Source organism: Triplophysa dalaica, chromosome 17 (assembly GCF_015846415.1).
Source record: "Triplophysa dalaica isolate WHDGS20190420 chromosome 17, ASM1584641v1, whole genome shotgun sequence".
Lineage (NCBI taxonomy): Eukaryota > Metazoa > Chordata > Actinopteri > Cypriniformes > Nemacheilidae > Triplophysa > Triplophysa dalaica.
This window is the reverse complement of record NC_079558.1, coordinates 5,271,439-5,848,154: the sequence shown is the minus strand read 5'-3', so window position 1 is coordinate 5,848,154 and position 576,716 is coordinate 5,271,439. Positions and strand designations below refer to the sequence as shown.

The following is a 576,716-nucleotide window of genomic DNA, read 5'->3' as shown; positions in this document are numbered from 1 at the left end:
AGATTATATTGTTTAGAAATATGGTTTATGGACAAAAGTATTGGGACACCCCTTGTAGTAAAGACTTGTAGCTATTCCATCAAACTAAATATTATTGCTTTACTTATTATGTGATGTATTTAATACTGTATTAAAGAATTTAGTTTCTATCTTTGTTGGAACAGTTTTGGAAGACCTTTTTTTCTGTCCTGAAATGACTGTAGCCCTGTGTACAAGTCATTGATGGGTTTAGGTGTTGAGTGGTCAGGACTGGTTTCTGCAGACCAGTCAAGTTCTAGCCTTTTCTCCATGCGCAGGGTCAATCTTGAGCACAATGTTCTAGTCTTGCATATCATTATATGCTATAGCATTAACATTTGTGATCACAGCAATGACTAGTCAAACATGTTCTTCAGGGAGGGTGTACCAATACTTTTTCCATATAGTCTATATTAGGCATATTATATGACACTCCTTAGTTACAAAACGTTGCACTTTAACCATCTTACATTTAGCACTCATCTTTGGGCTGTGCGCTATAACCGAATTTGAATAAAAAATGCAGACAACAGAAGCTAATAAAAACGACTCAATCACTTGCGGTTCATTCAGAATGCTAAAAGGAATTATATAAAATGTATAAAAGATAGATTTGATAGGTGAGTGATGCAAACGCTCCCGCAAAACTAGTTCAGCTTCTTTAAAGCACATCATGACATTCAACATAGATGTCATTTGCAATATGTATTAATAGGTGTGTTGACACTGCACTGAATATTAACTGAATGGAAAAGTAATGGACTCTTTGAAATCTCTTTCAGCCAATTTATTTAATAATTGGCCCCTCAGCCAAGTCTGTTTTGATACAGCTCCTTTCAATAACTGAAAGGCTCCTTGTGGCTTTTAAACTAAGTGTGTATTAATGCACTTTACCCACAGAGACACACACAGTTACGTACAAAACTCCATAATGAAGTTTCCTTTCAGAAGCAGGAAGTATGCTAAATACATTTCAGACTTTTCTCCACATCTATAATTAGGCTGCCAAAATAACAGTATTAAAGCAGTTTTGGGTGTGTGCTGTAATGAGAGAATACAACAAGCACATTGTAATTTAAAGTCAGGAAAACTTGATGGCCTTATCACCTAGTCCGACTACAATTACTTATTATAATAATAGTGATTGGAAAAATAGGAACAAAGGTTATTAACTTCCGTGTTTTTTCTCAAGGGCGGCACTTCGGATTGCTGGCAATGCAGCAATCTTTGTATAAAGAAAAAGACGAAATTTACTACTATAAGATACTTGCACCATGATACATTAACACGGTCTGTAGAACAGTTTGTCCGTTTAGGGCTACGTAGAAACAACATTACAAATTCTATGCAAGGGGATTACACACTGGACATTTAACTGGGCTTACAGGAGAAATTTACTATATCATTCAATTTAACACAAACCAATTAGCTGACAGACTTTTCAAATAAGTAGACTTTCAGTGGTTAGTCACTTCAATATTAAGCTCAGGCAAGATTAAAAAATGGCTCTGGATCATAAAATCAATAAATCACACTTTTCAGACTTAGGTTTCCCGCATTCTTGCAAACACTCACACAAAAAAAATTGTCGGTCCGGAGAAATCCTTAATCATCCAGGAGCAAACTCTGTAACAAAATGCGTCATATCTCTTCTCCAGTTCCCACTCCCCACCTTAATCATTATTGATTACAAAACAGGATTACAGGACAGTGGCATCAAAAACCTAGGTCCGAAATGAGTTGATGATAAGATTCTGAAAGGCAAAAGCACCAGAGGATACATGGAAAGGCTCACACGTAGCAGCCAGGCTTAACAGGAAACCCTTAGAATCCACAGAGGTCTGACAAAAGAGCTCACCTATACCTAAATATGCTGTTCATCATGCACGGACTGCACTTAATTCTGGGAAACTTGAAATGGAATAATTTGCTGATGTTTTAATGATTTCTGTGGAGACCTTGTTAAAGCACCATCCTCTTCTCAGGATAAATGCCCCGTTATAATTGATGTCACATCTGTAAAACAGACAAGTTCCTGGCATATTTATTATTTAAAATGGCAAGGAAAAAATCTCTCTCCAGATCATGTCCATAACTCGGTCAGCCTTGGTCTCTTCTAACGGTAATGAGATGATAATTTTTGTGAAATGACGATAAATATTATCCATTCACTACAGATAGCTGTAGAAAGATGAGCCGGATCTATTCATTCACAAGGTCAACACATAATCAAAAATCTGAATCGATTCTATTGAGAGAAAAGACTCAGTCAAGGAATGCACTAACACACAAATGTGATTAATATTCATAAAAAAGTCATCTAAATCCCATTGTTCTGAGAATATCGATTATTCAAAACTAAATTTAACACAGTAGAAAGACAAAGGAGCATTAATGCATCAATGCATTAAATAGCAAGGCTAGTTGATAGGAAGCTTGTGCATCTGAAATAAACAAAAACTTAGGTAACAGTGGCAAGTGCCCATTTTTGTGAAGGGAGGTTGTTACAGAACTGAGATGAGCTGGACACATTTGATCAATGCTAGATTCACAGCATAAAGTCGAGAAACATTGTCTTGCATCACAGATTGTCTCCTATTGTCTTATTTCACTCTGCCTTGAATATTTTTATGCATACTTACATAAGATTCAAGAACACATGCAGTACACTGTATGCTTGTTAAGAATCCAAAAGACCACAAGAGAACTGTGAACTTCAGCTTTAAGCATTTGTGAGGCTTTCCCAAATTATAAATGAATAATTGTGCCCTACTCAGTCTAACTTCTACAAAATAATCAACTAAAAAAGACATTCAGCACCATGGACAGCTCCCCTTTAATACACCTGAGAAGAACAGGAGAAAACAAACAGGATGCCTTGTGTCACGCAATCAAATCAAAAACATCTCAAATTGATACAGGAAGTGTTTTACTCCGCCAAGCACTTAAACGCACAAACAACTCCCTTCGTCTGGCAAACCTGAATCGGCCCACCTACCTGTGAATTCCTTTTGGCCCCTACAGCAGCTTTCAAAAGCATAATCAGTATTCCGCTCCCACAGTAATGCTACAGATCCGCCCTGCCAATCATTCACTCACCCTATCAGACACCGACAGGGTTCTCAGCTCAGTGCATACAGTACTTACTGTATAAAACATCATGCTGTGGTTCATCCAAGAGGATCAATGACAGTCACAAACATAAACCCCATATATATTGCAAAAGATTTGCAGGGAACGTTTTAATAATGTACTGAACAACATCTTCAGAGATACTATCCAATACATATATATTTTGATACAATAATGTTGCAAAATCAAAATGATACCTTTTAACCAACGTAATTGTTAAAGGGTGAGTTTAAATATACGTGTATAGAAAAGAACTCCATGATGTAAAAACTACTTAAAAGGGAAAATATGTTCACAGATCACATTAAAAAGAACTATATGTTTGCCAAACAGTAACACATAACAAATACATAGGCACAATCAATAAATCTAAAAAAACAAGTTTAGCGGTAGAAGGAACAAAAACACCTGCAAACCACAAGGTAAATGACTGATGTATCTATGCACTTTTTAAATTGCATTTATTGATGTATGACAAGCGACTTGTACTGATATAGAAAGACACGGTGTAACTCTAAATTGAATAAAAAATGTTTTTCTAATGACAGTAAATGCAAATTTGTTGCTGCTAGCTTTTTTTTATTCAAAAACTTCAATTGTATTGAAAAGGGCTGTCTTTCTTTTCAGAGGAAATAGACCGTAATAAGGCATCTCGCGCTTTGTAGTCTGGTTTCAAAACACATCAGCACAAGACAGAAAAATTAAAAGCTTCCATGTCCATATCAATAATTCCAGGAGCCTAGACATGCACATCTTTACTTAAATAAAAAAAACTTAACTTAATACTCATTCTTTGACATATAAACAGGCCCAATATTTGATTCTTTATGAAGTAGTGAAACTTAGCTTTGTGGGTTTTAAATATAACTAGAGTTCATAGGTCATAATAAGCCTCCAGGACATCAAACAGCAAAGCATTTAATTAGTGTAATTACAAGAGCTGTTAGTTTCTTATTAACAAATTGAGAGACGAGACTAATTAAAATATAAAACCATGAAACCACTTGAAATGCGAACATTGAAGATATGAGGGATTAATCCAAGGTCATGAGTAACGTGGTAATAGGGATACTGCCATGCAAAAGGAAATAAATCATTCATGCCCGATATTATATTTTTCTTTAGAACTGTTTCGCTAAGATATACCTTTGTTCTGTCTATGCGCCATCATTCATTACATGAAGTCCTTTTTTACGTAAAGTGAGGGAATAAGTTAACAAGTATGTTTTAGTATCTCTATTAATATTAAAATATTTGCCGGATTTGTATTTCCTCGAAATTATTAGATTAGTAAAATGCATTAAAGGTTTTTAAAATCCATATATGATAGTTGTTTGGTCACAACTTTCTCAAGAATATTTTGCAGCGAAAAGGCAAGTGCAGAGAGCACCGTTTGACGTCAGGAGCTGCGGACACCGGCGAGTATGCTCAGACACATTTGTCAAATACCAAAACAGTGTCTCTGGATTCTGGCGCACCTGCCATAAAGTTCCCGCGCGGGGTTAGACGTTCACCGCGGGCGCAATGAATTACACCAAGTCTGATCTCAATGATCCGTCCCGTAACAGCAACTCCGGTACCGCGGACGAGCTCGTGATAACGTCGACTTTCGGGACATTGTTGTCTTTGGTTTACATCGTCGGAGTTTCTGGAAACGTCTATACGCTTGTTGTCATGTGTCATTCCATACGGTTCGCGACTTCAATGTACATCTCCATCATTAACCTGGCGCTCGCGGATCTCCTTTACCTCTCCACCATCCCTTTCGTGGTGTGCACGTACTTTCTGAAGGACTGGTACTTCGGGGACGTGGGCTGCAGGATCCTGTTAAGCCTGGACCTTTTAACTATGCACGCAAGTATCTTTACGCTTACGGTCATGTGTATGGAGCGCTACTTGGCTGTGACCAAACCGCTAGATACCGTTAAGCGCTCCAAGAGCTACCGAAAAGCGATGGCGTGGGCTGTTTGGATGTTATCTCTTGTTCTGACTCTTCCCATGATGATCATGGTTAATCTGACTACGAAAATAACCGCAGATGGAGTGGTGAAAAGGATGTGCGCGCCCACCTGGGCACCACAGGCGTATAAGATTTACCTGACCGTCCTGTTCTGCACGAGTATAATGGCTCCAGGACTGGTCATTGGTTACCTGTACACAAGGTTAGCCAAGACTTATTTAGAGTCACAAAAGACATCGGCTGTTAATAAAAGCGCCAAGCGCTCTCCGAAGCAGAAAGTGCTGATCATGATTTTCACCATCGTGCTCGTGTTCTGGGCGTGCTTTCTGCCCTTTTGGATATGGCAACTTGTGCCCCTCTATCACAAGCCCTTTCGTCTCGCTTCGCACACGCACACGAGCATCAATTACCTCGTGGCGAGTCTGACCTACAGCAACAGCTGCATCAACCCGTTTCTCTACACGCTCCTGACCAAGAACTATCGGGAGTATCTTAAAAACCGTCACAAGAGTTTTTACAGATATACGTCGTCTTTTAAACAGAGACCGCCGAGTTTGTACTCTTGGGGAAAGTCAGGGTCGTCCAGCAACCAGTTCGAGCTCAACTCGGAGACGCTCGGCATGGCGCAGTTGAAGGCGCAGTGATGCGGTGAAAGAGATGTGGAGGGGAAAGCCTTAACCCGTTCGTGGAAAGGTAAAGGTTTCGGAATGCCCTGCTGAAAAATGAAAAGAACCCCTAACAGAGATTCTATGGTTATAATGGGAATTGTGGTTTTAATGGTCTTTGTGGGTTTATGTGTAGGGCAGGTGGGAACTAATGGAAGGTCATCACATTTTACTGGAATAAGGCCCAAAAAACGAAATAATAATGTAATGGTTTTAATGGTAAACAGCTGATGGTTCATAGAGATGTTTGTAATGGAAGCCATTTGTATTTGGATTGTTTTTATCAGCAGTAAAAGTCTTCTACCCCTGTTCACAAAACAACGCTCTCTCATATTTCCTCATTTCCATGAATGTCATTTTATTATAATCTTACGTTTAATTGATGCCATATGTCCTTCTAGTGACTGTTTACATTAGTGACAGGCAGGTATCAAGGTGGTTGCCTTGACAGATGGGTATGATTGCCTGGATGTACAAGAGAGGAACAAAAAACATATTTTGTTGACAGCATGTGGATGCTGAAAGTAAAGCAGTAAAGAAGGACGTTTTTTCATTGACAAACTAACAAATCAAAGTGAAATCAGAAATTATTCAAATATATCTTTACAATAAAATATTCTTCAGATTTAAATTTAGTCCCAAATTTAATCTGAATGATCAAATATAACAAGTTCCTCTACACTGGAAAAGGAAGTTAAATGAACCTATACTAATATCTGACATATGGCTTTGATCCATAGCATTACAATAATACACACCAACACATTTATTTCGAACACTAGATCACACTTAGACTTCAAATAGCCAATAAAGCCAATAGGAAGAAACAAATGTTGCCTTACTAATCTGAGAGATAAGTACAGATCCATTTATGTATTGCAAAAATCTCTGAACTCTGCAAATCTCTGATTCTGAAATATACCTTCCCAGCTCATGGTAATCATACCCCCCCCCCCATATTGTGACATTTAGTTAATGCTAAACTCAGAGAGTTCGCCTATGAATATTCATGTATTTGAACTCTGTTCTTCATACGCTAATGCATTTTACTCTGTCAATAATCGGGCACATTTCCGGAAACCTCTGCAACAGAAAAGCAGGTGGTTTCAAAGGTTTTCACGCTCAACCTCCTCAGCACAAGACGGTACACTGCACCATGCATGTGAATTAGCATTTCTCCCATGAATTCCACACTGTCATACTGACAATTTGCATGGTCTTCATCCCTCAAATCGTTGGGTAAAGGTAATTTATAATGACATTCCAAATCAGCAATATCAAAAGGCATGACAAATAATCCTCTTGCGGTCAAAGAGCACAAACCCTCAAAATGATTGTTTCTGTTTACAATGTTAGAATGGATTTGATGGTCTTTCAGCCGTGGAAATTGAGGGAAAGACACAATGTGGAAGTGTAAGATTTCTACAGTTCTCTGGAGACAAAAGAACAGAGGCTATACTGGGGTCTGACTTTTTATACAATGGTCAAACTCAAGAGTGGCTTGAAGCTCAGACCAGGGTCAAGTAGTTACAAGTTTTTCAGCCGCTCTCAGTGCCAAGTCTTACTCTCATTTCATAATGGAAGGATTGGCTCAAAAGTGGAAGAACTGAGTCAGATGTATCTAACACTCGTATTAAAATCACATTTGATATTTGCACAACCTTGGGCTGAAGGCGCCAGTCAGCCTTTCCATTAGTATTTATTAGTCTGTTGAAGAAATTAAATGAGTGACATTTCGGTTGTACGTGTTATTTTTGGGCACTGCAAATGGGCAGTCATGCTAATTAACTCTAGAAAGAGTCTTCAGGTCAAACTGCAGGCTTGAAGATGTCCATCATTTGTTTTTGCAAAATATTAAATTAGCAACATCTGTTCTTTAACACCACAACATGCACAGGCAAAAACCTCCTCCCCTCCCTCCCAAAAGCCATTCTTATCAGCTGTGAATTTGCATTCCTGTTGAAACATGATTATAAATCTGGCTTAACATCTGTTGATACTCACACAGTGTAATCTTCAGGACGATATAACACACGTATGAGTCTAATAAGATTAAGATAGATCTGAAGATAAAAATGGATTTAAAAAGGATCACTAGTTGACAGAGGACTCTCCCACCCCTATGTAAAACATCTATAATACCTCCGGGGAGTGCATCACGTTTCAACACAAACAGAAAAATAAAGATTATTACAAATCACGCACAGGCACATTGAACCACATCATCCCAAACAAATGCTATTTCATAACAAAAAAATGAGCCACTTCATCAGATATACTGTAGGTTGTTCCTCTATGTACCGAACCCTCTGTCCGATCAGCGGTTAAGCCTGTTAAGAAAGGCATCGGGAACGGCCCACAGCCTTGGATGCTGTTGGCAGACCAGTTTGTTTTGCATAAACCTAAACGGATTTCTGCACACTAGTTCATATTCATTCACACAGTACAGCATGAATAAATCAGCAACAAAAAAAAGGAACATTATAGACCAAGAGAGATTTCCAATTACATTGCTGCTGATGTGAAAATAAACAGAAACGGCAATATAAACATCAGCCAAAATCCGGGTCATGAATCATTGCGCATCAGTACACACAAACAAGAGGTCTTAATCGAGCATCATTTCTATTTTAATAACACTGACGCGTGCATCTTAAGAAGAGGCATTGGATGCAAACATCTCAAACCTGAATTCACCGCTGTCAGAGGTTTGAACAGATACCGAACATAAGGGCCAAAAAATTCAACATCAATACTGAAGGAACACTATAGAAGAGAACATTTCAAGAATAACCTTAGTAAGAGAAGCACCAGCCTTTTTCTGATCTCTTTAAAAGTCACACAACAGAAGTGACAGCATGCAGGTTTAGCCCTTAGGCCTGTAGCAAAACAAGTTGTCGAAAAAACAGGTGTTGTTTGAACAGGTTGAGATTGAATTTTACCTTAATGTCATTCACTAAAAAAACGATGCATTCCCTCTCCACTTTCACTGTGGAGGGGGAATGCATTTTCCAAAAACTAAGATTTGTAAATGTGATATTGTAATGTAAGACACATGGAAATGCCATGTCAAAAATGTTTTTTAAGCTATAGGAAAATGTACAAATATTTTGGTAACACTTTACAATAAGGTTTCTATTTGTTAACATTTAGGCCTAGTTAATGCATCAACATGAACGGACAATGAAGAATACTACTAGATCATTTATTAATCTTAATTCATCATTTACTAACAAATTTCTAAAATCAAACTGCATTACTGTTAACATTAGTTAATGCATCATAAACTAACGTGTTTAACTGTACTGACAGCAGGAAAAATTGCTTTATAAATTTCTTTGATCTGCTGAACACATTTTTTTGAATACTGTAGGAAAGCAAACAGTTTATTTTGACTACCATTGTCATTTTTCCTACTACGGTTGTCAGTAGTGGCCAAGAATTGTTTGCTTTTCTACATTCTTCAAAATATCAGAACAAAGAAATAAATGATGACCGAATTTTGTGAACTGTTCGGTTAACAAGCATTAATACATGCTGAAAAAACTATAAGCTCATTGTAAGTTCATGTTAGTTAATGCATGTTAACAAATACAACCTTCTTGTAAAGTGATACTAAAATAGAGACATCACTGATAAAATACTTAACTTTTGTTCTCTCATAGTTATCTAATGCTTTAAGGTTTCATGAAGTCGTTTTACAAAGCAATTCTAGGGGAAAAAAATTCAGGGCTGAAAGTAAATACATTTAATAACCCTGTTTTCCAATCTCTGCTTTTCATTACACACACCTGTTCTGTCATCTCGCCTGCGTCGCTTGTCTAGACGATGATTTAACTATAATACAAAAGATTTCTTTTAAGAGTGAGGCGCAGCCAGGAAAGAGACAATTCCAACAACCATCTTTTGAAAGAAGTCAAACCCTTAAAATGATGGCCTACAAAATGACAATCCGAGCAAATCTCTTCACAATACAAAACAGCTTTTTAGTTAAAAACAAAACAGCCAATGCAGTATAGTTTTCAAATGATTCGGTCTGAGGTTCACTATATGTGCCAGATGACAGTTTTCTTCGGTGTGTTCTCCATAGGGTTCCTTTGACTCATCACCCTCAGTGAGGAGGATCCTACGGCAGGGAGGGGTTATCAATGGCAAATTCAGGGTCACATGTGAAGGACACTGTAATGGCGTATCGTGTACCCCAATTGACCTTCTCCACAAGGTGAAGGTTCTCCGAACCAGATGAGAAGAAAGACACCCGACCTGGAGAACATGAAAGAAGAAGAGTGAGAGGAGAGAGAAACAGGTTGAGTTCTTACATGACTTATCTGTTAAAAACAAGCCAGAGAAGGAACAAAAGGCAATGATACACCGACAACGATGTTCAGACTCTAAACATACATTTTCATTAAAACTTCATTTTTATACAGACGATTTTCATAACTTCGGTTTAGATTTAAATGTTTGTCTTTGTTCATTTTAATGAGTGCTAAGATGATTGCTTCCATGCTCCAAATTTGTGCCGTGGGGCTGCTGAATAAGATGCTTGTGAGAATTGTGAGACACAAAAGGAGGCTATTTATGTAAATGACCTCCATTATATCCGCTTGGTACTGACCTTGTTAGACCATCTTCGAAAATTGTCTTGATGTTCATTTTTGTTCAAATGTTAAAAAGTGGACATGCATGTATGAATTTCTTTGAATAAATGCGGTATGGTGGGCTGCACTGCAGTGGGGAATATTCATAATGCACAAGCATGAATAATGTTATTTGCACACATACAGTAGTCGAAAGAATCGGCAGACAAGTTTATTCAATGTGTTGTTCAGAACACAGGTCCATGGGGAACCTGGTACGCAACACCATTTTGAAGAGGCAAATAAAGTATGATAATTAATAAGTAATACTTTTAAAAGAGAGTTTATAGAAAGTTTCATCTGACGCACGTGTCTGGCTGAAGTTAACTTCTGGTCTGTGTTTGTTAAATGGTCTGGCTAGTGGCTAACAATGTAAATATTTATCTTTTATTTCTATTATAAGTTTACTGTGTAATAATTGTTTTAAATAAACAACTTGTTGAATGGGTTGTGTTATTTTGTCTACTGGTAACCCGAAATAATAGCTTGACATACTTGTAACATGCAAGCTAATGTAATTTACTTGTTTTTTCTTTTGATCGTTTTCAAAAAGAATCTACAGGGACTATTCTTTCATGTACAGGATGTTAAATTTGGGCCACAGATTTATGTTGTTCCTTCTATAACTATAACTTTCATGTAGCTGTGCACTTTTTTAAACTATTTTCAAGCCTATGTTGCAATCTTACTATGGAAACGAAAAAGAAATTGCTAAATCATTACTACTGAATTACTATTTTTGAATCAGGGTTCAATTTTTTTACATTTGAAACAAAGAAACTGTTCATTTATAAAGCAATATGAATATGAATTTCCTACACAGTATGAGTGAAATTAAGTTATTATGGCTTTTCAAATAAGCTACACATAAAAGCATCCATTACCCTAAAGTGTTTCCATCAACCACGTGAAAATATACTATTGATTCTTGAAACAACTCGAGGAGGTAAAACAAAATAAAATTTGCTTATATAATTAACAGAGAAAAAAATGATTGCTGAAAATTTACAGATTACGCAAGTGACATGGGAGTTGTGATAAACAGCATGCTGTATTCTCACAAATTACACAAGTCTAATCTTGTACACTTCACCTGAAGACAAAATAAGTGACCTTTGCTAAACTTTATGTATATTTATGTAAATTACCTGCATTTGTGTTTGCTTCGTTCGAACCTTTAGACCCTTATCGATTATTAAAGTAATGCTGAATTCCTTTAAAGTTTTACTGTAGTACATGCGTATGAGAGGACAACACAAAACCTTGAAAATAACCGAAAGCTACAGTATATGGTGACCTGAATTGCAGGAGGAATATCTTAAACGCCATAATCTGTCAAGCTGTGAAAAGGCCTGTGGATATCTGGAGTATTAGAGCTGGAAAAGTTCAATCCTGTTTACAGTGTTAGCATCAAAATGAGTGGAAGGTTTGACTTTTATGAGTGGAATAGGCTATAAAAATATAAACGATTACGACCATTATTTTCCAAATGTTTTATTAGGTATGAATTAAAAAGCCAATCTTCCATTGCTTCTAATGACGTGAGTGCATTCCATGGTATTCCATTTATTCATAGTATAAATAATATTATAGGATTTTTCTCAAAAGGAAAAAGTTATGAATTGATTGAAATACATTACGTATAAATAAATTATTAATCTACGAAAGTATGCCCGTAAAACATGGATCGCAGAAATAAGTGCTTGTCTATAATCGGCAACTCAACACTTTTTCAGAATGTTTATATAGAATAAAAGGGTTAACATAAGAAATTCCATAGTCAAATTCTTAAAACTGTCCACTTCAAAAGCATTTCTTTTTTAAAACCTGTATCTTCACATCAACACCCACGAAATTCGCATTTTCTTTCATCTGCCACAAGCTTTTGTTTTTCCACCTGACACAAAAAAATGCACCTGTCACCTCTTTCAAACTCCTGAGCCGATGCCAACTGTGCGAGATGCTCTGTGGGGCTGTAGCACGTCGCTCCTCTGCGGCTCTCGAATCAGAAAAAGCAGCTGTGATCCCGCAGGATTCACCCAGCGTCGGGCCTCAATTTTCGCAGTGTGACAAACCCAAAGTGGATTTTCGACCTCATCTCCTCCTGTAGGACTATCTTTCACACTCATATCTGTGCATCTCTCAACAGGCCGATATTTGTCGTGCCTCTCCCGTCTTTGTGAAAGAGGGAGGTTGATTGTCAGTCTGAATCTAGTTATAATTACAGCATGCTCTGCACAGTGATCCATCAGAGTAATAATTACCTTAGTGAAGATCACCGGCTCATCAGCCAAACCTGACGGATAATCAACAGACAGACGGAGCACCTCCATTCTGCCACCCAGTGAACAGGAACATTTTCCAGCTGTCGCAGCCAACCCACTGTCTCCTAATTCGTTTAAAGCTGATGGCAGGCTTTCAAAACTTTTCACCCTTGCTGGAATAGGAGCACTGGGGGGGCGGTTAGGGGGTTTTGTGATGAGGGTGGGGTGCCCCAGTATTGCAAGGCACTGGGGTCTGATGAATAATGCATTTGGGTATTTTAATCCTAGAAGTGACACTAATGCAAAAAAATCACAGACTTTCCTTTTTTCCATTGTACCTGTCACACGTATTCTTTTTTTTTTCATATTTCTTCTGAATAATTCAACCACCAGTGTATATTTAAAGGAAAAGTGCAAAGGTATATCTGCATTACCCCTTACATGTACCTGTTATAACAAACATCACGCTAAGTGGCCAAATGCCTTCATCCATGCATGGAAGCAATAGAAAAAAAAAAATCTGTCTTCACTGCACAATGCTGCTTTGTCCCAGCGCACCTTAACCGAGTCGGAAAATAGCAGATATTATCCACTCAAAAGAGACAGATTCTAATAAAGAGCTGAAGTGTAAATGAATTGGCATTCAAGTCAAAATAACAGCTACTTTCAGCAGAACCAAACAATCAGCCGGCTATTCACGGATCATGTCATCAGGGGACATTATCAAAATGCCAGGCCAAAAAAACGAAAGTCCACGCAGAAGGTTTGTAAAATAAGCCATAAAGAGTGAGGCTGTAAACTGCCTGACAGAGGAGAAAGATTCTGTGATCATTAATACGGCTAATTTTTTTGTGCTAAGATGCAACACCAGAATCTATATATCTGTTCTATGATGTACAATTTTTATTCCAGCTTGACACAAACGGTACACAAAATGATCAGTAACAAACTTCTTATTTGCTTTGCGCATTATTATTCATGAATAGCTGATATTGCCTAAAGCAGATTTAAGTTTTGTCGAAGTTTATAAAGCTGTCAATTTAGCGCTTTGTAGCTTTAACAAATCTGAACAACTTTAAACAGCCTTCCAAGTTAAGAAATATATGAGAATGGACTTTATTTGCACGTAAATCCGTTCATGGCCACTGAGCCTGAACTCATGGGCAGTGAGATAGAGAATGCACTGATTCTAAACTTGCAATACATTTACAATTGAATACGGAACCAGTGTGTGTATTTACCAGCACGTGGCTCGACGGTTCTGTTGCTGCTGGAGTCCATGAAAACAAACCGTCCACCACCAAAGTCCACACCATAATCAGACAAATACAGTAATGATGTGTAATCGAAGGATCCATAGGTCTCCTGTAAAAAACAAACACACGTCTTTAAAACCCTACTTATGTATTTTACTTTAAAACCTTGTACAAATCTCATCATGAGGCAAAAATATTATTCAGAAGGTTTCGTTTTTAATTCTAAGTTAGGGCGTTCTAATAAAGAGAACCAAGTTTTTGGTTGCCTTGAAAACAAACAACACAATTCTCCATTGAGCAGAGTTACACTTTCATTTTAATTGCTGTGAATTTTGTAATATTGCAACCCTCATGTTAAGTCCAAGATTTCCTGACTTTGCATAAAAACGCGGGGTAGGTTTTTAAAGAAGTCCCTGGGATATAAACATGTTCTGCTTTATAAAGCATCCAAACCACAAAGGTGTCATTTTCTCTGCAAGTTAAATCAGACTTTGTTACCCTAACCTTGCATTAAAACTTCTCTGACTTTTCAACAGACTATTTCAGCGAAGAAATATATTCCACACGCCTACTGCAACGGGTGTACATTTAGCATTTGCAATGCTTAATTATCATTTTTATTACTTAACACCAAAATATCATTCCACTACACATAAGCAAACCCAAACTACTGTAGCATATAACGTTTCCTACATGAGCTGATTTAGTGAATTACAAGTGTAAGCAAATGTGACCCTGGACCCAGTCATACAGGATTGGGATACAAATAACCTTTCCCTTGATGTATGGTTTGTTAGAATAGGACAATATTTGGACGAGATACAACTATTTGAATATCTGGAATATGAGGGTGCAAAATATACAAATGTTGAGAAAATCGCCTTTAAAGTTGTCCATCAGAGATGCTGTAGCAGGCGGTTGCTAAGTAGAAACAGGTTTGTTCAAAAGCTCTATTGGCTCACCGCTGTAATAACGTTGTGGAGAGTAGATGAACCTGAAAATTCTAAGCTTCACATAGATACCAAACCTGGGTTATTCCCAAAGAGTGGACATCAGCGAGCAGTGTTTGTAGCAGTGTTTCTGGCTATTTTCGTTCGTGATTTTGCTGCGTCCATAATTTTGACCCGTACAATATATTGTTTGGCTTTTGCTACAAATATCCCCGTGCTTCTTATGGACTGGTTTATGGTCCTGGGTCACAAGTGACAACCGATGATGTCAATAACACTTCTGAAAGAAATTACAAAACAAAGCAAAAAGGTATAATGATGTAATGTGGAGTGAGAGCTACACCTGACATTTTGGAATGTCTATTTATCTTTTTAAAACGCAACAATCAATAGAACTCAATTTGTCTCAGTAGAAGCAGTTTATCCCTATGATGCATTACAGTCATGCATGCAGATCTTTCCCACGAATTGAAATGAGCTTTTGATTGAATCACCCCGATTCACCCGCATGCATACATGTACAACCAACTCTGAGATCAAAGCTGTATTTTAAAAGGCCAGCCATAAATGAGGCCCGAACTGATTTCACATCCCCTCCAGACCTCATTTCAACAGTTCAAAAGTGATGCAGAAGCATCACGCATAAGCCGGTCTGTTTTGTTCAAAAAATAAAACATGTCTTTCAAAGGCATTGCCGATGTGATGAACTACATTTTTGAAGAAAAAGTTCAAGACATAATGTTTCTCTATCAAACATCATTGCTTTTTGGAAACGCTGTTAAGGGTGTCAATCTTAAATGCATGAAAAATCAGAGATTTTAAAATATGCTTGAACCAAAGAGACTAAGAGCCAACAAATGTAATATCTGTATGAATAAGGAGATGAGCGCTTACATTGTGAATATGGATCATGTTTTATTATTCATACTCAAGTCCTTTTTGTGTTCTTTGAACATACTCTATGCCTCCCAGCACATTTAAAGATCTGCTATATTTCTCTAGTCACTGAAATAATATGATGAGAAGCATTATTTATTTATAAATGTAAAATTTGCAATATTTAAGCCTATTAAAGCTATTTCAAAACATCTGGGCTTGAGTGCATGAAGATATTTTGGTCCCTGTTCTGAGAGAACCGACGTGATTGGCAGTTTCAGAACACCGAAGAGTTCACATAAATTCCAGAAATATGAGTTCAATGTTAAAGTGTTTGGTGTTCTTGTTACCTTATCGATGTGAGGATGCCAGTACTCGTCGTGAGTGGTTTTGGCAGAGCTGCTGTTGATGCGAGAGAAGAAGGTGGGTTTGGTGAGGTACATCTTTGAGAAGTCCAGACCAAACGTTTCAGCTATTGCCTTTTGAATTCGCCCACGGACATCACTGTTTCATAGCAGAGTGTAAAGAGTTCAGAGGTCAATATCAACACTCGCATCCATTTTAAAAATACTTTTGGCCCTGTTTCCAAATCTCTCACCTATACAGTAGAAAATCTTCCTCAGTGAAAACATATCTTATCTGCTCCTTAAAATATCTGGGAATAAAAAGCATTAAGTCAGTTGAAACAAAACCAGTACCAAACCCTCAAAAGGGAACGCAGGATGTCAGCTTTTCATATAATTCCGCCACATCAGAACATTGAACACTAATAACACGAATCCACAAACACAAAAACCAAGCTTTACCACGAGCCTGCTAACTCATGTCAGCTGTACATTACAACCGCCAGCGCAAAACACGTCACCAGAATGTGTGTGGGCACAAAGGTGTAAACCCCTTAAAATAAAATGAGAAGGAATTCCTGGTGCCAGGGATAAAGATCTTAAGTGAACGGAGGTAAAGCCATTGATTTCCGCTCTCTTCTCTGGGCCCAAGGGGGTACATTGATGTGCACTTGAAATGAACCTAAAAAACAGACTGACAGCTGCGATTGTGACAGATCAACCTGCCACTGATGTTCCCTTTGCTGCCGACGTGGCTTCCAGATGCCGAGCCGCATGAAAAGCCTCGCTTTGATGGAATTCTCACCTGTATACGTTCACAAACTGCTCGCCCATCGATAGAGCTCCGGAGTGAAGGTCCAGAATGGATGCCTGTATGCATCAAAATGTGATAAAGAATAAGAACTACTTATAAAATAATGTAAATTACTCAAAATTCAAAAATTTTATACACATTCCTCTCTTAAAGGAATAGTTCAACCAAAAATAAAAAGCAATCAGACTGGTTTTATGATTGAATTGATCAAACTTATTAAAAATCTGACTCGAATGGATCAAACAAACACTGTTTGTTTATTCCCTTTTCACTGCTTCAACAATGTAATATCATTTGTTATATCAACGTTTAATACATTAATGCATTTAAAGGAACAGTTCGCCCAAAAAGGAAAATTCTGTCTTCATTTACTCACCTTCAAGTTGTTGCAAATCTCTATAAATGTCTTTGTTCTATGAACACAGAAAGATATTTTGAAGAATGCCCCAGTTCTTGGCCACCATTGACAACCATAGTGAGAAAAATTGCTAAATTTATTTTTCCTGTTGAACACAAAAGAAGATATTTCAAATAATGTAGGAAAGCAAACAGTTCTGGGTCACTTTAAACTACAGTTGTTATTGTTTCTACTATGGTAGTCAAGGGTGGCCAAGAACTGTTTGGTTAGAAGCATTCTTCCAAATATCTTTCTTTGTGTTCATCGGAACAAAGAAATTTATACAGATTTGAAACAACTTGAGGGTGAGTAAATTACTACAGAAATGTTAATTTTGAGTGAACTGTCCCTTTAATATTTAAAGAAATAGCTTTATTAGTCCATTCTTGACAATGCTGTGGTTTTAGAACACTTGGAATAAAAGAGTTAAAGCAATAGTGCGCCCAAAAATGAAAATTCAGTCATCATTTACTCACCGGATGAACAAAGAGAAAGATGTTTGGAAGAATGCTTATAACCAAACAGATCTCGCAACACCACCCCAAACCCCCTCCCCGTAACCCCCACATGGACTACCATAGTAGGAAAAAATACAATGGAAGTCAAAAGTGCCTGACAACTGTTTGCTGTCCTAGATCCTTCAAAATGTCTTCTGTTGTGTTCAACAGAACAAAATAAATGATAAAGTAATTTTTCCTACTATGGGAGTCAATGTGGGAGAGATCTGGTTTGATTTTAAGCATTCTTCCAAATATCTTTCTCTGTGTTCATCAGAACAAATAAAATACTACATGTTTGGAACTACTCGAAGGCGAGTAAATGATGACAGAATTTTTATTTTTGGGTGAACCATCCCTTTAAGTCTGGGTGTGATTCATCTAGTGCTTTTTTCTGTCATTTGGTAGCCGGTCCTTCATTAATTTCACTATATAGAAATTAAAAAAAAAAGTAATTTCCGTTTGCACAGTTAAACTGCACTTTTGTTTTTGAGTGAACAATTGAACTATAATGAAAGTGTTTCCTTTCAGAAGCTCAATCACACTAAACTACATAGTGCCAACACGGCATCTAGATGCATTATGGAAAAACATAGTTATGAACCTATGCAAAACCATAGTGTATACTGCCATCTTGTGTTCCCAACCAGCTGCTGCACATTTACATTTACTGTAAATTTGGACACAAGCACGTGAACCTGAAAAGAGCAAACTCACCCCACCATCTGATCCAGCCAGTGATAAACCTTGTTCAGCTAACCTGTGGAACAAAGAAAAAAACCTGTACTTTCACAGTGTATAGCGTTCCTAGATGCTTATCTGTTTTCACAGGTGTGGCTATTCTTGTGAGGGCCGTCAGTGAAATCATAAATCTTATCTTAACAGGAAGTCTATGAGTACATAATACTAACTAGTATGTAAATAAAAGTCTAACAGACTTGTCTGGGGGGTGTGTGTGTGTGTGTACCTTCTAAGCTTTCGTGCTTCCTCCAAAGTCACAACATTGTCTGAAATGGCTCGGCCGCATTTTGTTGGGGTGCAACCTGAGGACAGAACGCATCAATCCTTCATATCAATTTGTGTAACATTATGACACTGATTCAATTAACTCCAGGCCCAGCCAAATTTTCTCTTATAATTTATGACACATTCTGGCAAAACAGCGTGCAAAATGACTTCCAGAATCATCCTTAAGAGATAGCACGTTTAGTTAAAAGAGTCATTTGGCGCGAATACATGCTTTTCTTAGTCTTTGGTGTGTTATAAGTTGCCCATGCATGTATTAGACAAGTGAAATTGCAAAAATTATAGTGTCTGAACAAAAGATGCATTCTATCTAAAAATAAATTCTCACCCAGACCTGTCTGAAATGCATCGTGTAACCACACCCCCACAAAACTACTTCAGTTCGTGGTGTGATATGACCAAGTAAGGTGGGCGTACCTGTCAGTACAATTGCTTTGGAACCTGATGTTCCAAATATGGTAAGAGGCGTTACATTTCCGTCACACGCTTACAGTATTCGACCAATCACTACGCACTGGTTAAGTGGCCAATCAAAGCACACCTCGTCTTTCAGAGCGATGAGCTTTGTAAAAAACTCAGTGTTCTGAGTTCAGAGACGCTGAAATTGTCTATATATATTGCATTACATCTATAACAAACAATAATTTTCATTTTAGCTGTGTCATATGATCCCTTTAGGAGTCTTTGTTGGGCTATTATGTTAGTTTTCTATGTAGAAAGACTTAGAAAAACAGGACAGTTGAAGCATCTCAAAATTTCCAAAAACTGCAAACTTCTTCAGGCCATTGAATTTTCACTCTATTAATTCCTTTTCCCACCGCTGATTTAAAACTGGTGTACAGCCGAGGGACGGCTTGTTAATATCAGCATTTGCTTTGTTTGGGATGCCTTAAGCTTTGTTAAGATGTAGTGAGTAATGAGTCCCATGTGATAGAATTCAGATTGTCAATCAGAGTTCTGGCTTTCCACCAAATCTAACTTCGTGATTTTACCCCAATGGTAGCACAGGTGATGACTTCAAACACAGCGTTACTGGAGCTTCAGTGAAAGTTGAATGTCAACAACCACACTTTTGGGAACATGTTTTTGATTTATTTATGTGTATATTTTTGTGGCCTATTTTTTGCTGTACAAATAAACAGGAGTGACCAATTGCCATTGAATATGTAAAGTACAATATCACAAACAAAATGATTTTGAATGGTGGGTGAATGAATGAATGAATGAAAAATTCAATAGAAAAATATAATTTTGATGTTAAATGTTCAGTTTAAGTTTTTGAAGTTCAAAACTCCACACCTGAGGTTTATTTTTCACAGAGGTCTATTCACATCGTCATGCAGTTCAAGTTGAATTATTTGCACAAAAGTGTGAGACGAATCCCCAACATACCTGTAAAGAGTTTGTACTTCTTGTAGTCCTCAGAGCAGTCAACTATGAAGACTCTTGGCTGTGTGAGGATCTCCCCACTTGAAACCAAGGTGTGCGTCAAGTCATCAGTCCATGTAAAATATATCCAGCTCACAAGCCCACCGGCTCCGAGCATCATCAGAATGCTCACATTATGCCTCCAGGATGAGGCCTCCTGTCTCTGTGAATTTCCCCTGAAACACCAGTGATGATACGCAAACTTATTTGAGTGCATTGAAACGAAGCATTTATAGGTGTTATAAAATATTTTTGATTGCCAAATGGCACATAAAAAATAACCATTGAAATACAGCCCATCCATTTTTATTTAAATGTAATGCATATACCTGCAATACTGATACTGCTGAGCGCGTTACAATGCAAATTCTATTTTGTCTTTTAAAGTTTCAGAAACCGGAATCATTACGTTACCTCTTAATTTTTTTGTCATTGGCGCCACTTTCCGAGCTTTTTATGATTCTTCTTCGCTGTACAGTCATTTTTTATACGTACCTGTATTCATGCCTAACATAACACGTGTATGATTTCGTTTCATTACAATGTTTGTCTAAGAGAAGCTGTTGTAGAGTGAAGTGTGAGAAAATCCACAACACTTGTCAAAAATGGGAAATTCAAAGTGTCAAATTAAAAGTCCCTGAGCTCAATATTTCAAACACCATTGTCGATGATAGTCTGCTTTTGGTTTGTAACAACATTTATTCGCAGTGCAGAACAAATTAACAAAAAAAAAATGAACAAATCTACAATATAAACCTTTACAAAAAATATAACAATAATGACTGATCGTCAGTCGAGAACCTTTCTTTTTCAAAATAAAGGTTTATAACATACGTTTATTAGTTTTTCTGCGCTCCGAAAACTATTGTGAACTAAGGAAAAAGTACGTACTATAAATGTACCTCAATTACAGCTCGTGACTTAATTCATCATCATTTATTTATTTATTATTGCCCTCTGCTGGTCTCCTTATAAAACAGTTTACATTCAATTGGCTTGCCTTTTTGTACTATTGAATTTTGTCCTCAAGTCCTCTCTGTCACACGTTCAGTTATGGGACTGTAAATTGTATAGGCTCAGAAGCAGTCCTATATGTTCTTACTAAAAAACACAATTGTGTTAAACAGCAAACTTAATTGACTTTAGAAAGGCAAAATGCCCTGTATGATAATTATTTTACAAGCAAGAAATTACCCTCAAAACCAGTTACGTCATATGGAATTTTAAACCTTTTTGCATTTGATCGAAGTGAAACTACAGACCAAGCTGTCAATATCTACAAATTCGAGCTTTGTATAGAAAAAACTGTGGGCCACCATTTTTAATTTCGTCACAAGAATAAAAGACCTTCAAAGTGTTTAATATCACACTAAATGCTTGATGATCAATGCTGAATTGCCATTACAAATCAATTACAAACACATGCAAGATGCCCATAAATCAACACTTGGCATCAAAGAATTGCCTAAACACACCATTCTCCAACCTTTCTCTTGTTTCTGTATTAATAATAATTGCACACTAAGAGAAATGTGGGATCATAAATTATTTTTTAAAGAAAATCTGAGCGCTTAGATTTTTAGGAAAGCAATGAGTTATTTAAAAACATACAAAACACTGAATCTTAAAATATCATGAAATACAACATTTGGGATATCTAACGGTACCCCATCGCTGGAAACAAATAAAGTTTGCATTGAGATGCTGATCAGAAAAGAGCATAAGAAAAAATCGAATCTCAGTACAGACAAAACTGTCTTTTGAAAGAAGTACTTTATCAGATCAAAAACATTGGGATTGGGGCCATTTATTAACCTCCCTACTTGGCAAACAGTAAACTGTAAATACAAAACCGTAAAAACAGTGTACTGAGAAAGTAAACGACAAGCAATATTCTTGATCATATGAACTTAGAAAATAATTTTCTAGTGTCGGTATAGGATTGGCAACTGTGCTTATTACAGAGCCTATCAAACCCATGACAGCCAAGAACCTTAGACAGTACATACATCCATAAAGCACAAAAAGGGTGGAGAAAGATATGTTCTACTGCCAAACAACCAATGAACCGCAGATAACTGAAACCCGAGAGTCTTTGTATCACAAAGTTGCTGTAATTAAAAAACTTTAAATGTAGAAGACCTATACATTTCTATATGACATTATAGGATTTTATTGTAGTTGTACAATTTTCCCTGATGGCCTGCATTGGCCGTTAAGAGATACAGAGAGGGGGAAAAACTCAGGATATCAGGAAGATGAAATTGTCCGTTTTAAAGAAAAGAGACGTTAAAAACTCAACCGGGATTAAGTAGATCCTGTTGCATTTAGCGTTGTCCCTTTGCTGTGAGAAAAATAGTTCCACACATTGGCCATACAAACATACACACGGGCAAACACACAACCATTTCACACAACAGCAGCTTCCGTGTTTATTCTGTGGGATTAAAGAGAAGAAGAAAACACATTTAAAACTTCCTTGAAAATAAAATGACTTTAGTATGTGTTCAGCGTGCAATTTACCTATGTTAACTTCTTAGCCTTGTTGTATAGAGAATCCACAACTTTGCTCATGTTCTGTATGGTTTCTAGAGCTGCCTCATAGGTCTTGTCCACAGGTGGTTCTTCGAATATGATAAGGACGCCTTCACCTTGGTCAAGTATGCCTATAAACCATCATATAAAGTAAAACCATTCATCACCTTAGTGCCTTTACATTATTTTAAGGAGTATTTCACTTTAAAATAAGCCCCTGTTGTAAGTCCCATAGTAATTTGTTTTCCTACTATGGAAAGTCAATGGGGGCTTTTTCTAAAGTGAACTACTCCTTTAATAACACGTTGAAGGGATAAAAGCATATAGTGGGACTGGATCATGACATATTGCAGAAAGGACTTTCGTCACCCAGAATAAACCATCTCCATGTTTACCATTACACCATTCATTCATATTTGACTTTTTACCAGTTTGTTTAAGTTAAAAATGTTATAAAGATTTATATTACAGGTTAAAAATTTCAGAGCTGCTCATCAATACAAATGAAAACATGAAGACCTTTAAAGGGAACCCAAGTGTATACAGATATGTAAGGCTTAATTTGTTGTAATGGCCTAACACTGTCATTAGAAACACATTAAGTATCTTCAATTCTTTAAAAAACAATGTAATACTCCTTTTATGGAGGCCACCATTTTCTTTTTCAATGACGTAAAATGGTTGCACGCAAATTATGCTAATTTTTTGGTTAACTAAAGATTCTATTTGGTGCATTTTCATACATTTTTATATTGTTGATCAGAAACCATACAAACATACATATCAATAACCAAAATCACTTTGAATTTATTATATACACAGTGTTTTTGGCCATTATAAAATGCATATTATGCAGATTTTGACTTTTTGATGTTGATTTAGCAACATCAGTACCCTAACGTTATTGTCTTACTCTCGTTATTGTCTTTCTCTCTCTCTCTGTCATTAGCTGACGGGGGATAATATTCACGTGTGCTCTAATACAGAATACATAACCAAACCGCAAGCATCTTATTATTGTGTTTATCACTTTATTATTATAATTTCTTAAATAGTCACAAATGTCTTCAAGACAGTCGTTTAAAAGTATGATTTAATGCACGTTCACCTTGAACAGACGCTCTCGCTGCATCCGAAATAACATACTGTGACAGTAAGTACTGAATTTAAATAAGTGACTACATATCGACCGTTAACCCAGTAAGTCTATATATGAATACATTTCGGACAGACTGCGTTTGCCATGTTATATGGTCATGTGACCCATATGCTCTTTGACCTTTTATGACCAAATGGAAACCATTTGACGTCACAGATTTGTTTAAAAAAAGTGGCGGCCTCGGAGTAAAACTTCTTTTTACTCATAGTTTTTTTATTTATAAAGTAAATTCCATTGTTAATATATTAAGCCATTCATCTTTCTATATCCAAGGTTCCTTTTAAAATAAGACTTACCGTAAAACTTTTTGTCCAGGATCATTTGTGACAGTTTCCTCTCAACATCTTCCTGTGAACCACAAAAAAACACCCCATTAGTACACTTTATATCTAGCTTTCCTACATTAATGCTCCTATACAAATTAAAACAGTATTAGCAAAATAATTCATACCTTTGAGAGTTTGATGAGGCCTGCTATGTGTGTTATCTTGAAAAGAACAAAACAGGCTTAAGAAATGGGTTTAAAATTTAAACTAGTCTTATAAATCAATGTTTAAATCAATACATCGGAGCCCTGCACACACACATACCTGTACTCTGGAAAAAGGCTCAATGACTCGAATGAGGTTCTGTTCCAGCAAATTGTCGTAAAGTGTTGCCAAGTGTGTGTTGATGATGGGGTCATCCCTCAGTTCCTTAGTGTACTCTGTCAGAGCCTTCAAACATGAAAGTGCAAATAAAAAGCTGACCATAACAGCATCACTGTTTCTGCAACTTCTCCAATTGACATCAGTTCAAATTCCCACCTTTTCGAAGTCTGCTAATGATCTGTTCTTGCTAGCTTGTGCTATACATTTCAGTGCATCAGTCTGTGAAGGAGACAATTTACAGGCCATAACTACAAGACACTTGCTATTGCTCATGATATTCAGATAAACTATTCAACCAACGTAGGGAACTTCTATTCATTTTATATAATTTGGTACAGCACAGTATAGAGGAACACTGAATTTTCATTAGCTTACCTGTCTTCCTGCATATCGTAGAGCCAGTTTGCCACCGATCAAGGAATGCACTTCCTCTGGCCTGAAAAAAAAATTTGGAGTGAGATTGAAAATCAAAACAGATGAACTACAAATGGATCAACTACCTTTATATTTCTTTAGAACACATTACACTTTGTACCTTTATGGACCAAACACAAGTTATTATGTGTGTGGGCTATGCATTATGAAAATGCACTTAAGAAGAACTAAGAGTCTAAATTTTGCTTTGTAAGGTGGTGTTACATAACAGAGCTTGGCCTAACTTGAACAAACACAATGATTATCATGTGGCCTCCCACACACACGCAGGGATAAACTGCAAGCAGTTATCTCACTCACAAGCTGAGCATGATCTTGCACAGGAGCATGTTTTTAAGTGCTATGACGGCCCTCGGGCTGTTGATGGAGTCGTAGCCCTCAAAAGCCTCAAAGAAGTAAGAATAGGCCGTTTTCCAATCTTTCTCTTCAGCCGCGTGGATAATACCTACAACAAACAAGTGCAGTGGTCACCAACATGATTCTAGCTCATAAATGCACTTGTGCTTTATAGAGACATTTAGAAAGACTTGCCTGACTGCATATCGAGAGCCGCCTGGAGCTTTGGTGGACAGTAAATGGCATTGGCGGTGGTCCTGGCTGAGGTAAGGGCAGCCCTTGCTTTGGGCAGGTTGCTGAGGGCATGGTAGGTTTTACTCTCCAGCAGTTGGACTTCCACCAGCAGAGCTTTGTCATCCATTTTTTTCAGCTCCTGAAGCAACTGGGTCCCTGAGGAGATAGAAAAGATAATATAACATACTCTTAAAGTTGCATCCAGATGTGCAAGCGTTGACTTGTTTTCTATATTTTTACCTAGCTGCAGGGCTTCCTGGTATCTCTTAGTGTCGAAATAGAGTGCAATAAGGCGAGCCTGACACACAAAAAACAATATATATTCAAAACTGTTGAATAAATCCTTGAAACGTATACTAAGATTCTACATGTTCTACATGGTTACCTCAAGGGCCTGTCTGAGGAAGGTCCTCTTCTCAGCTTTAGCCCATTCAATGCATTCTAGACACAGTTCGACCTCCTGGCCCGTGGCTGCCTCCATGTCCAGGAAGAGATCCAGGAGCGAGCGCACCAAGCGTGCTGCTTTTGCCTTGCTTATGGAGATAAGGAAAGGCCTCACAAATTTCAACAGGCCTCCAAGCTCTAAAAGAGATAAAAAAACAATGTATAGGTTAAACATTTTAACAGTAGACATACAGGTTAGACCCCAAGATGAAGACGATTCCTACCTGCAGCTTGTCCAGTCTTAGCAAGAAGACTGCCCAACTCCAGGATGCTCTGCTCCTTGACTCGAACCGCCTCTTCATCATTCTCCTGAACATCTCGCCTCACTTCGAAGATCAATGAAAGTGAAAGTATAAAGTCAGAACACAAGTGTGTTGAATGCTTGAGGGAGATTTTAAAAGTCAAACTGTACGTATAAAACTAAATCAAGTATTCAGGAATCTTTGTCAATATATAAAGTCAAGGCAAAATTGGAGCTGTCCTTACAGTGCAGTCACATATCACAACTGTCCTTCTGAAACCTTGCAACATATTTTGCTAAAAAAATTCTTCCATAAATCATTATAACATTAGTCACCCTTTATATGTTTGTCACCGGGTTTTGCAAATATCTTACCAATAAGAAGTATTAAAAGTGCTTTTCAACTTTGACAACACAATTTTTTATAATTTAAAGTATTCAATTTCCTGAAAAGAATCTATAAAGAATTGAAATGAATGTAGTTTATGTAGTACTACCTCAAAAATAAACAAAAAATACAAACAAGTACATATCATTACAAGTTAAAAGTCCCATAATCATTTGTTCAATTGAAAGCAACATATTTTGGAAACAACTCGTAAAAACAGATGAAAAACAAACGTATAACAATAATTAATCAGAAATTTTACCAGTGATAGTTAAAGCGGCAGACTTATATTAATGTGACCCAACAAAGCCTAATAAAAAAAACTAAGCAAAACAATTAACAGAACCTTGAGAGAAAAAAGGAAACCTAGTTTAATATAATGATATTAAAGAGTCAAACACATAAGCAGAAGATCTCGAATTCCGAAAAACAAACCAACCTTCATAAGACAAAGTGACTTGACAGATTTAAGCCAAAAAACATGTCACTTTACTCTTTATCAAACTACTTAAACTAAAAACGCACGGTCAGAATTAAGAAGCAACGATTTTTTATCAAGATAAACATTTCAGATTTTTCAACAAAAGAAAAAATAAATCTCAGCTAATTTCACGCCAGCCAAAACATTAAACAATGACAACGCTTGTTACGGGGGGGGCTATAAAACAGCACAAGAAAACTAGCAATTCTACAAATAAACGTCCATCACTTTAGTTAATATAGATAAACAACTAAAGTATAACTATATATATGTAAAAGTGGGCCCTGGCCTGGTGGCTAACATCGCAGGCTAACTGTCCACACAGTGGCCGTGTCTCTTATCCTACTGAGCTGTCTACATAGACAGCGATCTGCTACATCACAGCCACGTTCAAACATTCAATATAAACGCTTGCGCACCTCTACAATATACTAAACATTCAGTCTTGGATAAAAGATTTTTTTAAATATACAAACACGCATATGACTGCCAATTGTGTCTTCTTTGGAGGGAGCTTGTTAGGTTTTGAGACGCACGCATACACAGTGTGTGCAGTGAGTCAGCACCGGCTCATGGCTTCCCAATCTCCCTAATAATCACGCTTTAAAGTAGACGGTTGGAGGAAAAAGTTTGAGAAAAGAGTTTGAAGAGAGTTTTTACCGATTGAATGCAAAATGTCAATAGAAGCGTTCCTGTCTGTGCTGATGAGAGACTGAGCTCTCTGAAACTCCACCACTGCCGCGGCTGCCATCTTCCCTATTCAAAAATCTCACTACCCAAAAGCCTCTGCGAAGCAAACCGGAAAAGCGTAGCGGACGTGCGGGTTGGGGAACCCTGGGATTTGTAGTCTTTTTTTCTTGTGTTCACGGTCTCGTCTTTTGTGAAGCAAGATGGTACGGAGTAGTTAACCTTTAAACGTTTTAAGTTGAATTTCAGGGGAAAAAACCGGTAGAAACCCATGGTCTACACACATATTAAAATGGTATATAGAGAGCTAAATTGTTTTTCAATATTTTCAATAAAAAAAATTGTTAGGAAAGTATTATCCATATCAAAAACACACCTTATGGAGGATCATATTTACATCCATTTGGAACTTTGATTTTTAAATATGAAACTCAATTATTTTAATAGGCTATAATAACATAGAGACTAATATATTGAAACTAGAATCATCATTTATTGAGAATGTATCATAACATTAAAACAATATTATGAGATAAAATTTTGTTTTAAGGAAAATGTAAATGATTTTTTTCATACGTTCTATAAAATGTGTATTTAAATATAAACTTTAATATGTCTGTTTATTTTATTTACCTTTAAATGTACTTTAAACATAATTTACATTTAAAACACACACAAAAGTTGTGCATGCTATGAAGTGGAGCAGTAAGAAAAATAGCACTAACCAATTTGGACACATGGAGGCGCTGTAGCACCGGTTTTCTAAAAGCAGTACGCACTGCGCGATTCCCGGACGGTGGTGACAGCGCAACAGCAAACTGAACAGCGTCTCTGCTGCTGTGGACCAATAGCACAGCTTCACAGTCCTCAGCATCCCCAACCAAAGGAGGTATCCAGTATCCCTAGACCACTGGAGCGCCCACAGATACTTCTGACAAGGCGTGAAGATTTTTGTGTTTGTTTGATAAAGGCTTTCATTTTATTGGAATTTAGGCTGCCTGACAATCTTTATGTTTAATCCATTCCTTGGTCCGGATCTTGTGTCTCCTTGATGCGCAGTTTATCAAGGATAAACCCAGACAGCCTTTACTGCGGTGCTTGTTTTTCTAAAGCATCGTGGTGGACAGCAGGTTCCTGTAAGTATGCAGCATCTCTACGCAGCTTTTGTATTCGTAGCTTTGATTTGCGATTAATTTGGCGGTTGTTGGTCGGTAGTTGGGTGTTACGGTTGTCAAAGATGAATTGTCGGCTTGATTTACGAGATATAAAGACGCTTGGTCTTGATTTATTTTCTTTTTATCTTACTTATATATCATGTTTTTATTTTAAATTAAATTGACGTTGATGTTCAGTAATGAATGCTTAGGTATGGTGGTATGTCTTTCTCATGTAAACATGGCAGTGAGGGCGCGCACATTTTCAGAACCTTGGACAGTAGCCGATATATTTATCAATGTAGCCTAATGGACACAACGATCCTTTCTTTTCTTTGTTTTTTTGTGATTTCTTAAAACAACTATTTACATTTATTGATTGACATATTACAATGTTAAATTTAACCCATATTTAAGAACGATGATACGAAGAAATCCGTGGTTAGGCTTCATGAGAATCGTAAACACTGAACGCAGAATGATGGCGATGCCTTCAAATAGGTTGACTGGAGAGTACAGCGTAAAAAGTGGAATTTTAGTAAGTGTAAGTCATGTAAATCATTTACACATATATTACAAGCAACTGTACAGCTGAAGACTTTATGGATTTAGATGTGTCTGCAAGGGAATAAAGAATTCATGCCTCATATTTGAATCTACGACATAATAATTTTATGAGGCCTATTTTTATATGACTGCATAGTGCTTTGGCTCTTAAGTGGCCTGATTCGAAATGAAAACATTAGGTTACAACCTTCAAAATTAGGACAACGATGAAAAACCATTAACAAATCAACTGAAAGAATAAAAAAACCTTTTAAAGTGAGCAAATAAATCACATAGAAAGAAATTACTATGCATATATGCATATGCAGCAGCACGGGTCTTGATACATTTCATAATCGGACATACAAAATTGTGATAAAACCTAACGTTGAATTATTCATCAATCAGTCTGCGTACCCAGTTTATTTTGTTGTATTAAATAAAAGATCTGCAGAGCTAAAATTATACAAGAAAACAAACTCTATACATTTTATACGTGGGTTCGCCAGTGACACAGAACACTGTTGACATATCATTTTTTTCCCTACAGGCTTTGCAGCCCTCATCCATCACGACACCATTTTTCTTTAAATAGAGCACCAACCTATATTTGGATGTCTAACACAGATTGAGCAAGTCACAGGAAGCAGCGGGGCAAGTCCTCAGCTCCAGTACTTGGCGCCTTCTTTAGCTCACCCATAACCTTTAGGTTCTGATTATCCTCTCCTGGCGCCATGGGAACCGTGCTATCGCTTTCTCCCGGCTACCGTAAGGCTGCCCTGTTTGAGGATGGCCCGGCTACCGTGGGCCACTACACAGCCGTTCAGAACAGCAAGAACGCCAAAGACAAGAACCTGAAACGGCACCCGTTCATCAACGTTTTGCCATGGAAACGGATAGTAGCCGTGTCGGCCAAGAAAAAAGGCTCCAAGAAGGTGCAGCCTAACACCACCTACCAAAACAATGTTTCTCATCTCAACAATGAGAACCTCAAGAAGTCACAGTCTTGTGCAAACCTCGCCTCCTTTACCAAGGACCAGTCGAGTCCATCGAACCAAGGCTCCAAAAATTCCAACAACACAGTCTCCTCTGTTAAGAAGGCACCGCTCTCTAACTCCAACGCTGTACCTGGAACTCCCAAGAGGGTGATCGTCCAAGCCTCCACCAGCGAGCTGCTGAGGTGTTTGGGGGAGTTCCTGTGCCGGAGATCCTACAGGCTCAAGCACCTCTCCCCCACTGACCCGGTGCTTTGGCTGCGAAGTGTGGACCGTTCTCTGCTGCTCCAGGGCTGGCAGGACCAGGGCTTCATCACCCCGGCCAACGTGGTTTTTGTCTACATGCTGTGCCGCGATGTGGTCTCCTCCGAGGTGGCCACGGAGCACGAGCTGCAAGCCGTGCTTTTGACCTGCCTCTACCTGTCTTACTCTTACATGGGCAATGAAATCTCCTACCCTCTCAAGCCATTCCTGGTGGAGACCTCCAAGGAGACGTTCTGGGACCGCTGTCTTTCCATCATCAACATGATGAGCGCCAAGATGCTGCAGATCAACTCCGATCCTCACTATTTCACCCAGGTCTTCGCAGACCTTAAGAATGAGAGCCAGAAGGAGGAGGAGAGGAGTCGTCTGCTCATTGGCCTGGATCGGTGAGGAGTTGTGGAGCACTCTTTGATGCCACTCTCTTCTGGCATTTTTTTAATAGGATTAAGCATATGTAGTCTATGTCTTTTCAATTCGCACACAAAAGCTTTCTTCACTTTTAGCAACGGGAATTTTGGACCTGAAGGAAAAATGCCAGACTGGAGTGGAACCAAGATCAGAAGCAGCGGACATTTAAAAATCACTGATAAGAAAGACTTCAAAAGAGGCGACATTGAAAAAAGAACAACACACACAGCTATGAATGTGGAGAGGACTTGAGCTGCTGTTTAGCTGCAGAACAACTTATGTTGGGATTTGGCGCCAAGATCGGATCCACTTGCCGGATCGGTCCACCACAGTCAATTTACTTAGAAGACTTACTGATTCACAGTCAACGCACATGGATTCTTGCATCATCCATGAAACTGGACACTCGGTGAATGATAAATAAATTACTGTGCAATGCCTCTGTATGAACTTTTGAAATGTGAAAGGTTAAGCGTGTTTATGTTGGCAGATATAGAACGTAAGCCACACAGAATGACTCTTGGAATGGTCCAGCATTGCACAGTGGCGGTTGTCAGCACATTTGTTATGAAAGACCTACTTTAGTTTCATCCATGCACAGAGTTGAACAGATGTTTCCAGGGGTTTACCTCTTTAAAGCTTAACAGCTTGTTTTGCTGTATTGTCTTTTTTTAACTTTATTCATCTGAATGCATACACAATCTGGATGGTGTCCAAATTGATTTGTAAAGCCATCTGCATATGTGTTTAGGGAATGACTTAAGAAAAAAGTACAACTATCTACAGTAGCTATGCCTGCTTCAATGAGCCATTGTTTCGTTTTAGTCAATAATCAGTTTCAGAAGGGGGGCGTGTACAGAAAACCATCATGTAAATGCATCATAAACAGTGCCATACCTTTGCTGAAAATCACGTAGGTCTAAAAATACACACCAAATGCTGGCAAACTTTGGACCGGTAGGATTGTCATTAATGAGTATCTAAAGAAATCGTAATTTATTGTTATTTATTTCTTATTTTCACACATTTCTCTCTTGCATTTAGAGATTTAGTAAGGTTGTTGTTAAAATGGTGAAATAATTTTTAGGTTGATGGCTCCCTTTTGGTGAGGATGAAGATTGTGGTGGATGCACATTTGCATTTGGATGAATTCTTTAACGCTAACATCTAAGAGTTTAGGTTAACCATTTTAAATCTGACAAACACCAAGGGTAATTCATCATAGCGACAGATGATCGGTTTCAACCCAAGTTTATACTTGTAACCAATTTCTCTGTGAAGTACTGTTGGGGTGTTCTACATATCAGCACTGCAAAAGGAAGCGTCAGTTTTGGCCCTGTGACAGCAAAAGCAAAACGCTGATGATAGAAAGCTCCCCGGCATTAAATTGGATGAGACGTGGTCTATTTTTGGAGCTAAACAGTTTCAACCAGGAAACACAAAGCAAAAATCATGTTGAGCATCAGGTCATACTGTACATGGTTATGAGATTTATAGGGAAATGAGTTTTAAATACATGCCATCGATCCAAAAGCTGCTTTAAGACTCCATGAAAAAATATAAGCTCTAAATCTGACAAACGTATCCATATAAAAACGACCATGATCATCTACTTTAAACATCTCAACAGTGCTAACTTGTGCATGCTTTCTTTCACTAGTTGTATCTTTTCTTTATGAGTCAAAAAAAGAAAAAGAAAAAAAAGAAAGTGACAGTCATATAAGCAAATATTACATCTCTCTTTGATGATTCATGCAAAAGTCTGTTGAACTCATGACAGATCCCAGCGCAGTGGGATGGAGAGATGAGCTGTGCTGTGTTATTTTATGGGACAAAAGGTGTGTGTGAAGGTTAAGGAAGCCAATCGTTTGTTCAGTAAAGCACCTGGAAAGGTGTAGACATTAGCATCAAAGCGGACTTGCACTTTTCTGTGACACATTTTCTGAGGAGCCCGCTGGGGTTCGATGGGGCCTGAAGCTTGCCTGCTATCACCTGCCCCAGGCCACAAAAACGTGCCATTTTTTCACATGCATCACAAAATATTCCTCGGAAAAGTCCTTGCAAGAAAAAAAAGATTAAAACTCCTGTCAAACTCTCTGTATCTTTTTGCATAATTCTTTGTAGAACTGAAACTAAACAGTGTTACAAAAAATGACCGCATGAGTGTGCGAGAGCGCGAGCTTATTTGTATAGAAGAATGTGACGTGTGTAAGTTGATTTTTTTAGAAACAGAGCATGGCCATGAGTTTTAGATGGTAGTACTCTAAAGTGCTGGGCTGAAGTTTGATATGATGGACGGGTCCTGATCTGTTAACTTTTTTTTCTTTAAAAAAAAGACAACTCTGTTGATGTAACTTTTTCATTTCATTCCGGCTTATTTTTATTTATTTTTGTACTGTGATGAGAAATAAAATGCACTGATGGTTAAATACAGCCTACGGTGTGGTTTCTCAAGGATATGAGCAGTATTTGCTGGGGTTCTGTAGCTGACATCACCATAATAACACTGTTACGCCGGGCTAGCACTGTCCAAATTGTAATGGGTCACATTTTGGTACAGAGCGATGACGTAACTGCAGCTTAGCAACATGAAAATTTGCAGATCATCAACGTAATGTCCTTTTCTAACCTCACATAGTATCACAGAGAGATGTTTTGAACTACTGTACATCTATAAATTGATTTGTTAACCTGTCCTCCTTCCCAACTGAACATAATTATATTTAGTGACATTATGTTCTTTGATCCACACTTTATATGTAACGTGAAGTATTAAAATGTAAGCATGTATGCAGAATCAGACATTGACTGAGACTAAACACAGTCTGTTTGTGAACCATGTGGCCTTACAGATATTCCAGTAGATCTGCTGTCACCTCTCTTCAGTCTGAGAGGATTGACTCAAAAAACCATCAGCCTCCCAGCAGTGGACATCTGTTCTCCTGGAATTACAGGCTTTTTACCTTGTGGGGCAAATCAATGTAATAATAACAATACATCAGAGTGAAGCAAGCAAATCAGAGCCGAGAATTCAATGGCATGTTTATTTTCAGGAGCAGATATTTGCTACAGCGTTTATTTGATGAACAAAAATCAATAATATTTCAATATGTTTCAAAGCAATAATGTTTCAAAGCAGTACATCACTTGGTTTGGTTTTCAAAATGCATACTTGTCTTTTTTTCTGCAAATTAATGAACAAATGCGTTAATTACAGATTTTGCATTAATAATACAAATTAAAAAAAAGTAAGACTTTTAGTAGGAAAAAAGTAGGTCTTTCTTTTTGATTCGGTCTAAGAAAAGGTCTTAGCGTTTTGTTTTAAATGAATATATTACTTAAATAGGAGAGGTATAAAAATAGGCACATAGATTGATCAACTTCATCTCCAGGTTGCCAATATTAACCAAGAGGAACATGTACAATTACACAACAATTTAAGCAACATATTACCTGGGAATGAAATTATTCGGCACTTAAATTGCATTTGTGTGGTTCACGGCAAGGTGAAAGACTATCACTGACAGAACCAGACTGACTCTATCCACAGAACAACGATAAAAAAACTATAAACTAACGCCCAAAAATTATATAAGTCCTACTTATCAAGGTCTTGTATTCACACATCACACATTTTGTATGCATCTACCAGCACTGGATTTGAGGAAAACAGACTATTACTGTAAAAAAGTCTAGTTTATTTTTATTCTTTGACCTTCATCTTCCTGGCAGTTTTAAGACCTCCAGACCGGTAAAGAATCTGCCAGTTGACTGTCTGTTGCCTGTGGGCCAGGCCTAGTGTGAGAGATGGGGAAGAGTGTCTGACTTTATCTTCCCAGCAGCACTTTGGGCTTCTGCTTTCACTGACACACTTAAGCGATCCAGGCCAATAGTCAAGAGATAGAATTGAGGGACAGAGAGGATGAGCAAGCCAGAATGCCTGGAGTGGGTGTGTGTAATTTTGCAGCAACACTTCCTGTGCGGCGGCATTTTATTACTTTGTAGGACCGGTTTATACACACGTCTATGCAGAAAAAACTACTTGATAATAAAATAAACCCGTATGAGCTTTTCATAAAGCCACAAGTGATGGTTTGAACGGGTAGGATCACGGGTGAAGGGCTGTGGTTCTAATCCATTATCTACCATTTTAATCATATGACAATGTGGATAGATACTACGGATGGGAGCTTAGTGATGTTTTGGCTGTGATGAACGAACCTTCCGAACCGATTTAAAAAAAGATATGATTTGACGTAACTATCGGCCACAGACATGAATAAACGACGATGAAAATATATAAAAATGAAGACTTTTAGTTTGGCAACTTTTCGTGGTTTAAACTAATCTTTACGCTGTTTGAATCAATCATCTTTACTTCTTTGATGTGTATTTTGACGTCATTTTCCTTGTCTAGTGTATCTAGGTGAAACACATTATTTCTTGTCGTTTTTGGCTAATATAAGATCGGCTGCTGACTTCGTGTTACTTTAAATTCAGTCTTTGTAAACAAGAAAGTGTCTCATCATTGCAATATAACCAGGCTGCTAAATGCTTATTTTATTCCCCTATGTGCCTAAAAATGGGCAAAGTGATTGGAGGACTTACGGAGAACCATTCCTCCTGGTGTGTCCTTTGAAAGGGTCGTTTCTATTGCCGACTGGCCTGTTCTTAAAAAATGGAGAAAATGTTCTTTAAAAAAAAGAAAATGAAACCGCCTGATGCAAACACTTCTTGCTCTTTGTTCTTGCCTGTCCAACATAAAGAAATATCTGAATACATGACAGTTCTCTCCTACCTCCTACGATTTCACTCTAAAAACATTCAGGTTATTTCAACTCAATGTTGGGTCAAAAATGGACAAACCCAACCGTTAGGTTATAAATGAACCTTTGCTGGGTTGTTTCAACACAAATCCATTTTTGGATCAAATATAACCATATTCTGGGTAAATTTACACAACAGTGCCCATTTTTGACCCAATGATGGGTTGAAATAACCCTTTTTTAGAGTGTTATATATAGTGTATACAGTACATTACATAAGCGTTACTTCCATATTGAATTACTATTTACGTATTCGCCTTAGCTATAAATGACCATATATATGCAGAAAAAACACCTTAAATTACAAGAGCGTTTAAGTGTTTGAGGATATGATCAACATATCCCTCTCGTATCAACAAATTACAGCAGTGACCTCAAGCTCGCCGCTGATCTGTCCAACACATTGGGCCATACGCATGACAATTCTCTATCCCACACAAACTGATCAAAAACCAAGATATTCCCCTTTAAGAACAAAACGCTACAATGTCAAAACACGGGTTTGATATTTTTAAAGCTCTGCGTATCCTTGCAATGTTTAATAAATAAATGGATCCAGGTCTGGTTAATCTTCTTTAAGGGTCAATCTTGTTTTATCTAGTACATAATCAGAGCTGATGTTTGGAATTTAAGGACAAACTTTTCCATATTTAAAAAAAATCCTTCTGGCCCTTCATCAGGTAAATGAAGTATGGCATTATATCTGGGTCACAAGTTTTGACATGTGTAAAGCAGGTGATACCCTGCTGTTAATGTCCCGTCAACAGGTACTGTTTGTACCCCCATCCCCTAGTTGCCTGGCACTGAGAGAATGTATCCTGATCGGCCCTTGGTAAAGTCTGGCTGCGCTTGGTTGATCTTGGTTTCCACGACGACAGTGCACTTTCTTCCATTCATACTGCAATGAATGGGGCTGACAGTGTTCACCTGGAGCTTCCTCTTCTCGCTAAAAAAAAAAAGAGAGATGTCAATGTCAACATTTTATTCAATTTATCATTTTTGTCCCCACTGAAATATCCCATATGCTCTTCTTGTTGTTTAACTCCACAAAGGAATGGCTTTCAGCTCTGTGTTTGTTGCATCTGTTTGCTTGTTTCCGGGTGGATAGGCATTTTGCACCAGACTCGATCAATGTGGCGCAAGCATCACTTGCTGAGAGAGTGCGGGTCTGTTTTCAGAGAAGAGTAAGTTGACCTCCAGACCAAAAACGTGTGCTTTTAATAGATGCAGCCCATCTAAAAGTCAATTCATCCAACCTCTAAGGGGCTTATTTAAACTCACATTAGTTCCATTAAAATATCCCTGTGTTCTATCGGATAGCTGTGCTTCAATACCGCAAATCTATTTTAACATATTTTTTTATGTATTTTGGACTAATGCGGAACTTAATACCCCATCATAATAAATCCTTGACCGTCTCTCCCCTGTAACCGATTACAACAGTCTGTCTGCTTCAAGGAAGACATTTTTAAAACATCACAAAACCTTTTATCGTTCTATTGTTTATAGCAAAACCATAACAACTCGAATCATCTTTTAAATAAGGCGTATGATTCAGAAGAGTGACCTTCACAAGGTAGCTTATGTAAGAAATCCTGAAGATGATGAACGCATTGCAAACCCGCCCTCAAACAGACATTGTCTTCATAAGTTACTATACCAGCAAGCTGCTGCGCCAGACGTTTCTATGGCAACTGGATGAACCCCATTATGTGGTAGGGATGCTTCAGCCAGCCAACACAATGTCTCAACCGCATCAATCTCTCACAATCATTTTGACTTTACGTAACATGTAATGAAATTGCTCTGTGCGACAAAATGTGGACTTTTACTGTGAGAAAAACATTTGAATTCATTTTAGTGTCTTCGCTATGTAAATTATACGTAAATTATGTTAATTATTAAAAGTGTCTCATTCAGAAAATCTGATGCAATCAACACTGTGCTATTACCACTTTGGAACGCAGGTGTTGAACACAATTTTCAGAGAAAGATGTTTACATTTTCAAAGTAACCAAGCACTCCCAACCGGAAGCATACAAATTGCGTTCAGCATCCTCATTTGCATAATTCCTTTAGTGAACCGGGTCTAAACAACGCACACGTCTCTTGCAAACAAACAACGCCAAGAGTGGGCACAATCCATCCTTTCTGAATTCCCTCCACATACACTTGTTTTTTTCGTAGCTGCCTGAGCTGACAGACAATCCGATTATGGGTTTTCACCCTCTCAGTCTATGGCATACAATACTCTCACTTCCTGTTGATGGAGGCAGTAATAAAAGGTTAGGCTGTGGTTTGCTTAAGGTGCTACATGAGGTTTGATTTTAGCAGCATGGAAGCGCATGAAAACTATATATTTCCTCGTACTGAATGCCTCCCTCTGCGCCAGACTTGCTCACAGAGGGCCGGGGAGCAGACGGCTATGCGTGGCCCACTGGAAAATCGATTGTTTCCAGCTCTCCTCTCCCCCGGTGCCCATGCCCTTCACGCCAACTGACTCCCAGCTTTGAGGACGCTTCGCTACCCAGAATAGAAGAAGTATTAAGAGAAGGTAAAGGGGGAGGGGAAAGTAAGTGCCCAGGGGGTGCGGTGCAACTGGTAAATACCTTTTATGTCCTATAGACCACTTCGCAAGATGTAAACAGTCGTTCCGCTGTACTTTTTTTATTTTTTATCTTTGATACCAAGAAGTGGAAAAAATTAAGAGATCATTTCAAAATTCTTAAAAAAAATTCTGAAATGAGTATTTATAGGCAGGTGTGAACATTGAATTACTAACAATATTTCTCCTAAATTTAAATTGAAAAAATAAAACAGGTCAAAGTTAAAGCAAAGATGCTCTGTAGTTTTTTGACCACAAAGACCGCAAAGACAAATATGTTCATATTCACTTTTAAACAATACAACAGTAATATTGTACATGTAATTTTTTTTTATATAATAACCTCTTTTTCATGTGTCTTGTCATCCTGTCAGTCTTTCACATTGCTGTTTTGTGACTTTGTCACTCCTGAGATTTGATTTTATTGAAATTCAAGAGACTGGACTGGAAGGACCACAATACATCTAAAAATGCTGCATAAATAAAAATTTAAATGGTCTCTTTCCACAGCATATATCTTGCTCTCCAAAGGAATTTGGGGTCTGGGGGATTTAGTGAGTCAAACACAGTGAGATGAAATGGGTGGGTGAACAGAATAAATAATATGTCTGCAATATAGTCACGCCCCCACCTCCCGAAATAGCAGATATGCCCTTGGGCTTATCCATCCTCAGAAAAGCTAAAAGTGTAATGCTTGCTGTGCACATCAGAGAGGAGACGCAGCATCCATATCGCCCCACCCTAGTGATCAGACTGCACCGTCTTTCTCACATGGCGTTATCACACACTTCACGTGTGCACGTCTCCCACTTTCTCCTCCACACAAACACACAGACGTTTTGTAAGTAAACTTTCCCTTATAGCATAAACAAAATCAGGAAAAAGAGCAAAAATTTGCTCACCCTGTTCCCTTCATTAAAAAAAAGAATCAAAAGCATTGAAGTCCAATTAAACACTATTAATTCATTAATTGACCTAATTCATGAATGCCTCTGCAACATATTAAATAGCAATGGTCGAAGAAAGTTCCAGTGTTCATCACAGTACCAGGATGGATTATGAATATGCCGATTACTGCGGGAAATGTAATTATTCAACTTCTTCAGATGTGTCTGTGCCGTAAGGCCTGCCCTCTTCAACTACTCTTTATCAAACACACCCCTAAGCTTTAACTTATAATATATATCAAGTCAACCACAGGCTTTTCTGTACTTATTTTACAATTTTAAAGGGAGTTGTTAAGGATGAGATTACAAAGTAGGTCATTTAGAGGCACGGGGAGAAAAGGATTAGTAAGAAGAAATATTTATCAAAGCATGGGCAGTTCTCAGAACAACGGGCACGATAGTGAATACAAAAGAGGGTAAGGAGTGAGAGAGAGAGAGAGAGAGAGACATAGGGAGGGAGAGAGATAGATAGATAGAGGGAGAGGGTTAAAGGGTTGCCCTGCAGGGACATCACACACACTGTTAAAAATGTTTTGTCATGAAAGTTTAAAGTGTGCTTCATGTGGTAAAACCCATCCCAACTGATTTATTCAGGTCAAAAATATTGCTTATTTAATATCATCTAGTTAACCGATAATTATTTCATTTACATCTATCGACAGGAAATCACTTTAATTAAATTAATACAAATTATTATTTGAACATTACAGTTTTTGAACAGATCACCCTAAAATGAAAATTGTGTCTTCATTTACTCACCCTCGAGTTTTTCCGGATCTGAATAAATTTCTTTGTTCTGATGAACACAGAGAAAGATATTTGAAAAAATGCCTGTAACCAAAGCATTCAAAGTAGTCAAAAGTGCCCCAGAACTGTTTGCTTTCCTACATTCTTCAATGCATTCTGTTTTGTGAACAAAGACATTTATAAAGCAATTTTTCCAACAATGTTAGTCAGAAGTGGCCAAGAACTGTTTGGTTACAAGCATTCTTCCAAATATCTTTATACAGATTTGGAACAACAGGAGTGTTAGTAAATAAAGAGAAAGCTTAACATGCAGTACGTGTGACAAAATATTGCAGTTATATCAAGCTTAAAACAGACCAGCACAGAAACACACCTTGAGCAAAAACAGGTGTTGATGTGCACTACTGATGTTTAGTATGTATGAATGCCATGACAGTGTCGATGTTGAGGGATAATAAAGACCAGATAAGTAAACAGGCTTTGAGGTGCAAAAGCTCATCATTTGAACATTCTCCAGATTTCTCTCTCTCCATGAGGAATAAGAAAAACTATTCACCGCTTCACCTAAACAATCTGTTCTGCAGTGTTCCCAATGCAATGGGACAGATGCCACATGAAAAACAGCACACATTCTACATCCGCCATCCGTTGTTATCCACCCTGTTGGTTACAGGGGAGAAATTGTCACTTCTTGAAAGAATCCCCATGGGAGAAGCTCATTCATAATGACAATTTTACTTTTCAAGAATTCGATTTCTGGTCAAGCAAATCTTATTATATACTTTCCATCTATCATACTCCTGCTTTGAAACAATGCAACAGTGTACAAAAGCACTATATAAAAGCACTATATAATAAACTTGAATTGTATTAAAAATGTGAATAAAATACATTTTGGCTGATTAGTTATCTTAATGAGAAACGCTTTTGAAAAATTGACATTCTGATATCATTTTATGAAGGAGCCGTAAAAGGAAATCAATAATGTTAATGCAGATTCACAGAGCGTTCCAAGTAGTAAAGAACAGCTTATGTTCTGTTCAGAGCAGAACCTCAGTAGAGGACCATTGCAAGAATATAATACTCTTAAAATACTATATATAAACTGTAAATATAAAAAAAAACATGCAATAAATAAATATAACTAAAAATTAATAGCAAATGTTAGTCTGATAATGTGTTGTATTGTAGTGTTAGTAGTAGTAATATTATTTCATTTATTTATTATTTTATTAATATTTATGATTCATATTATTTTATTAGATGATATTCTTACTGTGAAAGTAAAGCAATAGTTTTAAGAGACACAACATAATTAGTTAAATTACTGATAGCTTCAGTTATACATAATAAAGTAATAAAATGCTAGCAATACATACATAGAACATGTAATGCAATTATGGTAGCAATTGTAACTATTGCAACAGAAGTGTAATGTATAAAAAGGTGTAAGAAAAAAAAATGGCAAGAAGGTAAAGAAACTGGCTGTAGAAACATTAGATCCTGAGCAGGTGCCCACAAGTCAAATAAATGGAAGATATAGAGAGGAAGGGGCTGTACTGTACATGAGCCAATGTAGCGTCATCCTATCACTACATGTCTGGATGGTAGGGATGCAGAGAGTGAAAGAATGTAAGCAACAAGGGCAGTGGGGATTGAATGAGACAGAAAGAGAGAGAGCAGCGACGCAGTAATGCAGTACTAGCAGCAGGAAAAGTAGGTCAGATTCAGCCACTCAAATTTGAAACGCACACAAACACAATATCACATCCATCCGCATACACTTTCAAAGTACAGTAGATATAAATCCCAACAACTCCTTCATCAGCTGAGCCTTTTGTATTTTAAGTTTAGTGTAGGTTGACTGAACACAAACACATCTGGCTCACTAAATATAACAACGTTATTCAATCGGACAAACATTAATTCAAGTGGTTATGTGATCAGTGTCACACTTAAAACTAAAAGTGCTAAAAATCATCCAATGCCAAAAAAACAAAGAACCCTTCAGTCAACGGTCTGGTATAAACGGTATAAGAACCATTTTAAAGTCTACAGAAGTTATTGTGCAACAGAAAAGTTTTTCAGATGTTGGTCCTTTATGGAACCATAAAAAGTGGTGCTATACAGTGGTTCATGGCTCTTAATCACAGGGGAACAACATTAAGTGCTATGTAGAACCATATCTTGGTTCTCCAGTGGTTCTTGAAAGGGTCTTGCTATATATAACCACTGAAGAACCATACAGGGGCTTAACAGGTTCTTTATAGAGAAGTGGTGCTATATAGCACCTCAGTCATCCCACTGAAGAACCTCTGAAGAGACACTGAAGCACCAAGATATAGTTGTATATAATGTATATAAAATACATTGTATGGGTCAAAATTATTGACTTTTCTTTTATGCCAAAAATCATTAGGATATTAAGGAAAGATCTTGTTCCATGAAGATATTTTGAACATTTTCTACCTTTAATATATAAAAACTTTATTTTTGTTAGTGGAAGGCCTGCCACAGTGCCTCAGATTAACAACTTTAAAGGCTATTTTCTCAATATTTAGATTTTCTTTGCACTCTCAGATTCCTTAGTTTTAAAAGGTTGTATCTGAGCCAGATATTGTCCTATTCTAGCAACTCATACATCAATAGAAAGCTTAATTATTGAGCTTTTAGATTATGCAAACATCTTAATTTCGAAAAATTGACCCATAAGACTGGTTTTGTTGTCCAGGGTCACATATTTGTTTTAGAAATAATTAACAGTGCAACACAACAGGCACCGCCTCCGTACTGCTGTAATTGGCTGATTATTTTTAGAAGGGGTCATTTGACACGGCTAAAACGAATATTATTTTACGTGTAACACACCAAAAACACAGAAAAACACATATTTCCGCCATATGACCCCTTTAAAAAAAAAAATCGAAAAGGCATGCAGTGCAAATAAAGCATTACATTTTAGATCAATACAAAAATGATAAACTTGAGACATTAAAGTAACCTAATTATAAACACATTGTTTCATATGCTTTTATCCTGAAAGCCTTGTAAACATCACATGAATATTAAACATAATTTTACATTGGGCTATAAAATCTTTGAGATTGTAAATTCCCACCTTTCGTACTTTCAGAGACAGTTTGTGTGGAGAAGGGGTGAAATGAGTGAAATGAGTTCTTCCTCCTCAAAACACATTAACATACGGATTTCAGTATAATCACAGCAATGGGCAATTCAGTGAAGCCTTTACCTTGACAGGGCAGTCAAATGGAGCTATTTAGTGAGCACCTCTCTTCTCATTAGTATTCTAAACAGACAGTCCAACTAATGGACTAAATATCAGACAGACATGGATCGTCTGGTTGCTATGGGAACTGCATCTGCAGCCATGAGAGTGAGCTGAGGTGAGAAATAGAGAGGAAGAGAGATACAGATAAAGGCGATGAGGAAGAGAAAATAGATGAGACTCAGAAGAGCAGTGGTTGAGAAACATGGCAGATGAACAAAGAAATATATATATTTTTAAAGTGAGAACAGAGAAATGGGGGGGGGGCGGGTTTGTGGCGTGGGGGCGAAATGTGGAGCCTGTAAGGAGCGTTCAGCATGAGAGATGACCTTGCTGAAGGACACACTGGTAATGGACATATTCTCTGCACACAGCTGCTGGCAAATGGACTAATGAGGCCTGCAAAACAATCCCATTATTCTGTGCGTTTATAATAAAGCATTTCAGGCACAGAGAAGCATTTTGATCACGCCTGCCTCTCATTTCACTGACGCTATAGCACACACTTAAGCTTTCAATTGTCTGAAGAAACAGAAATCTGATCTCATCAATGGAGGAAATCCACTTATGTCTCCACTCTGAAACTTTTCTCTCTAATTTATTACTTATAAACAGTAAACACTTTTTCTGCATTGATTATTGTCGGGATAGATATGACTTGGCACATTTTTCAATTTGCATGTTTTGAACGCTGACAAAATAATTTTATGGAAATAATGCAAAGAAAGAAAAACATACAGCATTGTGGATAGTTCCCCCAAAAATGAAAATTATGTCATCATTTACTTACCCTCTTGTCACTGCAAATCTGTATGACTTTCTTCTGCCGGACACAAAAGAAGAAATTTTGAAAAATGGTGATAATCAAACAACAGCGGCACCCATTGACTTCCATTGGTTTTGGGTGCATACAATAGAAATGTATGGGCACCACTGTTGTTCGGTTACCAACATGCTTTTCAAAATATCTCCTTTGTGTTATGCGGAAGAAAGAAAGTCAAACAGGTTGGAAATGACTGGAGGATGAGTACATGCTGAAATAATTTTCATTTTTGGGTGAACTATCCCTTCAATTCTTACCTCTGGCTATTTAAGTTAATTTAAGTTTAAAAGTGTATACTCCAAAAAGGAAACAAATACAGAATATTAAAAGGAAAAAACCTTGCATTAGCGGGAAAGGGTTTACATCCTCAAATGGAGCTTAGCGTTCAAAGACAGCTATTAGCTTATCTCCTGATAATGCAACACCAGACCACATCAATAGATTTTCTTATGGAGCCTTGGATTTAACGTATGCTGGTTAACGTATGGAAGGCTTTCCTGGATGAGCACCAGCAACATCAGTGGAAACAGTACACAATGAGTCCTGTCTCACCGTGCCCAGCAGTCAGGCATCAACATCATGACCACTGTTGGACAACTGAAAAGATCAATGTAAATTCCTCTTCTCGCTTCCCCATAAACGCACATTTACAGACTGGGTGTCTCTCACCCTTTGCATCGCTGCACATTAATGGCATTATTGGAGGAGATGGATAGTGGATTGGAAACTGGCCCAGTTTTGTTAGTGAGGTCGTGGAGTTCGTTCTTAGGCACTCTGGGTAATAGGCGTGCAGGAAGTGATCAAAGAACAAGTCAATAAAAAGTAATGGCACTTGATTTTGCTGAGAGAGGAAAAAGAGATAAAGAGTGACATATGAGAGAGAAAATGACAATCAGGATTTTGAGAGATGTACAAGGAAGTCAAGAGAATATCAAACAGGAAGGTTGATTTCAACTTCCAATCGATTTTTCAGCTTGGTGACCTTCAATCTGCATTTCAACACATATTTACGGTAACACAGAGAGGTGAAGGCCCCCACATGCTTTTCTATAGCCCGAGGCAACAGGAAGACTTTGACCCCCTAATCCTTAATGCTAAAAGGATGTCAGAGGTTTAGAAACGGCACTCGCTAATACATCCATGTCTCCATTTCCCTCCCAGGGGCTTTGAAATAGGATTTAAGTGTGAAAGATGCCCATTCATTCGCACTCATTTTCAAGTGTTAAAAGGAGACCGATGTAATGAATTCCTGTAAAGAAGCCTTTGGTTTTATTTCACACGAGAAATTAGTTCAAGCCACAGTGATCAATTGTGACAAGGATTCTCATTCAGTTGAGACACAAGCTGGGCTGACACTGAAACCTTTGTTTTGTGACCAATTTAAACAAACATGGACTTAGACCCACTGGATTTGGCACCTCAGAGGAATTTCCTCTATTGAAAGAGTTACACAGGTGAATAAAGAAAATGGGGGACTTTTCTTCTTCCACAAAGAAGTCAACAGAACCTCAAGACTTTAAATAGAAAAGATTTGATCAGATAATCCCAATTCACAAAGCAACTTGGCATGTGAGTGAGATGACCATATATAGCTGTGACAGGATGAGTGACAGCTAAAATAATCCAGACATAGATGTGTGAGGAAGAACATGTCTGCCCGAGCACGTGTCGGTGTGTATTTGTCTGGCTGGAGTTTGGATGTCTTTGAATAATGCTTAAAGGCTGGTATGACAGGAGGGGAAATGAGGTATTCCCTATGTAGAGAGCAAAGGGAGAGAACGAGGTGCAGCACTTTCTGTGTGCTGTGCATGTCAATGATGAAGAGCCTGGTTAAAAATAGAGCTGGAGCCACGCAAGCTTAAATATTTCATTTCTTAAATCTCATCTCATGAAAGGGAGAGAAACACGCAGAGAGAGAGAGAGAGAGAGAGAGAGAGAGAGAGAGAGAGAATTCGATCACTGAACCAATAGTGCCTATATTACTTTATTTTGTTACTTAAAGGAATAGTTCATTTTCTAAATTAAAATTCTGACATCATTTACTCACCCTGTTGTCATTTTAAACATTTTAAATTTATTTGTTCTGTGAAAAACAAAATACATTTTGAAAAATATTGGTAACCAAACACTGTTGGTCCTCATTCAGTTTTATAGTACAGTATGTACCCAAAACCAATGCAATTCAATGGGGACCAACTGTTTTTTGGACATTTTTCAAAATATCTACTTTTATGTTCCTTAGAAGAAAGTCAGACAGGGCTGAAATGACAAGAGGGCATGTAAATAATGACAGAATTTTCATTTTGAAGGTGAACAATTCCCCTTACTGTATATCTTGTTCCCTTAAACCTCTGTTTCCATTTAATTTTTGTATTTCAATTATTTCACTTTATTTAGTTTGTATTAGATACATAATATTTTTTCTTCTTCTTTGTATACACATTTGCACTACTTGTACGCAGCCCAGCTGCACATTCTTTGGCAATACAAAAGTAACATTTTTGTCGTAACTGATTGAACTCAAAACAAATAAGATGGATATATTAAGAGTAATGTGTGGGAGACAAAGCTTGGTACCAAAACCTTACGAGTCATCTTAGTAGCAGCATTTACTCTTTTGAAAGTTTAAAAACGTAACTAAATAAACTGTTCTTTACTAAATGAAATAAAATATTAGTCATGAGGCAGTACTCAAACAATACTACACCAATACGGTAACCCTGCTCATACAAGGCACTTTCATACAAAAATTCATGGTCCCCAAAGTTCCATTTCAGGTAGGATGCTGCCTCATAAGTCAGCTCACTAAATTTTGAAACACGGCCATAGAAATGCAGGAAAATACAAAGCAAGCCTCAGGGACAGATAAAAAGATGAAAGAGAGATGAAGGAGAAAGTGATGGCACGTGGAGTACTATAATCCTCTCTCTTTACATAAAGCAGAATGACTTTATCAGAGGGTTCGGAGACAACGCTCTTTGGCGTTATTGCAGATAAGAGGTTTAAAAGATCTTGCTCGCATATTGCGCAGCCGGACAGATTTTCAATACACGAGATGTTCTTCCATTCTATTCATAGCAGCAGAGAAATGGTTGTGTCTGCAATTTTCCCGTAAAGCCACTCTGGCAAAAAAGTCAAACCGGTTCAGTGTCAACCCTCGGCAAACGACGCCAAGCGATCCTAACACATTTAACGTCTCCTCAATCTAACACAGTATGATTTAAAGTGATCAAACAGAATGAAATTGCTGTATTAACTCTCAAAAGACGCAATACGTGTAGTTTCATAGATTATGTATAAAAAGACTGTAGGAAGTGAACTGAGAGACGAAGGAGCAGTTTCTCAGCTGTGGCAAGTGCTCAAGATGCCGTCTTGGACAACAGAGGAGATATAAAGGTTAAATACCGATCTACAGGGAAGGAAAAGGAGCAGAACGCAGCAGTATTGCAGCCTGGCCTTTTGTTGGGCGAATGGATCACTCTGATGGATGAATCCGAGGAGAGCTTACGGCTGCAGGTCATTAGCAACGAAATGTTAGCAAGGTCTTTTTCCAAGAAAATGCCCTGCTCGGGGATACAGGGGCTTTATTTACAGAAAAGCCATTGAAGCATCTGTGTAAAACAAGTCAATATCACTGAACCAGGCGTTTTAAATACACAAAGACTACAGTGGAAAAGACAATAGAGATTTTGCTATACTGTGCATATAGTGCTAAATACATCTAACTATACAGTAGCTAACAGTGGGCAGGGCTGTGTTATACTATCGCCATGTGCAATTGCATGGAAATGTCAAGTTTACCATGAAAAAGGAAGGTTTTCCCCATAATCAGATGTCAATTTTTGGTTGTTTAAAGTGCCATGTGAGGTTTCTCATGAAGCATAGTCAAGTAAGTGCCGCTTTTAGATGTCACATCCATAACAGTCAATATTCCTCATTAATGGGCCCTACTCCATTTGTTAGGTACAATTTGTTGGGTTTTTGCATTTTAATTCACAGAAAACCTAAATAGTTGTCTCTCAAAAATGTGTCTATTTTTGTCACATTCATAACGCATGTTCTGTATATTCGTCACATTTTAAATAGAAAACTTGTGTACTGACTGATCATTTTCTAATGTTTAAACTGTTAAAAATTTAAAAAAATGAAAACAGATGATTCAATTTACTGTATCTGTACAAAAAAAAAATTCTCTGAAAGTTTTGAATACAAATGCCACACGCATAATGCTGGAATTGCCCACATGTCTAATGCTGGATTCACACGGTAAGCAGCAGTCGTGTCCAGTTCATTTTCAAAAGGAAACCGTGGGCCACTTCGTTGGCCGAGCGGAGGTGGTTTCGCAAGCGGTGCTCGTGCATTCAAAAATCCCATAACTTCCACGGGCACGGTTCTTTGCGTCATGCGCATCTAAACATAAAAATATTTCATCTTTTTGCGATGGGCAGCGGCAGCCATATCTGCTTAAAGGCGGCTGCTGCGCGGCAATTCCACCGCTCGTGTGAATCCAGCATAAGATGCAAAAAATGAAATCTAAAAGGAGTAATGTGAAATACAAGGTGAATGTGTTGCTAACAGGTCAACTGGTTTATAACCAAAGTCTGTTAAGAGGTTGTGCCACTCAGCAGCCATATTAACAACACCTCTGGGTATTTACATCAACAGTCCTATCTCCTTGAATGGTGGAAAGCAGATATTTCTAAAATCCCTGGCATAAATCACAATTAAATAGCTTATTGCCGATCAATGATTAAACCTGATATGGACTGTACCATAACTTTGGTTTGCTAAGCTTAAATTGCGCAGAAAATCACCTTTTTTCGAGCATTAGCATAAAAAAGCTAGCACAAACAAACACTACCACTAATAAAATCTACATTTAGATTACATTCAGTCTACCCACATAGCTTTGCTTTAATATCAGTCTGCAAATGCATATACACAAACACAAGCATAAACACACACTCACTTTACATATCCCTAGCTAACCTTTACATCCCATTCTTGTTCTGATTGATAAGCCACAAAAACCAAATCGACTCTTCTGAGCTGTTGAATTTTCACCCACCCAACGATTACACGATGTCTAAACTCAACCCACCATCACAGAATGACCCACCGCGGTATAATTTGGCTAAAACATACTGCATCTCATGTGATGCTCTTATGCAACTGTTTGGAAGCATTTCAGGTGCCGAGCTTAAATAGACTCTCAGGGATTCTCATATAAAATTTGCACAGCTTCCTAAAAAGCCACAGGGGGTGCTGTTCCGACAGAGCTGAGCTGCCTTCCCTGTCCTTAAACGCCCTAAACTGGCAATACAGCCTCATGATGGTGGGTGAAATATTACGGTCGGCACTCTAGCCTTGTGTGCCCTAGCCGTGTCCCCAGAGCAATGCTGTATCTCTTATCAGCACCCCCTGCTGGTGTCACCTTTTGAAATGGCTGAAGAGGGTCCCAACCAGCTCTCCGATGCGGCTGTCCCCCGCTGGCACCATGCCCTGCAGGCACACGATTAGATCCCGGTTGTCTTTGGTGTGGAAGACAACCAGCTGGTCCTTCCCGGGGGAAATGCTCACTCCGGTCACCTGGGAGAGGAAAAGCCGATGCGAGTTAAAAGTGAGCGCAGACGGTTGCACAATATAAGTATGCGCTAATGAGCAGAATTTAGTTCTCATTATACTGAACCTGTGATTATGGGTTATGGAAGCACAGTCAATGGGAACATTACACATCTGTTAATACAGTGAGGTGCAACTCATAATCGAATGCATTTTGACAATAAACAGGGTGATATGAACATTATTATTCCATAGCTTCAAGCTATTATTAAATGTTAAATGAGTCTTGGTCAGTGTGGCATAACCAACATGGATGGGTTAAATAATAATAACACATTTTTTGTGTTATGGAATTTTAACATGTGTTTCTTACCATTATAAGCCATTTTGTGTTGATTTTGTGTTAAATAAATAAAAGCGACAACACAAGGTTGAGTACTTCATGTTGTACTTAAAGGATAGTTCACCTAAAAATGAAAATTCTGTCACCATTTACTCACCCTCAAGTTGTTTCAAACCTTTATAACTGTCTTTGTTCTGTTGAACACAAAAGACGATATTTTAAAGAATGTGGGCAACTACGCAGTTTTGGGGCACCATTGACTACCATAGTAGAATTTTCCCTACTATGGTAATCAATAGTGTCCCAAACATTTAATACAAACATTCTTCAAAATATCTACTTTTGTGTTCAGCAGAACAACGAAATTTATACAGTTTTGAAACAATTTAAGGGGGAGGAAAACAGATTATTCATTTTGAGTTTAGAGTGTGAAAACCACTGTCTTGTCATGTGAAAAGTCATAAAAAGAGAAAATGAATATTAATAAAAAATACAAAATTCAGTACATTAAATAAAATAAATGTGTACTGAAAACTAACCACAAAAGTATCTAAGGTATATGGAAAATCTTGTTTTTGCTCACACCATGGGACAATTTTAGTCATAAATTTATTTATTTTCAAAAAAATTAACCGATTTGATAACATTTAAACAATTTCTAAAATCTGCCATATTTATTCTAGTTTGAAATGACTAGAAACTCAACCTTAGACCCAAATGAACATATGTACTGTAGTACAATTTGTTTTGTGTGCATAAGGGAAACATCTCTTTGTCTTTTCTACTCTTTCTCTCCCCTTTTCACATCCACTGTCTTTTCCACCCTGAGAGGGTCCAGGGTTCAATGAACACAATGCAGTGGTGTTAAAAAAAACAGCAGTAAACTAACTCCCCTGCCGGATACAGTATGAGCAATTTGTCAAGTAAATATTTAAAAACAAGTTACAAAATACGAAAGTCAGCAGTTAAAAACAGCACTAAAGAGCAGAGCAGGTCCTTAACTCCACATAATAGGGTCTCTCTGAACCCCTGGTCCCTCTCAGAGGTATATTCCTTAGGGAATGAGTCACACAAAAAATGAGTTCTGTTCCTCAGAGAATGAAGAAAGATGTAAGGAAGAGAGAAGGACTTAAAGAATATTTCTTTATCTGTTTACGTAACAAGCTTATTATTCATGCTTGACATCAATTCATATTTGATATTTAATGTAGTAAAAATGTAGTTTTAGCAATGTTTTTGTTTCGGTACAGTTTCATTATTCAGTTTAAGTTATAGGTACTATAAAGAATCATCAGGAATCAGCATAACCTTAACAGTCTTTATATATACAACCTAAACATTTTACAAAAGATATAAATAACATGTATCGCTTGTTTGTTCTCAAGCAAAAAAAATCAAGACACACTCCTACAGTCTTGCAAACAACACAAAACCATAGCCGGTAGCATATTTTAGTATGATTTTCAAGCCTCTCCCCAATATAATATTTTATGTATTAAATATAATATTCTATAATATATCTTTTGTAGAGTTTTTTTTAGCAATTTTGATCATTTCTTGTAATTTTAGTTCACAGAAATGTGCATGCTGAATAATATTTTACAATATCAATTACATTTAAGCATAATCTAAATAACCTTTTATGTAAGCAACATGCAAGATGTGATTTCTGTGTTTTCTTTAATTATTTCTAAAGGGTAAAAAACACCTTTTCGCCATCAAAATAATTTAAAGGCTACATTTCATTTTAGCTTCAACCCCCTTATACATCAACAAGACAAACTGAGCTAACAAACACAGCATCTGGTGAAAGAACCCAAAGACATCTATGCATAGGTAGACAAAAGTGCATCATGGGCAACAGATGAAAACAAAGGAAGACTGTATAGGCGTAAAGACTCATCCAAGCCCTAGCAGAAGGAACACACTGAGGAGGCAAATTTGTGCACATGCCGGAACGATACTAGACATCAGCTGATCTCCCCTCCTGCTCTGTCGCCATGACAACCCCATCCCCTGGGATGTTGGCATGACAACAGTGGAGAAGGAGATGGATGGAAGGGGAGGAGCACAGCTTGCAGAGTGTATTGTTTGGGGGGTGGAGATTAACATGTTTTCTTATATAAATATATATATTTTGGATAATATCTCAATTATGTTTTCTAGTACCTAGTTGACTGTTAAAAAGGCAATGATTGTCCTAAATGTCCTTTTGTCTTTCAGATCTTTGCTGTCATATAAATCATTTTACCCAATTCCCTGACCTTGTGCTTTCTCTCCCACGGTGGAGCAGTAAATAAATGTGAGTGTCAGGAAAGGTTTATCTGGGCGGTGACCTTTCAGTTATGGAAAGATGTTAACTGCTATTTTTCTTTATTTAGAAAGCAATTAAAGATCGAAAGATTATACCCAGCAATTTTTTCACTGAGCATATCAAGCAAGAAAACCCTTTGAAGTCTCTGAATTAAAAAACTAGACTACAGAAGATTTCAATTAAATTTTGGTTATCATCCCTTACATGGCTCGTCTCTCATCCAGTTCATATTACAGAGAAAAGGCTTTCAGAGTTCAACCTGTGACTCTAAAAGGGGAGAGTCACTCAAACACGAAGTCAACAGTCCAGGTCTAAACCCCTTTCAAAGATGACTAATCTCTTGAGATGGACAAAGGGCTCGACCCGGGTATGGTTACAAACATTAAGGAGAACTACATTCAGCGTAAAGCAACATTAAACTGACTGGGCAACAAGTCAGTTTTTAAAATTGACTTTTATTACTGATCCACATAAAATTGCAACAAAAAAATCTGAAAATTAATGATAAATCACAATATAGTAAGTATTATATACTGAATAACCCAAAAAAATCTCCTCAAGGTGGGCAACCTCAGAAAAAAAATCACATAAACACAGTACAGTTACTTGTTTTAGAAAACGGAAGATATTTACGTTATAGAGTGGGATGCTCTTCATGGTCTTGTACTGCTTAACTGGGTCCATTTTGTAGAGGTGACGATCAGTGATTAGCAAAGCACGGTCCTCTGCTTTATTGAAACGATTGATCTGTTGAGGTTATATATTACATAGGGTCACATTACATCCAAGTCCAACAAAACCACAGGGTGGATGCTGAAATGATGACACAGACTGATAGTGATCTGAAGTTTTTTGGTCCGAAAATTCTGAAACGAATATGAGCAACATACTTTGCGGACATTGCTGGAGAAGAGGACTCTCATGAACTTATCTTTCCTCTGCAGGTCGCTGGACACCAGAGTAAAGGAAGACGCTGTCCCAGGACTGTCCCGTTTCTAAACTCAACACAAAAACATTACAGTCTTGTATCAAGAATCTTCTTGTTTCTTGAAGCTCAGTTGGTAGAGCAACACACATCAAAGTAAATCAACAAGACACATCATGTGGTTTCAGAGACTTACCAGGTAGTTGCCTTCCCAGGTCCTCTGCAGTCCAAGATCGGCCCTCTGCCCCTTTAAACACTCTAAAGTGGCAACTTTGGCCCTCACTTGAAGCATCTCCTCTGGAGACAGAGCTTTAATACGCGTCCAGGCCCACCATCTAAAACATTGCCAAACAAGCAGATGATCAGTACAAACCCATTGTCTACAGCTTACATTTTAATTTATTTGTATATTTTTTAATGAAATCTACAAGTTACAAAACAGGAGGTACAAACTGAGAATGAGTCCCAGTTAAAATCTGGGATTCAATATCTTATTTAAATTGGAAAAATAAAGAAGTCACAGCAAAAAAGTTCTTAAAAATATTAAATCAGTGATGTATTGATCATTCTCAATTTTCTGATCATGCTTGTGTGAAGAATTTGAAAAAATCTTCAATTGTCATTAATACCAAAATTTATTTTCAATTATATATAAAAAAACAGTTACATCAGCCATTATGCAAATATTATAATTTATACAGAAAGAAATTATAATGAATAATAGAAAATATTTTATTTAAATAAATAATGCTTAAGATAAGGTCTCTGATTTGGTATTAATGTATGATTTTATGATACAATGCCTTAGAATTTGTTCTCCAAACATCTTAAATATTGCTTTCACATTTGAGCATTTATCTACATTGTTTTCAGGGTCAAAGCTGTGTGTTAGGACTCTGGTGAGTAGATCTCAAACAAGACTTTGATCCAATGATCAATATCTGCTTCAGGCACTGAAAGGCCTGTTCGACGCAAGAGAACTTTCCATACATAAAGACCCAGGAATTCTACTAGCATGTGCAAAAAAAAACATTTCCTGCTAAGACAATTATGCACAGCTGAAAGCATCCGAGTGACTCATAGACATTGTGTGGTAACACCAGGCCAGACCTGTTGAGGAAAACCTCCCAGCTTCCCCCACCACAGACTGCCCATAACACTAAAGTGAGTGTCACATATGACTCATGACTCCACTTCTTGTCCACTATGACACTGACCTGTTATAGATGTTCCTAAGTGCCTCTTCAAATTTGCGCAGAACTTTAGGCGGTGTGGGCCACTTTACGTGCTTGCCGTGGTCCTTCATGTCACGGACGTTTTTGAAGCGTCGGTTGACCTCGCGGATGTACGATTTAACCTTGTAACGCCTGTAAACCCGGATTATGATGAGGGCGGCGCGCATGCGGCGGTAACGCATTCTGGCCAGCGTCCCACGCCATACCTGTGCAAAAGAGTGGGAACAACAAAAGATTAGGAGTTTAATATATTCTGGTATCTAATCTATATATCAATATATCTACATCTACAGCCATATACAGTATCTATACATGATGAGAGTAACATACTTTAGTTGTTTCCTAAATAGTATACTATGCACTCAAACCATGTAGTGTATGAAATTTAGAAGGGTAGTGTCGTCCCAAATGGGATACAAAACAGTATTATACTAACCCGGAAGTATATCCTTTCCCAGACGACATAAATTATGCCAATCGCGCGGCATAATGCGTATGAATAAAAATCAATTTGTTCATTGTACACTTAACGTAGTTTTCATTTATTTTACCCAGCCTCACTTTAGTCATCATCAGATTGAAGCATTATCACTTTGCGGGAGAATTTTGCTTGAGCAACGTCTGATAGCCCCGCCTCCCTTCAGCTACTTAAGCGAAACTGCAACCGTGGAGTTTGTGAAGTGTCCAAAGTTCCACACTTCATATTTTCGGTTGAAAAAGTGCACTTCTTTTTTGAGAATTTTTAATGTGAACGCACTTCTCACACTATTTATACTACAACATGGCGTGGAATTTGGTGAGTAATTTGGGAGGCACATTGGGTAACTTTTTACATCAAATCAAGAGATATGGAAATAAAAGATATTCATGTCTCTAAAATAAAATTGGAGACTTTAGACCACGGTAGAGACTCACCATAGTACCACATACAACACATCTGTTGTGTGTGAGATATTGTTGGACCCTCTTTAACGACACATTTAATCTGATCTGTGGCACCCAAAGTGCATTTCAGCCGGTGTAAGCCCCGATTTACAGATGAATAATAGATGATAATGGAACTCTAGGGAGCCGTCCGAGCGCCTCGGTAAAAACCCCAACCATATGTTCAACACACTTCACATGGACTCAGGTGGGAACAAGCAAAAATAACTTAATGTCTGGAAAAAACGTACCACAAACATGTGTGGTTAAACCTGATAGTGTAGTCCAAACATAGAATGGGCTCCTGAGAGACCATTCCAATGTTTGTCGATGTTCCATCAAGGCCCAAAACATTAACAGGATGTTGTTTCAGTGAACGAGACCTTGGGACTGCACCTTATCACCAATGTTAAACTAATGCTAGAAATTGAGCATGGCAGTGATTGCGAGTATAACTGTAAGATATCCGGAGCAGTAGTGCGGAGGAGTATCATCATTAGATGTTCTCAAGTCACTGCTAGTGTGCCAGCACTGACCTCAAGAAAAAAATGTGTTTCTGAGCTCATTTTGTAATTTAACGGTGTGACAAATGCAGTGGCGCTGCACTCCACATTCATGCTTAGCAAATCTGCCACTGGTGCTCCTACACCACCAAATGTGACGTGACACACACATCTCAATTTATCTCGGGCAGTAACGATCAATCGGACCGCAAGGCGTTTAGCGCAGTCCAGAAAATAACTTATTGATGTTATTGATTATGCATAAATTATGATTTATTATATTGTACTTTGAGGTAATTAGCTTTGCTAATAAGAGGTTGAAGGGTCAATTTCAAATCAATATTATTTGTGGGCCAGAAACTATTATGCACAACACTGAAAAATTGTGCAATTTATACGGTTACCCATCTTTAAATTTAAATAACAAAACAACACAGTGAAAATCTGTGAATGTGAGGCTGTTTTAATGTATTGGGTATCATTATGTTTATACAGTAAAAACCCAATCCATGTCGGAGCCAATAGTCTATAGTCAGAATAGTGGGCAGTGCTTCAATATACTGTATACAGCACAAACATATCTTCGGCGACCCATGTTTGATTTCCTGTCTCTAAGTTCTTTGCCGGTCCTAGTTCACTGTTTCCAGTTCTCTCTATATTCAGTACGCTGTCCTATCCAATAAATGCATAAAAAGGCCCAAAACAGAAGTTAAAAAAGTTTCATTACTTTTACATGTCTGCAATAAATCAATAAAAAGATCTGGAATAAAAAAGCAATCTCTCAAGACAACGGTTACGAATAAACTACTTCAATATGAATTATACAAAATGGTACTATAAAAAAAGCAAGAATGAAGCCCCGCCCTAAACCCGATGTAGTATAGTGTACTAAAATGTACAAATGAACAGTGATGCCGGTAAAGGCGTTACGTAGTAACGCGTTACTCTAATCTGACCACATTTTTCAGTAACATGTAAACTAACGCATAACTTTTTCCAAACAATTAATCAGATTAAAGTTATTTATCCAAGTCCTGTGCGTTACTATTTATATCATTTTCCTTAGTAAAAAAATATATTTTTTACTTTCTTCTTGCGTCTCAGGGATTGAAGTCACGTAGCATTATGCGACAACTCACATTTTCAGCATGAGGGCAATTCACGTGTAATAGCCCCTACCACGCAGCGACACAAACGTAAACAACAATGGAGGGAGGAGAGAGATGCGCGTTTTTAGCTGGAAATACAGTCACGAGTTTGTGTCCGCTAGATGACAATATTAGGGTTCGTTGTACTCTCTGTGCTGGCGTCAAAGTGCTATCTAGCTACAAAAACACTACGTCACATTTGAAGAAACAATTGGAGTCGCAGCACTGCACAGTTCAACTTACAGAGGAAGTCCCACCAGGTGGTGCGAAGCAGAGAGCAAAAGGTCCCCCACCACTAGAACAACACATGCTGGACTTTGGTGCAAAACCAGTAAGTGGGGGAGAGTTGAAGAAGTTGGTCGGGCAGTAGTGATGTGCGGATGGCAGTCAAATTCGCGGGCGTTGCGGATGATCCGCGGGTCGGATGGGTCGGGTAATAAAAAAATACATTCAGATTAATTGCGGGTTGGTCGCGGGTGGATGATATCATATACAATATTAACAACATTTCTCTAAAAATACGAATGTGTTTTAAATGCATTTTTCATCTTGCGCTAATTTGCTGTAATTTAAAAGAAATGCACGCGCGGTGGCGGTGGAGGACGGTCTATTTCTTAAAGCAGAAATGGAAGCAAAACAGATCCGAGAGAAATATAAAAGGTAGAATTAAAAAGAAAAAAGGTAGAAAAGAAAAGTACCGTTTGGGAGCGTTTTAGCATTAACATGGATGAATCAAGTACTGGGTACGTAATATGCAACGACTGTGAGGCACTGTATGTATATGAAAGGCATAAGAATGGCATACCTCTAAAATGTTACATCATGTGTGTGCTAAATCGAAATATTAGATTTAAGTATTTATAGACAGAAGAAAGACTGATTTGACCGTTAAGTGAAATCAAGAAAATCATTCTTTAAATTATTTTTAATAAAAACATGTTTTTTTTTCAGGGAATAGTCTTTAAGTTCAACTTAAAATGTCAGGAGATACATTGTTGACATTACTGTTAAAAATACACTTCCAATAAAGCGAATGTTGGCAAAACCGATTGTCATTTTTATGTTGAGGCAGCGGGGGGGGTTGGCAGCAGCTGCTGAATGTAACTGATAAAGTAACGCGTAATCTAATTTAGTTACTTTTAAAATCCAGTAATCTGTACAGTAACTAAGTTACTTTTTAGAGGTATAATCAGTAATCAGTAATCAGATTACTTTTTCAAAGTAACTGTGGCAACACTGCAAATGAAATGGTACACATTTAGAAAATAATGTCCTCATAAAATGTAAAAAATGTGCCTAAAAATTCCAAAATGTATTTCTTCAAGTAAATAACACACACACCCACGCACAAACACAATTTGTTTGGTTACAAGCGTTCTTCAAAATAACTTTCTCTGTGTTATCAAAACAAGGAAATGTATTCAGATTTGGAACAATTTGAGCGTGAGTAAATGAAGCCAGAATTTTTATTTTAGGCTGAACTGTTCCTTTAAAACGCCTTAATCCCAACTGGAAATGCTGGAGCGGGATGTCAGCGTGAAAGCAGATTTCACGGGACTGCTCAAGTTATGTTTGTGGCCATTAAGAGGTTTGAGACAGACTGTGTGTTCACGCTGATGACACTGGAGATGGTTAAATAGTGGGACGGACAGACGGTCTGTGTTTGTTTATAGAGAGGAAGATGGAAGTAGACGACACCCAGGGGAACGTGGGTAAATCAGGCTGATAACAGGAGCTCCACCCGCCCCCACCAGTCGGCTTGTCTGATCAGCGTTTAACAAACCCAGCCGTACCGCACCATATTTACACTCTCATCTAAGCCAAACCAGAGTGCGCTGAGACAAAGACTAGGCATTTTCCAAGGACACTGCATTTGCAATTAAAGAAATAAATCTGTCAATCAAACCCCATTGTTTAACCCTCGGTTGCTGCTGAAAAATGTAAATTGAAAAGAAAAATGAGCGTGACTGGATAAGATCTACATGTTTTAATGGCTGTAACTGCTGCGCAAACAGATTCTTTAATGAGGTGATGTGGAACACAAATAAAAAGAGGCTTTGTGAATGTCTCCTCCCGCAGTAAACAGGAAATAGATATTCTAGCAGAATCTATTCACAGGTGTCAAAAGGCAATTACAGACGGCTGACAGAATGTGAGGTGACTTATCCATTAATCAGAAAGGCGGGCAGGCAAATCCCACTTTCCCTCAACACATACACAAACAAAAATCCAGATCACAACATGTGACAGAGTTAAACGCATGCACAAAAGACCCTAACCGCAGAAAACCCCCAGAGACGGTGGGGGAGGAAAAAGAGAGGGAACCATTTTCATAAATCAATATCACATGTCTGGCACACCATTGACTTGATGGAGGCCTCCATCCTTGCGTCCTCTGGCAGCTTTTTGCACTAGTTTGTCTGTCTGTGTGTGTGTTGGGGGGAGGTTAGATGCTGGGGTGATGCCACTTTTCTGAGCCAAATAAACGCACGGATTTCATTGCAGCTGTCACTGCCTTCATAGACACCTTACTAGTGCACACCCTCTCTCTCTGTCTCACAATCTCTTTCTTTGTCTCTGGCCTTTTTATGCATTTTATCTGACCTCATTCGCTTCATAATATTTAGAAATGTTAACTGAAATAATTTTTCTTAATCTTCTCTGCAAAATTACCTTTTCAGGTTATTAGGATGTCTTTAATAGAACTCAACATGTGCTTCAGAAGCGCTGTATGTGGTTGGAACAAGACTGACTCCTTTTATAAGATCACTGATATGGACCTTTTTCACGTTTCCAGGTTTCTCAGCAGCAGAACTCGTCATAGTTGGATCAACTTCTACAGCGGTGAATGGGAGACTACCACAAATATATATTTTGCATTCTCATATGCTCAAATAGCAAAAGAAAATCTCAACGATAGTGTTTTCACTACGTTTAACAAAATGAAAAAAAGTCTGATAACAGCAGTCAAAAGAGAGAATGATGACAAATTTACTGTGACTGCCATATACGCTGAATAAGAAACACCCTCGTATTAGCGTTTTAACTTTTTTTTTGATGCAAAGGTGATATAATACAAAAATGAAACATAAAAATGAAAATGTACAAAAACTTGTGTCATAGCGGGCTTGTGAAAAAGGTCCACAGGACCAGCTCACTTTCACCGTATCTTGTTCAGCGCACATGTCTGTTCACTTTTCGGAGCGCCGTCAGGTACATAAAAATACCAAATCCATTCCACTGGAGAAATGTCCTAATAAATAAAACTCCATTCTGCGTTTTAGCAACAGCTCTGACTTCCACTTGGCTCATTCAAAGTCCATATAAATTCAACTCCATTCTGTGTTTTCACACTAGCGCCTGGTGTACTGTAGGTGTCTCGCGACCGACAAACAAACTAGCATCTTAGCATATCTGCTGCTCTGGTGAGTCTGGTTGTGTGCGCACGTATTGTCACTACACAAGCTGGTATTTCCGTGAATGTTTGTCATTTATTAACACTGATGTTATTAAAGGATTCATTTACATTAGTTATTTGTTGCAGCACTGAATAACAGTTAGAATTATTTACTCACCGCCAGGTCATACGAGATGTAGGTGACATTTTTTCTTGAGTAGAACCATAAAGAAGATTGTTCCGCAGCCCTCTTTGCTTCATACAATGGGAGTCTATGGGGTCCACCTGTCTAAGAGTTCCTAAAGCACATAATTCCAAAAAAGCGACTGTCGCTCAACACTGCCTTTCTGCAGGTGGCGCTAAACGCACCAGAAGCTGGCATGCCATCCACCACCAAATACTACGAGAAGAAGATCGGGATGTGTGCAGAGGCTGCACATTATGACTTATATTATTAAAAATGACGTTCAGTTTTATGAAAATATCGAACAATTCGCTTCACAAGACGTCAACATGTTGCCAAGAGGCGCTCTTTTGGAATTATGTGCTTTAGGAACTCTTAGACAGATGGACCCCATAGACTCCCATTCTATGAAGCATAAAGTGCTCCGGATTTACCAAACAATCTTCTTTATGATTCTACTCAAGAAAAAATGTCACCTACATCTCGGATGGCCTGGGGGTGAGTAAATAAACAGCATAACAGAGTTTTGGGCGAACTATCCCTTTAATTACAAAGGAAATGGAATCTTATGATACTCCAGTAAAAAAATTCTGGGGGAGGACCCACCCACATTTTGCCCAATGTCAAGTCAGTGTACTTTTTCTGCCTGTTTCATCGTCTCAAACATAAGTCGAACTGCTTGCAAAAATATTGCACATCTCTCTTTAACAAGCTGGGTAATATAAAATGCATTAGTTATGTCTATGTAGTGGAAAAAGTAGAGGATGTTACATACCACAATGTGACACTTGTGGTTGGGATTTTAGCACTCAGAAAGGATGTGTTAATGAATAACACGTTTTTTGTGTGTGTGCTGTGACGAATTTAACACATTATGTGTTAGATGAGTTGATTGTGTGTCAAAGAAAAACAAGAACAAAATGTGTTACTTTTTTATCCAATTAAATTGCTGCCTAAGTCACTACGTCACACGAGGTTGATAAGTTCCTCTTACAAGAACATTTCATGTCATTTTATTGTAAGAGGACAAACTGGATGCGTGCAATTTGGGTAAGCTTTTGTTTTTGATACTAGAGGCTTTTGCTTTAACTACAATGTGTACAGGGATTTTCATTTCAAACATTTTGAGGTTATTTAAATTTCTATTTTGGTAGAAATGCATTTTTAACACCAATTCTGTTCTGTACTGTTAAGTCAAATCTAATTAGTTGGTGAAACACAAGATTCTGGAAAACAAGATTGCCAAAAAGTGCAAATGTCAGTGCATTCAATAATACACTTTCAAAAATAATTTATTATGTAATTTTAACGTATTGCGTCATTTTAACACCTTATGTCTCACTTTGTGTTGATTGTGTTTAAAAAACACAACAGAAAAAAAAGGTTGAGTTTAAAGTAACACAAAATGTGTTGTCCTTAACTAAAGTCAAGAGATGTGTTAAGAAATAACATAGATTGTGTTGTTTGTAACATAACAGTTTTAAAGTGTTGCAGTTTAAAATGAATGTTCTGTTACTGAGTTACCGTGATGAAAAACATGAAACTAACAGTGAGAATCTTTTTACCGGATTTTGTTACAAACTAATGTGCAATCCCTGGGCAGATAGATCACATGGTATAAAGTGCTTCAGAATATTGTAAAAGTTAAGAGTATGCATAACCGTGTTGTTTGTATGCATATACCTGATGGGTATTTTATTTGCACTCACGCAGTTTAAAATGGAAGAAGCACCAAAAATACTTGTGACGGTTCTTCTAGATGGCACAGAGATTTGCAAGAAGCTCTTTCAGCTAAGGAGTGTTGCAGAAGTAATTGACACCTGCAAGCGTCTATTACCTTGTGTTGCAGAATATAAAAGAGTTTTAAAATTCAATGCTGATTTCAATGAATATATTGATATAGACCTTGACGACAACATCCAAAACTTGGACAAATTTCAAGTTTTGTTTAAATCAATTAAGGTAAGTGGAACACACCTTTACTGTTTTAATTACTGAAATAATCATGAAAGCATATGCACAAATGTAGACCTGCGGTTCAAGGGTTCCCGTGACCCACTAATAAATTCTTAATGTCCACAGAAACCCGGAAAATTTGTGTGGTTTGTGTGAAACCACTACATATTATTGGCTATGTGAGAAAAAACAGTCACATAAGAATAGCGACTAAACTATCGCCACACAAAGATAACATGCTTTTCTATTTAAGGGTGGACAACTGACTGCACATGCAGAAGGTGCAAGTTATCAACAGAATGCATGTTCATCATGTAATATTTTAAAGCTTGCACCAAAAAACATACATAAAGCTGCTCGAAGTTTTCAAGAAAAGGTATGTGTCGTAAAGACTTCCAATATCTAGTAATAAAATGACATATGAGCCATGTGAAGTAAAATAATATACTTTGTATAATATATATTTTTTTTTTCGGTTGCTCAACTGGTAGCATTAGAATATATGTATGTAACTGACACAAAAAGAGGAAATAATATTATGATGTAAAGGTTGCATTAAAAAAAAAACTATGAACTATTTGAACTATGGCAAGAAAATAAAAAAATGTTGTTTGTGTTTACAGCATCAATGTGAACCAATTGATGTAGACACACTGAAAGCTTTAATTGAGAGGAAAAGTCCAAGTATACAGAGTGATTATGAAGCTTCAGGAATGCTCTCCGAGATATCAAGAAAACTTCTTGTGAAGATAGCAGTCGGTGGGTTAGTGGAGAGAAGCGGATTGTAAGTTCCGTTTTTAATTTGTTTAATTAGTTTAATTTGTTTTAATCATTTTAATTTAATCTAATCACTTTGTTGGACATAGATCGTTTATGATCAATAGCAACTAAAGCAACTGCATGCGTATTTAGTTTTTAATATATTACAAAGCTAGTAAATTTAATTTTGTAATTTTTGGGGTGCTTTGCTTTGCTCATAGCTACCCTTCTAGTGATGAGAAATTGATGTTGGCAAAAAGTGTGGTGACACTGTTCCCTTCCCTGAAGATCAAGATGGGGGATACGAATGAAGGATTTGTAAGTAGTATTTTTCGACATTCAAAAAGATCTCTTATATGAATGGAATAGTGAGCCCGAGTAGTCGAAGATGCGATGCTCTGATAGGGGGAGCCTGATTCGACAACCAATCTCACAGTCGAATCTTCGCAGAGGTGTTATGCAATGGGAAATCATGCTATATTGGTTAATGCTCGATTAATATTTGGTTTAGCAAATTTGGTTTAGCTTTCCTGTTTCTTTGTGGTTAGAGCATGGGGGTTAGCAACGTCACGGTCATTGGTTCGATCCCCCCTACTTAGAAACAAAATGTGTTGGAAATAAAAAGCAGCGTAGCACTGGTCACACTGCCCCGCTAAAAATATTATTCATGATGTAACATGTGACATTTTTAGGGTTGGCGCAGCAACGTTGCGCTGCATGACACAAAAAAATGTTCAAATAAAAAAATAACCATAATATAACCAAAATCACCGCATTTAGCAAGCACTTTGCATAATTTCTTTTATTTATTGTAAAGGTTTATTCTGTGCTAAACAAATTCTGTAAATGAATGTTTGATTGTTTTTTGGTGCATCAATCATACCCTTGTTAACCACCTGGTGGCGTTCCCACAAATCCTTTAGTCGAGGACACCCGTAGTGTGTTTGATTAATTGGTTATTTTCTAAGACTGACAACATTGCTATTTTCTGAATGCTGTTGCATTGCTTCTTGGGCAATTATAAAAGTGCAACAAAAATCATCATCTTTCCACTGTGATCCAGGAGCATTTCTATGACCCAGTGTCTCACAGTGGCTTCATTGAGATTAAACTGAGGAATCTACGGCGGAATCTTCACGATGATCAGCGTCGCTATCATCGTAAACGCTTTCGGATGAGTGACACGACTAAAAAATCCATCTCTCATGAAATGAGTGCTGAAGAGGAGGAGTCCACTCAGGTGTGGACAACTGTGATCAAATGGATGAAACCGTCTCCAGAAAACCTCCCTACCATCAAAGTGGGCATGGAGAAAACATACACCAGTCGCAGGTTATGGATTGCGAACAAGTCCCCAACCGTGAACGAGATTTTTGAACAATATCCTCGTTTTGCAGACATGCCGTATTTGGTAAGAACCTCTAGTATTTTGCAAGTTCACCAGGCAAATCTTTTGAAATAATTCATTGTAGAAGAGGGAGATGTAATTCAATTTTTTTGGAAAGGTAAACTACCCATTCAACAATTAGTTTGCCACATTGTTGAATTTCAAAAAATCAAACTGGCCCTCTGAAGATAAGATTGGACAAAGGTTAACTATAGAGTTTATGGATGTGTTGCATTGTTTGAATTGTTGCGTTGTGTCCTGTATTGTAGCTTGACACTGAATTCGAGAAAATGTTTCCTGGGAAGGGGGAACTCTTTCTTCTAAAATGGGAAGGGAATATTGTTCCAAAGTTGTTAAAGATGTCCTCAATGAAAGATCTTGCTGTCTTTGCAGCTCACAATAGTTACAATGGTAAGCTGCTTTTCTTGACCTGTACTCTTGATAGACACTTGCTAGTAATCTGAATTAGAAAATGCATTTTGATTTTGTATGCTAACCATGCTACAGAATCATGCTACAGAGCTCTTCAAATCCTGACTGAATTGCTTCCGCCCACTGCGTCAGGAAGAGGCAAAGGCTGGGCTAAATGCAGTGTAAAGTCAGCCATTACTTACCTTTTGGACATCAAGCAGGTAGGCATTTATGAGAGAAACCAATGCAACCCAGCGGACCAATGTACCAACCAGAATATCTATGTCAATGCTGCTTCAAGGCAAAAAATACAATACCAAAAAGCTTGTATCGAAAAATCTGTAGATACTATTAGCCTATTTTATAAAACATACTTCTGTTTCCATAGACTGGAACCAGCCTGCTGGATCATTCTCAACGAACTGTGGAAAACCATCAACCCCACCTTGTCTGTTTGGGTTCCCCAAGTACGACAGCACAATACATCATTGTGGCAGACAATGACAAAGTCACCGTTCCTCTTGAAGATAATAATCTGACATGCGCCGTTGACAAGCTATTCAAACTGTACTGGGTTTGCAACCTGACATATCCCCTTCAACTTACATCGGTTTTTAATTTTTTTGAAAATGTTTATGAAATGCCTCTCTCTAGTGGGAGGAGATCTAAAGTTGTGGAGCTCATTTCAAAGCTTCAAGCACTTATCTAAGCTATAAACCACAATGTACCAATTTGTGGCAAGCATAAAAAATCCATTTCAAAGGAAGCATGGAAACTTACAGGTCATCTCGGGCATAATTATGCACTTTCTGATGACAGGATTATGATGCGAGATGCAGTTGAAGATGTAGTAACTACACATGATTTATTTTAAAGACCAACTATTTGTAAATCCAAGGTACAAGCACATTCAATTGTTAAATGTGTAACTCTTCAATTAATGTAATATTTATATTTTATATTGCTACGTATATTCATTTATGAATTGCATTCACGTTGTTTGTTTTGCATTGTGTTTTTCTTCATTAAATTGGGTTGAATAAATAGCACTGACATACATTCTGTTATAAAAACATCCATTTGTTAACATACTCTACTCTCGGTAAAGACAGTTGTAAACAGTACAACACACTGGTTGAGTTAAAAGAAACACACAATGTGTTAAAAAACAAATGTGTTAAAACTGTTGCAAGCAAACAAACCTCTAGCAACATAGTAGACTAATAATATTGATGTTTGTCAAAGTAGGCACCCCTAAATAAGCACAATAGTGTTGTATCTGCACAAAACGATGTCCATTTATCAGTTATTTGTAAAACATTTTGTGCTGAAAAATGTATTTTGCATGGATGTTAAATTTAACAAGCATAGCAGTAAAATATATCAACAAACGAAAGCCTGGCAGGTGGTTGTGGTTGCCATGGTGAGGAGACCATACCAAAGTGCCAGTCACTATAAAGAATGATGCAACGTCAAAAGATATCCTGATCAATAATAATGATATACATCTTTCTCATATACACATGAAAACCTTGTGCACCGATTTTCAAGAACAGAAAGGCAAAACAACTTCATTAGATGAAATACATTTCCATTTTCCACTTGCGTCTCCATTGTGTGTTGTGTCATGAACCGTAGGGATGGGGATATAGCAATCGTACATTACAGAACCAGACTGCCAAACCACAAAAAAACTATAGTTTGACATGACAAGTACAGTATGAAAAGGAAATTGCATGTCGTGGTTGACCGTGCAAGAGGATTATTCACTTTCCCTTTAAAGGGTAGCACTGCAATCCATCACAACACATAGAACACACCAGGAAAAACAAATGAAGGAATAAGGAATTTATGGTGAAATTATAGGAGATTGTTAAGTGCTTTTACATGGATCTGAAATCCCTGACTATTGCCACAGTATGTACTGCCACAGTAAATAACAGACAATACATTTGCTGAAGAGTCATTCACCTGTTTATAATGTCATAGCAACATGGGATTTAACTCAATATATAAATCAAACAAAAAGAGCTTCTTCACAGTAAATGCTAACAGGGCCAATGTTGTGGGTGCCTGAACGTATGAAATATTAATTAAAGGAAGGAAATTCATGAATAATAAAGTCGCTCAATGTTTGAGATTCGTACAAGTTGTTTCGATTTGCTTCAAATTGCCTCCGTTCAAAGCCACATCTTTTTGACCGCTGAAGCTGATAAACCGAATGCAGGCATTGAGTTCATCCAGCGACTGCCCAAACGAGCCTGACAGCAAAGCAGAGGATTCTGGGTGTTTTCATCACCTATAAGAGAAGCGCTAAGGCGTAACGGCTTAGCCACAGAGGAGAGGGGGTGGAGGGAGGAAATGAGACAGAAAAATGGCAGGAGATCTGTGAAGAAGAGGTGGAGTGAGACCGAGAAGAGTAATCGGTGAGTGAGGAAAGAGGGGGAGGTGAGAAACAACCGAGCGCTTATTATGGATCGTGAGTTCTTTTGGTTTAGAAGCTTAAAAAGATGAAAGATCCTCGACACGTCCCCGTCAGCAATGCAGAGAACCCAAAGGGGTGAGACAAAGGAAGAGAGGAAACAAGGATCGTGGATAGTGAAGATTTCCACGAATGAGCTGTAGTCGTTATCATTGGGTTCATTGGGAGCCTTGGCACAAATCTTCGAACCTCTGGCAAAATTGGCAGAAATGGGATGAGTCAACCGCATCTGCCAGATGACGATTAAAGGATCGCGCGGCGTGGAAAACAATCCAAAGCCGAATCCAATGCGAAGGGGACCAGAATAAAAACAAACGAACGGTTTCGGTGTTGAAAGGAAACCGTTAGCTGGTTTTCATGCAGAATAAAACATTGGTGCCTGTGACTCAAAAGAAAAAGACACACCTGATATAGACTCCACTGGGATGCTGTGTTATTGCCTGGAGGAACAATGTGATTAATACCCTATCAGCAGTCTCAGAAATTACATTTCTTTTTGCCCGTAGGGAACACAAGATTAACCTTTGTGGGGAAGACACCTCTACCCCATCTAGGAAAAAGGTCTTCATCAATAAAAAAGGTCCACAATCAATGTCCAATACAGGTAGATTTATGATGTCACATGAGGACGAAATCTCAGGATAAGACTACAAAGCCGTGAGGGTACAAGAGAGTTGTATATCTTACGGAAACGCTGTTAAAAAACGCTGTTTCAAAAGCACCCTGATAGAAGGAGCCCCCCTCACAAAATCGACGGAAATTGAAAATAAGCTATGCCAACAACAGGAGCCGCAAAAAGACCTGTTGCGCTGGTATACTGACAGCATACATACTTTGAACTCCAATAACTATCAGTCACAGAAGACAGAAAGAGACGGTGGGGAATAATACAGTAGCTGTGATGCTACGATCATTTAATTTGACAGTAAAATGACAGTAGCAGTCAACTACTCTGACAATCTTAACATTCAGTCGTCAGAGGAACAAAATAGGCTCAAATGGCCCATTAATAAAAAAGGGGGAATATGTGTTTTCATGTATTTACAGAGGCACAATAGGAAAAAGGTGAGAGTCAGAGGGATTTGCTGTGCTTGTTGCCTGGCTGTTGTTTTGCCTGCTGTGGTGTGAGGTTTGTTGTTGAAAAGCAGTGGTGTCAATGAGTCACAGAAACGTATGGAGCGGATGTGACACCTCGACTGCCTCTAGAACGGATTAGGTCATGGGTGACTGCGTGTGTGTTGCTGTCCTGGGGATCGGAAGTTTAAAGTTTCAAAATAAAAAATCTAGTTTTAAAATTTGCCGGCACAGAAGATTTAGATATATTTGGCACATTTAATTTTAGATCTGTATTAATTTAGGATAAACAAACTGAACATGATAAATGAAAAAGAAGAAAAACATCATTCCATTGTGATTTTGCAAGAAATATGCAAGGGGAAATTGAAAGAGTATATTATGATTATACTTAGTACCAAAATTGGATGATAGTATTTTGGGGGAGATTTATTTTTATTCGCTTTTTTATCACTGTTCCTAATATAAATCAAGCTTAAGCTTTGAATAATGAATCTTTAAAAACTGCCTACAAGTATTTTTACTTATGTTCATAAAGGGCTGGAAAAGGGGAAACGCAAGGGCCAAAAAAATTCCATATTTTAAAAATAGTGTACCTCCAGTGAATCTTGGCCATTTCCAGCACTTTGTATAAAAACACAAAATTTCCATACATTACTAAATACATTTACATTTTTGCATTTGGCAGACGGTTTTATCCGAAGCGACTTACATTACATTCTCCTATACATTTAAACATAGGTATGTGCAATCCCCTGGGATCAAACCCACAACATTGTGTTAAATACGCAAAATCAAATTTCACAACTGATATATTGTTCTCATATTAATGAAACTTACAAGCGAATCATTTTTGCTTAATAAATTCCCTGTTTCTAAGGCAATCAGAATACAGTATTATTTTTGGAAGTTGGTTCAAATTTTTACCAAATTCCATACGCTACTAAAGTGTATCATGATTTCTGCACGACATCACTGCACAAGCTTCACACAGAGTCACGTGCATATGCACAATTCATGAATAAGTCCCAATTTGTGGGGTTTTCCAACCTTTTGCAGAAAGAGCACGATCCTCTTCACCATCTCTATCCTCTGCTCCTCCAGGCTGAAGATGGTTCGGGGGGTGCGGATGAATACTTTGGTCTTTCCGTAGGCCACGTCATGATCGAACCCACAACCCTGAAGCAAACGTTTCACTGCTTCCTTATCTGACGGCAGGTCATGGTTGGGCCAGGTAAACTCGGAGATCATTTTATATCTGACAGGCAAAAAAAGTGTTAAAGCTATTAATAACAGAATAACATAAAAAAAGAATGTCAGAATAACAATAAGTTTTGCAATAGTTGTAAGTTGTATAGTACATTTCATGCATGGCTACTGGCTTTATAAAGACACAAAGCATTCTGTGAATGGTGCAAACACTGCATTCTCATGTAATGTAATGTGATTTATTTTGAAGAGACCGAAATCAGCTGTTGGAGCATTACATTATTTGCAACATGTGAAAATATTAAAATAGACAGTTTAAGTCATAATTATACAAATACTTGTGTTTTAACTCAGGAATCCTAGTAAAAATAATATCTTTACTGTACAGTCTAAAACAAAACATGCTATAAAAACCCCGTATGACTAACCCTCTTTGGACTGGTCAAGGCAATTTAAAGAGCATCTTCCGGAGAATGAATAACACCTAAGTCTTATATAAAATACTTCAGGCAGTGGCACAATCAGTCCGGATGCACTCCAGATATTGAGAGATATCTTACAGACACAGAGCTCTTTGTGATCTGATCGATTACTCTTCCTTAATGCAACATGACGGTAGCAGCCAAAAATCTTTCATGCATTGACAATGTTCACAAATGGCAAACCAGAACACAATAGCTTAATGATTAAAGAATGATGTCAGGAGTGCAATGGTCACCTCTGAAGAAACCGTGGATAAGTCTGTCGGTTAGCAAAGCCTGCTCGCCGCACCCTGACGTTTTCCAAAAGGCCCAAGTACTCAACTTGGTGTTTGCAGCGCTCGGGTTCAAAGAGGAGTGGGGATTTAACTTCATTCGGTTTTATGCATCGCACGTAGTACGGCTCCTACATGTACCAACAGAGTAAAGATGCAGTTACGAGCATGCATTACAAATGATTTCAACTCATTGTGTATTCTAGATCTGCTGGACTGCTAGCAACACTAACTCACCTTGCTGGCTAGCTTCTCCACCAGAGAGATCATGGAGTTTTTGAAGAGCGTGGCAGCAGTCAGGGGTCGCTTGGTGACCTCGGTGATGCTCAGTTTGCCCTCTGGCCACATGGCTTTCAGCACAGGGTTCGAGCTGTGAAACACAGAGAGGAGCAGATGAACAAAAATGTATCACACGTTGATTATAAACCAAAAATTTTTCACATTTTTGGGGTAACACTGACCTGTTGTAAAGCAGCCGCTTGAAATCCTGAAACAAGGTGTCTTTGTTTTTGTCAATGAAGCCCACGACGGAATAACTACAGAAAATATGAAATACATTAATAAACTTAAAGCTGACTTTACTACTTGTGTCACCAAACAGAATATTTTGTTTTTGTTTTTAAGCGAGATTCCCAGACCACTGTCTGCACAGACAGTCATGCTCAAAACTTACACCATTATTTGTTGTCTCAGTGTTGTGGTGTCGAGCTGCTCAAACAAAATATTGTTGTGTTCAACAGTGTTTACACTTAATATCAACCTACAAACAGCTTAAAACGAATCTCTGTTTATTAAAGAGTGATTATTGAAGTGTGATGATACTTAAGCTCAAACTGCTATAATAAACAAACTAGAAGACCACCAATATTAATACGTGACCCAAAAGAGTTTTATGGCTTTAGTGTTCAACTGAGAATATAATTTAGATATTCCTCTTCTTGCACATACATACTGTACAAAGCCTGAACATCAACAGAGAATTTCAACAATGTCGCATCACACATACACCCATAGAATTTTAGGTAATAACTGACAGGCTGCAATCTGGCAATCCACAGAGGTGACAATATGAAATCACACTCAAATATGCAATTGAACTTGTTTTTGTAAACATAGTTTGGTGGTCATCATTCACAGTGACTAATTCGCTTCTGTCAAACCATTACGTGCCAAACATTTCAAAAACTACGCCAATAAAAGGACGGATCAATGTTTATTTAGTTAAGCCTATTAACAGTGTCTGTAAATAACAGCATGCCGGTCTCATTCTGGGTCCTAACCATGTGTGATACAAGTTCATGAGTTAATGATTTGTCTGTTTACACTCAACGAAACACTATATCTTCTGTGTGATGTGACGCAATTGCAGCCATTAGATATTTGGTATTAAATGTACAGTTTTTGACCAATGAGATTTTTCAGAGGGAGGGGCCACCGCTGTGATGGCTCAAAAAAATATTTCTATTGATTTCCAAGGTTGTTGAAAGACTTCAGATTTACATAAAAGATATGCTGCAATCACTTGACATTGGGTAGGACACAATGTTCTGATTCTTAATCTGACTATAACTACTGTACTTACGTCACATCGCCTGCATAATGACGGATCCGGAAATCTCTGTCAAACTCCAGATTTTTGTCCGTAGGGGAAAGCTGTAGAGAGAAACAGATAATTAAGGGCGTGTTTTTTAACACGAAGTGAAATGCTTTTTCTGGACCCTGAACAGTCTTTATAACAGCCGCAAAGTTGTGTCTATTTTTTGGGTTGATATGCCTTCTGCTAGGACCCGAAGGCAGGAACACAGTGCAGTACACAAGCTTGCAAGGGTACGGTGTCAGAGAAAGACAACTCAAAGGCTGGAAGGAGGGATCTAAATAAATCTGTGCATATGAAAGATAGATGAGATGCGCTTCTATCCAGCATAAGATAACAGCTCTGAAGAACTCTGTAGAAAGAATTCAGTAAGAGAGAAAGATGTGCCATTGGCGTGTCAATAATTGTTTTTAACTTTGGCACAAACTATACTGCAGCTAAAAAACAAATGCTTGCTTTAAATTCTGATTAGATTATCTGTGTTGTTTATTATATATATATATATATATATATATATATATATATATATACACACTTTTTTTTATTCGTTAATTAATTAATTAATTAAATAAATATATATATATTTATCAATAAAATAAGTATTTAGAAAATTACTAAATTTAGTAAATTACACTTGACAAAACTATTAAAAGACAAAATTGATGTCGTAAGATGCTGGGTTGCATGCCAACTTTAAACAGTTAGGAAATTAAATAAACCTCTTAAATAAATGACTGTTTATACTACTTATAATTATACATAAATCAGCTCAAATTATTATTAGTAAAACATTTATAAATAATATTTACATAATCAGATCTATCAATCACTTCTGACTAATTTAAATCATTATTTATTAAACAATGGTGTCTTTTGTCATACTGCCGTTGCCATAATTTTAGGACATTTTTAGGCCTTTACAGGGATTACTATGACTAAACCAAACCATTTTTTCAAACTTCCTTTGTAAATTGCATTGTTCTGTTGAACACAAAAATTATTTTGAAGAATGTAGAAAGCAAACAGTTCTGGGGCACTTTTGACTACCATAGTAATTTTTCCTACTATGGTAGTCAATGTTTGAAAATAACTGTGTAGTTACAAGCATTCTTCCAAATATCTTTCTCTGTTTTCTACAAAGAAATGAATAACGATTCGGAACAACTGAAATGTAGATATTTCTCTTATAAAATGTATATAATATGAATACCATTTACATATAAAGTTATATATGTGTCCCTGTTATCAAGCCAGATCTTTCTCCTCCTTGAGATCTGTTTATGTGCTGAATGAGGGCAGCTAGTGGGGTTATATAAGTCTCGCTGTCATTCACAAAACACAGCAGTGACATCAAAGGCAAGCAGTCTCATCTCTCATTAAGATACAGCAGGACTCTGATCCGCTGTGCGAGCCCAGACACCCGTTCCTGCAGATTAAAACGAGGCAGAACAATGACTCTCTGCACCCCTCCAGCCACGAGCCGTCACATACCCACACTCCAGATTAATTCAAGTACTGTCTATCAGTGAGTTTTCGTGAGCTTTAGAGTCACACTCCCTATTGTGGTAGACGGCAACATCTCAGTTTCGCGTCCGGTGATCCTTTACAAGTCTCTGTTTGGTTGTAGTGTGAGTGGTACCGGTACATTACTCGGCTTAATTCAACTGCAGGACGGACAGAAGGATGTGAACCCTGCTCTCTATAAAGAGAACGTAAATCAATTTGAACGGATGGTTAGAAGCCTGTTGAAAAAAAAATTTTACAGTTTGAAATTGCGAGGCTGAGGTTTTGATCTGGGACGTGGGAAAGAAAGATTGGATTCCACCTCTTTAAAAACCTGAATGATATGCCTATAACAGGAGAGGCATTACTGTTATTATGGGCACTGCATCGAAACAGCCACACTGGTTCTCAAATAAAACATCATTTATCTCAACTAGTCATGGCCAGTGACACACATAAGTGAAAAATGAAAGCGGTCTGCAATAATTGAATATATGGAATCGCAAACCACATCCCATTATGCAAATAGGAGTGCAAAAAAAGGGAGATGAGTCACAGCTGGAAATCAAAAGGCTCGGTCAGAGAGGTCATATCTCGAAATGTAGGACACCCTGCCAATGAAAGCTTCAGGTCCCAAAAAAGAAACAACATCACTTTATCCGGATTACAAAAAAATCAATGCCTTTATGCAAAAGATCAAATAAAACAAGGTGCCTTACTGGGAAAAAACCAGCAAACAGGCTAATATATAAACATGTAGTGACCACATCTGATCACAGAAATGAGAATGGACCCATCATTTACAGTACAACATTCACATCTCAAAAAACAATGCGAAAACCAGAAATACACAAATCCTGTCTTAACTCAGGGCAGCTTTGTCCTTTGTGTTTGATTGTACTGACAGGTTTAAGCCTGCATCCTGCTGGTCCCACAGATGTCTGTCCATCCTCCTCTCCCCACTTCTATTCACACCCCCCAGCACCACACCATCCTGTCTAACACCTGCGGTTCTCACTACAGTATGTTGGTTAAGCCAACCAAATAAATACAGGCTGCGGCAATGGCACCTGCCACCAAAGCCCGAAACCTGCCATTCACACATCAATGCAGCCAACAGGAATCGGGTATCTAAATCACACAAGTCTAGATTTAACACAGTGGGTCAAAGTCTTCATCTTAAAGTGTTAAAACAATGAAGGATAGAATGCAAGTCAGGTTCAGTTTGCATAACCAGTTGTACTTTTATAATGTGTTGTACGCGAACAGGAGATAAAACTAAAAGTAAATAGAAAAGTAATGTAAGGCGCAATGCTTGAGGAATTGTGAAAAGCGAGTGTTCCATCGCTAAATTGACCCTCACGTTGCTGTACTAAATATAAAGAAAATCACATCTAATACTGCAATGTTGTGCTTTTTTGTAGGGATGCACCAAAATTATAATTTCCTGTAGCTCAGTGGTAAGAGCATTGCGTTAACAAATCAAGGTTGCGGATACGATCAAAGAGCATTGCACATACCAAAGTAAAAAATGTATAGGATAATGCAATGTAAGTCTTGTCTGCCAAATGCGTAAATGTAAAATTGCCAGAAGCCAAAAAAAACGAAACACTTGGCCGAATACCGAACATGGCTTTCAGTATTTCTTCTATTTATTCAGCTAATTTTTTTACTATTGCATAAACAAAATGTGCTTTTTAAATTTAGTCTCACTTTTCAATATAATGCAATATAACTTAAAATAAATTTGAACGAAACAAGTAGGCTGAATTAAAACAAAAACTGCAGTTCTCTCCCTTCTTGAAGAGCCTTTCATAGGCCTATGACTGAAAGAATATACTGTAGTCTGACTCTGTACCCCTACAGCAAATCACTTGTTTAAAAAGTGTCAACATACACTATAAGCTAAAAATATGAATAAAAGAAAACTGATTATCATATATTGCAGAATGATTTAAAGAAAAAAAAAATCCATGAAAGCAATTTTGACTGGCAACCATTTTAGTTCACGTCTATCGCCACTACACCCACAAAAGAACAAGATGCAACAAAAGTTAACATATTACATTTTTTACATGTATGCATTTGGCAGACGCTTTTATCCAAAGCGACTTATATTGCAATGTCCTATACATTTATACATAGGTATGTGCAATCCCCTGGGATCAAACCCACAACCTTGCGTTGTTGACGCAATGCTCTTACCACTGAGCTACAGGAATATACTGTATATATAATATAATATTAGGAGGCTCTTCATCAGCAACAGATATCAGCGGCTAATTGCCCCGTTGCTTCGGCCCAACAGTCCCCCTGTTCCAAGAGCAGGAAAGCTTGATCTGATCGGATAATGAGCTTGCCATCGTCTTCGCATGACCAGGCACCCGCTCACAAGGCCACACCTGCATGTGGCACGTGCAGGGAACAGGAAAAACAAGATGAAGAGTGGAAAAAGGGGGTTCAAAGAAAGAAACGGGGGAGAGACAAAGCCCCCAACGCGTAATGTCAGACGAAGAACGCGCGCAGACGTCTGTGTCAGCAAATTACAGTAATTAAGATCGGATGGTGAAAGTGGCATTTTTATAACACATCTGGAAGGATCAAAGCCATTTTAAGGTTGTGGGAAGCACAGAGAGCACAAAGAGCCTGGAAGGCACATGGAGGAAGAGGTAAACAAGCCGATAAAGAAAAACGAGAACGTGAAAGTGACAACAAATTAACAATCTTATTGAGATGGATATGGCAGATCTAGGCGGGATCGGGGATTCTGTCTCATGCGTTTTATCTTGGATAAAGTGAAGCACATGTAAACAGAAGATGACTAACCAAACGCTTTTTCTAGTACTGAAATATGAAAGAGCGCTTTCCTTTGTCAGAAGAAATACTAAATAAATGTATGCAAGTAGTTTTTCTGATGTTTCTATTGACTGTTGTTTGGTTACCAGCATTCTTCAAAATATCTTCTTTGTGTTACATACAGAAGTCCAGGAGGGGGTGAGTTCATAAAATTAATTTCTGTCTGAAGAATTATAAAATCTAATCTGTATGTGTGTGTTTTGCTCTACGGCCAGTTCAGCTTCAGACAGATCAAGACCCATGTTTCCTGTCAAGTTGAGAAAAATAATAACTGCAGGGAAAAATCCGTCACAGTTCATCTGCTCCGCAGAGCTACTTGTAGTCGAGAGTAAAACTTTCCTCCTGCAGAGAAAAGTAAGGTGGAACTTTCAGTGAGGAATTTGCAGGCCACAGATTTTTTTACAGGCAGCCATTAATTATGCAGTGAAAGCGGTTTGCATATGTCACGGCTTCCAGAGAGGATGTCTATCACCATAAACAAGTCTGGAAACATCTGTGAGGTGGCTGTGAAAGAAAGTGTCAGTCTGATATAAAGATGTTTAAAAAACACACCCCGACACTTACTCCCACCTTTAAATAAGAATATATTAAAGTCATACATTTCTGCTCACCTGTCTGTTTCCTCTCATCCACAATTTGTATAGAGGTAAAGCCACTCCTAATACTTGTTGCTTTGTGTATCTTGAGTAGATACTATTTTCCTATACTTACTTACTTTGTGTTAAAGGATCAGTGTATGAAATTTAGCGGCGTCTAGTGGTAAGGTTACGAATTGCATATGATGGCTCATTCCACCCCCTCTTTTGAAGCACTATGGCCGGTGACACAGAACTAAAATGTTGTCATGTTTTCACTTCTTTGCCAAAGAAGATAACGCATTTACGAAACACACTCTGTAAAGCAGTTTGTCCGTTAAGGGCTACCGTAGAAACAACATAGCAAATTCCATTCAAGGGGATTCACTGTGTGTGAATAATAATGTAATAAAAACATTAATTATCAAGGGTCTTTAGACACCTCTGAAGACATAGTTATGTATATGATATTCCATTTCTGTCAATAGTTCCTCCAAAAAAAAAAAAACATTGGACCTTTAACTTTGGGTTAATCGCAATGGCAAACATGAATAAATAAAGGTAAACTAAATACACACGTGGAGATTTGTGTCTGTGCTCACTCGCAGCAGGAGAAGGCCACATCATCAATCTCTGCTAAGCTAACAGGCCTTAGATGCCTTCACACTGACGTGTAATCCTCTGCATTACAAATGAGCTCCGAAGGACGCTTATTATTCCTGCATCCAGGGAGACTTTTGATTATTCAAACCGTGTGACACTGAGGAATTGTCAGGGGACAGACGACGCCTGCTCTTCTCTCACCCACCCCACAATGTGAATGCGGCATGTGTAAGCCAAGGGCAGATTGTGAACCCAGAGAGATAAAGTCGTACACCCTCAGCTCGGTCTGTGCCCACTGCACTGCATGATACACTGATCAGTGAAGAGAGATCAGGTCTGTGTACAGAATACAATGTTGGGTTAGTTTTCCACCATGTTTTGCTTTTTATTTTGAGAGCACTGCCTTCTATCTTGGTTTTGCTCTATCCATCACTCTCTTTCTGCCTTACTCACTCTCCCTTTCTCACATTTGCCAAGGCTGGGAGACATTAGTCTCACTAGCTTCCATTGGTTGCCAATGACATCACCAAAGGCTGGTAAAGAGAAATATTTGCGAAATAGTTTTCGCTGACTGCTACTGCCCCCTTGTGTTGACATAGGGTAATGCAATGAAGCAACTATTGATTAAGGGAATAGTTAACACCAAAATAAATATTCTGGTCATCATTTATTCACCCTTGTGCCGTTTAAAACCAGTATATGACTCTTTCATCTGCGGAAAGCGAACGAAGATATTTTGATTAAATGGTTATGTGTCCAAACAATGGAAGTCAATGCAAGTCAATGGTAGCCAATGTTGTTTACCATTGTTTAAATATCTTCTTTTGTTGTTTGCAGAAGATAGAAAGTCATACCAGTCTGGAATGACATTAGGTCGAGAAAATAATGTAAGATATGTCATTTTGGGTGAAAGATCCCTTACTGTAAATCGCCCAACTGGACAACTGTATTATATGAACACTTGCGCAGTATTTAGTATGTATACCATGCAAACAAAATGTAAAGTGCAAAAAAAAGTGCAAAACACTGGCTTTTTGCCAAAATGTGCACAATGCGCCTAACCTGACCTTCCTTTTCCGCTGTGGCAAACAAACAGGAAGTACTTGAAGACATAATTTTCAGCGGTTCTTTTCTCACTGGCGAAACTTGTTACGCTGTATTGATTTGAAAATTCACGTTTCCATACCTTGCGGCTAGTGTAGTGCGCATGCTTCGCCAGCTTGCCATCGAGCGCTTGCAGGAACATCTCATCAGTTACTTTCCCCACGTTCATACACGCCTCATCCAGGACAGCAAAAATGCCCTTATGCTGTTGTTCCACCAGATCCACGATGATCTGATTGTTAAAGTAGTCGATCTGATTCAAAACACAAAAAACATAAATGAAGACGTTACGAATTGCTTGTGTGTCATACTAACATAAAGCAGAAAATAAAACGCACATGTTTCCAAGGTATTCCCTCTCTCTGATATTCCTCCTGCTCTTGTTTCAACACCAGCTGAATGAAGAGTTGCTGCAGTTTCTCATTGCAGTAGTTTATACAGAATTGCTCAAAGCTGGCCAAAACAAGAAAGATACAAAATAATATCTCACTACACTGAATGCAAAGCAGTGCAACATATGAGCAATTAATAAGAAGATGTTATACTGCACAGAGTGTGTGTGTTCCCACCTGTTGTTCTGGAAGATTTCAAAGCCGTAGATGTCCAGGACTCCAATGACTGTGTTTTTCCCATGAACCCTGGCATCATAGTTTCTCACCTCTATGATGTCATTGATTCGCCCCACAATCCAACAGAAAAGTCGCTCATAAATGGCCTGTGAGAGGCAAAACAAAAGACAACTGGTGAAGTAACTAGACTACCTAAGTCTCTCTTTGTGTGTGGCCGTCTTTTTATTATCAACATACTGGATGCAGTATTTACATCAAACTTTGGCAAAGAGATCTGGCATCACAAAGATTGTAATACATTTCATACAACTGTGTTAACACCTATTTTAATAGGTCTATAATAGAAATCCACAATCTCTATTCATACCTTGGCCAGGGCATCTCGGCCATAACTGGCCTCTTTGTCAGTGTGCTGTTTGTCAATGACATCACGGCCGGTGGCAACCGTACGGTAGAGCAGGGCCTTCTCAACATTTTCATCTTTAGTGGACAGCAAATCTCCTAGAACCGACACTACCTTAGAGTTCTCAATGAGGATCACGTCTCCATCACTTCCAAATTTCAGATTCCCCTGCACCAGGAAAAACATTCCACATTATCAGGTAAACAATAGGAGGATATACTTTTTCCACTTATTGTCCAATGGAACAATTGGTGTAAGAACTCAAAATTTACATGACAAAAGCAAAGCAAAGATGAGAACACAAATCTAGAAACAAAGAAAATACTAAACCAGATGCAAGATGGTAGCCAGGATCTTGTAAACCGTCTGAATCTCCTCTGCGGTGAAGCCTATCACCCTCATGGCATCATTGACAGCTTTAAAATCAGCACTGTCATTTATAGACGACTGCAAGAGTAAAGAGAGGTTCAAGTGGGTTTTAGTTACATAAACAAAAGAACATGCTGATGGTTTCAGCCAATGCCATTGTAAGCGAGAGTCACAACAATTGAAGTCCAAATTTTGTAAGTGTCATGTGATTCCTTGAGCCTTCAGATAGTTCCAGGAAGTTTTTTCTTTGAATTCTTTATTTCGTAATTTTTTTATTCATTAAACGACTTGCTAATTGGGTTAAAAATTCACCTTAATCGGTCTGTTTTTCTACAGCATTACTAGTAACTTCCAGGAACTATTAAGAGGCTCCATGAACCGCCGTTGCTTTTCCATTGGAGTCTACGGATTTGACTCTGGTTTTAGATCCTGCCTAAAACTTCCTGTTACTGGTATATAAATGAGGCTTTCGAACAACAGCCAGTTGGTCTTTCCAAAATACAGACCTGCTGAAACCCTCAGTCGAGGCAAATCAATTCTACTAAGATTCTTTAGACTTGGGAGGTCATTAAACCTACTATTACTTTCACATCGAATTTACAACCAAGCAATTAAAACCTAAAAACTGCTTACGTGCCGGCGTGCCGGCATCTACATCCCCTTGCTTCCAGAAACTGGAGAGCAGCGCTGGAGCTGCTAATTATTCTGGCGTGCCGGCGACTAACAGATCCTGCAGAGAAACGCTGATTTCATACAGCAGGAACCTTTCACAACCACTGTAGTGCTGGATGGAGTGTGAATGTGAGCTGGCATGTGCGCTTATAAAAAACTGGCAAAGGTTCGAACTGCTAATAGACTGTCGGTGTGTTCCATGACGACCTTGTTTGTTGCTATAAATTTGTTTTCGCTCCGACGCATTAAACTCCCTGTAGATGCAATGGAACATCGCTCAGTAATCTTGCTTCCTGACTGAAGAGGCTAGAAACATACAAGACAATAACACCACGAGTCATTGTGTGTTCTTACCTGCGACCTCTAAAGGAACAAAATAATCATATTCACATAAACAGCTAATGATACCATTTCTGATTTTTTTCCTCCGCAATTCCAAGAGGCCTTGACATCCTTTATGACGTCTTTAAATATCTAGGAAATGTTCTGTACAACATTACAATAGTTCAAGTCGCATTAAAGGGGTCATATGATGCGATGACTTTTTCTAAGTCTTTGGTGTGTTATAAGTTGCCCATGCATGTATTAGCAAAAAAAGATGCATTCTATCTAAAAGCGAATGCTCACCCAGATCTGCCTGAAACGCTTCCTGTAACCAAACCCCCAAAAATTTAAGTCAGTTTGTGGTATGATTACCACAAATGTATACGCAAGTAAGATGGGTGTTGCTTTGGAACCTGATGTTCCAGATATGGTAAGAGGCGTTACATTTCCGTCACACTCTTGCAGTATTCGACCAATCACTACGCACTGGTTAACTGGCCAATCATTGCACACCTCGCTTTTCAGAGCGATGAGATTTGTAAAAGATCTGTGCGTTTCAGAGATGCGGGGTAAAGAGGAGATACAAACATGCACGGTATGTGAAAAATACAGCGTTTTTGAACCTTAAATCGTGTCTACACATTGTGTTACATCTAAAACAAACGATAATATTCGTTTTAGCCGTGTCACCTTTAAGGCCCACAACAGTCTTCATTTGTTCATGACGCATACCTTTATTTGGCCTCCGACTTTAATGTAGCTGTACACGGTGGGATCTCTCTGAATGTGCAGTGATCGCAGCTGACCGTCCGGAGCTCCTTTTACCATCTGAAAAAATATATTTCAATAAAAAATATTTTCATTTGACATGAAACAGGGAGAGGATGCAAATGACAGTCTTCATAATAATGGTCTGTATGGCATTAGCAGGCAGGCAAAATAGTTCAAGATGTTTTGATGTCTTAAACATGTTTTGAAGCGCTAGGATATGATTTTTAAGGGGCAATAATAATAGTGCTGAACCAAAGCGCTTTGACTCTATAGTCATAACCACACGTTCACATCTGTCTGGTATGAATGTTAAATTATAGGCTTGTGGTAGAAAAACAGAAAGACTGGCAAAACACAATAGAGGAGTAGCTTCATTTCTGACACAAGCCCTTTACGTACCTGGTAGAAAGAGTGAAAACTTCTCTCTCCTTCTTGCTGGAAGATTACACGAGACTAAGATAAAAATAAAACAGTTGTGAATAATGTGAATTTAATAAAACATAGTGACAGTCAAATAACAAAATACAGTACATTCCAAGACACTCTGGACAAAATCATATGAAAGATGTATAAAAATAAGTTGCATCTCTTCATCGCTGCCCCCTACCTTCTCAAGCAAATAGTTGTTGATATGGCCGCCAATGGGGTCTCCTTTAAAATCAAAGTTGATATCCATGTACTTGCCGAAACGGCTGGAGTTATCATTACGATTGGTCTTGGCGTTCCCGAAAGCCTCCAGGACGCAGTTGGATTTCAGCAGCGTGTTTTTCACCCTGTATAAACACACACTCGTTTCATTTCCACAGTTTTATTAGCCACTCGTGCATCACCACTACAGCTGAACTAGTGTCTATTTCAATATGAGCATGAAGAATTTGATTGCTTTTGACGTTTAGTGCAACGACAAATACACACATTTTGGTATTAGGCTTTTACAAGCCCATATGCATGTGCCCATGGTCATATCTGGATACTGAAAGTATACAGTATCACCATGTGGTATCCAGCAAATGGGGTTTGAAAAGGTTTTAGAAGATGATTTATGGGTTTTGCTGTGTGGGTCAGACCACAGAATGCTTAGCAATGGTTCTCCATGTATAAAGCCATCTACAGTATCATTTAAACCTTTATTGGTTCTATATCCACATGACATTTTATTGCTCAGAGGTCCTTAAGAAGCTCAGGAGACTTGAACTAAGAATACAGTAACTGAGAGCTATATTATGTACGAACTTGCAACACATCGCATACAATAGCTGAGATAGTTTGGTTTTGGAAGAATTGCATAACAAATGAAAGTATACTAAAACCACTATTAGGTTAAACATTTACATTTTATCTGAAACTCTTTGTGAGATAACTAAGGAATTCTCCTTCTGTTTATTCTTCGAAGAGAATCAAATGAAGATATTTAAGAGATGTCACTTTTTAGTTTTACTATCCTACAAATTGGCTTTTTAGTTTGACTGTGCATGTCCTGAAAAACCCTTTCCATTGATCCACCCCCAGTTTCCACAGACCTGAAATCAGGTAAAATAACCCACATGTACAGGGGCAAAAGCACAAGACGTGCTGATAAGACAAAGGACTATATACTTTATATTACAGTGCTTGGCAGTCACTTGTAGGAGATGTAGGAAGATACATCGCACGTTGTACTAGAGCAATATAAAGGTTTTTATGATGAAGTAAACATCATTACCCCTCCTACAGTACATATTCTCATTTCAGATGTTATATTTATCAAGCAATAAAGAAGAGATACAATGTAGAGCAAAGTTAGTTCTGTTGTTTATTTATCAAACTTGTCATCATGGTTCACTACTTTAAAGGGACAGTTCACCCTAAAATAACATTTCTGTCATCATTTACTCACCTACAAGTTGTTCCAAATCATAATAAAATGACTTGTTCTATTGAACACAGAGAAGGATATTTAGAAGAATGTTTGTCACCAAACAGTTCCTGGCCACCATTGACTACCATAGTAGGAGAAATTACAATGGTTGTCAAAAGTACGGTACCCAAGTGCTGTTTGTTTTCCTACAATCTTCTAAATATCTTCTTTTGTGAACTTAGAAAATTTATAAAGCATTTTTTAATATGCCTTTCTTTGCCTCTGTGGTCAAATTAGTGTTCACTTTATTTAGTTCTGCTTCTACAATAGCGATCAGTTCTCCTTAGTTATTCCTAAATATTCAGTGATATGTATTATTATTAGAAACAACTTCAAAGGGGTAAGCATGCAATGTTATCTCGAATAGTCCTGACATGACTCATCACTGCAGCAACGTGGAGAGAGAAACAGGAAGGCTTTTGTTTTACATACCTCTCCACCTCTGCTCTTTGGTTGGGATTGGTGATAGCAGCAATGTATTGCATAATGTATTTACTAGCCTCTGTTTTTCCAGCTCCGCTCTCCCCTGCAAAGTAAAGAAACATTGACTGATGCTCAATAGATATAATACAATGATTTGACATAACAATAACTATTACTACATGAGATAAATGTATAACAGTCATTTAAGCATTTGATTGTGAGGTGTGTAATGTTTACGCTACTAGTAAAACCAACAGACTTGATAACATAACGACACGTTTCTCAAACACACGTTTGTCTTCTGATGCTCACTATTGGTTAAGCCAATTTGACTGTGTTGGGCCAGACGGGTCACTCAAACAAGCCGAGCACCACAAGTTTTGAGAGCGCCACAAAGCTATTATGTGTTTTCACATTTCCATTTACATTATGACAAAAAAAGCAAAAAGTATGTTATCCAAAAGTAATAGAAGTCAGCTTTAAATGCGAAATTCATTGTATATAAACCATTCAACTGTTTTAGGGTAGATGCCAGGAGTAGAGAAAGAAATTATGAAGTACATAGTAATTCTAATAACTGTTTATATAATAAAAAAATGAAATGAATGTATTGATGATTATATTTTCATATAATAGAAAAATGAATAATTCCTCATTCTAATTTTTCAATTCTTTAGCAGCACACATAAAACATATTAAGTGTACAAAATAAAACCATGCTCATCATACTACTCATTCCAAATGAATAACTTGCAGGTCCTTCTATTGGCCAAAAGAGGGCACCACAAATACCAAATACTTTTGCAGTGTTGTCACAATCTGTGGTCACTCTCTGGATAACAATCAATGTTTTCTTATTGAGGAAACATTTCTTCATCTCAGCCGTCTCCAGATTATTCCCCTGAGCTTTGTGTCCCACCTCAATATAATTTCGCATCGCCCCAGACTGAAAACAAACATTGTGCGATGACATTTGTTATTAGAAATATGAACCAAACCTTTTTTGGTTAATCTTATTCACACAATGAGGTTTCTTGGGAAAGCGAATCAAGTAATTTGCTCAGACACGTCAATACATTGTGAGCAATCTCTGCTTAAACAGTCAACTGTGACTCGAGAACCAGACGTAACAGTGCGTCAGCGCCAAGCAATTCTGATCTGACCACAGGTCTAATCACATCAGAACTCACACAAAGCCTGCATTAAAGTCTGTGATTTATCACGATGAGAAAAGTATTATTTTTGAAAATGAAGTAGCATTAATATGTTTTTCCTAATCCCACATTTAACATCCCTTCACTGCCTTTCTTCAGATCAGGGCTTAAGTTCAAAAGCCAAGGCTCAAAGCTCAATTCAATACCTGAGATAACAATGCAGGTGTCTTTGTTCCTCCGCTTCATGGCTTTATATGCAGCATCGGCGATGGCGAAGAGATGGGGTGGGCGCTCGTACAACTCCCGGCCTTTGTACTGCTCGATGGTGTCCCGACCATAAATGTTCATGGCCCGGTAAGGGTTAACTGAGACCACCACCTCTCCGATGTAAGTGTAGATGCGACCCTTTTCAAACCTACAGGAGAGACACAACAAGATCAGCTGTATTCACTGTATTTTTATTTTCTGTAACTTCAGTAAATCTGTTTTGTGGTCACTGTGGTTTGTACAGAGTTCGTGGCTTTATGTAAAGAAAGACCAGACTGATGAATTATCTCTTTTAGCAACTAAAAACTAAATCGGATGGAATCGAGGTCATGTTTTGTGAGATCAGCATCTGTTTGCACAATAGTAAAAAGCATTTTTCTTTTTGACTTTTCGTGAACTCTAACAAGAGACGATTACGGACATCTATAAACAGTCTGGTATCCACCCTACAATGCAAACTCCTGCCTTCCACAAAGCCAGTAGTTAAAGTTCACTCTGCCTCGCAAAAGCAGGCCGTTTTGAGCTCCGTTCCCATGGGAGCTGAGATCACACTTCCCTGTTCTTCTGAGCAAACCTGGGTCATGCCTAGAATAAGGCATCCTTTCTTCTCAACCTGTGGGTTTGCCAAGCCTCCCTCAGCTCCATCCTGCCCCAGTCAATACGCTTAGAAGTTTGAATCATGACTTCAGTTTCATTCTGAATCACTGGTACGACACTGAAGTTTAGCTCTGAGGATTATTTATCCTCCTTTAAAAATACAAGGCTTTGATTTTATCTAATGAATAATTGAATAAGTAGCATCAAGTTATATTTTTCCACAGAACTGCTACGGTCCTTGGAGAGCGGCCTACCTTACCAACACCCTGCATAACACAAAAACATTCACACAAACAGCCCATAATTCCCTCGGGTCTTCTGGCAAATACATCAAGGGAGCCATGAAAAGAGCAGTGACCCTTTAAATCAAAATTATTCACCATGGATGCAGACTACAGCATATTTAAACCGCTTGCGTGTATGCTATTTAAAGTTCACTTAAAGAGACAGTACCCCCAAAAATGCAGAAACAACATGGTGAATTCCCTGTGGGGGACCCAGGTGTATATAGATAGAAATAGCTCTGAAGACATAGTTATGTACAGAATATTGCATTTCTGTCAATCCAAAAAACTACACACTGCACCTTTAAGTAAATGTCCTTTAAGCAAATTTTTTAGCTTAGTCAGTGATTCAGCACTGTGTGTTATACGTATATCGGTGCTTGTGTGTGTGTGTGGGCTTGGTGATGTCAGCAGATGGCAGGCAGGGTGGCACGGGCGGCCCTGAAGCAGCGTGGATGAAAAGGCTCTTTTGAAAGAAGCATGTGGAGTGGGATGCTGCAGTGTGCCCGCTCCATTGTTCTTCTGTCAATGTGAGGTCTGTGTGAAAGAGCGCAGGCCAGATCTCCACACCCCAACACGGCAGGCTGGCTCTACTCACCCACATCATCGCTTCAGGGAGTACAATGTCATCTAATGACAATGAAAGATCATTTCCATAAATTATAGCTCTACAGCTGTATCGTAAACCTGTCCTATTCTGTAATGTATACTATTATTAATTATTGTCCACTCGTAATGGAACTTAAAATTTTGCATTGCAATTGACATGTCTCTGATTTTCTCAACCTGTTGAATCGTTCATATGACACGGCTAAAATGAATATTATCATTTGTTTAAGATGTAATGCAATGTGTATACATGACTTAAGGTTCAAAACCGTTGTATTTTCCACATACTGTGCATGTTTGCATCACCTATTTTGCCCGCCTATCTGAAACACGCAGATTATTTTTACAAAGCTCATCACTCTGAAAAGCGAGGTGTGGTATGATTGGCCAGTTAGCCAGTGCATAGTGATTGGAGAACTGCAAGCGTGAGACTGATATGTAACGCCTCTTACCATATTTGGAACATCAGGTTCCAAAGCAATTGTACTGACAGGTACGCCCACCTTACTTGCATATACATTTGGGGGGTCTTAGTCAAACCATACCACGAACTGATGTGGATTTGTGGGGGTGTGGTTACACAAGGCGTTTGATGGAGCAATCGCTTTTAGACAGGATGCATCTTTTGTTCTGACACTTTAACATTTGCAATTTTACATGTCCAATAAATGCTTGGGCAACTTATAACACACCAAAGACACATATTCGCGCCGTATGACCCCTTTCGTTTCCACAGCAAAGAAATCAACTGTGCATGTAACAGAAAAATGGGAGTGGCAGAGGTTCTGTCATCTCATCCTCTCACTTTCCAGGAAGGTGTGGGAGGGGTTGCCGTTTCATGGAGATTACTAGTGATGCGGGTCATGCTATAACCGGCTAGTGTTTTCTAACAGCTGGATGTACTTCACAGAAAAATGTCCACTCGAGAACTCCACTTGACTTTGTGTATACCATCATTAACTTTTCTTTCTTTACATCAATTCAAATGGAAAGACTTTCTGTAGTTTGGCCATTAAGTCCCACACTCAAGGACAATTGACACCATTTTTAGAATGGGATCACTTGCCAGGCTCAGTATAACTACCGGTTTCAGCCTTGTTTGGGTGGGTCTCTTGCGGTTATTTGTCTGTGGTCAAACGGGGTTGGGTGCAGCTACTGACATTCCCTTTATAACAGTAAAAAGTGAGTGGAGTGAAAATTACTGGACAGCAATTGCGAGGGTAGAGAAGATTATATAAAGACTGTACCACAAGCAGGCCTCAACGATACACGAAAAAAAATGATTTATAAAAACCTCCTGAATGTACATGCATATTTGTCCTTGTTTACCAAAAACGTACAACTCTTAATGTCAAAGTATAATGTATGGAATTATGAGATGGTCCAGCCCCTAGATAACAAATCAAAGCCTGTATATTCACAACCTCAGCAAAGAGAGGATAAGCTGTTCTTGACCCATGGTTATCCCGGCACACAATTTACCACCAAGCAATCAGTTCTATGCGGCCCACAGCTTAACACACATGCTGAGCATGCTGGGTATGACCTGATAGCAAATCAGCCTCTGGACTGTATATCATCTCTGTTCTGTCTGATTTATTGCTCAGATGTTGCTCTATCAAAGCTCAAGAGATCGCAGTAAACTAAAGGTATCAACTTTTGTCTCAGATGTTTCTAAAGTGGATAGCTTATCTTAGATACTTCCATATAAAATATTGATGAGAATGCACATTTTGTGTCTGAAACTTAATGAAAATTATTAGCATTTATGCATCCTCATGTCATTCCAAACCTGTATGGCATTCTTCTGCAAAACACAGAATAGAAACCAATGACTTTCTTTCTTCCGCAGAACACAACAAGATATTTTGAAAAATGTTAACTGGACACCATTCACATGCATTGGTTTTGTGTCCATACAACAGAAGTGAATGGGATCCAGTGCTGTTTGGTGACCAAATTTCTTCAAAATGTTTTTCTTTTATGTTCTGCGGAAGAATGAAGGTCATACAGGTTTCAAACGACAAGAGGGTGAGTAACTGATGACAGAATCTTCATTTTTGGGTGAACTATCAAGTTTAAGACACACTTTAGAGGCATTTCACAAAATATCTTCTTTTGTGTTCCACAAAAAGTCATATAAATGTTTTGGATTATATGAGGCCAAATAAAATTAAAAAAAGATCTCTTTAAGATATCAATGTCCTCATTTAGAAACAACAAAAATCATATATGATTTATGCAGAATGCAATTGTTCAGTCAATGCTTACTGCCTTACCTTACTTTTTAGAATTATTGTGAAACAAAATTCTCTGCAACTTTAACTACAGTACATTTGTTCAGTGTTAAAAAACATCTGCTTCTGTACTTGCTAAGATCCTTTAAAGCTTACCACTCATCCTTCAACAGAAAACCAATTTTTCTGAGAAGTTAAATTGTTCACGCCCGTCCCACTGTGCTCAGTTTTTCCTCGCACTTGTCGCTCAAGTTAACCTCTTTTACAAACATGCTACTGTGGACAAAGCCTGGGTCGGGAAAATGTGTGTCCCACTTGGCAACGCTTTATTAGTTTCAAACGTGCAGCTTTCACACTAACTTTCATTAGCTTTGCACTGACTTTCAGGAAATGAGAGCCAGGTGTAAATGCGGGTGCGAGCCAGCGAGCTGAGGTTTGTTGTTTTGTTGGCCCACTCCCTTCATTGTCTCTCTGAGATCAGAGGAACTTTTTGTTCTCCAGTCAGGATGAGGGAAAGGGAACGATGGAAAAAAGGCACGTTTCGCCGATTACGTTTCAGAGGTCAGTGGTAAAGCGTAAAAGGGGTTTCTGGTGTCTGGACGTGGCCCTGAGCCCATCTCTAACGCATCTGTGCTTTGAGTACATGGTTCGGATCCCAGTATGATGTCACTGAACAGTAGCGGATGAAATGACGGCCAACTCGAGAAAGAAAATAGACAGAAATACAAGAACAGCCAACTGGACTCAGACGTTACTCAGCAAGCTATTTCAAGAAGTGATCTCCGTCAGGGTAAAAGGAGGGCAAGTACCAAAACAGACAAGAGGGAGAAAAGAAATAGACATAATGAGATAACTGGCTAAACAACAGAACGAATAAGAAAGAGGGAGAGTGAACTGGAGGAAATTGGTCTGAATTTTTTAAAGGAGGACCTGAACTCCAAATCAAAGAACATGATTAACACATCGATCGCCCTCATTTAAAAGTTATTAGACAGAACAGAGATTTACAATATCATTAATTGGACTTTGTAATGTAATCAAACCATCGGTTGGAGAGAGGAAATAGGCTTCTGTGTTAATGGGAGGGTAGTTTTGTGTAGCCAGACTGAAGGTCTGGAACTTATTGCCGCTTTCTTTGGAAAGGCCCGCCCAAGAGACCATATGACTGACAGGTAAAGCAACCAATCACGTTTCATGCCGCATCATGTTTAGAGGCGTTGAAATGTCCCTGCAGAAACAGACCGATGTACATTCACGAACGTGTCGAAAGTTAACAGAAACAACAATGATAAGTTCATGCCATGACCTCGCATACTTTTAAGAATTGAGCGTTTAGTCGATCGTGATTAATTCGTAGTAAACACGACAGCATTCTTATTAGATCAAAAGGCTGTTTTGTTTCCAGGCGGACCGTTAAAGAAGGCGACACGCAAGTCTCCCGGAAATCCTGTGAAATTCAACCAATCAGATAACGGCTTCGCTATTTTCCGAAGTGTTTCCAGAAACATGTGACACATGCATCGGACGTTTAGCCAACGGTCTGTGGGCGTGACGTCTGAGGGTAGCTAATGGGGGGTAGATAGATACACAATTTGGGATTTATTTAGTAGCAACACAAATTAAATGTTGGTTTCCGTTTTTGACACAAACTTGCCGATAACTGTAAACATGAGACAGAAAAGGATTACCAAAAGGGTGAAGTATAAAAATATAGAGACTGTAACCCCTAAAGATAGGGAAGCCCCTCTAACATGTGAGCCACCCTAACATGATTCGTCGCCTCAGCGCCTGTCGCCAAGTCACACAGTCCACAAATGAGATGTCGGTGGAGTTTAAAGCTTAATCTGGGGGAAAAGGGCAAAAAAAGCACAGTACTGTTTATGTAAAGCCCATGATATGTTTTAGATTACAGGGGGTTATTATATGGAAACTCTTAAGGGCAGATGGCTCCTTTCCTTCTCTGTATAGAAAAAGAAGAGGCTGTTTGTTGGCCGAATTAACACAGCATCCTTTTCACCATTAAAATCCTCAGATTTTAAATCAAGAAACCTGTATAGCCAGTGACTGAGCAACAAGATGGAATACATTGCTAAGTATTTAAAGAAATGGGAAAATCATCCTTCACAATAACTGGTATAGAGAAGTATCCTGTCATAAATGAAAGAGATAAATTGCACAAGCTATTTTTATATTGTGGTATTTTTTAGTTATGATGTACTCCACGCCAATGGAAAATTATAGAGGAATTCAATGGAAACAGCAGCTGCATGATGGCCTAAAGTAGCCTGATCATGTGAACTTCTGCAAACCTTTTTTTTTTAATGATACAGTTGTTGTCTCCAAATAAACTTCAAAAATATACATTTGTGAAAACAGTAACATAACATATGTACACGTATAACAGTACATGCAGAGTTCGACACCACCAATGTGTACTGTATGTGCGCAGATACATACTGTTTATTTACAAAGTAGAATGCGTGCAATATTTTGACAACACTACTGTCTGTATGCAAAGACAAATCTTTTTTTGTACACTGTTGTCAGTATAAACCACATTAGACCTTAAAAAGGTCGTCGAGCAGGTAAAATCCCAATGAAATTAAAAGAGGGTTTTTACTGTCTGTTTTGATGGAAACAATGGGAGATTTGACCACGCTATGTATAAGTGTGAAAATAAGAGCAGGTCAAACAAAATGTACTGAGTCTTTGGTCTGAGGCCGTTTACATACAGTATGGCATCATAGAGCAAATCTTTCGGAATTTCAACAGTTTGTTTTTTTCCCACTTATATTCTTTCTCTCTTTTGCACCAAAAATCTAATGAAATCTATGTTGATCAGGGTACCTGAAACTACACTTGTATACGAGTAGATAAACTAAAAATAATTAACAAATTTCTTCCTTACAGGCCGAACCCATCTGTAGATGTTAGGGAAATTAAATCTTCAACCTTATGTCTGGCTCGGCACAGTGCACCTGAGCTTTGAGAAGACTTTGATCCCTCTGTTTGCTTTGCTGGACTGGAATCAGGTTGCCATGTGTCACAGCTGGACTCCACATGGTCCTGCTATAAAGGCAACAAATGGCTTTTTACACCGCTGATATGGGAGAGGCTTTGTTTGCATTCAAAGTTTCACAGCACTAAAAATATACTTTACCTGTGATGAAGATCAAATGTGAGTGCTTCAAATTTCCAATCTAGTCTATATGTTATTTTGCCTTAATGAAAATGTTTTTCACAATAAGAAACACAGATATCTTTGTTTGCTTTAGTTCAAATTTGTCTACATTTTTATATTAGTCAATTGCAATTATGGGACAAAAATAGGAACTGGGCTTAGTTTTCATAGCTTGTAGGGGAGGAGTTGTAGTTTAAAATCTACAACAAAAAACAAGATAAAAACCAGTGAGAAAACAGCAAAACTAAGCTTTGAAGATTTCCCTCTACAACTTTAAAACCACAAACATGTCAACTGGCCAATTTTCTATGCTGGGGATGGATTACTGACCGGGCCAATGGGGCCAGTGCTCAGGGGCGCTTGACTACCATGAGCCCGAGGGGGACCTGGGCTTTAAGGGTTGCGCCATACAGAAAACCCCAAAACAATGAAAACAATTACTTATATATCTTTAATATATGGGTCCCAAAGCCTATGCAAGGCCTCTTAGACAAACTTTATTCATGTGATGCCTTAAATAAATTAATATTTGACAGTTAATTAAGGATGTGCTTCTCTTATGCCTTTTCATTGTGTAGCTAATACTAGACTTATAATAAAATACAAAAATATTAGATAATTATATTCCTATAACTTGATTCTGTAAACCTTGTACATATTATTTTAGCGTATAGTGCAGTCATTTGATGCACAGCGAGAATGTTTTGAATATTTACGATCATCTTAACTTTCACTTTCTATAACTGTGAACGTGCAGATAAGGGAAAGTACAAGACAAATTGGGAAGGGGGGTGCCCTTGGAGGTAACTGGCCCGGGGGCCCTTTGAATTCATAATCCGTCCCTGTATAGATATTAAGTTATTCTTGAGAGGAAGAAAATAAATAAATTCCTGTATACCTAAAAACAGATGGCTCATATACTGCACATTTAAAAACACTGAATGTTCAACATTTGCTGAATAATTCGATGTGAAACAATAACTAAAATGCATCATACAGTATAAATCATTCAACTAAGGTTAATAGCATTCATTTGTAATCTGTGACTTTTTCAAGTTTTCTCTCGTACACCAGACAGAAAACATGGAACAAAATGCTCATTACTAGCAAAGGACTGTGTGAGGGTCAAAGGTGATGTCTCCAGTGCAGGAAAATGTCAATAGGAAGTGCAGCAAGACCTCACGAATTGACCACATCTTTTTGTCAGCCCATTCTTCCTGTCATTTCCAACAACAGTACAACTACATGAGAGTCAAAGGTTAAATACATAGTGTAAACCGAGTGGAAATGTCACACTGTTGAGGAAACACTTAACCATATACTGGCCTGGGGCATCAAACGAATGAATCAGAGTCGTGCTGAAGAATACAGCCACAACAGCACATTTCATCCTCCAAAGCCATCAGACTTCTCCAAAACCTTAATGTATGGCTTGATGTAAGATTGCCTATTACCTAATAAATAAAGCAGTGTTTCTTCATACGGATTTAAAGCGTTATTGGTCTCTCTCTCTCTCTCCGTTTATGTGTATGTAATACTGTACATGCATGCATGTGGGGGAGGGCTGTGAATCTCAGTCCTCGGTATAAAAAAACTTTCAGATTTGGTTTCTGTCCCACCTTTGCTTCAAGATACGTTGAAAAAACAGAGTTTCGTAAAAGTGTACAAGCAGCGACAAGGCACTGACATGGTGTAGTGGTTATCAGCTTTTTAATCTGCATGATCTGAGCCACTGTCTGTAAGAATTCGGGAAATGTCTCGAGCAGCACTCGTAATTGTCTCAGGAAATGCGCATAGGATTGCCTAAAATTCCCCAAGATCCTAGGGGCAGACAAAACAACACTGCCATATAAAGTAAAGCACTGAACACACATCAATTAAGCACTGATTCCAGACTAACCTCCACATATTCTTGCTTGAATTAGAGGAACTGTGTAAACACAACTATGTTTCACCAGTCTTGACAATTGTTTAACTTTTCTGCTTTGCTGTAAGTGATTTAAGCCCATTACAATGAGGTGGTAAACTGACAGACATTAAATCTCTTGGCAAAACATTTTGTCATATAGTTTTGCTAAGAAAGGTTGAATTTCAACTTGTTGGAGAGCGTTTTAAGACTTTCTTTGGGGGAACCATCACAGACTGATCCACCGCAGTGTAAACACAGCTGATTTTACTGGATACATTTTCCATCTCAGAGGAGGACCAGATATATCTGCACAGCCATGTCAAATTCAAATAAGTATCATTAATTCATCAGCTACGCTTTGTCAAGACAAATGGTCTTCCTGAAAACGTCCTTCAAAAAGCGTCGCATTAAAAAACACATTCCAGTTTAACAACAGTTCTCTATGTCACTCCAGAGGGCACAGGATGTGACCTGGCATCACGTAGCTGCAGCTATTCCAGCTGTAGTCCCAGACACAGATGTGGAGACTGAAGAAGCAGGAAGCTCGCCTGGACACACCCTCTGCAAATTACAAACTGCACACCATCTCCAAGCTATGGAGAAACCAGGCCAAAGCTGTGAGGTGGGAAAAAATAGACACCTCGTGCTATGCGTCACTGGAACCTGTAAGCATCCTTTGCTGCTTGTTTGTGTATGTTTATACACAAAACTGAAAATTCCATGAATGTGATCTGAAGAATGAATTCAGAATGCTTAATATAGATGTTTCGTCAGACGCACACGCCTTCCAGTGAACTTCCAGTTTCTGTTTGGTTACAATATAACAATATATTTTATATTCAATTGATAATATCAATTTATATTAATACTTATTGTATATAAATTGTATTTTATAAAAACTACTAAACGGTTATCATTGATTCTTTGCGAAGGTCTACCGGAATGTGGTTTGAACTGCATATGTATCTTTCATTTGCTTGTAAATCAAGCTAAATAATACTTCACAATTAACTCTACAGTTACTCACTACAGTTGATATTATCAGAACTATAACCAAAAGAATAAGAAAAATATGAATATCAAATATTCTTATGAAAATGTCCTACTGTTGTGAGATTCAAAAATAGGTCACTAACAAACATCAAAGGGCGATAAACAGGAATGAACAGCAGTTTTCATAGCACTGTCATATTAAACATTAACAAAAAAAGTGAGACCGCCCGCCATACTGCTCATCTTATCAATGCCATCAAGACATTTATTGACAGCGAGTTGATATGGATTTGTGATTTGGAAAACTGAAAACACAAAGAACAAAGGCAGGATTTCCACTGCAAAGTTTGTCTGAACAACAAGAACAATCGGAAGGGGGTGTGTTACCATGACTGTCATACTGAGCTCTGGCTCAGCAGGTGCAGCCAGTTATATGAATCTATGACCATAGAAAACAACAAAAATGCAATGCATTCATTTATGGACCTGTCATGCGTGTATTGCATCATTGTTGGATTTCCCTCTCAAAGGTTGTAAGCTAATGTATTCCAGATATGATCAGAGAATCAATGAATGTTCTCTTGACTCGAAAATGTTGAGGAACCCTATCATCTATCCAGGTCATTATATTTTGGACTTCATTCATTTTGCTGTTAATCAACTACATCCCACTGTGATAATATGGCAAACACAAGGGACATATTATGCATCACACATCCCTTAATTATTATTCGAAAGTAGATAAAGATTCAAACTTGTCTCTATGTGTTTAGATGTGATAGCATCTGCTCTTAAATCACAAAAGAAACCTTGTCTTGACTTACCTGAGTTTCAGGTTGGCCATAAACTCCTCCAAAGACACGTTGTCCAGAAGAACAAAGTCCGCCTTCCCGAACTCCAAACTTTCGTGTTCTGCCATACTAACGCGTTCAAATAAAATACAACTAATTTAAAATTCGTCCCAAGAATACACAAATCAATTCGACGGTGCCAAACTGGAGTGTTATCGCATCGCAATGAATTTGTTTACATTTGCCTAAACCGCGTTATGTCGGCTCGCATTCATGTCAGCAGGCTATTAAAGGGAAATATAAAAACGCATAAAGTTGTGTCCGTATGATCTGCTGTTAAAATCCTCAAAGCAGTTCGCTCGAAAACTTCACTCAACTTCGATAGCCTCCCGACGTTCACGAAGTGATAATCCGCTACATCGAGCCTCTCATACCTATTCCGCGAACTTCTCGGGTCGCTATCATTCGGAGGCTTCGGAAACGACGATTGGTATCGGTCTCGCGATCGAGGATGCCCCTCCTATTTCAGGGAGAGTTCGACGCGAGCGCCTCACCTATGACTCCTGCATTTATGAATGACTATTTTAAAGTTAAATACGTCTGGTGAACTCATAATCATAAGAAATGTGAGGGGGAAAGTCACGTTTGAATATGCATAGTTACGGAATTTGGAAAGAAAAAGGCTTCCCATCATCACCGAGATATCCCTGGAATGTCCGTCCGTCCTTTAACCATATAAGGAGATTGATAAAATCGTCTTTATTTTTACCACAGTATTTACCACAATTAATCATTTAATATAATGTAATGTCAAAACTTTTAATTGTAAAATTACGGAAGATTCGCATTTAAGCAGGTAAAATTTAAGCATTTAAAAAAAAAATTAACATTGCAACATTGTGTTACAGCATAATTGTGTACAGGCGCGTGCTGCCAAAGTGTCTATGGTAACCTCAAGACAGGGGACGCGTTTAAGTTTAATGAGAAGTGAAGATGCCGCTTCAGGTTCCTCTGTGTGCAGTTTGTCTGTGGTCATCGTGTCATCCTCCATCGAACACAATGACTCTGCTGCCCCCCATCTGTTACTCAGAGACTCCGACAATATACACAACAGTTCTTTATTCGTCTACCCAAAGGTACTTCTCCACTGTTTAGTATATAATAATTACAATAATGTACAATACATATTTAAAAATTAAGATTGAATTTGCTGTGTAGCCTTAAAATGTTTTTTGTTGAAAGAAAAAAAGGTAAAACAACGAATTGCATACACAGCATCTGAAGACATATACTTGTATTATCAAAGTGGATCTCGTTGAACTAAATGCTCATACATTCATATTTAGATTTTTCTCACCATCAGTAATGAACCCCCAAAAATGATGGTGTTGGATGAAGTGTTGGCCCAAGAGCGGCCACGATTATGAGTCACATAAACGGTTGCACCCTTGCGCAAAGTTGTCATGTAAGTTGACAGGTTTCCAACTGAGTTTGGCCCCTGAACATTGCTATGGGAAACAGCCATCCAATAACCATTTATAACGAGCCATAGGTCCGTAGGCCCACTACCACCAGTCTGTGTGGAGAAAAAGAACTGATAGACCCCTGATACTGGAGCTCTGAATATCCCGGTACGATAGTTGAAAGCCCTTCCTTGATTCACAAACACTTTCCTGTATACAATCTTGTTCACTTTTCCTGAGATCTGGCCCGGGAAGGAGGCAAAAAAGTGGATTTTTGCTTTCACTGCGTAAAAAAACACCCCATTAATCGTCATTATAAGGGAGAGTAAATGTAACAAAAGGATTCCGTTTAAAAAAGACAAGCCTCACCTCTATTTCGGTTTTTCTGACACATCCAGGTGATTTTGTCTCTGGTGATGCAAGATTCACTTTTTCGGCACTTTCCACACACAAGTGTGTTGATATCTGAAATAATTGTCATGCAACAATCAACAATGTATGTTCACCCTGCCGAAAAAATCTAGAATGAGATGTTTTAGATCTTACCTGCACAGTATGCCGAATGACACACTACCGGTTTGACAAACTTGTAGACGTAGTAATTTCCAATACATGCTTTCACTTGAATAGGAGTTGATTTATACAAACAGCAGTTGTTTCTCCAGTTTCCACACACTTTGCGAGTGACCACTCCGTCTCTTATACGTGGGTGTCCCCCGACAAGCCACAGAGGCGAGTGCGTGCCACACATCTCTTTTCTCACGCACCTCTCAGGCATCTGGATGGTTTTTCCACGGTAGAAGAGACGGTACCAGCCCTTCCACTGCATGCTGCGGTCACAAACAACTTTCTTGGTGGTGTAGTTTGTGGCTCTCCAGACCTGGTCAAGTGCGGTGTAGTGATGGCAGGGGTCAACGCCTGCTTCATGCTCATCCTCACCAGAACCCTCTTCATCTTCAAACTGGCTGAGGGTGTTGAAGAGATGCTCGCCGCCTAAACAAGAATATTTTACTCTAATTCATTTTCATCCAATCGTTTATGATTAAATGCTTGAAATTAAGTTTTGGTAACAAAAATATATTTCACTCTGAAAAGATATTGCTGTGTTTTTTTAAGTGTCTAATTGGCTAAAAAAGTTACATAAACGTATCACATTTTTCTGTTTTGTTTCACAATAATTTAACCCCGCAAAATAAGTTAAGCAATTTAAAATTATTTTTATATGTTACAGCAACTCACCATTGGACAAAATTTAAATTAGTCAATTGAAATGACTTGCATAGACAATTTCAAGTCTACACCTTAAATGAACGATGAACAAATTAATTGCTATTAACTATTGTCACTTACCACTTAAGGATGTCAAATTCATGTCCACATCTGTATTGAGAGGCGGTTGTGAACAGTACGGCAATGCCTGCAGTAAATCAAGAAAGTTTCACAGAATCGAATGTAAACATTTCCATTTGTCAAAAAAGGGTTTCAATTTACATTTTGTCAGCAAAACGAACAGTAGTATTACCTGACTCATGACTTCATGCTTTTGCTTCATCACCGCTTGTTCATTTTTCAAGTTTTCCATCTCCTACAACAATAGTTGAAACGCAATGTGTGCATCATTCATTCCTCAAAAAGAAACATATACAAAAAACATTCAATGTTCAAGTGGCTTACCTTATACACCATAGCTAGCTGCTCGTGCAAAGGCTTGTCACCCATATTCCAAGCACTAAACACAGTCTATAAGACACAGTCATAAAATAATGTGAAATAAAACATTTTATAATCTACCTACAGTTGTTCATAAAATAAATGATAACAAACTGATCTTCTTACTGAAACATCTCTATTCTCCGTGCCAGCTGCACAGATCACCAGCACAGCTATCACTTGGATGCACAAGGCAAGCATCTAAAGTAGAAAGTTAAAAACTGGCTTAGACTTTGCATTAAAACTTCATCTGTTTTTAAATCACTGGTTTTTAATGTAAAAATGGGGCATTTGACCCAAAAAGAAAGATTCTGTCATCATTTACTCACCCTCGAGTTGTTCATAATCAGTATAAAATTAGTTGTTCTGATGAACACATAGAAAGATATTTTGAAGAATGCTTGTAACCAAACCGTTCGTGGCCACCATTGGAGAAAGAAATGTATAAAGAAATGTATACAGATTTGGGACAACTTATGGCAAATAAATGATGACAGAATTAGCATTTTTTTTGTGAATTGTTCTTTTACGGTCCAAAAGGAAATTTGAATGTATCTTCTTAATGTTTACAGCTAATTAAATTGCCTTTTGGGGCTTTTTTCTTTCATAATTATATGCCTTTTCAACAACAAAAACAAAAAGCTTTTAACAACTTACCTTGTCACAGAAAGCAGATCTCTATGTGTTGTATTGCAAGTTAACTGAGTATATATACTGCATCTGTTTAAGGGTGGATGTCGTTGCTATATAAAAGGAAGTTGCTGGTTTGACTTTCACACCTGTGTGCTCTTCCATCCCAACATGGTAACACTGGTCGCAGATAAGGTGCTAGCGTGCACTTAAAAATCGCCACTGGCCGTTTTTGAGCTCATGAGGTCAGCAAAAATTCTGTTTAAAAAAACATTCACATTTTACAAAATACAGTTCACACAACAAGGTCCACAGTTCTACACGTTATTATGATCCATTGCATATGTGGATTTACAGATAGTAATCGTAAGTTAAAAAGGTGATAATGGTAGGTTTGGGTTTGATAGGGTTTAAAGTTATAGTTCACCCAAAAATGAAAATTCTGTCATCATTTAGTCACCCTCTTGACATTTCAAACCTGTTTCAGGGTTTCTTTTTTGCTCAAAACACAAAAATAGACATTTTGAAGAAAGTGCCGGCACCTATTCACTTCTATTGTGTGGACACAAAACCAAATGAATGAGTACCGCCATTGTTCAGGTTCCCAACATTTTTCAAAATATCTTATTTTGAATTCTGTGAACGAAAGAAAGTCATAAAGGTTTGAAATCACTAGACGTTGAGAAAATGTTCACAGAATATTCATTTTTGGGTGAACTATCACTTTAACAAGTCTTTTGACTGTTATAGATTCTGCTTTTGTAAGTATCATTCGGAAACCACATGACAAGTCAATGGTTTGAGCAATTCTTGCATTATCAGCGCAATAATAAGCAGAGGCACATGTAGTGGCTGCACTTTTTTTGTGCAATAAGGGCACTCATTGCCTGCAATTAATGTCGTTCTAATTTTGTGTTTTATTCCTATCGATATTTATGCACCTTAAGATCAGTCTATGCAATATTAGATATAATATTACAACCTAAATGCATGTGATTACTCTCACACTGGGAGAAACAAAGAAAACTGGAGTTCAAAATTAACTGGTGGCCATTTTCATGAAGATTCAAGTCAAGTTATTGCAAAATGTACAGTAAGTTAAATTTGCACTTGCTTTCACTAGTCAATGAAGCTTTAAAGTGAATGCATCAAGTTTATGAGTATCTGCAGTTACAAATAATGGACACAAGGTGGTGACATTATTTCATGAGAATTAGCCTACCACTCTGATACTGTACATACAGAACATAATTTACAAACCTACATACTAATGTACACTATGATGTGCTATTCGATAATACAACATTCTGATGATAGACTTATTACGTAAGTGTTTAATACAAACAGATCAAACAGACTGGAAGGGGATAACGGGAGTATAGTGAGTTTCATTAATGGCTCATTAGGTATCTTAAACCCTCTCTGAATACATTGATCTGCTCTTGTCTGATATAGAAATATAAATCTGAATAGAACCAGCAGGACGTTGTGTTTTGGCTCATTCACCTCTCATTCACTGTAAAAACGTACCATGACACATCGTTTTGTAATGTGTGAAGGCATCTGCCAGCCGCCTCGCCTCTTGCTGTCAATGCCGCAATGAGCAGTCGATTGCAGGATTAGATCAAACCAATTCCATCACTACAATAGTCAACCTGGGAAAACAATGCTCTTGTTTTGATGTGGAACATGGGCACCAACCTTTTAACATAAACAAGCAAAAGAGCAAACAGCCCTGGGGAATGACTTGCACGGCGGAGAGATTAGCTCCTATTGAGGCCTGTGTGAGATGTTCATATACATAACAAACCCATGTGCTCATCACCACCCACCATATCACCCCCGCCCTCACTTGGGCCACTCACCCGAAGAAAAACACGTAGCCTACACGCCATCATTTATGGCCTGCCCTTGACAGCTGTGCTTCTCCTATCAGGATTCCTGGAACAGGCCCCATTAGGTTTGTCAATGCTTGACTCTCACATACCTGTAAGTTCTAGCACACCAGAGACACAGAGGTTTTTAAGAGAACTGCACATTCTGTAACAAGTTTCTTTCAAAAAGGGCATTATTTAAAAATCATTTAATACTCATCCTTGAGTCGTTCCAAATCTACATTTCGTTGTTCTGATGAACACAGAAAAGGATATTTGGAAGTATGCATTTAACCACACAGTTCTTCTCGGCCACCATTGACTAACATAGACGGAAAATTACAATTGTAGTCAAAAGTGCCCCTGAACTGTTTGTTTTCCCACATTCTTTAAAATATCTTCTTTTGTGTTCAACAGAACAAAGAAATGTATAAAGTAATTCCTACTATGGTAGTCAATGGTGGCCAAGAACTGTTTGGTTACAAGCATTCTTCCAAATTTTTCGTCTCGGTGTTCATCAGATCAAAGAAATTTATACAGATTTGGAACAACTTGAGGATGAGTAAATCATTCTTGTGTGAAGTGCTCCTTTAATGCTTGGATGCACAAACTTGCTTGTCACTTGTTTGAAGAAAAACTAGGCCTGAAACTGTGCAGAGAATACAGTTCTATATATGGAGGACCAAGTGCCATGTGTATGTGATATGTCAAAAGAGCAGCTGTCTTACACAACAGCATTTGTTTATCAGTAGTTCTTCAGAATCTCTTTAGGACTCTTTGTAGGCAAAATACCTTTGATATATTACTTTACATTTGGGGAAAGACCATTTAACTTCATGCACATTTGACCTACTGAATTTTCTAGGTTAATTTGAGAATAATTAAGTCGTTTCTCTAGTTTCTTAAACAGTTTTTTTTCCCATTCATACTTCTCATTGTAACTCAATGACATACACTTTCTAAATAACCTGTGGCCTTAACCAGGATGTTGTTTACTATGAAATGTAACCTCAGCTCAAGAGGGCAAAGGAACAGCACGTAGTGCCTCACTCCACAGCTGTGAATTATTGTCATGTGTGACGCAAAGGTCATGGGTTTAAGGTTCTCACCACTTTGGATAAATATTTTTCTCTTTTATTGCTTTAATGTAAATTAGTGGGATTCTGTGCTTCGACCTGTCATTAAAGGCATAATTCACCCCAAAATATGTATACTACTGTGGAATACAAAAGATATTTTGAGACATGTGATGTCAATACAAATGAAGTCAATGGTGTCTAATGTTGATTGTTTACCAACGTTCAATATATGAACCATTAAACTTGTGAAACACCCTTAAGGAACTTGCAGGTTCAGTAATTGTTGACTCATAAGTGACCACATACAACAGTTCATTATTCACAGAAGTGTTTATTTCAATTCCATATACAACATTTGTTTTAGATGGAATACGTAATACAAAAATACATCTTAGATTTTATAGTGTTAATTTGTTTTAGATGACAACAAAACAATTAAATACATAAAACACGGTCCTTATGTGTGAGGTAACAGGTAACAAACATTACATGCTCCCAAAAATAAGGCTTAAAGTTGCTCATTTGAAATCATGACTTTCTTGCATGTGACCTTTGTTTCATCCAAAACTAAGGCTGAAAAAACTAAACAAAGGTCTTACCGTTGGCAAACTAACTCTCGATGAGGTATCTAAACTGCTTTAATGTGTTTAAGAACACAAATGACCAAAACACTGTTTGCCAAGCTTTGGACATACATGCTGCGAACATGAAATGTTTCAAGTTTAAACAAAGAGATTAGTGGTAAAATACATTCTGGTTCTTTACACATCTGTGATCCCATTTTATACATTGAAAGCAAAACTATGAGACAGACTTGTTTGGCAACACACTTGAATCTCATACAGTATGCAGTGATATTACAATCTCCGCTTAATCTCACAGTAAAAATACTTTATGTAGTACATTTTGTACTCTACATTTGCACGATCAAAGTCAGTCATATAATTAGGAGTGTTGTGATGCTCATGCGGTTTTTACATTCTGTTCTTCAAGTACACTCTAACATATATTATCCCATACGTTTGATATTGACTTTTATAGCCCTGTCATCTGAATTCCTTAGCACAGGTCTGTTGTTATGTGCTAGGTCCAAAATCCAGCCTAGTGGGCCACACCCCTTTTTTTTACACTGCTGTAGATTTCCCCTCTGACCCACGAGACATCTGAAATCTTCCAAAGATGGAAGAGTGATTTAATACAGAATAAAGTGGTGCTCTGCTATGGTCTGCAGGTAACACAGTGACAAAATCTACTTTCTGAAATCAAAGAAGTAAATGAAACCGTTGCATGCGACAACTACAGTATTGTAGAGAGATTACGCGGATTCACAGTGAGTGCAGAGTTGGGGCCAGGCCAGGCGGACACCGTCCGGGCCCAACATGTCCATCCCCCTCACTCCTGTCAGTCATGGAGCTGTACTATATTCCTTCTGGAGGTGCGTTCACTTCTCACTTTGCCAGCCGGAACACGGCCAGGTCCAGAGGCTCTTTGCTGGGGACGCACCAATCATCTGCCCCCTGGCTCACTTCATAGTTCCGTCGAGCTGTCTTGTTAAATACTGGGAGTCTCTCAACCGAGTCAGTGGATAACGCCTGAGGAGAAAACAAGGTAAAGTGCATGTATTACTTTATGTACGGCAGAGTCCAGAGGATTCCTGCACTCATGTGCTCTAAATATTCTAAATAGGGTTCAGACGTACCTTTAAGTGGATGACTGCATCAGTGCCATGGCCCTCCATTGAGTAGAGCTGGAGATCACCCTGGAAGTACTTGGCATAGAGCCGCGAGATGGGCAGCCCATAACCAAACCCAGCCTGAAGATAAAATAAGACTAATATTTAAGAAACAGAGCCTAAGAACGTTGAGGCTAATGTTTCTTACAGAATGGTGTTTTTGAAATAACTTAATGTTTTTATAAAGGATTAAAAAATTATATAATGTCTGACCAGAGGAGCTCTTTGTTTCTCGTCCATCTGAGGGGTAGGGGCTGTGGAGTACATGTAGCTGAAGAGATTCTCCATCTTCCTGAAAGGAACTCCACCACCTAAGTCACTCATCTACAAAGATGAAAAGAACATTCTTTTAGAAATAAAACTCAAAAAAGGACCAAAAGAAAGTTAATTAAAGGAATAGTTCACTCAAAAATATCTATGAAAATGAAAATCTTGTCATCATTTGCTCACCCTCCAGTTTAACAAACCTGTACATATTTCTTTGCTGTGCCGAACACACTTTGTAACTAAGCCCTTTGTGGGTCACCATTGACTCCCACACTAGTCTTTTGTCCTACTAAGGGAGTCAATGGTAACCCAAAATGGCTTATTTACAAACTTTCATTGAAATATCTGTATAAAATATGTGATTAGCACAACAAAGAAAGTTATACAGGTTTGTAACAACTGGAGAGTGAGCAAAGTAAATTGTTACAGTCTGAGGTGTTTGAGTGTTTCTCAAACTTTATCTGCCATTCCCCTCTTTGGAAGTAGGGAAGGGGGCACGTGTCATTTTCTTTGCAATCTGATGTTTTAAGTAAGGCATTTAAATGTGTCCTTGTTTTGTTGTCAGTGTATGGTCAATAAATAAAGGAATTATTAGATGGGCCAAATTTCCACCCGTTTGTCATGCCCCACTTGTCATGTCTCTATTCCCCACCAGTGGGCCCCGCCCAACACTTTGAGAAATGCTGTACTGTACAAACTTTAAATCGGCATACTGAACAACAAGGTCAGTATACTGAGTTATACAACAGCAGGTTTGCTAGTGTGTACTTTGTCAATGCTGGGAAAATTCACTGCTGGCTCCAGTTATGTCATGATCCAGTTATACAATCGATAATCATGTTTAAATAGGCAGTTACATATCAAGCTATAAAAAACGCAGGGTTTCGGCATAGTCTGGCTACAGTCCCAATCTCTCAGTCCAAGTACATAATTGTGTAACAGGGTAGCTGAAGGAAGGCAAATACAACACACAGGTTTTAAAACATGAGCACAATGCATAGTCCAGTTGTAGAAAGATTAATGTGTAAACAATACATGATGGATGAAGCTGAGCTACAGTCGCATTATCCTGGTCGGATTCAGTTGGAGAACTTGCTGTACATGACAGTACAGTCATTGCTTTAGTTGAAAAAAACATTGGCTATTGTGCTATTCAAATAAATATATGTATCAATATCCGGGTATCTGCAGGTTTCTCAGAGTAAGATTTAAGACTTTCTAAGATCTTTTTAATACCATGCAGAATGAAATTTAAGACCAATTTCATAGCAAGAAATTTGCACTTCCACATGACTAAAGCTCAAACTTTTCTCCATGTGGTAATGTCCAGTCTAATAACCTAACCAGCCCCCGCGAACGTGTTATTTGTAAGTTGGTTCTGCCTATATCGTTCTGCGGGACAAATAGACGTACATGATTTTAAAACGAAAATAAAATCTTCTTTACGGTGTCGGTTCGACTGCATTTCTAAGACCTTGAAACGAGGATTTAAGACATTTTAATGCTAATTAAGGGCCTTATTTTGACATTATGGAATTTACGACTTATTAAGGATCCGCGGACACCCTGAATATATATCATGAATAACACATAATTTTAACAATTCAGTTTGGTTCAAATCACCTTAATAGTGAGGTCTTCTCCTCCAATGGCCACCATAACTTGAATAGGTGGAAGACTGCTGCCTTCTTTATGATTTTCAATGGTTGCTCTCATTGCATTCTTTGGTAGAACACACACACACATAAATATATATATATTTAGTTTGCCGTGTAAACCACATTATCTGGGAACAGAATATGAGATGGCCTATAGCTCACCTTGAACAGTTCAAACAGCATATGGTAGAGATGGGAAGGCACATACACTATGTTGATAGGCTGGTTCCTATTATTAGCTGAAAAACAAAACAAGAAGTAGGATTAGAATCACTGTATACAGTATACAGACATCAATTTTGTCATTACTACCTTAAGGCAGAATATAAACTACTGTACATAACTTGTACTGCAATGCAGTACTTTTGTTCTTACTGTTAAGTTCTTGCAACACCATGTCAGGAGAACTGAGGTAATATTGATAACACAGCATCTTGGCACTTTCATAGGCATCTAAACGAAACATGTGATGACACAACATTTTTAAAAACAAACACATGACAAACACGTACTCTACAGCAAGTCTAAGGTTTTGGGAATGAACAGACTGAATGCAAATACTGTACCTTTAACAACTTCTGCCACCTTACAATAAGGGTCTATACTGCCGATGGTGTTTGGGTGAACTGGATTTGTGGCACCATCAAAAACAAGAGCTGAAAACATTTCAAATAAATTCAATGAAACAATTCAAGAACAAAACTCAAAGATTTTTGTCAAATATGTGCTTACTGTGCTGGTTGATGAGCATTCTGATAGATATTCGGCTCATGTAGAAACGGTCCATGAAATACTGAATATTCTGATTGGTTACTGGATCTTGATCAAAAACCTCTTTGTATTCAATCACACCTTGGGCCATAGTGGGTACGACATCGTTGTGCCTGTTTCGGATGTTGACCAAGGCATTCACAAACCTGTGTGTATAGTTAAGAAGATTAAATTACGATGCTTTTGTTAAATGGACTCTATAAAGTTATATATTTTTAGCCTATTCTTTAAGATTTTTTAATCTAAATTGTTTTAAATAACATACTTACTCTTCTAATGCACTGTGGTCTTCCGGACTTTTATCCAAGAATTCCAAGATCTCCATTAAACTCTGAATGTACCTTTGCACACAAACAAAAGCATAGGTTTGCGCATTTAAATTCAGAATTTCGCTAAGGTGAAAAAACTTTTGTTCGCTTTTAATATATTTTCTTGACACCCTCTTGTAACATGATTTATAATCTCTCATTAACCGCAATGTGCAAAAATACAAATGACACTACACATGAATGAAATTTAAGTTGGGATGGATGACAAATTTATTAAACCATAGGGAAACCCACCCAAAAAAACATTGTTCTTGTATCTTTGAAAACAACGTGCCACCTTGCATTCTATGCATGTTAATGGAAGGCTGTTTTGTTTTGACTCTGTCTAAGTTTCCACACTTCCTTAAAGGCGTTACAAGGAGAGTAAACAAGGAGATTGTGCTCCCGGAAGGCACGAGGTAGTGGAAATAGGACAAAGTTCACAGAGACCCTACAAGAACTGGAAGAACCCATCCAGACACCGAATGTAGGACAAAGTTCACCCTCTCTACGTCAGCGAATCAAAATAGGTTTGTTTGACTTCCTGCGGCGATGCGCAGAACGAGAAGCATGTGATATCAAAGTACCGCGATAGCTTTTCGAAAGCACAATTTCCGAGTCGCTCTCGCGTTACTTTAATGTCAAATGTATATCGGTCTGCGCATCGCATCGTGTTATCAAGCAGTTTTTGGCCTACTATCAAGTAGACCACAATGTTTACCGAGTGTGCTATAAATATCCATCTCATCAGCAAGTCTCTATCCATCTCATCGCTGTTTTAAACAAAAGTCTGTTGTTTCTACGACAATGACAGCCGATCCAATCCCTTCAAAAATGAGGTCAACTCTGTATAGCTTACCAGCTTTGAACCATCTGCACAGAAGGAGTTGTAAGTAGTTTTTTGGGGAGAAAGTTGATTTCCTTCATGATGTTTGACAGACGTACAGGCAGCTCTTGTCTCAGAAAAACAAAAGACGTCTTCTCACACGCGTTAGTCGAACCTGGTCGAAAATAACAAAATGTTAGAATCTAAACAAAATTGACATTCCCATCGACAGACAATACACACGAGACATGAATTTCAACAATGTGGTAAGCTTGGAACTAAAGTGCACGCATAGTTATTAGCTATTAAATAGGTTAATGTACATATCGCTGTGACCCAACAGGGCCAACACACCAGCAGAGAAATGATGCAACACTCCAGCGATAGCGTATTCGTTGCATTATTTTTTTGTAATCACAGGCACTCCAACCTTAACAGCTCATGTAATGCAACCTTGTATCCATTGGTATAACCATAATCGTATTATTGTACACAATAGTTACATTTAAGAGCCACTTTGTCTGCCTGATCAAGATTATATCATCAAATAGCGAGGCTATGCATGTAATTCTCACAAATCTGAAAATACATGATTGATCTACTGTCACATTATAACAAAAAATACAACACAGGGGTCACTCACCGAAATCGATAAATTGTTTCATTGAAAGTGGTGAGGGCGAAAATTTGGAAAAGTGCTCGATGTGTTGAGGCGCATTGGCCAAAGCCGCATTCTTCATAATAAACCTGACGAACTTCATCTCGATGACTGGTTTAAAACTGATTTACAGCAAAAACCAAGCTCCAGGGATCCCGTTTTTCAATAGATATGTTTTTAATGTATCTGCTGTTGCGATCGTTGTATGGGGTTTTCTAAAAGGTATCTGTTTGTCCATAAGCACTTCCCAACCAATCAGAGCCCGAGTTTTCTATTACTACTCCACGTCCGTCCAATAGCATGCGAAGGAGGGGCAATGGACTGTTCACGATCAAATAAATATGAACAACAGTAGTTGGGGTCAGATGGCTAATAAGCACGTGCAAGTACTTTATGTGCTGTGTTCTTTTTTACCATAATAAAAAAACATTTCGGCAAAATACATTTCAGAATAACGCATTCGCAGTAAGGCTATGTTAATAAATACTATAATAATAATATTATAATACCACAGTGAGTCTGAATTTTATTTAAAGTACTGATATTTTCTTTAGAATTCCCACTTTGGAATTTCATTTTAACCCACTAATGATATTTTTAGGAAAATTTCAGAATGTGCAAAGTTTTGCTGAATAAGGTTTTCGGTTATGAACACTAGTGCATGCACGGTTGAGGACATTATGTTCCATTAAAGAGTCCAAGAACAGGAACCGTCCGAAACACATTCTTGCATGACCAGGACAGTCTGGATAAGAGGCAAATCATTCATGCATATTTCACCGTCTCCATACAGCCAGCTGTGTGCTAAACATTCCAGAGACGTTCCTCTTCGTGGACCTCTTTTAGAATATATATTTCATAAAGTCTGTAGGAAATCTCAGTTGCCTGTAAATGTGCGGGGTTGAACCTCATCATGAGTTAATTGTTTTAATAAAAAGGCCAGGATAAATGAATATGTAGTGGCTCATTCTATGATTAAATCAAAAAGAACTTTTCCCATATGTTACAAGCCTACAACTTAACCACTGCGCAACACCACCACCTCGTGGTCATTGTGGGAATATTTTAATTTTCCACAGTTGACGTAGGGCTTGGTATTTTGATGCAGGCTACACTTGTTCAGTCGTTATGCATTCATGCATTTACACGCTAATTACGTTTGGAAGAAAAATAAAACGTTAACAAATGTTTTTCTTATTTTAATAACATCAAATTTTAAAATAAAAGATGTTATAGGATAACTTTTCAACATTGCCCTACATATTCAAAAGTCACAAAAAGCTTGTGTTAAAGCCTAATTGATCAGAAAAATTGCAGTATATGTTCTTGCCACCATATATATTTTGTCAACTCTAAAGGAAGTCTGTCTCTGATGTGATGTAGTTTAGCCTAGTGCCTACAACTGTCAAGATCTGGGGCATGTGGAGAAGAGAAACATTCCCAGTGGAAATTTCTTTTATGGTCTTTTTAGCAGAAGTTTTTAAGTACAAAGTAGGCAACTATTCATAATGTAATGTGTTCTGTTGCCTATTCGGGTACATTTTTCTCTTTCTTTCTCTCAAAAGGTGTTGTTCTGGTTTTTATGGCAACTAGTAACTTGGTATTAGCACTAAGTGTAAGCCCCTGTATGACATATCGCTTTATTGCATCTTGAACTCTCTGTAAATCGCTTTGGGAATAAGCGTCTGCTAAACGACTAAATGTCAATCCAGATTCATTTGTAATTTTTATCGAAAAATGATACACAGTTATCTTATATTTAGATATTTTCTGTTATTTAGATTTAAGATCCAGATGCCTAAATGAAAATGCCCTCATTTTTTGTTGACTAAATAATTAATTAAATAATTAATATACCCTACATGATTAAAAATGTCAATCGTATAACACGTTTCCCTACTTGAATACCCTCCTCTTTCTAAAACGTCTTATACATGTTTAAAGCTTCAATATCTTCTGGATTCAAATGACGTCAGATGACCTGACTTATTATGAATAAGTGCTTTAAATTAAAATTATTTGTCCAGAGCAAAGTCAAATCCTGTAACCTCAATCTCAACAGAGCGTGAGGGCTAGATGATGCTGTACAGCCAGTGTTTATGATGTTTTATGTTGACCTCCTTACAATGACGCTCGTAGCTGCGAGAGACGCGCAAACTCTCTCGGATCTCGCGCTGATCGCAGTTGAGAGAAACTGAACCAATAACAGCAGCGGAGAACAGCGGGCATCCGGCATTTACAATTAAGCAGCTCTTCTGGGGTGCCTGGCCCTTAACTGGAGACATGACAGAAAAGGACCGATCAATGAGAGACCGTGAGTGCTTCTATCTTTATATTTAAACGAATATATCTTCGGATTTGAGTATTGCAGCGCGGGCTGCATATACAGTGGCATACAGCGCACAGCCATGTTTAACAGAGTGCTCTACAAATGTCCGTGTAAATACAAAGCAAGAGGACACGAAAAGCGTTGCGTGTTTTAAATGCAGTGACAGCACATTTGCATATTTGTATATAGTTCCTTAAAGCCTTCGTTTGTTACTGCACATATAATAAATACAGCCAGTTTTGAAACAAAAGCCTGTCTTAAAGGAGACGCTCGAGGTTTGACATCAGCATTGCTCAGCCGCTGCGAGTACATCGTCGAAAACTGCACATCGTTATGAAAGCGCAACGGATGAATATTGAACAACCACGCGCATATATTTAATCATATTTTAAACAGGCAACGAGATTAAAACCATACCGAATTAGACATGACGATAAATAAAACGATCACGCAGGATAGGTTTGTCCCGAGAAACACTATAAATAACTTTTTCCTACTGTACCGTAGAATCAACGCAAGACACTTATTGCCATTCGAAGCAGTCGGGTTATGCCACAATTCACATGCATTTTGGAAAATGTGGGGGAATTACCGTTAATAATAAAGAATTCATCATTGTCAACATCTGCAGGGTCTGTTGTGTAACGAGGCTAAAACATTACCTGCGTAACTGCGTTATAGTGAACCGATGTGACAAGTGAATAGGAAATCCCAATTAACAATATAATTGCTTTAAAGCTTTGCATTGTTCAAGACTGGCAACTATGCATTAACGAGTGACTGTTGTACCTCCCGTGTAAATGTGCTCACATTCGGGGAGATCCTAAAACCACAGTTCCAGTGCTACAATTTGTCTCATGTCGTCTTTGTCGTAGTAGGCAGTATTTTGTGGATGGATTAGTGGACGGCAGGTGTTGAACCAGTTTAAAGAGTGTGTGCTCTTTCACACTTGACCAATAGATCTAACCTTTTCAAAAGGACCCAAACTGACAGAGCTTGATTTTAATAGTTTAATAAATGTTTGCATCATAACCGAAATGGCTTATAACATTTATTTTATTATGTAAGGGTTCTTTGCTTTCGAGTACAGTATTTTTAGTTTTAGGGAAAAGTAAAGGTACAGGCGCTATGTTCTGCTTGATGGATTGTTATTCAATCACTTATTGATTTCTAATAGCTCAATAAGTAATAGATTTCATTTTATTAGCACTGTCTTCAGTTCATTCTGCATGGGGTTCAGTTGCTTAAAACCGAAATATACCGCATATACAGTTTCAGTTCTGAAACTAGAGCTTTGTTTTCGTCAAAAGCTTGATTTCCATTCCTGACAGGCATTATGCGTTCTCATTCGAATAGCTTATTGAAAAGCGTGGGATGGCGGTCTACATCATGCTTTAGAAATTCCTTGTAAGGAAGTATTGGCAAGAACTAAATGGACACAACCGCATTTTCATCATTTTCGTTATGTTTGGAGTCTTGAGTTGATTAGTATGCACTTAATTTACAGCGCCACCTTTTTTCTTAGCCCGAGTCTGTCTGCAAAAGCTAATTTGAGAGTCTGACGTTGGGAGGTGAATCATGTTAGCCTCACAGCTATTCCTGGTCATAAAGCCCTTCTCATGTATGTCATTGTTGCAAGATGTTTTTATGATCCACATGTATGGTGTCTTGTAATCAATCCTGGGAAAGGACATCAGATCCAGCCTGTGTTTAGAATGCTCATTGGTTCATTGTTTTATGTGTATCGACCTATGAGGGATTGGCCACATGCAAACAGAGTTTGTATGTTAATGATTTGAGGATCAGTTTGTTGAGAAGCAAAGGGCTGCAGATTTCCTGAAGATGGTCATGAGTGGCAAGAAGAGAGTGATGACCAAGAGGTTGTAGCCTCATTTTGCTCAGTTAAGTGATGAGTAAATGGATCAGAAAGCTGGTCGGTTTGAGGCTTTCTCTTTGCTTTATTTTTGTCATTTGGCATAAATTAGTTTGCATTCATTTGCATTAATTCAATAGTTTGGGGAATTTTCCAAATGCTTAATCTTGGCTGAGAGCAAAAGAATTTGAATGGCTTATTGGAGTGACCCAGAGGTCGACTGTAATAACAGTCATTAGTTTCAATTAATGTTTCAGTGGTCTTAGTCAGGCACTGATTGTCTTTAGTTATGCTCCTTTCATGCTAATACATCATTCAGTTTATCCTTGTGTTTTGGAGTTTTCAAATGCACAAATTATGAAGCAGTTTTGCAGGAACAATCTAATGGTGAGGATATGCGTTTCTATTATTATCACAATGATTTTTTTTATTATTTTATCTCACAATACTATATTGATATTTCACGCAAAATAATATAATTATATAATTTAATATAATTTGTATATGCAAATATTTGTTGGGGAAAGAGGATTGACCTGCGAGCAGGGGTTCTCAACATGTTTGACTCCAAGGCCCCCCCCAAATAATAAAATATATCTTGATTTTTAGTTGTTGTTTTCTACGCATTTCAGTGCTAATTTTGTCTTCATTTTAAATTATTGGTCATCTTGATGCCTCCTTGGAAGTCCTTGTGGGCCACAACCCCCTGTTGAGAACCTCTGATTTAGAGCAAGTCTATAATGTGGGGTGTTGTACTGTATCATTGGATCAATGCATACATCATTATTCTGATTCGTCCCAGATCCAAACTCTATAATATAAATTGCATAAAGGTCCAAAACCCAATGCAGATGAAATATAAACTACTACACAGTTAAAGACTACAGTACCAGTTTGAACGTTAAGAATCGCCATCAAATCCTATTGCGACCCAGTTATCGACATAATATTATATCCAGCCGGTCTCTGCTGGTTTTCACCTCTTGTGTTGAGCTATTCCTAAAGCTGCACGGAATTAAAATTATTTCATAAAAGTGGAACATTTCACCTTTAAGAACGTTCCCAGTGGGATTCGGTTCTCTGAGCAAAACAGAGCTAAGCACCTCACCATGTGCACTTGTAACACACTTATACAGTACTTCAGCACCACGTAGACCGATAATCATGATTCACGGCCAAACTTGCATGATTGCATTACTTTCTCGAGTTTCATACCTCCCATGCATAATTTAGAGACAAGTTGGTTTATGTAAGGTACTCGCGGGTTGACAAATGTTTGCTCGTAGGCCACAGCAGCTCACAATGAGCTCTCCAACGGGGGATATTCACAAGCGCCTGGGCAGGTAAATGTGACCGGTGTGAGAGGTACATAGATATAATAGATACAGAGAACTAAAATAGGATGAGTGGTTAAACCCGAGGTGATATGTTGCTGTTGATCTATCCTTTAGAAATTTGACAGACCTGGCAGAGCTGTCTGAGATTTCAATACATTCTTCCTGCTTTTTGTACACATCCCCCTTATTTAAATCAGCCTGTGGTCCCTTAGCACAGAAGAGGTAATAAAATGCACCTTTTGATCTTCTCTTCAGATTTCAAGAGCAGTTGCACGAATCACAAACATGCTTTGGTGTTTTGAAGACACAGCCTGTTTTTAAGTGCGGGGCATTAAATGGACACTTCACGCAAACACAAAAATCCTGTCATCATTAATTTTGCCTCATGTCTTTCAAAACCTGTATATGAACCTGCAGAACACAAAAGAAGATATTTTGAGAAATCTCTCAATGGTTTTGTGTCCATACAATAGAAGACAATGGGGGTCCGGGTATCTTTGGTTAACAACGTTCTTCAGAATATCTTGTTTACTAATTTATCTAACGTAAATTCTGACATGAATTCTTTAACTGGCTCTCGGGTCATGCTGCTTTTTTGCAGTCTGAAGGATTTTTGAGTTGATTGATTGCCGGATTATCAGAGACCTGTCTTTTTGGCAGAAAGCGTTTTTTCTCGTTTCTGAATACTTCAACATTTCGGAGTCAAGCACACGGAGTGATTTTTCAAAAATGACATCTCCATCCTGCTCCCTTCAATATGCCGTCCCCACGGTTCACATTCATCACCACATCACCCTACTGCTGTGTCCACACAGGCTGAATGCGGGTCAATAGCAAGGTGACAGTCATCTGATTGAAAGCCAACCAAATGCTCCCGCATGCTGTCATTCGTAGGGAGTCATTTATAATGCAGGAACAGTCGAGGCAGATTCACAGTCTAAGCTCACTTTGGAGAGACCTCTAGATGTGGTTTAGATTATGGACAGATTCTTCCTTTTAAAGTGTTGACGCTCTTGCAGATATATGACCCCTCTATTTTGTTCTGCCTTGTTATCTACCTACACAGTTTGTGTTCAGAATGTGTACGTTTTTGGTGCTCGGTTGTTTTTTCAATCATGTTTAGTTTGTCTATTGGGCTACTTACTCTAGTTGTTTTGTATCCCAAAATAGGGCCTGAAACTTTTTCCCAACCTCAGGAGGTCAAACTACAGTAAATATTATAAACTGTTAATTATACAGTAACTGTACATAATTATACAAGTTTATTTTTCAATATTGTGAAATAGTTTATAAGTATTTCAGCTTCGAGTGATGGCCATATTTAGTCATATTTATCTAAACCATGTGATGTGTGGTGACATGTTTTTTTTAATGTTTAATACTTTTGTATTTTTTTTTTTATATAATATATTATTGCTGTTATAGACTGGCCACCAGACTGGAGTAGTTCACTGGCTCAGTTGAGTACACTTTGAAGTCAACATTGTTTGTATATTCATTTGAAAAATAAGTGGAGTACTTGCATTTAAGTGAAAGTGACCTATTTTGTCAGATATGGTGACCCATACCCAAAATGTGACCTCTGCATTTAACCCATCCAGTCAGTAGTGAACACATTTACACCCCTGAGCAGTGGGCAGCTATCACTGCAGCACCTTGGGAGCAAGTGGGGGAAGGTGCCTTCCTTAAGGGCACCTCAGACGTTACCCGCCGGCCCTGAGAATGGAATCGGCAACCTTCTGAACACGAGGCTACGACTTCCCATATTAGGCCACGACTGGCCATTTAAGTGTCTTTTACTTATTTTGCCTGTGAAATAGGAATAAGTGGGACAGATGGATGATTTTGTACAGTCATGTGTTTAAATTATTTTTGCTTCGGTTGATTTTTTGATCTAGACATATAGAATCGGCTTTTACTCTGGCTGTATACTGTAATTGATAAAAACGTGGGATCTGTGCCTTTTAAAATCCTTATCTGTGCAAAGTGCAGCAACTATTTATCTATATTTACATTTAGTCACTAAGCAAATGCTTTTATCCAAAAAGGCTTACAAATGGGGTTAACAATGTAAGCAAATTCTAACATAGATGTAGTCATTGATGATGACCTTGACAGTAACTTTCAAGGAATGACTTGACAGCCAGAACAAAATACTGTTTTCTATTTGACTCCCCATTTAAATCTGGTTTAGGTCGTTTTGAATGGCACACCAGAGGTGCTTTTGTGCCGCATGGAGGGAGGTTGTGTAGTTCCTGGCATGTACTTTAAAATGCTTCAAGACTTGTCCACCCAAAGCTTTTAAGGTACAGCAGTTTCTTTGGAAGCAGTTTTTAAATGTTATTGAGTTGTTCAGCAATGTTACCCTCAATAATGTCACTAAGCATTTTTGATCTCATTCGTAAAAACCCAAGCTCCTAATTTCCCAATTATTAGTAAAGAAAGACTGACTTAAGTATTGACTGTGAAAGTGATGTAACTGTTATGTATAGTGATAGCTTTGGTGATCAACACACATAACACAAGACTTTGCTATGGAGGCATAATGTAGCATATGTATTTGTAATCGAAAAGAGCAAGAAAAAGAGGACGCGGGGTGTTATGAGATGTACATTAGGGTGAAAAATGACTAGTGAGGACATAATGAGATAGAACAGACAGACAGAGTATGAGGCGTGTTTGCTAGACAGCGTGTTTTCTAGACGTCCCCTACTTTAAAATATCCTTGTCGTGATTCTCCGGAAAACCAGGTTACCCACTTGCATTGCACTCTGTGCTGGACTGCTCAAATTCCCCCAGGTGGCCCTAAAAATAACAAGAGTCCACTTTCCTATAGTGCTGTTTCCACAGCATTCTCTCCCTTTCTCACTCAGCCCCTCCAGCAGTGCCGTTGTTGACAGAGATGCTATCAGGGGAACGAAGGATATTGCAAACTCGCACATGCAGCGCCACCATTAATATACTAGCAGAGTTATTAGCAATTGCCTTATAACAGGATGAAAAGGAAGGGGTGTGCCGGTCGACATTAGCATCAGCCAGCTGTGCCATTCAAAGTAGCTACAATCGATGCAGCGGAGGAACAAAACGCTCAATGCAGAAAATGTTATCGGTGTAGCAATCATTAGCGTGGTATTGGAGCAAGTGTAGGGAACAGAATGACAGATTCTTAAGGCAAGCAGAGGACTGTAAATTGCTGAGGTACAGTCAAAAGCTCCCTATACTTCATTTTCCCCCTGACCAGACATGTTACTAAATACTATTCTTGTACTTTTATTTAATGGCTTTTCTGTATTTAGTTTTAGAATCTTTTTAAGAATTGTTAATCTAAACTTTTTAATAATATATTAACATATTTATTAATATAGTTTATATATTTGTGTAATGCATTAGGCTTGTATGGAATTATCGATTTATCATGTATTGCAATCAGTGTTGGGTGTAACTAATAACTAATTAGTTACTGTAATTAATTACGTTTCCCTTGAAAAAGTAGTTACTCTTATTTTTCCTGTAATTTAATTACAGATACTTCTGGTGTAATTTAATTAAATACTGTCTGATATCATTTTGATGTAATTTCCACTGTTGAATATAAGTCTTACTTTAAAATGTATGCTTGTATCCTTGATGAGATGATGAGATTCAATTTTATTGTCATTACACATGTACAAGTACTATGCAACGAAATGTATCCTTCTCACATTTATAATACTTTGGTCCGTTAATAGGAATAATTTATGAATTAAATAAGCCGTTTTTATTCTTGAATCAATTCTAATCAAGGTTGATGTAGAATACAGAAAGTAATTAGTAATAAGTAATTAAATACTTTTTTTTACAGTAATCTAATTACACATTGAATATGTAATTTGTAACTAGCAATTCATTACTTTTTCAGACTAACTTACCCAACACTGATTGCAATGTAAATAAAATAAGTATTGTAAAGTTATGATGATTGTTTCATGATTGTTATCATGTTTAAAAATCTGTTTTATTTTTCAGTAACATCAATTTGTATTAATTTACTAACAGAAGGTTCCATTTAACATTAAACGTTGACAGTTTTAAATGAAAATTCTCAATGTTTTGGAAATGTATTAAATTAAACTAAATTTTACATTTGAGTATATATATTTTTTTAATAAAGTATTTTATATCTTGTGTTCAAATCAGATAAACAAGTTTACTTCTTTCCCCATGTTTGGCATCAAAATACCCCAACGGTTCACAATGTTGTTATGTTGTAATATAACAAGGAAATTAACAAATTCTTCAGTGAATTTTTTCCAATAATAAAATATGCATTGTCATTCTGTTTTGGGCTGTTACAATATACGATTTTCACAACAATATTATCACAATATCTATTTAAATGTTTTTTATCAGTCAAATATCATTACTGCACATTCTAATTCAGGGTAGCACCTCAACCCCTTTTCCCCTATAGTGTTTTTTGTCATCAACAAGAAGTATAAATTGTTTAAACTAAAGTACACTGAGTGTTAAGAGATATGGTGTAGGTTTAATGGGTGTGACAGCTTTCAAACAGCTTATTTCCTTTTTGTTCGAACTCAGTCAGTTCACACCAAGAAAAATCTGCATTTCTACTAAATCATAATAATATCTGGCATTGGATATATAGATATTTGTGTGTGGGCGTTTGTTTATTTGTTTACATGTGCGTATGTCGTGAAACTGCTGTCACGCTTCTGTGTGGGAATCTGAGAGCTAACATCATGACTGTCGCTTCTTCAATCACCGCGTGAGATCTTCTCATTTCTGTTCTTCATGTTTCTCGCAGCGTTGCGTTATCAATTCGTCCCCGGGGCTCCTCCTTCAGATTCTTCCTTTCATGAAAGAACGACGGAGCAGATGCTGATCGCCATCCACATGCGTGCGCGTGACGTCAAAGCCCGCCCGCTTGCCTCTGATTGTCTCTGAGGCATTTATTACGATCCGTTCATCTCCGTTAGGTTTACTGTTGTGGGCGTCAGACTACAACATCCCTTTTGTAACACCCAGTTTATGGCTGTTTCTTCAGATCCAAGTGTTTAATTTCATACCTTCCTCTCTTGTCTAACCGTCTGTCTTTCACTGCCTTGACCTCTTGTCTGTATACCCCCATAAACCTGACTTCAAGCGTGGATGTTTTTGGAGATATGCACTAAAAGTGCTAAATGTCTTTGCCAAGGACACTTCAGAGCTTTCATTTTGGTAATGCAGTCATATATCAACACGCAGACCGTGAAACCCAACGCACACATATATGAAGTGCATTACGTAAAAGCAGGCCAATGTTTTCCGATTATTCAGTTGCTGTGTGACTGAACAATGAAGCAGAACGGCTTTGAGAGTGCTGACTCCTATTATCGAATTTAAATCATTACGGATCTGACTTTCTGACAGGTGTGGACCGGGCGCATTTGTTTTATTTATGTATCTTCAGTATTAAATTTTACATTTTGTTTGAATAATTTCCCCATAGGCTTCATGTGTTCCTTGCTGGAGCGTTTCCACTGTCAGCCATTAGTCATTTCTTTCTGACTCACATTCAGATTGTCACTGTGCATACAGATGAATGAATGGATTATAGGATAGACAGACAAACAGACACATGGATGTACATGACTTTAAAGAAGTACTGTTCATTTTTTAAAAGTACAACTTTTGATAGATTATAAAAAATACTGTTAGTGCACCTTTAATGGCTTATGTAAAAATATCAAACCTAATGTTCAACTAGAAATGAATATTTGTCTTTTAGAGGTATTGCTGCAAAGGTAATACCAGGGGAAAGCAGGACTTATATTGCATAAGATGAAAGATGAGGCAAATTGAGAATAGAGATGGAGAAGACCTGGGAATTTTAATTTAGGGAGATACGTCAATAGATGAATGTACAAAGTGTGAGTAAAAATTGAACCCAGGAATAGGATGATGAGAAGTAGGATGGTTCGAGAGAAAGAGAGAGAGCGAGTTGTGCAATTTAACTTAATCTCTTCCCCCGATCCATCTCTAGTTCCACCTACAGATGCAGCACCCACACCTGTTCTGCCTCGCTTTCACTCTGCTCACCTTCCATATGCATCCATCTGCACTGAACACACGTGATTACCGAGGCCTTCCAGTGTGTTCCTACCAGATATGTTCTTCATCCCTTACATGGCTATTGATATTATTGTATTTACAGGACAACATGATTGATCTTCTCTTGTAGTAAGAACCAAAGATGCAATCCATAACTTCTGCATCGATATTGCCATTTCAGTTTAAAACAAGCTTGTCTTTATGTGTAAAGTCAACTGATGTCAAACTAGATTTTTCCAACTACTCCAAGATTGCACGTACTGTATATACAGCCCAGAAAAATTAAGAGACCATTACACAATTATTTATTATTTATAGGTATATTTTTAGGTAACATTATCTTTTTTGTTTAATTCTGTGAACTACCATTAATAATATTTATCCCAAATTACTAATAAAAATATTGTTTCTGCGGAAAACTGGAGAAACAGGTCCAAATACAGAAAAGATGCTTTTTATTTTTTCAGACCTTAAATACTGCAGTTTATATGCACTTAAAATACAACAGCAATATTTGTACATTTAAAAATGTTCAAAAATGATTTTCAACGTAATAACCTCAACTTATATCACAGTTTTCATGTATCTTGTCATGCTGTCAGTCTTTCACATTGCTATTGGATGACTTTATGTTGAAATTGTTGACACAATACACCTAGAAATGCTGAAAAATTTAAATTTGGAGTGGCCTCTTCATTTTATTCATGACTGTTTGTTATCATTTTTTAAAACTTTACATAGCTACACAAATTAAGCGTGAACAAATAAACATAGAAATATAAAAATTATAATATATAATTAAATAAATAAAAATTCAATCACAAATTTAAAGATTTTTCGTTAAAAATGGCACAAGATTTGTTATTTAACAGCACAAAAAAGTTATAGATTACAGCTTTAAAATGAGTTTTTGATAATTGCAGTATAAGAAAATTTGGTATTCACTATTGCATTGTTGACATCTAGTGTACATGGTACCAACTTTCATTGCTCGGTCTGATCCTCACACATCAACGCATCCACTTCCCCTAAAGCCACTTCGGGACACATTTTATGCTGCTCATCCATGAGGATAAATCACTCACCCAAGTGAGCACACTGGCTTCTTGTTAGCAATTGAGAATACAGTAGAATATCAATATACTTGCTTGGCTCTGACTTTGTGGTAAAAATACACATGTACAGTACACGCTCCGATTTGCCCACCAGGCTCGACTATGGTCCCTCCGCAACACCCACTCAGTTGTGCCGCTGCTCTGCCAACTTGTGCCGGCCCATCTTCTTTCCAAATGGAGGCGTTTTGCTATCACAGTGGTCAACACAGTGGCTCTATGGATAGGCAGTTACTCTTCAAAAGTCTGTTTATAATTTACTTACAGTAAAAATAACACTACAGTTAAAGAAATGAAGAAATGTGTACATTCTACATTTCATGCATGGGCTGTTTCTACCAATAGCCCATGCATAGATGCAAATGTGTATGCATGTGCATCTTACACGTGTGTATGTGTACTGTATATATGGTTCTGATGGCAAACAAGAGAAACCTGGTGCACCTGTGGAGCTGCAGTGGTCATTTTTTATCACTAGCATTTAAGTCACACTTCTCCTGCAGCCTTGCTAATAGCCGGCCAAGTGAGAGGCCACAAACCATGCCAGGAACACAGAAGCGCACCCACCCCGCCGAAATAACAGGTGTGTGTGTGTGCGCGTCTGTTTGGGCATCTGTGCCATTATATCTCTAATACAGTGGCCAGATCCCTGTGATAAAATGGGCTTGTGTCCGATACGGCTTTGTCCCGCTGTCTGTTATTGCGTGTGGCTTCTGGTAAATGTTTAGGATGCTGGCCAATGCATGAGTAAGTGTGACTGTAGAAATTATGCAATATCACTGTCTGCAGAAGAGCAATGAAGAGCGGGGAGATGGTTTGACGGATTATTCAATTATTCAGACATTGTATGTGTCATTTGACTTCTGTACTGTTAGCATCATTTCGACAAGACGATTTCTGAAAATAAAACACAGCGTTGGGTCAAACAGGAAGAACCCATCCGTTATGTTGGAAATAGACTATGCACAATCACTTCCGTGTTGTGTCTCAGCCAGCTCAGTCACATCCCGCGTGCGTTGCATCCAAATGAACAATGACGCTTTTCATGCGCCATGCTATTCTGTCTGTGTTTTGTAAGGACTCCAGTTCCCATCATGCTTTGTCTCGTGATCATGTTTTGGTTTCAATGGTGTCCCATTACCTGTTTGTCCCTTCATCTGTGTATATGTAGCCCATGTGTTCAGTTATCTGGTGTTAGTCGTTCTTGTATGGTCTCCCTCATGTTTCGCTGTACCCGGATTTACCTTTATGTGTTCTGTTTGGACTTTTATATTAAACACAATTTACTGCACGTGGATCCACTCCTTGTTTTCCCTCTCCTTTCCATGACAGAACGATACATCAAAAAGGGATCCAGCAGATCTTATTCCCTCAGGAGCCCGGTTATTCATGCTACGCCAGGGCTGCAATCCCTTGAGGATCATACCCAGGACATTTTGGACCTCTCTGATCAAACTCACTTTCCAGATATATTGCTTATTGTTTTCTAAATTTGCAGCCTCAATGAACCCCTCAGAACTCAACTTGCCAGTTTAGATCCTCAAAGGAGTTTTACGAACTTTGTAAAAAATGGATTCATCGGAGTTTTCTGTCTGGTCAAAGATGGACGCTTCAGAGTTCCCTGTCTGGTCCAAGATGGACGCTTCGGAGTTCCCTGCCTGGTCCAAGATGGACGCTTAGGAGTTCCCTGCCTGGTACAAGATGGACGTTTCGGAGTTCCCTGCCTGGTACAAGATGGACGCTTCGGAGTTCCCTGCCTGTTCCCAGATGGACGTTTCCGAGTTCCTTGCCTCTTCCAAGATGGACGCTTCCGAGTTCCCTGCCTCATCCAAGAAGGACGCTTCCGAGTTCCCTGCCTCGTCCAGGATGGACGCTTCGGAGTTCACTGCCTCTTCCAAGATGGACGCTTCCAAGTTCCCTGCCTCATCCAAGAAGGACGCTTCCGAGTTCCCTGCCTCGTCCAGGATGGACGCTTCGGAGTTCACTGCCTCGTCCAGGATGGACGCTTCCGAGTTCCTTGCCTCTTCCAAGATGGACACTTCCGATTTCCCTGCCTCGTCCAAGAAGGACGCTTCCGAGTTCCCTGCCTCGTCCAGGATGGACGCTTCCGAGTTCCCTGCCTCGTCCAAGAAGGACGCTTCCGAGTTCCCTGCCTCGTCCAGGATGGACGCTTCCGAGTTCCCTGCCTCGTCCAGGCAGGTACTGTTATACCCCTAGAGGATACTGTTAACCTGTTTACACTTTCTGTTCCAGCCATGCCAGCGTGTCCATGGTTTCCAGCTCTTCCAGCACCTCCATGTCTTCAAGCTCTGGCAGTTCCTCCATGGCTTCCATCCCCGCCCTGAACCCTGCCTCCTACTCCGCACTAGGTCCGCCTCTGCAAACGATCCTGGCCCGTTTCCCCTTCATTGGCCTGGCCCTCCCACCCCCGGTTCTGAGGGCTTCACAGCACTCCTTGACTTTGTAATTTTTTGGGGGGCTATGTCACACCATGTTGCTGGCGCCTTGGTTCGCCACCTAAGGGCGCCATGCAATTCTCTGTTCTGTCTGTGTTTTGTAAGGACTCCAGTTCCCATCATGCTTTATCGGTATCATGTATTGGTTTCACCTGTGTCTCATTACCTGTTTGTCCCTTCAGTTGTGTGTTCAGTTGTGTATCGTTCTTGTATGTTCTCCCTCATGTGTTGCTGTAGCCGGATTTACCTTTGTGTTCTGTTTGGACTTTTATAGTTAACACCATTTACTGCAAGTGGATCCGCTCCTTGTTATCCCTCTGCTATCCACGACAGCTGGGTTGTTTCAAACTAAAATGCTGGACTGTCTTAAGCCACTCTATGGTCAAATATAAACATTTATCCATCCCTTTTTTGATCCAACGCTGGACTGAGTGCATAATGTCCAACATATCATTAATAGTTTTATTTTCTCCCAAATTCCGTATTTTCCGTATCTAGTATTTTAAAACTATTTTTACAATTTTACTAGCATGAGAAACATGTTTTTTCGAGTGATTCTAAACTTTTGACCTGTAGTTAACTTCACACACTTTTTTAACTTTTCCTGCACTTCAGCGCTGGGTATTTACTGTAAAGCTGCTTTGATACAATGCAGTATTGTGAAAATTAATGTATAGATATTTATTTGAAATAAACTGAATACATTTGGATCCAAGCCATCTAATGTTAATGCTCCGATACATTTTTGCAGAGTTTTTATATCTTAATCCTTAAATTACCTTAAATTAAACACAGCTACCTTTATTTACCTTTACATGTTCCGCAGATTTCAGAACAGTTTGTTATATTCAAGAAAAGCTCTTTAAAAAAACCACAATGTTGTCATTAATAATGACTAGCCAGGTTGCTGAAAATATCTCTGAGGAAATGTGTGTGTGTGTGTGTGTGTGTGTGTCCGTGCCTTCTAGCCCCCAGGTAACAAATGACTTCCTGTGGTAATTGCCGTAATGAAGCAGGGAGGAGAGCTGTGGAATTCATAATAGGTGAGCACACAGTGCAAGTGTTCTTGAAATTAGGTGCAAAAGAGAGCAAGACAATAGGAGAGATAGAAAAGCGAGCGAGATAGATGTGCGATAGATATCTGGTGAGCCAGCCATGGCAGGAGTGCGCCATTCGGCTGTCTTCCCCCGTATCCTGCCAGGGTTTTGAGCCATGACAAATTGTCAGATCCGTGTTATAATCCCTGCGCTTAAGCCTTTGTTTTCGCTGAGACTTGGAAAGCCGAATGTTTGTGTGAGACGCATCTCGTGTCCATAGGAGGTCAAGAGGTTTGCTATGACAAAAACATCACATGATACAATTGCATCGCTCTGCAGCTCTGTATCTTCACACAGAGAGAAACCCTGAGTGAGAACGCACTTGTATTAATGTAGTGGGTCGGAATGTCTCTGAAGTGATATTCTTCCACCTACACGTTCACACCTTCATAAGCAACGGCAATCTCTATCATGGCCATGCTGCTCAGCCGTGCCTGTGCAAATGTATTAGTGTGGGTGTGTGTTTTTCTGGATTACCCTAAAGGACGAGGAGAAAGAAAACGAAATAGAGGGAGATGTTAGGATAGAGAGAACACCCAGGAAGAGGTCCAAGGTTTCTTTTTTGAACATTCGTACGCATGTATGTGGTCGAAAATAGCTCCCTAAGAAAGGAGCATGTGACTCATTCTGTGTGCAGAAAAAGCTCCTCACACCTCCATAGTTTATCAGATGGGCAACCTGAACTTATGCGTCTCTATGCTAGCTTTTTAAAAGCATCTATTAGCGAACAGGTTACATTTTCCTGTTTACTTTATGCATGTGTGTGTTTACATTTTTAGTGAATCGGTGTTGGTGATGGGAATGTGGTCCCTGGAGAACTGTTAAGGGCATGAAGGCATCTCACAGGGGAGCAGAGATCACTGACTGACTCTGCAGTATTACACCTCCCATAGCACATAGAAATCCCACAATACAGCCATTTAAATCTATACATTTCTTTATGAACAGTAAAGGTCAGGCACAGTTTAAGTGTATACAGCCTTGTAAAATTCATTATTGGTCAAATTTTAATACAGCATTTTGTCCTTTATGGGTTAGCAGTCAAACAAGTGCATTCCACAAAAAAATATAAGTGATAGACAGGGTGATTGAAATGTAAATTATAAAGGATGTTCCTGTTGCTCTATTGGTACAGCACTGCATTAGAAGTGCAAAGGTTTTGCGTTTGATTCCAAGGGATCACACATATTGATAAAATGTATATCCTGAATACACAGTAAGTCGCTTTGGATAAAAGTGTCTACCAAATGCATGAAGGGAAATATACAGTAGCCCTGGTTATAGCTGGTAGAGGATTGTTCAGATACTAAACTATAAGCAGACTATATAATCACTACTAGGAGTTTGACAAAACACTCAGCTCACAGTTCAATATGATACACAATACTGGGTTGACGATTATGATTGTATCATGATATTTGGAACAAAATGGAATTCAAATAAAACTCACATGAAATTAAAATAAAAAAATATTTCAATAACAGACAACCTGACAACAAGGTTTAATTGAATATTGTATGTATTGTAAATTAATCAAATAGGTCTGTCACTGAAAAATAAAACAGAATTTCAACACAAATTAAAATAGGAAAAGAATTAAGAAAGCCTAGAAGAATCTAGAATGTAAGGCTTTGTATTGGCAAGTGCCTCTCTATACGATACATATCATGATAGATGGGTCACGATACAATGTATTGCTATGTTTTTTCGATACGATACTTACTTTCGATATATTGCAATACTTTAAATAGAAAATGCAAAAAGGAGAGCTAGAAATACAACATGCTGTGCACCACCTGGGGTTCTGTGGAAGGATAAGTGTAAAAACATCCCTTACTTCTGGAGAGTGGCCATGATGTGCGATGCGTGGACCTTTAGATCTGAGGTTCGGGTTCCCAAACTGTGGATTGCGTCCCTCAAGTGGGTAGCAAAGGGGAATACGAATGGTCACTTGGATGTTGTAGTACAGTTAAAACAATGAACATGGGCATTTTAAACCCCTGGTTCATCCGTGCTGCTGATCCACTGGTGTCACATACGTGAAAGCACAATAAATGTCAATGTTCCTTTCTGGAATAAACATTATGTCTAATGCACTGCAGTAGCCAAGTGACTGTTGATCGTGACTTGTGAACCTTACAAACAGCATTTATTTTATATAACTTATACATCCCTGACTTAATTTTAAAAACAAAGCACACCCACGCATCAGCTGGAAGCCTTCTTATATTTTTCACCATGGTCGCTTCCACTTACTTTTTACCGTATGTATAAGAGACGATTTGAAAAAATGTATTGTTATTAGAGTTATCACTATAAAAAATATATATATTGCGATTGTTACATGTATCGATATTTTTGCACAGCCCTAATAGAATGTTGACGTTTGTTGAATAAATATCAATGATAATTTAGAATGTTGGTGATTCTTGGAGTTTGTTGCCATTTGTTGGTGTTTGTTGACGTTTGTTGGATCAATATCAACGAGAATTTAGAATGTTGGAGTTTGTTCGAGTTTTTGCCGTTTTTTGACATTTGTTGGATCAAATCAAATGAGAATTTAGATGGTTGACATTTGTTAGTGTTGGTGTTTGTTGGATCAATATCAATGAGAATTTAGAATGTTGGCGTTTGTAGGATCATTGTGAACTAGCCTTTAAAGCAATAAACAAGTCAGGATTGAAAGCATATTAAATTTGAAAAATGTAGAGATTATCGCAGATTTTCTGCATAGTCTGTCCGGAGACGCGCCATGTGACATCATCACATTGCGCATTCCATCAAAACCTGCTCTAAAGGTCAAGCAGAGACACTATAGAAGGGAGATAGAAGGGTCTGTAACACTTACAATTGGCTAACAACATCCATTGCCATGTCGGGTCTCCTTTCCATCGTTCCGCTGCAGGCGTTAGCTTTAGCCGTTACGTTATTTTGTCTTAAATTTGCAGGCCAGTGGTTTTGAGTCAAGTCAGCTTCACCGATGTATGTGTCAGGTTTTTAAACAACACACCTGGAAACAACTTAAAGCCATCTGATCTATGAAGAAAGCTGTCATGTTTATTTCGGTGTCAATAAACATTCATCACAATCAACTAAACGCGGATTTCTTAAATGTATGCAAGGTTCATGGCATAAACTCAAAAACATTATCACTGTCTCTGAACCATAAACATGAAGCGGGATGAAATGAAACTGAAGTCAAAATGGCCTCTTGGGCGAGCCTTAAAGCTGCCAAGGTTTCTATACCTTCAGTATGAATCTGCTGCATGCCTTTAAATCATTGTAAATGCATAAATAATGTTTTCACATGTGGTAGTTTTAAAGAAGAACCCTATTTGCCAATTCAAATGGTCTTTTTTCGATAAAAAAAAAACTCCTGCAAAGTTTGAATAAAGCCGCTGCAAAATTAAGCTTTTTTGGCCGAAGAAATCTCAAAAATTCTCAGCAAAATCCTGTGGAGACTGAATAAACCAAAAAATTACACATTTTATATTTTAATACAGGTCACATGTTGCCAGTTTAACCCGTAGGATTAAACAGATTTCATAAAACCATAGCTCTAAGAAACATTTCTTAATTTTTTTTGTATAGCAATATGTGATACATTAATATATCATTAGACCCTAATAACAACCAATATTTCTGAAATCATAGTTTTGATTCAATGTAAAATAAATATTAATAAAAAACATGAAAAACATATTTGTCAATTATTTGCTTTACAAAAGAAGAATGTCATCACCACAAGCAATATTCAGCTGATTCTGTAAGAGCTTGTCACAAATAGCAAAAGTACAGGTGATCAGACTCTGTTGCTGGGTGGTGATGTCACCATCTTAGCAGAACAGCATGTACTTGAGTAAGGTCATTCAGCTCAGCCCTGTCAAGTGGTTATCTTGCATAATTTAGGTTGTTTCATTGACAGAGAACTATCCCCATTGTCCACTAAAAGGCCAAACCATGTCCACAGATGTTAAAGGGCATGTGGTTGAGGAAAAGGAAATTTCACAACCCTGTGGCAATATGACTGTGATACAATTCTGTTTGGCGCTTTGTATAGACATTGACTAGATGTCAATACTAATGAGAGGCAGCTGAGAAATAACATGTTGTCTTGCGTATAAAGAGAAGCTCCTACAGCGAAAATAATGGTAAAGATGAAAGAACCGGCCTCCCAAGACTGATTAGCTCACATCTTTGATTCACATAAACAACCTGTCTCTCTCTCTCTCTCTCTCTCTCTCTGTGTCTCACAGGTTAAGGATCTGGAGTTATGGAGTCTCTCTTTGGGAGTCAGTTGGGCTTGTTGGGGGGTAACGAGGGTCTGAAAGAAGATGGCTGTGGGGTGGGCTGGCCCAGCTCTCCCTTATCAGAGGATATGTACTCGGCCTCCCACTTCGCTCTCATCAGCGCTTACCAGGACATTAAGACGCGACTGACTGGACTTGAGAGAGAGAATACAGACATCAAAAGAAAACTCAAGATCTATGAGATAAAGGTAGGTATAATATATTCTAAGACGTTTATCCTCAGATAACAGCTGGGTCACCTTAGATGCCAGGCAGTGGAGTATCTGCAGTGCGGGTTGGGCGGTCATACTGGGGTACGATGACCGGTGAAGTCCGGGGACACCTACAGTACATTTACGTATATATAAACAACCCCGTTTAACAGTCAAATATAGGAAAAACATAAGGAAAGGCCTAATGATTCTATAGTTTTACCCCAATAGTTGCTTCAAAAGCATCTATAACTTTTTTTATGAAAAATACCTCACTCTAGTAATATAACTTGATTAGACTACAAGACTAGTAATTTTTAGGCAATTAAATTAAGAAGACACTGCTGGGATTCTTGGGAAATTTTATTTAGCTAGTGTTGTACATTTCAAGTTTTTATTAAATGTAAGCAGGGACATCTGTGTCCGCACTGAATATATTTTCTCCTTTCCCACACTACCATGTTCTCTCCCTCACATAATTGTGAGAAAAGAGGTGCGGAGGCAGTGACATGGTCAGAGACATAAAAGACATTTAATTAGAGTAGAGCAGAATAGAGATACAAGAGCGATAATATGGATATCTGGCACACGACAGAAAATAACGCTGGGAAGGAACATGAAGAAACAGCCTTCGCGGCCTTTATACCTCACTCTGAAAGTTCAGAAAGAGTCAGGCAAACTAGAGTCGTGATAGGTCAGTTAAACACAGTGTTCTATATTTTTTATAAAAACTACCAGGAAGGGCATGAGGTAAGAAAATCTGTCACCCTGTTCACCCTTTTCACCCTGGAAAATTAATTACTATTAATGATAAATTAAAATATACTTATTTACATTTACACCTATTTACATTTATGCATTTGAAAGAAGCTTTTATCTGAAGGCACGTACATTTTTGTGTGTTCCTTATCGAATCCATGATCTTGGAATAGCTAGTGTCATACCTCACCAGTCTAACTACTACTAAAAAATGGAAACAAATTAAGAGACCACTCTAGTTTGGCCTTTATTCAGCATTTCCGCATATATTGTGGAATTTGTTGAGTTTCAACAGAAACAAACCTCAGGATTACATAGACATAAAGTCACCCAACAGCAATGTGAATGACTGAGAGAATGCAAAGACAGAAGGGTCTTAAAATCAATCTTACTCTAGCACATATTCATTTTTGAACTGTTCCTAAAATATGTGTAAAACACTATTTAAACATGTTCAAACATTAACAATTTGATTGCCAATTCTTTTATTTATTCGTAGTGTCAAGTTTTGTTACAGATCCTATTTATGCCACTCCTAAAGGGGCATTATAAATAACTATAGCATTATAGTTATAGATTCAGTTCCAGTAGCAGTGCAGTAGCTTAATACTGATCTATACTGCTGTTAAAGTTAATGCTTAAAATTGAGCTGATAAATGTGACCTCATTAAAAGCTGTGCCTGGCCTTTCATGTATAAAAAACATTTATTTATAACCAGATGGCACGGGAGCCTGTATATAAACAAGTCTGTGTCCTATCCTATGCAAATAGGACATCAGACAGACAGCTAGCTAGCTTGCAGACTCAAACAAAAACACACAACCTACCTAACACAGACACACACAATACAAGATATTCCTGATGCTGCTCAAAAGTAGTTCTTGCTGTCTATAAAGAAACTTACTGTTACAAGGGGAGAAAGGAATGGGTAATCTTTCCGGAGTAGATTTTCCTATTGCACTAGCAATGCCAAGGTCATGGGTTTGAATCCTGAGGAACACATGAGTTAAAATAGCTTCAATACATTAAGTTAATTTGGATAAAAGTGTCCACCAATGCATAAATGTAAACCATTTAATTTCCTTACATGACACAACTGAAGTAATGTTTCGTCCGTGTGGTGCATCTGGATCATTCGGTGTGATCTGTAGATATGACTCTGCAGGTTGGGGAGCTGTACGACCTCTTGGGAGAACTGCAGGAAGATGCTTCAGATTGGACCATCTTTAAATCTTTTAGGTTTAGCTCTGCCCAAACATATGCATGTATATGCACCATCGGGCGGCTGTCCTCTAAGGAGCAGCTGTTTTCACAGAAGGCGAGAAGAAGAGCGCCTTCAGGGTTCTGCGTTCATTATGGCTCGCTGCCTGGCAAAGGGCTAAATGTGGGGAAGATATTCACTTAGCTCTCAAAACTCCAACTGCTAGTCGTGGGAGTGAAAAATATATATGCATCACATCAAAGCACACAGTGTCTGCTGTTGCCAAATAGTGAGGTGGATGATGATGTAAAAGCTGAACTTGTACCATAAGCGGCCCCTTTTAAATGGAAAAGGACTGTTTGATATAAAGTGACTGGCTAAGTGAGTTAAAGCCCCCAAATTACACAGTCGCCCACTCGCATTTTATACAGTGGAATGCCTGTTTGGTCCTTTGCGGATATCTTGGTAATTACCTAAGAAAAACTGAACATATGGATGTTTTGTGTGACGGATCATATACTGTATTGCTGCATGGGAAATGATCTCATCTAAAGGTTTCAGAAAGGTTATAATTTAAATTAGCAATTTTCAGAATAGTTTTACTCTACAATTTTACTGTATACATTATGCATACTGCAAACTATTGCATTGGCCAAACTGACAAGGAATATTATATTCTGCAATGCATGATTTCAACCAGAAAATTACTATTTGTTTGTTATTCTTGTACAGATACGTTTTGAATTTTGCAATTAATGTTTTTAAATGTCTTTTAAACTATTGAATTCTCAATGATTTTGTATAATGGTGGTTTGAGCATGTGATGACCATTGTGTCGCTCTTTGTGTATGTGTGCATGCAGTTCCCCATGATAAGTGAGTTTGGAGATGACAGAAATTCTTATTGCTCCTTTGAAACCAAGGACACTGCCCTGCTCCACTCAGAAAATGGCAGCCTGCAACAGAGAGTCAACATGCTGTCCCTTGAGGTGAGGGGAACATACACAAATACACACACACACACACACACACACTCTCCATAGCTACATTCAACGAATGTTAATGTAAGTCAGTGTCGAAACGCCGAAGAAATCATTCAGAGCCTCTGGGATCAATACAAAAACATCGTCTACAGTATTTGAGCAATGAATATGTTTGTGACATCTGATGGTTGTGCACCATTCTGCACTGTATTGTTTTTTCTTGAATTTAAATAGCAAACCGGATAAAATGAAGGAAGGAGGTTAAAAGTTGTAACTGTAACGCATTTCTTCTGACTTGATATTTAAGTTAAATCAGATTAGCTTTAACAAGTCATTCAATTTCGATGTGGTAGAGGTTTTGTAACTTAAAGCAACACTTTGTAGTTTTTCAACCTTAAAATTATGTCTCTAAAATTATATCATTGGTAAAACAACTCTTAACCGGACGAATTCTACTGCCGCTGCTGCCTGAGCACCCTCATTGTGGCTACAACCACACTCTGTAAATTCTGTGTTCGGGTCGGTACACACAGCCCCTCTCATCCACTGCCTGCGAAGGAGTGCGGCAAGTTTTCAAACAACCTTTCTGCATTCGTCATTTTCCATCATTTTTGTAAACAAATTCACCTGTATTGCCCTGGCCACGGGGAAGCTTGTACAGCTAGATTATTCACAACACTGGTAACAGACAATTGCACTTATCAACCACATGGGGGAATCTGTGAGCAAAGGTTCTATAGTGTTGCTTTAAAAAAATGAAATTGGTTATTAGTTGAAATAATGTAGATATTGACAAAATGTAAAACAATGTGATGAAATAAATTGTAAAAAACAATTTGATGTACTTAAAAAAACTTAAGGCAAATCAAGTATTTAAAATTTTACTATACTATAAATATACTTTAATATATAAACATTCTTCCAAATATCTTTCTTTGTGTTCTGCAGAACAACAAAATGTACACAGGTTTGTATACTTTAACCACCTCAGAGGATAGTGGGGGTCTCGAGTCACTGGCACTGTTATTTTGGGGGTCGTGGGCTGAAAAGTTTAAGAATCCCTGGTCAATGGTGACCCACAACTGTTTAGTAAAGTTTTGGACGACTTGAAGATGATGACAGAATTTTAATTTTTGAGTGAACTATACCTTCACACACATATAAAACACGCTCACACGACCTTGCCGAACACTCAAGAAAGTTTTTCTTCTCGCCTATATTGTTTTTTTTCACTAGTTAATGTATTTTGTAAATATATGTCTTGAAAATGCAATTTAGTATTTTCTTTTCTCACATTCCCCAGCTCAACATCCTGAGGGGTTTAGCCAATTCAATCAAATCCCAACTCATAAATCAAAAGGGAGCCAATTTCTTAAATCTCTGAATTTTACCCAACCCTGCCAAACACACACACAGACATTCACTTGTTTCAAAAGCACATTCCATCTGTTGTTTTGCTAAATGAAACAATCCCTCTTTATATTGTAATTTGGCTCTATATTGTAGTAAATCTGGATTACATCACAAAATAAAAAAAGACTAGAGAGAAAACAAGATTAGTAGAATCGACTACTCGACTACTTTGTATGCTCAGTCATCCGTGACAAAAGCCTTGCGTAACACAGACAACGAAGCCTTTGGTTTTGTTTGCCTAAACCTCACTCATAGCAGTCTCTCTCGACTGGCTGTGATGTGAAGTGTAAATGTGATGATCATGCTCTCTCTCTCTCTCTCTCTGTCTCTCTTTCTGCATCAGTCGGCTTGTTGCCTGGTGAAGCATCTCATTAATTAATGATGCTTGCTATGTGTTTCCATAGCCACCCAGCATCGTTGCTTAAAGAGCCAGATTTCTCTTTGTCATCTGTTCTTCTCTCTCCCACACCTCCCTCGCTATCGCTGACGTCGGGTGCTTTGTGTGTATATTTCTTACTCTTCTCCACTGTCCTCGCTTGCCTGTTTCATTCTTCACTTTCTGTTCTTCTGCACTATTTTCTTGCCTTTAAATACTGTTGGGAAAGCTTCTTTGAGGAAAAAAATGAGCTGCTAAATAGACCAATATGTTTGCAAACAGTGTGACGCGATTCTGTGGGCGGAGCCTAACTGGTGGCAGAAAGTCTCAACTTTCCTCCTAAAATCAGATTGACAGTTTAGGAAGATGGATTGTCTGGAAGCCTTCTCCAGTTATTTTAACAGTAAGCCAGCAGAGGACCGTTTATCTTATATTATAGGAGCTTTCATGCACAGACTCTGTTTAGAATAAGTGAACAAAGTCTGGACTTTCTGGATCCATAGATGCCTCCGCTGTGAGATCAGCAGTCATTGCGTTGCAACACAAATGACATTATGTGGTCGCAAAGTTTATGTCATGTTCATTAAATAAAATTATACTGAATGATGTTAACTATGAGCATTTCACTTTGTTTATGTTAACATAGTACTTCTGATATCGCTAATGTAAAGACAGTTTTGTGATTGTTGCTGTTACTTTAATTTAGTGTTCATTTATCGTTCTAAACCTTAACTTACCTGAAATGAAATGAGCACTGCAGAGACGAGAATTCTGAATGACTTCGTCAGTCCAGTCTATCCGTTTAATGGCTTGCAAACATAAACTTGGAATTGCGTCTTTGATGACGGTATTCTATAAAAATGAAGCCCATCTTTTATGCCATTCCTATTTTGACACCCAAAAGCACAACACAACATTTTTTGGAGAAGATGACTTGCCTGTTTCGCATGTTCATGGGTGGTTTCTGCAGTTTTTATGCCACCGTGATGCCCGCGTAGCTGGCAGTGACGTAACCGTGCCGTCGACTCCAAATTGGTCAATCGAAGAAGGTTAATTAAGGCCCGGCTATATACCCTAGTTTGCTAAACTACAAGCTACTGACAGAAAGTAGCTGATAAAAGAAATAGTATTAAATGAATCAACACAAGTTATTGGAAACATCTAGGCTGTCTTGCTCTTGAACAATGGAGTTTGTCAGTTCGCATCGCTTTATAACTCCCAGGCAATAATAATCTGTCTCCGAGATTAGAGAGGCAATTGAAAATAAAAACTATGTTCTGTTCTATTTGTCTCTGTAAACATGCTACTGTATGAGCTGAAAACAACCATTATGTATAAAGTCAAAAGATCAGTGCAGAAAGGTGCATTATGGAATAATTGAAGTAGATGCTTACGCGTCTCCATAAGTACGAAAGTGCAGAAGACGACACCAGCGTGTTTGTGATAGTATGAGTTTCTTTGATATTTCTCATCAGCTAGAACACCCTCTGTGTCTATAAATCATTTTATCCTCGTACTTATTCTGATACTTTTGTAGCCAGATGGATTACAGAATTACACAGGCTTTGAGTGGTGGCATAAGGGACACCCCCACAGCCCCTCATGCCAATACAAGACAGTAAAATCTGGTTAGATTTTGGATTTGCTGGGTCAACTGCTTCTTTCCTGTTTGATTTGTGTCGTTCGCGCTGCAAACCCGGTATCAGGACCTTTAAAATTCACATTATTGAAATACAGTAAAAAATGTCAAATGTATCATGCTTAATTTTGTGCCAAGCCACCTTACATTTCTCCCAAAGCTGAGCTTCACAAGACGCATTCAATATTTTTAATGCATCATTAAAAATATATTTGAAAAAAGGGTGAAGGCATAATTTTAACCAAGTTGGACATAACCTTTAGTTGCTATTGTATATTGCAAAAAACAACCGAAATAAAGAAAACGTTTTAAAAGACAAAAGGGCAGAGCAATATTCAAAGTCCACTTTTGTAAGCATGATATCACTACCTGTGGGTGGGGTCTCACTTCTGGGCTTTTTGGGGGTCCCTTGTATCACGCCTTCTATATGACAAGACAGGTGTGCATTATCTGTCTGTGTATATATGTCCTTCAGCTTCAGAAGGGCAAAGAACGTGAAGAACAGCTGGAAGATGTCATTCAGGCCTATGAGAAGATTCACATGGAGAAGACCAGCCTTCAACGAGACCTTGACAAGATGGTGAGAGTTCTTCTCTTAAAACATTCATGTTATGCTTCACACCCTCCCCTGACATCCACCCAGGCTAAGTTTGGCTGCTGAGCGGATGGGCAGTTGTGATAATTAGCCTCTCCATGTGCCACAGGCTTTCATCCAACCAGGTGTCCACTTGATTAATCTTTTACTGTGCATACGTTCTAACTGGCTACAGATTTTGATTCGGCTCCAAAATAGCTCAGTCGAGCCCTTCTATTAGTGGATGATGATATATAACCACTTAATCATATGCACATTTGCATCCTCAGTTTCGAACACGGGTCTCGAATGAATCAGGATTTGACTGTGACCCAGGAACTGGGTTTTTGAAAATTGCATGAGGCAAGCGCTTCGGCATCTGTGCCTTCCACTTCTCTAAAACACTCAGCGAGCTATCAGCTGTTACATCTGTACATGTTCTCATCTTTTATTGCTGGAAAAATTCCTTATGGACATGAACAGCAGAAGTCTTCATGGTGAAAGCAATGGCCTCTTAACACTGTCTACCTTTGATCAGTCTCTCATTGCCTCTCTTACTTTATGTACTTTACTCTATACTTGTGGTGTTTAATTTTTAATCTTTTACTTCTTACTCTTTCTGAATCTCTCTCTCGGTCTCTTTATTTCTCTCCTTTTTTCTTTCTCTCAGACGTCAATGGTGGAAAAACATGTTGAGCGGATCCACAGTTTAGAATCGGCTCTGAGGCAGAGGGAGAGTTCTCTACACAAGCTCAACACACAGCTACACAACAAAGACATGCAGTATCTGCAGCTACACAGCCCTGACTCGCATAGTAAGTTTTGTGTTGTTATAATATCATGGAAATGAGAAAAAACTTTTATATAAGCCTTTATTACTGTGAGCCATTAACACCGCCTGCGATTTTATCATTGAGGGTCGCCAGGTCGCTGTACTGTTGGCTTAAAGTAGGCGTTCTTACTTCTGGAAGCCCTAATGTTATTGGTGGGCTGTGAAACTGTCCATACTGTTGGTTATGAAAATCTCACAAATGAGAGTACTGCTGATAAAAAGACATCAGAACAGACATCAGACATCGTAAGAAACAGCAATTCCATAAATCATTGCATGATGATATCATTATAGAGGATGGTTGCACGGTGTACCGGTTCTGTGGCAGAATCGCGATGTTAAAGCTTCAAAATGCCCACAAAGCCGCTCTTTTAAAAAAAACGTGGTATAGTAGTACCGTAAGTAATGTTGATGCTTCGTTCTTGAATAAATCAGTCATTTTGAATGAATTGGTTACAATGATTTAGTGACTCGTAATAAAAATCGCTGCCACATACTGGCCATTTTAGTTTCACATTTAAAGTAAGCCTAACATTTCCCTTTGTAAACAGTGCCATATAAATTAAGTTCGTCTCACATTTGAATTATTTCCCACGTGAAAAATATTCTAGTGTACTTTAGTATTTACTACACTAAGCCCCAGTTTCACAGACAAGGTTTATGGCAAGTCCCAGACTAAAAGGAATTTTGAGCTGTCTTAACTGAAAATGACTTGCCCTGACATATCTTAAAATATGTCGGTATCATTGTTTTGTCGCAAGTTTACATCGGTAATGTTGTTTCTAAGACATTCTAATAAAAGCGACTTAAATAGCCTAAATTAACTATGGCATAGTCCTGATTTAGGCTAAGCCTCGTCTATGAAACCGGGCCTTGACTTTACAAAAATTCCTAGACACTCGTGTTTTTGAGACTTGGTAAATATTAAAGTGGGCCTATACAGTATCTGCTATGATTAATCCAAAAGTTAATACTACAAAATATTTATTGTTCAGTATAAAACAGTTTAATATAATAAATACAAAATGTTTCATTTAGATCTGCTTATTAAGGAAATATGGTTTATTTTGTAGATTTCAGCTAGGAACATGGCACTACTTCATATCTTGATACTTCAGCTGGTATAGTATCATAAGATGTTAATGGTACAGTGACAACCCTGTGAGAGCGCGAACAATTATCAATGCATGAATCAAATTCACAAGTTTAGTTGCAAAGTTTTACTTTTCCTGGGCGGACCATGCAAGTGGTCAATGTAAAAAATTGCCTATTCTCAAAATTAAATGACTTCCGGTTTCTTTGTCGCTGTAAGTTGGTGTCAATTTGAAAGGAGCTTAAAACCTAATTCATTATTTGCCATTTATGTACTTCCTTCATTTGTGTTCCATTTTGTGTAAAGGGATCCTTTTTCATTAAATATGAAAATTTCATACCAGTATTCTTTTGAGCCAAAAGTGCTTCAAAAGAGGACTTCAAACAAGCGGAACATTGGTCATATCATCTTCATAATTTTTTCAGGATACCAGTGTCGACTTTTCTCTCTGTGTATTTCATTTTCCTCTCTTTACTATCTTTCCTTCTTCGAATTGATGTCCACAAATAAAAAAACGGAGAATCGTAACCTCTCACATGTTACTCCTTCTGGAATCTAAAACATCAACACAGGAACATTTTAAGTAAAAGCCCAAAATACATTGTATGGGTAAAAATTATCAATTTTTCTTTATGACAAAAATCATTAATAAATTAAGTAAAGATCATGTTCCATGAATATATTTAGTAAATTTCCTACCCTAAATGTATAAAAACATTATTTTTGTGAGTGGATGGCCTACAGCGCCTGATGCACAACTTTAAAGGCGATTTTCTCAATGTTTCTCAATGTTGCAATGATTTTTTAGCACCCTCAGATTCCAGAGTTATAAAAGTCTGTATCTCCACCATATATTTTCTTATCGTTAACAACTCACACATCAATAAAAAGCTGAATTATTCAGCTTTCAGATGATGTAAAAATCTCAATTTAGAAACTGGTTTTGTTGTCCAGGGTCGAATATTACATGCAAATGTAGAAGAATGCATAAAAATCCATTTCACTAGTTTGGTGTAAGATGTAGGCGTGCAGGGGTGTGTAACTTTCTGCTTTCTTATTGCTGAACTGTCACAATAGCTGCTGGCTCAAGGACGGATTTTCTATGAGCTGCTGAATCACTGTGCCCACGCCAGGGGTGAGAAACAGGGCGCTCTAACAGTAAATAGTTCAGCTTGCATTCTCCTACTTCAAGGTTTCAGATGTGCATGAAGTAAAGGAAGAGTTTAGCTTGAAACTTGGCCCTATTTTCCGTGGTGCAACCCTTTACTATCATCTTCACAGATGCATCACATCTTCAAAATACAACTAAGAGAGCATTTACAACGGAAATGAATTGTGAAGATCTCTGAGACTTCATATAAGTGAAATGAAACACTGAAACATGAATTCCTTCTGGACCGGTGTTTACGTTTTGGCAAAAAGATAATGCAATTATGGATTATTTTGTCTCTTGGCTGTGTGTCCATAGTGAGTCAGCACACTCTTCCAAGAGAATAGAACTGATAATTATGTTTTCCCGTTTACTTTTTCTGAAATAAAAGATATTCGAAAACAATTATACATTTGTTTCCCATTTAAGCAAGATATTTGGAAGCACTATGTTATACCAGCATTGTTTTGCCTGCTATTCACCTTTTTACATTTTTAAGTATTGTTATCAATGAAATTATTTTAAGGAATAAAATCATGTAATCTAATTTGACATTATTTACATTGCCATAAATTGCAAATAGATCTGATGAAAATGATGTACACCTGCAAATCTTAAGTTTCTCATTTACACATTTTTTTATGTGGATAAGCAGGTCACTAAAGTTAAAAAACGAAACATTCATTTTGAATTTATTTGAAATAATGTGGACATAGCCTTATTGTCTTGTTAAACCCGGTTTTGAGAGGCAGATGAGGTCTGTCTTTGAAGTCTGTAACTTCAAAGATGTGTTTATAGACCATTTGTCCACAGTATCAGATCAGACAGAATATTTTGAGATGACAAGCTGCGGCCCTTTTAGGAACACCTGGCGGTTTTTGGATCGAAGGAGTGAAAAGGCCAGCTGTCGGCCAGGTGCATGTAGAGTGAAATTGTGATGTTTAACATCATCTGACTGCTAGAACTCAGATAAAAATTACTTTATAATTTAGGCAGCACTGTCTCCATATTTCCTATGTAATCTGAAAATAATTTTACTGATTATTCTACTTTTTTTGCTTAACATAATATACAATATAAAATAAAATATTTATTTTCTGATTTGCTAATTTCATTAAAATGACTGTCCATTCCCAGTGCTCGACTGCCCCATGACCCTACAGAGCTCCCGAAGTCTGGACACCCTCTCTGACCTCAAATTACAGCGTTTGGAGGCGGAGTTAGAGGGGGCGCGGCACGAGGCTCAGGGTGCGTGTCAGAGAGAGGAGGAGCTAAAGGCTGAATGCGAGCGATTACGAGAAGAGCTCGGCGAAATGCAAAGCAATCAGATACAACGGGTCAGTCAAACACACACAAAACCGGTTGAGTAACAACAACCCAACATAGGTTCATTTATAACCCAACATTTATTCTGTCCATATTTTACCCAACCATTTTTCTTTCAGGACTGTAGCTATCGATTATGTAAGTAATCGAGTATTCTACCAATTATTCCATCGATCAATCCAGTATTCGGATAATACATACTTTTCTTTATTAAAGAGAGATACTTAATATACAAGAGAAAATGAGACATATCTCTTCAAATTAACAAATAATTTGTTTCCTGTTTAGAAAAATTATCTTATTTTATCTGTGAAAACTAAACCCATTTAGTACATTCAATTGCTATTATACATTCAAAATACAATATAATACAAATATACAATTAAGAAACATAAATAAAAATAGAAATAATGATTTAAAAGGTAAACACATTTTTTGTATTCAAATTACTCAAGTTACTCGAGGAATCGTTCCAGCCCTAATTTAAACAATAGCAATATTTAAGGTTGGCCGACTGTTCTGGGTAACAGGATTAAATTAAAATGATCAGAAAGAATACAGGCAGATATGGAGGAGATGGGGATGGAGGTGGGATTCTTGTGCGGCACAAACAAGCAGCTGATAAGGAGCAGAGAAAGGCACCTTAAATAGGACGCAGTCTAGTATGTTTTGTATGACTATAGGTTAAGGCTGCTTAGCTGCAGCTGATGTAATCGACTGATGCAAGCTAGACAAATGTAGACCTGCCAGAACGGATGCTATGCTTGATGTAAAAAACAACCCAGCATTTTTTAGAGGGCATGCACTCTATATACCAAAGCGCACAGATGGAAATAAACCTACTGTTATGTGTAAACTTTTCCAGATGATCATTATTTCATGCCACGAGCCAGTGATTCAGTTACCCAATTACAGTTTTTTTCCAGCACTGTTCACAGCATGTGTAATACATCATATGTTTATTTTTCCAAAGGAGGTGAGCTCCACGTGTGGACAGTGTGATGTGGAATGGATTAAGAAAGTTGGCGATGAGCAGTAAGTGTCTACTAACTTGATTTTAACACCGACTTCACAAAACATAAGTTGTATAGTCTAAAAGGAAAGACAATTATATTTTTAGATTGTTGTGTGTAGGTCCAATGAGAATACATTTAAATAATGACATGAAATAAGGTTAGAGATTAATATTAAATTAATTATTTGCTCTTATTTACAAGATTATTTGACATTCATATGTTCACAACAATAATTAAACCAAGCCTTATGTTCTCAGTTTCCCTGGTCCTTGTTATGCGCAAATATCCAGCAGGGGGCAGTATAACTATTGGCAAACCTCCAAACCGCTTCCACAGTGTCACACACAAGTCTGAGGTCTAACTAAAGATGAAGAGAATACAGGTGAACTGAAAGAAGCCTTTGTTTAAGTGAAACGGGGAGTCTTGGAGAGGAAGGTCGCAGTAATGCCTACGTCTCTCTGCACCTCAGAGTTTCACACTTCACTCCCCCTCTCTGTTCGTTGGTTCTTGTAAGAGTCGTGATTTAACAGAAAAAGCCCAAAACCTAACGTGCAGTTACTCTGTGGTAGTTTTTGATGTTTTTGTCTTTTTTTCTGATGGGTGGTTTATTAGGAAAATAGTTCGATTTATTTTCGTTTTCATTGCCACAGACTCATAGAGAGATCAACAAAATGTGCAGTTTGATTCAGCAGTTGACTCATAGTTTGATTTGCCTTCTGAATGAAATTGGCATTTCTGATTGTTTAATATATGTAGATAAATATTAAATCAATGCTTAAAAATATTAAATGTCAAAGAATTTCATAAAAAATAAGGTTACTAATCAAAGTCTACACCATGCCTTTTTTTGAAATGATTGATCAACACGTACTGTACATAAGCACATAGGCTATTATGATGCATTTTTATTAATCCACCATCATATATTAATCCAATTCATTTTTTTTGTTAAAAGGGACTGTGCATGTTGTATGTTACCATTTCTTTTGCATTTTCACCATTTAAATGGCCTTTTGTACCTTCACTAGTACATTTTAAATATTCCTGTGGTGCGCGACATTGATTTTTCAAAAGTTTTGGATTTGATTAGAAAAATATCTATTCATTTCCTCAATTATTATGAGTTCTTTGAATAGTAACTGCGGAGTACAGCTAAACCCTTTCCTGACGTTTTGACATGCAAAGAAGGTCTTTCACGTTTTCAAGATAGCTACATGTACTTTTGACTAGCATCGGCAGGCGTTTTTATTTTAAAATCGTACTGTGAAGTATTATTTTCCCAAATCGTTTTTACGATCATTATTTCAACGCCCTCTGGGATATTTTGCTTATTTCTTTTTGATTTTTGGAATTGATAATGAGCCATGTGGGCTGTGTTGATTAAGTTGGATGGAGATTTTATGGCAATGATTCACTGAAAAATGAAAGATGCTGTAAATTCATGAAGCCTTACAGCTAGCATTTGAATAAGACAAATATTATATATTCTAGTTTCAGAGCAAAGGTCGGCATCGCTCAACCAGCCCACACACACTTCCTTCCCACACAGACACACACACACGTACGCTCACGCTACATGATCATCAATATTCACTTTAAAAACACACACATCCTCCCACTCGTACTTTTGTTACATTTTGTTCTTGTTCCACAGCTGCTAAACATAATCACTTTCTCAAACTTAACAGCTCTTATTTTTCAGTTCATTAAAAATCAAACACAAAAACGACGCATGGTGATAAATGACGAATACACTCCTGCTTTTCTGCACGCTTACACTGCACATACATACCCTGAAGTAGACATTCACACATTCTTCAAAGGTGACGGCTTAGTGCAAGAGGAGATGCATATTGCTTCAGAAATTCATAGACGTGTATGTGTGTGTGTGTGTGGAGGTGAGATTTTTTTTTTATCACACGTCGTCTAAATCTGCTGTAAATATCTCTTTGATATTTAGTCTCTATCAAATGAGAGTTGAGAGTCAGAAAGCAGAGTTCGGTTATGGAGGACAAACGCAACTCATTACCGCTGACTCGGTCAGTGGACGCTCAGATGAAGGACGCGTGTAGTCAGTACGGTAAGGATGCTACTGTATTGCTCATTGGTCGCAGCCGAGCAGAACTTAGAAAAACACTAGATGCCGTGAGCTGGTTAAAACTGATTGGTCGGTGGTTTAGTCAGACCTCTAGTCTATGAATATAAATTATATATCTGGTGATCTATATAAAGGGGAATTTTTTTTCAGTTAATAAGTCTTAATAAAGATAGACTACAGGCATGATAATGCAACTGTGCTACTGGTTCTCAATTATTAAGGTTCCTCTAATGGAGGTTTATTGAGGCCGTGTGTCATTTGTGCATGTGTGGATGTGGGGTTGAGAAAGAAATGAAGTCCTGTTTCAACCTTCCACCAGACCGCTTTGGTGGTTGGTGACTAATTTAAACTCTTCTTATTAAAACACAGTGTCTTTAAAGTTTTGTTGCAGTCTTATGTTTTCATGTCCCATTCATTTTTAATCAATGTGGTCATGTGCAACATGCAGTATATACAAATAACTAGTCTCTTAAAACCGGTTGTTATTGCCATAAATCATTATTATTAATCACCCTTTATATTTGTCACTGGGTTGTACAAATATCTAACTAATGAAAAGTTTAAAAAAGTGCTTGTCAACTCTGACAACACGTTATTTAATTATTTAAAAACTACAGTGTTTTATCGATTTCCACAAGTTTTGTTTGACAAGTTCCATCCATTTGATTGGACAAAAAAAGTTATTTTTAAGAAAAATGTATGGACCTGTTATCTGTCCCACTGTGGCGTCAAGTGCAATTTAATAAACTTAGCTTTACAAATGAAACGGCATCACTGTGTATTTGATTTAACATGGTCCTGCGGCTCCCGTGGTGCATGGCTTTTGCCGTATGCGTCAAAAGTCAACTCGGTTTACAAGACTCATGTTTGTTACAGGCCCGTCGGATGCGTTTCCAATTTTTACAAAGGTCTCTTGTGAAAGTAAACTCGGTGTGCACCTCAGGAAAATGTCTGTATGCTTTACAAAATATGGCATATTTATTGTAGACGATTTTGATTTTTTAATTCCGAAGCCGGCTGAGTGAGAATATAAGTGAAGGCTGAAGCACAAATGCTGCCATTAGCACTCGACTCATTGGATTTTGGCTCTGACTGGATGGGCCAGCTGTCAATCTCAGCTGTCATTTGCATCGCCTGCCGCGAGTTCACATCTATTCGCGTCTTTACATTGACTTTGAATGTAATTCACTCGTTCAAATCGCGTAATTCGCGTGTGGTGTGAACCCAGCAAAACAAAATCGTCTAACAGGAAAAAACACATTCTGTGTGATCGACCCCTAAGTCTTCACTTAAATAAGTAAAAATAAACTAAGTAACAGCTTGGCAGTTACAATATTAATACTATAATACGAATGGCCCGTCTGTGGCTCTCAAATTCATGCAAATGCAATGCAAGTCTAAAAAACGGGTGGTCTCACGTGCCTAAATTCCAAGTAGAACTGAAATGTCTGTTCTTGCGTATCTGACACCATCTGAAAAGCGATGAGTCTTTTTAAAATAAAGCACTGGAGGTTTTTGTAAATTTGCAGTGCGTGTAATCAGATAAAGCACGAATGATGTCAGAGTTTCTGTTTCATTGCATCAATGTGAGCTGGCATGATTTCACAGTTACTAAAACTTTCGGATGTCTAACAAAGAAACTTACTCATTTATATCATTTATTTAATTGATGGTGTTTGCTCTGATCATATCTAAATCATTAATAAACATAAAATTCTCTAGTTTAATGTTATAATACCGTTAGGAGAGAGTTCTTGTTATAACGGGGGCTTTTTTGACATCTGCAAATGTATGATAAGTTTTCATGTGACTGGTTGCTACGGTACTGACTACTAATATTGCCAACTGAGTTATTTGGAAACTACATTGTGTTTTTGCTGTCGGGTCAATTAGGGGATCAGATTGCTGGTAAAAAAATGTACCAACTGTCACAAACTAAGCTGTTATGCAAAAGGCGTGTCACATTATTGCTTATACAACTATGAGCTGATGTGATTACAGGATGCTGATCATTTTTAGTCATCGTCAGTCTTACAGTTATGTGTTAAATGTTACAACAGTACAGTTTACTTGCAGCAAACATTAACTGTCTCTTTCTCATTCTGCTCACTGTCTCTCACCTGTTCTACATCAGGGTAAATTTGGCTTTGGCCTACACTGAACTAACAGAGGAGCTTGGCAAGTTACAGGCTCTGACTTCCAAACAGACCGAGATATTGCGGAAGGCCTCACAGGAGCCAGCGAGCCCAGGTATTAGCAGCCACAATCATCTTTTTTATCTATATGTTACATTATTGAAACACATGTATGGCTGCTTGTTGTACAGGTTTTAATTTGGAGGGATGAGGGGAAAAACCTACTGTGATGCTGAGGCCTTGGACTTTCGGATGTTTTTTTTTAGCTCCAGCTTTATCACAAAATGACATACCCAATATATTCATATTATTATTAAAAAACTCGACTTGAAGACATTTGATTTGGCCTTTTGTGATCTTTACCACTTACATGAATTATATAAACATTATTGCTGTATCTTTGCAATTGTTTTCTATTAATTATAATTGCCTGTTGGGATTGATTTTCAATTTATAGTTTAAACAAAGATTATATGTACTCAGAATGGCCTCTTGGCCACCTACACATCGCCAGATTTAGCCAATAATAATGAGTTTGTGCTTTAATGAGCCTCTTTTATAATAGATCCATTTTGTCAAACTCATCGAATTTCAGCCGAGCGCTTGCGTAAATTGGTGCTTTTTTTAGCCTCGGGTACTTGTTTGCCATTTCGTTAAATTCCACAAGGATTATTTCTGCTGACATGATTCTGTTTTGATCGCCTCTCACGCCACAAGTCTCTTTTCAAGACTTTGAGAACATAAACAACCTTCCTCCTAATCGTTTTAGCACCTCTGCACCAAACCACAGAAAACGTATTTGATATAGGAAGCCAAACCAAAAGCAGAAGCGGAGATGGAGAGAAAAAACTACTGATTCATAGATGGAGAGACTGATTTCTCTAAATAGCTGATTCCGATCTCACGATTGCAGGAAGTTCAACATACACACGTTAGTCCTAATACAGAGAGACTGATGCATTTTCTGTACAAATTTTGCATGGCCTCTGGTAGGATAGCAGTCAGAAAAGAGAGTAAAAGTAGCACAGGTGGTGGGGTTGAATGCACAGGAAAACAATAAATAGAAATATCTCAAAGAGGAAACATGGGGAGAAAAGGGGAAGTCATTACAGACTCTGTAGATAAAGTCATGATTGGTTTCATTTATTGCAAGCTTATTTTTCATTCATATTCCTTTCAAGCTATTCTTCTGGTGGTAAGATCAAATACTTTATGTATCAGAAACCAAATATCTTTCAAATAAAGTTGAAATCGAAGTATAGTTCAAACTAAAATAAAATTCAATATAAAATGAGATGCGTTGATACTAAATTTATCCACTGTTAATAGTTCACAAGGATATCTGCCGATACTAAGATTAAATTAATATTTCTTAACTTTTTTTTATTCATATAATGACTATTAATGTAACATCAAACTGGTGATGTTTCTTAACATGTTCTATATAGACAGCACAAATTTATTGCAACTTCCTGGCCTCTTTTGATTGCCATGCAGAATATATTGGCCCTGATCATCAGCTGTTTCCAAACTATTGTCCCATATTGTAAAAAATAGCTTTTATCGACCGATACCGATAATTGGCCAATATATTGGTGCATCTTAAAATAAATTAAATAAAAAAATTATAAAATACAGAAATGATATTTTTATTTATGTATTTATTTTGGGGAAGAGGGTTTGTTCCTTAGTAAAAAAAAATCTTTAAAGGGACAGTTCACCCAAAAATAAAATATTTGTGAGATATTTTGAGAAATGTCTCAGTGGTTTTGTGTCCATTCAATGGAAGTCAATGGGAGCCAATGTTGTTTGGTTACCAACATTCTTCAAAATATCTTCTTTTGTGTTCTGCAGAAGAAAGAAAGTCAAACAGATTTTAAATTACATAAAGGTGAGTAAATTATGACGCAATTTTTATTTTGGGGTGAACTATCCCTTTAAGGACCATATTTGTTACATTTCTTTTAATTGTCTTCATGATATCTGTTTAATGTGATTCTTTGAAGCTTATTTCACCTATTTTCTTATCATCTGTGTCTATTTCTCAGTTCAGCGCCACTCTCCTGTCCCTCACCAGAGGCATTCCCCCGTTCCCCAGCGCCATTCCCCTATTCAACAACGGCATTCCCCAATACAACAGCGCCACTCCCCTGTGCCCCAGCGCCGCTCCCCTGTGCTACAGCGTCTCTCCCCTGACATGCACCGGCGTTCACCTCTGCCTGATCTCAGCGACGGCCCTGCCTCCTATTCCTGCAGGCCCACTTCTCACCACCTAAGGGCCAGTTTCCAGGGACGGCGCAGTTACTCCGAAGTGGCCGATCCGTCGGCTTATCAGCGTCCACCGCGATTCACTCTGGATCCTGTGTCGACTCTGCCGAAACCTCGGCCGTATGTGGACAGCTACCACAAGCAGCAACAACAACAGCAGAAGCAGCAACATGGGGGAGGCCAGCACATGTTAGTCCAAAGACAGAGCTCTCAAGTGGTGGGAGGAGACGGGGGCTTGGCCGAATCTCCACGGCTGTCCAGGGAGCTGTCTTTCCACCATTCTGACCACCTGCACTTTGAGCCTCAGCCCAGCCCGGCATCACTTCACCCGTCTCCGCAGCCTCCCCAGTCCTCAGAGGATGAGGAGGAGTGGCCCTGCCCTCATCCCATCAGTCCTTCGCGAACACTGAGTGTGTCTAGTCCCTCGTCGAGTGCCAGAGGCCCCGCCTCTTGCTCCGCCTTCCCCATTCCGTCCCGCCCCAACACCCTTAGCTGCCACCCACCTGGATACCTGCACGCAGAGCATGCTCAGTCTTGGCCATCTATCAACGTAAGTAGATATTTTTTTGTACTTTCAAGTCATTAAATGTCTGGCATTGGAAACTGATTGGATGTTTTTACAGCTGTGGATGGAGACTGAGGAGGAGGGTGACGTCAGGAGCTGCCCATTGTGCCAGCTTATCTTCCCTGTCGGTTACCCTGATGATGCCTTGATCAAGCACATTGACTCGCACCTGGAGAACAGCAAGATCTAACACCCACATCCACACCATGACCTTCAATTGTTCCACAGAAACATTTATTCAAAGCTCCCACTATTTTAAGATGGGTGCCTTCACAAAGAATGTATGTGTTGCTGTGGCTGGCCTGAAGAGTCAACAAATGTGTAATGATCAATGTAACCTTCACTTAATTCGAAAAGAATCCCAAAGAGTGGTTATGGAAGGTTTATAAGCATCTACGGAATATCTCTATCAGGTTTCTTTCAAACACAAACTGTTACTTATCATTATATTATTCACTTTAAATTACACGTCAAACTGACTCTTTAAAGGAGCCAATGCATAGTGCAATATAAGTCATTTGTGCTTCAGTCACATAATCCTTTGGATTCAGACTTTGGCCATGCTGTCAGTGGACATGTTAGGAGAATTGAACTGACATTATGGTTTTATGCAGGACAAGGCATTAGATACACGGCCCATTTCTAGGTCAATATCATTTAAAGTTCAGCACTTTATATAAGCGATTAATATCCAGTTTATCTTTACCAATATTATTAACACTGAGGCAAAAAAGAAAGAACTTGTAGATGTAATTTATTTTTTTAATACTTTCCCTTAAATCTCTTTGTTTGATAGGACTTCCCTTTAACAAAACTAGATTCTTTGTAATTTTGTGTAAATTCACAATTACAGTTATTTTCTTTGTCTTCCGGGGTGTAGAAAAGGGAAGATTTTTCGTAAAAATATTCTTTAAGTATACATATTGAATTCAGCTCTGTGCAGAAGGTTTGAACCAATCACTGACAAAAACGCCAGTAACTGTGTCGTTTCTCAAGGCAGTAATACTGTGATTTCTATAGTAAACTTTTATTTACTATAGTACAGTTTATTTGCAGAGTATAATTTGATCTCAGTATGACACTCACATCGTTTCCAGCTGTCAGGTTTGGTTCTGTTGATGGTTTTGATCAATTTGAAAAGTTGAAAAAGTTTCGATAGAATAGTCTATTTTGTTCTTTTGATCATGTTACAAAGCTCAATCAATTTGATCTGTTCTAAACTTTTGTAAATGTATGTACTGCAAATGTATAACTGTATTTAAAGCCAACTACATGTATTAATCTGTAAAATAAGCTACATGATATATAGATATGCATTTTGAAAGCTCAGATGAGAGCGGATGGAATGCTCAAGTTCAAGCTACTTTTTTTACTACTATAATCCGAACAAACACACCACCCAACAAAATAACGGTGGAGTGGTTACCTATCCTATTGTCTTTCAGGTGTACCCTATACTATGTGTAATAAGTCTTGTTGCTACATTCCCAGATTTGACTTTGTGACAGTGAGGGCACTGGATATGCTACTAACCCAAATTCCGAGGAGTTAAAATGGGAAAGTGGCACAAAAAAAGTCATCAGTGTTGCGAAATTAATGAGCCAAATATAGCAAGAGCAAAATAGGAGACTATGCTGTCTGTCAAATAACTGAGTCGAGGTTTTATCAAAATTAATCTTATGGGAATGATGAAATATATACTGCCTAGTTGTTGTAAATAAGAATCATCTACAGTACGTTGTCACCATTAAATATACCATAGAAGACAACAGCGTATGTGGGTACAATGAAATCAACCAGAATCCATCCCTGCTGAAAAAAAATTAAAGCCTGCCCAAATCACAATAGAGAACTTAATGGATTTAAAGGGACAGTTCACCTCAAAATTCTGTCATCATTTACTCACCCTCAGTTTTCAAATCTGTATACATTTTTGTTCGGATGAACACAGAAAGACATTTGGAAGGATGGTCGTAACCAAACCATTTACTACCATAGTAGGACAAAATACAGTTGTTGTCAAATGTGGCAGAGAAGTGTTTGCTTTCCTACATTCTTCAAAATATCTTCTTTTGTGTTTAACAGAACAAAGACATTTATACAGCATTTTTTCATTGGCCTGCATAGGAATCAGAAAATCTTTATTACTAAGTATGTTTGCACATACGAGGAATTTATTTGGTGACATGAGCTAGTACATAGAAACAGCAACAACAGTACACAGAGACCATAAGACAAGGTACAAGGTATGTGCTATATACAGCAGAATGAAATATAATTCAGAGGAAAGTTCAATTAGATTACAATAAATTAACTAGAGGAAATAATTAATATTGCACTTAATTATTATTGCACGGTGGGTAAAAAACATTTGACTATTCAAGAGGTAGATGAGGGAAGAAGCTGTTTTTGTGTCTGGTTGTTTTGGTGCTCAGTGCTCTGTAGCACCGACCAGACACCAGCATTGCGAGGAGATCAATGGTGACCCAGAAATGTTTTGCATGAGCATTCTTCGGAATATCTTTCTCTGTGTTGATCAGAACAAAGAAATGTAAACAGATTTGGAACAACTTGAGTGTGTGTCATTTTGTGTGTTATTTTATTTTTTGGGTAAACTGTTCCTTAAAAGGTTATAGTGGGAACTATAATGGTGTTTCCTGGTATGTGATGGATTCTATTAATGGGGTGGTTATCTGGCAGATGAATCCTATTGGAATAATGCCCAAAAACACAGGACAAAAACAATTTCGTAATGGTTTTAATGGAAAAAGCTATTGTTCATAATGGTATTTTAATAGAAACCATTAGCTTTTCTGTGATGGTTTGTATTGGCTTTCTATTGTATTTCAGCAGGGATCTAATCAACCAAAGACAAAGCCTGTTTGTTTTTCTTTAACTTTATAAAATGATGACCTTGTATCACTTATTAAGCGTATTACTTTGACGGTGCATTTGGAACATGTGGAAACATGTTTTCAAAAGAAAAACCTTGGAACGTTGCAGCTACAATATAAAGGCAAATCATTTCTGCACCTTTCCATATCAAACCTGTCTAGCACCTTTGTCCACACACTTGCAGAATAGCAGTAGAGAAAAAAGCATAAGCCACTATTCACAAAGAGTTTGCTCAGGAGTTATTTAAAGAGCTATTGCTGTTTCTCACTCATGAAGACTGCGTTTTGTCATACAAAGGCAAATTGGAAACCACATGCTTTTCTGGATGCTCAGACTATGGTGTCTCTTTAGCCCTGTTATTTGGTGTGTGACTTTTTGTGATATTCTTAAATAACTCAGAGGATCAAACTTTGTGAATATGGCTCCTTGACCATACACGACTAACCTCCACAGGGACAACGTGATAACTCTCCAAATCTCTGAAAGAGCAGCGAGGACAATAACAGGTGGTTGAGATATTTTCTGATAGCAACAAGGTACTAAAAAAATTGATAAAAGAACATTCAAATCAAATGCGTATTGTGTCAAAGATTTTCTTCTGTAAATACTATGTGAAATAAACTGAAACATGCACTGATCTTGCATCATACTGTGTTTGTGGATAGACTGATACGGTTCAGTTTTTTCAAAACATGATGAACAATATTTCTTGCGCAAAAATGAGTTTGTCTAACACACTTTCAATTAGACTAACAAAGCAAGTGTTACAAAAAATTACACATTTCAGCGCTCACTTTTCTAAGCCATTCTTGCAATAATACTTGCAACACTAACTAATGTTTCAACTATGTTTAAACAAGAACCTTACAAATAACATTCTTTTCCTGAAACCATGAAATCATCCTCTTCTCATTGTTTGCATTCGAATAATAATAGAGAACGTTTCGTCAAAATTCTGTTTAAAACCTCTCAAATGCTTTCCTCTAATACCCCACCCCACTTCCGACTCTTTGTATCATTTCTCTGCCACACTTACACACAGTTCACAGGATGACCCACCCATCCGCTCAAAACCACATGCTCTTGGTGAAGTGCTCAATACTCTTTCGTCTCTCTTTTCTTTCTGCTTTTCTTTCTCATTTTCTCTGTTTATCCCTCTTTTTTTTCTGCATCACAAACAAACACGCGCATGCATAATATCAGGCAAATGCCACCCACCCTTTCTACAGGTATGGTCCTAATATAAGTTAAAGTGAAGTTATTTAAAGCTAAAACACAAAGCTGTTCAACAACAGCTGCATGAAGAATAATACTTTTGTTTGCACATTTATTAACATAATTTAAGTTTACATTTACATTTAGACATTTAGCAGACGCTTTTATCCAAAGCGACTTACAAAGAGTTTAGGAGCAATAAGCGATATGTCATACAGGAGCCATAATACATTAGGTGCCAATACAAAGTTACTGGTTTCAACAAAAGCTAGACCAGTACCTGTTGAGAGAAAGGGTTAGTTTTTTTTTTTTTCAATTGTTTGTCAAGTATTCACAGAAGAGATGGGTTTTAAGTAGTTTTTTAAATGTTGTGAGAGATGTGGTTGAATGGACAGAATTAGGAAGAATGTTCCACCAGGAAGGAGTTGTGAATGAGAAAGAGCGGGAGAGCGATTTACTGCCCTTATGGGAAGGCAATACAAGACGCCGCTGGTTTGCTGAAAGCAGGGATCTTGATGGGGTGTAGAAGTGCAGGAGAATGTGGAAGTAAGCCGGTGCAGATCCAGTGATAGTCCTGTAGGCAAGCATTAGTGACTTGAATCTGATACGGGTTTAACCGGTAGCCAATAAGGAGAGATGAAAAGGGGAGTCACGTGAGCCCTTTTGGGCTGTTGGAAGACGAGGCGTGCTGCTGCGTTCTGAACCAGCTGAAGTGGTTTGATATCCTTTGCAGGAAGACCAGCAAGGAGAGCATTGCAGTAGTCCAACCTTGAGATTACCAGGGCCTGGACAAGGAGTTTACCGCATGCTCCGTGAGATAGGGTCTGATCTTAATAAGGTAAATAAATTGTCATTCTTAAAGTCCCTTTGGTAAAGTTCATGAGTTCTAAAGATGCATGCTACAAATATTTCAACTCCATGACTTTCCGAAGTTCCTAGGGAAACTACTAAAGAAACAACTAGATAAGACGTGTTAGTGGTTCACATCTTCTTCTCTTCCTGACATGTTGCGGTTGGCATCTTTCAAACGTGTTAAGTCAAAATCATTAGACCTTTAAATAACGCACAAATGTGAGGTTCAGCATTATGCATATTCTTGCATTGGTGGCACAGAGGAGATACACCGAACCCAGTATATGTCCATCAGATGTGGCACGTAAACCCTGCATACCTGATGTCACCTTTATCAACACTGATGACAAACAATGCAAGGTATTAACCCACTTTACACCAGCATCACTCCTGCTAATGACAATGATAAATCACATTCTAGTACCTTATCACAATGGTTTCTACATATTCACCCTTGACCAGTATTCAAATAAAACGTTTACCAGGTAAAATAGGGAAATACGGTGTGTTTGTCTCAGCACAGTTCATTTTAGGCTCTTCCCCAACATACAATGGTGTATATATTAAAGGAACAGTTCACCCAAAAATGAAAATTCTGTATTCGTTTATTCACCCAAAAGTAAAGATGCACCGAATGCAATTTTCTTTGCCGATTCCGATTTTCGATTTTATTATAAGTGAAACCTGCCGATTGCGGTTTCATATCCACAAACTATAATTGACATTATAAACTATAAAAAACATTAACTTTTCTTCAATACACATTTTTTCATATTTTTTTTACTACCATTTCATAAATGAATGAATATTACAATTTCCCTAAATACAGTTCTACAACCTGCATTAAATTACAGAATCTTCTCTTGCCCAAATAGCTCTTAAATTGAAGAACTCTGTGACTGAAAATAAGTATAAAAAATAAAATATAACTAAACTTAATCACTTAATGGACCTTTTTCTTTTTTGTACTCTCACAAAAGTCTAAGATTACAATAAAATACTTCAACTTTGTTCTTGTCTGTTTCTGTTTATGAAACTGTCATTGCTTTATTTTTGTCTGAAATGTAATATAACTTGTCTTTATCTTGGGTCTGTAGTACTAAAAGAAGTGGGTTGATTTTAGCTGCCACTTCAATAAAAGTAAAAAATCTTATGAGTGAATTCTTCTCTAAATATGTATATGTATTTGCCCTTTTTTGTGTTAGTAAAGAACTCAATCAGATATTTATCACACATATTTTTCAAGTCGTGTTAAATGTCATCTTACCTCAGTGAAATGACCAAAGTTTTAACGTAAGACAATTAATCGGGTTGAATGGAATTTACATTTGTTTTACACATAGTGAACGACTTCAACATGAGTTAAGCATGTGTCAGAGTTTAGCATCACAGTTAGCATGTAGTACATACCCGAAGTAGACGGAGCAAGTAAGGTGAACTACTGGACTGTCAAAAATTGTTTGTGCACCAACCTGGTCGCACCCAATTGCGTATAAATAACACGCTGTCGCATTATCGTCTAATACGTACGCCAAATTGCGATTTGGCTTATGATACGCCAACGTTTGCTTGTACCTGGATGGAGAGCAGCCATTTTAAAACGTACATGAAGAGGAAACAGTGAAATAATTAAAATAATAAGGTTAGGTTTAGGGTTTGGGTTTGGGTAGAGGTTATAATATACACGGACGCTAACATTAGGTTTGGGGTTTGGGGACAGGTTAATGAGACAAATTGCTGTTTAATACGCAAACACGCGAATTGGCGTATCTTAAAAAAGCGTATTTGTGCACGCAAAATCGCAATTTGTCGTCCGTATTATACGATAATGCACAGCGCGTGTTATTTATACGAAAGTGTGTATGCGCACGCGCGGAGACTGACGAAGTTAGGTGGAACCACGCAGTCACGAGCGTAAATGAGCCGTGAAAGACAGACGTCTTGAACGGACGTTTACTTGAGTGTTTGACATTATTGCCCGCGTCGCTGGCAACATACGATCGGTTTCGAATCGGCAAGACGTGAGACTGATCGGCCGGTCACCGGTCACGGCCGATCATGCGAAAACCGGCCTATTCCGGTTTCTGACCAGTCAATCGGTGCACCTCTAATTAAAATGAAGAGAATTTAACAATATTATTGTACTTAATTATTAAATTAAGCATAAATTGTCATTCTTAAAGTCCCTTTGGTAAAGTTCATGAGTTTAAAAGATGCATGCCACAAACATTTCAACTACTTTCCGAAGTTCCTGGGAAACTACTACATAAACAACTAGATAAGACGTGTTTGTGGTTCACACCTTCTTCTCTTCCTGACATGTTGCGGTTGGCGTCTTTCAAACGTGTTAAGTCAAAATCATTAGACCTTTAAATAACGCACAAATGTGAGGTCCAGCATTATGCATATGCTTGCATTGGTGGCACAGAGGAGATACACCGAACCCAGTATATGTCCATCAGATGTGGCAAGTAAACCCTGCATACCTGATGTCACCTTTATCAACACTGATGACAAACAATGCAAGGTATTAACCCACTTTACACCAGCATCACTCCTGCTACTGACAATGATAAATCACATTCTAGTACCTTATCACAATGGTTTCTACATATTCACCCTTGACCAGTATTCAAATAAAACGTTTACCAGGTAAAATAGGGAAATACGGTGTGTTTGTCTCAGCACAGTTCATTTTAGGCTCTTCCCCAACATACAATGGTGTATATATTAAAGGAACAGTTCACCCAAAAATGAAAATTCTGTATTCGTTTACTCACCCATAAGTAGAGATGCATAAGTGAATCTTGCCGATTCAGGTTTTATATCCACAAACTATAATCGACATTATAAACTGTAAAAAATATAAACAACATTAACTTTTCTTCAATACACAATTTTTTGTATTATCATTATATAAATGAATGAACATTACAATTTCCCTAAATACAGTTCTACAACCTGCATTAAATTACAGAATCTTCTCTTGCCCAAATAGCTCTTAAATCGAATTAGGCCTACTATGCGACTGACAATAAGTATAAATAATAACATAACTAAACTTAATCAATCTCACAAAAGTCTAAGATAACAATAAAATACTTCAACTTTGTTCTTGTCTGTTTCTGTTTATGAAACTATCATTGCTTTTTTTAATGAAATGTAATATAACTTGTCTTTATCTTGGGTCTGTAGTACTAAAAGAAGTGGGTTGATTTTAGCTGTCACTTCAATAAAAAGTAAAAAATCTTATGAGTGAATTCTTCTCTAAATATGTATATGTATTTGCCCTTTTTTGTGTAAGTAAAGAACTCAATCAGATATTTATCACACATATTTTTCAAGTCGTGTTAAATGTCATCTTACCTCAGTGAAATGACCAACGTTTTAACGTAAGACAATTAATCGGGTTGAATGGAATTTACATTTGTTTTACACATAGTGAACGACTTCAACATGAGTTTAGCATGTGTCAGAGTTTAGCATCACAGTTAGCATGTATCCCAGAAGTAGACGGATCAACGAAGGTGAACTACTGGACTGCCAAAAATTGTCTGTGCACTACATGATGTGTGTGCGCGCGCGCGGAGACTCGCGCAGTTCGGTGGAACCACGCAGTCACGAGCGTAAATGAGCGGTGAAAGACAGCCGCCTTGAACGGACGTTTACTTGCGTATTTGACGTTATTGCCCGCGTCACGGCCGATCATGCGAAAACCGGCCGATTCCTGTTTCTGACCGGTCAATCGGTGCACCTCTACCCATAAGTTGTTCCAAGTCTTTCTTCTGATGTCTTTTTTCTGTGTTCATCAAAACAAACAGATTTGGAACAACTCAAGTATGAGTCAATGAAGCCAGTATTGTTATTTTTTGGTGAACTGTCCCTTTACATTACATTTACATTTAGGCATTTGGCAGACGCTTTTATCCAAAGCGACTTACATTGCTTTATCCTATACATTTATACATAGGTATATGCAATCCCCTGGGATCGAACCCACAACCAATGCTCTTACCACTGAGCTACAGGAAACCTTTAAGCTGAATACTCTTTTCATCAGTGCCTGCATACACTTTCTAAATTGGGGTTTCTGTATAGTCAAAGACATCTTTATGTAAATTACCATTTTAATGAGTTGAATGATTCAGAAATTATTGAAGTGACAAAACCAGAGACAAGTGTTAATGTCACATCTAAAATAATTACCATAATGACCTGTCCTAATATAGTTTATGAAACTCTTCACATTTTAGGTTTGAGCTGTAACCTTGATTTGCTTGTTCAATACTGCAGAAACGACTTAAGAAACGTTGACCCATTTAACAAAGTATAAGCTAAGTGTAATATTGTTTAATATTACAAAAACACTTTAAGGTAGCAATACCAAACATATAAACACATTGTTATGTGAGGTAATCTCACTATCGCTGTCGTTGCCTGCGTTGTTTTAGCTAGCATTAGCACACAATTAGATTAGATCAAAGTTTTTTGGTTTTAACCTTTCATCCAACGTTCCTGGTATCCATGTGTATCCTATATTTTCCACTAGATGGCCAGGGAGATCACAAGAACGACTTTATGTACCCTCCCTAGTCTGCCATACACAACATATAACAGCTTGTGCTGTTTAACAACATAGGCTGCTGCTTTGCTTAAATGGAAATTTGAGGAAAAACATATGTATGAAAAGCTATAAACGCGTAGTCTGCATTAAATGTTTTGAAGGGTAGGTATTTTTCTGTTTGCGTAGACACAAACCCTAAACTGAAAAAGTATTTCAACCATTATTGGAGCAAAAGTCTATGTGCGACACACTGACCAGCTTTTCAGCTTAATATGATGTAATGATGTAAAATGTAATGATGGTGGAATTTTTGAGATTTTTTTGCTTGGTGTTTGGACACCAGTCCCCAAAAACTCAACCCGAAAAATGCACATTAATGTTATTGTATTTTTAATTCCAAACCGCTTGGATATCTTTTTCAAAATACCCACTTTGGTCAAATTTGCCTTGTAAAAGGTAGAAAAAGAAAATACTCTACTAAAGATTTTAAGAGTGCAAGAGAAATTGCTATGTAAACAGTCAAGTTGGCACAATAAGCCAATCCCTGTTGAAAAAAACAACATACTGTATGCTGGGTTAGATTTGTTTTGATGCTGGTTTGATCATCTTAAACCAGCTAAGGACCGGCACATGACCAGCTTAACCAGCACAAACCAGCATATGCTGTTTTTTTCAACTGGGAGGGGTTCATTGATGTGTGTGACCTGCATTTGAACCACTGACCTGCGTAACTCACCCCTATTGATGACAGGACATGCACAACAACCATAACGCTTCAGGAAGCAGAGCCTGACCATGGTCGCGTGGGGCCAAGGAGGGTATCAAATGTGTTGAGTTGGAACCGAGAATATTCAATAGGACTGTTTAAAATTAGGGACTTACATAAAAACATACCTCAGGCTGTTGTATCTATACACACTGATGATTCCCTGGTCCCAGTGTGAATAATATGAGTATTTTAAGGAAGAGACTATGGTGTGAAATAATGAATGACATGGAGTAGACCATTATTGACAATTATCCCAGCATGCAAAGTGTCAATTATTTTCAGGATCAGTTATTCATCCATTACTGATGTTCCATTGACCTCAATCACACAAATAAACACTCAGTAGCACAACAGGGGTGTACAAAATAAGTGTGGATGGCCCTGCTTTACTATCTTGGTGAAGTAAATAAATAACTTTCTGGTCCTTACTGTATGTACACTGTAATTTTTCAGAGTTTTCTGTCATTTTTGGCAAATTTTTCACGTAAAATGTAAATAAATAATGTTTGCTGTTTTTCACAGATGTTTTGTATTTTTTTAAATAAGGACAAAAAATACAATTACAGAAAAAGACCGCAAATTTACAAGAAAAACAGGGGGAAGTGTACATTTTCAGGGAAAACCCGTTGTGGGAATAAATATACTGGCCATTCTTTCATCAGGTTTACAATGTGAGAATGATTTTTTTTCCTGAATCTTTGGTGACATAATTCTTTACTTACAGCAGTCATGCCACAAATAAGTACAGTATGTAATATGTATGTGTTATTGTGAAACCTGTTGTAAAACCTCTTCATTTTCGAACCTTTGGCCAGGTGACCCAATTTCTCTTAGAAATTTACCTCATCAAAGAGATTTGAGGGTTTTAATGTCAGTGCACGTTTCTTAGAAACATTGCCAGTGGAATTTAGTTTTTCACAAGCATCATTGCTTGACTTCAAGTGTTGAAATTATTGGTTCAACTTAATAGCACAAGCAGCTCCAGTGATGGCATCCAACGTAACCAACATTTTTAAGCTTTGTGGTATACAAGTTATTTGGTTTATACTCAAACCCACTTGTTAGCTGCACAGTCATTGTACAAGCGACGAGTAAGTGTGACCCGTGTTCCATTAGCAGCAACAGTGACTCACATGCACCCCTCACGAGTGTGAAAACCATTCTAAATGTTGATACATTAAATATATTATATATTTATATACATTATAAATATATTTTCTAAGTTGGCTTCATTTGCTCTTGTTACTGGTACTGAGGCAATGTTCATCTGTCAGGATGTGTTTCAGCTCAGTGTTCCGCAGACGCGTAGCGCAACTTAGCAGCGCTCATCATTAGCCATTGCCGCACGGCAAACGGGTGGCGCAGCCCTTTTTTTCCAGGCGGCAGTATCACAGCTCTGATCTGTCACCCTTTGCTCGGCTTAATGTGTGAAAGTAAGACGTGTTGCGCCTATTAGCACTTCCTGGCAAAGCAGGCATGCTGATCTGTCCTCCCTGGGGAGTCGGGCAATATGGTGGCCCGCACTCTGGGCCTGCCAGACAGGGGGCCCGCTGTCACTCCACATCAGCTCGACATCAACTGCCCAGTCAGGCAGCTATAACCACACATACACAAAACATGATTTATTCTCACATGCACTTTCTATATCACAAAATTCAATTATTAATAAATAGTAAACCAATTTGCATTACCTAAAAAAAAGATAAAACAAGATCGATTTAAAGCAAAAACACACAAAAGAGGCTTGGAGTCATGGTTGCCAGTTCTGCGGGGTTTTTTTCAGAACTGGGCACCTTTTAAACTGCTGCCAGGGGGTGTTTTTTATTGCAAGAGTTAATAGTAAAATGATTTTGTTTATCTGCGGTCATTTTTACAAATATGAAAATAAGAGAAATAATATTTATTTTTTAAAAACAGACTATACAGATTTTAAATAAATTGTGTCTAGTGAAGAAGTTCTATAAAATATGCATTTGCAGGTATAAAATATATACTGTATTTATAAATATATAATTTATTTATATATATATATATATATATATATATATATATATACATATTAGGCATATTTGAGTTTTAGTATCAGGAATGGGGTTGTTGGGGTAATTTTGGGATACTTTTGACACAGATCTGGCAACCCTGGTTGGGGTTTCAATTATTTAAGGATAGATTAAAAACCTGACATTAATGGGTTTGTTAAAGGGATAGATCACCCAGAAATGAAAATTCCATCATCATTTATTCACACTCATGTCATTTCAAAACTGCATATATCTTTTTATTCTGTGAAACACAAAATAAGATATTTTGTGAATAGTGTTACAGGTTTTCTCCATACAGCGAAAATCTATAGGGACCAGTGTTGTTTGGTTACCAATGTTCTTCAAAATCTTTTGTCATACAGGATTGTAATAACATGAGAATGAGTAAATGATGAAAATGCACATTTTGGCCACACGGTGTGGTTGGTGGTAGCCTTTGGTTTAAATGTGTTCTAGTGGCTTAAACTTGAACTTCAAAATCAATTAATCACTTGAAATAATTTTGATAAATGGCAAGCAATACAGAGCTTCAAATCTATATGATCTCAGCATGCTGTAGGCCTCATCCTCAACTGCAGAAACACTCAGATTCTCATGCAACATTACGAGAAAGGTCAAGAGAATAAAAACGTCAAACTACATCTTCTTCCAACACCATCTGACTCAAACCATCAGGAGTCACTTTAAAGGCCACAAATATTTTGTATTTGTTGACAGTAACGCACATGCAATTCACAGTTTTCTTTATTAATCATACTGTGATGCACACTGACTCTTTACAAATTGAGAAATGGAGAGAGTATATGGTGATAACAGGTCATGTAGCTGAGAACAATCTCGACGCTTGTCCGCTATGTGTTATCGTGTTAACCTGACATCACAGTTTCCTGTGGAGCTGGTGAGGTATCATAGCCTGGTGCCAGGAATAGGTTGGTTTTTGACCCGAAATTAATTCAAGATTAAGCGAGGTAGCAGGAGCAGGGATGAAGGCATGCTGGGAGCAGAGGCGTGAGGGGGCAGGGCTGTGTGCTGATCTGTCACAGCACCACGCCTGGCTGCTCAAGTTCATATTAACAGTGACGAGACAACAGGGTGACAAGTCCCAGCCCGCAGGGCCAACGCAGACACACACACAAGACCTTCACACACACCAAACACACATCGACCCGTGCTCTTCTGCTCACCAGGGTTATCATAGTTACACATTTTTATTAGGTTGACAACACCAAATAAACGTTTTTCAATAAGAAATGATCAGGGCTCTCTAGTACTAACAGAATCTAGTATCATTTCATGTTTATTGAAATCTTGATTTAGAGATTTAAAGGTAACACTTTTGAATAATGTTGCATTTGTTAACATTACTGAATGCATTAACTAACATGACCTTACAATAAGAAATACGGTTTTCAGCATGTATTAATGCTTGTTTGTTATACAATTATGCATGTTAGTTCCTGGTACATTAACTAATGTTAACAGATGCAGGGGCAGTTTCCCGGACAGGGCATTAGCCTAGTCCCCGACTAACTTAAATGTCTATCATCCTTACTGTGTCTTAATCGAAAACAGCTTGCAGTGACAAATCTTGAAATATATAAATGTGATTGTTTTGTATCAAGATGCCCACCAGTAATCTTTTTTTGTAAAGTAGCCTATGTTTCTAAAAACGACTCAAATATCCTAATTCAACCTAGACCTGGTCCTGGTTTAAGCCTTAATGTTAGACCCCATAATGATAGATTTTAAAAATGTTTAGTTAATGTTGAAATTATCAGAAACTGTTTAAATAAAAAAATAATTGCTGTAGAAGTATTGTCCATTGTTAGTTCATGTTAGCTAATGCATCAACTAATGTTAAAAATACAATCTTGTTGTAAAGGGTTATAGATTTTACAAATACAAACTAAATAACCTGATATTCTATTTGACTTTATTTCGGTGTCATAAAAATCTATATGTGCTCTGGATTCTAAGTTGAAGGTTCAGTGTATGAAATTTATCAGTTGCGAATTATAACCAGAGACTCACTCCACCGCTCACCCCTCCCTTTCGAAGCACTACGGTGGCTGACACAGGACTAAGATGTCGTCAAATTTTTACTTTTTTGCTAAAGAAAAATAATCTATTTACGAAAGATGCTAGCAGTTTGTCCTTTATCTACTGTTGAAACAAAATAGTGAATTCAACACCTGCAGTGTATAGAAGTTGCTCATTCTAAGGTACTAAAAACATAACACCTCATAATGTAATGTCTTTATACACCTCTGAAGACATCGTCATGTGTGTGTATATTATATTGCGTTTCTTTCAATAGACCCTCCAAAAAATTACATATAGGACCTTTAATTCTAGTTCTATTCTATGAAAATTCAACATTCATTCTTACATTTTCCAGGGATTAACATTTCAAGAATCAAAATGAATCTTACTATCCAGACTGGACACATTCAGTTTTTAATTCACACACCTGAAACAGAGGCATAAAACGAATGAAAATAGTCTGTATGCGATTTGCAGGTGAGAGGTGCAACTACAATGATGTGTACCGGAATGCAGTGAGCACATAGAGATGCTCACACATATATCATAATGGTTCATAAACAGCTCGGCTGATGGATAGGGGGTGGCAGAAAGCGATGCCTGAGCATGACAAGATTGAACTTTGGGACATCTCTGCACTCGACAGCTTCAACAGGAAGAGGGCAATGGGCGGTCACCAGGGGCATCGCTACGGTCACCGGGGGATGACACGGTGTAGGGGAGGGGGGCTGGAGAATGAGAAAAAAGATGGTTAGGAGAAATAGGAGCGAGGGACGTAAGGCGTCATAATGTCGCTGTGCTGTCGGGCCATGTCAGCTGCAATCAGCATTAGATTCGATTTTCTGAGCAATTAGAGCTCTGATATTGAGGGATAAGACGGGGAGAAGTACGGCAGACACACACTTGTTTAAATAATGACATACTGTAGACTTCTGTAGCTTTAATATAAAGTTAATTAAAGCTTTAGGGTTTTAAATAAAATCTTATTTAAAGGTTATGAGTCAATCCCCAAATTTTCACACCTTTTTTGATACGCCTCTTTGTGTGAAAGCTGTGTTCTTATCATATTGGACATTCAATAACACGCACCTCAAGAGATATTATGTCTTTGAATGTCCATAATTGTCGATCAGTTTATTCTTTATGTAGACCTGGTCTGTTAAAACAAAAAGAAAAAACAATGCTCATCGATGAATGACAGTAAGAGTGGGCTTGATGTCTGGAAACATTGAGTTAGGGGATGAGAGATGCATTGGCGAGGGTCGTTCTTTTACCACAAAAAGGCGGTTTTGCACCACCTCCACCAACTAGGGTCTACAGAATGATTGTGACCCTGCTGAATGTATCTTCCTCCACATTCCACAGATGATTAATGGCAAATGAAAAGATGACTGATTTAGCAATGCTCCATCTTTACCCTGCTTGGGAAAAATATACATGACTTTATTTTTTTATATAAGTAGAAAAGGTGATTATGACAATAATTATTCACCTAAATTTATGTATCAGTATCAATATGTGTGAACTGTGTTTAAAGTGTATACATAAGATATAAAATGCATTCCAGAAAGCAGAGTGAGTCACGGTAGAATAGAAGTGATATAAAATGAAACAGGAAAGAAAATTAAAGCAAGTGGAAAAAAAACTCAGAATAATAGTTCATAAGAAATAGGGTGGTTGACAACACTCCTCTTTCCTCCACCTGCATGCCTTCCTCCACACTGTTCAGAGTTGTGCTTCATACATGCCTGATTGAGTCAGACGACACCAGCAGTGAAGATCTGGAGATGTCTTCAGCTATCAGCTGAAATGTCTAAAGATCCCTCAGCCTCAAAGCAGAAGCATCATCCATCCAGGCTGAGACCTTCAAAGAGGTTTAACATCCACTGCACCAGAGGGTGTTGGGCCACGTCACCCATGTCACCCCTCTGTGTTACTGACACATGTCTTTTCAGGTCCCAAGCTCATACACGCTGCTTCATCTGGCCCGTCCGCTCCTGTTGGAGGAATCCACATCACCAGGCCTAGCTCAGCTGGGGCAAGAGGATTCGTCACATTGGGAGTTAACACTCGCCTGCGAGTATAAAAAATGATATAACGCGAACACATTAAAGATCTCAGATGCTGTCACAGATAGGCTTACGCAGAGAAATGAGATAGCAGTGCATGAATGAGAGAGGAAATGAGTGAGAAAAAAACAAAATGCAAACAGTTCAACAAATAAATAAAAGATTGCAATTAAAAAGTATCTTAAATAAAATAGGAAAAGAATAATTTAAAGAGATAGTTCACCCCAGAATCTTTAATATCATTTACTCAGCCTCAAGTTGTTTCAAACCCGTATCCATTTAATTGTTCCAATGAACACAAAACAAATATTTGGAAGAATGCTTGTAACCGAACAGTTCTGGGGCAACATTGACTTCCATAGGAAACGATACTACTTGTTAATGGTGCCAAACTATTCTAAATATCTTCTTTGGTGAACAACAAAACAAAGAAATGTATACAGATTTTAAACAATATGAGGGTGATTAAAAGATGACAGAACTTTGATTTTGGGATGAACTAAACGAATTAATAATATTATATATATGATAATATTTCATAAATATGTTAAAGCTCATTTCTATCTTGCTATCTTCATTTATATTTTTGTTCTTGTTTTTTTATATTGATTTAAAGTGATGAAATGATACATATATGCTTTTTCTTCTGGAGAGTTCTACTTATCTAAAATTAATAAAATAAAAAATAGAGAAAAAAAAATGATTGCTGTTAAATACGCTTACTTACATGAGAAAACATTTGCGATATAGGTTGTTTCATCAGTCTAGTTTGTTAATTGGTCTGGCTTGTGACTCATTATATAACTATTTATATTTATTTTATTCATAATTTATAATAATATGTTTTTGTAAAATAATTGTATTAAAGAAGCAATTTGCAAATTTTTATTGTATAAATTTATTTGCAAAATTTTATTGATTTTATTAAATGAACGAATGCTAATGTAATTTACTTGTTATCAGAAATAATCTGTAGGAACTCTAATCTTTGCCGATGTGTGCCGGAAGTCAAATTCGGTCGCTGTAATCGATCCGTTCGCAACCGCGTTCCAAGGGGGCCCCCTCATTATTTGATGGGAGAAATAACTAAAACGGGAGTGTTGACAGTTATGCTTAGACACTTTATTGACCACTTGGTCCACTTGTGTCTCTCTGTTTCATCTTCATGATTGATTTAAAATACTGTACCTGCACTTCCTCTCTGTCCCCCGTATTTTCTTTGTCCTCATTGTTAAAGTCCACCCACTTTGCTCTCACCCTCTTCTTCTATCATCCTCCCATCTGGACTGATAGTGGTTGTGATGGCCGGGGCGTGAGGCACTGCCTGGGTCCAGTTCCATTCTGGTCTCACCCCTCACCATGTGTACCAAAGGTGCGTATAAATATACCGCAAGCCCCTTGGCCACACTCATCCCAGCAGGACCCTCTCTGGCCCTTTGCCCCCCTCCTCGCTCCCTTTCAGTTCTTCTGTCCCTAATTAGGATCTTAGGCTTGTTAGGGCCTGAGACCCCGGGGCCAGGTGACACAAAGTTGATTCTATCTGACGTAACAAGTCAATGCTAAGGGGATGCTAATTTTAATTAATGAAATGTAAGGGTCAGTTTGTGCTAAAATGCAGGAAGAGAGCTGAGCGAACAAATTACCAAGAGGTAAACCACAATAACGATCATCATCAAAACTGCCCACAACGCAAAACAAAGTGCAGTAGCCAACGAGTTTGTGACTACTTGTCTACAAAAGATATAGTGAAACCTGTTGATGACTCCCTTAACTAGCTGTTTTAAAATTCTGTCATTATTTACTCACCCTTATACCATTCAACCCAAGAGAAAATATTTTGTAAAGAACAACACTGACATGCATCAACTTCCATTTTATAACACATTTCTCAAAATATCTTATTTTGTGTTCGACTGAAAAAAGAGTCATGTGCAATTTGTAAATGACATGAGGGTAAAAAGCCCAGTTGTTTTTTGGGTTAACTATTCCTTTAAAGATGTTCTTATCTAAATAACATAGCTTTCTAGTCAGTTTGAAGGAAAATGATGTGGTCAAACTTTGAGACCTATTCACTTTCGAAACATTGCATTTATCCCCCTTCAGCTCTCAAAACCTTTTATATGAATGCGAAGATTATGTTCGCTCTCTTCATATTTGTATCCCTGTCAAAGTCTGTGTAATGAAGCTGTGAGAGCCAGCTGACTGTTTGTGTGTGTTGAGGAACCCAGCTGGGGCCTCCTGTAGTGCCCTGCCATGACTTTAAACTAAAATGATGCCAAATAGAGCCCTTAAACTAATAGCGGCATTGTTTTGTCTTCAGCCTCATCTGTTTTCTGAGGGTGATCTGAAATGCTCTGAGGGGTGTAATGGAGCTGCAATACGTGCTCTAGCACCTAAAAACAAAAGAAAAGTTCTTGTTTCCACCTCAGCCATTGGATTTGGACATTGTTATATCAGATGTACTGACCACAGTCCATACCAACCAGATTTCACTGGAATTTGGCTAATTTGTATGAATTTGTAAAATGTGAATCATAAAAAAACGTAATATTAGAAAAAAGCAACGATGAAGCCCCTCCCCCATCTCTGCCCTCAAAGATAACATCTCTGGCCCCAGAGCAAATTGTACAAAAAACGTGTTTTTAAGATTGTACAAATTCATACAAATTAGCCACCTCGTAAAATAGTTGGGAATACTTGTGAGATTATGTTGTCCATTCACTTACTATCTAATGCCTCTACACAGTTTAAATACATGTGTAAATAGGTAATGGATAATTCATTTATTTCGATTCATTTTTCCACATTCTTTTGTTGTGGTATGTCTGATAAATCCACCTATAAACATTACTTCAAAATGAACCGTAGTCGTTTAACATGTCAGTCAGAAAAGCATTTCCTTTATAACTTGGTGGTTCATGGTCAGACTAAGTGGAAATGTGGATCAAACTTTTGCACAAAGCTACTATCTAAGGTTGACCACAGTCCATTCCATCCTGAGAAGAATTCATACGTATTTTACAAGGCGGCTAATTCTTATGAATTCGTCTAATATGAATGCAAAAACATACGATTATTAGACAAACGTGTGATGTGAATAAGATGCGAATAAAACGTACGATTATTAGATAAAGCAATACTGAAGACCCTCTCCTTTCCTCACCCTTAAAAATAACATCCCTTGCGCTAAAGCAAATCTCACTAACTAAAACTTTCAAATAATATTGTACAAATTCATACAGATTAGCGACTGATGAAGTTACGAATATTGTGTTGTTCATTCACTTACTATCTTATGCCTCAGATTTAATGCATGTGTAAATAATGCGTACTTCAGTTATTTAGATTCATTTTTCCACAGTCTCTTGTTGTGGTATGTCTGATAAACCCACGCGTAAACAGCATGTAAAACCAAACCAAACCGTGGTCGTTTAACATGTGGGTCGTTTAACATGTCCGTCAAATAAGTATTTCCTTTATAAGTGTTCGGTTCTTGGCCAGATTAAGTTGCAAAGTGGATCAAACCTTTGCACAAAGCTACTCTCTGAGGTTTACCACAGTCCATTCTATCCTGACAGGAATTCATACATATTTTACAAAGTGGCTAAAACAAAAATGTATGATTATTAGATAAAACAAAGATGAAGCCCCTCCCTAACCCCACCCCTAAAGATAACATCCCTGGCACTAAAACAAACCGTATGAATGACATCGTATGGATTAATACGAATTAGAGACTTTGTGAAAAAGTTAAGAGATTGTGTTGTCAATTCACTTACTATATGTCTCTAGAGTTTTTCATGCATGTACAAAACATGTAAATAATGCATACTTTTAATGCATACCTTTTTCCTCATTCAATTCTTGTGGTGTGGTCTATAAACCCACTCGTAAACAGCACGTAAAAACAAAACAAGCAGTGGTCGTTTAACAGGTCAGTCAGATGAATATTTTCCTCAGTGGGTGGATCTTGGCCAATATGCAATGTGGAACAAACTTTTGCGTAAGCCTACCGTCTAAGGTTGACCCCTCCTGCACCTTCTGGCCCCCTTGTCTTCCATTTGCACCTCCTCCTCTACGTCTCACACCTCACCTTTGTTGATTTTAACCCTCTGAAAACTTGGTCCTCCAATCTCCTATTTCCCATCTTCATCACCGTTTCCTCAAAACATCCCCGTGTTCTCTTCGCTATCCCTCCCCCTCCCCCTTTCTTTCTGACCTAGATTTTAGCAGACTGGAAGGTTAACCCCTAGAGGGAGCACCTTGTCAGCCCTCCGCCCCATCAGTTTACACACAAAGGGCACCATTTGTCACTTCACATATCCAGGCTTCCTTTGCCTTATTGGTTCATTGTTAGGGTCACTCTGCCAACAGGCCACGGTCCCACTCTTGACCCCACACAGGTAGCAAAAGCTGGTCAAAGTCTTTAAAGTTCAAGTTAAATTTAAAGAATTTATTTTAGAAAAACGCTGCATGTCCTAATTGGTCATTATTTCTGCTCTTCACAGAAGCTACAACACTCTGCAACAGGGCCAGTTTTAGGGCACCTCTAAAAGTGGCCTGCGTGCTGTCTGTGCAGCACACAGCATGAGTGACTGGTGCCAGTGTATGTGAGTGTTGGTGGCAGGAGGAAAGCTTAGGTTGGTTATGGCCCTCCTAGGGGTCAGCACCCATCATGAACCGGACCCTAATGCTGCTGATTAGAGAAAGGCCGCCCTGCGGGCCAGTGGTCCCTCGAGGAGTGGGTACTCAGCATCAACATAACCTGAGTCGACAGACATACACGCACACATACAGTATATGCACACAGGGCTGGAAAGAAAAATGTACAGCTATGCATCCTGTATGCTAACATAAAACCCATTTGTATTGAAGTGTTTCTCAAGTCTGAAAATAAGTTTATCCAGAGGAGCACCTGGGATTCATTTGACACACATATAAAGTACAATTTAAATTACATTTCATGACAACATTTTCAACCTTTCAATGGGTCAAAAAGGGATGAACCCAACAATTGAGTTATAATTTAACCAAACAACTGGGTCATTCGATTTAACCCAACACGGGGTTAAAAATAACCCCGCATTTTTTAACTCATTTCCATCATTATTTTGTACCCATTTCCACCGTTGTTTATATTCACAACTTTTTACTCATACAGTATCAAAAGTTTGTCATGCAAAAAGATGCATTATGAGCCAGATGTAGAGATTCCCTTATATGCTTGTCAGAACTCACTGTGAACACGAATCTTGCAGTCTGATCACATGGAAGCTAACAGCCTCCAAATTAGCGCAATCTTTCCTCACCTTTCTTCTGTGCAGCTGCTGTGTGTTAAGTAGAAGTATGCAAAGCCGTCTTCAGGTGTGCCATACATCCGAGGTGCGGCGAAACACGTTTCGATCAGAATTCCCATTAGGATCTGTAAAGATGTCAGATCAAAGCAGCGACACAACACAAATTCAATCCTCTAATAGTCTCGTAATAGACCTTATAGCATTACTGAATTTAACCTATTAACAATAAATGTGGTTTTAGAACATGGTTATGAATGCAGATTTCACCGGTGTCATATCATTTGTAATAACACAGCATTGTGTGTTTTATTGAACAGTGTTGCTTACAATGCCAAGGTTGTGGATTCAATACGAAAACCTTTTAACGGCCCTATAGTGTGTGTGTTACACACCGAAATGTCTTGGATGACCACCGGCCAAACCTGCCAATAGTCTGACATCACAGTTTATTCTGTCTGATGATACTTCTGAGTATTCCAGCCCATCAGCATTACACTACAAATATTATTCCATGATTGCATAAGCTTCTCGTGAACCACAGCTGAGTTCTTGGGATAGGCTCCTTTGTAGAGGACCGATTGACCTGAGCATTCAAGCTTCGGCATGGAATATTAACCAAACATGCCATAGCTTAGCACTACCCTGATGGATCCCTTAACAGGGTCTTGACCCTCTTAATTTACACCCGTAGCCGAACAGTCTGTAGGCTTCAAGCATTTTAACCTCCTGATCCCTGCATGGCAAGAAAATCATGTATGCATGTCAACCACTTTCATATACAATAAACAACAGTACGGCCACTGTTGTGTTCAGTAAACAAATAAAACGTTTTGAAATGACGTACACAATCTAGAAATCATTTCTTTCGATTTTATTGTGCCTTCGGTCCTTGATAATCTACCTCACATCTCCCTTTGTATTCTATGAATGAAGATAATATACTGTTAGATGTTTTCCCATGCATTCTTTTCAAGTCACATTGGATAAAAGCCTAACCATTTGCCAAATACAAAGCTAAGGGAGAAAATCATGACAGATATTTTATTTTTGATTAAAATATCCCTTTCATAAATAAAAATATGATTAATAACAAAACTGCATCAATACAAATATACATGTTGTAAATGTTATGTTCTTTATCTGAAAGTCGCATTGGATAAAAAGCATTTTTTTTTACACTTTGTATATCCTTTATCCTCCATAAACATGTGCATACATGTTATTTAGAGATCATAATAAACATTTAAGTGATAGTTGACCCAAAAATAAAAATGCTGTCATTATTTACTCACCCTCTCGTCATTTCAACCTTTGTGACTTTCTTTTTTCTTTTTAATCTTGTTAACCGAACAGTGATGGCACCCATTGACTTGCTTAGGTATTGTAATAGGAAGTGAATGAGTGCTGGCGTCATTCGGTTACCAACATTTTTCAAAATATCATCTTTTGTGTTCTGCATAAAACAGAAAGTCACACAGGTTTAAAATGACAAAAGGGTGAGTAAATGATGATGGGATTTTGATTCTTGGGTCAACTATCCCTTTAAGACGTCCATGGAAAATTGGACATTACATTAGCTCTATAACCCCCCTAATTACGTATACAAGAAGGGAAAGGAAAATATGTGTGTGTTTGTGTGTGAGGGTATGCTGTAAAGAAGTGTAGCTGAAGGAGAAAGCAGGCAGGGAAACTGAAAGGAAACACCGTTGTGTTGATCTTTAGGAATGCAGGCCATGCCAGAGGCCCGGCTTGGCTGGCACCAAAACCGAATACCTTGCCCACCCCTCTTCCTGTGGCTGCTCCCTTTATTCCTCATCCCTGCAGAGAGTCGCCGCTACACCCCTCCTCTCGAACCCCTGTACCCCCACCTCCTGTGAAACGGGAGATCCCTCGTATCCACTTCCTCTGACAAGATCAGCAAACACCCTCCCCCCAGAATCCTGCCCTGGCATTGCTGTTGCTGGCCGGCTGTCACAACTGGCCTGCCAGAATAGCGCTGTGACGTCTGCTGAGTTACTAGAAAATTGAACTCTCCCAAGAACCCCGGGAACAAGGATACTCAAACGGACAAAATCTATCTGTGTGCTCGTGGCTGTGCTATCTGGCACAGAGAGAGCTGCTCAGGTGCACTAGGGTGAAAATACATGCAGGGCACACATGCACTATGTTAATTGATGGCTCAGAAGCGATTCTAGAGCATTCTAAATAGAGGGCACTTGTGGTTTTAAGGGGCAGTTACGTTGTTGTTTAAAAATGGCTGCAGTTCTTTTAATACCTTGTCTCTTCGAATTCTGCTTTTTTTATACATCATTGTATTTGTAACCCTTTATGTTTGTCACAAGGTTTTGCAAATACTAACTAATAAAAAGTACTTATGAAAATGTAATTAATCATTTAAAAGTACATTTATTGAAAACACAAAATTTGGAGAGCCAAGGTTTTTCAAAGAACAGCGTAGTTTGAAACACATGCAGTGCCATTTTTTAAACAAAAGAAAAACGAACCTTAGTGAATAAATTATTGAACAATAATAAGAAATAATCACTTTTTGTCCTACTACATCTACACTTCAAGCTAGGGGAAGGAAATATAAGTGTTAGGGATGCTTTACCCAAAATATTCTTTCATCATTTACTTGCCCTCATGCCATTACAAACCTCTATGACTTCTACAGAACACAAAAGAAGATATTTTGAAGAATGTTGATAACCAAACAACATTGGACCCCATTGACTTCCATTGAATGGACACAACACTACTGAGACATTTCTCAAAACATCTTGACCAGAAGAAAGTCATATATCCCTTTAAGGACGTTTTTCTATCTGTTCCAACTCTTAAAAATGACTGCCAATGACGTAGCACAAAGTACTAAGGTTGACTTATATCATCTTGAAAAACAACAGATTATTAATGTCAATTTGTGAGGCATGTTCGTGGCTGCTTTTAAACAACATTTACTTAATTATTAATACACCTTTTATAATGTATCAAATGCACATTTTAATATTTAACATAATTACGCAATTATGTGGTATTTAAGTTTTGTAGGGTCACTTGTTTACATGTGGGCTCTTGTCCACAAGCCCTCAGATGCGCACACACACACACATCTAAACTCGCAGACATCTAAGAGTTGAACACCCAATCTTTATTTGGGTATAACTGCTAAAACATAGTGCCCTATGACCGACAAAATCTGACTTGCTAGACTGTCAGAGCTTAAAGTAGCATCGTACTGCTCCCAACAACACCTCAACTGTCAGATCTTTCTGATAAACGCATCACTTTCACAGGTTCTTTGAAAGCACAGTCTGACACAGGGAATCCAAAAGACGCAGTGACCTCAGAGCGCTTCACATAAACATCCTCACAACAAAAGCAAAACACGTTCTCATAGTGTGACACGCCGACTCGGCTCTGAAGAAATAATGCGTGTTGACTGTAGCCCTGCGTTCGTCAGATGAGGTGTTTGTCGTAAAACTGCCAAAGCTGGCTGATTGACACTCATTAGCCAGACGCTGCTGGCCACTGCCTGAGGAAACTGCGCACAGACCACATCCCACTAAAAATAAATGATTCAAATGATTGGTACCGTTAAAACCTGATGAATAAGAATAGAAGAGAGCTCAGGCAAGACCTCTGGTTGGCAGGCTGTTGTCACATGGAAGGCCGCTTAAAGCCTCCATGACACCCACCACCTCCAGCATCTTAAAGCTGGTGTTGGTCACCCCGAGCCTGTATCTACACACAAGCACACAAATACTGTAGATTATGCACAACACGCACATCAATGTCTGCTTCGTGCCAAGGTTTAAAAGCTAGAATGACCAAGGCCAAATCCTACAGGGTGAATTGAGTAACACATAGCCACCCACATTTGCCCTCGCACTCCAAACATACGACATCATGAAGGTCCTGCCCTGGTCTTATGCCCAAGTCATTTGCACTTCATATGGCTTCACAGGCAGAAAGGGCACCTGTCTATCACTGCGTTTGTTCACCAGCCCTAAATTAAATCATTTATCATTATGCATGTCTTGGTCCGTCAATCATTCAATCATAAAGTAATTTAAGAATCAGGCCCTCTAGCACAACAAACAAAGTAAAACAGGGTGGAAGAAACGTAACAACTTTTTGATTTGTGAACTAAGTGTGTACTATGCCTTTGAACAGTATTGCTTTCAGTGTAGTTATTTTCAACAATAGCAGTGTTACTTTTACAATTACAATTGACTTGTTACAATAACAAGATTACAATTTTATTTTAACAAAACATGAAAAACAACTTCTTAAAAAATCTGAGTTAAATAATGAATATTTTTGTTATTTATGTTCAAATTAATTTGTATTATTATTTTACTATATAATACTTGTATTTAATAAATGATTTGTTGAATTATGCTCATTTAATTAAAGAAACAATTTAATGAATGGGTCCTGCAGTTTGGTCGCATTTAAACAACCTGTTTGGTACATTAACATCTACGGTTGAGCTACGTATCGAAGTCTTCATTTAAAATATTGGAGAGACAAGTTTAGCCAAGTAACAGTTCTTCTCGGTTTCTTTTGATTTTTATCAGAAATAATTTACAGGAACTGCATTGTTTGTGGATATGTACCACAAGTTAAGTAGAGGTCATAAAAGTGTGCATGCACAGTAACGTTTGTTAATGTTGTTAAGATGAAACCGTCTATATGTGCCATGTGGCTCACAAAAAGCCTTTCATTATACTGTACACCATTTCCTAAATGTTGAATCTTAGACTCGATTAAATGAATAACATGTTCAAGAATACAAAAGTGGTATGCATTTGATGATTGCCATCCAGTACAGCCCAAACTTTGTCTTCATGAAAACAAGCAAGAGAGCAAGTCAAGATGCACAAATAATAACCGGATCTGCTCTTTCTAAATGCATCGCTGTGCTCCCTGCAGGTCTGTTTTCCCACAGTGATCCTACTAGGACAGTAACTAACATCCTAGACCCACCCATCCAGTCTGACCCTTAATGTGGCAAGCTTCAAAACTCTGCCAAGTGTCATCATGAGTTATATTGCAACTAAGATTCAGGGATAGAACTAGAACATTCAATTAAACATTTGACATTAACTGGGAATCAAACCCCTGAATGTGGGATTTTTCCACCAGTTACAATATACCTACAATGACAAACTGTGATCTTTAAAACCATTGATACCTTGTCAAAGAATCAATGTGTCATTTTATGGTGGACCTATTGGCAGAAATGCAATATAATATCAATAACTCAACTATGTCTCCAGACGTATATAAAACAGCTTACAAAATAATGCTTTATGCTTTTATTACCATAGAATGAATTATACAAGCACGTCACCTTATATGGAATTCCCCATGTTGTTTCTACAGCAGCCCTAAACAGACATACTGCTAGAACGCATTTCATAAAAACATCATCTCCTTCTGCATAGAAATGAAATGTGACGACATCTTAGTAGTGTGTCAGCTACCGTAGTGCTTCGAAAGATGAGTGTGGAGTGAGCTGTTGGGTGAAATTCGCAACCTTACCGCATAGTAGTCAATAGTGGTCAAAATGCTGGTCAAAAGGGCCAAGAAGTGTTTGCTGTCCTACATTCTTCGAAATGAAAACAAAACAAAAAAATAGCGTTTGTTCCTACTATATGGGAGTCAATGGGTAGGGGGTCAAAATCTTTTTGGTTATAAGCATTCTTCCAAAAATCGTTCTCTGTGTTCAACAGAACAAAAAAAATTATACAGATTTGAAACAACTCGATGGTGAGTAACGAATGACAGAATTTTCATTTTGGGGTGAACTGTTCCTTTAAGAGTCACAATGGTAACAAACTCTTTCTCTTATCACTGTACTCACATTTTAAGTGTGATTTGTTGAGCAAAAAAGAGGAGAAAACAATATATGCAAAATGTACTGAAATGTAAAAGGTGTACTTGAGAGAAAAAATGAATTTGTCAATGCCAGTTGATGGTACAATGTAAAGTTTATGTTTGCAAAACCGCACTTGGGAATGCTGTACATTTCCAATACTGGTTATTACTGCTATAAACCTGTCAAAGCAGAGCGAGTGAGATGTTATTTATACTGTCGCTCAGCATTTGTGCAGTTCTACAAGTGTCAGCAGTGTAAACATCTCAACGTAAACATAAAATATGTAATATAGAATGTAGAATGTAATATAAAACTTAACATTTTAGATAATCAACTTAACCTATTTCCACCCATAACACTTTAAAATCTCTGTTTCCTTAAACTTTTTTTAACTCAATATGCCTTTGACCAGATGAAAGGCCTCAGTGTTCTTTAAAAATTGTTTAATATTCCCTCTTCAACTTGAAAAAAGTTTTTTAGGCTTTAGTTTTAGTTAACATCTGCTTGTAACATATTCCCCCAATCCTTTCTGAATTACACACACCGCTGTATTATACACAAGTGTTAAGAAACAGAAAGCTCCTGCTCACATTGCCCTGTTACAGCCCATATTCAAAAGTGGATTTTATGGGCTTTTGCAGTGATTTATGGCTGTCACGGGCTACCAACGCAACTGAGACTTGACACTGGCCCACATACTTTTTCCAGGCTACAAGCAAACAGATACAGAGCGAGACACACTATTGCTCATTCATGATTTCAGTCGGTGGAACACGTCAGATCTCTCAGATGCTTTTTTAACATCTTTTAGAGTCGGCTTCCTTCACGCAGCTATCCCAAGAGGCTGCTGATTTTACATTACATGCGCTGACCCTTGTGTGACAGCCGTGATGATTTCTTAATGTATGCCAAGTGGGCGGCAGTGGGGGTCCATTTCTGACATTAGAAAGTGATGGAAGGGAAAAGGGGATTGTACGGTCCTCCGCCCAATGAGAAGAAGCCGTGTTATGGGGGGACCGGGTCGTTTGGGGCCTGCAGAACGAGCTGTAGGAATGCGAGAGAGCACAGCTGTCTTCTTGTGTCAAACGTAGGGCCTGGACAGACCGAAGAATACATATCGTCTACTGGACCCCCCTCCGACCCCAGAGCGGTGGAGCACATGCTGCATGTCTAAATCTTCAGGGTTTGATCATCATTCCTCATCATTTGCTGGAATGGTAATTTTAGATTGACCATGAATCATGGTGTGGAGATCCAAAATTATAACATCATTTATAAAGGAATTTGGTGTCTGTAAATTATGTCTATCGCATGTGTGAATCAGATGTATTTTCTTTATTTATCCTGGGAGTGCTGATCAAGTTTCACAAAAAGATCAGGAATTATTCAAATTAAAACGCTTGCTGCTGTAAAAGACAATACAAATGATTTTGAAAATACCAACGTTTGGGCAGTTTGTGACAAAGACTTTTCAATAAGTGAGTTTTTCTAAATAATGTTCTGTTAAATAACTAAATGTACATAAAGTAATTACAAATTTGTATCCATTTCTGTGGACCCTATGAATTGATCTGAATTATAAAAAGCAGTGATTGTTGACAAGTTAAACATTAGGGGGTATTCTTAAATCAATAAATAATAAATAATTAATTATTTAATATTTGCCTTGTACCTTTTTTTGATCAAAGTTATGAACTGAAGTGCTCCGCGCTTTTTTACGGGAATGGCAGGGCAGAAACCGAAAACCTACACTTAAACACTCTCAATCAGTCTCTCTCACACACGCATACAGAAACACACACAAACAAACTAAAAGGAAAGCCCAGACATGACGAGGACACAGTAAAGTTCCACAGAACCTAAAGTTTCCAAAATTTTACAAGCCCTGGGTCCAGTGGACCAGCACATGTATGTAATATAAGTGTATAGGGGGTTTCCTGTAGCTTTCCTGTAGCTCAGTGGTAAGAGCATTGCGTTAACAACACAAGGTCGTGGGTTTGATCCCAGAGTATTGCAAATACCTATGTAAAATGTATAGGATAATGTAAGTCGCTTTGGATAAAAGTGTCTGCCAAATGCCTAAACGTAAATGTAATGTAAATGGGTTGTACAGTGTGTGGTTATTGAAAATTGGTACGGTTTTTCATAGAAAATATCTAGTTTGAATTTGAAAAAATAATTAATTGTACCATTATTATTTGATAAAAATGAAAATGGGTCCCACAGACCCGAACAAAATACAAGGGTTAAATATTATTATAATCTATTATAGTCTATGTATATAAGGAAATATACCACTTGCAAGTCATTAAACTGTTTAATTTTGTGGGGCTTCATCATTAGCATCGGCATAAATCACAAAAAGAGGTATCAGATTCCGACACAAATTTGACTTTGTCTCCAAGAATCCTTGCAGTAGCAAAGGTCACGTCTTAATGTCTGGATACATTGCGCCTCAAGGTCGCATACAGCTACAGCGTTCGTGAGGTGATACAGGGTTCAGTTGGTACTTGCAGAACGCAAACCCCACAATGACTCAAAGCACTGAACAACAGCAAACACACAAAAAGATTAATGTGCGTGTCGTGTGGAAAATCCCTCTTGAAAGATGCGACTGTCTTCATTGGTATCTTTTAAAAGTAAGTGTTAACACCTATGTTTAGCTGAATGAATTGCCACTTGGTGTGACACGTGTAGGTTAGACTGGGGGACATAAATCCCAAAATTGCTGATTGAAAGATCTCACGGACATCGACAGGACTTCTCTTCTTTCCAAGAGACTCTTTGATTCCAAGAGCATTGATTACAAGCTAATTATAAACTAAGGAAGTGGCAGCTTGTTTGTTTCTACGGCTGCACTGGAATATATTTGCACGTCTCCAGAGATCACGTGATGTCGGGTGAGAATTCCACATAGCGCTAAGTGCTACCTTCTCTCATCTCTTCTTCTGCGCTTCTCGTGTTGTCTTTGTCTTAGCACTTCTCTCTCTCTCTCTCTCTCTCTCTCTACACCTTATAATTCTGCTGCTTTTCCTCACCGTTCCAACAACCCCCTCCCGCCCCAATCCATATTCACAGCCCCTGTGGGTGGTGCCTCCCAAAAGCCTTCTTTCACACCCAAAGTGGGGATCTCAATAAACATATGTTGCGTTAATTAGGTCCCCGTGTCTGACAGGAAGACCTTGTGTAAGGCTGAGTTGAGGAAACATATGCCGCTAAGTCTTTCTAATCAGATGTATTCACACCGATTAATAGGCATGTCCTCAGCTATCATCTCCATCCGCATTGCCAAAAATACTAACTGAACCCGAACACGCCACATACAATGTATTATTTTTGTTCTGGCTTCCTTTTATCAATGAAATCTGAGTGTAATTTACACTATGTGAAATATTTAGTTTAAAAACAAACAGGGACTTTGTTTGGGAAATGTTTGACAGTTAATAAACTTTTTGATTTCAGTACCAACTTTCGATAGTTTTGCAGTGTGACAAATTTATTGACAAAAAGGACTTCCAGGAAGTCTCTGATTTTAAATGAACTGCATGCACATGATGTATAACCTCTTTAAACAATGTTTAAAGTTCTAGTAGTAGTTCAAAGTAGGGTAGTTGACAAATAATTGATCATTTGTGGTATGGCGTGACAGTAAACATTTTGTTTACATTTTGGAAAAAACTAGCAAACGATAGATTTATCTTCATTGTCATTTTAAATTGTAAATGTTAGAAATATATATTAATTGGTTGTTTTCTAAATTGCTTGCTTTGTCACACCATTGGAACATAGTAGTATTTGATATAATTACCTTTTTATTCAGGCTAGCAAACACACAAATAAAACCTTAGTTCTAGGGGAAAATTTTAAAGTTTTAATTTAATAAACGCTTATTATTAAATATTATTTTTATTATGTAAAGGTGGCACACTACAGAACCAAATAAATTAATAGGGTAGCATTGACTCACATTGACATTACAAACTATAATTAATATTAGGACTCTTTTTTTATGTTTGGATAAGTAACATGTTCAAAAAGGTTTCACATTTATGGCTATTAAAATCTGAAGAATTCAGATTGAAAACCCTTTAAAAGCCATCTCCATCAACATGAGAAAATGATGTTGAGTGAATGCTCTTATGCATTACTCAAATAATTTTGCTTCCAAACTCGCTTAGTACCCCACTCTGTCTGAAATATCTGTTATTGGTGAAAATAAATGCATATGCATAAAATGCATAATCACACTGTATACAAAATGCTAATTTAAACGAAAAGTCATCTGACTTCTTTGCATCTTCAGTTATTCAAATAGCATTTCTTTTTTGTACCATAAAATATTTTCTATAAGAAACAGAAGTGAGACTTGTCATGTGCAAGTGCAGATTTGACAACATGGGCCTTGCATGCACAACATGATGGAGTACAGACAAGGACCCATGCAGTCCACAACAACACTCAAGTTTCACTGGGGCCTTTTATTAGCCTGTGTCTCTGTTACTCCATGATGAACCGCAGACTGTTGTAATAAAAGCATTTTTACAAAACTATAAAACCTTTACCATACAAAGTCAAAGGTATATAGCTTTGCAGTTAGATCAGTAGAGATGGAAAATCTCAGGTGCGTAGAAAACCCATAGCACACGATGAGTCAGAGTATTTCACTCCACTACCCCACCACATAAAAACTTTCAACCCCGAAACAGCAGGAAGAAGTGTGATAAAGAAATTTCGCAATCTTCCACATCATTCAATGATTGATCTTCAACTGAAAACCCCAGATTTGTTTAAACAGAAAATAAAATACAGTATCCAACCAATAGCATCATTTTATCAACACCCTCTAAAATAAAGTCAGACGCTGGTTAAAGATTCACAGATAGTTGCCACAGATATCAGTGATCTTTTGTACAAATCTGTGTTTCTCGCTTGTATAGATTATACAGAAGGCCGACTTCCTAAAGAATGGGCATAAGATACATAAAGCCAATATAACACCTGTGGTGTCAATGAAATAATCACTGCGCCGAGTACAAAAAACCTTAAATATTCATAAAAGAGCTGAATAATTTGTCAGATCATCCCATGCTGTTGCACCAATTTTACATATAACTACATATGTTGTATAAATACTATATACACATTTACATTATGACACATCCAGAAACGAGGATTTGTGCTTATATAAAATCTCACCACCCACATATACCATGAACAGAAACTACACCTGACAACTGCTCTAGACACAAAATGAATGGTACTAAGTTGTTGGTTTATAATGTAATACGTGTAACTGCTTATAATTTGTGTTTTGTAGGGTTGTGATGAGCTTAGCCTGAAGGACAGCAGTTTAACAAAGGCCATTTCTAAGAGCCTGGTCTGGTGAACGTGTCACTGGGGACAAAATACACTATCATCCAGGGTGTCAGCACCAATGAGTTCAGTTGGCGACCTTGTTAATTCACCTTGCTTGGAGAGACACAGGAAGTGGAATTAGAGACAGCGCGGAGAGGCGATTGTGTCATACCTGCACTGGGGGGGACATTGCTCTGAGTGAGTATGTGTGCGAAAGTAATACTTGTTTGAGGATGTTGGTGAATTTTTTGGAAAAAGATAATGAATGAATGAATGAATATAAAGATAATTTAAATTAATAAATGCTATAACATAAAATCAACATTTTAATATGTTTATTTCTAAATATCTGTTTTTTAAATGAACAGATTCTTTATAAATAAATAATCATGAAAATTAAGAAAAAACACATCTACAGTTGTTTAATTACATTCAATGAACCTAAACCCAACTTAGACTTAGGAAATTAAATACCTAAAATATATATACATAAATAAATTCCTGCTAGTTCACCTTTTTGTAATATTTAGTGCAATAGAACCAGTATGGCACTAGCAAGGCCAAGGTCATGGGTTTGACAGGATTGCACATACTTAGTAACAAATGTATAGCAAATGCAATGTAAGTTGCTTCGGAAAAAGCGTCCGTCAAATGCGTAAATGTGATAAGAAAAGTGTTACTGTGTGACATCGGTTGTGTATTGGACACCTGCAAGCATCTTTGTTCAATGATCATAAATGAAAATCAAATAAACATCATTTTTAAAACATTGTTTTGAAATTTTCTAAAAAACAACTGGATAAGTCTAAATATTATAATAAGTTTAAATACTAATGATAAATTGGTGTATCCCTTCCGCCATTGATTTTTTGCATCTTTGTATTAGTGAGAAACCTAATCATTTTTATTCTATTATACGTTTTATAACAGGGCACTTTATTTAAGTAAAATATACATTTATATCACTTTTATTTAGGCAGAAGTAAAGCCCCTGCAAACAAGGGAAAGCCCCCTGTCCTAACGCAGTAACACTATCACGCCCAGTCTGAGTTTAAAGCCCATCTCCGGACCAATCACCACTCGAGATATGGATATATCATAGAGCCGTATCGTGTGTTTGAATCGGTCCGATTCCTGTTCAAAACACACAGTAGCAATGTCTTCAACATATTGAGTTAAATCATAGGGAAAATACCCAAGTAGACTTTATCAACCGGAGCGCACGGCAGACATGATTCAAACATTAAACGGCTTATGAGAGCAAAGGCACATAAGTTTCCAGAAAGCTTAATTAGTCTTATTAATATTTACTTTGAATGTTAAAGAATAAGGACAGTCACCCTATGAAACCGCTGGTAAACTTGGACCGGTGCTGCAGATGGGCGGCATAGGCAGGGATTTTTATCTCAATATGTTGAATGGAACAGACGCGCAAAGTTTCGGCAAAGACGCAGATTTTAACAGCCACCTGCACCGAAACCGGGAGTTAACGGACTTTAAGATGGGCATTCAAGACACGAGGTTTTATTATCAGGACTCGATTCATAACGGACAGGACAATTTATCTTTGCCGTTTCACCCTGACCACCACCAAAGTCTCTCCACCGGATTCGGAGCGCAGACGGGGAGGTTTTACGCACCGGCTGCTCTCGGCAGCTGTCACTTCAACACCCGGAGCGGGACGGGACAGACTTATGTTCCGACCGGAGCGGATGCATATTCAACGAACGGTAAAGACGTTTACCCGAGCAGCGCAGACGGTTACCCGGCGCCTTTTCAGCACGGGTACCCACGAACACCCATGTTCTCTATACCTGGTCTACAGGTGTCGGGGAAGACACAAGTGCTTCTAAACAACTATCCGCTATGGGCAAAGTTCCATAAATATCAAACTGAGATGATCATAACGAAACAGGGACGGTAAGAAGCTTTCATTATTCGGCTCAGTTTTTTACACACTGTATGTCACATTTCTGTTAAGTGTCCAATGCTCCTCAGCGTATTTACGCGTGCAAGTGGATCATAACAATTGTTCTACACTTTGCTTGTTAAACACTGGTCATTCCGCCATGGCTGCAGTCTATGGATGTAAATTCCTCATATTACCAGCTCACATGTCATTGATTTATTTAGTGCAATTTACGTCAAATATTATTGAAGTGATGAAGAGGATATGCATGAAGTAGCTGGAGTGCGTTGCCAGCCAGGGCATGTGGGCATGTGGGTATGCTATCAAACACTGTGACATATCTATTAAATTTAGAGTTTTTATTAAAGAGACATGAAAAGAGTGGCATTTATTTTGAAATCTTTCATTTTTTTCACAGACCGCGACTTGGTTTCAGTTATTGTCAAAAGTAAACAAATACTGTGGAAATTATGTCAAACTATGTCACTGTATGCACTTTGACACAAATCAGGGTTTCTGTTTGCTCATTGACTGGAACAATTTGGAGAGAAATTTAAAATAACTTTGAGCCTGATATTTAAGATAATCTTTTTTTTAAAGGTGACAATAATTATGAAAAGTTGTTTCTTAAAGAATTTTATATCTATAATTATTTGTAGGCTATGTGAGCAATTATCCAGAAAACAGTCAATTGGAGACAATTTGACAAGTAGAACTATAAAAGTGGAAAATCTAATGAAACACTAAAGGAATAATTCAGTTACACATGAAAATTGAAGCTTATGGTTGTTTTCGACATCAATCTTAATTTAATGCAATTTAATATCAAGTAAACAGTCATTTGGAGACAAGTTGACACTGATAAACTGTTGGCGGTCCCTAAAGACCTCAGAGGGCAAAGACGCTGATGGGGACTTTTGATAGCATTAATATCTAACCTCATCCCTGAAAATTAATCTACAAATACACAACAATTCTATTTCACAGCTATTTTGAAGTCATGCAGATTATACAGTCATAGCTATAAAATAGTTTGATAACGTAACTCCTAAAACAAAACAATTGTTTCTAAGTAGAATTTTTAAAGCATGTTTAGGACAGTAACAACGGTTTTAATTTTGAAATAAATTCAGAATAAACTGCTGGTTAGCTGCGAATAACTCTTTTGAATAGTAAGATGTATAAGCCGACCACAAGTCACCAAAATATTTGTATTAAAACATATGAGAAGTACTTTTTAACATTGTAAAGGCACTTGTAACTAGTAAATTAAAATAAATTTAGTAAATTCAGCACTCTAAGATGGTCAGGGGATATATTACTGGTAACATAAATATTAAAAAAGATTTTAAACCGCTTGCATATCAGTCTAAATATTTTCACCATGAAGTTAAACTAGAGCAACTCTGGCCTTTGGAAATCCACCTGGCTGAAACAGAAAGTTGGCAAATCTTTTTCTTGCAGTTTCTCTATAGCCTAAAATGTTGACCATAAAATCGCTATTAAAATTTTGGTTTAAATTAATTAACCATATTAATAAGTGGTAAGCATCTTTATTGTTTATTGTATTGTAAACACCTTAATGAAGAGAAAAATAATCCAATGTAGACTTGAATATTTTATAAATAGATTTTAGTTTTTACCTCCTTTTAGATATTTTCGATATTGATATTTTTAAGGTGTTGACCCATATACGTATACAGTTGTGCGTCTGTGTGTATTATTGTGAGTAGCGTGACGTGCAAAATGTTTGATGTAAACTATAACCTACTAGTGGGTGTCTTGAAATCTTATGGCTAGTTCATAAATAAACTGTGCATTCTGCATATACTCAAATATGCAAGTGTTTTGCATTGACCATTTGTGTTAGCAAATGAAATGGAATGCAAGTCAAAGAATAAAAAGTGGCTGGCAGAATGTTAAATCTGTTGTTAGCTGTTATGTTTTGTTAGACTTAAAGAATTATATTTATTAACATACTACAGACGTTATACCTTATAAAACGTTGAGTTTGTTCTTGTGTAAAAATTGTTCGGCTTGATCAGCCTTGTTAAACCGGAACATCTTTGCTTGTTTTGATTCAGTGTCTTTGAGCCTCGACGACTACCGCTGATGAATAATTGTTGCATCTGAATCGTTACATTTCCTGTTTATACTTGATCTGTGAAGTCATCTTTTCACTTTGTTTCAGAAACGTTGTCAGTTAGTGTTGCCTTATCAAAATGCATCACATGCAATTTTACACCATCTATTATTTTATGTCTTCGTTTGGGTTTTTATGCGCATCATAACATTTATGTTTATTATTTAAGAATTTGAGGTGGTGATTTTTATGGCAGGTGAGCGTCAATGCTCAGGTAAATATGCCCAAGACAGGAAGTGGAAAAGTAAGGAGGAGGTGGGGGGGGGCTTGTGCACTTGTGCGCTTGGGGGTAAACTTGGTTGAGCACCAGCGAGACTGTGATGGCCATACACACCATGGAGGCAGCTTTGAAGTGCAGGAAATGAATGAAAGACACTTTCTTCCTCTCGCTCTCTCTCTTTCTCGTTTTTTCTTTGCTCTCTCTCTCCTCTGGTCTGGTGCCCTCCGAGCGCAGTGAAGCACATTTCCTCAGAAGTTGAGGTGCAGTCCGAGTCAGAGCTTTGAAATGCGCTGTAAGGCCCACAGCCCGAGAGCAGAGGTCTTCGGCCCTTTTCAAGTACAACTCCAAAACTTGCCTCTAACCTTACCCCTGCCACCAGGTTTCACAAATTTAAACAGGCATGAGGCCACCACATCTATACATAGATTGGTGTAGGTGTGCGGTGTCTTGGCTTCTCGTGGTAGTTTAAGAGCCAAAAAAGGCTACGAAATGAGTCAAATGAGACTAATAAACAGACCGAAATTTTAAAAAAAGTTACCTCACAGAAAATTAGTAGGTGGGTAATGAAACTACAGATGTTGTCTAAGATCCATTCCATTCCATGTTCGGTGGTTTATGAATATAAGATCGAAAATGTTTTTAAGACAGGACTCTATAATGTCATATGCTTCTACACTATATGCCTAAAAAGAGGAACTAGTTTTTTGGTGTCTTTTTGTGTTATGTGGGAAGAGGAGGAGTATACTGGTATGCTTTTGTGAGAGATTTGCTGTAGATTCAAGGTTTGTAGGTTGTGACACAGTTTTTGGTCAATGCCACACTCAGAGAACTCATTGCTTTAAGTGTAAATGAACTGGCTCTCTGCTTCAGTGGATTGACATCCCTTGTGAAAGTTCGCAAATGGTTTAAAATTTTCATAGCATTTGTTTATGGCATGAGGTCTATATTTTCTATGAACATGAACAGAAAGATGTTTTCTATGCACACACTCTCACGGTGTAGCAGATATGACTGTACAACAAGTGCAGACCATTCATGCAAGTGCAGTGAAGCAGACCGCTGAGCATGAATCATTTATTGTCATCACTTGCCCTCCCTTTAAGTTTAAGTTGAAGTAAATCAATAAATGGCAGTTATTTATTCAGTCCCACATACAAATAGTGGATCATAGCATCTGCAAGCAAAAGGTGCAAGCCCTTCTTTACTAGAATGGCAGAATAACCAAAGGTGCATCACATTATCCAAGGACATGTTTCACTAAGTTTGACAACCGGAACGCGTCTACTTGATATTTAATACAAAAGGTATTTGTTTTACATTTGAAGCCCACCAAAATTACTTCTGAGAACCGTTTTGCTTGAAAAACAGTGCTTGTGCTCTCCTTCAGTAAAATCTGCAAGTCCCACTTTGTTGGATATTTTGTTTTATAATGCTACTACTCTCAAGTCTTCACGGTTATACTGTATTAATACGGGCCCACTGTAGTACCCAACCGGTATCCACTCAATACAAAATAAAGAAATGTGTGGTGTTAAGTGATAGTTCACCCAAAAAATAAAAATTCTGAAATAATTTACTCATGTCATTGCAAACACAAAATAAGTTATTTTGAAGAATGTTAACTGGCACCCATTCACTTGGATTTGTTGTGTCCATGCTAGAAGTGAATGGGTGCCAGCACTTTTCCGCTACCAACTTTATTCAAAATATCTTCTTTTCTGTTCTGCAGAAGAAAGAAAGTCATACAGGTTTGACAAGACAAGAGCGTAAATGATGAGAGAATTTTCATTTTTGGGTGAACTATCCCTTTAATATGGTTAATACGAAACATGTGCAAATTCAACTTTCAAGCCCAATGCTGAGTATTTTCTCTAAAGACGGTCTTGGAGACACGGGTTTCTACATCTTAAACCTGTGTTAAGCACGGTTGATCGAGTGGATCAGGTAGTCTGAGCAATAATGTAGTGTAAGGATAACGCATAGACTTGAAACGATCATGGCAGTGCTGCTTCAGCTCTACTTTTGCCATGCCAGCACACGCTATTCACACGTGCAGTGTGAATGCTCGAACCTGTTAACATCAGCGCCAAAAAAAGCACACGTGTGCATTGTGAAACGCTACGTGTTTGGAACTGTCGAATGCGGCATATATGTACATATATATCTATGGTCCGAGATCGAGTGGATGCAAATTTGCATATCATTGCAGTTCTTCCAAAACCTCGGATGTCCAAAAAAACATTTTAATGATTAATTACTGCGTTGTCAAAGTTGACATGCACTTTTTAATACTCTGTTTTGGTTAGATATTTGCAAAACCAAGTGACAAACATATCGGTCGACTAATAATAATGATTTATGGCAAAAACAATCAAAATCACGAAATATAGAGATGCAAGGTTTTAGAAGAACAGCAGCGATATTCAAGAATCCCTGTATACTAAATGAGGTGAGGTTTACATTCAAGCTATTTGGAGGTACGAAAAAATAATAACCACAAGCTTACATGCTATTATGATGTTCAGTTTTAAGTTCACATGAAGCAGAAGTCGCGATTGACTTTCTCATTGTTGTGTAGATAGAACTGTACAGATAAATACTTCATCACAAAACTTGTAATGTGACCTAAAATAGGGTGAATTCGGATTTCATGGGGACTTTAAATTGAATAAAATGAATAAAAAACCCTCACTCCCATGTCACTTAATCTTCTTATCATTCTCTGCTATAATGGTGAGAATACATTTTTGTTATAGCCCTTAAGCAGTCTTATTTTAAACTAACAAATCACTTCCTGTTCAGCTGTATATGGCAGCACATGCAAGTCTTGCAGCAAAAAGTCAAACCTCAGAATCAACCAACTCTGTTACACGTTCAACTCTCACCAGTCACCACAAAGCACTGAATCTGGATGAATCCTGCAGAATCTCAATAAGAAGCTCCCACAGAAACAAATAAGCTGTGGCGGTAGTAGAACAACAAAAAGATCAAAGGGATTGTCTGTTGACACGAGGAATGTAACTCTGGTTACTGACTGCTCCATTTTAAGAGACTGTATATCACCAAACGTGTTTCAAGCTCTTTTGTACAGTTATGACAATTCTCTAACATCAGCAATTTTTTAGTGGTTACTGAACGTGACCACATTCACATAATGGCTTATAGGGATAGTTGACCAAAACATGACAATTCTGTTATCATTTACTCGCCCTCTTGTTATTTCAAATCTGTATGACTTTCTTTCTTTTGCAGAACACAAAAGAAGACATTTTGAAAAATGTTGGTATCCGGACAAAAGTGGTACACATTCTATTGTATGTACACAAAGGCAATGCAAGTAAATGGGCACCTCCATTGTTCGGTTATCAACATTCTTCAAAATATCTTATTTTGTGTTCTGTGTAAGAAATTAAGACAAACAGGTTTGAAATGACAAGAGGGTGAGCACCTTTACATTTACGCATTTGGCAGACGCTTTTATCCAAAGCGACTTACATTGGGTTATCCTATACATTTATACATAGGTATTTTCAATCCCCTGGGATCGAACCCACAACCTTGCGTTGTTAACGGTATGCTCTTACCACTGAGCTACAGGAAAGTAAATGATGATGGAGCTTTTCGGGTCAACTATCCCTATACCCACCTTATCCTAATTTGCTCGCATCAAGGTGGATGTTTTGCCTTTGCCTTTAGATGTTACAAAGTGGAAGCCAAAGCTGTGTACAAAACCGGTTTCAGAACGGAGCTACAAACAACACTGGCATGTAAACATCACAGATGTTCAAGTGTACAGACATAAACTGGACCTGACCTCCTGTCCTGTTGAATCAGTGAACGTACTCAAGGAGAAAAATCCTAAACTGATTTCAAACAGATTTCTTCTTCCTCTCGAATGTTCCTTCCTCTCCTCTGAGAATCTCTTTCGCACGATCATCCCAGCCCTGATAAACTGTAGTTTTAAAGGGCCTGTGTATGCGATTTAGTGGCATCTAGTGGTGAGGTTGTGAATTGCAACCGACAGCTTTCGAAGCACTACGGCAGCTGACACAGAACTGTCATCGTGTTTTTACTTCTTTCCCGCAGGAAATAACGTATTTCTAAAACACGCTCTGTGCAGTGGTTTGTCCGTTAAGGGCTACTGTAGAAACAACTAGGTGAATTCAATGTAAGGGGACCCACGGTGTATGTAGATAGAAATAGCACATTCAAAGGTTATAAAAACAAGCACTTCGTTATCTTTAGACACAACTGAAGACATAGTTATTTATATTACATTGCATTTCTGTCAATAGATCCGCCAAAAAATTACACACAGCACCTTTAAAGCAGTCCAGCTTAAAGCAGTCCAGTTTTGTCAGTTTAAGGGGCTCAAGATAGTTTCCGGAACGGAACATGGTCTAAACCAGTTAAAAACGAAAAGCAACCACATCCCAAAGCACAGCTGCTTGATATAACTGGGCAACCAGCAGCATAGGAAAAACACTGTACATAACCATTTGGAAAACTGTAAAGTGAACACTGAACATAGTCCTAGATAGCAGAGGAGGCATTTCTGTTTGGCAGCCACCTACTGCCATCACTGAGTCAAGTTTCCAAAGGTTAACCTCTAACTTTTGTCGTAAAACCTTAACCTCCCACTCATGCAAAACATTTTCTCAGTGGTGAACCTACTGGTTTCCCCATCTCTAGGTACTGATTTCTTATAAATGTCTCATTTTAAATAAGTATGACAATTTTGAAGCTCAGTCAGATGAGGAAAGTGACTGCCACAGACGGTACGGTTTTAAGTCAGAGCGTGGAGGCAGTGAGCATAGAACGATACAGCGACGATTCTGGTTTCTGTTTTCGCTTATATTGACAACTGATGTGGAAGAAGAAACCCTTCACCTGCTCGCTCTCTTCACCACCACAAGGCTTTACAATGCCAGGAGTCCATCTGAGAATGATGATTGATTACAGCTGCCTGCGGGTGGCCAGTCGGTCCTGCTCTTGTGCGCTCTGATCCTCGACATACGTCCTTTACCCTACTTGAAAAGAGAAACTGTGAAAGTGAAACTTTTTTTCGCTTTGAAATGTTGGTTTTGTAGTTCTTTACACACAGTTGATCCACTTGCTCTTTCTAAAACAAACACTGGAACATGTGGATCCTGCAAATATGAGGATCTTGGTTATAGATTAAATATTGAATGGGTCATTGCGTGCATTGTAATAAAGTACTTTACAACAATTTTAGTATTTGACTCAAAGTGAAATACTCACCCCTTTATGTTGTTTCATACCTATTTGACTTTTTGGTAACACTTTACAGTTAGGCTGTATTTGTAAACATTAGTAAATGCATTAGCCAACATGAATTAATAATGAACATTATAGTTTTTCAGCCTGTATTGATCTTTGTTAATGTTACTTGATGCCAAAACAATTATTCGTGTTAATTCATGGTGCATTAACTAATGTTAACAGCTACAACTTTTGATAGTAAATAGTGAAATAAACATTAAGATTTTGGTTAATAAAAGTGTTATCAAGTTCCTTGCCATTTATAAGAATGACAGAGGTACAATTTTTTTAACCATTTTTTTTAAAAAAAGACCAAAGTACCAACAAAGTGATCCATAGAATTGCATTAAATTTGATTGTCCTTTAAATGAAAAAACAAGTAAGCTTCGATCTCTACGTGTAATTGAATTTTTTTACATTGTTGTAGGGTTTGATTTCCAATTTTCTCATTCTGCGGTACCATAACACACACATGTCGCTTACCTTCAAATATTGAACACTTAAAATATTTTTAAAAAGTACAAATTACATTCACAATAATGTACTGTATTGTTCATTTGCACACACATTAGATCCTAAAAACATTCATATTCATTTGCAGTTTTGAGATTTACCTCTGTGCCCTTTGGAAAACATGCATAACTCATTTAAATATGACCCCAAACGTTCTTCTCAATAGAAAAAAGTTTATAGTTTCTCTCAGCAAGGCCACAGGTGCAGGGGCCAGAGATAAGTAAGACATTTTTAAAAACATACTTTTGAATCAATCACGAGATGTACAGTATACAGTATATAAGTTGCACGGGAACATTTTTAGTAAAAGACAAATTTACATTGTGTGGGTCAAAATTATAGATTTTTCTTTAATGGCAAAAATCATTAGGATATTGAGTAAAGATCATGTTCCATGAAAATATTGTACATTTCCTACCCTAAAAAAATATAAAAACTAGATTTTAGTAAATTGATGGCCTGCCACAGTGCCCATGAATAACAACTTCAAAAGCAATTTTCTCAATATTTCAATTTTTTTGCACTTTCAGATTCCAGAGTTTTAAACGGTTGTATCTCATCCTCATTGTCCTATTCTAACAACTCATATATCAATACAAAGCTTATTTATTCAGCTTTTACATTTCAAAAAATTGATCCATAAGACTGGTTTTGTTGTCCAGGGTCACAAACGATTTGGTGTGCATCCAATTCAATGTATTAATATGACCCAGACGCAGATACGAGCAGACAACTGCTCTACAGTGTCACCTGACCGGAGCATCCAGCTGGGCGGAACCGTATAAGCTTGAGCAGTAGACTACAACTGTAGAATCTATTGAATGAGAGGCAGCCATGCGATGCAAATGCCACTGTGCTTACAGACATCTCTGAAGTGTATTACCGAGACTGAAAGCAGAATAGTATTGAGGTTTTCTTAAAGGGACAGATCGCCCAAAAATGATATTTCTGTCATTTCCTAATCTGTGAGAAATTGAAATGCAGATCTTCTTTAATTTTTTAACTTAATTCACAAGAACTTCTATATGCTGAACTACGTTTTACAAATGATCAACTTCACTTCCTCAGTGACATCCTTTCGCTTATAACATAACAAACAAATGACTTTAGCCAAACGTCAGATTATTAGGCATGCAACAAGTTTATAGTGGCCAGGGCTGTTCATTTTAAAAAAAGTGGAAATGAGAAATGGATACGGATGGAGACTCAGCTCCGCAGTAATTCTTTGAAACTGTCTATTTTTGTGTTCCATTAAAATAAAAATACATGTTTGGAATGACGTGAATGGTTACAAAAATATATTTGCATGCGTGAACTAGTTTGCACGTAACTTTGTTCTAGCGATCTATAAAACAAGTGTGACGATAAATGTGATTTCCATCACAAATACTGGGTTTGTTTAGCATCACATCCCTTACAGAAACATTCCTACATGTTACCCTAACTGCACAACCTCAGGACACAGTGACTTCCCGCTTACCTTCCCTTCTTTATTGCATCTTCATCTCCCCAAATCTTTTATAAATGATCATATTAAAGATCCACACACAGACTGCTGCCAACTGCCCTTCTATTTCAATGTCTGTTCCCAAATAACTGTAACAAACTTTATGTGTGTAGAAATCTTGACCCCAACAGTATGTTCCTGCAGCGGCATCAATTCATTTCTCAGTAATCTCACTGCGTTTTATGTTTTCTCTTTTCACAGGAGGATGTTCCCCTTCCTCAGCTTCAACATCAACTCATTGGACCCTACGGCTCATTACAACATATATGTCGATGTGATTCTCGCTGACCAGCACCACTGGAGGTACCAAGGGGGCAAATGGGTTCAGTGCGGAAAAGCAGAAGGAAACATGCCAGGTACCGAGCATACACACACAGCGGCTTTTCTAGCCACAATCTGCATTTAAAGCATACAAAAAAGATAAATGTCTTTATCAGCCTGTGGTTTTCACAGTGTGAGTGTTTTCTGAGCAATGCAGAAAACTTCACGTCCCCGGATCACTTTTCTTTTGTGGCTAGAAGTGCATAGTGCATGAGTGTTTCAGATACCACTGTACGCCACAATCAGAGGAACTAAGCGTGTGGCCCACCACAAAAGCTCTGCAACTGCTGTTTAAGAGTGATCGCATGTTAGCGCCTGTCAAATGCTTGACATTGCAGCCAATTCCAGTACATTTTCAAGAACAATTTTTCTCACGGGAATTCGTGAAATTGTCATGAACAGTGATCTAAAATGTCTTCATCATCAACACAAATTTCCCCCTTTTTTAGTGTCAGTCAGAACGCAATTTTTGCGTGTCACTCAAGCACGTACTTTAAGATGTGATATCTTTCATATGTTTAAGTACTGGCTTATACAATTTGATGGGAATTCATTCCTGTTTTACAAGGTGGAACATTCGTGTGAATTCCTATTTCCTACGATCTTATTTGTATGTTTTGTTATGATATGACTTTTAGCATTTTTAGCAAAATTAGCCTGTGCGGCTGCGATTTTAGGGTTTGAGTTGAGCTAAGGTGTAAAGTGTTTGCGACTTTTTTTGATATCTGGTTAGAAATATATATGTACATACACACGCGGTCTGTGTAATGTAAAATTGTCGTGCTGGTGACACGAAAAAAGGTCGTGTTGAGTGACACGAAAAAAAGAGGAACTTCGTGTTGATGAACACAAATGAATAGATTTACATTTCGTGACAATTTCACAAAGTCCCGAGAGACTGTGTTGATATACATCAGTTCTTTAGCCATATCTAAAATCAAAATATGCCTCTTGTCTAATTATGAGACCTAAATATTAGCAAAATAAATCAAGTACATGAATATTTTTATGGCTGATGTAATTTCTACTCACCAAACTTCATTGCAAAAATAATCGCATCAAATGATTTATTACTTAAGAAATAAAATAAATTAAACTTTCTCATACTATATTTATCATCTATTCAGCTTGAATTGTCATGTTGGGTTGAGCATTGAACAACCCAACATGACAATTCAAGCTAAATAGATGATAAATTACATACTTTACTTTGTAAACATATTAAATGGATAGAAAAAAATACTTTATCATCATTTTAATGGTTCTTTAAAACATTAATAATAAACCCTTTCATTTATGAATTTTGGCGGCTTTAAGGGATACGGTAATTCACCCCAAATAAAAAATTCTGTCATCATATTTTGGAGGTTACCGAACAACGGCAGCCAATTCACTTCTATTGTATGGACACAAAACCAATGCAAGTGAATAGGTACTGCCGTTGTTTGGTTACCAACAATCTTCGAAAGTCATACAGATTGTATGTAAATGATGACAGAATTTTCATTTTTTTGTGAACTATCCCTTCAAGTGAGAATTTTTGTGCTTTTTTATTGCTCTTACGAATGTAAAACAAGATTTTAACTTTTTGACACACATTCACAGAGATCCAGTTGAGTCAGCATTAATTTTGATTTTGATTTTGTTTTTGTTTTATTTACTTTAGCCCTTCTCTGTAGTGAACTTATGCAACTTATGCATTACATGTTCTTGTAGTTATGGCCATTTTCATAACATTGTGGTTTTTTTTTACAGGAAACAGAATGTACATGCACCCAGACTCTCCCAACATTGGGAATCACTGGATGAGACAGGAAGTTTCCTTTGGCAAACTGAAACTCACCAATAACAAAGGCAGCTCGAACAATGTAGCACAGGTACCACTCACCAGCAAGGTCTAACAATACCATTCTCAGATCTGAGTCATCTATGTTTACCTAAAGTACATTAAAAAAATACTAAACGTAAAATAAGATATTTCTAACCTATAGTTTCTACCAGCAAAGTTAAAAGGATACTCCACCAAAAATACATTTCTGTCTTAATTTAATCACCCTCAAGTTGTTCCAAACCTGTAAAAAAATATTTTTACCGATAAACACAGAGAAAGATATTTGGAGGAATGCATGTGACCAAACAGTTCTTGGCCCACCATTGACTACAATAATAGGAAAAATTACAATGGTAGTCAAAAGTAACCCAGAACGGTTTGCTTTCCTACATTCTTCAAAATGAAGGAAAGGATTTTTTTCCTACCATGGTAATCAATGATGGCCAAGAACTCTTTGGTTATAAGCATTCTTCCAAATTCTCTTCTGTGTTTTCTTTTGAGCAAAGAAATTGATGCTTGCTGATTTGAAACAACTTAAGAATTTTCTTTTTTGGGTAAACTGTTCATAATATAGGCTGCTCCTGTAATGCCACAGCATATCTTTACACCCTCTCTAACAATTGCATTTTCTGAAACACAGATGATCGTGCTCCAGTCACTTCACAAGTATCAACCGCGTCTACACATTGTGGAGGTGAAGGAGGACGGTACGGAAGATCCCTTCCTGACCTCAAAAGCTCAGACGTTTGTGTTTCCAGAGACCCAGTTCATCGCCGTCACCGCCTATCAGAATGCAGATGTAAGTAGTGTCAGTAACGTTATCTGCTGTGGGCTTATTTTCAAATGAATCAGCATAATACCCAGAACGTACAGCAAACACAGTGTAGGATGAAGTTGTGATGTGTCTGCGCCTTGTTATGTTTTGGAATGAACACTGTGAATTCGGAAGCTGTTATTTTTAACTTTTGTAAAACAATTATAAATTTAATGATTTTCTAATATTTCTTGGTCTCTTTCCTGACCCTATACTTCCTGTTCCCATGTGACATTACTCTCTCTCTCTCCCTGCCCTTTTTCCAACCCCTTCCACTGCCATTTGTTTCACAGATCACTCAGCTGAAAATAGATCACAACCCTTTCGCTAAAGGTTTCCGGGACAATTATGACACGTAAGTAAGCTCGGAAAGAATTAAATAAAGCAAAAGTGGTCTCTGTGGAGCACTACAGAAGATTTAAAATTCTCACATAAAGAAACGTTTAGCAACGTTGTTGAGAAAAATGATGTTGGGAGTCCATAATTAACAAAGCATGAAGCTATATTCCTAAGACTGACTTGTTATTAACATTTCAGAAGGACTTTAGTCAGTTGTCTTTTTAACCCTTGCTTTTCCTTGTGCAGGTTGTACGCACCACCTGACTCCGACCGCCTTACGCCATCCCCAACCGAGGGTCAGCAGCTCCTCCCAGGCACCTGTTTCCCCCATCAGCCCTACCTCTCTGACCAGTACATGAGCACCGTCCCTCAGAGTCGGTTCTACGGTCGTGAGCCGGTCAGCATGGCCCAGCAATGCCCCAAAGACCCCGTTGCAAGCCCTCACAGCCGCTGGTACCTGCCCAGCCAGCAGGGGGTCCCGCCCAATTTTAACATGTACGATGGCGAATACGCTTCAAACAGTCTCTACAAACCCTTCCCTATTCAGACTACCTCCCACCACCCGCTGAGCTACTACTCCGAAAGCCCCTTTGCCTCCGGTCCGGTGTCTGGTGCCAGCCCGGGGGCTTGGAGTTCGGGAAGGCCCTCGCCGCAGTACCTCAACCATTCCCATCATGGGAAACCTGGGTCCAGTCTCAACTGGCTTCGAACCATCTCCACTCCATCCTCAACGTCCTCTCCATCGGCAACAAACTCCCGTTTCCATCCTTCCCCGTCATTACTGGAGCCCCAGCATCAGCCCTTGCTCCAAGACAAGTGCAAAGAGTCCGGGGAGGACCCTTGGATGGAAGCCCCTTCGGTGAAATCTGTGGACTCGGGTGACTCGGGTCTGTTCGAAGGAGGAGAGAGCAAGAAGAGACGGGTATCGCCGTACACATCCAGCACTGAGAATTCCCCTCCAAACCGAGGCGTGGAGGCATGCGAGAAGGATAACTGCAGTGACGCGGGCTACTATGGCTTCTACACTCACTGAAAAACAGATTTTCGTGAAAAGCGAGGAATACAGCCAATTCGATTTTTGAAAGCACAAATGAAATTTTATTGATGCAAAACATGAAATAGGTTTTGGTCTCATAATGGAGACCAAGGCACCATCCGATTCACAGCATTTTGACAATGTGAAGAGACTCTAACTGGTTCTCTGTATAGTGCCAGACATTACAATCATCTCTGCTTCATGTTTGGTGGCCCCTTTGTGCTTTGTGTGTCAAGTGTTAGTTGTCTGGGGGTAAGGTCACGTGGAGGTGTTCTGAAGGTCACCGTAAGAGCCGAGACGATGTGACTGCATTGAGACACTTGCCTGAAGACACACACAGACAGACCTGTTCGACTTCAGACGCTCAAGCAGCTAAAGATTTCACACCACACCTGCTGACACTCCCCCAAAGGAACTGTCTCGTCCCCCTCATCAAACGCAGACACGTAAACACCTCGCTAAACCCACGCATCACTCTTTCACAAGGACACACAAACATACGATCAAATAGTTTTCGCCACATTTCTCATATGTCCTTAAAGCGACCGTTCACCCCAAAAATGAAGATTCCAATGTAGTCAGTGTTATGTCGTTCAAAATCCTTGTGACTGACTTTCATATATTTACCCAGAATGTCCAAACTGCAGCTATAAAATAAAAGTGGATGGGGACTAGCAGTGGTCAATATTCACTACCATTGTTAGTAAGCAGCTTTTTGAGCTCCGCACAATGGAAATCAATGGGCTCCAATGTTGTTTGGTTCCAGCATTTTTCAAAATTATCTTCTTTTGTTTCCTGCAGAAGAAATACAAGTCATAAAAGTTTGGAGTGACATCAAAGTAAGAAAATGATGAATTTTTTTCTGTGTTTGGTCAAATGTCCCTTATACATTCTACTTTTGTGCATTTTTCAAAGGCCAAATTTTGGAAAGCATGAGCAATAAGCACAAAGCCTAGACCACTCAGACAACACATGCTGAAATGAAATAGCCACAGTGTCTAAAACAGCATGGCTCTATGCACCAGCTGCGATTCTATCTTTTAATAGACAGACATATTTTGGTTAAAGGAGGTCATACGTTACAATTCATACTCTATTTACTTTAAAGAACAGAGTTCACATATAGTACTTATGTCTTTTCCATCAGTCCTCTTGTAGGTTCAAGCACATAAAACTGCACAACACCTCACAAGAGCGATAAAAAGTACAAAGTGAAAGAAAGTTAAAGGTTAATAAGTCAGAGAGGACATTAGTGTACAGACTAGAGTGCAACTTGTTTTTTTATAGTTTAACAAATGTCACCAAATAAAACTAAAATCTTTTAAACCATAAGCTAAGATATCAGGATAAAAAGAACTTAAACATGCAAAAATGTATAATCTAAATATGTATTCATTTTAGCTAGGGCAAAAGGTCACCCAAAAAATGTTCCACATTGGCTTACCATAGTAGGAAAGTAAACATTACTATGGTCAAGTCGCTCGACCTGATTTTGCCAAGTGGTTGATGTCCTCGGGACAACAAATTTTGTCATATCTAAACCTTAACCAAACCCCAACCCTAACCATAACTTAACCCAAAAGTCAGAGGGAAATGAAGTGAAAAACAATGGTAGAAGCACCAAATCCTGGTTGGAAGATTACATTTAAAAGAAGCTTTAAACTTATTTCTGAAATCTGCTTGGTTGATGTAAATGTTGTCCCAGTGTCAACGAGATGTTGTCCTAAGGATATCAACCACTTGGCAAAAACTGGAGAGCCAGTCAAGTCGATGGGGGCCCTTTTTGGAGAAAAATTCCTCTAAGGTCTTCATAAAATAAATGAATAAAATTATATTCTACTAAGCTAAAAGCTTCTTCATTGTTTTAATGTCAAGAAGTAAAACTGATTACTCGTAAGGTGCTTGTTTTAGGCAAAGCCTTGTAATCCTAAGGTCTCGATAGTTAAAGTCAGGGCGAGTTTGATTAACTCTCAATCTGATCTGACCCGTAACCGGGACAAACTTATAGCAACAGCATGAAGCCTCAAGGCGTCACGCATGACAGCATGCAGACAGACAGGGTGGAAAAATGGACACCTGGCAGGGGCTTCAGACTGACTAGACATCATCTTTATTCAAACAACGGAGTAACATGCAAACAGCCCACACATAGACGTCAATGACACAGAGGAAGAAAAAGCCTTTAGTGTGAACCTATCAGGCACAACTGGCGTTCAGAGGTGAGAATGACCTCAGATTGATAAGTGGGTGACAAAACGCCACAGCAGAAGCCCACAAGCCCTCGCCAAACATCATAATCGTACATGTACTGAAGTTTCCTGCTCCTTCCATATGACACACAGTCAACGTATACCCTTACATGCACATAAGCAAGGGGTGACAAATAAATTGAGGAAATTTTTAAAAGTCAGCAAACGGACTCTAACTGCCTCTGTCTTTTATGCGTGTGATGCAAACCCAAGTGAAAAAAGAGAGTAAACAGATCTAGAGGCAATCGTGGCATTATTTTACAATGCCTTCACTGGATTCAAAAGCCATGAATAAATATCAGTAATACGTGCCAATAATTATTTATGCCGACAAACAGGTAAAAGACACTGGTTTAATATTCTGTCATTTGTAAGAATTATTTTGTTAACGGGTTTAGTCCATTTAGATATTAGCGTTTAAAGTGACAAATAAAAACAATGTGGTTACAAGAGAAATAATACAATCGCAGACCATTTGAAATTTAAAGTGCAATTAAACAGTGTTTCTATGTTAATTTAAAAGGTGTATAATTCATGTTGCTGTATGGTTACTTTTTGTTTTGTTTTTTACACTTGCACTAAAACTTTTTTTACTGTTGGTGTGCACTTAAAGCAAATTGTCTGTTGTGGTCTTATTAGTAATGAATCTATGTTTTGGCTGACCCCTGGTGGACATTATGCTCCTCATATCTTCAAGTCAATATCAGGTCTTTCATGGAACCTATTTATAGTATGTTTTCAATGGCACCAACTGATGTTTGAGTATTTTTCTTTTGAGTTAATAGCGACAAATCTTAATAATTAAAGAGGTGTCAAATAAACATGTATTTCCTCAAGCACACTGAGCCTCAGATACGGCAGAACCCTGTCAAAATACTGTAAATATTAATAAATGATGTTTTTGATTTATTCTAAATGTAATAAAGATGAAACTATACTAAATTAAGTTTGCATTTTCTCTCGATTTTGCCATTGTGATTTACAATGCAGCTCATGGCTTTTTATTATTAATTGTACATTTGTACACTGAGAATGTTCTTAAACAGTATTTTGGCCAAGAGTACAAAGAAGCGTTTCCAAAAAAAACAACTTTCATGTAAGACTTTAACTGTAAGCAAAATTCACTTATCAACAAACATAATATAATGGCCCAAAATATAAAATATAATGACACTTGCTTTACGAAATAAAATACAAGAGGGCAGAGCATACATCTCACCTCTCCTTCAGTGTAAGTCAATGAGGACCAGAATTAGAATTAATCCATTTAAGGCTAAATCCTGCTCAGGTTGAGCCGTGACTCTAACAGAAGAAATAACAGACCCATTAAAAAGTTAACCAAGAGTAAATCTTATGTTTAAAAAAAGAGTTAGCACGCATAAATAGTTCTTGATCTTGGTCTTCTTGTTTTTGGTCTTCATTCGGACTCCACTGAGATAAACTCTTACGATTGTCTCCATTGTCAAACAAGTGCTTATCTGAACGGAAAAGCCATTTAGCGTAGTTCATTGAAATGTGCTCACACAACAGGTGGTTAAAACCAAACATCTCCAGAGCTCAAGTACATCTGCCGTTCACCTTATAGTTTGTAATCCGGGTTTATATTTTATCCAAAGCGGAAGACAAGGTCACACTGTCCACAAGAGTTTATGTCCTCACCAACAATTATAAATGTATCCCATTCCTGTCGGGAAAAAGCACCATCCTTGCTCAGTGGAAAAATCCCAGAGCAATTCATCCATGCACCCAAAAGCTTCAAATTAACACCGCTTTTCTTAAATCCAGTTGAATTCATCACATGGATGTCCTCGTTCTGCAGGAATCTACCTTTACCACATCTCCAAGTTCTTCACCTTGGAAAATCCTGGGTTCTCCCTGATCTTCCAATAAGTTCCATTGAACAGCCACACTTCCCTTCCAGCAGCATCTAAGGTTTTCCTGTAAGAAAGAGGGCATTCAAAAGTTCAGTTTTAATTATTCAGATCAGCTCCATTCTGATACAGTTGTTAACTAACCTGAAGAAGCGAGGAATGTGTTCCTCTCCTTTCTTGGCCAGAATCTTCCGCCTTTCTCTTTGTTTTTCCTCCACCTCATCCTTCTTTTTATCAGTCTCATCTACTTTTCCCTCTTCAAGTAATCTAACAGAATCAACACAAAGCACTTTTTACACTTTTATTCTAAGCGACTTACAGATAAGGGAAACAATGGAACCAATTGAAACAACATAAGGACAACAAAAAAGTGCAATAAAACTGGTCTCATAAAGCCTACCACAGTATACTTCTTTTTTTTGACAAACACAGTAAAGCTTTATGTGCTGTTTAGCGACAGGTTAAGAAGTATATTATACCACAATAACACTAAATAGAAAAAATTGACACTTGACACACCAGAAACAAATATACATAAAACAGTTACATGAAAACATCCATCAACTACTACTGGGTGCCCTTTGGCAAAAGTTGTCTACATAGAGAGTCTTCCAGTATTTGTGCAGTTTGCAACAGACTATCATTTACAAAAAGTATAAGGGACGAGACTAACATATGTAATATATTTGTAACAACATTAGTTAGCAAGTTCACCTTTGGTCTGGGCGTAAACGTGTATCTGTAGGGGGCAGCAGAGGCTTAAGTTCATGGGTCAGCTCATTCATTTCCATAGCAAAGCTAGAGAAGCCATAGTAAAGCATGTAGTTCTTTGGCTGTGGATCTACAAGAAAGTATAGACAATCTCATGTATATTATCATATATATCAACATATGTTATTACAAAATGCGCTTTTTAATATCCCTGATCTGAGCTTTCAGCGTAACATTTGGCTCTTCTATACTCACTTGGCTTCCAGATACATTGTGGGTTGGGCACGGTGTCACAGAAGATCCCCTCGTGCCAAAATCCACCGAATCGATGAATGACCTTACCAGTCTCATCAAGAACTTGACCCAGCACTTCATTTTTGGATCCATCTGAACCCCAGTAAAGAGACTGCGAGCACAAAAAAATGATTGAAACGCATAAAGATCAGTTGGTGGATCAGTTTAATAAAATTAAGTAAAAAGTCACATCAAAAACACACCTTGACAAATGTGATCTTACAGGTGCAGACTGAACTTTCCAGGTTGCGGATGATGACCTCGCCATAGTGCTCGAGGTATCGCTGCTGACTGAGGACATTGTGGATGCATGTCACCACTTTGTTCCATTCGTAGTGGTCCCCGTACCTATGTGTACAACAAAGAGTTGTAAAACACCTCTCACTAGTAATCTGAATGCCGTTGACACCAAAATCAAGATACTTGCTTTTTTAAAATCACATTCACCATCCCAGTTGGCATGATCTCCAAAGACTTGCCCCAAAACTTGTTCTTCCATCTCTGGTCTGTTTTCAGCATGTAAGATAATGAACACATTCCATCAACACAGTGGAATGTGATTATTCATTTCAAACATCGACTAATTGTTTAGGTTACTCATAAGTGTAACTAGGCCATAAATCATACCCTGCCAGAAACTGAAATTGTTGGAATCTGCATGACAGGCCGATACGGGTGGATGATGTGAAACCTGTGGACAAACACCGAGTTAACAACTCCATAACAAACTTCTATGATGACCACTGAGGACGGCTACTTACCTGCTCGCTAAGGTAACGGAAGCCACGGTCCTCTCTGATACACTCAAACGTCTCTCCCAGAACAGGATTGAAGGGTTTGTAGCGATTGCGATATTGCGCTGAGGCATAGCCAGATATGGCAAAAGCAGCAATATAAACCTAAAGAGACAATGTATTATTAAACTTCAATTGTTCAAAATCGATTTCAAAAGGCTGGTGGCTGTGTTAAAAGTATTAATACAGAACAAACTATGCAAAGGAAGATATTTTGATGAACATTGCTAGCGTTGGCCGTCATTGATTTCCATTGTATAGACACAAAACCACTGTGACATTTCTTAAAATAGCTTCTTTTGTGTTCCACAGAACTAAGGGTCAAGTTTTTCATGACAAGAGGGGAAAATATTATAATTAATAATGAGCATCTATAAGCAATCATTACCATTCTGTGATAGGGGTCATCAGTATGGTTGGCTGTGTCCAGTAGCTCAGAGTATTCCAGTTCCTCACAGAGTCTCTGCAAGAGACAAACGGGTTCATTCAGAGCTGCCGGCATGGAGACGCGAGACAGGTCCTTCCCTATGTTGTTGTAGAGGATGGTCATCAAGCCAACGTGACTGTTGTCAGGACAGACCGCAGGCAAACTAGTACGACGTCCAGTACATTTGTTGGTGTTGAGTTTAGGTGGCGCCTTTGAGAGACTGGCCCGGTACTTGCGTGAAGCGATTGCTGTGGAGTTGATTTTTTAGAAAGACAAATGTTAATGCAATACACTATATAGCCAAATATATGTATGCACACATCAATGTCCAAAAATACTGTAGGGAGCTGGGTCTTTCCTAAGAGCTGCCATTTTGTCTTAACTGAAGGTGAGGGATTTTAAAGACCAACCTATTTATTACTATTGGTCATGTAGAGTATTTCTTACTGGTGTTATAGGTCACTTTTCCCATTTGTGACAGAGAGCATATGTTCACTAACCATGAGCCTCATCAGGTTCTGAATTAATGGACCCGTCACTCAGACCGGACTCATCGGACATCTCGGAAGAGCTCACACCCACAAGCTCATCACATGCATCAAAATACTCCGCTGCCGAGTCAGCAACTGACGGTGCAGAACTGCGGACTGAACCAAACTGATGGAAGCAAACACAGGGATGCAATGTCAATTTTTTAATAATAATTGACTACAAGACATGGGACAAAGAATGTCCCAAAACTTCTATTCGTTTCTTGAAAGCTCAAATTGAGCATTTCTAATTGATCTATACATACAGCCACGTAAAATGTTTGTAAAAATTAATCACAGATCTTTACTTTGTCCAAAAATCAGATAACATAACATTTTATAAATAAATTGATGAATTTTAAGTGGAGATTTGAAATAGAGAGAAAGAGAAAAAGAGAAATTGAAATCTGTTTATAAACATTTAAATACTTTTGAAAAATGTATTATATTACGAGATGCAAAGATATGTAAATTTGGGCCAATAAGGATAACCGATAATTCTTTGACATTTGAATCCAATGACCAATGTATTCTAAATATTAATCTAAGATTTTTGAGGATGAAACAAAAGGCAAAAAGTGGCCGATAATTTATGATTTTTGAATGGACAAAAATGTATTGTGCATCTCTAATTATATTTTCTATGCATATTTCTACATCTATTTTACTTATTCTTTACTATAATTTGGTCCAATACTGAAAGGTGAGAACGAAAAGCCATATTAAATAAAATAAAGCAGGAATTAAGAAATCATAATTAAACACCTCTAAACATGTCCAACTGAATACACTTGGTATTCAAACTTAAAGTCTTTTTGTCCCTGTACTCAAGACTCACTGACTACTTAAACTATGACAGTACAAAGGAGCCAGTTTGGCATGTGAAGTAGGTGAAACCGTCCTCATCTAAACAGAATGAGGAGGTAGTGGGAGGAGACACAGATAAATCAATGCATGAAACTGGGTGAGTAGGTTCTGGTACGAGGAGACACACCTTCCTTTGTAGCACAGTGCGGTAGGAGTCTTCAGAAGATTCAGAGGACACTGACAATTTGTGGACTTTGGTGTGACGGGAATTAACATCTAACTAGAGATATACATAAACAAATCTGCAGTGAAGCATAACATCTAAAGCAACAACACAGTTTCTAGCATTAAAGAATAGCTAGTACTACAATACAGACACAGCTCAAGTAAATACATTTACTGTGTACACACATACACCAGAAAATTTCAGGTAGAAGAGACTGCACTATGGATATTTTACCTCAGCCAGGCTACAGAGATTGTTGATCTGTGCAGATGTGGTCTGGTGGAGCTCTCTGCTGGACCAGGCGTCCTTAAGCCGCAGGCGCTCCTGAGCGAGAGCCTCGTGTGCAGATCGCAAAGAGGCATGAACTGTGAAAGTAACACACATTGTCAGTAAATGCCTTCTGAAGACCTCAATATTATTAGTGGCATTTCGTTCATGATCATTTATAATATTTTTAGCTTGTGCTTTGAAAAATTATTTATAAATGTCTCATGTCTAACCTTTCAAAGACATGGAGCAGATATCCTGATGAAGCTTCTTGCCTTCTGTTGAGGTGGGGACTGTGGGGACATGTGGGGTCAGCTGGGTGGAGACGTAATCTGGGATGCAGGGCACAGAGGTTCCCAGGTGGGAAGAGCTGTTTAGGTGGCTTGATGATAACTGAATTGAATAGGAGGATAGAGAAGAGAAAGGAGACACCTCACATTAGCAAGGGTAAAAAATTAACTGTAGGAATATGTACACGCATGCATTCCTTGGCAATAACTACATTTAGGCCATATAGGACCTAGAGTATATAAACACTAGTGAACAAAATCAACTTGTGGGATCTTAATTCAAATGTGTTATTAGAGATCAATTTAAAAAAATATTTAAAAAAAGAATTCAGTGTTTCGTAGAGTGTAAACTGAAGCTCAGCTTTGGCATTTTTATTTATCCATCCATCCATCCATCCATCTTCTTCCGCTTATCCGATTTTTATTTATGTGTACTGTATATTTAAATAAACTTATTTCCTAAAACAAGTCCAATAAATACCATAAAAGTAGAATTTTTACCATATAACTCATACCTGTGTGCCTTAAAAGCAAATATTGTACAAACTTGACCTCTGGATATCACTTTTGGCCACTACTGTAAATATATGGTGCCATGGTATTACCCATTCTGCAATATTTTTTACAATGTTTTTGTAAAGTCATCAGCAGTATGTTCACTTACCGATTTAGTGATCCCACGGAATGGCTTCATGTAAAAAGAAAGTTAAATTACTGTGTTTAAAAGCTCAAATACAACAAAGACTCAATGATGAGTCATTTCAAACCATGGCTGCATGGGTCAAATATGTACAAACACAAACATTGTGTAAAATTGACCAAGAACATCCTTATTCGACCCAACCACGGGCTGAAACAACCCAGCACAGTGAACATAATATAACACTGAAATTTTGGCATATTCCATTGTTTTCAAAACTTGGAAAACATGGAATAATCCCAACAGGAGAGCAAGATTACAATTCCTTCTAAAGCTTTATTTCAGCAGCCTCACCGTTCCAAGAGCTTCAACTCTAGAGAGCGTGCGAGAGTGACCCCAGATCTTGCCAGGCTTCTTCTTGGGCTTGTCTATAGAAAGATTCTGTAATTCAAACACATTACATTGTGGCAAAGTTTTTCACAAACCTTTAATGGTTGTCATCAACTGGTTTATTACAGACCTGCATGCTTATAATCCGTTGAAGGTCTTCGTCATTCACTGCTTTGCCTGACTCAAGAGAGTGCAGCTTCTGAACCTGCCGATGAAGTTCATTCAACTCCAGTTGACAACGGTTAAGCTCTAAAAAGAGAAAGAAGTATTACATTGGCTAACCTGAGAGCTAAATACTCAACTCGGCTTATGTCTGTTTTAAAGGCATACTGATAATTCTGTTTTCATTTACACCTTTGAGTTGTTCCAAATCTGTATACATTTATTTATTCTGATGAACACAGAAAAGATATTTGGAAGAATGCTTATAACCAGACAGATTTCCCCCCCCATTGACTACTGAGTACTTTTTCCTACTATTGGAGAACAAAGACCTTTATACTGATTTGAAGCAACTCGAAGGTGAGTAAATGATGACAGACTTTTCATTTTTGGGTTAAGTGTCCCTTTAATGTGTGATTGCTACGCTAAAAACCAAAGAAATTCAACCGTACCTTGGCCGCAGACGTCAGGCTCTTGGGTCTGGAGCCAGGCTGACACTTTTCCATTGACAACAGGATTACTGCAAGGCAGATTCGCTTTTTGAGTTTCACCCAAGTAAGATGCAGACGTGCTCTAGAATTAAAAGCAAACATGTGGCTTCCATTAATGAATTAATAAAACTAGTTCACTGATAAACAAAACGACCACCATTGTTTATCCAGTCATTTCACTCTGAATAGGATAGAAAACAGCACATGAGTTCATAACAAAAGTAGCAATGAATGAGCAATGCCAAAGTTTCGGCTATTTAACTCCCTACGAAAAGCGGCAGTATTAAGGGAATATTAACAGTCACATAGCAGGACAGGATGAAATCTTTATAACCTGTACTCATAAATGTTTTACTCACCATGTCCGGCATGGCACTGTTTTTCTGAGATAAATGGCTACTTTGGGTCAGGGCATGTAGAAAGCCATTGTGAACGTGTGCAGCCTCGTTCTTCTTAAACATTCTGTGGGCACTCAGCTTGGTGACCCATACATTATATAACTCATGACTTTTGGCCTAATGGGATATTAAAAGAAATTGGTTTTACATATGATAAACATTATAATTTAAACAATCAAACATTAAGAACATTATGTCCAAAGGTCATACTTTCAAGTGATAGAGATTGTGTCCAGCATCCAGATCTATGCGTCCTGCTTTTTTGTTTACTGACATAACTGCGAGACTGACATCCATTGAACCATGCATCTTCCCTTTGGAAAACTGAAAAAAAAAAATGTTTTAAAACAGTCTGGATCCAAGATATGTGTGATTTGTGAAAAAAATAAAGGATCGTTATGCTTACATCATACTGGTTTTTAGAATACCGTAGGGTCCCTTTATCCAGGTAAAAGTATCTCTAAAAGTGTGAATTTTTGTTAGACAAAACTGACCAAAGATATTCTCATTGTTGAATCTTTGTTTTATTACTCTATTTCAATATTCCTCATACCTTATGCCATCCTTTCAGAGGCCACTTTCTCCTCTTCATCAGGTACCCTTCACAAATTCCCCGAGGATTTGAATCCTGCATGCTCTCTCCGATGAGATTCATATCTGGAAAGTCATCCATCACCTCCCAATGTTTTATGTTCTATAAGGTAACAGATGAGAAAAAAACGGAGCAATGATGTAAACAGGGTGTTTCCCATTTCCAGCACATGCTTGTGACACAAATAATCGCTATGAACAAAACGTTACAGCTGAGCTTCTTAGAATACATAAACTAGTTGGATTGCCTTTGACACCACCTGATTGGACACTTGCAAGATGTTGAGGAACTTGTTTCAAACGACCCAATTCTAACTTCTCACCCACCAACTTAAGAAAAATATTTGGGTGTGTTCAAAAATAAGTACGTTAAGTACGTCTAAGAAGGTACCAACCAGACGCGAGTGGCGTGATGATGCTGTGCTGCTGCTTCTGGAATGAGTGGGTTTATACCAGCCGGCAGATGTCTTCTCCACACCGCTCATCTGTGATGGGTTGTGGTCCGCTGAAGACCAGTGAGGTTCCATTTTGACGATGTTCTCTTGTGAACTTATTAGCTGAGCTTGATATGTCGATAAGCTCTGCTAAAGGTTTACTCTCATTGTACACTAGAGCACGATATGTCTGTAAAGCAGAAATGTTTTATTAGTGAGAACAAGATTGTAGTATACTTCAAAGTATAATTTTATGAACTTAAAAATGCCCTGCCGGCATTGAAATAGTAAACTATCATTATAGCTATAAGTTATAAGCTATAAGTTCATAGTTGTAACCTAGTGTCCTCAAAGTTTACAACTGTTATACTCAAGGTACTTAGTAAGACTATCCTTAGTATATAAACTAAGAAGTCGGTCGATTTAGTCACAGGTAGTACAGAAATAGTACGCTTATAAGTATACTACTAGTTCATTGATATTGGTAAACAATGTTACATAAATATATACTTGAACTTTTTCATTCAAATGAACTTGATGTATACTTTTTTCGTAAAGGTTGTTGGTGTGCATATTAAAATTAATTGAATCATATTTTTCATTTTCTATGCTTGGGCAAAGTAAATACATTTTTACATTGACCAGCAGCAGCATGTCTAAATATGGTTATCTTACAGTAGAAATATATCTAAGAGCCTATATTTCCAGGTCTATCTAAGGCCCTCTGCCCTTTACTAGATCCCACTGGTCCGGTTCATTATTTTCAAGATACTTAAATACTTGTAAGTATTTAAGCAAGGAACATATACAAGCAGATTCTAAATGCAGTATAACAAACTACACTCATAAGAAAACAAACGCAACACACTCCAATTTACATAAGAGAAGTCATATTAAAGCTATGACGTGTAGCGCAAGGAAACACCCGTTTTGACATTTTTTATATAATGTTAATTACTAATATTAATGATACATTTTATAGAAATGAGACAGATTATAGAAATAATTCCTTCTGAATGGAATGCCATCTCAGGGTGTGATAGAAACCAAACATGTTTGCTAAAGCCTGCCGCTGTTTTGATCCTGACAAGCTTAAACCTGTCCGTCCAACTAAGGTTGAACCAGAATAGTGTCTTATAATAACAGTAGAATTCATATTTATGTTATAAACCACCAGACAACATAAATAACATAACTGGCACAGATAATAAGTACATAAATTCAAGATATTCAGGCAGGTGGAAACTAATACACTGTTGATAAGTAGACTATAAGAATTGTTTACAAAACGTTGTATTCATGATTGTTAGTATCCTTAAAGAGGTAACATCCTTCATTGAAGAGGCTTAACGTCATTAAGCTAATTGGCTTTGAATATCCTTTTTTAGCAGCACTTGGTAGCTCTTTCACATAGACATGAAAGGCCACCACTGCTACACAAAACAATACAAATTCTAATGGTTTCCATTACAGATACCATTATGAACCATCAGGTTTACCATTAAAATCATAACAAAATTAGTTTTGGGTTTAAGTCCAACAGGATTCAATTCAATCGCTTTGGTTCCCTTCCGCTAGTAACATCTAAGCAACAGAACCCAACACATTAGAGTCTCAAAGAACCATATTTCCATTACCCATTATAATAATGACATTATTTCATTTTATTGTCGGATTCCTGCTGTGCATTCTGTTTTCAGCAGAGACAGCAAACAAAATGTATAGCAAAAGAAAACACTTTCGTCCTACCAAGGATAATTTACTAGATGTTTGATGTGAATCACATTTACATTCAGATTTAATATAATTGAACATTTGCATGCACAAACTTGAGTATTTTGGCAAAACATTAATTTAAAATTGACGCTAAAAAAGAAATCATGTTGCAGAAACCTATCTATCGCCACATTTTTACAAGACGTGTAAGAGTTTGATTCCAAAATGAGATAAATCATATTTTTTATTGTGCATTCCAATTAATATCAATCAAACTGCAGCTGGTTTGTTTTACAGCTAACTAACACAATAAAAACATGATAACGTAATAAAAGAATGGTTTTTTAAAACATTTTTTAAAAAGAGTTATCTCATTTTGCGTTATCTCATATTTGCGAAATTAAAGAAACGGATAAAAACGAGCCTTCAGGTTTGGGGAATTAACTACGATGTCACACAGAAACATATTTTCTTCAGAATTATATTTCGTAACGCAAACATTATTGAACAATATTAAGCTGACGTTAGTTATTTCTCCAGTTCTCCTCGCCGGACTAAAATGATAAAAGCAAACATTCTCCTCCGTTTTCAAACAGAAAACGAAACCCAACTTGTAAAAGTGTTTATATTATAACCACAAGTGACATTCTACTCTACAATTATATCAAAGGTTTACTTGCATTACATGCACTCACCTGAGACTCCTGCTTTTGACCAGTGTGTGATGTATTTCAGAAGCATCTTCTCGACCTTCTGCCATTGATAGACTCGTGCGTCACACTACGTGACGGGCCAGACAACCAGTTTGACCACTGTTTTAAGATGCAAGAACGCATCGACCTATATTGCATGCGTATACCAACATTCAGTCAAACAGAGAGCTCCTGAACCGTCCTCTACCGGTGATTTAACATCCTCCCAATCATTATCCGCATTAGTCTCAAAGACTGGAGGAATTACATGTACCCAATTGGATCCTTAGTACCAGCCATTCTGATTTAATAAAAGCTACTGACATACAAAAAGATGTTATGTCTATTGAGCATTGTTTATTTCAACATAATTAAAACTCTACCATCAAATATAGGCACATTTATTTTTTAGAGATTCACAAATGCACATGTTTATCCAAGAAAGAGTTCCACATACAATTGCTTAACTACACACCAAATAGCTGTGAATCACGTTAAGGTTTATAAAGCAAACCTGGAATTGCAAACTTTAAGGGTTAACTGACCTAGATTAACATGAAGTAATCCAGAGATTAGCACTAATCTGAATCCATGACCACCACTAGCTACTGTTTCCTTAAGCAGAACAGATGCATGTTCTTCTTGGCCTTCAAATATATTAAAAATGCATTGTGTTAGAACCTATGAAGATTTACAACTATTTAAACTGCCTATTAAATTGGTTTAGCATATTATTTATTATTCCTTAAAAATAGTACCAACACACTAATAGTGTTCTATAATTGTCAAGTAATTCTGAATACTTTGATTAACTTGCTTAGGTGTGTCCATTATGGTTGGAGCTATCAGAAACTCTTTTGTCCAATGATAGAAAACAGAAAGCTAACGTTTGAGTGATGCCTAGGCAAATTAACTCATTTTCTTACACTTTGTGCATTAGTGGTGAAATGTAAATTTCAAATCATCAAACTGCCAGTGTTTTGCATACAAAAGTAGATGTTTTGATGGAAGAGAATGCAGTATCCTTGTGAACCGTGATGAACTTGTCTAGATACCCCTATAAATAAAAGTTTTATTTTATGCAAATGTATGTGTCAAACATATACAGTTGCCCCAAACACATACTGTGAGTCTGCACCAAATGACACTGCATCTGTCATTCTTTAAAAAATCATTATGCAGCATCTTTGTCCGACACAGTATCTGTTGTGTCCCCAGAGCCCTGCTGTTTGACATACTGCTGAAGCAGCGCAGAAAGATGGGCTGGATGACGATGTAAAATTGAGACAGTCTGTGAGGTCATCATGGTAAGACCACTAACCAGCTCACCATGTATGGTTGTCATAGAAGGGAGTTTGGAATAATTGAGAATGCCTTGATACGACAGCAATGTGTTCTCTATACAAGCTCCTGAAAGGAAAGGTTTGAGAAAGCGCTTTGTTAGACCATAACAACCTTCCTAAAAATCCTTTATAAATAAATGTCAATTCAGTGCATAATATGACAGATTTACCTAGAAGCACCATCTGTGGATTGCCCCTCAACACTTGCAGCATTTCTTTAACTTTTGGTTCTTTACTAACAAATATGACAGTCTGGCCAATTACTAGAGGCAACATGTTTCTATATATACCGTCATTGAGGAAGGACCTCATCACCTGCAAAGAATCACAGGTAGAATGTTGGTACGGAGCTTTATAAATTCAGTTCCAGCCATTTAATGTGACTGAACAAGATGTATTCTAAAAGAGGTAATATAGGACCGCACCAACCAAAGATGCGGATTACCATTACCTGGTTAGGGAAGAATTTAACATTGATTGTGTGTTTTTTCAGTCTGTGTTTTAGAAGTTGCATGTCTTCTGCATTGGAAGCGTTGTTCTGGACCACAGCAATCATCTTACATTCCTTAAACAAGGTTTCCAGGTCTTTCCTCAATAGAATGGCCAGGCCACTTTCCTTAAAGGGACAGATGTAAAATTCATTATAACAGCTTCTCGCTGACAGCTGCATCTAGTTCTATCAACCATTAATTTAAACCACTGAAAACAAAGTTTATATTAAGAATTCCTTTCTGTATTATACCTTTTACACAACATCAGTTTAAAAACTGTACAGGTTTAAACATACAATTTAAGCCATAGTAACAGTTCACCTCTTCAATCTTTCTAACTCGTGGAGTCAGAGCACCAGGAGGAGCTACTGGCGTAGGAGGAATGTACTCTGTGACAGCCATGAGTTTCTGCTTTATAATGTGCATTGGCCTTCTGTGGCGTGTGACTGCTTTTGAGCCATGACGAATACTCTGGGTTATTGGCACCCATCCTGTGGTAATAAAGCAGGCATATAAGTAAGAAAACCATTGATGCAGTAATGACACATTTTTTTAAAGACCATCATTATTGTAGCACAATTAAGACAAGTTATTGCAGAAACTGTACTACAATGGCCATAACAGAGTGGATGAGAGGTGACAAGCATTTAATAATAATGTTAAGACATAACTTAAAAAACATACATCTTCAATAAATTACAATACACAGTCATAATAGGAGACCGTAGATCACATAAAAATTGTAAATCAGGCAACATCTCAACTATAGTGCATGAACGTTAACAGTAATGATGTTGTGCAGTACCACAATCTAGACGTATATTGTCTCTCAGCTACATTTTAACCATTACGCGTTTATAGCATAAACATAAATCGCATACATAATCTGACATATTAAATTATTATAGTACTCAAGCTAGTAATTATTTAAAAACAGACATTTACCCGCTTTTGGAAGAAGCCTGCCACACAAGGTCGCTGCCATCTTTATCCGGATGTGACGTGTGACAGTAGGTCCCGTCATGCTTTCAAAATAAAGGTTCTATGTATAACTCTTCTCGGACATTTAAATGCTTTTTGCTAAATTATTTAATGAATGTCCATGAAGAAATACATAAACACCTTTTTTATTTTATTCACGGCGAATTTAGAGTATTATTTAAAACCGAGCTTTCGTAACATTTTACGTAAGAGCGTTGTGACGCAAGAGGGGTTGTAGACATGCGACTTCTCTTTGGTGTTTGCGCGTCACGAAACATTGGCAATATTATTAAGTGTTTTAAGCCCCGTGTTTCCCCGGCAACCCGTGATCGCGCATTAAATACCTCGTTTGTGTGCAGAAAATATACGGACAGAGGTACCAGCATGGATCTGAGTAACATGAGAAAAAGCTATAAGAGCGACCAGGAGGTGAGATTCAATATTTTGTATACGCAACGTTATGTGGACTTATATATTCATGACCTCAGACCCTGTTCATAAATGAAGACATGGCACAGGTCATAAGTAGTGATTTTGTTTACAATAAAGCCTAAGCACGGAGTCAAGTCCAATTGTTGTGCAATCGTATTAAATTGATAATTGTGTTTATGCATAATCAATTGTACCTTAACTGTAGCCCACCAGAGCTCATAGAGTCTTTGTAGGCCTTTGCATGTGCTTATGATACACAAATGACATACTTCATGTAGAAAACTGTCATTATCTTCACATGTTCTTCAACAGTGTTTTGAGGAGGACCAGCTTGCTTCCCTAGATCCAATAAAGCAGTTCGGGAACTGGTTTGATCAAGCAACTAAATGCCCTGAAGTTGGGGAAGCCAATGCTGTGTGTCTTTCAACAGCCACCAAGTAAGAATCTCGGTGAACCAGTAGTAGCGGTCAATGTACAGAGTAATATATTCATATACTGTTATTGAGTAAATCCATCAATACGGCACTTGTACATTTTCTGTTTTGTTCCTCTGCCTCTCTTAAAGAGATGGCCGTCCTTCTGCACGCATGGTCCTTCTGAAAGGTTACAGCGAGGAAGGATTTCGCTTCTTTACAAACTACGAGAGTCGGAAAGGTGCAGAACTGGTAAGTCTTTAAAACGTCCTTTCATACTTTTAGTTTCTTAAACTGCATTTTCAGTCAATGTCATATACATTTTTCTTTTCCGTTTATATAGGAAAGTAATCCCTATGCCTGTCTTGTCTTTTATTGGGAGCCTTTAAATAGGCAGGTGAGCATTTCCTCTGTTTGGACATTCTGAATTAATTGGATGAAAGACCCGAGTGTCCCTCTAAAATATATAGTTTTCATGTAAGGTTTTGTGTCCCAGGTTCGCATTGAAGGCACTGTAGAGCGGATCCCGTATGATAAGTCGTGTGAATACTTCCACTCCAGACCCAAGAGCAGTCAGATCGGCGCTGTTGTTAGCAGGCAGAGCACAGAAATCCCGAGCAGACAGGTGAGCTGACTCTCGCCACCATATATTTAAGCATTTGCTATTCACACCATAAATGCTATAAATTTTCTCCTGCTTTGATACGGCACGCGTTAATTGGTTTATTTTTGTGTGTTCCCCTTGAAGTACCTGAGAGACAAGAATGCAGAACTTGAAGAAAAGTACAAGGACACAGATGTGCCAATGCCAAGTTACTGGTGAGCCTTCTAAAATGATGTCATCCGAAATACTTTACTGTGCTTGAGAAAATCCCTGATCCTTATCATAAGGTTAATCGAAGCTGGAACGCAGATTAGAGTAGTTTTGCTTATTCATGTACTGTAAAAATCTGTGTTTCTACTTAAGCGTGTGTTTTTATTTTTGGGCTGTCTTTACAGGGGTGGATACATTGTCAAGCCTTTTCTGATTGAGTTCTGGCAGGGTCAGACTAACAGATTACATGATCGAATAGTCTTCCTGAGGCCGAAAGAGGGAGAACCTCAACTTGGGGATATGCAGCATCAGGCGGATGGGGGGTGGGTATACCAACGGTTGGCCCCCTGACCAAGTGGATGGTATGGAATCAAGGTCATCGTCTGTGACATCATTACAATCATAATTTGGTATAGGCAGTAACTGACAAGTAACAACATGTAAACTGTATTTATTCTACTGTACATGAGTACTGTCCTGAAGGAAGGTTTGACAACTGAAGATGTGATTTTATGAAAATGAATCATGCTCATCGTTTGTCATTCACCTCAACACACTTTTAAGTGCAAAGTCTTCAGCTTGTTGTTGATTAATAATTGAAAAGCATAGCCGACATGCCGTATTAACTGTAAATATACAGTTAAACTTAGCCTTTGGACCGCTGTTAAAACAACAAAACACTTTCTTGTGTAAACCTTGTCCTGTGACTGAAATTGTATTTGTTTATTGCCCTGATATTAAACACATCTTTAGATCATAAATACTCATTGTGTGAGTTCATCTGTATCAGTGGATTTTCTAGCAAATGTCCAATATGTGAGTTCACTGATAGTTCACCCAAAATTGAAAATTCTGACATCATTTACTCACTCTCTTGTCATTTCAAACCTGTATGACTTTCTTTCTTCAGCAGAACACAAAATAAGATATTTTGACAAATGCTGCTAACCGGCATGCGTGCCATGGATGTTCGGTTAACCAACTTTCAACAAAATATATTCTTTTGTGTTGTGCGGAAGAATAGAAAGTCATACAGGTTTGAAATGACAAGAGAGTGAGTAAATTATTTCAGAATTCTCTTAAGAACTTAAGAACTGCCCGTGCCAAACGTGAGTTGTGTTAAATTTGTTAGTCTGTTTGCTGTAACTCTGTAATATAGTGATGACTGGTAACATGAACCTGTTCTGTAACAAAGTTGAAACGGTGAAGAAAAAAGTAATAAACTTGTATAGAAATGTACTTATTCAGCAGTGCCATTGTGTTATTTCACCAGCAGATGGCAGCGGCTTCTACACAACTTTGTGTGGCTTGTCCGCTACAAGATTTTCATTTGTATTCAAACACAATCACAACTCAACGATGACAATTAAACATCTTTATTTAGCATATTTTAACAATAGCTCTTATGTTTTGCAGGAAACAATAGACAAGTACAGATTAGGCCAATTAAAACTGTTGTGGTAGTTGGAGGTAGGCTATAGTCTTATCTGCTTTTAGCTCTCATATGACTTGACTATGGCTGTCCACGCCCCGGTTGAAACTCTTTTATTGAAAGCTAATAAAAAACATAGATAAAGGCCATATGTACAAATGAAAGTTCATCTGAATCATGTATTATCATTTCAACCACAGAACATTTCTTAAAAACAATACAAAATACACATCATCAGGTGATAATCAAAAGGCTCAGCAGTTTTTAAAAAACAAAAGTGTCCTTCAAGCCTGTGATTGGTTACTGTGTGCAATAATGTGCTAAGAATTGTATGACCATCTTCTTAATGCAATGCAAAAATAATGGAAAATGCTATTTAGATTTTTGGGAAGGGAAATTGTGATGTCTTTAAGACTTTTATGTGGCCCACGGAGATAATATCATACTTAATGAGCATGACAACACCATGTTTAGTGATTACATAATCTGTGAATTTTTTTGACAATACAGTTTCTGTTGCAGTTTCTTCCATGAATCAGTAGTAAATTCCCTGGTATTGCCTGAACGGAGCACCAAAAAGTCTTGTAGGGACAAACGTCATGATCCCATTTAATGTAAATTGTTTTATAAAATCTCTCATAATAGGGATGCGTTAATTTTCCACCACTTGGTTCTTATCTTTTCGAGCTGATTCAGGGAAAAGACCAGGGTTCTCCGCCAGAGTCGCTCGAATCTTTTTCTTCTCTTTGAACCGCCCAGAATGGGAGACTTTCACATGACGACCCTTTGTGGCAGATTTGTCCACAATTTTTTCCAATCTGGCATCTAAATTGTTATCCGCGGCATCATTGCTTAATTCCTTATTTCCATTGTTGGCGGTGAGGTCAGGAGGTATCTCGTACAAGACCTTCGCCTCTGATTTCTTCTTCCGCAGGAAAGTCAGCTTCCACCATGCAGGGTCGGCCATGACAGTTGCAAGGGGGGGGTGATGGCAAAGAGGCCTGTAACATGGGTACATATTTGTTAAGTATGTTAAAGCGACGCAGACTACATATCAAAACGTTCCAAGTAAAACTACAGAATGTAACAAACGCATCATTTAACAATGAGTCCACTGTTTAGTTGTTCATGCAGTATCTCCCTCCAAAAAACATTATGACTCTCATTATGATGAGATTATTGCTCTTTTATGGCTCAGGACGTCTCCGTCATGTTTAGTATATGTTTTAAGTTTTAAGTTTCTCCTAAGCGGTGTTAACAGTGAGACAAAGCTATAAAATAAATGTGTGTAAAACTGTACCTTGGATAATTTGCTCTTGGGAGAATATGAAGAAATGTTATAGAGTTCAAGTAAATCTGAACAGTTTGAAACATTTTTTCTCTATTTTAAATTATAATGGAAAAAATATAGGAAGTACCCACAGAAGAATATTCTATTCTCTGTTTCCGTTCCGATCTCACTTGTGTGTTTTCTCTCATTTATCACCATCAGTACATGCATACGTCACCCACACACACTTTATACAGCATACAGTTTAAACAAACATGAAGTTGGTACTTTATCTAATTCACTACCCACTGTCACAGTATGCGATTTCGGACACGGTGTTGGTCTCTACGTGATCATATGTGTGGTTCCCTTCATGCGATGATTAGATTAGAATAACTAGAAGGACACCTGACTCTGCCACTCAACTGTTGAATTAATGAACAGCACCACTGGATCCCTGAGACCCGAGATGCACACTAACAAGAACCGTCCAAGATACACTAACATCATTTTTGATGGATGACAGTGTATTTCTCTCCACTCTGATGGTCTTGTTATGTAATATTGGACAGGTAGTGCACAGCTATTGTAAACATCACAAAGCATGTACAATGACCAGCCCATGTGATACCAAATAGTGTAAACACAGGAGACCCACACACCTGCATACTGGTAACAATAGCAGAGGGCAGGTAATGCTTATAGTTGGTGTGGCTTGTTTCACACTAGGGTGTGTCATCCGGTCCCTTAGCAACATCGCCATAGTCAACATCAAATGGAATGCATTAATGGTTATCAGTGCGACGGTTTGGCCAATGGATGCAGCATGTTTTATAGGCTTGGTGTGCAATAAGATTTCAAGTATCAGGGCTGATCTGCATAAAACACTAGTTAATCATAAAAAGTCTAATCGCATACATACCTTATTGGGGCACTTACAGTATGTTGGGTCTATATACTTTGACGTTTCTGGGATAATTACTCCCTCATAGGTCATGGCAGGTAAACAAGGTTTCAACATGTGAATTATTTTATGGGGAATCCACAAATGTGACAAAGCTTCTGGTTGTCTGTGGGGCTGACATGACAGCTTTCCTGTAATGGATGAGTATGAGAGTAGCAATGCCAAGGTCCTGGGTTTGGTTCCCAGGGAATGTGTATACTGTACTTGTGAAATGTGTATCTCAAATTCACTGTAAATTGCTTTGTGTCTGAAAAATATACAGTTTGTTTGAAAGATACAGTGGTCAGATTTTTTAAAGTTTAGTTTGGTTCATTTTTATTTTAGAATGACCTCTTCAGTCATCCTTTTTTTTACAAAGCACTTTTTATAACACAATGCATTTTGTTTTGTTCTGAAAACCTCATGTCTCCATACTTTGTGATTATTTTTAATAATGTATTATTAAACCTATACAAAAATTATACAAACATAAAATAAAATAATATAATATAATATAATATAATATAATATAATATAATATAATATAATATAATATAATATAATATAATATAATATAATATAATATAATATAATATAATATAATATAATATAATATAATATAATATAATATAATATAATATAATATAATATAATATAATATAACAAATAAGTAACATAACAAACATTTTATTAAATTTAATAAGGTAATGTTTTACATTTAAATATGTTAAAATGTAATATGTCATTATGTCGTATTAGTCTATCTTTGTGTTTGTCATTGATTAAAAATCCCAAAATGTAAAAGTGTTTGACAACACAGTATTTAATCATTTAAAAAGTACAGCATTTTTTCCTTTTCCCGAAAAACAGTGAATTTGGACATCCAAGGTTTCAGAAGGACGGTGACAATATGTTTTAATAGTATAAGAAAACTGATTCAACAAAGACATGCTAACAGTATACATTTCAAATGTAGCCTAAATACAATATGGCTATATCAATATTCTGAGCAACTCTGAAACAAGAACAATTAAAAGTCATCTGACATGAACCCTTAAAAACAAATAAACCCATTTAAACTTTTTCCATAAGTTGAAGTGGGCTATGATTTAATGTAAAACAAGACACGTTGATATGATGTTTGGCCATCACAATGTAAGGGAGCTTTTATGTGACATGGGAATAGGCTTGTTTTATTGGATGGCAGACACTCCCACCGGATTTGTCAATGATCTTTTGCATAATGACAGGATTCAGTCACTTTTAGAAGCATCTACTACTCTTTCACCTTAACTGCACTTAGTTTATTGTGGCCAAGTAGATTGTGGAGTCCTATTGCACTTCTGAAATGACAGTAAGATTTAATCCTGAGGAAAAACAATGCAGGTGCTTTCCTCTGCTGTCCTGGTGTGACGGTTTTTGGCACTCCCAGTTTATTGATAATGATTTTATTGTTGATGTTAATCGATAATGATTAGACTGCCAAAATACATGACACAACCTGATTTTGCAGGACTTTTGGATATGCGTTTTAGACTTTTAGGGAGGATTAGTCAAACATTACCAAAAAACTTAAATCAAATGGCAAAAATGTTTAAAAACTAAAATGTATCTTAGCATCGCCGTCTTTCCTCAGAGTCACCTGACCCTCTTCAAGTAGCCCTTTTACTCAGGAGCCATATCCCTCTAGATAATAAGTTACTTTGTTTTCCTCCTTGTGTGGTTAAGAAGCACTTAAAAGTACCTCAAGATCACAGAGAATGTACACTGTGCTCTGTCTAACCTAGGAAATCACTAACCAAGTTCAAAGCCTTTCTGGTGATACAATGTTTGAGGAGAGGAGAGGTGAAGCCAAGGGCATCCAGGCCCAGCCAGAACTCTGAGAAATCGTGAAGGGTGTCAAATTTATTTGCAAGACATTTAGATTCCAATTGTTATATCTTCCTCATCTTGGTCTGAAATTAGTTTTTAAGATTCTTTTTAAGGTTTTCCACTTTATTATTGTAGATGCTTTTTAAAGTGTAATGAGAGAGTCAAAACTACTTGCGTGTTTGTATATTTTCCTGAAATAATTTGTTTTATGCTCAGTCTTATTTTTGTGCAGAGTTGCAGAATTGTTAACACTTTAACTTTATGACTTTATGTTATCCAATTTATCCAACAAATCCTACTGTGTGTTTCACTAAATCTGGCGGATTAGGAATCAACTCTAATCTTCCTTGCTATGTCAAAAAATGCATTAGACCAAACCACGCAACAACTGTTCTTTCTTTATCGCTCTTTCTCAATTATTCTAGTCATTATATTAAATTGTTCTCATATATCAATATTTAAAGAAACAGTTCACCCCAAAATAAAAATTCTGTCTTCATTTTTTTTATTATCCATTCATTTATTCTTCCTTCCAAATATCTTTCTCTTTGTTTATCAGAGCAAAGAAATTTGGAAAAACACATTCGGAACAACTTGAGGGTGAGTAAATGATGACAGAATTTTTATTTCTGGGAGAACTGTCCCCTTAGCAGTGCAAAACTGTATTTCTAAATTTAAAATAAATAAATACATGATCAATTCTCACCTGTAAAGACGTGTTCAACCCTTTCAAAAGTGGTCTTGGTTTGGAAGAACAGGTGTTCAGAAGAAGTTAAACCATTGTTGCGTTGACAACCAGCTCACTGTGTTGAGTCACTAACTTCAGTGCTCAGGTTCGGTCGTCCTTCTCACCTTTTTGCTTCCCCTTCCTTAATTAACCTCACTGCTACTGAATGTCTGCATTGAGTGCAACGTCTAATGGTACAGGTGTTTTATTTCTGTCTCTCTTTCCCTCTCTTTATCTCTCGCTTCCTCCCTCCCTCCCTCCCTTTCTCTCTCTCTCTCTCTCTCTCTCTCTCTCTCTCTCTCTCTCTCTCTCTCTCTCTCTTTCTCTTTCAGCTGCTCAGTCCATTGAGCCTCATACAAATACACTGTTTCAGTCCAAGTTGAACATTAGGTCGAACCCAATGCAACATGAGTAAATGTTACAGTCATGTGATCTAAGGGGGAGGGCAGCGACAGTCAACTAACCTCATGGGAGCATGAAGTTGGTTTAACATTCGCATGGTAAACCAGAGAGGTATTAACCTTCCCAAATTACGACAAAGTAAACTTGTAGAAAAACTGTTTAACTACATTGAAAAAATGTTCAGGCCTGCATGCTGTGTTTTAATTTCTATATTATGTAGCTTTGCATTCAATTAAAGGATAATCTCTTTCCAATGCTGTTACAAAGGCCAGCGTCCTCTCTCATGTTATGAGCAGCATCACCCACTCAAATGAAACAACAATGTAATTCTTTGAATACGATTTTCCAACGCAATCCTTTCATTCTGCATGGTCTTTGGTTTTATTATTGGCACAGATGTCACAAGCCTTAAAAGCATTGCAGACAAGTATGCCATTAAACTAAATATGCGTAATACCTTTCCCAGTCATCAGTTTATATAATAAGCAATAAACTAGAGAAAAACAGATTTAAAAAGCGGAGATTGTGCTTTTAATTCACAAATAGTTCACATTCTTGCTTTTTTTTCACAAACATGATTTTTTTAGATCATTGGGGGGCTTTTATAACAACAGGAGGACCTTTGACATCTGAGCTTGTTCATGTTTAACTTAGTCTTTGAAAGGGCACTAGATGATTTTCACATTTGCATTGTGTGAGGAAATCACAGACAGATACTGGATTCTCAGCTGAGATAATAGGGGGTTTGAATGCCATTTAAATATGGAAATGTAACATTGGTTCCCCTTTACTGTTATACAGCCATGGTGCTCCACACGACCATAAAAGATCTTAACTGATTTAGGATTAAAAGTCTGATTTTCAAGTGTATATTTCTACTTTGAGTACAATATAAGAAGTTTGCTGAGCAGTGTTGCAGAACCGTTAAAAGCAAGCATATATTTGGTGAACTACAATCTTGATTTTAACATTGCATAATAGATGGGTCACAATGGACAATTGTTAACTGTATCAAAACCAGTGATTAGACTTTTTTCTTAAATGTTACGGTCTGGAATTTGAAAGCAGAAAAAGTATTATAAAAAACGAATTTATTTCATTTTAATAACACCTGAGACACCTGCAGTCATACTTACAGGCAAAGTCCCACTGGGCACTGACACATCAGATAAGGTGCGCTCTGAACCAGCAAACAGAAAAATCTTTAAAACCACACTGTTCAAATAAAACAGGAAAGACCAGGATATGAACCATATATTTATGCACACATAAGTGTATGTTGAAATACATCAACGGTGAGTATAAAGTGAAAGGTGTGTAAAGTGAAAGGGTTGCAAATACAATGCACATGCTGCAGTCATTGCCAGGTCTGTGGGTAAAAGATAGTATTGTAAAATTGGCAGCTATTTGTAGTTACGCACGTACGTATATATGAATATGTAAAGGAAGGTGTGCCATCTGGTGGACAAAACCAAAAGTGTTTCAAGTGGTTAAACAAGATACGACCTTAACCGAAATAAGCAAATACAAACTTATATAGCAAAAAAAAAATGTGTTATATAATATTAGACTGAAGAACAAAAAAGCTTTTTTCTGCCCGGAGTTGATGGCGACTTTTATTTTGGCTTTATGCGGAAGTGAAAGACAGTTCCTGTATTCGCGTAGTTCATTGGCGTTTTAGCACACGGTGCGTGTAACGCATGTGTTGATAGGTCAGCTGTATATATACGTGTCAGTGGAAATGTAAACTTTAACTGAATCGAAAAAACGGCTTGAGATATAAGAATGGATTCGTTTTAATTACTCCTTTAGCAAATTAACGACAACGCCCCCTGCAATGGAGGTAAAACTAGAACATCTCTGGCTAACATTCTCAGTTTTTCGGTCTTGTATACTGTATTTAAAGAATAGACAACATGCACGACCAGCTGTCAAAATTAGTTTAATACAATAGTGCTGCAACATTATATTCAGCATTTACGACAACATTAAGACAGTAGTATTTAACTGTATGATTTCGAGTAAGAAATACATAATTTATGTGATTATTTTAATGTGTGTAACGTTAATGTTGATATTGAAATCTATTTTAACAGAACATCCAGAATCTCCCTATTGACATCCAAACTTGTAAACTGCTGGGTAACGCTGCTTTATCTTGATTTATACAGAATTTTAATGCACATTTCCTTTAAATGTGAAATTGTTTGCCTTTTTTATGTGGCTTGTGTACATTAATACATAAACCAAGTACTTGGCATGTGTCAACACAAATGTACAAGTACACCAGAGTCAAATCAAAGATGTATCACGTCTTGCCTTTTTCTCCATCTTTCAGACTGGTTGGTGGACAGGAGGCACTGCACACTCAAATGGCAAACTGCAGTTATGAGCATTAGAGAGAAAATCAATGCTGCCATTCAGGATATGCCAGAAAATGAAGAAATCAAACAACTGCTCTCTGGATCATGTAAAAATACATACATGTATACTTAGCTGTTGTCTGAAATTCATTCATTTGGTGTTTCTTTTTGGATCTGTATAATTCATAGATTTTTAACGCTGTTTTTGCAGATATTCATTATTTCCATTGCTTACAAATAATTGAAATATTGAAAAAAACAGAAGCGTCCACCAAAAATATTTTTGGCAGATATTCATCACAAAGGATGAAGGTAATGCCGCACTCCTCTGCTGCTTTGATTTGCTTTGAATGCATAGTACATGCGCTGTAAATACAAAAGGTTTTATGCATTTTATTTTACATCACCAGGACTGGCAAGAGATTGTATCCAACTATGAAAAAGACAATGTCTTTTTAGGTGAAACAGAATTTCCTTTTTTCTGTAATATTATTTTAAACAAACAACAGTCAGTGTAAACGATGTGTGGTTTTTTTTACCCTAGCTGAAGTGGCCAGTTTGTTAGTTCGTAATGTAAATTATGAAGGGCCTGCTTTAAGGAAACAGGTGTCTAAAGCTCAGCAACTACAGCAGGAGCTGAGTCGACGAGAAGTGGAGTGTCAGAGAGGCGCTGCAGACATGAGGGAAGGGTATTACACGGCCTGTAAGCAGTACGGTATAAAGGTATGTTAGTGATGGTTCATTCAGTTACAGCGGTGTCAGTTTGTGGAGTTTTACCAATACTAACCTATAACTTTACTATGTAACAGGGTGAAAATGTGGCAAGGGAGTTGCAAGCACTGGTTAAAGATCTGCCTGTTGTTTTAGAGGAAGCTGGTAAAAAAGCAGTCTGTCTGGAAGAACCTCTAGAATTTTACACAGCCTTCACGAATTTCGCCTGTGGCTGGTAAATGTTATGCTGTCCAACAATATCCTTTGTATATAGCTGCTTTACTTCAGAGGTAGAAGCCTGACATATTCTACCGTTTTTTTAGGTCTGAGGAAGTACTACCCATGTTGAGGTTTGTCCAGAAGAAAGGAAACACAACTGTGTATGAATGGAAAACGGGAAATGTGCCCACAGTTATTGAGAGACCTTTGATGGAGGAAGCACCACCTGATGTTGTCACAGAAGAGACGGTGAGATTTTGCGATGTTTGAGTTCGAGTTTCGTAATAGACACTGATCTGATAATAAATACAATTGTAACTTAATGTCTTTTATCTGAAAGTGATTTACCAATGTTATCTCCACAGATTGACTGGGGTGACATTGGGAGTGGTGCTGCGACAGAGGAGGTGAATTTTGGGATCACTGTGGAGGATGGCGTGGACTGGGGTATAAGCCTAGAATCTGGCGCAGAGGTAAAACATTTTCTAGCTTCGCATTTTAAATATCACAGTTAGAAATCTCTCATGATGTAGTCTAAGATTGTGAACTAATTCACTTTAGGAAACTGGTGGTGTTGACTGGGGAGATGCTGAATCTGCCCTGGTGGAAATTGAAGTTGTGGATGTGGGCACCGATTGTAAGTGAGTTTGGAATTACCTTTGTCATAAATCCGGTACATTAGAAAAAGCATGTTTATGTGTGCACAGTTTCTGGTAAATCTAGATATAATGCCTTACCTATGTATTGACTCATTTTACTACGATTACATTTGTAAATGCAGAAGAATTCTGCAAATTTTCTTTTTAAATCGGCAGTGTAAGTATTTTATCTGGTCCGGTTGATGTGTCTCAATATTTATAAGACATTCTAAGTTCTGGGGTTTTGTTGACAGGTCCTGATGGCATTGCCAGAGGTGAGGATGCTCTTTCTCTTTTGGAAAACTCGCAGGCACGTGACCAGTTCATCGATGAACTGATGGAGGTATGACAGCTCACTCCTACTACGAATAAATATGAATAATTTAAAATTCTTCTTTAAACTAAACATTGTCTCTCTGTGTGTTAGTTGGAAGTGTTCCTGTGTCAGCGACTGAGTGAGATGGATGAAGAAGGTAATGTGGTTTCTATGAGTCAGTTCCAGCTCGCGCCCTCAGTGATCCAGAACCAGACTCCAGAGCGCGTACAGGTCATGCTGAAAGAGTTGCGTGCCCTGCTCACTGGGCTCACATCGCAACGAATGCAGCACCTCTTTATGATCCAGGCATCACCACGGTAATCACTTCCACACATAACCTTTACAAACTATTCGGACATCTTTCTTATTGTTTACACGTTTTCAAAGCGAGCGCAGGAATCGCACATGAACTGGTCTGTGTGTGTTTGTGTCTCAGTTATGTGGAGCGTGTGTCTGATATACTGCGACAGAAACTCAAGCAGTCTGCTATCTTACTGCTGAAGTGTGGCACTTTGGCCGAAAAGCGGCAGGAGGCACTTGAGGAACAGGCTAATTTGGAACCCCGCATTGATTTGCTGGCTGCCCGCACTAAGGAACTCCAGAAACTGGTACAGGAACTTATCATATGTGGTGTATCATAAATGTGCTGTATTGCAGTGGCGTGATTTCTTTCTTATTTACTTCTCTATCTCTATAAAAATGTGAATAGCATTTTAGCCATAACATAGTTAATTAAAATCTGTTTCTCTAGAATGTAGTTCAAATGGCAACAGGGGTAACATAGAAAAGCTGCTGTTTAAATACACTTCGATTAAACGTCATGGTAAACATCATTTACTGAAAACAAATGAATCAGCTCTAATAAACAAAAGTTAAAAGCTCCCTCTGTCCCTCTCTTGCACACACAGATCGAAGCTGACATCTCAAAACGATACAACAACCGGCCGGTCAACCTCATGGGTGTGCATGTGTGACCAAGAAGACATTTTTTGTTCCACAGATATATCACAAAAATAAATGTTTTATACTCAATAAAATTGTTGGCTTTGTTTTGTTGTAATTACTTGAAAAGCTATAGACTGAAGACTCTGTACAGCTCAAGTTCAGATTTGTAGGCACAGTTTACCCAAAATAAAAATGCTTTTCAGATTTGGAACAGCTTGACGGTTGAGTAAATGAAGACTAAATTTTAATTTGGGGTGAACTGTCCCTTTAAGAAAATAAACTGAAAAAGAGGGTGTTACTTTTTGGGCCCTAGTTTTGTAAGAAAAAAGCCTAAATACTGGTTAATTTTTTTTTCATATTCACTACTGTTTATGTGTGAACATTTTAAACACTCTTTTCCTTTAATTCTTCACCAATGGAGTTAAACCCCCATTAAATTGCAAGTAATCTAATTGTTTTACTTCAGTTTTCTTGTAACCTTACCACTCAGCTAAAAGCGTCTAAACCATGAATCACCCCTAATGCTTTAGCACTATGTTGTGTCTCTTTTGCCCTGGAGCAGCTGGTTTAATCACATGGCTGAAACACATTACGCTCACAAGATTGAGGATCTAATGGCAATAATCTTTACACACCCCCTACATCTAAGACAAGGCAGCGACTGTAAAGGATTACAGCTCAACACATTTTGCATGCTTTGTATTAGAGGTTGTGTTGATCACGGTGACATTTAAACACTTATTGAGTCCCATAGCTGAAGTGGTAGAGTATGCGACATACTGATAAACGTAGAGCCTGAATGCCCTGTAAGTGCTTTGTATAAGTGTCCACCAAATTTCATAAACGTGAAAATATTATCTGTGGCATATTCTCCGGTGGTTTTCAAAATCCGAAAGTCGTGCTCCAGAATTACACATGCATGCATGCACACGCATCCATCATCTCTCGCCATTCTCCTTCCCCCCTCATCTCTGATGAAGCTATGATAAGTAGGGGCTTGCGTTCTGCCCAATCATTCCCTGTGCCATCAATCAGACCAGACAGACCCCTGTTTACTGACACAAAAGCCTCAAACGCCAGCCATCACAAACACTTTGTTTTCCTCCTATAGACAAGAGCAGAATAACAAGTCAAAGGTCTAAGCATTTATCAAATATCCCACTGAAACACCATTCTCATACTGATTAAAAGCCTAAAATTGTCACCAATCAAATTTTTTCCAAGCTTAAAAGCTTTTCGCTTGTTTTTTGTTTATTGAAAATCCCCCGTCCCTGCAATGGGCAGATGCTCAGAGGCGATGGCCAGGGTAGGACCCAGACTGCTGTGGCCCAGAAGGCTAAGGTTGCCAAGACAACTGGCCCAGCACCCCTGCTGTTGTCACTCCGCCTGTGTCGCTCAGTCATTGATTCTCTCCATCTTACCAGCTCACCACATGCAGCTTGCATTGTTCTCAATGGCCCTCATTGAGATGGCATTATCCCGAATAATACACCTACCATCTCTCCCACATCTATTTTACCCTTTCCATAGTGTGACACATAAATAATAAAATATATCAACAGACAAAGATGTTTTCAAACAAATTTTAAATAACGACATCAAAAATTTCAAAGGTCTAATAACAATAGGCACATTCATGTTTCATTATTTAATAACAAAAACTACTTACATAAAGCTATGTTGTCATTAAGACCATCATCAAATAAGAAACACATTGAAAATACGACGTGAATAAACGTTCACACTCTATGACGTTCCTTGCGCACGGATATTTCCTGAAATTCTAATCATCCATTAAATACAAAATATAAAAACGTTCACAGAGACAAACATTAATACCTAAACATTTGATATCTACGCATCGCCTGTGCTCTTAGCAGCCAGAGGCCTTCACGGATGCAACATTTTGATTTATCTGGAATCTCTACGCTGGAATCACATCAGTAACGCCACATTGGTCAGTAACCAAATGACTATTGTGAGATGATCGTGACATTCTTTGAAGCACATCATTGTATAGAACTTTTGTATAATTAACACAAATAGTTTAACTGAAAACAACCGATATCCAATAAACATACATTTCAATTCTGGTCCATCATATCTAAGTGCTGACTGTTGGATCTTGATACACTAAGAACTCTAGACTCATATTGGCCTGAGGGTGAAGGTTTCTTTCTCAACCTCTTGGCTTCGTTTTGCAGTTTCTGGCGGATGTAGCCCTTGATCTCTGCATCGGTCTTGCCAGGAAAGAAATACTGAACTGTTCCTGCAACATTACAATAGAATTCTCAATACGTTGCAGTGTGTCAAGAAGAAAAGAAACAAAATGAACAGAAAAGTATCTTACTTAATATTGCCTGGACCTCTTCGGAGGGAAGAGCAGGCTTTGGTTGGCCCCTTTTGTTGTATACAACTCCAGATATAGAGTGAGAAGCTAGGCAATCTCTCTCATAGAGTCCACGGAGAAGGTCATTGGTCAGTTTTTGGGCAGTGGTGCCTGTGTTACACCTCTCCAAAAGTTCAGGGGTGATGAACTGGGCAGGACATAAAATATTAATATTATATACATTTGATAATGCTGTTTCTTTAGATATAAACAGTTGTACAATACAATAATATATGCATTACAATATAATACACAATTATAGGATACTCACGAAAGAAATTATTAATAACAAATTGTGATTAAATTATAAATAATGTGTCTTCTTATCTTATTTCTAGACTCGTCTTTTGGTCGAGCACCCGCAGAAGGTTTTCTGGATGTGCGCACAGTCCTCTAATTTCATTTACCTCTGTAAAGAGCCCATCTTTGTGAGGATTCTGAGTAGTTTCATTAGGTTTCTGTGTTCCTGGTCCCTGGTTTATCCAGTGTCCATTCACAACAGCTGGAGCAGACCGCATGTCTGGTATCACTACATCCACCTCAACAGGCACCTGTGCCACGCTCGGAGAAACTAAAAGTGAGGCCCCGCTGTCCCCATTTGACCACATATGGGTCTTCTCGATGAGAACTTCCAGATTTTTGGCCAGCTTTCCACATGCTGTAGTGATTTAATCACAACAATAACAAAACATTCAAGAAATATATTCAATGCATCAAAGTAGAAACGAAGGAAAGTAAAAGATATTCATTTACCTGTAAGGCACCTAAGTTGTTCTTTCAAGTCCTCCATTTCCTTCTGCATGCATAAGACCATGGCAATGAGCTCCTTCTTCGAATAAGACTGTAAATAATGAGCCTCCTGCTATAACAAACAGTACACAAAGCTCACGTCTAGAATGTCAACAAGCAAATGTCTTGAATACTAAGTGAACAAGCAACTGTCATCCTACCTCGGTCTCGGAAGCAGGTGGACTGTCAGTGTAGAGGTCTGCGGAAGAACAATCCAGCTCATTAACCTGTCATGACAAGAAAGAATCCTAATATTCTCTATTTAGCCAAATCACGTGTAACCACAGATTCTTTCATATTTAATATTATAATGATAAAATTGTGACTTTGTCATTGCCGGTTCATATTAAAGCTTTAGAGAAGATGAAATGATTTGTGCAGCTCTCCTGCAATGGTCACAGGTAGATTCTTCTAAATGCATAAAAATCGAAATGGTCAAGCTACTTGTATTTCTCAAGGTGCATTTTGTAAGGGCACCACCAATAAAATAGAAAGGAGTTGCTTTCCAACTTTACAAACTTTTAGATTAAGATTTCAAATGACAAAAGTTTTATACAAGTCGTGTACTTGTTTTTGAAGGGAAATGATTACGAAGCTGTTGTGGTGAACGCCTGATTGTGGTTCGATCAAATGGAGTATTGTACCATGCTTTACCCTATTGTTCTCCATTAGCGGCCGGGCATGGCTGCCTGCCCTGCCTCACACCACTGCTCCGGGGTATCAATCTGCACGGTGTTTTACCGAAGGCGCGAAAAAGTGTTGTTGTTCACCAACAACAGTAAATTGGAGAGATTGTTGAGTGAAATGTTGATAACAACCGACGAGTAACAACTAACGTTAGGGCAATCAAAACAGAAGGCATTTGCGGTCCGTTTCCCTTGTCAAAATGCATCAAAAATAAACATCAAACACACATTTTTAGTAAAAGCCCGAACCTTCATATCTAACTTATGAAAACCGGCATCGGATGATATATTCCCTTCTGCTTTCTCTTTGGCAGGATACATTTTTCTCCGTTTCTGTGCACCGTTCTGTTGGACAGACAGTCGGGATGACATGATACAAATGATTATTTTGGGATAAAACGCATGCCATTAACAATGCTATTAAACACTTAAAACGCGTTCGTCTTACACTGAAGCAGTCCGCTTTTTGTTCCTCTTCCTCGTCTTCTTCATTTTCGTAGTCAAGAATACGCTGGGCTTTTGTTTTCCTTCTCATTTCTCTCCCATTATTTTATTTGCGAGCGAGAAAAAGGGACTCCACTCTGCATAATGCAGTTACGCTCTATTAGACTAAAAATGATACGAGTCTGAGGTTTGAAGGCAATCGCTGTCGGTCTATAGAGATAGCGACAACTATGTTTCTTGCGACGATTGTACTCGGATCAAATACTTCAGAGTGAATCCATGAAGAAGACTTTGCCGAGAAATTACACGGAGATCAGAAGCAAACGCACCGTAGCGTAACGTGGCACGAGCTCGAGTCCCGTCTCGACTGAATCTAACGGCAGATCCTCAGAACAACAGGAAATCCCTTGCAAAAATTTACCATGGTAACCCTTGTTTCCGCCAAAATACCCTAGTACATTTATAGTTACTGCGGTTGAAGTATAATAAATTAAACAGAATAATATTCAAAGCGCGCAGAAGCTGTCGGAAACATAGTTTTTTGGGGGGGGTACCAAGTTAGTTGTACTGCAATAACTGAGTAATAATGGTATGTTGGAGAAACTATGGTAACCATGGTAAATATTTTTAAGCGGCGTCCTTATAAATGAAATTTCCATCCTTTATAAACGAAGCAGACTACATTATTAACCTTTGGGCTTTCCACTGGTGTTGTCGTGGGTATTTCTGTCGGCAGACATACACGTTTACATCATATTTATCCAGATCATTGAGAGAGTTAGATTCGTCATCCACTTTTATGAAAGATTCCTTGAGGCCTCAACAAAATAATTACTTTACAGCAAATTAGAGATTTCAACTTGAAAAATCCATTTCTCCAATATACCTGTGCAGATGCGGTAACTGATATGGTAACTTAATTTAATAATATAAAGTCTAAACAATAACTGCAGTAGAATTTTTAATCAACTTTTTTACCATGGTAAACATGCAGAAAAAAAACTGTTTAATTAAAGCTAAAGTCCACATTCACATGGTGGGGGTCCTAAAACTTGTTTTCATAAGGTTTGTTCAACTTCTAATTGACATCTAGTCTGAAAAGCCATAGGCACATGGTCACTGTATTTACACTGGTAAGGATGCAACTCAATAGAAAACAGTAGCTATACTTTGTTTAGTTCAACTCCACTAGTTTATACTAATAACGATTCCTGGAACAAAGAAACCTTCTTTTAAATGTTGTCTGATCAATTCATGTGACCGATGTTTACTGACGCTTTCATTTCCACGATTCTTTTTCACTAATCAATTATTATGCTTCTCTCTAATGTTTCTTTGGTAACTCCTGACTTCTACGGCATAATAGCATGTTTGTTCGGAATGAACAACAGTATGTTGTAAAGTAACACACACATACCACAGTAATATGCAAATATGCATTTTTGGTCAAAATCACCTAACATAATACAAAATGTGTATCTTGTTGATCTCTTGTTGGCCATGGTAGTCAGTGATTCTAATTTATTTCATATTATAGCATAATATTATTATCATTACATTATCGAATAGCATTTCATCAGTTTCAGCTGTAGTTTGAAACACTAACCTAGAAACTCCTAAAATTCAAAGTTAGACTAATCAAAATGATGACATATGAATTGTTAATATTCTTGCATTCCTTTATTAAATCAACTGTATTTCTGAGGATTTAGATGCAACTATATATTGAATTCATTATTGCCAGCCAGTACAGTGACATTACTTTAGAATAGGAATCCCGCACAAATCACAAGTCATTCACATCGACATGGGTATACTGTTGAACTAATTCTGAATGTTGAATGAAGCTGTATGGTTTTTTAAATGCTTGTTATGAGAAAGGCCCAAGGAAAGGGGTTTTAATTTAAATAAGCAGTTGCAATTTCATTACATCAGACAATTGTGCCACATTACAGCAACTGATTGCACACAAAATGCCGTTAAATATTTTGAGCTTTTAAATGAGAACTAAAGGGAGGATGGTGCTTATTTTCACTTTCATTTAAACTCCAGTGAATATGTCGTAGATATAATGACAGCTACCCCATTCTCCCTTATAGTATGTAGCGTTTAAAGTGTTTTCTCTTTAACAGCCATTTAAGCACAATAACAGCCTATACATTATGAATTATTTTTTTCACCTCTCAGCTCTAGTGGACATCCATTTGAACGTGACCTCTGGGCTGTCATTAGAGTCTAATGAGTGCCATCTAGTGGCTCGTGGTTAGAACAGTTAGAACAGAAAAATAATATGGGGATTACAGATGATATCCATTCATACACATCAAAACCTTAAATTAACTTTTTAACAAAATAACAAAGACATGCAGCTTAATGGCCTTTTGGTTGGTGAGTGTGTGTCTGCGAGTCCCCACGGATGGATTGCCAAAAGAGGCACCCTCATTTTTCAATTTAAATGAGAAAACTGCATTAACTTAATAAAACAAATTTCAAATAGTTGAGAAAAAGAATTTTGCGTTTATATTCGGATTTAAGTGAATGTGTTTTCACACTTTAAATTGCTTCCTAATTTTTGACGCTCCATACAGAAGTGGAACTGCACAGTTACAATAACTGGGACTGCATTCAGCCAGAGGTTGATACAAATGTAAAAATGATTATGTGTATATAAAATAATTACAATCAGATTTTTTCATATACAAGAATAAATTACATCGTCTATATCAACAAAAACGACTTCACGTGAAATATCACGTGAGTAGACGCAGCTTTTTTCTTAAATGGACACAACCGTTTTCTTATACGTGAACACTGAATCATTTTAAAAGAAGTACATTGATGTTAAACTTACGTTTATTTACATATAAAATGTTTATTATTAGGTTGAGTATACAACGGGGAATTTTGATGAATGATCTCATCTAGCGTAGGCACGAGAATGTTCTACGCATGCGCAGTCTCGGCATGTTTCAGTTTCAGTCAAGTTGTCGGCTAGAGGAAATTTTGCAAGTCATGGTGGGCCATTCAAAGCAGGAGGGGACTGACAACGTAGATATTTAGGAAATAAGGGCGTAGTGAGTAGAAATTGAAAGTACTCTGAGTGATTTGTCAACAAACCGTTCCAGAGTAAGTATAAAAACAGACTATTTAATGCTATGCTAACGTGCTAACTTAGCTATAGCTTCCAAAACCGGTAATGTGTCAGTGTGTGTCCTTGTGGATGTTGCAAGTGCATTAGACAGCTTTGCTTTAACGGCAAGAATCCACTTGAGCAGTTATGCGTTACCAATTCACACAACTTAGTCTTTAATAAAGTTGTTATTCGTAATTCTATGCCCCTTGTAGAAACATGTCAGGGCCCGCCTCCGCTATTGGCTGTAAATTGTAGAGAGGATGAGTGACAGACTTCTTAACCAATCAGAGACTGTTGCGCCACTTGTTGCCAACGGGGCTGCTGGGCTCAGTTAGCGGAAGTGTGAGAGGTCAATACTTCCCGGTGCATGGACAAGTAATTTCGTTTAGATTGTATGGGTGAGTCAATAGATAACACCAGATCAAAGCTGATCTGCAGTTTATTGATGAAGGACGCTGGCGATTTTTGGACGCAATTCTGCTTTTGGCTATTTAAACTAAACGGGATGGATGAGACGATGTGGGTGTGATTGAGAGGTGGGTCTGTGCGGTGGGGGTCAATAATGCATTCATGTTTCATCATAATTTCACACTTAAACTGTGATAAGAATTTTGCTATATCGTGTTGCATTTTGTTCAGATTTTTTATGTTCTTTTAACTTTGTTTACCATTGATTATTTTACTAGGCTGTGTTAATATTTGTTGTGGTCTTTTTATTGAATTTGATTATCATTAGAATAAAAGAGAATTATATATTTGATAAATATAAATGGACATTGAATTGAAAATAAGCTTACCTTCTTTCTATTTTTCTATGCAGGGTGGATTAATCAAAATATACCTTTAAGGTGGATAAACGTTATTTGGATGAAAATACGTCAAGCACAAGAAAGAGAAATACAATTTATTTTACCTTCATCTTCTGTTTTATTTTATTAAAATTATATGATATTGAAAAGAGGGAGTAGTTTATTTTTTCCTAAATCTTCTTTCTTTTCTGGTATATAAAAAAACTGGCCAGAACGCAATTTGGTCTGACATTTGTTTGCGTGTCGTTTTTGCTTTTTGCGTTTTTCTTTTTTGTTCCTTTGCAAAGAAATGCTTTACTTGAAAAAGTACTTCACAGAGGGTCTTATTCAGTTCACTATCCTTCTGAGTCTAATTGGGGTACGGGTGGACTTGGACACTTACTTAAATAATCAGCTCCCCCCACTTCGTGAGATCATCCTGGGCCCCAGCTCGGCCTACACCCAGACGCAGTTCCACAATCTCCGCAACACCCTGGACGGCTATGGGATCCATCCTAAAAGTGTGGACCTGGACCATTTTTTCGCCACCCGTCGGTTGCTGAACCAGGTGCGCTCCCTGGATCATCTGCGCTTGCCCAGCACTGAGCTGAGCACCTGGCTGGTGCATCGTGACCCTGAAACTGTGGTTTCGGCAACCAGCCAGTCCGGCCCCAGCATTGCCCTGGACAATGGGGGCAGCCTGGAGGACGTGAACAACTCCGAAGCCTCGGCCATGAGAGGGGCTGGAGGTGCTACTGAGACCACTTACAGCCCCAGTGGAGAGGACAGTCTGGGAGCTGTGGCCCCTGAGGACATTCAGGAGCAAGCGGACAGAGAGACCAGTGACGATCTTTCCAAAGAGGTACTGTAGCTGTGTGTTTTAAGCTTGGCATACTGTAATTTGATTTGTTTTGGTCTCATGTTCGATTATCTTTCAGCTTTATGCTATTATCTCTATTAGATTTACTGTATCACATATGTGCTGTTGAGTGGGTCTGTAGGGGTAGTACTATTTCTAATTTTGTGCTTTACAATAGTGGCCTGATAGGGTGTGGCCACAGTAAATCATCTCTCTCAAAGTTGGACCTGCATCTTTTTTTAAAGATAGTCTGCTATAAATCATAGTATGGCTCCTTGATGTCAAGCCACCTATTGTATGTGTTAATATTAAATTTTCTTGCAATATCACAGTTGGATAGTGTGAGACAATTTAGGCTACACAGACACGTGTTGTAGCTCTAAGGCTAGCATTTTAGAAGACTTGCCCTTCAGAGATGGAGGTCAGATACTCGTATGATTGTCATAGAACTGTTTTAGCTTTTAGTTGTTTTGAGGACAGAAAAAGGCTTGTTTGTTCCTAAACTATGCTTGAGACAATTAGATCAACAAGAACGGAATAATCTGTGTAGTGTTCCTCATTAAACAAAATTTATTGACGTTATCTTGTAATCTTAGCACTCCAAGGGTCTGTCTTCATGCTTGATGACCACCGCCTTTGATAATTATATTTATAGGACATTGACCTGATAGACATCCTTTGGAGGCAGGATATTGACCTTGGTGCTGGACGAGAAGTATTTAACTATAGCAGTCGGCATAAAGAGGCTGGTAAACCTAACGAAGAGGCAGGGGGCAGAGAGGAAAACTGGAGAAACAGACTTAATCTACAAGCAGTGCAGAGCCTAACGCATATTGATGGAGAGACAGGAGAGAGCATACCTGAAGAGGTATGTGCTGTAATATGATAGGAAAGTGATGGCCACAGCAAGGTTTCGTTTATTTATGCTTTAAGATAGGGAGGCTGGATAGTTTAAGATGCAGATAAACAGAAGTCTTGTAATTACAATGACTTTGTTATCTTTACTAGCTAACCAGTCTCGGTGCTCAGACCTCATTATCCCTGCAGGAATGTCTGAGGCTTCTGGAGGCCACCTTTCCATTTGGAGAAGAGTCAGAGGTAGCAACTTCAGAATCCTCGCTTGCTTACAACATTGCTTGAATTAACAAGGTATTGTTTTAAGTTTGATTATCATTTCTCTATTCTTTAGTTCCAGAACTCTAGTTCCACCTCACAGCTGACAGCTCCAACCGAGGAAACTCCATCTACATCACAGGGGCTCCCCATACAAGCCCCTCTATCCCAGTCTGATACACCACTAGACCTGGAACAGCAGTGGCAGGACATTATGTCCATAATGGAATTGCAGGTTTGTACACTAACTGCATACATCAAAGAAACATAAAGCCATTGTTAATATAGAAATTATTTTTTAGGACATGGATGTGAACAACACTGCAGTAAACACCACAATGAATAATGAATCCAATAACAACAATGCAAGCACCACAGAATCAGCAACAAGTTTTGGTGTCCTACCATCCAGTCTCATTAACCAGGATGTTAGCCTCCACCAGGCGTCACTTCCCAGCTGCAGCCAGGACTTTCCTACACTCTTCAACCCTGAGCTGGATTCCACTGGGGGCCAGCAACCTACCTTAGTCAGGCTCTCATCCAGCAACTCCTCCAACATCAACTCAACATTTGGAGCTACTAACCTGACTGGACTCTTCTTTACACCAACTCTAAACAGTTCAACCAACCTATCCACCACTCCTGTGCTGCCCGACCCTTTTACCAGCCTGCTTGAAGAGTCCATGCTAGATGAAATTAGTCTGCTAGACCTCGCAATGGAAGAAGGCTTTAGCCAAGCCCAGGCTTCTCAGCTTGAGGACGAGCTCGATTCAGACTCAGGTCTTTCATTAGACTCCAGCCATAGCCCGGCCTCCCCCAGCAATTCGGAAACTTCGTGTTCATCTGCCGCGTCGTCCTCGTCCACCTCCGCAACGTTCTCAGAGGAAGGAGCTGTGGGGTACAGCACGGATTCGGAGGCAGCCACAGTCGAACCAGAAGAAGGAGCTGTTGGAGGCTATCAGCCAGAGTACAGCAAACTGTGCCGCATGAGCTACCAAGATCCCTCTCAGTTTCACGGCATACCGCAATTGGAAAGTGTCAATCACAACCACACTTATAATCTGCCACTGTCATCACCCTATTCCGAACACTCCGAGCTGTCTGCGTCCAGCAGCAAGAAAGGTAGAGACAAGCAAATGCAGCAGACGAAGCTCCAGCCACCGCAGGACTTCATAGACAGGCAGACAAGCCGCGACGAACGTAGGGCAAGAGCCATGGACATCCCATTCTCCAATGAGAAAATCATTAACCTACCCGTTGAGGAGTTCAATGAGCTTCTAGCCAAACATAATCTCAACGAGGAACAGCTTTCCCTTATCCGTGACATCCGGCGTCGTGGCAAAAACAAAATGGCCGCACAGAACTGCCGCAAACGCAAGCTAGACACCATCCTCAACCTCGAGCAGGGTGTGCAGGATATGCGACGTGATAAAGCTCGGCTGCTGAAGGAGAGGATGGAGTTCATTAAGTGCATCAGACAAATGAAGCAGAAGGTTCAGAACCTTTACCAGGAAGTGTTTGCACAGCTGCGAGACGAGGAGGGCAGACCCTACTCCGCCAGCGAGTACTCGCTGCAGTACGGCCCCGACGGCAGCGTTCTTCTCATGCCTCGTAGCATGACAACAGAACAAGGACACAAACCCGAGAAGAAGCAGAAGGACAAAAAGAAGTGAGGAGCTTGAACTGCTGCCCTTTTATTTATCCGCAAAGGCACTACCATAAAAAGTATTTTAAAAGGCAAAGGACGCCTTTTTCTTTGAAGAGATTCTAGAAAGATGAAGAAAATTGCATCATTGATTACTCTTCCTGCATTGGGTTTTCTTTGTTCGTTTTTCGGTTCAGAAGTTTTTTCCTGAAAGCGACATTAAAGCAGACATGCTTTGTGTAGTTCAGATTTTTCATCGACGCACACGTAATGAGAAGGACGGTGAGAAGGATACTTTCAGATGAACTGAAAGACTGGTGAAGAAGGTGTCCCTCAAAAGATGCTCTTGGAAGAACTGATTTGAGGCTCATTAATGGTCCTAAAAATGTAGTCAATGAAATGCAGTTTTAGCATTGGCCTAGCACTGGCGGTGTTTGTTCATACCCCGGGTTTACATTTGTGAATGAGGAAGAACCCCTTGATGCTAAGAGCTTGAAGGAAAGGCTGAGCTAGAAGTATTGAGAAACCCAAAGAAAATACAGGCATGCCGATACTAACCAAAGGTTGTGTTGTGCAATTCTCTCGTTCCCATAACAAAATCATACTGGTCTCTCCGTGCGTGTTAATTCACATGTCACGTCAATGAGAGATCATTTCTGTCACTGGACAGAAGTTTCACCTGAAAAGTCTCAATCCCATTTGCCAAGGAACTGAGATGAGGGGGAAAAGAGCGTGTTTGGATTTAGCATTGAGGTTTGTGGAATAGCATTGTATTATAGAGGTACAGATAGAGGATGGCTGCACACTGCATTACTAATAAATCAGCTTCTGTACCCTCTTCTGCACTGTAAATCAACACTGTAGTTTGCCTATAATAAGCTTCTGGTCTTTAGCTTTTTCCTCTACTGCTGGGGAAAGGGTTTCTTAGTCCCTCAGTCAGCTTTAAACGCTACTATTCCATGTGCATAAACTTTTGAATGAGCCATCAGACCTGGCCACCCGGATGGCATAAATGCAGATTGCTCCTGAATTATGTGATCGAGTCTGATGTGTCTTGGTATACAGCATTACAAACCATTCATGTTTAGCTTTGGTTGCAGGGCATAATGCTTTGTTTCTTCGGCAATTTACGCTAGTTCGTTGAAAGGACACATTTTATTGAGAGGCTTTGTGTTTCAGTTGTATGTCACCTGGAAAATAATCAAAATACAAACTGAAATTTCATAGTAGCAGACGTTTAGAGGTTTAATTCTCTTTTGCTGGGCGAATGTTAAACATTTGACGTGATCCTTTGTCCCAGAATTCTTTACTTCATTATACACTACCTTTATTACACACAACCTTTATTGCCATTTAAGTTAGAATGGTTTGCCAATAACCATCTATATTACGTTTTACAACAGCCTAAGAGAATAGCTGACCTGACGTATCATTTCATTACAGAATGGGATTAAGAAACAGTAATACTGATGTGAATGTCTAATCTACATTACGTTCATCTTCATTCTGTCTCTGTTATTTCCATCTACACTGTTCACATAGTACCATGTGACACAATTAGTGTCTGGTTTGGTGCAACATAAATAAATATGCAAGAAAAAAGTCAATTTTGTCTCAACTTGGTAAGAGACAATCTTTATGTTACTGGTTACAAACAATTAGTGTAGATGGGATAGAGACAATGGTTAAAAAAAGAGTGGTTCATTAGATGAGTGTACGTATTACAATGTCATAACTACTTGTCGTCATTATGCACTGTTCTTTTTGTCCGTCTTGTTTGTTTTGTAAATATTTTTATGTTCTGTACGTCTCTCGTCCCAATTGCTTGGTTAAGCCGGGCCTTTTTGCACCTTCTTTGAATTTGCCTGTTCAGATTTATTCCTTTTTGATTCACATTAAGATATTTGCTGGCAATCCGGAATTGTTATTTTGTTAATTAATAAACTTTTGTTTCTTTTTTTGTTTTTCCTCTTTTAAAGTGAAAAGATTTGTGAACAAAGTATGGCAAAAATAATCTAAATAAAACGTATTAAAAATACAGTGTGGGAGGCTTTGGTTATATCGTAAGATGTATTTATCTGAAGATGTGTTTCCCAGATTCTTAAATTCTGGTTTTGTTAAAGGGATAGTTCACCCAAAAAAAGAAATTAATTGAATCATCTACTCTTGTTATTTTAAACCTGTTTGTTTTTTTCTTCTGCAAAACCAAATATATTTTTAAGAATGTTGGTAACCGAAAAACTGCAGTACTGATTGACGTGCACTTGTTTTACGTCCATGCAATAGAAGTGAGTGGGTACAAATGTTTTCTAAATAATATTTTGTGTTCTGCAGAAGAAAAAATGTCACAAAAGGTTTGAAATGACAAGACTAAGAGTAAATGATGACTGAATGATGAATATTAATTTTTGGTTGAACTGTCTCTTTAGTATCACTGATGGGAGCTCATTGTTTCAATGGTGTGCCATGGACTGCATTATGGATTAAAAATCAAGTGAAAAGGATCGGGAATACACTGCCTAGACTAAGTATACACATTTTTACATCAACTATTTTGACAACAAAGCTTTTTATTTTTTAAATGAATTCAAGGGCAGTTCTGATAATATGCAATAATAGCATGGTTAAACAAAACATACAACTGTAAAAGTTCAAAACATACTTAAATGTTTTTTTTTTTAGAAGAAAGAATGTTACAATTCTACTTTGCTGTTTGACAGTAATAAAACAAGTATCAAGGTAACAACTAAACTGACTGTACATAGTGATGCTTACATTATAGAAAATGGCAAACATATTTACAAACACAATGTCAAGACGAGAAAGAGTATCATATTAGGGATCGCCCACAAATAGCACCTATGGCAGGACAAAACATAATAGTTCATGGATAAATAAACACTGGATGATAATAGCTGTTGGCATCTCTTTAAAAAACCAATTGTATCAAAGCCAGGTCCAAACATTTAATAAGGCCTATATCATTTTCTCATGAATCTGTCTAAATTCATGCATACAATGATCACCTGCTTTGACAGATTTATAAAATTGTCATTTTCTTAATATTCTGTTAAGGCAGTAACATTTTAACATTAGTTAATATATATACATAAAATTTAAGATTATGGAATATATATATATATATATATAAGGAAGTTTTTGATACCGCTACAGCATTAAACAAAACAGATTCAGGATGATCAACACTGATAAAATACTGTAATCTACACAGGGGGAGGATACAGGTTGAACATTTTCGACTTGGTAACTTCACAATTTCACATGAAATAATTACAATAAATGAATTCTATGAATTTAAATGTGATTTAAATGTTTTGGTGTCAATAAAATGTTGCAAGAAAGCATGAATACATTTAAAGGTATAGAGTCATGTCACCTATTAAGCAATTTCTATTTGCTTTCACATACGGCAATGGTGCCAAAACTAAAATATGCTGAAACCTATGTAGATTACAGTTTATACTGTTGGTTGAGTTCTCAACTCAATTCGTTTTTTTACAACAGGAAAATAGTCAAAAACACGTTTTGATGGCCACAATTGAAAACCAATGTCCCTTACATATTAGTTTTTATCATCTTTTTTTTCTTCCTCTTCTGTAGGGTACGAATGCCAGGTGAGCCGTTCCTCGTAAAAGGAAATGACAACTTGTGGGCACTTTACATTCGCCTCTTTGGCTGGTACAAGATCAGCTTCATCAGAGTTTTTCCTGTAGCATTAAAACACATACATAGACATTAACATTCATTCTTGTATTTTTTTTATCCGAGATGATTTTTTTAACCAGTATTGCTGCTCAGGAACTGTCCTTCTAATCCAGCACTTTTTTTTTTTACAGGTGACAATTTCTATACAAACCATTTCATGAGGAACATGAGCTCTCCACTGGAGTCTGTAGCACCAATAATCCTCTCAGGATCCAAACCACGTGCAAAACCTCTGAGTTTCTCAGGCTAAATTAAGAGAAATGGCATGTAAGACACTTTTAGCCAATGTAGTTTCGTTTGGTGTGCTAAATTTTTTAAAGACACTTCCTGACCAGCTTATACAATCAGACACGGAATGATGAACTTGAATTTACCTCATCCTTGCGCTTTTTAGACTCCTTTCCATCTCCATCTGTGTCGGCCCGCCTCTTGCTTCCAGTTTCGGCAGTTTTCTGCGACTGTAGGAATTCTGCTATAAGGTCAGGACAGTCCAGATTGTCCTCTGGTTCCCAGGTGTTGTCCTCACTAAGGATCCAGTCATGCATAATAAAAATATAATGTCAAATTTTAACACTAAAACAAAATGCAACTGGTGGTTACACTTTAAAGGAACACTTCACCCAAAATACAAATTCTGTCATCATTTACACACCTTCGAGTTGTTCCACATCTGTAAAATTGTTTTTGTTCTGATTAACACAGAAAAGATATTTGGAAGAATGCTTGTAACCAAACAGTTCTTGGCCACCACTGACTACCATAGTAGGACAAATTGCTTTGTTCTGTTATCACAAAAGAAGATATTTTGTAGGATAGCAAACAGTTCTGGGGCACATTTGACTGCTATTGTAATTTCTCCTACTATGGTTGTCAATGTTGGCCAAGAACTGTTCAGTTAGAAGCATTTTCCAAATATCTTTCTCCGTGTTCATCAAATAAAAAAAATGTATACAGATTTGGAACAACTTGATGGTGAGTAAAATGACAGAACTTTCATTTTTGGATGAACTGTCCCGTTAAGTACTTAAGAAAATCTGAATCCTTAACTGAAATCTAATTGCAGGTACTCACTCAGAAAAGCCTTTCCATTTGAGAAGGTATTCAACTCTTCCCTTTACAACACGCCGATCCAGGACCTTCTCCACAACGTACTCCTCCTCTTCTTCCTCCACCACCTCGTCCACTTTCTTTTTGTTTTGTTTCTTCCCGGTTGTTGACTGTTTGGTCTCAGATTGTGGAACAGGAGCTACAAGAATTAGCCGGAAAACAACAAATGAATACATATGTGACCCTGGACAACAAAACCAGTCTTATTGTCTAAAATTTAGATTTTTACATAATTTGAAAGATGAAGAAATAAGCTTTTTATTGATGTATCGTTTGTTAGAATAGGACAATATCTGGCGGAACAACAACTGTTTACAAAGCTGGAATCTGAGGAAGCAAAAAAAGCTAAATATTGAGAAAATCTCTTTGAAGTTGTTAATCAGAGTCACCGCATACGCTCACAAAAATACTTTTTTTTATAAATTAACGGTAGAAAATTTATAAAATATATTCATGGAACGTGATCTTTACTTAATATCCTAATGACTTTTGGCATAAAAGAAAAATTGTCATTTTTACCAATACCCTGTATTTTTGGCGATTTCTAAAAAAGTCCCTGTGCTACTTTAGACTGGTTTTGTTGTCCAGGGTCACATATTGTCCAAAATCAACACACCAAAATTTAAACCAAAAAAACATATTTAAGATAACAATAAGACTGTTGTAAATTGAAATTTGCCAACAGTCATTTGAAAATACATCATGAAAACAGATTTAATGGCAAGGTGATTCAGAAATGTTAAAAAGAATATATGAATTATGAGTGACCAGTAAAAGTGAATAAACTGAAGGGTTTTAAATGCAATAAAAAACGAATCCAAACCTTCAGTCACAGCAGTATCGGCTGGAGACTCTGACGTTTGGCTCATATTTCCAGGGGCTCTTAAAAGCTGGAAATATATAAAATCCGGATAAAACAAATTCATATATTATCTAAAAGCTATAGTGATATAAAGATTTCGTAATCATATACTCCTTATTTCATCTAAACGTCACGTGTTGATTCAACCCTGCGATACAGCTGCACAGCACATCTGCATGCATAATATGACAAACACTAAAACCGCTATTTGACTCATGGCCACAAAAAGCATTTTGCACAGCATTCTTCATGTGCTACACTCGAATGATGGGTTAGGGGGACAGTGCACTGTACGTAAACGGTCGTCAATGTTGTGAGAGAGACTGTGCAAGCATGCTATATTCGATGTCTGCTATGGTCAAATCGGCTTGCATCCCAGCCGCAGCACATATTGATCACTGCGATTTTGCACACATAAACACAATGTTCACAGGCCCGTATATCGCCAGGACACAGAAACAAATGCACTTACTTGCACGTCTCCGAGAAAAAGATGAAATAAAGCTGATCTGCATGTACTTAATTCAGAAGAAAATGTGTAGCAGTGATTAATTACGAAAGGTAAGACCGTGCTATGATGCTGCTGAATGTCTCAGTTGTTCACGCCCACTTCCGTATTAGAAACGAGATACAACGGTAACTTCCGGTGTGATTTGTTACATTGCTGTTTGCTTTTTTATTAAAGTTCTTTCCAAATATACAGAAATACATATAGTATTAACACACAAACTAACAATCTTTTTTCATCAGAGATGAATACAATAACAAAGACAACATAAACATATATAGAGATGTATAAAAAAACGAAAACGGAAAAACAATAACGTCATTAAATATACATAAAGTAAATAATGAAAAATAAAGAATGGGCATTCAATTAAAAAAGTTTCTTTTCGTTTTTTCAAGTTTCTTATTCTGTGTTTTAACATTTTAAATGTTTTTTTTATCAAGATCTGTTTGGCAGAAAGTAATATAAGATGATTTTGATTGCTTTATATTGGTTTTATGAATATAAAACTTAGCTAAAATGATAAAAAGGTTAAGAATAACATTTTGTTTGTCGGACAAACAAGGGTTCTGTATGCCAAGAAAAACATACAAGGTGTTTAGGTGGGATTTTTTGGTCATATTCATTTTAAATCAATCCAGAATCAAAAAGAATTAGGGCGATAATTAAACAAGTGTTAGATATCCTCAATAGATTACAAAAAGTACATTTATAACAAACTGTATGCAAAGATCTACTAATGGTAACATTTATAGGGTACCATATAAGAACAATTTTGTAAATTGTTTTTTTTTTATATTGTTAGATATTCTGTAATTATAGGGCAATGTCCAGATACTATGCCATGCAATATGGTTTATGCCACCTTGATTTGCATGGAGGATTGGAACCAACATTAAAGGAGTTTCTAATGAAGTTATCATTAAAACGATTATCAAATAGAGCAAGAAAATTTACAATAAGTTGAGAGTTTGTAATGTAGTATCATTTGTGTGAGTTATTTGGTTAAGGTTATTATGCCATGGGAATAGCAATGATTGGTTGTTAGGACTAATATCCAAATATAACACCTGCTGGTAGAAAAAAATATGCTTATTCAAAAGTGACCAAAACAGTAATGCTTGCTTGCGATATCTCAGGAAGTTTGCCGGTTATGTAAATACACCGTAACAAAAATGTAACCCCTTAACTTATCAACAAATAAAACATAACCAAATAATAAGGGACAGCATTGAATACACTCCTTTTGTGTTTTTTAGAAACTTTTGGCCAATTAAATTTTAAAATGAGAACATTGCTGTTTGCTTGAGGGATGTAATATTGACTCGATCCAAAAATCGATCCATAAGTAAAAAATAATCCAATAATTTATCTGGTACTCATGAGGAGCATAAAAAAGGAACTGAATGGGGAAAAAATGGCACTGACTCTTTCTAGAAAAAGTATCAAATCTTATTTTTACAAAATAATGACGTTTCGGGCAACTCTCTCTCATTTAACTGAGGTTTACAAATATGTCTGACTTTACACCTTAACCTCTATAAACAAATAATACCATAACTTGTAAACATTGTTTTGCTCTTTGACAAAATGTTAAATGCTTTCGATAAAAGCGTCTGATTAAATAAATGTAAAGGTATAAATATTTCTTAACAAATAGACAGCATTAAAAATGCAATGAAATCAATCTGAAAGTCGTTTAGGTGATTAACTGTCATCACATTATTTTATGGGAGATGCTTGAAGTGTGAAGAACTGTCGCCTGAAAGACCAGCTGACAGAGAACATTCACCGACCAATCCAACACTTTCCTGCCAAGTATTTAATTGCTCAAAATCTTGTCGGTACGTTTGCTGGCATCCGGAGCTGCATCCCTCTCTGCCAAGATAGATAGATACCCGCGCCTCTGACTCTACTTGGCCCTGAACCAACCTGACCGTATTAAACAAACCGATCAAACAAACAACGATGGCGGCAAGTATTACCCATTCAGGAGTAAAATAGGACAAAGGGGAGAATACGAGTGGAATTTATTGGTTACGCTGATTTGACCGCTCGAAAATACGGGACAAACCCCGACCCGTCCCGCATTGATTCAAAACGGGACCCGCATTTCATTACGGGACGATTGCGTATTTTAAGGGACGGGTGGCAACCCTTCAGATATTTGCTCACTGTTTTTTTAATATTCATTGGCACTTTTTAATATGCACCTTCCTTCATTGTTTATTTCCAACACACAAACGTTTGTTCTTTAAAACATAGATTTTCATACAAAATATAAAGATGATACATTTACTTAATTTTAGCATATTTATGCATTTATAAAAGAACAATCAAAATGATACAGAACATGTAAATAGCTTGTCATATCAAGGGGCTGAATGCTTCAATCTGATTGGTGGACAAAAGTTCTTTATCAATCGCCCATTCATTTACATGCATTACTGCGATTCATTTACAGGTTACAGATGATGCTCTGCAAATCACTGCATGATGTGATAATAACGAGTCATAATGAGATGCTATATTCCCATTTTTTAGGTACTGATGTTCTTTTCACACTTTTCCATATAGTACCCCAGAGCATTTGTTAGTAGCAAAGTAGAGCTCCCACACTATGGCTGGACATCCGACATCTTGCTGACTCACCTTGATGGGACAGTAACATCTGAGCATGCTCTGCAGGTGAAAATCCAATATTTTTCAAATAATAAAACTAATATGTATAATCAAAACACAAATAATTTTTTGTATGTTACACTTCATCAACTCCAACGTACTGATAACACAAGCACCAGCTGTGGCAGTGACTGAGGAGAGTGAGCCGTCTTAGGGTGACAGCATTAGTGCCATCACCCTTCAAATGAAGAAAAAATATAGCAAACATTACAAAAGTTTTTTCTAATCTTTTTATCTATATATACATTGTTGCTTCCTTCCGCATAGTCTCTTGTCCACATTTGTTGGTGTTTTTCTAAACTCACTATTTTCAAGTTCATGTGTAGTTCTATGTTATCAGACACCCGAAGCTTGCTGTGAGGAGGTGGTCATTGAACAAACAGTAAAACTGTATGCAAAACATAGAGGACAGTTACAACTCCTATAACCTTGATCCTTCTTCTCATGATCCCTCTTTTAAGAAGCTTGAAACACCAGGACATGCCACAACTTTTGAGTGCATAAATCACAGCAGGCCTTGTTTGGGCTCTTTGGCCCAAAGGCCAAAAATTTAAAACATTTAATCATTTTTAAACATTTAAACACACACACACAAACAGCTGAGTAGTAAATAAATAAACAAACAGTCAAAGAAATCTGTGTCAGGCATATCAGCCAGTAGGTCCAGGCATTTTGGGGAGGATGTGTCAGATTAAACAGGGAGGCCTCCAGGTCTTGCAGGTCTGTAAATTACAGTCTTTGAGTTATTGTAGCACCCATGGACTGACATAAACAAAAAAATAAAAAAAGTGACCAGACACATTTCCATTCCTTTGTGTTTTCCTGTGATGGGTTTTTTGAAACTAAACTGCGAGTCCAACTAACTGATACATGCAACAAAATGCTTAAAGGAAAAGTTCAACCAAAATCAAAAATGCTGTCATGAATTATTCATCCACATGTTGTTCCAAACCTGTATGAATTTCTTTGTTCTGTTGAACACAAATAAAGATATATAGAATAATGTTAGCCACTGAGATTTCTGGGGCACCATTGACTATTGCTGTATTTTTTGTTCTGTTAAACACAAAATAAGATTTTTTGTAAGAATTAAGGATAACAATTAGTTCTGGGGCACCTTTGACTTTCATTTTTTGACCACCCACAAAATCTATGTCGCCCAGAATCTTCTAAATGTATTTAGACATGAATCCAGGTTTGAAAGATCTTGAGGTTGAGTAATTTATGACAGAATTTTCATTTTTGTGTGGGGTGTCCCTTCAACTGCTAAATATGAGACTGTAAACATTTTCTTGATGAACTAAAGGCAAGATGCCAGAGAAAAATAACCATGGGTCTGTTTGCTGTGAGTCATATCAGATATTACATGTTTGATTGCATTTAGCAGCTCATACAGCAGTGGACAAGAATCATGAAGCAGAACAAAAGTAATTGCCAAACAGGTTTTCATTCTCTGATGGGTTCAAGATCTTTTTATAACATGTTTATAACAATTTTACCAGCCTGTAATAACAAGAACAACATAGCAGTTTTGGAGCAAATGAGGAAACTTTCCAGCGGTTAATCCACAAATGTGCTGTAAAACGAATAAGTATATTTTCTCGACTAAGGGACATGTTTAAGGGACACGCATTGACTACATAATACATACTTTTGTATGAAAAATCAAACTAGCAAGAACTAGCTTCTGTAGTTTAATATATAAGGACTTTCCCAGTCAAATATTGTAAAGAGAACATATAGCACCAACCTTCATTTATTTTATTTCATTTTGATATACTGTGTCAATCACACACACAAGAAAACACGTGGCTTTACAGTAAGATTGAATAATGACCTTCCTACAATCTTATTGTGAAGCCATGTGTGTGTTTTATTAAAGCTAAACTAAGGAAGAACCTACTGCATAACATTGAGTTCTTCATGCAATCTATAGCTGTGCCACAGCCATGCAGCTGCAGATATATCACAACTGTTATATATTGTGTATTTTAAGAAGTATGCCTGATTTTTTATTATTGGGAAATAAATGTATTTATTATTCAGAATCTGCATTTGTTTGGAAAAATTTTTTATAGGAACATGTTGAAGAGTTAAACAGCCTCAGTTTCGAACAACATACTACAAACAAGCACCCTTGTTCTTGCTTTCCTCAAATAAGTTTGTATCAAGAAATTGTTAAAACAAAGGTAAGGAGGTTGATGTTTAGCTTTAACCCGCAAAGGCCCACTGTTGTAATATTACAACATTAGTTTTACCCCTTCTAAAATATTTGTGTAGCAATTTTTCAAAAACTATCTTTATTTATCTATTTTTCTGGCCTTTGCTTGTTTGACCAAAATATCTGCTTGCTGCACCAAAAAAATTGCTTGCTGCATGAAGGCCAGGTGATAATGTTCTGGAATGTGGGGCTGTTAGCAGGGCAACTAAGGCACAATAAGCTAGCCAGACAGCATTGTGTAAATAATGTGGAATGTGTAAATTTTGTGGAATGTCTTAACTGCATTTACATGAATTGGACTAGAAAGTAATGAGTGTTCTTTATTTATTTCAGAATGCCGCCAGCCAAGAAAGACCATCATGTATACAATGTGTGTGATGTCATTGATGCTGTTCAGAATGGCAAACGTGCCTTTTATAAGTGATGAGGAGGAATTTGGAGATTGCTATAAACTAGATAAGGAAAAAAAAAACATTAACCAGCCATCTGCTGCCTATGTGGACATTCCACAAAACCCACAAAACATGACAAAGCAACCACCAAGACGTTCAATTGCACAGACCATCCCTTGTTACAGGTATCGCTGGCTGAAAAAGGATTTTATCAGTCTCAGCACTAACTTTTCAGGTCCAGATGTCACCAATGATGCTGTATCCCTCCTCACACCGCTGGAATATTTCAGAAAGTTTGTTTCAGAAGAAATGATCCAGGCTCTGACAGATCACGGAAACAAGTACAGTGTTCAGCAAAAGGGACATCCATAAACACCAATACGAAGGAAATGGAGCAAATGATTGGCATGTATCTAAAGATGGCTATAGTTCAAATGGCAAGAGTCCATATGTATTGGGAGACTGACACATGGTACAGCCCTGTCTCAGATGTAATGTCACGGAACAGGGTGCAAGATCCCCAAGATTATTGCATTTTGTGAACAATTTTACTGTGCTTGAGATGGAAAACATGACAAACTTTGAAAACTCAGACCATGGCTTGATGCATTCAGTGATAAATGCCTGGAGGTGTTTTACCAGAAAAACACATGTCTTTGGATGAAATGATGATTCCTTTCAAGGGGAAATACAGCTCCATCAAAAAGTAATTGCGTGGCAAACCAAACCTATGTGGATTCATGCTTTGGGTAAGAACAGGAATCTCTGGAATGCTGTGTGACTTTGATGTATGCCAAGGCAGTGTGAATGGAATACATGCTAAATCTGAACTTGCATTGTCAGGGGATGTTGTGATGAAGCTTGGCCTCCACACTTTCACAAGGTCACAACTACAAGATCTATACAGACAATATTTCAGCTGCCGGGACAAAGCCAACAAAAGATTTGTTGAAGTAGAGATGCCTTAAAGTGTGGGTGTCTTTACCAAATTCATGGGAGGTGTTAATTTGTTGGATTCATTTGCCGCAAAATATAAGTCTCACTGCTGGTACCTTTACATCTTCTGGCAGACTATCATTATAGGTGTGATCAACGCCTGGCTGCTGTACAAACAAGATTGCAGAGGACTGAATGTTTCCAAGAAAGAGACACTGAACAGAAGACAGTTTCAGGCACAGTTAGCATCCTCTCTCAACCCTTTTCAGCACAACTCCCATCAAAGAAGAAGAGGGCGAACATGTTCAGCCATGGGAGCTCAGTTCTGACAGAAAGCGCACCCACAGATAATGGGAGACCCTCAAGTTGAATCGTAGCCAAAAAGCTACACACACACACTTTGCTGCATATGCAATATCTGCATCTGCTTCTCCGAGGATAAGAACTGTTTTTGGGACAATCACAACTGAAGATGCCTGTAAACAAAGCTACATACTGCACATAAAAAAGATGTACAATTATCATCTGGTTTTGTAAATACAGTGTAAGCATATTCCTATACTAAATATGTTTTTTTAATAAATTTATGACTTCTGATTATCATTATTTAATGATTAATGTATACACATATATGCCACGGTTTTGGGTAAACATAAGCATTATAACCTGCAAATAAACCCATCTAATGTGTTCTCCATTTGTTCAGACAGTAAATCACATCATTGAAATTCTTCTACCCCAAAAGCCCAACGTTGCAATAAACGTACTAAAATGTTGAAAATGTAAAAGCTGTTTTATTTCTGCATCAAAGGACTCAAAGGTTTTATTTTCTCTCTCCCTATTTGTTATAATATATTTGGGTCTTCCAGCAGCTTGGTGGCGCAGTTACAGTTAGCAGATTCAGCCACTAGATTTAACTGTGTTGCTATGCCACTGGAAATAGCGATGCTGCTTCACATACCAGATATAGGAAGTGAGATAAAGGTCCCTTGATTAGAACTGTGGTTGAACTTGAGTATTTATTCATACGTTACCTTTGTACATGTGTATGTGCCTGACGAAGATCTCAGATCGAAACATTGCCATATGAATAAAGGGAGAATAACTGTATGCAGATCTTTTTTATATTCTTAAACATCAGCTTGCAACTACAAATCGCCATTTTTAATAAACAATTGAATTTTCTCAAGACTTTTTCAGAGATGATAGACATGATGTTATAGAATAACAATTTAATGCAAACATAATTTTGACATTTTAACATTCAACCTACATTTTGACATATATTCTTGAAAAACATCCCAGTGCGACATCTGACGTTGTTTTGTTTGTAAGACCTAGTCATTCACCTTTGTGCAGCCTGTCTGGAGGGGAGAAAGTGTAGTTTGAAAGGAAGTCTAGGAATGGTTGGTTATCCAGCCATGTCAGGTTCATTCCTTCTTCTCTATAAGTCATTCTGCCTACTCCGTAGTCAAATGTCAGTTGTGCGTCAATGCTGATGTCCTGCACCGCCTTGAAGAGAAAGACAGGCCTGTCCTCTTCATTGATCTTCAACACGCACTGAAAGGGTTTTAAGTTATGCCTCTTAGAAGAATGATTAATCCTCCTGCCAATCGTCTTTTCGTCAGGGTGGCACTCGCATGGGACGGTCTGGGCATCAATGCACAAGCTGTGCTGTCCGACTTTGAATAAGAACAAGCAAACGGCCTCATTGTGTATGCCCTCCAGCAATGCCCTCCCCTCAGCAGCTGTGATTAACTTTCCATGGAAATCGCACACGATCTCGCTTTTGGAAAATGGATGGGTTGCAACCATTCCTAGAATCATGAAAACAAAATTTTCAGCAACTGAATAAACATAACATGTAGACAAACATTACAGTGTTTAAGTTGGGCTCTTCGTTAAATGTTATTCTTACCATGACCTTGTTCAGCTCCAAAGTCCTTTATGACCAGGACTGGCCAAACCTGCTCAGAAACACATCTTATTATAAACATGTCTGTTTCAATGGTTCGCTTGGGAGCCGGTTTCCACAACAGTTGTATCTCTTCAACCTTTGGGTAGTTGGCCTTCCAACCCTCCTTGGCAATAAGCCTTGCCACTGTTCTGACTGTTGGCTTGAGAAGAGGAAAGTGTGCTGATGGAATAAAAATAATTTTAGACATGAAAGTCACTTGACACAGTAAATGAATGATCTAGACTTCATTGGTTACACAGCAGATATTCCAATCACTTGGCATACTGGGAGGCTCTCCACTTGTGATAAAAGGTGGCATCTTCAGGATATCCAGAATCGACCCGCTGCTTTTTGCACGGTGGCTGGCCCTCCAGTGAAACTGGGAAACTGGCCACAAAGGCAGAAAAGTTTTTCGGGAAAGTGTGTTTCCAAATGCTGACGTCAGATGAAGCTGCAGCAGAAGTTTCTTCACTCTTGCTGTAGAAGAGAAAAATAAGGTTTAAAATAAAATTCAAATGAGAACAGCTTACCAAGTTTGTGCTGTGTTATATGAGACCTACCCAGACAAGGAATCCAGCAGCACGGGTGTGTCCACAATTTTGTGAGGCTGCAGCGTTCTAGAATCTGCAGTGCCACAACCCAGGTAATTCCTTATGGCCTCCTTTTGTCCCGCCGTGAGTTTTTTTGCAGCGGTCTTCCATACATTTCATGGAAGCGGTTCATGTCTTGAGAGACACTGTGAACACTCTCGCCAGACGATGAAAGAAAAAAACCTCTGGAAAACTTTCCATGCTGAACGCTGTCAGGCCTGATCTGCTTGTAGTACAGCTGAAACCACTATGGAAAAAGACAAAGAGAATTATTAAACGCACAACACTGGTGATAAGCAATCCATTCATTATATCATACCAAAACTTACTGCTTCCTCATCAAGGCGATCTGCATGCTGGAAGTCCCAGTCACAACCCTGTCACCTTGTTGAATTCTCTTCACCCACTCTGCATCCTTGAAACATCGAACATGTTTAATTTACTAATGCATATGAAACATGTCCAAACTGACCACAATGTACAAAACAGATGCACTTACCGTCAAGTTTTCCACACCTTGAGGACGCTGCATGTGGCAAATGTTCACAGTAGTAGCGGTACATTGTCTTCTCTGTATTTGAGAGCGCTAATCCACTCTGCAGATTCCCATTGATCCTCAAGAAGTCTGGCTCTGCCACTGTGAAAAATCCTCTGGCAATCTGTAATGCTGGGCGCTCAATCAACATCCTGTCTGTGTCTGGATTAAACATAACAAACAAGACACAAGACTGGTGATTATGTGAGGAAGCAACACATTAAGTAAAAAGAGACTAGGCAAAACAAATGTTTAAACCATTAACCTGCCGGTAGTTCTTGCAGCTGCTCTGAAGCTGTGAGTCTGCTCATTGAAGATCCACCCTTGTCTGCAGGCAATCCAAGAACTTGTAAATGCTCTTAAAATAATTGAGGATGGTGGCTGCATTCATCTTAGTGTGCTGAAGGGTCGTCACAAACTCCTGGGTCTCTGTGCTTTGGACAGGAAGTCCAGAGTCGGCTCATCCCCAGCGGGCTGCATGTACCGCAAAAAGCGAGACACGTCGTCCACCTTTGAAGAAGGATGGTGAGAATGAAGAGTTAACATTAAGACCAGGAAAGAAAAAAAGACCCATGAAACACTGCTGAAATGATGTGAAAAAGATCTTACCTGATGTTGCCAGTGTGGAACCCTGAGTGCCTCATTCAGGTACTTTTTAAAGTCCACTAGGATCTTGGCCTGAGCAGGGAACTTTTGATGCAGACCTGCCCCTTTCATCTTCATCCACACAGAGGAGGACGATGTTCTGCTGCCTTCCTGTATTTATGTTAGTTTGTGCAAATGTGGGCGGGCCTATCACACCTGCAGTGATGTCATTCAAGCTGAGCCTGTAAGCAGGACAAGGGGTGTGGCCATAGAAAATCTGCTACATATTCCATTTACTAAGCTTTGTTATTGGGAAGTAAATCTATTTATGTATTTATCAATTCAATTTATATATATATATATATATATATATATATATATATATATATATATATATATATATATATAGTATTGGTAATTCTATAATATTGAAGGATACGTTCTACATAAGTTCTTCACATATAACCACAAGTCTTCAACGCCCCATGACGCCTTGCGCGAAATATGGGAGAAACAAACGCATTTCTACCGTATTACAATTCATTCGTTTAATAGCAGAATGTGAACTCACAAACAGCACTTATAATCAGCATTCTGTCCACTACTTTATAGAGAAATGGGACGATGATTTTAATACTCGACGGAGGGAATTTAGCAACTTTATTGCAGTTGTTGTGACAGTAAACCAATGAGCAATTTTGAACATTACGGAGGGTTTTCTTTACATGATGTCGATTGTTAAATATATATGTTATGCCTTTGAATGAAACCGAACTGCATTAAAAATTTACAGAGGCTGGGTGCACGTATCACAAAGCTGCTGTCGTCAGATGGTCATTCATCTGATAAACATTCAACTAAAGGTCACGTGCAAAATCTGCCTTTTAACATTTTGCAACATTCTCTCTACGTTTTGTTTATATAAGATGATAAGCGGAAGAAATATCTACTTTACATCAAACATATCAGATGAGAAATGTAATCAGGGTGATGTGATGTAACGTTATTCCAACAGATTTTATGACAACGCGTTGGAAAATTACGTTACAGTAAAGAATCCTGGTCACGTATACAGTTTACTGTCTCGTGTTTGTATTGAAGACCATATAGTGTGATGATGACTACTAACGTTACACGAGTCTATTTGAACTCCCTTTTAAAACTATGAGCACATTCAGTCTAAGTTATGTTTAGTGTTTGTTATCTATTTGCTTGAGATGCGCGTTCGTCTTTTATAAACTGTACAGTCCCTGACATGAGCAGTGGGTCTCAACTCTAGATCCGTGAAGCGCTCTTTTTTCCCGACGTGAAATAAGATTCGCATGGTTGTAAGTGCAGCAACCCAACGAACAGTGTTGCTCATCATCTTTGTCTTCTTCTTGGTTTATGGCGGGAAGCACTCACTTTAAGATCCAGTATCGCCAACAACTGTTTTGGAGTCTGCACCCGAACCAGCCCCCTACAAATATAACAAACCTGTCGTTTTGAAATAAACTCTCTAACCCAGTGGTTCATCGCAGACCATTTTCATCTCCATGTCTCCAGAAAGAGGAGAATCTTCCATCTGCAATAACCTAAAAAAACGAAATGTTTTTAATAGACAAATAATTTTGTAAGGCTGTAACAGTAACAAAACAAAATGTGCCTATATTGAAAATCCGAATAATATGTCTGTAGCCTACTTAGTTGACTGATAAGCTTGTTCCCTCATTTTAACTGAGTAAAGAGAAAAAAAAACATATACACAAAACCTTAACTTATTAAACAAAAACCTATATTTAAGTTCACCTAACTTGATGCTCATGTAGATTACACCTACATTGTTAAATCAGCTGAACTTTGTGCTTATTTAATACGCTTAATGATACTATAACAAGACCAACTATATCTCTACCATTGAATATGGGCTACTTGATAGCCTATTCCACAGAAAAATGGACACAAAATGCATTTTGAGAAATATTTTTAATATTATAGAAAAAAAGTGTTTAACATGTTTGTGTGTTTGCTAATGTAACGTGTCACTTTATCATCTTTAGTAATACAAATTCGATATAATACACTATTATACTCTTTATATATAATAACTTTTTTTATTTTGGCTTATTAGAGAAGTGTTTCGCGTTGCTGTACTAATGTGTGTTTGCACACTCGTTCAGTCAGCAAACTGTAAATACCTGCAGTTATATCGATCTATTTCCAACTTTTTAGTCTGCAAACAGCAAATTTCTGCACCTGGTTCATGCAGGTTAGTGTGAACATCAGTTCTATTACGTAATAGAAGCGTTGCCTGGGGCACCCCGCACACACACCGATTAAATACGAAGAGAAATAATAAAATGTAAAGACTATATGAAGGTGTAAACCGAAGAGTTGTTGCAGATGTGAATAAGAACTGTTTTATTTTAACAACTGTAAAATTAAAAAATCTATAAAACCCGAATGTTGTTTGGACTCAAATGTGTTTGCAGTCTGTTTGTATTTAAATAAAGTTATACCAAGTATTTCAAATGAATCACTTTTCAATCAGATTAACTTCTTTATATATATTTATTCGTCTACTTCGGTCTGATAGACTGTGGGATAACGTTTATTATTATTACATTAAAATCACACAATTTTGTGGGAAATAAGTGTTACTATTAACGGTAACGTTAAACCAAATAAAATACTATGAGAGAAAAATCAACGTGCTTTATTGAAACAACAACATTAACCCACGCCGATAAATTGGCAAAATTGATAACTTAGAAATTATTTGAATTTATATTTATAACCCTCTAAGGTAGTATTTCATAAACAATAACTTTCACGAATCGATCGAATTTGCCGTAAGTAACTAGAGACGTTTTTCCTATTACCCGCTCCGTCCTGTAGGTGGCAGTGATGAATAGCGTGTGTTTAGCAGGTGTCATTGCATCGACGAGATAGAGAAATGTAAGTCGACGGTGGGGTTGTTGACATTGCAGCAGATCTACAAGCTTTCGACAGTTATGTGACAATATTGTCAACAAATTTTAATACATGTTTTCAGTCGGACACTTAACTGTCAGATGCAATTTATTTGATTTGTGGCGCTGGTTGTGAGTACACTTTATGTATTTTGTTTCCTAACGTTATGAAGTACACGAGCTTATTAATAGCTGAAAATCATTTCCCTGACAGTATGACTATTAATTTAGTCTAGTTCATTCGTTTTAGATGTATTAAAACTGCTTACACGCATGTTACTTAACCGTGTTTGCACAAACATAATTGATTAGTTGGTTGAGCAATCAGTACTGCTAGTAAACCAGAAGTCAACATACACACATAACCTCTGTGAAACATACTAAAATCATGTCTTTTGTCTTGCTTAGGCTGTCAATATGACTCGTGATCTGATTCTTGGAGAAGAACTGCCCGACTGGGTGGGAGCAAAAGAATTTTATCAGAAATATGATCCCAAAGAAGTCATTGGCAGGTGAGTATTTGTACGGGACAAAATAAGTGCCATGACATTGGTTATTATAGCATTGTTCCCCTGAAATGTGTATCAAAATTGTTCCAAATTGAGCAGAGGTGTGAGCAGTGTGGTGCGCAGATGTGTACACAAACACACAGGACAAGAGTATGCGGTTAAAATCATTGAGATCACAGAAGAGAAAATGACAGAGCAGCAACTGGATGAAGTGAAGAGCTCCACACTAAAAGAGATCCACGTGCTCAACCTAGTGAACGGTCACCCGTCCATCAGTGAGTCTGAACTGTGCCGCTAATTTTTTTCTCAGTGTGTTTGACTATCTTCTCATTAGTAAGTGATCTTTTTGTGGTCTGTTTTGTAGTCACACTTATTGATTCCTATGAGACAACAACCTTCATATTTTTGGTCTTTGACCTGTAAGTATAGATTTTTGTGGATGAGTATAATTCTTGATAAAAATGATTATTTCACACTTTGAATACAAAAAGTAACAGTACATATTGCCTACAGCATGAGAAGAGGAGAACTCTTTGATTACTTGACTGAAAAAGTCACTCTCAGCGAGAAGGAGACAAGGCAAGTTTTCAGTTTACATCTAGATTTTGCCATTTAAGTTTCTGTAGCTATAATATTCCAAATAAACCATAACGGATACAGAACCAGTCATAAGGACACACATTACTTATTCATTTCCTTTATTACTTTTTAATATTTTAGAATAATAGTATATATGTAGTCACCAAAATGAAAATCATCATGAGCTATCCGGGGTGAAACGCACTGCTTGAAAAGCATACATAGGCTTCATTTATAATGGTCATCAAATGTCAAGTATTGGACATTTCAAGCCATCAAATCATAATAATTAAATACATTATCGGAAAGTCATTTTGTCATGTTCTGATGTTTAGGAGTATGATGCGTGCTCTTCTGGAGGCAGTCCAGTATCTGCATTCTCTAAATATTGTACATCGAGACCTCAAACCTGAAAATGTTCTGCTAGATGACGAGGGACACATTAAATTATCTGACTTTGGTTTTTCGGTCCAACTGCAACCTAATGAAAAACTAAGAGGTGAGAGATCCAGTACATAGACAGCAGAAAATAAACTTTTCTCTATTTTACTCCCAATGGGCTCTATGCATGCGTGACGTCCGCGTTTCACAGGAAGAGCCCTAGGCAGTTTCTGGTTGGCGAGACTTAAAGCAGAGAGAAATGGAAAAAATTGAATATAATTCAATTTAGCAGATGCTGTACATTGCGGCACACAGCAGTGGTATATAGAAGTGCTGTTCTACCGTATTTGAATGTTATAACGAAATGTTAACTTATGAAAGTATAATTTCAAATACGGTAGAACAGCACTTCTATATACTGCTACAGTGTGTCGCAATGTACAGCATCTGCTTAATTTAACTATTTTCTCATTTGTCTATTTCTCTCTGGTTTAAAGGAAAAGTTCACCTCAAAGTCAAAATTGTGTAATTTTTTACTCACCCACATGACTTTCAACATGTTTTAAGACTTCCCGGCGTCTTCGTATCACAAATAAAGATATTTTAGGGGACATCTGAGAGACTTCCAGGCCTCCTCATAGACATCATGGTTATAGTTGTTCTATCCGCTCATAGTCCGCTTCCTTTAAGTCTCCACAACAGGAAACTGCCTTGGGTTCTTCCTGTGAAACAAGAAGTCACACATACATACAGGCAAATATATATAAAACATATATTCTATGTGGAAATTGTTTTTTTTAGAGTTATGTGGAACTCCAGGCTATCTGGCACCAGAGATTCTGAAATGCTCCATGGATGAGACGCATGAGGGGTATGGAAAAGAGGTTGACCTGTAAGTACATCATCTCTCACATGAAAGGAATTAAGCTTGCTGTTATTCTTTACAATATAACACTTATGATTTTTTAAAAGTGCAGTGTGAAAAAGTAGTTTTTTATTTTGTCCCCAAAGGTGGGCATGTGGTGTCATCCTGTTCACACTTCTGGCTGGATCTCCACCTTTCTGGCATCGTAAACAGTTGCTAATGCTGAGAATGATCATGGAAGGCCGGTACCAGTTTAGTTCTCCGGAGTGGGACGACAGGTCGGACACTGTCAAAGACTTGGTGAGTTTCTTTTTGTAGCATAGGTTTTAAATGCCAGCTGTAGGCACCTATGATAAGGTCCAGGCGGAATATTCAGGGTTGTTTCGCATTTTCTATGCTGATTTTGAGGAAAATGATGTAAATCTGTGAAATAGATTTAAACATGGTAAAATATCTTAAACCGAGCTATGAGTAGTACACTCTTATTGGTTTCTGGAACTTTGTCAAACTAAATTACAAAGGCTCATGATCTATGCTGTTGTTTTATGTAAGAAACTGTGTTTCTGACACGTTTAACCCAGTATCCAATAAACACGTTGTGAAAAAAACGTTTCTTGTCCCTTAGATCTCAAGGCTTTTAGTGGTTGAACCCACATTTCGCCTCACGGCCGAGCAAGCTTTGGCTCATCCTTTCTTCCTTCAGTACCAAAAGGAAGAAGTGCGGCTCTTTAGTCCCAGAAAGACGTTTAGAGTGAGTTTCACTTTTACAAATAGTTGGAATGCTGAATTGGTACTTGGTGTCAATACTACTTCACAAGAGTTGTTTACATTTTCAGGTCTTGATCGTGACTGTTTTGGCCTGTATACGAATGCAGTGCCGCTACAATCGAGCCAGACCGCTAACAAAGGAGCTTCTGGCAAGAGACCCATATTCCCTGCGTGGTGTGCGGAAGCTCATCGATGGCTGTGCTTTCCGCATATATGGACACTGGGTGAAGAAAGGAGAGCAACAGAACCGAGCCGCTCTGTTCCAGAACACAGCTAAAATCACTCTTATGGGCCTTGAAGACCTTGAAAGCTAACGGTCATTTCTTAGGTTTCTAGAGATATTTTCGTTTATCCATGATCAGTTTTATTGGTTTTCTTTTTTTTTTAATAGATTATATAGGCTGTCCAAAGGCACTTAAAACTAAAAACAATTTACAAATTATTTATAGATTTATATTTTGTCTTTAAAGGGAATAGTTGAATTATGTGAACTCTTTCACAGAATTTACATGTTACTCAAAACCTTCATGTCATATGATTTTCTATCTTCCAAGAAACGGCAAAAAAGAAGATTATCTGAATGAGCTGCTTTCTTTATACAGTGAAAGTGATTAAGGACCAGAAGCTGTCAAGCACCAAAAAGGAAAAAAGCCCCATACAAACATTATGTTCCATTCAACTATTACCATTCCAGGTTATATGATAATTTAATGTACAGATTGCTTGCTTAAAAGCCTGGGTCAGAATTCACTTTTAATTTGATAGATAAATCATATTGGACATGTTGGTTAAACAGGTTGTGTTTAGAAGAAAGGGATATGGTTTTTAAAACGGAGGGTGAGATTCTTCTTGTGTGAACTATTCCAGGTGGTGCTTTTTGATTTGATGTCATGTGACCTCACTTTAACTACTCATTGATTTTTGGTTTCCTTTTAAATGCTCTTGTTTTAATATGTTTGTGTTATCATCTGCTGTTGCTGAGATTATGGACCAGGGCTGCCTTTCCCAAATGCATCGTAGCCTTAAATTGATCGTAGCAACATTGGTGACAAATGATTTTAAAATCAAGTTAAGGCTACGGGGCTTTTGGGAAACGCAGCCCAGATTACTAAAAATTGGTCTCACATTCAAGATTACCTATTTGATTGGACAGAGCTTTTTAAGATCTCTAGTTCAATTCATATGCATCATTTGACTGTTTTAACACAAAACTTCATACCATTCTGATAAAAACAAAAGAATTCCAGACTATACCATAAATGGACAAGGAACATGTTTAAATGGATGGACAATACAGAGGAAAGTTTACTTGAAATATTGCAGTACAGTTGTATAACCTTAGGTATTATACTATACTATATAGGAGTTATTATACTTTCAAAACTGTATGTAAAGTTTTTTTAAATGATTACTCTTCATATGTTTTATCATCTTCATTTTTATTACAGTTGACTAGACATTATGCATTCATCATCAAGGTACTGTACTGTTTCTAAACAACAGGCATACATATATAATTGCTATGTTTTGTGTGTTTTTACGTTTTTAGTTACTTTTTGTGCTTTTAAGCTTACAAAATGAGTTCCTTAAAAACAGTAACTAAATACATATATTTATATGTACACACATTTATAAAAACTTATTTTTTAACTTTAATATTAGCCTCAAGTTTACTAAGGGCACCATTAAGCTGCTCGGCACTTTCCTGCAACCTTTTTTGAAGCTGAGCATTCAAGCGCATCACTTCTTCTCTCACCTCCTTTTGAACTATAGTCCTTAGCTCAGACTTTAGTGTGGAACCTGAAAAAAAATTATATATATACATTAAGTTAATCTTTATAATATCATGATTTCATTTAAATAAAATTAAGTCAACAAAAATGTTTTTTTTTTGTTTGCCTTCTTAAAAAACACCTCAAGGCTAAAATACACTACAAGACTTTTGCTCAGATTTTGCCCACATTTTCAGTCTGGACTTGTTGCAGAAACTCTGTGCCAGTTTGCAGATTTCATCAGTTAGTGTGTTTCTATCTGAAACTTTCAAAAAGTCTGCAAGTGTATGACGTCAAGTTAAAAAAAATCTGTTAAGATTTCAAACGTCCTGTAGTGTATTCCAGCCATAAGTGGCAGTTGTGGCCTTCTATAAATTTGTCAGAACTGTGTACTGTGCAATGTCAGTAAAAACTTTGTAAACCGTCAAAAGGTTGTATAAAAACTCATGGAAGCAATCAAAAATGTGACCCTGTCTGTAAAATCCCTGCTAGTCTTTTTTTTGTGATTTACACAAACAATGTAAAGAACATTCTGTGATATTACCTGAATATCTTAGATTGAGTTAATATATTGCCATGTCAAAGATTGAATTCTATAGTGAAATTAAAGTTTGAAATCAAACTTAGATGCTTGATTTCTCATAATCAGGTTTTGAGACTTCAGGCTGCATGGTTTTCACAGACTGGGTCACAAATATTTAAACCAGTCCGAAACACTGTGAACACAATATGCTAGCATTTTGATGTTATTTTGTACATGTGTGTGTCTAGACATACATTTTAAATATTTGTGTTAACATGAATTTTAATAAAGCAATTGACCCATTACCTTGTTTAGAACCGTCTGTCTCTGTTGTTTTTATTATTGTTGTTGCAGCACTTTGTTGATCTTCATCCATCACTTTCTCCCTTTCGAATTCTATTGCATCATCTGCAGGGCTCTCTTTAGATAATATTTTAATGATTATGATTTAAAAATAACTTGTATGCAATAAAAATATAGGATGGCAACTTGTCAAAGGTTATTTTACCAGATCTGTCAATTTCCTCTTCACCTGTGCTCTCTGGTATTCCAACATAGGACAATGATAAATCCAAATGTACCTTTATCAAGACAATGAGGTGCTTTAATTCAGAAACCTCATTTTGTTTACACCATAAATTAGAACATAACCTCACACACCTCTGGGGTAAAAATGTATTTGTATAAAAAATAGTGTCTTATATATGTGTTGATAAAATTGGATAAAATCTCTGTCACTTGATCAGCGTTGAAAAGATCAATACTGAAGGGAGGCCTCTGTATTAAATGAGGGGGAAACAAAATAGAGATTTTAAAAGAACGTTTATTCTCCAAATTTTTGACATTTTTAAACGTAATTACCTTTGAGCAGATACTTACTCTGACTGAATGACAAAGCAGAAGTTCACTGCAGTAGTTAAAACAGTCATCTCTGTTGTTAAGGGGTGTTTCTGGAATAGTGAAAAGAAGAAATATATCTCATTTAAAGATCAAATTAACTCTTAAGTAACATGATTACCACACACAGAAAAAACCTAACACCTGTGTTAAACTGATGCACATTCTTGACAATGGAAATGAGAACAGAAGTTTGTTCCCTGTTGAAACGTTTCTCCTTGCAGAACAACACTTGATTTGTGTAGAGCTCGAGCAATATTCCCTGTTTGGGCTCAGGCACATCTGGGACCAATGCTGGACATAAAATCCTAAATGAAAACAAGCGAACAATGGGCGTTCACGTGAGGACAAGCAACTTTCTGAACATTGTGCATCAATTATTGCTCGTAGTGCAGTAATGTTTGGCTGTTCTTTCCCTCCCACAGAGTGTGATCCGCAAGTAAATGTACCTTCTCAATTGACTCGTGTAGGCAAGCATCATTATACATAATATACAAAATGATAGACGATACTGTATATAATAATACACCTGTGTTTAAGGTATGGTTCACAGAAAAATGGAAATTCTTTCATCAGATTGTTACAAAACCTGTATAAATGTCTTTGTTCCCCCTAAACACAAAGGATGATATTTCTAAGAATGTCAGTAACCAAACAGATCTCATCCCCCAGAGACGCCCATTGTATTAAATTTAATTGAGATCTGTTTGGTTACTGACATTCTTCCAAATATCGTCCTCTGTGTTCAGTAAAACAAATCAATTTACACAGGGTTAGAACAACCTGAGTGTGAGTAAATAATGACAGAATTTTCATTTTTGGGTGAACTACCACTAAGTGATGTAACATATATTTGTGTAAACCTTTCAATCTCTTGTATAGACTTGGTCTTCTCAAGCTCTTCTAAGTCACTCTGCTTTAGATCTGCCCTAAAAAGTAACCAAGAATTATTTTTGAAGGATTTGGATGTCTGTTTTATGGCTATGATCAAAATTAAATTGATTTTTTTGGAACTTACCATAACAACACTCGAGCTCTTGGAGGCTGGGGCACCTATACGAAAACATTGCTATTACTGTCTACTGATAACTGATACAACATCATAGAGACAATTAAACATATTATTGATCTCTAAATTGCATGATATGAAAACAGAACTTATGTCTTACCCTAATTTCTTCAAAACGCTTCATTTCTAATTACTCGGAAACGTGTATGCTACTAGTAAAACCTTGCTGACATACTCTACAACTGTCGTATTTAAAAACATTAATCTAAACCACCTGTATGTGATGTGCTGTGTGTTGTTAAGTATCCTAGCAACTGAAAAACTACTTAACATTAGGATTTCCGCTATGAATAATTTCAATTAAAAGTTTAGTTAACAAGTAAAAATACCAAAACAGTAAAAATATAAATATAATTGCTTTAAACTTGTTTAAAAAAATACAATTATTGTTATTTTTAAAGAATTAAGGAGTAAAATACACCTAAGACCGTCGTTTGAGACCTTTTATTTTATAAAAGTACTACAGGAAGTGACGTTATGCACATTCATAGCTTGAAAGCGTTCACAGCCGTACGTATTTCAAATTATTCACTTCAAGCAAATTCACCAGTGAGCAAATGTCCAAAAAGGTATGAGTATTACAAACAAAGCCTATTTTATACAGACTTGCCTGTACCCGCTCAGCGCACAGCACTTTTATTTTGATAGACAATATTTTGTTCCGTAGTCTCCGTCATCACACATCTGTCGTTCTTCCTGTTTTTTTGGTCCGCACAGAGGTTTGTTTCAATGTGCAGAGAAATAAATAACACAAATAAATGTTGATTATAAAACACCGGACTAACTTAAACGTTGTTGAATTGCATAATACTTCAAATTATAACATAATGCAATGTATAATTTAATACTTGTAGAGTTTTGAAGGGTATAGCTTGCTAGCTAGCCTATAGCTACGATCATTTGTAAGCTAACGTTGCCTCTCAAAAGAGCCATTGTTACCTAAAATTCACAAACATAATGTACATTTAAATGTAAAAAAACATCTGTGGTTTCTTTAAAACATCTGTTATTGCTTCTTGAGTTGTTAGGTGACAGAAGTTTGTAGTGAGTTTTATACCCTTTTGTCGCAGCCGGTGTTAGCCCACATATAGTGTATATCTCATACAAGTAAATTTGTAATTTGGTATAAATTATATAATTTTTTTTAATGGATCTTTTTTGTGAGTATGATGAGTAAATTCACGAACTGACAGTTTTAGGCCAGTGTGGGGGGATGATCTCTGAAAAATCTCTTTACTGTGTCTGGTCATATCAAGTAACATAGTGATACAATGTATTTTAAAATACCTCCTCTAATTCAAACGTAATTGATGTTCTTTTGGACGTTGCGCCTGTTGTAGTCCTGAATAACATTTGTACAAGTCTAAAGTTGAATGTATGTTGTAGGGAAGCATGTCTGGCACTGGGGCTGGGAAGCGTCCCACAGGAGGGGATAGTCCCCCGGGTCCGCCTGAAAAAAAGACGAAAAAAGAGGAGAAGACTACTACAACTCTTATAGAGCCCATTCGGATTGGCGGGGTTTCTTCTACGGTAAGTGTTCTACTAATATAGGAGAATATTTTGTATCTGCCAGTTGAAATACATTATTGTTTGTTCGCTTGCAAAGTATATTTTGCCTTGAATTAATATTGCAGAGAATTCGCTCAAGACAAGTATGTATCTTGGAGGTTTATTTCACTACTGTGTCAACTTTGCATCCCGACAAAAGCATCATGACACGTGATGTCATAAACTAACCCTCTCCTGACTTTTTCAACAATGGTTTCCACTTCGGTTTGTGCAGGAGGAGATGGACATGAAGGTCATTCAGTTCAAGAACAAGAAGCTTTACGAGCGCCTTGAACAGAGACAGGCTTTGGAGGATGAGTTGAGAGAAAAGATTGAGAAGCTGGAGAAGAGGCAGGCCACAGATGACACCACCCTGCTTATCGTCAACCGCTGCTGGACTCAGGTTCACATCTCAGTTTTCATTTAATTTGTCTATTTATTACAGTGGCCTTTGCATATGTTGGTTAGTTCCTTTTCTTTTGCTCTTTCTTTTGAAATCTATTTTATGTGCTGATTTGAACCCATCGCATTAATTTGTCCATTTCACAGCTGGAGGAAAATATTCATGACTTGCTGCAGCGTGTAGACCCCAAGGATCCCCCAGCACCTGTCCAGACTCCTGCCACACCTCCTGTCCCTGCAGATGTGCCTCTCCCATCTGCCGCCCCATTGCCGGCTCCTGAACCTGCTGCTCCATTACCAGCTCCAGTGGAGGGAGAGGACGGCCTTCCCCAGCCTCCTGCACATAAGGGTGAAGAACAGAAAGAGCTTGCACATGTCAAGGAGCAAGAGCAGCAACATGCTGACACTGAGGAGAAGCCACCAGAGAAACGAGTGGAGGATGGAATCCCTGGTAAATGTTATAATGAAAGTGACCAATATGTCAGTTATGGTGACCCATAACCGAAATCTGACCTCTGCATTTAACGCAACCAGTGGATAGTGAACACACGCACTGCAAGTCTGACGGCGGGTTGTTTAAGGGCACTTCATTCGCTACCTGCTGGTCCTGAGAATCGAACCGATGAACTTCTCTAACCACTAGTCTACAACTGCCCCATGAATAATATTCATGTTAATGATATCTGTCAGTTATTCTTATAGATTTTGTCCCCCCACTTTATTCATCAGATTGACATTCTCTCTGTTCTTCTATTTCATAAAGACAAAAAAAGTAAAACTGATAATGATGAAATACTCTGTCTTAAGGTCTCATAGTTATAAACCTGTTCAGACCTATTTGTATTATTTACTGTTTTTTACTGAGTCTGATTTGTGATTTGTAGCTCCTCCACCACCTCTCAGTGAGAGTGCAAAGTCTTTCCTGGCCATTCTGGATAACAGTAGTGAGGAGGAACTCACCTTGCAGCTGCAGGACAGAATGCAGTTCAGCAAGGGGGGCGTAGCCTGCGTGGTCTGCATCTTTGATCGTCTGCACAACAGCATTGAGGAGCTGTGCTCTAGAGTGAAAACAGCCGGTAAAAAGTTTTAACAGTTACCGTAAATAGCATGTTTGCACTGTATTTAAGTGTATCGCTATGGTTTAAATGCTGTGTAACAGACAGTGAACTTGTACCCTATGTTATCTTACCAGTCTGCGAGGATGACAGTCAGCAAGAGATAGTCACCACAAACCGCACACTTCTAGAGGAAAACAGTCGGTTGCAAGAACTCGCTTCCTCTCTTCAGGGGAGACACCACAAAATGTCTTTAGAAGTAAACATCTTTTGGATTTGTTATAATTTTATATAAGGTTAAGTTAAGACTGACCCAGCTATTAATGTGGTTCTGAGTATTGCAGTTTTAAGTTATGTTATCTTGGCTGTCCTTAAGACCAGTTCTTGCCTTCACAGTATAATGAACTAGTGGACAAAGTCACAAGTTCCGAGACTAAAGTGTCTGAGATGGAAACCGCTGTGGAGGACCTGCAGTGGGACATCGAGAAACTTCGTAAGAGAGAGCAGAAGCTGAATAAACATCTAGCAGAGGCTTTGGAACAGGTCAGCTTGAGTTCTTAGAAAGTAACCATCTCTTATCCTGTTTGTTTACTGTAATGCTGTGTCATACATTTTTATTGATCATCCCAAGGTGGGTGCTTTCGTATTTGGATTTGGATTTGGATTCAATTTTATTGTCATTACACGTGTACAAGTACAATGCAACGAAATGTATCAAGAATTTGATACTGATTTGTGCAGTATAGTTATGTGAATTTTCTTAGCAATTCAAGATCAACAAGTGTATGATGTGCTAATGTATTATAAGTACTTCCTTTCAGAAAGGAAATTGATAGATGATATTTTTTCTTTAACCATTATTTACAGTAGAGATATGCTATAGTATTCCCTTAATATGCTGTAAATATACAGTTATTATATCATATGATGTGATAATATTCTTGTTTGTAAGTTTCTGTAGGTTTCTTGCTTGTTAGTATTATTAATTTAACTATTTAAATATATTTTATTTCATGTTTTTTTTCAAGCTTAATTCGGGTTACCATGCCACTGGCGGTTCTGGCGGATTACCTGGTGGTCAAATCACACTCAGTATACAAAAGGTAAAGCATATCAAAATGAATTTGGTTTTTGCAATTATGTAGACCCTGTTTTTTAATCTATACCAATCTGTGATTGTATGTCAGTAATAAGTATTTCTGTATTCTCAGTTTGAGTCTCTGAATGCAGAGCTGGAGCAGAACCAGGAGCTTGCCAACAGCCGTATGGCAGAGCTTGAGAAACTCCAGCAAGAGCTACAGGAAGCTGTTCGGGAGAGTGAGAAGCTAAAGGTGCAGCATCACGCACCAGTCCAGCTTTCTTTATTACGATTTAAAAAACCACAAGAAATTATTGGATGATGGCGTTTTCTGTTAAACAGGAAATTGCTAGTCAAAATCAGGTGGTATTAGGAGTTCTCACTCAAGAAAGTGTTTGGACAAAAATATACATGTAGAAAAAAGAGTGCTAGATGAATCATCAACATTTACCATGAGGGAGTCACAGCTTTTGCTTTTGTGATGTTTATAAAGGTATGTGAATTTGTTCTGACCTTTTGTTGTGTTCTGCATCCACTTAGATGGATCTAAGAAATATACCAGAGGAGGTGTTGAAGGAGACGCCAGAATATAAGTGCCTCCAGTCACAATTCTCTCTGCTCTACAATGAGTCTCTGAGCGTGAAGACCCAGCTGGATGAAGCCAGAGCTCTACTGCTCACTGCCAAGAACGCTCACTTGCGGCAGATAGAGCACATGGAGGTAAAACGGATGATTGGACATCAAACATTGCTGGTTTTATAATTGTGTATATTTGAGTATGTTTTTTGCAACAATCGGATGTTATTATTTGCAGAGTGACGAGTTGTCTCTTCAGAAGAAGTTACGTACTGAAGTCATCCAGCTAGAAGACACACTAGCCCAAGTCCGAAAAGAATATGAAATGCTCAGGATCGAGTTCGAGCAGAATCTTGCTGCCAATGAGCAAGCAGGTAACGGCACTCTTGCTTTTCATTTATCCCTGGAGATGGATTGACATTCCCAGCAGTGTTGGTCAGATTCCTTAGCTGTGAATTTCCCAAGGCACATTTGTTTTAAAGTAACCGTGGCTGCAGCAAGGATGTCTGTGGGGGTGTATCCTGTCATCACTTTAGTGATTGATCATGGTTTTGGCTGGGGTTAGCTCTTCACTTATAAAAACGGAAACGTTTTTCAGTATCTGAATGCTATCTGCATCACCATCTCTCTCTCTCTCTCTCTCTCTCTTGTTTCTCAATGTTTCCTAAGGCCCAATAAACAGAGAAATGAGACACTTAATCAGCAGTCTGCAGAATCACAATCACCAGCTCAAAGGGGATGTGCAGAGATATAAGAGAAAGTTGCGTGAGACACATATGGAAATTAACAAGGTATTTATTCAAATCAAATTTTATACATTTTGTATCTTAAAGTATGCACTATGTATATGTATTTCTGGGTTAATTTTTATGTATGCCCCTTTCCTGTTGTGAATACACCCTCTTGTGGCTGATTGCGTTAATACTTTCTTAAAAGATTTTTTAAGCATAATATTCACACCTTATTACCAGACTTTTTTGGGGGGTATTTACATAATTCAGTATGTGTGTTCCTAAGGAGTCAAACCCACATCCTTTGTGCTGGTATCGCATTGATCTACCAGTTGAGCTACTGGAACACCGATATATGTATATTATATCTAAAATTAACCTGTGGTTCTCCTGTTGTTTTACAGTTCAAGTGCCAGAGCGGTGATACAAGTGCGCAGATGTTGGAAGAAAGCTTGGGTGATGGTGGACTGGAGGTTAAGAAGGAGGAAGACGAGGACCAGGAGGAGGAGGAAGAGAGGAGGAGAGAGCTGGAGAGGCAGCGAGCTCGGGAGAGAGAGAGGGAGGCCGAGAGAGAAAGGGAGAGAGAAAGAGAGCGCGAGAGACAGCGCAGCGAGGAGATGAAGAGGAAAGACTCAGACATGCTGAAGATGCTCAGAGCAGAGCTCAAGTATGTGTTATTTATCAGAAATAATATCAAGTTTATATCAAGCACTATGGAAACATAGGACACACAAAAACGTGTTTGTTTGCATTAGATCAAATATATAACTGCAAGTGATATTCAAATGAAAAAGGTTTGCTGCTAAATGCTGTGTACCCCTGCAGTATCACCTCATTCTGAATCAAAGATGAACTTCCGATTTATATTATCTTACCATCTGCATTTATCAAACAGAAAAGCTCAGGAGTCTCAGAAGGAAATGAAACTGCTGCTAGACATGTACAAATCAGCCCCCAAAGAACAGCGGGACAAAGTCCAGCTCATGGCGGCAGAAAAGAAATCCAAAGCAGAGGTACGTAAAACCTCTGCTCTACTCTGTGTGCCAGAACCATTATCAGATGGTCCTTCTCTTACTTTTGATGTCGACACTGTCTGACAGGTGGACGAGTTGAGGCAGAGAGTACGAGAACTGGAGGAAAGGGAAAGGAAGGAGAGCAAGAAACTGGCGGATGAAGATGCCCTCTGCAAGATTCGCGTGGCCGAGGAGACCATCGAACACTTGCAGAAAAAACTGGCTGCTACGAAACAGGTGTGTTCAGTTAAACCGAAGGATTGTCAGCGATCTCTGTTGAAATGCATGTGTAATTTGTTATAATGAGATGTGTAAGGGTCTATCTGCGGTTTAAAACCTGACTTGATATTGTGGACATTTGAGGAGGAAGAAGCTCTGTTGAGTGAAATGGATGTGACGGGACAGGCGTTTGAAGACATGCAGGAGCAGAACAGCAGGCTCATGCAGCAGCTCAGAGAAAAAGATGATGCCAACTTCAAGCTGATGAGTGAGCGAATCAAATCCAACCAGATTTACAAGCTCCTGCGGGAGGAGAAGGAGGAGCTGGCGGACCAGGTGCTCACGTTCAAAACCCAGGTACGTTTCTCCCGTTGAACTAAAGCTTTTATTAAATCTAAATTGAAATCCCTCTCTTTTTACGAGGCAGAAAATCTGGACGTAAAAGTGATTTACAAGTTCTGTTTTCGCAATACTGATGTAGCTTTTACTGCTGTTCCCAGGTGGACGCGCAGCTGCTGGTTGTGCAGAAGCTAGAGGAGAAGGAAGGTGTCCTGCAGAGCACTCTTGCTTCTCTTGAGAAAGAGCTCACGTTGCGTACTCAAGCGCTGGAACTCAACAAACGCAAGGTAAGACGGGATAGAACGGAGACGCCCACCTCTGTTCCGTGCCGCTGATGACCATGACTCAGATTTGCCGCTGTGTAGGGATGTATTTCCAGATGTGTGTTCAGTGATGTTTTCTCCTCTATGGCTCAGGCGGTGGAAGCAGCCCAGTTGGCAGAGGACCTTAAAGTGCAGCTGGAGCACACTCAGACCAAGATGAGGGAAATCCAAGCGTCTGTGTTAGATAATCGTAACGCCCGTGAGAGGGAGAGCGCCAACCTTAAGAGAGCACAGGTATGGGGCAGTTGTGGTGTTTAACAAAGATATAAATGGGTTGGGGATCAAATAAGTGAAAACTGTTTGTTCGGTTTGTTTTACAGGAGGACTTGTCCAGACTGCGGCGTAAACTAGAGAAGCAGAAAAAGGTGGAGGTGTATACAGATGCTGATGAGATTCTGCAAGAAGAAATAAATCAGTATAAGGTAAAGATTTGCTGTTACAACTGTTGTTTTGATATGAGCTACAATTCACAAGTTTGGGTGTATTAATGGGATAGTTCACCCAAAAAAAGTCATCAATTACTCCCCTTAAGATTTTCCAGACCTTTTGTTTCTTCTTCTAAACACAAAACTTGAGCTTTCGAGGAAGGTTTGTAACCTAAATGTTCTAGGGCACTATTGACGACCATAGTAGAGAAAAAACCCAACTATGGAAGTTAACGGTGCCCCAGAACTGTTTAGTTCCCCACATTCTTCAAAATATAATTTTGTGTTTTCTACAGAACACAGCAATTTATTAAGGTTAGGGACAATTTGAGGTTGAATAAATGATGTAGAATTTATATTTTGTGGTGAACTATCCCTATACAATAATAGTAATATCAACAGAAATGTGAATAATACAAATGGAAGTGTGGGACTTCTGTAGTGACCAAAAACAAAACATCATTGTCATGTATTTAAGCTCCTTCAAAGCAACCACCCATTACCTAGATTATAGCTTTGCACACTCTGGGCATTCTCTCAACCAGCATAAGGGATCCAACTGGGATGCTTTTTTTGTTTCAAGGAGTTCCCATATGCTGGCCACTTGTTTGGCTGCCTTTCATTTACTATCCGGTCCAACCTCTCCCATACATAGATTTTTCTTCCCTTTAAAACCTTTTTTCTGCATTTAGAAGAGGGCTTTATATAAATAGGTTCCTAGACATATTTCGGCAAAGTGTATCCAAACTTTTGATTGGCAGCATAGCTTTATAAAAGCTACTTATATATTTATATTTATCTACTTCATTTGTTTTTTAAATGTATTAGATTATGCAACTAACTGATCCTCTCTGCTAGGCTAAACTGCGGTGTCCCTGTTGTAACACCCGAGACAAGGAGACCGTCCTCACCAAGTGTTTCCACGTCTTCTGCTACGAATGCTTGAAGACCCGTTACGACACTCGGCAGAGGAAGTGCCCCAAATGCAACGCTGCTTTCGGAGCCAATGACTTCCACCGCATCTACATAACTTAATTTAGCAAGAACGACGTGATGGACTTAATCCACCGAGAGGGATGAAAGATGCTGTGGTATTTTAATATGCTCTGAAGGGCCACTTTAAATCCCATCTGTGAGAGGTGGCGCTGATGACCAAACAGACAGTGACAGAATGGAAACTGTTGTGATGAAATAACAGTGAAAGTAGTTCATGGTCCATAGCACACCAGCAGCGTTCCTTCATTGCGGACTCCTGTCTCCCTCACTGTGTTCTTTAAAGTTTTACAGTGTATTTCCTTTTTACTTTCATTTATTTTTTTAACGTGATCTCGAATCGCCATAAAAAAGTGGAAAAGTTACCTAGTATCATAAATGTCAACTACACATGACACACACCTTTAAAGTTCAGAGAATATGTTTAGACAATTTTAAGCCTTATTTGATTGAGTCTTGCATTAGCTCTATCCAATAATGATCAGATCTTTATCAATCCAATAAAGATCACGGTGACAGTCAGTGTGCCTAGACCCTGTTCAGTTACTAATGAACAGATGTGAACTCAATCCAGTAGTGATGAGAGCTGGTTTCTATGGCGTCGCTTCCTTCAGATGACCAATAAACACGTGATGGGTACAAGAGAGAAGAGAACTGCTGACATCGAAACATGAATTTAGGTGCAGTTTTTTAAATAAAAAAAATAGGATCAACTTTGTAGTTTAAAATCACAGTAAATTATGTAGGTGTTTTCTAGAAATAATAGAAATGTGTACATTCATTCAAAAATAGATCAATAACAAGCACAGTTTTATTAAAAAAAATGATGTGCATTGACATCCACCCTGTGTGATTTGATGTCAACCAAGAAATCACAGACATTATGTAATGTGTTTATGCAATTGTTTCTCCTTATCAGACTTGTTGAAACTTTGGTGTGGTGTTAAACGATTTGGCATTGCAGTTTAATGTGACAGATAAACATGAGTTTTCATTCTGATAAGCTTTTAATGTTATTGTTGTGAATGGAGCAAAAAGATATTGAGCTATCCAAATGTGAAACCCTGAAATGTTACACTCGTGCTGTCTGCCAATACAATCCCGTGAAACATTTCTTTCACAATGTATGTGTCTTAAGTGAATGCAGATGTCTTTCCAAATGCTCGAATATTAGGCGTTACTAGAGAAACAGTGGTGTGGGTGAAAGACAGCATATGCATTCCCTTCTCTTGCCCTGAATATCTACGTAAATACTTTCCATTGTATTGCGCAATTGACCTTATGTTATTCTCCCGCCCTCATGATCATCCTAATAACTGTTGTACTGCTTTTCCTCTCAGTCTGCGCGCAGTCTGCCAAACGCTGAACTGTTGTTTGCTCTCTTGGACTACAGACAGCAAATTACGTAGTTGGGTGGGGTGGCTTTAATGTGCCTTTTCCCCCTCAAACATGCACTTGGGTCTGTCTTTTGTCGTCTTACAAAAAGTACTTGTTTTTCACACACCGACACTGCGTCAACTTCTTATAAGTTTGACATTCTTGCGTTTTCCTTAGTACCGATTGACATCAATCACGTCAAGATCAGTGACCCGTAATATAAAACAGGTTATATTTCCAATGAATGAAGAGTCGGGTTATTTGCCTTTTCGCGGAAACGCCACAAAAAAAGTAAAAACGAAACCACGTGAAGAATAATAAGGGTGCATCGCGCATCAATGACGGTCCACACACGTAAGAAACTGCTGCGTCGGGCTGTGAATACAGAGATTGATGCTCGTGTCCCAAAAGCTAGTGCGCTTCCTGCTTAGACGTGATTCTTATCATTTCAACTCGCATTTGATGCCCGAAAAACGTTGACTACCTAGTAGTGCTCAGAGGGATTGAGGCGACCACAGAATCTCAGTACAGTACATAGGAAATGACTCATAGATGAGTTAAACCCAGCGCGTGGGTGTGGGCGCTATTAAAACAAGGCTGAAAGTTAGGGGTGGGCCATTCACATGCACTGCTTTTGCTATGCTAGAAACCCAGTTGTGGCTTTTAATCTTTTGAAATCGTTGTGGCATTTCAATATATGTATAGCTCAATGAATCCCGATATGGTGCGTGCCCTCTGCTGGATTACGTTAGTGGCCACCACGGTTGTGACCGGAATAAACGCGGATACAAGTAAGAATATTCACTTTATTGATATATTTGTGTGCCTGAATCTTTAATATGGAGTACTCGAGGTATTTTAGTTTTTTTCTCTTTTTTTACAAAAGCTTCAGGCTTTTAATGAATTAGATCTGTCATTTTTGCTTGTCTTCTAACTATGAATTAAATCTGTACTTTTTCCGCTTGTCCTCTAACTATGAAAATGTGGAGACATGGACACAGTGGAGTTAATGCCGATGCACTGTCTCATTCGTAATAACTTCCTTTACCCGTTAGTGTTCCCACCGGTTCCGCATTCCAATGCTCTTATTTCACTCCCGCCTGCTCCATGGGCTGTATTGTGCCCCACTGAGAACACTGCAGCACAAGAGGGCTCAGGTTTCCACCATGAGCCATCGCTTTGGCTTTTGGTGCCTTTCTTTTGTTGCTTTAGCAATGTTTGCTCTTGAATCCTTAAAAACAAGTGAACCATGCATCGCCCCTTATGAAAACGATATATTGTTTTACAACAGTAGGATATCCAGAGTTAAACTATGTAAATCACAGTGACCACCAATTTAGTCATTATAGGAGCCATAATTTAACCATTTGTACTAAAACCATGGAAATACAAATAGTAATCAATGTAAATCAATAAATAGTAACCAATAAAACTGTATTGGTAAGGGGCAATTTAAAATGATTTTCTAATGTCATGTAAAATTAAGGGACTGCTAATAATATTTAATAAATGCAAAAACATACAAGATGTATAAGACTTGTGGATGTAATCATACAAAATCCATATGTTTTGACCATGAACATTAAGTGGGGGTTAATATTTATATTTTGTATTAATCTTAGGGTTAATACTAAATATTAAGTTTGTTTTGTCACGCACCGGTTTGCGTACAAAGCGTTACAACTTTTTTCCCAATGTTGCAGCATGCTGTTTTAACGCAGCAGGACTGTGATTTTAGTTACATCATCGTTTCCAGGGTAACCCTTGTTTGGAAATTCATGTGAGAAACATACAAGTTCACCATCTGCAGTTTGCTGAACTGTAATTCATTATAGCCCATATAGCCCAGTTAACAGTGTTCTTTACAATATAAGTACTTGTAGATATGAAGTGTTGGGTTCCAAAATGAGATTTTTATTATGTTTTTATTGTGTTAGTTGGCTGTATTTTTTAATTAAGGCTTAAATCAAAACAAGAGTTATTTTTTCACCATCATTTAGTTACAGTGTGATTTTAATGTGTTCAGCGAAAAGGATAAAACAAAAACATTTGCAACCTTCTTGGTTTAATATAAAACTGCAGTTAACACAAGCAAATATTTCAGTTTTGAAGTATTTAAGTTATGGCTTACAGTAATGCATTTAGGCTGCTGTAGGCTCACATGACATCGGTAAACTATTAAAGGAAGTTGTTTATGAACTATCATGACTTCATTAGAATCAGACCGTGTTCTCGAAGTCAGGTCACATTCTGCTGCAGGTGATATTATCCAGCAGATGTTTATCATCTGTAGACCACAACTGTAGGCTTTGTGAAACACGTCTGTTATACCTGTGTTACCATTTTCTTACTTGCCCTAATTGCACACATATGTGAAAAACGTTCAGTCCCGCAGCTCTCACAGCTGGATAAACTTTTCCCAAACCATTAGATTTTCTAAGAGTCACTTTCCATGTCCTCAGTGCTCACAGTGGGACACTTTGCATTCACTCTGGGGCTGCATCATAGTCTGGCTGTCAGCTTAGCCTTGCTTACGCACTCAGAGCATGAGTAATACCATTTCCCCGAGAGCGCACCACCACATCACTTAAACGGAATTTCCCATCTCATTTCAAATGAAATAGAGGCACAAACGCATAAGGCTCTTGAATTTTCTTGTTCAGGTGCAAAACATTCGATTTTTCAAGTAGACACCCGACGAAACCCACCCCATCTCCGAGGTATCTGGAAATGTGTGCACAAAGGTTGTTATTGTTGGTTTCGCCTGTAGTGCGGTAGAGTTATTTGAAACCTTGTTGTGTGCTCTCTTTGTACATTTTCATCAGGTTCATCCCGCTGTACGAAATCTGAATTTTGGAACAGAGATTCTGAACAATGTGTAGATTGTTCTTCATGCAAACAGTACCCGAAAACGCCAAATTGTGACACATGTGAGTACATTTATTTATATGAAATCTTTCACACACATTTGGAATGTGTCATTTTTACATTTTATGTCATTCATTTATTCAAATCGGCAAACACCAATTTACGATCATGAGAATGTATTGCACTAGATGGAAACAGGTCGGAAGAGCTTATGTACAGAAAAGGAGTGGTTGGATTCCTTCTGTAAGATCTTGAGGGAAAAACTGGAGGTCATCCAGTAACATTGTCCTGTGTTTTAAGGCACACCCACAGAGCCTTCGGATTCCTGGAGGGTGGCAGCAATTACTAGTTTGTCTGTGCTGGCAGCTGTAATTGTTTTTGGAGCCTTGCTCATAGGAGTGCTGGTACATCAGAGCAGGTCCAGGAGGACCTTACGTGGTGAGATGTTACGGCACAGTTATTTACTGACAAACCATTTTTTCTGAATATTTGTGTTGTTTTAAATTAACCACATCATTTTATGTCTACGATGTAGAGCCGATAGAGGAGACTACAGGGCCACTTTATCCAGCATAGGTTCTTTATTAGGTAGGCAATTGTTAACATATTTTCACGTGTTTACCTCAAAATGTATGTTTCAGACAAAAAAATCCTTATTTACTCACCCTCATCTCATTCAGACCGGAGATGGCTTTCTTTGTTTTTTTAAGAACTGAACAGAATTAAAGAAATGTCATAAAATAAGTGATTGTTTTTTAACCAAACCCATTTGTTTGCCTTCAAGACGCTTTAAAAAAACGATACGAGTCGCATGGAGATAATTAATGAAACCATTGCATCCTTTTTGGAACCTTGTGAAGAACCGGTCCCCATTCACTCACGTTGTAAACATAATCTGTTTTGGTTCCAATGCTGAACGAAAGCCTTCTGGGGTTTGAACAACATAAGGGCGAATAAATTGCAAAGTTTTTGTTTTCGGGTGAACTTTTGCCCTGAAGGAAATTAGTCAACGAAATTTGCATGACAACTGTAATGTTGAAACACCTTTTTTTATGCTTGCAGCTTTGCGGAGAACCCAAGCTGACAGGATATGAAAATGGACTGTTACTCCAGTGAATTAATATTCCAGTTAATGAATCATTGGCTGGTACCTCAAGCACAGTGTTCTATGAATAGCATTTGATTTTCTAATTTAGCCTATTACATTGGTAGGCTTTGTAATGCATTCTGAATGGTTATGCCAACATGCATTTCCATCAGCAAAAATCTGCACTGAGACCTTGTTATTCACTGTGTGCAGAGTGTGTTTGCAAGCCTTAGGTGCTAAGTGACATCATTTTTGAAGAACGTTTTCAAAGCACGTTTTGACATTCCTTTGTTGGAACAAGAAAACGCTTCAGCCGGTGATACTGTTTTTTTTTACACTGTTTTATATATATATTTAAGGCCATTTAAACTATTAGTGAATCATTTAGGCTACAACCCTTGGTTATGCTGCCTTCAAGTGGTGTCGGAAGTGTTGCAGCCGCGTTGATGACGATACATGAGCTGTGACGTTGTCGAAGGAGCGTCGATATCCAAAACGACGGAAAGGTTCATAATGCATTTTACATGCCGTATTTTAATAATATATGCGTGATGTACGGATTAGTTTATGAAAGCTAAATATTTTGTAAAATACCGGTGTACACGTGATCGAAAAAAGATAAATAAATACCCATGTCTTTTGTAAAGGGATACATGCCGGCGCACTTTATAAATGAATAAAATGGATGTTGAAAAATGAATAAATCCATAAAGTCCACAGGGAATCTATTGTTGTGACATTTTGTTAGGTTTACGCTTTTGTGCACTTGAGCGCTTGTGGTCACAACGAGCGCCCACTTGATGGCACGAGCTTCCCAGGCTCACGTGAAGGCAGCATTGGATTTTTTTTAATTTAAACACAAATAAGTTTCATTACATATTGTAGAAATAGAGTCAAAATTGACCCTTTTCACAATTATGCCTCCATAACAAATTTTGTATGGCATATAGCCATTTGAATGTATTTGTATTCATCATTTGTACAGTGTAATTATATATTTTATATTGTACTACGGACTGTATAGATGTATCCATTTTTACAACAATGTTCTGACACTGACCGGCTCAGTTGCCCGTCTATGGACTTTAGGGAGATTCTGAAGAGGTGGAAACTATGAGGACCAGCAGAAACCAGTGATATTTTAAAGAATTTTAAAAGAAATGCCATCCTGATACTTAGTTATCTCTGTGCTTAGGAGATAGTTTATGGTTCTCAAACTGGGGACCTTGGCCCAGACGGGGACCCCAAGATGGATTCGAGGGGGCCACAGATTTTGTGGCATTTTATGCCACATCAGAAAAATGTCAATCAAACATCAGAAAAATGAGACCACCAACCCAAATAATTGATGTTCCAGCATTATAACTGATTATGATTTTGGTCTAAGTTTAAGATTATAAGTCTGTATTTGAGGCTGCAAAGCAACGCATTTTACATTTATTTTTAGGGAAACAACGGAAAAGTTTTAGAACCAATGGTTTAGAGCAATAAATGAACATGTATCTGCATACATTTTAATCTCTTCTAATAAGTTTATCTTAATTAGGACGGGATGAAATCACCAAGTTTATGTGTAGCCAACAATGGGCATTAGAAAATGTATATTTTTATATAGGGAAGATACTTGGGACAAAAAGTGACTAAATGGTTGTAACTCATAAAACCTGTCAAAACATGTCCATGTCATTAATGTATTTTACTTAAAATGAAGCCTATATTTAATGTAATTAATGTAATTTAAATAAAAATTTATTTATGAATCGTGGTAGTATACATGTGCTCCTTTCAACTGTATTTCAATAATGAGAATGTTGTTTTGTCATAAGATAATGCAAGGCTTCATTTTTGTGCGGGATGTATATGACATGGACATGTTATTCACTATAGGTATGGCATGCAGGATAATGCATTATAATAAAACACAATACCCTATGTACCTCCTATATTGAGAATCACTGCCATGTCTGTCAGAAATCTTAGACTCAAGAACAGTTTGAATCTGGATAAACATGAATGTGAAGCATGCACATCGCTGCCACAGTCTCGAGTTGTTTATTCATGCCTTAACTCATGCCTATTCCACAGACTGCAGTGCAAACTATGCAATAAAGAGACAAATATTGTACTGTATTCATTGTGAATGAATCTTGTGAACTGAAGCCATCTGAAGATCTGCCAAAACAATTTCGCTCTACACATTTTAAAGGCAACATTACAGAATAAAAGTACACTCATTTCTAATTTGCATGTTCTAAATAAATCTTGCAATGCACTGCAATTCTGTAACATGCAAAGGATTCAAGTGTTAAAAAAGATAACATCAAGCACACACAGTCAAATAAACCTTGTTACATTGTGTTTATTAGATTCAAGAAAGTGAGGGCATTAACACCTACAAATTAACAGCGTCTGCTTATCAAGGTCCCTACTCGAGAAAGAGAAACATCCATCATGTGAACAAAAATAAATATCTTGTATTTGTTTAAGATATATGCAACTGAATACAGGAGACTGAGGTGTCAGTTCTCTATCCAATGTGAAGCCATTAATACGTGAAGGTTTGCAACTTCTATTCTTAAACTATCAGTACTGATCTATATGCTTAAATTAAAATATCTTACAAATCCTTTGAACAGGGAAATGTTATCAAATGGCACATTTATATTCATTCTGGCATCAAAAAACAGACAGAGGTCTTGACACGATGGGCATTAAGGTAAATGTGTTGCATCTTACATTGCGTCCAAGGTTGTGAGACCTGAGCATCTTAAAAAAAAAAAAAAAAACAGTTGAAAAGTGTTCAGTCAATGAATTCCTGCCCTAATAGAGCCCGACCGATCATGGATTTTTGCGTCTGTTAGTTTTTGTGCTATGAAAATATTTAGCAAAGAACAAACCCCCCACTGATAAAACATTTATTAAAACAGTATATGCGCTACAAAACAGAAAAAATCTGTTGTTTTTCAAAAAAACTGATGTGAATGCGTTTTAAGAGGTATTTCTTAACCGTTTATAACATTGTTTAGTATACCTAAGTAGTCAACCAATCTAGTTTCTACCACACTTAACCATGCACAACGTCTACTACATTAAAGACATAATAATTGCCTAACTTTCAAATATTAATGTAATGTATAAATATTTCTTTTTAAATAAATAAATATCTTTGATATTTACTACACCACAGGCCTCAGGGAAGGGCTGTTCACTTGCTGTTTAACAGCCTTACCGGTGTCGTCCATGAAGAAAACGCAGAAACATCCAGAAAATATCAAGTGTAGATTGGTCTTAATGAGACAAAGATGAAGTGATATACCATACGCAGTACAATAACCTGAAAATATGGAAGCTCTTAATACAAAATTAAGGAGAGAAGAGATCCTTTTCAATCCTGAAAAACATTTTACTATTTTTTGACCCTGCAAACTTAAAAGGCAATGCTTGCTTTTCTCCCGTCCCCAATTATGCATTTGTTTCTGTCAACCAAATAATCGGTCGGACTCTAATTTTAAAGGCATCGCTGGGTAAGAACCTGGATAGAAAACTCATCCAAGCCCTCAGTCTGAGGCCTGTCATAGTACCATACAATTGCCGTGGTTTTGTGCACTGTGTGGGGACACAAAACAAACGCAAGAAAGTAAAATCAGACAGGCACTGTCACTTATTCTAATATTTCTACAGTATTACTGTCCCTACCAGAGGTAGTATCTATCAATGCCACTCTTTAGTGTCCTTTGAAAAGACAACAGTAAAGGAGGCAAGTCTTACCAAGATGAGCATCTGCATGTGATGCTATCTTGACAAGTACAGCAGAAAACCTGACCGTTATTGGCATTGGGCCTTGGGTGTAGGAAAAATCTTGCAAGACAATATTGTTTTGAAATCTTCCTTGGAGCAACTTGATCGGACTGTGTGGCCTCAGAGGAAAGGGTCCACACCCAGTCCCATGAATGCATTATCATCCATATTAAAAGAGGACTCGTAGGTCTGTTGGGTGTTCTGATGCATCTTTTGGTGATGCCGGAGGTTGGACTTGCTAGAGAAACGCTTGTCGCAGAGGAGGCATGAGAACGGCTTCTCTTTGGTGTGTATGCGCCTGTGGCAGATAAGCTGGGTGGAGACCCGGAAGGCCTTGCCGCACTCCAGGCACTGATAGCGTTTGGGCTCTGTGTGAATACGGCGGTGATTCTTCAGTGCCATCAGATTAGTGAACTCCTTTTGGCAGACCGAGCAGAAGAAAGATCCGGTCTTGTGGCTGTTCTTGTGGTTGAGCAATGAGCCGGCGTGGCGGTACGTGCGTCCGCAATGCTCGCAGACGTGACTCTTCTCCTCCTCCCTGCTGTCCCCCTCAGGGCTTTCTTGCTGCTCGTGGGTTTCAGGAAATCCATGCACTCGGCTGAAGGCCGAATCGATCTTTGGAAGGCTTTGAATTCCCATCTGTTGATCCAACGCGGAGTCCCAGCCCAAATCTTGTTGCATCTGTATATCCTGCTTATCATGTGACTGCCCTTGCAAGTTGACATGGACCTCTTGGTGCTGCTGATAACTGGCTAGGTTTGGGAAGTTCTGCTGACACAAGTTGCAGTAGTACGGGAGGCTTTTACTGTGCACCTCCATGTGGCCCTGTAGATGTGCAAACTCGCAGAAGGTTTTCCCGCAATCTGGGCAGCAGTGGCGAGCCATTTGAGAATGGCTCTCCAAATCCAGTGGGTCGGTGAAGGTTTTGAGGCAAAGAGTGCAGTGCAGGAGGTCGGCATTATGGGTCTTCTTGTGATTGAGGAGAGAACCGGCATGTCTGTAGGAGCGTCCACACTGATCACATCTGCACAGAAACAAGATACATTTTTTAAAGAGAAAAACAAATAAAAATACTGAAAGGAAGCGTTGTTACATATGCACATTTATGTTTCAACCTGAAAAGATAGTAAATACCAAAAAAAAAAAAAAGAGTAAAAACGTTGTCACATTTTCGCTTCTTTTCAGAAGGAGATATTGTTTGTATGAAACACGCTCTGTACAGCAGTTTGTCCGTTTAGGGCTACTGTAGAATAAACAAGGCAAATTTCATGTAAGGGGAACTGCAGGCTAAGGAGATAGAAATAGCTCATTCTAAGGTAATAACAAAATCACGCTTCATTATGTAAGGTCTTTATACACCTCTGAAGGCATAGATATGTATATTATATTGCATTTCTGTCAATAGGTCCTCCAAAAAATGACACACAGCACAATGGAAGAAAATGAAAAGACTCACGTATAGCATTTGTCACCACCATCTTGATTGACAGTTGAGTTTGGATTTCCGTTTTTGTAACAGCGATGCCTCTTAAGTCCAGACCTTCCCTGAAAGCTTTTGCCACATGTTTGACAGCTATAATGAGAGATTCCCCGAGCATGGATTTTCTGATGGTTGTAGAGGATGCTAGAGAGCCGGAAAGCTTTGCCGCATGTAGGACACACATACTTTTTCTTCTGCGTGTGAATGCGAGTGTGGTTTCTTAAAGCCATGGGGTTGGAGAAGGGTTTGGCACAAAAGGAGCAAGAGAAATGGCCTGTTTTGTGAGTGTTCTTATGGTTTAACAAACTACCAGCGTGACGGTAACTACGACCACAAATGTTGCACTTGAATGGTCGTTCTTCTTTTTCCAAAGTCGCCCTTTCACCATCAGCATCTGCTCTTTTTGGGGGGGCCGAATCAGCGCTGGGCTCTTCAGTACAGCCATGTCCTAAAAGTAGCTCAGTATCAGGAAACAACAAATGGCACCGCTTGCATTTTAAGTCCTTTTCTTGTTTACGACCCTTGACTCTTCCTCTCGCTGCTCTGGTTTTTTTATTGATCGAGCAGGTGTGGTTAAGTAACTGTTTTTTTCCCCTGAATGCCCTCCCGCAGTCCTGGCAGCGGTGTCTTTTGACCGAAAAGTGTATTCGTAAATGGTTCTTCATTGCTAACTGGTTGGAGTATGTGTTGTTGCACAGAGCACAGTAATATTCACCGGTCTTATGCGAGTTCTTGTGGTTGACCAAGCTTCCTGCGTGACGATAGCTTCTTCCACACTGATCGCAGACGAAAGGCCTTGGGTCGTCAGGATCTCCCATACGGCCTTCCTTTTCTTGGTTGTTTAGGGCCTGACGTTGCTTACGGCGTCTGCCGATTCTCTTTCTGATTGAATTAGGCCCCTGGATTCCGCTCCCTGAGGCATTCCCACTCATCTGCATGAGCGTCTGAATCTGTCTGTTGAGCTCCTCAATCTTAGCCTTATTTTCCTGATGGACCCTCTGGTGGTTTAACAGTTGTTTATGGATTTTAAACGCCTTCCCACATTCTGTGCATCTATGCCTGAAGAGAAATGAAAAACGATTAGATAAACAAGTAGAGGCTCGAGGAAAATTATGAAAACCCTTATGTCATAAAAAACCTGTATGTGACTTTTTCTTCTGTGGAACACAAAAGAACATATTTTGAGTTTTGTGCCTGTACAATGAAAGCCAATGGGGGCCAATGATGTTTGGTCTTCAATGTTCTTTAAAACATCTTTTTATTTCCAGAAGCAATACAGGTTTAAAATGACATAAGTTTGAATACATGATGAAAGAATTTTCATTTTAGGGTGAACTATCCCTTTAAGTCATTTTATGATGGATTTTAATACTTGCTTTTTAACGTCAAAGTGTGTCCTCTGGTGGTTCTTGAGGGCCAGTAAATTATAAAACCGCTTTTGGCAGACGAAGCAGCGAAACACCCCAGTTTTGTGAGATTTTTTATGATTGAGCAGGGATCCTGCATGCCGGTATGAACGACCACATTGATCACACTTGTACTGTTTTTGTCCATCACGTAGGTTCTCCTGTAAAAGTTCGCGTTGAAATGTACTTCTAAGAAGTGGCTTCATCTCAAATCTTTCCTCCTCCTCCTGTTCTTCTCTTTCTCCTGTGCAGTTATTAAGGTGATAAACGTCACTGCAGCTTATACCACACTTCCCACAAATAATACTTTCTACTTCCACTTTAGGCTTGAGCTCAGGCTGGGCGTCTATTACATTTTGTTCAGTTGCATCATCTTCTGTATTGCCATGCAAGAGCTGGTGGGCTTGTAGGTCTTGTTTCGTGGCAAAGCTCTCTCCACAAGTGCTGCAGATGATCAGACTGCCATCACCCTGCGGATTGTCAATGGGTTCGTCTTGCTTTACCTCAAGGGAGGACAAGGATGACAGACCGCTTGCTGAAGGTGTGGCGTGACTCTGAGTGTGACCTCGCAGGTGGCTTCGTAAAGCACGCATGCTAGTGTAGTGATTCCCACACACTGAGCACTGATACATCTCTCCATCATCCTCATCCTCACTGTCATCTTCTTCGCACTGAGACTCAATTTCTTCGTCACACGTCTCAACGTGCATGCTTTGAAAAGATGTCTGCTCTCCAAAGTACGGATCATCTGCACTGCCGTTGTGTTCCTCAAAACCAGCATGCTCCTCTGACTCTCCTAAAAAATCTTCATGCTTTGTGTTGTTAAACTCCATGTGACCGGATGAGACGTTCGTTGGATATTGATGATTCAGAAGGGGACACATATGGGACTTGATTCCTGCGATATCGGTAAATGTCTTTCCGCAATCGGCACACATGTGCCTCTCCATTAGAGGTTCATCCTGAGGTAGGTGCATTGGTCTGTCATCTGGAAAGGAATTTTCAAACTGCTCACAAAATTCAGTAGCATTCGATTCGTGCTCTCCATCGGTCGAGTCAACCAGATTCTGAGGAAAGTCTAACATCCCGCTTATATCTCTCTCATGTGATGAAAAGCAGCCCTGCTGATTCTCATGGGTCAGGGGCTCTGAAGAAAGCCAGTCCCCCTCGGTACTAACAGGCAAAGAAGCAGGCTTTCCTTTATGTATCCGAAGGTGGCTTCGCAGAGCTGCCAGATGAGGGTAATTTTTGCGGCAAATGGAACACTGAAATATGCCGGTTTGATGGGAGCGTTTGTGATTTATGAGACTACCTGCATGCCTGTAGCTTTTGCCACAGACCTGGCATTTGAAACGGCGATCGCAACTGTCAGCATCTTCTACTTTGATGTTATCAGTACCCTGTGCTGACTGACCAAGGTTGAGGTTCTCTGATAGGGCCAGTGCCTGTCCCTGAGCATGAATAGTCAACAAATTATCATCCAAAGAGTCAGGTACATATGCATGACCATTTTCAATTGGACACTCTGACTGGTCAAAATCGACGGCTTTTTCGAGTAACGCAGGCAACGGTGGAGTATCACTGGAGGGGGGATAGGGGTTAGACTCTGGGGATTGAGTAACACTGTCACTGTAAGTGAAACTGTGCTCCTCTGACAGGCTCGTTGGTAACTCGAATGACACAGAGGAGGAGTTGTGCAACAAAATATGATTTTGAAACTCATCATCATTAGGGAATACAACCTGACAAAGGTGACAAAAATGTACATTGGCATCGCCATTTTGTGGCATGGCATGGGAGGCCAGCTCTGACTTGCAATCTGGGAGGGCAGCATTAGAGGTCTGAGCATTTGGATGACCTCGGGTTTTACTGTGGATTCGCTGGTGGCTATTAAGGGCAGCAAGATTGTTAAATTGTTTAAAACAGACTGGACACTCAAAAAGTCCCATTTGATGAGTTTTTTTATGATTTATCAGGCTTCCGTGGTGTCTGTAGGTCTTGCCACACATGTCACATTTAAACGGCCTGTCTCCAGTATCATCGTCAGCGGCAGTGTCGCTTCCTGGTGTTGAGCTTGGAACATGTTCCGATAACGTACCGTTACTAAGGCTACTTATAGGAGCAATGTTCAGCTTCATGTCTGGTTGCAGATCTGGTATAATATCAAAATCCACCTCATCTAGATGTGGCAAATCTTCAACTTTATAAGCACATTCTGGATAATCATCTGTTCTGCTCCTCCCTTGAGACTCTTTATTGCGATGGACCTTCTGATGGGTGGCCAACTGAGTTGCCAGACGAAAGGCCTTTCCGCATATCGTGCATGAGTATTTCTTTCTAGATGTGTGGATGCGCAGATGACTCTTTAGAGCCAAAGCGTTAGAGAGTTTCCTGCAGCATATATGACACTGAAAAGAACCAACCTCATGGGTTTTTCTGTGGTTGGCCAAACTACCCGCATGCCTGTAGCCCCGCCCACATTCCTCACATCTGAACTTCCGTTCCTCTTCAGAATGATCATAAGTATCAGTATGCTCCAAAAGACCAGCCATGCTTGCAAGTACTTGACCACGCTGCCCACGCGAAATGCCTTTGGTCCCACCAGGCTCTTGCATAGCCGTAATGGTATAGTATAATAATGAGAAATGTCAACAAAAGCCAGTTTGAATGATTGTGAGGGACACACCTTTTGGAAAAGGTAAGGTCCTTGCCCTCACTGTTATCAAATCTGCCTGTTCGGTGGGGTCTGAACGTGAAGGCAACATTTAAAAACTTAGCTGAGAATACATTCTGTTCCATTCCATTGGAAGTGTGTCATTGAATTTGGACGATGATGACAGCGCAGGCACTGGATAGGAATCTGTAACAGAAAAACCAATACATTATTCACCTGAAAGTTCACATGGAGTAGTTGCATAATAGAAAGTCAATAATCATGAAAAACAAACAAAAAGAAACCGATTTAAATGGGATTCATAAACAACACCAGTACATAGTTTATATAACCAAGTCAGTCAGTAATAAATGTGTATTATAAACAATACATCCAAACTTGGATGAGACAGAAACTGAGCAGAAACTGGAAAAAGCTGAAAAATTTTGAAAATAAGAGGATTTTTTAGAAAATGTAGTCCTTCCCTGAGCAAGTTATTTCACTAAAGAAATGTCAACAAAGTTCACACTAAAGAATAATAAAAGAATTTCTAAAAATATCCGAGGAAAAAGTCTACCATGATTCTTAATAATGTATGATGTTACCTAAACAATCTATGACAGTTTTTATGTAAAGTCATAGTTGTTTAAGGGTTTCTTGTTTGTCATGAGTCATTAGACTGTCCAATGATCTTAAAAACAATCACCCAGGTCCTCCACAATCTTTTCTTTTTCAGCATTTCTGGATATTTTACTCATGTCCAGCAATAACTGTATGATTTTGAGATTCCTCTTTTTACATTGAGGACAATCAAGAGCCTCATACACAACTATTACAATAGATAGAAACATTCAGTGCTGCCCACAAAGTCAACACGATTCATTTAAAATCAGGTGGGTGTAAAACCTCCAAAAATGGTTTTGGTGTAAATTGTTATAGTTTCATATATACGTTATTTTTTCATTTACTAATGTCCTTAAGAAGATTTAAAAATACATTAAATGTTTTCACGAAATTATATATATATATTTTTTTTTTTTTACACCAAAAACATTTTCAAAGGTTTTACACCCACCTGACTTTAAATGAACCGTGTTGACTTTGTGGGCAGCACTGAATGTTTCTATCTATTGTAAAAGTTGTGTAACATACAAATGCTGAAAATGCTAAAATTGTGGAGGACCTGGGTGATTGTTTTGAAGATCCCTGGACAGTCTAATGACTCATGACAAACAAGAATCCCTTAAACAACTATGACTTAACTGTCATTGCTTGTTTAGGTAACATCATACAGTATTAAGAACAGGGGTATGTAAACTTTTGCCTTTGACTATTTTGAGAAATTCTGTTATTGTTCATTAGTGTTAACTTTATGTTAACATTTCTTTAGTGAAATAACTTGCTCAGGGCAGGACTAAATTAAAAATAAACCTTAATTTTCAAAAATCTTCTTTTTCTTCCAAATTTTTCAGCTTTCTCAAGATTCTGCAAGGGGTATGTAAACTTTTGAGCACAACTGTAACCACAGAATAATATTCATTGACTTAACAAAAACGTGACTTTTTACATTTAATTTTCTATTAAAATTGCAGCTGGGTAGTTTACAATATACTGCAAATATGTCAGCAAAATGTTTGAAAAAACTAACAATGAAGATACATGTCTCTTATGCTATCTTACACTAAAAATACAACATTAATATTACAAAATAATAATATTCTTAAAAGTTTGTTTTCTACATTTTGCTATGTCACAAAATAAGACACATGTACGATATACAGCTGCAGAAGACCATTCAAAATTATTTTCAGTATGTCTGAATTTACTATTCATAAAAAATATTTGTTTAGGTAAAATTATGATTTTTGTTTCATTCTGTGAACTACAAACAACATTTCTCCTAAATTTCAAATAATAATATTGTCTCTATCTGCATATATGTACAAAAATAAAGAAAATAGAGAAACAGAGCTCAGAAAAGACGCTCTGTATTCTTTCAGACCTCATATAGTACAAAGAAAGCAATTAAATTTATATTCACTTTTAAAACATACAACTGTAATTGAACATGCTTTAAGGAAAAAGTCAAAAAAATATTTTTAATGAGATACACTCGTTAAAAATACATTCAATTTTTATTATGGTTTGCATGTGTCTTGTCACACTGTCAGTCTTTTACATTGGTGTTGGATGACTTGATGTCAATCCTGAGGTCAAATTTTGTTGAAATTCAACAGACACTGTACTGGAAAGGCCACAATACTTCTATAAAAAGTGCATTTTAAATTATTATTATATTTGGGAAAGATCTATTAATATTTACCCCTGCCGCATGTGTCAACTATACAGCTGGGAACATACACAAGAACATCACTACATGTAGACGTTTTAAACAACTTGAGGTTTATGTGACAGCCCGATACATAAATGTGATATTATACTTAATCAAACACCCATAAACCACTGAAGTCATTTTAACATGAATAAAATCAAACTCTTCTTGACACATGGGATGTGCTAAGTCTCTCTCGTTCGTAATGCCTAATTTTAAAGGATCCACATATTTAAAGAAAATAACGCTGACACAGCGAATTTGTCGGGACGTGGCTGAATGAAGGATCAACTTCAGCGGCTAACTTACATTAGATGACAGACTGTGCCACACAATGGAGCTCTATTTACACAGTAAACATTTCCCAAGCACATTGGCTTACCAGCTAACCACGTAAAACATAATCATGACACTGAGATCAAATCACGCGATTTAATAGTCATCCTAACAAATTCAGTAGACAAAACATCACTATTGAGATTATCCATATAGAAATACATTTGAAGGCAATAGCGTCTGATAGCTTTACAAAAGAGTTAGCATCTGGTGGCTAGCAACTGCGGCTAAATGAAATCAACGGAAGCTGCAAAAGATGCATTTTTAAAAATACGTACTTAATGCTGTAGTCTCCTTTGTGTTGTTTTGGTGCACGTAACGTTGGCATTCCGTTCAGTTAATTTTAGTTTCAGGACGGGCGTGTTCGTCCCCCCTTTTACCAATTGTCTTTTCCCCATCCCACTCGACTCACTTCCTGCTCTTGTTGCTAGGAAACAGGAAATGTGCATCAGTGAAAGCAGTCCGTCTTGTATTCTTATACGGCTTCGGACGGTTTAAAGCTGTTATTTATAACCACATGAACTCTTTCACATAATTAGATAACATTAATGCCACAAATAACCTGACCACGCCATTATTGCCCTTTTTCTATTTTCATTTATTGTTAAAAATGTAAATGCACAAAACAACTGCACTCCACGTATATTGTAGTGGGCATAGATAATTTCTCCTCCCACAGACTTTCTCTCCACCCATTCTGTCGTACTCACCGTACATTCTAGTGTGTGGAAACACATCGGCAGGACCATCAAAAGATCAATAAGGTGCCTCTGTTTAAATTAAAATTGCAGATAATTTTAAATGACATTTCCCAGCTGGCGACGTGAAGTCACTAAGGCTGAAGGCTCAAATCTCTGCGCTCGCTGGATAATGTCGTCATGGTCCTAGAGCCGTCGTTCCTTTCTGAGATTGAACGATTAATTCATTTTCAAAGATTTTAAAGACACGACCGACCCGAGAGGACAAACGGTACGTATCATAAATAATACGTTTTTCAATTATTGAAAAATAATTGAACCGAGCCTGTATTGATCAAATATAGCGATTTTGATGAGCTGACAGAAGTATATGACCGTAAATTGCTTCGCATGTTCAGCGGTCCTAAAGCCAGCCATTTTGTGTTGCACTGCTTGCTGAAATGGTTTTTGTTTGCCATAAAGGGCATACTGGTTATCCTTTGAACTGCCACTGTAATCCATTTGCATCGCTTTTATCTGAAGTCTTCATGGGTAAGGTAACGTTAATTTCTATTTAGGCTTAATTGTAATGCTGTTTTGAACTCGAGCTTCCCAGATGCCAACTTCCTTTGACAACAAGAGCGTTTATGGTCCCTGAGGTCCTAACGCCGGCCATTTTGTGCCGGCCCCTCTATTCTAGCTCCCATTTACCATCAATTACAAAAGTACCATGGTAACCATTGTTTTTGGCAAAATACTGTATAATAAATAATACCGTTTTTGTTATTAAAATAAATCTGTTAGCCGCTACAGTCGTGAAAACTAAAACCAAAATAAATAACAGATAGATTCTGTAGACAATACGTTGTGGAAATGTGACAGAAATGATGGTTACCATAAACCATCAATTTATAAAGAGTAACAATTACTAAATTGATTCAATATACAAACTGAAGACACTCATTGTCAACCTTTTTCTCCCCTGCAGTTTCAAGATGACCTCACCCCAACCAGGTAGCCCACCAAGGGCAGAGCAGTATACACCACCTCCTTCAGAGACTGAGCCAAGCAAAGATCAAGAGAACGTCTTAGAACAGCCAACGAGAAAAAGAGGCAAAGGACGTCCGGCGAAAACTCTGCACACTTTTAAATGCTCAACGTGTCAGGAGGCCTTTGGCAGCCCCTCATCTCTACAGAGTCACAAGCTCTCGGTACATGTTAAAGAGAAACAGCAGCAATACACCTGTGCTAAATGCACCAAGACTTTCTCCAACCGGGCACAACTTTCCAAGCATCAGCGCTCCCACTCTATTCAGCGTCCGTTTCAGTGCCCGCAATGCCATAAGGCTTATAAAACGCAGACAGAATTACGCAACCACGGCCGTTCCCACACGGGAGAGAAGCCTTTTGTTTGTACTGACTGTGGCAAGGCCTTCATGCAGGCCATTTGTCTGCGTATCCACATGACGCAGCACAGTGGCGAGAGGCCGCACACCTGCCCTCATTGCTCTAAGAGCTATCCCACCTTATCTAAGCTTAAAGTGCATCAACGCACACACACAGGGGAGAAGCCTTACTTTTGCACAGAATGTGGCAAGAGTTTCGCTGACCCATCAGTTTACCGTAAGCACAGGCGTAACCACCAGGGCCACAGACCATATTCTTGTGATCAGTGTGGCAAAACCTACACAGAATTGAAGGACTTGAAGAACCATGAGCGTTCACATACGGGGGAGAAGCCTTATCTGTGCTCTGACTGTGGCAAAGCTTTCTCCCGGTCATCCTCTTTAGCTTGCCACCTGCGAATTCACTCCAAAAGCAAGCCGTACCAGTGTGAGGAGTGTGGAAAAGGTTTTACTCAGCTCTCCTCTTACCAGTCCCACCTTCGTACGCACTCGGGCGAAAAGCCCTTCCTGTGTCCACAGTGTGGCAAGATGTTCTCAGATCCCTCAAGCTTCCGGCGACACCAGAGGGCACATCAAGGATTCAAGCCGTACCCGTGCGATAAGTGCATCAAGAGGTTTCGTCAGCCGGCTGACCTGGCGGTGCATCAGCGCGTGCATTCCGGTCAGCGGCCCTACAAATGCCAAAGCTGCGATAAGGCTTTCGTTGCTTCCTGGGATCTGCGCCGACACATGCTGGTTCACACAGGCCTTCGGCCTTTCTCCTGCACGGAGTGTGGCAAGTCCTTCGCAGAACGCTCCAGTCTTAACAAACACAGGAGGGTGCATTCAGGGGAACGTCCTTTTAAATGCCAACTGTGCTCCAAGTCGTTTGTTGTTGCTTCTAGTTTGCGTAAACATGAGAAGACGCACTCATCTGAAAGGCCCTTGGAGGACCAACCTGCTCATGTGTTCCCCACCACCCTACCCCAGTTCTCATGCTCTCACTGTGATTTGATATTTGGGACATGGGAGGAGGTACAGGCCCACGCCGGTCTTCACACCATCTCTCCTCCAGCTGATTCTACAGTGTCAGCATTACCCATCGGTACACACGTTTGTGTGACCTGCCAGGCAGAGTTTGTTCAGCTGGCTGATCTGCAAGCTCACGAGAAAATGCACCCTAAGCCACGCCCCCACATTTGTGACAACTGCGGTAAAGCTTTCCTGAATAAAGCCGGCCTTCGTAAACATCAGCGCATCCACTCGAACAGCCGTCCTCATTGCTGTACTATCTGTGGCAAGGGCTTTCTGTTCGCCGCCTACCTTCGCAAACATTTACGCACTCACCGCGACACAGAGTCCTCAGTTTCCCTTCCACAGACAGACATTGAACACAGCCGACCCCTATCGTCTCCACCAAACACTGCATCACCCGAATCAGAGCCTGCTACTATTTCTCTGACAGTTCCTGTGAATGTACCCGTATTGGCATATCAGACAATGCCACCCCATGTATACATGGGCAAGGAAGATGGGCTTTGAAACGATTGGTGACTGTCTTCTTTGAACACAGAAAGTGTTTTCAATGTTGTTTTTGCTCTTCTGTATTTAAAGCTTTGAAATATATATTTTTTTTAATTTGACAAAATGCTTAAATAGCAATCAGAAAGGGTCTTGATTTGGCCTGTGATAGAAGTGGAAGGTCCTTTGTTAAAATGTTTCTGTAAAGGTGTGCCAAGGTGTGCTATTTTACGAACATGTCTAATGAAAATGTAGTCAGTTCATGTCACACTTTTGTATTATAATCACAGGTGTAATCTGATAAATTATGTTTATACACTTTTAAAGGGTTTACTATTTAAGTGATGGTTTTATTTAGAAGACCAATGACTTGTTTAAATCAATAAAAATCCCTCAGATGACAACAGAACAATTTTTTATCTTTCACTGTGATAACATGATATAATGTTTATATTCTGTATAATTTGTTTGTTGAATCTAATTTCCTCTCCACAGTTTTTCACAGATTTGTTCCAGTCTCTTGCTTTTTCCATCACATGATTTCAGACATTACGATCTGACCCATTTAAATATGGTTCACTTTCTTTAAATATAACTAGAAGTTAAAAGGATTTATGTTTAACAAGTCTAATATTAAATGTATAGCTTTATTAACTATAATAATTATTTAGATTTGATTAAGGTCCGCCAAATATGCGCATGCGCGAAACAAGCTCTGGCAGCGCCACCGCGCGCACAGGTATGAGACAAAGCGCAGTTTCCTGATTCTGGCTTTACGAGCACCTACTCAACGCTCCATTCTTTTGCCTATTTGTTTTTGGTAAGTATTATTCATTTTTCAGTTACGATTCAGCTCTCTGTCTAAGAACGTGTATTTCATGTTATGTGAGAAATAAATAATTAAGTGAAATGTAGGCCATAATTGTTGGGTACCTGCTTCTTCAATCGAGACTCGTCAGTTAAGCAGGAACAGTCTAAAACATATTTTAACACTCGTTCTCGGTTAACTCTACAGTTTCTTGATGTGACACGACATTTTAACACAGGTTCAAGTTCACGTGGGTCTGTGTTTGTGTATTTAATAAACAAAGACGTCCTGATGCAAGTTTAAATCATGACAAATTTTAGGGAAGGCGACTGACATCTACTGAATTGCACGATCCTTCAGATGGATAGAACATTAAACATTAAATAATTCATAACATAACTATGTATGTTTTTTATGTTTTCGTTTCCATTTACATATGTAATATTGATTAAACTGTGTTCTTAAAATTATTTAATTTTAATTAATAAAGTAATAACTTTCCTTGTGAGAAAGGTAAAGTGTATTAAGTGAACGTGGACAATGTAATCATGTAAACAATATGTTTACATAGATGTTCATTAAAGTGTATTATTAAAGTTTATTTAAATGAACTTGAGACAAGATTTATGAACTTCTGTGTACTTGGTCACACCTGTAATGTAAATCTTTTTCTCACAGTTTGTTAAAGAAAAACAAAAGGAATGTGGAAATCTCCTGCCGATAGTAAGTCATTTCTAGCTCAACTAATCGATTGTACTTATGTCATTTAATAAATATGGTATCTAATAATACTTTTTCTTTTTCTTTTTAGGATTGTGTAACAAATGCATATTGCACCTAACTAGCAGGTATTGTTTGCTTTGGAGAAGGTATTTAGGCAGACTTGTGTGTCACAATTTCAAGCTAATCTTCAAAGTCATCAGCAAATGTTAATTTAGCATATTGACCATTTTGACAGTAATGCGATCCTGTTTCTAATGTTGTGGCTGTTTTAGAGTAAATAAAATCTCTTCTGATTGCTGACTGTTCTATTACTGTTGTGATGAGTTTTCAATTAAAACACCTCAACCAAGTTTTGTCTGTCCTGATAATTAGCGTTTTAATTATAAGCATAAACATTTGACTTGACTATACATTTTATTTTTAAACTGTATCAACATTAACTGTATCAAAATTAGTTAGAACAACACCGTTACATATATATACTGTGTGTATATATATATATATATATATATATATATATATATATAATATATACTGTATATATTTATTTTATATCGCAATATATCAATTTGATAGCATACGAATATATATTAATCTCATTCAACTAACCATTTAAATTCAATTAGGTTTCAGTTAGGAGTGGAGCTGCTAAATGTGTGAGAAACCATATTGATGACACTTACAGTTTAGCAGACTATATACAAAAGGGAAGCTCAGAATTACACCACTGCTGGACAAACACACAGCTCCGTCAACGCCCTAAGAAACAGGTATGGTCACTTTTTCTTTTTTCAAATCAAATAGCTAAACAAACCTATTATAACACGATTGGCCTGATGGATTTGGTGGCATTGATTATATATTTTTTTCAATGAACTCCTCAAAGTTATCAATGTATTAAAATAGTTTATGCAAACAAATTGTGCTTTCTATTTTCATGACTGAAACAGAAGAGACGTTAGAAACACCCTAGGAACAATGGCAGCTATTGTAACAGGTCTGATCCCGATCCTCCGTACCGCAGTGGACTCCACCGCCACCTATAAAGCTCGCAGCGTGTGGTTCGGCCTGCTCTGCATCCGCCTGGTGATGATTTTCCTGGCTCAGTTTCCCTGGAAAGGCCTGAATGAAGACTTCCAGTGTAACGGCACGGAAACCATCTGCACTAAATACTGTTTTAATAAACATTTTGACAATTCCGTGATCATGACATGGCATTTCCTATTCATCCTTCTTGTACTCTCGGTTCTTCTAATGGAGATGTTCTCTTCCCATGTTCGATCTTCAGCCTTAAGGAAGAAGCAGAAAGAAGTGGCTTCTCAAGCCGAGGAGGGGGATTCAGTGGATCCCACCATGACTGTGGGTGGAAAGATGATGATAGACCTTCATAAGAGCAAAAAGAGCGTGTTGGTGTATCTGTCAAGCGTGATACTGCGGATCGTTGTAGAGGGTTTATTCATGTATATCTTGCTCTTCTTGGTTCTGCCTAAAGTGAGTGAGAACATATACCTATGTGATGCAAAAGAGTTAGCTAAATGTTCACCTGTACACCAGTGTGTTGTCCGTGGATTAGCCGAAAAGAGAATGTCTGTCCATTCACTGCTGTTTATATCTGCCCTGGTCATTATTTACAGTGGTATGTTCTGTCTCTACTCCGTATTCCACTATCTCTGTTAAAATGAAAGAAAGTGCAGTGCATCTGTCACTGAAAACCCAGATGTGTTGAATTTTGAACGCATAAATTAAAAATCCTAGTTCATATAATTTGTTTACTAACAAAATCCATATAGATTTTTTGCAAGAAAAAATATATTTTCATGCTGTTCAGTTCACTTGTGTTTGCTTTGGTAAACATTTGGTTCAATGCATTGTATTTATCCCCACAATAATGACAATGCATGTCAAAAATGCAGTTTGGTGTGTTTCTGTGGACAACCGACCAAGTGCATTCAACGACTGACACTGAGGCGGTCATAAATTTCTTTCAGTTCTATTTGTACTATTTGTACTATAAGTACATTGCATGAATACCAAGTTACATGAACATAAATATATCGTTTTTGTGAGACCCATTAATGAGTTAAAAGGGGGAAACAAGTTTACTGAAATAATTTAATAGTCAACCTTTTTAAGAATTTAACTCAAGTAAAGATTTCCAGTTACTAGTACGTAATGATACTTGATCAACAAGTTTACCAAGGTTATTTAGTTTTGCCAACCTAAATTAATTTATAATACACCTTTTTAAACACTTATCTGTTTTAATAAGTTAATTTATTACATTTTACTGTGACGTATTCCATAATTTGAAATGCTTTCTTATGGCTCAGCATTGCAAATAATGTGATTGTTTTTTTGTAATGTATTTATTTTTATAATTTGCTATTTATCTTTGCTATAAACAAGAACAAAAAACGGTTAAAATGCTGATAAGAGCTGTGTCATCTTCCTTTTTGGACTTTTTGACATGGTGTTTCTGCATCAGCCATTTTTTTGTGTGGGTTGGTTGAGAAGTCGTTTTTGGCGTCCATATCACTTCATGTGAGTGATGACCAAGCTGTTTTACTTCAGAGTCAACAGTTGTTCTTAGACTTACAGTACGTTTATTCAGTTTTCATAAACATGCCCAATTGCATTTTGAGACAAAACAATGGCACTGTTGTATTTTAAGACTTGTCCACGTAAACTGTTTTCAGTTTAGACAGCTATTTATTTTAGTCTAGGACTGGTCTTAAACCCTGTACGGGAAAACCGGCCCTTAAACTTCTTAAGAGTGTATGTGGCACAATAGCTATTGATAAATTAACTAAATATGAAAAAACAAAGCCATAATTGATGGTTGATTTTGCTTGTCACATTTTATTTATAACATCTCTTCTAAAATGTATATGTATATATTAAATAAAGACCATTCTTAACTATAGCTCCATGTCTTGAGAATTTTTAAGTAGTACAAGTTTTAGGTAATCACAAACCACACAGAAAAAACATTTGGATGGTTGTGCAGGTTAGTTGCAGAGGTCTGTGCTGCAGCAGTGTTTGTCAACCTGTGGAGGGACTGGAGCACTACACTCTGTATTGGTGGCACATCTGCGCACTTCACCATCTATGACAAAAAAAACACAAAACAGCTTTCAATAAAGAGTACATTTTAGGATCAGCTTGGATTACATTAGAAGTGCAGTACAACTCTGCAACTTTTGATGTGTTGAATCATTTGGGATAATGAATATGGCCTACTCACAAGCTGGAGGATACATTGTGATCTTAATGCAGTTATTAAGACCGGAGGGGCATTCCCTCTCTTCCATTGTATCACAGGTGGGATTCGCTTTGTCAATCTTTTGGCAGTAGTTACACTTCAGTGCCTGTGAAACTAATAACATCAAAAGTTTTAAGTGTTTTTAGTTTTTACTGCAAATTGAATATGAAACTTTCAAATATCTTCTGTTGTGTAATAAAAATCATGGTAGTGCTCTTCCCTAGTCTGCTATAATTCAATAAAAATAGCCTTTAAGTGTAGTGTATGATGTGATATTTTTGTTCTATTATGTTAAAAAGCTTAGCCAGTTTGCTGTATTATAAGCAGTCCCAAGAAATTTAATTGACAATAAAATGCTCTTTCACTCACCGCAGACAACACCTAAGAACACAATCAGAACCAATGCACGCGATTCCATGTCTGTGCTTTAAACTAAGCTAATAAAAATGAATGGAAACCATTGTAATATTAGTGAATTTAAAAGTGCAGAAATACATTTTTTTTTGTAAAAATTAATAAATAACAAGTAGTATGACACCAAATCTCTTACCTTCTTAGCCTGAACTGTTGCACTAAAATTAATCTTAGAGATCAACACAGCATATATATATGACATGTGAGTCCGCCTCCCTGACCTAACAATACCTGCTCAGGTGTACTACACATGCTCTGTGCCATTTGAATTAAAGACAAAGATTTAAAACCTTTTGTGGTATTTTATTTCAAATAATAGTAACAGTTTCATAACGATTACTTAGAGAATATTACTACACAGAATACATTGAGAGCATAGAGTGTATATATAGAAAGAAAAAATATTAAAGTTTAGATATGAAAGGCATATTTATGGGAACACTATCTCACAGTTTGCCACAATATTCAGGTCATATGCTTTGTGTGCAAAACAATGGTGAAACATTATACTGTCCCACCCAGATGCTCCTAGTCTTTCTAACACCCTATGGCTAAAGCAAACGTCTAAATGAAAGACGGTCTCAGTAACAGCAACAGCAGATTAATCTAAAGATGTAAAAACAATCTTTTAAATATTACATGAACAGATTTACAGGAGATGATCTGTTTAATAAACACAAAAACACTATTCTAAAAATGACTGCATTACAATATGTATCAATATCAAATCTGTATAAAAATATCGAACACTTTGCAGAAAATAGACTCATTAAAATATGTTGACTCAAAATGACTCAGTGTTGTTTCCCCAGTGGTCCTCTTAGTACGGAAATGGACTGTATTCCACCGAACTTTCTTTATACAGACACATCGAAAGGGTCATACCACATATCTACAGAGAAGACAGAAGGTATGTTCATAAATAATCACAAAATATCCAAATCTGACACGTCAACAATCCCACCCAAACTCAAACAAACCCTAATGATGAAATAATCACACATTTACTCTGCAAACTAGAAAAGTCTAGTGTACACAACTATCACGCCTCAAACATGATATACCTTGCCAATATTCCACACGAAAATCACTGTGAGGAAAGATAAGATTGATAAATAACTTTTGTACAATTAGAATCTGTTACTCTATGCTTATAAAACAAACACAAAAATGTTGAAAATATTGAATTTCCCAAGCAGCATGCGTTAATAGATCATTTCTTAATATTGAACCACTGAACCCCACCACACTAGTCACACACAGTAACCTTGATAGCTGAACATGGCTGCCATGTGATTCTCTGCGGCAACATCGCCAGGTACAGTTAAGGCAATAGTGGGACATGAGGCAAATCCATTGAACAAACTATAGGACATACAACATCAAATTGTCCAGAATTACTGTAGGCAAAGACCAATAATGATTTCCACACAACACTGGAGACTTTACTGTGCACGTTACATCATCATCCTCATCATGAATCAAGTTTTTGTATAGAAAGGGTAAAAACGACCAAAATTGGGTTGATGACTTGAATTTCCTACCTCCACAACAGCAATGGCCAAAATAACCAACAAGATGAAGAGAATATTTTCGTCCAGCCATTTCTGTATATTCTCACTGCATCCCTGTGCAACAGAAAATAAAAAAGAATAATGTCATCAAAAACATTCATGAATTGAAATATGTGGCAGTAGCAGCGTGCAAAAATACCTGCTCATAAATTCCACAGGTGTGATTTGAAATAGAATCATTTGAATAACATCGAGGGCATATCTCCTGAGCATGGCTTTCATATGTTGTGTTGACATCGCTGATGATATAGCTGCACGAACAGGGTACAACACCAGAACCCCAGTCCACTTTACCATACCATCCGCAGCATTTGCCCTGCAGATGCATGACGCCATGTTCATCATATCAAAATGTATAAGTGACCTTTTATTTAATTTGTGTGTTGTTCTGTATGAATTGTGCTTATGCAATGCTTCTCACCTCCTGCTGAATGTATTCGAGAGTTTGCTCTAAATCCTTGAGACTGGACTGATTCCTTCCAAACTCCTCTATTAGTTTAAGGGTTTGCACCTGAAGCGACTTGTCCAACTGATTTAAAGGGTCGGAAAAAAATCCCAAGATTTTTAGACATGACTGTATTTGATATATCTGCTTGATACCTGTTTATCTGTGGATCCTATCAAGTGTGATTAAAAATCCTGACACTATGATGAACAATCGTAATGTACTTGTTATGTAGAAAACCCCAGAACTAAAACTGGGTGGGACCTGTGATCTCCATGCTTCAGTTACCTCAGTCTTCTGTGTGTAGAGAAGAACACCACCCACTATCTGAGCCGCGAGGAGGACCATTAGAAGAATAAAGTACTGCAGATAAATAAAACTCATATTAACATGCTGGTAACAGCTCAGTGGAGCAGATCGTGCATTGGAGCATATCATCTCACTCCTCAATTAAAAAAAATAGGGTGTAGAGGTTCTTGCACGCAAAATACATACAACCTCAAGAGGTTTTTATTGACTACATGCTAGATTTTGGGATTTGTGAAAAATTACTAACCATGGCTGCGTTTCCAAAAAGCATCGCAACCTTAAGTTGATCTTAGAATCATGATAGAGCTGCGATCAACTTAAGGCTGTACGATGCTTTTGGGAAACGAAGCCCATATTATCTCAAATCTAATCTCATTTGCATATCTTATATAAAAACATACAGTTCCTAGCAAGCATTTGACTGCTTTCAGAGATCCCAGACACCCTAGAAAGCCCAGCAACATGGTCACAGAACCACTGATGATCAATAAGTTGGAGAAGAGAGAGTTGGAGATGTAGGGAGTGGGGTATACTGCAAAAACAAACAAACAAACAAACAAAAATATGAAACAATTGCTCAACCGATCTCAAGACAGAAAACAAATACTAAATAAAAAAATACTAAACCAATTTGGTTTTGTTGTATAAAACATAAAACTAGTGAGTAGACTCACTGAAAAAGCTTGCTTCTGAAAATTGCATCCATAGTCCCAAAGATAATAGTAGCAATCCTAAAATCTAAATGATACACAAGTTCAATGAAATTTGACTGTATTAGACAACTTTTTATTTAATGTTTAAACACTGTGTGGACTCATTTGCAACTTACAAAGAATATCAAGTTAAAGAGGAACAGGAAGTATTTGGTGAGACTGAAGCAGCACTCAGATGCCATATCTGTAAGCACAGAAAAGAAAAAAATATAAGGTACTCAAATGTTCTAAGATCCAGTTCTAAATTAAACAATGTGCCGTGTTTCCAAAATTAGTGATTGTAAAGTCAAATATTTGTAATGCTGTCCAGATGTTGGTGTGGCACAATTCTGCTTTTTATTCAATTTTTACTGTCTTTTGGAACAGCATGTTTCTCACGTTGTTTTTTTACACCGATTTGATGCCCAGAAGCAAACGGTGCAAAAACCCCCACTCCTCACGCAAAGCACAAAAACAGAAAGTCCATATTCTCATATTTCCTAGCCCGTGGTGATGAATCCAAAGCTATCCTTTTACACATTAACTTTTCAGGATCAGCACATGGGACAAACGCTTTGTTAGCTGTGATGACAATGTGTGAATATGTCCTTTGCCACTTACGCAAATTCAGAATGTCTTAAGCATTACATCCTGCTGTTTACTGTAAAATACCCAGAGAGTTTTATATTTCGGTCAGCAGAACTATATTCAACACTTACCAATGTCATATAAAGTAATGAATGTTTCTGATCAGCATGTATAGCCCGTAGACTGCTTTTAACATTTGAATGTTACATCAATACATGAAGTCTTACATTTATGCTTACATATTTTTTCCAAAAGAAATTTTAATTTACAACTTACCTTAAATGAACAGGGCCGAGTCAGAAAGATGGAAAGTGAAACGTGGTTGCCTCTCTTCAGATCATGTAAAATAAACTTTGCATAAATATAACTTCTTTATTCTGATTCGTTGAAAGTTCCAGCTTGTACGTCAAGCCTGACAGACTCCATCGGTGCTAAGCAGGTGCACACAACACCCAGCATAAATAAATGATCAGCTGCCTATGTCTTTAGAGATCTCATGTTTTGTAATTTGTGAGGTTCGTGAGCAAATTTTAGAGCCATACAATTTATTATAAATACTGATTTGTGTTTTATGTCATTTTGTGTTTTTTTTTAATACACTTACAGTAACAACTCACACACTTCATTTTAAATTCGTTAATACTGCTGCCCGTATATCAAAGAAGACTTTTGCGAATGACAAAAGAAATGACTTCAGATATAAAAGCTCGCACGTAAGAGTGATGACATGAAAATTACAGTCAAAACGTGGAACATAGGGGCAGAGATCAGGGTTAATCCATCAAGGTTTCTATTATGCCTCCCACAGTAGTGGAAATTTAAGCTCCCATTCCCTGTTTCAACATACTTACTGGTATGTGTGCTTTACTTCCACCCCGCCCCATATGTAGCAATAGCACAATTACCGCCTCGTAATTAGGAGGGGTGTTTTTGGGTCTCCTTGTTAATGGATTGTAAGGGGCAGTAGGGCAGTTGTAATTATATCTAGGTCAAGGTGCAGTTATTACTGTAAATGGAAAAACGTCATTGATTACAATGGATTTCAATTATGCCTCATGAGGTCAGAGGGACAGTCAGACAAACAGACAGGAAGAAGACAGACTGATAGAATGATAGATTGACAGACAGACAGACAGACAGACAGAAAGATAGATACAGTAGATTGATTGATAGTTCTTTACTTTTATTTTTTCCTGCTCTCCGCTCCATAGTTTAACTGTAACACCCATCCAACAGTCCGAATAATTCTGTATCATCATTATCTATCCTCTTTATCTCTCATTTCTCTCTAAATAGCATTGAGCAACTTTGAGAAATTAACAATAATAGAGTCTCATTATGTTAATATGTTTGATGTCACCATGTCTATAAAAGAGCGACATTCCCTCATTCACACACGCACTATATACAGTTAATCCTTGTGGCATAGCAACATTTTACAGTGTGTCACGGGTGGAAGGAGAAATAGTCACATTTTTCTGGGATCCAGTTTTTGAATTATCATAAACAACAATTCTCTCACAAGGTAAGCATTGTTTCATGTTGTTCAGTTTCTTGTTCACTTAATGTTTTTCTTACACATCCAGCATTAAGTGAAACAATATTTTTTTGATATTTTTTGTTTAAATGTGATGTGCTTGAGAATTTTGTTGAATCTGCAGGATGATATAGTGCGAGGAAATGTATCATTATATAACAAAAATGTTCTTATTGCATAGTCTCTATTATTCAGTTTAACAATTGCTACACACTTTGGGTACACAATACAACATGAAAATACTTGTCTGTATTTACAGATGCAGATGAGCTGTGCTCTGCTCTTTACAGTCTGTATCTTGGCATCGCATCTCTCAAAGACGCATAGCATGACCCTCGTGGTACATATACTCTTCTCGTCTATAGAGCAACATCCCAGATTATTGCTTTTTTATGTACATTATATCTGTTTTATGTATTTCTGTCAATCCCACAGAATCCTGAGAAAAAGGGATGGACTCTAAACAGTGCTGGGTACCTATTAGGACCTTGTAAGTACAATTTAATTAACAGAAACTAAGCATTATGTGTGCATAGTTAAACATCATGGTTTTTTTTTGTAGATGCTCACAGAAGTCTAAATGAAAGACACAGAGTAGCGGTGGGCAAAAGAGATATATGGAATGACATTTCCAGCTTACCAACATACCACAATTCATACAGTTAGTTTTTAAATCATTTACTGTACATTTATAAATTATTATTATTATTTCATTGAATTAATTAGAAAACTTCACAACTTAATTATTAAAGGTTTTATTTTTATTCATGACTTTTATAATTATTGTAATCCTGGAGTATATTTTAATTTAGTACTGTTATTAAATCCTTTTTTTTAATTCAAAGATGAATCATATCTTCTTTCATTACTGGCTCACCTTGCCCACCTGCAATTAAAAGGTAAATTACAGAATAATTTAACTAATAGTTTCCTGTAATTTTGTAGTTAAATATGTGTTGTTTATCTTTTTCAGACACGAGAATTACTGAAGATTTCAGCAGCACTTCAAACAATGTAAAATAATAACAAAATCTAGTTTGTTAAAACTATTTTTCAACAGTTAAATAGTTAATCTTAATAGCATCATTTATAGTTAATAAATAGTTCTCTTATTTATGGTATTTTTTTATGTGCACATTATACTAATTTCTAATGTTGCAAAAGTCATATGTTCGTTAAAATGTGTACAATGCAGATCCATATTCCATAAACGTCCACACTGTTTATTTATTTATCTTCCTTGTGTACAACCAAATTTGTTTGTTGGTGCATGGCTCCTCTTCAGAATTGAAATAAATTTGCATGTCATTACAAATAAAAAAGACAGCATTTAATATTTATTTCTCATATGAGCCAATTTAGGCTTTTTACATTATAACATTTTTCTTCAAAACAAGGGGTATAAATTGATCTCTAGAATAAAATCCTCAACGTTTTACAGTTACATTTTTGATCTTACCAAAGGAGAATGCTGAAATAACATCCGAATAAATCTTGGCGCCATCTAGTGGCAAATATTTGAAATTACCTTAAGGTGCCAGAAGACAAAAGAAAAAGGCTTGTGACATACATATGATGTATGCCAATTTACCAAGAATTTAAATACATTAATGCACATTAATCTCTAGCCTTACACCTCAAAGCTTAAAATAAAATTTATAATTTCATAAAACAAAGCCGAAATGATGGAGAAGGCATGAACTAACAAATGCCACAACCCCTGCAGAATACTAGACTAAAGAGAGAGAGAGAGAGAGGAGAGAGATCACCTATTGAGCCTTTTCTTATATGACATGGGGCAAATCTCATTGTGAAGCCAGAGACTTACATCTTGACTTGGCCCAGTTTTAAGTCTCTTAATAAGAAATGAAAAACTTTAGGCTATAAAGGGGTGGTTTACACCCTTTTAAATAACCTCTCTGGTGCTCCATGGTCAATGTATCCTCTAATGGGAACGCCTAGTCTTTTATGATTTTTTAATGTAGGTTCACAATCAATAGGTCACGCATATACATGCACAATAGTAATTTGAAAGCCCTATCTTGGGTGTAACCTGGTCAAATGTTCCCAATTGGCCTTCCCAAATCCCTCTTAACTGCAATAAGCCGGTGTATCCTTTACATCAGTAGCTGGCATCCAAGGAATGTTCTGGAGAGCTATGGATGAAAAACATCCTCCAACAAACTGTGAGTCAAAGTATTGAAAAAGTGAAATATACTCGTATGGTTTATTTGAGGAAAGTCTCACGCTTTGTGTGTAAATAAATATGCTTCAATACCATTGTTTTGTGTTTGCTATTCACTATATTTACTACTAGCAAACATTGTTGCTCAAAATGTGAATAAACAAAAAAGTGTTATCTATTGTAGCCTATAGTTATGAGTCATTTAGGAGACAAATATTCAAATTCAGTTGTTGTTTGAGGTGGTGAAATATAGTGTTTTGTTATTACATAAAAATGCAATTGTGTTCAATAATTACATATTCTTGATGAAATTATATATAGCAGTATACAAAAGATTCTTGTTGGGATTGACAATGACACAGCTGCTAAGAACAATACTTGTTGTGCTACTTGTCCGCTGTGTTTACCTCTTTTCTGCATTTAGAGGAAAGCTTTACCCAAAAATAAAAAATTGCTCACACTCAAGCTCTAAATCTGAATTCATTTTTGTTGTTCTGCTGGAGACATAAAAAACATGTTTGGAAGAATGTTTGTTACCAAACGGTTCTAGATCACTACTGACAAGTTAGTTTTTTCTGTTAGTTTTTCTGTTTTTCTCTAGTAGTTTTTATTAGTCAATATTGCCCTAAAACGGTTTGGTTTCCCACATTCTTCGAAATATCTTATTTGTGTACAACAGAGCAAAGAAATGTATACAGGTTTAGAACAACTTGAGAGTGAGTATATTATAATAATGACAAATTTTGAGACCTTTTAATATAATGCTTCGTACTTCAGATGTTTGGTATCTTATAAGACCCATATAAACTAAAAGTAGGAATAATTCCCTATACCTCCAGGCCTGTTTGTTTATGTTTCTTACGGAATGACCTGTGAGTGTAATAAATTTAATGTAGTAAAGAACAAAAGGGTTGTCATATTTGCTATGGGTATGAAGTAGCCTAAGTGTACGATTCCCAGCCTGAATTTATATCCCAATCCGGCCCTGAAACAGACAGATTAGAAGGAAGCTTGGGGCAAAATACAGCAGATGGACGTGGCAATTTAAGGCTGGGGGGGCAGATGGGGTCCCTGGAGGGTTGGGTTCCCAGTTCACACATGATGATGGAAACAGAAGCTTCCAGCTCAACATCTGAGCTTGTGGAACATCTTCTTAAGAACTATTTCAAAAATTATGTCCCTGCTTAATGTGTCCCATGCGTTCGTTAACTCCACGTCGAGGCTAATTCACATTCACATTGTTTTCTGGGCAAATAAACCATCTTTCTATGATTGCTTTGTATGCTTTCATTAAGTCAACAAGAATTTGTCAGATAATAAGATTTCAATCAATCTTTTCAGGAAATGTGGGCTGACATTTTTCATCTTCATGGCTGATGCTACGAAAGGCCAACCAGCCATGGATTGCATGTGTAATGATTCTGCAATGAAAAGGTTGACTGACAATCACAATGTTTACAGAAACTCTCGCTAGATGTGCCATTATAGCTTCTGCTCAATAAACGGTTCTGGAATTAAAAGGTTATACGTCTGACTTTTGCGATACCTGTTGTCGCATCAAGCAACAATTTACAGATACTGAAAAGTTAAAAAAAATACCTCCCAACCAAATCAATCAAAATTTATGAAAAAAGAAAAAAAGATTATTAAAAATCTAAAAAACAAAGTCAGGGTCAGTCTATCATTTACATTTATGCATCTGGCAGACACTTTTATCCAAAGCAATTCACAGTGCATTCAAGCTATATACGTTTTATCAGTATATGTTTCATTGGAAATGAACCCAATGACCTTTGTGCTGCTAACGCAATGCTCCACCAACTGAGCAACAGGAACACTCACAACAATCACCATCATTTTGCCAGAGGTCACAGAAAGTCACCATTTAAAAGCGAAGGCATTAATTAAGTCGTGTGCAGACTTCTTATGACGGACAGCCTGTCATCTTCCGCCGAGCGCCTGTGAGATGGAGTCAGAATGCTGATAAGAGTGTGCAAGGTAAATGAGAATATTTAACTGCTCAGCAGGACTTGGGTCATTTTAATGCCACTGCGAGCGAGCAAATGAAAGAGTCAGCTTTCTTGACGTGCCATTACATTTTGAAAGGTCCTGAGATCTGTGCTGTGACTCAACCGGTCACGTCATGGCAAGGACTGAAATTAGAATCACCGTAGATCTCTAAGGCCAGAAAAGATCTATTCAAACTGTGAGGTTACAGACACAAGTGACACGCTCCCCCAAACACACGCAGACTGACACTGACAAACGTAATCTATCCTCAAAGAGTATCTGACCTCAAAGCAGCCGTGAGCTACCTAGATGGACCCTACTCGAGTTAATTAAATTTCCTCAAGATCCATTAACCCTTTCTTTATAGTAATACGAGGATTCATTGAAAACTCGTGCCGGTTCAATGACATCTGAGAAAACCTTTAAGCAACAAAAACAGAAAAGGAAATCAATTTTACAAGCTCAATCAGTTATCCCATGGTGCATAAATTGTTTGCATATTAAAGGGATGTTGTGTTGTATTAAGATTCCAAGCATATGTTGTAGAGATTGTGGAGAAGAAAATGAATGCTTTTAGGAACTTCATTTGCTTTTCAACACAGCTTAATTATACATTTTTACTTAGGAAATGTGCACAACCAAACAAGACGTATTGTGCCTCTTGACATGTTTTGGTCTTTTCGTGTTTTCAAGAGAAGAAGATCTTGTCATGTTGACATTAAATGCAGAAATGATGCAAAGTTTTCTTTGTGTGGTGCGCAGCATGATTTTTAAATAAGAAAAATGACATTAAAAACAATCATCAATGGAGTAAATAACTTGGTATTTTTTGGTCTGTCATCTCCTGCAATGGCCTGTGCATTATCATTCCATCCTTCAAAAACTTCTGTGAAGTTGGCACAGCGTGTGATGCCCCTTGTCAAACTCAGCAAAGAACGAGCTACTCGAATGTTAGAGATGCATATGCTGTCCGACTCTATATATAACGGAGGACACGATTAACATACCTACACCCGGCAGCAGAAGGAATGCGAAGGGACCTGCGATGCTTTCCTGCAAGCTTTACGCAAACGACTTCCAAGGGGGAATGCGCTCCTTTCCACGGACTTCTTCTCCTTCACGTGGATTGCTTTACTAGAAAACACAGCAAAACTCTTTCGAAACGCATGCATTTAATTGTAAATCTTTAAGGCTATTGCAATTTTGTAGGTTAGTCGTAGCACTCCACCGATATTTTATTTTGTGGCATTTCTACAGTGCGCGCGTTTTGGCTCCATTCATGACGCTTAGTTTAAAAAACACCTGTTTCGACTTTGTCCACCGGCTCACATCAACAATATCCCTGGTGATGCCTTTATGAACTTTTCCTCGTTTTATTTGCTTCTTCCAAATGCCCTCCTTTGTCGCTGTCATGGAAACGTCTGGGTCTTCAGTCACTGAGTCAACCGACATCATCAAACCCGACGATCCGTTCTCGGGTCCCCTAAAGTCTATCGCGCCCTGGAATTACACTTTCCTCGCGTGTCTGATGTTCATAGTGACTTCACTCTCTCTGACAGAGAACTTTACCGTGATGCTCGTAACCCTTCGATACAAACAGTTGAGAAAGCCGTTGAATTATATCATCGTCAATTTATCTGTTGCTGACTTTCTAGTTTCACTTATAGGAGGCACCATAAGTTTTTTAACTAATGCGCACGGCTACTTCTTCCTCGGGCGTCTGGGCGTGTGTGCTCGAGGGATTTGCCGTCACTTTTTTCGGTGAGTTTTACCTTTTATGAGACAGTTTTGTGTTTTTAAACCAATGTAATGAATATTGAATATGTGTTATTATATTTACAAAATGGGCATATATATATGTTGAATATTTTTACTCCTCATCTCTAAAAAATATGGAATTATACTTATCTTTGAAAATACTTAAAATATATTTTAAAATATCTTGTGTCCTTGATGGGTTTTTTCATGTGATGATTATTTTATTATTTATTATCAGTAAAAGCACTTAAGTTCATTTGACTGTATTCTGAATGTCATATAGCACGCAGCCTCTCCTACATTATTTCATGTTTTACTGAGCAAGTCATTGCATGCAATATCTAATCTTGACTAAAGAGGTTGGACAAGACAGCAAACAGAAAATCTTCCTCATGTGCATTGTAATATATAACTAAATGCCTTCCCCCATACAGCAGTAAATGTTCATCATAGTTCAAGCCACTCTTTCTACTTTTTTCAGTATTGAACAAACATTTGATTCTCACGCATCCATTCCCTGACAGTAACGTTATGACTATGAATTTGAGATTACTGACAGTGCACAGTTTTAAACAGATGTAACCTTTTGCTCCTTAGGGATTGTGGCGCTGTGGTCTTTAGCAATCCTGGCATTCGAGCGTTTTTTTGTGATCTGTCGGCCTCTAAAAGACGTCCGCTTGGGTGGCAAACATGCAGCTATGGGTCTTGTTTTTGTATGGATCTTCTCCTTCATATGGACTTTTCCGCCAGTTGTGGGCTGGAACAGTTACACGATCAGTAAGATTGGCACCACCTGTGAGCCTAACTGGTAAGCTCAAAAGACTTTTTTTTATTAAATATCTTTCATTCAGTCAGTTTTTATTCTCTCGGTCTCAGTTTCAGTGGCTACATTATTCACAGAACAACTACTGCTGCTAAAATATGCAGTAGGTCACTGTTGAATATCAATATATCTTGCTTGTATCCCTTAGTAGCATATCACTGAAAATCAGAGTTCAACTCAAGGAGTTTTTCTGAGTAATATTATGGAAAAAGCAACCTGCATATAAAACCAAGGCTGATGTCATGCAGTTGAAGAATCGCTTTCAAGAGAGTAGTTGAAAACTTTGTCTGTGCGTCTTGGCTTAGCCTTGTCCTTGGAATACAAACAATAGCCTGGAAAAGAAACCTATAGGGTGTGAAATATATTTACTCTACAAAATGCCTACGACAATGTTAATATGTTTTGTGACTGTTTCTGTCAGTTAGTCTCAGCAGGTAAATATAATATAATATTGTAATATGTAAATATAAACTCTTTTTCTTTCTTTAAGGTACTCCACTGATTACTATGACCACACGTATATCATCACCTTTTTCACCACCTGCTTTATCCTTCCTCTCGGTGTGATCATTATCTCATATGGTAAACTTATGCAGAAACTCAGAAAGGTTAGTCTTTCTGTATCTTGGGTCTTATATTAATCTATATATATTTAAGGAAATCTGTGACGGACATAAAACTTCTGTATTGCTGAGTTGTCTATTGTATATGACAAGATGTGCATGATATAATAACTGATGACAAATCACTGTTGGAATCCAACTAACCTTACATCTCGAATTCATCCAATAGGTATCGAACACGCATGGAAGGCTGGGTAATGCACGTAAACCTGACCGCGAGGTGGCACGGATGGTCATTGTGATGATAATAGCATTCATGGTTGGATGGACTCCTTATGCTGCGTTCTCAATTATTGTCACCGCTTGTCCCACAATCCACATTGATCCTCGCCTGGGCTCTGTTCCGGCCTTCTTCTCCAAGACAGCAGCTGTATATAATCCCATCATCTATGTGTTCATGAACAAACAGGTACATCTAAATCTGCTCTTTTCGGGTTTTTCAAAAATGAATACATTTATTATCAGGAGCACATCTGACAAGGTCTTCATATATGAATAATTTATTCATCGTTTTTTTTCGCCCTTAATCGATACAAAAGCAAGAGAAAGCAAAGTTCTGTTTAATTTTAGCATTTTATTACACTATATTTTGTTCCAAACAGTGGTTACATATTTCATTTTGGGGTTCAAAATTATTTGTAAATTTAAATTTGGCCATTTATTTTGCAATAGCAGTGAAAATGAAGATAATACATAACAAATATATTGAAAATATATTTTACAAAGTCAGAGTTGCATTCCAGTATTTAATTGAACATTTTATCCAAGTATGGCACACACTTTTTTCACATGTCAGGAAGAAATGACAGGTGTCCTGACAGCTTCGGCGAAGTAGATTTAGTTTTTTTCTTCGCTCAATAAATGATTAAACATATTTATATTTAATGACCAAGTTCATAAGAGTAGAGTGGTCCATACCTGATGAAAAATGTATAATTTCTCTAAAGTTATAATTCCGCTTTAGGAAAAATGTGTGTGCCTTAAGCTATCCTAAGGGGAAGACATCAGTCTTAGGAAGTCTCAGGCAGAAGCGTCAGTTAGACATATCAGTCAAACAAAGATCTAAATCTCGGACTGTTTTTATTTCAAAGCTATTCTGTATTCTTAGGGGAGTTGGGTGTTACGAGCATACGGTCAAAGGCTGTTTCCATATGATATCGTCCCTTTATCACATGCGAACTCCATTCAGCTTTCTAAGAGAAATCGTAAGATTTACGCTCCCTGTAGTGTGCCGTTTTATGTAGGGAGAGAATCTGAGGTCTTTTGTGGCCCCGTTGACCATCCCAAGGATTCGGGTCCCAGGTGGTTTGAAACTGTGTTGGAGCCACTGCTTCAAGAACCCTTGAGCTGTGCACATCTTCCGGAACTCGCATACTTCCCTCCCAGCTGTTCAAAGAATAAATTCATGTCATAGGGCCACAATGTTTTTTGATGCAAGAGAGAGACAGACTGTATGTGGAGAAATGAGAAAAAGCACTAAATAGCAATCAAGAGAGATGGTTCCCTCTTGGAAATATTGAATAGTTATTATACGGTAGGTCTCTACAACAATGTGCCCCATAGCACTAGGTGCTGTTGACAATGTTTGCTGTTGCTTTGTAGTATATTGAGTACTATTAAGAGATTATAGCTTAGTGTTTCTGAATTGTAAAATATATAGACCACTTCAGTTTTCCGTTGAATTTGCTACATTTCAAAAACAAACCTGAGGAATTGCATTTACTCGCAACTGATACTAATCTGAACTGATACTAAAATATGTAAAAACATTAGTAATGTGATGTTTAAACATGAATATAAACTTGTTTTTTTTCATTGTTCAATATCTGCAAACATTGCACTTTTTTCACCAGTTTTCACTTTCAAATTTCTACAAATAAATGCTAGTAGAAACAATATCATATTTAGCACTTGGGAGAAATGTTATAACTAATTTACAAAAAGAAACAAGTATGGTCATTTTACTAAAACACATAGCTATAAATAGTAAATTCAGCAAAACTGAAAGTAATTTTGGAGTGGTCGCTTCACTTTTTTTTAGTCTACATACTGTATAAAAATAGCAAGGTTATGGGTTCAATTTCCAGGCAATGAACACTCATAAAAATCAAGGCGCTTAAAAAGTTTGTTACAGGGATGCCATTGAAGAACCATTGTTGGTTCCACAAAGAACCACTTAGTCAAAGGATCTTTAAAGAATCATCTCTTTTTTGCCTGTTTATAATCTAAAGATGTTTAAGGTTTTTAATGGAACCATTTAGAAAAAATGTATTCTTCTATGGCATCATATTTTACGAGTTTATCAAATAAAGTATGTACGGTGTAATAACATAAAGACATCAAAGAGATTTTTTCTTCTTTCGTTATTTTACTCATTTTAATCGTCATTTCAAAACTGTAGGACTTTCTTTCTTCTGCCACATAGAAAAGAAGATATTTTGAAGAATGTTGGTAACTGAACAACGGCGCTGCCCATTCACGTCTATCGTAGGGACACCGATGGTTACCCCACTTGTTTGGTTACCAACATATTTCAAAATATATTCTTTTGTGTTCAGCAGAAGAAAGAAAGCCATACAGGTTTTTAACGATATGGGGGTGAATAAATGATAACAGAATTCTATCCCCTTAAATAGTTGTGGTTTCTTTACAGTTGTTCTTAATGTATATTCTATTCATATTTGTTTTTGTAAAAGGATACCAGCACAGTATCTCTCTACAGTACATTTTACTAAGATAGGAGCAGAGGTTTTAATTATCCAGAGTACCTCATTATTGTTTAAATGAATATGCAGAGATCTCCGAGCAGGTGCTAACTGCCTGTGACCTTATCCGCTTTAATTAAGGTCAAAATGTCCTTGCTTTTTCATGGAGGCATCTTGCATAACGCCCTTCTCAGTGCAGACATTTGCTACCTAAGGTCTCTGCTGTTTATCTTTAGCATAATTAAGAGCATCATTAAAATCACATCGTGGGGGGATTCCTTTGTTACATTTACAAGTAGGCATTTGGCAGACGCTTTTAAAGTGACTTACATTGCATTATACTTAACAGTTTCTTCGAAGCATGTGCAATCCCTGGATCGAACCCATGACCTTGGGGTTGCTAGCGCTACGTTCTAACCACTGAGCTACAGGAAAGCCTGTTGGTGTTTATGAACGCTCAGTGGACCACTCCGATTGGCTATGATATTCGAAACGCCATTGTATTCAGACTTATTTATTTTTCCACAGTTCAGGAAGTGTCTGATCCAGATGTTCAAGGGCAATGACATCAGTTTGGACTCAACCAATATAAATCAGACATCTGACAAAGGGGCCATCACTGCAACAGTTGACAGTCACCTCGTGGAGATGTCCACCATTGCTGCCCGCATTCCCATTTCCATGTGCAACGTGGAAAAAAGTGAGGAGGATGAGGAAGAGGAGGAGTCAGACCAGAGTGGGAAAGAAGGTCCAAAGCAGCAATTTGTATCTGATAGCCGAGTCTGTTCTTTGTAAAAGAGCTAATCGGATTACCATTTCCAGTATAACAGCCACTATTAGTCTAATCTGTTGTCTTAGTCTAACCTGTAGAGTGCAGTTGTTACCTCTAAGGTAGTGTATGTCAAAATGCATAGTTTGTATTTTTATATGTTCTCTGTTGACGTTGTTAGTCTTTATGTGCAATCAATCTTGGTGTATGTATGCTCTTGTCAGTACGTAAATCAAGTATACATGCAATACACTTCTGTGCTGTCGTCTGAGAGTGAGTTGCTGACTGTTAATATATGGAGACATTTACAGATGTTTTTGTAGAATTTAAAAGAACAAAAGTTTCATCCTAAAATTTAAAGACTAAAAAAGTATTAGAATTATCATAATGGTCTGATAATATTTCCACTCTAATAATATTTCTCATCTAATAATCTTTATGGAAAAAGTATGTTTGACTTGAAATTTTGATGAGCCACCTTAAAAGTAATTGTAAAATGACTATAAACACACACCACTTATTCTATGTAATGCGACACATTGGTATGTTGTGCATGGAACCATGGTTCTTTCTTCTGTGAAACACTCAAGAAGATACTTTGAGAAATGTAATCCGTAGAAAAATTGGTTTGACAGAAATATACCGTAAAATAATTGTTTTCCCTGTAAAATTACAGTAAAAAGGATATACAGCGGGGAAAATAAGTATTTGATACATCAGCATTTTTAGCAGTAAGGGGATTTCTAACTGGGCTATTGACACAAAATTTTCAAAAAGTCATCAAGCCAAATATTGAATTCATACAAAGAAATCATAACATTTAAGTATACAAGTTCAGTCATAATAAATAAAGTGAAATGACACAGGGAATAAGTGTTGAACACACTTTATTTAATACTTTGTAGAAAAGCCTTTGTTGGTGATTACAGCTTCTAGATGCCTCTTGTATGGAGAGACCAGTCGTCTGCATTGCTCAGGAGTGATTCTGGCCCATTCTTCCACACAAATGGTCTTTAAATCTTGAAGGTTCCTTGGGCCTCTTATATGAACTTTGATCTTCAGTTCTCTCCATAGATAATATATTGTTTTCCCGATTTTTCTTTGCGGTCTTTTTCTGTAAATGTACAGTTTTTGACTGTTTCAAAAATAGATACAAAATCTGGAAAATGCAGCAACTTTCGTTTTTTATCCACTTTACGTAAAATTACATTTTTTACAGTGAATGTAAGCCAATGGGTCCAGTGTTATTTGTTTACCAATGTTTTTCAAAATATCCTTTGTGCTCTGCAGGAGAAAGAAAGCCATACAGATCTAGAATGATATGAGGGTGAATAAATGATGAATTGACATTTTTGAGTGAACAATTCCATTAATGCAATAAGTCACTCAAGGCAGTGATTTTGGTAAAAGGGCTTGATTCAAAAACAATATAAAACAGAGAGAATGAGATCAATGTACATGTCTTAGGTGTTGGCAAGGAGAAATAAAAATGCATGTTTGAGAAATGCACCTTATGCTAAAAAACTATCAGTAAATATTAACCTCCAGGTTTAAATTTGAACACATACAGTATAACCTCCTACATTTCTATATAGAATATAACACGCTGCTAGATGTCAAACCATGACAATAACACTTAATTTTTGGTTGCATGAGCTGCAGTGTTTCTGCTTTGCTGTAACATTAGCAACGAAATTAATATAATATCGTATTATATACAGTAATATCTTTATTTTTTAAACATCTTAAGGAAAGGAGTATTTAATATAAATTGTGTTTATTTAGCATGTATGTATATTTTTGAATAGTATGTTGTGTTGGTATGCTCATGTTTTAAATGTAAAAGAATGTCTTATTGGGCCAAATGTTTGGGGTTAGCTCATTCACGTTCTGTCCAAAGTAAATATCAAGATGTTTATCTGTGGCAAGCCAATTAATGTTTTACTTTAGTACATATCTATCAAGGTCTTTAGTTTTGATGGATATTAGAATTTACATTTGGTAGCCTATATTTAAATAAAAAGATAACGTTTTTTGGAAATATTTTTCTTTATGTCAATGTTGTATAGTGTCAGAATGCTAATAAAGCAACTTTTTACTGTGGTTTAACTATTAACACTTGTTTGAACACAAAACTATGTTTGTCTCTAAAAAAGATTTTTGGTCCTATCCAAGTCCAATCCAATTTTGTGTAGTCAAACAAAAAAAACATGAAATCCATAAAAGTTGTGTTTTTTGGGTGAAATATTCTTCATTCATCAGGGTCCATTTGTCTTGTTTAATTGCAGTGATAGCAGTAAAACACAAAAGCAATAGTTCCTGTTTTTGACTGTCATAAATGGGTAGAGACTTGGTAAATGCGTTCATGAAAAACATGACAAAAACATGTGCTCAGAATTTCCAAATTTAACAAATGCAGTATCTTCAGTACATCACACGATGAAATAACAAAGAACCTTTGAGATGAGAGTGGAGCTCTCCAGGTTCCCTTAAGTTCAGAAGCACTCTTTCAACATCCCCCAGATGAATGAAAACATCTGAATTCAATTTCTTATGGCCATGGTCTGTTATCACCCTAGGTAGCGAGAGGCACAAAATTTCAGGGCACAAAAGAAGTTTCATCAATAGAGGACCGCCACACCTGATCTCATTCAAGGGAAAAGTTAGAGGAGCTAAACGATTGTAGCCTGGAGCCTTCGAAGAGTTATTCAGAACATTAAAACATGAATATTTTGGCCTTACGAAAAAAAGACAAACGAAGCAAGTTTTCTTTAAAGCCAGCGTCTGGGAAAAACTGAACAGATCTAAAGGCAATTGAATTAAATTTGTTTAGGTAACAGCTACGATCTAATATAACAGTTAAATTCTCTTAAACTCAGGTTGTTGGCTGATGACATTTTCTGGCAAATGAATACTACACATCAGCACTTTCCTAATGGATACAAAGAAAGACGCTTTTTGAACAGATGTCTTGTTTTTTACATTTTCCATGGAACATTTGCAGTTTAAGAGCCCAAGACTATCATCAAAACTAGAGCCAATCATTACATTGGGCTTGTGAATTTCACATGTGCGATGGATGACGATTCCAAAAGTATAAAGTAGCACACGTATAAAGTGTGGGCTTAAAGGAGGAAACATGTGCAGTACTTTTCAGTGCCTTGTTGTGTATCATAACATGCATAATATTTGGCAGGGCCATGATTGACACGAATATATCTGTATTAGAAGTGGCCTTGTTCATGCATTACAAGCTGTTAATGGAAATGTCACAGTACTGTTATTTCAACCTATATACTGATTAATGCAACAAATCGTTAAGTACGAAATCAAACCATCATGTAAACCCATATGAAAGATGTTTGTATTCTCATAGTTTGCCATCGTGTATTAATGTTCTCCACAATCTGTGTTGATTCCCATTATTGGTGTAAATCACACATTTGTGTATAGGGATAAGTGTCCCATCCAGAATGCCAATCACTCAGGGGACACCCGCAATGGAATGGAAGCCTTGATGTGCCTCCATGATGACTTGCCTAGCGAAACCTCGCTACCGTTTGCATACTGTTTTGCACTATTTGCCTGGCCGGGTGCTTTAGAATTAGAATTTTAAAGTTTTACATAATTAATATTGCATATAGGAATTTAAAGTCTGTGCGTGCGCGCATGCTTGTCAGTGTGTCCGTCCGTGTGTGTGTGTCTATGTTGATGTGTGTTTTACGTGTGCATATTGTGTGTGTGGAGCGTTTGTATGTGGGTCTGTCTTGTGTGTTTTTACCTTTTTCTTGTTTTTACAGGTATATAACTTTAGTTGATTTGCTTATAGTCAATATGGCTCATGTATAACTGCTTTGCAACAATGAACATTGTAAAAAGCGCTATATAAATAAAGTTGAGTTGAAAGGCATAGTTTGAGCAAACTCCCCATAACATTCATTCTCTTTATATAGACTAAGCCTTTTCTGTCAAATTGTTTGGCAGCTGATGTGCCTTGGGATAATAGGCTGTAATTAAAAAAGCTATCGACTATCAGTGTATGACAATTTTATTCATGAAACAATTCAATAGCCTACACAGAGTGTTAAACCTGAGTATTTTATTTTTAGTTAAAAGAAAATTTGTAATTTAATACTAAATAGAATTTTATATTAAATTATTATATTAAATTTTGTATGTGATATTAAACTGCGATATAGAAAAGCTTTTTGCATAGCGATATGAACCATCAAACGCGATAAGGTATAGCTGAGACTGGTCCAGACCAACCTCACGAAAGTATGACTTATAGAAGGTATACTTAACTAAGAAGGCTTCGGGACACACGTGTAAACGATAAGGTACAGCTTAAGGTATAACTTAAGAACGACGTAGCGTTGAGAAGGTTTCGGGAAATGCAGCCGTGATTTGATTCCCACTGCAGCTTGCATTACTCTTTAATTGTTTTTGATGAATCTTTATCTAGTCACATTTATCAGATTTTTTTATTTAACATCTCACATGATGTCATGATTCTGTCCTCCTTTTCATGAGTCTCTATGGACAGGGTCGTGACAGTACCATGTCTTTTGAGCTTTTTGTGTTTTGTGTGGTAGCACATGGCCTTTGTTGTTGCTCGGTGCCATGTGCTCTCCTAGCGCGTGTCTTGGCCCCGCCTCCTTGTTTCCTTGCCCCCTTGTTAACCATCCCGTTAAGGTTTCATTCCCTTCACCTGCCCAGTGTAATTACACCTCGTTAATTTTCCCCATTTAAGGCCCTCTTGTTTTCAGTCCTGTTCTGGTTCATTTTGACTCTTCCCCTGAGTCCTTATCCGCCTAGTTCCTGCCTTGACCGCCCGAAGAAGTGAACCTTGTTTATTTTCGGTTTAGTCCCTGTTTTGCCCCATCGTAAATTTTTCAGTTATTTAAAAAAAGTCTTGTTTTATTTACTGTCTGGGTTCTCTGTCAGCAACTTAACACAAGATAGATCTATATGCATTTATGGCCTACCTTGAATGTACTATTGCTTCTGCAACATCTCTGATCCTTTTTGCTCCCCTGTTTACATTTTGCCTTTTGCTTGGCATCTCCATTTCTGTCCATGTTTTTCCTCTAATTTCGGTTTTAATTTCCACATTCCATGTGTTTTTGTCAAGACCTCAGATTATGAATTCGGATGTCCTGCTCTAGAAACCTGCACTGCCTGGGGTTCTCTGTTCTTAGAATTCAAGCATGCTGACCTTTTAGGTACTTAATAAGAAATGTAAACCGAACCATGAGCTAAAAATAATTAGCTTCACCATAAGGCGTACATCCCTGACCACAGGGCTCATTTGACATAAAATATTTTCTGCTGTACATCTCATCAGATGCTTGGTGCTTCTCGATGCCACAGAAGAACCTTTTTCTGGTTCTTTGTGGCAAAAACGTTTTGTGGTAGTGGTTATGGTAGCTCTCCAAGTAAATAATGAAGACTTGAACGTTTAGTAAATCACTCCAATAAAATATAAACCTCATCCATTCATTTTTTATTTATATCGCAGCAGTTTTTAAGTGCTTCTAAATTTTGGAAGTATAACTTTAACTTAAACTCCAGAGGTCATGGAAATGAAAATCTGTCTTAAATCATTTTAAACAGTTAATGAACACATTTCAGAATATAACGTCTCTTCGTTTTCAATATTCTATTATTTTCTCCTTTTCCGATAGTCCAGGAACATCTCGTCTTTCCCACAAATAGCCCTTTGGGCCCCACATAAGAAAGTGCACAGCAGATATTATCAGCATCTTTCTCTGATGAACACAATTTTTATTTTGTGCAGCAATGTGAGAAATTAGGTGAAATTAAACTTGAGATGTTCAAAATCCTTAAGGTGGTAAATGACATTCAAATAAAATTCTACAGATCATATCGTCAACTTATGGAGCTTAAGATTTCCCTCAGAACTTTTCTTTTGATATATTTGCAATTACCTTTAGAACCGTTTCCTGCTGAGGAACATCCAATGGAGTTCATCACATTAACTATGAACACTATCTTTCACCAACATATTACTTATACATATACCTCTTCTTTATCTTTTGAAACATAAGCTTATTTTTCTAAAATATATTTGTGTGTAATTTGTGCTCTTGTTCTTTAAGAGAAATTACATTTGCTTTGATATGTTGTTGTCTAATGCATTGATATTCATGTGTGTAAGGGATAGTTCACCCAAAATGAAAATTCTGTTACCATTTACACACCCTTTTGTCATTTTAAACCTGAATGACTTTCTTTCTTCTGCAGAACACAAAAGAAGATATTTCGAAGAATGTTGGTTACCGAACAATGGTGGTACCTATTGACTTGCATTGCTTTTTGTGTCCCTACAATAGAAGTGAATGGGTCTAAAGCATGAAAAAGGCAAAAAAAAAACGCATTTCGTGTTCTGCAGAAGAAAGAAAGTCATACAAGATTGTAATGACAAAAGTGTAGTTGGGTTACCTGTTTATATTCAGTAAAGCTTTACATGACCAGATTAGGCTATCTGCTTAAATTCTGAAGCAATCTTGACCCCGCCATTTACTCAGATGAACATATACTCTTGAATCAGGATTCAAAGTAAAAAATGCTGTCGATCCAAAATACAATGACACCCGAAACTAGTTCCCCGACTACATTTTAAAATTCTGATCTTCATTTGTTCACCAGATTGAAAATGCAGATCAGCCATCAGATATTAAAAAGATTCTGTTTAACTTGTGGTCACTGATGGCATAAAATGATTTAATTCAAGAAGACAAATTAATAGACGTGACTCATTGAAATTTCTGTCTTTTATTGAAATTTCTTTGAGGAGGTCACAGAGGACACAATTATGGCTGTCGTCTGAGCTTCTTATTCCAAAACATGAAAGCCAAACATTGATATGTTAATGATATTTGTAAACCCGTAATACGTGTTGGAATGTGGATAATGACGGTATAAAAAATTATGCATTTTGATAATGTTGGCATGTTATTTTAGGTATTTACATATGGGTGAATGCATTATCTAGGCTACATCAAAGGAGGTATGGCTGACAATTTATATACAGTAGCTGGTGTGTCAAATTTTTTATAGAATTTGTTGGCTTATCAAACATGAGACATTAAAACGTTCTCCTACATAACGCTCCTCTCTGGAATAACAAGCTCCAAGTTGTGGACTATAAAATTAAAAGTGAAAGAAAGAGGATGAGAATTCCTTGGTGATACATTGTAATTTTAGGTTACCCAGTTTGTGAATCAGCATCGGCAAGCAGAGATCTCTACAATACAGTCTCATGGGAATTTGTGACATTGTCACAAACGGTAATCTATATATCCGTCTTTACTGACACGAATGTCCCCCTTTTTTCATGTCACTCAGCACAACTTTCAATCTCTTGTATAATAAAACGCAGTCTCTTTCATACGTAGAAATAAATATAAACTTAATCTGATGGGAATGGCTCATTCGTGTGAATTCCTCATTGGTATGTTTTGACTTTTCCCATGTGATGATAAGTTTAGGGGCAGGGTTAGGGTAGCCATTTTTCGTTGATTTTTCACCTTGCGAAACTCATGTTTTAAGCAAAATTAGCCTTTCCGGCTGTGATTTTTGGGTTTAGGGTGAAGTAAGGAGTTACTAAGACAGCCACATCCTAAAATATGTAGGACTTCTTTTGATATCAGGTTATAAATGTAAATACACACAGAGTCTGTTTATTGAAAGTCGTGCTGAGGGACATGAAAAAAAGGACGTGCTCACTGACACAAAAAAATGGAGATATTCGTGTCCATGAACACGCATTAATAGATTCCAAATTTCGTGTCTATGCCGCGAACTGCCGTGAGACTGGGTTGGTCTCTATGAGACTCATGGTGATGGTGCATATATCAACACCAATGTCATTGAAGAGGTCAAGAGATAGTTTTTGCTTCAAAACAGTTCATAAATGTGCATATTAATACAGGCTTAAGGTGCGTACATCTGAAGGCGAGGCTGACATTTGAGTATGTTTCCAACCTGACATTGATGATTCTGCAATTTGTTTGTAGTCGGCACAAATGGCAGACCAAAGGCTGAGAGCACAACAAACACATATGGGATCAAAGCTCATTCATCAAAGTGTGTTGGCCAAGTAAATTAGTCTGGAATGGAAAGATAACTTAGGGCTGTTCATTTTACAGTCCGGACAGTTCGTAGTGGTGAGAAGATTATTGGTGCTCCCCTGCCCACACTTCAGGACCTGTGCGACTCCAGAGTGAAAAACAGGGCAAGAAAGACTTCGCATTTTGAACTGTTACCCTCTGGCTGGCGCTTTAGAGTACCAAAAAAACATGACTTCCAGACACAGAAGCAGCTTTGTCCCCTAGGCGATCTCCCTCCTAAACAGCTAACTGCTCCTTAAGAGCAATATTCCACTTTCACTACTCCTAAAGTGTACACTATGGTGCCTTATAATATGTACATTTTATTTATACATGTATATAACATTACCTCTATTTTCTACATTATCCATTGCACAAGTGTACATACAATCTGTTAATATGTATATTCTACTATATACTAGCCTGTACAATGTCTCTTATATTTTATTATCCCCCATTTTCGGTACAATTGTCTTTGATTTTATATATGCATATTATAGACTGTAAATCTTATTATATTGTATTGTTATTGTGTTGAATGTCTGTACTAGAAGCTTCCAACACCAACGAAAATTCCTTGTGTGTGCAAGCACACTTGGCAATAAAGATTCTGATTAGGTGTGTCTATAAGTAGCTGGCATTGTTGCATAACTTCAAATTCTAACATTTCGTAACGTATAAGTGTAAGGTTAATGTCTAGACTTAAGTAAAACAGTTCATTGTTTATTTTTCTCAGACATCATTCCAAAAAATAAATAAATTAATGTCAGAGGAGGATAATCAAGAACTGTCCGGTGGTGCAGAAAGAAGAAGCCAAAAGGCATCACTCACCCAGGAGAATGGATGTGATGAAATTGTAATGCACAACTCATGAGATGTCTCTCTGATAATGGCAAGGAAAGATAAGTATGCTATGTATTTCTATAATCATATATCCCCCCAACACAGAGGAAGCCAGTGAAACCTCAGACCTCCTTTCCCCTATTCATATTCTATAAAATGTGGGAAATATCCTATTGGGCAATTAATTTTCAGCAACAACTGCGCTGAAATAGTGGGATTATAACAACTAGTCCTATTAAGCGAATCTGAAATCAACATTTGCTATGAAGTAAATAAACATACATAGACACACAGTGCTAGTAAACTATTTTTGTTATACTATGTACATTACATGTAGAATGATAGCCTACATAAGACCCAACATAAGAAAAAGCATGGTTGAAATAACATGGAAGAAACATTACTTGACGTTTACAATGTAACCTATTTATCTTAGGACATCCAATAGTGGACATTTTAAATCAAAGTGGGGGAAGTAAAATAATTTGTTTTTTCCTTTAAAGTTTAACTTGAATGTGTTCTTCTTGTTCATTCCACTAGAGGGCACTGCCACATCACTTAAGTTAACTCAGCTTTATTTAACACCCCTATTCCAAAAGATCTGTTTTTACAAAATTGAATGAAAAATACAAATCTCTTGCTTCCTTTTGCCCGAAACACTTATTGTATGCTACAATAATCCATGACATGTTTGCACACAAAGCGTTTTCAGTTTCAATAAGCACACTCCGGCTTTATAATGAAGGGATCATGAGTCATTGAGACATGAAATCAAAGCATTTCACGGGCTGAAAGCTTGCTCAATATCACCAGGCCTATTTCGGGATTCATTTGCAGTTACCGTGAACATTTCTTTTTATGCGAAAAAGGCAGCGTTTATAATGAGAACACTGACTGTGTACATAGGCACAATAAAAGCGAAACATCTAACAACATTGTATATCCAAGAATGATATAATAGCACTGTGATGAATAATTCAGAGGATTTATAAAGAGATCGAAGTGACAAGGATGGTGAAAAATGTGCCTCGAATTAACAAGAACGCATTATAAAAGGACAACCTGGATTAATGGGACAAGGTGCAGTTTAATTCAGTGTGTCTATTTCCGATTGTAAAAAGGGAAATGTGGAGTTGAGGAGAGGATGGGAGAAAACGTTTCATGGCTGGGAGTCAAAACATACCAAGACGCGCTTTGGCCTGTTGCTGCGAGACGTCAACGTCGACTCCGTCCATTAAGAGAAGTCGTCACACCAGGCGGCCATATTTGCAAAGCAGGCTGTTATAGGAAGGAGACCAAAGTCTTGTCTATTTGAATAGGGGAAGACAAATATCTTTAAAATCGGTCACAAATAAATAACATAGCATATGAATTAAATAACATATTTCCCACCAAATATTATACCCTAGTATCTATACCAAGTTCTGTTTCTTAAGTTAAATTTGCGCAAACAAATCAGGTCCCTCGGGCTACTGCGCAAGGTTAGAATTCACGCCTGTAAAGACTAAATAGTCTTTATCAGGAGATGATTGTTACTTTAATTGGTAGGCGGGACATCCTTTGCTAACTTCACAGCCAGGTATGCAAGCAACTCAGCCCATTGTGTAGTTCAGGGGTCTTCAACATCTTTAAAGGCATGGACCCATTAGATGAGGATGTATGGATCATGGACCCCCTTATACTACATTTACATTTTAGGCATTTGGCAGACGCTTTAGCCAAAGCGACCTACATTGCTTTATCCTATACATTTTACATAGGTATTTGCAATCGCCTGGGATCGAACCCACAACCGTGCAATGCTCTTACCACTGAGCAACAGGAAAGCTAATAGAAATAATCTATACTAAATGTGTTAACAGAGCTATTTGAATAGAAACAACCCTTATGGTCACAGTATATAATGTAAAGACATTACATTAGCACTATTACACGTTATTGTTGCACATACGTACTTTTCTGTGTATTATTTCTATTATTGATATAGATTGTTTGATTATCTTAAGGCATTTGCAGCATGGACAATTTACTTGTCCTGAACCTTTTTATTAAGGAGATGACTGACCCTGGTTAATGGCACAAAGACTATTCTAGTGTATGTAGAGGTTGTCTCTGAATGTAAAAGAAATCAGAACAGATTCTTTGCATTCTGTTGTAAAAGAAGGCAGTTTTATTGAGTGTATTTTTTTTCTTCGGCTTCTCTGTGTGTTGCAGAACACACCTCTATTTTATAATTCTCAGCTCCGTTGTCTTTCTTGTGGATCAGAAACGGCTGTCACTCGAAAAATGTTTTTTTTTTCTGCAGAGCATCATATCAAACTAAGGAGAGCAACATGCAACGAGTCCGCTTCATTTTTGGGGCAACTTTGACGTGCACCATCAGTAAGCTACACAGAGCGCGTTTAAGTGATTTTAAACAAGTACAATAGTTCTTTCCGAGATTACAATGCAGAAGCGATGTGGTGTCATTTGCCTGTCAAATTAGCGCTTTACATCTTCAACAAATTTGAATAGAAGTCAGAAATATATGAGACTGAACGTTACTTGCACGCAACTCCTTTCATGCGTATTCTGAATTTATCGGAAGGGAGACGATGAAGATGTAACATTTCTGCTATCGCTTCTGCTGCATCGGACCGGCCGTTGAAGACTCATGTATGGCGTTAGAAACTGGACAAAACTACGTGAGCGTGCAACACACATGAAGCAGATAACAGCTGCGCGAGGAGACTGAAAACGCTCGCGCGTAAAATGTGAATCCGTAGATATCGAAAATCTTTAACTTGTCCCGCCTCCTGTCCTTAGCTGAAATTGAGACGTGCAGACATGCAGAGAGGCCATATCGTGATGATGAAAACTTATATTTTTAACAGATGATTATCTATAAAATTGCATTACGCAAATATACATTACGCAAATATATAATTATTATTTTGTGTTTGTTGCTTAGGATGGGTGGCGCCCTAGCGCTTTCTATTGGCCAGCCGCCGCTGCGGGGATGTAAATCATCTCTACTCCGCATCGGGTACAAATCTGTTACGCTACAAAACAAGGCCTGTTTGAGGCAGTAGTGTAGCCAGAAAAGAGACTCAGGGTGTGCATTTGAAAAACTGGGTGTGCCACATTTATTAACAGATTAAAGTGCAAAAAACCCAACATTAAAAAATATATATAACGTTCTGTAATATAACGTTACAGAATACACTGATGTGTAAAACTAAACTCGCCACATAAAACACACATAAAAACGATATACATTTTATATTTATATAAATTATCAACATGGGCGCCGTAAAGGGGTGGAAGATTAGGACGATTCTAAGGGCCCATGCTGATTTTGGGCCCAGAAGGGCAGACCCCCTTTTTATTTTCCTATTTATAGGGGGCCCAGAAATTTTGGTTTCCACAGGGCCCAGAATTTCTGGCGCCACCCCTGATTATCAAATATAACTATTCATTACATTCAACAACAACGCCATAACACATAAACAGTACCGTTAATAATGCCTCAAAGGGGGAGACGGCGTGGCCTGACCTTGAATTATTCATTTATGTCATATGGGTCCAGTGTTTCCGTGAGCTCTCGTTTAAACGTAACATTAGGCCTTGTGTCCGGCAGTCCATGAAGCCAGGTTTTTTTTGCAAAAAAATAAGCAGGGATCTCTGTGACATATTGCTAGCTAGCAACGTTCAGTCAAGGACTCTATGCGCTCGGCAAACGTCTCCCAGTCAGTGCCTGTTTGCGGAATGTTGTTTGGTTGACCGTCCGAAAGTTTTTTTACCAAAATAATTAAAATGAACAAATATTGCAAGCGAAAAACAATAATAGCACGAGTATATATTTTTTAAACCCTTTCCCACGTAAGTGTAAAAAAAGCGGTCACACTGCATGTGGATTATGCAGACTCATGAGATATCCTTTACAAGAATGCGGCTCACAGATAGGAAAACAACTCATGTTGTTTGTGTCCAACATCTTAAATCACTTTATGTTTAAGTGATTATTATATAGATACAGCCTATATATATATATATTATTGCCACATTTTACAGTCATATCGCCTGTTTAGGAGAAAGTTTAAGATTCTCTGTTGGCAATCTGAGGGAAATATTTCCTTAGGATAGTTAATATTGTAGATTGCCTTTCAAAACAGGTTTCTTTACCGAGAAATTTTTCATTATGGAAATATATGGAGAAATTAGCACTTCTAGCAGAAAATGTTTATGGTAGAAATCGAACAACTATAGTGAACGGGAAACCAATATACACGTAACTAAGAAAGTACAGTAATACTGTAAAAGTACAAGAGCACAAGCGCAACATCTTTTGTCTAAGCATATCGAGAAAACCTTTATTCTATGGGCAATCGGGATGTCTGTAGCAAAAGAGCTGTGAAAAGTGATGAGCCAGTAGATTTGAGACAGGGTAAATCTTAGCCTCTGGCTGATGTAACCTTCATCTCAGTTGAAGGATATGCACTATACTGTAAAATGAAGAAATGCTTCACTACACCATAATAGGTTGTGAAAGCATGCGCTCTCCTTTAGCATTAAACAACGGAAGTGTGAGAGAAAGAATGCTGACTCGACGGGTTAGTCAACCAATTTGGGCCGTTTAGTTCAGAGGAAACCACTGTGATAACTTTAAGTTTGTTCATTTAAAGCACAGCCACAGGAAGAACTCAATCCGGGACTTAATATCATGGTAATGTTCATTGAAACTTAATGAGCCAGGCTAAAGGTAAACCTGCTTATGGGAAGTCTGTTGCTTTTTTGGAATTTTAGGTTTTAAAGAATAAAACATATAATATATATAAAAGATATTTAGGATCATTTAATTCATTTACCTTTTTTAATTCTGCATAGGCTATAGACAATTCCATCGAACATTTGTACCTGGCCCAAAGTTAACTTCCGGTCTGTGTTTGTTTATCGGTCTGGCTAGTGGCTAGTAATATACCAATTTATTTTATATTTAACTTATATGAATATTTTGTTGCATATCAATTGTACTTAATGAAATTAAAACTACACAACAGTTATTGATTCTTTATGGAGGTCTACCGAAAAGTAATACAACATTTGTTTATGTTGTCGCTGAAACCATCTAGGGCTGTGCCATTATTTATCATTTTTTATAAGCATCTATTTTGGCTTCCAACAATTACAAAAACAAAATAATACAATTTTAGTAAACTATCATTGTGTGGCATTACGTTTTGTAATGATCTACAGCACAGTGCAGCTTTTTTCCGTTATTTTATTTGCTTAATTTAATTTAATGTAAGATGGATAAAAAATCAGTAAGTAATCATATCAAATATTGTAACCTCATATTGACTAATACTAATAATTACTAATCGTGATTGTGATTTTTGTCATAATCGAGCAGCTGTAGGCTATAGCAAAAAACGTATGCAACAGTTTTGCTCAGACAAAGAGGTTTTGAAGACGTTTTTTATCAAGAGCAAGCTTTCCTTTTTTTCTGATTACAGCACAACAGTTATCACATGCTATTTATGAATGGGGTATGTGCACACGGAGTGATGACATACTTCTGTTAAAATCTCAGCCTGCTCTGTTACATCGTCCCCACGTAGCATCCAATGGTGTTTTCCACAGGATTCAAGATGCACATTACATGGGTTCGCTGAAATTTGTACCTTTTCTAACTAAACACTAAATTACCTCAGAACTATGAGAGCGGAAGTAGGTTATCTGGCTGAGATTGTAGCTGAAGTAGGCTACGTTATTGTCATTGTATATGTATATGTCATTGGCTGATTTTAAATGAGGCCATCTAAAACCTCCTTGCTGTAAACAAATATGCACTGTAAAAAAAATCCTGTAAAATTTACAGTAAACTACTGGCAGCAGGGTTGCCAGCCAGTTACTGTAAAATGTACAGCCACAGTACTGTAATTTAATTTACAGCCATTTACTGTAATTGCAGAATACAGGAAAACTGTAATTTTGAATAGTAACAGTATAATGCTGTATTTTTTACAGCAAATTGCTTGATTTTAATTTACTTTATTTAGAAGAAATACATAAATCACTGTATATCCAGTATGTTTTGCATACTGGATATACAGTATTTTTTTTTTTAATGATACAAAAATACATTACAGACAAATTGTGTACGTTGTTGTACATGAAATAATTTTATTCAGTAACAACTTCATAGTATCCAACATGGCTCTTTAAACATTCATGTTTAAACAACACGTTAACCAACATTACCATCATGAAACAACATTGCAAAACAAGGCCAAAGTGAGTCTGTAAAACGGTCCACATCTTGATCCATCAGAGCACAACAAGTAGCTGGAACTATGGAAACGAAACAAGAGAATAATGTTAGATATTCAATTTATAGTCAGAGAAAAACAGAGGACAACATATACAGTCAGAGAATAATAAAATGATGTAATTCAATGATGAGATCTGTGTGTGTGTGTGTGTGTGTGTGTGTGTGCCTGTGTGTGTGTGTGTGTGTGTGTGTGCTTCTTACTTTTCATCGATTACACTGAATATTCATCATTGTGTTTAGAAGAGCGGCGACATGTGGGTTCACTGCAACCTGTTTCTTCTGTATCCTGGCATTTTAGATGACGCTTCTTGTTCCACTCTCTGGATTAATATCTACAAAGAGTCAGGAAAAACTCAATGTTATATATTAAATGTGCAAAATATATTATATTAAAACACATGAATTAAATCATCAGCTTGCTAGTGTTAAATAGGGGAGACTTCTAAATAATTTGCCCCAAAAAAATGCATCTCTCGTTGAGAAATATTGTTTTAAAGGTCTTAACAGGTATATAACATAAACATATCTATAAAAAGCAGGTAAGGAAGTTGTTCAATTAATACCTTTCATTGGACTCCAAGTACATGCTGCCCCATCCTGGTACTCAAGATTGAATATGTAACATGCTATGAACAGAGTGGGAAGGCCAGACATGAAGCTGTGCTGAGCACCGTCACACACAACCTAACCTTCAGTAGTCAGCATCCAGTGGCCTGCATGGCAAAGTGTGTCCTAAAACAAACAATTATACATGTGACAATAGTAATAGTTAATAGTGACTATACAATTATCTTTAAGCATTTTACATTTAAACTACATTTTAGTATAAGTGACTCTACAAACAAACTCTAAGCAAATTAAACAGAGTAACTTACACTTAAAACCGTACTTATACAGAAATGTAATCCAACTAACGTTAGGGATGTCACGGTCAAGAAATTGTCACACTAGTATTTTGTAACGGGTCTCACTCCCACCCTCCAACGGTCCTATTTGGGAGACAGGCCTGCTATACAATGAGGGTGTCGCTAACGTCTTTTGCTCAAGCTCTCAGCTGGCCTCCGATACATAAACTGTATATCTAGATGGTTACGTACATTAATCACTTTACCGGGCTATCCTCCGTGAACATCGACTTACCTCAAGCTATGGTGACTCATTTTAATTTGGGCGCTCGATTTAACGGATGACTGCATTTGCAAATTTGAATTACACCACAAAATAATCACGAGCGAGTGTGGTATCCCAACTGTCGAAGCATGTAACTTTTACCGAGTCTACGGCGGGCGCGATGTTCAACATTAAAAAAACAACCGTCAACTTACTAATACAATGAACTGTAGCTCGTCACATACGCCTTCACTCCTGGTGTGAACAAAAACTCTAAATAACATGAACAACTTCTGTCCTCAGGTGCTATAGCGACGGAGAATGTTTGAAATCTTACCGCGACGGCGCTGCTGAAACCCCGCAAGACTCCTTCGGTCCCCGCGGATGGAGGTTGAATCCGGGGTTACCAATATGAAACGCGAATTTAGATACCTCTATATAAAGTTACCAGCATGATAGTTACCAAATATGGAAAAAAAATACGTAATAAGTTACTTACCACAGGTGTGAATCATTCATTTTGAGCACTACCCCAATCTCGACTGTTGAAGATCATCCCGCCATTGTAGATTTGAAATTTACAGCAATATTCTGTACATTGAGTTAATCCGTCACGTGACTCCAGAATGCATTGCACTTTACAGCAATATTCTGTATTATTTAAAATACAGTCAGCTTCTGTAAAATAACGCTGTAGTTTTTACAGCAATTCGTTACAGTGTGTGCATGAGTAGCTATTGTGTCGGTATCATGCTGTAATTGCTGTCACCTGTCACACTTTAAGCTTTACTGTCTTTTAACGTGTGCTGCTTTTGTCTCTTTTTCTCTCCTTATTTAATGATAGAATGAGGAGATACATTTCCAATCATAGATCCTGACATATCACATACATTTTCCATTTGTTGTTGTGAAGTATTGTCGAAACTCGTGTTGCAGTGTAGATAAATCACTTCATAAGCTTATCCCCTCCGGGACGTGGCCGAGCCACGGTACTAGGCAGGGCTTGTGCGTGGTGTCCTCATCAGGCTTTGCTGGGTGGTGGGCGGCACTCAGCTTGACTTTCAGAGCTCTGGGAGCTCAGAGCGCTGCTGCCAGTCCTTATCAAAGCCTGTTCCACAATCATCTGCAAAACCTCCTCCTCTTATTCAAAGGCCCATGCCAGGGTCTTTGCTCTGTCACACTATTATATAAATCCTGACTTTTTTTGCCTGACACGTGTCAGAAAAGAGCTTGAGGCTTTACCATATGGTGCTTCCTCCCTGCACGGTCTATTTGCTTTGGCTTTCGAGCTCCAGAACTTTAGCCATCACAGTAGCTCCTGTCCCCCACAATGAAGGATGCTGGCCTGTGTGGTGTGAGCGGACAGACAGTAACAGGGATGCTACTGACATGTCGTCAAGAGAAATGGCACGACGTCAAGTGCCTGGCACTGCCTCTGGGGTTTTCATGGCTGCCAGGACGGAGGGGGAGGCACTGGATGGCAAAGTGCCTGACAGATTACTTTCAAGCTTTGTGTGTCATTACAATGTGACAGACCCGTCTCGTGTTGATGGCAGTGTAGGAGAGCGCTGTAGTTATTGATCGAGCCATATTAGTCTAACTGGGTTGAGTTTAAAATGTAGTTTCTTTTCTACAATACCTTTCTTTCACTCACTATCCAACAGGTCTCACAACCAGAGGCAATTAATATTTCATACGGTTGTTGCCATGGATTATTTTAGCTATTTTAGTAGTTTTCTTTTCCTTCCCTTGTGCATGTAGGTCCTCTAGTTTTCGTATATTTAAGATGTTGTCTTTGTATCTGAAATGTTAGTCTTTACAGGAAAATATTTTTGCAGTGACCTCATATTGCGCAAAGAAATGTATTTTTCCATATATTATGGAAAAATTCAACAATTTGCATCTGAGCATTTTTGTGAAAGTGCCCTGCGTTAGAAATCAGGAAGCACTTCAGTTAACCATTACAAAATTACTTTTTGTGTTGTGTTTTGGTTATAATTCCAATAGAACTTCATGGTGTTCTTTTAGATCCCATCTGCCAGATAACATCCCATCTATAGAATCCATTTCATACCAGTAGACATTATAGTTTCCATTAAAACCAATACAATTCCTATTCAAACCATTAATTCCATAAAATATTCTGTTGTGTTTTGTGCAAAGTTCTATTAACATATTGAATTGCATGACATCATATTTTTTTCCATTGCATCTTATTGCATTGAATCAGACTGTGTTCTATCGAATCGGATCGCACTGCATTGTATAGGTATTGCATCGCATCGGTAGATGCTTCATATGTATATTAAATGTATTGTATCGTTGGCTATGTATCGAGATGCATATCGCATCGGCCTCAGTATGGAGATGCACATCCCTATTCAGTATATTAAACCTAAAGATCCGAAACTAAATTTCTCCACCAATATAGCAGATTTCAGAGTGATATCTGCCTGTACCGATTCTGAAGATTAAATTATTATTTCTTAACTGTTATTAATTCATATGATGACTATTAATATTAAACATCAAACTGGTGATGTTTCTTAACATTTTTTATATACAGAGCACAAATTATTTGCATTTTGCTGTACTCTTTTGATTGCCGGGATATATCAGCTCTTATCATTGATTGTTTATAAACTATCGGCAGATAGCAATACTGATTATTGGCTGATATTGGTGCATCTCTAATTAAATCAGTTTATATACAGTAGTTGCTTTTCCAGTATCCCCATATATTTTTGATAATAAAGGCCCTCGATTTTTATTCAGCTCAATTATTCAAGAAAGTGTGCAATTGAAGTGCAATCACTGAAACGGCAGTTAAACACAAACTTGTATAAGTATACACGTTATGTAATTGTATAAAATGTATAATGAATCGTTCATATCCGCTGTAATTAGTTATAATTAGACCCAGCTTCAACGTAACAGAAGGCATGACTTCACAAAATTAAAGTTTTATCAAACAAAATGAGCAACTGTCCCAGTGGACTACTTGCAGGCAGTTAAAACTCGAAAAAGCCGTGTGCTATCTGATATAAGGCTCTAAAGGGAAGAGACGTTTCAATAAAACATTCATTCTACATGTCTTACTTTACATAAGTTTGGAGTTTGCATGCATCTGGCAGTGTGTCTGTCTTGGGAGGGCACAATTCTATTTTTATTTATTTTTATTTATTCATATATATGCTTATTTTTAGAGATTGTTAGCATGCTAACTGTTTTCGTAAAGTACTTTGCCAGCTGTCTATTCAGCTGTTTATTTTAAAGATTGTGTATCACAGCCAATCTCATATTAATCTTGAGTGCCTATAAAGTAGTATTGTATATGTTGTATCTTCTAAGAGTATTTAGTTTGATCAAATTTATAAAAGAGAGATACAGCTGTATGATTATTTCCAGAAAAACACAAGCTGCTACAGGTGGGACTAGTGGGGAGAGTGGGATGGAACTACAGCACGAGCAAGCAACACAGCATCACATGAATCCCTTCGTTTTTTGTACATTATGCACGTACACACTGATGGCCAAAAAAACACAGAGATATGACTTAGTTTGACTTACCACATGCAGTTCATGTCCGGCATCTTTTAGCACTGGGACCGCGCCATCTATCATTTTCAAACGATCAGCAAATCCAGCCCTACATCTCCCATTTATATAACATCCATCACTGAAATGCCATGAACCAACAGACACACCTGAACTTCACTACCTCTAGAGTATTGAGTTGCAGTGCAGCCCATCCTGGTGCAGTGCAGGTAATCTTAATGGTTAGCAGATCTCAATCGTCAGTTGGCTAGTGGGCGGGCTCTTTCTTCTCTTCTTGCTGGCTTTTGCGAGAGGATGGCCAATAAAAGGAATAGGATCCACGTGACGACACAGGGAGCCAGAATTATAAAAAACTTTCGAAAAAAGTTGGAGTGCTTGTGGAGTATATCAAGTACAGAAATGCTACTTCATACGTCCAACTTGTTTTTTAACAAGTTGACCATGTTTACCATGAGAAGCCAACACGTTTAACAGTGTAAAGACATCAGAATGCTTGAAATAGCATGATACCAGATCCTTAAACTTGAATCTAGATTTGTTTGGCTCACTGCGCAAACAACACTGAGGTCATGTGTTAAATTCTCAGATAAACACTTACATGACTGATAAAATGTTTAGCCCTGTCTGTCACTTAAGTGTTTGCCAAATGCATTAATTTAAATAGCATATCAAACACTGTGCCTGACTTCAATCCACTGTGTCGTATGCGATGTACACAAAAGAGCCTGCTCGATCGTCCCACGTCAGTTCAGTAAATTGTTGCTGAGACACAACCTTTAAGTCATCATAAAAAGAAAAATCTTCAGTGTGTGACCTATATTTTTTCTTTTTCTCTGTTTTCTGTTATGGATAAGTTTGTGGGTCCTCTTTTGTGCATTGGAGATGAGAATATAAATTATTTTTATATTCTCAGCAGCAAGGTTGCTTCGCGCACTTGCCACCCATTAAATCAGCACAATTGCTGTATTATCCTTATGCAGTTCATCTTGTACCATGTCTAATGTCATGCTTATAATAAATAATGGATAAAATCCTATGTCGGTGCAGAGTTTGGGATTGAACACTAAAGGACATATTCAAATGTGTGTGGGAGAGTTGCAGGCAGACTGTAATATTTGCATGAGCTAGCTGAGATATTTGGACAGAAAACCACAGCCTTTGCCATCGCAGCCCTGAAACAATTTGTATTCTGCAGTAATGTGGGAGGATCCCCTTTGAATGTATCTTGTGTACTGACTAATATGACAGGGAACATGATCATGTGCATAGATATGTGCATAGATAAACAGACACGCATGTCGTTGAGGAAGATAGATGCAGCACATCAGAGTTTGTATACGCTCATGTATGTTCAGGGTTTTTCTTCATAATTTGGTTAGTTATCTTCTCAAAACTTTAACAGCCCTAAGCCAACCATACTACGATGTGCACATATCTTCATATCGAAAATGTGTTGGAAAGACATTCATCAGTTTCAAAACAAAAACACTTATAATCGCATCCATTTGCCTTCTGGCAACTATATATGCTGGAGAACCCCATTGGTAAGTGGATTTGTAACGAAAACCTGCCAGTTTTGTTGGTTCCTTGCAACTGGAGCTTCCCGAAATTGCTGTTTCTGTGTTTAGTGTACAATAATTCCTGGGGTGTTCCGTTCAATGTATGATGCAATATCCCATTTTTATTTGCAGATGGGGCGAGCATGTATAAACTTCATGCCTTGATGAATGGCAGAGAGATGATGCTTACATGCGACACAAATAGCCTATAGAAAAAAGAAGTACTCCATGTGATAATTAGCCTATGCCACTGTGATTCAAAGATATTTTCCAAATATCTTTTCTACTGTTCCCTCTCTACACCAATCACCTCTGAATCATTATGGTCTATCACTGATAGGCTCTTATGCTATGCGCACATCGCAGAATGCGACTGGGATGCAACCAGTAGTTTGACTGCTGTGAAGTTGCGCATGAGGCTGACCGATTCCAGCGCTTAGAAACCACGGAAAGTCTGCCTTGTTTTTACCTAAAACTAAATGGCTCGGATTTACAGTCGATTCAACACATGCAGATGAGCGATTAAGCGTTTGACTTCAGTTTGGAAATGCAATTCGACTGAATTTAAATGTAAGTATTACGCTTCCGATATGACAGAATATCGATATGATCCTGCTACGCGTGGTTGGTCACGCATGTGTATTTATTTTACGTGAAATTATTAATTCATATTTTTTGTTTTCAAAAACTCGGTATTATCATGTGCTGCGTATTTTGTCTCATATTCTTGTATTAGACGATCATTTGTGTGACTTATTAAATGACGTTCTATAATGTATAGCTTCTGTAAATACGTGGATTAGATATTGTGTATAGGCTATAGTTTAAAATGGTAATAGTTTTCCTGTCATCCTACGTCAAATTTGAAATAGTCTCTTTGAAGTTATAATAAAGTAATGTGAATCCCAAAGTGACTTGAAAGCTTATTGGCAGCAATAATGATATCAACAATGCTGCCAATAACATCATATTAATGCAACTGACCATCTGTAATAGGACTTAGCCTGAAAAAAACTATGAGAGCATACTTCAATGTTGTAACTAGTTGAGAGCTTTTCATTGTTTTCAAATCTGCATATTTTCTGGTAATTGATCAGCTGAAGAAAAATCTTGGGTGCCATATGCAGATAATCTCTATCAAAGGAAATAAGATGGCATATGCCCTGTGTAAATTCTATCTCCTCCACATGCATATTTAATTATTTACAATATTCTAAGAGGAAAGATGAGATGTTTTCCCTGTTTTATCATGTCCACAAATAAACAGCAAAAATGAAACTTGGTAAGTTCTGAATTTAATTTGAATTCATTTGAAATGGCCTTTCTAATGAAATGATTACATAAAATGATTCGGATTCTCCACCTGTTTAGCTTGAATGATCAATGTGAAAAGTTCTTGCTGAGATATTTTTAGCAGCTTGTCAAAGAACTGTATTTAACCCAGTCAACAAGATATTTTTTCACAGATTTTAGTCATTCACTGACCTAGATTTTCACAGTGATATCTGGTGTTTGAAGTCAATATAGCAAGTATGTGTTCAATCAAGAAAAATAGGATGAGGAATGAAATCTCAGCTGTCTTATTTGAAGGCACAAGCAATCCAGAGTGTGAAGCGTCTGCGGCATTTGGACCAAAACCCTGATGCCCGTAACCACAGCATGATTCAGACCCTTTGGGTTTCCTGGGTAGGTTGTCCAGTGTCCAGTGTACCCTTCCTGTGGGGTCAGGTCCAAGGTCCTGTTGACACGAAATATGTCATCTGTCACTTTAGTGACAAGTCATTCTTCAGATGAGTCTTTCAAGGCCCTAGTGAGTCATACTGCAAAACCACAAGTGTTGGTAAGAGCGTTGGAAAAACAGCTTTTGTTCAAAGGGAAGTTTGGATATGGGTGAAGCAAGACTGCAAGTTACAGAAAAGCTTAAAGATAAGCTTAAAGCCCATTTTATGAACAGCAGAACTTTCTCCGCGAATCGTCTCCATCACAATCCACCATGAAAAGAGCTGATGGGGAGAAAAGAGCGGAGAGCTTCAGAATAATAAATAATGAAATAGCTAAATCAATTGTTCTGATTTTGGAGATGAAGCAGGTGCTGTGTGTGAAGCATTCTGATTTTGACAGCACTGACAGGCAGAATTGAAAACTGTTACACATTACCAACATCATTATGTGTTTTACGTTTGTTTGAGTTGGTGTGTGTGTGTCTATGTTTGAAAGACATAATCCAAGTCAAGTAGAGATTTGACTTTGAGGAGTGTGGTTTAGTGTAGCGATTTGCCATGCGGTTTTATTGCAACCTGAATGATCCACAGAGACACACACACTGTTCTCAACACCACAATGTCATCATTAAAAGATTCAAATGGCCACTGCATGACTACCTTCAGCAGCGCTAAAAATTTGAGTCCCAATTTTTTATGTCATTGCACATAGTATGTGCGTATGGGGATGTGTGTGTGTGTATGAACGCATGCTTCAGGGCAAAAGTCTTAAACTCATTTTCACATCTACACACAAATTGCAATGGTGCTGAAAGACGGAGCAAAATTAGACTATTTATGGAGACTCAAAATAGATAAAAGATAAACAGAAGCTTTGAAATATAAAGCCAGATAAAAACGTACGGCATTTGCATAGCCGAAAGCTCCGACCAAAATAGATATTCTGGTATTGAGAATCATGTACACAGTGCTGTGTTTTGAAACAATTCAGGGGTTAAATTGATAAGACTGAGGTTGCTGAAACAATTTTCTTAAACCACTGATGCAGAATCTGTCATCACAAGATGCGTCCAAGCCTCCGTTACTAATTTGCAAAAGTCACGTTTGAACTAACAATGACAGCTTTGGCGTTTTGTGCAAAGTTGCTGTAACATGGAAATACTCATACTCGACCACATGCATACAGTAAATCTTAGGTCATTATATGAGGTGAATTGTTTTTACTAATACGTCCTAAGACACAATTAGGTTGGACTGAAAAACATGCCCTGATTTTACAGAGAACAACACGCTCATTAAACAAATATGTTCGAGCTCTTGCTGACAGCAACATTTGTCAGTAATGTTTAATCTTTACAGACAAATCTGTTGTACCTCTGGATAATCTCTCTCCTCTTTCTTTCCTGTTTCTCAGTGAGACGCCTGACGCTCGAGCTGCCATGCACGTGTGTAGCTTCGTGGGCTCTGTGCTCCTCCTCCTATTCATCAGCAGGTAAGACGCATGGGTTTCATATTGTTTCATATTGAATCCTATTCCACTTCATCATTGTAAAGTGGCTAGCTGACCACAATTGCATCCTACGCTTGCTTTTGTGTTGTTCTTTTATAATTTCCCTTCATTTATTTATATCTCAAAAAACTTGATGTAGTGTAGGATGTGCATTCACTTTAGTAATGACTTTGCGAAGTTGGTAACCACGGCACTTTCGACGCTGGCAGGAAAGCTGGGGCGGAAAACCCATTTTTGTCAACAAGTTCTGCTCAGATGACAAGCCCAGTGTGATTTAGGTTTTACTCTTATGGCAGCAAATAAAAGACTATATGCCTTAAGTATCCATACACACAAGATTATGTAGGCTTGCTGAAAGGTGTAGCGGAAGGAAGGATGGTATTATAGCTAATCCGTGTAGACTTTTTGGATGAGCCTGAATGAGGCAGTTGCGGTCGATGTATGGGTACAGATGAAAATAACAGCGTCTCCTCTTCTCTCCGCCTGCTCGGGCTTATCTGTGCACGCAGTGGTACAGTAGCTGCAATGCTAACGTGATTACCGGCGTTGGTGTGAAGACAGGACACGTCGGTTTACTGTATCAAGGCTGTTCACATTCAGATTAGGTTTATGATCAGTCAAAGGCATATGTATATCATCAGTGTTCCTGGTTTTCCTGACCTCTGATGCTTCGATGGGAAGACGGTCACGATAATTCTGAAAAAGATGAAAGGAGGGTTGTTGAAGAGGTGTGGCATCTGCTTCTGCTATCCCCGACCCCTCCTGTCCTGCTTTTCTCTCCGGTCTCTCGTTACCCCTGCTGGCAAGCTTGGAGACTTTAGTGGGTGTACATGTAGTTTGGCCAGGAATTCGGCATCTATTACATGACTGAATTAAAATGGCAAAAAAAGAGCGATGTATCCTATTTGGGAAAATAGCACTTACCATAAAAGGATGTAGTCTTGAAGGATTAATCTTGCAAAAGGCTTGTTAAGGTTTATGTTTGTTGAATTTGATACCACACACGAGGAGGGTTTTGATAACCTGGTATGAGATTTATATACAGCCAGCAGTGTTTAGATGGAGGGTCATATTATGAAGAATCCGATTCTCCTTGATCTTTTGAGATAAAAGAGGTTGAACTTGAGTTGGCAAACTTACAGTATGATTTCATGGTACCTAGTTATCCTACTGTAACTTTCCGAACTTAAAACTCCCAAGTCTAAAAAACATACTGAAACTTTTCACACCATTCTGATTTTAGAAGAACCCATCCACACGTTTAGATCTTTGCAGATGAATTTATTAAAAGTGACTTTTATTTTAAAGTATGCAGATAGAAATACTTAACCTATAATGATGTGTATATGTCAGTGATGCCTGTTGGGTGATCAAAAGCTTCGCCCATAATGTTATTTGCGAAAAGAGGTTATTTACACGGAAATCTTGAAGGTCCAATGTGTAATTCCTTGGAGGATCTTTTGACAGAAATGCAATAAAATATACATAACAATGTCTTCAGAGGTATATAAAGACCTTACGTAATGAAGCGTTTTGTTTTTCTTACCTTAGAATGAGATATTACACCGTGGGTCCCCTTGGAATTCGCCATGTTGTTTATACATTAGCCCTAAATGGACAAAGTGCTCTACAGAGTGCGTTTCGTAAACACGTTATCTCTTTCAGCAAAGAAGTAAGACAAAATCTGTCTCAGCCACCAGTGCTCCAAAAGCGAGGGGTGAGGTGTGGAGTAAGCCATTGGTTACAGATCGCAACCTCACCACTAGATGTGCTGAATTTCATACACTGCACCTTTAAATCTGCAATCTGTAACTTTTTTCTTTAATCTTGGTTTAAAACATTAAATTGTAGGTAACTTGCAAAATTATTCTATATTGGGTTAAAGTCAATTACATAAAACTCAGACCAGACAGCTCAAATTGTATATCATTATTATAGGCTTACCATTGCGAATCATGGTAAGGTAAGAAGACAGTTTTGAACACTGATGTACTTACTCTATAAAAAATTTTTTTTTCATTTTGCAAGAGGAAAAAGGTTACAGAACCTTTAAATGTGCGCACAAAACAGCTTTACATTATAAGTGGACCTTTGGCAGAACATTAAATACCAAAAAGTCTTAATAAACATGTCTATGATTGAAGTTTTGTTTTGTAGGTCACATGCCACAGATCTGTGGAAACGCATTAAATGTCCTGTAGAAATATTTTGTAGATGAGAGAGCTCAATGCTCTATTTTGAAAGGCATATTTAATGCATGAACCCCAGTACAGTAAGAAGTTATTTCTTTGACACTCTTGGGAAAATCAGACTTAAATCAGATCGCGAAGGGGAAGATCATAACGCTGGTATCAGCTGCATGCAGATTTCTGAAAAAAACTAGGTCATTGGTCTGATCTCTGTCAATTCAATAAGAAAATGACACATATTTCTTTATTTTGTTGGTTGGTTTATTGGTGATCTACAAATTGTTGATCCGATTTATGTGCAGTAAAAAAAAAATTGACAGCCTTCACATACCTTTCCATACTGACTCTCTTAGGTTATATAACACTTAATTTCAATTCTGAAGTAAGGTCTCCCGGTCTGAGTAAGAGTTGCAGTTGTGCTCATATATGATATGATCGCTGTTGTGTGTAGACAGGAGATGGAGTTGATATTACAAGCTTGAGGTGCAGTCCCCGTCGACCAGAGTTTGGGAGACAGTCCTCCTGGAAGCGCTCATCCTCCATACACAACACGTCAGTCAGCATAAACGCATGAGACGTGGGATGGATTTAGTCTCAGCGGTGGTTGAGAATTATGGAAAGAAATGTAAAGAAAACACAGTCTGGTTGATAAAATTATTTACTCTAAATTCTTGCCCTTTCCTATGTAGGCCTATTGAATATGTTAAACCGTGTTTAGTATGCATATGTACACAGTTTTCACGTCTTACTGCATTCACATTTGTCAGTCACAATGGATTAAAGTATCTGCAAAATGAAATGCTGTACATGTTAAAATTGTATTGGCTTATGTAAATGGCACAGTATATGTCTCATGTTGAAGTAATAGTAGTTCCCCAAGGATGCTGTGCTGCTGCTTATCTCAACAATTTAAAACATGTAGGGATTTCTAAATGTTAAACTTCATTCATTTTATGTAATAATGCATCAAAGAACTGTCAATGTCTCTAATGTCTATAATGTAATTTTCCCTAATTTACCCTATTATCTATTTACTCTGACAGCATGGCATAAGAAGTTAAGACATAAGTGTTTGCATGAAAGACAGTGTCAGTGTTGTGCAAAATGACTAAGAGCTTAATGTTTTTAATTGTCAAAATACTCCGCAATTGAAACACTTTCATTCTTCTGGAGAACAAATATTTTTTAGTTAGTTATTTTTTTATTTTTTTACGTTAGTAATCGAACAATGCCGACAAACATTAACTTCTATGTACATAAAACTAATGCAAGTGAATGGGTACCGCCGTTGTTCTGCCAAAGAAAGAAAATAAACAGGTTTGAAATGACAAAAGTGTGAGTAAATGATGACAGAATTTTCAATTTTGGGTGAACTATCCCTTTAAGTAAAATAAGCCATCATATACAAACAAAAAAAGCTTTCTTATCTGTTTAACAGTTCAGTATCATTGTAGCAAATTTAGTGGATAGTGTTATTTAATAAGCCACTACATGTGTCTCTAGAGACTATTCAGCAACCTGCATGGTTTACTTCCTGTTTTTCAGGAAGTAATCAGAATAATAATAGAAACATCACGCCAATGACCTGAAGCTCTCCGGCTGTCTTCCTCTCTGTGTGTGCGTGTCTCTCACTCACTCACCATCTGTCTCACTGTCTGTCTTTTGATCTTTTGCGTAGTGTGCTTTTTATTGTTTTTCCTCTATCGCACATGGGGACAATTGAGTATGTGTTTAGCATTTTCATTTCAAAGTTTAATAATGTTTAAAAGAATCCTCATATTTCGACACACAGGAGAACATACATTTTATTTAAAGATCAGCATTGCTTTCAAAAGTTTGTGACTGGTTTTAAAATTGCTTCTGTTATTTTGTTTATTGAATACAATTTTTTACAAATTATGTTGGCAGCATAACAATTAAAATACATTTCAGGATTTGATATAATTTTATATCTACCCCATTTCTTTAAAGGAGTGTAGTTTACCTCAAAATATAATATCTGTCACCATTTACTCACCTTCTTGTCATTTTAAATCTGTATGACTTTCTTTCTTAAAAAAACACACAAAATATGCAGTTTTAAAAAATATTGGTAACCAGAGCCTTTGGTTCCAATTAACTTCTATTCTATGGACATGGACACAAAACAAATGCAAGTTAAAAGGGACCAATGATATCTGCTTTTGTGTTCTGCAGATGAAAGAAAGCCATATAGGTTTAAAATTACAAGAGGGTGAGTAAAATGATGACATAATTTTAATATAAGGGTGAACTTTAAGGACACAAATTTGTGCAAAAACTGATGGTCTATTCATGTTATCATAGCCCTGAATCTTGTACAGCATGTGACAACTTGTTTTGTCTTTTAAAATAAACAATAATTTTAATCTTTTTAACACAGTTAACATAATCCGTTTTACAATTTTCTAACATTTGATTTGAAATAAAAACTGTATGCTGTGCCCTATCCAGATACACAAACAAACTGCAGTTCCATTTTTTGTCCCACAACATTACTTTTAGATGTTTCAAAACATTTAAATTTGTTTAAAGTTTTTCAAAATCCTAAAACTTTATGTTTATTTTATTTACAGGTTTAAATTATATTTTAAAATCCCTGGTTTATTTTAGGATGGTATTAGACTTTTGTACACCACTGAACTGTATGTGTTTATAAGTTAAGTAAGATTGTGGATAGTTACCAATGAGAAGGGGCTATAGGAATTTTTTGGAAGCCGATGAGAGTACATTAGGGAAGCAAGAGCACTGGCAAACAACTGCCGTGCGAAGAAGCAGTAAAATCGATGTTTACCTCTCTGCCCATGAGAAAACAGCCATAGTCTCTCCATTCCCCTGCCTGGCCCAGAGTTGTTCTTTCTCTCCGTCTCGAATATTTATGAGAGTATTGTGTAGTGTCAACCAAGCAGGTTTTTTCATCAAACATCTCTTGAAGTATTTCCTACATTTGCTGGTGTTCTCTGTTGGGATGTTACCCTGAAGCTGAATTGCATATGAAGCTCACAGGCCCTTTACACAGTAGAAAGCCAAGAGAGAACACAGCCGCTCCTACCATCACTGACGACACTCAAATCGCACAAGCCACAGTCGGCGGCAGTGATTTAATGAGAGAACAGATGAAACCCAGAAATACACCGAGTTTTCAAAACTAGGTCACATCTTATTGCCAATTATGTGCAAGTCCACATGATCAAAACCCACCTTGGCCCGGTGGTAGAAGTAACATTCCATATGCTATTCTGCTTCTCTGCATTGGATTGTGCGATAGCGCAGTGCTGAATCTGTGGATGCTTTCTGTTTGGCTGTTTTTGCAGGATCATGGATGGCTCTGTTGCCAGCACAGAGGAGATCTTGCCTCCCACTATTCAAAAGCTGATGAAGGGATACAACAAGTACCTTAGGCCATTCTTTGGGAGTACGGAGACAGCGCTTTTACATTTACACACACTATTATCTTGCATAAGTGGATTTTAAAGTTTATATTCTCCTAAAGTGCTAACATCATTAACTACAGCTATTAAAACAATAGAAGCTCTCCAGGCTGGGATTAACTCATGTAAATTAAGTTCTTTGAATGCAGTGTTTGTTGTTGTTTTTTCTTTTCAGATAATCCTGTTAGTGTAGGCATGAGTCTGGATATTGCCAGCATATACACAATATCAGAAATCAACATGGTAAGATCGTTTTAGTAACCAAAAGTTTATATATATATTTTTTAAAGCATATGCAACTGTACTGTAAATGTATTTAGGTCAATGAAACAGTAATGTTTATTTAGAGCATAAGTACCCAAATAAATAATTTATTTTAAATGTCTATACTGTAAACTAGGGATGCATAGCTGATACAAAGTTCATTCTCGTACTCGTAAAAATGCCCTGATCCAAAGACCGATACCTCATTTGACAAAACTGAGAAATTTGTAGTGAAATTTGCTTTGAAAGTTTGTGAAAAGCACATCATTTTTTTTATTTTTTCATAATGTGTTTAAGGTGGAGTTGTTTGTTATTAGGAAGCTATTCTATTTTTATTGGTCTCACTGTGTTGTGAAAAGGTACAGGCATCGGTATCGACAAGTACCAGAAAAAAATAAAGATACTCATACTCAGCCTTTAAAAAATTGTGTCTTTGCATCCCTACTATAAACTGTTTATGTTTATACTTGTCCACATTTATTATCTTGAAGAATGTAAAAATACAATACTGACTAACAAACACATATTAAGTGGGCAGATTTAATGTAGATTTTAACTGTGTCACTAGTTATTTTGAAAGAAATTCAGTCAATATGAGCATCCATATGTCAAATATCAAGCAACTTCTTAATGTGATACATCAGGACTAATCAAATTTCACCTTCTCAGGATTACACAGCCACCATTTTTCTCCGCCAGCGCTGGACAGATGAACGCTTGTGCTTTGATGGCAATAAAAGCTTAAGTTTGGATGGAAGACTGGTGGAGCTCCTCTGGGTCCCCGACACATTCATTGTGGATTCAAAGAAATCCTTCCTGCATGACATCACTGTCGAAAACAGACTGATCCGGATATTTCCCAACGGAACTGTGCTGTATGCCCTGAGGTAGTGACATGTCATTCCCTGGATCTGTTCAACAGTCACATTGTGCTGGGGTCTAATGATAGGGGATGCAGGGAAAGAACATGGAGTAAATGTCTACCGAACCTATAACTTCTGTAAACTGCGCTGGGAAGAAGGGCTGATTTAGTTGTTTTGGAAAATTAAATTTTCATTGAGGAGGTAGAGAGGTAAATCAGTATTGGTCATTTATCACACCTGTTCTGCTGATATGCTTGATTGATAGCGATAGACTCTAGTGTCCAACAGCAGCAGGCATTGGGAATTAAGCTGGAAAGTTAATTGAAAGTGATCCGATTTCCAGTGTTATGCAAGCAACAATATAATTTTTCTTCTTCACTCTCTGCGTCTAGAATTACAACCACAGTGGCCTGCAGTATGGACCTGACCAAATACCCCATGGACAGCCAGACATGCACCCTTCAACTTGAAAGCTGTATGCCTTCACATTTTAGGAACAGTGTGACTGAATACATAGTGCTTAGAGTTGACCTCAGAAGATGCTTGTATAGTCTTAAGGTCTTTGCACATACAGTTCGAAATTTTCGTATTCGTTTTTACGTAGTTGACGCTCGTTTGTATGGTGTCTATGAATTGTCAAAACGCCTACCTCAAAATGTTTGCTACGGATGCGAAAAACGCAGAAAAAGGAACCCAGTCGGAAATGTTTTATGATGGACTAAAAAATATTGCAGGCATTGTGTAAATGTGATCGACATAAGTGAGGTCATATCATTTTTTTAATGTTTTCAGATGAATGTTCGGATGAAAATTTCGGACTCAGTTTGCAATGGCCTTTAGTGTGTATGCTCCATTTCCCTCAATCACCTCTACATTGTGATATCATTTCCTTTAAAGTGCATGTGATCTGCTTTACATATAGGTCACACAAGTCCTTAACATGATGTGTGGCAGCGTTAGAGGGACTAGGCCACTTTCAAAAACATGCATGCTTTAAGCCATTTTCCAAATTTGTACAAATCCTGTGAAATTTGCTATACAAATGCTATATGCCTCAGGTATACGCTCTAAAATTTCCCCACACGTTGTGAAATATTTATCCAGATGCAGGATTTTACCATATGTTAACTTTCAAAATATATGACATTTTTAAGCGTTTATTTTATGTTCATTGATTTTTCTGAGACATATGGCCATCATGTTATACTTGCTCATTTTAGTGACATATGCCAATACTCATACAGTATTTTTTGGCTGTTTAAGGCAGTCCTGCTAAAAAGACTGTAGCTTATTTAAACTCTAGGCTTTATTCTGGTGGGATGTAGACAATGAAGCTATATTAATCCTGATGTTTTGTCCTTAACAGATTACTATTTGAGAAATAAGAAAGGACATTCTTTTTTTTTTACTTCAAATGTGAGAAATTTCATCTTTCAAGTTCTGACAATTATGAAAGCCCCATCGCCCTGCACACATTGTATGACACAGTGCCACCTAGAGGTGCTTGTTCTATATTACAGCTAATTTGTGGTGCACATTATTTGTAATAGCTGCATTATACATATTTCGTCCTGTTGTGTTGCGTATAAAATAAGTAGTAATTCAGTAATATCTTACTGCAGGATAAGCCTTTAGCACTTAAATAACTTATTATGTGGTGCTAATTGGCTCCTAGTTTGAAATTATGTTTTTCACAGGGGGATATAATGTGAAAGATGTTGTTTTCTACTGGACTCGGGGGAACCAATCCGTTAGCGGTCTTGATCATTTACAACTAGCTCAATATACACTTGAGGATCATTATACATCAGAATCTGAGGCTGTTTATGAGACTGGTATGTCTACACGCACACACACAAACAATGATTCTCATTGGAGCATTTAATGTCTTACTTTCTATTAATGTATTATTATTTCTACAGGCAACTACCCAAAGTTGATCTTTCACTTCAAACTCAAGCGGAGCATCTTATATTTCATTCTGGAGACGTACGTGCCTTCTAGTGCACTGGTGGTTCTGTCCTGGGTCTCGTTCTGGATCAGTCAGTCATCGGTACCAGCTCGCATCTGCATCGGTAAGAATGTGGTGTGCGTGTTGGTTGCTAATTTGTGTGATCACTGTTAATTCAATATTTTTTTATCTTAATATGAATGGGTTGGGTGTCCTTTGCGAATGATTTATGTCCTCCATTTTTGTTTACAGGAGTGACGACAGTTTTGACCATGACCACACTGATGATGGGGGCTCGTACTTCTCTGCCCAACGCCAACTGCTTCATCAAAGCCATTGATGTGTATCTGGGCATCTGTTTCAGCTTCATCTTTGGTGCGCTGATTGAATACGCAGTCGCCCATTTCTGCACATTACACCAGCCAAATGCTGCCAATGCGTACATGGTGAGAACCTTTGAAAAAACCTTTTCTAAACTCTATCAAAATTACCCAGGGTGATCATTTGTATCCATGAATAAATGAACGTAAAATGCACAGGTACATGCAGTGTGTATACCAACAAATTTCTTGTCTTGTTGAATCCTCAATTTCCAAGCTTACATGTTTATCATTGTTGCAACTATTCTATTACTGTAAGATCACCATAACATTTAACATAAGTACACATGCAACACATTTATGTCTCATTGTGCTGATCAGTATGGACAGGAAATGCAGGAGCGGGAGGATGAGATGAACGGCATCATCACCTCCATCGGCAGCCACGCCCTACGAGCCCGTAAGCGGGAGGAGATGCTGTCTCGGGTGGGCGACGCTGGTGGCCCCACCCCTAGCGACAGCAAGGAGGAGATCAGCTCTTCTCATCCCCAAAACCGATGCACAAAGTGCATGGCAGTAACACGGAGAGTCGTGCGCTGTTGCAAAATAGAGAATCCACACTATATAGATAACTACTCACGACTGACCTTCCCCCTCTCCTTCATTATGATCAACCTCATCTACTGGATCTATTACCTTTACTTCTAGAGCTCTTGCCATCCGTGTGTGTGTTGAGGAGTTTTTAAAGATGTATGTGTAAGGCTATGTGCTCCTTTTTCTGTTTCACAGTTTTCTTGAGGGTTTATACTCGTACATGTCAGCATGGGTTTCAGTTCAATTAATGTTTCGAATATGCATCAGGATTCGACTTTGGACTGTGTAGATTTATGCAAATTTGTACAATATGTACAGCTTGACGATTAATATCCGTCTGTGTGTCTGAAATATGTGGCCTTCATTTTCAAATGGAGCTTCATTCGCATTCAACAAAATTGGTCTGGCTGTAAATTGCTAGATAAGTTTCTAAGCACAAAAATACAAGATGGACAAAAACAAGCAATAGTTGAAACTAAAGTTAAAGAAAACAACTGGTAAATTGAACATGGAAATAGTTTCAGCGAGTTGACAGCTCCAAGGTACAGTAATAAGAAGCTGGACCAAAGACTTTATTGATAAAACATCACTTCTGTATGAAAAATTTGAACCTATAAACCTTCATCATTTTTTTGGAAGGTATGCTTTGAACAAATACGCAAGTATATGTCTTGTTTTTGTGTTATCAACTGCATAACATGTAGGCTATCTACTATTTTTTTATTCATTTGGAACTTATCTGTGTGATGTTTATTAAAATGTTGTCCTATGGGGGATAGCAGATCTGATTGTGAATGATTCTGTATTATTTGCATGATAATTGCCGTACATTGTTGTTTTTATTTATGTATTTACTAGGCCTCTGTGATCTAATTAAAGTAGGCCCAAAGTTTTGCAAATTCCAAAAATAAGGTGTACCTTTTATTAATGTCACGTAACACTTTAATTTTAATTTTATTTTTTAAAGAAGTCTTGTTTCATTTTATTACTGTTAATGTCATATTTACTGTTGTTATGTCATAGAGTTGGAAGGTTTTAGTACCTTTTTCAAAAAGGTTTTCACCTGATCTCTGCGAGTACATCATTTCTTTAACTGCAAATGTCAAATATTTTTGCTGAAACCATGATGTACAAATGTTTTGTGTTTATTGCACAGGGGTTCTCAATTACAAAAGCAATATGAATTTCCTAATAAGCATTTTGTTTTGATATCTACTTGCTGAATACTGAAAATAATGTTTGCCAAATAATATTAAAAATACTGTTATTTTAATCATGCATGAAAGTTATGGAGGCAGTAACCATGTAGCCGTTCCTTGCATGGAAATTCTGATGCATCAGTTTTCAGATATTTGAATAAAATAAAAAGTTACACAATCTAAACAGAACTGATTTGAATTACTTTTTATTGTATTAAATTAATGATTTTTAGCAATTTTTTTACAATCCCTAAGTGGCTGCGGTGCAAAATATTTGTTTCGACGAATTCACAAACCGGTTATGATATCACACGGATTCTGTTTTTAATGAATATTAGGTAATGATTCATTTTCCAAAACACAGTAGCATTTCTATTTACTGGTCAACAGACCATTGTGCCATTATATTCTCAACTAGACAAATGTCTTTTGGCTGTGGCCCACCCATTGAGAAAGAGAGTCACGTCAACTCTGTTGACTCCAATGGAAATGGAGTTATTTCACAGCAGTGGGGTTCATGGGGGCTCTCAACAGACCCTTCAGAATGGCGGCCAGTATTGTTGTCTCTCTGAAGGGCCCTTTGGAGGGCGATATATCCCAGTTGGAACACAGGGAGTGAGTCCCAAATCGTAGTATGTTGAAAGTAGTAACCCAAAGATTCCCGGGTCTACTACTTCCGGTACAAATTAGAAGTGCAGAACGATTCACACTCTAACGGCCGATATTACCCACAACTCACCAGGAGAAGGCAGAGTTTAGTGACACTCCACTGCTTTAATGAACTGATTCGTCACTTAATTAACAAATATAAATGGTCTATACAGTAAACATTATATACTTAATAATGAATGAATAAATACCTTAATAGAAAGATGAAGAGCTGTATTTTGATGTGTGTGACGCTTATGGGCCACAGTGTTGTCTAATCAACCATGGCCACTTCTACTTCCTGTTAGTATGGACTGCGTTCAGCCCCGACAAAACGTACCAAAAGTTTTTTAAACAGTTTAAACAGTGTGTTCATTATTATTATTATTATTATTATAAAATCACTACACAACATAACATATTTGACAATGTGACATTCTCAGTTTACAAAAACAAACGTATTCAACAAAGAGAAAAAAAAGAAAAAAAGGTGAAGAGAGAAAAAATGTATATCCTACTTATAACATTACATGAAAGATCTCCTTATATTTTCTTTAAAAATATATATACATTTTTTGTTTTTAAAATTGTAAATTATTCAAAGTAGTGCAGTTGTGCTGAAGCAAAATTGAACTATGGCAGCTGAGAAGGCCCTTCTTTGTGTTCTTTTTGAAGTATTTTTGGAGAATATCGGTATGAATGCGTTTTGAATACTGCAAAATGCATATCTTCTAATATCTTCAATTGTTACATATATACATTTGTAAACGACTTTACTTGGACCCATTGTGGAAGCTGTCTCTTTTACCGCATGGGTTATATACATATTGCTGCTGATGGGGCTGACATTCTTGACACAAACACCAAACAAGAAAAAACGTATCACAGGAAACGTTTCGTTCAATCCGGCATCCATAGCAAAACGTTGAGCACCGTTTTGAGCTTGAACGTGCTAAGCTAAACTTTTTTTGCTTTAAAATGCTTTAATAATTACATATAAAATTGATATTTGGGCTAGATGTGAAGTCTCTTTTTTTATTGCTTCACATTATGCATAATAAAGATGCACATGAGCCTTCAAAGTCTACTGTAGTGTGGCCAGAGTTGTACTGCCCCTTACTGGTGAGTATAGTTGTCTGTATATGTTCCTCTCGATATTAATTTAAAATTCCCTTTAACATCCGCAACTGATTTTGCACAAAATGGACCGTCGGGTATCTGTAGCTGCCTGTAGTTTAGTATGATCTGTCATTAGTAGTTTTTGTAAGCAAATGGTTTGTTTATATGCTGACAAAGTAAACCACAAGGTGCCGCCGTTATTCCACTTTCATAAAGACGAAGATCAAAGAAGACGTCACAGCACTTCTTAGTGATTATCTCCATTAATGAGAATCTCTGTCTGTATCATCTTCGTCTTCATGAGTAAAGACAAATTACCCCACTCCCTTTAAATCTTTATAATCAGCTGTCTTTTCATGCTCTACCTACATTTCTGTTGGAGATGGAGTTAAATAGACACAAGGATTGAAACATATGGGCCTGTTTTTAATATCTAAGTGAGATGTCCAGTTAGCTGTAGTTTGGGTTCGTTTCCATCAGGGCTTACACAAACATCAGCACACTTTAACAAAGGCAGTCACGTGCAGCTGCACGCTTGCTGTACGCTCTCACTACAATCTTCTTACCACAAGGCAGTGCTTGATAGTAGTCTATATTGGTGCAAATGTATCTGTCACTTAGAAGCAAGCAAAACAAGGAGCTTGAAATGCCTTCATGTTTGTTTTTTTGTTTAAGCAATGTAGGACTTAATACTGTGTTTCCCAAACTGCATTTACTAGTGCATTTAAAAGACAAAATTTGATTTCATCATTCATCAATGATCATTTAGTTTTACAGATGTGTGCAGTTTAGAGTTTCCTTTCATAAGAACATTTTGTTTACTTTTGTTTTGTGTAACTAAAATTAAAACTTCTTAATGGCCAATGTAAACTGGACTCTATATTTTGATGCTGGTAGGTGCTCTAACTACACCATCTGGACCATCGAGGGCCATTCAAATTCTAGCATATTATCAACACATAAAATGTGGATATTTCATCATTTCCTTGTATACAATTATTAGGGTTCGAGCCCGTAGGGCTAGAAACCTATTGGATTTGTATGTTTTATTCTTTGTCTTATTATTCTTCTTGCCTAAAACTGATCGGGCAGCCCAAACCGTAAGGCCGACAGAGATGAGACTCGGTCAGATGGTAGTAGTCCTTGTCGCTACTCAGATACATGGAGCCAGCCATGTCGGACCCTAGGGGGTGCCACAGCGATCAAAAACGAGTATTCGCTAATAACTCCTAAACACTTCATCGTACACCCAAGTGTTTGGTATCATTGGAATCCTTGGCCCAAGATGAACAAAACCTATACTTTCATTAATATTTCCGTCATGATAGATTTTTTACAAATTGGCATTTTATGCAAAAAAAAAGAAATGTAAGCTTCCGCGCAAGTTCTATCAGGAAGACTCCTCACAGCATAATCAATTACGGTTAGCCTATCATCCCTCAGCACGTATTATAAAAAGGATGGTACTCACCCTCTCTTTTGTTCGCAGAAACTAACGCATGAGTGAAACCTCCATCCTCCCCACCACCACCACCAGGTCAGGGTCCCGTCCTCAGTCCGGGGGTAGGCTCCGCCCCTGCCTTATCTTCAGGCAGGAACATCGGAATCATTTTGCCATGATTCATTTATTGGACGGGGCCTATGCCCAAAGATCTTTAACATTATGTTTAATAAATATTATTTATCGTTCTATGTTTCCTGAGTCTTTCTGGTAGAACTACTCCCTGGATTTTTGCCCGATCGGAATCAAACCGCAGGTGAATTCTGTGGAGTGTGAATATTGAAATTTCTATCCGCGGTCGCTATTGACTATGCGCTGTTCTCTTGTGGATCCCCTTCACTGTGGTTGAGGTGGAGGAGGAGGCTGCCCCTAAATGTTTTTTGGGGGAGGGCTGCAGCTGCATGCTTCACAGGAATAGTGGTCACCCCAGTCATCATGGCCGCCTAACCAGGGCCCGCTCTCAAGGTGGCCGCTGGTCCAGAGACCGCTCTCAAGACGGCCGCTGGTCCAGGGCCTGCTCGCAAGGTGGCTGCCTGCCCAGAGCCCGCTCGCAATGTGGCCGCAGGCCCAGAGCCCGCTCGCGAGGTTGCCGCCAGCCAAGAACCATGTCACAAGGTGGCCACCAGCCCAAAGTCCATTTGCAAGATGCCTACCAGCTCAGAGCCTCCAGCCATCATTGCTGCCTCGCCAGTGGTCCCAAGTCCAGTGGTCCCGGAGGTGTCTGTTCCTGAGGTTCTGCCCTTGGAGTCTGCTTTGCCGGTGGTTGTTGCTGCCTTACTGTGTGTCTGGGTGTGCGCTGTTCATCTACACCAGAGGCTTTTTCTGAACCAACTGAGCTCCTTGGTTCATCTAAGGTGTTCGCATCTGAGCTCACTGCATCGCCCAAGATGGCCACTTCTGATCTTCCTGCCTCGTCCAAGATGCCCACCACAGGGCCGTCCAGCCCTGCTTGCGCCTCTCTCGCTTCCTGACCTGCCTGCGCCTCTGCTCCATGCCCGAGGTCCGCCTCTGCCCACGACCGTCGATAAATCGCTGTTTTCTTCAACAAAACCAAAAGACTGGTTTCGCATATTACAAATCATCCAAAGGGAATTTGTGAGGCACATATAATGCTTGAGCATTAGCCTTTATTTAATTATTTATTTACCTCACTAGGAGGTGTAGCTACAGTGCATTTATGTGACTGAGTCATGCCACTCTCCACACAGATGAGACATTCTCTGCGCCCCTACCTCACTCCCGAACTCGGTGAGTCAACAATCACATTGGTGAGTAAGGAAAGAACCAGGACATTCTGCATGCACCTGAAGCGATAAGATGGGTTGGATGTATGTGGTTCAGTGAGATAAAGGTCAAAAGCTGTACTGCATGGATAATGGTCCTCTATTGTCCCTTTTCATCCTTTCTTAAAAAAAATCCTACTCTGGATTCTATTTTCAGATTTGAGCCCACATTTCAAGCATCAGTCTTTTTATATTTTTTCTATGTAAAGATGCATGATGTGCAAAATGGCTAGCATAAGTAAGCAGTAATGAATCAAATGCAAATCTATGGATCACTGCTTGTTTGTGTTTGTGAGTGTGTGAACTATCTTGAGATTGAATTATTGATGTGGTCATATTCCAGCAACAATTTTATTTATTATTGATTTTGCCAGTCAGGCCCTATTCTCTACAGTTGAACTGTGAATAGGAACAGAGCAGTGTAAATCTACTTGTCCTCATGGGATATAAGTTATTCAGTCACTCCTTGAATGTTACTGAACAAACATTACTGCACTTTTGAAATGTATTTTCTCAACTCTGGGCACCCATTTTATAGACATTTTGATAGACAGCTTTACTGTGCTGCTTCAATCCAATGCACATTGGAGCTGTATTGCCTTGGATAAGTTTTTGAGAAGACTGGGAAATTGTTACAAAGGCGTGTGTTGGTGAAAGGTTTTAGTTCCAAAGTCCACTTATACAAATGCTTATTTTGCATCACAATATGTCACCCTGTCTGTGAAATTCAAGCTAAAGTCTCGATTAGGAGGATCAAAGTAGTCACAGCCATTAAATGACGAAAGTCGTTTGTGTGTTTTTATTGTTGTAAATGATTGGTTATGTGATAGATTTATAGATACAGTATTGACATTTTTATTTCCAGTAATTCAATTAATTATTTTAAATACTGAAATTAATTTATTTTAATCTTTGACATGGCCTTACTAAGTCAATATTGAAGATAACAAGAAAATATTTTCCTAGAATATTCTTTATTGGGCTGATTTTGATAATGACAAAATAAATGTTTGTGGTTATAATAATATAATAAACAATTTTAATGTGTTTCTATTTTAATTTATATTTTAATATAATGAGGGTATGGACGTATCGTCACTTTAACACGTGAACACCACGTTAGGACGCTGGAGCGCTCCCTTCTGGGTTTAAAAACACTCAGCAAACGACTGCTAACAATATCAGGAAACTCAATCCCGCGCAACATTTCAGTGTCCAGGAACCCTATTCCTATATAAGTCGTGGTGAAGCCATATAAATTTAAGTCCTTACTGTGTTTTATTTTATTATTGTATGTACTAAGCGACATTGTAGCACTTTGACATATTTCCCTTCGGGGACAATAAAGTTTACCCCTTACACTTGTGTGTATGTGTCTAAATACAAACAAATATTCACAGTGCACAGACATACTTTAGATTATGTAAAGAGAAACCTTTATTCTGGATGCGATTAATCGTTGAGCAGCCCTTAGTTCTTTACATTATGTAGAATAATCTTTGTGGACAACAGTATAAATGACTGATTTGGGTTTTCACAAACCGGGTCAAGGAATATGTTTGGCCAGTAGGGGTAGATTAGCTGGACACAATGTAATTGATGATTTATATTCAAGATATTGGTTTTGAAAATGTACAATGCTTTTCAATATCGACTGATGAATCTGATTAAGCTGTATGTATTCTGAAGTGTATATATGAAGTGTATGTGAATGTGCAAGACGGCGTATTCAAACACTACAATAAAATCCAGGGTTCAGATGAGGTGTACGACTCAGTACATTTGTATCTTTTTCATATAATTTTTATTTTTCAAAAATGCAGCGAGGCAGCAATCTGTCCCTAAGGGTCTTCATGAATATTCATCTCCTGGTTTTTATGAGAAGCGGTTTGCAATTGCAAAAGAATAACTTTGAACGTTCTCAGCAGCTCAGAACACCGGATCGTAAATGTCTATTTTGTGCTTGGCGTTCAAGGCCTGTAAATGTCACACAGCTTTCCTCTACATTTGCAATGGAATGCAGATTAAATTGCCAGTTTAGCCAGCGATAAATATCTGAAATACTAAAATAATGCAAGAGGTTTAATAAAACAAGGATTATAGTCTGGCAGCACAGTGTGCTACCGCTAACACATTGACCTATTTCTAATTGATCACGTGCTCATAAGTTACTTAAGGCCGAACACGACGGAAGAAAGAATAAAGCGTCAAGGGATAGAGAGAAACGCGTGTAAATGATGAAAAGCATGGTGCAGCTCTCGGTGAAAGCATGCTTCAGAGCACACAGCTCTCACATGGGGAGTGGTGTTCTTTGGCACGCTGTAAATCTAGGGCAACTACTCGCTTGACCGGCAACAGCGCACATACATGCACATTTAAACACAATCAGCAATTGCACTCACTGAGAGTTAATGTATATATGAAGGGCCAGAGGGCCTGAACGTGGAAGGCCCTGTTTCCATGGATATATTTTGTTCTGTCATCATTCCAGCCAATGGGGTACGATAACATCATTCCGTGGTAGGGGGAGGGGGGAGATCAAGAAGAACATTGCTTATTAGAAGGAAGTCAAATTGCACCCACACTGCAAATGTTGATGCATATGCGGACGCATGTCTGACTGTGTTATTTAATGTCCTTTGATAGGAGATGGTCTATCAGACCACCTAGATTGAGCACAGGTGAGGTCTTTTACCATGTTAATGGGGACCACCTGAAAGAATGAGCTATATTACACAGGCTGCTATCGTAATTGCCTCATTGGAACCAATGACATTTTTCTTAGGGCTGTGAAATATTGATTGCATAGGTGCTTTGATCGCTTACTTCTGCTTTTTTTACCCTGAAGACATTGTATTTTAGGATTGGAACCCCTTAAACTTGGTTGCATCATTGCTGCATTGATTTGAGAGCCTGTTGATGTTCTTAAATGAAAACACAGTAAATGAAAACACAGAGTGCTGAATTAAAGTTGACATTCAAAAATGGATCCTTTTTACTTTCTTGTCCTCATAAACAAGCAAAACATCAAATGTACAAACTCCTCCCCAATTTCTCCCTATTCCTCCTTAGGAGATATTTTCAGCAAAATTTTACATCAATGAATGAATGAATGAGGCAATTATGTATGTCTAATAATGCTAATATCTGAAAACAATATTGACCCTCTACTGACCCAGACAGATGTTTTTATTTGCAAACAGCATATATAAATGCAGAGAGGAGCAAGCAGAAGCAAATAGGGAGAGAAGGAGAGATTTAATTGACTGATCTCGTATGACATGTCTAATGATAGATACTGACAGCGGATCCCCTTAAACTACATGCCGGACTTGCAAAGGTAACTAGCTGAGTCAGGTTTCTTGCATCGGATGAATTGAACAGAGCTGATGGGAACATGCAGAACACTGTGTAAAATACCGGAGAGACGGATGTAATGCAGTTACTTACAGTAAACTGGACCTCATGTTTTCACTACTACATCCATTATAAAACAATATTAAATGATCTACGGACCATCCTGATCTGTGACACGGTTCACACTTTTATTAAAAGACATTTACTAGTAAATAGCCAAATATAAGTGTGAATGGGACACAAAATGTTGTGTGATTGGATCAGTCATGCAATATTTGGAGGTACTGTTGAATGCACATGACCTTCTTGGATTTTTAGTGTAAGTGCTATCACAATCTACTGTGGTCTGGACAACAATATTCGAGATAACCTACTTACCTGCAAGAGTTTTAAACTTGAATTTCTGACTTTATGATTGGTTGATTCAGATTTCATGATTAGACACAAAGAGTTTGAATGAAAAAAAATAATGAGCATGCACACATATTGTTAAATTAGAATATGAACGATTATTGGACAACGGAGTTCTGTTCCGTTTTTGTAAGCATGAGGTATCACATTGTATTTTGCCATACAAATGTCAACCTTACCTCAAAGGTTTTCAGCTTGCTGATAGATCAGATGTCAATATTTGGTGATTTAAATTCCATTCCATTCCATTTTCTACCGCTTATCCGAACTACCTCGGGTCACGGGGATCTCAGGAGTCATCGGGCATCAAGGCAGGATACACCCTGGATGGAGTGCCAACCCATCGCAGGGCACACACACTCACTCATTCACTCACGCACTTGATTTAAATTATAATCTTTATTTTATTTTCATTGATTTTAGTCTTGAAGTGCCGCTTTCAGAAGTTTTACACCCATAACGGTCCATATTCTTCGTAAATTGGCATATAGATAATGAATATATCAATTTTATGTTCTAAGACAAGCCATCCCTTCTCCAGTTGTTGGGTAGCGTTACTTCTTGTTTGTGCCTTTTTATTCCCAGAAATCCTATGAATTATTTTGTCTTAAAAATGGTGTCCTTTTTTGTCACACACAACAAATTTTTATTTCCCTCATCTTGAATAGAAAATATGTACTGTATAGACTGATATTTTTCTGTTGTTTGGATCCTTCTCAACAGGGGTTTACTAATATATAAACAGATGGTTCAATATATTTTGTAATAGAGTTTATATTTCAAGTTCTGAATGAAAATGTCTCATCCACAACTCTAGAATTGCCTGGTAAGTAATAGGTAAGTATATGCAGTATACTGTACATGAAATAAGACCTGCCTTACCTTCAAATCGAATCGCAAGTGTTTACAGGAGACCCGTATGAGATGAAATTAAATGCAGAGTGTAAATGGTGATCCGTATTGTGATTGGATTATCTAAGATGAATGTTAACTCCATGTGTGAAGAGAGCCTAACATCTGAGACTTAGTTTAAATATCAGTTGATCCACGCATAAAATCTTTTCAGATACTGTGATTAACAACTAACAACTTTTTTACCTCTTGCCAAACACAAATGAATCCACCAGCAAAAGGCAGTAAAGAGAAACATCAAGATAAAAGAACTAATGCTCTCTCATTGCCTCTCTGTATGCTTTGAGGTTGAGACTAATTAAATTAGCAGAGCTGAGCCGAAGGATTTCAGCACAGTCTCTGAACTGAGGGCGGAAGCGTTTGAGAATGATTGCCCGGGATTGACATGATCCCTATCATGAGAAAGACAGGAAATCCATCCACCGTGTGTGGAATATTGTACATAGGCCAAGTACTGTACGTTTGCTTGTGTATATTCTGTTTGTGAAGATTACATTGCATTTCTGATCAATGTGTATAATTTATCAATGGACATGTTTTATGTCAAGAATGTTTCAAAATCGCTTTTTAATGACAGTAACTGAACTAATGATAGTCATGATGAGAACTGACAGTGTGACTCTTGGCCACATTGACTCATATCATGTCCATTTGCTTTGTTAAAATAAACTTCATGATTCATTTTTGAACATTTCTGAAACGGACAAAACAATTCTGTACTTTGATCTTAAAGGGGAGATTTTCTTTTTTACTTTTTTACTACACAAGTGTAATATAAATACTAAATATTTTTTTTATAAACCACACACACTGCTTTCTGTAAGTGAAAGTACCCATGACAAACCTGCGCATGTTTACAAACAACACACATTGCTTTCTATAAGTGAAAGTAATCAAGACAAAAATGGCGCGTTTTCTCTTAGTTCATGTTACGTTACTCAGGACAATCCCGTCACGTGTTTACAAGCCATACACATTGCTTTCTATGAGTAATCGGACAAACTTGTCAAAACAGCTAAACTGTTTACCTACTTTCACACAAGTTGACACAGAGGTCTTAAAAAAATAACGCCAGCTTTGCCTCCTTCAGTCTAGAGGATTTCCATTGAAAAAAAAAATCCATTGCTCTTTTGTCTCCTCTGAGGCTGGTCTGTGAAACACAGAACGGTGTCGGAACTAACACACATATGTCGCTTGCAAAAATAAAAATGGTGGACACGCCATGGGTGGAAACGTACAGATTAAGGGGCGGTAATATTATAATAAGAACCCCTACCTACGCCAGAAAGAGTACAAAATCTGATTGGCTCATTTTCTCACAGACTTGCAGAGATAGGCTCACCAACACAAAGGTTGTCATTTTTCACGTTTTTTGAGTTAGTAGATGCACCAGAGATCCAATTATAGCACTTAAACACGGAAAAAAACAGATTTTCGTGAAAGGGCCCCTTTAAGGGTTCCTTTCAGCAACCGACCTGAACCTCCGACGTTATGCCACAACATTTTAGCACCTCTTTGCTCTTTTGAGCTTAAGCTAACGCTACACATCGTTCTGGATGTTGGCCTCATACAAACAGGAACAGATGCTGCTCCTTAATTACCAAGAAGCTGCCAGCTGTATTTTTGAAGAAATCCATACATAGTACAAGCTGATAATGTCTTTTTATCACTTATTCATCATTTAATGTTCTGCTCTCTTTGTGAATAGAGGGGAGCAGTTTGTGTGCAGCAACCCCACAAAATGCATTGTTTATTGTCTACATCTATTGGGCTTAAGTTAACAAAGATTATTAGGTAGCTCAGTAAAATATTTGAATATTCTGCAGTCCGAACTGTTACATAACTACTGCTAAACGGATAATAGGTCTCATGTATTAATTTCATGTTCTTTTAGTTCAGCTGAAATCAATATTTCATTTGCAATAGTTCATTTATGCCATTAAGCAGGATAATGTACAGTTAGACTGATGTTATTGCAAAACACATTCCTTTTTGTCTGATCCTGATGTTTAAAGGGATAGTCCCATAAATAAAAATTCTGTCATAATTGAATCACCCTTGAATTGTTCCAAATATGTATACATTTCTTTGTTCGACTTAACACAAAGGAAGATATTTGAATATCAGTCAGCAACCAAGTTTATTTTGTATATTTTTGGCTGACTGTACATGACTTGCTATGGAAAGTTGGCTAGACAACATTGCTACCGAATACATTGTACTAAAAGTGCCTGTATATGAGCGATTTTATAAGGTTTAATATGAAGCATTGTGACTAATAGGGTGACAATTCACACATGACAGTGGCCAAATTCAGGTGCTATGTATTTTTAAAGCTTGTCATTTGTGTTGCTTGCTATTTCCCCTCCTGCACTTCCTCTTAGGGTTTGCCTCCCTTTCACCATTTTCATTACATGATTAAGGAAAACTGCGCACATCAAAGCACTTAGCTGCCATCAGCACTGACACTTGCATGGTGATGTACACTCTGCTCTCCAGCACTCGTTCGCCCTCTCTCTTTTTCTATAAAGAAAATTGAGTACTTTCTTGTTTTCGTGCCAAAATGCAGAGTATAAAACATTCAGAGGTAATGCATTCTATTGCCCAAATAAAAGGAAAAAATTGAACGAAATAGGCCTAAAAAATGTTCATTGTTAAAGTCCTTTTTAGTTTTATTAAACAGAACAGTTGAATAGAAACCAGAAAAGACCGGGGAAAGATATTAGGAAAGGAACGCTCGTGTGTATGTCACACGACCACAAGATAAATCCAGATTTGTTCTGAAGGACTGAACCATTCCTCATTGGATGTCCGACATTTCAATGGTGTTTATTAAGTTAATTCGGTTGAGTTGTGATCATTAACTTAACAAACAGTACATTATATTCTTCTAAAAGCTTACAAATGAGCCACAATGAGCTTTCTAAACTGATCTTGAAACTTTTAATAGTGCTTTGAAAATAATACCAGAAAAAAGCAAGCATACACATGCAGTTTTTTTTTAAGGACACCTCTGCATTTGTAATTATCGAAATCAATGTTATGTCTAATATGAGCAAGAACTGTGGATGAAAAGTGGGTTACACTGCGTATAAAACAACAAATTGCCTTTGGCAGTGAACAGATTTTCTTGCTTTCAGTGTTGCCGTTTTGGAAGCTCTAAAGATTCAGAATTAATTTCACACATTTTGTTCAGAAACGACTAATTTTCATAAGAACTAAGTGACTGTTTTGCTTGAAATGCATCAACTGAGCTCTTTTTACCATAAATCATACTACAAACAATGCAGCTGCAATGTTCATTCAAGCTTCACGCATGTCTGCTAATGTTAGAGTGAAGTGCTCTTTCAGAGGTTTGTTTGCTTCTGAGCGTATACATGCGTTGGAGTGGAGAAGAGTGGAGTTGCTCCTGTGCATGTTTGACATCGCATGTCCCAGCAGACATATTCTCATACACAATTAATCACTCTTTAAATCACTGAGATGGAACTACTGTACAGTAAAAGCCCATCACTTCTAGATGCGCTTTGATTGTTTAAGGATGTGTTGCCATAGCGACTGTTTCTCACACTCTGACACGGTGCCCAAACATATTCCATCTAAATCATCTGGCACTTTGGTGACCTCTTGCCTCATCTGACCCAGTGTGTGATGAAGATGGCTTGTCACCATAGTAACAAAGATGTCAGGTCGGTGCGTGTAACAAAATGAAACGTGATTCACTCTCTCACTCCCAGGTGACATTTCTTGTCACTTGGCCATTTCATCATATCACAGTCAGCCTGTTGTCTTGCTAGGTCACTGTTTCAAGACATGCTTCGCTACGTTAAAATCTGAATCATTTATAAGTTTTCATATTTTAATTCCTGGCATTAATTCTTGACATTTCATTTGGACTCTCTTCCAATCATTAGCTGAAACATTGCTTTTCATATTCAGCCAACAAGACCCCAAATCCATTAAGGCTACTTGAAACTCTTGTCTGCCAAGCCACATGCTACTCATAATTTTGAAGTATTTCAAGTATTCCACTTAGTTGGGCACACTACATGCTACCAAAAAGTACATTGCTTCAAAACAGTTGTGCTATTCATGCAACTAATGTTACGTTATTGCTATTTAGTTTACTCCCCAACTCTTTTGGCTGATCATAAAGCAACTCAACCCACAGATTATGGCCAAGATTGCAATTTGCAACAAGCGCTCTGTTTATTGTTTTTCTAAACTCCCATGAAAAATTCTGCCACTAGCCAGTTATTGTGCAATCACTGCTTGGCTAAAACCCATTATTAAGCACTTCCTCCAGCCAAGATGACAATGCATCAGTTATTCAGTTATTTTTATGTCACTGGTGTCTAACAAGACACGATCCAATGTATTATTTTACATGTTTGGCACAATCCCTTTAAATGTATATACTTTATCGTGCTTTAGTTTATTTAAGGGTGGGTTCTTCTAGTGCATTTACACTTGGAGCTCATACGCCTCTCTGTTGAGCTTGCGCACAATGATTCATATCTGCGGCATGATTTCATTCTGGGATCTGAAAGTCTCACAGCTGCGTTGAGAGAATGAAGCTGGACCCAGCCTGTCACCCCATCAGTCGTGACCCTATTGTATTTTAGCACTTGCACAATGGATATTCAGAGAGGACAGGGATCGGTTCAGGCAGCCTCTCCAAACGTAACCTGACAAATATTTTAACAGCCTGTAAATCACATGTGACTTTGTGGAAGAAAAGAACATGTACAATTTAACACTTACCGACGCTATATTTTATTTATTTTATTTCATAGATTATTCTCAACATTTAGTTCTGGTTTTAGCGTGATTTCGCAAAGAACCTCTGTTCTGATATGACCACATTCAAATTTTTAACAATACTGTACGTCCTGGCTTAAATTAAACCATTCGGGGTGGTTTCCCGGAAACGGAATAGCATAAACCAGTTCCTAAGTTTAATTAGGATAATTAAGTTGTTTTAAAACACATGCTTTGCAAAAAAATGACTATTTGCACCTTGAGACAAAACAATCGCAGTGATATATTTAAAGATATGTCAGTACAAGTTATTTTCAGTCAAGGCATCTCTCACATTTAAATTATGCTTAAGCCCAGTCTGGGAAACCGCCCCAAATCGTGTATTGGCGTGTCTAAAAAAAAGAATATTTATTTGTACAATCCAAATACAACAGAATTAGCGAGAATTTCTCTAGGAGGAATTATTTCATCTACCCTTAAATTGAAACAGTAAATGGGTATGTAGGCTTGTTGGCATAGAAACCTTGTTTCAGGGTTTAATTACGCTTGGCTAGTTATGCTTCAAACGCAACAACGACTGGATCAGGGACCTTTTGGGCATTCTCCAGGGCAATAGCTTTATAAATTTCAATTAGCATGCTAATATAACCCCATTGAATGGCATTGTAGTGTAACTGTGTATAATGAGTCTCTGAGAAAACAATAAAATAACAGACACACTTTTCTAAAAACATGAGGTCACTTCCTAAAAAACGAGCAGCTGTTCCACTGCTGATAAAACAAGCATGCATTTAGTTGGAGACAACGTTTTAACATTAAGCCACGTGGGCGATCATGTTAAACTGAACCCCACTCCAATAAAATACTGAGACCTAACATAGTAGTTATTAGTGGGTTGTCTGCTTAAAACACAAATAGGTTTAAAAAGTTTAGAGGAATCAAAATGCTTACAAGAAACCACATGTTAAGTATGCAGTCTAACCTTAATCCAAATATTAAAAGGTGTAGCCTATTATGGAAATTACAGACATGTCTTGTGTCTTTGTTCCACCTACCTCAGTAGTTTAATAAATTGTGCATATTTGTGTTGCTGTTGATTTGTAATAGTTAATACATCTTTGAGCCTACATGCAAAAAAATAATTACTGTTATTTAAGCCCCGTGGCTTTGCTGGTTTGTAAATGAAATACCTCCTCAGTATTTATGATGAAATATTAACAGAGTATTTTCTCAAAGCCCCTCTCACGCACGCGCGCACACTTGGCGAACATAAATCTTTAGGATGAGTAATACACGCGCACTATTATCAGTATGGCTTTTATGCAATAGCATTGCTCGATCTCTAAAATGCGTCGTTCGCGAAGGGTAGAACCCGGTAGGTTGTCTCTTAAAATCAACGCTGCAGCTGTGATGTGCCCGCGAGCTCAGACGGTCACAACCATTTCCACCTCTGCAGTGGGGAGCGTCAACGGCGCGCGCTCAACAGTGCCTCTGACGCGACAAATGACATTCACTTTTCACACACTCTCTCCCACAGCTTGGTAGAGCCCACGCGAAAGTAAAAACTTATCAATAGCCTTATGAAGGGACAAGACATTTTTGCCAGCGATTTGGCCTACGGTGTTTTTGGGAACGTGCTTTCTTCCCCTTTTATATAGTATTGCATTCACAGGAGGTATCAGGTTGGGTATTTGTCTTCCTTTGAGATGGAGTATATCATTTGCGCTCGTGCTCGTCAGGTCTATCAGATAACGGGACGTAAAGATGGGGTACGACACCAGTTGCTCTCTTTAAAATAGGTAAGCTTATATGCAGTCAATATGATTTTATTTCCCTGGGCAGTGTGTTTGTCGTTGAATGCAACTTACATCGTGTCGTCCTGGTGCTGTAAATGGTATTCACAAAACAGGGTAACGTTAGGCTGGTTTATGAAATGAGGTAACCTATATGCGTTCATTTAAAACATATTCTTTGACTATGAAAGATTTGTGCCATTTTGTTACAATGTCAGGGGTGTTGTCTTCATTTGCTCACTCACGTTATTAAAAGCAGAGTAACGTTACGGTAGCCTGAGACGTTTCAAGGGGTGCTGAATCGCACCAGGAATGCGTTTAAAATAATTATTGGTCAACCTCCGCCCTTAATATGCCACCCAATTCTATTTCTGGAATGCAGGTGCCTTAAAACTTGCACCAGCGATATTTCCGAAGGCTTACGTCACGGCAAAACGCGTGAAGAGCAAGCGCACGTGCCTTACGCAAAACGGCGCAAATGACTCAGATTCTGACTTTTAACGACACTGCTTTATGATGATGTTGGCTTTGTTTTTCTCTCGCATGTTTCAGGACCCGAGCGCTGGACAATGACCCCCCGCAGCCTGTCGGAATGCCGTTTCTTTCCGAGTGCACAAGGGCCACGCGACAGATGGCCACATCATAAGCGACTGTGATACTCCATTGACACCATTGCACTAAACCTGGACCATAACTTTGCAGATCTGATGGTGAGTTAGTGTTCACCAAAGTGTAATTATATTTAATCGCAGGTTGGGACTGTTGACGTCACAAGAAACTTTGCTGTGTAGTCGTGTCAAGAAACCAAAGCAACGTTTAGTGATGAAATGAACAGCATGCCTCTCTATTTAGTTTTAATGACAGAGCATTGAGTTTAAACAAGCATGTGTGTGTCTCGGAGTATTGACAAGATGCTTTGTACGATATTATTGCGATGCTTCACAACGGCACATAACGCCGAGAAGGAGAATATATATCGTGACGTATAACTTGCTCAACTGCAAAAATGTACTTTGTTTAATTGCATTTAGTCTATGCGCTTAAGGCATTTTGTCTTTGAATCCTTGAAATGGGTAGGGATCGTGTGGAAGGGATTTAGTCACAAGGTACCGCACTGGTGGATGTGGATGCTGGAAAGCGCGTGCAATGAATATCAATTGTCGTTGTCAGCTAATCATCACAAGGGACTGTGGCGTGTCCGTGGCCTTGGTTATTGGCCACGGCGATGTTGTCTAGAATTTGCTTTCACGTCAGTCTGCTTTAATGCATGAGCTCATCGCCGTTTTCTCGCGGGTGAATGACGTGGGGAGAGATTTTAATTGTATTGCACTCGTCGTTGCCTGCTGCATGACGTTTGTACTTCTCTATGACGTCTACTGTCGCAGTTTCCTCTTTTCCGATACCCAGCCAATCAGATCATCTGTGTTAACAGCCCAGGCAAATGCTTTTTTTCCGCGTGCACTGAATGCACGTCACGGCATGGAGAGTGCCTTTAGTGCTTTATGTGTTTAAGAACCAAGGACAGCAACGCGGTCCTTGGCGGTGTTAGGCATTGACTTGATCTAATCTTTCAAGAACACACAATCTAACATCTTTTAAATATAGTCCATTGGGAAGTTTTCTCAGCAACATGTTGAGAAACATACATTTTACTCTGGTGTTATATGGATTAAAAATAAGCAATAGAATTGAGGAAGTTATACAATGGATGATATTTTACTGGTTTCTGCTGTTTTTGTGATTGAGCATAAGAGAAAAAATAAGAGAGCGAAAGAATGTGTGCATGTGTGTCGGAAAGCGACTTTTAAACATAAGCTTTTACATATACAGCAGGAAGAAGACCATTTCAAATATTCATTTAATCTATATTTCTAGATATATTGTGGCCCTTTCAGTCCAGTGTCTGTTGAATTTCAACCAAATCAAACCTCAGGAGTGACATAATGTCACAGCAATGTGAAAGTATGACAGCATGACGAGACTCGTGGAAACTGAGAAAAATCGAGGTTATTACACCTAAAATTATTGTACTTTACCTAAATGCATGTACAAATATTACAGTTGAATTGCTTAAAAGTGAATATGAACTTGTTTTCTTTGCAGTATTTGAGGTCTGAAAAAAACAGAGCGTCTTTTCGGTTATTTTGACCAATTTCTCCTATTTCCATTTTCTGCAAATAAATGCAAATAGAAGGAATATTTTTATTTGAAATTTGGTAGAAATTTTGTAAGCTTTTCACAGAATAAAAAAAGCCTTTTACCTACACACATACCAACTAATATAACATTTTAAAAGGGGCTGTTCTTGATTAACAGCGGCCACTAGTGTTGTATTATAGATTTGCCATGAATCTCTCAGTCCAAACAAGACGGTGGCCACCACAGTACAAAAAGATGTCGATTTCATGTTGACACAGGGAAGAGATCGTACTGGCATTAGAAAGACTGTAGAAAGAGTGATGTGTTATTTATTACATAAAATAAAAGGTCTGTGGATTTTAAGTAAAAAAACACAGGATAAAAGTCAGGCAGGAGCTATGACCTGCGCTAATATTATAAAGACCTTTTAGCAGAGACGCGTTAGGACCCGCAGTACTAAGGCTTTTAGCAGATATACTCACAGATATCTATGGAGATATATTCCAGCAGAGAGTCGTTGGAGAGAAAGATTGTCTAGGTTGCTTTGATTCGGATAAGTATGTGAGTAACATTGTTTTTTCTTGTTTGTTAGAACCATGATATGTTGTTGTTTTTGTTTTAATATTAGCTGTGTGACGGAGCAGTTTTGAGCGTAATTGTTTATCTGGAATCGCTTTAATATTGTACTGGATACAATATATAATACTGGAGTGAGAGCGCGTTTTACTCTCTAACTCAATGATGAATAAACGTACATTTAATCCGCGGGTCACATATACGTTACGAACCGTAGAGCCCGATCCGTTTTGCCACTATTCTGCAGGGGAGAGGGAGAGGAAACGTGCATTGTAGAGTTGTTTGTCCGTTAAGAGCTGCTGTACAAAACATGGCGGCAAATTTGATGTATGTAGGGCCGCTCTGTATGTAGATATAAACAGCTTCTAAGATATTAGAAACATAACAGTTCATTACTTTAGGTCTTCATACACCAATGAAGAAAAAAAAGTATAATATATTGCATTTCTGTCAATAGATCCTCCAAATAACCCAGTACTGTTCCTGTAAATCTGCAAACTGTTTTTTCCTGGCTGTTTATTTATATTATATACATATGGACATATATACATATATGTTTGTTGTCTTTGTTATGTCTATATATTTACATTGTTTGTGTGTATGTTTGTGAACTGTATGTGTTCCTGTATATGGACACGGCTGAAACAAACACAAGCAGTCATATTCTGTTGAAATGACGGGTCTGTTCACTGGAGCAGACTGATTGACCAAGTTTTTTTTCCTCCAAGATGAGCATGCTCACTGAAGGAGAAGCCAAGAACATTCTTAATGCTCAAAGATGCATCAAAATCCTTAACATGGTGGAGTCACCCAAATTATACAATTAATTTGAACAGATTTCATGAGATTGAACAGATTATCATTTTCCCAGACTTGGTGGTGAGAAAAGACAAGTGTCAATCACATTAGCCCCAGAAAGTATGAATGTGCCCCAATCAATATAAGGGCCATAGACTGATGGCATTTTATTAATCGTATTAAATGGAAGCACAGCGTGTCTGAATGCGAATGCAGGTTGACTTAGTAATGGTAGCAGGCCCTTCGTGTTGTTTCGGTGCCTCCATTTGCTTCAGAATTGGATCTGTCAGATCTCATATGATCACCTTCTCAAACCTCCCAACAATTTGTCTCTCAATAGGATATATTTTGAGATTGATTTTAGATGTCATGTTTTATCAACCCTAACATTCACATACTTGACTGGATTTAGTTTTGTACTGGCCAAAGTCCAAATGGTGATGTGATTTGCATTTACACTTCTTCCACTGCAATGTGGTCTTCGCTGGACTGGAACGTTGTTAAAAATGCATTCTTAGCAGAAAGAGGGTTAGGGCTCAAAATTATAGCAGTGCCTACTGAGTGAGCTGAGCGATGATCCCCTTCCTCTCTGCATGCTCATTGGTCAAGACCTGAAATGGCATTTCTTCAGAGCTCACTCACTTGTTCCCTGACCTTTTTCTGCTTGGGTGCTGATTGGTTAAACCTTGTGGTGTTCATGTTTTTGTTACTCAGCTAATGTAAGGTGGTCTAGTGGACCCATAGCATTATTTGTTTTTTAAACCAATAAAGCCGAATACAAATCCTAATTATTTAATATATGTTTAAGTTTATCCCAATTGTAAGCAATATAAACAGCATATCATTTAACTCTGTTTAATTTCATTTTTAGAAAATTTCAAAATAAGTCTATGATATGTTTAAAAACATGTTTGTCTTGAATAAATATAATTGCATTACAGGTCCAGTTTATGACCTCCTTAAAGTCTTTAAAGTCTTCTTACAAGCAAATGTATTTAAAAACTGCTTTGACTGATCGTGTAATATCGGTTAAATGTCCGACAAGTTATACTAAAGGAGTGATGAACACGGTTTTCAATAAAACCCACCCTGCAGAGACATTATTTGAAATTGCAAAATGTTTGTAGTTTTTTCTTTAGTTGGTTGACAGTTATTATATCCATATTTTGTGAAGTACAAGCTCTAACTACAATGTATCCCAAAGCCTTTAAGGGATAGTTCACCCAAAAATGAAAATTCTGTCCTCATTTACTAATCCCCCATTCACTGCCATATTAAGAATAGTAGAATTTGATAAAGTGTTGGATCAATCTGAGGGTGAGTAAATGAGGACAGAATTTCCATTTTTGGGTGAACTATCCCTTTAATAAAACATAATTTGGATGCACAGTTTGGTATTACCTCCTGCTATGCTTCGCACCACTATAGGAGGTGCTATTAATCAGCATTAACTTTCTGTGCAACAGTGGTTCAATGTCTGGGGTCATTAAAGATACGGTATCTTTGCTGAAGAACTGAGGTCAAAGGATCAATAATGTGACGGAGAGCGATGCTTTATGGGAAACTGATTAATGGGCGGCAATTGTGCTGATCCCACCCAGGATTGAGGGCGAACACACACCGGGGGAAATGAGGCATAATTGGTCCAAGTGCAAGTGCAATTTTGTCCTAATTACTTTGAGGCTAAATTCTTCCATTTATATGGAATTAAGTTATATTCTAATTATTCAAATTAAGCAAGGGCTACATTGGTTTTCATTGCAGGGGTTTCATTATATTGTCTATTGTGTTTTTTTTTTACATCTAAATGCCTCACATAGGCCCTCCAACACAGGCCTGTGGGTCTACTGCCAAATCTGTTATGAGAACAACTCAAATTTATTTCCTGGTTATAGGGTTGTGCTTTTATTTTGAAATAGGAAATCTGTGCATTCTTATGATTGGTTTAAGGGATGGGTGTTTTAAATAAGGTGTCATTTCAGGATGGAGAAAGTGCCTATTGTAATGTAGTCTCCATTACATTTTTATTATTATTTTTATTTAGGAACTGCTCTACACTCCACATTTGGAGTGTAACGCAGTTCCTAAATTGACATCAAGGTGAAATCTGCTAATATTACAATGAACTTTGTGGGTTGAAAAATATGCAAAATTACTATTATGACAGGCTGTTTTGTAAAGGCATTAACAACAGCAGAAATTGGATTCAGCCCAAGTATTGTAACGGTAAATATTGTTTGGGAATTGTATAAGAATATATGACAAAATACCATAAAGTCTTCTTGCTCATATGCATTTTTATTAACTATGCATTTGTGAGATTCTATTATCTGTATTCAGCATTTATTTTCTTTCTCTTGTTTTAGCAATTCTGTTGAAACAGCCTTGTCTTACTTTTGTTTTGTGAGCGCCAAGTTGAGAACCACTGGTGTAGAGAGTATTCAGTCAGTTTAAATGCAGAGACATCCGCCGAGATGTTTGCCGAAGGGGAAGAAGCCCTTCAGACACACAACAAAGGGGATCTTCAGGCTGGATGATAAAATAGACATGCCGAAAGAGATTGATGCATATGGGGGTGTAGTCTTTGACTCAGGGACAAAGCTCTCCTCATCCATTGTTTTCGTTGTTCCAGTCTCCCCCACCCACTCACCCTAGATGTTTTACTGGTCCGTTTTACAAATCAAACTGCTTTATTCATGTCATGTATACCTATCATCATGTACTTACCAAGTTCTGATTGTCTTTACAGGATTTAAAGAGGGTGTTGTCTTTCCCTCCATATCCAGGGGATTATCTGCACCCAGTGGTGTACGCCTGCACTGCAGTGATGTTGCTTTGCCTTTTGATTTCGATCATGACGTACATTGTACACCACAGGTATGTGTTTCATGACGCCAAATACTGTAGTATTGTGAAAAAACGCTTTGCAGATTATTTTTTAGAATCAGTGATGGACTGATATTGAAATTTGATTGTTTACACCTATTTCAGAGGTTCTTAACCTTTTCGACTCCATGGCCCCCGTTGTTGTCAACAATATTCAAAGCCTCCCCACACTACTGATAAGAGATGTCTTGGTTTTAAGTTTTTTTTATGTATTTTAATGCTCATTTTGTCTAATTTTAAATTATTAGTCATCTTGAGCTCCCCTTAGAAGTCAGCTGGCCCCCCCTGTTGATATCATTATGAATTATGAAAATATCACGGCAAAGACCATGTCTGAATCATTGTTCTATCATTATATACATGAAAACTAGTTTTATCCCCAGATATAATGGCTTCAGACCACCATTTTGAATTAATACATCTTGTGCATATTAGACACAAAACTGGAGAATACTTTCTTTTTTATAAAAAAAATTCTGATCTGTCTCCCAAAACTGACGTGTACTGATTAAGGGTTAAATCTGTATAATCTATTGCTACTCTTCAAGTCAGCACCAAGGTTCGTATTTTTGTGGCCAACAATAAACCATCTCACCGGAAGGTCACCGTAGGGAATGTTTGGGACAGTCTGCTACGTTACTATCATGATCCTGAGTCAGACCACCAGTATTTATAGTATCACACCCCTAACTGTCAAGGATAGTCTCAGTGAGTAATGCTAGCATTGTGAAGAGAAGCGCCGCTTCTGACCCCAGAGGGACAATGCCAGATTTAGTGTGCCACACTTCTTTGCAGAGCTACTTTGTGGTCAAGGACAGAACTGTGCAAGCAATTGCTTTTTTCGCTAGTAAGCCTTTTAGTTTTTTACCCGTGGCTCAATTGTCTGGCCATCTGATGTGAAGGCGTACGTATGTGTGTCTGCAGCATAATCCGAATCAGCAGGAAAGGTTGGCACATGCTCCTAAACTTCCTCTTCCACACTGCCGTGACGTTTGGAGTTTTTGCAGGAGGCATCAACCAGATCAAGTACCCCGTAATCTGTCAAGTGGTAAGTCTCCCCGTTTTCCACCTTGTTTCTTTGGCCTGTGTTAACTACATTTTCTATGCCCCGTGTCTGTGGTCTGAGTCACTAACATATGGCCTCCTTGACTCCTGAATTGGCATGGCTGCCATTTACTGGGAACTGAGGGCTCTGTTTGGCAAGGTTTCCCATTGTTGAGAGGCTAATGTACTGGGGCACTAACTGGGGCACTAAAATTGCTGTAGCCTTTCAAAATGTCGCACTTATTCGTTCATCACAGACAATTGCCAGTCAGGACAAGTGAGTCAGATTAATTTGATTATGTTTATAGCTGCATGCTTATTGAACATATTTTTTGACCATGGCAGTCGGGTCAGCATCAATTAGAAATCACATTTATGACAAGATGTATAAGAATGCATTTGAGAATATTATATATTATTGTAGATAATATAAGCGACTATAGTGTTTTATTAAAAACAATAGACTCAAAACAGCTGACATATCATTAAGCTGATATCTCTGACTGCTTAACCAGAGACGCTGTAAAAAGGTCAATAAACAAACACACTAAACAGTTGACTTCTATATTAATGCAGCAAGCTGTGATGTTGCTTGGCATTCGGAATTGGCACTTCTTTCTGCTATTTATAAGTGCAGGACATTTATAAATGTGTCACAGAAAATTGCACATTTTTGTGATCGTTGATGTAAATAGAAAAAATATGCCACACTCTCACAGCACATATTTTATATTCAGCACCCCCAGATGTAAGGCTCCAGGTGTACGTGTGTTCACGACTTGCTGTGCGTGTGTTCACTACTGGATTGATTAAATGCAGAGGTCACATTTCGGGTATGGGTTACCATATCTGAAAAACAGATCATTTTCACTTTTCACTTTCACATACAACTCTTACAAAAAAGGAGTCCACTACAGTTTTGCCTTTAATCAGCATTTCTACATGTATTGTGACCATTTCAGTCCGAAAGTTGTGTAACAAATCAGCCATATTCCATCAAATATAATTTTTTCAACTGATCCTAAAATACATTGGTATTGTGTTATAAGTATGAACTGGTTTTCTTTGATGTATTTAGGATCTGCAAACATCTTTTTTTACATTACGCAGACGAGAAAAAGTACTTTGAGAAAAACAAATAACTTAAGTAGTTTCTACATTTATTCTGCGGCTGTTTATGCCGTATATGGTTGGTGAGTGAGTTGTTGGATGCAGTAAGTGTGCATTGGAGCAAGGAGGACAATGGCATGACCTCGCTGTCTGAGGAGGATTACCTCAAGCGCCCCCCTTCAGCTCATCCTTCCTCGCACCATCAACGAGGCTTTGAACACACACACATCAACAGACGTGCTTCAGAATCAAATTTCTGTGCCCATTACACTCTGTGTGAGTGAGCTTTTAATGATTATCGTTTTTCGTTTGTTGACAGGTTGGCATTATCTTGCACTACTCCTCCCTCTCTAGTATGCTATGGTTGCTGTTCACTGCCAGGAATATCTGCAAAGAGGTGTCAAAGGCTCCGCCCATACCTCAGGACAGGGACCCCCCCACACAACCACGCCCTAAAGCCACTATTATCAGGTAGACAGCAGGAATGTCCATGCATTTTCTAACAAGCACAGGGTTGAGAATCAAGAACTCGATCTTTTTTTATTTTAAAGCTAAAGTCTGTAACTTTTGTCTCTATATCATCTATGAATCATCTTTATATGAAATATAAAATTGCAGGTTACATCACATATTGTACCATCACAGGTCATAAATCATTAATATTATCTTGCCTTTTCTAATCTGGGTCATGTAAGAAAGATTTTTGTTTATTTTCACCAAAGAAAGTTACAGATTGTGGCTTTTAAGCTACAGAAGCCATATGATTTTCCTGAGGTTTGTGATGTTTGCATTCTTTACGGTCGACGAAACAAAATTTTGCCATATACTGTAATCATCAGATCCGTTGTCATGACGATGTCTTTTTATGTCGGCTTTGTATGTGAACTCTCAAGTGTGCATTGTTACTCGCCGCTGTCTGTGTAACATAGATGCGCTGACTTGTAACAGTAAGACTAGAAGGTATAAAAATGTAAAAAAAATCCTCAAATCATTTTGTAATTTGACAGTCTGGGTGTTTTGAATGCAATAGAATGGCCTTCCACCCTCTCTCCCTCAAAATAACTGAACACAAACCTTAATAGAACAAAAGAAAACCTGTTTTTTCCCTTTCTCCTCTTTGACCTCTCAGGTTTTATCTTGTCAGTGTTGGGGTACCCCTTATAATTGTGGGAGTTACGACTGCTGTTAGCTTGGACAACTACGGTAGCAGAGATGAAGCCCCATAGTGAGTATTCTTCTTGCTTTTGGTGCCCTGTTAGCTGTCAGTTTTACTGTTTAATCCGTATTAGTAAGCCAGTAAATATCTAGTGTCAGTGATTGTGGGGAGGAGTATCTTAATCGGTCTGTAATTAGATGTTGAGTAATAATGACACTGACAGTTTAATCATGGTCTCTGTCTGTGATGCAGTTGCTGGATGGCCTGGGAGCCCAGTCTGGGAGGCTTCTACGGTCCAACAGCCTTCTTGGTCTTGGTCATGTGCATTTACTTTCTCTGCACATTCGTGCAGCTAAAGCGGCACACGGAGCGCAAGTACGAACTGAAGGCGATGACAGAAGAACAGCAGCGTCTTGCAGTAGCAGAAATCGGCCACTGCCATGCAGTCAGCGGAGAGCCAGGCGAGCACGGCGAGCATACGGGCTGCACAGCTATCACTGCCTCCATGTTGGCCAACGAACACTCTTTCAAAGCTCAGTTAAGAGCCACCGCCTTCACACTTTTCCTCTTCCTGGCCACCTGGGTATTCGGAGCCCTGGCTGTATCACAGGGACATTTTCTCGACATGATCTTCAGCTGTCTGTACGGAGCGTTTTCCGTCACGCTGGGGCTCTTTCTGCTCATTCAGCACTGCGCGAAACGCGACGACGTCTGGCATCGCTGGTGGGCTTGTTGCCCCAATAAACCAAAGGTGGAGGTAAACGGTGAAGCAAATGGGAACGCTGGCCCACCCTCCCAAAGTCACAGCCATACACCATCCCACGGGCAGAACCAAATCCACTTCCAGGTGGACTCATCCTGCCCGGGTAAACCTCTACTCTCCCCGCACCTCCACTCCCCATCACTGCATTGTAAATTGGGTACCCTTCCATCCACCCAGAACCTCACGAGCACCTGCTGTGCCACCTTGCACAGTCCCTCCCCAATGCTAGGGAACTCCCGCCCACACTCTCTCCCTGACGAACTACCCCGCCCAACCCTTCCCCTGCAAAGCTGCCTAAAGGACAGGTCAAAGACTCGATCCTTCAACCGACCTCGCCCCTGCCTCAGGGACTACTCGTGCCACATGACCTCCACCAGCCTGGACGGTAGCATGCATAGCTCCCACCTGGACAGCCCTCACAGCATCCACCTGGACAACCCCCTCACCTGCCACACCTCACATTTGGATACTCTGCTTTCCTGTCACAGCCCCCACCCCGACAACCAGCTGCGATGCCCCAGCCCAAGTCCTCGCCTCGAGAACCTGGCCTCGCACGGCCTGCACGACGGCCTTTCCTGCCACTTAGACAGTCAGCTCTCCTGCCACAGACACATGAGCTGTGCCAATGTAGACCTGTTCTCAAGCATGTGCTGCCCCAATGTTGACCCCTATGTCAGTTCTTGCCAGGCAGAGGATACTGACACAGGGCCGTTGATGTACAATTGTGCCAAGATGGCCCAAAAAGAGGAGGAGGCTATGCTGCATTTGGATATGGCCCCTCCACGGGCATCTCTGTCTTGCTCCCAGGCCATGCTCAACAGGAAGGGCACCCTCAGCCGGAGAGGGACATTGAGCCGGAACAGCAGTCAACATGAGGACTATGGGCTTACCTCTGATTCCACAGGTAACATTAGGACTGGACCTTGGAAAAATGAGACCACTGTGTAGGCCTGTTTCTTGCCTGAGCTAAACTACTGTGTAGTCCCAGGGCTGTTACCCAGAAGCCCTCTCTCCTCTTGAGCTAAGCTACTGTGTAGTCCCTCTGCTGTGACTGTCTTCACCACCGTATCTCATCTGTCACTAAAACTTCTCTTCCCCTTTAAGGAGGCATTAAAACCTCTGCTTAGCTGTTCTCTGATGTAATGTCGCCATTCATCTCGGCTTCATTTGGTTTTATCCTCTCATCATTTTGAAGTGACAGCAAAGAACACGTGCCATGCTTTTTTATTTAGATGATCTTTTTTAATCAAACTGATTTTTGTACATGTATGTGATTTGGATTACATAATGTGCAATTATGTCATTGTGAATGTGTGTGTGTTTAGTTTGGGAGAAAAGAGTGCATGTCTTTATTTGTCTGCACGTGTTGACACGCTTGTGTGCATATCACAAGATTTCCATTTATTCCTCTCTTGAGGTACCCAAATCTTCCACATTTCTGGGTCACGTTAAAAATGTCATCAAGTGGGGGAAACACCAGCACTTTTCATTAACAGATTTTCACTATTAAAGAAAGCTGTGATATATAACTCGGGAGATTGAACAAAGCATTTAATTTTAAATTCAAGCCTTCTGATTTACGTGCCAAATATTACAATATTAAAACAGATCATTTCATGCTGAGAAATGCCCTATAGTAGCAGGTAGAATGTGTCACAACTGAGCGTTAGTTTTTTCATCTACAGACATAAAAACAGCAAATATTCTCCCTGTGTTTCCATGGTGACAAATCGCGGAGAGAGTTTTCCCAGCCAAAATGCATTTTGAACTGCACATGTGATGTACGCACACAGCCTATTTGGTTACTGACAATTTGGTGCCAGTTATGTTACGTTTACATTAAAGGGACGGTTCAGGCAAAAATAATTTACTCACACTCGAGTTGTTCCAAAACTGTAGAAATGTCTTTGTTTTTTATGAACCGCTGTGATGTCATCGTTAATATTCGTTACTATTTATCACGTTTAATAAAATCTTTAGTGAGGATGACTGGCAAAGACTGGCTCATGAATTCTAAGACTAGAGTCACGAGACACCACACACTGAACGATTTTATCTAAACAACGCGTCGCCTTGGAATTATGAGGTTCTATCTGTGGTCTGAGAGTTTTGAGAAATTGAGCTTTAAAGTTTTTGGATTTCATTTAGCAAAAATTATATGAGGAACAAATATCTTTTATACATGAAAAAGACTGAGACCCTTATTGTATTCAAAATGTACAATATCAACATTTTCTGAAATTTGTAAATGTTTTTTTTTTTGGAACAGGTCAAAGCAGATAGAACCTTCTGATTCTGAAAAATCACTTTTGGTTTAGAATTATAAGGTTTTATCTGCAAAACATTAATTAAGGCAATACATTTTTTTAGGAACACAAACAATTTACTTTGTTATACATATTACTTTTAACATAAAATTATTGTATAATAATGTGTAAAAAAGGTACATTTACATGTTTTTTATGACACTTATTTCATATTTTAGAAGGCTTTTTTCTTGTTCAAGTTAAGCGTATAAGGCTGTGCTAATTGTTGTATCGATGTTTTATCCACAGAAGGTGGGGAAGCTATTAGGAAGCTAGCGCTGCTGGCTAGTGTTGTCTATAAATATAAAAAACGAATCTCCTCTACTAAACCTAAAACGCAACAAAAATACTGTCGTTTGAGCTGCTCTCATTGACAGGAGCATGAATGAAACCTTGAGGTTTCTTTTAAACATTGTTTTGCTGCATTGTTTCCTCAGATATTCCCCTGTCACTGAAGAGTCCGTTCACATGACAAAGAAAGCTGATTGGTGCTAATGTGTGCATTCAAAGAGCTGTTTGGCGCTTGCATATAGAACCTTATAGCGCCAAATTATAATTAGATTGTGTAGATAGAATCTTTTTGTTTTCTTATAAAAAGTCCCAAAATGCACACGTATAAAAAAACAGCCATAAGGTAAATAAGTGCTCACAGAATAAAAATATGTGAATAACTCAATTTTGACCAAAATGTCAGATTGAACCTTATAATTCTAAGGCGACGAACGACTGAGCACAACTGGAACAGAATAGACACGATTGTTGGTTATGATGAAATTCCATTCATAGTCATAGTGAAAATTGTTAAATGTGTACCCAGCTTTAGAAACGTATACAGATTTGGAACAATTTGAGGATGAGTCAATGAAGACAGAATTTTAGTTTTTGGGTGAACTGCTCCTTTAATGGCCTTACAGAAATCGTCATGTCCTTATGTTATGTATTAAATTGTTGTTCACAATAATATAGGACACATTATTTGCTACACTGAGCTAAAGACATTAATGTGATTGACAGAAAAACATCTTTGCTTCCTGGAAACACTAGCGCTTCTAGTGACCTTACTTGTCATTCCTCATTATACGTGTTGGAAGCCAATTAAGGAGAGTTTTACTTCTGACATTTTAATAAATGAGACCGTTTCTCATTAAGAGTTTGTATCTTGCCACTGTGCACACACAGAAATAAGTTTTTAAATCATGTGTCGTCTTAACAGCAAGCTGTGAAACTAGCTTGTGGATCTTGTGGAACTAATTTCAGTGCTCATCTGGTCTAGCGGTAAGAGAGTTGGACTAGTACTCAGAAGGTCGCTGGTTCAATTCTCAGTGCCACCAGGAAATGACTGAAGTGCCCTTGAGCAAGGCACCTTACCCTTATTTGCTCTGCAGTGATAACTGCACTGCACCCTACTTGTAAGTCGCTTTGGATAAAAGCGTCTGCCAAATGAATAAATGTAAATGTAAATGAGATGGTCTAAAACCGTGGGATTTTGTTTTTCATTCAGAATACCAAAAGAAGTACTGAAGTCATGCGGACATTTGGAAGATTTTTTAATTGTGTTGTGTTTCTTTGTGACCTCAGGGATTGTGTTGCAGTTTTCACTAATGAAATCACACAAAAATAAATTTGCATGCAATTGATATAATATCCCAGAGTGTTTCACCAAATTATCCAAGAACTTAAAAAAAGGAAATGCCCCGCATCTACCAAGCCATGCAGGTTTGTAGCATGTGGATAAGTTCTCCCTTAAAGCCCTGACAAATGAAATTTGTCTACCTGCCTTACCATATGTTGTACTTTATATTTACTCACCTGACCCACCTGTCATTTATAGCATTTGAGAGAGCAGCAGTCATCTTGGTCAGTACATGTGATTTGTGCTCCTCTGACCTGACCCAAAGGCAGTTTTTTTTTACATTTGTCACAATTTCCAATAAATGTATTTTATCACCATATGTTGTACTTTTATTTCTCTTTGTGTATACTTTTATCCTCAACTAAGTTTAAGAGATGTGCAAAATGAAGAAGTAATTTTGGTACACATCTTCTAACAATGGTAAATTTGATAAATGAAATAATAGGGAGGTGTTGCCATGGTAACTTTGGTACAGTGGATCATCTGTGGATCCAGTGATCCATTTCAGTTTTCGTACAGACAGTCATATTTCTCAATTTACAGAAAAAAGAAGAGTCAGAGTGATCTGTGTAGGTGATTTTCAAACTACACCGGGTGCAGTGCGATGCGACGCAAACAAAAGGACAAAAGACAACAAAATGCTTTAGAACCCATTATAATTAAAAAAATGTGTCCACACTGGATGGGGCGCGGTGTGAAGCGGCAATCCCATTAGAACAAGCAATGTGTCATGTCCCGTCATGTCGGTCACCGTTGACACAGTGTAAGAGTTACAGAAATGTGTTTATAGTTAATCTTCCCTCTGAATGCGGCACCTATAAAACCAATCTTGGACCAAAAAAATCAAATGTGATGTGGTTTGAAAATAGCATGTTCTTTTTTCATGCCCTTTTAAAACCAACAATACAATTTTTTAGCTCAAATTATACGTTGCCATGACTCTGAATAAAAAATTAAAAACTACACTTAGACCCATTTTTCACCTAATCCATCCCAGGTGGATGCCAATGTGTTTTTTCCAATTCATCCCTGAATTCAACAATAGAGGCAATTGGCCTTGTGTCGACATGAGCTTTGCGTGGCTGTGTATCTGACAGTATTTAGAGCTGCAGGGCCTTGATGTTTGTTATTTATCATTCCACCCCACGCAGCTGATCCCTCCTCACGCATCCTGTTGTCAAGGACCCTGACATCAGCTCGGAGCTGTAGCGACCAAGAGATGATGAAGAATCGGCAGCCACTCTTGGACATCTGGGAGAATTTTTAGCAACAGCTGGCTGAGGTTTGGAAACTTTTCAATGTCTTATAAGGAATGTTTGCTGTGCATTTAGAGGCACACAAGGTTGGGTTGATCACTAGTCATGATAATAAAACACAAAATGACAAAATGTGGCTTCAAAAGAAGCATTCAAAATGTACAGTCTATCACTTCCGCCAATATGGATCAACAAGGCTAAAGGTCCAATATTTGAGAAATGTCCATTTAGTTGCAGAGACCAGTCTCAGACTACTGGCTTTTTAAAGGAGGGGGGGGCCACGCCCTGACTTCCTATTTTAGTGAACTCATCCAAGAAAATCAACTAAAGTTGTTCATTTCAAGACACTTCACTGACCAACAACATAATTCGTATCAACTTCACAATTAACTTCACAATTCACTGCCATCTGCTGGAGGAAATCAACACGCCATTAATACAATCTACCTGCTACAGGTCGTGTTTGGACTTCTATATCAGACAATGGATGACTTGCTGGCAGTGCTTATGGGTTTTTATAAGTCTGTGTCTCTGCCTTTCCTTTCTCCTTGTATGACAATCCACAGAGCTGTAGATGTCGACTCTGACACGGAGTCCTTAATACAGAAATTAGTTTGAAGATTAAGGAAGAGATTGAGCCTACTGTTAATGCTCTCGGAAAGGTCTCTGTATTTAAGTGCCACTAAAAGAAATACAATTACTTCACCCTTTGATCCATTATTTATTTAGAGTTTCATGAGGCTGCGTGACCTATTTATTTTGTGCCGTACATAGAGGCAGGCGGATTACTCAGAGTTTCTCCAGTGTGCCATTTCTGGTTTAAGAGGTAATGGACAGAAAGCGAGTTGGGTGACATATGCTGTAAGAGAGAAAGGAGAGTGAATAAGAAGGTACCAGAAAGGAAAAAGAAGATCCATAGGTGGGCTTGGGGGACGCTGGAAAGCTGGAGAAGTAGACAGTAGGCAGGTGTTGTATAAATAGCCACCTTAATAAAAGATTATTTTCAACATTTTTAAGTTCTTGACCATGTCATGTCATTATATGACTTTTTTGAGTTTGTGTCAAAGATCCCCGTTATATTTTAAAAATAGTTTGGTATAAGATTGGATTTTTAACAGTGAGTAAATCCATAACATTATTCCAACACATCTTAAGGGCACAATAACAGTCAATAGAATAGTAATAAGCAGATTTTTCTTACCTCCAATCAATAAAAAAAACATTAGCTGTGACTAGCTGTCACTGCAGAACAGGTGAAAAAGTTACATTACTTGCATATTATAGTTTCCCGCTGTAACATTAAAATACTAACTGAACCACAACTGCTTGTCTCTTGTTTCCCTTTACTTCTTTTCTCATCTTGGTGCATTAATGCTTCATTTCTCTTGGAGTGGGTTGCCATCCCTCCTCCCTGCAGGCCACCTCATGTCCTGAACCATTTCAATGGCAGGAAGTCAGAGGCACTCTGCAGACAGCACTGGTACAAGCCTGACCTATTTTATCCTATCAAAGCAGAGAAATTGTTGTGTACTTGCTTGCACAGCGTGGGTCCACGTTCTAATGAAACATAGCAATGAATATCAGTGGATACAATTAATCAATCCAAAATCAAATTGGTCAGTCTCAGTCTGTGATCATTTTAATTGTGTCATGTGGTCCACATATGAGGCTCCTCTAATACAACGTTCCATTTGTGCATTTCTGACATCCTAATTATACTCAAGATAATGGTGTGTGGCAAATCAGCATATGGGTAGACAATCTGCTGTAATTATTTTGACAGAACCTAAGTAGAAATGAGTAGAAATCAAACATGAGTTTTATTTAAATTTGATAATTTCATAAATTAGATTGTTTATTAGTTAATTAAATAAAGCGTCCTGTAAGCTATTTTTCAAATCTATTTTGTCGTGGTAAAGAAAATTATTCCACTAAAAATGTGAGGAAAACAATACAATCACACATTTGTTTATAATATTTACAGCCGTGAAAAAAATTAGGAGACCCTGTTTTATAATTTACTATTTAGACTATAGGTACGTGCTTAATTAAAATTATGATTTTTGTTCAATTTTGTGAACAACAAACAATTTTTTTCCCAAATCTCAAATAAAAATATTATTTCTACTTTTATTACTAACTTTTATTGTTTCTACTGAATTTATTTGCAGAAAATAAAAACTGGAGAAACAGGTCAATATAACAGAAAATATGCTCTGTTTTTTTAAGACATCAAATAATGCAAAGACAACAAGTTCATTTACACTTAACATTTGTTGCTACATGTATTTAGGAAAATATAAACAATTATTTTTTTATGTGATAACCTTGATTTTATCACAGTTTTCATGTATCGTTTCATGCAGTCCGTCTTTTACATTTCTGTTGGATGACTTACGTCACTCCTGAGGTTTGATTTGGTTGAAATTCAACGAACACTGCACTGGCTCCAATACATCTAAAAATGCAGATTTTTTCATATTTTTTTGCATGGCTGTATATATACGCTACAAAATATGTGTTAACACAGTGTCAGATGTCTATACTGTTAATATGGATTGCAGTTTTTTTTATTCATGACTTGGCATAACGTTTACTAAAATGGTATGCCATCATGATCATCTTTCATGCATCTGTTGTCTTCAGAAAAGTGATAAATTATTTTAGAATACACAGGACTTGTTTATGTGTAAATTAACCTTTAAAGAAATGTTCCCTCACAAATTACCTTTATTCATCATGCACTAACCCTCATGTCATTTCAAACTGTATGACTTTTTCTGTAAAACACAAAGAAATAATTTTGAAGGACCTTGGGCCCGATTTGAATTTCACTGTGAGTACACAAAAGCAGACATTTATCAAAATATATTATACTGTGTTCTACAATTGTCCAAAGTGTAAAGGTTCTGAATGACATTAAAGTGAATAGCCTATATAATGTCAGAACTTACTCATTTAATGTATCATAAGTATATATATATATATGCAAATGTAATAACATAAAAATACCATTCTGTTAGCTGTACCAGAGTTTCTAAATTTGGCCTACAGTCCACATTATAAGTTAATGAAATACTGCCACCTAGAGTAAGAGTAACTAATAGCATAATTGCCCTAAAATAAATACTTGCATTCAAATGTCTGTGCTGTTCAGTTCAGTAAATTCAAAAGCAAGAAAGGTAAAAAATGCCAAACATTATTCAGTCACAAAACAAACATATTCTTCAAAGATATTTACATTTATTAAAGAAGGATCTGCAAGGAGGTAAATACAGTACAATATAGTGTGAACCTGGTGCATCACATTTTAGGCACTTAGCATAAAAAAATAAACTTGTCTCTCAGATCCAATAAAACCTGTGACATGGGCATTACAGCCAGAAGGAAACACTTTTTTTGACTCGGGACAAACATTATTTGGTTGACAGGTGACTGAGTGAAGACTATTTTTGCTCCTTCAAGGCATAACACATTACTAGTTTCACGCTGGACCATTGAGCTATTAGTCAACTGTTATGGTTTGCATAAACAATTCCACAATTTCACTTGTATAACAGTGATTGTCGTGTTACAAAGATGGTGAGAGACAGTGAACATTAATAAAACGAAGTAAAAATTTTCTAGTCCAACAACACAAAGTTCTCATGTAACCAACTGCAACATTAACTGTCCAAACAGGAAACCAAAGCTTTAGGGAATGACCACCGATACATTCTACAACTATAAAAACACTGAACACTATGAAATGAAGGACGGATTATTACCTCTCTGCCATCAAAGCTTCGACACTATCAAGCACCGTGGATTAAGATTTACTGACCAACATATTAAAACATCTCTCCTAAAATTAAGATCTAAAAGAGATTATAGTGTAGTCTGCTAAACAAATAAATGAAAATGTAGCAGATCAGATTACTTATGAGTAGTCTATCCAGAATCAACACAGGAAAATAAATTGGGTTGATCGGTTTCTCAAAACCAATAATTGAAATTACCTTAAGGAAATTAAGTAATGCTTTAGCCGGCTGTTTTATGGATTATTTCTGTCACATGGTGCGACTGAGAACTTGATATTGGTGCTACCGATAACAAAAATGTATCAGAACATCCTGGTTTGGGGAGTCTCCGAATGAATCACAACTTTTAATATAAATGTTGAGCAAATCAATCAAAAACAAAAACCAATGAACTCTACCAAAGAATGGTCACAATTTAACCTTTGAACTCCACTAAGCACACAAGAATCTTACAAATCTGGATTTAACCATGAAAAGAAAAAGACCCCCTTTCAAAACTTTGAGGCAGAACGAGGCACTCAAGTATCACAGAAAATGAAAATACAGTTAGTGTTTGGTTGGATATTCGAGGTTTGTTGGCTTACATCTCAATTAACCCTGTTAAATGTTTAAGTAAAGCATAATCATACACATACAGGTGCATTTCTTCATTTGAAAATAGGAGAGACAAGGAGAAAACAACTGAACTAAAGTGATAACTAACAGGTGTGGCCACAGAACAATGATTACAGAGAACTTTTTTGCACTTATTATAAAGTCCATTATTGCTACTAAAATGACCAGGGGTCTTTGTTGATGTAATGACGGTAGGTGCATGGCACCAGGAAAGCAAAAATCCGACCTAAAGAAACAACATGAGAACTTTTAAAAACAGCGTAATATTGGCAGACCACCTCAAAGGACAAGTAATAGTTTTAAGAGGGTGGCTTCCACAGGAACCGGTTGGTTCGTTTTTAGTCATGTTTGTCATAATTCCCAAATCTTTTACGTCCATTCATTCTGAACAATTCTACATCCAAAGACATTAATGGGAAATCAAAACGTGTTCAATAGATTCCGTGACCTTTTACAATGTAGGTATGACATATGCATCTACAATCAATCACAGCTTCATATTGAAGACAATTCTTTATGGACCATTCTTTCAAAGATTATGGAATTACCTGAGAAATCTGTTCAATTGTCTGCGTTAAAAGAGGTCTATAAGAGACAGCACCTTCTTTTCATACCAGTGATCTTTCTGCGTGCACCAAAAAAAACATACAGTGTGTCCAGTTTTCACAGTTCCGTTCTATACATACTCAAAAGTTTCCATTTAAATATACAAGGGTTAAAATTATTTACATACGAACTGCTTGCAGGTACCAAACTCTCCTCTATTACACTATACCCTTTAAAAGCTTCTGGAGAAAATCTATGGAAAATAATATTGACAGGTTTACTGTATCTTACGGTAATATTAAAAAAGGAAAGGATAATAAAAGCGGTATTCTACAATGAAGGATGGCATTTAAGCCCATTCCAGGGGCTCTGTAGGTGCATTAGAACAGTTTATTCCAGTCTCTTGTCGCTTCCATAAGATGCCGTTGACCATGGCCGATCCAGTCCTCTTGGTTGCTGAAGACTCGACCACAAAACCAGCAACAAAATGTCGACTGCTGCTCCAAGCCGGCAGATGAGGACCTCACAACCTCATACTTATTTCTGCTTGTCTTTTTTAACTTAAGTTTCAAAATGAATCTCTCCGCAACGGTGCGTCCTGCCGGCCTTGGTCTCGCACCGGCGTTGCTGCTGGAAGCATACTGCTTTGAAAGTTGGCTCAGCTCAGAAAGGGCTTCAACTGTGCTTTGTGATAACGCCACTTTATGAACCTCTCCTTTGTACTTGTTCACTGACCTCATGATGCTGGTGACCTCAGGGATGTCTGCATCAGGGTGGTTCAGCACAACCACAGGCTGGTTTCGACGGGGATATTTGATTTCTTGAAGTGGACTAAAGGGACAGAGCCTCAGCGTTCTCTCCACGTCTTTCCCGGCCGGCTCCCAAATTGAGGTAGCATCTTTCTCGGCCGCCGACTTGTTAGAGATTCTCCTAGTTTTAGGAGCACGCTCTGTAAAATCCTCGAACAAAGTCTTTTTCCTCCTCTTCCTTTGTGGACGGGTGGGACTGGGAATGAGTGCCGCTTTTTGTAATGCTACATTATGATAACCTCTGCTTTGAACATTTGATTGGGATACAACATGTTTCATCTGTGCTGGGATGAGTTTGAGACCTTGGGAATTAGACGTCAGGCCTGTTGATGCGTTGGTAAAAGAATTATGGGAGGACATCAGCAAGCAAGGCGACTGTAAAGAGCTAGTGGCAAGGTATACAGGTTTCTTGCCTGCGGCGTATGGAGCTGTGGTGAGAAATCTGGTGCCGTTTGGACCTCTTACAATCTTGAGGAAAACTCTTTGCTTGCCGCCCTCGTTTCCTTGGTTGCTCTGGTTCGGCGCTTTCCCATCAGAGTTACTCAAAAGCACACCTGACTTAGCTGGAGAAATGTATCTCACCAAGTAAGCTTGTCTCCCAATTTGCAAGGAGCTGCTTTTATCTGCTGCTTTCACGGGCATGGCCAATACAGGACGGGTTGATAGAACAGTCTTGGAACTTTCACCAGACTCCGGGGTGACAGGAACCGGTCTCTGAACTAAATAACAAGTCTGTTGCGTGTTGTTCACCTGGTCTTCTGATGAAGACTTGACAGCACCTGATAACAGAATAGGTCCTTTAAGAGAAGCAGCGTTGACGAGGAAACGATTTCCAACGTTGGCGGATGTTTGACCTTTGGCTTCCAAGCTTGAATTATGTGCAGCCATTCCAATCCTCCCTCCATTTAACGTGAGAGCTACTCCGGTGGTCCTATTGGGTGTTTCGATCCCAGGTACATATGAAACGTTTATTTTAGGAGAACAGGACTTGGTGATCAATTTAAACCCGGCGCCACTTTTAAGCTGAACCGGCACGGCATACGGAGTCTCCGATGTTTGAAGAAACATCTGCTGTTTTCCTTCAGGTGTCTGCAGGATCCTAAGTGTGGTTTTGGTTGGCTTAACAGATTCATGTGCTGAATTAGTCATTCTTTCCTTTTCAAGTTGCTGACTGATGATGGCATCCGAGTGCTTTTCAAGTATCTTGCCCAAAACAGCAGCGCTGTTCAAATTTGCAGGTGCTTTATCGCCCACGAGGGTGCAGTCTTCTTGTTTCGTGTCTGACACAGAAAAATCTATTTCTTTTTCCTCAGGAAGCACAGGAACTAGCGCATCGTCAACAGTAGCTATGCACTCATCAACCTCGATATCACTATCTGACACACGTTCTAACTCTTTCTCTCCGCTTTTGGCAACGCCGTCGTTAGCACCTCCCTGTCTGCTACTTTCAACTTCTTCCAATTTTTCGTTTGGAAGAGGAGATGCAGGAAGGGTTAAGCTCCAATCGCCAAAATCATCCTCACACTCCTCATCTTCTAACATATGTGGTGAATCTTCTTCAGGTTGCAGTGACTCAGGCGAGCTGCCTGAGGTGTCTTTAGAATAATTGTGAAAACTGAAGACCTCTTGACTTGGAGAATTTAGGGAGTTATTTTCGACCTCTGCACTGCAATCTTTGGCATCACCTCTACTCATTTTAGACAGGCTACAATTTGACAAATTTTTATTAACGTCGGAGGACTGATTTGAGGCATATCTTAAATTTGTTGGAAACTTAATGTTCTCTCCAGCTAAAGAAAATGTCTTAACAGCAGTCGTCTCATTTAAGATGTGAACTTTATCGATATCCGAATCCTGCCCGTCTTTAGCCAACAAATCACAACCTGTGCTCTCTATGGGAATTTTAACACAGTCATTTTCCTCCACATTATTTTTACATGACTGATATTTATTTATTTTCTGGATAAGCGATTCCTCTGACATCTTACCAGCACTTATTTTTGATTGCTGGATATTGGTGCTTGTAGGTTTATCATCAACAGTCATTTCATGGTCCGAATTTGCATGGGAAATCGCATTAGAAATTTTATCATCAGGCAATTGTGATACAGAGGGTTCATCAGGGACTGAAGCTGACCCTACCGTTTTATCTTTAGAGGATTCTGTTTCAGTCGTTAGCGAATCCACTAGTAAATCCACTTTCCGAGGTATCTCGGAAAGTGGATTTACTAACTGGCTATCAATAGCGCCTCTTACACGTGAACAGAAAGACTCCTCATGAGGTGATGACCTCCCATTGGATTGAGTGCTGTGACAAAGGGAAACTGTAAGATTTTTTGATGCTGTAGAAAGTGTGTCAACATTCACGGAGGCAGGAGGGGCTTTATTTTCCTTCTTAACGCTTACTTTGTGCACCTCTATAAAGGAGAGATGGTTGCCAGTTTGATTTTCACATTCTAGTGACTCTTCCTTTACTGAAGAATTCAGAAGCTTTTTAGCACCAGTCTCATTTGACTCTCCAGACTCTAAACTGATGAGAGATCCTGTTGTTGATGAGAACGAAGAGCTGGGAGTACTGGTTGTTTTATCTTCATCTACACCAGTGTGTGCATCACAACTCACATTTTCAATGGACTCCTCCTGTTTTGCTGGTATGACTTTTAGAACCAAGTGTTTTTTACCATCTACCATCTTAAAGCCCATTACTTTAGTGGTGCAGTTGGGTGGAATAGAAATTTTATTTTTCACCATAAGAACAGTCAGTCCGTTACTGTTGTTTGGATTCAGAAGTTCTCTCGCGGGACTGTTCTCATGTTCCTGTAACTTTGGCTGTGGTGTTGATGATGAAATGGCGTGCAAACCCTGTGGCTCACTTTTAAGGGGAGACTTTGTCCATTTATTACTCTCTTTTGTAACCCCAACGGCTCTTTCAAGGAACTGTTGGGTCTCCTCCAAGGTTTTTTCAGGATTAAACAATCTGCCGTTATGATCAAGCAAGCCAACGCCAGGGAGAGAGTTTAGTTTTGACATCCACTGCGATTCTCTGGCCGCACCTGGAGGTGTCTTTTTGAGCAACAATTTTAGTCCAGATGAATTCACGACAGAATTGTCCTCATTTGCTTTCCACTTGTTTGTTCTATCCACCTCATCGCCATGTGCCACAGTAATATGCTTGCTAAGGTACTCTCTACGTGCTGCACTGTAGCCACAAAGTTGACAAGAGAACGGAAATGAATTCTGCGCGGAATGCACCAGGTTGTGCCTCTGAAGCTCTCCTTGCATTTGGCTCACATGTGCCGATTTTACACACTTGTGATTTCGTTCGTTGTGGTGATGAATGTGTTGAACGAAGGTGCCTGCATCTCTGGTTGAAAACTCACACTTTTTGCAGGAAAAATGTCCGTTAAGGCTGTGGCAGTTGGTGTAGTGCCTGGTGAGCCATAGAAGCGAATACTGCACCCCGTCGTTGCAGATCTCGCATGTGACTAAAGTGTTTCGATGTCCGATGCGATGCCGCTGAAGGGAAGAGAACTCGTTGGTGACGAATGAGCAAAGATCGCATGGATACGTCGGAAGGGTCCCTATGTGAGCACCTTGAAAATGTTTCAGCAAGTCATTAGGGCTGTAATGGGCGTCGTCTTTGCATTCAGAGCAACAGAAACTGAGAATTTTTCCAGAGAATATGGCACCTTGTTGCATTTTACACTGAGACTTTCCAGGAGCTTTGCTGTCTGCGTGAAGATGAGCGGTACCTGACTCCTCAGGGACTGTTTCATCTTGGTCAGCATGCTCATTGTAAGAGCCTGTCTCGGGAAGCTGATGTGCCAACTCAAGAGGCAGAATGTGTTCCAGTGACATGTCATCATCCTGATTCTGGTCATGGCTTTCAGGGGGATCATCTGATGCTGTCAGGTCAACCTCCATGCTTTAGAATAAAATATCCTGCAAAATTAAAAAACATGTATTATTAGTAATATTATTAACCTACATTATTTACTATGCAGTTTTATTTTGTATATTTCTCAGCTTTAAGGGGAAATGTCCACTTAAGCTTCTTTTTAGGGTTCCACTGTGCCTTTATTTTTCTATGACATAAATTATTTTGTTTCAACTGGACAGCAATACAATTACCTCAACATAATAAGTTGCCATCAAGTAAACAGTCTCTTCTGCATAGACTTAAACAGATAATAGTAGTATATCTAAAAATTAGGCATAAATGTTGTCTCGTTATTTGACATTTGTGTCAAGATAGCAGAGTAGAAACATGTTTCTTTGTTTCAACTCCACTATAATTTAATTGTCATATTTTGAACAACTGGTTGTTGCCCTATAGACAACTTCGCAAGATGTAAACACTGGTCCATCAGCACTCGCGTTATTATTTTGAAATCTTACATGAATAAATAAATATTCAAGATATTCGTTTAACATTTTGATGCATTCATAAATGTGCTGCTACTTGTGTTTTGTTTAACCTGTTTCTTGTTTATAAGTATTAAAAAGCTGAAACAGCAAGTTATTTTTGACAAGCTTTTTTCGTCTTCTGAAATGGTCTATAACCTTTTATGTACAGAATAAGCATAAGTCTGAATCACTGTTTCTGTAATAGCATTGTAATAGCACTTCAACAAAGTGTTAGCATATTGCATAATTATTCACTATTTAAACTATGTCAAATATACTAAAACATTACTTTTTCATACATGTCACTTATTTGTAGCTTGTTTTGGCAGTCAACTACAACATCATTCAAATTGCCATCTTTAATATCAAGAATAAAATCAAGAATCAAGAAAGCACACGCAGAGTGCTTGTGTTATAAATATTGTTAAAAAACAACTCGAAAATGTATGTAACGCATTAGAACTATGAGATTTTTGCAGAATGTCATCATGCATAAGCAAAACACTTGTATTTGATTTTCTCAAAGATGGAGTTAAATATATTTAGGTATTTCTGAAGACCTTTAAGATAAACATGGTCAATAACAAGCAAACTTAATTTCAGTTTAAATTAATATGTTTTCATAATTATTTATTCCTGTATGCTGAGCTACCTTCATGCATAGCTTTTCTTCAGTAATTTAACCTGTTTTTTTAATATTGTACATTATATTGCCAAAGCAAACTCAAAAGACTTCCATGTTAACCCAAGACATCAAGTAATGCCTCACTTATGACAACATGTCAAGTGTACACCCAAGTTGTAAGTGTAAACTTCATCATTACGATCCTAATATCGATATGCATGTCCATGCTTTTCATTAATAGCCTAAATAAACGTATATTCGAGGTCCAGACCTGCTTTATTGTCCAAACTTTGACCAGGCTTAACATGCACTTAGCACATCAAACCTCTTTGTAGATGCTCAAACAAACTTTTCAAAAATAAAACATGCCACAAAGAAGCAACAGCAAACAACAACAAATTTTATCTGCAGATCATTAAAGTCAGTTATTAGAATTGACTTGACATTTACCAACTTTGTGCAACGCGGACTCGCACAATGCACAGGCAACTAAAGGAAGTGCCATGTCAATCGACTCAACGCGACAATTATGGCCGTGCATTTCTGGATGGAAACCGACTACTCCGCGTCTCTTTCGCCGATCACATCTACTCGTCATTTAAAGTAATTCGCCCACAACCCGGTTATTTATCCCGACAAACAGAAAAGCAACTCGCCCCCACCCACGCTAGACATAATCAAGCGATTTAAAGCAAAGAAGTCAGCGCAAAAGCGAATTCCTCCGAAAAGTGACGCGTACAATAGGGTGGTGTGTGAATACGTGATAACTTGAAAACGCCTTTTTAAATTGAGCAGTTTCGATAAATTTACCTCTTTTTTCTCTTTAGACTGGCAGGTCGGTGACGGCAGCCATGACAGTTCCATCCGGGTTCCGCTCGCCTCGCTGCGCGTGAGGCAGGAACTCGGAGCGGATGAATATGGATTACCTGCAAAGGCTCATTAGCTTGGCTTTACCAACATATAATTCTTATTTTCTGACAAAGTAAATTATCTCACCGAATTAAGACGTTACTCCTTATAATTATTGATTTAATTCCGATTAATTTATATAAAGTAAATTAAGATCCCGGTCGTTCTTTGTTCGTATTGAACAGCAGTTTAGTTCATCTTATAGCTGGTCATGCCTGCTGCTGTTGTGGACTCCAGGGACGCCATGACTCACTGTAGATCATAGAGCGCCATCTTGACCTACTATATCATCACACTAATGTTACATAGTTACAACAGCTTTTATCAGCTCGTTTCTATTAATACTGGCTTCCAAAGATGCTGCAAATAGATGTATGAATCACTGGGCTATTGTGACGATGGTGATATTTCTTCCATGGTAGTTATCTAACAAATATATGTACAAATCGTATTAGTCCACCATGCTGTAATAGTCCATACAATCTGCCCATACATAACGTAGCTACATTTGTTGTTATTACAACACAGTTGTTTTAAATTCGTATATTTAAGGAATTTAAGATGATGAATATTTACGTAGCAACCCAGCTAAATATGTTCTTCCTCCTTAAATTATGAAAATGTCACTTTTTTAAACTATTCACTCACAATGTAAGAATGAGGTTTTATACCAACGTCTTCAGAATGTTTTATAATGTTGATAAGATGTTATTCAACGTTACTGAAAACCATTTTTGATAACTGAGAGAACGTTTAGACAATATTACCCAAAGTCCTGAGAACACTGTTTGAGCTAGAAAATCCCATTAATAAATATTTGGTACTGTGGTTAGTGGTCACCTTGGTTATTTAAATTATTTAGATGAATCAAATGATATTAAAAACAGATATAGTGGTTTGTATTTTATTTTCATGTGTTTATGGACACAAGCATCTTTTTCAAATAGGGGTCCATAAAATCTTGTAGCATAAATACTGAGGTCGATCAACAGATTTCTTAAAAAAATAATACAGGGCTCAGCTACAAAAAGCAAAACCAGAGACCCCCATAACTGTAATTATGAGAGTATTAGCCAAGTTTTCTTTACTTAAAGTGTTTCTTGCGACCAGTATTCTTGCTTTCAAGTCCTGTAGATGGCACATGACCAGACATGTCCAATGTAAAACAGTGAATCAATTAAGTTTGGTTGTATGACAACAGTTGCTCGATTTTTACTCATGTACATTTGTCCCAAATAGTTATACATTATTATAATAAAATAATTATGGGTAAGAAAAATCAGGTTCAAAATTGGTCCCCTAAAATGTGAAAGAATATGTGGGGCCATAAATGCATAATGAATTCCTCCTTTTTGTTATTTTATATTTGATATATTTAAAATATTTATATTTTATTCTCTGAGGGGTTTAGAGAGCATTTAAGTACCTGATGCAAATTTAAACCTCTGACACTGTATTTAATGTTTCCTCCTTGGATACATGCCTGTTGTGAGGCAGTTAAAAAAAACCTCAATACACTGTGCTGCTAGCAATATTTTGCATGTGCTTGGTATAGATGATAGGCCCAGCTTATATCAACAACCAATCGTCTCATGTGTCACTGCAGATACGTGGGGTATACACCATTCAATCTTCCAAATTTTACATAGAAATGTAGAATGAAAAGTAGTTTATAATCAGAAATGAATAAAGAAATAGATGTTTTGATATGAACCAATAGTAAAGAAATATCTACCAATGATTAACCTTTACAAACGTTATTGTGGTTTTCAATTTTTTTACTGAAAACATAATATCTGGGATGTTTTCAAATAGTTAAGGAAATATAAGCCTGCAATTAATCACACCAGTTTTATTATTGTCCATATAGATTATTGGTCTATCTGAATGTAGCCTATTCATATTAATAGGTGCATTTTCACAGCTGTTAAAGGGTATGAATCAGCACTTTCCACAGTCTTTTTACAAACTGATTGGGCCATATCAATCAAAGAGGCTTAAGCACATTCATCAAACCCATTTGCACCCATGAGGTCATCTTTTCTCCTTTGATTAAACAAAACATAGCAAATGTTGAAACTTTAGTACAAACAAGGATATTTAAATTTCCTGATGTAACACAACCAGTGAGATTTAAATTGTCAAGCAAAATAGTAAAAACTTTCATGTACCTGCTCATGATTAGGAGCAAAATAAAGAATTTTATAATATTCGCTGTGCAAACACAAAGTTGTTACTACATTGCAATTTTGTGAATCACATTAACTGTTTTTATTTTAGTTAAAATAATGAAATAAAATGTAGGCTGGATCATACAATTGTAATGATATTATGCTAATATTTAAAATAAAATTAACAACATCATTACTTTACAGGGGAAGCATTGTTTTCTAATTAATTACTCCTTAACCCTCTGAAAGTAAATTACCATTTTCAGGAAACTATACAATTTTATTTTATACAATTTTTTGCAATTTATTTAAAATAATTTTATTTAGTTTCATAAAATTCAATTTTAAAATAATTTTGGTAAATGAATCACACATGAAAAGAGCTTAAAAGTTTATCACTCACTGCATTACTGTAAAATGTTTGAAAATATATTTATAAGCTAATTCTGTATGTGCTCTTAAAGAGTATAAATCTATGAAAACTTTGCAAGTAAATCAAAAGGATTCTGTTACAAACGGTCTTGCAAATTGCATGTAGGCTAGTAGAAGAAGTAAATCATAAGGATTATTTTCATAAACAGTCTTGCAAATAGCCTTGATATTTTTTGCAAATTGCTGTTTGCAGCATTATGTTTTTGATGACCAAAAAACGAAAGTGGATGAATGAGGTGTGAATTAAGGTGTGGCATGCATGACGGTGTGATTTAGCCACCAAAGATCATATAGAGCCCAATTTACCTTCAAAGCATACAGTTGTTAGGACGTCCCACACTGGACCTTAGAGGGCAGGTTTAAATAGTGGCAGCCTCCACTCTCTGATCATTAGCTCAAGGAGCAGTAACGAAGTATCCAACTAGACCTGCTCAGACCTCAGAATTATATTCTACAAGTGATTAAATCCACCAAATATGTGGTCTGACTGCATTGGTGAGAATTTACTTTTATTTTCCTTTTTTTTCCTTGGTATTTATAGGGATTCCTTGTTTATGATGTGCATTAGTCTAACTGTATTTTCTAATTCTTACAGCTCAAGACAGAAACTCACAGGCCAGTAAGATTGCAGGCCGCAGGAAGAGAACATGTTTCACCAAAGAGCACTTGGAACTTTTGCGAATGGCTTTCAGTGTGGACCCTTACCCTGGCATAAGTGTTAGGGAAAGTCTATCTCAAGCCACTGGCCTACCAGAGTCACGTATTCAGGTATATTAACATCATCTAATAATGACACAGACAAATAATAAACTGTTTTTATAGTAACTTTTTATAAAGCAACTGTTATATATTAAATGCTAACAACGTTGTTTAATTTGTTTTACAGGTGTGGTTTCAGAACAAGAGGGCCAGAACCCTAAAGAACAGAGCCGCTCGGACCTCACCCCAGCTAGACAGCACCTCTCCTATGCCAAGCCCCTTTCTGCCTCCTTACCTGGCCAGCGTTGGGGTCAATGGACAACAGAGAGGAGGCATTCAAGAAGGGGCTTTCAGCATCCCTCAAACCCAGATGCCACAGACATCACCACAGCACTTTACCTTTCCACCAAGAGACTACAGCACACCAGCTGTTAAGCCAAGGCAAAACAGACTGATGGGAACCAGCTCTTGTTCTCCATCTTGTCCTGTTGATCTCCAAGCAATGGCAGACAGCTGGAGCTCTGGTGAAAGCACACAGTCCTCTCCTGAGTCTACATGGAGTCCAGCAGCGCAGAGTTTTGGTAACTCTTACAATGATGATGGTCATAAGTTCCTCTACCTACCACCTCCTTACCCACATGGAAGTGCCAGGGTTGACTGTGTTAGTGGCCTGGAGTCGCTGCCAATTTCCCCTGGTTCTTGTGATTCTGCATTTTGGGAAATGGGACTTGAAAACAGCGCACCAAATGTGCCATACACTGAGTGTGACAGCCCCTGGGAGATGCTTGCTAAGGTACAGTATGTGGCCCCGCTTCCAGATCTGGGTCCTGAATGTCTTGAGGACGTCCTGGATGAAATGCAGCCATCCTGGTGGAATTTAAAAGGCCAGATAGAGCTGCAATAATCTTTCAAATATCCAAGACCCAGCATTTTGTCACCAGCAAAGAAAACATTGTTTTAACATGGGACATTAATTTTAGGGATTTTGGTTGGTTCTTGTCAACTGTATTTATTATGAATAATCATGTGGAAAGCATGCTGTGGAAATACAGCTTATGTAGAAAAAGCAGATATCCACATTGGGTAATAATTTAATGAACTTTATTTATTTTAAATGAGTAGTGTGGAAATAACAGCCTACTGTTGCTCCAGAGAGTAATTTTTGACTTATTTATTATTCAGCTCTTTACAGTGCAACTGGAATATTTATTTCAACGCATGGTTACATATTGTGACGCTTTGTTTAATTTATTATTATTTATTTGAAATAAAATATTAGAAATGAATGAATTTGTCCGTGGATTTCTTTTCATATCTTGTCAAGACGACGCAACTACATTTATTTATTTAAATCCATTAAAAAATATATATATTTATTTTACTTTCGGTCTGTTATAAATGTAACTATCAAAAATAACAAAGTTGTGGAAGAGAAAGAGAGAAGTTATCAAAGAGTGAAATGCATTTTTGCATGAGGATCGTTCCTTACGGCGAGTGCTGTTTGACACGACAGACATTTTTGAACGTAACCCTTTCCGCTTGTGACCGGAAGTGCAACACACGTGTAAACAGTGGAGAGAGTCACGCTGAGGGGGTTTGATATGACAACTTGAATGAACATCTTCACATTTCGTTACATATGTACATCGTTTTAGAATAAAGTGTAAACATTGAAGGTAAGCATATTTTTTAATGCACGTGAGTGGTTTAATGTTCTTACTGAATTATTTCAGTAACTTAAGTCTGGCAGTTAATATACCATGATGTATAACCAGATTATGTCTTCTAAAATGTTTAACGTAATACTCGTTTCGTTGTAATCGTTAGTGTTTTGAAGTTAATAATATTACAAACATTCTGTCATTTAAAATGTATTTTGTTTGTAAGGCAGTTTCAGCTTCTCCTTGTCATTTTAATGCATAGAAAATAATGTCACACTTTTGCTGAATGTATCAAGGGTAATCATGGCCACCATTACTTGTCATTCAGGTAAAAAGTGCTTTAAAAGGGTTGTATAAGAAGCTCGTATTATTGGGATGTGTTAGATCTAATGACCAAAAATGTATAGGTGATTTTTTTACTTAAAAAGAGTAAAGATGGAGCAGAAGGAACCGAAGAAGGAACAGAAGAAGCACCAGCAGAAGCACAGTGGACCCAAAGCACAAAAGAAAAACAGAAAGAAAGAGAAGGATTCTGAGCAGGAGCAGGATGCACGCAAGAGGAACCCAAAAGCATTTGCCTGTCAGTCAGCTGTGCGAATGGCAAGATCCTTCCACAGGTCAGTAGTCGGACAGCTTTTTGTATACTCAGCCCTCAGTACATTCTCATTTACTTTTGGAATGTGATTCTTAGTAAGAAACATTTATATTGACTAGTCATGATGGCAATGGGGGGCAAAATCTGTCTGTTTCTTTGCAATCTTCCAAATATCTTTCTGTGTTCATCAGAATAAAGAAATTTATACAAATTTGGAACAAGGCAAGTAAGCAAGTGAAGGCAATTAAATGATGATAGAATATACAATTTGGGCTGAAATATCCCTTTGACAAATACACTAGCACTGTGGCTACCAAACCTTTTAGCTTTGCTCATAAATATTTGATGTGACAGTACATTACCTATGCATTAGCAATGATGATACGTTTTTTACTGTGCTCTTTCCACTTTTGGATCTTGCATTTAATCTTTTACTTCACCAGTAATCTTGTTTCATGTTTTTATCTTTTTTTATCAATTTATTTAGGACTCAGGACATTAAAACTAGGAAACATCACATTCCTCTGGTAGACCGGACCCCTTTGGAGCCCCCACCTATTGTTGTAGTTGTGATGGGACCTCCAAAAGTGGGCAAAAGTACCCTCATCCGCTGCCTGATCAAAACCTACACACGGCATAAGCTTTCTGACATCTGTGGACCCGTGACTATAGTATCCGGTCAGTTTTATTGTACAACATTAGTACAGCAGTATTTTCTTTTATGTACAGGACCTTATTAACATCATCTCAGGTGATGCATCTAGATCACAGAAAGATTTTAATCTTGGTCTACAATGTTTTCATTTTAGTTTCATGAAAACATTTCACTTCTAATCACTTCTGGGGGCGGTCAGAAATGCACATGATTCTTGACATTGTCTATGTCGTTAATCAAATCAGCAAGTTTCTGACATACAACAACTTTTTGTAGGAAAGAAACGGCGTGTGACTTTCATTGAGTGCAACAATGACATCAACACCATGATTGATTTGGCTAAGGTTGCTGACTTGGTGAGTTTAGACATGTTTAATGTTCAACATTGACCAGCTAAGGTTCGTGCAGTGATGTAGTATAATGGTAGTAGTTATAACTTTTTAACACAGTTATATTAAATTATTATAACGCCTTTACTTGTATGTTGTTGAAATAAACATCTAACAAATATTGAGTACTTAGATTAATCTTTCTGCTTTGTCCCTGCTTTTACCTACCAACAGTCTTGTTCTATGTGACCACCATATTCATGTATTTAAATCATAATTAAATATAAACATAAATCAAAATTGTATTATTCTAAATGTTATAATTAACAGTAAGACAATACTGAAATTATTGAACTTCATTAGGTCCTGATGCTGATCGATGCCAGTTTTGGCTTTGAAATGGAGACCTTTGAGTTTTTGAACATTTGTCAAGTTCATGGCTTTCCTCGCATCATGGGCGTCCTCACACATCTAGACTCCTTTAAGAACAACAAGACGCTTAGAAAAACAAAGAAACGCCTCAAACACAGGTTCTGGACTGAGGTTTACCAGGTACATTCACAACTGATGAACTCATAACATGTGTAATTATGTATCAGAATATGAACTTCTTCTGTGTAATCTACAGGGAGCCAAGCTGTTCTACTTGTCTGGAATGGTGTATGGAGAATACCAAACACAGGAAATAAAGAACCTGGGACGCTTCATCTCAGTCATCAAGTTTAGGCCTCTCGTCTGGCAAACTTCTCACCCTTATGTTGTCGCTGACCGGTAAGTCATCTGAGAAAGTCTTTGTTGTGATCTTTCCAAGCATTTCTATTACTGACACTAATATTTTTTATGAACAGTATGGAAGATCTTACAGATCCGGAGACTCTAAGGTTAAACCCCAAATGTGACAGAACCGTCTCTCTGTACGGCTACTTGCGCGGGACATTCTTGAAGAATAAATGCCAGGTTCACATTCCTGGTGAGTCGACATGAATGTTTTTCAAACAGTTTTTTTTTAAGCTGTTCAGTGATTTGTGTCAATCTGGTTTTGGTGTGCTGTTATTTAATGTTTTTTGGGTCATATCTTTTTTGCATTTTGTGTATGTTTGAAGGCTGTCAAAAATTTTTCTGCTTAATTTTGTTAATTTGCTCTTTTTTGGACAGACCGCCTTTGTTAAAAACAGCACTTTTAACAACAATTACTTTATTTCTACTAGAACTCGCACAACCCACAAAAATAGGACCTATTTTTGGGGGGTCTTACCATTTGAGAACGATTGATTTATGTTGCACTTCCTCTTCAGGCGTGGGGGACTTCTCAGTAGCGGACGTTAGTTTCCTTCCGGACCCCTGCCCTCTACCAGAGATGCTCAAGAAGAGGGCGTTAAATGAAAAGGAACGGCTGCTGTATGCCCCCATGGCCGGAGTTGGGGGACTGGTGTATGATAAAGATGCCGTCTATATCGACATGCCCGGTGGGCACGCCAACCAGCAGCAGGTTAGAAATTAGTCAGAGCACATCCCCAATGACAGCGTTACATGCCAGACACAATATAGTCTGCAGTTTACAAGCTTACTGAAGCTTATTACACAGAGCAATAATGAAGTGATTTCCTTTTAACACGCTTGTTTCATCAAGAAATATGACCTTGAGTTTTTATGATGATTTGTGATCTGCTGGAAATGAGGTTGTAATGGCATAATAAATGTGTGTTTAGGAGGTGCGGCCTACCACTGAACTCGTTCAGTCTCTTATTGGAACACAAGCCACTTTGGATGCAAAAATGGCAGCTAGCAAAGTGTCGCTGTTCACAGGGACAGATGCACTCGCTCCTGAGGAGGTACAGGAAAACAGGTGAGATTTGTTAAATTTTGATTATACTGTATAACTTGAATGTTAAAAGAGTTGCTAAATGATAAAGTTACAAAAAAATATATTATATTGTTACTTGATGTTTTTAAAAACTAGTGGGGAACAGAGCCCCGTGGAGAGCAGAGAATGGGATGAAAAAACTCAGAGAGAGCGAAGAAGAGCTGTCTTTGCTGATGAAGATGAGGAGGAAGTTGAAGGCGAAAGCAATGATGAGGAAGAGAGTGAGGATGAGGGCGATGAGAATGAGGGGGATGAGAGCGAAGAAGAGGATGATGAGGAAGATGAGGAAGATGTGGAAACTGAAGCAGGCAAAACAACACTGGGTAAGAAGGCATTAAATGAGGCAGGACCCCCGGTGAAGAAGCAGAAGATTGACGAGCCTGTGCCGGAGACGCCTGCATTCGCTGATAGCGATGATGAGCTGGAAAATAGTGAAGATGATAGTGATGGTGAAGAAGAGGAGGAGGATGATGATGATGACACAGAAGAGGAGGAGAAGGCTGCTAAAAGAGGCTCAGGTCCAGACTCCGGTCATTGCTCTGAGGAAGATGAAGAAGCTGATTCAGATATGGAGGATGAAGAGAAGACATCATCAAAGCATCCAGAAGATGAGATGGACTTGGAGGAAGATGTAGAGATGGGTTCTGAAACTGCAGGTAGAGTGTATTTATAATTCAGGAGTTTGTTTCAAATAAAGACAACCTAACAAATTATTTTTATAAAAGATTGGACTACTACGAGCTGTGAAAACAATCAATTAAAAAAGGTTTATATATGTGGCACTTAATACAACGTTGCATTGTTTTAAAGCAGCTTTACAGTCAAATGAAAAGATAAAAGTGGAAATTTAGTGTCGAGAGTACAAATAAAAGTTTTAGAATGGGACGAGTAATTTTATTGGTACTATAACAGTATGCAAGCATGGTATAGTTTGTCTTATGGAAATTAAATGCATATGAACAACATATGAAAAGCCTATATTATTTTTGATGAATGTTGAAATATGAAAATGTCTTCTTAAATATTCTATATACAAAAAAATGCAAAAACAAACAAACAAGTAACACCAGTGAAAAAACACAAGACTCAAAACATTATACAGGTTTTTTTTATTCTGTTTTTGACTACTCAAATTTTTTGGCTCTTGCTTCTAAATACCATAATTCAGCCCTGCCCACTAGTAGCTCTGCAAATATAACCATCACATTCACAATATAAATGATGTAGCAAAATCTATTATCTTTTCTCCACATGTTCCTACTATTGCCACAAACCACCCAGCCTGCCCCCTAACAGTCTCAGATTTTATTGCATAATTTCATACTTATTCAATTTTATATATTCAGATTTGAGAATTCTCTGGAAAATCTGTGTTTATTTGTTCTCTCGTTTGATGATCCCTTAAGTCGTTTTTCATTCTAAATTTCCCCAGGCTCCAGTTTGTGCCTGTTTTGTTATTGGATTTTACTGCTCTGAAAGCTTTTTTCTGAACGTATCGAATGCATTCAGTTTATGGAGATGTGTTTCTTGCAGGAGCGCTACGATGGAAGGAAGGTTTGGCCCAGAAGGCAACAGAGGCATATTTAAGACAACAACGTGCAGCCCCCAACCTGCGCAAATTAGTGTACGGCACGGGTAAGCACAAGAGCTGTCCCTGTCTTTCAACGTGTTAGATTTTTGACTTTGAATGCATTACCAATTGCTTTAAAAGAATTTGCCAAACGCATAAATGTAAATGTCACTTAATAAAAAATATCGGTTTTGACTGATAAAGGTTGTTCTTCAATGCTTTTGATAAATGCTTGTTCTGTAGTGGTGGCAGAAGAGGAAGAAGATTCTAAAGATGAGGAGGATGAACTGGGTGGTTTATTTAAAGTCAGTCGACCAGAGAAGAATAAGCGAGTAGGAGCAGATGCATTGGACTGTTCTCGCTTTCAGCCAGACAGCAACCATGATTGGGACCAGGAGGAGGTAAAAGACTGAGTACATTTACATGTAAATGTGATTTTTGTTGTCTGTGTTAGGTTTATTGCCGTTTATTAAGGAGGAACTGTGTGTTTCCAGATGCTGGCCTCAATCATAGACTGTTTCGTGACTGGAAAATGGGAAGAGGACAAGGATGCTGCAACACTTCTAAAGGAAGATGGTAAGAGAAGTAAACTCAGACACAGATACTTATGTGTATTCTTTACCTCATTTAATCTCTCTTGTTGTTCTAGATGACCTCTATGGAGATTTTGAAGATTTGGAAACAGGAGAGGTTCACAAAGTGAAGGCTGGCGATAAGGATCAAACTGAGGTTTTAAAATCTTACTAGTTCTAAACCATTACTACGCAACACTCTGAATATTGTGTTTTGCTTGGTTCCTTGTAGAAGTGTCTGAGGCAACATACTGAAGCCTATTTTTTGAGAAAATATAATAGACTAATAATCTATTTTTACAGGGATATTATAGCTATTAAGATGAAATATAATGTGCAAGTACACTGCCTGTCCAAAAAAAAAGTCACCACCTGGATTTAATTAAGCAAATGGGTAAGAGCTTCCCATTGGATTGGAGGTCTAGGTTCAGCAACGTTATATGCCAAAAGAATGAGGTCAGCTGACTACCTGAACATACTGAATGACCCGGTTATTCCATGAAGTTTTTTCTTCCCTGATGGCACGGGCATATTCCAAGATGACAATGCCAGGATTCATTATGCTCAATTTGTGAAAGAGTGGTTCAGGGAGCATGAGACAGAATTTTCACACATGGATATCTCCCTTCATCAATACAAGATCTTGGCGAAAAGTGTATGCAACTCTGGACATGAAAAATTGACATTGCAGACGCTATTCGAAACAATTCCACAGCGAATGCGTGCCGTAATCAAAGCTAATGGTGGTCCAACAAAATATTAGACTGTGAAACCAGTGTTATGGGTCATTTTTTTTTTTTTTCGAAATTGTGATTTTTACATAATCTGAAAGCTGAATAATGACGCATTCTATTGATGTATGGGTTGTTAGAATATGACAATATCTGGCGGAGATGCAATCCTTAAAAACTGAATCTGAGGGCTCAAAAGAATCCAAATATTGAGAAAACTGCTTTTAAAGTTGTTAATCAGAGGCACTGTAGCAGGCCATATATATATTTAGGGTAGGAAATTCACAAAATCCGTATGATTTTGGCATAAAAAAAATCAATAATTTTGACAATTTTTGGCTTTTACTAAAAATGTTCCAGTGCTACTTGAGACTGGTTTAGTGATCCAGGGTCACATATAACAATAGAATGTGCAAGAATGATCAATATCATATAAATATTTAATTTCCACATATGTATTTGGTAAAAAGCTATGTAGAACGCAAAATAAAATAGCTGGTCAATATCACATAACTTTTAAATAAAATTAACATTTAGTCTACAAAACACTTAATTACCTATTTGCCTATTGGTCTATTAGTAATATGTCTGTGGTCTGTTGTGCTTTATAAAACACAGGGAGGGGGTGAAGGTGACAAGGATGGCGACGATGATGACGAAGAAGAGGAGGCTCCTCTTGTGAAATATGATGATGATGAAATTCAGAAAAACAAGCGTCTGGAGAAGAAGAGGAAGCTGAAGGAGAGATTCAATTCCGAATATGACGACGGTGACGCCACTTATTTCGATGACCTGAAGGAGGAGTTGCACAAACAGGCTGAGGTAAGAGGTTAAGTTGAGACGGCCTGACTGACAAAATGCTTTCGTCTTTAGAATGTGACCTTACTTGGGAGTCTTTTCACCTCTGAAGTAGCAGGAGGAGGACTGAATTGCGCATTTTTCAAAACCAGCTAAGATTGATTCATTGTGTTTAGTTATTACTGATGTCAAGTTATCTAAGCGTTACATGGTTGTCCTCTGCAGCTAAACAGACAAGAGTTTGAAGATGTGGATGATGTACTTCGGGTTCAGTATGAAGGCTTTCGGCCAGGCATGTACGTGCGTGTGGAGATTCCCGGTTTACCCTGTGAGTTCGTCACCAACTTTGACCCCCACTATCCCATCATTCTCGGCGGTTTGGGAGCAAGTGAGGGGAACGTTGGCTACTTGCAGGTGAGCCGTCACATACACCACAGCTTCTTGGTTTATTGACCATCAGGTTAATAGTTCTGACCATGGTAAACAATTCTGGTTCTTCATTAGATGCGTCTGAAGAAACATCGCTGGCACAATCGTATCCTGAAAACCCGCGATCCTCTCATCTTGTCTTTGGGTTGGAGGCGTTTTCAGACCATCCCCCTCTTCTACATCGAGGACCATAATGGACGTCACCGCCTGCTGAAATACACACCTGAGCACATGCACTGTGGTGCCACCATCTGGGGTGAGATGAGGCACACACACACACCCTCCTCCATGCAAACACATCCTACAGTGCACACGCCTTGAATTTAGTGTTGCTTGTTTTAGTTCTGAGTAAATATATTTAAAAAATCCCTCAATATTGAATATTAATTTAAAGCAATCGAATTTGTGGTGGATTAGTTTTTATGTTGGCCAACTGTGTAACATATTCGTAATGTTTTTATCTTTTTTACTGCACTCTGAACTGTGAATTACTTTATTGCTGTTTTGTGCTTCAGTAAATGAGAGAATTCTCAAGTGTTCTCTTGGCTGCAGGACAAACAAAACTGCTATTCAATTTTGTATACACTATACACAAAGCGTGCCGGGCTTCAAGATGACTTGAATTTTTTTTTATGAGAAAACAGGCATGGAAGCTAAAAAACTTAAAATAAAGATATTTCTTGTAAAGATAAATTTTGACTGAATAATATAATTGATTTTTTTTATTATTTAGCTTTAAATTGTTTTGTAGAAGTGCAGCCTAATAGCTTTTATAATATTTTACTACTTTAAATTATTTTATTATTAATATTTATTATTCCAGAAATTTGTTGAGCAGCACTGCTCTTTCTCGGTTCTCTCTCTTTTTTCACCTCATGCACTCTCCTCTCTTTCTTCATTTCGACAGGACCCATAACACCTCAGGGCACAGGCTTCCTGGCTGTGCAGACCGTGGCAGGTACTCGGGTAAGAACCCAGCATAATAGGAGAGCAAACGAGCAGCTGGGGTCACAAGCTCCTTCAGTTCGTGCTCCTTGCCCGATAGCCACAGCCGGATGAAAGGCTTCTCTTTTCTCTTTGACTCAACCCATCTTATTTCCCCTTAGGCCAATTTCCGCATCGCTGCCACTGGAGTCGTTCTGGACCTCGACAAATCAGTGACCATTGTGAAGAAGCTCAAACTGATTGGATACCCTTATAAAATCTTTAAGAACACTTCCTTCATCCAGGTAGGGAGTCGTGCAGACTCAGGAATTGTTCAGCAGCGTAGTATCAGAGCACACCAGGGATCTCCTGAAATATAACGCTCGTGCTCTCTCTGAATAATTGGATCATCTCAGACTTGGTTATAACTGTCTTTTTCCGACTCTAAGGGAATGTTCAACACCGTCCTGGAGGTAGCCAAGTTCGAGGGCGCGTCCATTCGCACTGTCAGTGGTATTAAAGGGCAGATAAAGAAAGCCTTGCGGACGCCGCTGGGCTCTTTTAGAGCCACGTTTGAAGACAGATTACTGATGAGCGGTGAGTCAGCCTCGTTTCACTATTTATAAATATTTTGTGCATTCGTTTTGCCCTCGTATTTATTCATCTAAATGCCCGTATAATGAGCTGTGCTCGGGGACTTAATTCACCGTGCGTTATTTCTCAGAAGTGTCTGAGAATGTAATAACTCCCCAGAAAGGCCCCATATACATAAACAAGCATCTTGTTAAAATGGAGAGGTATTATTACTGATTATTATACTTCACTCTGGAGAGATGGGCATGTGAAAAATATTGCAGTTCATGCAGTTTGTGTGTTCAAGCCTTTTCAGGTCTACTGAATCTTTATGAGATGATTATTGTTTATGGATGTTTCTTAAGGTCCGGGGTGGGCACTTTTTTGGCAATGTGGACTCTTAAAACACACATTTCACACTTTCTATGTTTTAAACAGTGTATGTACTCTAGCAACAAGAACACATTTTTCTTAAATGTCATTTATATGACATCCCAAAACAGGATTTGAATTTTAACAATATGTGATGCAAATCACTTGAGAATAAAACATCACATTACTTTGTCTTGGTAAGGCTGGTTTCAAGGTTTTATATGGAAACGCATTCAAGTAATTTATACTTTTTGCACAATTTGACAATTCTATCTTGTTTGGAAATAAAATGACTTTACACCTGGCAATGAATATAACTTTAGACATAACGTACCATATTTCCGATTAGATGTTCTTTCCATAAACAGCTTTTGATTAAACTGTGTGGTTACAAAGAGAGCTAAAATCTGTTAGTTTAAATAAAAAACAATAAAAGAAAAGTTCACCCAAAAATGATCAGACTCAGACTTTTTCCTTGTTAACGTGCTATTGTCGGGTCTCTGGTGCATCTATCAACTCCGATACAACCATCAACGTGAAATGACAACCCAGAAAGATTGTTTATTTGAGCCTATCACTGCGAGTCCGTGAGAAATTTCAGATTTCGCTCCCCATCTGTCATAGGTAGCAGTTCTTATTATAACAACATCGCCCCTTTTTCTGAGCTTGTCCACCCATGGTGCTGCCCCCATTTTTGTTTTCAACAACAGCATGGCAAAAGTAAGCAAAGCATGCTGACTGTTCTGTTGTTGGCTGCACAGACCAGCACAGAACACTGTTCTCAGCCTCACAGGAGACAAGAGAGCAATGGATTTATTTTTTCTTCAATGGAAATCCTCCAGACTGAACGTGGCAAAGCTGCAAATAAAGACATTGTAAGTACCGGTATTTTTAAGTAAGACCTCAGGGACCTGTGGCAAGTAGATAAAATGTCACTGTGAAACGTTTGTCCGTTCACTCATAGAAAGCAATGTGTGTGGCTTGTAAACAGGCAACGGGATTGTCCTGTGTAACGTTACTTTCGCGATGCGTTTGTCTTGAGTACCTTCAATGATAGATAGCAATGTGATTGGTTTGTAAACATGTGACGGGTTTGTCATGGGTATTTTCCCTTATAGAAAATGTGACGCCTTTGTTAGAGGAGTCTGTTCGCTTATATAAACAATGTGTTTGGTGTCTAAGGACGAGAATTAGCGTTTCTAATTCACTTTATGTGACCCTTCTTTCTGGATTTGGCATTGGAAGCACAGGCTCACAGCCCTGACTGCGTTTTCTGCTGAAATGGAGGGCGGAGACTAGCAGCTCATTTGCACTTAATGAGGCAGACACCAAAACATGGTCCCTGTAGTTAAAGACCCCTCTGCATGTGTTTAAGATATCGTATTCCTGCGTTCCTGGTATCCCGTCTCGGTTCCTCAGCTGTACAATCCAGTGACGTCTATGCTAATGCCTGTCGGGAAGAAGGACACATGGGCCGGTATGAGAACCCTTGGGCAGCTGAAGCATGACCTGGGCATCCAGAACAAACCCAACAAGGATTCCCTGTACAAGGTAAGCAACCACTTCCAAAGTTTAAAAAGAAGGGTTTTAAGGTCCTTTGATGTCTCCTTCATTCTCTTCTTCTGTCCTTACAGCCTATCGTGAGGAAAGTTCGACATTTCAACCCTCTCAACATTCCCAAGGAGCTGCAGAAATCCCTCCCCTTCAAAAGCAAACCCAAACAGCATCTGCCCAAAGGCAAAACCCCGCGAGACCTGAGGAGGCCGGCTGTCATAAGAGAACCCCATGAGAAAAAGGTGAGAGCTGTCTCAATATCCGTCTCTGTGTTATATAAGCCATGTGTCTGAGCTGTTTGACTGTCATTACACAAAGACGCTTTTAATATCCACTATTAGTTTAAAGTTAATCCAGCAAGCAAAGCCTCCAGAGTGTTGGCTAAGAAATATCATATTTCTTTAATCCATGTCCCTGGCAAATACCGCTCACTGCTTGCTGGCCAATTCCTTAACCAATTGCCTTTGAAATCCTCTTGCCCTAAAGAAGACACGGAAAGGGGTTATTTTTGGAAATCCATTTCTTCGTCCAAAATATTTAGGAGTTAGAATTTTAATCATCATGCTTTAGTTTTTAAAGACTTTTAATTATTCCCTTTGGAGATTTTTTGGAAATATGGTTTTACAACCTAAAGGTTCATTTTTATTCAGTTGCAAAACACTTTTTTTTATAGTTGCTCGAGCTCTAAATTCTTTAGTCACTCCCAATCGAATTAAATCTGTTAGCTTCAGGAGGCCAGTCCATTGAACTAAATGATCATGAAATCGTTTAATTCCAAAATGAAATTATTCCATCCAAACCTGCATGTTCATTTTACATGCAACACAAGAGAATTAATATTTTTTTTTGAGAATTTTACAATACGATGAAAGTTTGTGGTGACCACTGCTTTCGAACATTTTCTTTGTTACATAAAGAGGCTCATTTGTCCTGACATTTTGCTTTTTAACCGCATTAAATCTTCCAGATTTAATCCAACATCCATGATCTTGAATATAAACATGTGATGTGTCGCTAAGTGTCAACCCCTTAGGGCTAATGCTTCATCTTTCTTTAAAAATCCCAATTTCGTTCACCAGGTGGCAGCATTGCTTGACGCTTTAAGCACGGTCTACTCACACAAGAACAAGAAGGCGAAAGCAGAACATCGTGCCAAGCACAAAGAATTCTTGAAGCAGAAAGGGATCGAGGAGGAGGGGAAGCAGAAGAGACAGAAGGAGGAGAGGAAGAAGATCTACCGTGCCATGGGACAGAAAGAGCAGAAGAAACTCAAATCCAGCCTGAAGGGAGCGTCCAAGGACAACTGAGGCTATCTTAACACATACCTGATTCTGTTAAATATGGCTCCAGGCCTGTTTGCAATATGCCACTTATTCAATTCTCACACCAGCTGTTCTTTCTAAGCTGGCTGAGGTGTTCAGCTGTTGACATTGCTGGGGACCCGAAAATGGGTTTTGGTGAAAACAGATACAATTTTCCTATAAAGAAGAACCAAGAAACTGCCTGGTTAACTGATGCTATATCTGAAAGGATTTTAAAAAACCATACATTGGTAATACAGATACAGATTCAAGATACAAGTTTTACCTGTCACATGACATTTGTTTTATTGCATTGGTTTTCAATAAAAATCATGTGTCTATAAAGCAAAGGAAATGTTTATTGTCTTAGGTATCAGATAACAAGGTGAGATGAAATGCTTTCAAAAATACAATTGCATCAATTTATAGACTTTAAATGACTCATCCTCATCCAGGTCATCTAATGTACTCTTATTGGCCACAGGTTAGAGTCTTTTAGCCATTAATAGTGAATTGGAGTTGTTCTTCTGTGCACTGGTGTCTCCATAGTCCCGCAACTACTGCTGAGCTTCTAATTTTTTCTTTCACAAAGCTGAAGGCAGCTTGATGAAAAGCCTATGAATATCAACTATAAGGCAATGTTTCAGCATCAGGGGTTGTATGGACAGATGTTCAATAGTGCGGGGACTGTCTCTATATGTCTAATTGTGATTTATTGGTGATTAAGCAAGTTGCTTAGATTTTTTGGGGGTTTGGATGAATAGAGAGCATTAAAGCGAAATTTCTCACTTTCATATCCAGAGCTGTATAACCTGGAACGCGAAGTCTGTGAATGACAGTTTTACCATGATTAAATCTGTTTGCACGGTGCTTTATTTTTTCACTGCTACTCACAAAGTTTGTCCTGTTCCATTGGCTTCAGTGATTTCTCGGACATGGTTGCCAAATTATCAAATATATTTTGTTTGTTTTAAAAGCCATTTGGCTGTGAAAGCAGTAGCTTTTTCAAAGCTGTGATTATGTATGCCGTATCATCTTGGTATTCCTCTGGAAAGTTTTAGTTGAATTATTGTGGTGACTAAAGTGTGCAAGCAATGCGGTGAGTAAAAGTTGTTGGATCCCTTATTTGCATATTGCCTTACATGCATTATGTGGATATTGTTGGCTCTTTCCTAAAAACTGAATCAAAAAGTATGTTGTATTTTAAATACTTTATACTTCATTGAAAATGATAAATGTTGCTTCAGAAATTGAAGGGTTTAATCATTATATGAAAATAAATAAAATGGTTGGTGTTATCAAGATTTGACAGGAAACCTTTGTGTCTGTTATAAAATGGCTTTGTTACTGTTTTCTTATTGTCATTGGCTGCCTTGCATATCAATACTCGTTTCGTTTTCCATTCCCCCCAAGATGAACACACGTAAACACACACCAGTCTTATCAACTGGCGATGAGCATCAGAGAAGCTCTCACTTGACTGGAAACATATGGGTAAACTGAAACTTCCTATGTTTTTTCATCGCCTTTCATCACGATTCCCTGTCTGTCACCCCGCACCCCCGCACTGTTCTTGTCATTGCCACCAGCTAAAATAGCTCCTTCCCCTTGAACAATGCACAAATTAGCAAGGTCAGCCATGCACTTCACAGAAACCTGATCCTTTACGCCCATGTCAGAGTGTGCAGGGAGGCAGAGAGGAAACTGAGGTGCTGATGTTGATACGTGGAGACGTGGAACATGCGTAATGATAGAAGGATGTTTCAATCTGTCTGTAGGCTGGAAATTGGTGAGACTGGTGGAAAGACCAGTGGCTAAACATGACTCGGCGTGTCGCCTTTTATCAGCGTGTGAAGCCTTACAGGGCGGCCGCTCAGTTCATTTCATATCTGGGGTCAGTGTGTGTAGCATGCAGGCTGCATTGCTTGCATGTTGACCAGATAATCCGCCTCACAGGCTTATTAGAGTTAAGGGTTATGACATGGTATGTCTGTAAGGAACTCTTTGGGGTGGGCGTGGGCGTTTGGTCTTTTGCTGCATGCCGGCTGTGAAGTCATTTTAATTTCAATTCATACAGCAAAATAACTTGGACCAGAAGCATTAAAGGTGACAGAAATGCAATATAATACACAAATGTCTTCAGAGTTGTATAAAGACCTTACATTATAAAGCGTTATACCTTAGAATGAGCAATTTCTATCTACATACACCGAGGGTCAACTTCCATGGAATTCCCTTACGAAAAATCATGGTTTTACTACAGTTAAAACCAAAAAACATGGTTACTGTAGTTAAACAATGGTTACCCAAAATAACCATGATTTAAAATTTTTTTTTGTAAAAAACATAGTAAACAATGGTTACTGTAGTAAAACCATGGCTTTGCCCCAAGTAATCAATGCACCAAAAACATGGTTACTACACTTGTACCACAAAAAAAACATGGTTACTGTAGTTAACCAATGGTTATCCCAAAATAACGATGATTTTAAAATTGTTTTTTGTAAAAAACGTAGTAAACAATGGTTACTGTAGTAAAACCATGGCTTTGCCCCAAGTAATCAATGCACCAAAAACATGGTTACTACACTTGTACCACAAAAAAAACATGGTCAATTTTCGTAAGGGTGACCATGTTGTACAGTAGCCCTAAACGGACAAACTGCTCTGAAGAACGTTTCATATATGGAGCTTGTTAATCGACGTCACTCCGCGTTGAATGTTGTGCCATCTTGGGAGGATGGCTGCTAGTGCAGTGTTTTGATTTTCTTATTCGATTAGGAAATAGAACTATGGTATGTCGGTCTTGCTGTAGTCTTGCTAAAAACTGCAATAGCATTACGCAAAGTCATTCAGTTAAAGCCCATGGTTCTTCCACTTTTGATTTCGCCATTTAACAAACACAACAAGTAACGCTACATGCCAACACAATAATCGCAGTGGAGTACTATCCTCCCAAGATGGCGGCGCCACTGCGACATGCAACAAAGGGCTTGACGTCAGCTTCACATTCGCTATCTGTTATCTCCTTCGGCAAAGAAGCAAAAACGCGAAAACCTCTTTGTCCTGTGATAGCCGCCTTTATGTTTTGAAAGGGAGGGAGTGAACCGCTGGTTGCAATTTGCAACCTGCTGGTGAACGGAGATGTTACATTTCAACATTTTTTGTTCACTATCATTGATTATAATTTATTAAAAACAGAAGTGTGACATCATATCCTATTGCTCATACTGAGCAAATTCAAGCAAGTAAAATATGTTAATTTAGATTTGTAAGAACAAGCTGCTGTTGTGTTTGTGAAATACTGTCGATGCTTCATTTCAGGTCTGATGCCTACTGAGATTCAACTTTCAAAAATAAAGTGCATGCTCAGCTAAAAGAAAAAATAAATCAGTGGAAAAGCCCTCTGTGGTCAGCTGTGGAGCTTCTCAGCCTGCAGGAGTCCTGAAGTAGTTCTCCTCCAGTAGTAGTAATCACCTCCTCCTAGAGGAAAAGCAGACCGTCAGTCAACGAAATCAACATCAGTTCTGGGACAAGCGGCACCGACCAGACGTTAGTGACACAATCAATTCTCTCCATCAAAGCACAGATGGAAGGACAGGTGTGCTAGCCACATCTACGTTCCTCATGTCCCAAGGGTTCTGCGATAGCCCGGCGAGCGTGTTTGTCAGACATGCTACACGTGTACTAAAGGTTTTTGGAGTCCTATGTTCCTGTGTTTTTACCTTATGGAAATTGATGAGGTCGGCTAAAGTGGCGTGCCGGTTCTGGTCGACTCCTAGAAAGCTGTAATAATCCCCGGAGGCGTCAATGAGGAAATGCTTGAATCCGGTTGAGGTGCGGTAGGACAGCGTGTACCCCCAGATTCTCTCGCTCACTCTGACCAGAAAACAGCCCTCTGCCGCATTCATCAGCAAAGCTTCTGACTCCTGCCGTGATATTATTTACTTCAGAGGTACAGAGGGAGCAATAGGGGACGGTGAGAAAGACAGATGGAGATTGAAAAGAAGCCCGAGGCGGGGTGACGGACAGGTGGAGAGAGATATGGACTAAGATTGAGTGCTAGTCCAGCTGTAAGTGCCAGGAAGTACAGGTGTTTCGCACTAATCTCGAAGTGATGCTGGCAATGCTTTCATGTTGTCTGGTCAAATAGCATCACTCAGACACTCATTACTTTCATCATTGTCCAATCAGAGGCCACACGCTGTGGCACTAATCAACCCGCTACAGGCTGTGAATTATTGACTTTTTCCGTCTGTCTGTTTCCTCCTCTCCCAACTCCTTTCATCATCATTTTCTCAATGTAATCAAGGGCTATATTTGGCATGGCATACTAACTCACTACTCTTGTGCTGTGTTTCAAAACCTAATGAGCCTCGCATTGTAGGTACTTTCCACATAAAGTCTGTTCCAAAAGGTTCATTATGCAGAACTTAATTATACTACGATACCTTGTTGCAGGTTGCATCGCAAACATCTGTCGCAAAGGATGCAGAATACGCTTTGAGAAGGTCAGTAATGAAATGAATCGAAAAAGACAGACAAGGCAAGAAAATGTGGACATTGGAAAGAATCATTAGAATTTGTTGTTTTACTCTAAATTTAAGCATGCTACAGATTTGTGGAAGTCATTATGTCATTAATATGCTTTGTTTATATTTGTTTGCTTTGTCGGCAGGAAATTATACACACACATACAATCTACAGTAGACACATTTTCTATACTGTGTGATTTTTACCCTGGAAATTTTCTGACTTGTTGCATCTGAGTTTTTCCATTTGGCTCAGTTAATTCCTTCTTCGTTCTATTAGGGAATCACATGAAGCAACAGATTTTTCAACAGGCTTTCATTGTTGGGTCAAAAATGGAGTTAAACACCCAAAAAAATAATTTATTTGACCGAACAATGATTTAAAACAACCCTGCATTTTTGGTTGAATAGAGATGGACAGTACTTAAGTATTTTACATTTTCAAACATCTGTGTACTTTTTGAGTGTTTTTACTCTAGAAAAAGCGCACTTCACTGCATTATAAAGCGTACTTAAGTATTTTTTATTTTACTCAAGAACATATTTTAAATATGTTAACGTTATGAAAGTTTTGCACATATTCACAGCATTATAAAGCGTATGTCGTACTTTCACTCAGATCCTTTGCATGAAATTTGCCATGTTGTAACCTCAATTGAACAAACTGCTCTACAAAGTAAATTTTTTAAAATACTTTATCTCCTTCGGCAAAGAAGCGATAACGTGACGTCATCTTAATCCACCGAAGTGCTTCAAAAAGGCAGGGATGAGTTGTGGAGTGAACCATTATTTGCAATTCGCAAAATCGACTGCAAGATGCCGATAAATTTCATTCACTGGACCTTTAAGAAAGTATTGTACTTTAACAACCAAAACAACATTTATTTATACAATGTAGTGAAGCAAAAGGTATGATATATGCTTTTTAATAGTGAACTAACATTATTTCAATGTAAAAACAACGTACAGATTTAAGAGGTAAAAATACTTAAGTACTGTCCATCCCTGGTTAAAAACAACCCAGCGTTAGATTCATAACTCTATAGAATATTTTGTGTCAGAGAGAACTAAATATTTGTTACAGTAAATATAACATATAACTCTTAAAAAAAAATCTACAAAACTGCTTTATCTTTTCGCACCATGAAACCAGGGGGCCATGTTGTTGCTGCTTCTCTCATAACCCGCTCGTCTGGGCCACTGCTCCTCTCTAAACCAGCGGATAATAGATTCACGGCAGTTTGGCCTTGGAGGACGAATCCAAACTGGGCTGAAAGGAAAATGTAAGAAAAAACCCATTAAAATGTCATGCACTGAAAGTAAATAATATATTTTTTCTGTATAGCATTTAATGTAGTAATATAGTCTTTATAATAGATGCTAAACATTTGCATATTCTCACATTTACAGGTGTTTCTTATTTATCAATGCAATAATGATTTATAGCAGGTATCAAATACACAGAGAATAGTCTAAGTCAATCACTGGTCACATAAAAACGCTGTTTTTACCATTCTGTGAGTGATGATGTCACTGGACTGCAACTGGGCCGGCGGTTTTGTCGGCACCGGTAATGGGCCGAAGAAACTGGGCCAGCACCAGAGGCTGATGAATGCTCAGTCAGGGGTGCCGGATGATCACTGACCACACCGTGGCGTCGACCATGACCCGATCCGTTCAGCTGCGTTTTGTGGAATAGGCCACTAAGCCCAGCCACCATCCCCTTCTCGATGGCCCTCAAAGATTGCCGATTGTATTCATCTCTAGCCTGTCTGGCTTTACATTTCATCTCTTCATCCGCCACCTTGGAGCGTCGCACTGTAGGAGACGACGAGAGATTTCAATAAAAGTAAGCTACTTTATATTACAGCAGCCCATCCAACCATTTCCCCCCGGTTCCCTCTGTTCTCGCACATTGTTCCTGCCATTCTTTGTCATCTCGCTCATTCCTCTTTTCCTCATGCTTCAGAGAGATGTAAAGTTCCTTTGCCCGCCGCTCCTCCGTTTGGCGGATTTCCTCTTCGCCTCTCTTTCTCTCTTCCTCCTCACATTCCTGTGGAAAGCGACAGTAATGAGCTCTAGCCAGCATAAAAACGCGAGTTCTTCACGACTTCCTTTAGTTTTCTCATTTACGGTGCCATTTAGCTCGGGATCTTCATGATTAATTTGGTGGACAGTGTCATTAACCCCAACATCAGTGCTTCGACTCCATTACAGATCGGGCGTACAAACCCCGGCCTTGTCTATGAGAGATCGCTATCATCATTGTGCGTGATTGCCAACTTTTAAATAATTCACTTGTAGAACATGGAACACATAGTACTTAACCCCAATTAACCCTGATGTCTATTATGAGTCTCTAATTTAAAGCCTGTTAAAAGAACAAATACAAGGGCCGTGATTGAAATGTTAGTTCGATATAACTTCAGCTCAATCGACGTCATTTGTGGTGACTGCAAGATTGAAATATTACGCATGTTATCGTGGAATCAATGTGACATGATACTAACCTCGACTTTGTAAAGTTATACCCAATCTTTCAACTTTGTTGTCATGACGACGTCAGAAGAAATAAGCTGGTCTCCATCCTGTTGTCTCCATCTGTTCAAAACGTTCGTTGACAAAAACCGGCAGAAAATCTAAAAAAAAGACGCCTGCTGTGTCTTTACCTGACAACAGATTCGTGACAACTCTGTTTGATGTATTAGCAACACCCACAGATATTACGCTGGTAAAATAACCACCTTCGGCTTAGAATAGTAGTTCCACAACAAAATGACAATTTAGACAACCTAACAGGTCAAATAATACAGGATTCATGTAGAAAAGTAAGCGTCACGCCATCTGGGAGCTGACACCTTTTATTTTTGTTTAATTGCTTTCTTACAACCTTGATTTTTGCTTGAAAGTTTAATGGTTGTATTTGTAATCTGCGTCATCCAAGAAAGGCTTTTGAATGAGCTTAATTTGTATTAAACTTAAAATGTTAATTTGATCTCTCAGGCAATTTGTCATAATAGATCCAATAAAATCATAGATAGTGAATATCTAAAAAAACATCTGAGCAGAAAATATAAAGTGGAAACACCCAAGCTCTAAAAAACTAAAACAGAAACGTACTCACGTTTTTATAATTCTCCATATTTTTAAAGCTTTGGTATACCAACTTTATATACGGTTTGCTGCTCTGATAGTTTTCTTAGTCGAGCATGCACTTTGAGCTGATGTGCATTTGATTTGTCATTGTATTTAAAGGAACATACCTTCAGCCAGACCCACCTTGAGCTTCTCTCTAATGCGGTCTTCTTCTTCTTGCTGCTTGGCTGCCTTTCTGTCATCCATCTCCACCCTCCATTTCTCTGCCACGAAACGAGCCTTTTCCTTCGCCATGGCGTCTCGGAACTTCTTTTCAATCTCTGCCTCCTTCACACGCCTCAGGAAATTCAGCAGGGTTTGAGTGATGCGCTTCCAATCTCTTTGCACTTTTATCATTATTACCCTCTCACTTTTTCTCGCTCTCTCAAACTTTAGCCTGTCAATCTTCACCTGTTCTCATTATCCCCATTTTCTCATTGCCCCTCCCATGATCCTTTCCCACTGTTGTCTCACCGGAGTTCTTGCGCCTCTTGCTGCGCCTGCTTCCTGGCTCGCTCCTCCATCAGCTCTTCCACAATGTCCTCAAAGGGCTTGTCTCCCGGGGCCTGCCCCATCACCCACACCCACACCTCTCCATCTGAATCCAAACGCCACTGAATGCCTCTACGGTCACCTGAGCAGAGACATCGTATTAGAAAAAACAGGAAGATGATGGGAAGCATCTTCAATTCGTTCTCCCGATCCATCAGAGCGTATTCAGATAAGATAAAGACAAAATAACACAGACAACGTGACAAAGAGAAAAGAGATTATCCTCGTCTACAATCCCCTATTCACCGCAGGAACATCATAAGACAACTGAACAAGATAATGTTTGGACGCTTGAAAATAAGAGCACACGACCTGTCATCGCTCACACAAACTCAGTGACTCTCTTTGATTTACAGATATTACGGTATTGCATTTGCCAGTATGATGAAAACTGGACCCTGCACAATTTAAATACCGTTTTAACCAAATTTATGAGGAAGCAGTTTTCTTCGAGGGCTACCTCTTTACGGCACAGTTTACTTTAAAGTGCAGACTAATATCAGCTTTATGCAAGCAATTGCTCCGCTGGATATAATTACGTCTTTTAATTTAGCTTTACATGGGAGTCGAAAAATCCTGGGACTATTAGTGAAAATGTGTGTATTATTCAGATTTAATACCATTTGTGTTTTCACTTTAAATTATATTATTGGAGTCACACTTGGAATGTAAAGTTTAAAACAGAAAAGATCAAATTTCTTGGTAACACTTTACAAGGGTTGAATTTGTTAGTATTCGTAAATAATTAAAGGGGCAATGTGGAGATTTTTGCATCATCAAGCGGTGAGGCTCTTACAGAACAAAGATGACCTTATTTGAAGTGTTACCAATTTTTTAGTATGGTATGTCCCCTTTTGCTTTAAAGGTGTCATGAACTGGCCCTTTTTATTGTTTTATACTACTGTCTGAGGTCTACTTGTGACGTTCGCAGGGTTTTTACATTCAAAACATCAAAATCAATAAGCAATAGGCTATTTTCTACCCGGTTTTTGAGGCGGGCTTCTCAAACGCTCGGTTTTAATGAGCAGAATCGGAAGTAAACGCCCACTGCTATGATCTCATTCAATCCCATAATGCACCGCAATAACGTGTGTACAACCGATGTACACTCAACGGTTAGACCATACCCAAAATGCACCTTGAGGCACGTGCTTTTTTCAACTGTCATTAAAACGCAAGAGAAGAAGAGGCACTCAGTGACTAAACGCATCATCAGAAGAAGACGGCGGTTGTGGAATCATACAGATGTAAGTTAATAATACATAATTTAATTAGTTTCCGTGACAGATTACTTGTATGCGTTCTTAAAGCAAATAAAAAATATTAAACAAAATCCATGTTGGTTGTGAATGCGTTGTTTACACAAAGAAAATATTGATTATTTTCACAAAAGAATATTTATTTATTATCTGTTTATTTATACAATACAATTTTTGTTGTGTTTCTATTACTTAAACATAAAAATTACTGTTATTTACGTAAGGATTATACAGCAAGCCTGAACTAGACAACACTCTAAGTCCGGCATATACGAAACACTTTCGGGGCACCAGTGTCCGAATTCATTCACTCGTTTTCATTCACAACTTTAAGTGGACTATATTAGTGGACTAATGTAGGGAATAGTGAATGAGTGTAAAGGGGGCTATTTCGGACACAGCCATTGTCTGAGCGTATCAAGCTAACACTAACAAAGCAATGTTGATGCATCATAAAGATATTAGTAGGCCTACTCACATAAGATTGCTGCCCCAATGCTCAAAGTTTTACCCACGTGAGCTGGAACGTCAGAATCTGAAGGAAGGTTATGCAGCGACTGTGATCTTCCACAAGCATGCACTGCACAATATTTTGCGATCTGTAATGGCATGTTTATTGCTTGCTCGTCATTTCAGTAACAAGGGCGTTTTCAGTTCTGACACTTACAGGATGTTTGCTTGAATATGATTACCTCTTATATAACAAAAGCTTGGGTTAGAATTGATGTCTTAATTTATGACACCTTTAATGACGGCATGCACTCAAACTGGCACTGGCTTCACAAGTTTGTATAAAACATGATGATGCATGTTTGCCCAGCATGACTTGAAAATGTGCCAAAGAGCATCCTGTGTGCTTCAGTAGAAACAAGGGAATCGGTGAAAAGGACAAAAAGTTAAAATGATCAGTTTTAAAATTGCTTAGTGAGCTACAAAATGTTTAATTATCATATTATATAATCATTTTAAAATATTAATTATAGCCATTTAATTTATTTTATAATATTACATATCATTTATTATATATCTTGTATTATAGATTTCTGTACGCTTAAAGGGTAAAATTACATGTTGAAATCCTTTTTATAACACATGGGCTGCTTTGTAAAACTCAGTCTAAATAGAATGAGTGTTTCATTCATATAACTAACAATGACAGAAGCAGATTCAAGGGCTAAAAGCTGAAGTGTAGACTTACTCCTCTTGCACACAGCAGGTCTGGGGTCCCTGCTTTCCCTTTCGTTCCAGCGTCTCACCTGCTCCTCCCGAATCTTATAGAAGAGAATATGTTTCTGTTCCTCATTGAGCTCATCCAGCAGGTCAGGCTCTATATACATATCCTGCAGGATTTGTCGCATCATCCTGGCGAAGCAGTGATGGACAGGTGTAAAGGCAGATTTTTAGGTATTTCTTTCTCTTAAGTCTTTTGATCTGAGTTCCTTAGTCTCCAGACGCTAAGCCACTATATCTGTATCTTCTGTTAAATCGTCTTCAATGGCCGAGGAGGGCCAGGGTTCTAAAGCTCTTTTGAGTTTGGCATAACTGCTGTAAACATGTTCTTCCTCTTTTTTTTATATCTCGCTGTTTGTTTACCTGCTTTACACTTCACAGCTACATGCCGTCCTCTTTTCCAGAACTCCGAGTGTTGATCTCTTTCTCCACCGCTCACTTCCAGCAATGCTTTTGTTCTCGTGTTTAGATCTATTATGGGGTTTAATTTCACCCCTCTCCCCCCTCCAACTTTCACCTGCAGTGACCCTAAACAACCCAGGCGTGTGTGACAGGTCCTAATTGCCTCTCAAAATGTGTGTTTTTTCACTTGCAGGCTAAAATGTTTCAATAGATGTGATGTGAATATCAGAATCAGAAGGAGCTTTATTGCCAAGTGTGCTTTACACACATGAGGAAATTGTCTTGGTGACAGAAGCTTCCAGTCGAAAATGACAAGACGTAACAATAAATGTGTAAATACAGTAAACTTTTGATAAAAGACAATATATGATACAATATACACTGCTACTCTGTTATTCTTTTATTTACAGATGTGCTATATACAAGTTGTAATCTGCTATAAACAAATTATGTAAGGGAATTGTAATTAAATCGGTATAATAAATAAATAGATATGAGTATAAGTAGTTGGTATTGCACATTGTTCAGTGGGGGAGAACATTTAACTGTTCTTGAGTAGATGGTCTGAGGACTTTTCTTATGCCGGACAGTTTGTGATGTATAGGAATATACTGTACTTCTGTGGATGAGTTTGTATGAATGCATGCGTGTGTGTATGTGTACGTGCCTGTTATCTGACCTATTCATTTCTCTCTACCTTTTCATGCTGTAATTGAATCTCTGTGACTCATGTTGCCATAGCAGTGAACTAGCAGATGGTGCTAACCCACCCATACAACCCCCTTATACCTGGGTCATCTGTACCGCTTGAGTAATGGAGAATAACACTTTATTTCTCAGAATCACACTCGGTACAAACCTAATGATAGATGAAGATAAACAAACATGTGTTTGTTTATTTATTATGTTTTATGGTTTTGCGTCAACACAGTGGTCATACTAATATTTAATGCAGGCTTCAAAGGACCATAAATATTAAGTATACAGTATGTATATATATTAACATTATATATATATATATTATTATATATATTCTCTGCAACATAATATATAGTTTTTCTTTTTTAACATTTTCAAATGTTGCAGAGAACCTCTTTTAAAAGCACCAGTCAAAAAAAGACTGAAAATAAAACATGTTTCTGTACCTCATAATAACATGTTTTGCTGACTTCATGCAAGAACGGCTCCACATTTGTTGACACATGGTGTTATGAATAGAAGAAAACAGAAATAGTACATTTTGCAATGAGATGATTTGAAAATCATTGTTATGTTATTGTTTTTTCATTATTGTGTGCATGTAAAGTCTTTAAAATAAATGTGCTGAAAAGGTTCCTCACAGCGATGCCACAGAAGAACCGTTTTTGGTTATGCAAAGAACCATTCAGTCAAAGCTTTCTTTCTTACCTTTTTATAATCTGAAGAACCTTTTGTGAAACAGAAATGTTCTTTGGGTGTTTAAGGTTCTTTATGGAACCATTTATACAAAAAGGGTTCTTCTATAGCATCATGAAGCACCTTTATTTTTAAAAGTATAATCTATTAATCTAGTGAATTCATTTCCATTACGTGTTCTTTGTAATCATGCAACATCAATAATTTCATCTCTGCTTCCCTCTTCACCTTCTCTCCCCTGCTGCCCTTTGGTCCTGATTTCTACATGGGCCTTTTCATGTTCTGCATAAAGACCCCATAACCTCACAATTACTCCTCTTTGTATGCTATTATGCAGGTGTCACCTATTCATCCTGGCCACTTTTAGCCAGAGGGATCCGCGAGTATAAAACATTAAAGCCGCACAGACACAGTGGGCATAAATGTGACAGGAGTGAATCAATGCACCTGCCGATTGTGATTTGCAAATAATTTGGAGGAATATTGTCACATCTGCCGAAACCTGTCAAAGAATCTCTTGTGTTAATAAAGCTCCTTGTTAAAAAAAACAGCATATGCTGGGTTAGGTATGTTTTGATGCTGGTTTGAACCTGTTAACTGTCGTAGCCATTTTGAGCCTACACATAAAAACGCATGTTGGAACTAAAATAGCGATAACTCACGTCACCAGTTCTTTGGAATACAGATTTACGGTTGGTCTTGTTTGAAAAAATAAAAGTAGCTGATTATTGCAAAAATCACACAAACACAAAAAAATAAAGGTATGTTGTTAGGTTTATTGTAAAAAATAAAAAAAAATGTTTATGTTTTTCCTTGATTCAAAAATGCATTAAAAAAATACAGGTCGCAAAAGGATAACAAAAAATCTGAGGAAACTCTTAAAAAAAAAGAATCAATTACTCTTTCTACATAAATTAATTAACAAAAATGTATTCTTGAGTCTTAGATCTTTCCAATGATATATAGTTTGATATGATTCAATTAGAAATTACATGCACAATATTGATGCAAACGTAGGTGTCCCGTATATGGAACGGGTGTCAGTTAACAGGCTACACCAGCTAAGGACCAGCACATGACCAGTTCAAACCAAAACATGACCAGTTTAAACCAGCTCAAACAGCAAACCAGCATCAAAACATACCAAACCAGCTTGCTGGTTTTAACAACAGGGCTAACTCCAAACTAATTCAAATGATCTCATTAATGTAATAAACATGTCTAATTGAGACTTGTTATCAAATGTGATTAATCCAAAACCTTGTCATGCCCATCCCCATACATGAGCTCTGTGTTGTTTACACTAATATTCATGGCGGATGAATTCGGTCAGATTGAGATTAATTATGTAGTGCTGTCTTTTCTATTGCACACAGCACTCTCCCTTTGCTTTCATTCAAACTCACGCTTTTCCCGTTCGTCCCCATAGACTTGTGACCCTAGAGGCCTTTACCTCCATTATGGAAAGGTGGCTTTTAAAATGGCAACATTATTCAAGATGTGTGCCATGTTTGCATGTCAGTTCTGCTTAATAAAATCAGAGTGCTCGTCTTTATTTGACAACCTTTTATCCAAATTGGTCCTTAAAGACTGCACTGTTTTGATTCTACACCGCACTGGTGGCTTCTGAGATGAGAGGTCATTACATAATGATTATTTACTGCATTTGATTACCGTGCATCTCACATACATCCACAGTAATGTCATTTGCAAAATTGATTGTGTATTTATCAAATTCGGCACAGTAACATATGGTGCATCGCTTTGATCTGTCATGGAAGCATTTTAAAGCAAGCTTTAGTGCAAGACAGGCATTTGTTTTAATGTAAGCGAAGGAGTTGAAAACAGATCTTTTTTAGTGTGGCCTCCAGCTAACAACCTCAAATGCCTGCCTGGTTTCTCAGGTGAGCTGGTCATTTCCTGGCAGAAGAGATGAGATAAGGGGCCTCACAGGAATTGTTACAATTCGCCTACACATACTGTGCTCGTACAAGACAATCTCACAGGAATTCCTACTGTATCTTCCAAGGTGGCTTGATCGCATGAAATCGTACAGCCTTATTTGTACGTTTTAGTATGATTTGCTTCCACGCCTGTCATGTTAGGTTTAGGGGTGGGGTTAGAGGAGGGGCTTCAGCAGGAATTTTTCTAATAATCCTACATTTTTGTAAGATTCAAATTGTACGAATACATACAGGTTAGCCCCTCGTAACACAGTTACGAATTCCCACGAGATCAAGTTGGCTTTTAAAGTAGTCGAGTGCATTGCAAAAAAGAATGCAACAACTGAGTAACAGCAGCGAGTGTTGTTGCCTGGTTACGCACATCGTGTCCAACAATTACACATATCCTTGCAGTTCCAGTTGTCTTCATTCATTATAGAATATAGAAATGAATTTAATAATTCAGTAACGATCACCAAATTCCTACCTTCTTTGTTAAGAAATCGTGGGCAAATTAGAATCTGCATTTTGTATTTTGCCTGAATTCTTGACCATCTTGGTACTTTAAGAAAACTAATTTCAACAAACTATTTACGTCCTCCAGGTGTATGCTGCCCACCGGTGGAGACCCCTCTTTCTTTCCCCAAACTTTGAGTTCGAAACAATCCGCATAAAAAAGGAATTGCTGTCATCAAGTCACTGTTTATCATTGCTGGAGAGTCCACATCCAGGACTGAACACCAGAGGCCACTGTTTCTCAGACGAAGGAAGGCCGTGTCATTATCAGTGTGAAAGTCTACGCCTAACCTCCCTCTCAAAACATAATTACAGCAGCCAGAATTGGCCCAGACCGCCTGAGCTCCATCCGCTAGATTCTTTCTGTGAGTGGTAATGAGAACTGCTCAGAAAATGAAAGTGGAGAAAATGAGAGACAATAGTGACACAGACAGGATGACATGGCATGTCAATTTGACCCGGGGATGAGAAGGCACTGGAGGTAATCATACACGTACACAGCAGTCGCGCTGCGCTTGGCTCGATGCCTCTAATTCCGCCTTCACATCTCATTTACACTGTAAAGGTCACGCGTACCTCACGTCTACATGATATGATGGAGGCAGAAAGTGTCTAAAACCTTCATTTCACAGTGTGTGAGTCAGTTTCTGTCGTCAAAACCCCGCTGTCTTTCTCCCACTTCCTCAAAGGACGCATTCTGCGGGTCATTCTTCTGTGGGAGCCTCTGTCAGACTTTGTCAGCCACGCCAGCTGTGCCTCGGTGGAAGCGGCATATAGATGGATATTTTTGTTTTGGCTCTGGAAGGGAAAGGTGTGAAAAGTCACTTTGTGCTGTCAAAGCGAATTTAACAGGCGACATCATCACCTGACCAAAGCAGACAGGCAGTCTAAAGGAGAGACAGATTCGGAACCCGTGACACTGATAAATATTTGAATGCGGCTGCTGAGAAGGTCGCGTCGGCGCCCTTCACGTTTACGATCGCGAGTTGTATTTTATTATTTATTGATCGGGCCGCTTTTGATTTTGACCCGTGAGAAGATGCTCTTGCAACATCACTTTGTCTTATTTGTCACAAAGCGTTGCACGCAGTAGCACCCGCTACACAAGCTTTGGCCGGATTGAAATAGCAAAAACAGAGAAGAGCTTTCAGTTTAGAAACGCTGTTTGTTGAACAAAGACACTAAGATGTGACAAACTCCTGCTCTTCTTCTGTCATTCACTGAGTGTTTCCTCTCACAGCTTTTTGATTGGTTGTGATATTTTTTGAAAGCACTTTTCAGCAGCCGTTTGGCTATTCTGGATGACCCTTGGTGTCTTCCTGCCAGATTCATCTCGGCTCTGCTGAGTCGGACACCGGGAGGAAGAAGTGCGGCTGACATTGACACAGACTGACAGATGCTGTGTGTGTGTTTGGGATTGTGTGTTAATGTGTGACCATGTGGACGTAACCTTTGCGATGACTTCTATTGGGATGTTTTGAGCGAAGTTCTCCCCACGCAAACAGATCTTGTCAGGATGGACAGGTCAGGGGAATATTGTGCGGGGGCCTTTTACAGCTCTAATCCTCTTTCTTATCTGGCACAATCCGGCGCTCGGTTTTCAAACCTTTTGATTTACGGTCAGAGGGAGAGTGCGTGTTTGTGCTGAGAAAGCTTTGATCTTGCATTGCTTTTGGATTGAGCTCATTTGAATGCATCGGTTGGTCTGTTTTTCGCACTTCTTCATCTGGAGGAATTCGTGCTGAAACATGCCGTTTATTGTTCCCCTGAGGCCTATAAAGACATTAGATAACTTTGCATTGAACGTGTGCGTTTCGGCTTGATTTATTCTGTAACCTCTGTCTGTTCCCAATTTATTTGTTTGCCCTTCGCTCTGCCTAAACGTATTTGTGCATCCCTGTTCTGGTCGGCTGACATTCCAAATCTTAAAAATCTCTGATGTAACAATAACGTTGATACTTTTCTCCCCTTGTGCGCTGGTACTCTCCCGTAATTGAAGCAGATGCAACGTCTGATTTATTTAAACACAAACATCTCTTTGTAGTCTCAGCACGGTTGTGGGTCTGGTCTAGGACGCTTTGTTGTTGTTTTTGTGTTGATGTTCATTAGAATAATTAAGCCGGATGAGAAGTATGTGTCTGTGTGTGTGTGTGAATGAGACGGAGAGAGAAATTGCCCCCTGATTGAAGTGGATGTGGCAGTACCCGGCAAACTGGCGCATTGCCAGAAAAAGCGTGCGACAGTCCGGGCCCCAGTGGGGTCAGCGACGCCGACTACACTGAGAGTAATTTGCTCATTCCGGGGCCAGGCGGCCATCTTAGAGTGCTGTCCAGACTGCAGAGAAGATCCAAAGTCTGGTGGGGCCACAGCGGCTGCCATTTGTGACAAATTACTGTTGTATTAAAGCCTGGATCACAGAGGAGCATTGCTTGCTCTCAGCACGCTGGATTCTTGGCATATTTTGTAAAGACAGGGTACAAAAAGCAAGCGGATAAAAGCGACCTCCGCCTTCTGTGTCGAAGCACAAAATTACTGTCATCACCCTGGACTCTTTAACTGTAGGAGACGATGAATGATTGTATTTTTAAAGACTTTATCTGCGTGTGCCTGGTTGTCGTTTTTTCACTGTGAGAATGAAGCCTGTTATAATAACACCCATGTGGATGTTTTATTTTCAATTTTCTCCAGCATACTAGCATCGCCAGGCTTTAAAGTATTAGAGGGGGTGGAATCCTCATTTAATGGTTATATAGTACTACTTCTGTCCTATAATAAGAAGCTGTTTGGCGCACACTCGAGAATTGATATCGCCGTACTCCACCTCACACAACTCTGAGAGAAATTATGGTTTAATACATTAGACATTTATTCATCCTGCAGGTATGGGTGGGCATGAATGAGTGGGTTTGTTTTAAACGTTGCTTTAACCTGTAAATCTACAACTTGTTTATTCCTCCCCGGATAGATACAAAATGATGGATTATCATGACCCGTATAAACCATTTTTCAAGTGGAGGATGGAGTCCAGATGAAACATTGACCTCTTGGCCAGGACCTAAAGAAACATGTCCGTGCACAGGAGACAGAGAGGTCAACAGATCTAGTTTAAGCGAAGTTGACCCCATGACCCCACTACGGGAAATCTTCCATGCGGCTGACTCATACAGAAGTGTTTTCTCTCTTACTCTATTCTTTTCACTGTGTCCTGGTGTGTCTACGTGTCACATTCATTGCTAGAAATCAATTTCTTATTTTTGTCTTGTTCTTCGTAAAAATATCAAAAATTTCACAAATAGACACAATTACTTCGAAAGCAAAATTACATAAAAAAGTATTGTTTTCTAAAAAAGTGAATTTAACTGTACTGGACAAAGTAGAAAGAATATCTGCCTAACATAATTGTAGTTTATTTTTCTCTGCAGATTATTTTTAAACACCTTTTTTTTTAAAACAAGAATGGCTATTTTAGGTAATTTTGCTTATGAAACCTTCTTCATTTTAAAATTTTTACATACTGAAAATTAACCACATTTTTTTCTTACTTGTTTAAGTAAAACACTCCAAAACACTCGAGGCAGGAGAGATTTGAATGTGATCTCAAAAAGCGGTTTCTAAATATCAAACCATCTGATCAATGCTACATACATATAAATTATACCTCTATACTTTTATTCAATTGTCTTCTCAGTGTCTTTTTAAAAATTTCTCCTATGGAATTATAGGTGAAACATCTGAGACAAAGTTCACTTAATTTACTGCAAATGAAATATAACAGAGAACTCCATTACGCCTCTCGTGTTATGACAAACCTCTTCCCTCTCACGGCTCTCTCTCCCATCTACATTTCTCAAGGCATTTTGCCTTGCTGCCTGTAACGCTTTTGTTCTCCCTCTCTTCTCCATTATCTTCCTCAACCACACTCTCATTTATTCACACACACCAAAAACAGATTACTGTAGTCTATTTGCCAGAGATCACGCAGGGCTCCCTCAACATGCTGCATCTCTTTTTCGTTGTTCTCATTGCAGAAAGAGTTCTGCTCTCTTTTCCACTGTGGCAGATGAATCGGTTCGACCAACCATAAACCAAAAATGAGAATAGTTTTGTCTGAAGATGCAGACATTTTATGCAGATAAAATGAATATAATTGTGATGATAATTCATTCCATATGAAAGCTTAATGAAGCATTTAAAGTAAGATGCATATGCAGAGGTGATGCTTCAAGCCTTTATGCTTTAAACCACATTTTTGGATGATTGTGTCTATAAAGCATAAATTCTTAAGCCCAAATGTAAAAACCTCCATCATTTGTAGCTCACGTGGGATACAATCTTCTAAATAAATACATGTAAATAATAGTTCAGGTGGCTGACAGAGCCAGTTCTTGGTAATAGTATCATGTTTAAAACCAAAGTTTTGAGTGTAAAACCTGTTAAAAATAAACAAATAAAACTACTTAAAATTACAATAATAATTATTTGTGTAATGAAATTTAACCACAGAAATTTTGAAATATATTAATAATTGTTCATGTTATTAATATAATTGTTCATGTCTGCCTAACAGCAGTTTAGTGACAATTATGTATATATTTTTGAAACAATGATTTATTATTTCTGTAATGACAAATAAAATAATACACGTGTACCTTTGAAGCCCAACTTTTAAATATATAAACAATCATTTAAAACCTGAATTTTACTTTCCAATGTTCTCCAAATATGAATTTTCATCAAGTTCATTTTGCGTTGTTAGCTTATTCATACAGCACCGAATATACAAAACTTTGGCAAATTATCACATATTTTAATTTAGAAATAATTTCTTATTTTTTCCACACTGAAACTGAGTTCACATTAAACTTGTCCTCTATTCAGTCATGCATAGAACCCCTTCTCTCCTCTGCTTATGATTTCTTGTAATGGTATTTGCATGAGATATTAGATACCATCTTTCTAATTAAGCTCATAAGCATAATCTCATTGCTCTTATCAATTCTGCTGTACATGAGTTCAAAAACCATACCAACATCAGTGGGGAGAAACATCACAAAGCCGAACCCCATAATGCTTATCACTCATCTGATAACATAAATGTTGCACGGCAAGTGCAAACATGTGTGGTTACTGAGAACAGTTGATACTTGGTTGGCTGAGTTTTATATGTATGCTGCTTCTTCCAGCGCATATTATTTTTTAATTTGACTCAAAATAGTGCTTTTAAACCCCTAGTGAGTGAGCTAGAGACGATAGTGGGAAGGAAACTGCTTAAGATTTTAAGGTGGAAGAGGAAGAAAAGTTGTGAAAGACGAACCAGAGATGGGGCACTAATTCTACTCTGGCAAGCAGACATTTTAAAGGAACATTTCACCCCAAATTAAAAATGGCTTCATTTTCTTATCCAGGAGATATTTCAAATCTGTGTACATTTTTTTGTTCTGATGAACACAAAAGAAAATATTTTCAGTAGCCACTTTTGACTACCATTGTCATTTTTCCTACTATGGTAGTCAATGATGTCCCAGAACTGAAAATTACTAACATTCTTTCAAATATCTTGCTCTGTGTTCATCAGAACAAAGAAATTCATACAGATTTGAAACAAGTCAAAAGTGAGTAAATGATGACAGATTTTAAACTGTCCCTTTATAAAAATTTACAATAACAATAATAGTTGTGTTTAATTTAATAAAATAACGGTGTTAATTACAAAAAAATATAAAATACAGCATTAAATCTAAATTGGAGTAATGTACATGGAAACTTTTAATTTAAAACATAAAATCTCATCCTGCATAACAGACTGCAAATTCTGAAGAACAGACTGCAAATTTCATCTAGCACACATTCATTTTGTCCAATTAAATGAGAATAATTCTCTTTCTTAATTCCACCGACTTATGACTAATAACAAATAACAGATGAGTTAACAGGTGAAGTCTTAATGATCCTGAGATTCCTGATATTTCAGAATTAACCAGTTTGCTTGGCAGGTCAATAAATCAGTTTGAAATTAAGAGTAACAAAGATGCTTTAAATTATTTACATTTGTTTTTTATATTGCAACAAGAATTGCTTTTTTTATCGAAAAAAATTACATCATCCTGTTATTTTATTTCAAACAACCGATTCATTGTGAATTTTGTTGTGAAAATCCAGTTCAATGCTTTTATTTGAATTACACAGAATTATTAATATGAATAATTTTTTTATTAAATAGATAAAGCAGAGATAAAGAGAGAAAATGGCTCAATTATCATTTGCTGTTATTTCACTGCATTGGCCTCATCAATAGCAATATATGTTAAACAATAGAAATACAATAATTACCATAATTCTTTTTAATGGCTACGCTGTAGATTTACAATTAAGTGAAGTAAGTCACAAATGTTGACTTCATTTACCATGATGTAGTAAATAACAAACCAACCGAGAGCAAAACCGTGTGGCTTAGAGCTGTATACACACGCAGTATGTATACAGCTTTAAACTTAATTGTGAATACCATACAGCTAACTTCACACTTGGAAAATAAATGTTTATTAAAAATATTTGAAATTTGATTGCAAACTGTGCTAGCTGAGCTGTTCATTTCATGTCGTAATTGCATACTGTATAAGGTAAAGACTCTGAAAGATGTTTACATCCTCATATTATGTCATTACTGTCTTGGAGAAACCGCTGAGATTATAAAGAGATCTCATGGGAAGGGAACATCTCACGAGTCCTCTTTGTATGCAGCCTGCCTTACTATCAGCATCACATCAAAAAGCTGTTTCTCGCCTGGGAGAAAAACTTACATCGAGTTTGCTGTGCCTCTATAAGGGGCTTTTGAGATATTAAGTACCTCCAGAAAATGATGAATGTTAACAATGTGCAGTTTCACTTCACCGCATTACAATATAAACAAAGTTCAGTTTAAATGGCCAGCAATAACGTAACCAATATAAACATTTCAATGCGGTGATATATTTTGCAGTCACTGCTTATTGTTTAATGCGAAATTCAACTGATATGCAGCCGATAAGATCTTTTTTACCATACCAAGAGAAGGCAGATATGTGCAAATTACTTTTGCAAACAATTTCACCCAAGATTGGATAATGACAAGATTATCATTATAATTATTTATTACTTTATTATATTTTTGTCTTCACAACAGAATTTGCACCTCGCCCAGGTCTGATTTTCTACAGTGACCCATTTTACCCATAGACCGCGTTCTGTCATTAAACACGCTCAGTTCTTCACAGCCTTTCAAAACTAGGCTATTAAAAATGAGCAATCTGTTTATCCACCACTTCACTGACACTATTCTCTCAGTACTCATTAATCTACTGAATAATGGAAAACGCAAGTCATCCATCACAAAGTGTCTTTTGCTTGTTTCGGTTAGGGCTGTGATTTGAATTCTCAACGTTTCATTACCGTTTATCACAAAATGATGCATTTCCCACTGAAGGCAGCTTTATTCTGGTTCTTCTTCGAAAGGAATCAAACCCTTCGGAAATTTTGAAAACTGTAACCAGGCGAACATCGCTGTGAGTAATTTAAAAGATAGTGCTAGGTGACGAAAACATTTCACATGTTGCTTCTGAAATCATCGTGGTCTCTGTTCAGCTCTGCTCGGCTCCCAGTAGCATCTGTTGGTCTAGCCCCTGTTGTGCTCTGTTGTACTCTGTCTAATGTTAAGGGTCTGCCTGAGGAAGCATCCTGTGTTTATTAATAATATAACCATAGAGATTTAGGCATGCTCTTCAGAAACTCAAACAGATGCACTGGTTCTGCTGTGTTCTAACAAGAAAACAAATATATATCCACACAGGACTCCATTTCTTTGTACCCCGCATTTGTATGTTCCTGCCTTACTCCCTCAGGATCAAAGACTGACTTGAGATTGAATATTAAGCTGTTGGATGAACATGTGTAATGTTCTCACAAAATGAAAGGATCATTTATTATGAGTTTCAAGCCAATGGCTTACGCAAGATCTATGAGAGACAAGGCACACGATTAGAACAAAACAAATTTGTTTGTCTCCAAATTAATTACAAAACTACCACATTTGCTCTTCATGGTCTCGAGTGGATGATATCTGCGTTGGAAGAGCGAGCCAGTGGTTCTTTTTTCTTATTTAAATAAAATGTGTTTTCACGCCATGCTAGGAGACTAAGCCGGAAATGACAAAGCTTTTGAAATACGACTCGCCCCCCATGTCAGCCTCGTCTGAGGCAAACACGACGAGAGACATCAATGACACGGCGCTTTAATCTTTCTACCGATTAATTTCGCCGAAAAACACCCTCACCTGAAAAATCATCTAGTTAAGGAAAGTTTTTTCCTCCTCTTTTGCGGCTTCGAAATAGCTGATGCAAAATAATGAGCCCGGGCCTAATTAGCAAGCGCTACTTTTACAGGAGATAAACAAGTAAATGATTAAATCCGCTGATGGTCTTGTTGGATAGAGGGCTGCCGCATCAGACTCCTCCGATCTCTGTTGCCATGGAGACAGACGGTGACTCTAGATGTTTCTATCCATTCAACGCAGTCGCTGGATCGTTTCAGGTGATGCTTACAGATACCCGACTGCGATGCTTACCAAGCTTTTTGCTAAAAACCGAAGGCGTTAGAAGCCCGACACTGATCGCAGTCAGCATGTGGATGGACTCTGATCGACATGACATTCAAATTTTATTCAGAAACGGACGTTTTCTTCTCAAGAGCAAAACAGACAATAGACAGAGCTGGGTCGAGCTTAGCAGAATTATTGTGAGAAAAAACCTTCTGCATTAACATGTTTTGCATCTTTATTTTTGTCACTTGGTATGTCATATACACGGAATATATGACATACATATAGTTTTGACATCTATTATATTTTTCTTCTTTACAGTTAAGAAACAACATTGAGATGACACACTATTTGGTTTCTAAATTGAAGCATTTGTTAAATAGTGGCATATAAATCTTTTTCAGTTCCTCTTTAAATCAGCATCCCATCCATAGTAATCTTTCTCACGTTATCTATTCACATTGTGTTGTCAGTAATTCGGTGCTTTGTTTCTGTTGTCAGTAATTTGTCTCTGTAGTTCACAATGCAGTAAAATAGTTCCAAAATGAAGTCTTTTGATGGTGGGTCAACACAAACGGGGTCCCACCCCTTATCAACACCAACATAAGTGAAGTTTCCAAAGTGATATTTGCATTCATCCAATCAGCTCTTTGGATACGTGAGGCAGGCCCCACTTCTAACCCCGGCAGAAAACAAGCTTTCCCTTTCGTTTCCCAAAACTGCCGTTTGTAAACCATCACCGTCCATCTCCCGTCCTGAAGTATCTCCAAAAGTGGACTGAACATGCTCATTCCCATGTCCCCCTGACATCAGACTGGCGGTATACTGCGTGGTTTTCTCCCCTGATCCCAGTACAGTCATCGATATGACAGTCTTTGCTCTCCTGGAGCCTGTACCTGATCCCAAGGCTGTCGTGTAGGTAACAAGGCTTTTGTGTTTGATTTGGCCCCTTGACATCAGTAACGACTCAGAGCAGGCAAGTGTCTGTGGCTCCTGAACTGTCCCGGAGGAGCTGGCAAGTGATTGGCTGGAACTTGCCACTGACTCCGCCTCAGTCTCAGGGTTGTAAGAAATTCCACCTCCGGCGTGCATCTTAACCCTGCCCCCTTCCCCAGGCCCCTCCCCATAATCGGGTCCCTGAACAGACGGGATTATGGGTACAGAGCGAGCTCGGAACGATGGAGAAAGAAAGACCGTTCCCTGGTCGAGACGAGTGCATGGAACATCACTGCCTCCCGTCTTATCTCTGGAATGGGCGGAGACAACAATTTGCATATTCGAATTTGATCGGCTTTGCTGATTGGTGTTTGATTGAGCCTGGAACCTTAAGCAAGAGAGGAGAGAGAAAGAGAGGGAGGGGAATTAGTTATTACACTTCACTTCATTTTTCCTGTAAGCATTGAAAGGATGTGCTCAGCCTCTGAGAACGTGGTGAGAACAACGTATTTAAGAAACAATCGCAGCAGTGATCAAATTATTCCGAGGTAGCGGGAATTTAGAATCTCAGTGTAATTATTTATAATCCTCAGCATGGGCTGTTTGCCTGTGGTAGCGTTAATGTTAAATAAACCTTTTTTTTTCTCTTGACAGCCTTATCTTAGATTTAAGCCATTGCCATCAAAGCCTGTGTATGCCTCGCTCAGACCTATGAGGTTATGAAGACTACACCACTTAATTTGGCTGACTTCTTCATCTGTAGGAAACTCCTTATCGAATCCGGCACACCTTGCAGTGACAGATAGAAAACCAAAAAATAAATCATAAAAAGTTTTTGCTGGCACAATGATGTGAAAGAGTGATTCTGTTTTTTACTCCACAAGTTATTTCTGAGCCATTTCAGTCAAAATTTGGCCAGTTGCATGCGTTTTTTTCCCCAAACAAAAACATGAAGCTCAGCGTGTCACCAAATACACACAGAATGGGATAGTGTATGTGAGGGAAACAATGTGTTCTGTGATCAAATCCACTTTTTCATTTCCAGCTCAAATTCTCACTGGCAAGAGAAACTCATTTCCCTTTCAGGAGGACAAAATAAGATGTTCTTTAGTCGAAAATTCTGCAAACACATAGTCAGTCAGTGAATAGAGAGATGTCCCATTGGTATTATCTAACCAATCAAATTAGGGGAATGGAATTGTGTAAAAGTGCTATAATCTTTATCTTGGACACTTTTATACATTTGGTATACGCTTATCTAGACCAGGGGTTCCCAAACTTTTTACCCCGCGACCCCCAAAGTAACAGTGCCAGGAACTGAAGACCCCCACTATCCTTGGAGGATACAAACATTGCGCGCAACAGAGCAGATTCGCTAATTAGGTCTAACACGCGCATAAAGACAACACAAAAGTCAAAAGTCTAACATAATATGACTTTATAGTTATCTACTCATTATTTTAGTTGCTACACATAAACCATGAACTATAACTACATCTAACGATCTAGGTGGAGTAAATTCCAAAGGCTGATGGCTTTTTATTTGCATGGTTTTATTTTTTATTTGACTACTATTCTTATGTTTTCTTACACGTATTGATTAAATACGCTATATGCTATTCCTAATAAATAAAAATCAAATATTTTACATTTTTATATAGATAATCTTGGTTGAAAATGTTCTGATTCTGTATTATTGTTCTTTACAGCTGCTTTTTAAATATTTTTTAGTTTTTTGAAAAAAGTTGTCAAACATGTCATTAAGAAGACAACACTGAAGTTTTAATACCTGTTTATTTAACAAAATTCAATATTGTGATTATGCTGCATATCGCCACAAAAGCTCCAGCAATTATCGTGATTTATTACACGGTTCATTTGAATGCTTGATTCTGATTGGCCAGATGCGACATTCCAAGGGTTGTCCCTCAAAACTAATAACACAGTGTAACCCTGATGCTGCAAATCATTTTGTGAGGAGCGGTTTAATATTACACAAAAATGTTTTATAAATATGTCTTTTAAAAACATATTTGACATGATATGTACAAATGATTAAACCAATTTGCTTGTTCGTGACGTTTGAACACCATTTCTTACTTTAAAACTGAATCTAAACGGCTTTTCCACGTAGAAGGTCTGCATTCGGTAAAAATGATAGTAAAATTGTAGAAAAGGTTCATTAAAAGGAAGGCCGATCGGCCGGCGAACAAAACAAATCACAAAACAAGGAAGTAAAACACAAGAACATAAATCGTAAAACATGTCCGGGCCCGGTCCTCTCTCTTCGACGGTCCGGTCGCTCGTTCTCTTACATGCTCCCGATCTCCTACGTGCGCGCACAGCTGGCGCTCATTAACAATTACTCACCGGTCTCGAACAACGGTCTCGCCCCGCCTACTCCACTATAGAAATATTTCAAATTCACATTTTATGTCCAGTTTTTTTCTCATGTGGCAAGTAACCGTGTAATAAGCGGTATAATGTACAAGCAGCCGGCTGTTATCGCGAAAGAATCCCCTTCAGTTTGACAACAACTGGATGCCTGTACATTATCTGTACAAAAGCGATACATTCACAAAACTACACCTCTCTTAACCTTTGACATTAAAACACAGCACTGCTTTTGTTTAATATCAGCCTGCTTCTTTTAAAAAGTAAAAAACCTCTGACACATAAAAATGGTATACTTTGTCACTTCTCTAATCCTCACTTCATTTTACTCTTACTGTTCTTGTTTTACATCAAAGACCAAGGTTTAAATAATTGAGCCCCATATCGCAATTCATGGGTATTAAAAGTGCATTCTTAGCTGCAGGTGAATCCGGCAAGTTCTAAACAAATCAAAACAATATCTAAATATAACCGCACCGATGGCACACACAGTTGCAATTGATATTTCATCTCTGACAGGTAGATATGTATGTTTGCTAAGATTCCCGTGGAAGTGACAACATTCAGGCGGTCCTGCTGTCATAGGGAGGGGGGCAAGCATGCTCTGTGTGCCCATCTCTCTTGTTCTCTACTCACTTCTAGTTCTGTTAGACTGGTGGGTGTCTCCATGGCAACAGAGACAGGTTCGGGGATGGTGTTGGTGTTTTAAGACTGTTAAGTCTGGAAATAGGTCAGTCCAGCCCAGCCTGTCTCTCTTTGGTCTGGCCGAGACTCATTTGGCCTGAGAAAGGTTCCGATAGGCTTATCAATATTTAATTATGCCCGAACAATAATAAGCAGGGCTGAATACCGCAGTCCCCAATTGACGGATAACCCACTAATTGAGCTTTGTGCTAACATTAATCAATCCAAAAAGGGTAACCAAAAAAGAGATATCCCTGATGGAGACCCAGAAATACCCCTTCTGTGAATGTTTAAGTTCATACTGTATGTGCGTTGTCACAGCTCATTAAAGAATCTCCAAGCTCAATGCTGTGCTGTTTAAGAATGTAAATTATGGAAATAGGTCGGATATGGAGATAGAGTTTGGCAGTGAGCAGAGTTTACAAGTCACTGTGAAGCTGGATCAAGTTGGCAATGAAAATAAAAACATCTCTTGAAAATACAAGAGCAAGTGCTACTTGGTAACATACTGTAGCCTCTACTTAACTGAAGGACATTATTCCTGTCATGAACACATTCAATGAAATCCAGTTTGACTCTCTCGGCCCACAGTATATTATCTTAAAGCGATAGTTCACCCAAAAATGAAAATGTGGTCATTATTTACTCTCCCTCTTGTCAAACCGGTTTGTCTTTTTTTCTTCTGCAGAACACAAACAAAGATATTTTAAAGAATGTTGTTAACTAAACAGCAACGTCACTCAGGTTTGAATGACATGAGGGAGAGTAAATGATGACAGAATTTTCATTTTTTGGTGAACAATCACTTTCCTCCAGAATTGTCACCTTGGGGTGACACCTATCTGCTTCTTAACATGGTTAACAGTGGATATTTAGACATCATGGAAACTCTTCTTTTGTATTTTGCTCATTCATTTTTTACTCATTTCTATCATTTGTTTAATAGTAGTACACGGTGGAAGTACGATTTATTTTAACTCACCTTCCCAAAGATTCTGGCATCATTTCTTTGACATCCACCTCTTGCAGATGCTTGTAGGAATGAAGGGAATCTCTAGATCCTCCGCTGAAATTATGGCCTGCTCTAGAGATGGGCGGCGTCCACCTTGAAACAGCTCGATAATTGGTTGCCTTTTGTTTTGGTGAGGGGCTTGAAGAGAGAGAGCAGCTTCTGTAAACATGTCAATGATAAACATGTATGCTTTATAAAAAAAGAAATCTAATGGCGTTTTTTCACTGCATGGTTAAGCCGTTAGATTTAGTAGGACCCGGCTCAGTTCAGCTCACAGTTTAGTACCACTTGTGGGTGGGGATTATAAAATTATCGGCATAGTTGCGCCGCCTTTACTGCTGTAGCATCTTTGTAAACGCGACATAAACACAAGCACAACATAAGAGTAATGGTGGATGACAGTAAATACTGCTAAAAATACCTGAGTTTGGGAAAGCAGAGAACGATCAATCGGTTCGCTCGACGGCGCACAAGGGTTAGCTAATGTAGCATTTCAGCATTGCGTTAAGGGTCTCAATCTCTATATTACTGTCACATGCATATAACAAAATTCTAATATAACGTATTAAAATGCGTATTCATGTGTGGAAAATCCAATGATGCTGGTAATGATTATCTCTGCCGAAACAACGATCTGTGTGTAAACGCGTCAAATTTTGGAATCGGTACAGTATGCTTGGAACCTCAACCGGGGTGGTACTAAAAAAAGTATTGGGTACTAAGTACTGTACCCAGTTGAAACACCCCCCCGAAATGGAGCTCCCTACCGTGCAGTACTATGCAGTGGAAAAGCGCCATCATAAAACTGTAGTTTAATTAGATCACATGTGCCAGGCTGGAAAATATGTATATTTTGTGTTGTTTTATTTCATATCATGTTTATGTTATTTTTTCCCATAAGCAGACAGTTATATCACCTATACATATGTAAGGCCCACAAAATATACAGCCGTGGAACAAACTATGAGAGCATTTTAAAGACCACTTCAGTTTTTCAGAATTGGCTATTTAAAGGTATGTGTTTAGGTAAAAAGATCCTTTTTGTTTCATTTTGTGAACTACTAACATTGTTTCTACCAAATTTTAAATAAAATTGAAACAGGTCATAATACCAGAAAAGATGCTTTGTATTTTTTTTATTGCAAAGAAATTAAGTTCATAGTCAATTTGAATTTGTATTGTTTTATGTGATAAACTTGATTTTTATCACAGTTTTCATGTGTCTTGTCATGCTGTCAGTCTATCTCATTGCTGTCGGATGATTTTATGTCAATCCTGTGGTTTGATTTGTAGAAATTCAACAGACAATGGACTGAAATGGCCACAGTATATCTAGAAATTCTGATTCAATGAAAATGCGGAATGTTCTCTTATTTTTTTCTGCGGCTGTATATATAAAAAATAAAATAGTCATTTAGAAAGTGTTCATGATAGAAGAGGTGTTTATACGAGCTCCATTTGTTATGTGCTTTCAAATAACGTTTGAATTATGGCTAGTATTTACCGGCCCTATTTTTAGTCTCTCTATCAATCAATGCTCATAATTTACTGTTCAAGGAAAAACGTCCTGCTCTCATTTGGCCGTAATTCAAAAATGCTAATTGTCACGGCGTTTAACAATTACAATTATTATACTTATTTTAAGTGCTGTTTATTCTTTGACGTTGACATATGGTGCCATACTGAAAGCTGATTAAATTTCCCGGCCGCTTTTATAATAGAGGGAAGTAGAGATGTCAGAAGTTTTGCAATGAAAAGGAAGCTTAAGAAAAGTACCTGCAGTTTTTCCCCACGGCGAGGGTGCGATTATCATTTGGTAGGGAGACTTTACAGCTGCTGAGCACCACACCGGCGTCATGTGGAGAAGAGGAACCCTGGGTTCTTTTGCTCTGTGGGGACGAACAGGAAATAAAAACATTATTGCAGGGGAACACAGCCCTATGGTGGATGATCCCGCCCATTGTCATTACATTTATGCTACATGGCCAAAGTATGCGGACCCCCACTGATAACCGTAGCTACAGATGTATGAAATCGAGCATACATCTCTAAATTAACAGTAGAATGATGTCCGTGAAGTAATGTCGTTCTTAATGGGAACAGCCCTTAATAGAATCATATCTTTCAGAAAGGCTGACGGAGGCACACAATGCAGACACATTACAGGCCTTTGTGCAGTGACAAAAGCGAAATAAAGGTATCACAAACCCCAAAGAAAGTCACTATAGATGTTATTTTTACGATATCCGGCCCCTCAGTGAGGGAGAGCTACTTTAATTAGACTTCACATTTACACCGTAGATTAAGCGAGACACACTGATTATGTCTCCGTTCTTCTGCAGCAGTCAGGAATTAATCCCAGACAAGATTACATTAATGAATTCCCAAAGTTTTTTTCCCCTCTTAAAATTAAAACTATTATCTTTCTACAGGCCGGCACTTGGAGAGCACTCTGAAATAAGTAATCCACGTCCCCCAATATTTCCTGAGTTTTAAAGGCAGCCGATAATGCAGTTATTCCAGTTAGCGAAATCTGCCTTCCTCTTTCCGTCCTGTGAAACATCATTAAACCGATTGGCTTTGACTTTAAACTAGTTTGGGACCATATTGCTGAAAAAGCATGTCCTACCAACACCGCTGCCTCCACGGGGACCTGTTAGCATTGTTCTTTCCTTCAGCAGGAAAATTGGATGATTTCTGACCCCCCTTTCATTGCCTCAGTGGGCTGAAAAAGCTCGAGGAAGAAAACCTCAATGGCAGCACATGTCGTAATTATACAAAAAGGTTCTCTGACATGGGTGAAACAGCAATCCGATATTGTTTTTGCTAAATTGAAAGTTCGGGAAGTGGCTTTTTTCCATCTCACTCTCTGGCTCGTCTTTAATTATTATTTTAGTCTTTGGCTGTCATCTCAGCTGTCATCTGCCATCAGGATTTTGTAAAAGGTGTATGAGTGGTTCAATTAAGGCTTTCTTACATGCTTGGATTGTCAGGTGTAACATTGACATTGTGTCAGGGCCTGATGCGGGTTTCCACTAGCACTGAACGTCAAAACACCATTGACTTGACACAACTACAGCCAATGAGACGTTTTCATCTTTAACATGTACTATTAAAGTCCCAGTGAAATTAAAAATAATAATTGCTATTATTTCTTGAAATACTGCAGCGTTTATAGTAAATAGCTTACCAATGTGGGTCCTTTTTTTAACATTTAAGTGCCCTCATAATCTTCAGTTAAAATCTGAAAATGCACTTCCTTCCTGTAGTGACTTTCAATCTTAAATGGCTTGGGCGGGGCATCTGTTAACTCCTCCCCTTCAACAGCCACCAGTTCCATTTCAAAATCCAACGGCTGTTTTTATTAATCCAATCAAATTGCAGGAGAAAAAACAATCCACGCCACAATGTAATGGACGAATACCATATATGCAATTCAGGGACTTGACTGACAGTATAAATTGATGATATAAAAATCTGTCAAAGAAAAGAACGCAAACCATAGGGAATAACAGCGCCTTCATTCCACATTCTCGCTGGATACGTGCAAATGGGAATAGGAGCTTTCAACATCTGTACCGAGCGAGAATGAACCGCTAAGTGGCGGCAAAGAGAGAGACTGATCATCCGGTTTTGCTAATGCAAGTCACCTGCTTATTTAACATCTAGGCTGCTGGCTGCTTTTGACTGTTGCGTCAGATAGATGTAGTGTTTACTCCCTGAGCTGCATGCGGCGTTATTTCTGTCAGCTTGAGGGATCTTCGGAGCAGGTGGGAAAGCAGTAAAGCTGTGGAGGGCATCATTCCTCGAGCAGCCTGCTGGCCAATTGTATTCATTACTGGTGACTGTTATACGCGGGGGATTTTGTTTGAATCTCTATAACAACACATGTGGGTGGCTTGATGCCTGACCATATACGTACATTTGGCATGCATGGATGCGGAGATGTAGGTTTTTCAGGGTAGAGCGATCATTATGTGCACTGTCAGCACAAGTACGGACATCATGCAAATTTGCGCTCGGAGAAATAAACAAACCGGCTAGAAGGCGTCACCTTTTGGAGCAGGATGGGTCTCTCTGTTCTGTTGCTGGATTTTGACATGAGGTCGGAGGCGTTGACAGTGCAGTCCCTCAAATTGCGGATTTCGGTCAGATGAGCCCGATGCTTTTCTCTTTGCCTCCTGTGAAGAGTCATGTTTAAATGAGCTAAGAATGCATCGCGCCCACTGTTTACTCAGCACATGCTGTTTTGTAGTTTTAGCACAGATTCACTAAAGCAATTATGCAAATCAGGAAACCATCCCCAACAAACACATGCAATGCAATGTTCACAGATCTTTAACTTACACGTTGGTTCTAAGTATAAAGTTGTGGAGGACGCAACAAGAAAACAGTGTTGCCTTTTGTGCATAAGGCACGATCGATGATAACCCTCATTTACATTTAAAGGAGGCGTGTTTACATTAAAAAAACACAATTTAAATGTGCCGGTGAACACGGCGCACGGTTAAAGTGGATTGCAGGCGGGGTTTGTGAATAAGTGATGTTTGGTGAATTTGCTTGGCAAGACGTTGATAACACAATCACATTCCCCCAAATGCCCTTTTAAATGCAAACAAACACGTTTTTCTCTCGCAACAATGTTATTCCAGGATCCACGGATGCTTTGAACTCACTTGTTTTTGCAGTAAAGAGCCATGCAAGCCACTCCCAGCAAGCTGATCCCCATGGCTATGCTGAAGATGGACAAAATCTGTCTCTGATAGGTTTCTCCGCTCTCTGAAAAGACAAAACACACCAAATCAAGTTTTCTTCAAAGAAATGATCATATGGAAAATTGACCTAACGACACAATGTTGTGTAGTTAATTGTCTCTCACAGGTTGCTAGAAAAGTCAATGCTACAACCTTATGGAAAATACTCCCAATGCAACACAATATTAATTTTTGGTAACGATTGGTCTCATAAACTAATTGGCTGACATTCAAGCTTATTTAACTGCTGCATGCTAGCTTGCAAACATTTGCACGAACGTGCACGCAAGTCTGTTTGATCTGATGATCGCAGACAGAGAGCAGGGAGCTGCAAGGCTAATGCATGGGCAAGCATTCATGTGTGTCGTGGCTCTAGCAGATGTGTGCTCGCGGTAAATCCTAATAGAATCTGGCCTATTGTTTAACAGGAAACCAAAACCGCTGTCAAGATCTGTTGTTCGCTCCTGCTGAAAAACCCAGTCATGCATGAGCATGCAAACTTATCCTGTCAAGCTATTCAAGTAGCATGTGTGATGAATCCGGTGGTCTGACGTACATATGCTTGGAAACCACAGCACAGCATATCTTTTTTATCCTGTCTGGGAAAAACCAAGCGATGCTACTGGGATACCAAAACATTTAACCTTGGTGGAGAGTCCCTAGTCTACAGCAGATGGCTAGTCTTGCTCGCACACACCCGGCCTTGACTGAAATGCTCTCTCACACCGCAAACGCACAGAGATGGCCATTCATGCACACGTGCGTCTATCTCACAGACACAAACGCTCACTCCCTAATAGCCAAAACTGGACTCATTCACCGTCCAGATTCAAATCACTGAAGTAGAAACGCATATCTGTTCCACCGTATATATCTCTACTGACGGGGTTTGAGTAAACCTTGAAGCAAGACTAATGGAAAACTTCCCAGGAATCACTCCTTCACTTAAAAAATGCTTTTGGTTGTCAAACACATGAGGGAAGATGGTGTGTGTGGATGCAGTGGTGAGGAATGCCTGCGTAAAATTCATTTTCGCTGAAGTTTTAAGTGTGTGGATACTATGGTTTGTCAGGCTAAAGGCAGCTATTTAGCTATTTATCCCTAGAGTGGCTCCTAGACGCAATGTGCCACCTCAGCATGAAACACACCTCGAGGCCTCGCAATAATTAACCGCGGCGACGTACACGAGCAAACAGACGCACACACATACGAAAGTCACACGGTCGGCATCACCCATACAGATGCTGCCCTGTGCCTTTAGAACACATTTCTTTTGCTGTTTCCATGGAGACTCAAGAACATAGGTTTCCATGAGGAACAGAGAGCATCGTGTGAGCTTGTATGCATTAACGCCGGTCAGGGAGGAGACGATACGCTGCGTATGCGTGAGAACGAGTCAGACGAGAATGCGTGTTAAAGAAATGGTCAAAACAAATCAATTTCTCTTTCTTACCCATAAACTCGATGCCCAGTTCGTCTGCTGCTTAAAGGGAGACACAGAGAAGAGAAAAGTGGTTAAAGGATAAACAGACTGAGATTTTATCATGCATATATTTTAATAATGGGGATAAAAGCAAGACCAGTTTAGTGTCAAGTAAAACCGCTCAGTGAGAGAAAAGATTATGCACAGGCAACGATTCAAAAACAAAAATAGCTTTCTTTTGATTACCCAAGATACCAGCCGGCACAATATTGAAGATAGAGAGAGCTTATGATATAAAGCACACAAAGGCCTGTTAGCTGCCTGCCGACAAGATATTCCCTTTTGGAGAAGCTAGATGTTGTCAGGGATGGGGTTCAGAAATGCCGAACGTAATGCCCGAGAGATGCTTATAATTGTCTTTGCTACTTCCACGATTTTATTAATTCATCCCAAGCCTTCGAACCGACATGACTTCTCTTTAAGGGCGCTTTCTCCAGCAGAGCACTGCACAGACGAATCTTCTTTCTAAATGTAGTCAGTCTCTCTCTCTTTCACACACTCTCTCTCTGTCTATCCCACCAAAGCCTCAGAACTGCTGCTTCTGATAAAGAGACGAACACTCATGCCTTTTTCATCTGAACAGTCCCCTTTTTCACGCCACTGTAATATAATCTCATTTAAATTAAAATGAAACCCTCACACTTAATTGCTTTTCTGACCGAGGGTGGTCTAAGGTTTTGAAATAGACTGCGGCTCGCCCGAGAAAGATTATTTTAGTGGACATGCTTAGGGAAAAAAGCAGAAATCAAACACAGCGACAGAAATCCCTATGTCAAACGATGGATAGTCACATGGCAGACACGATTTCTCAACACTGTGGGTCTTTGCATATATTCATGGGGTAGTTTAAATATGATCTGTGGGAAAATAATGAGGCATAATCTCTTCTTTCCTCTCATAGAGAGAATGCAACAGTACCGGTAGACTCTGCAGCAGTTTTTAATGAGAACGTGAGGAGTTTAGTCTTAGTCGGAATTATTCCTGTTTGTCATTGAAAATTCGTGGCGAATTCAGGGTGAATACTTACAGAACCTCTGGTTACTGGTTGACACTTATAAATCAAATTATACGAATGTGTTTTTAGAGGTGGTTTTGTATGTTGGCTTCAAACTATAACACCGGTATGATTATATTTTTAATCTCCCTCTTGGATAACAACGATACGGTGTTGACACAGTACATTCAAGAAAGAGTATGTGTATATTTACATTTACATTTAGTCATTTAGCGGACACTTTTATCCAGAGAGACTAGCAAGTATATATATATATTTATATTTAATGTTTAGTTCATATGTAGATCGGTCTGACTAGTGGCTATAATATAAATAGTTCGATTTTTATATTAATATTACTTTAGATTCATATTTATTGTTTAACAATTGTTTTAAATAAACTATATGTTCAGTTTTGTGGTATATTAATTTTAATGAATAAACAATTTGTTGAATGGGTTGTGTGCTTTAGTAAAGCTTTTCCTGATGGTAACCCAAAATAATATTGGCTGGACATACTAGCTAATGTTATTTGTTTGTTATTTCTTTTGCTTGCTATCAGAAATAATCAGGGACTCTCTTCTTTGTGGATATGTAAGGGAAAGTTAAGATGGGCCACAAAAGCGTGCATGCAAAGTAACGTTTGTTTATGTTGTTGGTTTGTCTATACCAAGATAAATTATTAAAATACCAAGATTATATTTTAATAAAACTAAAGCTAATTAAAACATTTCTGTTAATCAAAATCAAACAAATATCTGCATACACATAATTTGACAAACTGATTAAAAGGTATTTTGCCTTAGCAAAAAAGGTGAAATAAGTTTAAATTGAGGCAATAAAACTAAAAATGAAACAATAAAAAAACAAATACCAGTTGCAAAAAATGAACATAAATGAAACAGTATAAAATAAAAGCTAATTAAAAAATCTAAATGAATGAACGGAAAATATGCTTAAATTAATCTTTAATTAACAGATTAATATTAAATAGTTGCATTTATGTTGCAGTTTTTCTGTCTTCTGAATTACCTGACTGTTTAAATTGAAAAAGTCTACAACAGGCTGGTCTAATTTTGACAACATGCCCCCCTGTTTAGTAAAACTAAATCTTTTATTCCGGCCAGTTACCGTTAAAATATTCTGTGTATGTTCAATTCAAAATTCAATACAAAAATTTCCCTACCAAAAACTAACACACCCCTTGAAAACTGGAGTATAAAGCGTGGCAACCAGTCCCTCTCTCTTCTACTTGGAAGCGCTCTAAGATTGTTTTAAAATGCTAATATAAGCAGAAATGTTGGTAGCGCTCCCACCCGAGATCTTGCACAGTGTTTCTCCTCTGGGTCCATTGAATTTGTGGTGTGCAGTCGGGTGTGATTTTTAAAAAACAGAACACAGTTCTGCGAAACAAAAGGCCCAGGCGATGATCCAGAGGCTGTATCATATTCCTGCTGCCAGCGTTGCCTGGCCCATTCAGACCGCTGCTGCCTCTGATTGCCCACAATAACTGCCACATTCATCCAGTCATAATCGCTGTGCTGTCATGAGTCCCGCACGCAAAGTCATTAAGCACGGATATGCATGCATTCCTCGAATCTTGGCAGCACGGTCCTGATGTACTGCTACTATAAAACACGGCCGCCCATCCGTTGTCCCGTCACCTTTTGGGAGACATTTGCGTCATCGCAGAGGAATAGGGGAGCACCAGACGCAGGGCACTGAATCAGCGTCAGTCCAACAACTGCTAAAATGAATCAAATTCTTAATCCTTCCGTTAGTCGGAGGAATAGACCAAAGCTCTTTTGTGCGGCTTACTTACATAGCCTAATGCTCGAGAGATAAATACCAAAATGAGAGGGGCCGCTGTCCCCTGAGCAAGGCATTCGTGAAATCCATCTCCCACGAGTCACCGGCTGAACCCCGGTTTATCCACAGCCCTGAAACATGCTCCATCAACCAAACAACTTGTTCCTAAAGGTGCAGTGTGTCATTTTTACAGTTTAATGTGCAAAGACTGTTTATTGTGTTCAGGAAAGATCATTATTATTTTTTCAATTTAGCACGATGATGCTAGTGCCACAGAAATGGACAAAGGGATAACCCGACCAAAAATACAAATTCTGCCATTCATTCACCCTAATGTGATTTCAAACCTCTACATGACTCTCTCTTTCTGTCTCTCAACATATTTTGAGAGACTTCGTGTCCATGGACGTCAATGGGGGCCAATGATGTTTGATTACCAAAAAATTTGCGTTGTAATGAGAATGAGTCAACTTTTGGGTGAAAACTTCCCCTCAAACACAGCAAACAAAACACCGCCTTGTTCATATCGAGCAATAAGGTTTCAAAGATGAGGACCCGCAATGTTTCCCTTCTTGCCGGGGATCTTGAAAGAAACAGGGGCCACGTAAAGGCGATGCTCTTTGGAGCGTCTCTCATGTGGCAGTCGATACAGAGACAAATCCGCTGGGCGGCGCATGATTTGTGCTTGTGTGTTGAGCAGAGATAGATTCTAAAAAAGCTCAGGGGACAAAAGACTATGTGGCAGATAAAGCCAAGCCGCCCCCGGGGGGTGATTTGTGGCTCATTTGGTGGGTTAAGTGAATAAAGTTTCACTGGGCCACACACATCAGACTCAAGCCAGGAAGGGGAAAAACAAACACCGGCCTCAACAGAGTGGAATAAAGATACATCGAAAGCATAATGGGCTATGAAAATGGTTGTAATTTGACATGAGATATTGAGCCGTGATTTCTTCTCACGTGGGCTGCTCCGAAATCCCGTCGTGTTTGTTTGCCGAGCAGGGATGGATTGCAAATCAACCCCGTGAGTGGACACAAAAATAAATATAGCTAGTGCAGACGTCCTCAACGATTTCATGGAGTGGCCTTAAATTGTTTTAAACAGTGTCAGTAAGAGAATGAATGAGAAAAGAATAGCATGATCGTGTAGGTGTATTCGTGAAGAAGGTGACAGCAGCACCAATGGAGGGGCGAGCTTTATCTCAGGAAGCGACGGGTTGCGGATATGAATGCTGTCATTGAGAAAATCGGATATGAAATAGAAGTATCTGGAACGTGAAGTAAAGTGGGTGCTGGCAAAAAGGCTAGAGCAAGATCCCATTACCATCCAATCAGTGAGGTCGGCAACTCGAAAACAGCTCTCAATGAGAGTTTAGCTTGCCGTCTCACCCAGTAACAGATCACTCCATAAAAGCAAGACAATTCATACTTAGATTCATCTTGTGCCCAACAGTTTTTCGTTCCCTCTCTCTTTCTCTATCATCCAAGACCCCATACCTTACTTCTTACCACAGAGCATTCATATCAATAGAATAGCTTTCTTGGAAAGCTGACTCACAGGAGAAAAGGCTTTGTGAGGGTTTTAAATCATGATGTGTTCATTCGCACAATAGATGGTAGACCAGTATAAGAGGCGGCAGAGTGGAATTTCACAAATCTCTCCAAAAAACAAACGATAAGGAAGCGAACGCCTCCCGCTGACAGCTTTTTCAGTGACGGTTAACTTTACTTTGGCTACTTACATTCACTGTCACTTTTTAACCCGGGGTCACTGTCTCCTACCCACAAATAAACCAAGGCTCATCTAACACAGAAACGGCTAATGATTTTAGCACTAACCTAAAATTAGCAAAGCAATTAGTTTCATTCAGGGACTCCGAGCTTTTCTAGTGGCAGGGGAAATGTACTCTTTGTGAAAAATAGCCATTCGATAACATTTTGTTGCTGCTTTGAACCTCGGCGAAAATGATTTACTCGCATTGTGCGCTACACAGTCAATTTGAACAGGTTATCCACTATATTTGTCAGACTAAACACAACTCGGCACTAAAGGAGTAAGAGATCAGCTTTCCTTTGGAGAAAATAGCATATGCAAATGCTTTCTGATTAACTGCGCAAGCCGGTTTTCTCGAGAGTGTGGTATTGTAAGGGTGACGCCAATTTCAGCACTTACACAGAGAGGTATAATTAACTACTTAAGCAATATGGGGTTGTGAGAAATTGGTGGAGAACTCTTAGCCCTGGATGCTAAGAGACTCACCTGATGCTAGAATCTTCTAAAACTGAGAGTAGAAAATAAACGATGTTCTCTCGGGAGTGTTCAGAGAGGTTTGCTGTATGCATGAGGCATTTTTCAAGGAATAGACCAGGAATGGAAGGCTTAATGACTTTATGTTTATACGTAGGCCTATCCTCATTTCAACGTGTGCTCAATATAATGAATTCTTTTCTCTCAGAAAGTCAGAAAGAATGGGAGAAGAAGAATACATACTTGGGTCTGATAAGATGGAGTCTGTTTTTGGGACAAACTGATCACAACGAAGTCCTCGGTAGCCCTCTTTACACCTGCAAAAGAGAAAGAATGTTAGACATTTTAATAAATATATACTGCTTGTATTTCGACATTTGTACATCTTCTTGTTATTTTTATATATGTAGATTACATTATATTATATCATTTGTAAATATGCCACATAATATATAAAAACACAAATATATTTGTTTAAATAAAGCACTTATGTATATGTATGTGTATAGCCTTGGGTGTGTATGATGGATAGTATGCTGTGATAGGCAGTTCAGCTAAAAATGGCATGTAACTTATTTTTTCACTTAAATAGTTCAACCCGGTGACATGAATTGTGGCATGATACATGGTCATAAAAACTGCTAATGTAATAAAAAAAAAATGAATGAATTTTAAGCCATTAGTTTAAAACAACTTTAGCCGAAGTACTGTACTGCCTGTCACTCTGCAGGGTACTGATATCGCTGCTTGACAGGTCATGTGATCCAACCATGCCGGAGTACAGATCTGGTATTTTTCAACAACCATTATAAAACTGCACTGATGTGTCTATCCATCATAATGTCATAGTCACAGAGAGGCACAGCATTAGAAGTCAACACAGAAATGTTATAAATTAACCCCATGCAGAAAAAGAAAATGATACAAAAATCGGGACGTCTGGGCGGCTCTGGCCAGATCTCAGCAGTGCCTGCACTTGCACAGATAACACAGTCCTAACATTAATGTAACATCTCTGAGCTATGAGGCCACATGGAAGAGAAGCAAACATTTCATGGCACTCTTGTAGAGATTTGGGGTGATTTAACTAAAGTACCAATTTGAGTATGTATAAAAAAACACAGAGACAACCAGCTTCCCTCCACCCAAACCTGTACAAGGCATTTTCCTCACCTGCTATTTTCTCTCTCCCAATCTTTCCCTCGCCCCTTTTCTTTGTGTTTTGCTTTTGTTGTTTATCTCTTAAACCCACAGCCGTTCTCCCTCTCTTTGTGCATGTAAGTAAAACAAACTACAGATTCTGAGCACAGACTCATCTGCGTTTACCAGCAGCATAGAGCCTTTTATTTGCCAAATGCTTTGCGGAAAATTGCCCAATTCTGTGATCGCGTCTCTACTGTGCATAACACTAACATCATTTTGACAAATCATCTCATCGTAATGATGGCTCGCAAAAGAAAAACAGGCATGCGGGTTCAGAGCCTCCAAATAAACCATTAAAGGAATAATATATACAAAAATAACATTTCTGTGCTATCATTTACCTATTTTCGTCTTTCCAACCTGTGCCACTGAACAGAAAACAACTGTCGTCGCTCTTATCTGTACAATGAATAGGGACTGAAGCTTTTAAATACACAACAACATCAAACAGCATAGTATAGTATCATTTACTCTACGTTTAGATGGTTTCAGCAGGAACAACATAAACAAATTTTAAGTGGCCCAAACTTCCTGTAGACCTAATGATAAAGAAGAATTCGTTTTTATCAGTTCAGTAGTTTACATTTGATTAAAACACTTAAAATACAAGAAAATATTCATATTAATGAATATTAATATTAATTAAATAAAAAATAAGTTGTTATATTTTAACCAAACTCACAACGGAGGTTAACTGTGGGCCAGGTGTGTTTGTCCGCTGAAACGGTCTATAACTTATATTTGTATTCTACCACGGTCTGTTTGAATACTCTATTCTGATTGGCTGGAAGGTGTGCGTTAAAACCATTTAATGCATGGATAGTTCCAGACAGTTTGAAATGAACTTTGAAAAAAAAAACATCATGTAAACATCAACAGCCTCCGCTTCGCATAGGGTGGTTCTTGGCCTCCGCTTTGCGTACGGTGGTTCTTGGCCTCCACGTCATGCATTCAAATCCTTTATTGCACGGCTAGCCATGGATTACCAATCTTGACATTTGCAGGTTCATTCACAGGCGGTAAGAAGCAAACAAATGATTCCTTTGACTCTGCTCTTTTCACTTCATCAATATCCCCAGTCCCCAATCTTCAGATTTTTTTGTGTTTACACAAAAGAAACTCACACAGCTTTGAAGCAACATAAAGGTGAATAAATGACGACTGAACATTCATTTTCCCATGAACTGCCCCTTTAACAGGATGAACCTCGCAGACTGAATTGATGTTGTTTCACTCGGCTTCTTCTGCAGTGGTGTGACAGCTGCCAAGACTCTCTCACATATGTGTATGTGTTCTGTCTGATTTAAAGAAGAACGATTGAGGTTTGTGAAACAGAACGAGCAGACTGAGGAATGACTGCAAAGGGAGAAATACAGAGTTAGACTCAAATTACAGTTACGAAAGCAGGTGAGTCTCATCCGCCTCCCTCCAGTGTTTGCTCACTGACTGGTTAACACTGACTCACATACTGACGGCACGATGACGGCTGTGTCTGTCGACATTCTGTTTGTTTGTTTCTCCTATTTCCCCCTTTTCTGCTAGACGGTACATTACACCTTTTATGAGTGTGAAACGAAAACAAAAACGGCAAATGGTTTGATGCATCATTGTTCATTTGAGGAAAGGAATAAGAAAAGTCAATGCACATGTTTGTTTTTTCACAAAGATCCAGGTGTCTACAGAGGAAACCACATTGAAAACTTCGCCTTCTTCATGAGCTTTCATTATCATTCAAGGACGTGTAGCCCAGAATCATTGATTGGTTACATTTCAGTAAGAGAGAGAGAGCGAGCAAGAGGGAGAGAGAGGATATATATACCCCTTAAGGAAGCCAAGGCAATGAGCAAGACTTGAATTTGACTACAAGCCAGCTTGTTAATTAAGGCTTAAGTGTGTCATTTTTTTCCAAGGTAAATTACTTAAAAATGTCTATGTTAAAGGGACAGTTCACTTAAAAATTTAATTCTGTCATCATTTACTCATCCCATATTGTACAATACTAATTCTAAAAACTGTGCGGGTAACTCTTTTAAAGGTGCTACGTGTATTATTTTGGAGGATCTATTGACAGAAATGCAATATAATATGCACACTATATGCGTTCAGTGAATACTTGATCTCCTTCAACAAAGAGGTGAAAACGTGACGACAACTTAATTCTGTGTCAGCCACCATAGTGCTTCGAAAGGGAGGGGCGGAGTGAGCCATTGGTTGCAAATCGCAACCCCACCTCGAATTGCCACCAAATGTCATACCTTTAAAGGCCGGATTCCCATTTCACGTCTTTTTCTTGAGCATATTTGTTATTTTAAATTAGACACGCGGCAGGCGTCACATCGAGATGAAAAAAATCATAACTTTTCAGAAAGCCGCAAGCGCACCGCAGGTCATGTGACACGAACCAACCACCCAATATTGACAAGCTCAATGAAGATAGAGAAACAGCATAACTAAATGTAGTAGCAGAGTTATTGCAAGGTATTTTCAGTGCATATAATCCATATATCCTTTGTTTAGACCTCCTCGTCTCAACGGCTATCGTGGCCCATAGTTGCATATCGACGACAGACGCCAGGAGAACGCAAAGCGCTTAGGAAAAAAAAAGAGATTGAAGTACAAGTTGCGTTTTCCGCACGGTTTTAGACTCAAAATGTGAATTAGGCCAAATGCAATGACGTGGGCACTCATTTGAGCATAAATGAATGTAACATTTAACACCATTTAAGTAAAAATGTGGTCCAAATAGCATGTACAACATATTCTACATCTTCTGAAGCCATCGGGTACATTTACGTGTAAAACAGACACAAATGTAAGTGACTATAATCTTCCTCTTCAGTGAGCTGTTAACTGATGTGACAAGATCGTTGAGTTTGTAAGTTGAACTCGAGGAACAGGTTCATGCACAAATCATTCAGACATTCTTAGAAAACTAAGATATAGTGCATTAGTCATATGCACGTATTCATATTTATGACTTTTATGTTATTTATGCATCCTGTTAACAGCTTGTATACTCCCGCCTGACAGCATGGCTTGTGGCGTGACTTGGGGCGGGCCTTCTGTTAACCAACTCAATGACAAACATTAATTCCATTTGAATTCTATTTGGTGAAGCTGGTGGCACCGAAATGTCATATCAACTTTAGTTGCTGGATGTAAGTTTGAAATAAGCACGTGTGCTTTGTTTGTTAAAGAAAGAGTGCTTGTGAGTGGGATGTGAGTTGTGGTATACTTTACTCCTTTTCAAACAACACCCACATAACAGGCAGAGCTCATAGCTTCCATGTGGGTGCGATCTACAGTATACCAACACACATACCCACAATCACACACCCACATATTGCACATCACATGTTTACACAAAGATCCCGTCTCTCTTCAAGATCTCAAGATCCTGCGACAACGTCTCCTGCTTATGGTACAATCTGATCCTGACACCTATCTCAAATATTGATGAATATAGAGGCCAGTATTGGAAACAATCTTAATTCAATTGTTCCTAGCTCTGCATTCCTGTCAAAAAAAGTGCTGTTTAAGAAAAACCTGGTGCTATCAGCCACCCAATACATAATCATATCTCTCAGGGCTGCCTGGTTTAGGGTGGAGGGAGGGGGGTAGCATTGAAAGAACAGTGATTTATTTGTGGAATGACACTGACTGATGCCCGCTTCACCATTCGGGATGTTCGTATGTGACACAAGCTTGCAAAGTGCAGTTAAAATTCAGTGAGTAAACAAGATCTCTTAAAAGTAAAGAGGGCAACATTAAATACATTAAAACTACATTATAAAATGTGAAATGGATTAAAAACATACATTAAATTTATATTTACGCAGTTAAGTGACACTTTTTGCCCAAGTAACATACATTCAATGTTTTTTCTATATTTTGGGAATCAAACATGTGACCTTGGTATTGCTTTAGCGCCATACTTTTACATTTGAGCTCCATGAACTTGAACTGTATATAGATCATTCTTTCAAAGTGATTCAATACATTTTCTAAACACGTGAACCAGACAAATTAAAGTAACATTTACAGTTAAAGTTTTGTTAAATGTGTCAGTAGACTGATTAAAACTGATTAACATCTGTTACCACAAATTTAGATAATAAACAACTGATACCACTCCATCCAGGGTGTATCCTGCCTTGATGCCCGATGACTCCTGAGATAGGCGCAGGCTCCCCGTGACCCGAGGTAGTTCGGATAAGCGGTAGAAAATGGAATGGAAAATGGAATGGAAACAACTGATACAGTTATATGGACATTTATAGAAATATCTAGGGGGCCAAGTTTTGTTTTATGAAAACTAAAATTGAGAACTAAAACGTGAGAAAAATAGGACCCCCATTAAAAATAAGTTTAGTATTGACCAGGGCTAGTCAACCGGGGGCCCACCAATCGTCTTTACCTGGCCCGCCTTAACATTTCAAATAACTGTAGAGACTTTAATAAATGCACGTCCTGAGATGAGCATTGGCCTTGAAGTCCAAAATGCTGCTACATTCAATAGAAAAGAAATACCTGTGCCTCGATTGACGTCTTATAAAGCGATTTGATCAGTCAGTCTAAGAAACTTTATGTTATTTGCAATGTTATAATCGGCAATCCACAGCCTCAGGCAGTCGTTTGCGCACGAGATAGGTCGTGTACCAAAACGCGTCTTGTGCCCTGCAGGAAGAGTAATACACCACGTGAACTGTTGTTTCAGATAAGGAAAAAACAATGTTGTTTTTATTACGGCATTCATTATATATGATTTCGATATATTATCGAAAACAGCTGTTCATCTCCCTAATGAATTTACACCTTAAAGGATCTTCCCTTATAAATGCGTGGGGAACATGAGTGCGATTGTTATCCACCCGAAGATTTGATAATAGCCTTAAGTTTCTTGCAAAGACCGATTGATTCGCTTTATAAGACGCCATTTTAACATCAAGGGGTAGGGATTACTTTTCTGATGATTTTTTACTTTCATTAACTGTCATTAATTCAATATCTTCATAAATATCTTCTTGAAAAAAAACAATACCACACATATCTTGGAAGTACTGGGGGACTGGGGGTGAGTACATTAACAGCAATTTCATTCAGAATATTAGGGAATATAAAATACAATTGAAAAGACAATATCCCTTTTAATTAAATATCATAGATAGGTATATACTGAATGCAATATTTGTTTGCATGCTTTAATATATGACCTGTAAGTAGAAGCAACAAAACCAGTATAAAAGGAACAAAATGCAAAAAATAACGGAAATAAAAAATAACAAGAAATGATGATATGGATACTGGCCCGCATCCTATTTATACGTTTGGAATCTGGCCCTCAAAGAAAAGTAGTTGAAGCCCCCATGAATAGACCCTACACAAAGGGGGGCTTACAATGAACATTCTGAGAGCCACTTTCTACTTTAAATACCAAAAGTGTATAACCATAAAATATGCCAACATAAATTCAATTTATTAAGTAAGCTTGATATCTAGTAAATTAATGAATGCATATTGATGTATTTGGTAAAAAAAAAAACTGTCTTAAATCAAATGCACAACTACATAAACCCCCTTCTGTTTCGACCCACATACACGGATGATCCACGTACACTCACACGAAAAACAGAGAAAGATAAAAAAAGCCATACGTTTTCCTCAAGCTTGTCAAACTAAGAGTTTTCCACCTTCCACATGCTTTATAAACCACAAAAGCAAGACTTGAAAATAAACCTATTAAAATGTTAATCACGCATGAGCAGATAAGTCCCCCTTAAGCTTTAACTTGAGGATGTGCAAATATTCAACCGGGAGTTCTCTCGACGGCGCCATTGTGAAAGTGGAGCGTCGGTTTGAGATAAAAGAAAGCGCAGCGTCACGTTACAAAACAGTCTGTGTGGAGCCTATCAACCGGTGTGAGGAACAGCGAGCGTTTGAAGGCCAGTGTTAGAACACGGAGGGAGAGAAAGGGACGAGTCAGAGACATTGAAGGCCATCGTCACATGTGAGTGAGTTTCGCTGCTCTGACACGGATGCAGGTGCGCTCCGAGCGGCTCTGATAAAAGGGCGATCACAGTTCAGTAAATAAAGAAGGGCTCTGTTGTCGTTTCTAATGCAAACACCAAACCGTTGCTGTCAGACAGATAGAGAGCTCTTGTACAGATTTCAGTGGGGAGAAATCCAGAAGCGGTCACACTCCGGTCAGCCCTGATACATTTTCTCAGGTAAATTGTCACGTGAAGTGGCCATATGTTCACAGATTTGATCCAACGCGCTGCAAGGCGAGCCGTCACTTTTGGCATGGCTGCATGTCTCTTTACAATGAAAGCATGAATATCTCATTTCTCATCAGATATGGCGAGATAATCCAATGAAGGCCGTGAGAGCGGCAGTCTGTCTCAGAGGTGTTTAAAAGCTTATCCTCCTTAATATCATTTACATGGCCCATCTGCAGTCAGGGCAATAAGTGTAATTCCGTTAAATTGCGATATTGTCTTTCCTATCATTTCTAACTCTCGCTCTTTATATAAAATATTATATATAGACTCCGGTTAATCTGGTTAATCCCCTTCTTTTTAATCAAGTCGCTTTGATGTATTCATCACTCTCTTTTATTCAATTATCCATTTCCCTGTAGGGAAGAACAGAGGTGGACGCTCACCAAATCAATGTGCGGATGAAGGGCGCATACAATGGGGGGATTTACATTTCTGAGGTAAGGTTCGCCATGGTAACTTGGCATGTTCGTAAGCTCGATGCCCACCGGACTCTACGAAACCACGGAAACACATCCGTAAAATAAGGGAGATGGGCACTGTTCCTAGCTAGATGGTTGCTAAAAAACTCTTTGAATGACTCTCTTAAAGTCATGTAATGAGAGTGTTTTCATGGAAAATCGTTCTACAGATTTAAAGGTTTCAAGTGTGCCCCTTAAAAATCAATGCTTTTGATTGACAACTCATTACAGGTCTGCCTGCCCTCTGATCGCACATTCTGTCTCATGGGAACAGAACAAGTTTTCTATTAATTCATTCTTATTAAAATGAAGATTGTTATCGGAGATTCATCAGAATTTCATAGAACTCTTCAGTGCCAGAGGCTGTATTTATCAAATTGAAGATGCAATTAAATGAAATTCTTATCTTTGGTTTAACAAATGCTTTATCAAATAGACAAATGCCTGATCTTATCAATGTGATGGACTTCTCTTTACAACTTTAAACTATTTTCTCAAACAACATTAGCTGTAATGTTTTCTCTCATCACACAAAGATGAAACAATGTATTCAAACATGTCAAGCATCCCTAACATTCCTTCAACGAAATTACAGGTTTTATAAAGAAGCCCAATATGTTAACAATATGTTAACACCAATCTTTTCTAAGTATCACAAGCTAACAGGGCCATTTTGGCTGAAAATTACAGGTGGCTTATAATTCATAGTGTAAAACGTTTCGGCATGATATGAAACTGTTGACGCAAACCATGTGGTATATTTCATTTGTTTGTAAACTTCACACCCCACACGGTTCAGACCATTATAAGCCTCAAGACTGCATTAGCATTCTTTTACAACTATTCATATATTTTAAAATATAATACATCTATTCTATTCTGAAGGACTCCAATATTCAAACTGTCCATCTTTTAATTTTAAAGTCTGCGCTACGTTTATCGGCATTTTAGATCTTAAAATTCTGGTGGTACACATTCCTTGAAGAATGCTCAGAAAGTTTCTCTAAATTTAGTGACAGCGCCCCCCTCTGGTGTTTCAAAGCACATAGCCGCCTCATCCTTCTCAGGAGCGATGCTCGCAGTGGCACAACATCATTGAGAGGCCTAAACTAAAGTGACACACTCTAACCCGGGATGGCAGGGAGCAAAAGGTCTGGGGGTGATAATTTTTACTTTCCCCACCAGTGCACATCTTGTGATGTGCAAAATATGCAGAACAGTGAAAAATGGCCTGGGGCTTGGTGAGATGAATCTAGGTTCAGTCAGGAATATTTAAAGAGCAGAAATGCTTTACTATCCATGCGTCTGGCTGAAAATGTCAGATTACAAAGGGGATACCCACTTATCCGAGTCGAGTTTTGAGCATTTCCTCAAGGCTTCTACTAAAAATGTACCATTGGGTGGGAAATATACTGTATTAGTCTATTAAACAGGCCAAAGCCCCACTTTTGAGATTCTGGTGCAGTAATTAGCCGCTCTTATGAAGGTCTGAAGATCAAACAAAGATAAGAGAAAGTAAGGCAAATGATTTGCAACCACATTAACACACACTATAATAAAATTTTTGGCTTTTTAAGTGGCGACGAAGCAGGTCTGTTGATCACATCAGAAACATTTCCCAGGCCCTGCTAACAAACCTGGCGTTCAGAGGCATTGTGTTCCCTTATGCGTGACAGAACACAAGAGCTTCGGGCGCTGGATTTTGGCAGCCATCAGCATTCGCATCTTTGCCTGATCAAACAATCCTCACATTTCCATGGCGGGCCCAGCGCTTCTATGCTTCTGTTTATCCGGCCAACTGCAGTGTTTTCCGTGTGACCTTGTTGCCAAAAAGCGGATGCTCTCTGTCATTTTCAAATTGTTTAGCGTGAATAAAGTCAATGTTACCTTTGTGAGCAACTTTTGTTATTCTGACATTTGTCTGTGCAGAGTTAATCCTGTCAACTACATTCAGGATGACTGCGCTAAAATTATTGATGATGAGATTGTGCTCGGAGGGACAGCGTCTTGCTAAGACACTAGGCATATACAGACAGAAGTTATATTAATGAGAACTTGTCATACACACAATTGTTTTCAAATGAAGATGATATTTAGTATGCCCTACATTTAAAGGTCCAATGTGTAATTTTTTGGAGGATCTATTGACAGAAATGCAACGCAATATCCAGTACATAACTATGTTTTAAGAGGTGTACATAAACCTTACATAATGAAGCGTTATGTTTTTATTACCCTTTGAATGAGAATGATTTCTATATACATACACAGCAGGTCTGCTTACATGGAATTCGCCATGTAGTTTATATAGTAGTAGCCCTAAACGTACAAACTGCTGTTGGGTAAATACGTTATCTCCTTCGGCAAAGAAGCGACAACGTGACGACATCGTTTTTCTTTGTCAACCATCGTAGTGCTCCGAAAGGGAGGGTTGGAATGAGCCGTTGGTTGCAATTTGTGCACTCACCACTAGATGTCGCTAAATATCAGACCTTTAAACTCTCATAAAAGCCTGTTGACTCATTATTGTTTAATCCAACTCATTACCAACACAAATGTAATCACACCATTTTTTTAGGACATTTAAAACTCCAAATTACCCATTTTGGCCCAAATAAATAAAGTGAAACTTATAAAACACAGTTCATCTTATATATTTAGTTTTTATATTCATATAATGAATATAAATTTTTATATTATATTATATTATATTTATATTTATATTTAGTCTTATATCATACCAGTATTTTATAACCCCTAAACCAAACCCTTATAGAAACCATTAAAATATTACTTGGCATTTTACTTGTTTTCCAATATTTAAGGGCATTTTCAAAACTTGGACAGTTATAGCAAAACCTCTACACACACAAAGACGCACACCCTAAACTAAGTCGTATGTTCTGTAACTTTAAGACATATGGCTATTCTTTTATTACACTTTGTGAAACACCGACACATTCAGACACACATTAAACTCAAGGTTGCCTTTGCCAGATTCAGGACACTTCTGCTAGATCTGCTGGGGAAGGATTAAGGTCCTCCCTCACAGAGATGTGCCAGTTTCTCTCTCTCCTCCACCTCCCGGACCAGACGTGAAGGGCGGCCATCTTAAAGCTTCCTGAGCCACAGCTGCTGCAGAGACTAAAGCCAGAGGCTTGTCACCAATCTGTACTGAGCACCACAGCCGTGTGTCAAGGACGGGCTTTTGGGAAAAGAGAATGTAAGCTTTAAGAACTTAGAAGTGGCTAAAATCCATAACCTGTCTATGTGCCACAATTCACCATAGAATTCTCCAGGTACAACATGAAAGGCATACGTGCGTCATGGGTCATCTATGCGTGCGCACAGAGCATATTGACAGCATCTCTGCTTATAGGGAAGAAAGGGACGAGCTTTTGAAGTAATGAAATCAGAATGAAATCGATACCAATTCATAGTTGTCCTACGCTTGGCTTTAATTCTGAAAACCCATCGGTGAATAAATATGAAAATATCGGTGTGTTTACAAGCACAGTTAATATGCATGCATCACTGTCAGCCGAGGACAAGCATAAATCTATAAGGTTGCAAAACAAAGAGCATTTTGGGAGGTAGTTTTTCAAGCGTAATTTTCCTCTAATGAGCTTTCCATCCATAAATATGCCTCAGTGTCTCATTTTTCATTCCTGAATGTGCTATAGATTCCGTCTGTCTCCCTGCCAAAGAGCTATTTGCGTGTGTTTACATTTGAGTCTTGCAGCACTGTTATCTTAACACTCTTGAATGTTTTTCTGCTCGAGGCTATTGTCATGATGTCGGCTGACACTCATAATTGTGCTCTAATAAGCATTCTGTCTCTAGAAAATACAAATCAGATACTGTGATAATATGTAAATATCCTTCTACGGTATTCATCTCGTTAAAGAAATAAATGATCGTTGGGGGAAAACAGCATGTTTATAGCAACATGTTCTGTTTGCAATTGCCTTTACAAAGGTACAATATATTATTTAAATGTACAATACAATTATGTCCATGCATTATATAATACATGTACAATATAACACATGTCCCATTGATACTTTTGGTATATAACTGTGCAATATATGTGCAACGTTTACATTTTGTATTTGTTAACAATTTAACACATGAAAAACTGCACTGCTTATTGATAGTTAGTTCACCCAAAAATGAACATTCTGTCATCATTTACTCACCTTCGAGTTGTTTCAAATTTCTTTGTTTTGATGAACACAGGGTAACTTAGTTGGAAGAATGCTTACAATCAGACAGATTTGCCCCCCATAGATAGTTTCTACAATAAGTAATTGTTCCTCCTTTGGGAGTCAATGGGAGGCAAGATCTGTTTTGTTATAAGCATTCTTCCAAATATCTTTCTCTGTGTTCATCAAAACAAAGATATTTATACAAATTTGTAACAACCTAAGGGTGAGTAAATGATGACAGAATTTTCATTTTTGGGTGAACTATACCTTTGAGGCATTTTCTGTACTACAAACGAATACAACCTGTAAAGTGTTACCGAAATAGGTGTAAGACAAGTGCTCTAGTCTACAATGTTTATTCTTCTCATTTTATCATACATAATGCACATTATCATTATCTATTTTAAAACATCATCACTCTGTCTGCCTGTTCCCCTTTGCAGTGAGTTTCCTGTAAGTGTTGTAGATATCTAGTTACCCCATCACTTTCTAACAATGGCCACTTTTCTTGTTACCATCTCGTTTGTGGGCTGAGCGACACAGTGTCTCATTGTCACTGTTCATTACCTCCGCTTTTCCTGCGTCTGATGTGACAGAGAGGTAACGCCCCATCACAGAGAAACTCATCCCAGCTCAACAGGAGGCACTTTGTCTCCTCCGCACTTCCATTGCACCACACAAAATAACAAGGAATACGTTTTCAGGTAGGCACTGCAAAGCAGGGGAAGCCTGACATTCTAATCCTTATTAAAATCAAATTAATTAACTTCTCAGAATTCTAGGCCTGTGTTACAATTGCAGGTTATAGAATAAATTCTACACACAGGGGCTTACTAGCAAGAGCACATATTTAATTTAAGGACATATTGAAAATGGAAAAAAAAGTGGAGAATTAATATTGGCTGCGAGGCACTTTTCACGAATAAGGTTTGGTTTCTTATTACTTCTTAAAAGTATTAGGGGAAAATGTCCATGCTTTTTGGCTGTGTAAACTATTAGATAAATTAGATCAAAGTATTATTTAAAAAAGATAAATGAATAACCTAGAATATTAAGAAACTAGGGTTAACAACAAATTTAAAGCAATTCTAAACGTAAAACGATTTTGTTAAAAACTAAGAAAAATCTGTAGTATTGTATAAAAAAATCCAAAACGGTCAACTTACCTTGATTCAAAATGGTAATAATTCTAACAATGATTTACAAGTTTTGCAAAAAATTTCATTTTAACATGAATTTGACTTCAACCAACGTAAAAATAAGTACTAAAATATAACTTTGTGGTGATAATGCAGTATGTTTTTTAAGTGCTTTCAAATCGATTAATCACAATTAGAAATGTTTGTGTTTATATAAAACTTGCTTGTGTTGCGTATATTTCTATATGTATTTACAAATGCATACACATACATACATACATACATATAAATGTGTATTATCTATGTGCACGCGCACGCACACATGTACACTCACACACAAACACACGTATGTATGTATGTGTGTATATATATATATATATGATAAAACTATAAATGATAAAATAACAAATATTTATGTAAATTTTATACACAAACATTTAGTTTTTTATTTAACTGCACTAGTTCTTTTACAAATTTTCCTTGACTTTTAAATCAGGAAGTCCTTTAGTGACATCAACTAAACATCTGTTAATAAGAATATAAGGTCACGTGACAATGCATAAGTTTTGTGTTGCCAAGATAACATTTGCATAATTGTGGAGTGCCTGGTTGGCAAATGTTGCTGTGTCAACAATTTTTAAACAGAGATGATGATATAGGGGCAAAAGGACCACAAGTGGCTCTGGAGCTTTGGCTACCTATGTAGGCTTGACATTATCCAAAGAAAATTTGACCAAACATTTTTCAGTACCTTACCGGAAGTAATTGTTTCCAAAAAAATGTGAACCAATAATTTAGTCCCAAACTAGCCCACCCCTCATGTCTAAACTCTCTTCAAATCACTGTCTGGTCTCAAATTGGAGAAGATTGAGGAAACATCTGATTAGAGCATCTGGCCACTGGCAATCAGATAGTCAGGCAACTTTGCATTTCATTAAAACATAATTAAACCATCCTTTTAGGTTCTAGTGAAAGCGTTATGTTAATTTGCCCTATGTCCAAAAGCCAGCACTTTTAATTCAAAGTGTGCCATTGCTCTATTAAACCAAATCGAATTCCAACAATTTATTGGGTCAGTGCTCCTTAAATGGGCTTCTCTGATGTAGCTCTCCATTTTCTCTCTTGTTTTAACTCTGTGCAGTGCTGACAAGTGACAGTGGCTGCTACTCCACTTTTTCTAGGTCATTATTCAAATGTAATGTCGTATTGACCATGTTAACTGCTTTATACGAAAGGTCAACTGCCCAAGCATTCAACATGTTTTGATAGGGGATTCCATGCTTCCCCAAATGCACACTGTCATTAATGCAAAAATGGGACGTACCAAATACTAATTCACATTTACATTTATGCATTTATGCATTGTAAACCAATTCATGTTTTTATTTCAATATTGTTGCACTTTAATTTATAGTAAATGCAAAGATAGAAATATTCTCCATACGTTAAGTGTCACATACATATAACATCTCTCTTTCTCAGGCGGGGGGCAACAGTGTTCCACCTAATAGCTTTGTTTGATCCCATACAGCTCAAGTATGCATTTCCAATCAGGTCTCTCCTTTCACGGCTTGCTTATAAACCTGATAAGTGCACACGCTGGAATCTTAATCACTGACGTCCTTCTGAAAATGAGAAGCAGTCTGTGAAAATCAAATCTGATTGCACTCAGCAAACAAACACATAGCATGAGTATGGAACATAATCAAGATTAGCCCGAATACGTGACCCGCCTCTGCAGTCATGTTCGCGCCCACCATGCCAGCATTAAACGACGGTGCCGGCGGAATATAAAGTTATAGATAGGTGACCTTCTTCTACACGAACCAATTTCCACATCAAGAGGTGAAGATAATCTGAACACAACAAGGTGTAAAGATAAAGGAAATCCCTCTTGCCTTCTTTTCATTTCAGAGGCTTGGATTGTTTGAAATCCCAACAGAACAGCTTGGTTTTGCCTTTAGAGAGCAGCAGGAAATGTCTGACATCCAAATGGCTCCCACCTGTTTCGTTTATTACCGTATGATCCTAAATCCTTATCAGATTTTTTAAAAATAGGTCATTACAGAGGACGGAGCACAATATACTTATAGTAAGATCACATCTACAGGATTTTCGCCACAAGTACAGCCTTGCCAGCTGTGTTTTCTAGTCTCACAAAAAATACATTTGCAATTAACTATGTATTCAGTGGGGCATTTATAAATATAATGAATTTATTTACTTGATCTTTACAGTAGGGGACTGAACCAAAAATCCATCCTCTAGAGTTCGAGCAGGATGCTCATGTTCAAACGGAGCCAATAGTGTGTGTTCCACTGAAAAAAGGCAACGGGGTGTGTAAATTATGTAAATGTTAATTTTTTGGGGTTATAAATTTCTTTAAATACGCCAGCCTTTAATTTTTGTTTACTGGTGTGTAAATAGAGTTTTGACGGCTGACCCACATTTATTCGGGGTAGTGATTAAAGGAGAGGATCCTCCCTCATGTTTTGTTTTCCGGAGGGAATGGCTCTGTTTGTTTTATTTGCGATTATAAAAAAAAAATCCTTCAATTCCATCACATTTTAGGCTCCAGTGCATGCTTTAAATATGAGCTTCATTTTTCTGTTTTGGGTTAAGTTCTCTTTCTCCATTTTAATACTTGTTCTCACCGGAAGACTGCGGTTTCAGAGTCTCTGACATCGTGAGGGTTTTCCCCGATGCAGATTCTTGGTAAACAGAGGTAAACAAACACAAGAATGCCATTAGTCACCGCCCACAGATTGAAGTTGGCAAAGGACTCTCTATGGAACGAGCATTGCTTTGGTTCACTTCGCTTGCATTGCTTGGCGTACACGTGCACACAAACACCGGCGAGAGTTACACAAAACCTGCTCATTAAAGGCGCTCTAAGGTTGCCCTTTCGTGGAACAGACGCACCCCTTACCCAATTCCTCCGACTGATTTCCAGATCGAAAAAGGCGTGCATTTAAAGCAGGGCCGAGGTCACGTTCAACATTGCCATATACTGTAGGAACTCTAACTGATTGATTAAAAACACACTAGCACACGGCAACCGGTGGAGGAAAAGTCTCCCATTCTCATGTTGTTGGTGTTTCTGTTGGAAATTAAGGCAAGCAGACTAAAAATTCCAGAGCGTGGAGAAAGGAATAATCAGGCGTGGCTTTCTCCGCAGATTAATTCCTCAGCGCTCAAAGTGTCGGTCTAATGAGGTGTTCTGACCCCAGTCAGGTTTAATGGAATAATAAATGTATCAATACTTCGAAACCAACAAGGTCCCTCACCGAAACAGACACACAATAGAACAGAATCGGTTGGACTCATAAGCCTATGCATTTTAACCGCCGTTCAGCACCGGCGTATCATTGCCAACCCATGCATGCAACGGACGAGGATCTTTGATGGACAGCCGCAGAATACAAATTTATGCCCTGGGTCTCCGTATAGTGCATCTGTATAAACAACACATAAATCTTTGTTCCTCACAAGAAGAATACCCCATTTTTCAGGGTTGTAGGTTGCGACAGCAGTTATTTTCGTTACGTGACAAGAGTAACTTTGTAAAAATGAAAGCAAAGCATTCATGCGCTTTCTCAAATTCTCTTCAAAGAACACAGAAAATTATTTCATAGCCAACAGCAGTAAATCAATATTCATTTCAGCAGGAGAGTATTGAAGATATAGGAATAGGGTTAACACAATGTGTAAATTTTAATTTGCGCAGTCAATCTTTTTTATAGCAAAAACTAACAAATGAATGATATGGAGTCCGATATATAAATAAACATACAGAGTTAATGTAAAATGTAAATACAGTACATCTTTAAAGGGACCATGTCATCATTTTTTTCATATTTTAATGTTCTCCCTTAAGTTCACTGAAAATGTCGGCCATGGTTCTTTGAACACGTTAAAAGTGTAATTTGGTTTCTACGTGACCTTTCCATCCTTTTAATGTTAAACAAACAAATATTTTGCTCCTTCAGGTATCTTGAAGACTTGTACAGACTCTCTTTCCATTAGAAGCAGCATAAGATGCTAATTTATTAAGTACTATTCGTTAAGTCCATTAAAATAATAACGTCCCACATTTGTTGGAGTTACATAAACAAAATCCTGCTGGATTTTCACATGGGTCACACATATTAAAGTCCTTGTTTACACATCACACTGACTGATGCCGAGTGAAATTTCATGCTGGCTGAACTTTGATGATTCAATTCTGCCAAGACTTACTTTTATTAAATGTACCATCTGGGCTTGATGTATATAAATGACTTATTCATTAAGATATACTTTTAAGCTTAGCTATGGGATTTTGATGTGTGTATTGAACAGAAACCTGCCCTAATGTGAAGGGATTTAAAAATCACACCGAGCAAAAAGACAGCACAGTTAAACATTTCATTGTATACATTAACACAATGCCCTTGTATTAATGTATTCGTCTGTCTAATGAGAACTTCAAAATGAGAGCCTTTTGCCGTTTACTTTCAGTATAGCTCTCGTTTTGAGATCTTACGTTATGAACACTTTATTTTTCGTGATATAACCCCTTTAACATATAAAAAACAAACTCAAGACTCGTTCCAACTTTTTTGACCTTGATTGCGGTTTGCGACCGCGATGCTGTACCATTTAAACCACAGGAATACTTCTACATGTTACAGTTTCACATCAGTAGTATCAATAACACCAGTTTGGCCACGGTCGAGTCCTCAAAAGAAAATCACCATCTCAGTTTCCATGTCACGCAATTCCAGCACGTCCAGCCGCCGCTTAATATTTTCTACAGCCAGGCTTATTTTCTACAGACTGACTCACGTCTCTTGGGTCATGATTTCGTTGCAGAATCTGCTTTGATCTTGTTAACGTCTGTCACCGTAGACGTCCTCTCAAAGCCTGCTGTACACCCAGCTACGGTGTCGAGAGAAGCTGAGCTTTCTTACACAAGTGTAACCGGCACATCCTTCCACCTGGTTGCCCAAATGATACACTGCGGAACTGCGATACAGGATATGAGGTATTGACAAAACGTCTACAGTTACTCCATCTCCTGGCCTTCCAGCTTCCTGTTCACCCTGAACCGTGCCTGCCTCTGCAGATACAAGCTGCCAGGCAACATGACGCTAATTACAAATGCCGAAGTAGAAGGTCGCTAGCTTGCGAGATTGAAAAGGCTACAGATGTATAAACGCAGGCTGTGTGCTATATTAAAGCTCGTGCAAACCTCATCAACTCCTGTAATTACGACAATTAACAGTTGTGATTGCCGACAGCTTTATTCGGCACGTTGGAGTGGAAACAAGGACGCTAAATTGGGAAGACGATAACTGATAACAGCTCGTGGCTTGAGGGATGGTCAAGACTTGGAAAGACTGAAAAAATCCCTCCGATTATCTTGTGGCGGCATGAGTGGCAATTCATGTTTACAAAAAATAAACCGCGTTGGCCCTGATAGATTGCTAGTGATTGGATAAATTGCCACAAACTTTGGATTCTTATGTAGTTTCCGACCTGGACCCGTGAAAGTGGATTAAACCCTGTTAAGGCAGCGGGGCTATTATTTACAAGCTAAGTTAGAGTAATGGCAAGCGAGTGAAACTTATGCTACGGCTAATTCCGTTAACCCAAAATATCATTCAGGCCGGAAGCATATACAGTGAGTTAGCTAAATAGGTCAGCATTACCATGGATGGCCCTGAAAGAGTAAAAACAAACTAATCGTGATGAAAACAAAAGTACAAGGGTCTACTTAGGAAATTAGACTAAATTATAACAACAAACCAACGCTGGAAGACATATCTCTTCGCAAACAACAGCAAGAGTCCTTCCAGTCTGTTCTCGTCAAGATCCAGTTGCGTAACAAAAAGAACATAATAGGTATTTCCTGTGGCCCGTGTTGGTTAATTATACCCCATCATGTGATATTTTCCAAGATGAAGTCTTGTTTGTAATAGCTTTGTCACATTTGCTAAAAGACCAGACACCCACCAGTTCCCTCAGATGGTAATTTCCTGTTTGCACACTAACATGGCTTCCAGAGCTGCACCTATTCTACAGGCGTTATTAATTAATGGGCATGCCGGCTAGCAGGCTCGCTCTCATTAGAAACTACTGGCTCTTAGTAATTTGGGTCTTGAGCATACAGGCAAAGAGCCCACAAGAGTAAAGCTGAGTCAGAAATGCCAATCATCTCTCCATCTTCGCCTCCGATCATCTGCTTTCACCCAAGATGGCCAAGCTGAATTATTTACAACTGCAGCATTTCTAGATCAGACTGATATATTGTTGGCGAGTGCATCAATGTTTAAACGCATACCATTGAACTTCCTTGTGTCATGGGCATCACTAAGGTCTAATTTTCAGCAAGAGCCGTTGTCACCACGGAGTAAAACAACAGAACAGCTACTCAGAGACATATCAATTTTGCAAGACAGAGCCCGATGCTCGTAGTCTCATCCGTTGTTCCTTTTGAGAGCGATTTAACATCCTTAACATCACTCAAAGAGAATGAGAGATGCCATCTTTTGAGAAGATGGACCCTTGATTCGTTTCATTTCATCAGACATATTTTTGGGGGGGGTTTCTTGTATTGCTTTCTTAGGCCAAGCTGTCTTCAGTAGCATCCTCTGTATGTCTACCATAACACGCATGTATGCGCAGACCGACTCACACAGAAACAAACTGACAAAATGCTGACACTTTTCCCCAAGCCTATTATTTGTGAGCTGTAATGCTGGTGGACTGCTGGACAGGCAGCCGGAGGAAGATTTGCTTAATGAGATCCCAGAATGTGCTCTGCAACAGTGAAGAGCAAGGCAATCCTAAGTACATTATTGATTTAAGGACCCATTGGAAAGTTCCGTCCATCGTTTTGCAACAGGCAACCTGATCCCACACAGTGAAAGCGTTCCAGCTCCAGTCTCCATTCACATCAGTGCTGCCTGATGCTGCTTTTACAGCGCAACGGACATTCATGTTCCAGTCACCATTGATGTTTACTGGAATGGTTTCCGGGCTAAAGGCATATAGAACATAGATTTATTTTAAAAGCGAGACCATAAACAAGTAATCAATAACTATAATATACATAAACCATTTGTGCATCCTTCTTACACATCTCCTCCCGTCTGTTATATCACTTTACACATCACTGTTTTGATGCATCATTTTTTTTTTTTGCAAGATTCTAAAATAGTGTTTTTAAAGCTGCTTTGCAAAATTCACATTGTGAAAAGCGCTTTATACAGTAAATACATTTTAATTCAATAGTCACATCCAAGTCTCATTAAAATGTGTCAAAAATTTTGAACACTGCTTAACTTTAATTATATCAGGTTTTTGTGTTACAATATTTTCTGTAAATCTGCTTTGCAACAATGCACACTGTGCATTTGACACTGTCAAATTTTTTAAATATATTTTCCTTAAAAATATGAAATATTAAAACAAAGTCACATCCAAATTATCTTTTCTTATATTTTGTTAACATTGCTTTAATTTGTTTTGTACATATCAAGTATTGGTGATAAAGATGGTATATGTATATAATAAATATAATGTAATTAAATATTTTTATACAAACTGAAGCATACAATGCTATATGTCTATTATCTAGTATGCAAAATTAGATATTACAATATTAAAAAAATGTTGTTTCGTTTAAAGGTCCATTGTGTAATTTTTTGGGAGAATCTACTGACAGAAATGCCATATAATATACATAACTATGTCTTCAGAAGTTTATAAAGACCTCACATCATAAAGCATTATGTTTTTATTACATTAAAATGAGCAATTTCTATCTACATACATACACCCCAGGACCCCTTGCATGGAATTCACAATGTTGTTACAACTGTAGCCCTAAACGGACAAACTGCTCGACAGAGCGTGTATCGTTAAAACGTTATTTACTCTGGGAGAGAAGTGAAAATGCAACGACATCTTTGTCCTGTGAGAGCCACCGTAGTTAGCTACTCACCACTAGATGCTGCTAAAATCTCCTTTACTTCTTTAAGAAATAAAGAATAATATCTTTTGTTTCAAAGATCTTTTTTGCAACCTTAATTTACTACAAAAAATTGATGTTGCTCAACTGGGACAGCATGGCATTAGCAACACCAAGGTCATGAATTCCATTCCCAGGGAACACAAATACAAATAAAAGGAAAAGCCTTAATGCCTTATATGTCACCTGTTACAGAAAAAACATATGCAGATCCTTTTCTCATACAAATGAGTATGAGGAGGCACCGCCTCCCTTGCTTTCCAGAAGCCAACGCCCTTAATTCACATCTTAAGTTCAGATAATTAACCCTGGCCCATGTTTAGATCAATGACAGATGTCCTCTCAGGCCACGACTGCTCAGTGGCAATAATAATGAAGCGTCAATCAAAAATAAGGTGCGGCGAGCCGACTGAGTGGTTTTATTTATGAACACTGCGCTCCAAGTGCTACTGCGTCTTTAATTTAATAACCCCACACACCAGCTCTGACAATACTCATGCATCAGGCATTACATCATCATTCATCAAAGCCACATTACCCCCGCTGTCCAGATGCCAGACACAGGGGGAGATACACAGACGAGAAAGAGGAGCAAGCGAGTGCCATAAACAGACACATGGAGAGGCAAAGCCATCTAAAGCACTTTATTGCGTAACCATGGGTGACAGGCAAAGATGAGACTTTATATAATCTGATGGATCCAGGATGAAGGAGGATTTACTCTTCTGCTTAAACATGAGAAACTGAGAATGTCCCACAATGGTGCCAGAGCACAGAGACAGTCTCTTCTTCCCTGTAACCCCTTCGTTGCACGTCCCCTTGTACGCCATGGGCATCATTCACAGCTGCGAAGAAACTCCCCAGAGGAAACCTGGATAGAACCGGAGACGAGACTAAAAGTTGCTTTTTGTGGGAAAAGATTGTGTTGAACAGCCTGTCTGTACCACGGCAATGCCCCTGAGAGGATTCCCCCAGTTCTCTCAAAACCTTTGTGAAGGTGAATCGTATTATATTTGTGCGACCAGACAGAAAATGCAAAAATAATGGCTGTTGCAACATTTCAAACACTCTTCCCATCTGTTGTTGGTCAGACCCAAACTCGTGTCACAAAAAGTACGATTTTAGGTCTCTATAGTCACTTGAAGTGTGTTAAATTAAGGTTTTCACAAGTTTAAAGTGATTTAGAAGAGTTTCTGTTATGTGGGAGTTTTGAGTTTTATCTCTTTGTAAAAAGTGGAGTTGATTTACACCAAATATTGAATTATACGGCTTTTGCAGAACACAATGCTTGAGAAGTTTATTCTAATGTTACGAAAACCCATTCCAATGTGTAGAACCACTGACCATAAACGAATTACTGGTCTGGCCAAATTTTTTTGAGTTGGCTCTTTATTGGTATTCATTTAGATAATTCTCACTCTCACTGAGCACATTTGTCTATGAGCCCTAACAATCCCTACTTGAAATATTGTTCTGACCTTAACCCGCCATTAAATTGACAATTAAGCAAGCGCTAAGTCTTTCCTGTCTCAACGCTCTTGTTTTTGATAAAAATGGAACGTCGGCACCACACTGTGAATGAACAACCCCAACACTACCGAGAGCACCAGAATTGATCATCCTCTTAAAAGACAGTCGTTACTTTCTTCAAAAAGAAAAAGACAGATTTCACCCCACAAAACAAGATCAAGTCTACAACAAACCTTCAGCTTAGATCGATAGCGTCAGCCCACACCTGCTCCTTTCGAGTTTTACAGGGTGACATTTATATGTGGGCTAGAAACTTCCAAGAATCTACTGTACCGAACAGGAAGGTGAAAATATTACCCCTGTGATATCCAAGTAGGAACGCTTCCCAATAAATGTTTACAGAGCACGAGGGCACATGCAGATTTATTGGGAGAATAATAGGTATTTGTGTTCAAGACATACTCCCCATCCCGGATCGATCTCGGCCTTACCTCTCTATAATGGGAGACACTGTTGCTAATAGGTTGTAATAAAATAACCAAAATCTTTGCATTTAGTCGCCAAGTCGATTCAATGTCTCAGTATAATTCTGTATTAACGGCCACTATGGATCATGACCTGTGAAAACAAAAGGCATTGACTTTAAAGCCAGCATAAATACGGGTACTTTTACAACCCCATATTAACTGTGACAAACCATTAAATGAGTCAAATTTCCCCTAGTCAACAAAAAGCGAGATTGGCCCCTCCCCTTTCAAAACCCTCCCTAGAGCTTGGATTTTAAACCAAGGAAAATCTACGATTTCCTCAATATTTCACATGGGAAGAAAAAGTAAGGTAAAGAAAAATCTGCATCTTGATTTATTTATTGCGTCCCCTGGAGAATTTTTGCTACATGGCTATGGAAAGAAATAATTCCCATTTTTCTCATGCTATCTATAACCTTCTCTTGTTCTAGATTAATGGAACATGTTTAATTATGGTTTCGCAGCGCTGGAGGCTGTTTCTCTCTGTTAAAACTGAGAATGCTTTGGATTACGAAAACTTTTTATAACCCTCCAGCTCGAGAACAATGATGAGCTCAAGCGCACGCCTCAGCACAGTCTTCCACACATAAAGATTTAACATGCCTATTGCATTTGTCAGCCTTCAAAGCTCTGTTCTAACTGCTGTGTGAGGAATAAACAAACATGCATTCAAGGATTTGGGAATAAACTCTGGTTTTTCAAAAAGCCCTCGTTTACAAATGGCAAATGATCTGCTAAGGTACAGCAAACATCAAACTAAACAGGCTCTTTATTCTAAATAAAATGCCTCTTTCCAGGTTTGGCGACTGTCGAGAATAGTTTTTTTGGTCCCCTTGGCTATGATCACACCTCTGATGTCTCCATCCAATCTCACTGCTGCTAAAAAATTGGAAGCTTTCTTGCTCCAAAGCCACACATTACACTGAACAGTTCATTACAAAATGGAAACGGATGCTGCCACGGCCACTTGCATCAAGGCTTTCAGGTTTACGTTTTTCCTAGTGAAAAAAAAAACACTGAAAAAACCCACACGGCTTGCTGAATATTGATGAGACTCATTTGTTTCAGGAATACATACATTTCTGTCCTCTAACTGATATTGAAAACTCGATTCGTCCCCAGCTGCCTGGAATTCAGAGAGACTGTACTTGTGCATTCTGAAAAAGCTGCGCCGATATAACAATCACAAGTGATAATTCAGCCCAAATAAGATTGCCTCTTATCTCGTCTCCCTTCCATATTGATTTGCAGGAGGAAATGAGAAACAAGCCAAATCTGGTCTCTTAGACACACGGCGAGTCTCTTATTCATGGGCGTCCTCTCTCACTTTCCTCAACAAAGGAAGAAAAACACACCACTGACAAATTACGTGACGTGAGATCATATCATAACACATGTGACATTGATAATCTTCACCCCATGTTGGTGGCTTATCTGCGTCATCTACCGCGGCACGGAAGGCGGGCGGAGGTAAGAGGAAACGCAACAGGCAATGCATTGACAATCACAGAGGAAGCGCTCTTGTTTGCCCTTGTACCTAAAAATGCAAGCATTTGTTCAAATAAGCTAATGTGAAATCACAACTTCCTCTTTAGTTTGATTATTTATAGCCAAGCACTGCTCCTCAGACTGCAATTCTGCCTCACACATTCTGCCAGGGTTTGGGAACCAAGCAGGCTCGTTTGCATATATTTGCATGTAATTAGCACATCAAACCTTCAAACTTGAAAGGGACGCCTTGTCAAAAAGTACTTTGCATCTTCCTCTCTTCCCTACCTCTCTCACACACAAACAATCTCAGGCTTTATTACGAATGTGTGATTAGTACAACAATTAGATGAATTGAGGAATTATACCGAATTTTGGATATTTGTTTCTGTGACTTTGTATACAAGAGATGATTCTGGCAGCTGATTGAGTATGTGCGTTCATGTGAACATCTCAAAGTTCACGTCATGTTGCTTCATTTGCGTTTCTCACCAATTACAAAAGTCAGTGAGATGATGAGACAATACCACTGACTCAGTGAATTGCATTAATTAGAGTTAACAATGATTATGTCAACACACATCAGTCAAGCTTTTGAGTCACAAGCAAACATGCATTGAGGCATAAAACAAGTGCCCAAACAATTAATGAATTGAATTAATGAGCTAGTCTTATTAAACCTTGAATATAATTCAGAATAACAGTAACATGTAGTTTATTTCTTTCATACGGTGACAGTTTTACCATGTTGTGTAGTTTTACCATCATTTTATGGTTTCGCTTTAGAATGAATCTCTTTTTATCCACTAAGTTTCATGTTTCTATAAAGTTTTCCTACGATGACATTATAGACCACTTTGGATGATGTACACACAATACTGGTTCAACACTGGTCCAGAAGAATTTATTGTTTTAGTTTTTTCAAAGGGATCCAAAAATACAAATTCTGTCATGCATTACTCTCTCAAGTTGTTCCAAACCTGTATAAATTGCTGTGTTCTGTTGAACACGAAGGAAGATATTTGGAAAAATGTTAGCAACTAACATCTCTGGGACAACATAGACTAACATCGTAGAAAAAAAAGTTGTAGTCAAAGGTGCCCCAGAAGTGTTGCTTTACCAAATATTTCAAAATATCTCATATTGTGTTCAACAGAACAAAAAATTATACAATAATTTTTCCTAGTATGGTTGTCAATGACGTCACAGAAAAGGAGGGTGAGTAATTTATAATTCAATAATATACAATAATTCAAAATGTTAAACTAAAATATTTATGGTTTTATAATATACTCTAGATTTAAAACAATACAAATAAAACCGGAAGTGACTATGGACCAGAGTTTACATCTTGCGAAGTGGTCTATACATTATAGTTCATTCATAAAAATATTGTACATTTTATGCACTTGGCAGAAATTGTATTCGAAACAACTTGTTGTGCATTAAAGAGACATTTTATTCAGTAAGTATGTTTCTCAACCTTTGCACAACCTTTACGCAAATCTAACCTACAGGTACAGATATGTTTTAATTCTTTAATCATTTTTTAATTTAATTAAGCAAGGCAGAGCGTAAAGCTTCGCACCACCAGCATTTGTCTATAGGGGTGACATCACTATCCGACATGTCCACCACCCTCCAGACAGAAGAAGCTTTGCAGAATATTAAAGATTTATGGAACAAAAAACAATGTTCAGGTAACAAAATTAAAATTTTATGTAGGTTGTAACGACAGCAGGCTTTGTACCTGACACTAATTGTTTGTTTTTGACACTATACCCTTGACAAATGGTAGTACATTTCTAAAGTACTTTTATTTGTAGTAGACAAACATGAGAATATATACAAAAGCTTCAGTCACACATGTTGACAAAGTACTAAAACAAAATGTATTTTACTACTCCCAGCCGCAAGACAAACTGACTGAAACAGAAAGGTCCTTTATCCAGCATGCCATCCAGTACAACCGTCATACATCTCTCAAAAAGCTTGTACCTAATTTAATTAAAACAATAAAACACTATAATAAAATAAAATGCTATATAGCATTTGTCTACTGAGTTCTACCTGGTACATATAATATTATGATATCCAGGGCTAAAACTCCCAGTTCAACCATTTCTGCACAGAGAATCCGACTTCACCAGACAGTGTCTGCTTTACGGTCCACCCGCGGATAAAGCACTACACTGAATTCTCCTTTATTACACACTGTAAAATACTAGTAGAGGTGATAGAAGTGTCCTTGATTGATCTTGAGAGGTTGCTGGGCAGAGATCTCAGTATAAAAGCTGACCTCCCTCACCTAGGGCTCTTAAAGACCCGTTCGACAATGCCCATCTGATGTGATTACTAAATGTTTATTTGTCTTAACTCTCATTGTTAGTGCACTTAGTATGATTAATTACATCAAGCTTCCTCTCTGACATCTCACTCGGGGGAGAAAAGCCTGCTCTCCTTGCTCCCCCGATGTCTCTTCCTATCAGTCGTTTCCTCAATCCTCTCCATTCAAATCAAATTCAATTCAGAGAGCACTCCATCTGCCGTGATGGCCACTATACGAGAACAACTACGGCAACAGTAAAACAGACAACAAATAAATAAAAATGCCAATAAAAGGAAGAGATATTTAAAGTATGCTTTAACCTTAACAGTGAAGCACAATAAGATGAGGCTTCTTTATGTGAGTGGCATTTCACAAACCTCTTCTCTGTCTGTCTTAATAGTGCTGTCTCTCTCTCTCTCTTTATCAGTCTCTCTATATTTGTCTAAGCATCTTAGAGCTGCTGAGTCTGGCATTTTGGGAAGAATTTGCTTAGGAAATAATTGCGTCCACGGATATTGTTTTGTATCTTAACTAGTAAAGTATGGCACAGGGTCATAGGTGAGATTCCTAGGGAATGCATGGAATGTTAAAATGCATGCTCCAAATGAAGCTGCTTTGGATAAAAGCATCCGCCAGATGCATTAATGTAAATGGATATCTGTTTGTGTAGCCGGTTCACTAGGAATTATGCAAATCAGGTAACAGCACAAACATGGCCACAAAATCTAAAGCCGTGTTAAATGTGATTTGCATGATTCAATTCACAATCTTAAGGGTCAGTTGGAAATGCAATGGAAGGGTGTGAAAGACTCAACAGGCTTTGGAAATCTCAATCGAAATTGTTTTCCCTGGACAGCAATGACATTAATCAGAAATCAAAGGGAGAGTTTTGCTCTCAGATATTTCTGCAGAAGAAAAGGCCTAAAATGATTTTCATCAGTTATCGTAAAACCGTCTCAAACTGAGGTTAGACTTGACAATAAAAATCCAATACGATGTCATTATTTGATCAATAACAACTGCCATCATCAATAAGTAAATCAATTTCTTTGCAAAACGAAGTAGTGATTACAACTTCCTTTCTATTAGTACTTACTCCGCGTTCAGACCGCAAAAAATCGCTCTCTCAACCGTGCCAACAACGCTGTATAAAGAGTCTTGGGCGAGCTGACGCTCTGAGGTAGATCGAAATCTTAGCTTGTATTTGAAGGGGCCGCAAAGCAAACAAGCTTGTTGATCTTGTGACTGACCACAAGAAATTGATCAGTGGAAAGAACTTTATTGTAGTTACACGTTTGCAAACGATATAATAATATTCTGCAGCAGTAACACAGTTTTGCATGATCTGGTGCTAAAGTTAGCATGAAATTACTGCATATTTACAGAAAATGTATAACGTTAATGCACAGCATCAGCAACTCACCTGGAACACAAACAATCTCAGACACCTTGGTCCAAGCATCATTTTTTTTATTTATGTCCGGAAACAGGCACACGTCGTATATGATTGGGAAACCCGACACAGCAATAATCAACCTCTCCTCCATTTTGCTCGGGAACTAATGTGGTCAGAACCAAAGTTTACAGGGCTGCGTTTTTGAACTTTGAAATTTCCTGAAGCAGTGGACTTCTATGTTCCGATTGGTTGCCGCTGAACCGCGTCATAGCTCATAACCATAAAGTTGACCTGATTTCAACTCTCCTTGACGCACTCAACTGCCAAGACGCGCCGCTGCTCGCCGCCACAGTTATAGAGCAACGTTAATGTCATAGTTTAAAATAACCCAAAATATCTCATACTTTTTAAATTTTAAACCTGTATGACTTGAAGAATGTTGGTAACTTCCACCCATTGACTTTGCATTGGTTTTGTGTCCATACAATAGAGGTAAATAGGTGTCGGCCTGTTCAGTTACAGACATTCTTCAAAATATCTTCTTTTGTGTTCTACAAAAGGATGAGGAAATGATGACAGAATTTTTATTTTGGGGTTAACTATACCTTTAACTGCGACAGACAAACAGCGAAAAGTGAGAATTTTGTGAATAAGGTGCAATCTGTAATTACCTCTATTTTCTGTGCTTAAACTAATGACATCGCTTAATTAGAAGAATTAAAATACAGCGCAATTTCTGTGTATTTTACTCCTGGTTAAACTAATTCCTGGTGGTTAATAAGACTAATGCCAAAATGCCTTGTACAAAAGTGGTTTACAGTTTAGCGAATTCGCCCCTCTGAGCGAAACCAAATCATTAGACCAGTGCTTAAATCCACGATGCATAATTTTTGATACGCCAAAGCCCCTTTATCCAAATAGGCAGAGACATGTGTCTGTGCTTAAACATGTGTGCTTCAATTAGACAGCCCTGAACTGCCGGTCCACTATGCAAGTAATCCACTTAAACACCCAGAATGAAACGTCCACAGATGTTGGTTCCTTATAGCAGCTGAGCAGCCAAACGGGGAGGACAGGACAGCAGGCGTGCTGTCTGCGTTTGGATTTAGCCTCCAGAGTTTCTGCCACCTGACATGCTGTTCGCCAGCCAACAGAATTTGTTACGTGTGATGTGTTCCATTATCTAGACAAATCCACATTTTACGCCATACCCCACAAACTTCGTTGTCACTTCGCATTACGCAATGTTTCAGTGAAGTCCCTTTAAGGAAAATCATTTCACTTGGCGGCCATCTTGGCAACAGCTCTGGGCGGCTATGTAACCCAGTCAGGGCAGACGGCATATTTAATTTAACGCTAATGAAAACAAGGCTGTGAATGCTAGACGTACAGTCTGTGTATTGCCCTGTAATGCCACTAAAAAGAAAAATTCTGGAGGGGAAAACGCTGTGCAAAGCATCGCTTATGAAAATTAAATGTGACATAGGATGTTAAGACAGCATAACTTATTGAGCAGTGTATCTATTCCACAGCTATTTTTATTGTCAAATTAAATATGCGCTGTACCCTGACAAAAATATGTTTTCTATCCAAGCAACGTGCTTCAATAGGAAAAGACTCAAATCTAAAAACAAAGAATAAATCAAACAACAATGGTATTAATGTCACACACAATTCTACTTAATGTGGAGTATAAACTCAAAAAGGAGTAAAAGGAAAACCCACAGCTGCCATTTTGAAAACTGTGAGTGTTATGTCAAGGTTGCTTGTGTGGGATGTTTGTATTCATGATAGTAGATTAGTGTAATTATGCGTGCCCTAATTAGTATTACTTTTATAATATTGCTGTTACTCATATCAGTACACGTTCAGAATTCTGCACAGGTCTTTCTTTCTCCACCCACTGGCATAAATACTCTTCCATGAGATGATATACACTTTCTGGGAATTCGAGAGGGTGTGAGCACCTCCCTTAGGCCACACAGTGAGAGAGGAGACTGGATTAACACTCTCTGCTCACATCTGACAGCTCCCTGACATTATAATTGTGAGCGGTTCACCAGCAGAGAGAGAGGTTGACGAAATAAGTTTTACGAGAGGATAACGTCATTATTAATATGATTCATTTTGTCAGGTCACATCCCTTAATACCCCTTTCAGGCCTTCCAAGATCCAACCCCGGCATTATATATCTATGTCTTTATCGTTTGTCTTCGGCGAAGTGCGTCCGACAATCCCCCTGTCAGACCGCTCTTAGCGTGAAACGCATTGTGTTTATAAATCCCAACACCTCTTGGCTCTGAGTTTTTCTTCTGCACAAAATGTGTCAAACAATAGCATGCCTTCAAGTGTAACTTTTAATTAACAGAAATAACAGTACATCAATGTACACATTATGAATACAGTCACCTTATATTACCAGGAACCGAGCTTTCAAATTGCCTCCATTCTCTCTTAATAAAGGCAATAAAGGTGATGGAAAACAATTCCCTATCGAGCAAACCGGTTGATATTGGAGGCGCTGTGAAAATTAAATTAGAAGTAGGTTATATTACTGCTGCATTTGGACACGGTTCTATATTATTTGTGCATCCAATAAACAGGAAAGATCTGTTACCATGGCAATGATCAGGAACAACAATCCCATTAGCGGGATTGATAAACGGCCATATGGAAAAAGGAGAAATAAAAAGAGAAAACGAACAAGAGAAATAACTGTAATAATATGGCTAATATCTCTCCTTATTGCATTTACTGGCTGCTGAGCTGTTCTGAACATTAGCCCGTGTTAAGCCCCCTTTGCCTGAGGTACCGACGTTTCTTTTAAAAACACTTAAAAAACATTATTACATCTGAGCGATGAGGACGAGTGGGCAGGTCCGAGGGCTTGGGGAGAAGTAAACAAAACCTCTGAAAGAAAAAAACATCTCTTTATCCATCTGCAGGTTCTCCTTCATAGACCGTGCAAAATACACTCAGATTTACAACTCTTACCCTGAGGAAGGGCAGACGAATCCCAAGAAGCTTTGGGCCTTTTTACGGTTCATACTGTATTTTAATTAATGACAGATTATTTTATCTGCTGCACCCCCCTGAGCACCATCTCAGAGCTAAGAAACCGGCAAGCATTGCTTCCAAGCAGAGTCCTCGTGTCTGAAAGGGTTGCATGCATCAAATTCTTCAGGTTAAGGTATTTTGACACTCCAAGCATGGCAGGTCTGGATTCTAATTATACCCCTGAAATGTTGGCTTTTCAAGCGGCCTCTGAACACGCCAAGGTGTCTAAAATAACCTGCATTCGGCAAGACGCGCTCTTCATCTCTCATCATCTTAATGTTTAAAGTTCGGTATTTTAGTGACTTTCAGCATACGCTCAGCCAATCCAGTGCAGATATTCAACACTCTCTTTGTTTTCCCTGCATATGCCTATGGATTAAGCAATAAGCCATTAAAGGCTGTGCTTTTTTGTGAGGGTTTTAGGCACTTGAATCTAAACGTTGTGCTTAAGAACAACTCGTGGTAAAATCACTTTATGATATCAACATCATTTGTCATATTAAAGAAAAAGTTCACTCCAAAATACAAATTCTGAAAAAAAATCATCATGTTGCCCACAACCTTTGTAGGGAACACAACAGATCTAGGGCTTTCATACAATTAATCACAACCGTAATAAACGTTTTTGATATCGTAGTATTTGTCTATGTATTGTGAATATTCAATTTGTATTTATAAACACACACATACATGTACACATATTTAGAAAATATTAAAATCTGTTTATTTATATTTACCATTACTTTGAATTATTTATAAATGTTATTACAATTTCTTCATTTTAATTTTTCCTTAAATATATGCATGGGTGTATGTTTTTATAAAGAAATGAATATGCACAGTACACAGACATGTAAACACACACTTTTATTTCTGGATTCGTTTGACAGCCCTAAAATGAACACATTTTGAGAAATTTTGTGTCCATTTAATGAAAGTCAATGGGTGCTAATGTTGTTTGAATACCAACATCGTTCAAAATATCTTCATTTGTGTTCTGTATAATAAAGAAAATCATACAAGTTAGAAATGACATGAGTGTGAGTAAAAGATAGTCATTTTTGGGTGAGCTATCTCTTTAATATTGAATGCAGGTGGGGACTATCTGAATTTTACAACTGATCTGGTTAATCCAAGGATAATCAATATCAGCACCTGGAAAGCCTCCTGTGTGAAAACTAACAACTTTTGTAGCAAAGAAACCAAAACAAAGATCTGAGTTTCTGCCAATGTAGAAATGCTAAAAGATGTGAGACTGCTGTTTTGTTGAAAAACACACTTTTGCTTAGTACCTGACACGTTCACACACACGGACTCACCTGCAATGTCTATGCACGCCTGCCACAGTTTCGATGATGAAGCACTCTCCCTCATTCAGGCAGAAGGCCATCTCCTGACTGTCTTGGCAGGGCTTGAAGAATTCAGAATGTACGGTGGAGGTTGTGGGGGCAACTGCGTGTGAAAGACACAGGAAGGGAGCGAGAAACATGAGGGGGAAGAGAGAAAAACAGAACACAAGATTAATCAAATGAATCAAACGCTAATAATCCATCCATTACCATAATGTCCGTTCCAGGGATATTTCTCTATATTATGACATCATTGATGGTAATTAAATCACACGTTCATGCATGATGGCTTTACAATGACTCAATTGATTACAAATGAGACCCTGTAAAGACTACAAAATGTAAAATATATAAAACACAGGAATGTAATGATACAGGCAGTAAACCTCACACAATGAGAACAATCTGTGCATGTTATTACATGTATGGGGCACATACAGTAAAGATTCGATTAAATGGACCTTAACGAACAGTTTCTGTCCAATGCTGACATTCTGACATGCTAGAATTCTTTTGTTATATCACAACCACAAACATGTTAGATGAATTAAATAAATCCACAAAATCTTTACATTCGATCCAATGCAGGGTTGAAAATAAGCAGGCTTTTTTAAGTGTAGCTGTGTAGTTTTATATCAATGCTATTCTTCGGAAAACTTTTTTTTCTACATATATTCAGATTTGTTTTGTTGCCATAAATCATAATTATTCGTCACCCTCTATGTTTGTGACTGGGTTTTTGCAAATATCCACCCAACAAAAATGCTTGTCAAATTTGACGACACTGTATTTAATCATTTAAAAAGAACAGCGTTTTTTCAATTTCCTGAAAACATCTACATGTTTCTTCATCACACTCCGTCCAACATGCACATGAATTGACCACGCCCACTTTTTGATATTCTGTAGTGGAGACAAAACATAAAATCTGTTGTGGATAACATTTATTCTGCCACAACAGCATATACCCTCATACCACCCAGCGCTGCTAAAAGTTGTAAACGTCTAGGAATACACTAACATATAGATGTCCTCACAACTAATAAACATGTACTAAAAGCCATAACACCCCAATTTGGATTCAATTGGTTCTTTATCACGATGGGACTGCAATGTATAGGCTGCTTAAAATCTATTAATTAATGCAATTTATGAACAAAAATTACAATCTTATTAAAATCGACTAAATGCATCGGCATCCTTGGTCCAAACGAAATTACCTACATTAGCCCATTCCTGTGTTTATACACTCCAACAGCAGCGATGATTCATGTACAAAACAGCACATCACGGGAATAATACTGTTTATAGTAGACAGATAAACAAAGCCGGCACCGTTTAATCCGGATCAGAACAGAGCTAGACCAATGAATCTGGTTCTTCTGACCCTTTCCCACTTACTTGACTTCAACACCCATATGAACATCTGCTGTGATGTTAGCAGTCTCTCTGAATACAAAAGCAGGGCCTGCAGCAAGCTGCTACACGCTTACACAACCATGTCGCCACCAACCACATCCATAAGTAGAAAACACAATGCATTGAAAGCGTTCATGCATACACAACCCATAATCTCTCGGACATCTGCCACAAGATGAAATAAAACAGAGACTTTCATAAGCACAGCAAAGACGCCACTGCCCACATGAAGGCTGCATCTGTAGTCTGCAGCTGCCGGCGTGCGTGTGTGCAAGCAAATGGGTTAAAAAAAACATGCCGACCCAAATAGCAGCAGACACCTGCAGTAACACAGGAAAGGTCAAATCAATCTGTTGTTCTCACATATTGATGGATAAATCTCTGGCCACTGGTGCGAAAGACGATGACGGATTGGAGAATTGTTGAAACGAGAAAAATTGAACAAAGATGCTTCGAACGTTCGCAAAAGCTGCGATGGATGACTCCATTACGCCGAGTCACGCGGTAGCCAAAAGCGACCGCTATCGCAGTAAACAATACAATAACAGCGCAGAATTCCTTATCCTAGCCTTCAGATAGCAACAGAGTATGTTACTCATAACCCCTCGGTCAAGTGACTAGAAACCGAGGTTTTATGACTTGGCATAAATCAACCCAAAGACATTGATCAAATGGCCATTGATCTGCACATTTTGTTGTTAAAACAGAGGATTCTGTTGGGTAGATTATTAGTCTCATTTTTCTCCAGAGTGGCGTTTCAAACCTGACTGCTATACTGCTGCGACCAGCCAGTCGATCAGCAATCGGCAGTGTTTACTGTGTGACCCAGGGCTACTTATGAACCTGATCTCTCTCTGCTACAGCTCCAATATGGGCCATCGTAAACCTGCCACGTTGAGCTCGTCCGCAGGCGAAGAGCACTGTAACATGCTACCGTAATCGCATGGGATCATATGAAAAAGAAGAAAATTCCAGGCGCTTGCGAAAGGTTGGCGGAAGATCTCAATGAGTAAATGAACGTTTTAATCGATGCAGTTGGATTCAGAACTATTTGCAGTCAGCGTCATTTGATCATTGATGGCTTTATTAAATCAAAGGTGGTAACTGCACGCAAAGACAGCGACGAGCCGGTTTATTCCTTCGCTTGCTATTGAAAGATTATTGAAACGGAGCGGAAAGCGAGCAAGTGGGCGACGACCCCCACCATCCAGACTAATGAGGTCTACGGGGTAGTAATGGTTTTCTCCAACCACAACGGGCTTTGGTGTAAAGAAGAAAGTTTAATAGAAGCGACACACTCTGATCTCACGCCAGCAGACGCAGTACAGAAAATGAATATGATATGACTATGTAAATGTAGTGTGAAATACGTTGATTTTTGCTGTTTCCATCATCAGTAGTCGCACAAAAGCTAGAGAATTCCCAGCACCTGCGCTGCGAGACTCAAGAATGCTCTCTGTACATCATACGTTAAGATTCCAGGGGCGGCCAGCTCATGCCTGACATGATAATTGCTCAGCTTCTGGTTACTTAGTGATAAATCCCCCCTCTAGTTATTCCCAATATGGTTTGTCATAACATCTATTCATCCTGGTTGCTTTAAAATGAGCTGTTTTTTTTTAAAGGCAATCTACACAAGTGACTCCCTTGATAAGTTCCATGAAATAGTCTTGTAGCAATTCCAAATTGAATCAGAAATCCCCGCGGGTCATTGAGGAAGAACTGGATAAAACAAGACGTGTCCACTTTCACTGACACCGTGAAAAAGGCATAATTGTGTTTGCGGGTATTTGCGTGAGGGGTTTACTTTGGGGACAAATTCCTCATTTGGAAAACGATTCATAAATAAAATAAATGTTAAAAAAAATGCTCTGAAAACCATTGGCAGTGTTAGTCTGTTGTCATTATAATTAGCTGTTTTTATAACAGCAGGAGTCTAACTATTTAAATAGTTAGGTACACCAAAATGTCCCCAAAAGCATAGTACAAACTCAAATCACCTAGATTGTGGGGCCCAGTCAACGGCCCCTCTGAGGAAAGCAGTTCACATAAACATACTAAATATTGTCTTAATGAAAATCGAAATAAGCTAGTGTGATGCTTTAAAGGTAGAGGATAGAAAATATAATAGGTGAGAAATAAAAACAACAGAATTCAATGAAAACAAACACAAAAACGAGTTTGAGTGTGTACTGTTATTCATCACGGTGTGGGGACCTAATGTCCCCACAAAGATAGTAATATACCAGTCGATTTTGACCTTGTGGGGACATCTTTCAGGTCCCCATGAGGTTAAACAGCATATAAATCATACAGAATGATATTTATTGAAAATGTAAGAGTGCAGAAAGGTTTGTGTGATTATTAGGTTTAGGTGTTAGGGGATTGAATATATCATAAGCCTGATATAAAATCAATGGAAGTCTATGGGAGGTCCCCATAAAACATGGAAACCAGTGGTTGTGGTGCCTGAATACGAAGCACAAATATTCAACATTCTCCAACATATCACTTCAAATTAATACGATTAAAATAAGGTTTGAGTAGCTTTGAAAATGAGAAATCACAAACGGTTGTTCCCACGGTCAGCACGACATGATTACAATGCCATGCATTATGTAATGTATGTACAGTGGCGGTTCAGCAATTCAGCTGTGAAAATAATCAACCAATTTAGACATCTTAGCATTCTTACACCCCTAAGAATGCCCAAGTGTTTCCATTCAGCCCCCATTCCCAAGACCCCTAAAACAGAGCAGATGAAAAGACAAAGCGTTTCAAATATTAAAAAGACGTCTCTTGTAACAAATCCACATAGTCGCGATCCGTGCACATCAATGTGCAAAAACACACGTCATGATGGGGGCCATGCGCATATACATTTGTAAAGTTTTTCTAAAAGCCTTCACCATAATCTCCCCGCTCATTAGCGTGCTTATGAGGTAGCTAATCTCTGGAGGGACATCAGAACGAGGAGAGCTCTTCTGTGTTGCTTACTGCGTTGCACATCAAACGCTGCACACACACAGAGCGGGGAGGTCTTCTGGGAACCACGGCTTAGCTTTCCCATCATGCACCACTGCCCACTGCCCTGCTGCTCTCTTCTGAGGGGAGCTGTGAGGCAGGGAGTCCGTGTCTGACCGATGAGAGTTCAGAGCGTGCAAGATATGAAAACCACCGATATGCCGTGGCTGTGGCTAGTGGTGTGGTGCATATTTGAATAATGCATGTCCATATATTAGAATAAATTAGTTTAGTAACAGTATCCGGCCTTCACTAATAAAAAATATTGTTGTTAAGAAAATAGTCATTGGATCTTGGATCTTCGGAATGTTGTTGGCGTTTAGCTCGCCCAGGTTTCAATTAAAATAATTTATAGATAACATACCATGCACTTGAATCTTACTTTTTACAAAATGGTTCTCTCAATGGTTTTAAGTTATTGTGCACCACCAACAGAAAACATAAGGCAATGTTATCATGTTTACAGGGGCTGCACCTGCGTGCTCTAGAGATCTACAGCTAAATTATTGTCTGAATAACTGTATGGTTTTTATTTAGTTCTTGGAGATGAATATAGCTAGATTACACAGACGCACAACACAATTGTTTTCATTTACCAGCAGCATTCCAAGATCGCGAACAAACCTTAAGATGAAAGAGAATACTTTGCGGCTCACCATTCTAACAGATACTACAACTGATGTAATGATGCATCTTAAATGGATAGCTTAGACGTACATTTAATTTCATCATGTACACACAGTCTTGTCATTCCAAACCTGTATGACTTTCATTCTTCTGCTGAACACAAAAGAAGAGATTTTGAAGAATGCTGGTCTCTGAACATCACAAGTCCCTATTGACGGAGTCAAATATCTTCTTTTGTGGTCAAAAAGAAATGTTAGTAACCGAACAATGGTGGTACCCATTAAATGCTATTGTACGGACACAAAAGCAATGCCAGGCAATGGGTACGGCCGTTGCGTGGATACCAAAATTCTTCAAAATACCTTCTTTTGTGTTCTGAAAAAAGTAATTCAGGTTGAAATTATATTTATACATTTATGGTGAATTTTTTGTTTTAATCAAGTATACCATACTGTATACCTCAAACAGAACTTGCAAAAAGTAATCTAGTTAGAGTATGTGACATGTTACCCCAACACTGTTAATAACTGTATGAGTGGATTTATCTCCCTTACAAATTTGAATCCACACAGGTCATGACACGCACCCCCACCTTTCCTGTCACCTCTCACACCCGCCCACTGCTGCATGCTGTCACGGACAACTGGAGGTTATAGAGGAACGCGTGCATAAAAGCTCATGCCTTTACAGTCGACAATATGAGGGGCTACAAGTGCTTCTGCTTATTGACGGCTCATGATGACAGTGCACATAGACATCTGTCACACACTAACAGCATGCCCTGTCCTTCAACGGTCAGGCTGACAGGCCCTTAGGGCACCTTCCTCTGATCTGAACTCCCAGCCTTTGCTTTGGGCCTTTCCAATGCACATGGGTCAAAAACTAGCAGAACGCCGCACCGGGAGTTACGAACAATAGAGATAAATGAAGGCCGTCGAAGAGTGCCTGACACGCAGAGTGGTTATTTGATTCAGCGAGTATATAGATCTATTAATGCCTTTAGTTACGCGAGTGGATTTTTACAGTGTCCTTTGCGCATTTTCATTATGCTAAACAAGTTAAAAGCTTTCACCTCTAAATTACGGTGCAGATTTAAAAGATGATTTACTTACAGACAGAATGGAGGCACTACAGTGCCTTGCTTTTGTGAGATACGACGCCACCGGCAGTCATTTTTGGACACTGATGTGGGACGTTTTAATCTGCTCATGGAACCATGAAATGAACATTTTCATTCCTTTTTTAAGTGGAGCATCTGACCGTTTTCATTGAGATATTCTTGCAGTCTAGATGCCAAAAATGACAGCATGTTCGAGGCAAGCAAAACCACAGCAATTCACATAATGGATCGGCGCGCCAGCGCAGCAACTTCAGACATCAGGCGATTGAAGTTTTGGGCGTAAACAGTGATTTTTTCTAGCTGCGCTTGCATCAACTTCATCAGAATGGATCTTTAGGCCGGTTTCAAGGTAAGAGGTCTAAAGAAGCTTATTTATTGAAGTGGGACAAATGAGGCAGAACACTAAGGGATAAATCATAGGAATTGTACTACAACATCATACACCACCACAGGCAACATTCAATTGTATACAGTTATATAAACGATTTTTACATTAAATGAACAATACTGTGTTCTACCAGATAAAAGCATACTGTATATAAATAACATACACTAGTATAGTCGCTTAATATTAATATTTCAGCTAGGTTCTCTTAAATCCACTAAAGATAAATCTTAATGAGGTAAGCAAAACATTAGAGAAATGTGTTTTTCTAACTTTGTGGTTTGTGCAGGGCCTTTTTCTATGTCTTACTTATTGGACCAGCACATTAGCTCCATAATAACAATAATTAAAAAATAAGCACATACTGTCCGGGTTTGGTAATTGGGTGTACACATTGGAGTATAGCACAAATTAAATCTGTAAATGTACTATATATATATAAAACCAAAGTTGCAAAGTGCTTTACAACTGTAACATGGCCATAATTAAAAAAGCGATTACTGAGGGAACTGAATCTGTTGCTATGTTAAGAAAAAGTTGAAAGTGTCTAGACAGATGTCTTCCCCTGAGAGAAAAAAGAAGGGAATCATTAAATTCCCCTGTGAGCAGAAGACAGGAAAACGTAAGACAGATTAATGCCAGAATCGGGAGCCATTACCGCCATGAACAAAAAAAAATAAGTCCGAATAAATTGAGGAAGCTACAATCTGGAGGTAAGGAGAACAGACTTGTCTCAGCACTTCCTCTAGAAACAATGACAGTCAGGATTGAACAAAGTGTGTTTGACTAAATTAAACTGACGATTAAGACAAAACTAGTGGCCTGCAGGAGTTAAATAAGACTCCAGTCGTTTACTGTCACCGTGACGACGTAGTAAAAAGGCATAGCGTTTCACAAAGGAGGAAAATATAGAGAACAATTTACAATACAAATAAAACAAATATCACAAAGGGATTTCATTTCAAAACGCAGCCGCTTCAAGTGCATATAGCTGTAGCGTGACAATATTAACAAAAAATTAGAGGAAAGGCGCTGTGATTGGGTCATAACCCTGTCAATCTGTCTTTAATTCCCGCCTTTCATGCTCGCTAGCCGACAGCCTGGCGAATTACGAAGTTAACAACTCATCCACTTGGACATCACCACTAATACTCACATCATTAAATGACATTGGAATTACTTCAAATGAAACACAAAGTGATCTTTGAGTGAACAAGGTTAAGACTCAACTCAATTGTGATTGCTGTGATTAGAGTTTACAGTTCACCCCCCAAAAAATTCTGTCATCATTTGCTCATCCTTGAGTATTAAAATTGCTTACTTTGCATGATATTTAAAGGATTGCTTGTAACCAGAGAGTTCTTAGCCACCATTGACTAACATATAAAAAAATGGTAGTGAAAAGTGCCCGAGAACTTTCCAACATTCTTCAAAATATCTTCTTTTGTGTTCAACAGAACAAAGAAATGTATAAAGCAAATTTCCTACAGGTGTCAATGGTGGCCAAGAACTCTTTGGTAAGAAGCATTCTTCCAAATACCTTTTTTTTAACAAAGACTATACAAATTTGGAACATCTTGAGGGTGAGTAAATGGGGTGCAAATTTTTGGGTGAACTGCTCCTTAAATGACGAAAGTGACATCATAATAACTGAATAGTTCACTAATATATAAAATATATTATATATTATAACAAAAAATAATTGTTAGAGTACAGCTGTGGTCCATCAAACAGCATTGATCAAAACACAACATCTGTGATGTACCGACAGGGAAGGGATCTAAGTGGTTTTAGCACGACAGTAATTATGCAAGATGTCTCGCATGCATTAGTAGATTATAAAAGGGGAATGATGTTTTTTCACATTGTCTGCTGTGATAGTCCATAAATGACTTTAAACGGCACTGTTTGAAAAAAATGCATGAATTATTAAGTCTTCCATTTGTATCCAGGAAGCCATTCACAAATGTCTTTCAAAGCGCACCACAAAAAGAATAAGTGGAGTGACTAATGTGGAGGTAGAGATTGGAACTGTAGCCATCCGTCTAAAACGCAGACCTACTATGCGTTTTATTAAAGGAAAAAGATGAAGAATGTGGTAATGTTAATGGGCTCCAAAAGCTTCCTGAATACTTAAATTGTTTGATGAGAATAGTTTTTTTCCACATGTGCTGGTTTTTACTATTGACAAAGAAAAAGAACACAGAAATGAACAGAGACTTTCGCGCTGCACTTTTAAAGGCATAGGTCACCACAAAATTCTGTTTCCGTTTATCCACCCTCTTGTCATTTCAAACCTGAATGGCTTTCTTCTTTCGGCAGAAACAGAAACAAATATTTTGAAGAATGTCGGTAACCGTACAATGTTTTGTTTTGTGTATATACAATTAAAATAAATGGGAACAGCCCTTGATAGGTTACCAACATTCTTCAAAATATTTTGTGTGTTCTGCAGCAGAAAAAGTCATACAGGTTTGAAATGACAAGAGAGTGAGAAAATAACGGCATTTTTTTTGTGAACTATCCCCTTACATATGCGGTTTTACGACATAGATAGAAAAACCATAAAACACAAGTTTTGATTTCCTGGGGACTTTAAATACAGCACAAGAAGACAATGAATGTGTGGAGATCTACAGTTCATCTAAGTGGTATACGATTCTCTCCATGTGTCAAACAAAAGCCATTAATTGATATTTTATAGCGTATTATACTAGGGGCGCACAGATATCCTGCGGCAGGAACAGGAGCAGTAAAATATTCCAGAAATCCGGATTACACACCATTGTCTTTTACGAGTTCTCTCTGCACATGGCAAAAAAAACAGGACCCTTTAGCCTCCCAAAGTCCCCTGATGTACTGCAGATTTGGCCAGTTATTCATCATTTGATCTGCTCAAATCGCTCTGCCTCCCACACTCTCAAAACGTCAAACTGATTCATGTATTCATTATCCACTACGGAGGATGCATGCCTAAGCTCATACTCTCTCTTGGCCTCTGCATCTTGCTATTCTTATTTCTCTTCTTCTACCTCCTCCATCTTTCTCCGTCTCTCTCGAGCTCAGCTGCTTTATGTTTCTGCTTGCTCTCGTGTTTCGGCATAAGGGGAGGATTTATAATGAGCCGATTCTCGGAGAGCGCGGTGGATAAGAGACTTTTTCCAGGAACGTGACGGATAAGCTACTGTAGCATTATCGCAGGCGATCTTTTCACGTGCATCTTGGGCGGAGCTCCTGACATGCTGCAGAACGGACCACATGGTACATGATATCACCGGGTGTTTGACCAGAGTAACCTTGACGATAAGAGAACAGCTGCGGGGCTAATCCAGGGCGGAGGGGAGTCTCCTTTGAGCTGGGTGTCCTCTCGCATCTTCTGTCTCGTACGACCACCACACACACACCTCAACTCTAGTCCTGGAGAGGAAGTGTAGCTCTGTCAGCTTCGCTGTGAGCACAGCTATATTTAACAGCCAATGAAATATTTATCCACAAGCTGAGATGCAGCAGGATGTGCAGAGGCAGCAGGAGGGAGGGAGTCGGGTTAAGGTGGAGGTGATGGGTCTGGATCCACAGAAAAAGCGTGTGTCAATGCACCAAAGCATTGTAACCTTTAGGTGCACTTCATACATCTGCTTTTTAATATATACGCAATAGTGTACATGTTCTATTATCTATTATAAAAGGGATAGTTCACCCTAAAAGAACACCCCTGTGTCATTCCAAGCCTGGATAACAAAAAATACATTTTTTTGAAGGATCTTGGCAACCAAACAACATTGGAGCCCATTGACTTCGATTGCATGGACACAAACCATTAAGACATTTCTCAGAATATCTTCATATGTGTTCAGGTTTTGAATGACACGAGGGTGAGTAAACGATGACAGAATTTTAATTTGGGGGTGAACTGGCCCTTTAAGATAGATAAACAATATATATAATTGTGTCATCATTATATATATATATAAGACTATACATGAAGGTTCATAAAACGATTCCCTTTAAATCTGATTGGTTGGTGACACTGCTTTCTTGGATCAGAGTGATTAACTCTATGAACATCCTTTGTCAATCTCCTTGGTACAACATTTCTACAATGCAATCATATCATGAACCCTTACCCTTAAATCTGATTGGATGTTCGCAATGTTCTCAACAGCCAACAGGAACATTTGGTCCTACTTCACGATAAGCCAGTCTGAACATGTGTCTTTTTTTAATATGTGAAGTCAGTAAAAGATGAGGAACATTCACTGTGTATCAACAAACAGCGTGACCTAGATCTCGAGCCTCAAAAATAGAACAAAATTATGCATCAAACCAAAGAAACGAAGCTGTACGACAGGGCTCTTTAAACGGCAGCCTGCGGGCCAAATTTCGGTCCGTCAATCATTTTAATGTGGCCCTCAGATTGATTTTGATCAAATCGTTTTGCAGGATTGTACATCAGAACTGTCTATTCACAACTTTCAGTGGCGAGTTAACAAGCATTCAGAAGCCTTTAATTATAGTTTCATATTCGGACCAGAGATTTTTCTAGATATAGGCACCGCAGCGAATCAAGTGAGACATCAGCTTATGGCTGCGATGACACGATGTCTTATTTAATAAATGGGAAATCAATGATGAAAATACCACCTTTTCTTATTACCACTGAACCTGCAAGATTCAAGCAATGAGAATGTGCACACTTCTTATATTCTTGGATTTATATTTATAACATCAAATCAAGCTTGTTCTGCACTCGCCAACGATAAGCGGCTCGAATTTCCTCTCAAGTGTCTCAAGAATTTCCCGGTATAGATCTATTTTCACAATATGGATATATTTATAAATTTGTTTCATAAAAATATACTGAGAATACATATTGTGAGTATATTGTTAATATTTTAAATATAAAGTATTGTGAATTAATAGATTATTTTTCTATTTCAGTTTTAAAATGATAAAATAGCTAAGAACAAATAATTATATGTTCCCCTTTTCATCTGATCAATCTGGCCCCTGAAAGTACCTAAATAGCCCTCCTGTAAGTAAACTTCACATCCTCGTGGCTGTTCCTCCGCAGGAAGGATAAAGGTGATACCTTTTGGCTGGTCTATGAAAACGAAGCAAGTGAGAAGAGAAACCCAAGTGGAAAGATAACAGACAAGCGTGTCACGGGTTTGGGTGCGATATGGTTATTTATTTTTCTGCCTGTAGCTGTCTCTCTCCATTTTCCCTTAGAACTCTGTACAAATCAGAGGAGCGTTTCTCTTTTCAACTTCCCTCAGGATTGAAATGTGATTCAGAAGTGGCCGGTGAGAGAGAGAGAGTGTGTGTGTGTGAGATGAAGCAAGCAGGGTGTGATGTACTGCTAGCAGGTGGCCTGGTTTTAGTATGCATAAGAGCAGGATGGAGACCAGGGTATATGCATGTCTCTAAGTCTCCCTCTTCCTGTTCCTCTTTCCTTTGGCTGTTATCGCAGCATATGTCCGAAAATTTGGGCACGCAGGGGCGCTTATTAGGACCCAGTATCACATAAACCTCAGGCCTGATGCATGCCTGACCGCACTGACTCCAGTCATTGCATTTTCTTGGTGTGCACTTTTGTCCGTGTGTCAGTATTTGCTCTCAGGTCATTTGGACTAATAATATTTGGACAGGATATTATTAGAGATATCTTTTAATAAATTAAACGCACAATATGCTGATTAATTTATCAAATGAATAGAACATTATGCAATAATGTGTGTGCAGCTCAGCTCACCCTCGACAAGTTTGGTTAAAGGGATAGTTCACCCAAAAAGGAAAATTGTGTCATCATTTACTTAACCTCTTATCGTTTTAAACCGCTATGACTTTCTTTTTTCTGCAGAACACAAAAGAAGATATTTTGAAGAATGTTAGAGACCAAACAACAACGGTACCCATTCACTTCCATTGTACGGACAAAAAAACCAATGCAATCAAAACGTGACTTAAAAAATGAAATCACACTAAATACCGCATAAAAATTGACAGCCATACATAACAGAAAAAATTGGTACAGATACGTGTAAATATACCAGCATTTATTTTAATACCGGATATTTGATTTTGTAATAAAGGGCAGTTTTCAGATCAAATCACTCTGCTAGCACAAACACCCTAACTATGACTCAACAAACAAAACTGGTGCCAGGTCTATGGACTCCAGAAAAGAGGATTACAAGCCTTAAAACCCAGCACACCCTCCATCCGTCTTCTGCACGAGCTGGCCTGATCCAATCATCCCGACACACTCTAAACAAGGGGGTCACGCTCTTGGCCTCCTCCGAGTCTCTATCATGGGGCCCCTGGGTGCCAGTGGTTCTGAGTGACACAGACTGTGGATGTTTTTGATCCTGTTTAACCTCTGTGCCCTGCCAAGTGCCAGGCTCCCTGCCTGTTTAGTATGCAGACCTGTGACATTCATCCAACCACAGAGAAGGAAAGATGGAGTGCTGCCAGGCAAAGCAGGGGAGGGAGGCATGGAGAGAAAGAGAGAGAGGGAGAATAGAGAAGGGGAGGAGAGAGAAGAGAGAAAGAGGTGAACAGGTAAGAGTAGACAATATTATAATAGAGCAAAGAAAGGTAAAGAGAAAGGAGGCGACCGGAGAAGAGGAGAAAAATAGGGCAGGGCTGTGGAGAACAGAGCAGTGGAGAAGAGAAGGAATGGCCTTATTTCAGTGATCACTTTCTCTCTCAGTATCACTCCCTCTCTGCCCTCTTCCCCTGCCTGAGATTTTCATTAACCAACCGGCCTGTGATTTACGAGCAAAAGCCCAGCTGGAAGTGGAGGGGGTACAGCAGTGTGCATATGCATTCCTCCAAACACACACACAGATGCAGAACTGAAAATATACAGAAAACAAATACACTCAGAAAGGCACATTATGACCACACTTCTAAAATGTGTCAGTTGGTTTGTAAAATGCCTCTTTTGGAGCGGGTAGCATCAATTATATTTTTAGATTAAGAACTTAAGATAAAGATGCAACCGTGAGTGAGAACATACTGTATTTGTTGAATGCGTCACACAGACTGCAATTCTGTCTAGTCTCACAGAAATAGTACTCACTGTATTGTGTCTGTTAAAAGAGATTAAAGAGAAGTTCAACCAAAAATGAAAATTCTGTCATCATAACTCACCCTCATTGCAAACCTCCATTACTTTATTTCTTTCGCAAAACACAAACGGAGATATTTTGAAGAATGTTGGTAACCAAATAAAGGCAGTTCTCAATTCTATTGGATGGACACAAAACCCATGCAAGTCAAAAGGTACATCCGTTGTTTGGTTACTAACATTCCTCAATGGGTAAATAATGACAGAAATGTTTTTCTTGGGTGAACTATCACTTAAACAGAACAGTCAAAGTACATTTTTCCAGTTTTAAAATATTAAAATGTTAATTTCATTTGAAATACATTTCATTGATGCATATTATACAGATGTGTGAATATATCAGCATTATACAGTAGTTGAGTCAGATTGAGTTCTAGATTTCAACATTGACTATTGAAAACCCTTTCTGGCAGAGAGTGTGAGGAAAATAAAGTAAAAAGATCAAATGTAGTATTAGAAATCGAGATACAGAGAACGAACACTTCCTGGAAGGACATTCAGGCCTGACAGTCAAAATGATGCTTTAGACTGATGGGGCTGTTTTTCAAAATGGTTTCTCCAGAGCGTAGCACTCTTACTAGACATATTTATCAAAAATGTTCTGCTCTAAGTCATGTTGTGATTCTACTCTAAGGCACGTTGTGATTTTCGCAAAGCCGGCTCTTCACTCGAATAAAAATCGCCATTCGTGGTGGAAGGTGTGTGAGCGACACGCAGAAATGCCGGGAGATGGTGTGCCTGCTTCACCTCCCCGTTCCTGAAGAAACAAATCCAGTTAATTAGCTTCTGCATTTTCATAACTCACATCTGAAGTAGGTGTTCACGTTCAGCGTAATGCCAGCTATGAGTTTTGGGAAGCAGGGAAAGTAACACAAACAGTCCATCCTGTTCTGGTAATCTTGCACTGCGTGGAGCATTTCTGTTCCACCCGAGCTCAGAGGTCTGCGTATTCACTCGTACCCCAGATAAAATGGCAGCGTGGAGACTGTGTTTGCAGGCAAACAAATTATTTGGGAGGAAAATGAGATCTGCTGTCATGTGTAATCACTTTTTTCTTCATATTTTTCATATTTTATATGAGACCGGGGAGAGGAGCATAATGCCTTAAGAAGCGGTGGCAACAGTCATGTGATCTGACTTGGTTATGTTCTTATTTGTTTTCTCCACTGCTGAGGTTTTTGTTTTTTTCAGTTTTAGCTTTAGCTTTCATCCCCTATAAACTATTGTTATGTGAGCAAATTACAGTATCTTTCATCTGCCTTTGAGGGAATGCTACACTTTGTAAGGACGTAGGTTTGTTTGAACATTGAAGGTGTTGAAGTGTCAGTATACAGCACGTTTTCATTTATCACTGTATAAATATTGGAGTTATTGATGGTTGAAACTACCAGAAACAGTTCCATATTGGAAAATATCCTATTAAAATTAAACTTTCAACGTTTTGTCAATGTTTCATACCTAAAGTTCATAAAACATAGCTACTGCAGAACTTGTGCTACAGTGTACAGACATTTCACTTTGACCACTTCACAAGATATAAACACTGGTCCAGAAACAAATCCAGCTTCAGTTTTTTTTGGGGTGGCTTTTTTATCTATAGGACAGTGGAGGCAGACAGGAACATGAGGGAAGAGATGGGTTGGACTCGAGCCTGAGTCCCTGTGAGCCAACAGCTCATATATATGTCTGGAGCACTAAGCACTGGGCTACCGCTCTGACAGCTTCAGTTATTTTACTATTTCTTAATCTCACTCGATTAAATATTAAAGATCATTTAAAATTTGATGAGGTTATAAATGGTCAAATTTTGTGCAAAAGTTTGTGTAATGTTAAAAACTGAAACAGGAAGTACTTCTGGACTGGCGTTGGGTATATCTTCCAGAGTGGCCTAAACAATTTTATTAGTTTATGTTTGTACACATTTGTAATTTCACATCATACGGTTTTAGCAACGATATTGCTAGATTCAATCTTTGAAATAACAATAAAAACATTGATCCAACAATGTTTTCGTAATTGCTGTTTACTAGCTTGTGAGATGAGCGAAATCCATCTGAACTTTGGGTAAATATGTATCATTAGCCATATTTGTACTTTCCATTTTGTGACCATTGAGAATTGCGCTTGAGACGTTCGGCTTAATTCATTCCCCCATTAGTTAATGAAGGGCAGCATGTTTTTCCCACATAGCACAATTGTGTGTTTTTCCTCCATGGTTTGGGTTTAAGGGCTGGTAATCGCCAAATGAGCCGAGCACTCTTATTTCCTTACTCATTCCCCCGCCCTCGATTTCTCTTCTACACACGCGTTTTTACTCTCCTGGTTTCCATCTCTTCCCAACTGTTTCCCTTTCTAGCAGAAAATCAGAGTGATGGCGGGTGTGAGCGGGCTTTACTGCAGCCATCACTTCACAGCTGAACTCACTGCAGTAGCCGTCCGTGATGGCGCTTTCATTTCTACTTCTATCTGATAGGCCACACTCCACCGCAGCCAATTCATATAATTAACCTGCCAGCAGGATCAACCTGAGTTGGACTTTGCTGTCCAATCTCATATTGAACTCAAACATTCTCCCGGCTTCATCCAACCAGATAAAGACAGTTTAATTCCAGACCGGTTCTTCGCATCCCGTTGCAGGCACATGCAGCTCCGAGCGATTAATCTATTAGTCAATAATCCAATAATCTATTATTTCTGGTCACTATATTTTCTAACGGCAGCTATAGTGTTTCCTTTGCTCATTTTAATGGATTGTTAAATAGTGCCTGCTCAATAGGCTGAAATGAGATAAAATTGGTCAATTACTATTGGCGAAACAATCTTCCTACAGACCTGAGCTCAGTTTCATTTGCTCATTATAATAGATCAGACAGTGCGGTGAGTGATTCTTCGATGTTAAAATGTCGATGTTTTCTATCCAAGTTTTATTTGCGAAGACTATAAAGTGAGCTATTCATTTATCTCAACAAAGTGTAAACACTGTTAAGTAAAAACTTGGAGGCGGGAGTGTGTCTGTCCGTAAACCAATCGAAGACAAGTACTATTTATACAATTCCAATGCGTTATATTCCGTTATTCTATTCAGTGATTCCAGAGCTTTGCTGCAAACTTCGTCTTTAAATACTTATTTCTCACCGGACCAGGATAAGATCACAATCCAGCGTCCATTTGGGCGAGCTTAAATTGGAACAGGGATGTGGGCGAGACGTGATTGTTTGCAATAGGAACGGTGCGCACTGGAGCGTGCACGACCACCACCGTGATCGAGAAGATGCCGCAATTTAAGAATGCAGACAGAATAGGGAAAGAGTGAATGGTGTCAGGGGACACCGCAGCCTAGACGTGCACGGGACAGCCAACATAGGCAGGAAATTAGCGAGTGAAAACAGATCCAATGAGCCGTGAAGGAGCCTCTCCTCTTTTTCTCCGGCGGTAAATGAAGCTCTTCCTCAGGCTAAACTCACAAGCAGTCACGAGGCCCTGGACCCTGGAGGACAGACGAATGAGATCGGTCTGACAGTCAGGACGAACGAAAACCGTAATGGGCCTCTGTGGTGTCAGAGTGTAAATGTGTTTGTTTTGGCAGCCATGTTTATTCTGTCATGAGAAGACCGAAACTTCAATAGAGGCGGGTAATGAACATGAGGGCTTTCTATCTAATAGCACTCGCGGGGAGACGGAACTTAACTGCAGCTGAAAACCTGAGGGGCAGCTGAAAACCTGAGTGTGCGTATGAGCACGGACAATTGCACAATCAAAAAAACTAATCTGTTCCTGAATGCGCACAATCCACTTGAATCTCTCGAAAAGGAAAAAATGCATGTCGGTGCACTTATGCACAGAATCACAATCGCCTTCTGCGGCCAACATTCTGCTCATTTACCGCGTCTGATTGGCTATTATAGGCCGCAGCCGTCATAAATGGCGCTCTAACCACAAACAATGCAGAGCTTGGGGCAATTGATATCTTCCTCCTCATCATCATCATCTTCGTCATAATCATCACAGATTACCTTTAGGGGCAAATGCTGAGAGAAGCACGGTGCATGTTTAATTACATCCACAGGGAATTTGGTAAACTCTGTAGCATTCCTCACATCTCCTCATACTCATTAATACCCCCCTCTTACCACCAGACACCAAAAAACGGTTTCTAAATCTTTCGTTCTCTTCTTTGCTGTCTTTCACTCACGTGCAATACGCAAGCACGGTTTCGACTGAACACTGAGAATTCACTGGAGCTTTTCTGCCATTTTCAGGAGGCCTGGATGGAGGACATCCGTCTGGCAGATCTGTGACACATGGTGGAGACAGTGAAGTGTTGAGTGTTAATGACACTGGACATACAGCATGTGCATGGGTGTTGGAGAGTCTCTGCAGGGCTCTGACAGTTATAACCTAATGGTTGTTATATCCCGGAAAATTCAGGCATCACCCTCTTTAACACGGCAGCGAGCTGCACGAAGGGCTCTTATATCATGATAAAAGTTCTCATGTTATTTTCATGAGATACACAAGCTGTGATATTGAAAACAGATGCACTATGAAAAAGACACATATCAGAGTCACATTTTTTTGGAAAAAAGCAATTTGTTGCAATTGCTGAAATTCTTGAATAGCAAAACAAGACGACTTGTATATCAACAAAAATTCTCCATACGCCTTATATTACAGCCTTCTCATAAAAAATCATTTTGCTCTTCATTTGTAGGTCACTCTGCTTAAAACTCTCTGCTAAATGAATAAATGTAATACAATATATTAATTTAAAGATCTTTATGTTCTTGACCTTTTAAGGGATAATATCACTCAACCTCTTTCAATCCTAAAATTTGGTGTCAGTCAACGTGTGCGGCTATTATAGAATGTCTTATGCAATAAAACATGCTATTATCTCAGAATCTGAACAGAATACTAGAACGGCACAGACATGAATTCAAACACTTTTTACTCTGAAGGCTGGATAGGATTGTGATCAATGTCCTGTGGCACCGTGAGACACAATAGATTTGTGTTGCCTTACCAATATTATTGGTTTATGTGTTGAGTCAAAAACTGTGACCAGATCAAAGGAAGACAACTCAGAGTCAACTAAAGGCCCCAGTGGACAGGTCCCAGATCAGCAGAAACAACTGTTTAAGCCACAGAATAACAGTGCTTACTAGGCTGGATTACTTTGCATCCCAAAGGTGAGGATTTGAGGCTTTGTATGAGAACACACCAAATCCTCACTGGATTTTCGGGACAATACAGTATGTACTCTTCTTTCCCCCAACTTGTAAATTCCTCTCACAGTGCACAGCGGAGGAAACAACCTGCTGCGAATCCGGCAAGTGAAAATGGCTGCTGACTCATAGCTTTCGGCCTTTCTAAAATAGTTCACTCCAACTGTTACTGATAATGATAACTAAAAAATAGCGATACTGAAGCCTCCCCCTAACCTCTCCCCCAACCCTGGCACGAAAGCAAAAATGTACAAATTAAATTGTACAAATTCATATAAATTAGCCAAAATTAAGTTTTTGCCGTAAACTAAAGAAGCTGGTTGATAGTATGCGAAGAGAACATCAAAAAAGAGGGTGTCTACTATTAAAATTATTTTTGTTCCATAGTTTTGATCCTAAAATAAAAACACCAAATTAATTAATAATGATAAAGAATGAGTAGGTGACCTTACTTCTGAACAATAATGTACATACATACACAAATACACACAATATATTCATACAGTTTACTACACAATTATTCTGCAGTGAAATTCTTTGTTCTGCCAGTTGAATTTTGTGCAGTAATTCATAAAGAGAACGGCTGACTACATGAACAAACTGCTGTTGTTGCAGTCTAGCTCACCTTGAGTTTTAAACAAAAACACATAAAGCTGTTAACACAAAGCAGCCCTTTGGGAAACGACAAGAAACAACACTCAATATAATTCCTGTCTGGCTTACACACAAACGCACACAGATTCATTTGATTCTCTGATAAGTGCTCATCAGATGTGTTCCCTATCCATCAGGGAAACGTCACGCCTCAATAGTCCTTGACTGAAAACTTCATTAATTTGAAATTAACACCCACCTATCATTTCTTATTTTAACCCAAATTAAATGCTGACAGAGATTCTTCGCTTTACAGTTTTGAACTGTGTGCATGTTTACAGTCAGATATTGATTTTAAAATGTAAAAATTACAAATGAAGAAGCATTATGCATTACACGTAGGGTACCATTCCGTTTTGCTTTGTACCGCACGGTATTTTCACCCCTTGTCCCGAATGTCGCATATTGTCTGTCTGCATATTGTAAAGAAACACGTTCTTTAATCCGAAACGCCCATGAGATGCTTGTTTAGCAGTCCGGTGTTCACCAGTGTCCAACTAGCATTTTTTTAAAGCTTAACTTTTGACCATAGTATGAGAAGACGGCAGTGATTTCAGTCATCAAGAGGCTGTGACATCTGTCAGTAGATCGGGTGGCGATCCTCCCATGTCAACTGGCCGAATAAACTGTGTGGCTTTGAAACTGTGTTTAGCCTATAGGTTGTGGTTAGCGTATTAAAATACAAACTATCCGCAAATCATGAAATGCATTATTTAACAATAATACATTTTAAAAGAGAAACTCTTTTTCATTATTTGTTTGCTCTTTATTCCTTTAGTTTTCTCTTTTGAGAAGATCTTCAAAGTCTACAAAATAGTGACTCTGCGTATGACTTGTACTTAAAATTTAAAGAGACAGTGAAATTAAATTGAAATCGCCATTAAAAATGTATATGTTACATAACATTTTATCTATGCTTTAATTATGTTGTAGTTGGAATCGACTTAATAACAAGTTTTCATTCCGTTATTGTATCACAATTTTGTGTACCTTTCAATGGTGTCCAACATTGTCCCACACAACCGAATTACCTGTCCCACATTTGGTTTGTTGGGTATTGGTCACCCTAATTACATGTCTAACCTGCCACTACCTCACATGAACAATCCTAACTATTATTATGTCTTAGGCAGGATCTATGGCCTTTCTATAAATATGAAAAGTAAGGAAGGTATTTTACAGCCCACTGCTTGTGTGCGTGTTCTTATGTGTTTTGTAGTATGAAGTATGCTTTTCGTGTGGGTGTGTGTTTTTGACATTTATACCTGAGCACAGAGGTATTTTTCTTGTTTTATAATCAGCAGGAGGTGAAAATAATTCCTATCTGGGAGCAATCTTCGCACTTCTCCTGAACGTCTAGTGAAGAGTCACTACAGAGCATCTCACAGCTTTCATACCTCATGTTGAGACAAAGTATGGATTTTGTCAAGACTTTTGACATTGTGCTGATGCCTGTGCCTGTGACAAATAATCAAACACAGCCGTCATCTGTTTTGTGATGCGACCGCCTGATTTTTACCTGTCAATCGTCAAGGCAGCTATTCAATCACATCTCAATCATAAGGTATCTAACCAACGTCTTTGTTGTTGGCTGATCTGTGGTATGTATTTTGTGTGACAACTAGCATTCAGGACCGCGATACGAGCTTGTTTGGGTCTTTTGTAACAACACTGTAAACTGTGATTATAGCCTCTGGCTAAGCGCCAATCAAGCCAAGAGCTACCAGACCGCCAGCAAATGCCATTTCGGCCAATCAGATGCCTGCTTTCAGAACACAGACAAAGAAACTGCACTTACTGAAAGGGGTTGCTATTTTGGGCTTCGGAGGAAAAATAGCCAAAAATGAAGGAAGGAATGAGATTAAATTTCATTGTATGGAAAGGAGACCGGAGAAAAAATGATGAGTTTGCCAGAAAAGAAGAGAGAGAGCGAGAGAGAGAGAGAGAGAGAGAGAGAGAGAGAGAGAGAGAAAAAGGGGAAGTCAATAGACAAAAATAGGGAAAGATAATACACAAATCAAAGGCAGAGTGAGAGAGAGAGATAAGGAGGAAGGAGGAGAGAAAGTTCTTCGTTTTGCTGAATCTCTCGCCAGTCCTTTGGGTGAAGAATTACAAGCAGGCACTGCAGGGCACAAGTGACTTCCTAACCACTTTAATAAACTGAGGAGAGTGTGATTGCACAGTAAGATAGTCTGTCAGTGTGTTAATGAGAAACAAGGCTTTATCAGTCAGCCACTCGTGAAGTTCCCGGACACATCATGGTAGTAAACCTATAATCACCAATCAAGGTTCCCTTTAATAATACAAACAACAAACAACCTTCCAAGCATCCCTTTCAATTCACCTTCAAACAGAAGCAGAGAAAGTTCAATCGTGTTCTTCACTCTTTTGATCCAAGCATTCCTTGCTTAATGTTAGTTAAATGGATAGTTCACCCATAAATGAAAATTATGTCATCATCCGCTAATCCTCTTGTCATATCAAACCTGTATGACCTTTCTTTCTTTTGTAGAACACAAAAGAAGATATTTTGAAGTAGGTCGGTAACCCAACAATGGCGGTGCCCATTCACTTCTTTTGTATAGACACAAAACCAATGCAAGTCAATGGGTACTGCCATTGTTCGGTTACCAACATCCTTCAAAATGTCTTCTTTTGAGTTCTTCAGAAGAAAGAAAGTCAAGAGTACAATTCAAATTTTTGGGTGAACTAACCATTTAACTAACATTAGTAATGTTGAAAAACTATATTGCATTGTTAGTTCATGCATTTTCTACTGTTATCAAATACAACCTTACTGTAAAGTGTTACCTAAATAAGGTATACATTTTGCTATACAGTTTCACTTGATTTATATTAAAACCTTAACAGAATGGTGCTCGTAGTCTAGATCACCTTAGCTTAAACAAACAAAATACATTTAAAGTTGTTAACATAACGTATTTAAAAACATAGCTGAACCCAATCCATACAAATCTGACTAAAGGTATAACCAAGATGGCCGCCCAGCGAGTTTAATGGGACTTTGTTTTCAAGTCGATAAGTATCTCTCAGACGCTCTGAAGGGCAATTGTCCAAAGCTTATTTTTGGCTTTGCTCATTGGAGTGACCCTTCGCCACACCACAGCCTAGACCTTCTGAAGCGTCAGCACTAAAACAGGTTTCAGGAACATTATTCCTGCAGCAGGGGAACGAGGCAGGCTATGTAAAGCACAGTCGGGTCCTCCCTAAAGCTGCTCAGAGGTAGAAGGCAATCCCGCTGAGACGAAAGAATGGTGCATGAAGGCATGCAGCTAAATCACCATGTTATTCCCTGAACATGCCTGTTTGATTGGTGGACCCGCTTGAACATAAATAGCTATTCAAAATTTTTGTTCACATTGTTGGTTTTCAATGTTCCAGACGCTCGTGTTCGTATCCTTTGGCACATCCTTTGTGCCTTTTCGCGTACTGCAAAGCAACCCAGTTTTGATGCCATTGTGCTTAATTCGGTGCAGTTCAATTGACATCAAGTGCAAGCTGAATGGAAGTAAGAACATCAATTAGCAAAACAGTCAATTTCTGTCTCTTATTTGGGCAATTGTAGGGTTTTGTATTTGACACCTGGAGACAAAACCTGAAATATAAACTGTATTTATTGCCAAAATATTGGACAGCAGGTTTCATTTTTAGAAAAATATCAGTCTATACACTACACGTTTTCAATTTAAGATAAGGGTTATGCGTGTGACAAAAGGACACGTTAAGATGATAGATATTTAATAGAATCTCTGTGAATTATAATGCACAAATCGTTAACAATAATACCTAATAAATTGAAAAGAGATGGCTCTTCATATAACATAAAATAAATATTTAGCTTCAAGTTTAATATTTCCATTTATGAGAAACATGGACTTTTGGGACAATTCTGAAATGTTGTCTGACAATGAAAAGGAAAAAACGCGCAACAAAAGTTTAGAACTCACCAAAGTCACCAAATATTGACGTGAGCTATCAGTATGGTGAAAACATCAAAACATTTTTAATTATGAATTTGACAATTGCATGGAATTGCCCATATGCAGTACATACCCATCTGAGGTTATTGACAAATGTTGACAATATTTGGGCAGAAAGTCAGAAGGGTGGGCTGAGCCTCTACGGGTGAAATGGTAGCAGAGGATGGCAGTGGTGGTGGAGGGTCGTTGGTTAGAAATGAAACTGTAAATGAACCCTGTCAGCCTGCCAAAGCCAAAGTTGGAAGGTGAGAGGCTCTTAATCCTTTTCCCGCACCACCTCCGCCTACCCTTGCGCTGTCTTTGAAAATGGAAGGTGACAGACTATGAGCCGAACAGGCTGTGGAGGCGTTAAATCAGCCAGCCGTTCCTAAATCAAGCTCCTCAACCTCTCTTAGGACTTTGAACAAGTCCAGACCTCCATCTGAAGACAGCCATGCGTGTTTATGTCTACATGTACATTAATTACTGAGGGTACGTTTACTGTGTATACTGTGAAAATACTCTTAATATTCTGTACTATAAATAACTCTCTATATATACTCTATCGCTCACTAATGCTAACATTGCAGATGCAAAGCAGCGGGTGGTTGATGACTTATAGGCAGATCTGGCAGCTTGGCTCTTTTCTCCCCAACACTGAGTTACTCATGTGAAACACCAGCTCAATCAGGAGAACACGCTGAATGCAGAAACAATCACCATTAATCACCAGTCTGCCGGCTCAGGGTGAGTTTCCAATTAGCATTCGGGCACCGGTTTTCGAGCCACCAATATCCCAGCGTGCCTTGTTTGTCTTACCCCTTACACATTTATACAGCTTTGGGGCATGTGCAGCTGCAGAAGTGCATTTGAGTTTATTTACGGCAGAGCACGGACGGCACGCGTGCCCGGTCTTCCAGGACCCGTGACAACTTCTCAAACTCATTTGGCTTCCGATGATGAAATTAATGGTGCGGCTGAAAGTTATCAAACTGCCAATCAACACCACAGAAAACATTGCTGACATCGTGTTTTTTTTTTAACAAGTATCTAATAAAAACCACTTTCAATGGGTCATAAAACAATATACCATTACTTATAATAAAGCCATAAACATTCATTGCTTTCTTATTCATTCGAAATAAACCGCAATTGAGCAGAACGGTTTATGAAGATTGGCGTGCGATGGCTTTCCGTGGCTGCTTTGTTACAGTGACAGTGGTGGAGGGGAGAATAGCAAGAGGCGAGATTCACCAAGCTGAATAGAGGAGCACTGGCTTGGTTTGGCGCTGAATGGCGTAATGTACTGCACTGTGCCCGATCTAGTGTTCTGGATGGAGTCACTCATTGTCTGGGTATATCCGTGTGTGAGCACACACAATAACTATTCAGACCGCAGGTCTCAGATGGGCTTTCCACTACGGTCCCTCTTTATCTCCTCCAGTGTAAACTCCATCGTTGACATGAATGGCATGGCGAGCACGGTTACTTCAATTTGCTTTAGATATAGTCTAACCAGCGCTCAAGCCGGGACTGCGAGAGCCTTTGTTGACCCTGTCAGTAAGAAGGGATCGACATGGCATCTATGGGCCAGCCAATAAGCCCTCAATCTTCCATCAACTTACCACGCTGTTAGTTTATCTTAAGAAACCAGCGGCCTGTAATCTTTGTGATTACACGGCGCTGAATTACAGCATATGATCATGCATTAAAGCGAGCCAGCACATCCCCCCTAACAACATAATGCTATGAAAACCATTCCAATGTTGTTAAATTATGAAGATGGAGAGCGTTCTCGAGTGGTAGATAGAAAAGCGCTGTTGCCATGGAGAGCAACCTTGTGATGTTGCATGCAGGTGCCTGTTGTTTTCCGTCTTGCCGAGACCACGGGATGCCAGAAATAAGGATTCTGATGCAAAGTCACTGAAGGACTTCAAGATAAGATGTTTCATGGCATGATTTATACAATGATGGAGTGGAAATTTGCTCTGGGCGAGGGAACAACTGCAGCACGTTGTGAATAATAAAGATAGCATTATGTTTGAGTTTTTATCTCTTTGGGTGAAAATAAGACAGGATGAGTAGTGAGTGAGGAAGATAAAGTGGAACAACATGAGCATCACATTCCTCAGCGGGGAAAGAGAAAAGCCAAAATAATGTGCTAATAGCCAAGAAATATTACATCTCAGTCAAACCCGAACAGCTTTACAATGACCTTGTATCTGTATTATGTTAGCTTGTTCAAAGCACTGTAGCAAAACAGCACTCTCTCATGAGAAGCTAATGAATTATGCTTTCCTTAACGCCGCTGTCAGGCGGAAACTTTTCAAACCTGTGTAAAACCGCTAGGAAATGGAGAAACACAGTATACTCTCGAAAGGATGAGTTAAAAAAGATCACATTTTGGGGTTATGAAACATCGTGGTGTTGTACAAAAATAAATAAAAGGGACAACACAAGGATGAGTTAAAAGTAACACAAAATTTGCTGTCCTTAAAATTTCTGTCTCAATTCCTTTACTCATATCTGTATAAATGTCTTTGAATAATTGGTTAAATATCTGCAAACAAAGGATGATCCATAATTTAGTAATATTTATTAAAAAATCTGGAAATCTAGAGATCAAGGCAGACATAATTTTAATGGGCTAAAAACAATCCAACCCATGACCTAGATAAACATTATAGTTTGTTTGTAGTCTAGGGTTGTAATAAAAAACAGTTTTTAGGAGACCTACTTCAGTGATATCTGTCATGAAAGTAAATACGTTTTCTGCATGCCATTCCATAAAAATGTACTTACAACACCATTAAACCTAATCACAACTACAACAATTGTCCCAGATAGAAATATTTTTGTTTAGAATAAATAAATAAAATATTGTGTTATAATCTGTTTCCCTACCAAAAAGGCCATTTGGCATTTTTGAGCTCACAGAGGTGCTGATAGTGGTCAATGCCTGAAGGCTGAAATGTTTGTACAATCTGTGAATGATCAGTTTCAATGTCTCAGGTTTTGTTTGGTCGCAAGGTTATCGAGGGAAATACAAAAGTAAAGTCTGACACAGATAAAAGAAACCTCTACTTTATGAGCAACTTGCTTTAAGTTCCCCACACACTTTCTGCTGAGTCTTGGGTTTCTTATCTCACATGGCTTTTCTAAAGCAACAGTTTTCTATTTCTCTTTTACTGTCCTTCGTATTTCAGATATATATACTATTAGCCACTACATTTTCAGACTTGATACATACTATTGTGACCTTTAAAAGCACTGAGTAATAGTGCTTACTATAATAGACTCATTATATCACAGATTACATGTAGACAAACAGCTTTGTGTAAACAGGTTTTGAAAAGCTTGAACAGTCAAATATCTAAATTAATTTAATCCTGTGTTGTGTGTATGTTGAATAAGCGCTCACACTAACTTTACTGTGTGCCTTAAATGCAACCGTTTAAGTGAATGATCTGAGAATAAACTTTCACTTTATGATAGAGAAACTTCGCAGTTCTTCAGCAGGTCACGTGAATAGAAGCGTGAGGGGCGATCCGTATGGAGCACGGATAAACTCCGATTAGGGGCGGGATTCACAAAACATTCTTAAGAAGATATTTCTCCTTAACTGCCATTATTTTCTTATATTTTAATTTGAGAAAAAAGTTAGGAATGTTATGTGTTCCCGAAAAAAAACTTTATACGATTTTTTAGAAAAATTTCTCAAGATTGATTTTAGGAAAAAATTAAGAAGAATCCAAATTCTCGAAACAAAAGCAGTCGTAAATATCATCTTAAATAACGCCTCCAGCCTCACGCTGTCTTAAATCTCAAAAGGTATTATGTTTAATACATATTTTTTGCTTGTTTCACATGTGAGGTGTATTGTTTTGAACCAGAATCATAATTTTGATGTTAAATTCCATTAAGGGTTATTTATTTTGATATAATAATGAGATCTAGATCCCTTGCTTGGACAAAGTGACTCGATACAGACAGGGTCACAAGTATTATGCCGTAGATTTTAATGCTTGCTAACATATTAGCTTAAATGCGGTCGCAAATGCTGTTTAATGCTAATACAGTATAAATATATATATGCTATATAAACATGCAATGTGCTTAATACGAACACAAGTTTATTAGATAAACATCTACAGTTACAACATGAGCAAGCGAGTGAAATCATATTATTTATTCTTACGTCAAAATTGAAGACGTTCTTAAGAAAATATTTGATTTGAAGATTTGAACTATTTTTAAAATATTTTAAGAAATGTTTGAGACTCGCTCTCACAAACATTCTTACGAACTTCCTATAATTTATCTTAAGAAACATCTTAGATTTTGTCTTTCGTGAATCCGGCCCCAAGATCCTTTACACCACTAATAACTGTTAGACAATATTTTTGGCATATTAATTGGCTAATTTCAAAAGTGCTGCAGAATCAATGACGACGTATCGCCGTATCAATATTTTGAACACAACCCTAGTTTGTAAGTAGCACATCAGAAAGTAACCACAGTAGCAAAATGTTCCCTACTTAGTGTACTGTAAGCAAAGGGTAATGAAGACGTGATATGTTTTCCATGGGGACCGCCAGTGGCTCAGAGGGACCTGTGCGCCCGGGGCCGTTTGACAGCTGTCAGCATCTCTGCCCGAGATCAGACGGCCAGTGCGACAAAAATCAAACAGCAAACATGAGCACTCTTAGTTCACGCACCGGCCGACTAGCGCATTCATATCCACTACAAACACACATCTGAGTGGGAAGCTGCTAGTAAAAAAGTGACTTTAGCAAAACAGCACATGTTTACTGCCCAACGGTGTCCACTCATACACATGCTAAAACACTTCCTCTGCCTAGTAGTGCAGTCTGGCCCCGGGTGCACATGAGCACCAAGTAGATCTGTCATTCTGTACACCCGTAGCTCTTCAGTAACAGAGAATGAAAAACTCTCTTGTGTCAAGGGGCGTAAAACGTTCATTTATTAATTCATAACAGTGCTATCACTGACGGTTCCATGTACATTCATTGGCAGTAAAATGAGCCCTCAGCACTCCTGGTGAAGTGGGCTGTTCAAACTGGACTTGCCTCTGCTCACCTGAGAGACTCTTGACACAAATGTCATTTTTTGATTGTGTGTTGTTTTTGCAGCTGCTTATTTAGGCACCTCCGCTGTTCGCCTCAGACACACGTTCTCACCGAGGCCAACCTCTACAGCGGATACGTTGTAAGCTTGACTATGTGTCAGCCGGCGCAGGTTACACACTGAAAAACAGAAACAGCTCTCAGACCGAATGCAATATGTCAGCTAATCTTTAACCTCCACAGCACTGCGAAAAAATAAAACATGTCAACCATACATTTCCCATTATGTTTTGGTTGCACCTACTGCATACAAATCCGTTTTCTTTCTTGTTTTATAGGGTTCAGTCACTGTAGACAAGCCATGAAAAAGCACCCGGAGAATATTCATTCTCTGGGAAATATAGTAGTGCTGTTTAGATGTATAGTGATACTCAACATCAAAGAGTGGCAAGGTCTATAATAGCTGTGCATTAGAATCCCCATTTATTATGCTGTTTGAAATAGACCGTCTTTGCTTTTTTGTTTGATTCCAATCACGTAAGCGATAAATGGAAAGGGACTAAATACTCTCGAGTCAGAGAGAAAAGATGTCATGACAAAGCTAATTGGACCTTTGACATCAAAGACAGCAGATTATAAATAATTTAATATATAATCATATAAAATAATATAATGTAAAGTAATATAAAACAGAGGATGCTTTTTTTATTATTTGGCCAGTCCTATTTTTTTTTTATCGAAGCACAACTACTTGATTACCTGTCAAAAGTTTGGAAACACTTTACAAAAATTTTTCTTGTAGACAAAAAAAATATATATATATATTTGTCTACAAGAGCAATTTTAAACATTAAAGCATACATTCTGAGATTAATAGATTTTTCGGATTATTGGAAACATTTTAGTAAAGTGTTTCAAAACTTTTGACAGGTAATATGACATAATATGGAATATGATAAAGTTTCCATTTATTTACAAAAAAGAAATCGTATTTATATAACACGTTGGAGGGACTATGTCTCCCGGCTGGCCTGGGAACGCCTCGGTGTCCCCCCGGAAGAGCTGGAGGAAGTGTCTAGGGAGAGGGAAGTCTGGGCATCCCTGCTCCCGCGACCCGGCCCCAGATAAGCGGTAAGAAATGGATGGATGGATGGATGGATGGATCGTACTTATATAATAAAATCATTAAGTAATTTGTTTAACATTTTGATTTGTTCTATATATTTAGTTCAAACATTTGTTCAGGGTAAAAAAACTAAAACAGGAAGTTCAGCGTTGTTTACGTCTTCCTAAGCGGTGTAATATAATATAATATAATATAATATAATATAATATAATATAATATAGTATAGTATAGTATAGTATAGTATAGTATAGTATAGTATAGTATAGTATAGTATAGTATAGTATAGTATAGTACAGTACAATACGCAATTTTTATTTTATTACTTTAAATGGCCATAGAAAGAGGCTTTTTTATTGTAGTAACGACATCCTCCAGCAGAGGCTTATGGGGACAAAACTTGACCCCCTGCTCTACATTCACTAAACAGAATGTAAGTGTAGGCAGTGGGTGATGTTTACATGCAGTATAGACACCTACATACACCAGCTGATTGTATACAAGTTGGATTTGTATTTAAAAGATGTCTACGCTGAAAAGAACCGGAGGAGAACTAAGAATATGAGCATGTTTTTCTGAAGATGTGCCCTTGAGCATTCCTTTGTTATTGACATACGTGGCATTTTTCTTCCTTCATTAAAAAGTACATCGCGTTTTCTTTCATCTTCTGTGTGGGCTCTCATCCTCGCTTTCTGACGTTTATTACATTCAAAAGGGGTTGAGAAAAAAAACACAGCTCTCGATATATCTCGCTCCCATAAAACCTATAAATAAATGATGTAAATGTACACTTTTTGCTGTCCAGAACAGTGGCGCTCATCCATGCATGAGTGATTACAGAGGGACGAGAGAGCGACCTGCCCTGGGGGTGATAGATACTGCGGGTTGACGCCAAGATCGATAGATGATCGTAGAACCGCGTCATGGACAAAAATGTATCTTGGAATCAAGCGTGAGGGCTGATACGCATCACTCTGCATTTCAATTAGTCGTCCAGTGTCTGTAGGGTTGTGGAGGGTTCGGTGGTCCATCAATGATGTAACGTTTCTTCTGAAAAGCACACACTAAAAAACCAAGAACCATTCGGATGACCTTCAACCTGTAAGGAAGACGATACTGATGATACAGAACACCCTTCATCCCAGAGCATGAGAAATGGAAGGCTTAGCTTTCATATTTGTTGTATGATTATCCGTAAAGATGCAGTAAAATATGTGCTGTTCCACCTAGCGTTGAGCAAAAACAATTATTCCTTGAGAGCAGGAAAGAGATGTAGACAGGCTGACAGGCTAAAGACATTCAGTGTGGTTTTGTAAACTAAGAACAGCAGGCATAAACCCGAAACAGGGCTGCTTAAAAAGGGAATGAAATAAACTCATATAATGACATAAACTGTCGCTTGCACGCACACAAATTCAGCCGTATGGTATTTCTATCTTCAGCTGCACCAACAATCTCCTCAAACACTTTTTTGTTTAAATTTCTGGTTTTCTTTTTCCAAAATAAATACATCACACAGTCAAAGCCTGTTATGTGTGCCACTTCCTGAGTTCATTTCAGAGACACCAGGAAAAAGGCCAAGTTACATTGTTGAAGAACCTATGCAAGGGATGCCGCCTTCTGCAGCATTCGGTTATAACAAGAAAGTAATTAGACAAGTAATTCTGGATAAACTTGCCTGCCAAACCAGTGAGCGAGGGAAAACCAGACCAGCCAGGCTTCAAAATAAAGCATTTTGTTTCTGGTCTCCCAGTTGCCTCCCTTCATATGCAAAATCAGTTGTAAATGATTGTGAGTCAGTTCAAGTCTATAATTGAGAAAAGATTGGAGACTTTTGCGCAAGGTAAACAGAACCGACAAGAGTGTTGACTGAGAGACTGGAGGAATAAACAGGCTGCTTAAAAACTTATAACTCAAAAGTAAACAAAATACTAACATGGGGGATATTACCATGCACACTCAAAGCATATGTGCAAAAATATGCTTTTTATAAAATCAAATTGAGTATTTTAAGGAATATATATTAAAGGAATTGTAGATGCGGCTATAGTGTACCGCAATAAAGCACATCAGACTGCTGCAGAAGTCATCTCCTGTGATCCCAGATCAGACTTAGATCAGATAAAATTCACCCCGCCCCCTCCCTAGTCCACACACTCAATAAAGACTTCCACTATCCCCACGGAACTACATAACACAACCACGCAGCCAAAGCAAATGCAGTGTCTGTTCAGAGAACCACAGCAGGAGAAAAAAAAGGAGAAAAACAGAGAAGAGAATCAGGAATGTAGTGATATATTCATATAAGTGACTATTTGTTAGGAGTGAAAAAAAGGAAGCAGACAGATAACTCCAAGGGACTCTGTGTGAGGGGGCGCTATTAATGAACACGTAGGCTGAGTAAGACACTTAAATTAGAACAGGAGTGAAGGTAAGAGTGTGGTGTCGAATATGGCGTCAGCAGCGGGCAGGGGGCCGTTCAGCCTGGCATAAAGCTCTCGAAATGTGTGTGAAATGTTTCTCCCTAAAACAAAAGCTTTCATCTGCTTCCCCTCCCCCTGGCAGTGAGATGCTGGGATGCAGGGATTAAAGAAACAGTTCACCCAAAAATAAATAATCTATTCCTAACTTATTTATGATTAATTTATCATAATGCAAAGTAATATGCGCTTCAAAGCAGGTTGACCTCACTATGCTTGGTAACCAGACATTTGAAAACCAAGTTTTTCATTATTTACACACACCATTATCCTTCAAATTCTGTATGCTGATATTTACACAAGGAGATTTTTTATGCCGTGCGATGGCTTTGTGTGAGACATTAATTACAAATACAAACCTCGTCCGCCAAAGCTCTGAAATCACATTTTCCTTCGCTGATATTTAAACTGCCATGTCGTATTTGGTTATGGCACACGCAAAAACCAATTGCATTGTCAATTTGACACACCATTTTTTAATCTGAACGTAAATTACATTTTAGCGTTTAGACTTCAAATTCGATCCTCTCTTAACACAGAGCTGTAGAATGCTTCAGAACACTTGTAGTTATAGATTTGTTTGGACTTATTGTGTACATAGAAAACAGTAAATAGATGTTTCAGATACACATGCCTGGCCAGAAGTTAAAGGGGTCATATGGCACGAATACATGTTTTTCTATTGCTTGTTGTAAATTGCCTATGTACGTGTAAGACACATGAAACTGTAAAAATTATAGTTTTGCAAAAAATATGCTTTCTATCAATAAAGGGAATGCTCACCCAGACCTGCCTGAAACGCCTCGTGTAACCACACCCTCAAAAATCTACGTCAGTTCATGGTATGATTCGACTAAGACCGCCAAAATGTATACGTAAGTAAGGTGGGTGATCTGTCAGTACAATTGCTTTGGAACCTGATCTTCCAAATATGGTAAGAGGCATTACATTTCCGTCACACGCTTGCAGTATTTGACCAATCACTACGCACTGGTTAACTGGCCAATCATAGCACACCTCGCTTTTCAGAGTGATGAGCTTTGTAAAAAATCTGCGCTCTTCAGAGAGGCGGGGCAAAAAGGAGATACAAACATGTGTGGAAAATAGAGTGTTTTTGAACCTTAAATCGTGTAAACACATAGCATTACATCTAAAACAAACAATAATATTCATTTCAGCCGTGTCATATCACCCCTCTTACTTGCGGTCTGTGTCTGGTTATAATATAACAATTTATTTTATATTTGATTATATTAATAATCATTTATACTAAATTAAATTAATTGTATTCAATTCAATTAAAACTACTCAACAGTTATTGATTCATTGTAGACGTCTACCGGAAGTTACTGTAAGTTTGGGCCACATAACATTTGTTGCCGTCAACGAACAGAATACAAAATTCTCTACATGTTCAAAGTGTACAGCAGAAAGATCACCATACATGCTTGAAACATGAGAGGAAGTAAATAATATATGTGTTTGGGTGAACTACTACTTTAACCAGATCACGCTACCCCTAGGGCAGTGGCAATTGACGTCAGACGTTTCCGGCTCTGCTTTTGAAGATGCCGCTTTCATGTCACATAACAGGATCTGTCTCTAGCTGGGGCCACAGCTGGACTTTTCATGGACCTCCTTATGGGAATACTTCTCACCATAGGATGGATGGTTTTCAGAGCCAGAGGGGTGGAATGGTGGATCCAGCCGTGCCTCTCTGTGTCATGAAAATGGATTTCTCGCTGTACACCTTTATTTGTGGCAGCTGCCGGAACATACCCTGACCTCTCCCTCTAAGGCCACGGGCTTAATCTTTGATCCCTGGAGCTGTCTCTATTATTCATTTTTCTCTTTCTTTCATAACCCACCACCCCCTCGCTCCCTCAGCAGAATTCTCATTTTCTCGCTTAATGTGCTTCTGCCTCTGCGGTCATGCGGCCAGCGGAGATGCCCGGCCTGATGATATGCTCCGGTATGTGCAGACATGGCCGTGCGCCGCAGCGCTGGTGGACATGAATGATGACAGAGGAAGATAAAAGAGGAAGTGACATGAAACAAACCAAATAAGAGCGCACAGACAGGTATGGCCAAGGGTCTCAACGTGTACTCACATGGATGAACGTGTTCGTGGCATAACTCACGTGTGTCTGAGGAAAAACTCGAGAGCATATAAACATATAGAAATATTCATGGATAGGAAAAGGGTAAGACTACATAAAGGGATAGTTCACCCAAAAAGGAAAATTCTGTCATCAATTACTCACCATCTTATCATTATAAACTTCTATGACTAACTTTATTCCGCAGAACACAAAAGATGTTTTGAAGAATGTTGGTAACGAACAACGACGGTACCAATTTACTTCTACTTGATGGACACAAATGCTGTAGTTTGGTTCAACATTCTTCAAAATATCTTCTTTTCATCTAGTAGGATAGTGATGAGATCATGTGACAAAACCCTCACGCAATTGGCATTATGGGGTGTTGGGCTTGTGAACCCAGTCTCGTGTCACGTCTCTATGGATACCCATGATGCACTTGTCTCACCACACCCCTATCGTACAGGTTTAAAAAAACATGAGTGTGAGTAAATGATGACAATTTTAATTTTGGGGTGAACTATCCCTTTAAAAGCACACATTGCTAAGTGGAATATTAGATTGTTATGTGGACTGAAGGTGAATATACATAGACATTTTTTTCTGAATAAGGTTAGACCCTCAGTAGTTCCTGATCCATGTCTTTATTATCTCTTCTGGAACAGGCGTTTTGGAAAAATGTATTTACACTAACTTAAAAGTTGTAAAGCCTGTTGAATAGCTAACTAGCTGAATAGTCATAGAGAATTTGAGATTGAGTGATAATGTGTTCAGGGGTTAAGGGGTTAAGCGTTTTTGGGGGGGAGAGAAATGGTGGGTTAATGGAGCGAATGAGGTGTGACAATGAGACAGAGCATCTGATAGCGAAGCTTACATCTAGAAAATGAACACAAAAATGATATCAAGTCAGCATTTGGACTAATACCATTTACAGCATTTGTTATTTTTAATCAATTGTAAATAAAATAAACTGTGAGTAAATATAAATTGTGAGTGAATTGCATTCTACCAAATTCTTTCACTTCCCAGCCCTTTCCGGCTAATATCATTGAAGCTGTCAGATTTTTGACGCATTCTCGATAAAAAAAGATTTGTCAATAACAATTGTCAGTCGTACGACAGTACGCCATGGGTACGGCAGGTGGAAACGTCGCAACAAAGCACACGTCTTCAAGACCTCACAGCTGTATATTCAATCTGACATTTTTAAACAGGTGGGTATTCATAACCTGTCATGGCTCAATCGTACCGCTGACAACAGACCCACGCTTTCTCGGATGGAAAGAATGGGCTCCCAAAACAGAAGTAGGAGGAAGAAAATGAGAGGGGGTGGGGACAAGGGCATCCTTCTCATTATCTCGCGATTGTCTAAAGTTGCGTGGGGTGTTCTTTTCAATTTGAGACGCTTTTGTCAGCTGCTATTTCGGTTTGCTTGTCAAGGAGCACAAACTGCAGTCGAATCCACCTTGCCTCAGCTAGAGAGCAGCAGTTCATTTCCAGAGATCCCAGTCCGTGACAAGACACATGTTGTGAAATTAGAGAGAAAGCCAATAATTTCCTTTTAATGGACTCCCGAGCAGATCATGATTTCCAAGAACACAGAGTACGCCATAAAAAGTATGTTTTAACGTAGTACACCGGAGCGCACGAAAAATGGTCTCCAGCGCTCAACCCAATACCCTCCCTTTCAATTTGGCAAATGGACACAATAATTACCATTCTTAATTCACTCGGTGAATGAGACATATTATTGCTTGCATCTCTTATTAAAAATGCAACCGACTGTCGAAAGGCTGATGCGATAGAAAGGATGCTACCAAAGGGGGAACATTCTCCGGCGATTTAATTAAAGTTTCAGGTTTCCGTTTCAGATCCCTGCAATGCTGAATTGCTTCTTCTTAACATTTCCTGCCATGTGTAACAGTATACGTGGCACGTGTTCCTTATTTAGGGCTATTGGGAGTGGAGTTGGACGTAACATGTAAGTGTCTGTCTGTGACATGAAATATTTAATAAGAGATGTGTTGTAAGACACAACTGCACGATCGTTTCAAAGATGTACGGTGATATTGCATCAATAATCAAAACGAATGAAGGACGTTTCTGTTGAGTTATTAAATATCAAAGACAAAGAAGCACATAAATAATTTCTGCTCATTTGTTATGATTGTTCACCATTAGGCATGCGCGTGGAATTACAAAGGTTCATGTAATGATGTCTATAACATTCCATCACCCCGATGAAGCCCATATCACAATAATCGTTAATTAATCACATTGTCATTATCTATGAGGAGCTGAAGCCGCGATCAAACCCGTTTCCCTTTCATGTCTTTGTTTGAGAGAGGTGCTGTAATCATTTGAAATTGCCGTTCTGAAATGACTTTAAGAGTGAGTAATGTGAGAAATCTCATTTGGGGAGAAAATGGCTCTTAATTCTCCCCTCAGTCCTGCTATTCATCTCAGTCAGTGCCACTCTGCAGTTTGAAAACGACAGTCTCTGCATGGTAACAACATCTAGGACTATACTGCCTTGTCTACACTTGCTTTGAAGCTTCTGTGTATTGCCGTCCATTAGAGCTACATGCTATCAAATCCAACAGCCAGTCTTTGAGCTGTGCTAGAATTAACGGTCTCTATCTATCCATCTATTCATCCATCCATCCATCCATCCATTCATCCATGGTTTTATTTGGATAATAACTATTGTCAACATTAAAATGCAGTAACTGATTAAACATTTCTTTGGAATGTACATGGAACTGCTTGGTTGGAAACTGATTTGTTAGATTTATGACCTTTTTGAGCCAAATCTCAAATGTGACTTATGGAGTGACTAAAAAAGTAAGGTATAAAAATGTTAATTAATACCTCAGGCATTATTTTACAAGCGTCTCTTTTAGCCAACGGCAATCTCTGTTTCATCCATATATTTTTAAAATTGTAAGAACTTGATACTTTTTGAAAACCATGTCCTCTGGTATGACACCATATCCTGAAAATCATGTTATTTATCTTCAAGGTCATGTTACTAAAGGCCATGACATGAGGAGATGGTAAGTTTGTGTCATTCATTATTTCAAATTAAATAAATGACACTACATAACTGAACATTAAAGATAAATCTTTCTCACGCTGCCTATGTTTTTCTAATACATTTTTGTGTCACACTATAGGAGACATTTACGGTACAGTTCAATAAAAGTGTTAAAAACTGTGAAAGAATGGACAAAGTTACCACTTAAATTTTCTAAAAATCAGACTTAACACTATGGAAATGTGTGTATTCCTTCTTTGTGTTTTACTAAAAACATAAATAAGGGGAGAGAGAGAGTCTAAAAGAGAATCTTCAAAACGAAAGACAGAAATCTATTCCATGGAAATCCAAGGCGGCCTCATTTGTCAGCGGAACTGGTTACCCATGATGCACTTGGAATACTGAAGTACTATGTGCAGTTTTCATTTCGTGCAGAATGTCCTTTCTTCTTGGATATATTCAAATGTCTGGGCAGCCGCGCAGACTAATATGATGGGTGCGGGGTAGGCGACAACACTGGCTTGAATCAGAGATCCAGAGCTTTACTTCAGGGACATAGAACATAAATAAAAGCATAGGCAAGGAGCCGTTCAAGAAGTCATGTCAATAAAAAGGTTTCCCTGTTTGCATTGTGTTAAACATGGGTCTACATCCCATGCCCATTCTTGATAAACTGCACTTTTGAAACGTCTATAGAAATGTTGATTGCTTTTAAATATAGCTGTAATCGGTCTAAGCTAATTGCGATTATGTTAGACAGCTCAGAGATGCTAATTCACAGCAGAGCTGTATAATTTAATAGGCATGACCCCGGGGTCATCGCCGTCAAGAGGAACGCTTGTTGCCATCGCAGTACAAACACGGAGGCTCCTACTTCCACAGGACTCCGACCAGTGCATCAAAAACGGGCATCAACACACACAATCATCCTCCAACACGCCAATGCCTGGGGGGAAATAACACTTTGATCTCACCATCATTATCATCTATCCACACTTCCCCTTTTCTTCATCAAGTCAGACAGCTCAGACTCCTCCCCCTCAAAACTCACCATGCTACCCTCTTGACGGCCATTAAGGCATTTGATCCCTCCATGGAGAATAAAATCCCCTTCCTCGGCTCTAAATGTCTCCATTTCCTTTCCTGAATTCTTCCTGAATTCCCTGAGTCTGACTCTGCTTTCTAAAGGCACTGTAAAAATGTTTTGTCAAATTGCTTGAAATGTACTTCACTCGATAATATCTAAATTAACGGGTTTTATTCAAAACGGTCAAAATTATTATAACATTTGACCCATTGAACCTGAATACTTTAGTTTGAAACATGGAAAGTCGTGAAAAGATCATGTAGTGTTGTACTTTTTAAGGAAATAGTTCCTTTATGTCACTCCAGAGGATTGATTTTGTTGAAATTCAACAGACACAGCACGGGAATGAGCACCATACATCTAGAAATACTGATTTAATGAAAATTTGGAATGCCCTGAACTTTCTTTGATAATAAAAAGAACCCATAAAGTATCTTAAGTATCATGTACGGTGTTCATTGGACTTATTAGATATTGGGACGGTTTCCCGTACAAGGTTTAGGGTTAGCCTTAAACCAGGACTATGCCCAAGTTAAATTACGATAATTAAGTCAATTTAGAAAACTTTACATTACAAAAAACATCACTGGTGTGTATCTCGAGACAACACAACCACACCGATAGATTTTAAGATATGTCAATGTAAGTTTTTTCGATCAAGACACCTCTAAGATTGAAGTTAGACTGGGAGTAGGCTTAAACCCTGTACGAGAAACCGCCCTATACTGTGCTATCTAAATCTTATAAAGCGATATTAGGGTTCTACCTATAAACACCCATTCATCACTTAATATAACAAATACTTCATTGATAGCTAGGGCGAATGTCAAAATTCCTATCGAATAACAGCTTTAAGTCTCTTTTTCACATGAAGCCATTATGCGAATTTAACACGGACCACTTTAAATTATCCTTTTAAGCCTCACCTATTGTGTTCCATGTAAGAATAGAGGTCACATAGATCTGGCAAACAGCATGAGGGTGATTATAATGACAGAATATTCTTTTTTGGATGAGCTGTGTCTTCAACAATCGTCTGTGTTGATTTTGCATTGTGGTAGGATCAAAGGTTTTGCTTTTAATGGGAATAAAACAAAGCGAGAGAAATGCAAGCAAATGAAGTCAGTCGGTGCCGGATGAGCTCAGTATTTGTTAATGAGATGGGGCTCACTTGCAGCACGACACAGAAATTCACCCCATACAGATGGAATGCACCGGCGCTCGAGGGAACCGGCTAATACTAATTAGCATTACGTAAGGCAAAATAAATACCAGCGCTTGGAAATAAAGCAACAATACTGTGAAGCTAATGAGTTACAGCTCTTATTTCAAACATCACAGATATTGTAAACTCCGACAAGGGAAAAAATCTCAGGCACATTCACACAAACAGTTCACGCTTAAACTGAACATAAATGATGACGCTGAACATTAATTGAAGATAAAAATTCAAGAAATTATTATAGATCACATCTGTCTAAATAACAATGGACGTAGCAACTATTACAATTTAAAAGGACCATAAAGGTCAAGGGTATGAAATTAAGCGGCATCTATTGGTGAGGATGCGAATTGCAACCAATGGCTCACTCAACCCCTCACTTTCGAAGCACTACGGTGGGTGAAACAGAACTTATACGTCGTCACGTTTACGCTTCTTTGCCGAAGGAGATAATGTATTTATGAAGAGTGCGTTTCGTAAACACGTAAAAAAGGGCTACTGTAAAAATAACATGGCGAATTCCATGTACCTTATGGGGACCCACAGTGTAGATAGAAATAGCTCATTCTACACCCCGCTTCATTATGTAAGGTCTTAATATTCCTCTGAAGACATGGTATTTTACATTGCATTTCTGTCAGATCCTCAAAAACTACGTATAAGCCCTTTAAGGGGTCATATGGCGCAAATACATGTTTTTCTGTGTCTTTGGTGTGTTATAAGTTGCCCATGAATGTATTAGACACCTAAAAATTCAGACACGTAAAAGTGTCGGAAGCAAAAGATGCATTCTATCTAAAAGCGAATGATCACCCAGACCTGCCTGAAACACCTTGTGTAACCACACCCCCAGAAATCTACGTCAGTTCGTGGTATGATTTGACTAAGACGGCCCAAATGTATACGCAAGTAAGGTAAACATACAATTGCTCTGGAACCTGATATTGAACTACATATAAAACAAACGATAATATAAATTTTAGCCTTGTCATATGACCCCTTTAAGTAATCCATCAGCAGTTAGAACCACTGGGTAGATTTTACCCATGACACCACATAATTAATATGCATGAGTAAAGCTGATAAGTCATATAATTATGTCCCTCCCACCTTTCCGATCAAACATCCCATTTGCTGCATGAGCATTAGTGAGAGCAATTCAATGTATGTGTGTGCGTCGCTTAAACTTTAAAATCTTCTGAATTTCTTATCTCACAAGAACACGGGAAAAGAGTGGAACACTAATTCCACCTCTATCTGATGACATACGACACGTTTGGTCTGACACACTTCAGTAGTCACAGCGGGATTCTGAGCACACAGGATACAAATGCGCATACCTGCTTATACCTACACCTATATCCGCATTTGTCATGATTTTTGCGAGGCTCTGCTTCTGAATTCACGTAAATCTGCTTATCCAAGAGCACCTATGACACCGTCAGCAGTCACGCACATCAAAGCTGCCCACAGTGCATTGACGATACAGACAGCAAGCCGCTCTAATTGATCGTGGGTGATAACTATGACAAATTAAAACTAGCTGCCACCTTGTATATATGTGCATGTGTATGTGTTGTCGTGGGAGGGACAGAGACAGATCTCCTTCGGTCAATGGTTTTCTGATGGAATTATCATTGTTAGACACACGCGGGCAGTCAATGCTCAGACAGGCGGAGCAGTTGATTTGTGAATAAGAGTTAAATGAGGAAACCTGTTGGACATGGTTAACCTGCACGCTAGCTATAGCGAACAATGTAATATCGCCCAGTACTTCATGGCTAACTAAGCTGGCAGAAATCCATCGGCTCAAGTCATTCAAGCATATGTTTTACAGGTCCTCCCCTCCCCTGATGTGTGAGAAACAACACGTCATCTCGTCTCTGGTTGTGCAGACTCAAAACTAAGAGATGATGGGTAACACATCAGGCAACGTGTCTTTCAAGAGCTGATTTGATTTAGCTAGAAAAAAAACAGCTTCACTTCAAAGATCCCCCTCCCAGACCCTCGGGAGCTCCTTTCCTTGTCTGCCCTTTCTGCTTGAGTGACAGATGGAGTCTTCTCTTTGTTGGGGTGAATGGGACTGTCCATTCATTTAAGCTTGTCTACGGGCAAACATACATTGTGACACATTCTGATTACTTCATATTGACTACTTGGGCCATCTTGACAGAATACGAAACAGATGAGCAGGAACAACACTCTGGGGAGTCTCATTTTATGAAAGGCTCTGGGAAAGAACGGCAGCACAAAGAGAAGACGAAAATACAAGATCCAGACAAGCTGTCCTCCAGAAATGAAATATAAAACTCTATACTGCAAGAAATAAATAAAATTTAGACGTGCCAGGGAGGTAAAGTTATGTTGTAGACTTTCATTTTTAATTCAATTCAAATGTATTCCTATTCAATTTAGTTGTTGAAAAGCAGCTATATCTTAGTAGTAAGAGAACAGGAAAATATGAAATACATAATTCGATTCAACTTTATTGTCATTACACATGTATAAGTACAAGGCAACGAAATGTAGTTTTGTCTAACCAAAAGTGCAATAGCAGCATGTGCAGGATAAACAGCGGTTGCATAAGTGCAGGAACCAATATCCAAAAGCTCATGTCGGGTGTATTATGTTAAGGCACAGCGGTTCTGCACGAACAAACCAGAGATGAGCAAGAAAAACACTGCAAAATTGCAGAATTTGGAGAGACAATGATGCTCGAGATGTGCTCGCGCCGCCATCTTGATAGTGGATCAATACATAACTATCCCACAATTTAAAGTAATGTTATTGGTGCAATCCATGATTATTTGTAAGCATTTTTTTAACTTGTTGATAAAGGTAACTACATGTATATAAAGTATAACAAAGTATACCCTGTGTTTTGTATACATACTTAAGTAAATGTAGGAGCTTGATAAAAAATGCTCTTACAAACGAAAAGTCTTCTTATGGATTTTGAGGGTTTTGCATCTAAATACTTCATATGTATGTACAGTATATAGACAAATAATGTGTCTATTTATTAGATTTTCTTTACTTTCTATATTTTATATGGACTCTTTAAATGATATATTTACCTACTCTATGTGTATTTAACATGTTTTTCTTTCAGGGCTGCTAAATTGAGATTAACACCAAATAATGTGTAAACCGACCTGTCTAGAGCGATTTTGATATCGGAAAGTCTGTGATTATGTTTCATGCACTGTTTGTCGATGAAGTACAGCTCTGTGATCATAAGGAAATGCTGCTCGCTCGAGTGCAAGTCGCTATCATGCATATAAAAAAGCAACAGCTGTCAAACATCCTCATTATAAATATACTTGATTATCATGAAAATACCTAAGGAGCCTTGAAGAACAGCATGGGGGGGGGGATCGCAGACAACCGCCAAATCGTGTTGTTTATTTTTGATTTAATGTGCAGCCCTCTTTTCTTTTTAACATTAAATTTATTGTGTGTTTTACTGTACAGGTGCTTGGATACAATTCAAATTGTAAAAGTTGACTTAACAATCCTATGCGTGCTATTTGTCAGAAAGTAAAAAATATAACTAATGTCTTATTAATAGGGGTGTGACGAGACACTTATTCCATGAGACTGGGACAAAAATTCCTCAATGATTAAATATTTAGTCTTTTAATCACCTTTAAAACACAAAATGCAAAAAATGTAGGCATCATAAAATCAACTTGTACTTCATGAAACAAAATAAACGTATATTTTAATGAATTATATTATGCAGTAATAAACAATATGCATGGACAGCCAAATGTTTTTTCACAAACTCAACTGACAGGCAGCAGTTGCAAAAAAAGAATCGTTCTATTTTCTTTACATGCACGGCTTTTAGTAAAGACCTGTGGTTGTTTTCTCTATAGTGCAAGTGTTATTAGAGGTGACAATGATTTCACATTGTCAATTCTCCTTCCTGTTCAGCGCGAACGTTGAAACCCATCTGTCTAGCACGTTTACATATAAAAATGTTGGGAAAGTAGTTTCGCAGGATGGAAAATCACATTGTCTATGAATGGCCACGTCAAACACTTTAGCTCACAGCACGCACAGATATTAGTCAGTCAGTTAGTTACAGTCTGCAGGTATTAGCGTTTTCTATACAGAAATGAAAACAGGTTGCACCACAATAAAAATGTTTTCTGACACAAGTGCTCCCAAATATATTTTGAGGTCTCACGGGTTAAGTTTGGGAAGCATATGTGACGAAAATGGTCGCAATTTCGAGCCCAACGCATCATCATGCCAATTACGTGAGGATATCGTGTCACACCCCTTCTGATTAAACATTGACTATTTAAAAACTTTTTTGCAAGTCCAAAGTCAAAACCATTAGTTAAAAAACACAGGTTTTCAATAAGATGTCAATCTTTTAAAAACAAGATTTTCTTCTTTAAGTGTCACAGTCATTAAAAATACGTTACATTTAAACTGGTATCATCAGCTGTGATTCCTTCAAAATGTGCCTTCATTCAAAAATGTGGTCTGTTAGTTCTCTGTCTGATTAGGCAACAAGACACAGAAACTGTTTTGCAGTGTAAATATCATATAGACTAAAAGATGGCAGAATTTTTTTTTTAAATTCACTAGATTAAAGTGTCACTTTAATTATAAACTTGTACATAAACGGCACAATTAAGACTGAACCTACAGCGTTTGAAATGTTTTGAGAGGCAAATGAACTGAAGTTATCCGTGCACGAGTCAATCCAGCACTCACCTTTCATGCACTGTAATTAAATAAACAAAATAAAACAGTGTAGGCATTATAAAGTTTTACATCTGTTCGAAACGGTTTTCTAAATATAAACCTCATTATGGTCTCGGAAAAAATGAAATGACATTACAAAGATACTGTATGTTGACTCAGATCTTTCATCTTGCCTTTATTGCCTGCTGTGAGAAAAGCCTGAACATGCACAGATGAGCGTGCTGTCTACTTCAAAAGAGATGGTAGATTTTCTTGAGACCACCTGGTTGATCCAACTTTTCCAGTCTCTAAGTGAAATATTAAATTATGGATCCAGTGCCTGTGAAATATGTCATTAAAGAGCAGTACGAACTTAACCGGTGCACTTTAGACTGACAGTAATTGCTAGTCCGCAGTGTAACATGCGGTCGTGCATGTGTACCGGGGCGAAACTATTTATTAAAGATGAGCGGGAATATTAAACTTGTGAGAGTGTGTTCAGATCAGTGCCATGTCTTTGGTCTGTCTCTGTATGTGAGAGTTACGTTGCATGCGCCATAAATTCTACCTCTTTCTAAAAAAAAAGTTGGGACAAAAATGCATTATTCAGCTGTCCTTCACTATATAGATACTCAAATGTGCTGTTTGCTGACAAACACAGACATGCTGGCAAATCCACCCCATAACTGCACTCATAAACGCACAAAGGCAGGCACGCTTCTTTTTTCTCCCTAAAATGGCTGACTGCACTGTCATATGGATTATCTCTTTAGATTGTTGAAGGCCTACCCAGCAATTCCAGAGGTAGCACACTACAGGGACTCCATTAAACTCCGAAACTTGAAGTTACATAACCTTTTAAAGAGCCCGGTGCTTACTTAAAGCATGTAAGGTTGAGTTCACATTGAGCACTCTATCAGCAAAGGGATAAGGGGCAGTAGCAGAGGGCAACAGAATCGCTCTGATGTAATGTCACGTCAAATAGATGTGGCCCTCTCTGCTCACTCGGAAACATGCGGCGCTGCGTTCCGTGTTACCGTGCAAAATCGGGATCGGATTGAAGTGGGGATGCAGCTACCGAAACTCAATACTCTCATACCCAACTAATCTGGCAGACTAACAAGCTTTTAATTGGCCTTCTCTTTCAGATGGAATGAGTTCCCAGCCATGAAATCAAATGCATTTAATCAGGCTAAGAGAGTTAACGTACTGTAGATTGTTTCATTATACTATTAACATCTGCATTTAACATTCTCATCGGATGCTGAAACAGACTTTAGCCTGAAGCGCATATAGAACACTCAACAACATGGCTTCTGCACAAAAGGTATACACTTACGATTCAATACACGATACTCTGTTCACGCTATGATACACTCTAAAACATGCTGGGTTATTTTCAATCTGGCGTTGCGTCAAAAAGGAATGAACTCATCCATTGAGTTTTAATTTAACATTGAGTTTTTTCCACCCAAAATGCCGGGCTGTTTGAACTAGAGATCGACTTCTACTAAATTTCTTAAACGAAACCTGTCGATCCCCATTTTGCAGATTCAATTAATATTTCTAAACTTTCTGAATGTTATTAATTAATATAATGACTATCAATATTGAACATCAAACTGGTGATGTTTCTTAACATTTTCTGTATACAGTACGGAAACCAAATTCACTGCATTTCCCTATTTTCATTTGATTGAAAGAATATATCGGCCCTATAGTCACATCATTGGCCGATAGTGTGAAAAATTGCTTTTAATCGAAAGGTACCGATTATTGTCCGATATATCTGTGCATTTCCAGTGTAAACCATTGTTGGGTCAAGCAGGTGTGTTTGTCCCTATTTTACCCAATGCTGGATTGGAAATAACCCAATATTAAGTGGCGTATCACATTATAAAAAAAAATCTAAAACAAGATTTGTTTACAAAACATTTTTGTTGTGCATTAAACAGACTTGATATCATAAAAAAATCACCAAAGCTCTACAATACATTTATTTTGTATTGTAGCCTGAAAGCATAATTTTTTAGTATTGAGATGTGTCGCCATGATATTGTTACATCCCTATTGCATAATGCATCTAGCTTTTTAAGTAGACATCAGTTGCAATCCTGGTTAACTTTGTGCCTTAAAGAAAACATAAAACTTGACTTAGCAGTTCATCACACAAAAGAAATGTTATAGTGGTTTATTGTGTTGGACTGAGCAAATTTTGATGTTTAAGTGATTTCTGTCATTTAGAGAGACAGTTTCAACTCATTCAAAATCGTCACTTCTGATGTGCACAACACTTCTGACTTCACAAAGCAACAACACATAAACCTTCTGCTCCAAAAAAACCTGACTGAGAAAAATGATCACCTCATTCCACAAGAAAGAAAACTGCGCAAACATCATTAGCTATGCAGATGATGACAGCCCCAGGAGAAAAATGGAACATCCTGACTCGCACACAATGGCTTCATCGGGAAGTCAATTGTAATTTCTGCCCTCAGAAGGTCATGCATTGCAGATGTAACATTAATGTCACATTTCAAATTCCTTTTAAATCATTCCACCATTGCGTTCTGCGATCTCTGTTGACACCGTGGCCTTCTGGATCTGCAAAAGGTACGATTGTGAGGATCAGGCACCCTGACTGCTGCCGCCTGCCCATGAGCTTCATCTCGATTGCTGGCGAGATATGTGTAGGAGAGTGAAGGAACGTCAGAAGATCACAGTGACTCATTCCTGTTCCTCGCACTCTTAAACACACAACATACTGTATTTCCAGATTTAGAGATATGATGAATGGAGCGTGTCACTGTGACAGCTATGCGTGGGGCAGCGCTCCGTGCAGAACGTTGATGCTTTATGACATCCAGGTTTGCTAGTGACTACATGGAAGTGTTATACTTATATTTACATTTAGGCATTTTGCAGACGCTTTTATCCAAAGCAACCTACATTGCTTTATCCTATACACATTTTACATAGGTATTTGCAGTCCCCTGGGATTGAACCCATAACCTTGCGTTGTTAACGCAATGCTCTTACCACTGAGCTACAGGAAAGCTTACTTTATGCCATAAAGAGTAAGGAAAAGATTCAGAGTAAAACCTGTTTTGAGCGAACGTCAAACCAAATAATTGCTCATTTTTAAAGGTGCCTACTAGTGTTGCACGATGTACTGGTGCAACGGTAGCATCGCGATGCTAAAGCTTCAAAATCCCCGCGATGCCTCTCTATTTTTGAAACGGTAGTATCGTAGTACCGTAGTTAATGTTACATATGCGCATTAATATTCATTTGAACACTTACATCTGCCTTTTTGCTGTGTCTATCTCCTAAATGAATGTGTTTTTTGAGTGACTCGAACAAGATATTGATTGAAATTAGCATTTTGAACGAGTTGATAAAATGATTCACTAACTCAGTGGAAAATGTACACCACCTACTGACCGTCTTAGTTCTGCATTTAAAGTAAGTAAGCCTAATATTTCTCTTTATAAAAACTGCTGTATCAATGAAATTTGTCCCACATTTTAATTAGTACCCACATGAAAAAGGATCTAGTGTACTTTAGTATTAACTGGTAAACTACTAAAACTCATAGACACTAGTGTTTTTGAGTCTTACCATAGTAAATATTTAAGTATACTACAGTATTTGCTACAATTTATCTAATTACTTCAGTAACTACAACAACATATTCTAATTCAGTTTACTATAGTAAGTACAAAATGTTTTATCTAAATCTGTGTTTTTGTATAGATTTGAATTATGAACATTGCACAGCATCTTGATACTACACGGTATCGAGAAACTTTAGCTGGAATAGTATCACAATTGCACATTTTAGGCGGGCAAAAAAAAACCAGGGCGGCGTACGAGATCATTACAACAGCATCCCTGTCTCAAAATCTGCCTACTTTTGAGTTGCGTCTTCACATGTTTCCCTGCGGCCTTCACCCTTGAACATTTCGGTTTCATACACGGTCCTTGCATTTGCTTCTTTGCCTAACCAAGACCCGAGAAGATCAGACACAGAAAAGCACTTCAAATCTGGTTCGCCCTCGACGACCCTGACAAATCTCAGGGTCAAACGCAGATTCCGGTTAGGCCATAGTTGTCAGCAATATGAATAATTCTGTCAGCGGTGTGGTTTTTCTATCGTTACCTGTGGTAGGTATATTTTGTCATGAAATATGCATTTTTAAGAGCTGATTCACCTCTTCACCTCATTTGCGGAGTCTGGAAACCCACCGTTCTCTGGATAAAGCATTTTTTTCAATCCAGTTTTTGCACAGAATCAAAGATTATTCCCTGTGACATCACCAGGCATGCATAAGTCCGTTAGAATAATCTTTCTAAATCGCTCAATGCCCGAGGCTTTCCCTGTGACGCACTAATAAGCGCATATGCGCGTAAGAGCGGATCCCTATGATGGGATGTGTGACGCTCCTGGGGTATCAAGCTATTAGCTTTTACTGTGAAGTTATGAAAAATGGAACAACACGGGCTCTTTGTAACATCTCGCTTTAAACTATCTGCATACGAATTTGTACTGCGTGCTATTTAATTTAAGAGATGCAGGCAGAAAAACTAAAAGCAACAAATAAACTATTACACACATACATGCATAAATTATCAAATTGAGATATTTCGTGGATAGTCCGCAGCCTCCTGCGGGATTGTCTGTAGGCAACAGGATGGCCCTTTAACCAGACTTCCACTTGAAGTCAGAAAAACCAAAGTGCCAATGACCCCTAACAGAGAAATGGCATTATAACGAAGCCCTTTGCCACAGAAATGGCAGAAGGGAGGATTGAAACATCTCTGCTGTCTCTCTGTGACGGGCATCGTAGATCTCCAATGAAAGGTCAGGTTATCACTAGGAAGAACGAAGCATGAAGACCCAAATTCTCTTGCTAGACCATTGACACTCACTCTCTTTTAAGCTTCATAGACAGCAGGAGTAGATTTTCTTCTACCAAATGTGCAGCTTTAGATTAGATAGATGTAAAGATACAGCTTTGTTAATTTTTCATCAGCATCTTCATTTGTCTTTATCTTCATTTACATTCATGCGTTTGGCAGACACATTAATAAATCTATAGTATGAAAGCATGAAAGTCACTTTGGATCAGTATGTGCATGCCAGGGACACCGCAACCTTGCCATTTAGAGCGCCACGGAAAGCTACAGGAATGCAACCTTCAAAGTTGAGTGTTGGCAGATCGCTATCAAATATTTTGCGGTACACTGGAGAACAAACAAAAAACAAGCTCTGCACCAAAGTTGTAAATGTCACCGTCGCTTTCATGAATACAATATTGGGAAGTATCAACCTTTAATGTAACTGATTAATGCGCTCTTCTGCTATCGGCCATTTTTTCTTCTTGCTATTTGCACTTCGCTTTCATGCGTAAATCACTGTTTTGGCAGGAGCTCTCTATACTGTGAGCGAAGGCGAAAACAAACTTTGCCAGAATTCCCTTATTTGAATGAAACAAACACCAGCGATTGTGTAATGTTGTATAAAATCCATTTACTTAAATAAAATGGTAGAACTCATAAGGAGAAAGTACGCATTTTAACATTTACTGTCTATGTATTAGTGTAATCCTACATTACTGTATTGTCGTAACTATATATTCACATCTATTTAATGGCCAAGAGAGCTAAGAGCCTCCGCGGGGAGCGATAAAACCACATGCAACCAGAGAAAAAAATAAAACGGGCCTTTCTGGCAATCTACAAAGCATTGCGAGAAAAACATTCGCTTGTCAATCAAAAGATCAAACCGAAGTGCCAGCCAGCTGAGCTGTACCATTTATTTCCACTCGTCTGCCAATGAATTGTATCTTTGGATATTATTCTAATTACACAGCTCCGTTTCTAATGCTCCCCAACAATGGATCACAGAGCACGATTGTGTCTGGCTTCTAACCGCCACCATGCAATAATGACAGTGTGAAATCAAGGGTGGCCCGCAGCTAAGATAATGTATATTCTTCTCCCAGGGTGGAGAGCATGAATTGGAGCACATGGCCCCTTTGCCTCGGCAAGCTTGGGGGACCTCGGGATGGAAATGAGCCGCGAGTTATGTGATTTGTAAGACCATCCGCCGGGTCCCAGCGTGCCTGCCCGTTGCGGCGCTGCGACACGCTGCAATCAGCCAATGAAAAGCCCCCTTTATATTCCGCCATTAGCTCCACACAATAGCAGGTATGATAAGGCGTACGAGCGATTGACTTTGAATTACTAGCGTGTGAGCGGAAAACGTGAGAAATAGTTTTAGTTGTAATATAGAAACGGACGCGATAATGTGGTGTAAACTGTAATTATGCGGGCTGTGACATTTCTGCCAGCGTGTGAGTTTGGCGTGCCAGTGCATGCGCACACACCTCTCTGGATTAAGCTTTACAGTGCGCAGCTGTGTCTGCGCTGACTGATTAAATGGCTCTGTATTAGTGGTCCATATCAAACGGCCCTGTCTCCACCTGTTAGTGCCTCCGGCAATGGAGTTTAAGCGTTCGCCTTTGCAGGAGCCGGAATGGGCTCATAACCTCTGCAAGTACCTGCTATAATTGCACACTGATTATCATTACCACTCCTGCCATTACGGCACCGCGAGTGTCATTAGCAGGCTGCCCCGACGCCATTCCTGCCAGTTCCAGTTCCCTTTTGTTCAACTTTCTGTGCCACCCTGAAAGCTAACTTAAGCTATTGACAGGCTTCAGTGATCAACTAGGAAGCAGCGGCATACTGTTTTGGAGAGTTGGAGCGTTTTAGCATGTAAAATGTTTTATTTGCGCGCGTTAACATATGGTTAATGCCTGTCGCTTTCGCATGATTTCACGGTAGGCGGATTGCAGATGCAATTCATCTCCCGTTTCAATTCCCCACTTTGTGCTTCAACTGACCCTTACGGGCCGACACAACCCCTCATTCCGAAACAATTTTAGCAGTTAGGGCCCCGAACAATCAGACGGCGGGCGGAGCTAATCTTAGATTAGATGAAACGCTCAGCCGTGCTTGTTTACCGAGAAGAAGCACCCCGAGACTCTCAGACAGGGAGATTCAATTTAGACCCAGCGAAGGCACCCAATCTTGGTGCTTCAATTGACATCATTTGTTTTGCATTTGCTGCAAGCGTACCGAATAATATCGGCTCTTAGAGGAATAGAAACAGCCTGAGAGGCAGACAGGTGTCGGATTCTTTTCCAGTTCACAGGTTTGCTCTCATAAGATGTTCCTTAAAACGAGTCTTCAAGGAAGCCGGCACCTGCTGCTCTTTTCTATCTGATCTCCGCTCGGTTCTCGGGTATTACCTCATTTCTGGAATCATTTGAAAAGTTAAATGCTGGAACCAATGCATCTTAGAAACTGTGACTGTAAAAAACAAACAAGCAAATAAACAAGCCAATAGGGTTTGATGCGTTTTAATGTTGTGTATGTTTTAGAAAATTATATTAGCTTTGTAAAGCGTTTTGGCGAAACAGTAATGGGGCAATAGCACTGCATGGAAAATATTTCTCAACTAATATACAACCTAACACCTACAAACTTCATAATCTCCACTACAATATAGTAACATTGTTAGGTTTCCTACAAAAGATGCTAATTGAACCAATTGGTTAGGTTATGCAAATAAAACAGAAAAATTAAGAGAGACACTCTAAAATGCGAATGCGAATGGATGGGGGACAGTTAACAACATTATTCAAAATATCTTCTTTTGTGTTCTGCAGAATAAAGAAAGTCATACAGGTTTACGATGATATGAGGGCGAGTAGATGATGACAGAATTTGTATTTTTGGTGGAACGATCACTTCAATATCATATAGTTTTGTTAGCACCATGCCCTACCAGATCTCAAGAAAGACACAAAGCAGCTAAATATTTACTTAACTGTCTATTTTAATATTTACTGAACTGTCTAACTGTCTATAAGAAATGCTACGGATGAAAGCAAGACCAACCCTGCTTCACTCCAGACGTATTAATGTACAGGTCACTCATACTCTCAGCCAACAAGCACCCAAATCTTTCTTACCATCTCCGTGCAAGTAGAAAAAGTAAACTATTGTAATTTCACATTAAAATACTACAGTTCATAATGGCTCCATTCACAAGTCATTAGACCGGGAAAAAAGATCATTCACCAAGAGCTGAGGATAAAATCATACTTATTCAAACTCAGATCTCTCGGTGTGTTTAAAGATTTATGGACAGCCATTAGCTTTCCCAAACAGCTCTAATGCTTCATCTTAGTGAGGCCATCTTAGCAAGAAAAAGGAACCACAATACAATACATCAATTCACTCTGCATGCCTCTTGAAAAGACTCAAGTGCTAAGATCTACCATTAAAAAGACTGGGAGGAGAAAACATGAAAAGCGCAACAGACTGATGTGTGTTATGAGTGTTTAAAGCAAGCATCACACTCAATGAATCATTGATTCTATAGGGGGCCCTGCTGGGAGGTTCTGCCCTTCACCAAGGCTGTCAGTCCGACAAGATCAAAGCTCAGTGACCTTGAAATACAGCACAAAAGCCTTCATCACCCAGTCATTAGATAGAAGAGCTGCAATGTCCAGCCAGTGTATAGGCTTGTAGACATGTTGATCAGTCACCTTCATAGTGCTGAATATGCTTTCCCATAGGAGGATAATAATTAAGACTATGATGTTGAAATGTCGCTGTTTACCCTTTCAAAGAGCTATTTTAGTTAACTACTACTTTAAACGTAATATTTCACTCAAAAAACTGAAAGCTGAATTAGTGGTGTATTCCTTTTTTAACACCAACAGAGATTTTGTAGATTGTACGCCGATCCCTGCATGCACACTTCCTGCCACAAACTTTTTACCACACACAGACTGGCAGCTATACATCACAGAAATTGCAACAAATGGTATTTACAAATGCACCCGAGGCTCCTCCTGAGCGCATACATGTTTATTTACACACAACCGTGTGCGCTGCCAGCAGTCTCCTGCTTTGGATCCGATAGAAATATGGAACATTTATTGGAACTGCTCACAGTGGACCCAGTCTTATGCAGACGGAGGAGGGAGGGAAAAAAATCACCTGCTCGAGCTGTGGAATTACTATATAATTGGCTCCTAAGGCAGAGCCCTACCATGTGAAACACTGCATCTCCAATTGACCTCTTTCTTGTACTCGCCATCTCTCTCGTGTGCACACAAACACGAGTACAAAAGCACAAACGCTGCAGCTTCCTGTGTTCCACTCCATTCTAAGCCTCAGATTTCAGCACCGGACAGCTCCCAGCCGGCCAAAGCACTACAGCTTCCATTGTTTCAGCAGCACTAACATTAGACGGCTCTTCTCGTGTTAACAGCTATTGGCAGAGAGGATCTCTTCCTCTTTGTCCTCTTTTCAATCTCAGACAGAGTGGATGTTTACATACTTCTTGTAAGCGAGAGCAGGTCAATGGGAGAGACCAGGAAATGAATATAGAAGGCCAGAACAAATGCTATTTCTTGTTTTGAAGTGCAGACCGCTTGTTTTTTTTGGAAACCTCAGAGCGCAGGTAGGGCACAGGGCTTTGGCGTCATATACTGCAGACTTTTTAGCTGACGCTGAATTAAGTCTCTTGCCACTAGCAGCACATTAAGAAATCCCAGCTACATCTACTTTATCTTTCACACAAGGCTTGTTGTTACCATATGGCACTTTTTACAAAAACAGCACACTCAGGATTCATTCTACAGGAAAGAAGGGAACGGGAGTAAATAATTTCATTCCGTTTTCTTAATTTTGTCGTGCTTATTTGTAATGGTCAAATATGCTTTATATTAAGCATACTAACATCTGGTGTAAATGTAGATAAGTCACCATGCAGTATCAACTTAATTTAGAATAAAGTAAAATCAGAATGCATAATCGTTCCAAATTTTAAATTGTTGTTTAAATTTCAAGAAATGTTTCACCCAAAAATTCTGTCTTGATTTACTCACCCAAATTGTTACAAATCTATATAATCTTTCTCTTTGGTCTGATAAAACAAAGATATTTGGAAGAATGCTTGTCACCAAACAGTTCTTGGTCACCGTTGACCACCAAAGAAAAAACTGATTAATAAATTTTGTTGTGGGGTTGTTTTGTTGAACACAAAAGATTTGTAAGAATGTAGGAGGGCAAACAGTTCTGGGGCACTTTTCAGTACAATTGTTATTTTTCAATTGGGGCCAAGAACTGTTTGGTTACAGGCATTTTTCCAAATATCATTTTATTTTTAAGATCAAAGATATTTTTACAGATTTGAAACTCGGGGTTGAGTAAATGATTACAGATTTTTAATTTTTTAAGTGAATCCTTTAATGCATTTTCTATGTTCTTGCTTAAAAATGACAAAACACAACAAGATATATATTTAAAACATCTCAAATGTTAACAGGGTTGAACAACATTTTTGAACACAAATTAAATCAAACCTCAAACTGCATTTGGTTTTGTTTTTAGTTTTCAGAAGACTAACCTCCTCTAACTGATCATTTCTTGAGAGTCTCAAACCATATATCGGGCCCTATACATCAAAAGTGACACATGAATACATTCAAATCAATCATTCTTTACTTTTTTTTTATAAACGCTCCGTTTTACCTTGCTGCATAATCTATGCCGTCCAATAGCTAAATGCTTTTATGCAGCCTTGGCAAAATCCAAGAATTTTAATAAAACAATGAGCCAGAGAAAAGACCCAGCAGCTTGGAGCTGGTCTGAGAATCACCAGGGGAAAAATGCAGCATGACAGAGACGGTGAAAAGTAAAAAGAAACAACGCTATAAATGAAATTCCTATAACCAAAGAGATCAGGAACGAGATGCTGACAGCCATATGCAGGGGGACGAGGAAACATACAGGAGAGGACAGAAAGCAGAGTGGATGGCTTTCTGATTCCATCCTTTCTGAAAAAGCAAGCAAGAGGGACTCGGATAAACAGCCGACACATGGGAAGTTGGGAGATACACTTTACTCAGCAGAAAGCCCCAGGGTTTTAGGACCAGCAGTAAATGGAGAGTGACATTTTAAACAGTATGCATAATGAATAAACCCAAGCATGGAGAAAAACAGAACCGAGGCATAGCTCCGCAGCTGCCACCCAGCCAGTGATCGAATGAGTGTGTGTGGCCAGACTTAAATACACTTTTATCGCTGGCAAGGAAGTACGCAGAGAGATTTAATTCACTGTGTTAGAGAGAATACATCACTTTGATCTCGGGACTAAGAGGAACGTGGACTGTGGCATTTCCTTTATGTCTGAAGCCCAGTACCGGTCAAATCGGACCATCAGGCACAATGGTCTCTGAAGTGCTCTCCAGATTACACATGAGTAGGAGAGAGCGTTTTGTGATACGGGCCGTTTCATTCTCTCCTTATGAGGGAGTACTGAGTGCATATCGGTTCAAATGCTCCTCCAGGCCAGCAGCAGGAGATGGCGAGCAGTTTAATGGAACATTGTCATCACATATATCCCTCGGGCATCATCCGATGCTAAGCAGACCTCACGGAGGCAGACGCATGGAGGGGTAGTCACGACTAATCCTCTTAAACTCGATTTACAAACTGCATGCATGCTGCATATATATCATAAAGCATTAATTCCACATGTCTAATGTGTAGCCAAGACTTAAAGTTCACCCAAAAATTTACTCCCTGTATGACTTTCTTTGTTCTGCAGAACACAGAAGATATTTTGAAAAATGTTGTTAAGTGGACCCCATTCACTTGCCAGTTATGCAAGTTATTTTAAGAAAAATTAGCTAAAACGAATTGAGCAGGTACACGAAAGAACAGTGTGTAAAACTGTGTCATTACCCTTGCAAGATTCACCACGGAAAGCGTGTAATAATGGTTTGTTATTCGGGTCGTCTTTCCAGAAGATCCTTATTTGGTGTATTTCGTGTATGCATCATTTCGTCACATTCGTTTTAGTATTATTTATGGCAGCGTTTATAACTTTTACTTTTAAACGGCAAGCAGCGTTGACATCTGGAGATTCATCAGTTGTAAAAAAACAAGAAAGTACAAACTGATTAGAGTTTACAAAGAAGATGTGAATGTGATTTCCTCTAGCGGAAACAAGAATTAATATTGGCAAGGCATTTCAAAAGTGGCGTGAACTCTGTGATCTGAAAGGATTTGAAACGGATGCAGGCATGACTTTATTTCTTCTGAACAGGTAAGACATTTCAATATTTCAATAGATAACACAAGAAGGGAGCTACAGTTTTTGTATTAATACAGACGGGTGCAGTTTCATTGGTTGTTCTTCCTCCCTTTATGTTCATTATGAGCCCTATTCGCACAGGATTTGAATTATCTGGGACCTCGTGTGATTTAGAAATGACCTCCCCACATCTGTATTTCATGTCGCGCGAATTAGCACGGATAACCGAAGGCTGTGATTTTACTCAAATTTACGGACTTATATCCCGGATATGATGCCAAGGTTTTGCATATAATATATACAGTTGTATGATGTACGATGATTAATGACCGTACTTGTCAGCATTTAAGACCCACGTTCGGGGATCTTCTGTCCGGTTCGCATTACAGGAGTTTCCATCAGAGATAACAAAACTGTAGACTCCGGGCCAATACGGCAGGTATAGAAATAACCCAGCACCCGAAATAATATCAAAACACTTCAATTCAGCCTACACTTCCGTTATTTGGGTCTATTTATATTTCTTATTTGTTTTGTGTCATATCATCTCCCATGTAATCTGTGTTTATTATGCGCTACTGATGTGCAGTGAAGAGTGCAGTGAACTGTCACAGGCCACGACTCAAAATGTCAGACTCATCCGCGCAGTTGACCAGTGCCGAATCACAACTCACGTAAAGAATTACCTCCACACATCACCTGCAGTAGCAATTACAAACTGAGATGGCGACAAAGAGGCCAATCCTACGTAGTGCCGCTTTAAGCAGACGAAATGAGAGAACATTCATAAATAAAACTGAAACACATATCTACCAAATCAGCACACAGGATGGAAAAGAGCAGCACGCCGGGGAGCTCTATTGTATTATACATTTTCAAAAATGCAACCAAAGGTGCATGGCAAAGGTAAACAGAAAGATCAAAGGAAGAACTGAGAAATATGACAAACTAGACCTTGGGTGACGGGGGCATCCCTTCCTTAGCTCCAGTCTGCGTCACCCTGTCCCTAAAGTACCACTGATGGAAGAAGCAGCATGAGATTTTTGATATAAAATATTCAAGCCTCTTGCATTAATCTGCTTTCCCCCAGGCTCTGAGAACAATGTTTGCCCCCGTGCAGTTCTTACAGATGACTAAAAGCAAGAATTCTACCTGCCTACACTAAAAAAAGGTCTAAAATACCTGGAGAAAACATCTCAGCGACTTGCTTGGCTGGTACATGACCTGATTGCTGTCTTGTTTACTCATGGGCACATGTTTTTTTTAAAGCTAGAACTAGGGCTGCCACAATATCATATTTTCAATACACTATAATTGCAAGCAAAGAATTCATGAAATGCGTCTATTTTAAATAAGTAAATACATTCAATTAAATTAATCTAGGCCAATGAATCATACAAATATAGGAAGGCAAGAGAGAAAGTTCGTAACCATTACGACTCTTAAAGGGATAAATCACCCAAAAATGAAAATTCTGTCATCATTTACTTACTCCTTAAATTGTTCACAAAACGGTTTAAAACTCTTCTGTTTAACACAAAAGAAGACATGTTGAATTATGTGGGAAACTTAACAGTTCTGGGGCACCATTGACTAGAACAGCTTTTTCCCTACTATGGAAGTCACATGTGCCCAGGAACTGTTTGGTTGCAAACATACTTCCAAATATCTTTCTCTGTGTTAAGCAGAACAACGGAATTTATACAAATTTGAAACAACTTGAGGGTGAGAAAACAAAAAAATATTTTTAATTTTTGGGTGAACTATTCCTTCAAGGCAAAATTGTCAATACCACGGACAGGTGCAAAATCACCAACTGCAGCCAGATAATGGTCTTTAATCATTTATGGTAATATTCACAAAATTATTAATTTCATGGTAATTGTCAATATTGTGACAACCCTAGTTAAAACAAATCATAGAAAAAAATTACACAAATGAACTCTTCAATAACTCAACTGCTTCTCATAGACAGCGATTAGCTTGCATGGAGTGCAAATCAAGATTTTTCCTGCTTCACAGATGTTTGTACTGAGAAACAGACTTCGGTAATCTCACATGTGTCTCCATTAGAGTTTCAGAAGCTGTCAAGAACTGCGCTTCGCGCTTTGTTCATTTTCACAGGCCTTTGACTGAACTTTTAGAGCAGCCCTAACACACAGGGTTTCTGCCATTCTCATATTAATCTTGAGTACCTATAGAGTAGTATTGCATATCTCGTATCTTCGAAGAGTATTTAGTTCGATCACATTTATAAAAGATAGATACAGCAGTACGATTACTTCTGAAATCATGAGGTGCGTGTGGGGGGGAGGGGTAGGCTGAACTGAAGTACATTGTCAACAAAACACAGACATCAGTTTCACTCAATGTATGCGGTTCATTTCCGCCATCTTTTTGCGCTGGGACGGCTCCATATATCAGTTTCAAACGATCTCCAAATCCAGCGTTACAGCCACCGTTTATATTATATTCATCACCCAAATGCAGTGAACAAACAAACACCTGAACTTCGCAAACATATGCTCTCTCTCTCTCTCCTGCATACAAGTGAAAGTGACATCTGCGCATGCTCCTTCTCCTGCTCTCCATGCTGCCGCGTGCGCATGCTTTTCCTGAAGAATTGTCCAATAAAGGACTAAGAAAAATTGTTACAAAACAGTTTTATATGTCCAAAAAAAACTTTCCGAAACCTGTACGATCGCCGGGGAAGTGTATTGACCACAAAAATACTACGTAATACACCCAACTCGTTCATTGACAAGTTGACCATGTTAAGCATGAGAAGACAGCATGTTTAACATCGTAAAGAAGTCAGAATACATTGTTGCAGCATCCCTTTAACAGATTCTAGCATGTAGCATACATGGGCGAAACATTACGTTAACTAGCCTATGTAAACCAGCCAAACTTTGACTCAATGACGTATTCAGAGAACAGGTATCACATCTGTTTCTATTCAGAGGACAGGTATCATATCTGCCCCTACAACCTCCCAAACTGATCATGAGTGCTGTCTGTAGAAGAAGGATCTTATTATCAATCAAAACCAGATGTTTGTCTGTTTAACAATCGACGGGCGTGCTTGTCTCCCGTGTGTACTGTAAGTGTAGACCTGCTGTGTACAGCTCCTCTCTATCTGCAATGAGAAATGACAATGAGCGCCCAAAGCCACGGCCAAAAGCAGAGTACACTTCTGTAGCCCTGGAGGAGTCGAGCGCAGGCTTATCTAGGGCAACAGATTCACAGCTGGCCCCATCTGGACAAACAAGCATTGCAATCTCTCCCAACCTCCACCTCCTAAACATACACACACAAATGCAAACGACATAACCTAAGAACCAAAACACATACACATCCAACAGCGTTTGTTAAACGGTGTGCAACCGGTACACATCAGCAGCTGTGGATCACACACACTGCAGACCTGAGTGTTTCTCTTTCAGATACACACTCAACCCCGCGGCGGCATGGCCCTGGGTCTGACCCGAAGCAAGATGGAGCTTGTCTGTACCACACACGACCAAAAAGAATATATTTAGCACCATACCCTCCATGCACCTCACGCAAACTTGCACTCACACACACAAACCCCACACTCTCTCTTCAACAGTCATACACAAGACGTATTGGCCATCTATCCAATCTTCCAGCAATCTTCCACGACAACTGTCTCCACACGGCCTTTGACATTAAGCATGGAGAAGCAGGCATCACAGCCCTTACCTCTGCACCACTCTATTATAAAAACACACTGCCTGCAGGCTGCTTTCCTGCTCTCAAGACAAATAGAACTTTCTGACAGAACAAAATCATCCATTGCCACAACCCGTGTCATACAGAAAAGGCTCAGCAGAAAAAGGCAGTTGACTGCCATGCTGAAAACATCACCTTATACAGACGTCTACAGCTGCCACAGCTCAGGGTTCAGATCGAACGCTCGCAAGCACTTTAAAAGTGAGGTAAAATGGCTTTGGCGGGTTGGTAAAACAGGATAAGATGGTAGTTTGCTGATAATTGTAGGTAATACCTGTATATGGTGAAATTTTGTGATATTGATAATCTGACCCTCACTGATATAACACATGAGATTTAAAATCAAACCGTTCCTTAAAGAAAATGTCTGTCCAACTTATACCACATGACATTATTCTTTATTCAAATAAAAATGCTTCACCAAGTTTATCTGTGTATGTATTTAGTTCCACATATAGACACTTATTTCTTAAACCACCAAAATAAAAAAAACGTGCTTTTTGACGTTTTTGTGACAGGTGCGATTCCACAGAGACTGGCTCATCTCTAGACCGGTTTGTCACAAACATGCACAAAAAAAACAGGCAAATATTTCCACTGCCATGGGAACAAATTTTTTAATAAAAATAATGTAAAGTGACAGATTCACTCTGGCAGATAGTGAGTGCGGCTCTGACATGCTGCAGAGCTCATCTTCTGTCACTTTTAGTGTCAAAAACATTTTTAAAAAGCCATTAATAATCAAAATGTAACATTATTATTAATAATATTAATAATAACCCTAGCTGGTAAGAAATATTTCAGGCAGCACGCTCTAAGCATTGGAAGGTGTGGCAAAAACTTTATAGTGTATACTGCTCTTGAATCAAAGCAGAACCTTTTTTAAATAGAAATAGATCTTGCCTTTTAAAATAGGGGCTGTAGGCCAAAAGGGAAATCCATCCATTTAACTGTGACTTTCAAATCTCCAAGCCGTATCTCTCCTTAATCTTTATTATTCCCTCTGAAGCTTGCAGGCCCGGCCGGGCGAATGGATCGGCAAACTGCACTGTGAGGTTTTCCATCACTAAGTAGGGAGGGGAGCCACTCGCAAAGGATACATTAACAGTTCTCCCATCCAGATGGCTGCACGAGTTCCGGAGGGGAGACACAAAGGTGGGGCATGTGTGGGAAAGGTCACCAGCCTTAATTTTAGCTCCGAATGCATGCGAGAGCACATCTTATCATTTCCCTGTACAGCAATAGGCCACGCTGGGATCAAAGTGTTCCGATTTAATGTTGAAGGGCCTGTATGCGCAGCCCTCGAGCCATGCCAGAGTGAAAACTGGAAAGCGGCTCGCCAAATATTTGAAGAAATGTGCATGTTTGACAAGGTGAAAGGGACGTTTTTGAAATTTGTCGCCTTGAATAAAACTTCTAAGGGAACACCGGGCATGCAAGCATCAGAACTTACGGCTATTTCTCCTATAACGTTCTTAACATTATGTAGGGTCATTTTACGGTGAAAACTGTAAGGTCACAGGCAGGGTCACACACGTATTGTACACACACACATCTAGTTGAGATCATAATTGATATTTTATCTCACCTGGGGTGTTAATTGCAGCAGGACCACCACCGGTGACCCCTCAAAAGAAAGACGCGTGAAGCCCCTGCAGTCTTTCACGACCACATGAAAGTGGAAATACTCACTTTTAATTCAGATAGCTTTGTTCATCAGTCTTTAAATAAGAGCCAAAATTCTCACAAAGCACCTTCAAACTGATCAAGTATCACCCGATGCTGAAAGAAAACGTAAGCGTGTGGCGCACAAATGTTTCTGCATCGCTTACTACGACGCAAGAAGAATGAATCTGGCAGTGGTGGAGATGTCCTCGCCTTCACAAATAACACACGTCATCTCAGTTGCGTGGACATTCTCTCCAACCACTCACTCTGTCAATACAGCGTTAGACTCGCCTGCCAGAAACAACAAAGACCAGCGATGCTGAAAGGCGTATGTTGAGTCATTTACATAACATAAACATTGACCCACTCACTAGTCAACTGTTTGACAACTTTTGACATTACAAAAGCTTAACCCTCTCAAGTACACAAAGATGGCAATTACACACACATTTACATTTATCCATGTTGCAGACGCTTGTTCAAAATGACCGAGTGCATTTAATCTATGCATTTTATAAGCGTGTTGGAATCAAACCCACAACCTCGGTGTCGCCAGTGCTGAACTCAACCAGCTGCAGGAAGACGTTTGCGATACACTGCTGCTGCACATATGCTGCATGCAGGAACCTTATGGCAGCCGCAGAGTAATAAATCAGCCGTCTGAAATCTTTAAGTAATGACATCTGGTCAGTGCCTCAAGGGAAGCTGAATGCAATTGCAGAGGTTTTTGCTGTACACTACCCAGTAAAGGTTAATAAGCGCGCTGAATTAATGACAGCTGCCAAAGAAAACTCAAAACCATGCCACTATGAGCAAACGCCTCACATCACCTTCAAAAATGAAGAGAAGGCAAAAACACACACCAATCGTCCAGGAGGAAAATGGTCTTGTGTAGAAGTTCTCACTCATGATAAGACTTATGTAGATATTAACTTCATCTCAGGTGTTTTCTAAAATGGTTTTAAAAATATAGAAAGTCACAAATGAGACTATTTTGGCGTAATCCAGAAGTATATACTATCACTTTTAATAGCACAGATGAAACAATTTAACGAAAAAACTGGGGTTTATAGTGAATCTCTGACTTATTGAAATCTATGACTTCTGATCAAAGCTGAGCTGAGCTAAGCTTCTTCTGAAATTCTACAAGAGACGCGTGTAAGATTACTAGGACTTTTTCTCTAAAGAAACATCTAAGCATCCAAGCTGGAGACAAAATCAGGCTTCATTTGCTTTATAGAATCTTATCGCCGTCAGGGAGAAAGGACTGAGAAATTTCAAAGATCTCATTTTTCTTTTCCAAAGCAAAGAACATAAAGTGCAGAGCTGACTGTTTAAAAGCTCCCAAAATAAGATTACAGTAAAGAATAAAGCAGAAAACGTTCCGCATAGAACAACAAATACTACAAGATGCAACATTTGTAACTGAATGTGATGCTAACAACAAGTGTATTCAGGTAAACGAACAAACTACATGTCACACCCGGCAAAAGACTGGAGGTAAAGCATCGCCCCGGAACGCTTCGGCGTCAAAGTGCATCCTCCTGCGTTTTTTCATTGAGTTATTTTTATGTACTTTGTTGCATGTTGAGGAGATCAAACGCATTCCCCGCGCCTCTGTTCTTTCCGTCTGCTGGTGACAGGTGCTTTAAGAGATGTCTGGTATTGTTTGTGTGCAACTCAACTATCAATGATTTAATATTTCACATCAAATAAAAAGAGAGAAATGTTTTGAGGAGAAGATTCTCAGCAGTATCCTATTTTATAATTCACACTGTTGACAGGTTGAGAAGCCCTCTGTGAGGCTCGAGTCGGGTACGCTTCTCATTCTCGTTTTTCAGGCGAAGTGCAAACTTTGTTTTGGGGCGGGACCGGGGCTTGCTGGTGTTGCAGATCATGACTGGAGGAACAGAGGAATTGAGATAAAGAGGATTAGACAATGACAACATTAAATGTCGGCTCGAGATTGTTTATATAATAACTTTTTTCAAAGATTGCATCAATGACCTAGACATCTTTCTGCACATCCATACAACATCAATAGTACTTATGCAATAAACAAGTTACACACACAAACAGTACATAAATACACAATTGCAGGCAATTTTCAAAACATTACATAACTATAGTATACGTATGATTACAATGTTTACGGTCTCTTTTTATGATGCACTCACAATCCATTTTATTATTGTGTCTCTCACCGCTGTAGAATAAACAGAAAATGTTTTTAGGGTTCACATAATGTTAAAATCATTCTACGCTTATTTCCACACACCATTAAAATTCTTCAAAAATGAAACCTTTGTATTATCGACCTGATATTTTTGGAATTAATAATATTCTGGGTTACATCGGACGTGGGGGATTATGCGTAATTTCTTTTGTGCAAGGCTTTCAGTGCAAAACAGCTCAAGAGACGGTCGAACGGCAGAAAATGTTCTCTTTTTAACAGTAAAGTAAAGGCCTTGATTCTATTAGTATTGAGAGTTAAATGTTAGCTAACAAATCAGAAAAATCTCATACATTTCCCACCATTTTTACACCTTATTTAATAAAATTGTAATGTTTATTTTTTTATATATATATTTAAAAACACAGTTAAAATACAGTACAGTACTGTCTTTCTGTTTTGATCATTCATACTGCTTTTCTTAAAACATCGTTGACGTAGGATTAGAGATACAGTATTTATGAACGTGTAAATTATAGGAACAAAAGCATATTGTTTGCATCAGACTGCTGTCTGAATGCTTTCTGTCTGGAGGCCTGTTAGACTTCTGGCTATTAAGGAAAGGTTTCTGGGTAGCTCTGGAAGAACATCTATAATTTGTTTATTAAATAAAAAATACATCAGAAAAGTTTCAAGGTTAAAGAATTGTTAACTAGTGTAAAGAAGGCTTGGTACATGATTTCCAGGGGAAAAAAGAATACTTAACAACACCTTGTGTTCTGCAGAAAATGTTTTCAAATAAAAGCAGTTTTCCAGTTTTTGCCTTTTGTTTCAGTCTTAGTAAATTTTATATTAATATTTAGATACTGTGTATCAGCCAATATATCGGTTATCGGTGCATCCCTAGTTTTAATGCACAAATACACTAGAAGTTTTAAAGTAAAAATGGATTATAGTATTTCAACAGTATCAATAGAATGTAAAACAAGAGTTGTGTGTCTATATTGTAAATTTCTTTAACTTAAAGGGACAGTTCAGCGACAAAAAAAAAGGATATTTTGTAATAATTTACTCACCCTCAGATTGTTCCAAACCTGTATAATTTCTTTGTTCTCCTAAAACTCAAAGGAAGATATTTGGAATAATGTCAGTAACCAAACATATTTCATCCCCTATTGACTCCCATAGAATTTATTTTCCCTACTATGTCAGTAAATCGGGGATGAGATCTGTTTGGATACTGGCATTCTTCCAAATATCTTCCTTTGAGTTTTAGGAGAACAAAGAAATTATACAGGTTTGGAACAATCTGAGGGTGAGTAAATTATTACAAAATATCCTTTTTTTTGTCGCTGAACTGTCCCTTTAAGTTAAAGAAATTTACAATATAGACACACAACTCTTGTTTTACATTCTATTGATACTGTTGAAATACTATAATCCATTTTTACTTTAAAACTTCTAGTGTATTTGTGCATTAAAACTAGGGATGCACCGATAACCGATATATTGGCTGATACACAGTATCTAAATATTAATATAAAATTTACTAAGACTGAAACAAAAGGCAAAAAGTGGAAAACTGCTTTTATTTGAAAACATTTTCTGCAGAACACAAGGTGTTGTTAAGTATTCTTTTTTCCCCTGGAAATCATGTACCAAGCCTTCTTTACACTAGTTAACAATTCTTTAACCTTGAAACTTTTCTGATGTATTTTTTATTTAATAAACAAATTATAGATGTTCTTCCAGAGCTACCCAGAAGCCTTTCCTTAATAGCCACAAGTCTAACAGGCCTTTGTGTTCAACAGAACAAAGAAATGTACACATGTTTGGTAAATGATCTGTTTCTTTAATGCAACGCCAACAAGCTACGCATCCGTTTACGTTATTCAGCTAGACAGAGTTAAGAAAAATAATGAGCTATAGACCCTTCGGAAGATGTAAACATTGTAATGCTAGTTCCTGTTTTGTTTTTATAACACTGTACAAACCAACAAAGTACACATAAAAGGTATACATGTTCTACAACCAACAGAACATTTATAACCGAATCAAAATAGATTTTTTCTTTGATATAAAAAAAATCGGAAGTGCTTTTGTTCCAGTGTTTACATTTGACCTTTTTGAGAAGTGGACAACAAAACAAAATCAAACAAAAGAACAAAAATGAAAGCTGAAACGAACAGTAAGAAAAATAAAGACCAGAAAACACAAATCGAACACCACAAAAGTGATCAAAAATAAGACATAAAGGAGATAAGTGAACTATGATAAGAGAAATACTAGCAAAGTACAAGTTCTGTAATAAGATTGGATCTAAAAATACATTGAGATCGCCAACACAAAAGCACTCAGGAGCCTCTGTGCTGTCAAACAGGCCATGCCCCATCTGAACTTTATTTAAAAAACAGGAAAGCACCCCAGAGTAACGCACAGTACAGCCAGGGGGCAAGTAATGTCTACCAGAGCCCCACAATGGTCAAGCTATTTGTCTTCTCTCCAGGTACATAAAGCACAGCAGCAAAGTGAGCCTGCAAACCTCGATCAGAACTGGATCAGCTGACAAAAGCAGCCCGGTTGTCCAACTCCAGTGGAACCTCCATCCATAAACCCATACAGTATCATTATTCTCCGGCTACTTTAGTACTTTACGGGCGTTCCGACATACAGTAGCAGGTGGAGAAACCCCAAATCTCACTTCCATCTACTTATCTATCCATTCAGGGGCAAATTGATAACTTGGCTGCTTCGCATATACGTAATTCAATACAGAGGATATGCAATAACTGAACAGTAATCTACTTTACTCTGCCACAGCAGTATGCAATAATGTCATGTCATATCTTGTTATAGGACAAGATGTGTGTTTCAGCTCATGAATGGGTGGAGAGCGGAGGCCATAAGAGACCAAAGACGAGAGACCAGTGCAGTCTGTGTGGTTTCAAAAGGAGAGACATCTGGGCTGGTGTGCAACACGCTGTGATGGAGGACACATCCGTCACTCTGGATACATCATTTCAGCATTAACCCCAGTGAACGGAACAGCGAGTAACCAGCATCTGTTGCGTTTTGGGGACTCGGCCTCAGCATGGGATGCTTGTATTGTGTGTTTGTGTCTTTACTACACTTTAAAAGCACAGATGGTTATCAAAATCAGTTATCGGTAACATTTTTGCCTAACTGTAAACTTCAACCCACTGAAAGATAAGCATTTATATACAGCCGCGTGAAAAAAAGAGACCATTACAAAATTATTTTTCAGTTTTTCTGATTGTATTATTTAAAGGTATGTGTTTAGGTAAAATTATTCATTTTAGATTTTCTTCTATGAACTACTAACAATATTCTCCTAAACTTCAAATCAATTTCTACAGTTTTTGTACAAAATTGTAAACTGGAGACACACGTTAACAAAACAGAAAAGTTGCTCTGTATTTTTTCAGACATCAAATACTGCAAAGAAAACAAGTTCATATCCAATTTTACGCAATACAGCAGTGATATTTGTACATGTATTTATGAAAAGTTAAAACATTATTTTTATGTGATAACCTCAAATTTGATCAGTTTTCAAGTGTCTTAACATGCTGTCAGTCTTTCACATTGCTGTTGGGTGACTATGTCACTCCTGAGGTTTGATTTTGCTGAAAAACAAAACTGGAATGAACTGGAAAGTCCACAAAACATCTAGAAATGCACATTAAATTAAAATTTGGAAAGGTCTCTTCATTTTTTCTGTGGCTGTAGTCTAGGCAAAAATTATTGATTGCACCTTTGAATTTTCTTTTCTTGGTGTAATTTAATGTGATCAGAATCAGTTTAGTTATTTTTTATAATATTAGAAAAAAGAATGTAGATTTTACCAGATGAAGCACATTTTATAGGTTACCTGACAAACTAACAAATAAATAGCCCATGCACACCTGGGTGGTTGCAGGCAGGTGCGTGGAATTCAATCAATATGATGGAAAAATAGAATAATTCATGTGTACAATGGAAGCATAAAGAATATTAATAAACACCACAATGTTTTGTTTAAAGACCTTCGTCAGCCATATGAAATGACACTTTCCTTTTTTTCAGGTTATCTGACAAAAATGCAAAAAGCTTAACTACAGTAGATTAAAAAATGCTGAACTCAGATGGTTTATATTTGACCCAACAATGGGCTCAAACAACCTTGCACTTTGGTTTGAAAAAACATCATTTTAAAGAGGTTATTAGAATCCTGGTTCACTATCTACATTAGTAATAAACCAACCTAACCATAAAATGTGTAATGTATAATGCATATTATGTATATATTAAAAACATCATAAAAATGTATGTTTTCATTTGGCATAAAGAACTTCAATTCCGCTGCTCCGGATCAAGTTTTAATTCCCTTTCATATGTGGATTACTAGAGGTTAAGGAAAGTTCTGGCTGTCTCAGCATCACAGGAAGCATCATTGTATCACTGCTGTTCCAGACTAAGCGGAAACAAGCAGGCATTCTGTGTTTATTGATGTCACACTCTGATGTCATACTGGTTACAATCCAGCTCAAAGATTATCTTGCAGTGAAAAAAACAAGCCCCACAATCCTTTTCCCTGTGCTCATTTGAACGGGACATTCCCACCACTTTTAAAAAGCAGCCTCATTAATCATTTACATTTCCTGACACATGCGTTCGACATGTTTCTCTTTCTGTGCATTAATATTTCAGTCCCCTCCGTGACATCCGTCCCCCAAACTTCCCAGCGGACATTTTGCTCACATAAATCACACAGTGACATTAAAGAAGCCTAAGATGGCCTTCGCTGCCACTTACTGCAACTACACATCGAGGCGCATCAATCTCGCCCTCTCTACAGTCAAGAGAGAGACTGGTGCTCAAGGCACACTAAAATGTCACAAACAAAACAAGGCCGCTCCTGAGAGAAATGTTTGTTAATGCCCAGTTACACAGAGACCAAAAGCACAACTCCAAGTCCATTGAAAATGTCACTCCATCATCAAAAAGATTTAAAAAAATCTCATCTACAAGATAAAAGCTACCAAGTATGGTACTTTATTTTGGCCTGGGATGTATTTTTACTTTTCCAGAAAGACTGAAAAGTACCACTTAGAGGTTTGTCTCTCACTCTGTGCTTCTGGGCTCATGATTGGTGGTTGATGATCATGTGACAGCCCTGCTGCTGGTCTCTTGGGAAAGCATTGTGGCTGCAGCAGCTGGATCTACGGTCCTCTCTAGCCAGGCGAAAGCCTTCGCTGACCTCCCTCGGGACTGCACTAAAAAGATCTCTGACATTTTTACCATTAACCCCAGCGTGTGATTTTTGGGTACCACCTTTCCCGCTGGAGCTCCAGAGGTTGAGGCATACACTGCACTTGAGCGCATACTACATGTTAGCGCGTCAAAATTATTAATCACCGCATCAGAGCTTTTCTATTCTTCTGGCTTTCTATTCAAGCAGCCAGACTGTGTTTTTCTGACTACTTTATTCTTCAGGCTTAAGGCTGATGGACGTACTCGCTGTCCCTGTCCCGACGCCGTCTCGTTTTCCTACCTGACAAAATAAGCTCGGCCACGCCGGCTTCCGACTGTGCCGCTAAAGGTGTGCTTTGAATTACAATGATGTGTCTGAAGAAGCAGCCCCACCTCCCCAAAGGCAGAGAGCCAGCTGCATATAGAGCACCAGCCGCCCACTGACTCCTTACACAGGAAGTAATGAGGCTTGGCCCCTGACCAACCCCATTCCATAGCTACATAGATAGGACAGAAAGACAATCGCATGCACATACAGGACACTAAGGCACGATAAGAGCGAGGAAGAGAATAAATGAAGACAGAGATGGAGACGTGGCGAGAATCAGGGATAATATCAGAGTAGGAAATGTGAGGGCGGAGGTTGATGTGCAGTCTGAAGGTAAGGACAAGACGACCAGATCGTGTTTCAGTGCTGCGGCTAATGGACGGCTGTGTGTCATCCTTCAGAACAATGAGATAATATAGACATGAATGAGAGATACTGTACGCTCTCATTGGGGTGATGTTCAGATGTTGTTAGTCTCTCTGATCCATTAGGCTCCTATGACATATATACGACACAGTTTAAAATGACTTCAATATGACATTTTGTAAAAATGAAATGATCTACATATAACCAACATAAATGTGGTGCATTTTATCATCGCCTTAAAGATCCTTTGAAGTGAAGAGATCATGCAGGGATGTAAAGAGCTTGTGTTATATGATGCATTACCCAACACAGTGTTCCAGAACTAAGGAGCGGAAACCAGCAGGCAACAGAAAATTCAATATTATATTGATATCTGGGTCAGAATTCAACAATATGCGACTGTGATCATTAATAGTTTTTTTACAATTGTCATAAACACTACCAGTCAAAATCATAGTGCCAATTGAGATTATTTTTATACTGACCTTAAAAACCTGAAAATATATATAGTTTTACAAACGTATTCAAACACATTTTTTATTACAAAACTAAATTTTATTACATTTTTCATAAATGTTTTCAAATGAATGACCTGGGTAAGAACAAATGCAGCCAGTGAATCCAGCATAGACGGGAATTCATTTAAAGCAAAAAGCAGCATCTCAGGGTGATGACTCAAGAAGTTCACAAAATAACAGTTTTCATTTATTTATTATCACAACATAATTACAATAGTAATAGTATTCCATCATTTTGGTGGCTTTACGATTATTCTAAATGGTCAAAATTGTTTAAAGTTGTCTATCAGAGGTGCTGTAGCAGGCCGTTGCTAAGAAGAAACAGGCTGACCTGTTTTTTTGCCTTTTGACTTTGTTGGCTTACCACTGTAATGACGTTGTGGAGAGTAGATTAACCCAAAAGTGGAAGTTTTCAGCTTTGGCCGGTAGTGTATATTGCTTTTTTTGACTCACTTGTGTTTTTTATATCTGCATTGGATTGTGGAGCTGTGCCCAATTGTATTATGTTGTAAAATATGTAAAAGTATTGATTCTCGACAATGTCACATTAAACATTAACACTGTATTATAAGGTAAGATATTGGAATACTTCAAAGTATTGATTTTCTTACTCTTATCCTCAATGCAGACCACAAACCAACTCCAACTTACAGTACAACTCTTCTCCCAATTGTCAATTCTGCCCACAAAACAAATTCTGGTCCAACAAGAACATTGTTCTTTCCAGATCCAGTCCAAAAACCGAATCTGTGCACCAACCATCTCGAAACGATTCTACGTCAGGTTTCTTTAATATAAAGGAAATATTACAGTTAGTCGCCTTGCGGGGCACTTTACTCAATTCAGTAGCACTTTAATGGGGTAATTTGTCATAAAGACCCGGGCTTTCTGTCCACGGTTCTCATGCCTGCATGTCAGAAACACTGCCAACAAATTTATAACCGAAAAAGACAGCCATGTGGTCTGCAAAAACCCCAACCGTATCCATGTTTTCTTCTACTCTGCACTCAGGTTCGGGGCCCCCTTTGACCCCCTCATCCCTCCCTTATCAGTATTCACCCAAAGGCGCTTTCAGCTTGAGAGAACATTCACTACACTGAGAAAGATAGAATGTGTTGCTTTAAATTATATATAAGGTTCTCTTTACACATGCAGTATGCTCTTCTCTCACAGTTAACGAAGGCTTTGGATGCAGCTTACATATTCACACATAATAAAAAATAAAATTCTATAAAAGTCAGCCATGATGAGAATGTCGCCCTGGGGCTTATAGATGCAGCTCTTGGCTTGTTTTCCTCATAAAGCACACAAAGGAAGGTTAACTGCATGGATTCGTATTTGCAATAAACCTCTCAGTGATCTCCGAGATACAATTATTGAGGAATAAGTGGAAGCAGTAATGTGGAAATGCATTAAAGCTATATGTGCTGCGAGGGGCGTCTGAAGTCCCTGGGCTGGATGACATTCAAACTCCACGTTGGTTAATTGCTGCTGACACACGAAATTGATGGCCTGTTTTTAACACCTTGTTTTATAAATAAACAACGTTGCGGATTTGATTAGAGGAATACATCGAATTAGCATGCAGACCGATGCTAATTCCTCACTGCAGCACACATAAACAGACCTATTATTGTTTTCGGGAAAATGTTGTCGTTTTTTCGCTCGTTGATTTAACATGAAACAAAATCCAGTTTTGTGTCTGGAAATCACGACCTCCCGGCTTGAATTCAGATTTATAATAGGATTCATGAATGAACCACAGATTGTTATCACGCAAACATACATCGACATGCATGAAGTCATGCACACATAAGTTACATTGTAAACATCACTTTCTATTTGCAACCCCTCCCTATCTAAGATTGGGAAAAAACAGATCCACTTCTCTTTCTCCTTGGCAATTCATTTCCTAGCGTGTGTATCTGTCACAGCATGCAGGCGCTGCCTCAAGTCTACCTGCCAAACCTACTGCAGTCCTCATATCTTTACTTATCTAAATGGAATCTTCACCCTGCGACCTGATCTCCACTGACAGGACGAGAGCGGCACCCTCTCCAGCTCTACACTTCCTCTTTTGCTTTCTATCTGCCTCTCTCTAGCCCTCTCTCACCTTCCGCATCTGTAGCTGTGAGCCAGCCTCAGATCAGACAGAATCTCACTGTCTAACGATACACCAGACTATTTTGGATGGGGAAAACGTGCAAATGCTATGGCAAAAAAGCCACACTGGGAGTCATTATTCCTGAAACACAGTAGAAGTGGGCAGATCTGTGTCCGCATTATACACAGCGTACAACAACGAAGGGAAGACGGAAAACATGCTTTCTCATTACCATGCAGAAATAAATTAACTCAGCAGCGTGAGCACTATTAGACTGCATGACTGCCTCTATTGTAATACTGAGCGGATATCTAAAACGTGCATCTTCTCTTGTGCTCACAAAGTTTGTGGGGTTTGTAAGTGTAAGCACGCAAAATAAGCAAACCTAACAACGTGTGGCTATGAAATCACGTCAGGTTCATAACGGCCAATCACAGACGATGGGATGAACCGAATGGTAACAGGCACACAAGCGTTTACGGTTTGCAGACCAACATTCATGCTTTTAAACGATACCTAAATATTTGGTAAAGCACACTTACGAGTCCTGAACCGATGGTGTGGCCGAGTAGGCTTGGTGGAAGGGCCTTTGGAGGAGCGTCCGTGATTCCAGCGCTGGCTGGCTGCTTGAGTCGAGGTTGTCGTAGCAGTTGACTCGGTACTCATAGTGGTCGTACTTGGCGGCCCGGTCCGTGAGGTGTTTTGGTTCCCACCCTCCCCGTTGGGTTTCCGGACAGTGGTGCTGCGTGGGGTCACCTCCTTTCCTCCCGGTGGGGCGGGATTGGTGGCTCGGGTGGCGGTGGTTGAGTTGGTCACTCTTGTCCCCACTCTGTTATGCAAGTGTGGTGCACTGTTTCCCGGGCCACCCCCTAACGCCCCGCCGCTTCCTCCACTGCTGCTACTGCTGCTGGCAGTGTGGTTGGAGGACTGCCCAATTCGAGTCCTCTGCACTGTTCCTGTGCCCTCTGCCGCCCGGGTTGCCGAACCCGGAGCCACCGAGGGCACTGCGGAAGTGGTTGATGTGGAGCCATCAGGGCCCTTGGGTGGGGCACTGGGTTTAGATAAGAAAATAGGGTCTTGTCCAATGCGATTGGCATCCACCAGGTCAGTTGGGACGTAATCCTGCACCGAGCCCACCACAATCCATTTAAGAAGCATCAGGCTGAGGCCCAGGCCCACAAAGCCCATCAGAAGGGGCACTACGCAAAGCCACGTTTGCTGGCGGGGCCACACCGCACAGGGGCCACAGCGGAGGGGCCCTGGGGCCCGGGGAGAGGCCTGTTCACCCCCGGGCTCCTCCAGGGTCATGGTCTCCATGGTGGCCCCAAGTGCCGTTCTCTCACTCATGCTTCTGGGGTTCAGGGCCAAGCCAAGAAGCAGTGCAAGCAGTGGGGGGAGCTGGGGAGGGAGCCAAAACTGGGCATCTCATTAATATTAATTTAACACTCAACCACGAATACAGATACATGCAATACCGACATCTCATATGAATATAACAGCAAACATCAGCCTATACATGTAAATATTAATTCTATACAATCGAGTGCAACAAACCTACGCCTAAAAAACACCAATAGTCACGTACACGCACACAAACATACGCGCGGACCCACTCAGTCAGAAAGCAAACAGGACTGGGTTCTGGGAGGGGGGAAGAGAGCGGGTCTGGTAACAAGCCTCTATTAAGTTCAGCTTCTGTAGAACCTACGGTAATTCCCAAGATGCTCCAAAGAGGTGAAAAATAGAACAAAAATTAAGTTTGCGGGATCTGTAGGTGTTTTGCCCCAGAGTCAAATTTTCCTTGTATATCCGCGAGTGCCTGAGCGAGGGCAGCTCCCTGCTGCAGATCTTCTTCTCTCACAGCTGCATTAACGCATCGGTCGTCGCGGCTGGCGCAGCCCTGCCTCTGTATGTGTGTGCAAGTGTGTGCGTGCGTGCAAAGAAGCTCAGGTAGCGGCAGAAGCACGGCACCACTCAAGGGACAGCTCTGCGTCTCCCTCTCACCGACACGGCGCTTCGTCTCTGGCTATGTGGCTCGGCTCTCCCTCTCCTCTGTCCAGCGGTGCTTCGGTGGACACGGGCAAGCAGTAATCCACACCACGGTAGAGAGCTGTGATGTGCTGTGATCAGGCAGAGACGACCGGGAGGGTAAAATCCATCTGATCCCTTTTCCAATCCCTGCCCTTAGTTCTCCCCCTCTGTCAGTGAACATCCGAGCCTCTGTCCCACATCCATCATTGCACCAGAATTCAAAGGAAGTCCTGTCTCTGGGTCGCTACATTCCCACACTGAAAGACTCAGACCTTGGCAGAAATACAGGCATACAGAGAGCACGAGAAGCTAGAGAGAACGGAAACGAGAGAGAGAGAGAGAGAGAGCAAGTGATAGAATGCACGACGGAGAGCGAGCAAAAGAGGAGAGAGAGAGTGTGTGGGTGAGCAGGGAGGGGTGGAGGAGAAAGCGCTGCTCTGAAAACTGATGCGGCTGCAGTGTGTTTGTACTCGTCTGCATGCGTGTCTGTGTGTTTTCTGCCGTGTGTGTTTCAGAGATGGGTGTGAATGATACTAGTTTTAAATTTCTTAAGCACTCACTCTTCTTGCTTCCATTTTGTTTGTCTGTGTAAGTCCAGACAGACGTCCAGTGATTGCGTGAACAGACAGGGAAGAAATAAAAGAGTTTTTGAAGAAAAACAATCTGGCTGGGTTTTAGAGGGAGGCTAGGATGAGACATGAAGAGATGCAGGAAGGAAGAGGGAAAGAAAGGAAACGGGACAGAAGGAAGGACAAAAGGATGGAAAAAGAACAGACACAGAAACAGAATGAATTCGAGACATCCTGTGGTTATAAAGCCAGGCTGCAGCGTTTCTAGAAGAAAAAGCATATACAACATGTGAAATCCCCCAAAGATCATGTCTCACAAGCACACCCCTAGGCACTAACAGGTAAATTAGCATTGCTATTGACCGTCTTGCTAACTGTACTAAAGCTTAAATCCAGGATGAGGATAACAGAAAATGGTTTAAAACTACTGACATATTTATTGACATAGTTTCAATTCATGCTATAAATTGACATTGTAATTTACTATGCTATAGTGCGCAACATAATGGTGTTTTGAAGTGTTTTAGCCCTCTCATTTCATCTCACTTGTCTTGTCTGTCGATTTTGACATCTACATTTGAATTTACAGTCAAATTAAAGGTAGATAACCAACACACCTCATAAAATAGTAATGCATCACAACAAGGTTGTATTTGTTAACAATATAGTAAATAGAAATAGCTAACATAACCTAACAATGAACAATATGTTTTTTAGCATTTATGAATCTTCGTTAATGTTAGTTATTGTCGTTCATTCAGCATTAAATTACGTTAACAGGTAAAACTTTAAAAATGTATTAGTAAATGCTGAAATTAAAATGAACTAAGATTAGGTGCAATGTGGAGATTTCAGCGGAATATAGTGGTGAGGTTGCGAATTGCAACCAATGGATGACTCCACCGCTCACTCCTCCCTTTCAAAGCACTACGGTGGCTGAAACAGGACAAAGATTTTCGCTTCTTTGCTCGACGAAGACATATTTACAAAATGCGCTATGTAGATCAGTTTGTCCGTTTAGGGATACTGTAGAAACAACATGGTGAATTCCATGTAGAGTAAGTAGATCTGCGACGTATGTAGATAAAAAATAACTAATTCAGTCAATAAAAACATAATTCTACATTGTGTAAGGTCTTTATAAACCTCTGAAGACATTGTTATGTATATTACGTTTAGGGCTGTGAACATTGATGCGTTATCATATGAGATTCATACTTTTCATATTAGCGGGATAAAATATCTAACGCAATAAACACAGCATCCGTTTGTTTTGTCATTCTTCGTCTAGCTTACATTATATAATCATACTATTATTCATGTAAATGCCTTTAAACCATTTAAGCGCAATTGAAACAGTTCCATTGACGGGTTCAGATGCAGCACAACGCAACGCGACAGCGGTTCCGTCTGGTGTACACAGTCACGGGCTAAAGGCTACGTCAGTGAATCTCTGTCAGACAGCGCATCAGTATTACGTTCTCTTCTCGATTGAACAAAAACTCACAAGATTCTGTCAGAAAGCCCATTTTGTCAAGTATTTTCTTAAACACAGATTTCAACATGTTAAATAAAATCCTATGTGAATCCAAAGAGTTGTGAAAATGGGAAAGGGCGTAAGATGTGCGTAGAGCGGCAGCTCTTAAAGGGCCTGCATTCTTAAACTTGTCAATCAACGAACAAAATAAAATCAATGTGTTTTGTAACTTTAAATCTGTATTTAATTTAGAATTTAGCCTTAAAGAATGTTAAGTGTTTGAGAACTTAATTCGATTTCTGTACATTTCGTACCTGTTAGTCATGAGAGCTCCCAGTTATACTAAACTTCAGTTTTAATTGGCTATAATTAATGTTAAATTAAATAAAAATAAACAATTAAATGGAGACTTCAGTTGCAGTACTAATATCAGAATGTTGCCTTTTGTTTATAAAATGATGTTGTTAACGAAATCTCTACACTCATTTGGAGATTAAATGTCAAATTATTAGAAGGTAAAACTAAATTTAAAAACATGTAATGTGCAATTAATCATAATAATTTAAATCGATTGACAGCACTAATTACGTTACATTCCTGTCAATAGAACAGAAATCTTTAATCCTTAATACACATTGTACCTTTAAAAAATGCTGCAGAATGATTGCAAATTTTTTTTTCATGTTAGCTAATGAATTAAATAATGTTAACAAACACGACCCTATTGTAAAATGTTATTCAGAAAATCATTTCTAGGACCAAAAGTCTGAGAAAACTGAATGCATTGAGAAGACAACAGGCAGCAATGCCAAGCACGAATTTATTGTTATGGCAACCATATCGTAATCTGATTTGCTGAAAGATGTTCTAAAATGAAAATTTCTGCAAATCCACTTGCTTTGCTTCCCAGCACTCTTCTTCAACTGAGAACTACAAATCATACCAGAAATTGTAGCCAGAGGTATATTGAGGATCCTCATTTGAAATCATTGAGCCTTACAGTTGAAGTCAGGACATATTAATATTTTAATGTGAATTCCAGGGACACCAGGACAACAGTCATGAAACCGGGACATCTTTTCACCTTATGCAGAAACATTCAAGAAAGAACCGATTGGCCATGCAACCACAGAAATAGATCATTTGCTACACAACAAACAGGAAGGTTAAAGCCCTCATTCAAGCAGATCCCTTTGCAAACAATCAATAAGAATCTTTATCAGACCCTTTCCTCTGGGGGGCACTAGAGTGTGAACGCACACCCACTGCGATTCGACCTGGGACGGATTTGGACACTTACAAATTATGATTGACAGGATTTGATTGACAGAGGAGATGGACCCTGCTGAGCCAAGGACAATGAAATGTGTGACCTTATATGGCGCCTCTTCTAATAAGGTAAGAAAAACAGGAGTCTGAAAGAGAATGTAGCATGAAACGATGAAAACAAAACAAGTGTTCACTGGGGAACAAGAGTGACTGGTAAATTGTATGAGACTGTAGTGTTTTCCAAAGGGAGGAATTCGCCGTTGGTTGCAAATCGCAACCTAACCTATGGTTGCCGCTAAATTTTATACACTGGCCCTTTAAGAAATTAGGTTTTCCTAAAAAACTCAAATTCACTCATTGACTTCAAAAAAATCTGCCAGTGGGGTAAGAAAAGTAAACTTAATTCAAGCTTCAATTTAATAGACTTGATTATAGTTTATTTTTCTCACTCCATTTGCAGTATAAAGTCAATTAATATGTCTATTTTTATTAGAAAAGAAGATTTAATCTTATCAGTTAATTTCAATTTGCATCTCAAGTGAATGTATCTTAATTTAAAATAAAATATATAGAGACAGTAAGAAAAAGGAAACCATCAGATTACTCAACATACCTCCAAAGGTGCAATTCCTTATGTGTAAAATGTAAATTTGCCACTCTACAAAACACAATTCACAGCGAATACTGGATCACTTTGAGCTTCAACAAAAGAGACATAAACAAGTTAAAACCGTGAGCAAAATATTCCCAATGTATCTGTTCTTCCTCTACCTCTGCGCAGAACAAATAAAACCAACCGCACTACGATACGCATCGTAAATGACAGCGCTGTCAGTACAAATAAACATTTATTTGTTTGAAACCTCAAACATTTAAATGATCCTAGGAAAGATTATTAGAATCACTGACAAAAAGATGGAAAGAGACTGGGGCAATAACATCAGTGCATCACAGTTATATCTTTGCTCACTGGTCATATTTTAATCTTTGGGGCAGCTGACCTTGGATTCAACCGGATTGGTCCTTGATGGCGAGTCTTGCCAGGATAACATAATTGCATGCAGAAGATTGGAACTGATCCTGTCTGCTCAAAGGGATGACTTTTTTGCAATTACACTTGAGATGTTAAGGACCGATATCCACCCACATTCCACATACCCACACATTAACATACACTCCAGCAAAACAGAGCATGTTTACTGGTGCAAAAGCTCACAAATGCTATAGAAACCGACCGTATATACAAGTCTTACTTAGTTATGCACAAATGCATTGCTTTCTTTTCTAGAATATTCTATATAATTTTATTCTAGCATGAATAATTAATAGATTTATGAATATTTTATATGCAAATAAAACACGCACACACACCTATCAGCACTCCAACTTCCAACCCATCCATCTGTCTGTCTATGTCTATCGATGCATCCTTGTTTTTTTTGCAGCATCTGGCTGGAAAAATTATTTGATCTTGTATTATGATAACCTCTGCATTAGAGCTCTCCCCCAAGTTCACGGTGTTACTTTTGCATCTAAGCCTCTTAATCAAAGAGCCCTCTTAGTTAACGTCACAAAGTGTCCACTCGGGCTAGGAGGACCCCTAATTGTAATGCATCTTCAAAGAGTGTAGTTACCATGGCGCCTGTGAGTGACAGATTGTCACAGCAATGGTAATAGATGCCTGTCACTAAGGATTACCCCTGCTTTGAATTAAGAAAGAGAGCTAGGCAGAGTAGCTCGTCTGAATGATGGTTTGCCTGCATCAGAGACAGAGAGAGAGATTGAGAGAGAGAAAACAGTCCAGGTTAGAAACAAGACCGCAGACTTGAAAAGCCTGCCTATACCCGCTGAGTGTCTCACACAGCCCTGAATAAACACACTGTAAAATGTGTACACATTCAGATGTACAGGGCATTCATAGAAGCAAACAGAAACAGATAAGGGACCTCTCAGATTGCTGTCTTTGGAGAGCCTGAGAGGCCCAGCTGGTGCTGGCGAGAGCAGCATGAGGCAAAGATGTCCAGAGGAGACATTAGGAAGGATGGACACAATCTGCTGATGGGAAATATCACGCATCGACCGTTCTCAGCCAGCAGGGGTCAGGCATTCTCACCTGTGATGTGTTCATTATTACTCCCACAAAAACCATCACATTCAAAAAAAACCTAGACAGGCTGAGAGAGATAGAGAGGGAGATAGAGAGAGATGCTAAAAGCCACTATATAATTTGTCAAATTTTATGCTTTTCTTGGCATATGGTTTATTTCTGCAATTACTTGTTTAGTTTTTATGTATATTGTAGAATACATTGTAGTTATTTATAAGTTTTGAGAGGCCAGCATTTTGTCAGTAGAAGCATTTTTTCCAGTGACCTGTAGCTCTCCAGCCACACATACAGTCTGGCCCCAAGTGACTTATTGATGTGGAGCTGACCTGCCTCTTTTTTGGTCCACAGTTCTGGGGATGGATCTTCCCCAGAGAGAACGTTCATTGGGCCATAAATCCCTCTTACACTGAAAGGCAGCTCTATCTCTTTCCAAGTTAAGAAAGTCTATTTGTCTCCTCCCTCCTTCACACTGCCCGCCCCTCCCTCCACTTTAATATTTTCTCTCTTCTTCTTCCTCTGTTGGTCTGTCTCAACACTGATTTTCATTTAGATGCTCCTGACTCCCTTGGCCAAACACCCTCGCTGTATTCCCTTAGACACGGGTCTGACACTTCCGTTGCTCCCCTAAATCCTCCACAGTGTGGCTCTGAGCCTTTTACAGTATGGCTTTTATTATCCTGTCGCGGCAAAAAACGTAGCTATTGAAAAAAAATTTCAATTCTAATAGATCTCGCTTGGGAGAAAAATTGTGATAGAAACCAATTGAATCTGTAAAGCTGTGTCCGATGAATCTTTGATGGTCTGCGGCATTTACTATTCCAATTGGTTTCTTGGTTTACTCCCCAAAGATGAACCCTTCTTCTGACTTTAAAAGGCTGCTCAATCAGAAAGAAAGTCGTGACACATTAGACAGTTTAACAGAGGTCCTAGCAATGCCAATTAAATGTATAATTAATGGTGACTCAGATTCAGGTTTTTGAAATGCAAATGCCTTGCACTGTCTGTGAAATTCCTGTCTGTCCCTAGTCATGTTTACCCGTTTTTGCCGAAGGATGTTATTTTCCCACACTCCCTCACCTGTCCCTCATTGTTTTTGCTTGCACCTGTTATCAAAGACCGCTGACTTTCGCACCTGAACCCTATCATCCTGGTTATCCGGACTATATAAACTCTCCTCATGCCTTTGTTCATTTTCTAGTATTGTTCAATTTAACCTGTTCCGTGAATGTTTACCTTTTGAAATTACCCGGTTTTGTTCCGTGGATGTTGAGCTTGTGGATTACCTTCTGTTCCGGACTGCACCTTTTTGTATTAAACTTTTTGCACCTTTCATTTATCTGTGGATTCGTCTGTCATCAGTTCCAGCGTTACACTGTCCTGGTGCTCCTGTGTCTGTGCAGAAAAATCTGAATCAGAAAGAACTTCATTAATAGGAAGATACCGAAAAGGAAAATTTTACATTTACATTTAGGCATTTGGCAGAAGCTTACATTGCGACTTACATTGCTTTATCCTATACATTTTACATAGGTATTTGCAATCCCCTGGGATCGAACCCACAACCTTGCTCGTACCACTGAGCTACAGGAAAGGATTACATAATACTATTAATACTATTAATAATAAAAAAAGATACACAATATATGATATTTCTTTGTACAGGTACAGTATGTTTGGTACAAGAGGAAATGTACTAGTTGAATACATAAATACTGTATTAAGTGTTTGTCACTGGGTTACAGATTCATGAGATGGATTGTATGCGTGATGTCAAAACTAAGCCCAGCAGGTTGCTTAGCTGCCTACCACCAATAATAGAAATAGAAGCTCAAAAGCAAGCCTATTTGTTGAGAAAGCAGCACAGATAGAGCCCTAGTTTGACGTGTGCACTAGTTTGACGTTAGTATTCTGCTAAGCTATGACGCAGTCTTCTAATGCACTTATGCACATATCATTCAAAAATAATGGAAAAAATGAATCCTTATTATTACACTGAACTATTTTTGAACCCAAAACTTTTCTCAATTTGCAATCAAGAATTCTCTATAGTTCATTGCAATGCATCTTGGGATGCCTTAAACTGCTGCCTCTTAACACAGCAGACTTCTTTTTGCATACGCGTAGCCTTTTTAAAGTCACCATGCAATCAAACAGGAAAATTCTAGGTGTTTTACACAGTGTTGCAGTGATTATTATAAATGATCTATCCATCATTTTTTTTTAATTCATTTCCACTCGTAATCTTTAATCAAAACGTTAAGCTCCTCTCCCTCTCTTAACAACAACAACAAAATAAAGAGGTAGGACTATACTGACTGTCCAATGGCCAGTGGCAATTTCAGAAGCCGTTTCACTCAGATACACGCCACGATATAGAAAAGAAGTCAATCGCAACTTCCGTTTCATGGTGACTTTAAAAGAGACATGAGGTGTAAATGCAAATAGTATATTTTCTAAAAGAATCAAATTATATCCAATGGCATTATCAACATTGTCACACTGGTATATTAACATTTACAGTATAACTCAAACTCTGTCTGGTGTTCATGAAAGTTAAATGACACTATACAAAAGAAAGAATAGATGTGCTGTTATGTTTTGATAAATGAACCTTACATCTGAATGTGAACCGGGTATAATTCAATCTTTCAAAACCTGCAACAAGGAAGAATTTTATTCATGAGATGCCTCAGAGAATCATTTTATAAACAGGAAGACAGTTTTGCAATCTAATGACCATTGTTCCCTTTTGTCAATGTTTCTGCATGCGTTGCTTCGGTTTTGTTATTCCTCTGTGGAGACGCTAAATTGTTCTTTTGTGATAATTGACTCGAGCAGCTCTAATATTTTGAACAGTGTGCTTTAATATCGCTGCTGTTCTGTGTGCTTAAAGCATCCATTTATTCCATGTTCAAACAACATAATCATCCATTTACCCTCACGGAAATGTGTTTTTGTTCAGGCTTTGGCACAAAGTGGCTTCGTGGCTGTATGTTCAGAAGAAATGACTCCATCATCGCTATCATTGCTCTCCTTCACAGCGTGACCCCCGGCGTCCCCGTGTGGGTCATTTCTCTCTTTCAAACCTGTCACCGAGAAACGGGACCGGAAGCACGGCAGAGATGAATATTCTTTTGAAAGCAGACCTGTAGAACCTTTGGATCTGGATGCCACAAAGCAGCCTGAAGTCAACAAATGCTAAACAAATACGATAGCAGCGTGCTCGTGTTTGCTGGAATGAGGTCAAGGTGTGGACCAGGGGGGGATGTAAACAGGGAGTAAACGGGAATGTGAAACATGACAAAAACATCAAAACTACAAGGGTCACGAGGGTTGACTACTCATCCAACAAACAGTTAATGAGGGGTAAATGTATTGTTTCAGCTGTACGACAGTTTGTCCTTTCTAAAGCTGCAATCCAATTTTTTTGTTAAAAAAAGAAGAAAAAAATCAGGCACAAAAATAAAAGACTGTTTAGAACACAAATCTCCTAACCAAGATTCATAATGGTAGGGTTATAATGATGATTTGAAAGCAGTCGGAAATGCCTGCGATCATCTGACGTCAAAATGTATACAATTAATTTCTTCAAATTAACTTTAAAGTTGACATGAAAGGTAGTAGCAATTCTCTTCTTTTCCCCGTCGTGACGTATATCCGAGTGAAATGGCTTCAGAAATGAGAAACTTGATTTCGATAATCTAGAACTGACTGTATCGTTGGAAGTTGGATGTTGCTAACAAAATTAAGGCAGATTTAAATGCCAGTTTGCAGTCAGTCAATCATTGGACCCCCGCCCTCTCACCATTTCTGGTAACTGGAAGTGAAGAGAAGTCGTTTTGAGGGGGAGGAGGTTAACGTTTTTGATTACAGATTATGAGGGCACATGATTTAAAAAAAAGTAAAGCACACAGATAATTTATAAATTACTTATAAAATACACTACAATATTCCATAAATACGTTTTTTTAATTTATCCCCATTTAAAGCTATAGTGATACAGCTTCACATGTCTTTGTTCAAATAAACACACCCTGAATTTGGTTCCCCCACTTTAGTGTCCACTGTCTGAATTTTAGCGGCATCTAGAGGAGAGGTTGCGAATTGCAACAAATGGCTCACTCCGTCCCTCACCCCTCCTTTTCAAAGCACTATGGCGGCTGACACAGAACTAAAATGTCATCACGTTTTCTCTTCTTTGCGGAAGGAGATAACGTATTTACGAAATGTGCTCTGTTGAGCAGTTTGTCCGTTAAGGGCTACTGTAGAAAGAACATGGTGAATTCCATGTAAAGGGGAGACCCGCGGTGTATGCAGATAGAAATAACTCATTTTAAAGGTCATAAAAACATAACGCTTCATAACGTAAGGTCCTTACACACCTCTGAAGACAAAGTTATGTATAGCAAATTTGATTTTTGTCAATAGATCCTCAAAAAAATGATGAAAAAAAAAGACTTAAGATGTAGACCCAGTCTAACAGATCTTTAAAGCAAGAAAGTGTCTTAATTTAATGTCTGATCGTATCTAATCTGGGTCAGGAGAACCTGTTAAACAGTCTAATTTTAGACAATGTCCTTAAGACCGATCAATCAACTGTTTTCATCCACACAACCCTAATAACTGGTTTGGAAAATATGTAGTTTTCCACACCTCTAACATCAACAGGGACGTGAATAACATTCGTGTGACTGATTATCCTCATGAAATCAAAGCTAAAACAAAAAAATCTTCTCTCTATTCATGAGCCCTCCAGCATAGCTAGAAAGAGGCCAGCGGTATGAGGCTGCATACCAAACAGTACTCTTAAACCCCAACAGAACCGGCGTAGCTTAATGGACCAGAGAAATCAGCCCCATACCTCTGTTTACAGGAAATGAGAAAAATACTCCAGTGTATGCTTAAGCCCTTCTGCTATACTGTTTTATTACATACATAGTGTGAATTGTACTGTATGTAGTGAAGTGTTTTTTGGTTCCAAAGTGATATGCTAACATTACCATCTTCATTTATTTAGCAAATGTCTGCAAAGATAAAAATAAAGGTATAGATACAATAATTTGTTGCTTTGCCCCAAAGAAACAAACAGCGGTTGGTCGCTTTACATGGCAGTCATTGATAATTTCCTGTGTAAGTTCCAGAATAAGAATAACTTTAGTCCATACACATAAATAGCCAATAAGAGCGGTGACTCGACACTAAATTCTAAATGGCTAAATGTTGTACAACCTCACATTCTGCGATTAACTTACTGTAGACTGCTTGGCACAAAGTATTTAAAAACATAACAAACGAGTCTAAATATATAGATCTAAACCCACGAGTATATCCAGACACACTTAACAGGACAAAAATACACAAGACATGTCCATATGCACTTGTATTTCACATCGTTTGCTTTCTCTCTCAAAAAGCTTGTGATCTTCAATGGAAAATTCTGCTAGCGTTTTTTGCTTTTATGTCTACCTATAAATTCTTTATAGATAACGTTTACAAAACAACAGTTTATATTTGGTTCTGCAACAGCCACAAGCAATGGTTAAACATCTCTAATGTTATTGTAAGCCACGAAACACGAAACATTTCGTAGAAAAATGTTATTGACGTAAAAATGTTATGGCAGAGTGTGCGTGAGTAATACTTTTACAATTTTATTTGATTGAGTTTTCAAGTACAACTACAGAACAATGTTATGTGAGACACCAGCTCTAAAGTCATTGTAAAGTCTTTCTCTCTGTCTCCTTGTGCAATCCAGCGACTGCAATCGCTGGTGTTATTGGATTAGACAGTGATTCAACATGGCAGTTTGCACATGCGTGTCCCTACAGGCCCACAACACAGCGGCAGGAGTGGGCATCCCTAATGCGTGTCACAGAGCTGCCACCAGCATCCACACGCACACACACCCGCGGCAACGTACCACAAACAAACACGCAAACATATGTCAGAGCTCTTAAATCCTTAATTTGACCGGGTGACCATTCCGTCCATCTGTGACCCATGTTGTCTTGTTGCATTACAAAGTCAAAACAAAAGGGCAAGTAACACAACAGCTTATGCTTTCAACTGGACCCAAACATTAAAGAATTGCACACAAGTATAAGTGAAACAAATCAGATTTTTGGCACACTTCTCATTACAACTGTGGCATATAAAGACAAGGAAACATTTGCCAAATGACGCCAAGTGCTTCGATGAGAGGAAGCCACTCTTGGGCAAGAGTAATACAATTCTTATCGCTATGAGACTGACGCGGTAAATAATGCAGGAGTCTGCGAGGTAGAACATTATAAATGAATCAAAAGCAGCGCTGAGTGCTCTGAGTGATGTCTGTGAAAATCTGTCACCTTTAATAAGACGAGGAAGCTCACCTGCGCTATACAGCATCCAATGGTTTGGGAAACAGCAGATGTGTGTGTGCTACAGTGTGAAAAGGGCCGATGAAGGAAAGAACAAAAGTTTGTATGTTGGGCACGATTTCCGTCCTAGGGCGAGACTCAATATCAAATCACCGTTTGGGTCTTTTAACTTTTTCCACTGACAAAAAATGTCAAAATGACATTTCGCGAGGATCACTGTAATGGTCCAGCAAACAATCTGATATTAGCAAATCCAAGACATATCAGATGCCATTCAAGTAAAAGAAAAAATAGGGTGTTAAAATACCACAACAATATTCAAATTAAATGCCAAAAAGAAGCATTTAAAGAATGTTAATGTGCAAACCGCAAAACTTTCCTGAGGTTGATTACCAAGACCTTTTCAATCACAACAGAAAGCCCTTATCAGGTGTAAATCAAAAACGCTTAAAGCCTAATACATACATATAACTATTTAATACAAATAACCTTAAAATTGCATTAACACTTTCCGTTATAAAGTTAGTCTGCCAGTAACAGATTAAAGATCCCAAGATTGTAAACTTGTTACTTCAGTCTCCCAAGACTCATTCGCAAACTGTCAGTTTTTCCCCCAAAATCCACATCAGTCTCTTCTGACTCAGCCACTGCTCAACTGTGCCCACGAATTTCACCATCCTGGAGCATCAGCTTTGAAGCCCGGCTCTCACAGGACATCAAATAAGGGACACTGCAGAGCTCCGATTTAAAATCACAGCTCACCTCTGTGACGGTGGCTTACAGAGAAGAGCAAAAACAGATTTCAACCAAAAATTCAAGGCACTCAATAAATCTGCATACAAGATCTTTCACTCGCCCAGTTCTCACTGAGATCCCATAGGAGTCAACTTTCTGCATACTGTATGTAGTTATTCTGTGTCCTAGATATGGAGAGGCTCTAAACACTAGACCACCATTACCTGCCCATCTGAATCCATTAAGAGAGACAAACAAACATCCTACAAACAGATGTATTCATGAAATGTTTACAGGAATATAATTGCATTAAATTGACTAAAACTATTGATAAAATTATGTATAATGCATAAATACATTTGATGTATAATGGTATGCTGTTGCATTCTGAGACATTCATCATACACTTCAACGTAAGCATATTTGATTGACTGCTTCTAAAGAAAATGTAACAAAATCAGTTAACATGTTTTTAATTGTACTTCCCGCACTTGTCGACATAAGATGTCTCATTAAAAGCTATTCAATGATAATTATTTAATCAGAGGCTGACACTTAAACAAACAGTTTGATTTACAGGATTATTAGTACTGATCATGAACAAAATATGTATCTGTATCACATATTATAATGTCAACGGTACACTTCACACTATACAATAATCAAATCTTTTTTTATCTTAAAAGGAGGGTTATTTGAAAAACTGAAGACAAATATCATATATCTCTGGGCCCCAGGGAAAGAAGCTCCCTGTGGCAATATAAATGTCAGAACACAGCAGAGTGCATGTCTGCTTAACACAGAACTAATGTGTGTTTGAACAGAACACTTTATACTTCGCATAGAGTAAATAAAGCTACTAAAGAGTAATCCTAACTTTAAACCGCAATGAGTCTGTTGATTTCCAAAGGCCTTGATATGTATGTGGCTATTTGTGGGATAAAAGAAAGTTCTTCAAAAGATTCACACACAAGGCTCTGCTCTCGCGTCTAACCAAGTTATGTCTGACAAATATGTGCCGCACCGAACTGAAAGTTCAAACTTTCTAGAAATAAAACAAAATGCCCTTTCGGACTCTCAAAATGAACTCGAACAAAATCACACCCAAAGCTCAGTTAGCTGTAAAACATCAGTCAACACCTACAAAGGGATTTTATTAAATGCCAGCTACTCTTGCTGTTCACCTAAAAATGAACATTCTGTCATCATAGGCTCACCCTCATGTCTTTCCAAATCTGTATGACTTTCACTCTTTTATAGAATGCAAGAGGTGAAGAATTTTGAAGATGTTCTTTTTTCCCATACAATGTAAGTAAATGGGGACTGGGGCTAACAATTATATCATTGCTACATCAATAACGGGCTAAGATTTAATCACCTTCATGTTATTTATAATCTATACGTGAATTTTTCTGCGGAACACAAAAAAAGATATTTTGAGAAATGTCTTGATTGTTTTGTGTCCATAGAGTTGTCAATGGGGGCAGACGTTCGTCGAAATATCGTTTGTGAACGACAGAAAGTCATAAAGGTTTAAAAAGACCAGAGGGTAGGTAAATAAAAGCATTTTTATTTTTTTGACACTTTCCCTTTAAGAATCAAAGTCATTTGTATTTGCATTCACATTTATGCAGCTCGCAGAGCAGTTACCCAAAGCAACTTACATCACATCCAAAGAATACATTTAATCAGTCTGTGTGTTCCCTGGGAAACGCATGGCCTTGGTATTTCTAGTGTCATGCTGTACCAATTGCACTACAAGAACACCAAGGTATAGAAAAACATGAGAATTAATGATAAGAGAATTTTGATTTGTAGATGAATTATACCTTTAGAAAACAATTTGACGCCATCAACCGAGAAACAAAATGATTGGTGTGGAAATCAACATGATCTTTGCTAATGCTGCAGTCAATAAAAGCTGAAAGAACAAAAAACACATCGCAAATTGAGAAATCATCTGAAATGAGCCTGAGCACCTGGCTTTTCGAGTTTGATTAATGGCATCCCTCGTTTGATCTTTCATCTTTTTTCCCTCATTGAAAATCGTTGCTATTATCATCATGGGTAATGCATTAATAACACAATGAGCTATGCACGACTGCCATCAGTACAGAGGTTGGATTTTTATTACAGCAGAGACATTGTTAATAGTGTGGTGGGTGTGTAGATTTCCCAGCTTTGATAACAGTAATGTTGAAAGGTTTTGTAATCAATTTCAAAGCAAACAGTCTTTGATGGAAATCAGGTTTGTTTAAAGTATGGGAATGTTGGGGGATTAAGCAGTCATATTCTTAAATTTAATTATAACTATATGACTAACCAATTCCTTCACTTACTGCACTCAACATGGATAAAGTGACAAAAACATGCATCTAATATGATTATATTTAGTCGTTGTGTTTGTACAGCATTAGTCAATGCACTAATAAATAATACAATCCAAAGTATGC

The 576,716-nt window shown here is 38.3% G+C and overlaps 35 protein-coding genes and 1 long non-coding RNA gene across 57 annotated transcripts; 18 read left to right on the top strand and 18 right to left on the bottom strand.

The window, feature by feature from the left end:
- Window positions 1–4,613: 4,613 nt before the first annotated feature.
- LOC130439159 (urotensin-2 receptor) lies at window positions 4,614–6,040 on the top strand. Its single transcript, XM_056771617.1, has one exon. The coding sequence runs from the start codon at window positions 4,675–4,677 to the stop codon at window positions 5,752–5,754; it is 1,080 nt and encodes a 359-aa protein (XP_056627595.1). The 5' UTR covers window positions 4,614–4,674; the 3' UTR covers window positions 5,755–6,040.
- Window positions 6,041–6,176: 136 nt separating this feature from the next.
- uts2r2 (urotensin-2 receptor 2) lies at window positions 6,177–20,860 on the bottom strand. The gene is made up of 9 exons (XM_056771618.1): window positions 20,682–20,860; window positions 20,232–20,443; window positions 18,781–18,856; window positions 18,531–18,573; window positions 16,911–16,975; window positions 16,360–16,416; window positions 16,112–16,265; window positions 13,921–14,044; window positions 6,177–10,038 (listed from the first exon to the last, which is right to left on the bottom strand). The coding sequence occupies exons 1-9, from the start codon at window positions 20,747–20,749 to the stop codon at window positions 9,902–9,904; spliced, it is 936 nt and encodes a 311-aa protein (XP_056627596.1). The 5' UTR covers window positions 20,750–20,860; the 3' UTR covers window positions 6,177–9,901.
- Window positions 20,861–21,573: 713 nt separating this feature from the next.
- psmd11b (proteasome 26S subunit, non-ATPase 11b) lies at window positions 21,574–27,938 on the bottom strand. The gene is made up of 13 exons (XM_056772091.1): window positions 27,831–27,938; window positions 26,285–26,386; window positions 26,002–26,198; window positions 25,857–25,914; window positions 25,578–25,772; window positions 25,347–25,491; window positions 24,987–25,047; window positions 24,768–24,830; window positions 24,552–24,677; window positions 24,413–24,448; window positions 24,258–24,309; window positions 22,791–22,933; window positions 21,574–22,704 (listed from the first exon to the last, which is right to left on the bottom strand). Exons 1-12 carry the CDS (start codon window positions 27,919–27,921, stop codon window positions 22,791–22,793), a joined length of 1,269 nt encoding a protein of 422 aa, XP_056628069.1. The 5' UTR covers window positions 27,922–27,938; the 3' UTR covers window positions 21,574–22,704.
- A 624-nt stretch (window positions 27,939–28,562) lies between these two features.
- Window positions 28,563–33,657, top strand: cdk5r1b (cyclin dependent kinase 5, regulatory subunit 1b (p35)). The gene is made up of 2 exons (XM_056770572.1): window positions 28,563–28,993; window positions 30,108–33,657. The coding sequence occupies exon 2, from the start codon at window positions 30,292–30,294 to the stop codon at window positions 31,204–31,206; it is 915 nt and encodes a 304-aa protein (XP_056626550.1). The 5' UTR covers window positions 28,563–28,993; window positions 30,108–30,291; the 3' UTR covers window positions 31,207–33,657.
- Window positions 33,658–34,254: 597 nt separating this feature from the next.
- myo1d (myosin 1D) lies at window positions 34,255–97,350 on the bottom strand. The gene is made up of 22 exons (XM_056770568.1): window positions 96,744–97,350; window positions 86,049–86,257; window positions 84,698–84,791; window positions 82,976–83,141; window positions 82,768–82,821; window positions 82,330–82,425; window positions 80,563–80,679; window positions 80,197–80,400; window positions 79,830–79,975; window positions 79,599–79,713; window positions 79,343–79,513; window positions 72,608–72,678; window positions 71,487–71,561; window positions 71,263–71,395; window positions 70,990–71,156; window positions 70,113–70,320; window positions 54,820–55,043; window positions 53,799–53,937; window positions 53,568–53,672; window positions 53,311–53,424; window positions 49,893–50,047; window positions 34,255–36,996 (listed from the first exon to the last, which is right to left on the bottom strand). Exons 1-22 carry the CDS (start codon window positions 96,836–96,838, stop codon window positions 36,840–36,842), a joined length of 3,015 nt encoding a protein of 1,004 aa, XP_056626546.1. The 5' UTR covers window positions 96,839–97,350; the 3' UTR covers window positions 34,255–36,839.
- On the top strand, window positions 61,977–66,400 carry LOC130438604 (uncharacterized). 2 transcript variants are annotated; one of them, XM_056770569.1, is made up of 8 exons: window positions 61,977–62,043; window positions 62,707–63,325; window positions 63,573–63,733; window positions 63,930–64,026; window positions 64,772–65,119; window positions 65,365–65,506; window positions 65,603–65,727; window positions 65,895–66,400. In XM_056770569.1, exons 3-8 carry the CDS (start codon window positions 63,663–63,665, stop codon window positions 66,213–66,215), a joined length of 1,104 nt encoding a protein of 367 aa, XP_056626547.1. In that variant the 5' UTR covers window positions 61,977–62,043; window positions 62,707–63,325; window positions 63,573–63,662; the 3' UTR covers window positions 66,216–66,400. The 2 variants fall into 2 exon arrangements, with proteins under 2 accessions (XP_056626547.1, XP_056626549.1); XM_056770571.1 differs by lacking the exon at window positions 61,977–62,043 and having other exon boundaries at window positions 62,629–63,325.
- A 464-nt stretch (window positions 97,351–97,814) lies between the features above and the next one.
- LOC130439282 (uncharacterized) lies at window positions 97,815–100,647 on the bottom strand. The gene is made up of 8 exons (XM_056771826.1): window positions 100,541–100,647; window positions 100,010–100,084; window positions 99,848–99,913; window positions 99,696–99,758; window positions 99,524–99,590; window positions 98,720–99,166; window positions 98,543–98,638; window positions 97,815–98,456 (listed from the first exon to the last, which is right to left on the bottom strand). Exons 2-8 carry the CDS (start codon window positions 100,082–100,084, stop codon window positions 98,053–98,055), a joined length of 1,218 nt encoding a protein of 405 aa, XP_056627804.1. The 5' UTR covers window positions 100,541–100,647; the 3' UTR covers window positions 97,815–98,052.
- Window positions 100,648–103,777: 3,130 nt separating this feature from the next.
- pdk2a (pyruvate dehydrogenase kinase 2a) lies at window positions 103,778–109,923 on the bottom strand. Its single transcript, XM_056771818.1, has 11 exons — window positions 109,672–109,923; window positions 109,062–109,203; window positions 108,164–108,235; window positions 107,856–108,040; window positions 107,690–107,779; window positions 107,499–107,576; window positions 107,286–107,362; window positions 107,089–107,187; window positions 105,412–105,522; window positions 105,166–105,279; window positions 103,778–105,058 (listed from the first exon to the last, which is right to left on the bottom strand). The coding sequence occupies exons 1-11, from the start codon at window positions 109,787–109,789 to the stop codon at window positions 104,915–104,917; spliced, it is 1,230 nt and encodes a 409-aa protein (XP_056627796.1). The 5' UTR covers window positions 109,790–109,923; the 3' UTR covers window positions 103,778–104,914.
- Window positions 109,924–111,880: 1,957 nt separating this feature from the next.
- On the top strand, window positions 111,881–153,441 carry tbkbp1 (TBK1 binding protein 1). 2 transcript variants are annotated; one of them, XM_056771430.1, is made up of 11 exons: window positions 111,893–112,000; window positions 125,852–125,926; window positions 130,237–130,478; window positions 133,305–133,430; window positions 137,328–137,432; window positions 138,097–138,241; window positions 141,639–141,838; window positions 142,801–142,862; window positions 147,076–147,191; window positions 149,125–149,894; window positions 149,968–153,441. In XM_056771430.1, the coding sequence occupies exons 3-11, from the start codon at window positions 130,254–130,256 to the stop codon at window positions 150,097–150,099; spliced, it is 1,881 nt and encodes a 626-aa protein (XP_056627408.1). In that variant the 5' UTR covers window positions 111,893–112,000; window positions 125,852–125,926; window positions 130,237–130,253; the 3' UTR covers window positions 150,100–153,441. The 2 variants fall into 2 exon arrangements, with proteins under 2 accessions (XP_056627409.1, XP_056627408.1); XM_056771431.1 differs by lacking the exon at window positions 125,852–125,926 and having other exon boundaries at window positions 111,881–112,000.
- Window positions 153,442–184,006: 30,565 nt separating this feature from the next.
- tbx21 (T-box transcription factor 21) lies at window positions 184,007–199,487 on the top strand. Its single transcript, XM_056770668.1, has 6 exons — window positions 184,007–184,817; window positions 194,674–194,828; window positions 196,549–196,670; window positions 197,265–197,423; window positions 197,732–197,793; window positions 198,024–199,487. Exons 1-6 carry the CDS (start codon window positions 184,276–184,278, stop codon window positions 198,808–198,810), a joined length of 1,827 nt encoding a protein of 608 aa, XP_056626646.1. The 5' UTR covers window positions 184,007–184,275; the 3' UTR covers window positions 198,811–199,487.
- On the bottom strand, window positions 198,847–213,101 carry osbpl7 (oxysterol binding protein-like 7). Of its 2 annotated transcripts, XM_056770666.1 has the most exons (23): window positions 212,797–213,101; window positions 210,347–210,575; window positions 209,914–210,054; window positions 209,767–209,820; window positions 209,571–209,684; window positions 209,322–209,477; window positions 208,924–209,044; window positions 208,440–208,558; window positions 208,274–208,360; window positions 207,944–207,967; window positions 207,223–207,382; window positions 206,957–207,087; window positions 206,684–206,776; window positions 205,660–205,816; window positions 205,121–205,407; window positions 204,700–204,837; window positions 204,566–204,629; window positions 204,366–204,444; window positions 204,142–204,286; window positions 203,900–204,050; window positions 203,648–203,774; window positions 203,078–203,200; window positions 198,847–203,000 (listed from the first exon to the last, which is right to left on the bottom strand). In XM_056770666.1, the coding sequence occupies exons 2-23, from the start codon at window positions 210,476–210,478 to the stop codon at window positions 202,892–202,894; spliced, it is 2,712 nt and encodes a 903-aa protein (XP_056626644.1). In that variant the 5' UTR covers window positions 210,479–210,575; window positions 212,797–213,101; the 3' UTR covers window positions 198,847–202,891. The 2 variants fall into 2 exon arrangements, with proteins under 2 accessions (XP_056626644.1, XP_056626645.1); XM_056770667.1 differs by lacking the exon at window positions 207,944–207,967.
- Window positions 213,102–213,178: 77 nt separating this feature from the next.
- mrpl10 (mitochondrial ribosomal protein L10) lies at window positions 213,179–215,660 on the bottom strand. The gene is made up of 5 exons (XM_056770671.1): window positions 215,573–215,660; window positions 214,949–215,118; window positions 214,588–214,752; window positions 214,307–214,451; window positions 213,179–214,203 (listed from the first exon to the last, which is right to left on the bottom strand). Exons 1-5 carry the CDS (start codon window positions 215,649–215,651, stop codon window positions 213,968–213,970), a joined length of 795 nt encoding a protein of 264 aa, XP_056626649.1. The 5' UTR covers window positions 215,652–215,660; the 3' UTR covers window positions 213,179–213,967.
- A 37-nt stretch (window positions 215,661–215,697) lies between these two features.
- On the top strand, window positions 215,698–218,506 carry pnpo (pyridoxamine 5'-phosphate oxidase). The gene is made up of 7 exons (XM_056770670.1): window positions 215,698–216,037; window positions 216,353–216,477; window positions 216,606–216,705; window positions 216,797–216,850; window positions 216,950–217,078; window positions 217,202–217,272; window positions 217,453–218,506. The coding sequence occupies exons 1-7, from the start codon at window positions 215,849–215,851 to the stop codon at window positions 217,616–217,618; spliced, it is 834 nt and encodes a 277-aa protein (XP_056626648.1). The 5' UTR covers window positions 215,698–215,848; the 3' UTR covers window positions 217,619–218,506.
- An 845-nt stretch (window positions 218,507–219,351) lies between these two features.
- On the bottom strand, window positions 219,352–219,666 carry prr15lb (proline rich 15 like b). Its single transcript, XM_056772031.1, has one exon. It carries the CDS (start codon window positions 219,664–219,666, stop codon window positions 219,352–219,354), a length of 315 nt encoding a protein of 104 aa, XP_056628009.1.
- A 5,920-nt stretch (window positions 219,667–225,586) lies between these two features.
- cdk5rap3 (CDK5 regulatory subunit associated protein 3) lies at window positions 225,587–229,209 on the top strand. Its single transcript, XM_056771468.1, has 14 exons — window positions 225,587–225,756; window positions 226,010–226,055; window positions 226,252–226,383; window positions 226,488–226,588; window positions 226,687–226,735; window positions 226,821–226,999; window positions 227,086–227,222; window positions 227,311–227,455; window positions 227,572–227,679; window positions 227,768–227,843; window positions 228,099–228,187; window positions 228,272–228,477; window positions 228,597–228,768; window positions 229,069–229,209. Exons 1-14 carry the CDS (start codon window positions 225,751–225,753, stop codon window positions 229,132–229,134), a joined length of 1,512 nt encoding a protein of 503 aa, XP_056627446.1. The 5' UTR covers window positions 225,587–225,750; the 3' UTR covers window positions 229,135–229,209.
- Window positions 229,210–230,738: 1,529 nt separating this feature from the next.
- On the bottom strand, window positions 230,739–234,065 carry si:ch211-194k22.8 (uncharacterized). 4 transcript variants are annotated; one of them, XM_056771446.1, is made up of 7 exons: window positions 233,418–234,065; window positions 233,219–233,314; window positions 232,445–232,510; window positions 232,248–232,353; window positions 231,902–232,152; window positions 231,456–231,642; window positions 230,739–231,374 (listed from the first exon to the last, which is right to left on the bottom strand). In XM_056771446.1, the coding sequence occupies exons 1-7, from the start codon at window positions 233,502–233,504 to the stop codon at window positions 231,190–231,192; spliced, it is 978 nt and encodes a 325-aa protein (XP_056627424.1). In that variant the 5' UTR covers window positions 233,505–234,065; the 3' UTR covers window positions 230,739–231,189. The 4 variants fall into 4 exon arrangements, with proteins under 4 accessions (XP_056627424.1, XP_056627423.1, XP_056627425.1 ...); XM_056771445.1 differs by having other exon boundaries at window positions 232,248–232,356; window positions 233,418–234,063; XM_056771447.1 differs by lacking the exon at window positions 233,219–233,314 and having other exon boundaries at window positions 232,248–232,356.
- Window positions 234,066–236,386: 2,321 nt separating this feature from the next.
- On the top strand, window positions 236,387–242,989 carry nfe2l1b (nfe2 like bZIP transcription factor 1b). Of its 3 annotated transcripts, none has more exons than XM_056771014.1 (6): window positions 236,387–236,539; window positions 237,367–238,196; window positions 238,849–239,061; window positions 239,202–239,291; window positions 239,383–239,541; window positions 239,609–242,989. In XM_056771014.1, the coding sequence occupies exons 2-6, from the start codon at window positions 237,645–237,647 to the stop codon at window positions 240,977–240,979; spliced, it is 2,385 nt and encodes a 794-aa protein (XP_056626992.1). In that variant the 5' UTR covers window positions 236,387–236,539; window positions 237,367–237,644; the 3' UTR covers window positions 240,980–242,989. The 3 variants fall into 3 exon arrangements, with proteins under 3 accessions (XP_056626992.1, XP_056626994.1, XP_056626993.1); XM_056771015.1 differs by lacking the exon at window positions 236,387–236,539 and adding an exon at window positions 236,558–237,082; XM_056771016.1 differs by lacking the exon at window positions 238,849–239,061.
- A 99-nt stretch (window positions 242,990–243,088) lies between these two features.
- On the bottom strand, window positions 243,089–247,413 carry cbx1b (chromobox homolog 1b (HP1 beta homolog Drosophila)). Its single transcript, XM_056771017.1, has 6 exons — window positions 247,119–247,413; window positions 246,608–246,674; window positions 245,749–245,923; window positions 245,052–245,202; window positions 244,829–244,923; window positions 243,089–244,679 (listed from the first exon to the last, which is right to left on the bottom strand). The coding sequence occupies exons 2-6, from the start codon at window positions 246,651–246,653 to the stop codon at window positions 244,535–244,537; spliced, it is 612 nt and encodes a 203-aa protein (XP_056626995.1). The 5' UTR covers window positions 246,654–246,674; window positions 247,119–247,413; the 3' UTR covers window positions 243,089–244,534.
- A 7,189-nt stretch (window positions 247,414–254,602) lies between these two features.
- Window positions 254,603–257,216, bottom strand: LOC130439270 (uncharacterized). Of its 3 annotated transcripts, none has more exons than XR_008909430.1 (8): window positions 257,077–257,216; window positions 256,733–256,977; window positions 256,432–256,629; window positions 256,252–256,347; window positions 255,903–256,179; window positions 255,628–255,819; window positions 255,304–255,522; window positions 254,603–255,202 (listed from the first exon to the last, which is right to left on the bottom strand). XR_008909430.1 is itself a non-coding variant. In XM_056771804.1 (7 exons), exons 5-7 carry the CDS (start codon window positions 255,659–255,661, stop codon window positions 254,727–254,729), a joined length of 738 nt encoding a protein of 245 aa, XP_056627782.1. In that variant the 5' UTR covers window positions 255,662–255,819; window positions 255,903–256,179; window positions 256,262–256,347; window positions 256,432–256,623; window positions 256,733–256,748; the 3' UTR covers window positions 254,603–254,726. The 3 variants fall into 3 exon arrangements, 1 of the variants encoding a protein (XP_056627782.1); XR_008909429.1 differs by having other exon boundaries at window positions 256,262–256,347; XM_056771804.1 differs by lacking the exon at window positions 257,077–257,216 and having other exon boundaries at window positions 255,619–255,819; window positions 256,262–256,347; window positions 256,432–256,623; window positions 256,733–256,748.
- A 2,772-nt stretch (window positions 257,217–259,988) lies between these two features.
- phkg2 (phosphorylase kinase, gamma 2 (testis)) lies at window positions 259,989–264,377 on the top strand. Its single transcript, XM_056771947.1, has 10 exons — window positions 259,989–260,135; window positions 260,412–260,515; window positions 260,612–260,787; window positions 260,877–260,931; window positions 261,026–261,091; window positions 261,427–261,590; window positions 262,274–262,364; window positions 262,484–262,637; window positions 262,963–263,088; window positions 263,174–264,377. The coding sequence occupies exons 2-10, from the start codon at window positions 260,421–260,423 to the stop codon at window positions 263,417–263,419; spliced, it is 1,173 nt and encodes a 390-aa protein (XP_056627925.1). The 5' UTR covers window positions 259,989–260,135; window positions 260,412–260,420; the 3' UTR covers window positions 263,420–264,377.
- A 148-nt stretch (window positions 264,378–264,525) lies between these two features.
- Window positions 264,526–267,799, bottom strand: cfap119 (cilia and flagella associated protein 119). The gene is made up of 9 exons (XM_056771948.1): window positions 267,467–267,799; window positions 267,316–267,350; window positions 267,161–267,226; window positions 266,442–266,605; window positions 266,280–266,350; window positions 266,061–266,177; window positions 265,909–265,981; window positions 265,707–265,820; window positions 264,526–264,905 (listed from the first exon to the last, which is right to left on the bottom strand). Exons 1-9 carry the CDS (start codon window positions 267,488–267,490, stop codon window positions 264,745–264,747), a joined length of 825 nt encoding a protein of 274 aa, XP_056627926.1. The 5' UTR covers window positions 267,491–267,799; the 3' UTR covers window positions 264,526–264,744.
- Window positions 267,800–267,876: 77 nt separating this feature from the next.
- On the top strand, window positions 267,877–277,188 carry rnf40 (ring finger protein 40). Of its 3 annotated transcripts, none has more exons than XM_056772084.1 (20): window positions 267,877–267,935; window positions 268,753–268,896; window positions 269,150–269,317; window positions 269,464–269,767; window positions 270,201–270,392; window positions 270,509–270,630; window positions 270,768–270,914; window positions 271,400–271,474; window positions 271,583–271,702; window positions 271,990–272,169; window positions 272,264–272,399; window positions 272,695–272,816; window positions 273,161–273,423; window positions 273,652–273,769; window positions 273,857–274,006; window positions 274,136–274,345; window positions 274,489–274,614; window positions 274,744–274,884; window positions 274,971–275,072; window positions 275,934–277,188. In XM_056772084.1, exons 1-20 carry the CDS (start codon window positions 267,924–267,926, stop codon window positions 276,108–276,110), a joined length of 3,009 nt encoding a protein of 1,002 aa, XP_056628062.1. In that variant the 5' UTR covers window positions 267,877–267,923; the 3' UTR covers window positions 276,111–277,188. The 3 variants fall into 3 exon arrangements, with proteins under 3 accessions (XP_056628062.1, XP_056628061.1, XP_056628064.1); XM_056772083.1 differs by having other exon boundaries at window positions 267,881–267,935; window positions 274,133–274,345; XM_056772086.1 differs by lacking the exon at window positions 267,877–267,935 and adding an exon at window positions 268,058–268,085 and having other exon boundaries at window positions 274,133–274,345.
- Window positions 277,189–283,741: 6,553 nt separating this feature from the next.
- Window positions 283,742–294,249, bottom strand: znf646 (zinc finger protein 646). 2 transcript variants are annotated; one of them, XM_056772081.1, is made up of 5 exons: window positions 294,116–294,249; window positions 293,684–293,832; window positions 288,055–290,944; window positions 286,655–287,737; window positions 283,742–286,222 (listed from the first exon to the last, which is right to left on the bottom strand). In XM_056772081.1, the coding sequence occupies exons 3-5, from the start codon at window positions 290,697–290,699 to the stop codon at window positions 285,319–285,321; spliced, it is 4,632 nt and encodes a 1,543-aa protein (XP_056628059.1). In that variant the 5' UTR covers window positions 290,700–290,944; window positions 293,684–293,832; window positions 294,116–294,249; the 3' UTR covers window positions 283,742–285,318. The 2 variants fall into 2 exon arrangements, with proteins under 2 accessions (XP_056628059.1, XP_056628060.1); XM_056772082.1 differs by lacking the exon at window positions 293,684–293,832 and having other exon boundaries at window positions 294,116–294,248.
- znf668 (zinc finger protein 668) lies at window positions 294,058–297,400 on the top strand. Of its 4 annotated transcripts, none has more exons than XM_056772088.1 (3): window positions 294,246–294,374; window positions 294,566–294,634; window positions 295,071–297,400. In XM_056772088.1, exon 3 carries the CDS (start codon window positions 295,078–295,080, stop codon window positions 297,007–297,009), a length of 1,932 nt encoding a protein of 643 aa, XP_056628066.1. In that variant the 5' UTR covers window positions 294,246–294,374; window positions 294,566–294,634; window positions 295,071–295,077; the 3' UTR covers window positions 297,010–297,400. The 4 variants fall into 4 exon arrangements, with proteins under 4 accessions (XP_056628068.1, XP_056628065.1, XP_056628066.1 ...); XM_056772089.1 differs by having other exon boundaries at window positions 294,566–294,639; XM_056772090.1 differs by lacking the exons at window positions 294,246–294,374; window positions 294,566–294,634 and adding an exon at window positions 294,058–294,169.
- A 306-nt stretch (window positions 297,401–297,706) lies between these two features.
- gjz1 (gap junction protein zeta 1) lies at window positions 297,707–301,442 on the top strand. Its single transcript, XM_056770478.1, has 5 exons — window positions 297,707–297,808; window positions 298,475–298,519; window positions 298,608–298,644; window positions 299,146–299,289; window positions 299,470–301,442. Exon 5 carries the CDS (start codon window positions 299,498–299,500, stop codon window positions 300,194–300,196), a length of 699 nt encoding a protein of 232 aa, XP_056626456.1. The 5' UTR covers window positions 297,707–297,808; window positions 298,475–298,519; window positions 298,608–298,644; window positions 299,146–299,289; window positions 299,470–299,497; the 3' UTR covers window positions 300,197–301,442.
- A 48-nt stretch (window positions 301,443–301,490) lies between these two features.
- On the bottom strand, window positions 301,491–306,132 carry cd37 (CD37 molecule). Of its 2 annotated transcripts, XM_056770477.1 has the most exons (11): window positions 306,080–306,103; window positions 305,353–305,420; window positions 305,198–305,261; window positions 304,925–305,055; window positions 304,503–304,577; window positions 304,191–304,298; window positions 303,909–304,085; window positions 303,740–303,823; window positions 302,151–303,087; window positions 301,764–301,895; window positions 301,491–301,625 (listed from the first exon to the last, which is right to left on the bottom strand). In XM_056770477.1, the coding sequence occupies exons 2-9, from the start codon at window positions 305,416–305,418 to the stop codon at window positions 303,016–303,018; spliced, it is 777 nt and encodes a 258-aa protein (XP_056626455.1). In that variant the 5' UTR covers window positions 305,419–305,420; window positions 306,080–306,103; the 3' UTR covers window positions 301,491–301,625; window positions 301,764–301,895; window positions 302,151–303,015. The 2 variants fall into 2 exon arrangements, with proteins under 2 accessions (XP_056626455.1, XP_056626454.1); XM_056770476.1 differs by having other exon boundaries at window positions 301,764–303,087; window positions 306,080–306,132.
- Window positions 306,133–307,213: 1,081 nt separating this feature from the next.
- On the top strand, window positions 307,214–308,363 carry gall (galanin-like). The gene is made up of 6 exons (XM_056772030.1): window positions 307,214–307,328; window positions 307,600–307,680; window positions 307,776–307,830; window positions 307,903–308,001; window positions 308,186–308,239; window positions 308,314–308,363. Exons 2-6 carry the CDS (start codon window positions 307,600–307,602, stop codon window positions 308,361–308,363), a joined length of 339 nt encoding a protein of 112 aa, XP_056628008.1. The 5' UTR covers window positions 307,214–307,328.
- Window positions 308,364–312,925: 4,562 nt separating this feature from the next.
- valopb (vertebrate ancient long opsin b) lies at window positions 312,926–318,239 on the top strand. Its single transcript, XM_056771369.1, is given in 6 exon segments — window positions 312,926–313,249; window positions 313,251–313,296; window positions 313,891–314,101; window positions 314,607–314,724; window positions 314,909–315,148; window positions 317,973–318,239. Coding segments are annotated over 6 exon segments (1,206 nt in total).
- Window positions 318,240–333,359: 15,120 nt separating this feature from the next.
- On the bottom strand, window positions 333,360–335,323 carry LOC130439213 (uncharacterized). 2 transcript variants are annotated; one of them, XR_008909418.1, is made up of 4 exons: window positions 334,380–335,323; window positions 334,068–334,236; window positions 333,706–333,836; window positions 333,360–333,524 (listed from the first exon to the last, which is right to left on the bottom strand). It is a non-coding gene; the product is annotated as an uncharacterized LOC130439213 (long non-coding RNA). The 2 variants fall into 2 exon arrangements; XR_008909417.1 differs by having other exon boundaries at window positions 334,068–335,323.
- A 4,794-nt stretch (window positions 335,324–340,117) lies between these two features.
- Window positions 340,118–353,959, top strand: gabrz (gamma-aminobutyric acid type A receptor subunit zeta). The gene is made up of 10 exons (XM_056772152.1): window positions 340,118–340,301; window positions 342,867–342,944; window positions 348,484–348,584; window positions 348,776–348,843; window positions 349,534–349,751; window positions 350,120–350,202; window positions 351,425–351,562; window positions 351,650–351,802; window positions 351,931–352,124; window positions 352,380–353,959. The coding sequence occupies exons 2-10, from the start codon at window positions 342,892–342,894 to the stop codon at window positions 352,704–352,706; spliced, it is 1,335 nt and encodes a 444-aa protein (XP_056628130.1). The 5' UTR covers window positions 340,118–340,301; window positions 342,867–342,891; the 3' UTR covers window positions 352,707–353,959.
- A 15,346-nt stretch (window positions 353,960–369,305) lies between these two features.
- On the top strand, window positions 369,306–384,297 carry adgra1a (adhesion G protein-coupled receptor A1a). The gene is made up of 7 exons (XM_056772102.1): window positions 369,306–369,582; window positions 370,129–370,286; window positions 375,839–375,966; window positions 376,900–377,023; window positions 378,449–378,600; window positions 379,259–379,354; window positions 379,538–384,297. Exons 2-7 carry the CDS (start codon window positions 370,284–370,286, stop codon window positions 380,994–380,996), a joined length of 1,962 nt encoding a protein of 653 aa, XP_056628080.1. The 5' UTR covers window positions 369,306–369,582; window positions 370,129–370,283; the 3' UTR covers window positions 380,997–384,297.
- Window positions 384,298–388,472: 4,175 nt separating this feature from the next.
- On the bottom strand, window positions 388,473–397,176 carry si:ch211-214e3.5 (zinc finger protein 518A). Of its 2 annotated transcripts, XM_056771700.1 has the most exons (3): window positions 397,042–397,176; window positions 396,856–396,971; window positions 388,473–394,955 (listed from the first exon to the last, which is right to left on the bottom strand). In XM_056771700.1, the coding sequence occupies exon 3, from the start codon at window positions 394,935–394,937 to the stop codon at window positions 390,585–390,587; it is 4,353 nt and encodes a 1,450-aa protein (XP_056627678.1). In that variant the 5' UTR covers window positions 394,938–394,955; window positions 396,856–396,971; window positions 397,042–397,176; the 3' UTR covers window positions 388,473–390,584. The 2 variants fall into 2 exon arrangements, with proteins under 2 accessions (XP_056627678.1, XP_056627679.1); XM_056771701.1 differs by having other exon boundaries at window positions 396,856–397,111.
- A 2,857-nt stretch (window positions 397,177–400,033) lies between these two features.
- On the top strand, window positions 400,034–401,160 carry mxtx2 (mix-type homeobox gene 2). Its single transcript, XM_056772017.1, has 3 exons — window positions 400,034–400,052; window positions 400,153–400,325; window positions 400,444–401,160. Exons 1-3 carry the CDS (start codon window positions 400,034–400,036, stop codon window positions 401,158–401,160), a joined length of 909 nt encoding a protein of 302 aa, XP_056627995.1.
- A 642-nt stretch (window positions 401,161–401,802) lies between these two features.
- Window positions 401,803–414,954, top strand: bms1 (BMS1 ribosome biogenesis factor). Of its 2 annotated transcripts, none has more exons than XM_056771820.1 (23): window positions 401,803–401,932; window positions 402,325–402,534; window positions 403,000–403,190; window positions 403,444–403,523; window positions 403,860–404,048; window positions 404,125–404,267; window positions 404,345–404,466; window positions 404,792–404,985; window positions 405,206–405,342; window positions 405,457–406,016; window positions 406,894–406,995; window positions 407,174–407,331; window positions 407,425–407,506; window positions 407,580–407,659; window positions 408,852–409,055; window positions 409,257–409,445; window positions 409,536–409,716; window positions 410,368–410,426; window positions 410,567–410,689; window positions 410,834–410,981; window positions 412,705–412,880; window positions 412,964–413,125; window positions 413,963–414,954. In XM_056771820.1, the coding sequence occupies exons 2-23, from the start codon at window positions 402,353–402,355 to the stop codon at window positions 414,188–414,190; spliced, it is 3,690 nt and encodes a 1,229-aa protein (XP_056627798.1). In that variant the 5' UTR covers window positions 401,803–401,932; window positions 402,325–402,352; the 3' UTR covers window positions 414,191–414,954. The 2 variants fall into 2 exon arrangements, with proteins under 2 accessions (XP_056627798.1, XP_056627799.1); XM_056771821.1 differs by having other exon boundaries at window positions 402,346–402,534; window positions 413,963–414,953.
- Window positions 414,955–417,574: 2,620 nt separating this feature from the next.
- sh2d4bb (SH2 domain containing 4Bb) lies at window positions 417,575–425,023 on the bottom strand. The gene is given in 8 exon segments (XM_056772016.1): window positions 417,575–417,667; window positions 417,910–418,131; window positions 419,857–419,986; window positions 420,333–420,534; window positions 420,631–420,769; window positions 421,996–422,149; window positions 422,326–422,485; window positions 424,861–425,023. Coding segments are annotated over 8 exon segments (1,263 nt in total).
- Window positions 425,024–437,960: 12,937 nt separating this feature from the next.
- Window positions 437,961–562,054, bottom strand: nrg3b (neuregulin 3b). Of its 2 annotated transcripts, none has more exons than XM_056771532.1 (9): window positions 560,259–562,054; window positions 486,926–487,058; window positions 454,277–454,350; window positions 448,954–448,980; window positions 447,423–447,525; window positions 446,801–446,927; window positions 444,523–444,635; window positions 442,717–442,905; window positions 437,961–439,044 (listed from the first exon to the last, which is right to left on the bottom strand). In XM_056771532.1, the coding sequence occupies exons 1-9, from the start codon at window positions 561,061–561,063 to the stop codon at window positions 438,363–438,365; spliced, it is 2,253 nt and encodes a 750-aa protein (XP_056627510.1). In that variant the 5' UTR covers window positions 561,064–562,054; the 3' UTR covers window positions 437,961–438,362. The 2 variants fall into 2 exon arrangements, with proteins under 2 accessions (XP_056627510.1, XP_056627511.1); XM_056771533.1 differs by having other exon boundaries at window positions 442,717–442,884.
- Window positions 562,055–576,716: the final 14,662 nt, after the last annotated feature.

Bases quoted from the DNA above. Each gene is read 5' to 3' on its own strand.
- LOC130439159 (XM_056771617.1), top strand. From the start codon at position 4,675: ATGAATTACACCAAGTCTGATCTCAATGATCCGTCCCGTAACAGCAAC.
- uts2r2 (XM_056771618.1), bottom strand. From the start codon at position 20,749: ATGACTGTACAGCGAAGAAGAATCATAAAAAGCTCGGAAAGTGGCGCC. The intron at 16,266-16,359 runs GTGAGAGATTTG...GCTATGAAACAG, and splicing joins GAAGATTTTCTACTGTATAG to TGATGTCCGTGGGCGAATTC. The intron at 10,039-13,920 runs GTAAATACACAC...CATGTTCTCCAG, and splicing joins AACCGTCGAGCCACGTGCTG to GTCGGGTGTCTTTCTTCTCA.
- psmd11b (XM_056772091.1), bottom strand. From the start codon at position 27,921: ATGGCAGCCGCGGCAGTGGTGGAGTTTCAGAGAGCTCAGTCTCTCATC. The intron at 25,915-26,001 runs GTAACCATGTAG...TTTGTGTGTCAG, and splicing joins TCCTCAGACAGGCCCTTGAG to GCTCGCCTTATTGCACTCTA. The intron at 24,831-24,986 runs GTAAGCTAATGA...TCTCCTTCACAG, and splicing joins TACGATATGCAGGAAGACAG to ACTGATGCACTGAAATGTAT.
- cdk5r1b (XM_056770572.1), top strand. From the start codon at position 30,292: ATGGGAACCGTGCTATCGCTTTCTCCCGGCTACCGTAAGGCTGCCCTG.
- LOC130438604 (XM_056770569.1), top strand. From the start codon at position 63,663: ATGCTCTCCGAGATATCAAGAAAACTTCTTGTGAAGATAGCAGTCGGT. The intron at 65,120-65,364 runs GTAAGAACCTCT...CCTGTATTGTAG, and splicing joins TTGCAGACATGCCGTATTTG to CTTGACACTGAATTCGAGAA. The intron at 65,728-65,894 runs GTAGGCATTTAT...CTGTTTCCATAG, and splicing joins ACCTTTTGGACATCAAGCAG to ACTGGAACCAGCCTGCTGGA.
- myo1d (XM_056770568.1), bottom strand. From the start codon at position 96,838: ATGGCAGAACACGAAAGTTTGGAGTTCGGGAAGGCGGACTTTGTTCTT. The intron at 86,258-96,743 runs GTAAGTCAAGAC...TCTCTCCTGTAG, and splicing joins ATGGCCAACCTGAAACTCAG to GTTTGAAAAGGGTCGCATCT. The intron at 53,938-54,819 runs GTCAGTGTCATA...GCAATGTTTTAG, and splicing joins CTTAGGAACATCTATAACAG to ATGGTGGGCCTGGACGCGTA.
- LOC130439282 (XM_056771826.1), bottom strand. From the start codon at position 100,084: ATGCTTGCCTTGTGCATCCAAGTGATAGCTGTGCTGGTGATCTGTGCA. The intron at 99,167-99,523 runs GTAAGTGACAAT...ATTCTTGTTTAG, and splicing joins GAATTTGACATCCTTAAGTG to GCGGCGAGCATCTCTTCAAC. The intron at 98,639-98,719 runs GTAAGATCTAAA...CAATTATTTCAG, and splicing joins TCATTCGGCATACTGTGCAG to ATATCAACACACTTGTGTGT.
- pdk2a (XM_056771818.1), bottom strand. From the start codon at position 109,789: ATGAAGTTCGTCAGGTTTATTATGAAGAATGCGGCTTTGGCCAATGCG. The intron at 109,204-109,671 runs GTGAGTGACCCC...ATTTTCGACCAG, and splicing joins GAAACAATTTATCGATTTCG to GTTCGACTAACGCGTGTGAG. The intron at 107,363-107,498 runs GTAAGAACAAAA...TTTGTTTTTCAG, and splicing joins GGTGTTGCAAGAACTTAACA to CTAATAATAGGAACCAGCCT.
- tbkbp1 (XM_056771431.1), top strand. From the start codon at position 130,254: ATGGAGTCTCTCTTTGGGAGTCAGTTGGGCTTGTTGGGGGGTAACGAG. The intron at 133,431-137,327 runs GTGAGGGGAACA...TATGTCCTTCAG, and splicing joins TCAACATGCTGTCCCTTGAG to CTTCAGAAGGGCAAAGAACG. The intron at 142,863-147,075 runs GTAAGTGTCTAC...GTTCTACATCAG, and splicing joins AAGAAAGTTGGCGATGAGCA to GGTAAATTTGGCTTTGGCCT.
- tbx21 (XM_056770668.1), top strand. From the start codon at position 184,276: ATGGGCGGCATAGGCAGGGATTTTTATCTCAATATGTTGAATGGAACA. The intron at 184,818-194,673 runs GTAAGAAGCTTT...CTCTTTTCACAG, and splicing joins ATCATAACGAAACAGGGACG to GAGGATGTTCCCCTTCCTCA. The intron at 197,794-198,023 runs GTAAGTAAGCTC...TTCCTTGTGCAG, and splicing joins TTCCGGGACAATTATGACAC to GTTGTACGCACCACCTGACT.
- osbpl7 (XM_056770666.1), bottom strand. From the start codon at position 210,478: ATGGAACCTCACTGGTCTTCAGCGGACCACAACCCATCACAGATGAGC. The intron at 205,817-206,683 runs GTGTGTCTCCTC...TGCTTCCATCAG, and splicing joins GCACTGTGCTACAAAGGAAG to TTTGGTTCAGTCCGCAGTTC. The intron at 204,287-204,365 runs GCAAGTATCTTG...TTGTACACATAG, and splicing joins GTGAATGTGATTTTAAAAAA to GTACGGGGACCACTACGAAT.
- mrpl10 (XM_056770671.1), bottom strand. From the start codon at position 215,651: ATGACGGGACCTACTGTCACACGTCACATCCGGATAAAGATGGCAGCG. The intron at 215,119-215,572 runs GTAAATGTCTGT...TTATTACCACAG, and splicing joins CAGGCTTCTTCCAAAAGCGG to GATGGGTGCCAATAACCCAG. The intron at 214,753-214,948 runs GTGAACTGTTAC...TGTCCCTTTAAG, and splicing joins GAGTTAGAAAGATTGAAGAG to GAAAGTGGCCTGGCCATTCT.
- pnpo (XM_056770670.1), top strand. From the start codon at position 215,849: ATGCGACTTCTCTTTGGTGTTTGCGCGTCACGAAACATTGGCAATATT. The intron at 216,478-216,605 runs GTAAGAATCTCG...CCTCTCTTAAAG, and splicing joins TGTCTTTCAACAGCCACCAA to AGATGGCCGTCCTTCTGCAC. The intron at 216,851-216,949 runs GTGAGCATTTCC...TTTGTGTCCCAG, and splicing joins GGGAGCCTTTAAATAGGCAG to GTTCGCATTGAAGGCACTGT.
- prr15lb (XM_056772031.1), bottom strand. From the start codon at position 219,666: ATGGCCGACCCTGCATGGTGGAAGCTGACTTTCCTGCGGAAGAAGAAA.
- cdk5rap3 (XM_056771468.1), top strand. The intron at 226,589-226,686 runs GTAATGCCGCAC...TTACATCACCAG, and splicing joins ATTCATCACAAAGGATGAAG to GACTGGCAAGAGATTGTATC. The intron at 227,000-227,085 runs GTATGTTAGTGA...ACTATGTAACAG, and splicing joins GTAAGCAGTACGGTATAAAG to GGTGAAAATGTGGCAAGGGA.
- si:ch211-194k22.8 (XM_056771445.1), bottom strand. From the start codon at position 233,504: ATGAGAAGGAAAACAAAAGCCCAGCGTATTCTTGACTACGAAAATGAA. The intron at 232,153-232,247 runs GTAAATGAATAT...AAATCACTACAG, and splicing joins ACAACTTAGGTGCCTTACAG to CATGTGGAAAGCTGGCCAAA. The intron at 231,375-231,455 runs GTAAGATACTTT...GTAATGTTGCAG, and splicing joins AGAGGTCCAGGCAATATTAA to GAACAGTTCAGTATTTCTTT.
- nfe2l1b (XM_056771014.1), top strand. From the start codon at position 237,645: ATGCTTTACTTGAAAAAGTACTTCACAGAGGGTCTTATTCAGTTCACT. The intron at 239,292-239,382 runs GTAGCAACTTCA...TCTATTCTTTAG, and splicing joins CATTTGGAGAAGAGTCAGAG to TTCCAGAACTCTAGTTCCAC. The intron at 239,542-239,608 runs GTTTGTACACTA...ATTATTTTTTAG, and splicing joins TGTCCATAATGGAATTGCAG to GACATGGATGTGAACAACAC.
- cbx1b (XM_056771017.1), bottom strand. From the start codon at position 246,653: ATGAGCCAAACGTCAGAGTCTCCAGCCGATACTGCTGTGACTGAAG. The intron at 244,924-245,051 runs GTAAATTCAAGT...CTCTTAATTTAG, and splicing joins CTAAAAAGCGCAAGGATGAG to CCTGAGAAACTCAGAGGTTT. The intron at 244,680-244,828 runs GTTTGTATAGAA...TTAATGCTACAG, and splicing joins CTCATGTTCCTCATGAAATG to GAAAAACTCTGATGAAGCTG.
- LOC130439270 (XM_056771804.1), bottom strand. From the start codon at position 255,661: ATGCCACCTTTTATCACAAGTGGAGAGCCTCCCAGTATGCCAA. The intron at 255,523-255,618 runs GTGATTGGAATA...TTATTCCATCAG, and splicing joins AGAGCCTCCCAGTATGCCAA to CACACTTTCCTCTTCTCAAG. The intron at 255,203-255,303 runs GTAAGAATAACA...TCATGATTCTAG, and splicing joins TGGAGCTGAACAAGGTCATG to GAATGGTTGCAACCCATCCA.
- phkg2 (XM_056771947.1), top strand. From the start codon at position 260,421: ATGACTCGTGATCTGATTCTTGGAGAAGAACTGCCCGACTGGGTGGGA. The intron at 260,516-260,611 runs GTGAGTATTTGT...CAAATTGAGCAG, and splicing joins CCCAAAGAAGTCATTGGCAG to AGGTGTGAGCAGTGTGGTGC. The intron at 262,638-262,962 runs GTGAGTTTCTTT...CTTGTCCCTTAG, and splicing joins CGGACACTGTCAAAGACTTG to ATCTCAAGGCTTTTAGTGGT.
- cfap119 (XM_056771948.1), bottom strand. From the start codon at position 267,490: ATGAAGCGTTTTGAAGAAATTAGG. The intron at 267,227-267,315 runs GTAAGTTCCAAA...GTTACTTTTTAG, and splicing joins AGAGCTCGAGTGTTGTTATG to GGCAGATCTAAAGCAGAGTG. The intron at 264,906-265,706 runs GTAATGGGTCAA...ATTTTTTTTCAG, and splicing joins GACAGACGGTTCTAAACAAG to GTTCCACACTAAAGTCTGAG.
- rnf40 (XM_056772083.1), top strand. The intron at 273,424-273,651 runs GTATGTGTTATT...TTTATCAAACAG, and splicing joins ATGCTCAGAGCAGAGCTCAA to AAAAGCTCAGGAGTCTCAGA. The intron at 274,615-274,743 runs GTAAGACGGGAT...TCTATGGCTCAG, and splicing joins TGGAACTCAACAAACGCAAG to GCGGTGGAAGCAGCCCAGTT.
- znf646 (XM_056772081.1), bottom strand. From the start codon at position 290,699: ATGCAAGAGCCTGGTGGGACCAAAGGCATTTCGCGTGGGCAGCGTGGT. The intron at 287,738-288,054 runs GCAAGTATTAAA...ATTTCTCTTCAG, and splicing joins ACACACTTTGACGTTAAAAA to GCATAGATGCACAGAATGTG. The intron at 286,223-286,654 runs GTGAGTCTTTTC...GTTTCTGTGCAG, and splicing joins GGTGGTGACAAATGCTATAC to ATGTGATCAGTGTGGACGCT.
- znf668 (XM_056772090.1), top strand. From the start codon at position 295,078: ATGACCTCACCCCAACCAGGTAGCCCACCAAGGGCAGAGCAGTATACA.
- gjz1 (XM_056770478.1), top strand. From the start codon at position 299,498: ATGGCAGCTATTGTAACAGGTCTGATCCCGATCCTCCGTACCGCAGTG.
- cd37 (XM_056770476.1), bottom strand. From the start codon at position 305,418: ATGGCATCTGAGTGCTGCTTCAGTCTCACCAAATACTTCCTGTTCCTC. The intron at 305,056-305,197 runs GTGAGTCTACTC...TTGTTTTTGCAG, and splicing joins TTCAGAAGCAAGCTTTTTCA to TATACCCCACTCCCTACATC. The intron at 303,824-303,908 runs GTATTTTTGCAC...TCTGTTGCACAG, and splicing joins CCTGTGGAATTTATGAGCAG to GGATGCAGTGAGAATATACA.
- gall (XM_056772030.1), top strand. From the start codon at position 307,600: ATGCAGATGAGCTGTGCTCTGCTCTTTACAGTCTGTATCTTGGCATCG. The intron at 307,681-307,775 runs GTACATATACTC...TCAATCCCACAG, and splicing joins CGCATAGCATGACCCTCGTG to AATCCTGAGAAAAAGGGATG. The intron at 308,240-308,313 runs GTAAATTACAGA...TATCTTTTTCAG, and splicing joins TGCCCACCTGCAATTAAAAG to ACACGAGAATTACTGAAGAT.
- gabrz (XM_056772152.1), top strand. From the start codon at position 342,892: ATGCACGTGTGTAGCTTCGTGGGCTCTGTGCTCCTCCTCCTATTCATC. The intron at 351,563-351,649 runs GTATGTCTACAC...TTATTTCTACAG, and splicing joins TGAGGCTGTTTATGAGACTG to GCAACTACCCAAAGTTGATC. The intron at 351,803-351,930 runs GTAAGAATGTGG...TTTTGTTTACAG, and splicing joins ACCAGCTCGCATCTGCATCG to GAGTGACGACAGTTTTGACC.
- adgra1a (XM_056772102.1), top strand. The intron at 378,601-379,258 runs GTAGACAGCAGG...TTGACCTCTCAG, and splicing joins CCTAAAGCCACTATTATCAG to GTTTTATCTTGTCAGTGTTG. The intron at 379,355-379,537 runs GTGAGTATTCTT...TCTGTGATGCAG, and splicing joins AGCAGAGATGAAGCCCCATA to TTGCTGGATGGCCTGGGAGC.
- si:ch211-214e3.5 (XM_056771700.1), bottom strand. From the start codon at position 394,937: ATGGAGGTTGACCTGACAGCATCAGATGATCCCCCTGAAAGCCATGAC.
- mxtx2 (XM_056772017.1), top strand. The intron at 400,326-400,443 runs GTATATTAACAT...TTTGTTTTACAG, and splicing joins TACCAGAGTCACGTATTCAG to GTGTGGTTTCAGAACAAGAG.
- bms1 (XM_056771820.1), top strand. From the start codon at position 402,353: ATGGAGCAGAAGGAACCGAAGAAGGAACAGAAGAAGCACCAGCAGAAG. The intron at 410,427-410,566 runs GTAAGAACCCAG...ATTTCCCCTTAG, and splicing joins AGACCGTGGCAGGTACTCGG to GCCAATTTCCGCATCGCTGC. The intron at 410,982-412,704 runs GTGAGTCAGCCT...CATGTGTTTAAG, and splicing joins AGACAGATTACTGATGAGCG to ATATCGTATTCCTGCGTTCC.
- nrg3b (XM_056771532.1), bottom strand. From the start codon at position 561,063: ATGAGTGAGAGAACGGCACTTGGGGCCACCATGGAGACCATGACCCTG. The intron at 448,981-454,276 runs GTATGTATTCTT...CCCTTTAAGCAG, and splicing joins CTCCATCTTATCAGACCCAA to CAGACGAACTGGGCATCGAG. The intron at 442,906-444,522 runs GTACTTTTCTTA...ACATGTTTACAG, and splicing joins GCCGTGGGGAAAAACTGCAG to AAGCTGCTCTCTCTCTTCAA.